The sequence below is a fragment of the Hippocampus zosterae genome, chromosome 19 (genome assembly GCF_025434085.1).
Source record: "Hippocampus zosterae strain Florida chromosome 19, ASM2543408v3, whole genome shotgun sequence".
Taxonomy (NCBI): domain Eukaryota; kingdom Metazoa; phylum Chordata; class Actinopteri; order Syngnathiformes; family Syngnathidae; genus Hippocampus; species Hippocampus zosterae.
This window is the reverse complement of record NC_067469.1, coordinates 1,673,411-2,250,126: the sequence shown is the minus strand read 5'-3', so window position 1 is coordinate 2,250,126 and position 576,716 is coordinate 1,673,411. Positions and strand designations below refer to the sequence as shown.

The 576,716-nt window shown below is 46.0% G+C and overlaps 14 protein-coding genes and 2 long non-coding RNA genes across 26 annotated transcripts; 8 read left to right on the top strand and 8 right to left on the bottom strand.

Annotated features, from left to right (window-relative positions):
• Positions 1-24,029: 24,029 nt before the first annotated feature.
• Positions 24,030-178,314, top strand: LOC127591972 (neurexin-3b-like). Its single transcript, XM_052052285.1, is given in 26 exon segments — positions 24,030-24,298; positions 28,025-29,116; positions 34,853-34,870; positions 35,464-35,490; positions 36,622-36,633; positions 62,497-62,798; positions 64,078-64,101; positions 65,697-65,858; positions 71,433-71,871; positions 73,416-73,799; positions 83,933-84,136; positions 85,510-85,536; positions 86,948-87,067; positions 87,164-87,276; positions 87,370-87,638; positions 87,786-87,976; positions 88,127-88,300; positions 88,789-88,815; positions 90,778-90,897; positions 130,985-131,166; positions 151,061-151,232; positions 156,406-156,495; positions 157,557-157,867; positions 166,275-166,353; positions 175,811-176,736; positions 176,739-178,314. Coding segments are annotated over 25 exon segments (5,136 nt in total). The 5' UTR covers positions 24,030-24,298; positions 28,025-28,419; the 3' UTR covers positions 176,805-178,314.
• LOC127592003 (cellular tumor antigen p53-like) lies at positions 140,279-143,366 on the bottom strand. Of its 2 annotated transcripts, none has more exons than XM_052052362.1 (10): positions 143,275-143,366; positions 143,150-143,225; positions 142,889-143,068; positions 141,862-142,036; positions 141,646-141,758; positions 141,317-141,426; positions 141,090-141,214; positions 140,857-140,948; positions 140,708-140,778; positions 140,279-140,598 (listed from the first exon to the last, which is right to left on the bottom strand). In XM_052052362.1, exons 1-10 carry the CDS (start codon positions 143,355-143,357, stop codon positions 140,505-140,507), a joined length of 1,119 nt encoding a protein of 372 aa, XP_051908322.1. In that variant the 5' UTR covers positions 143,358-143,366; the 3' UTR covers positions 140,279-140,504. The 2 variants fall into 2 exon arrangements, with proteins under 2 accessions (XP_051908322.1, XP_051908323.1); XM_052052363.1 differs by having other exon boundaries at positions 143,150-143,195.
• Positions 143,665-144,364, top strand: LOC127592020 (uncharacterized). The gene is made up of 2 exons (XR_007960045.1): positions 143,665-143,763; positions 144,247-144,364. It is a non-coding gene; the product is annotated as an uncharacterized LOC127592020 (long non-coding RNA).
• Positions 178,315-186,399: 8,085 nt separating the features above from the next.
• Positions 186,400-203,734, bottom strand: LOC127591974 (centrosomal protein of 128 kDa-like). Of its 3 annotated transcripts, XM_052052289.1 has the most exons (24): positions 203,046-203,734; positions 202,765-202,851; positions 202,176-202,305; positions 201,861-201,976; positions 201,572-201,663; positions 201,411-201,483; positions 200,255-200,335; positions 200,069-200,143; positions 199,790-199,916; positions 199,379-199,509; positions 198,486-198,557; positions 198,055-198,240; positions 196,756-196,944; positions 196,162-196,620; positions 194,928-195,089; positions 193,732-193,899; positions 193,437-193,493; positions 192,571-192,763; positions 190,527-190,576; positions 189,301-189,324; positions 188,116-188,193; positions 187,914-188,027; positions 187,145-187,253; positions 186,400-186,917 (listed from the first exon to the last, which is right to left on the bottom strand). In XM_052052289.1, exons 1-24 carry the CDS (start codon positions 203,217-203,219, stop codon positions 186,823-186,825), a joined length of 3,042 nt encoding a protein of 1,013 aa, XP_051908249.1. In that variant the 5' UTR covers positions 203,220-203,734; the 3' UTR covers positions 186,400-186,822. The 3 variants fall into 3 exon arrangements, with proteins under 3 accessions (XP_051908249.1, XP_051908248.1, XP_051908250.1); XM_052052288.1 differs by having other exon boundaries at positions 200,069-200,335; XM_052052290.1 differs by lacking the exon at positions 203,046-203,734 and adding an exon at positions 202,385-202,463 and having other exon boundaries at positions 200,069-200,335.
• LOC127592021 (uncharacterized) lies at positions 198,167-201,363 on the top strand. Its single transcript, XR_007960046.1, has 3 exons — positions 198,167-198,252; positions 201,030-201,138; positions 201,297-201,363. It is a non-coding gene; the product is annotated as an uncharacterized LOC127592021 (long non-coding RNA).
• Positions 203,735-204,207: 473 nt separating the features above from the next.
• Positions 204,208-215,813, top strand: tshr (thyroid stimulating hormone receptor). Its single transcript, XM_052052310.1, has 10 exons — positions 204,208-204,598; positions 205,518-205,589; positions 206,287-206,361; positions 208,408-208,482; positions 208,929-209,003; positions 210,046-210,123; positions 211,083-211,151; positions 212,036-212,113; positions 212,290-212,478; positions 213,070-215,813. Exons 1-10 carry the CDS (start codon positions 204,438-204,440, stop codon positions 214,424-214,426), a joined length of 2,229 nt encoding a protein of 742 aa, XP_051908270.1. The 5' UTR covers positions 204,208-204,437; the 3' UTR covers positions 214,427-215,813.
• Positions 215,814-217,519: 1,706 nt separating this feature from the next.
• On the bottom strand, positions 217,520-224,592 carry gtf2a1 (general transcription factor IIA, 1). The gene is made up of 10 exons (XM_052052361.1): positions 224,341-224,592; positions 222,257-222,358; positions 221,902-222,094; positions 221,667-221,731; positions 221,216-221,291; positions 220,984-221,108; positions 220,678-220,782; positions 220,292-220,558; positions 220,105-220,194; positions 217,520-219,290 (listed from the first exon to the last, which is right to left on the bottom strand). Exons 1-10 carry the CDS (start codon positions 224,368-224,370, stop codon positions 219,183-219,185), a joined length of 1,161 nt encoding a protein of 386 aa, XP_051908321.1. The 5' UTR covers positions 224,371-224,592; the 3' UTR covers positions 217,520-219,182.
• Positions 224,593-229,859: 5,267 nt separating this feature from the next.
• LOC127591991 (forkhead box protein N3-like) lies at positions 229,860-271,962 on the bottom strand. 2 transcript variants are annotated; one of them, XM_052052335.1, is made up of 6 exons: positions 271,567-271,962; positions 253,944-254,543; positions 243,231-243,382; positions 238,538-238,596; positions 231,719-231,827; positions 229,860-231,223 (listed from the first exon to the last, which is right to left on the bottom strand). In XM_052052335.1, the coding sequence occupies exons 2-6, from the start codon at positions 254,523-254,525 to the stop codon at positions 230,662-230,664; spliced, it is 1,464 nt and encodes a 487-aa protein (XP_051908295.1). In that variant the 5' UTR covers positions 254,526-254,543; positions 271,567-271,962; the 3' UTR covers positions 229,860-230,661. The 2 variants fall into 2 exon arrangements, with proteins under 2 accessions (XP_051908295.1, XP_051908296.1); XM_052052336.1 differs by lacking the exon at positions 271,567-271,962 and adding an exon at positions 260,172-260,253.
• A 32,397-nt stretch (positions 271,963-304,359) lies between these two features.
• Positions 304,360-308,975, top strand: kcnk13b (potassium channel, subfamily K, member 13b). Of its 2 annotated transcripts, XM_052052358.1 has the most exons (4): positions 304,360-304,882; positions 306,311-306,714; positions 306,847-307,077; positions 308,431-308,974. In XM_052052358.1, the coding sequence occupies exons 1-4, from the start codon at positions 304,549-304,551 to the stop codon at positions 308,584-308,586; spliced, it is 1,125 nt and encodes a 374-aa protein (XP_051908318.1). In that variant the 5' UTR covers positions 304,360-304,548; the 3' UTR covers positions 308,587-308,974. The 2 variants fall into 2 exon arrangements, with proteins under 2 accessions (XP_051908318.1, XP_051908316.1); XM_052052356.1 differs by having other exon boundaries at positions 306,311-307,077; positions 308,431-308,975.
• Positions 308,976-310,063: 1,088 nt separating this feature from the next.
• Positions 310,064-313,827, top strand: psmc1b (proteasome 26S subunit, ATPase 1b). Its single transcript, XM_052052343.1, has 11 exons — positions 310,064-310,143; positions 310,636-310,689; positions 310,889-310,985; positions 311,121-311,245; positions 311,330-311,515; positions 311,583-311,711; positions 311,877-311,973; positions 312,740-312,929; positions 313,005-313,156; positions 313,249-313,403; positions 313,502-313,827. Exons 1-11 carry the CDS (start codon positions 310,141-310,143, stop codon positions 313,634-313,636), a joined length of 1,323 nt encoding a protein of 440 aa, XP_051908303.1. The 5' UTR covers positions 310,064-310,140; the 3' UTR covers positions 313,637-313,827.
• Positions 313,828-315,607: 1,780 nt separating this feature from the next.
• On the top strand, positions 315,608-325,887 carry calm1b (calmodulin 1b). Its single transcript, XM_052052389.1, has 6 exons — positions 315,608-315,773; positions 320,143-320,173; positions 321,142-321,285; positions 323,977-324,083; positions 324,263-324,398; positions 324,778-325,887. Exons 1-6 carry the CDS (start codon positions 315,771-315,773, stop codon positions 324,804-324,806), a joined length of 450 nt encoding a protein of 149 aa, XP_051908349.1. The 5' UTR covers positions 315,608-315,770; the 3' UTR covers positions 324,807-325,887.
• A 13,362-nt stretch (positions 325,888-339,249) lies between these two features.
• On the bottom strand, positions 339,250-344,822 carry brms1lb (BRMS1 like transcriptional repressor b). Its single transcript, XM_052052369.1, has 10 exons — positions 344,535-344,822; positions 344,268-344,358; positions 343,933-344,060; positions 342,608-342,687; positions 342,365-342,461; positions 341,213-341,302; positions 341,062-341,126; positions 340,947-340,986; positions 340,742-340,862; positions 339,250-340,530 (listed from the first exon to the last, which is right to left on the bottom strand). Exons 1-10 carry the CDS (start codon positions 344,668-344,670, stop codon positions 340,413-340,415), a joined length of 966 nt encoding a protein of 321 aa, XP_051908329.1. The 5' UTR covers positions 344,671-344,822; the 3' UTR covers positions 339,250-340,412.
• A 3,683-nt stretch (positions 344,823-348,505) lies between these two features.
• Positions 348,506-350,691, top strand: LOC127592008 (NF-kappa-B inhibitor alpha-like). The gene is made up of 6 exons (XM_052052370.1): positions 348,506-348,836; positions 349,270-349,375; positions 349,463-349,670; positions 349,773-349,861; positions 349,940-350,200; positions 350,279-350,691. The coding sequence occupies exons 1-6, from the start codon at positions 348,604-348,606 to the stop codon at positions 350,306-350,308; spliced, it is 927 nt and encodes a 308-aa protein (XP_051908330.1). The 5' UTR covers positions 348,506-348,603; the 3' UTR covers positions 350,309-350,691.
• Positions 350,692-351,909: 1,218 nt separating this feature from the next.
• LOC127592012 (proteasome subunit alpha type-6) lies at positions 351,910-576,512 on the bottom strand. Of its 2 annotated transcripts, none has more exons than XM_052052379.1 (7): positions 576,509-576,512; positions 354,426-354,478; positions 354,107-354,188; positions 353,752-353,907; positions 352,885-353,063; positions 352,671-352,765; positions 351,910-352,131 (listed from the first exon to the last, which is right to left on the bottom strand). In XM_052052379.1, exons 3-7 carry the CDS (start codon positions 354,120-354,122, stop codon positions 352,074-352,076), a joined length of 504 nt encoding a protein of 167 aa, XP_051908339.1. In that variant the 5' UTR covers positions 354,123-354,188; positions 354,426-354,478; positions 576,509-576,512; the 3' UTR covers positions 351,910-352,073. The 2 variants fall into 2 exon arrangements, with proteins under 2 accessions (XP_051908339.1, XP_051908338.1); XM_052052378.1 differs by lacking the exon at positions 576,509-576,512 and adding an exon at positions 355,162-355,338 and having other exon boundaries at positions 354,426-354,520.
• On the bottom strand, positions 365,100-378,261 carry LOC127592013 (protein FAM177A1-like). 4 transcript variants are annotated; one of them, XM_052052382.1, is made up of 6 exons: positions 378,166-378,261; positions 377,789-377,877; positions 366,449-366,664; positions 366,078-366,144; positions 365,873-365,970; positions 365,100-365,783 (listed from the first exon to the last, which is right to left on the bottom strand). In XM_052052382.1, exons 3-6 carry the CDS (start codon positions 366,536-366,538, stop codon positions 365,592-365,594), a joined length of 447 nt encoding a protein of 148 aa, XP_051908342.1. In that variant the 5' UTR covers positions 366,539-366,664; positions 377,789-377,877; positions 378,166-378,261; the 3' UTR covers positions 365,100-365,591. The 4 variants fall into 4 exon arrangements, with proteins under 4 accessions (XP_051908342.1, XP_051908345.1, XP_051908340.1 ...); XM_052052385.1 differs by having other exon boundaries at positions 366,449-366,655; XM_052052380.1 differs by lacking the exons at positions 377,789-377,877; positions 378,166-378,261 and adding an exon at positions 366,821-367,075.
• On the bottom strand, positions 476,545-509,663 carry flrt2 (fibronectin leucine rich transmembrane protein 2). Of its 2 annotated transcripts, none has more exons than XM_052052321.1 (2): positions 509,373-509,663; positions 476,545-480,754 (listed from the first exon to the last, which is right to left on the bottom strand). In XM_052052321.1, exon 2 carries the CDS (start codon positions 480,289-480,291, stop codon positions 478,309-478,311), a length of 1,983 nt encoding a protein of 660 aa, XP_051908281.1. In that variant the 5' UTR covers positions 480,292-480,754; positions 509,373-509,663; the 3' UTR covers positions 476,545-478,308. The 2 variants fall into 2 exon arrangements, with proteins under 2 accessions (XP_051908281.1, XP_051908280.1); XM_052052320.1 differs by lacking the exon at positions 509,373-509,663 and adding an exon at positions 482,546-483,054.
• Positions 576,513-576,716: the final 204 nt, after the last annotated feature.

The window sequence follows — 576,716 nt, the reverse complement described above, 5'->3', positions numbered from 1 at the left end:
TACTTAAAAAAAAAAATATTTTTTTTTACAAATTTACATTCATGATTAACCGTAACGACAGAACTAAGAGAGCCTAGGTGGTCTGACCATCCCCGGGATACAACACAGATCACATATGCGGGGGAAAAAGTCCAAAGTACAAATGTGCCATTATAAAGCTCATGTTTAAAACATTTTTTAGCCTCGGTATGCAAAATAAGTTACCGGTATGTATGAAATCTGCTGTGTAAGCGTGAAAGGAAGTCGAGTTATTGGTAGCCATAAACATTATACATTCAGATTCACACAAAACCTATGAATTAAATACTGCATTTATGCATTTATGAACTGAATATGAATTAGGAATTATTACTAATTGAACTTATTTACCTTCCACGCCTCCAACATGATGTACCGTATGTTTACTACAAAGCACGTCGAGAATAAGATTGCGGAATGTTACATAACGAAGAGGGACTTACTTGTGTCCTGCAAGGAATCCATCTCGACATAAAAGCTGTGGAGCCATTTTGTTCTGGTCCCGTTGGCATCGATGGAAATGCACTGTGGCAAATCCAATATGCATCGTACAAAAGTAATGGGCTGGCGTTCACACAGCAATGGGGATTAAAAGACGGACGACCTGTCGGCGGAAACAAAATAATGCACACTGAGAGTTATTCCTCACTGATTGGGTTTTGCTTTTGGTACTTCTATTCCACGGCTGTCGAGTTAGCAAACAGCATCCATGTATACCGTAGAATATATTAGCAGTATTTGTCGTATTGCTAATCTCTCTGACTTCACTAAGTAGCGATTAAAGAAATGTGACAATAGGAAATGAAATTGGTATATGGCTCTCAAAAACCCCATCCATCCGTTTTCAACACTTCTTGTCCGGAACAGGGTCGCGGGGGATGCTGCAGCCTATTCCAGCTGACTTCGGGCGAAAGGCGGAACACCCTGAACCGGTCGCCAGTCAGTCACGGGGCACCCATAGAAACGAACAACCGTTAACACCCACATCCACACAATCCGAACTAATCTAACGCGAGTCCGTTTGTTGACAAAAGAAAAACTGAAGAATACAAATGGGAGACGGTGAGAGCGCAGAAGCCAACAATAAGGAAAAAATTGCACGTCCCACACAGTGCGCTGTCTTTTCAATACTTGACAAGCGGTAGCTGCCAAGGCAAAGTTGTACGTGAATGGATCATGACGGCTTGAGGAAAGGAAACAAAGGAAAGGGAGGTGAAACATCACTCGTGATTGATCTGCCTTGGCTGCTTCAGGGACACGAAGAGCGCGAAGGAACACAGGAACAGGCCCCCCTCCCCCCCCCCTCCCAATCTGTTGCTTCAGAGCCCGAGTCAGCAGGACCCAACGGTATCGGAGGACCGGCTCTCTTCTCCCCTTCCTTGCAATGATCCATCAACACAACATCCGGCCCGTGCCCGCCCCCCCCCCCACCACCAGCTCTATTATTATTGGTTTTGTGACCTCAGTAAGACGGCAAGGGTGAAGGCATTTCTAAACTTCATTGGTTACCAAGATTTATTTTCAACAGTTTTTTTATGGCTCCGACTTCCTGACATGGAGATTTATGAAAGCGCTTGACTCTTGAACCGGTTTACGCATAAAACAACCATTCAAAGGTTGACGGCCATTACGAGACTCAATACTGTTAGACAAGGGTGGGCGACTGACGGCAGTTTCTTTTTGGCGAGTGATGCCCGAAATGTCAATCTGTCATGATTCTTTGAATATTTCCCTCCTCCTTCAATCTCTTACGCATACTTTATTCAAAAAACACTTCCAATTTCAATGTCGAATAATTGGCTGCACTTTGTGGGCCAGGCGACTAAATTTGCTGCGGCGAGTTCCGCGGGAGTTCAGGAACTCAATGTTCTACTTGACTGAGGACAATCACACACTAAATCCAGCACCATGCAAATAAGTCCAAATAGCTGCAGTAACTCCTCGGAAGCAATAAAGTGTAAAGCAGAGTGTTTTTTTTTCGTGGATGGCGCTGGAAATGAAATGCGGCAGTTTGGAAAATCTTCATCCGTGCTGCTTGAACGCTACAATCTGTTTCTCTCGCATACTGTATACTCGCCGTCATCGAGGTTAACCTCTCGGCGAATATTTTCTCATGTTCACATATGCGCTTTCGTTTCGATGACAATACTCGGGCAAGGCGTTATGTGCCATTCTGTCCGGCGAGTGTACCACTACACCATCAGCCACGGCAATCGCAATTGTGAAATACGACATAAGCAGGCCTAATTAAACGAAATGGATGTTCTCTTTAGATGGATGTGCCAGTCAACAGAGAATGTCTTATTGATAGCGTGGAAGCAATAGAAGAATTCTGATGAGACGTGACCTTCATTGCGAGAAAGATTATGCATTACTGCCTTTGGACACATTTATTTCCTTGGTATATATTTAATCATTTTATTAAAACCTCTAAATTGTCCGCAGATGGAATTTGATTTTGAGCCGTGCGGTCTTAAAATGAATGTGGAATAGAAAATCGAGGAATGGATATTCATTTTTGCATTTCAAAATAATCCATTTTTTATTAATTCTTTAATTTGAAAAATAATTCATTTGCCAACACCGTACTTTTGGTAGAATTTCATTTTCCCAATTTATTTCTGCTTTGCATTAATTTCTTGCTGTTGTTTTTGAAAAGAATTTGTTCAGACAGCGCCAAAAAAAAAGGATATTTGTGAGAATAAACAACCAAAATGCTGAAAGTGAAACGTAAAGTTACGTTCTCGCAATCATTTTGCAAGCCTCATGCAACAGGAGAGCTGATCAGACCATCGATTCGGCTGCCGTGACGTTTGCATCCCGCGGCGGGTTGACTTTCAAACTTGCCGCATGCAAACGAATCACTTCGGATTCTGAATCCGTTGACAGATTCTCAGTCTTTTTTTTTTTTTTGGTCAAACTTTTTTGAATGACTATTTTCAAGAGTGAAAGAAGAGCTGCCCCAAACAATCTATGTGTGCTTCGTAAGGAGCCGAGTGGCATCCCCGGGTCAGGAATAAGATCCTGCCTTGTTCATGAGTGACGAAAGGAGCAATGTATCTCCTGCCGTCAGGTGAATCTGTTGATTTACCGGTTGATCCACTTCTTCTGCAGGTTGTCTGGGGTCTCGCTTTAAGGTAGCGTGAAAAGCTCAGTCATCCGGTAGGGGCTTAGAGTACAACTGCTGCGCCACTGCATGAAGTGGAAGCAGATGAGTTGGCTATGCATCAGCTTAAGATGCCAAGGAGGCGTACCCAGGACACACCGGAGAGAAAATGTCTCTCGGCTGTCCTGGAAAGTCCTCGAGATCCGCAGAGGGTAATCTGGATTGACATTGCCTGATTGTTTGAACCCAAGGTTGTCCAAACTACAGCCCCCCGGGGGTCAATTGCTCACATTTTTCCAGAGGCCTGGGATACAAAGAATAATATTCATACCCACTGTCGGAGTTTTACCTGATTTTCGTCGGTCATCCGAGTGGTCATGAGACAACTTGAGTTGACACGCAAGTTATTGCAGGTCATGAATCGGAGAAATCATTGATTAAACGTTTGCACGTCTACTGAACTAAGCCTATGGGATGGGCAATTATTTACATTAGGTTTGTATGTTACTGGGCTGGCAGCTGTTTGTATTTGCAATAGACAGAATGACGTTTGCATCGTCTGCAGGCGAATCGACAAAGCAGATGGGTTACATTATACGTGCGTGTTAACACTTAGATAAATATTGATGTTTCATTTATAGACCAGGCGAGAGGACAGAAGGAGGTTTACGTGATGGGTGCATCTGAATGGACGGTTGATATTTTTTTTTATGGATGTGCGTCGGCGATGGGATCAAGTCACATATGCGAGTCTCAAGCTTGCGCATGCCAAGTCAAGTCTGGTCTCATACGATACCGATGCGCTGCAATGGCGACCCTGTATCTGCTTTTGAGGCTCCATGTGGACTATACACAAGTGGGCGTTTTTTGCACTTTTCTAGTACAAAGTCATATTTTTTTTTTAATAGGAGCAAATGGTAATTATTATTATAATTATCTTCATCTTCCGAGCCGCTTGATCCTCACTAGGGTCGCGGGGGGTGCTGGAGCCTATCCCAGCTGTCTTCGGGCAGTAGGCGGGGGACACCCTGAATCGGTTGCCAGCCAATCGCAGGGCACACAGAAACGAACAACCATTCGCACTCACACTCACACCTAGGGACAATTTAGAGCGTTCAATCAGCCTGCCACGCATGTTTTTGGAATGTGGGAGGAAACCGGAGCACCCGGAGAAAACCCACGCAGGCCCGGGGAGAACATGCAAACTCCACACAGGGAGGCCGGAGCTGGAATCGAACCCGGTACCTCTGCACTGTGAAGCCGACGTGCTAACCACTGGCCTACCGGGCCGCCCTATTATTATAATTATTATAATTAATTTTTTTCCTTACATTAAATTCGACTGTGACATTATAGAAGCCTTGGTAGTATACGCCTCATCACTCTTTATTATTACTAGTTTCTTTAGGCTGTGTGCACTCTGTGATCGCTTTCAGTGCCCCCAACCCCCCTCCCCCGGGTCTAATTAACACCTAAAATGCTGAAGTCATTTTGTCACACACTTAGTTTTTCCACACCTTTGCATTCAAAATGATCGCCTGTAAGGTCTGCCGATTTCATCAAGTGCAAAAAAAATATATCGCGTATTGACAGCAGACCAGATTAGAGGAAACAGTCGGGAGAGTAAACAAAAGTCGTGTAAAAGTCGAGGCGCACGGATGCGCTGCCGTTCGCTGCTTTGGTGTTAATTGCAAGGAAACAATTGCTTTGTGTACCATCTGTGCTGCGTGACGGTAAGAAAATAATCCGTTTAATTTCCCCCGTGAGCGCAGGTGCTATGCTTTACCGCACCCAGGGAGACTTCGAAAGCAGATCGATCCTCTTCTGAGAATGAGATAAATCTATTTTGAACCCAAGTGTCTCAGCGAGCTGCCCTCCATTCCACCGGAGAGGAACTTTGACTGGACGGCTTTCATTGATCAGTTTACAATGTGACATCAGCCTCACCGGAAATGCTGATGATGACATGGTGACATCATCGAGGGCCCACGCACATTACACACACACACACTCCAAACGCCCACCCCCGGTTCCTGTAAATGGACATTTTTGAAAACGCGCGAGTAAATTAACGGTAATTGACGTGACCGGAAACAATGGGGAATTAGCACGGGGGCGCCATGTTTTTGTTCATCCTCCAAGATGTTGGGCAGACGGAGTCCACGGAGAAAAATGCGCCCCAGCCGCAAAGTGCTCTTAGAGTAATTAAGTTGACAGCAGTTTGGCTCCATCATCTCCACGTTGTGGAGTGTGTGTGTAATGTATTTCAGTAATGACACGCTGCACGCTGGTAAATTGGCTTGTCATCGCACACGTGCCCACACACACACACTCTTGCTCGCTCAGCTAATGGTTTTCCTGCTGACCACTATTCAGATCGGGCAGGAGGTCCATAGCTGCTCTCGGGAAGGAACAAAAAGTGAATGACCGTCGAGAAATGTGTGGCGTGTATTGGCCAATGTGAATGCTCGCGTCCTTTTCGCATCCTCGGCTTGTTGACCGTGACGTGATCACGAGCTCAGTGTTGAGTCAGCTCGAGCTCTTACAGACTTTCATTTCTCCGCATCGACTTGGCTCTGCTTCCAGTCACGACGGCTGATCTTGACACGGGCGGAAGCGCGAGTAATCCGCACGCAGAGTGCAAAACAGAAGGCCGACTGGCCTGTGATGAGTAGCCAGCTGCTCATCTGGATTCCAGCCTTTTTCTTTGCCTGGGTGTTTGATTTGATGGCTTTGTGGACAAGCGCTGGGCCACCGGTTGTATAAAGTCTGTAATTTCAGTCCATAAAGTCGTGGAAAAAGACACTAAAGCTGTTGATGCTGTGAGGGGGGCCGTTTGTTTTCCTGTGGCAAACCAAAGAAAGTCAAGCAAAGTCTTTGTATCGTAAAGAAACTTCCAGCGCAAATTATGTCAGAACAGGCTTGAATAGGAAATCTTACGGCAATCTAAAAGCACTCTTCGGTGTTTGACGTGGACCACGTGTTGTGATACATAAACGTCCGGAGGGCCTTGCAAGCCCCTTTGAAAATCACACTCGCCCTGGGAAAGTGTCTTAAAATACATTTTACAGGAAAGCTGAGTGACATTACAGATGATGTGTTTTTCCAGCACTTTTCAAACCCTGGAACACAGCAAATAGTCTTTAATGGGAGGAAATAGACCTTTCCCAGGGGCTTCCTGCATCGAGGCGGACCCAACGCCTCCCGCTCTTGTTCGCTTGGACTCGGCTCGTGAGCGTACACCACTTTGCACGTGATAGTTCTCCCGTAACGAGTTTTTCAGGGTTGGGTCTGATAAACGGAAAGATATCGGGTGACTCTTTTTTGGGGTGGTAGTGAGGGACAAATGACGGAGAAAAACAGATGAAAGCACTTGCTAGAATATTTTTACAAACAGAGGTCAAAGGTCACCTCATACAATTGAGTTGAACCAGGTAGTTATAATGTTAGCCAACAACACAGATAATTCCGCCCTTAGCACTTCTCTATTAGCGTGCTCCTTTTGCTCAGAGAACTGCGAAAAGCCATTTAGCATAATCCAGTCACATTCAAATGTGCCGGTGAGCTTTAAGGAGATAAATCAGGTTCCTGTTGGGTTCCCCGGAGCCGTTGCTTTCACCTGCTGCAGCTGCATCACTGCTAAGACCACATCTTGTCAAGCAAGAATCTTTCTTGCCCGTGACATAAATATGGATTATGAGTGACTGCTTAGCACGTCCGCCTCCAGGTGCAAGGTCCGACCTTCCCTGGTGGAGTTTGCATGTTCTCCCCATGCCTTCCGTGGGTTGACTCTGGTTTCTTCCCACATTCCAAAAACAGGCATGGCAGGTTAATGGAACACTCGAAAGTGTCCCTCGGTGTGATTATGAGTACACATTTTTTTGTTTTGCTGTGTGTGCCCTGCGATTGGCTAGCAACCGGTGCCCCCCGGTCTTTTGCCCGAAGACAGCTCCTTGCCCATGCATATGTTTTACACGACGGGTGAAAGATGGATTAAGTCCGGAGACAGAGGCCTCCATGATGGAAATTTCAACCTGAAAGTGGATTGTTCTGCCTGTGTAAATAGGCAATTACACAAATCCACTTTGAGTAGGAGCTTAGCTGGAGTCTATTTATGCCCCCCCCCCCCCCCTGATTGGGGATTAATTCAAATTGCTGAAGGGGACGTTTCAATTATTTTTGTGGACTGAGACCCTTCACTCAATACTTTTCTTTGGGCTTGATTGGGAGTAATTACAATTTGGTCACTGCATGGAAGGACGCCACGAGGAGAAGAAGAAGAAAAAAAAACAGTTAACGACAAATAGCGATAAATACAGCCTACATTGGGTTGGCTAAAGACATTCCTGCAAGACAACGACAATTTTATTCTTTATAACGTTGCGGCAGAGCTGAAAATATCATTTTCTAGAACCTTTCTACTTGCACAGCAGCATTATTTTCCTGGCGCTTTATATTGTCATTCCATACCTTCGTCCTCACCTCGGGACAAAGTCAATAAGTTTTGGTATGGGGGCAGGGTCACGGCCCCACCATCATCCATCAGGTAAGCAGGATTCGCGTTGACATGAGGTCCATTAACTAATCATTATCAGCTCCACCACAAACTCTCAATTTAGATTGCCAGACAGAAATGGTGCGAATTTTAATTGCACGTCACGCTCTTTGTTTTGATTTGTTTTTTTTTTTTGCTTATCTTATTTCAGACCTTAAAATTTTAGGACTCGATTACATATGGCTTGTATAGAACTTTGTCACTATTCTCCCAGCGCCCCTCCCGCCCCCCCCAATTTAACAGCTGGGATACGATAAAACTAATGGCTCTTGGAATTGTGAAGATTACAACAATTATGTATGCAAGCAACACTGACAAACGCACGAACGCCAGGGTCACTCTGCTCGAGTGCTAATTGGCTGTTAGCGAAGAGTAACAGTGTTGAGGGGCTAATGTGTCGCCAAACGACGTACCCTAAAAACCAAGCGAACACAAAGTCAAATGCTTAATTAATAAGATGAATATGTGCCATCTAAAGGTTACGCGTTATCACGGTAATGGGAAATGAGACATCACAAAGCTCAGAGCATTTGTTCATTTGCTGCAAGCAGAATTCAACGTGTATTATCGTGTCAATTAAAATCCACAGAAGACCACAAACATTCACTTTGGAGCCGTTCAATTGTCAGAGATCTGCGCATCCTCACGAGCACACCGTCGCAAATGTTATGCTATCGAATGAAACCTGACTGAACACTCATATTTTTCAGGCTTTTGGTTTTTTTTTTTTTTACTCTGGAACCCCACAAGGAACTGTACTGTGACCACCTAAGATGTCCAACACAAATTTGAGGAAGGAATCTGTTGCTTTGCCTGAACGGATCTGTTTCGTCATTCTTAAGCGGATTCAGTCATTCTGACGGCTTTCTCCTCATGTGACCTGTCAGACTGTATAGAAAATACACGTTGCACACCCTCGCTACGTTGTCTCCCGGGATAGATGTTCTGTGTGTCATGCTGACAGTGTAATTTGGATGTCGTGAGGATTATGTGGTTGTGATCAACAGTGTGAGTGCACGCGCAGTCAGGACAGAAGGTGTAACTGGTACCAACCCCCCCCCCCCCCCCCCCCCGTAATCTACTCGTGGAGAGATCGGCTGCTAAAGAAGCTTACCGTCATTGTCTACCCCCCGGGGGGGTACCCCAGATGTACAGCACACGACATACACATGACTTCATGGAAGGCACTTCTAACAGAGCCGGGGGTGGAACAAAAGAAGGGCACGTGAGGGGAAAAACAAAAAGAGATTTCACGGAAAATAAGGACATGTGATGAGTACCAAGGGAAATCAATAGAGGTTCAGTTGAATGGAAAGAGTTTGCTGTTGGGCATTGCCTTTCGCTCTCTTTCGTTATCGTCCTCATCATTAAAATTGCCTCAGGGGGCACTCAGAAAACTGTGACCAAGCGTGATCAAAATTCACTCCTGCATCACTACTTATGCCCACTTCATCCTCTAAAAATATCCAAAAAATCGCCGTAGTATTTGGTTTTTTTTCTGGGAATAAAGCTTCTGACTCCCCAGTTTGCTGTAGAGGAAAAAAAAGTAGCATGGCTCGGTGCTTGAAAAACTATCACCAATCATCACGATCACCCTAATATTTTGGATATTCTTCACGGGCAAGACGTGTTTTGTTCTTATCGAGTGGGCTGCTCGAGCTAGCATATGTTGCTATCGCTAGCATATGATAGCATGTGGTGAGAAAAACACGTGGGTGGCTATCCACGGATGAGTTTTGGCTCTTTTGTCGAGTCCTCGCACTCGACTGCCGAAAGAGAGCACGGCGGCGCAGGGATGACTCTTATACGTAATGAGTGCTACTGCCACATGTCACGTCTAGTCACGCTTGCGGTCACCACTCGGCGCTTCGAGCACCTCTCAATGTGTTTGTGTGAAAGACGAGAGTGAGTGTGCAAGAGAGAGGAGAGGGTGGTCTGCACTCCTATCTGTGTCTCACTGTGGGGAATTGTTATTGATTGCCTTGCTGCCGCTTTTAATTATGTCTCCATCCAATCAATGCAAAAGACGGTGGGGGTGCGGCGGCGGTGGGGGGGGGGGGGGGGGGTCTAAAGTGACATTTCTCCACTTGAATTACTCACGTCTCCTGTGTGGCTCCGCTGTCCTTTTCTTTGACTTGGCGCAATGCTGCATCCATCTGCAGTCATTTGCACTTGGACCTTTGCCACCGTTGGCAATGCATTCGTTTTGGCAAGTGAAATAGTACAAATTAGAGGGACTCGGAGTCTTTGCACATTTAAAGATCGTGTAAAGGGACAAAAAAAAAAGTCAACATAGAAAAGATTATTATGAACCGGATCGCAACATGCCTTAACTAATGTGCTCATCTCGACCTTGACGGACAGCATGACTTTGATTTTGACTTAGATTTGTTCTTGATTTTACTATTTGGTGCTTTCTACCGCCTTTATTACCAATTTTCATCCATTGATGATCGTCCCTTGACTAAGTGAGGTGATGAAGTCGAGAAATCTGCAGGACATAATTGGGGCGCCATTCTGCTCCAAGTCGCTGCGTCCCCATACAACTCAGTCGGACTTTCCAAAACACTGAATCACTTTCATACGCACCGCAGCCGCCGACAACCAGAGCAGTTTCATTTTAGTTGATGTCGAGTCCAATTTAGAAAAGAATATTTCCAATTAGGGCGGCCCGGTAGACCAGTGGTTAGCACGTCGGCTTCACAGTGCAGAGGTACCGGGTTCGATTCCAGCTCCGGCCTCCCTGTGTGGAGTTTGCATGTTCTCCCCGGGCCTGCGTGGGTTTTCTCCGGGTGCTCCGGTTTCCTCCCACATTCCAAAAATATGCATGGCAGGCTGATTGAACGCTCTAAATTGTCCCTAGGTGTGAGTGTGAGCGTGGATGGTTGTTCGTCTATGTGTGCCCTGCGATTGGCTGACAACCGATTCAGGGTGTCCCCCGCCTACTGCCCGGAGACGGCTGGGATGGGCTCCTGCACCCCCCGCAACCCTAGTGAGGATCAAGCGGTACGGAAGATGAATGAATGAATGAATGAATATTTCCAATTAGCTGCGTGAACATGGATACATGGCACTCAAACACAATCACACTTTCTGCTCTATGGTAACGTTTGAAGTTCCCACCCCCCCCCCCGGGGGAGAGAATTGTTATTCAGTCCCTTCCATTTTGTTTGCTGGGAATCCCACCCAGACAACTACGGCTCACTGATCCTCATCTGTTTACACGGGAATTGTCGAGCAATTTGCGTTGAGACCGAGTCTTACCTGGTTACGGTCTACTTCGCAAGAGCTCGTTCAATCTCTGGATGGATGTGACTCGAGTAGCTATCATCTGGGCTAAAAAAGTCACAAGATCATAAAAGATCATATAGGGATGAAAACCCGCTGGCTTATACTCACGGCCCACATTGGCTCTCCTCCATTTGACTCTGTGGGGATGTTGATCAGCTTTCATGACTTTACTGTATTTAACTGATTTTGCCTGCTGTGGCTTTAAAAATCCTAATCCCCCCCCACCCCCCAGCCTTTAAATAATCACAAACACCCAACATCTGTGACACAAAATGAATGATCGAGTATAGAAACTGTTCAATACCCAGGCATGACATGCTGTGACAGCCTACTGACGACTACAATCGTTTTGTTTCTTGTCCGTGCCCGACTCCTCAATAAAGATGGCCGCCCTGGCTACGTTCTACGTTCTACGTTCTGTCCACCAAACGGCAACATTCCCATGGGGGGGACCCGGCTCAAGAGTCTGCATGGTCGGTCGGTAAACGACTAGTGCTTTTTATGCTTCGGCCCCGCCACGCGACAGTGATTTCGATCGAGCTCCGCCGTGTTTATTAGGGGGGAAATCTGCTGAGCTTTGTTTCCAGCCAGCTTTGGATGTTCAAGGTCAAAAAAAAAAATCAACTTCTTGCTTCTGAAATTAGTCGAGATTAGTCACGCAAGAGGAATTTTCGGTCACAGCCCGGCCATGACTCCCGTCTATTTTTTTCTCGCCTCTGTGTTTTTCCTCGTCGCCATCGTTTCTTCCTCCACGTCTGGCTCTTTCGGCATGTATTCCAGATTCATTAGCATCCAGGTCGCTAATGTTCCTTTCAGTTTTAGAATGACGAAAAGAAAAGCATTACGCCGCCTGCTCACCGATTTAAACAAATGAGTTTAAACGTGGGCGGCCCGGTAGTCCAGTGGTTAGCACGTCGGCTTCACAGTCATTGCAAAAATGTTTTTTTTTTAAAAAACTTGCAATCAAAGCCAAGCCAATTTGTCATTGCATCACACCAGCCGAGCCCTAAATCAAGCCGTGCCCTATGAATCAGCGGCGTGATTCACAACAACAGCTGATTCGAGAGTGAAAAGCCGCGCCCACCCACTTGCCTCCCCATCTCCTTCCATTTGTCTAATGGCTGGACCATTGATTACTCACGCAAACAAGTAGGCAACCATCCGAGAAAACAAAACGGCGATAATGTGGGGGGAAAACGAGTGAGGATTGCCTCGCTCGTCGATGTCGGCTGCGGATTAAAATCGCCCACTGGCGCGTGAAGGACTCTTCAGGGGAAAAAAAAATATACGCATCTTTGTGTAATTCATGATGACGACTTTGATTGTATCTAATGGATACCAACCTCCTCATTCGCATGTCCATAACGATGCTATATTTACTTAACGCGAGCTGCGCATGATTAACATCCAGACATTAAATTGGCAAAGCACGCCCGACTTCTTTTATTGCTGCTACGAGTTACCGTCAAGTATGATCCAGAGCCAGAAATTCCATTTACAGTTGCAGCCATCATTGGCTTGCTTTGAACATTCCACGTTGTAAACGCAAACCGCGCTTTCCCCTTTTGGTCCTAGCAAATATTTTCCGTTCCACTTGTCAAAAGTAACCTTGCTCGTCGGTAAATCAGCCCGGTGCAGGGATAACGACTATCTCAAGAATAATTCCCCTCACTTCCAATACGGTCGAGTCTATCAAAGACTGTGCTCGAAGGTTGCGGTGTGTGATTCTTTTGGTCTGTGGGGAGCGAGACGGGTTTACGAGTGAGGATGTCTCTCTCTTTGAACTTCAATACACTTCCTTTGCTTGGAGAGCTGCGGTGTGCAAAAAGGGGGGCTAAGGTCTCTCAATGAGATTTGGAAGAATAAAAGCAGGACTCCAAGTTGAAAAGAGGGGCAAAAGTGAACTCTCTTATTTTTTTTTTTTTTGTAGGTAGGGAGGCAACGAGCGAAAACGGTGAACAGCATGTTCCCAATTTTGCGATGGCTATGATGTACTTCTGCCGCTTTTTGTTCTGAGAGGACAGAGCGAGGGGGAGGACGAGTAGTTCGCAGGATAGTTCTTCCCTCTTAGCTCCAGTTTCTAATTGATTTGGTTGCTTAATCCCCCCCACCCCCCTCCCCAGATTGAGACGGAGAGACGCATGGAGAGAATGCCGTTTCATTGGGGCGTATGGCGCAACCCTGTGGCACCTCAGAGCTCATTTCAAAGAATGCGAATCATGTTTTACTTTTGAAGATTTTTCTTCCCGCTGACGACCAGAATTTAGTTTATTTGGACAGACCATCAGTGAGGTTTTTTTGACGACTGCCTCCACGTCTGTGATTGGAGAAGTAGGATTAGCCGTGGTCTAGTGGTCCATCAAATGACCATTTTCACATCGTTAGCCCTCCAACCTCTTGGCATCTCTCTTCGGCTACGGCCGAGAAAAGCAGCTCCGCGCAAATGAAAGAGTATCGGCGCTCGAACCGACTCAATGGTTCTCTTGACATTATGAGGTTAAATGCAAAAGAAAAGCATGCCGAGGCTTTGCCGCAGACTAATATTAGCCTGCGACCATGAAAGACATCTCTAATCTGTTCAAACCAAAATCACATTAACGGCTCTAATTTATTTTCTCTACACTAACACAGCTCGTCCAGGAATGTTTTTAAAATGAGAAACTTCGCAGTGAAGTCGGCGGAGGGGAAAAAGTAGAAAATGCCGTGGGGTGCTATTGGTCTCTCAAGGCGACCGCAGAAGCTTGGATCAGCGAGACATGCGAAATGAGAAGGCGCGGTGCTAAGTGGCACGCAAACAGACGAACGTTGACACTTTCAAAGCTACGTGACACTGTTAAGGTGCAGGCTCAAACTCGGGGTGATGCTCTCGTCCTCTTCTATCTCGCTCGGAAACACGTTTAAACTTCCTTTTATTCATTCATTCATCTTCCGAGCCGCTTGATCCTCACTAGGGTCGCGGGGGGTGCTGGAGCCTATCCCAGCTGTCTTTGGGCAGTAGGCGGGAGACACCCTGAATCGGTTGCCAGCCAATCGCAGGGCACACAGAAACGAACAACCATTTGCACTCACACCTCGGGACAATTTAGAGTGTTCAATCAGCCTGCCATGCATGTTTTTGGAATGTGGGAGGAAACCGGAGCACCCGGAGAAAACCCACGCAGGCCCGGGGAGAACATGCAAACTCCACACAGAGAGGCCAGAGCTGGAATCGAACCCAGTACCTCTGCACTGTGAAGCCGACGTGCTAACCACTGGACTACCGGGCCGCCCAGTCGCGGAATTGTGGAAACTTTTTCTGCAATAATGCAGAATTGGTCAAATGTTACATCCCGGCAGCTGTTCTGCCTTCTACGTCAGCCGCGCTCGTGCTTCCGTATTTACGACCTCTTGTACGGATGTCTAATGCTGTTTCAGGTGAAAGACAACCCCCCTGTGTAACCCGGTTCCCCTCCCATCTCCATCGAGTCATCTTTCTTCCATCCCTCTGCAAGAATGCTACCCTTCTCGTCTTGGCTATCTACTTCCCGCTTTTGCAGCCAAGACTCATCCATCAAGGCAATGAGGAAATAATTGGTGCTCCCTCTCCCTCGGCCCGAAGTGGCTTCCATTGAAACGGACGTGAGCGATGGCCTCAGAGATGGGAGGCAGGCCATATGAATGAACTCCTCCGGGTGAGACATTCAGACAGACGGAGAGACCGACAGAGAGCCTCCAGTGGAATAAGTTAAGCGGGATTTAGTCCTCCCTGATCCGTTATCATTCCAGGGGGCTTTTGGTTCCCTCTTTTTGACTTCACACAGGATTGATCTTTCAAGGACGTTCTCCGTGGTCATGAATCGGAGCCGTCCCTTTCAAAACAAATAGCCTGCCTATTGAAACATGACTTTGGTGGCAATGCTCGCATGATTTATGGGGCGACGCGCTTTCCAGCCGAATTGCTGAGCGACGGAGAGCCTTGCATTGCTTCCCGGCAAACAAAAGAAAGGCGTCGTGCTTTTCAAAAGTCTTTTATCACTTTTTTTGTTCCCATGGCAGCTTTTGTTTCGCCCACTGGCAAAGTTTGGAAGGGAAGAAGTCTCTTTTCATGTTTCCTTTATTCAAAACGGGGTACGGTGCTGGGATTTTTGTCTCGGTTCCCACCCGCGAGTCTGGATTACACGTCACCTTTTCTGTCTCCAAAACCTTCACGGGTGAAACAAGAGTCACAACTCGTGCTGCTCAAGAATTCAGTTTGATATATGCACTGTACACCTAACCATCATACAGCTGTTTAGATCCTCCAAACATTAGGTAAAAATAAAACAATACCGCCTCGGGGTGTTGTAAGGCATCGGGTGACGATAACGCACGTGTGTTTTGTTTCCATGTGTTTAAGACTGTTGGGCTGAAGTGCATCTGGCCCACATGAATTATTTGTGAGAGGAAACTCGACGCCAAACTCGATGTGTGTCTCAGACTATGCCGCCGTCTGCGTGCATCATCACGCAACCATCTGGCCAGAGTCTCAGACACTTTGCCGTCACACAGTTGGCCCAACCAGGTGGCTGAAAATGCGCCCGAGCAGGTGGCAACCGTTGCTCGCCAAGACCTTAGGCTGTCTGGATCTTTGCCACCTCAGGCTACGCTACGGATCTTTCATTCATTGATATTTGTGGGTTTTATTTACTGACACGGTCACCTTGAGCACAGGAACCGCTTGGTCATGGAAATGAAGCGCAGGCCTTTTTCCTTTCTTAAAAATCATCAGTGTGGAGGGGCGGAGCACTCTAGGCTGATGGTGGGGGGGGGGGGGCGTTGAGTTGCCTGTGATCTATTAATCTGTTTGCATTTAATCGTGCGGGTTTTGATATATGGTAAAATATTCCCCGATTAGGGCGGCCCGGTAGTCCAGTGGTTAGCACGTCGGCTTCACAGTGCAGAGGTACCGGGTTCGATTCCAGCTCCGGCCTCCCTGTGTGGAGTTTGCATGTTCTCCCAGGGCCTGCGTGGCTTTTCTCCCGGTGCTCCGGTTTCCTCCCACATTCCAAAAATAACATGCGTGGCAGGCTGATGGAACACTCTAAATTGTCCCTAGGTGTGAGTGTGAGCGTGGATGGTTGTTCGTTTCTTTGTGCCCTGCGATTGGCTGGCAACCGATTCAGGGTGTCCCCCGCCTACTGCCCGGAGACAGCTGGGATAGGCTCCAGCACCCCCCGCGACCCTAGTGAGGATCAAGCGGTTAGGAAGATGAATGAATGAATATTCCCCAATTAGCCGCGCGGTGGGAAAACATACGGCACGGAAGCAAAAAGCAAAGAAAAGGAACACAGAGTCCACAAGAAAAATCTGTCGCTTTTTGTGAAGAAATTGACAACACGGACACCAGTGAAGTTGTGGTACTTTTTGTCGAATTACCGGTTACAGTACCGTTTTGTTGCAGGTCCCCAACTCCACGCCATCCGCTACCATGGCAACAGAGCTAAATACATAGCCCCACTCATGTTGTCACAACACACCCTTCCTGTCTGCATCGCACACGTTCACCTCCTTGGTCATCCCGGCGAAATGGCCTAAATTAGCTTTGACCTTCTCCTTTAAATAAATAACTAAATAAATAAAGGGGGGGGGGGGACAGCACACTGCCTTATTACAGTTTCAGGGTTGAGTGCATGGGTGTGTGTGTGTGTAAAATGGCATGCTGTTACTCACCGGCCGGGAGGGCTTGCCAGCATTTGTGAGGCTAGCAGGTGGCCATTTTTAGATTCGACTGGCACAAGTGACAGTGAAGTAAACCCAGACTTCAAGAAAACATTTTTTTTTTTAGCCAGTGCATTGGTATATTCATTCATTCATTCATCTTCCGAGCCGCTTGATCCTCACTAGGGTCGCGGGTGGTGCTGGAGCCTATCCCAGCTGTCTTCGGGCAGCAGGCGGGGGACACCCCGAATTGGTTGCCAGCCAATCGCAGGGCACACAGAAACGAACAACCATTCGCACCCACACTCACACCTAGGGACAATTTAGAGTGTTCAATCAGCCTGCCACGCATGTTTTTGGAATGTGGGAGGAAACCGGAGCACCCGGAGAAAACCCACGTAGGCCCGGGGAGAACATGCAAACTCCACACAGGGAGGCCGGAGCTGGAATCGAACCCGGTGCCTCTGCACTGTGAAGCCGACGTGCTAACCACTGGACTACCGGGCCGCCCACATGTAAAAATGTTGTCGGCTATTTAATGGAGTCGACATATAATTCGTTATAATTATAACGTTATTATAACGTTATTATAACGTTATTAGCATTACTAGCATTAGTAATATTTTCATTTCGACTGGGCCAGGAAACTAAAACTGACATTGGTAGCCTCCATGGACCAAAGTAGCCTGCCAGTCGGTTAAAAAAAATAAAATAGCACACCAGTAATGGAACAATGTGATTTTCGTAGTCCGGTGTGAAAAGTAATTTGAATGTATAAACACACACACACACACACACACACACACACACAAATGCTGGCACTCAAGGCCCCAATGCAAGTGATAAATATGTGAAATAAGTTCCAATCGACATGATTAATATTGCACATATTCATTTAAACGCTCAAAGTGCACACCCGGCAGCAGCAAGTCGTCAGGTGGATAAAATTAATTCAAGCGTGAATGTAGAAAGTACATACTGTTTGCTGTCAAGAGCCAAATTGATTGCATATGCCATTTACAAACTATGTCGGCTGTGAACGAGGGAAACGCTTGCAAAGTAGCACAAGATGGCATATTCATCAAGCGCCACATAAACACTCGCGAGTGCGTTTGTTATGTGACGTGCCGTTGTGAGGTTGATTGCCCTCATCCGAAAAAAGCCGTTTGCCATTGTGTCTTTAGTGATTGATGCACTGTTATTGCACCGGCCCCTCTGTGGCAATCGCCGATTCAGGCTCCAAGGTAGTACGCGCTTAAAAAAACATGGCGGTGCCCCGCAGTGCACTCCTTCTCCTTGTTCCGGCTCTCAGATGTTTTAGGTGTCGGTGCTATACACTCGGTGTATCAGGATAACCAAGCCTGACAGGTGCTTCTCCTCATTATTCAAATAGCCCGTCACTTTCTGTGCGGGGGCGCCGCAGAAGATGTCGCTTTCATCCTATAGCCCACATGCGCGCTCTTCGCACCCTGGGAGACATTTACAATGAAATATCACCCTTGTGTCATTCGACATCATAGTCCCCCCCCTCCCCCCCTCCGCATAAACCGAATGTATTGATCTCGAAATATCCCATCCATCCCGCCTAGCAGGCTTTACACGCAACGGTTCCCAAACAATGGGAGATAAATGAACATCCATTAAGGTAGTTAGTCGGGCCCCCGCTTTGAGGAGCCAACCTGGCCAAATGGACTTCTAATGGATACCCTTGATAGCGTAATCAGTTTGACCCACTCACGGGGCCCCCTTCAGTGGGTCGGCGTCCTGGGATTGGAGGTAAAAGAAGTCAAATTAGATTCAATCAGAATCATTATGTGTGAGAGGAGGCGGTGAAGCAATATAAACCTGGTGACCTTTTCGATGCTAACTATGATGGATTATTGATTAAATCATAACAGGTGGTGTCTGCTGCAGTCCCCCCCCCCACCCCCCCACCTCAAATGTGTTGCTTAAACCTGGTTGAGGTTGGGTAGCCTTAAATAGGAGCTTCAAACAGATTATTTCGAGAACACTGACCATTTGATTTGTTTGTTGTTGTTGTTGTTTTTTTTTTCCTCAGCCAGTTTTAATGGATCAATATGATGAATATTATATATTATAATATACTATTATATTATATTATTATACGAAAAAAAACATTTCGGAGAGCACTGACTTCTGACTACTTGCAAGAAAATTGTGTCATTCCGTGACATGTAGCATTAAGCTCAGCGTAAATAAGAGTGGTCGCTGGTGGAATTTTCTCTCGAGGGGGGGGGGGGGGGGGCCTGCGGATTACACATTGGCTGATGAATAAAAAAATAACAATCATAATAATAATAATAATTAAATGATGTGAAGGAAAATTGTAAATAGTACTGCAATTTATCCATTTTGTGTTCATATTGCATTTAATTGAAAGATGTTTGTTGTTTTTTTTCTCTTTCTTCTTTCTTCTTTCTACATACATTCTTGCTGCTGGAGGCTGTAAATTTCCCCAGTGTGGGACGAATAAAGGATATCTTATCTTATTGACAAATAGCGGAGAATAGAAACATCAACCTACAGACAATAGGAAGGTCGCCGTGTGTTTCTATGGCTGAGGAGATGACAGTAAACCACATCAAGTCAGTCTAGCAGATTTTGAGACATGAGAATGCCACAATTGTCTTATCCAAGGTGATTTGGAAGGAATATTCTCACTCGCTCTTGAGTCCAAATTCCGATATGTCAAATCCAGCGTAAATACCGCAGTTGACGTGGCGGCGTGACATTTGTAACTTGATTGCAAGAACAAGTAGATGAGTTTTTATGAAAGTAAAGCAGAGCTTGTGCGGAATTCAATTAGAAGGCAAAACATCAAAGGGTTATGATTCATTTATTATGTCGTTTTGTGAAGAAGGAAAAAAAAAGCAGGGCGAGCCACTTATTGTGTTTGATCTCGGTAATTCATTTTGTGGAAAGAAAGTCTTTTCTTTGTGCCATTGTGTTTGCGTGTATTCTTGTCAGGGTTGTGAAGGTCGGACACACTGTCTGTGTTTGGTGTGTCACACTGCGGTGTGCATGTGACACTCGTTTTCTCCGGGGATGTTCCTCTCTTTCTCTCGCTCCTTTTTTTTTCTTCCTCCCATCAGCCCGTTTCTTGCTCTCTGCTGCTGCTGCTGCTGCTCCTTCAGAAAGAGCTCGTTGGTCTTTTCATCATTAGCCCCTAAAACATAATGAATATGTCACTGGCTCTGCGGGAAAATGCCAGCACGTGTTTTGATCAACATGACAAATGTGAATTCTACATGAAAACAAAACGGTTTGCTCAAGCTTTACTGACTAAAGCAAGTTTATTTGCAAGAATGTGATTTTTTTTCTCAATGGGACAAGGTTGAGATTCGGTAAGTGGGAACCTCTTTAGAGCAGACCTAATCCAGTCTGGTACGCTATTGTAAAGGTCAAATGGGCACAGATTAAACAAAGCTGCTCAAATGTTGATCTAGCCACAAAGGCCCTTTCAAAGCCGCACCTCATTTTCACATCAGATGCCAAAGATAAACTTGTCCGAGTCGGAGTGCTCTTCCTTTTCCGCTTGCGATGTTATGGGCTACTCTGCCATGTGGGTAAAGAGGGAAAATCGGTGTAGTTGGTTTTCGCAGCTTCCCCCATCGACTGAAGTCATTTGGGCACATTCATGTCAGATTTGCGCTCTGGTTGGAGCAACACTAAAATGTAAGTGTTTCCCATCAAATCGTCTCCCATGGACTTTTTCCGCTTATTTTTTTCCCAAGATGGCACCCGAGTAGGCAGCTTTCGGCAAGTGCTCTTCAAGAGCCTTGCTGTTTTGTTCTTTTTTGCTGTTTTTGTCTTTTGTTTTGTCACATGTTGTTTGTTGTTTCATTGTGTGGACCTGATATGGACTGTTTTTAGCGCTTTCTGGCCACGACATTCGTCAAAGGAAGCAGTATCTGTGCTTGGTGGTTGCGCCTTCTCGGCAGCACGCCTGTACCAGCACAGATTTTGATTGGGAGGAATGTCGGCGCCATTGACTGTTGGTGCTGGACAGACCTGGGGCGCTTGTGTTTTTTGCGCCAGTAATGGACAACATTTTTCACAACCCCGTTTTGTTCAGCGGAGATGTCGGCGCTGTTGGAAAGTTGGCGTTGGTGCGGCTGGATGGATGGCCGCTGAAGTTGAGGAGCGTTGGCGAAGAGCGCCGATGCGTATTTGGAACCGTGAGTCGCCGCTTGGAATTGAAATGGATTTCCATGGGACAGGAGAAGTGAACCAATCTCTTTTTTCGTCAATGGATGCTACAGCTTCTTGTTGACTTTGAAACTTAGCTTGTAGCTTACGTGTGCACATTTTGAGCATGACGTCTCTGATCCACTGGTTAAAGGAAACTTTGATTCTCTCCCTCTTTCATCTCAAACTGCTTCAAACAACAAAGCGTGTAATGGAAAAGTGGTTAGAACTGTACGACTGTCCGTGTTTTATGTTACGTGTTGTGTTTATTATTTTACTTTATGTTAACTGTTTTGTAAAGTGCTTTGTTACAGCTGCCGCTGTTGTGAAAGCGCTATATAAATCAGCATGTATTGTATTGTATTGTATTATGCCATTCAAAGACTATATAGCGAATCAAAGTCAAACAAAAAAATGCATTTATACATTTTTACCCCAAAAAATTATATTACAAGACTATTTTTGGTTGTCACAGCGCCTAATATGTACGACTTGAATGTAATTAAGATGCTGACTTTCTTTCAGTGTTGTAGAATTGCACACCATCATACTTAAACGTGCTTTGCGTATCCATTTTTTTTTTTTTTTTTTTACGTTTCACAGTAGAATAGAAGGTCATGGAAGCCTCCTCAGTCAACAGTCACATCTGTGCCTCAAGCTGTTTCACAAAGCAACTGGGAACATTTGAACCGATTCCAGTGCATGCGTGTAACTGCATTCTCCTATTTCATGTATCTACACTTAGTTTCCTTTTGTCTTTATCATTATTATTATTTTTTTTTTTTTTGTGCTTTCATTCTCTGAATCTGTTGACCTTTCCTCCTGTCCACATAATGCATGTGCCGACACCTCTCATTTCGCTCCCGAGTCACAGATCAAGTCAAAACCCTCAGGAAGTCTCAGCATCTCCAGCACCCACATCTTACTGCTGGCTTCCAGCGCCGCGTGAGCTGTTTTTAGCGCCCGTCTTCAACTCCACTATACAGCTGTCAACTTCAAAGATTCAACTTTTTTGTTTTTTATTGTCTCTTGTCACATTAACCTATTCATTATTCATTTAAATAGGTTGTTCCTGTTAGTGTTTTTTTATTTTCAGCTGAATTACATAACAAGATCAATAGTCAGCATCACCCCATCCCACCAAAAGGAGAAAACTGAAGGTTTTCTGCATTTAGCACTCAGCAGCTCCTTCACTGACAGACTCCCACCCCCCCCCCCCCCCAAAAAAAAAAAAACGTGTGAACGATTCGTCCCGCAGGTTCTTTCTTCATTGCGGCTCCTGTAACACTGCTCTCAATATCCTGTTAACAACTGCCGGTGTTCATTTCAGTCTCAACTGCTTATACAAGAGTGGTCAGGATCAGCAAGGCCTTTTTCTGCTAGCCTGAACACTACAAGAAGTACTGATCTACATTTAAAAACGAAATTCTGTTATTTCTTCACCCCCCACACACACACACACACACACCAACAGCCTGTTCTGTTGATTTTAAAGCCAACCTGCCAAGGATGGCGAGCAGCATTTCTCCGTTCCTGCGATTGGTTGGTCTCATGGTTGACGCAGGATTTCCCCTTGAATGCCACAAAACAACTGCAACAGGAAGAATATAAATGCTCCCTTTTATCTACCAAAAAGTTTCATTTTATTCTGATAAACAGCCACACGCAAGGCAAATAAACCGTTGCGCGCCATGCCCCTAATCTTTTTAAATGTAATTCCATGTATTATTATTGTTATTATTATTATTATTATTATTATTTATTATTTATGTCATGCTGCAATGGCTGCACTATTCACACACCTGCTCCTTAGCTCCAAGCACCACGGTTGAATTGAACTACTTGAAAGGAACGTGGTTGAAGACTCCGGGCACAGCATGCAAAATTCATGAACGGGGACGCTGTCCAAGGTTCAGAACCATGGACAGCGCTCTAGTATGCACTGGAGATTACAGTGATCTGTCCATGGTCCTGATATATACAGAGTTTATCCTTGGATTTCATTCACTCGTGTATTTGCAGTCTAAGGAGCCCGAAGCAAGCCCGTTGGGGCAATTAGCACATTGTCAATGCGCTGACCTTTTACTGGTGTACAAGATCAGCCCACGAGGCTATCGTGAAGAGTTCACAACGGTTGCGGTATTGAGGCCATTTGTAGGTCATAAAGGCTTGCTCAGTCACAACATACGTTTTTTTTTTTTTACACATAATTGGAATAGCAACGAACCCTCAAGGATCAAGATTTATAAGACGCTTTACTTTTACGGCTCTCACCCAAGTGACCGGCACTATGTAGCATCTCATCGGCAGTGCTGGGCCAATAGTGACTTTGCAGTACATTATCACAACATTAGCGGAAACCTTGCAACAGTGGTTACGAATTGCAGGAGCAGAGCCCAGGGTAGGGAAACAACAATTGAACTCCCAGGAAGACGATAAAGGCATTTTTATTTGCGGAGGCAGAGCTGAATGCACCCGGAAAGTGTGTATGTGGCGTATGGACCGCTCAACTCAACACAAATACGTCGAATGGCCGTCATGTCGACAGCTTCTATGTGCTTTCTTACACTGTTAGCAAGCAACGTGTTGGGCCCGCAGGACTCAACTTCTTGACTTTGATATGAAAGCAGGGGCGTTGCATCTGTGGGGGTTGCGCGTGACAGTCTTTCAGACTGCAACACGGGCCGTTTGTTGATTGTGACTCAGAATCTTAGCTGGTCATGTCATGGGTCTGTTATTATGTAAATGAAGCCCACTCTAACTGCCAGCTCGCAGACCCATTTTTGAGAAGGGGGCGGGTAATATAATGTTGACTCGATGCTTGATGGCTGGGCAAGCACTCAAGACGGCAAAGCCTTTCTATACAAACAATACAAGCATGTATTTTCTCTCATCTTTTAAGCATTGCTCCCCCCCCGCCCCCTCATGAACATAATCATACCACTGCGCTGCAAATGAATATGCCGTTTGAGGGCTGAACACCAATAAAGTTTCCCAGATGAGTCCCTGTGCAAGTATCATCGCCTAGCTACGAAATATAGTTCATTGGCAAAAGGATGAGCTTATGTGAAGCGTTCTGGGGGGGCGTGGGGGGGGGGGCGTTTACCCTCCTCCACATCGGAGCGCGTAAGGCGTGTCAGACCAGAATCGAAGCCAGCCACAGTTCCATCATCCGGATACAGTGAGTGAGCTCAGCTGGCTGGGAGATGCGCGCTCAGTGAAACGGGAGGGGGCGGAGGAGGAAGAGGACCGCCGCCTTCATCGCGCATACTTGGTCATGACAACGTCGCCACCGACACCCGCGCGTCGACCATCTCTCGGAAAACCAAGCGACATTTCAACGACATCCCGATGGACTTTTGCCCTGGATTGTTTTAATTTTTGATTTTACGCACGCGCGGATGCGCCCGGAGCTGTTCGTCTCCCTTCACCGCCGAGAAAAGGTAGGCGCGTTACATCTCCTCTAATAATCATAATAAACATCATAATTACGATGATTGTTGTTATTTAAATATGACCTAATGCATTGTCAATGACGCCGCGTTCATCAATCGTGAAGTTTTTCGTTGTGTAATTCTAATCCGGTGAATTTTTATGGGACGAATCCGAGGCTTTTGGATGAGCGCACGCTTCTTCGGATCACGCGAACGCCAGCAGTTTGCTCGAACACGCGCACGCGCACATAAACGATTGTGACTTACTCAAATTGGCTTTAGGACGTATATATTTTTGTTGTGGGGGGCGGGGGGGGGGGGTGAGTGGTGAGAGAGTTCCTGAATGAGTGAGCGAGCGTCGAAGTGGAAAGTTTCAGCACACCGACTCCGTTGTCCCTCGTCAACTAGCAGGGGATGACGACATTTCAAATGTTATATAGTTTAAAAAAAAACGGTGCACGCGTTGATTAAAATCTCTATTTCACCACCGGGGTGCTACAGTTGGAGCTGCTTGCCCAACGCTCTTGGTCGGCGTTTAGAAATTACGCACGCTATATCTCCCCCTCCTCCTCCTTTTTTTTTTTTTTAATCGCTGTGCAATCGATGTAAATCGGTTTTGCATGCAGGCAGTATGGTCGGCTTTTGTTCTCTTTTAGAGGAATGTTTGACTGATCAAAAGTTCACAAGTCGGCTCACGTAACTTGATAAATCTCTGTTAACACCGAATGCCTTCCTATAGCATAACGATCATTACTGAGGTACACGGGACAATCCATAATTTATTAATTTTTTTTTTTTTACAATGACAGTAAGATACTGAAATTTGTTTATATAACATATTTGGTGGCGTTTGTGGCCTCATACTGAGGTCTTTCTACAACACTGTTGACCTTATTTGGCTGCAAGAGGGTCAAAATATGAGAACGCCTTCTCGGTATAATGCAGTATCGATCGACACCTGCTGCATCATACGAGTCAGTTAATTTGTTGAATCCGGATTAAATAAACAACACACACACACACGAAAAAATCAAAATCACCTCGATTGTGGTAGTGACTTGCTAGGTTTTCACTAAAGGTGCTCTGGTGGCCCCTAACTGGACTTCCGAATGTCTAACCAGCAGTCGTAAAAACAGCCGGTGATTGATGTTGAATTAAAGAGGTCCTTCTGGCCAAAGCTTGTGATTGACAGCAGAGAGGGGGAGGGGCTGGATGGCGAGGTCTCCAGAGCATGATGTAGTCTTGGCTGTATTACATGTCGAAAAAAAAAAAAAACGCTGATATGCGTTGATGCATCAATGCATCATTTATGGCCGGTTCGTGGCGTTGTCTTATGAGGGGCATCTTATATCATTTTTAATAATTCAACCACTATTTATTCCAGAATACTCACTTATTCCGATTGTACAGCATAAAATTTAATGCTTACGTTGGTATCTTTTTTAATAAAATACGTTATAATTCATAAAAGATGTCGTATACTGTATGCTTTGCATGGTTTTTGTTTGGTGTGGTTCTTTGAGCTTATACATGGCTGAAGGGCATTTTTGAGCCCAGTCCTGTGGGGAGAAAATGTCAGTGAAATATTCAATGCGAAATTTATATCACCACATAAGCCTCATTAACTTCGCCTCGAGGCCGGCGATACAAACCGTCCCCGCGTCGGAGAGAAGAGGGTCATTTGAAAGTGTCAAACCTCACATCATCTAGAAGCACAACAACGGGGTCATTTAAAAGCGGTAACTCAGAGATGATGACTCGTGCTTTAACTCAACTCCAAGGACAAGCTAAGACGGGATATCGGCTGCCTCAGCGAGACACACAGTAAGGCGCGTTCATTGACCAGAGGCCGGAGAAGAGTGGCATCTCGGGTCTCGCGGGTTTATGAGTCTCCTCCTATTGAAGGCACACACAGCTAACGTCTGCGGTCAGAGGCCTGGATGAACTCGGCTGTGTTTAGGCTTATTGTCGTTTTTTTTTTTTTTTTTTTTACCTCCATGTTGTTTCAGCAAACTTCTTTGAAGACAAAGACAATGATCAAACCGGTGTTGTCAGGGAGACACATGCATCCGCTTATATGTCCGGGCGATAACACACAAACAAACGCGCACGCAGGACCGCAGACAGTACATTAGCATCGGTATCAGTTACTCCGATTCAATAGCTCGCAGCAAGATTAACTATTCAGAGCAGGTGGTTGAAGGCTCTATTGTGTTGCGCGCGTCACCGGTGGACATGGTGAGGATGCGCCAAAAAGGCGGAGGACTGACGAATGTATGCATTTCGGGGTTTTGTCATGTTAAATCCTTTTCAGTGACACAACTCGACAGCCGCGAGCCAAGCCAGGCCAGTGTTGATATTCTGTCACCTTGCAGCGCCATCTGTAATGGAAAACAACAATGATTGCAGAGCAGAAAATTCCACAAAAATGTCGCCGTTGAATACCGTATATAAATTGCAGCATCCTAAAATCTGCTATGAATGGCTGCTGATGATTGTAATCCCTTAAAAGACATGCAAATGAGCGGGGGTAGCGGATCATTTGTCATATTTACCAGGATTCTAGCAGGCCTTCGGTGCCGGTTATGCAAGCGGTTGAAGCGAAACTCATGTTCTGTCTTTACAGTTCAGAACGAGAAGTCAACACCTCGTCTTGGTGTATTTTCAATTCAAATGCTAGATATTTCCATGCCGACTTATCCAAAATTCCTTTCCCGGGTCAGGTTATACTAAGTCAGTCATTCAACAACATGTAAAAATTCATTCATTCATTCATCTTCCGTACCGGTTGATCCTCACTAGGGTTGCAGGGGGTGCTGGAGCCCATCCCAGCCGTCTCCGGGCAGTAGGCGGGGGACACCCTGAATCGGTTGCCAGCCAATCGCAGGGCACACATAGACGAACAACCATCCACGCTCACACTCACACCTAGGGACAATTTAGAGTGTTCAATCAGCCTGCCATGCACATTTTTGGAATGTGGGAGGAAACCGGAGCACCCGGAGAAAACCCACGCAGGCCCGGGGAGAACATGCAAACTCCACACAGGGAGGCCGGAGCTGGAATCGAACCCGGTACCTCTGCACTGTGAAGCCGACGTGCTAACCACTGGACTACCGGGCCGCCCACATGTAAAAATGTTGTCGGCTATTTAATGGAGTCGACATATAATTCGTTTTAATTATAACGGTATTATAACGTTATTATAACGTTATTATATAAATAGTAGTCCTATTTAGTCTACATTCCCATTATATTCGTTGGCGGAGCTCCGTTTGGCCGAAACGTAGCGCGAAACGGTGCAATTTTCTCCATTTTTCTTTTCTCAGCCTTCAAGTCTCGCAAAGTTTTCTCAAGGTTTTATCACAGTATCTATGACAGGCTGTCAGTGGGAAAGAGCTGCTGGGCCCCGGGAGGCTCGAAGGCAAACTACGGTTTACCTCCGACGTCGTCACTTTCTTATGGGGCTCGCTCATATTTATTGCGACATGCTTGTCATGGCTTTTTATGCATGAAAGGTGGGCAAGGCGTCACTTTGGAGCACTTTGTGGGAATGGCAGATTGGAATGAGTCAGACTATTACACAGCAGGACACACTTTGATTGAAGTTATCCAAAAGGCATCTTACGTTTTCGTAAATTCCGACCGCGACGACGTTTGTAGTCGCGTTCCTTTGTTGTGCGTTTCTCCGAATCCAACTTTGTTCTCACTGCCTCTCTTTTCATTGTGTTCCAGGTTTGTTCAAGGCTTGCCCGACACTACAAATCAAACCATGGGCCCATCGATGAAATTTATGCGCTTCAATCCGGGAAGTCGCCGCAAAGAAAAGACCCAGGATGCAACTCTGAATCACTGATCCTCGTAGCATCTCTGTAGCAGATTCACTTGACGTGGGGAAACCATATTTCCATCTTTGCTTACAGTTGGCTCGTAGGATACATTTCATCCAGCAACATTTAATCTGCATCAGATCGTAGAAAAACAAAAACCGGATTTTATGATGAAGCAATGCGGAATCTAAAACATATCGGATGCATTTTAGAAAGCTGCCCTAATCAAACATCTTTGTGACTTTAGCGGACACTTACCAAGTTCCAATCGCCTCCGGTGCTCGCTGTTAACTCTTGACAATGAATCCAAACGGCCTCCCTGGGAAGGTTCTCCTGCTGCTAAGTACTGCGCTGGCACTGAGTGCGGGATTAGAGTTTACCGGCGACCAAGGTCAGTGGGCTCGATACCCGCGCTGGGACGCCAGTTGGAGAAGCGACCTGACCTTCCAGTTCAAGACATCCCAATCAGACGGCCTGCTGCTCTACTTTGACGACGGCGGATATTGCGACTTCTTACTCCTCACCTTGTCCGAGGGCAGGATGCAGCTTCGCTTCAGCATCGACTGCGCCGAAACCACCGTTGAGTCCGAGCAGATGGTCAACGACAGCCGCTGGCACTTCGCCGCCATCAACAGGCACAATTTGCGGACCGGCTTGGCCGTGGACGGCCGGACCGAGTCGGCGGAGGTGCGGCCTCAGCGGCAGTTCATGAAGATCATCAGCGACCTTTTCCTCGGCGGGGTCCCGGGAGACATCCGCGAGTCCGCCATTACCTTGCCCTCGGTCCGCCAGCTCGCACCCTTCAAGGGGATCATCACCGACCTGGTCTACGGAAGTAAACTCCCCACGCTTATCAACAGTCAGAAGGTCCGTTTAGAAATGTTAGGCCTTTGCACCGAGAACCCCTGCGAGAACGGAGGGATCTGCTCACTGGCGGATGGAGAAACCTACTGTGACTGCTCTCGAACTGGATTTGTCGGGCGATACTGCACCGAAGGTAAGAGACCATGCGGAATACTGATGAGCATATTTTCGGAAAAAAAAAACAAAAAGCAAAACAAAAAGCAAAAGAACTCCTGTATCATTGCTGACACCATTCAGGCACTTGCAGGAGATGCATATTGAAATATGGAATTGATTCTCCCCTAATAAAGCTCTCTTCCGCTAAGCCCCACTCTAGTTTTTTGTATCATGCTCGGTATATCTCAAATGACAACACTTTCTTATCAAAGTTATCTTTTTCGCCGGGAATCTGACTCAGCTCCTGCAAGGACGTGCAGGGACCCGAAGGTACAAAATGTGTGGATGAACTTCATTTTCCTCTTTTTCTGTGCCAAGTTAATCTGTTTTAATCTGCACATATTTATATTCATGTTCTTTTGGGCCTATGTGTGATGTCATAGAGGAGCCATTTGTTAAATTGCTTGTGGTCGCTCTCTAGTTAGGAAATATCAACACTGCGTCTGCGTTTACAGCGCAGGCGTTTGCTCCGGTTCGGGAATTGCTTCTACTCTTCTATTATTTCACATGTCACCAGATAGTGAGATTAATTTGATTAATTAATTAATTTGATTAATTTGATGTTTTTTAAGACATCTTAAGACATCTCGTGCCATGTCATAAAAAATGCACACCACTACCAAGGGGAGTATACGAGTATGATCTTACATGGGAAGCTGATTTTTTTTTTATCTTCTTCATGTGTAGGGATTAAAAAAAAAAAAAAAAGACATGAACAGAAGCATGTTGAATTTCCTCCTCTGCTGACCTGTTCTTGCCAGTCTGAATCAGACCGGCTCGACTCCCGGGGGTGGGGGGAATAAAACATCAGGGGAATGCTCAGTGAATTCTATTTTAGTGCAATCGAGCCACAGCGTGCAAAGGAAGTTTTTGCTTAGCGACGACGCCAATTGGACATGGTTAAAAAAAAAATTGATTTATCCGCAACGATTAAAACGTCTTTTTGTTTCTAACACGGCCATCTTTTTTTTTTTGTTCCAATTGAGCCGTTTGGAGCTTGAATCCGAAGAGCTCGCCGATGGCACTGTTCAGGACGGCACACGATGTGCCGGTCGCGGAGCAGTCAAGCGGCAGGGTCGGACTTATCCTCTTTTTGCTGCATCCCATTTGCTCATTGCTTTTGCTAAGCAGGCAGTGCAGGGTCCATTTTAAGTCTAATCAAGCCCCCGGGGGGGGGGGGACGGATGATATCCTCGTTTTAAATATAGCCGTGTTTTGGAGAGGGTGCTTACAGAGAGGGGCTAGCCACACTTCAACACGTGGCAACGACAGCACAGGCCTGCGAAACACTAATTTGTCAGGTCAGTTGTCAAAAATAAAAAAAACAAGAAGAAGAAAACGCATCCCTCTGTTTTGTTTTTGTCAAGTCTGCTCACACAAGTTCCTCCGCATGAACGGTGGTCACTCGCGGCGACCCCCCGCCCGCTGCGCTTTCTGGCCGCCATTAACCGACGTTGCTGACTGTTGATGATGCAACAGAGACGGGGAGCCGTAATTAGGAGGATAATGACCACCGAGATGGCAAATATGTCCGGCGAATGCCTTCACTGCCAGACGGTCGACAAATGCCAGAGTTTCCGTACCGAGCGCTGGTTCAAGCAACCCTTTTAAATGAAACGTTTTACAAGTTCAAATCGTCGGCGGACGAGCGTTTAGCGGCAATTAAACCCAAACAACTGCCGAGCGCACCTGTCTTTGTTGGCCCGCGGTTGACGACACCGCCCGTTCTTGTGCATCTGCCAACACTTGTGTGTGTGTGACTCTTCATACTGTACGTCATAGGATAAGGCTAAAAGGCCCAGACCCCCCACGCACAAACATACACACTCAGCCAGCGCCGAGACCCTCGAGCTGTTCGTTAAAAAGAGACAGATGGTTGACTGAGTGCAACGGGCCCGGGTCGCGTTGAGTTCGCCACCGTCCTAATTGTAGCCTGCCGGCCCGCGAGGCTCAGAAAGGCAACGCAAAAGGAGTGAGTTTACGCAAATACATGAGAAACATGAAGAAGAGAAGGAAGGGATTATTAGCATGTTTGGTTGTTTTGAAGCACTTCTGATACTCAATTTGAATTAATATCAAGTTTTATAAAGGATCGTCGGAGATAGGCACTTAGAAATAACGACAAGACACCTCTGGCTACCAACAATAGGCACTTTATTGGTCCCACACAGTTCAAACAAGTTGTATGAAGCTAAAGAACTCTTACCGTATGCCATTAGGGTGGAGAGCCAACACCCTCAGCAGAGTGAGCTTCAATACGAGCTGGGCGTTCGTACGCTAACCCACAGCAGACTCTGCTGAGGAGCATCGCTCCCCTCCTTTTATCCTCTAAAGTGTGTGCATCGGGAGGGGTGAGTGGCCATTCTCATCCCTCCCTACGCCACACTGTTTGTTGTGTAACCAAGTGGCATTGATCACAATCAAGTTTCGACAATTCAAGCAAAGCAGACTATGAAGTCGTCAAAGCAGGCTCCAGAGTCCATCTCTGAAGTCACCAAGTCATGCAATCATCCCAAAGCAGTTTTTCACTGAGAATATATACATTGATTAAAGAAAACATCACAAAATATCTTAATATACCATAAAGATCCAAATTTCAGCTTTTTGGTTGTCGGCGGCATTTAAAAGTGACAAGCAACAGCATTAACAATCGGAGACTCCAAGTCAGCGCTGCCCATTGTGTTTGCACGATACCGACATATGTGGGAAAATAAGACTCGTGCAGTCAAATTACAAGTCGGATCCGATTTGAAGGCCTAGCGTGTCCCGACTAATATGCACTGGTGGAAATTTGATTAGACTCACATTTGAAACCACCTACTCATGCGGTTTGGAACCGCATGAGTAGGTGAAAAAAAATGAGCAGGCTTTTTTTTTTTCTGTTCAGACCTTGCAGATGTCATCTCAATTCAAAATAAATCATATGGCTGAAGGCAAAACAAAATTCAAAGGCAGCACATGAAGGATTTTGAGACATTTTGATTCATATACACTCAATTTGGACAAGAATAATTTTTCTGTGCGAATTCAATGAACATACAGCGTGAATAGTAGCAGGCATGGGAACTGTTTCGAGGCTATTTTCCACTCCCAATCCCAGGGGGCGCTCTGAACTGACTGCAATCGTTAGCTTGGCCAAGGGAGGCCTGTCTTCCAACGTTTTTACTGATGTCTTCGCCAAGGATGCCTAATTCCCACCTCTCAATCATCGTCAGCTCAGAGAAGCTCAAGCTCACCCACCATCCATCGCAATGGGGACAAATTGGTCTCGAAAACGCTTGCGCGGATGATCCACAACGTGAAAAGTCCTAATTAAGGCGGATCCAGCAGGTCCTTCTCGATACTAATTAGGGCGTAGGATTCTCGTTGACCCCGTTTTGTCCATTACAACAACCGCGCATGCTTGTACGACACGCTAGCAACTTGCGCCGCAAACAGTTGGCATTGAAAGGCGTGTGGTCTCTCGTCCCACGCGGATGGAGACGTATGAGTGCGACTAACTGTGTCAGGACGACGCGCTTAAATTAGACGCCCCGCGGTGTCCGCACCCGCTGACATTCGACTCGCAGGTCCGCCATCTCTGACACGCGCTCCATTTTGCCGTCATCATTAATCTCAACCGCATTACGTTCCCGCTATTAGCTTTGGAAATATTAATACATTTATGGTAATGACGCGGATATCGCCCAGCCCCACCCCCCCACCCCCCGTTCTCTTTCATTCAATTAACTCGGGGTGACGTGAAGTCTGTTGAAAACCTCGGGTTCTTACAATGTGATATTCATAAGGTCAAGGTTATTAAGAGCCAGACTCTATTATTCAAAGAGGATGTAAAGCGATGGCTCGTTTGAAAACCCCACATGACTCATCGGGAATGAGGAGTCGACGGCACTTTTTTTTGCTTTAAAATATACACGGGTTTGATAGAAGGCCCGTAATTGATGGCTCGGCTGAGCAAACTGTTAAGCAAGTGCTGAAACGGTGCAGTCGGGCTTAGCTTGAGGGATTAATAAACAGACACGGGGGGGGGGAAAAATGACAGTTACAATAATCTTACTATAAAAAGTAGGTCACGGGGCGGTTAAAAAAAAAAATGGTGCAGTGATTCCAGTGCGGGGTGGTGGGGGTGGGAGGGGGCATTTGTGCCTTGTGCCCAAGCTGAAAATGATGTTTGGATTTGAGTTGTGAAAATAGAGCAGGGATTACGCTCGGACCACATGTCCTCAACAGCACATTGGCTTGTTCTGGAGCATGTCGCATCAAGAGAAAAAAAGGGGCTTTATCTGCATTCGGGACTGGTTGTTTGACACGCAAACCCAATCCACACGCTTTTTTTTACACATATGCATACGTGCTAAAAACAAAACAAAAACAATGATGGCTGCTGGTTCAGGCGTAAGGCACTCATTCGTGCTCCAAAGGCGGAGCGGCGCCGCCGGCGTCCTTCAGCTGGCCGTCGTCCCCCCCCCCCCCCATCCCCCAACAGCCCCAATTTGTCCTTCCCTTTGGTTTGCCAATGTCATTCTTCTTACGTGGGCTGAAAAGTGGCAGCCATTTTGAGCTCCCTAGCGGTGACAGAAAAAAAACAATCTCACCTCAGGAGCCACTTTTTTTTTTTTGTCTTGATGTGCTGCCTATGGAAAGTCTACTCTTCATTCGGTTTGATTCAAAACGTTTTTTCAATTTTTTTTTTTTTACATGCCTTAATGGTGCCAGTTAGAGAAGAAAAAAATGGATTGAAATCATCCTTTATGATCCAGTGCTGTGGTGGCACGGTTGATGAGTGCTTCCACTTCACGGTTCCCAGGTTCAAAGAGGTTTATGAATGGAAATGGGCCACAGGTACTTCAGTTTCCTTCCGCACGCCAAAAAACCCGCTTCGCTCTTATCTGGCCGTGGATGTATAAATGGTCGCTTGTGTATATGCGACCTGCGATTGGCCGGCCAGGACGATAAGCAGGATACAAAAAGGTTCAATGGAGGGATCCGGTGTTGCAACACAGGTTAAGGCCAAAGCAAAAAGCACTTGCTTTCAAAAAATAAATCTCCAAAACGTTACTGAGATAAAGACACTAGATATGACCTTAAAAATATATCTCTGTTTATTTTTATCCATTAGGATCGCCAAAGTGAAATTTGCACAACTGCAGGACTTCATTTGTTGTCATGAGCATTCCACTGAAAATCCCCATCGGGAGTTGAATTTGTGTCAAGAAGAAAAAAAGGTTGCAATGGGCATTGGGGGTCCAGGCGGTGGTGGGGGGGGGGGGTATGGAGGTGGAAAAGGGGTCTGACGAGAGCATTTTGAGATCCAGCACTATAAATCCTCACCTGTGGATTTATGTTTGATGTACGTGTGAAGGCCCCCTGTGTGATGTGGGGGTTGGAATATTATTTTAACAATATTCAAAAAAAAAATTCCTGAGTTCTTTGCCAAATATCTAATATCAATCTGACTCTCTTTAACAGATGGGACAGATTCAACTTTTTTGAATCACATGAAGCAGATTTCATGTGAAGTTGTCTTTTTGATCGTGCATGTCAAGGGGCAGCCCTTTGCTCCTTACATGGGGGTAAAAAAAAAAACTCTTGATTGGTGGGGTCCTTTTTTTTTGAATTTGCATGCCAGGTGAACATGCAAAAATGCTGAAGTGTGTTTTGTTAATGGAAAACTTGTTTGCTTTCTCTTTCTTATCTTTTGGAATATCCACAGCAGTCCACAGAGGACCAGGTGAGTCCAAAGACAACCTCCCCCCATTTCCTTTCCCGGGCATTCATTTGTAAATGTTTGCTTAACTTTTCCAATAATTGTACTTCCTGCATCACAGTGTTGGTGTGCTAATGGCTCGGGCATGTTGGTTCAAATGTGTTTTGAAACAAAATTTTGATGTAGTAGAAAGAGCAAAGAGGTCAGAGGTCAGACGGTAAGAGTTATTGGCCTTATCTCTACATTGCAATTCAGGTTTTCGGTCTGCATAGATGAGAGGATTGTCTCTCCCCACCCCATATTTGTTCTTGTTTTTTTTTGTTGTTTTTTTGTTGTTGTTTTTTTGCATGAAAAATGAAACTGAGAAATAATTGGTGGTGAAAACAAAAGAGTATGCCAGCCCGAGGCTTTTGCACAGCGCTGTTTGTAGCCAGGTTGTTGCTCAATTTTCTATGAATGAAAAACAAAAGCTTTCAAATGCATTCTGGGAAGCTTTTAATTTTGCCGATCATGCTTCGCCATTCCTGCAAAAGCATGCATCATGACAATCAATACGTGTGGTATTGGTGTGCTGCGCTTGAGTTCACTCTGTTTTCTGTCTGATGTTTCTATTTAAGGCCTCGCGCACCTCAAGGCAGAGCAAGGTACGCTTTCTCTTTCTTTGTACATCTCGTCGAGTTGTTTGTCCTCTCCACCTGATTTGCTTTTGGGGCACAATTTTACACCGTGTGCCTTCGCTACCTGTCTGTGTGCATTTGTTGCAAAGCTCAGCGTGGGGCAAAGGGGGTGGGGGGGAGGGGGGGGGTGCATGCCAGCATGGTATGATCTCATCTCACCTTCGTCTTGCCCAGTATTTTGTGGATTACATAACTGTGTGCACTGCCCCGTAGCGAACATGCAAGTGACTAAAAATGTCCCGAACGGACCCTTGTTGAGAAACGGCTTAGAAAAAGACGTCAAAAAGATTTGAGTTTAGTTCAAACTAGCGTGATCTCGAGTTCATTTGATTTGCTGGTTTTTTAAAGTTATTTTTACTTTACCAATGGTGCACTATTCTCGTTTGTAATTTTGCCAATCATGCTATTTTTCCAAGTAGCAGGAATCCATTTTTTTTGCTCGCATGCAAACCGTCTCATTGGAATGACAAACACCTTCGAATCCGGAATCCTTTTTGTCGATTGATTTTGATTAAAAAAAAAAAAAAAATTATGAGTGATTTTATTTTCACTCATCACCATAATTTCCATAATTGTAAATAAAACGTTTGCTCGCCAATATCAAAGCTTGCATGAAAACGAGCACTAACGTGAGAGGTTCTGCTTGACCTGACGGTATTCTTGACCACCAAAGTAGGTCACCGTGGTTGCCATGCCAACGGCAAAGGCATTACAGTACTCTCCTTGTCTCCTTCTCCTTTAATAATACACCGTTAGCATCGTTGTAAACCTGACAAAAACTATATATATATGTATATATATATATACTTACAGATGTTGCATCTTCATGGCCATAGCAGAGTACCCAAATACACTTGCGTTGAGTTTCCATTTTGTCTGTGGAATGTGCCACCCATGACCATTTTATTTTTATTATTATTTTTTTGTGAATGCCATCCTTTCTGCATGAAAGTTTAGGCTGACGTTGTTGAGGCTGACGCGAAACTAACTCCAGCTTGTTGTTGTAACTTTCTTGCTGCCTTGCTGCTCTCTTCTACCGGGGATGAACTTCTGCTTTCCTTTTTCTCTCTCTGGACCCCTTCTCTCGACAATCTATAGGTAGAAACAAAGGTACAGCAGCTCTTTTTTCTACAACCTCCCTGTATAGTGTGTGTGCGCAAGTGTGTTGGCTTTCGTGGGTCCCCGGCCAGTGGCCAATCATTCCTTCTCGCATATGTTCATTAAATTCCGTGACGTCCTTGCGCCATATGTTTGGGCCCGAGACGAGATGTCAACGTCGTCCGATGAGCGATGGAACGGAGACTCGAGCGGCGACGGAAAGAAATACGATGTCGACGTCTCACGCTCGAGAGGAAAGACCCTTAATTATTGCTGTTTAACAGAAAATGATGAGCGTCTGCTCCGATATAGATCACTCGCTGTCCTTGCAAGCGGGGAAAATTAACGACGGCGGGGAAAGATGCATTTGGGTGTACCTGAATGTTCATCTATGTGAGCGCCCAATTGGATGTGACAGCTCATTTCTGGACGAAAAGAAGTTGATTGGTAAATTCGACCTGACATTTGGCTGCGACTGTGTCTTGCAACGATGCGGTCCTCATTTGTGACTCACTGCTTGTGTGTGTGTGTGCATGTGTGTGTCTCCTTGAGCTCCATGTTGGAGAAATGAATCGACCGTGAACTCCTATCTCCATTTTGCTGTGCCCGTCCAGGTTTTTCGTGCATCCCGTGTTGTGTCGGTGATGCGGTCACGCTAACGTAGCACAGTCGGGTGCGCTGCTGCAGCTGGACGTCTAAGCTCAGTTATCGCTGATGAGGATCACATTGGGCGATTGGTGGCGAGTAGGGGCGATTGGTGGCGAGTAGGGGGCGATTGGTGGCGAGTAGGGGCGATAAACATGCTCCTCCGCGACGTTCTTCCCGCTGCTACCGTGCACCGGTTTCTTCCAAACCGCTTGCGATTGCTAAGCAGCTGTTCATTTCAGTTGTACGGTCAGTACTGTGGTATTTTGTTGCCCCCAAAACAAAAAAAAAGACTTTGTATTACGAGCCAAAAATTCTAGTAATCGACTTAACTTGATCTCCGCTGCCGCTGTTGTATCACCGAATGAGAGAGGCCCACGTTTTCCACTTGGGGGGTCCACTGAGAGTTCCAGTTGACTCCTCTTGTCCAAGGACATGCGAACCCAGTGCATCAGGGATTCTAAATTAATGATGGATCGAAAAGTGCATCTCAGGATCACCGTTGCTGCGCAAAACTGGCAGGACTCGATGCGTAACTTTCTATGGAATACCCAAGAGAGATGGCATGAGAGAAGAATACCCTCTCTCATGACTGTACAATTTTCTTAATTGTGGCGACTGACCCACAAGGGATCGATTTTCACCAGTGGGGGGTTTTAAAGGTATTGAGTTTTGCTTTTGTAGTGAAGGGAGAAGTAGCGACATGAAATTAGCCACAGAGGAGGATAAAATTCACCGCCGTGGAACTTTATTGCAGTGTGTAATCACCTTGAAACAAGGGTAGTATTTGTCGAAATTGGGGACGAGACACGATTAAAATCTACGCAGCGATCTATTTATTGTCAGAGTTCGGCTTTGTTTCATAGCCTTGCAGAGAGAACGGAAAAGTAAGTTTCCCTGTTTTGATTGACTCATTGGGGCGGCCCGGTAGTCCAGTGGTTAGCATGTCGGCTTCACAGTGCAGAGGTACCGGGTTCGATTCCAGCTCCGGCCTCCCTGTGTGGAGTTTGCATGTTCTCCCCGGGCCTGCGTGGGTTTTCTCCGGGTGCTCCGGTTTCCTCCCACATTCCAAAAACATGCGTGGCAGGCTGAGTGAACACTCTAAATTGTCCCTAGGTGTGAGTGAGAATGGTTGTTCGTCTTTGTGTGCCCTGTGATTGGCTGGCAACCGATTCAGGGTGTCCCCCGCCTACTGCCCGGAGACAGCTGGGATAGGCTCCAGCACCCCCCCGCGACCCTAGTGAGGATCAAGAGGTTCGGAAGATTGACTCATTGGGATTCAGCAGCACCAGGTGGTATTTGTTGAGTTTGGCACGTGTTGCTTTGCACGTTTGGTAAACGGCTATTAATGGCCAGAAGCTAAACCTGAAATTGAGTTCAACTCATTTACTCCATCACAGACCGGCCCAGAATTGTAAGGGGCCGGAATCAGAAGTTTCTGAAATTGAGGCTATTGGTCAAATTGATTTCGGGTCGGTCCAGCTGCTCCTCAAGCGCTCGGCAAAGACAAAGTGCATCAATGGAAAAAAAAACTCCCTCGAGACCCGTGGCATTTCGTCTCGAGTCGAAAAAAAGAATACACGTCCAACCTGACAGCCCTTGTTATTGTTCCAAGCCGTGACCTAAATTGTTGTGAAAGTTTACAAGAGTGCAACAGGGTGTGAAGTGCCCTTGCAGTGTTTTCCTCACATTGAGCCTGTTTGCGCGAAAGTCGTACCCGCTGCTTTAAACACGGTCAACATTAGTTCACCTCGAAAAGCCGTCAACCTCAAGCGAAGATGCATAGCAGCCGACGTTAGCAGCTAACGCTAATAGCCAACATTAGCGGTTGACCCCAGGACCGAGAGTTCACCGTCCCTGAAGCCTCACAATGTCTTTTTTTTGTCGTTAATTCCACTTTTAAGCGACCGCTGTCTCTCTTCACACTCAAATCAGTGAAGTTATGGAATGTTGTGTCGAAACTGGAAGCCGAGCTGTATTGATTTTCTTCTATTAATTCCGATCAGTGCATTTTGCCATTGCGGCATTTCTTCCCTTTGCCGCCGTTTCCTTTCATATCATCTTCATTCACATTCTTGTCGCGTCCCGTCATTCCCCTTAGGCGTGAAGTGCAGACAGCCCTGTAAGCTACAATGCGCAATTCGCTTCTTCTCTCATACATTCCCCAGTTCCAGCCTGACCATTGGTTGGCCCTCACACCCCTCCTGCGGCCTATCTTTCTATCTTTCCTCTCATCACTCCCCCCCCCCCCACAGCTCTCTTGCTCGTGACCTCTGGGATCAACCGAGCAAGACTGATTCTCACTTTTTCACGGATCATATAGTGCGTCAGCAGTTACGCAACGGCGCGAAAGCTCGTTGCAAGAGACACAGGGACCGCATCAATATGTAACCCTCATATTTTCACAAAGGCTGCTTCTGACCCAAAGAATATTTCTGGGTAATCAAGACGCTAAATAGAAAAGGCGTTTGCGGTGACATTCTTGTAATATTATTACACCATTGGTTCCACTCGTTTGCTACATAATGTGAGCCACTCTGTGGAGTCAGCAAAATGGCACATTCCGTACTCACCAAAGACGTTTATTAAAAACTGCAATGCCGCGTACCCTTTGAGAGCCGTCTAAGGCTGTATGAATAGGAACTATGCAAAGACTAAGATGTAGCTAGACGGGCTGCGGCGGCCCGGTAGTCCAGTGGTTAGCACGTCGACTTCACAGTACAGAGGTACCGGGTTCAATTCCAGCTCCGGCCTCCCTGTGTGGAGTTTGCATGTTCTCCCCGGGCCTGCGTGGGTTTTCTCCGGGTGCTCCGGTTTCCTCCAACATTCCAAAAACGTGCGTGGCAGGCTGATTGAACACTCTAAATTGTCCCTAGGTGTGAGTGCGAATGGTTGTTCGTCTTTGTGTGCCCTGCGATTGGCTGGCAACCGATTCAGGGTGTCCCCCGCCTACTGCCCGAAGACAGCTGGGATAGGCTCCAGCACCCCCCGCGACCCTAGTGAGGATCAAGCGGTTCGGAAGATGAATGAATGAATGAATGAATAATTAAATGATATCGATTTTTGTTTTCTTTCCTTTTCACAATGGAAACCTGATCGCTTGATGAAGGCAGGTTTTTCAAACAGAAATGGCAATGGATTTAGGCTCTTTCCGATTATTATTATTATTATTTTTTGTCGGTGTATTTGTTGTATGCTTTGTGTTTCGGCTTGTCCCTCTGCTGCAAGGCACACAGTGAGTGAAGTGAAGAGTGTCTCATGGTTAAATGATGTGACCGTTTCAGGCACTCGCAGGGCTTTTGAAACACTAAAGTAATTGGTTTTCCTGGCAGAATGGGGCCATGGTCATAGCTTAAGGCCAGCGTGTAGCTGTGGCCTGCTTGAAACCTTTTTTTTTGGGTAAACGTGCGAAACCAGGGCACAAAATGGACAACTATTTAGCATGCAGATTTCGAATGAATACGACGGCTATGAGCGTCGGAAGTCCACCGAAGGCATTTCCCCGTAGCTTGCGAAATGTTAGCCGACGTGAATTCAAGTTTCAATATCTTTCAAGCCACCGCGACTTGCATCCCGTCTTGCTCTCACATCCAAAATGTCCACAGCAGTCTTTGCCATCTTCCCGTGCACTTGAGCAAATATATGCACCCAGGTCCTGTGCTGTGATCTCGGAGTAGGACCGTGGGTGCGTGCGCGTGCACGTGTGTGCCTGTGAACGCAGTACTGCTGTTTGATGTGTCGCTGCAGTGAGACTGGCTGGTTGCTGCAAAGGCTCGGGCGGCCCCCCCGGCACAGGAAAAGCTTCCTACTTTATATATATAGTGGCCTACATGCCACTGACTCTTCAGGGAAGACTATCAGCGGGAAATTTCCAAGAATGACGGAGGTTGTAGTTATGAGGGGAATGCATCGGTCACAGGGGGAATGGCTACAATATTTCCTTCACTCTTTCAACCATCTTTATTGTTTTCCTTTCAAAGGCCCACCTCTTCCCTGTCAGCATATTCTCTTTTTTTTCTGCATAATGAATTGCATCCATTTACGCATCCTTGGGAGCGCAAATATTGCGCAACTTTTGTTAGAACGGTTCAAATAGCTCTGCCTGCCACCTCGACTCTAACAAGCTCCGATAAATGATTTGTATTGATTGCATGGTGCCTTAAAAAATAGATGCTGTCCAATAATTTCAGCTTTCACTGTTGTGCTACTGAGGTAACGTAAACTAACACAACCCTGGAATTGATGCCATGGACAAATCTAAAGCTGAATTTCCTAACCGGACAATGCCAATGAAATAATATTAATCCAGTAAGAGACAAGATACTTAATAATACTACATTTACAATTAAAATTAAGTGTGCAGTAATCCCTGCTAGTACTTATTGCAAAAAAAAAAAAAAAGTGTATCAAAAAATTAAAAAAGTAGTATGGAATAATCAAAAACACTCCATAAAGAAATATGTCCCAAAAAAAAAACAAGATGCCTGTCTTTGAATCCATTCAGCAGTCGTCATATTTCCGCGTACGGTTGTTTGAGCATCTTTGAACTGCTCATCGCCGTGGTGATAATGTGCCTTTCAAAATGTGACTTTCAAGTGCTTGTTCAGTCACTAAAGGCTGTTTTCGCAAAAGGACTCATTTGATCCGTCGCTTTGCAAGCGAGACATCAAGTGTGCAGCATTTGCTCTAAATACGCGTGATCCGTCGCTCTTGTCAAGCTACGTCGCTTTGAAGTGGTCATTTGAATTTGCATAAACAATAAGCCACTACTTCCGAATGTTTATTTGACTGCCAATGGCAAGGCACATTGACATTTCTCACATGCTTTTATTTTTATTTTTTTCTCCGGTTTGCAAAGGGTTGAACTCTTAGCATGGAACAACCAGTGAGGAATGTCTCAGCCATGACGGCGCTCTGAAGTTTAGAGGCCGTCTTTCTTTCCTGATGTTGCAAATTTGACATTTCTTACTGATTATGGCAAGTAGACTTTGTTTACTGTAATTCACCGGTTCTCCAGTTTGTACTTAACTACATTAACTGTGTCTGCTATGCTAAACACTTTATGCTAGCCATGAATAGCTTCATAGAATATTCATCTTTGGACGGTCCAAGTGTGATTTCTTGCGTTTTGCTCCAAATAATTGATCTACATATGCCGCTCATAAATCTCGAATGGCATTCAGTTCGTTCCCTCGGCGCCTCCTTCCAATTCATTTGACTCCAGGTTATGGCGCGCACGCCGGCCGGAGATTTTGCAGAATTTATTTTTATTATGTTTGCCCTTGAATCCGCATTCGAGTCCAATATTAAGCTTGAAACATTTCTCGCAGCGCTGCAGTCCCGCCTTTATGATGATATATGAACTTTGTAAAAGGACTCACGTTTATTTTTCTTTATCTTTCCTGTGGTCTTTGTTTGAATCCTTCCCGGCCTTGCCCGACGTGTCCGCTTGTAATTGAGTCATTTTCTTCTTCCAGCTCGCAGCTGTTTCAAGGTCACCTCTCGCTATTGTTTGGGCGCTGTGTGTTTTTTTTTTTTGTGTCTCGCTGGCTCGCCGGTGTAAATCACTGCAATTCACACAATTTGAAATGGGGTCACCTGTGGCAGTGGGACATCATTCCTCACCCAGCATACGTTGTTTCACGGTGGGAAATATCAGCACGCGGACAAGAGCGCGTAATGGATATTCTGCACGAATCATCCCCGTCTTGTGTTTCTCTCCCTCGGACTGATTTTGTGTGTGATTGGGAGTTATGAATACTCAGTCGGAGTATCTCCTCTTCCTATTGAACCTGATACCAAAAACCATTTGTTTATTTCCAGCACTAATCTTGATGTCTATTGATTGGCGAATCTGCTCCGTGTATAATTTCACTGCTGGATTAAATCATTTTTCATCACAATCCGCTTGAAAATAGGAGTCGTCATAATAATAATAATACGAATAATAATTACCAAGATGGCGGCCCGGTATTCCAGTGGTTAGCACGTCGGCTTCACAGTGCAGAGGTACCGGGTTCGATTCCAGCTCCGGCCTCCCTGTGTGGAGTTTGCATGTTCTCCCCGGGCCTGCGTGGGTTTTCTCCGGGTACTCCGGTTTCCTCCCACATTCCAAAAAAAAAACATGCATAGCAGGCTGATTGAACACTCTAAATTGTCCCTAGGTGTGAGTGTGAGCGTGGATGGTTGTTCGTCTCTGTGTGCCCTGTGATTGGCTGGCAACCGATTCAGGGTGTCCCGCGCCTACTGCCCGGAGACGGCTGGGATGGGCTCCAGCACCCCCCGCAACCCTAGTGAGGATCAAGCGGTACGGAAGATGAATGAATTACCAAGATTGGTTGGGTGTCTGGTGTGAAATGTTCTCCACCGTTTATGCCACTGCATTTTCATCACACTGAGGTCAGTATGCTGATGTTTGTGGCTACGCGAGCAGGTCGTTCCAAACGAGCTCACAGAATCCCCCAATTTCGATTGACTCTGGATACATTGGATTTGACATCTCCCAGTCAGTCCTTTTGTCTCCAGTGTCAGTTCAGCCTTTCTTTAAGATGAATTCTTTATCCCGAGAGATCCACATGCTAGTGAGTCGTGCTCATGTGGGATCTTACAAAGCTTTTAGATCAAACTGCGAAGTCTGACACCCATTTAAAAGCTCGCTTGGAATCATGTGTATCATAGCAAACCTGCTGTCACTTCTTGCTATGACGGGTGCGTTGAGCACATGAAATTCGATTTTTTTTGGACGTTTGCAATAAAGTAGCACCGATTTAATAAAATGCATGTGGATCATTCGCATTTTTGATATTCTTTGAGGCCAATTTTTCTTGACTAAAAAGTTTTCTCCTCTTGCAGAGAGAGCAGTCACTCACCCTGTATTTTCCTCCCCTCCCGGTCGATAAAATTAAATGACTCCATTGAGATGTTTGTGCTTTCATTTGAGAGCAATGCAAAAATCGCTCTGTGTTAAATAGTGGGAGAATGCAGCTCTTGTTTAATGCCCTGCTCGTGTGATTAATTGGTCAGTAGGCGTACCAGACGGCGCTCTGGCTCTGATCAGAAATTAAAAAAAAAAAAAAAAAAAAAATTCAGCCACCCAGTGTACACTGCCGAAAAACAATGTATTACACCTCAACTTCATTTTTAGAGCACTTCAATAAACAAACTGCAGCTGTAACAAAGTGCTGTACAAAAAAAAACGATAGATGAAACTGGACAAATATTTATTTTAATAATAAACAAATTCATTCATTCATCTCCCGTACCGCTTGATCCTCACTAGGGTCGCGGGGGGTGCTGGAGCCTATCCCAGCCGTATCCGGGCAGTAGGCGGGGGACACCCTGAATCGGTTGCCAGCCAATCACAGGGCACACAGAGGCGAACAACCATCACACTCAAACCTAGGGACAATTTGGAGTGTACAATCAGCCTGCCACGCATGTTTTTGGAATGTAGGAGGAAACCGGAGCACCCGGAGAAAAGCCACGCAGGCCCGGGGAGAACATGCAAACTCCACACAGGGAGGCCGGAGCTGGAATCGAACCCGGTACCTCTGCACTGTGAATCCAACGTGCTAACCACTGGACTACCGGGCCGCCCATAATAAACAAATGAATAAGTAAATAAAAAATATTTGACATCTCCCGATGCACCTGCCAATTTGGTGGGAAAATGTCGATTCAACTTTAGACTACAAAAAAGCAGGTCTAAATGGTGGCGTGGTCTAAAAATACAACCTCGAAGGTGCTCCACTCTTGTCTTTTTCAACTGAAACCATGTTTATTAGTCCACGGTAATGAGGCAGGCGAGGGTGGCTTGACGAAACTCCGTTTAAAGGCATCATCACTCGGGCAACACGAGCCAGATGATGAAAAGGTTTCCTGATTGTGCGTTTCTCCGGAGACCGATAGACGTGTGCGAAGAGCAGGCGGCTGCGTGCGAGCCGCCAGCCAAAAGAGTGTTTGGGACCCTGACGGGGCGCTGTCGCAGCTGTGTTTGACAAGCATTAAGGATGAGAGGCACTTGTCTGGCTCTCACCCGTCCCGCTCGCGTCATCGTCCCCTCCCCCCCCCCCCCCCCCGACTCCCTATTCTTTGGTCTTGTGACTGATTTGGCTCATTAGGATCGAGAGAAGGAGAATTAATTACTGTCATTAAGTGAGCCATGCTGCTCCCCACTCTCCGGCGCTGCGGTGGCAGGGCAGTGGAGTGTGAACAGCTGGGGGGGGGGGGGGGGGGCGACGGCAATGGAATGTGCAAGACCGGAAAGAAGACCAGTTTGGCGGAAAGGAGAACCGCCCAAGAGTAAAAAAGGACACTATCCCGTGCGGATAAAGAGAAAGCAAATAAAATGGAGACGCAAGAGAAGAGGCACAGACAGTAAAATGGAGGCCTGATGCCAAAAGGGGAGAAAAAAAAACAAGAGGATGAGGGGGGGGGGGGATGCACAAAGAGGAGGGACTTGAGCCGGTTTTTTTGTTTTTTGGCTGGGCTGCATGTTAATGCGCCTGAGCGTATTGTTCAGCTCAGGGAGCTGGAAAAAAAAAAATTATAATCCAGGTCAGGGGGAGGAGAAAGAGAGAGAAAGAGAGAGCGAGAGATGAAGGCGGCGTATAAAAGAGGAAGAGGTCAGAGACATTAAGAGATGAGAATGCAAGGGGGGGGGGGGGGGGGAAGAAAATGAACATTATAATTCTGCATAATGACCACCTTGGCGTCTGTTTCCACTCCTCCGCTTTTTTTGTATCTTTTGCAATACATATCGGGTGATAAATGTGTTTGCGGGTAATGTCACCTGCAAAAGAATGCCTCCCTTTCAAGTTCCCTGTGTGTGTGTGTGTGTGTGTGTGTGTGTGTGTGTGTGTGTTTTGGTGCTTTAAAAAATTTTTTTTTTTACTCTCGAGGAAGATGCTTAAATCCATAAGGCCCCAGGGCAGAGCCACTTGAGAACATCCCTTGCTCATCCGCCCCTACACACCTGCCCGGCGCCTCAGGTCTGTGGACCAGTCTTTGTTAGAAGTACCAAGAACTAAACTGAGGCTCAGAGGGGATCCAGTCTTTTCTGTTGCTGGTCCCTCTCTCTGGAATGAACTCCCACTGAACATTTGGCAAGACTCCTCGCTGCCCATCTTTAAAGCCCTCCTCAAAACTCACTTGTATTCTTTGGCGTTCGACTCAGCATGACTTAGATTTGTTCTTGATGTTACTGCTTGGTGCTTTCTACCGCCTTTATTACCGATTCGTCTTACTGTTTATTGTGTATGTTAAATCGCTCCATGTACAGCACTTTGTATGCAGCGATGGCTTTTTGAAAGTGCTCGAGAAATACTGTTGACTTGACTTGCAATTCAAGTGACCCGCTTGACACCGCTTCATTATTTTTTTTTGGGTGTTGTGTGTCGGAATTTGTCTTTTGGTGCTTTGGCGTCGTCATTATCATCATCAGTCTCTCCCCCTTCTGCATATATAATATATGTATGTATAATGTAGGCGGCCCGGTAGTCCAATGGTTAGCACGTCGGCTTCACAGTGCAGTGGTACCGGGTTCGATTCCAGCTCCGGCCTTCCTGTGTGGAGTTTGCATGTTCTCCCCGGGTCTGCGTGGGTTTTCTCCGGGTGCTCCGGTTTCCTCCCACATTCCAAAAACATGCATGGCAGGCTGATTGGGCGCTCTAAATTGTCCGTAGGTGTGAGTGTGAGTGCGGATGGTTTTTCGTCTCTGTGTGCCCTGCGATTGGCTGGCAACCGATTCAGGGTGTCCCCCGCCTACTGCCCGGAGACAGCTGGGATAGGCTCCAGCACCCCCCCGCGACCCTAGTGAGGATCAAGCGACTCGGAAGATGAATGAATGAATGAATGTATAATGTATATGCGGTCACCTGGACCTACAAGGAAGAGCATTTTGTATATTCACCTGAGTTGGTTGCCAATTATCTTTGGGCCAATAGCCTCGCTCCCCTTCAAGTGTTGACGCTTCGAGACCAGCCGATGTTGACGGCCACACGCTCCGACAAGGTCTATTATGGAGAGTTTCCAGCTTTGACGCAGCTGTGTTTTACTTTGTTTGTTTTAGCACCTGAGCCACGCTTGGGTATTCAACCTACCTGGATGCAGAAATTTACGAGCCGGTGATAAGTGATGTGTCGAATATTCTCTTACAAAATGACGCTGCATTGATATTTTGCTTGATTCCACAACACCATAACGTATTTAAAAACATCAAGCGTGACTTTCTTTAAACGCAAGTGAGAGGCAAGCCACGCACAGGGAAGGGAAATGATCCCAGGAAGCTCGAGAGGATCCGAGATGCTCATGTTATCGTTCCCTGCAATACAAAGCGCTGCTCTGGGGTGTACAAAAAGCCGACGGTATATGAGAAGATGAAACTGAAAAGAAAAAAAAACCACGCATCCTGGAGAAAGCGAGGCATCCGTTGCATGCAAATGTTCCCGTTGTACGCGCTGCTGTCTGAGCTCCAAAAATGTTTCAATCTAATTGTCGTCGTCTCTCATGTGAGTTGTGCATATTATGTCATAATCATCTATGATGTTCATCATTTCAACCCCATATCTGGCACGGGTAATCTTGACGGGTCTTGATTGATACTCATAACAGAACTTTTCTGCGACTCTCGTATTGCGTGCATGTCGGCGTTGTTAATGAGCAAAGGTTAAGCGTTGAGGAGAGCGTTCTGTCCCTCGTATAAATCATCTTGGGCATATGCAGATCACGTGGATGATGAGCTCAGTGGACGAGTCGATTGGAAATAAATGGAGCGCGCTGACCGAATAAAAATGAGTTCCTTCTTTCTGTCTGGCCATGACATAAAAAAAAAAGGGAACTCATGTTTACTAGAATGGCTTCAAATATGATACCATCATGCTAGGAAGCTTCAAACAAAGGTTCCTTGTTGTTGCCGTTCAGCCGACGTCCCCTTAGCGCATCATATAATTTAGTATATTGATCTCTGAACGCTATAACCCTTAAAATATCCAATCGTCGCTGATTGGATAAAAATGTAAATCCAGCAGCCAATCATGTTTTCACCACACCTCAAGTCTGGGCAAAAGTTTGTCACGCGTACCCCGTGCGTGGACTTTCAATTGCGATGGTGTTTTGTTTTAATCGACCCAATCTGCTTAGTGTGAATGTGCCGTGATAATCACCTTCCACGATATCATTATCATTGAACTTGGGGGTGGGTGGGGGGGGGGGGTGGCATCTTGGACCCTGTGGCACAGTTATCTCTGCCCGCTATGCTAATGCTAATCCAATGAATGTTGAAGTCACAGTAGCCCCGAAGCCCGAACCAATCTTGACCCCCCCCCCCCCCCCGCCCTCCACCCCGCTTCATTGTCTCCATGTCTCGACTGCAGGAAGGCCTCATTTTCATTTTGGACTTCAATTTCAATTTTGTCTTTGAAGAATTTCCCCATGAACATCCGTCTCCTGTCCAAGATGAGAAGAGGTGGGGAAGAAATAATGGAAGCCTTTTTAATTTTTTTTTGTGTGTGTGTGTGTGTGTGTGTGCGCGCATCCATCTACAATATTTACGGTCACGGCCGGCGTGCAGGAATGAAAACCGCTTCCCCCCGCGTGTATTGTGTTGTATATTTGCAGGCAACGGGAACAAATTAGAGGGAATTTTGTTACGCCTTGGGTCTGTGAAGATACAAAGCCCATTTATCTTTTCACATCTCCCTCTTCTCCACCTGCAGCCAAACTCTCCACGAGCTTCCCTTTTCCACTTGCCTTGCCTTGTTCTCCCCCCCTGCAGCAAAAAGGAGCTGCGCTCTTAGCTCCCGTGAAGAAGGAGCGTCACTGTACAAACCTTTGGTCGATGGTATTGAAGCACTACTAAATGCACTCATCTCTGTTTCATGAGCACGGGAGGATAAATGCAAATAAATGAGCATCCGGAGCAAACTGTGAAGTTAATAAAAATAAAAATGAACGGGATGGCATTGTAAGATGGCGACGGCTTGTTGCTTTCAGAACATTATTTCCTCCACTAGATCCAATTTATTCGGATTTTTCAGAAGCACACTCTGCATCGTTCAAGCCAACATATTTGCCTCAAGGAATTGTGACTCAAATCTTTGCCGAATGAGTCACACTCGCAAAAGCCAAAATGGCATTTCCACCGAAACTCGTTGACATATGAATTGCGGCGTGCGTTGAAACGCTTCGTGTGTCCCCTTTCTTCTGCTTTAGTGAGGCAATCAGACTTTTCCCGAGACCATTTCATGTAGCGTGTAATTTTAGCGACCGTATGCAAACTCTCAAAAATGAAGTGGCGGAGCTTGTGGGGGTGCTCATGGATATGCTCCGGCCCGTTTTGAGTGTTTTGGATTTGCTGTCGTGATTGGGGTTTGAATTCGGGTTAGGGTTGCATTTCCTTGAAGTTGTCACATAAGTCTGAACGTGAATACGTAAACTCTACGGATTTGAGTTTATATGTGGATTTGTTTTCGATGTACACGACGCGAGAAAAACATCCATCGTTCCTCCACGCTCATGTCCCGGGTGTGTTTATCTCTCAAGGGCAGCTGGTAGGTTGGCCAGTGGGATGGAACAAGTGACTTTGTGATTGTCCACTTCATCTGGACTGTCTTCCTCTTTGGCACGCCTTTAAAGAGATGATTAGACCTTGCCCCCGATGCTCACCCCCCCCCCCTCCCCCACTGAAAGTCTCGATCTCTAGAATTAGCCCTGCACAGAACGGCGCTAACGTGCAATTGTTTCCAATGCTGTCCTGAACTCCTCCCAAAGTTTGTTGTATTTGACCAAAGTCAAGAATAGGGCGACAAGCATGTAGTATGTCACCCGAATGTCGTTCTCGAAATGGTTAACGACTTCAGACTCAACTTCAACAGTGCATCTGCTGGATGAAGCCAATCAATATTTCACCTCAATTAGCTCATCAATCAATTTCACACAATTGGTCAAACTATCACTTATTTTATGCCCTTACAAAGGCTCTCGCAGCTGCCTTCTCCATCGGCGGTAGTGCATTTTATTTACACGCTCTCTTCTTTCTATTCCTTCCGAGTAGTAGTTTACTATCTGCAGTACGAGGGCCTTAAAAATAACCCGGCTCGACTGCGGCTCCGAAGCAGTGTGGGTTGACTGATTTTTTTTTTTTTTTTATGAGCGCCATGAAGGGTCGACGTGGCATAATCCTCTTTCGCTGATCTCCCTTCGCCCATCTGCTCCATCGCAGTTTCCTCCTTCTTCTCATCGCTCAGGCTCCCGATAGTGCAGATAAACAGCCGTGAAGATACAAACTTGGAACGCAAACTATTCTCTATTGCAAATATGGAGCATTTGTCACGCTGGATTAGGGGGGCTCTTCTGTGGTGCTTTTGCTAAGTGATGAGAGGTCAAAGGAGCGCAATGCTCAGCGAAACCCTTCGCCTGATGTCTTCACTCCCATGCAAGAGCATGTGAGAATCGACGTGATCTCTGTGCGGTCGTTTTTGTTGGAAAGATTTTCACTTTCATGATTAAAAGCTGATTTTGAAATATACGTAGCACGTCGGCTTCACAGTGCAGAGGTACCGGGTTCGATTCCAGCTCCGGCCTCCCCGTGTGGAGTTTGCATGTTCTCCCCGGGCCTGCGTGGGTTTTCTCCGGGTGCTCCGGTTTCCTCCCACATTCCAAAAACATGCGTGACTGGCTGATTGGACGCTCTAAATTGTCTGTGAGTGTGAGTGCGAATGGTTGTTCGTTTCTGTGTGCCCTGCGATTGGCTGGCAACCAATTCAGGGTGTCCCCCGCCTACTCCCCGAAGACAGCTGGGATAGGCTCCAGCACCCCCCGCGACCCTAGTGAGGATCAAGCGGCTCGGAAGATGAATGAATGAATGAATGAATGAAATATCCGCACTCTGGGCTCTGCAGGTAAATACTGCGCGGCATGCCACGCAAATATCCGGGGGCCGGTTTGACCCAGTGTGAGTGGGAGGTTTGCGCCGTTGTGAGAGTAGTCAAGACCAACTTCTGTCATGGCCAATCAAATTAGCTCCTTTCATTCTCAGCATGCTAGTCGCGTAGTAGAGTATATCGGCATCGCAGAGGACACATCTCTGGCTAGGGAAGTGGGCACTCGGACCACCCACCCCCCGCCCCCACTCCGATAGTGTACCTCCACATTGCTGTGTTGGCCGGTGGTTTGAACAAATACAGAAAATACAATGATTGAGAGGGTTTTATCCCCGCTGCTCACGTATCTGAATGAAATACTTTGAGTCACAATAGACCAGCTGTCCACACTGCGCTCGTGTCCGATTTGGTCGGGAGGTTTAGAACGACTTTTGCATGTTTCCACCGATGTGTAGTGAATCACGATGATGTCTGGCATGTCTGGTACGCGAGGATTTTTTTTTTTTTCCCCTGACACAGAAACATCCGCGTTCATCGCTATTCTCCACATGACGACAGACGTAAATAGGATTTGACATGACATCATACCCGCGTGTTACAGAAGGCCTCTGATGGAACGTTTGCATCACGACATTCACACTCTATATCATCGCTGGGCTCACCTTTGATGTTTCCTCAGGCAATTTGGTCTCATCTCGGTTTTTCTCCCTCCCTAATCTGTTGCCTTTCCTCTAGCTTTTATCTTTCCTCTGTCTTCATCTCCCTTTCTCTTAGTCTCCCTTCTAATCATTTTCACTCTGCCTCCCCTCCCCCCCCCCCTCTGCCCCTGCTCTCCTTGCTTTTGCTGTGGGTGTACTAAGCAGGGATTAGGCGTGATTGAAGTGCTGACGTGAGGGTTCTTCTGCCGAGGCCTCTTATCCTCCACAGTTCCCCCCCCCCCCCCCCCGAGAGACTTTTTTCATTGCTGGGCTTCACCAGCAGTTGTGGGCCTCGGTTTCTCCTAGTCCTCCGCCATGGAAATAGCCTCTCTTCACGCCCCTCTGCCTTATCCCCAATAGCTTTTGAGCCTTTGCCTGATAGATGTGCGGCTCGGCCCTGATACAGCTCTCCGCTGGCCGAGATGGAGTCAAACTTTTGATTTTTTTTTTTTAGACTTTTCTTGAAAGGGACTTTCTTCTTGCGATTTTATATCAGAGCCTGAGCCCTTTCACTGACAGGTTCTTTCGCCACGCTCCCTCCCTTCCTCGGGTGACACTTACCAAAAGGGTGTCACAAGCTAGTCCAATTGGCTCCAAGATTTAGCATCGAAGGCTAACGACTGCAATCGGTCCACTTCGTTCGCCCTCTAAGGTGTTCAAATCAAACAGCACAGACTTTCAAGGGTAGACGTTCGCCGCCATCGTCACGCTGTAATCTCACCGGAAAGGTCGCAATGTCTTTCTTTGATGTAGCGTTACGCCTACAACACAGCAGCGCGCTCGAAGCGCATGCTAATGGAGAAGCGCGTAGATGTCGAGCCGTCTTGCGTGAGTGGGTTGCGCCAGTCGCTTTGCGCGGCCTAATTCTTAATTACATTCGTCTCCCATCCACGACCGCGCTGAAGGGGATTAACACATAAATGAGTGGGAAATGTGTGCTGCAGCGTGCACGGGGGGGTGGGGGGGGGCATATTGTGCGCTTTATACAAGCCTCCTTCACCTGACTCCTGCAATTGAGTTAGTCTTTGAAGTCAAATCGTAAAAAAAAAGAAAAAAAAGAGGGGAGCCAGAAGAACAAAAAAAAAACTATTATATGCAGAGTGTGGCGTTGGCCTCAGGGGCGAAGAGTGAGAATATTCATGACACTGCTTGTTTGAAAGTTTGTTGATTTAGCCACCATTTGATTTTTTTTTTCCTTCTTTGCTCTTCTTTCCCTGCTTGTGTTTTAAAGATTATGTGTGTTTGCTCAAGACGAGCTTCCCTTTTATCCTCAAATAACATGTATATCTTTGGTACAACACAGTGTACCAGTGTGCAATCTAAGGGGGAAAAAAAATCATTAATTTTTTTTTATCGTGAGTGTTAGGTTAGTGGCGGCCCGGTAGTCCAGTGGTTAGCACGTCGGCTTCACAGTGCAGAGGTACCGGGTTCGATTCCAGCTCCGGCCTCCCTGTGTGGAGTTCTCCCCGGGCCTGCGTGGGTTTTCTCCGGGTGCTCCGGTTTCCTCCCACATTCCAAAAACATGCGTGGCAGGCTGATTGAACACTCTAAATTGTCCCTAGGTGTGAGTGTGAGCGTGGATGGTTGTTTGTCTATGTGTGCCTTGCGATTGGCTGGCAACCGATTCAGGGTGCCCCCCGCCTACTGCCCGGAGACAGCTGGGATAGGCTCCAGCACCCCCCGCGACCCTAGTGAGGATCAAGCGGTTAGGAAGATGAATGAATGAATGAATAAACAGTAAGACGAATCGGTAAGAAAGGCCAGCGGGACTCCATGAATTGGAACTGAAATCTTGTCTTGACATCAGCTCACAAATATGTACACCCGTCCGAACAAAGTCAACACGGCTCTTTGCTTATGAGGTCGTCCTTTGTGACTCACCGCTCTATGTATTTGAACTTTCGGTGTTTTGGTTTTGTTTTTGTATGCCGTGTGTATGTGTGCGCCTGTGAAGCGCGAAGATGGTCGTCACCCTCTGGACTTTAACTTAATGGACAGCTGCGATCGATTACTTGGTGAGGTCATCCTTGGTGTGGTTTGGTAGAATGTGGATCTGTGTTGACTGTGTGGGTGTTTTTTTTTTTTTTTTACCCAAATCTCCAGTGATAAGTGAAAAGCTAAGGCTGTCATTTTGTCCATTGTGGATTTTCACTTCACTATGGATGTGACAAGCATATTCGGATGTCTGATTTGTATTGGAAAGAAGGCATTGCCATAGCTTTGGGGTGTGTTTGTGTGTGTGTGTGAGGTGTTAAAATAACCTGTTTGGGAGACTTATAAATATGAGACTTATTGCTCTAAGAGGCGCAAACGAAACAATAAGAACTAAAGTTGTACTTCCTCGACTCGTCATCTAGATTATATTGTCTCTTTTCACTTTGTGTTCCTTATAGTCTCACTCCTCCACGCAATCACCATTTCAGGCCGCTGATGTATCCGTTCATCTCCAGGGTGTCATCGAAAAGACCCATTTGGGCTCTCCAGACTAATAACCATTGCGGAGATTGAGAGCGGATAATGTTATTGACTTCCAAACAAGACGTTGTGTGCGGCAGCGAGAGATAGAGAGAGAGAGAGATGTTCACATTGTGTCACATCCACGTTGCGCCGCTGTCCATGGTACCTGCTCACTTTTCAATTTGAGGCGGTTCACCACTCAAGCTGGATTTATTTACCTCGCTGAATGTTCGACCATTGTTCAGTGTTTTCAAAAAAGAAGTAAAAACGAACCGAAGAAAGTGTCCTTGCTGGAAAATCATCAGGCTCTTTGAAATTGTGTATAGCTCAATTTGGCGTTGTTTTGTTTAGCATGGATACCGAAGGTTTGCGTGTCTTTTCGGTGCTTGCTGGGTGGGTGTGATTCGTTCGAGTCAGTTTCAAAACACGTCGTTCCCTTCTTTGTATGCAATCAACAGCAGACAGAGGTTAAAAGGGGGTAACGAAAAAGCAATGAGAATAATCCATCTTTACTTTTATCTCTTGAAGGGAGCACATCCATTCAAAGGCCTCGATACACACACACACACACGGTCGCGTGAACAGAGCGAGAGATGCATATTGTTTTGGCTACGGGCTACAACTGGTTCTAACCAGATTCAAAGCAACAGCAGGTTTTTTTTTCTTTCCTCTAAATTTCACAAAGAGTGCTGTTAATGTGTCCTTTCATCATCTCTTGTGTTACTTATGACCCCGCCCGGTATCTTGATGTTCCATGTTAAGTGCATTTTAAGTATCTCGCAGCGCAATATAATTCGATTGTTGTCTCGAAATGGGCAATCATGTGAGCAAATGCCTTCTCACCCCCCCTTTTTAAATACGTGCAAAGTGTGACTGGCTACCGAGGCAAGGTCATAGGTCAATGTTGAGGAAAGTGTCGCGTCGTTAACCCCCTTTTGGCACCCTGCTCTTCCACACTGACTGGATTATATTACCGTAAAGGGCTCGTTCGTTCACGATGAGTCATGTTTATTTCATTGCCCCCCTTTTTTATTTATTTATTTATTTATTTTATGGCTCTGCTGTTCCCCTTTTAACCCGTGACTCGCCGAGCAAGCTGCTAAATGTTCTGGCAGTACGCAGGAGAGTATAGAGGTAATAAATATTAGATGGACTCGGCTTTGACCAGCAATGTGTGCTAATCTGTGTCAAGGGCCGGAGAGACTCCCGGAAGCTCCTTCCTCCCTTTCGCTATCGCCAGCATGATCTCACCGCACTGAATTGGGTAGAGGAATTGCAAGTGAAAAATTCAGAATGGTGTTTTAGTCCAGGAAAATGAGCGCAGAAGACCGATCACCGTCCCCGATGAACACGATTGACCCGTCATGGCCTTTTTTTTTTTTTTACCCCATTATGATCCCCAAAACAATTATGTAAGATATTATCATCATGAAAATGAAACAAATAGGCTACCATTTTGCTTCTTTTCATGACCATTAAATATATAATATGTGTATTTTAGGCACAAACGGCATAAAATGTGAGTGTATGCATCTTTGGGGACATCCAGAATTGGCCCTGCTTTCAGAAACACTGTTGGCCGGGTTTTGAAACAGCGGAAGTCTTTTGAGTGATGGAAACGCTGGCATGCTGCTTCTTGCTCTGCACCTCCATCCACAGGCGGCAGCATGTGTGCTGACAGAGAAGAATGTGGTGAGATGGAGGCACAGCCATGCTTCTGACAGGAGAGATAATAGCCAATAAGGGCCTGCCACTCTGGATGAGTGACAGGCGCTTGGGATGGCTCCACCTGCCAGCAAACTTCTTTCTTTATGGATGTAAACACGATCACAAAAATGTGTGTGTGTGTGAGTCGTAACCATAGTTATACGGGGGTCCATGGTCATGGGCATGTTCAAACCCTTCACCATGTTGATGGGCTATGGATTTCACAAGTAACCAATGCTCTGTGCTAATTTCATGTTCCCTTTCGATTAAAAAAAAAAAAAAAGAAAAGCCAATTTCTGAAGGGTATTCGAAGCAGCTTGAAATTCCGACAACCTATCAAGGTGGTGAAATGTGCACAGAATCCCAAACCATCTGGCTCGAGGTCCAGCATGAAAGCTGTGATGGGTCTCGGATGCGGATATTTGGTATTCAGCAAACCTTGCCGTAAAAGATGATTCGAGCATTGCACATATTAGAAACATTGCGTTGTGATCAATCGGCAGCCATTTTAACTGTGAAAATCGGCAGATTTATGCGCAGAGTAAATTGTGCCCGTTTTCAAATATGCAGTTTGTCGAATGGAAATGCTGCTGAAAATAAGCTTCTTCATACACAAGCAGTTGCATGCATAGTTTCATTACAGTTGTGCTTGCTGGCATTTTGAATTAAAAAAAATTAAGGCGATTGTGTGTGTTAAAACAGTTGTGCTTCGCTATACACGTTATTGTTTTCTTGATGGTATTTCTGGAAGAGTTGCAGCGAACCAAATTAGCGAGTTAGGACCTGATCTTGTGCCACATTTGCTGTCCATTAGCTGTTGGTTTTGGCTAGCCAATGTCTAGCTTCTTGATTCTTATCAGTTCACACCGGTGCATTCAAATGTCACGGCGATAAACGGGCATCGAAGCCAACTCGGTAATATTCTATGTGCACAATTGCTGATGGGATTGAACTTTGGGCACCTGCCCCTGTTTTTCCAGACAGCCTCCATCCTTCCATGGTTGACTCCAGTCACTTACGCCCCCCTCCCCCCCTCTTATACTGTCACTCTGAACCTCATCACTCATTCTCATTCGGTATGACCGTCAGCTGCAAATAAGGACCCTTGGTGACGCTGCCACGCGCACACACACACACACGCCTACAAAAGCAAAAACGGCGGCCAGCCCCTTTTGTGTTCGTGTGCCTGCGTGCGTGTGTTGACAGAACATGTGACTGTCATGGAATAACCCTTGAGCCATAGGCGGAGCTTGGACCATGCGACTGCATGACTGCACATTAAAAAAAAAAAAAAATAGGGCATTCATTTCATTCAATGACTATTTTTTTCTTTTCCGCTTTGTTTTTGAGTTGACCAGTCCAAAATTCCAGACTTTTTTCATACCCTGCATATTGACCAATAAGAGCTTTTGAAAGAAAAAAAAAAGACGCATCTTGGCTCCGTTTTGCAACGATGCGTCTTATTTACACATAAATAAAATATTGGAAACACATCCTGGGGCGGCCCGGTAGTCCAGTGGTTAGCACGTCGGCTTCACAGTGCAGAGGCACCGGGTTCGATTCCAGCTCCGGCCTCCCTGTGTGGAGTTTGCATGTTCTCCCCGGGGCCTGCGTGGGTTTTCTACGGGTGCTCCGGTTTCCTCCCACATTCCAAAAATATGCATGGATTGGTCGCTCTAAATTGTCCCTAGGTGTGAGTGAGAGGGTGAATGGTTGTTCGTCTCTGTGTGCCCTGCGATTGGCTGGCAACCGATTCAGGGTGTCCCCCGCCTACTGCCCGGAGACAGCTGGGATAGGCTCCAGCACCCCCCGCGACCCTAGTGAGGATCAAGCGGTTAGGAAGATGAATGAATGAATGAATGAATATCAAAATATTGGAAACGCATCCTTGAGATCTCATAGCTGACAGCGACCGTAACTGACAGGCACTCTTGAATTGACCCTATTACATCAGAAGCCCATAATAAGAACCCCCCCCCCCCCCCCCAGTTGCTCCTAATGCTGCGTCATCAGGAGGTGAACGAGAAGTCAGCGTGAAGCGCTTTCACTGCCCTGTAGGTGGAAAAGCGCTACGTCGGCGAAAGACCACTTCCCATTTATGTACATGTCATTCTTTCGGCTACCAATCTACTTGATTGGAACATTTCTAAAATTTGTTTTGATCAATTCCATATGAGGCTCACAGCTCGGTGTGAAGAGGGGGTTGTTTACACACTCCCATTCTGCTACACTCACTTCCTTTGTTGTCTCCCAAACTTCCCCCATTTTGCCCTTTTTGTTGCCGCTTTGCTTTCTTTTGTCGTCTCGGGCTTCCTCCGCGTCATTTCTGTTTATTTTCGTGCATCTTTGTGTGTGTGTGTGTGTCTCTCTCTCTTGCTCTCGTGTCTGACTCTTGTCTCAGTCGCTCGTCAGAGAGGATGTCAAACAGGTCATTTGTCAGGTTTCGTCAAAGGTATGATGAGAGAACAAGTGAAAAGTGTGACAGTTCATTTCAACCTCTCAGATATTTCATCTGACATTGTTTACGAGGGGTGGGGGGGGGAGGTAGCAGAGCTTCTTCATCACCGAATAGTCCCTACAAATGAAAGTGCACGCAATTGGATCTGTCGTTGGCCCGATTAATGCGACCGCGTGGATAAATGATAGCAGTCTTGCTTCGGCGTTTGCCGATTTTGAAAGGTTCATCGTCGTCAATGCTCCAAATTCTTTTTGACGTGCCTCGGCTTGTCATCAAGCTTCAAGCTGCCGAGTTGCATGGTGAGCAAGTCTCATAGCTCAGAAATCAAAATAAAAGAAAATTAAAATAAAAAACGCTTTATGTTCATGAGCACCAAGGTAACCTACTAATTACTGTGATGTGGTGATACAAATAATGATAATTCAATCCCTGGCGCAGGAGATAGTTTTGGCTGCACGCATCGTGTTTGACGGCATATTATTGAGGCCGCCACAAATAGCTTCAAGTACCATTTTCAGTTTGGATCTTCAGGTCTTTCCCTGCAAAAGTGAGGCAATCTTGACATTTGCCGGGTTGGATGTCAACACAAATTGACGTACGTTTCATCTCTTTGGGACTAGTTTTACTGCTACGTGCCCTTTGGGAAATGTTTGCAGTCTACTTGATTGGGTTCATACTGTGTCTATAAATTCCGGAATGCTAAAATATTCTCACTGTGGCCTTCTTCTGTGAAGTTCGCATGTTCTCCTTGTCCCGGGAATGAGGCCTACGAATGTAATTCCGTAAACATTGCGCCATGTGACACTGATTTCCATGACATGAATAAACTTCTTGTTGGCTTTTCCCGCCCCCGTAATCGACTGGACAAGCCGAGATTCACCCCCATCTTTTGTCTTCTACTCAAAAGCGGTGCTGAGCTCAAATGTAAAAATGTTTCAGTTGACCGACATACAGCCCAGGGCAGTGAATGAGTTCATATTTTTGCCCCACTTTGCCGCTGTGCCGTGGTAATCTTGAGAGACCTTCTGTATTAACCCCCCCCTGTCAGTGAGGCCAGGCTGAACGGCAGCGGAGAGTAAGTCGGGGGGGGGGCGGAAGAGAGCTAGCGATGGTAATGAAGGAGCTAATTGCTTCCAGTGGATTTTGAAATCGAAGCTCAACCCCAAGTGAATGTGCTACGCCGCTCGCAAATGGAATATTGATGACTGTGGCGAAAATAAGGCAGAATGACCCCCCCCCCCCCCTCCCCGTTGATGATCAATGTCAAAGCCGCACATTTGTGCAGAGCGTGTCTCAACGGGCAATACGTTTCCCCTTGGTTTTTATGGATCCGTATACACTTACCACACGGGCTTAATATTGCGCAGCGACACAAATATTTGATGATATCCACTTTCCTTGTATTATTCATTGCAAGCGTAATTGTTTCAACTTCGGCAACTTGGAAATGCTATCATCGCGCAACGATGGAGACTTGGATTATATCATGGATTGAGGCGAAGTGTACAAGATGCACTTTAAAAAACGCGATACGGGATTTACGGTTCAACCAATTTGACTTGTAGTCATTCCCAACTGAAAGGTCCCCACATTTGTTTTCATACCACCACCATTTTTTTTCTCACATTTTATATGTGTCATATAATTGTATTCCCATTTTATGTACTGTATGCAGTGCTCGAAATGTAAATAATTGGGCGCCTGCGATTTCTTCCATTAGCTGCTCGTAAGTAGTAAAGATGATGCTTTGACTCTTTCGCTCCTACGCATCCCCTGTGCTCCAATAACGGGTTTTATTTTTATTCCCGTGGTTTTCACAAGGCCTTTGTTGCCTCTCATATTTCCTCTCTCCACTGAAAGGCACAGAGATGCCAAGGGAATGATTTCGGGTGATCGGAATCAACGTTTCGTCATCTCATAACCTCGGTCAACTTTCTTTTTGGGCTTATTCTTTCCGTCCGCATTCTTAGCGTCAGATGTTGTTGCTGTGCCAGCTTGAAAACAATGTTTCCCCTCATGCTTACGTGTAGTCTGTTCCAAACCAACAAACTAAAGCTTTTCAGCCTGCAGCCCACATGCTCGCTCTCTCCTTGTCATCTGTCTTCGTGTCATTTTTTTTTTCCTCTTTCTCATTGTGGCCCTCATGACTTCCTCTGTGAGTGTACACAAAAGAGAAAAGAACATTCGGGGCACAGAGGAAATGTTGCAAGTCGGTGAACTGTTCTGTTTCCAGGTAACGATGCATATTCTGTGTCCTCGTGTTGGCTTTCTGTAATGATGCAATGAGCAACATGTCTTCCAAAGGACACGCTAGCTCTTGAAAACAAGCCTGGTGTGTACGCAGTTGACAAATAGCAGATGCTAAATTGCATGTTCGCTCACTCTAAACTGAAACGGCAGCACAAGCTGTTGGCAAGAGGTTTTCGACGTGGCGGAGAAACGGAAATTGAGGTTTGAAGTGATTGAATTAGCAGTGTGAGTGGAAGACAAAAAATTTTTTGCAAATTTGGGTGAAAAGCCAGCAAAAACAACAACAACAAAAAAGTCTGATTTTGTTTGATTGCATCCTCATAACATGACATTTAAACATTTAAAACTTTTCTCAGGGTGTCATGACCCAGACGCCAGGGAAGGCAGAATCCAAGGGAGTTTTGTCGTAGGTGACTGGCTCAAAGGAAGGCCTGAGGTTCCTCAGAAGCTCTCAAGTTGCCTTTTGTGAATAGGCGCCGTCGCGATATCTTCTGTGGCCTCTCATTTTGCCCGCAACACGTGGTCACGGTTGCGCACAGCCCCGTTCCCATTTGCGTCTCCCAATGAAGACATGTCATTGAAAGCAAAATCGAACGTCACAACTTGTTTCAGCTTTGATAAATCACACTCCCGAGTGCTAAATGAATCGGCAGTATTTGCAAATGATCCCACCAGAAAGTGCAAATTCTACTTTAGCGCCTTTGGCAGCCACATCACGGTTATGGCCCGTTAGTAGATCAATGCAGTTTGTTATTTTGCGCCTGCAAACCTTAATCAAGAACCCCTTTAAAAAAAAAATTATATATATATATATATATATATATACCCTGGTTAAAAAAATATATATATATATATATATATTTATTTTAAAAAATATATATATTTATATTTTATATATAATATATTTATAAATATAAATATATTTATAAATATATTTATTTATTTATATAAATATATTATTATTTATATTTAATATATTTATAATATATATATATATTTATATTTTATATATAATATATTTATAAATATAAATATATTTATAAAATATATTTATTTATATAAATATAAATATATTATTATTATTATTTATATTTAATATATTTATAAAATATAAATATAAATAAATATATTTTATATATTTTATATTTTATATTTTTTATCAGGGATCATGAACGTGGTGGCCAGGACCATATGAGTAGCCTGCTCTCCAGTGAAGGCGCTTTGTGGATTTTCTAGGGATGTTGTAGACGTGATCATTTTGAAATGTGAAAAATAATGTTTTGCCTATTGATTGCATTTCGGGTGTAGCATTGCATCAGCTCCCTCACTTCCCGTCCTCACTTTATGCTCCGTAGTAACAGAAGAAGTGGCGTAAAGCTGTCAAATGAGTCTTGTTCTGGAATTCATGTGCGCTATTAGATGGGAATGAATTTCCATCACGAGTAGTCTCTTGTCTATGTGAAATCAAAATCTTCAGTTGTCCAAAGCGGGCTTTGATGAGCTGAACCCAACAGCGGAAATATCATTAGGGTGAACGGTTGCTGTTTGCTTGATGTGATGTGCACTTTTTTTTTGGTGTTTGTTTTTAATGAGCCTCCTTAAGTAATTTATTCTGAAGGGAACATGGAAGCTTGTGGAGACGGTTTGGATGTATTTTATCATTGTGTTACGCTCAACGATTCATTACAGCACACTCCATCCATCCCAAATCTAACGTGTGTGATTAATGGCGCACTGCACCTGCCGAGAATTAAAATTTTTTTTTCCTTGTTCTTTTCAGCGAGGGAGGAAAATGTGGCCACCTTCCGGGGCTCGGAGTACTTCTGTTACGACCTTTCGCAGAATCCCATCCAGAGCAGCAGCGACGAGATCACGTTGTCCTTCAAGACGTGGCAGCGCAACGGCCTCTTGCTCCACACGGGCAAATCGGCGGACTATGTCAATCTGGCGCTAAAAGATGGCGCCGTTTCCCTGGTCATCAATCTTGGTTCCGGGGCCTTTGAGGCCATCGTGGAGCCGGTCAATGGGAAATTCAATGACAACGCCTGGCACGATATCAAAGTCACGCGCAACCTGAGACAGGTAATCGGGGGGGGTGAGGGAGTGGTGACGGATGGGGTTTGGCAATGGGTTGAATTATTTTAGGAGTGGGGGCGGGGTGGGGGGGCTGCTGGGGTTTTCAGATTAGCTGAGTGAAGTGACAGCTGGTTTGAAAAATGTCACCATGTTCTTATCAGTTGTCATTGCATTGCCACGGCTCAGTGACAAATCTCATCAAATTTCCTTTTTTTTAAAATTTATTTTATTTTTTTTACGACATGCCCTTCTTTTCAATCATTGTTTGATTTCTGTTCCAGCGATTTGTAGGACGCAAAGCGCTTCTCCGGCACGGTCCGGTTAGTTGAGTCCAGCTTTTAATACAATGATTGTCTGCTGTCATGTTTCCTGACATGGAATTATTCGCGCTACAATGTTTTTTTGATGACATCAAAGTTGATTTTATTTTTTTTCGCCTCGTTTGACCCTTCAGAGTGCTAAAACATGACTTCAAACGGTGCTTGAAAGCTTGAGTTGCTTGATGGTGACAACCGTAGCCTCTGTGTTTTTTTTTTTATTTTTTAACTGCAGTGGCGTTTTAAGGTTCCACTGTGGTCAATGTTGCTGAATAGGGCTTGCACACGGACAAGTGGTGAGTTGGTTTTAGCTCTGGAAGACGGGCTTTGTCAAGACTTGTGTCTGCAAGTTGAGGCGTGGCGGCATAACGAGTAGTCCAGGTGATTTCCTGACTTGTGCGATAAAACTGTAAACGCTCATAATGTAGGAGGGTGAGACACGAAAACCTGATCGCTGTTTTTTTTTAAATTATTTTTTCTTAAATTCCTGAAGTTTCTCTCTTCCGCCCTTGCTTTTCACGTTCATTTGCTTTCCACTTTGAAAGCCACCGTAAAATCTACGGTGAAAACAAAACAGCACTACAGGTTTGGTTTTGCGCGATATTAGGCAAGTTGTGGTCGCCAAAAGTTTTTTTGGGTGCTCTTGTCTGTGTGTGTTATTTTTTTTTTTTTTTTTTTTTTTTTTTAAGCAGGGCACTTGTTTTAGAGGAAATGTGGTTAGACGACAAGCTGGCTCTTTCGTGACCTCCCGTTAATTCTCTTTCAAATTTCCTGTAGTGTTTCTTCACCGCGGCACTAACTCATCCATGAAACAAGTCATGTTTTACTAACCGATATCTAACCAACTAATGTACTAACATCCTCAATCTTCATCATTGGTTTTATTTGATTTCTGTCCATCCTTTATTAACAACCTTTTTTTGTTCACTATTCTTTTGATTTCCTTTCTTCCCCCTTTTTCTGGAAAGCAATCAGGCATTGGACACGCTATGGTAAACAAACTGGTAGATATCATTCTTATTGTCTTTTTTTTGGGTTTGCCGTGTGTTCCCTCCCCCCCCCCCTCTTCTTTTATTCGTTTCTTTTTGAGTTCCATCCTAGACACTCTTATCAAAAAATGAGGAGATGGGTTTGTATTACCAGGCAATTTTTTTTCTTCACTTCTCAATTTCCTCCCTGCCCTGCCAACAACCTTCTTATTTACCTCACAATTCCCCATCCCGTTATTTTTTTTTTCACTTTAGCTTTGACTTTTTGTTTTTTTTTTTTTTTTCACATTCCTGCAGATTTCCAATCAATACAAAAATTGACTCCTTTGCCTTTTGCCAGGGCACCTTACTTTTTTTTTTTTTCCTTTGATTTGTTCACACAAAAAGTCCCCATTTTTTGTGAGGACTGTCGTCCAGAACTGACAGAAGCTTTCCACAATCCCAGCAAAGAGGGCGACCTCCACACCGAGCCCTAAAAAAAGAGAAAACCACCTCAAACTGGAAACGCTGAAACCTTTATTGCGGGAGCTCTGACAGTTGTTTCCAACTCACCTATGGCGCATGGCATGCCCAGACCTCATCGCCATCATATTTCATGCAACCCCAAATAACCACTAACACAAATAATTCATTCACTCAACCCTCATAGGTCACTTTCACTCATTTTGCCCTCCTTGTGTGTTTTTGTAGCATGCTGGTGTTGACCGTTTGCGTCTTTTCTAACCCTTACCGCCTTACCCCCCGGGTCCATAGGCAGAACATTTTGAAGAATATGCACGCTGATGTAGGATTTTTTTTTTTTTTTTGGTCCGGTCATGCGACCGACATCATCGCCGTGGCGCTTGATTCGTGATCAGCAGCTGCTATTCTGAGAAAATATTTGAATATGGGCCCTCGGTCTTGAATGCGCATGACACTCTGCACCTCGTGTGGTCTGCTCAAGCTTTGTCTGGTGCCATTCGATTACTCCCTTACATGTCCAATTAAACGTGTCGCATTTATTTTCTAACGGTGATGGCCTTGGTTTGCAAATGGTTGTGCTGTGGGAAAAAAAAGTCCCCCGTGTTTTGCATGCCTGTGTGCGTATATCTATGAAAATGTCTGAAAGAGAGAGGAAAGCGTGCGGGAGAATCGGTGTGTGTGTGCATCAACTGTATTTGTGTGTCTGCAATTACAAGACAAATCCCGAAACCTAAGACAAGTGTTCTCAATTTGTCCTTGGTTTGAACATTGTACTAACCCTTCCCCCGACCTGAAGTATCCGAACCAAACCTACGATCCATTTTCTTACCCCCATCAAAGATAAAGAAAATATGCCTCTGCCATATTTTCTTTACCTGTCCTGTGAATCCTATGACTAAAAATCCATTACCCCAAATCCAAAACGCTGTCTGGTCCAAAAATACTAAACGATCGGGTCACACGCAAGGATTCTATGAAAAAAGCTCAACGAGAAAAACCAAAACGCCAAAAGTCCCAACGCGCCTCATTTCAAGTGCAGACCAAGGGAAGGGAGACGTGTTTGAAAACGGCAACACGACATCATATCTCGGATTGTAATGCTGCGGCATTGGCCTTGTGTTGCCCCCCCTCAACAGGTGACCATATCCGTTGATGGGATCCTCACCACCACCGGCTACACCCAAGAAGACTACACCATGCTGGGCTCTGACGATTTCTTCTATGTGGGTGGGAGCCCCAGCACCGCAGACCTTCCCGGCTCCCCGGTCAGCAACAATTTCATGGGCTGCCTCAAAGAGGTAGGAGAACCCTTTCGCGTAGATACAAACACATCAGAGCCAGGCCGTGACTAATTCAGCTCTGCGTGGGACGCTCGACTCGATTGTTTTATCCGCAGTCGTGCTCAAAATTTCTGAGGTCGTGCGGCGAAGAAGCACGTTCAGAGTCTGGCCCCCACAGCCCATGTTTGAAATGGAATCGACGTCGTTTTCAAAGAAGAACGCCCAAAAAAGGGAGACGGACGAAGTCTCCCGTTGTTGATTAATTCCGCCGAGTTAGCTCAGGGAGCATGAAAACGTTTGCCGTTTCTGCACCTAAAATAATTCATCAGCGCTCGCCAACATCTAAAAATTGCTCGAAGTCACCTGTGATTCGCGGCGTCAGCGTAAGTGTGCCGCAAGAGTCTCTCCCAACGGGCAACGAAATGAAACGAGGAAATTCGGCAGCTGCTGATGAAGATATCTCAAAAGCGGTTGTTGTGATTCATCCGCTAGAGAGCAAATGACGATTAATAGCAGCCATTTTATTGGCTTTAGAAAATGAGTTAAAGCGGCGTAGCATCGACTATCGGATATTGTATTGTAGTATTGACAACCCGCACTATTCAGGATTAAAATTGTAGCCATCCGGGAATATTTTTGACTCATCAGAGCTGTTTTTCCTTCTGTCAAATTAGCATTGCGGCCGTCACGCCGCGATCATTTGTGGGCGCGCTCACGCAGACACCGACGAGCGGAGGCGCACGCAAATTGCAGAAATAAGATGAGAAAGTCACCTTGTCTGCATCGCTTTGTTTTGCGTTTCGACTGAGTGGCTTTGGGCTGCTGCTCAAACAAATGCGTGAACGCTTCCGAACTGACCTGCATGTCTCGGGCTTCATTGGATTGTTTTGATTTGAGGCCGAAACACAACCTTGACTGAGGGTAGCAAGAAACCTGCACGTTTACGACCATTGTTGGTATCAAACTGCTACTCTGGCAGTCATCAAATGTTTCAAATGTCGCTGCTGTAAATTATGAGACAAATAAAGGTTTTCTTATGTGACCTTATCAACAGGTCATATTTAAAAACAATATGTCTTCTTCTCATCCAATGGCAGGGAGCTTTTTCTTGACTCCAGTGAACGGATTTATCTACATTTTTTTTGAATGGGAGTTGATTTCTCCCAAATTATGTTTGAAGAATAAGAATAATGAATGATTCATGGCTCCAACCTTGCTGGGATGATAAATTAAGTCAGAATAACTCCTTATTAGGTTTTGGTCTCATTAGACGACGCAGGTGTATGCGTACTGCAGTATATCTCGAAGGCAGTTTGTTATTGGTTTGCGTTCAAATAACCGCTTGAAGTCATCATTGGAAACGGAAAATGTTTTGCAAAGCCCTCGGGAATAGCCTGAAAAAGACATTTTTTCTCGAAATGGCTCCGTCTTGGAAGTGGGAAAGTGTTTAAGCATGAAAGCCCTGAAGAGTTTAGGAATTGGAGGTTCAAGGCAGGTTTTTGGGAAATCCGCTTGGCGGTGTTGGCGTATCGAAACACAATGATTGGGCTGTCTGAGGTTATAAATCAGTTGGACGGATTTTAAAGTGCTTTTTCTCTTCTTTTCTCAACGCCTTCCTGCGTGACTTGAGTAGATTTGGCTGATCGGTGTTAAGACGGTGACATGCTTGTGGAAAGATAACGCATTAAGAATATGTATTTGAATATGTAAAATGCGTGTTGTATATATATTGAGCCTTAAAGCACTTTAGAGTCATTCAAAGTCTCCTTTCAGCTCAGTGTGTTTTGAATCTTGCTTACACCGATGATACAATACAACACATGCTGATTTATATATCGCTTTCACAACAGCGGCAGCTGTAACAACTCGCATAACAAAACAGTTAACATAAAAAAAATAAATAAACACAACACATAACATGGGCGGCCCGGTAGTCCAGTGGTTAGCACGTGGGCTTCACAGTGCAGAGGTACCGGGTTCGATTCCAGCTCCAGCCTCCCTGTGTGGAGTTTGCATGTTCTCCCCGGGCCTGCGTGGGTTTTCTCCGGGTGCTCCGGTTTCCTCCCACATTCCAAAAACATGCATGGCAGGCTGATTGGACGCTCTAAATTGTCCCTAGGTGTGAGTGTGAGTGCGAGTGGTTGTTCGTTTCTGTGTCCCCTGCGATTGGCTGGCAACCGATTCAGGGTGTCCCCCGCCTACTGCCCGAAGACAGCTGGGATAGGCTCCAGCACCCCCCGCGACCCTAGTGAGGATCAAGCGGCTCGGAAGATGAATGAATGAACACATAACATAAAACACGGACAGTCGTACAGTCCTAACCACTTTTCCGTCACACGCTTTGTTGTTTGAAGCAGTTTGAGATGAAAGTGGAGAGAATCAAAGTGTCCTTTAACCAGTGGATCAGAGACGTCATGCTCAAAATGTGCACACGTCAGCTATAAGCTAAGTTTCAAAGTCAACAAGAAGCTGTAGCATCCATTGACGAAAAAAGATTGGTTCACTTCTCCAGTCCCATGGAAATCCATTTCAATTCCAAGCGGCGACTCACGGTTCCAAATACGCATCGGCGCTCTGCGCCAACGCTCCTCTCTCCTCTTCCTCAACTTCAGCGGCCATCCATCCAGCCGCACCAACGCCTACATCTCCGCTGATCAAAACGGGGTTGTGAAAAATGCTGCCCATTACAGGCACAAAAAACACAAGCGCCCCAGGTCTGTCCAGCACCGACAGTCAATGGCGCCGACATTCCTCCCAATCAAAAAGCCATAGACACCCCAATCCTCAAATGGTGACCCAGCACTGCTATAAATTCATAGCACAATGAGCACGATAAGCATATTTTTTGAGAAGAAAACAAAATGGACGAACTGCCACTGTAGAGAGGATGCGGAACATTTTGTGTCAACGCATTGTTTTGGAGTGTATTGCTATAGAGCTGTGAGCAGAGAGATTCCCCGAGAGCTCGCTTTACTGGATGGATGTGCACTTATAATAAACGGTCTAAGTCTGGGTGCGGCGTTCGCCTTAAGTGACTGGAAAGCGCACGTTGTGGAGATCCAGCAGTTACAAGGGCAGATGAGACGCATTTGAAAATGAAGCACGCCGGTCATGTTGTTGTTGTAGCTGCATGCGCATATGTCGCGGCAACATTTTGAGAGTGAGTGTGACCCAGCGATGCCTTGGCCCTTGAGAGTGCGACACGCTCGGACAGGATCATGGAAGTGATTCACCATTTTGGCCTGTACTTTGTGGCTCTCAACGCATCCTCATGCGGCAGCCGTGACGCCATCTGCTAACCGAGATGATGCAAATCACTCAGGATTGATTACGACACGATGTATGATTAATTTCCATCACACAGGCTCCGCCCAGCACCCACACTCCGCCACGTGAAACAAGGCCTTGTCACGTGAGAAAGCAAGACCACCGGGTAGCCGTTCGCCAGTCAGCTTGACGTTTGCGGCGGCACGCTGTCATGTCAGCGCCTTGTGCGAAGCCTTTCCTCCCGCACGCCATCCTGCCCATCCTTGGGGTGTGCCGGGGCACCCGTTGATGGTTCCGGAGCTGTGGAGTGGCAACTTTGTGTCAGACAGCGGCGGCGGCGGTGGCGGGAGCATGGCGCTGTCAGCGGGTATCAGGAAAGAGGACTCGGGAGCGGGCAGAGAATGAATATCAGGACAAAAGGGATTGAAATGTAAGCGGGGGTATAGAATAAAAACATCGAGTAGAAGTCTGCCGGGTTGTCAGTTGATGGAAAACAGGAGCAAAAAGAGCGAGATGAAATAAGAGTGAGGAGAAAGGAGGGCAAGAGTAGTTTGTTTTTAAAAGGAACACTGCTGCCATCATATTTGTGTTAGTCACCGCATTTTGCATGTTTGGCCCTCGGATAAAAATGCAAATGCAACCGTGTCCTTCGATTTTTTTTTTTTTTTTTTTTTTTTTTCTGGAGGGCCAAACAAAGGGTCATGTGAATGTCTGACTTCACCCTACGTCCTTACTCCGTGAAGCTAAAAGACTGAATTACTGTCCACCATGTAAAATAACTATTTTCCTAGTTCATGTTCTTCCCTTCAATGGATTCATTTCCGTTATTGGCAGAAGGAAAGACTCACAGAAGCTAAATTGAATGTATTCCTTTATTTGCTTCCTGACACCGCTTACCCAATTTGCTGCATAGCAACAGTATGATCACCATCATTTCAATAATGCGCGGATTGCTTTCATATTACAAATTTTGCTCGGAAAACGAGATTTAGCAGAGGTCTGGTTGCTCCTGAAAGTCCTTTTTGGTCAAATTACAATGAGAAATGCTCAAGGTTGAGCATCTTTAATGATGAAATATGGAGAGATGAAAATGAAATTGGGAAATTTCCTGGCGCCGGCCAAAATATTTGGGTAAAAATCCCAATGCATTGCTGGAGAATAAGATATTTTGACAGTTTACGACAAACTGTTCATAATTTACAAACTGAGGTCGTGTTTGCCGAAATCTCAAGCTCTTCCAATCAAAAACGACAAATTATTCTCAACAGTAGCTAACTTGCAAATGTTAGCCTTCTCTTTGGCAGTGTCGAGTCGCAAAATAAAAACAATCGGGGGGGGGGGGGGGGGGGGAACGTAATTGCGTAATGATTTGGAAGATTTGCTGCTTCAAACATTGATTACTTGTCACCTGCCATGTTCAGGAGATTGCGTCGTGACAAAAAGCATATTTAAACCACAAGTGGCACGCGCTGGTTTTAAAGCATTTAATCCTTGAAATCTCACCATTTTAATGTCCTTTTTTTAAGGCCTCCCACCCAAAAAACATTGACATCCACTGCCTTTCGTTTTGCCATTACCCCCCCCCCCCTCCCCCTCCCTCTTTGCTTTGCTTCACCATCTATTCCTTCTTTGCGTTTGGGTCACCTGTGCTGATTTACTGTCAAATCTTCCAGGATTATCAGTAATCCCGCAGCAGTAAAATCTGTTTGCTGACAGCTGTGCCCGCTGTGACGCTATTGCTGTTTCCTAAACACACACACACACACACACACACACACACACACACATACACATACACACATACACTGCCCTATATACCAGGAAAAGCCTGTCTTCCTCCACAAAAAGCGAGGAGGACATTAATTTTCCACCTCAGTGCTTTCCAATGATAATCTACTGTGCGGCTTTTTTTTTTTTTTGTGGCAATATTTTGTTGCATTGAACTGTTATGTCAAGATTGTATACATTTGCGCTTGAGGGCTTTTTGCAAACGGGTAAATAGTTTAGGAATGGAGTCGTTTTGATTGGTCCGTATAGCTGTGCGAGTGTTATTCTTGCCTTTGACAGTTCACGACAATACAGCCGCGGGTTTGCGTTCAATCTCTTTTTCAGTGTGGGTGGGAGGATTCATCTTCAGAAAGTAAAGAGCACAAACTGGCTCGTGAAAATGTGTCCTGGTGTCAGCAAGTTGGTAAAATGACCAGACTTGCGATGCTACTGTATTTGTCTTTATTATTCCAAAATACGATCGATGTGTGATCACCATTTTTCACACATGTACCCTCTGTAATGTCTGCATCAGGTTTTTTTTTTGGTTTGTTTTAGGTGGTCTACAAAAACAATGACATCCGCCTGGAACTGTCCCGCCTAGCCCGGATTGTGGACCCGAAGATGAAACTTCAGGGTGACGTGGTGTTTAAGTGTGAAAACGTCCCTACGCTTGACCCCATCAACTTTGAGACTCCCGATTCCTACCTGGCCTTGCCAAAATGGAACACCAAACGCGTTGGCTCCATCTCGTTCGACTTCCGAACGTCGGAGCCCGACGGCTTGATACTTTTCACCCACGGCAGAGCTCAGGAGCGACGCGATGCCAAGTCGCAGAAGACCAACAAGGTGGACTTCTTTGCCGTCGAGCTTTTGGATGGGGTGCTGTACCTCGTGTTGGACATGGGTTCCGGTACCATCAAAGTGAAAGCGACGCAAGCAAAAGTCAATGAAGGCAGCTGGCACCACGTGGACATCCAGAGAGACGGTCGCTCGGGTAAGAAACTTAACCCGAACTGGTCGCCAGCCAATCGCAGGACCCACAAGCAATCATTTGCACTCACAATCACACCTAGGAACAATTTCAAGTGCGTTTTCGGAACGTGGGAAGAAATCCACAAGAATACCCGGAGAAAACCCGTGCGGTTTCTTAAGGTATTACCTGATCTGTGGACATCGCCACGGTCATGGAAATGGACAGGAGAGCTGTTCAAACAACAAATCTCCTGCTTGCATCACACCCTCATAATAACCACTCACACCCTCATAATAACCACATTCATTCATTCATCTTCCGAGCCGCTTGATCCTCACTAGGGTCGCGGGGGGTGCTGGAGCCTATCCCAGCTGCCTTCGGGCACTAGGCGGGGGACACCCTGAATCGGTTGCCAGCCAATCGCAGGGCACACAGAAACGAACAACCATTCGCACTCACACTCACACCTAGGGACAATTTAGAGTGTTCAATCAGCCTGCCACGCATGTTTTTGGAATGTGGGAGGAAACCGGAGCACCCGGAGAAAACCCACGCAGGCCCGGGGAGAACATGCAAACTCCACACAGGGAGGCCGGAGCTGGAATCGAACCCGGTACCTCTGCACTGTGAAGCCGACTTGCTAACCACTGGACTACCGGGCCGCCCATAATAACCACAACGTTCTTTTATAAAGTTAACTTTGTTTCCTTATTTATTGCAAGAATAAATCTGCAGCCCTCTCCCGGCTACTTTCCGGAGTCCGTTTCTCCTTTGCTTGTCTCCATATGCGAGCCCTCCGATCTCGGCACACGGTCAACGACGCGGAAAGTATTCAACAAAGATTGCATTAGAGAAAAGGTGCTCGCAACTTCTGTTGCCTTAAGCTTCAAAGCCAATGCAATCCCCGCATTATGCGGGAGACTCCGGAGAGCTGGCGGAGAGCCGCGGCGTGTTAGTCGCCACTGCAGCCTGTGGTATATATATTTCTATATATCAGGTTAGCGGAGCCAATTTCGCCGTGTGTCAGAGTCAGCTGCTTTGATTAATCGCCAGCCCCCTCCCCCCTGCCCCCATCGTGAGATAGTGGAGAGGAAAGTGGGATTTTCACAGCGAAACGCAAAGAGGAGATAGAGGGATACTAAAGTGTAGGATTGGCGAGAACGTGCTCATAATCTCACTTTTGGCTCGAGTCAAATGTGACTTGCCTCTGAATGAACCTTGACAGTCGCCAGAGATTTGGAGTTTTGTAGAAGGTTCGCGACCTTTGGCCGCCTTGCCGACACTGTTCTGTTCGTGCGTCGCTGATGAAATCTGAACGTGCGTCTGAATGTCTGTTTTTCAAAGGCTGCGCATTCCAAAGTCTCTTCCGCCTGAGTTTTTTAGCTCTTGCAATCGAATATCTTTTCCATCGATGCCTCTTTTGTCCCTTGCTAGGCATACGATATGTACAGAAACCAGAAACGAGGCCACACTCGGCGTACTTTTCCATACCGCATGAACAGTTTTCGTGGATATTTTATCATGGCAGTTGCGTCATCTATAATGATGGATCTGTCTTCCTCTAGGCATCATCTCCGTAAACAGCCACCGGACACCTTTCACAGCCAGTGGAGAAAATGAGATCTTGGACCTGGAGGGAGATCTTTATCTGGGCGGTCTTCCCGACAACCGCGCAGGTTTGGTCCTCCCCACCGAGCTCTGGACCGCCATGCTCAACTACGGCTACGTGGGCTGCATCCGGGATCTTTTCATTGACGGACGCAGCAAAGATATCCGACAGATCGCCGCGTCGCAGAACGCGACGGGTATCAAGTCTTCCTGCGGCAAGGTGACGGGGAAACAGTGTGACAGCAACCCTTGCAAGAACAACGGACTGTGCAAGGAGGGATGGAACCGCTTCATTTGCGACTGCACGGCGACCAGCTTCTGGGACAGCACTTGTGAAAGAGGTCAGTTTGCTTTTCCATTCCCGACAGCGTGTAAAACACAGAAGCCGGATCATGATTTGTGCTGCCATGCGTGAAACGTCTTTCACGAAGCGAATTTTTGTGACAAATGTGATGCTATTTTTAAAAAAAATCCACAGTGAAATGTGAGGACGTTGTATCGGTCTGTCGTGGTGAAGAAGGAGCTGAGCCAAAGGGCGAAGCTCTCAATTTACCGGTCGATCTACGTCCCAACCCTCACCTATGGTCACGAGCTATTGGTCGTGACCGAAAGAACGAGATCCCGGATACAAGCGGCCGAAATGAGTTTTCTCCGCAGGGTGTCCGGGCTCTCCCTTAGTGAGAAGCTCGGTCATCCGGGAGGGGCTCCGAGTCGAGCCGCTTCTCCTCCACATCGAGAGGAGCCAGATGAGGTGGCTTGGGCATCTGATTCGGATGCCTCCTGAGCACCTCCCTGGTGAGGTGTTCCGGGCATGTCCCACCGGGAGGAGACCCCGAGGAAGACCCAGGACACGCTGGAGAGACTATGTCACCCAGCTGGCCTGGGAACGCCTCGGGATCCCCCGGGGAGAGCTGGATGAAGTAGCATGGGAGAGGGAAGTCTGGGCTTCCCTGCTAAAGCTGTTGCCCCCGCGACCCGGCCCCGGATAAGCGGTAGATAATGGATGGATGGATGGATCCACAGTGAAATGTGTGCTGGACTTGAGATTTTGTTTTTTACGGAAGCCTTACAGAAAGATTTACTCACATTTGACGTTTGCACCAAGAAGCGACGGAATGCTTGATTTCGTTTGTGTCTGCGAATCGGTCTGGAGTGAACTTGTTTTATTGTGAAATGGCCTTTTCCTGTCTGGTTTTTTTTTTAGAGCTTGGAGTTTTTATGAGAAAGGGCAGCTTAGGAGCGCGTTATCTGAGACTTTTGTTGAAATGGCTTTTGTCTTTCCTGGTCTTTTCCAAAGACTTGCCGTGTTGATGCGTTGCGGTTACAACGTGTACTTAACATTGAACATCAGGCCGGCGATCATCTCCGGTGTTGTTTACAATCTCGTCTTTTATGTTCTTGAGGAAATAAAATCCATATTCAAGCGTCTGAAGTGCATTTTGCAGAAATCTCGTGGCTTGCATGAAGAAAGTAAGATGGAGCTTCAAGATGGCCGAATACAACGTGTAGTCAAACCTTTTTTTTTTAATTTGTCATTTATTTTTACGGTCAGACGATACCTCAATCTGCCGCTCACGTACAAGCTAGCAGCCGTCTCGAATTTATGCTTGCCTCCAAAAGCACCTTTATTTGCGCTTTGCTGTCCTGTAAATATCGATAAATTTTACAGACGTGGAATAAACAGACGGGGGTTAATGTCATCCTGGGAATTTTCTGCTCCCTTAATGTCGCATGTGTGTGTCAGGAACTACGTAAATAACCACTCCAATGCTGCTGCTTATTCTCTCTATCTTTCCCTTCTCACAACACACGCACGCTCGCGCGCCTCCGCTTGGCATGTCTTGTCAACTTTAACCCCCCCCATGAGACCCGACAGCAGCGATGATCAGAGGTGTGCTGCGGTGGCAGCAGAACAGATGTAGCGTCGGCAGGCGAGAGAGAGAGAGAGAGAGAGAGAGAGAGAGAGACGTTGTTTGCGCGTAATAGGTGTAAACACGGCGAAGTTGGTGTCGCTCCAAAATTGTGTGTTGCGAAATGTAGCCAAATAAACCCGATGAGGTAGTCGTAAATGAAAATGCAGAAAATGCATTTGCAACATACTAAACTCTTATGAGAGCACGTTGTGGGACTGACGATTTTGACATTGTGACTTTTTATGGATGGACTGTTAGCATTGTGGGCGGCCCGGTAGTCCAGTGGTTAGCATGTCGGCTTCACAGTGCAGAGGTACCGGGTTCGATTCCAGCTCCGGCCTCCCTGTGTGGAGTTTGCATGTTCTCCCCGGGCCTGCGTGGGTTTTCTCCGGGTGCTCCGGTTTCCTCCCACATTCCAAAATAATTGTCCCTAGGTGTGAGTGTGAGCGCGGATGGGTGTTCGTCTCTGTGTGCCCTGTGATTGGCTGGCAACCGATTCAGGGTGTCCACCGCCTACTGCCCGAAGACAGCTGGGATAGGCTCCAGCACCCCCCGTGACCCTAGTGAGGATCAAGCGGTTCGGAAGATGAATGAATGGATGTTCGCATTGTCTTGTTTCATCATGAGGCTCAGGTGTGAGTGAGCCTATTCCAACTAACTCACTTTGGGCAAGAGGCGGGGTTGCACCTTGGACAAAGAACTCTTCCCAATCACATTTACAACCGCTGACAATTTACAGCCGTCACTAAATGCACCCAGGCATTTTTTTTGGGCCCATGTGAGAGGAGACCAGAGTACCCCCACGAGCCAACTTGGACAAATGAAATGCCGCACGGCATGTGTTGTCGACTTATAAAAATAATACAGGACGTGATTGTCATAGAACGACATTGCCATAAAAAAAAATAAGCGCATCCGTGTGCCCTGTGTGGCGGTGCCCGTCCCCCATGCAGGTCGGCGATGCCGAAGCTCTGACCCTGACCGACCCCTCTCATCCGTCGAGTGACTCAGAGTGCAGCCTTGCCAAAACCGTACATAGTACATATTATTCATTCATTCATTCATCTTCCGTACCGCTTGATGCTCACTAGGGTCGCGGGGGGTGCTGGAGCCCATCCCAGCCGTCTCTGGGCAGTAGGCGGGGGACACCCTGAATCGGTCGCCAGCCAATCGCAGGGCACAAATAGACGAACAACCATCCACGCTCACACTCACACCCAGGGACAATTTTAGAGTGTTCAATCAGCCTGCCATGCATATTTTTGGAATGTGTGAGGAAACCGGAGCACCCGGAGAAAACCCACACAGGCCCGGGGAGAACATGCAAACTCCACACAGGGAGGCCGGAGCTGGAATCGAACCCGGTACCTCTGCACTGTGAAGCCGACGTGCTAACCACTGGACTACCGGGCCGCCCTTAGTACATATTAATATTGTAATATCTCCATGGAGTACTCTAATTGGGCCTGACGCTTTTAAAAAAGCAGTTTTGATATAGCCAGTGGTGAGAGTCACATTTAAAAGAATCCCCTAATCATTACGTGGCGCTTTGCCCTTTCTCTCGTCTTTGGGAAGACGACTTCAGGCTGAACTCATTTTGAATATTACATGAAAAAGGTTACCACAATGTTATTCCCTATCAGGACATCTTGAGTGGAAGATCATACGTATTCACATTGTGCTTGAGTTTAACTTGCAAGTGGCGACGTTAATTCAAGGCTACAGGGAGCTGCGGTATGTGTGATGTCATCCTTTGACTTCGCCGAGGAGATTGTCCTGTCAAGACGCTCAGTCTGGGATTCAACGAGCCTGTCCTGCCATCCAGCGTGTCTTATTTGTAAACTGTGTGAGGGCCCACCTGGGTGCAAGCTTGCAGAACCCTGGTTGGTAGCGACCGTGTTGTGCGACTGATAAAGTAGCTCAATTAATCAGGTAAACAGGCCTGTAATGAAGCGTGTTTGTCTATCTGCCTCACACTAAGCTGCCCCCCCACCCCCTCCCCAAGATCTTTGTGTAACAAGGCATTACACAACCAGAGTCCAAAATACAAGGAAGGGAACGGAACACGTACAGACGCACAAAACCACTGGAGACAGATTGGATTGTGGCTAATGCATATTACATTTTTTCCCTGACAAGATGCGTACAGTAAGTGGCTGCGTTTTCAAACTGTCGGCGGAGAGCAGTGCAAGAACGCTGCGGGCGCAGCCGACGGCTTGAAATGGCCTCCCTTTTCCCTCTTCACCTTTCACTGCAGAAAATGGACTTTGCATATGCGGAGCGCAATCGACACATATGGTAGCGCCGCAGAAAGTTGTGCACGAGACGCAGACCGTCGTAGGTCCGGTGAGCAATGTGATGCAGAGCACACATGACAACTATCACTGTAACTGTCAAGGCAATGAAGTGAACACATTTTCAATTTCGGTGAGCAGCTTTTTTTTTTTTTCGCACACTTGCTTTTTTGGGGGCTGCTGACCACTGGGAAAACTCAAGCTAACATCAAAAATGTTGTAGAACAGTTTTTTGTGGTCCTGTATTTTGGGGGCCATTTTAATGCTGTTTGTATTGTTGTTCTAATAATAATAATAATAATACGGGCGGCCGAGTAGTCCAGGGGTTAGCACGTCAGCTTCACAGTGCAGAGGTACCGGGTTCGATTCCAGCTCCGGCCTCCCTGTGTGGAGTTTGCATGTTCTCCACGGGCTGTCGTGGGTTTTCTCCGGGTGCTCCGGTTTCCTCCCGCATTCCAAAAATCTGCATGGCAGGCTGATTGGACGCTCTAAATTGTCCTGAGGTGTGAGTGTGAGTGCGAATGGTTGTTCGTTTCTGTGTGCCCTGCGATTGGCTGGCAACTGATTCAGGGTGTCCCCCGCCTACTGCCCGGAGACGGCTGGGATAGGCTCCAGCACCCCCAGCGACCCTAGTGAGGATCAAGCGGCTCGGAAGATGAATGAATGAATAATAATAATAATACTAACACATGGGCTGGTGTGTTAAATTGACTCTATTTGATATCTTCTCAAGCGGTTGCACGAAATAAAATCATCTGGAGCCAAATGCATTTTGGTGCATAGTTTTTAATTCTGAATCCAAATGATTTTATTAAGTGCAACCATTTAAACAAAATAAAATTGAGTTAAATAAAAATAAATGCATCATAAAATAACATCAAATGGACGCACCCACACTCGGCATGCTACTTGTGCATTTCACTCCATGTTCATTCGGCAAGCCGGAGTACGCGGAGCAAAACCCATGCGGCAATAACCTGTGGCCAAGATCCCATATTTCAATGATGTCATTTCTGTTTGGTTGGTTGGCGCTTTTGCGCAGCGAAGCATGCAAAATTCATCCTATTTTACGTTTAGCCTTAACATGCCTGAATTGTGCCGCTTGGACAAAATTCCACGGCCTGCATTTTTCCCAATTTCAACCGTTGAGAACAGACCCTTCTTCTGCGCCCTCTACTCTCAGCTTCGTTCCATTTGTCTTTTAACGCTTATCGGCTGGCCGCTGTTGAAGAATCGTCGAATTGGGCGGAATAATGACTTTCTTATCTTCCACATTATCAAGCGTGTCGCGCGTTTTTTCAAGGCGCGTTCGGCAATTCGCCCAGGAGTACAATGCTGCATGGGGGGGGCTGGGGAAACGCCTTTTTGGAATGATTTTGTCCTTCTTTCACCATCTTTTCCCTCCCGTCACCATTTGCAGTTACAGAGAAATGGTTCTACGTGATGGAAGGACATGTAGATTGAATTCTACCTCTGCGGATGCCAGCTGTAGATATGCCCCTAAAAAAAAATGGTGGAGAAAAATGCCCCTTCTCTTCTCCTTGAGAGAGGACATTTGAGTTTGGCTGCCACTCAAAATGTGTTTCCAGCCTTCAGCGCCAGGTGACGGTGATCCGACATTCGTCTCGCCATGCTAGCTGCCAAGAGCGGCTCAGGCAACTCGACGACCATCATTTATTGAACGCGTGAAAGCAAAAAAGTACAAGTTAGGCCAGCGTTGGGGTGGATACAATATAGAAATACAGAAATACATCCGAGACACTTGGGGGGGGGGTAGTTGTTGTTGTCACCCAGGAGAAAAACACACTCAACTGCATTTAAAGATCCGTTCGTTGCCGTTTTTACGCCACTTGGCACATTATGCTTGTTGCTCCCTAATCCCCATTTGTAATTAAATGTGCGCTTAGGAGCAACCCGGGGTTACGTAAACCCGTCATTGTGGCTCCTCGTGCCGAATGTGGAATGAAAGATGAGAACGTGCCATCTCCAGTCTTCTCATGTTTTGTGTGTTGTGCCTTGTTGTTTTTTTTTTTTTTTCCCGTCCCACCCGTGCGCACATGCTTTTAAACTCTTCCCGCTCCTTGCTCCTGTGCGGTTTTCCCGCTCGCGCTCACCACGAGCGTGTGCTTCCAGTGGAGAAAAAAGTGTCTCTCCTGCCAGCTTGAAAAAAAATTGACAACTCCCCGCAAGTGTCACTGTTGGATTCAATTCAAGGAAGAAAGTACTGGTACTTGTGTGGGACCAGGAGGTCAATGGTCACTTGACCTTTTCCTCTTATTACCAATAACTTAGTTTTTTTTTAATTACCAGCTGTCTGTAGTCTTAGTATCATTTTCATATTTTATGACATGCCTGCCTTCTCTAACATTTCTCATGCCCCCCCCCCCCCCCCCCCCAGTTTTCACCTGCAATTCACAGCGGCTGGTCTGTCTTATACTCTGCTGCCCCCTGTCGGTAGGCATGTTTACCTCAATGTTTGTTGACATGGCTCAGGCTCGCTGATGTTAATCACTGAATGACGTCATCATGAAGAGCTTTTAAGACAGTTCAGTATTTCAAATCAAGTGTGCTCGTGCGTCGTAGTTGTTCAAACGTACTGTAAAAAGTGGGCATCACATGCAACATGTTCCTATTCTTCACCCTTGGATGCTAAAATGGGTCACAAATGATTCTGAGGGTATTTTCCATATAACACAACAGGACATCTTGTGCTTCGGTCGAAAGGTGCTCCTCGCAGCTTCCATAAGAAGCAAACGAGGACGATGCAAATGCAGATCTTTGAGGCAATGACAAAAGCAGCAATTTAGCCACAAAGAAGTAAGCAGCGTGTGTTGGTCCCTAAACTATTCTCTCGCTGGCTAATTCTGGATGTTACTTACTAACCTCAGCCTTTCCTTGTCCGTGACCTCAATGCACCGAGCTGAGTGTTTTTAACCCACATTAATCATCACCAACTGCCATTAATCAGACAGTCAACATCTTTCAGGTCAAACACGGCTGCTTGACTTTGAATAATCCATCTTACGAAGGCACGTGGAACCGTTTTTAGAATGCCTTTGACCGCCGATGAGTTTAGGCCAATGGCACCGTCGGAGCGAGTTAGCGACCTTCCGTGCCGCGGGGCTTAAAATAGAGCAAATATACATATTTATTTACCAGAGAGGGAAGAACAAAAAAAAAAATAGATTGTGCTTGCGTGGCTTGTTTCCGATGCTGATTATATCTGTCACATGTTGATAAAGCTCTGCGGATTTAGCTCATCCCCCCCATGTAAAGCCTATTCAATATGTCTTCTGCACAAAACCGCTTACTGTCTCATATTGACGCCACACCACCGCGGCTTGTGGATGTTCCCGTTCTCGTGAATGTATCTCGTACGCATTTGAAGCGCAGGAAGAATACTTTTCATCCTGCTCAATCTTAACCTTTCTCCTGAATTGGTGTTTTGGCTTGCCATGTAACCAAAATACAGTTTTAGGGTTTTTTTGGGGGGGGGGGTTTGTAGGTCTGTAAATTTGCGTTTGCTTATGATGGGCATTCATTCATTCATTCATCTTCCGAGCCGCTTGATCCTCACTAGGGTCGCGGGGGGTGCTGGAGCCTATCCCAGCCGTCCTCGGGCAGTAGGCAGGGGACACCCTGAACCGGTTGCCAGCCAATCGCAGGGCACACAGAAACGAACAACCATCCGCGCTCACACTCACAACTAGGGACAATTTAGAGTGTTCAATTAGCCTGCCACGCATGTTTTTGGAATGTGGGAGGAAACCGGAGCACCCGGAGAAAACCCACGCAGGCCCGGGGAGAACATGCAAACTCCACACAGGGAGGCCGGAGCTGGAATCGAACCCGGTGCCTCTGCACTGTGAAGCCGACGTGCTAACCACTGGACTACCGGGCCCGCCTTATGATGGGCATTTCACCCAAAAAGTGAAACCCACACAATCCCCTTAAGAAATGGCACAGTTGGACAATGAAACACCCGGTGAAAGTCCTTTGAGTGGCCAACTGATTTAATCATTTTGTCAGCAGTCCTACCAAGAGCCGCCCCGCGTAAAACCCTCGAGATGTTTGGAGGTCATTGTGTGCTTTTTGGTGCATGCGGAAATGGGCTCCCCACCCTGTCAGGCATACTTGAACAGCAAACTCATTCAGGAAAGCGGAGAAAATGTTACAGCGGTGCATTTCGAATCTTTTTTTTTTCACCCTTTTCGTAATCTAACCACTTATGTAGTTGCTGTATGTTGACGGGCATGTGATGGAAAAATGAATGCTGAACTGATAGAATTGTCCCTCTTTCGGGATATAATGCCACAAAAAAGGCATAAAATGGAGAACATCTGTGAAGGTTCGCATCAGCCGGACTGCTAATTGTGTGAATTGTGGGGACAAACACGCGTGGTCGTTAACTGACATTTTCGAGTGACATTTCCATTGCGGCTCTCTTGGGAAAGACGATGCGTAAACATGGTGACGCAAATATTTGGCAGCATGTGCCTGAAAGGAGGGACATATTTGATTTTAAAGGAGCCGATTGTCAATATGCAGTGGAAAGTTTTGGCGCAAACAATGTTCTTGGGACAATAAAATCAGCACAGGCACAGAGTGACACGCTAAGTTTGGAATTGCATCACCGGGGAATTTGGAGTAATAGCCCATAATGGTTAGCAGACAACGTGCAGGGCCTCTCCCTTAAGTGTCGCATTGTGCTGAGGAAAATGTTTTTCGGAATGGATGTGTGCGCCAAAAAGTGTCTCATGAATATTTCACCAAATGTTAAAACATTCTATTCAATTCAAAGTCGACTATTTTGGAGGCGCCAAGGTCATTATTTCACTTACTCTGCAAAATGCCGCGACACTGGCTGCTATTTTTCTGTCTTATAAAAATGTTTAGGAGTCAGCGGTAACCCACGTATTTGCATACGTTTTAATTTGGAGGAATGACTTGGACCACAAAAGTGTTTTTTTTTTCCCCTTTTCAAGCGCTGGCAATTTTTTTCCTGACACTCCCAAATCGATGGTCCATATTTTTGCCCTTTTCAGAGCTGCGGTGTTGAAACACCATCCATTCATTCATTTTCCGAACCGCTTGATCCTCACTAGGGTCGCGGGGGGGTGCTGGAGCCCATCCCAGCCGTCTCCGGGCAGTAGGCGGGGGACACCCTGAATCAGTTGCCAGCCAATCGCAGGGCACACAGAGACGAACAACCATCCACGCTCACACTCACACCTAGGGACAAACCCGGAGAAAACCCACGCAGGCCCGGGGAGAACATGCAAACTCCACACAGGGAGGCCGGAGCTGGAATCGAACCCGGTACCTCTGCACTGTGAAGCCGACGTGCTAACCACTGGACTACCGGGCTACCCGGTATTGAAACACGTATTATTATTTTTTAAGCCTGCCATGCATGTTTTTTGGAATGTGGGAGGAAACCGGAGCACCCGGAGAAAACCCACGCAGGCCCGGGCAGAACATGCAAACTCCACACAAGGAGGCCGGAGCTGGAATCGAACCCGGTACCTCTGCACTGTGAAGCCGACGTGCTAACCACTGGACCGCCCGGTATTGAAACACGTATTTTTTTTTTTAGTGTATATTTACCTCATGCGACCTCGAGTATTCTCCGTCTTTGCCTTTCTTCCCCGTGCCCTCGCGTCTTTTTCTTCCTCGTTGAACTCAAGTGAACGGAACACTCTTTGAACCTTCAGCGTGTGTTTCGGCATCTTGCGGATCATATTCATGATGTGGGAGTCATTTCTAATTGCTTCTACTTGCCGTTAACAAAATCCCCCCCCCCCCCCCCCGAAATCTTGCACAATTAGAGCAAAGAGGCAAAGGGAACGCTGCAGCGGGGAGCAAGCGGGATGATGATTTAATTTTCTGCACACTGAGCAGCACGTGAGCGCAGCGCCGCCCCAAACTGCCAGACGTTGGCCTGCCATGTGCCGGATGATGAACGCCGCTGCCACCGTGCATGTGGGACACGTATTTGCGTCTCCCAATGATAAAAGAGGGGGGAAACGCATGAATGGATGCTGCAACTTTACAATTTGATCATTTGCTTCTCACCTTCACCACTCGCAGGCCAATCTTATAATAGAACGAGAGGAGCTGCGCGTATCGGCGGCCATATCAATTTGCTGTGTTCACACCCACAACGGCGCAAACTTCCCGACAATTTGTTTGGATTCAAATTTACCATTGCTTGATTGCTTTTTTTTGTGCATGTGTGTTCCGCCCCCCCCCCCCCCCCCCCTACAGAGGCATCTATCCTGTCCTATGACGGCAGCATGTACATGAAAGTGGTGATCCCCAACGTGGTGCACACGGAAGCGGAGGACGTCTCACTCCGCTTCATGTCCCAAAGGGCGTTCGGTCTGCTCATGGCCGCCACATCGCGCGAGTCGGCAGACACGCTGCGATTGGAGTTGGACAGCGGAAGGGTCAAACTGACGGTCAACTTAGGTATCGTATACAGCCCCCGCGCCCCCCCCAACCCTGGAGGCTGACCTCGACTGGCTTCAGGGGGAAATTCTTTAGGTTTATGCATTTTTTTCCGTCTTGCCTTTTTTTTTTTTTTTTTTTGGTGCAGACGTCAAATCAGACCTCACACGTACTAAACCAATTCTTTGCAGTTGCATGTTTTTCTGCCTTGCTTGGGCTGCATTTTTTTTTTTCTGGCCTTGTCTTTGAAGATTGTTCTCTTCACCAATCTAACACTTAACTCTTTCATCCGCTGCAAGATCATAGCACCAAATCAGCCATTCCTTTTTATTTTCATCTCGATATTCTTTTCAAATGTGAGAGAATGGTGGCATATTCCTTTGCAACGTTGTAACTCGAGCTATCGCGGGAAACATTTAGCATCGCCCGCCGCATTGGTCTGCATTCTCGATGTGTGGGTCGGTTACTTTCTTCCTCATTTTTTTTTTCTCTTTTGGAATCTTCATCTTCGCAGATTCATCCATGATTGAGTCTCTTGGTTTAGTTAGCATCCCCTCCCCCCCCCCCATGCTTTGCTCAAAGATGGCACTCACCCCTTCAAAGGCCCCGAGCCTGCGGCCCGCCTGACAAACAGCTCGAAGCCACAGCACCCAGCGCACCCGCAGACTCGCCGTTTGTGACACGTATCGACGACCCGCAGATTGTAGCTGACAATCATGTGTCACGTAATGCTAAAAAAAAACATTCATTAACCGCTTTTATTTTGTGAAATATTCCTAAAGGGGTCACCACCCGAGCACTCGGAAGCAAAATGTAAGCTTCTTCAATTTTGTTGTCGCCGCCTTTTGCCCTCGACACGATAGCCTCTGAAGCGGCGTCAACAGGCCTTCTGTAAGGTGTCGGTGCTGCGTGGCTCGAGGGTGTTTGCTCCCACTTTTCCGTTGCGGTTGACGGCACATGACCTGCCTCGGGGTCTCGTAAATTTCAACCTGCACTCTCTTGACTCGAGGTGCAATGTCATAACATGACATCAGCCAATCGGCGTCAATTCTTCTTTTTTTTTTTTTTTTATTGTGCATAGTTGATCACGATTACAATACTTTGCCTCTATTGCTAGATTGTCAAATTGATTCCACTGTTACATTCCAAGCGGATATTTTCAGATTAAAAGGACCTTTGGATAGTATCGATTTGCCCGAAATGTGGCAAAGACAAAACTGTAAATTGGAGACTATGCCTACATCCAATTGTTTTCCCACATATTTTTAAAATGGCCGCTGGCATCATGTGACCGTCCCCGGAAGGTGGCTTTCTCTAGCACTTGGATGTCTGCAGCTGTAACTTTGAAGGATGCAAATTCATCTGTCACTTATTCTCCCCCCCTCCCCATCTAGATTGTGTCAGGATAAACTGTAACACCAGTAAGTCAACATTCTTCTTCTGGAGCCTTCCTTCGATAAATGTTTGATTAGAAGAGGCTGTGTGCCAGTTGCAAAAAAGGGCTCAGATGTGTGCATGTGGGGGTTGGGGGGGGGGGGGATTTCACAGATAAGAGGCGGAGAAGTAATAGCCGGAGATCAAAGTTATGCAAATCTGACTTAACGTTGGCCATATACTTTAAATGGAATTAATTCAGGAGACGACTTTTTAATAGTTCCCTGTATGCTTCTTAGAATATCTCTGCATTTTATTTTAGAATTATACCGCACTAATTGCAGTTCACTCAACACTCGTTTTAAATAATACAGTTGCCGCGAATAACACGCCGTTACTCAAGACAAGAATTCTACTTTTTTTATTCATCTTCCGAGCCGCTTGATCCTCACGAGGGTCGCGGGGGGGACTGGAGCCTATCCCAGCTGTCTTCGGGCAGTAGGCGGGGAACACCCTAAATCGGTTGCCAGCCAATCGCAGGGCACACAGAAACGAACAACTATTGGCAACCACACTCGCACCTAGGGACAATTTAGAGTGTTCAAACAGCCTGCCATGCATATTTTTGGAATGTGGGAAGAAACCGGAGCACCCGGAGAAAACCCACGCAGGCCCGGGGAGAACATGCAAACTCCACACAGGGAGGCCGGAGCTGGAATCGAACCCGGTACCTCTGCACTGTGAAGCCGACGTGCTAATCACTGGGCTACCGGGCCGCCCTATTATTATTATTATTATTATTATTTTTAAGCAATGTATCTCCAAATAAAGCACACGGAGAAGAAAAACACTGTACACCTACGGTGATAGTCCCCATCAGTAGTTTTACAAAATCGATGTCTCTGATTTAGTCCAATCCAGCTGAAAGGCGCTTATAAATAAAATGTATATTATTATTATTATTATTATTATAATTATTCTAGCATGGATTCGAACAATGAACACCTGTGTGTGAGATCTTGAGTTCTAAGCTTGGGTTGAATTCTTGCCGCTGTACAAGCGCTCCTTCTAATGTTCTAATGATCCGAATATCCCTTCGACTCCACGACCGGTTTCCTGATTAACGATTCATGTTGTGATAATCAGCCGTTTGTAATTTGACCGAAACAAGGGTGAACATTTGGGAAATGGGGAGAGGGAATGAAACTCGATCGGTGGCAGTAATGAGCCTAACGGGGGTCTGAGATGGGCAGAAGGGATCCGATCGGTTATCAATTGTTCTCTTAGCAGTGAGTTTTTGGATGGGGAACAGCAACACTTGATTTTAGGATGACATCATTTTCCCCAAAAAAATAATAATAATGTAAAGTTATTGGATGTGAAGAATATTCATTAATGTTTGTTGCCCCGCCCCCTCAGCCCGTCTTAACCAAGTGACTAACTACCGGTCCTCTTCAGGCAAGGGTCCTGAGGCTCTCTATGCCGGACAAAAGCTCAACGACAACAACTGGCACTCGGTGCGAGTTGTCCGCCGCGGTAAAAACATCACACTCCTTGTGGATGACGACATGGCTGAAGGTATTTGACCTTGGCGATTGTTTATTCGGATTCTCGATTCTCTTTTTCGGCCGCTTGGTACTTTTCGACTCTTCTGCGCTTGCTCTTGAATTTTAGGCCAGATGGCAGGCGATCACACCCGGCTCGAGTTCAACAACGTGGAGACGGGCATCCTCACCGAGAGGCGCTTTGTGTCCTCTGCGCCTTCTTCGTTCATCGGACACCTGCAGGTAGAAAGTCCACTTAAAAACAATGCTGCTCTGTATTTTTTTTGGGGGGGGGGGCAGATTAGACAATAACAAGTGTCACAATTTCTGCTCAAGAGTCTCAAGTTCAACGGCATGCAGTACATCGACATGTGCAAGAACGGCGACATCGACTTCTGCGAACTCAACGCCCGCTTTGGCATGCGCTTCATCGTCGCCGACCCGGTGACTTTCAAGACCAAGGGCAGCTACTTGGGCCTGGCCACTCTGCAGGCGTACACCACCATGCACCTCTTCTTTCAATTCAAGACCACCTCTCCCGATGGCTTCATCCTCTTTAACAGCGGCGACGGGAGTGACTTTATTGCCGTCGAACTGGTCAAAGGGTGAGCGCAAAATCATCCACCGGAGGGATTATTACATGATTATTACATGATTATTACATTATCACCTATTTGATGAGTGTGTTTTGCCCCGAGCGCTTATATGGTTTGGGGGGCGGGCTCATTCCTCCCACGCCGCTTGTATCACAGGTTCATCCACTACGTGTTTGACCTCGGCAATGGTCCGAGTCTCTTAAAGGGGAACAGTGACAACCCGCTGAATGACAACCAGTGGCACAATGTGGTGATCACGCGAGATGCTTCCAACACGCACACGCTCAAAGTGGACTCCAAGTCAGTCACCCAGAATGTCAACGGAGCCAAGAACCTTGATTTAAAAGGTCATCTTTTTACCCGCTTTGTTTGACGACTCGTTTATCACGTCCGCTCTTCCCGTTTTTTGATGTTACCGTCGTTGTCTGTCACTTTATTAGCCGTTTACCGGCAGACTTTTAACACTTCCCACCTCCTTCCTCTTCATCTCGCTTTAGGTGATCTGTTTGTCGGAGGTCTGGGCCCCAACATGTACCAGAACCTCCCTAAGCTGGTGGTTTCTCGTGAAGGCTTCCAGGGCTGTTTGGCCTCAGTTGACCTCAACGGCCGCCTGCCGGACCTCATCAGCGACGCCCTTTTCCGCAGCGGGCAGATTGAACGGGGCTGCGAAGGTACAAATTCGTACAAGTCGCTTGTAACAACATGATCTGCTTTCTTAGAAAGTGTTTTCCCGCAAGCTGTCTCTTTGTGTCGCTTACTTTACTCCCCCCCGACTTCAATTCATTGTTGGAAAACTCTGCTTTGTATATTTTTCGCAATTTTGTCTTGTTTGCTAAAAGTAACTAAGAGCACAGTCATATGTTGACAATATGTAGGCCTTATTTTGATCTTGCAGACCGTCATGGTGTACTTGTAGCTGTTTAATGCTGCGAAACTTGCAAATGCAGAATTTCTCAGTACCACTAGAGGGCGACATACTAGCAATTACCCACTGGCTGGTATATACAGTCTTTGACTGTCTTATAAAGTCTTTCTTCAATCTCTGAGTAGACTTGAGCAGTGCTGATCCTTTACTAACATCTTACCCTTGTTTTTCCGCTTTGTTGTGTCTCTTTTTTATTTTTCTAAACGACTACAATATTTTTCCTGCTTTACAAAGTTGGTTTCACCAAAGCCGACCTGCAAGGTTAGAGGGCTAAAAACTCCGTTTCTTGGAGGCCTGCTTGCCTGAAAGTCTGCAGTGTGCAATGCATCATGGGTTGCCACCATGGCAGCCTTGTTGCGGCGGTGACTTGCTCTCTGGAAAAACAAAGGAGCTGCGACGGAACAATCAAAAAATGGCCTTTGTGGTTGCTGAAATAGCTCAAACGGCCATCTAGCCATGTGTCGCGGTGTGCAAATTAGTTTTGAGACGTATTTCAGAGAGCAGGCACAGCCGACTGCGTCAGAGCAAAAAAAAAAAAAAGACTCATGAAAACGCACTTATAAATTGTTTAAAAAAAATGCTTGGTGGCGTCCGACAATACATTCCACTGTACTGCACTTTCAGATGGCAAACTCGATGTTTTCTACTTTCAACGTGTTTCTTCAATCATGTTTATCTTGCATTTGTCTTCCATTACTTGGACTCTTTTTGTTGATTTCACTGTCTTGACTGTTTTTCTTACTTTGACCTTTTGACTGGGTGGTCATCCGGTCGTGCTGTTTTGATTCGGATTCGAGGGCTTTGTTCTCGTCTTGCCGAAGCCGTTTACTCATTGCCGCTCTGCGTACTACTGTACGGATTCAAAAGTAAAAGCGAGCGTTTGGTGTTCGAGGATGCTCAACACACATCCCGTTTTACTTTGAATACCTTGTCTGGCTGAGGTGCATATTAGATATGCACTTGTGTTCTGTACGTGTTTTTCTCTCATGTGCCTCATTAAATCCAAGTCGAAATGTTTGTTGGGTATTCACAAAATAAAAGTCTTTGAGAAAAGCCAATTGAGAGGAAAGCCTGTGAATTTAGGAGGAATTTAAACCAAATGTTGAAGCAGGAGAAAACTAATACAATATAATATAATATAATATAATATAATATAATATAATATAATATAATATAATATAATATAATATAATATAATATAGGCGGCCCGGTAGTCCAGTGGTTAGCACGTCGGGTTCACAGTGCAGAGGTACCGGGTTCGATTCCAGCTCTGGCCTCCATGTGTGGAGTTTGCATGTTCTCCCCGGGCCTGCGTGGGTTTTCTCCGGGTGCTCCGGTTTCCTCCCACATTCCAAAAACATGCGTGGCAGGCTGATTGAACACTCTGAATTGTCCCTAGGTGTGAATGTGAGCGTGGATGATTGTTTGTCTATGTGTGCCCTGCGATTGGCTGGCAACCGATTCAGGGTGCCCCCCGCCTACTGCCCGGAGACAGCTGGGATGGGCTCCAGCACACCCCGCGACCCTAGTGAGGATCAAGCGGTACGGAAGATGAATGAATGAATGAATATAATATAATATAATAATAATCAAAATGTTTCCAATATTTTGCCTATTTTGTGTCAAAATGGAGCATTTTTTCCCCCCATCCTTTGCCCAGTATAACATTCATGTTTGTAACAGTTTCTCACTAAATTCTTGTGTGAATATGTTGGCTTGGAACATAATTTATCATTCTCTCTCTATATATATCGTTCGAATAGTGAATGTTTTCTCGCTGTTTTGTCTTGCTTGTTCACCGAGGGAATGCGGCATAGGAAGTTTTACTAGGATAAAACTTTTTGGCGAACACTTCCTGTTGGAATGGAGAAAAGTGCATGCATGTCCACTTGCGGAGAAACGATCAAATATGGGAGATGATGACAGTGTCGCCACGGGATGGACGCCAGGAGCGTATTCACAATTAAGAAGGACGGCTCGAACTTTTACCAAAGATGCTCCCACTAAAGAATTTTGTATCCCATAAAGATGTGGCCAAGTCATGAGCCGCTTTCCCCATTACATTTGTTTGTTGCGCTGTACTGCAGCTCAGGTATCTTGTGGTGACACTGCTTGCTCCTTCTTCTTCGGCTGTAATAAAAAATCTGCATGGATGCCACATTTCAATTGTGCACATGAATGTTGCCCGAGGACACTTCCTCATCACTCCTTCAACACTCGCAGGGCCGAGCACCACCTGCCAGGAGGACTCCTGCGCCAACATGGGTGTGTGCATCCAACAGTGGGAGAACTTCACCTGCGACTGCTCCATGACGTCTTATTCGGGGACTCATTGCAATGACCGTGAGTACTGCCATCTTATGCAATACCTTCGCCATCGCAATTGTGCCTGAATTCGGGGAGTTTGCCAATCCACCTGTAAATGTGTCTTGAACATCCTTAGAAATATTGAGTTGGGAATCATGCAAAAAGATATTCTGGAGTGATTTTTTTTTTTTTCTTGTGGGATGTCTTTAAACTCAAAATTACATATTTAGATCTTCTGGCAGTCTTGGCAGTGGCCTTTGCGGAAATGAAGATGCTTAATTGAATCAGAATTTTGGAATGTATTTTTCCATACGCGTAAACATGAGAATTAAAGCCAAAATCCAAACCGGAAACCGTTGACTGACGTCACTCGCGAGCCATATAGAGCGGTTGTGCTTTTCGGAGTTTGACCACCAGGGGGCAGTACGTCCATTGGCAAGACCGCACTGTGTCCCTCCGTGCAGAGTGAAAATGAGATGCAATCTCTGGAGCATGAAATCGCGTTTCCTGCTACTTTCCTCCACCGGTACGTTTCTTGTTCAAGCCTCTTGCTGTCCTCGTCCCAAGTGTATCCCCATGGCTCATTCACCCACTGGGATATATTGCAAGTGAAAACCAGATCGAATCATATTTACAGCATCTTTTTGGGGGGGGGGGGGGGTTAAATTAAGAAGCTGCATAGCAATTGAAATAGTAAGAGGCATATTTTGTCTTGCGTGTTTGCTTTCTGGCTTTTTATTCAGTGAGCATATTGCTGTGAGAGGTTTTCTAATTAGCAGTGTAGGAGTGTAGCTTCACTCTGTTTCTCAGCCCCCCCCCCCCGCCCCCATTCCCCCCTTAATAGCTGGCAGCAAATGGCAATAATTGTCTGCTTCCCTGACTCCTCCTAAGACTTTTTTTTAAAGGAATCATAGCAGGCGAGAGCCCTGTAAGTGGCTGAAAGAGCGTATCCACTTTTTTTTGGGGGGGTGGGGTGAATCTCAGCCTCCAGGAACCAACCCTGCTCCATTTTTCTCCCCCTCATGTGTGCCCTCAAAGTCTTTTCAGAAAAGTGTATACGGTGGATGGACTATTTTTTATTTTATTTTTTTAATGAATGTATTAGTCGTGCCTGTCTCACCAAGTTTGTGCTGGTCACCTGGGAGCGGTATGGAAAAGAAGAGTAGCAGGCATTTGTCTTCCCTTCCACATCCAACGCAATTACTCAACTTACGTAACAGAATTATCACTGCAAAGGTCACAGCATTGGTCTCCGGTCATGGGGTATGGTAAACAAACAGGATGACGGAGCACAGAACCAGCAAACTCATGCCGACACTCATTGATTCGACATGCATACACGTCATAATCATGAACCTGTGTTGTTAAGATAAGATAAGATAAGATATCCTTTATTCGTCCCACACTGGGGAAATTTACAGCCTCTGAAGCTTGCGAAAACTGATCCCAGACCAGCGAAAACTGATCCCAGACCAACGACGACTTTATTACTTATTTATTACTATTTAACTGGTTCAGAGGTAGTGGATTATGTCAGCGGCTGGAAGTGGTGACCACAGGACCCTGACTGGAACATTCCGTTTACAACCAGAATCCAGGGAGCTCCGGTTTTGTGCTTTTTCATAAACGGATACGTACGATAACGTACAGACATAATCGTGTCGCTTCCAGATTGGCCTTCAGCCATGAACGCTGCCATAAATGCTCGACCGAACCGGCCTATTATAAGTTGCTTGTTGAGAGAGCACAGAAAAAAAAAAATCTGCAGAAAATTGGTCAAAACAGCGAATCTTTCTGCCGAAGACGGTTCTGAAATGAATAACACGTAAATGACACGTTGTTCGTGGAAATGACAGTTTTGCATCGGTGCCTGTTTGCGTGTCTGACAAGCGTGAGAATCGGTCGAATCGAGAGGCGGCTTCTTATCAGCCGCTTCCTCCCTCTGCGGCACGATGCGATAGTGTGGCGGATGCGTTCCGAAGGCCACCCGAATCGAAGTCATTTGTCAGTGGAGGACAGCGTTGCCACTTTGCACTCAATTGTGTGAGCAAGTACAAACAATAACCTTCCTATCTTCAGCATCGCCGCACTATTTTTTTCAAGAGGGTGTCGGTGCAAAAAGGAAGGTGAGTTGAAGTGATGTCCGTTGATTGTTGGCTTTTGCGGCTCTCCTCGTCTTTGAGAGAAAATATTAGTCTTTAGTTTGAGCAAAAACCCAAACATAGTGGACGTCTGCATAGCTCTTCAACCGTCATTTACTGCAAAAAAAAAAAAGGTTGCAATAGGCATCAAAGCAAATGTATGATTTTTTCCATCCCTCCTACTGAGAAGTATACAGATCTCGTACTCGTATATTCATTCATTCATTCATTCATTCATTCATTCATTCATTCATCTATCTTCCGAACCGCTTGATCCTCGCTAGGGTCGCGGGGGGGTGCTGCAGCCTATCCCAGCTGTCTCCGGGCAGTAGGCGGGGGACACCCTGAATCGGTTGCCAGCCAATCACAGGGCACACAGAGACGAACAACCATCCACGCACACACTCACACCTAGGGACAATTTAGAGTGTTCAATCAGCCTGCCGTGCATGTTTTTGGAATGTGGGAAGGAAACCAGAGCACCCGGAGAAAACCCACGCAGGCCCGGGGAGAACATGCAAACTCCACACAGGGAGGCCGCAGCTGGAATCGAACCAGGTACCTCTGCACTGTGAAGCCGACGTGCTAAACACTGGACTACCGAGCCGCCCGTGTTGCTTTGTATTCATTCATTCATCTTCCAAGCCGCTTGATCCTCACAAGGGTCGCGGGGGATGCTGGAGCCTATCCCAGCTGTCTCCGGGCAGTAGGCGGGGAACACCCTGAATCGGTTGCCAGCCAATCACAGGGCACACAGAGACGAACAACCATTCACACTCACGCTCACACCCAGGGACAATTTAGAGCGTCCAATCAGCCTGCCACGCATGTTATTGGAATGTGGGAGGAAACCGGAGCACCCGGAGAAAACCCACGCAGGCCCGGGGAGAACATGCAAACTCCACACAGGGAGGCCGCAGCTGGAATCGAACCCGGTACCTCTGCACTGTGAAGCCGACGTGCTAACCACTGGACTTACCGGGCCGCCTCGTACTCGTATAGTTAACACCATTTTGAAACCCCCCACCTCTATATTTTTTTCATCAATTGGCAGTTTCACCTTTTGAATACTAACTATCCATTCTATCATGTTCATTTTACAAGCCTATTTTGTTCCTGGCAGTGTTAATGAAGCACGCGGCAGGTCTTGGATATTTAATGCCCGCAAAGTTGCCACCAGACAAGCCTGGCTGAGGTGATGTACGAGGGCTAGCGCTCCATCTCCTCGATTGTGTCTGTTGCGGCCAAGCGGCCTCACAAGCACGCGCTTTCTTTGTCTTGGCCAAAAATGTTCTCTTTTGGAGCAAATCTACTCTGACAAGACGTTGCATAATATTCTGTTACTTCTATTGGAGTGCGTTTCTTGTGTTTGGAGCCGGGAAGGAAAAAAAACACGGAAGCGGGGAGCAACGCTTGTACGGATTCTGACATCTGACATAACACTTTGGTCTTATAATATTAAAGTGACACTGACCAAAAGCGTAATCATCTCCTCGCTGATAAGTATCATCTTCTCACTCGAAGATCTTTGGCTGTTTTTCACGGGCCATCTTGTGTGTTTTTCATACTTTGCTTCTTTCGAGTGTTGGCCGGCGCTCGATGCCTCGCGGTCATCGTCGACGGCGTCATTACGCAACAACCTACCCGGTGGTACTCGTCGAATGGGATCGGACCAACTGGACCTTAAATCCCCACTCAAGTTTTTGTGTATGTTCTCTGCAGATAGAAATATCTCGAGTCATCCCTCATTAATTGACACATCAGTGTACTTTGTACATCTTAACACTAATCCGGATGGAACCCACGTGGGCTCATTCACAATTTTTTTTTCTCCAAGTCAACAATTTAATTAACCTTTCGCGGCCGTGTCATTAGCCGGCTAACAATGCACGCGAGTCTTTTCAGCAGCATTTCAAACAAAATGAGTCATCCTCAGTCAAAGAGCCAAAACTCCCTAAAGGTCATTCATTGTTTTTTTTTTTATTCATTCTAGAAATGAATAGGTAATTTATTTTTTGATTCACATGCACGTTGGCAGGATCGTTTTATCCTTACTTTGTTTATTGTTTGTGTGCACGCGCGCCGAAGCTGAAATCTGAATGGATTAAAAAAATAAATAAACCACAAAATAAAAATAAAAATCTTATCCATATCCACTAATGAAACTGTTGAGTAGAAATAAATATTTTTGGATTAGAATGTGTTTTTCTTCTCCGTGTGCTTTATTTGGAGATACATTGCTTAAAAAAAAAATAAATAATAATAATAGGGCGGCCCGGTAGTCCAGTGGTTAGCACGTGGGCTTCACAGTGCAGAGGTACCGGGTTCGATTCCAGCTCCGGCCTCCCTGTGTGGAGTTTGCATGTTCTCCCCGGGCCTGCGTGGGTTTTCTCCGGGTGCTCCGGTTTCCTCCCACATTCCAAAAAAATTATGCGTGGCAGGCTGATTGAACACTCTAAATTGTCCCTAGGTGTGAGTGTGAGTGCGAATGGTTGTTCGTTTCTGTGTGCCCTCCGATTGGCTGGAAACCGATTCAGGGTGTCCCCCGCCTACTGCCCGGAGACAGCTGGGATGGTCTCCAGCACACCCGCGGCCCAAATGATGATAAACTGGAGCGAGAAAATGGATAGCCGTGAGTTTGGAAATGTACGGGTAGGTCCGAACCTCCGATCATATTTAAGACGGCGCATAAAGCCTCGCTGGCCCTGACGCCTCAGCACTACTTTTAGTGCAAATCCTTTGGCCCTTAACATAATTTATAACTATTGTTTCATGTCCGTTTGCCGTTATTTTACAAGAAGCCTTTCCTGTCACCTCCACTTTTCATCCCTCGTTCCACACGCAATTACACACACACACTCACACACACCTGCAAAATAGGTCACTGATGCCATTTAGAATAAGATCCCATGTGACCGAGGCCGACATGAATTTGCCGGGTGACGAGGGACCCAATTACTGCAGAGGGCCGCTCATCCGCAGACACTCATTTTTACACCCCCCCCCCCTCCTTCACCCATCTATGTATCAAATAGGGATGAGTGGATCGTTTGATTTTGCTTTGGCTCGTGCCATATTCGGGCTGGATTACTCGTCTTTGCCGAGTTGCATATCGTCGTGCGTCGTGTATTGTGTTGTAGCGTCCAGGTGCATATGCTGCGAAGGAAACGCGGGTGTTTTATCGCGGGCTATTTTCAAACCTTGTTTACTTCACCGCGCACTTTACCCGTGCCCCCACTTCTTTGAAATGTCTCCACGGCAACATGAGCCCCACACTCGCCCGGCCGGTGCCGTTTGTTTTTGCCTCCCTCGGCTACCCCGACTCTTGGCAAATCCAACCATCTTCTCACTAAAGTGTCCGCCGCTGTAAACGTGTCTTCCGTCGGTGGCGTAATGCTTTTGAAAGGCTTTGCGTGTATTTTCCAGAGGAAGGCTTAAGGAGGGGGGGGTGGGGGTGGGCACAGTGGCATGTCATATGTGCCATCGTGGCATGAGAGAACATGGCTGAGCGTGCCACGGCATTATTATCCCTGCAACTTCACCTGAGCCTGATGAGGGGTCACATGTCGGCCATTGATTTCCTTTTTTTTTTTTTTCAACTCTGGTAAATATGACGTCATAATCCCAGTGAGGAGTTGACGGTGTCGACGCTTATTTGCATTTCCGTTATTCCCCATACAGTGCGCGCCGAGTCCGTGTGTGTGTGCGTCAGCCATGTTGGCCCTCGGCCCCTTTTGCCAGCCCATTACTCACTCGAGCTTTTTTTTTTTTTTGCATGTGCGCACGCAAGCGCTCGTGTGTGTTGAAGCGTGGCTGATTTCTTTCTCAGTCATAGAGTGACCCTCGTCTTTGCCCGCACGCTGTCAAAAGCATCTGCCCCCTCCCGCCTCCTTTTTCTCCCCGCTGCCTTGTAAACGGCATTTCCGAGTGGCAACTCATCATGCATAAATGAGGACGTCAATTTAGTACACGGCAGGTCTGTGCTTGGTAAGTCTTGATTCGGATAGGATGGAATGTATCGAATAAGAAAAAAAAAAAAACGATGCCATTTGCATCTCGCATTACGAGCGTCCGAAATAAGACTGACTGTGTTCAATCGTGTAGTACGTATGCCACGGAGCTCGCTTGTGTTACATAACAAATCTTTCCATAAGACCAGCTCTAAAGGCTGAAGTCCAATTTTAAGACCAGCACTTAAACCGACGACGAGATAATTGTTGAACGACCTCAAGGTGAAATCCATCTATTATCATATCATTGCCTCCTGAATCATATCGCGCTCGCCCCCAGGGCGCCTTTTCATTGTGTACTAAAAAAAATGAAGATGCAAAATGAAAGTGGCTTCCTTAGAGCGAGACCGCCCCCGAAACCTCCTCCCGAATCCTCCTCCCCTTCCCCGCACCGCAGCCACCGCGATCCCCTTCACTATTTGCATGTTGTAAAACTTAATGAACGTTTTTATTCAAAGCCGCTCTTTTTTTTTTTTTCCTTCCTGAACAAGATGATTTATGCTGCAGATGTACAGTAGCCGGTTCTGGCCCGTTTGGTAACTTTTCTCATTAGTATGCATGCCAGGTTCACTTTGGCAGGTACACCTTGACTTTTACAGTACGCGTTGATAATTCGTCTCGAGGTCGATGTCGCACCTTGTCCGTCTCCTTATCGGTCCGCTAATGGGAACATGATGCATGTTGTTAGCGATGCCGTTTGTCAGGGTGTGCCATTGATTTGTTTGCGGCGGCGTGGAAGTAGGATGAGGAGGAGGATGCTGGCAATTATAACCTCCGACTGTGTTCATCCAGTAATAGGACGAAAGACAAGTGAGCAGTCGGACAGTTGCGATGATGACATCAAAACGGGCTTTGTGGCAGCCCAGTGCGTTAATAATAATAATCCGCATCCAAAAAAAAAAAAGGAATACAGTTGCGCTTTGTATCATCAACTCTGCTACTCCGTATCCAGTTTTGCAGTAACTAACATTGAAATTGTTTCAGTCTATTAGCAGTCCAGCTACATGGCAGGTGAATGTTTGAGTTTGCCTCTTGAGTATTTTTCAGAGTTTAATTTTCATTTCATATGAATTTCATCAGGGCGGCCCGGTAGTCCAGTGGTTAGCACGTCGGCTTCACAGTGCAGAGGTACCGGGTTCGATTCCAGCTCCGGCCTCCCTGTGTGGAGTTTGCATGTTCTCCCCGGGCCTGCGTGGGTTTTTTCCGGGTGCTCCGGTTTCCTCCCACATTCCAAAAACATTCGTGGCAGGCTGATTGAACACTCTAAAATTGTCCCTAGGTGTGAGTGTGGGCGTGGATGGTTGTTCGTCTATGTGTGCCCTGCGATTGGCTGGCAAGCGATTCAGGGTGTCCCCCGCCTACTGCCCGGAGATGGCTGGGATGGGCTCCAGCACCCCCCGTGACCCTAGTGAGGATCAAGCGGCTCGGAAGATGAATGAATGAATTATTACACAAAACCGGTATTCCGTTAGGTTACTTTATTTGTGTCGCCTCTTACACGGATGAATGCAAGGATAGCTGTGCATTTTGTTTTTCTCCAATTACTGTTTGCGCCACGGTTCTCCGGTAAATAAATTGTCAGCGCCGACCGCATTGGTCAAAAAGTCAAGGGCAGCGCGAGCGTGCTTCTGTAAGCGTCTTTTGAACATCACACTCGCAGAAGCAAATGCTCACAAATTAATGTCGTGACCTTTTGTGCAACTTAAAATCAAAGTGAGATGCGCGACAAACACGACGACGTGTCCCGTTAAAAGGGGGAAATGCAGTTACGTAAGCAATCGACATCTGATTCGTCGTGATTTATGCGGCTGCACGATACTGATTGGCTGATTTTTGAACAAAACCTGCTCTTCTGCGGGTAACTCAAACGAGTGTGCCGAGTTATGAGCCTACTTTGTTTGGATGTGTTCCAAATTCCAAAAGTATAGCGTCTCGGGCGGGAGGGGGGGGGGCACAGTGGGGGGGCTTCCCAATGTGCTTTCTCAGTCATCGTGAAATTTATTCGGCTGCACCAATGTACCTTACGGAAGTAACCGGTGACTTTGGATGTGTTTTGGTGCATAGCGGTCTCGCTTATACCCAAGGTGAACTGTTCGTCTTTAGGCCTTGGCACCGGAGTAGAAGCAAGAGCCATGAAGCGCTCCCCAAAGACAGACCGCGAGCTCGGCTCCAGCTGTCCAGCTGGGAAGACGCATACCTTACCTCATGACAACCGGGACATGTGTAATATTGCCCTCTCGGAATCGCCGAACAAAACCGGAGCATGGCGGCGCTGCCGTGCTTTAGCTCGGCCCTTGCGGCGGGAGTTGGTGCGGGGATTTAACAGCACCACAAAAGACACACACATACACACACACGCGCAAGCGCGCGGGCAGACAAAGGTCACGCGTAAAGCCTCTCTGTCAGCAAAGACGAGCTGGCAAGGTGAATGCCGCACGTCGGCGTTGGCTTTCAAGTGACAGATGGAGCCCAGGTGCCATTAGGCAGACAAACGACAGCTTCGTTACGACGTGTCGCTGGCGAGTGATGAATTCTGCCCTCTTGGAGCCATATTTGTTAGCTATCCGGTGGTCGCGTTGTTACCATTTCAAATCCGTTGGTCCAAAGCTCTTGTTTCACAGTCTTATCAAATCTTTTGTGAGTAGGAACTCTATGATAGTCAAAATGCCAAGGATCATTTATTTATTGAGATCAGGAAGTAGTCTGCGCTTGATGTAAAAATTCACATAAGATATTCTTTATTTGGGGAAATTATAGTTAGAATCAAAAATGAGGGCTTTGTCATTTTCGTGCAGGGTCATTGATTTAGTTCAGCATGTTTTTTGAATTTGATACGTGCACTATGCCCCACTCCCCGCCAGCGTATCTGCAAATTTAAAAAACAAAACAAAAACAAAAACGGATGGCCGCCTTAGGTGTACTTCCCACGGTTAACCCTTGTGTGCTCCAAATTAAAAAGGCCTTAAGTTACGCATTTTACAATTTTTGTAATGATGTATTTTGTGTTATAAAAACATTCTTTTTTTTTTCTTCAAACACTCAAAATGTTCAGAGGCACCTGTGCTATCCATACATATATAGTTTTTATTAGTTCTTTGGGATTTTTTATTCTTTATTTTTTGAAAAAGGAAAAAAAAATTGTGTCTGGAGGTCCCAACCAAGCCCTACTAACAATCCCGACCGGACGTGTTCATGTAAAATGCATTGGTTTGAAGCCTCCTGCGATCCTCTGGCGCCACCTAAAAGTTGCACAATTGGAATGACCTCAAGCCAACAATGTGGCATGCATACGTCTGTCCAAGCGAAAACAAAGCGATTGACGTAAAAATCGCGTGAAATGCATGTTTACACATTAGGTTTACGATGCATTCAAAAATATGAATTATAATGGGTCTCTATGGTGCAAAATATGTAAATTGTGAAGATTAAGGTATCAAAACGTTTTTTTTTATTATTGCTGCAATGCCTGAGAATTATCAGCCGGTGACGTCATGAAATTTAGGCCATTTTAGAACCCCTCCATAAGTTTCAGCTCTCTCGTGTTTTTCTGAATGCCTTTGCCTTTGATTCAAATACATCATTTGACATTTATCGCAAGCGGTGCACTACGAGGGTTAAAAAGCAATTTGGCGAGCCAGCGGCGCAGCGTTTTAGGTCAGTGGCGAGTTCTCCGTGCTTCCAAGCCGGGGGCAAAGTTACGATCCCCAAGTTGTGTGGCGTCATCTTTTTTTGGGTATTCCGCAACGTCGGGCACGGCGGGATGGGCTCTATGACAAAGTAAACGTCGACAAAATATCCTTTAGGTTCATCCATTACCTGCACTTGTGCGTACCTGGAGTCTTGCCCACTTTGCATTTGCCTATGCAAAGTTAGCGTCGTCACCGTTACACCTCAGCACCTCCCGACCTTGCTCATCAAACGAGAAGGGACAGGAAACAGAGGCGATTTTGGGGGGATTTAAAAGGCGAAAGGCTGCAGAAAAGTTCAAGGCGAATCGAGGACGAAAAGCTTGAGAGAGATCTCCAGAGACAGAAACGTAGGCAGAGACTGAAAGAGCGAGGGAGCAGCGCCACGGGCTACAATGCCCCCCCACCCCCTCCCCCATCCCCAGAAACATCCGCGTGTCACCTCACCCGCTTGCAAATTAGGCTACACATGCTCCCCGGAGATGTCAGAACATGTATTTGACACTTGACTTCAATTTGCATAGGTGCGCTTGTGGTCACCTTCTCGCCACTGGATTCGCTCGCTTCAACGGAGGAATTTCAAATAGTTCCCAAACTGAACGTGCCATTGTGTAATCGACAATAGTTTTACGCAAAAAAAAAAACTTTTGAAGACCGTGTTATAATTTGCGGCTTTTAATGAGAATAACATTTCTGGAATTGCTGCCATGACTGGAGATCATCTACGTTTGCCCGGCCGCGAAACTTCAAATCCAACTCGGGCCTATTATCAACTTGTCAAATCCACAGCCCCCGTCGCCGACCTCCCCAATAAATTAATTTCTTTTGGCCTTTTATTCCCTTGGAAGCCTCGCTGTAATTTGACTTAATTAAATATGTAGTGGGTACGGGAGGATTCATGAAAGGGGAGCTGGAGAGCTTAGCTTGCCGAGTGAGTCACTCCCCCGCTGCTCACATGAAAACCACGAAAGCTTTTGATGTGCTTGAAAGAGGGGAAGATTATTTTTGCTGTTTGTTCCATTGTTGTCTTATTGGTATTAACGGCGGTCTTCTGAAGCTACGCTCTGCTCGAGCAAATTTGTACCACAAGTAAATCGGTTTGCCTGTCTTGCCTTCGGATGTAGATGTTCTGTTTGTGGTCAGGGCTCTGCGTTCTGGACCTTTGACGGCAATCCCAACGTGGTCCTCGATACCGCCACAGAGAGATTTTTGGCCGTAGCTCGTAAATCGACTTGTTAGCAACAGTTTGAGGCAACTCAGAGACACTTGAGGGATTTTTGTAAACATGTGCTGCCTTCATGGACAAAATGTCCTCAATTTAATATCTTTTCAAATTCCATACTATTGCTTAGTCCATATTTGATATTTTTTAGAAAGTGTTTGCCAATTAAGTATTAAAAATGCCTTGCTGTCTTGGATGATGTTAATAGTTGCACAAGCGTTACATTTGTCTCCTGGAAACTTTGCCCGCCACCAATTAATAAATTCGACCAAATTAATAAAATCAACTGGACTGGAAAAACAATAATTTTTGCACTTCGCCATCCATGTCATAATAGTCATGGCAATGTGGTTTATCGTGATTATCGGGCTTGCTAAAGGATATGGAACTTAGTTTGATTTGTTGAACCCGTTAGCTCCTAATGTGCAACAGTCACGTGACACAACAGTTGATTGTTAGGCTCGTTAGATTCATCATCTAATTTATCTACTCCCATCACAATAGCAGAGCCACTGGGCAACAACTCCTAGAACAAATCACCCGGTCCATAATAATCGGATTGCGACCCATCTGGGTGCATGTTTCTCCCAGCATCCACGTGTTATTTCCATCTCTTCCTCTGTCCGTCTAATAGGCCTCTGGAAATAACTGCAACATCGATATGAGAGTAGTGAAACGCATGAATAACGGCTAAGTAGAAAGGGGGGTCTATAAAATGGCTGTGTTTCTCCCCCATCCATTTTTCAGAGTGATTTTTCTTGTTGTGGATGTTTTCCTTTGAAACTGTACCACAATTAGCAGCCCTGATTTAAACACCGTAAGGCCATGTAAGACTGCAACTAAAAATCTCCAACGGGCGGTCCTGCGTGTTGACGTGCCGAAGTTCCTCAGACCCTATCAGGCGGCTTTAGCTGAAGGGGGGCTATGCTTGCACACTTTATCAGCACAAAGTTGAAGAGTTCAACCAGCAAGCTGAATAGTGCGTCTGATAGCCTCAGTATGGAGAGTGAAACCCCAAGACCAGTCACCACCGCTCTTTGACATTTTTATTTATTTTTTTGGTGTGACTGAGCAGCAAACGGTCTTTAAAAAGTTCTTACTTAGGCGTCTTCGGGCGATTTCATTAATAACGGAAGGACTCGGCCTCATCAATGATTGAGCGGCGGCTTGCGCAGAAAGACCACGCGAGTCGACAGGCGAGGAGAGGGCTGCTTTCTCTTCCCCGACGCGGGCAGACGCGTGGGCAGACCAGAGCTCAAGAGAAAACGGCTTTTATCATGAGCCGACTCTGCGCCGAAGCTGTCTAAAGAATGACGAAGGGGAGGCGCGAGCGTCTGGCAATCCGCTCGGGAATCCCGCCCAATCTCCTCAAGTATGCGCTCCCGGGTGACTGCTCCGGCGTTCTCTTTGTGACCTCATCAAGGTGAGGCCCTGCTGTTATTGGCAGGGCTGCTGCAATGAAACATGTCCACTCTGGAAATTCTCATTGGCCCTGCGTGGCCTCGCCATAAGCGATGGACATGTCAATGGGTCGAGATGGCCTAATAATTAGAGACATGGGTGGATGGACCATAGATGAGGGTTGGATGGGTCGTGACCGAAAGAACGAGATCCCGGTTACAAGCGGCCGAAATGAGTTCTCTCCGCAGGGTGTCCGGGCTCTCCCTTAGAGATAAGGTGAGAAGCTCGGTCATCCGGGAGGGGCTCAGAGTCGAGCCGCTTCTCCTCCACATCGAGAGGAGCCAGATGAGGTGGCTTGGGCATCTAATTCGGATGCCTCCTGAGCACCTCCCTGGTGAGGTGTTCCGGGCATGTCCCACCGGGAGGAGACCCCGAAGAAGACCCAGGACACGCTGGAGAGACTATGTCACCCAGCTGGCCTGGGAACGCCTCGGGATCCCCCGGGGAGAGCTGGACGAAGTAGCTAGGGAGAGGGAAGTCTGGGCTTCCCTGCTAAAGCTGTTGCCCCCGCGACCCCGCCCCGGATAAGCGGTAGATGATGGATGGATGGATGGAAGGGTGGATGGGTGGATGTATCCACGTTTTAGTCGTCATGGATTCTCGAAGCGAGACGGGGTGGTTTTCCCAAACTGAAACCGGCGCGGCTAATCTCTCTACCGTCACTACTCTTCCCCTTCCCGCAATCTCAGCACCGTCACTCGCGGCGTCGGGGTGTGAACGAATGCCCGAAAGAAAAACGTAGACCTGGTGCTTGTTAGTTGTCCGCCATAATGGGCGTGTGGATGGGGAAATCTTTCAATTCAGCCTCCCTTGGCCTTTTGCTTGCGTTTTCACCAACCGTCGCAGGAGAAATTGGACAGTGAAGAAGCAAATCCGGGAATGTGTCATTTAGCTTTGTTGTTTTGTCTTTAGTCCTCGCGGCGTGAGAAACGGTCAATGGCGGCGGCCACGCGAGGTTTAAACACAAGCGCTCGCCTTGAATTAGCGTCAAGGAAATGCAATCTTGGCTCTAACCTGAATGGTAAAATCTCTGCACTCGTTTGGTCTTGCTTTGTTGACACTCCGGGGCATGTGTAACTCACATTGAACCTCAGCAAGGTTGTCGTTGCTTTCCCAATTCGTCCTTAGCGCTTTCTTACACCTCGCGCAAAGTGTAAAAGCAAGACATGGCTCTTAACTTTGCAAAGTGACTTGAACACCTTTTGCGCAATCTTCGACGTCGTTCAACCAGATGCGGCTTGGGGCTCTGTTTCGATCTTGCGCTTCTATGAATCTGTCGAACCCCGTCTGAACAATGACCATCTTCTCATTTTTTTACTTTCAAAACGAAGTGGCAACTTCAGCAAAGCGTCAACTTGAGCTCAAATCCTCTGCTTTCATGGGGGGGGGGAAACACTTTATTTGTTTGCCAAGCTGCAATTCTCCCCGCTGTCTCTCAAGTCTTCTCTTGAATCCCTTTGTGATGCGCGTATGGGATATTCACGTACGATTCACCGTTGACCTTGAGGCGGACCGCCGCTTTTGATTCCACTAAACTCCTCCGATGCTTTAGCCGCTTGAAGTTATTGCGTGCACCTAGGATGCGCCGGCGTTGCGTCTCCCGCCTCCAAATTATCATCATCCTTGGCTCCGCGCGAATCGATCAAAACCTACGACCAAGCCAATATTATTTTGTGGCTTCTTCTTTGCACTTGTCGTCACTCTCCAAAAGTGTAGTCGTGCGCTATCTCATCCCTGTGCGATTTTAATAGAGCCTCGTTATCGCTCATCAGAATGCGCGAGCGTCGTCTTTTGCGCTCCACGCGTCATGCCGTGTGTTTAAATCCACACGGCAGATTTCGACACAAGGCTGCGGACGGCATATCAAGTGTTGCGCACATGTGCAAACATCTGCACGTCATTGCGCGGGACTCCATTTATCCTTGCAACATTAAATCCACTTACCTCTGCGGTGCAAGATGTCTAATTCCGGGGCGAGCTGATTAAATGCCATTCTCTGCCTCCATTAGAGTGATAATTAAGTTGCAAACCCGAGCTCGTCTTAATTGCGCTTCAATGCGGAAACAAATAGGGGGCCGGGATGAGGTCAAATAGATGCCGGCTTGAAAATGGCGTGTGGGAGAAGAATTTCATCAGGGTGTCAAACATTTCTTGGCTGCTGAATTCAAAGCGGCAAGATTCTCGTGCATCCGTTTTCAGAAGTGGTGACAAACATTTACAAACACACTCCGAAGCCGGCTGCTATCTTACCTGTCTTGGCACGTCGTGAAGCAGTATAGGGTAATGCCGTCACCTGTTAAATGATTCCAAAATGTGGTTCATTTTGACGGCACTTGTGAATTTGTCTTTAATTACGCTCTTCGCAGTGGTTAGAGAATTTTGAGATGGAGAGAGGGAGAGAAATGGATGCCGCTGAGAATCCGCCATATTTGAACCAAAACTCTTTGAATCTTGTTCCAAACAAATCTTACAATCTTTGTCCAAATAGATGAATCGATATTGAAAAACAAAAATGGCCGCCGTGTAGACATTGACCTAATCTTGTGAAGCCATCACTCAAAGAGACCTTTCAGGGTCATCCTAGCAAAAGCACCGCCACGGTGTGTTTGCGAGCGACGTGTTACGTGCTTCGTGTTGACGTGAATTTTCGCCAGCTCTCCTTTCTCCTCTAATGGAGCAAAGCAGCTAACATGCGAGAATCTGAAAGCCCGTGTCTGTTTAAAAGCCTAAAGCTGTCGTCAGCATGCGCGGCGTGGAGAAGACGTTCAAGCAGATGTTCCTTCTCAGGCTTGATTGCCTTCATCAAGGCCCATCAGGGATTGCACTTAGGCTAGCCCAGAGCCTGCGAAGAAAAGGAGCAACGTCACGAGTTATTTTAGCCACGCACGGCTAGTCCATTAGCTACAGCTGAAATACTGACGGAACTCGCTCCTACTTACTGTTTTGTGCTCTGCATCTTGCACGCAGAAAGTCCGAGAATGGTTGGATTCCATTTTTTTGTTTCGGGGGTGTTTTGAAACACTTCTGATACTCAATTTGAATGAATATAAAGTTTTATAAAGGATCATCGGAGATAGGCACTCAGAAATAACGACAAGACACTTCTGGCTACCAACAATAGGCACTTTATTGGTCCCACACAGAAATGATAACACAGTTCAATCAAGTTGTATGAAGCTAAAGAACTGTGAGCTTCAATACGAGCTGGGCGTCCGTACGCTACCCACAGCAGACTCTACCGAATGATCTCGGTCCTCCTCCTTTTATTCTATAATGTGTGCTTGTGAGGGGGTGAGTGGCCATTCTCACTTCCCCCCAGCCACATTACTTTTGTTGTGTAACCAAGTGGCATATCTTATGAGAACATCCTGTTTTGTACTTTTTCCACATACTATCAGCAGATGTACTTCTGCTTTAAATCATGAGTTTTCGGCAATAACAGGATGCGTCTCAAGAGTTTCAGTAAAAACATGTTATTCAAGCATTTATGCAATAAACAAACTTTAAACACAATCATCATTAATACAACGATATATATTGATTAATGAAAACATCACTACACTATTTATTATACCAGGGGGTCCTCATCCGAGTCTGTCATTCGCATTTGGCAATTTTGGGCTCTGTAGTACACCTTGTTATGAATGGTGACAAACAGTAGTTCACAAATCGCTATCGGTTTGCTGTCATGACTTTGCTTTGCTGAGGTTTGAGTAGCAACTGCTCGAGGGAAAAAATAAAATTGACCTCGTATGGAATCATGTCACCTCTCCCCTTTGTCGAGGCTTATTGTCCCGTTGCGCTGCTTGAACTTCTCTCGCGTGCCCTAATTAGGATGTCTACTTGACCCCACCCCTTTCTTCTTTCGGTTCACCTCCAAGTGACTCCAAAATCTTGACGGGGCTCTTTAGAGCTGACAATTACTCCCGGCGCATATTCATGAAAGCACCCCGTGTGAAATGTCACTATTTCCCGGCATGCCCGATGGTGAGCTAAGCCAACTGTAATTGGACCGGCGCACAGGTAGCCCAGGCAAAGGAGAGTGAAAGAAGGCAGCCTGGATCCCGGTCAAAGGGGCTCGCGGTTGAGTTTTATCGCCTCTCTGCAGAGCCTCGCTGGAGCGGAATGACCAATATTCAGCTACCCTGGGGTAATTAAAAAAAAAAATCTTCCCTTTAATTCATACCCTTCTGCTGAAGCATGATAGCATTATTGGTGTGCCTCGTCGTTTCGGATTCATAAAGGCCCGACGCATTTTCCAACTCTTAAATTTGTACGATGGTGAAGGTGGTTGGGAAAATGCTGAGATGCTACAAATTCGAGCAATCGGGTCTCCGTCTTTGGGACACCTGGCTAAGAAGACTGCCGACCTGCTGTAACCGGCATCTGTTTGTTTGCTCGCTCGCTTACCGGGTTAGGCGTGTTTTGATTCAAGAGCGTGCTTGTGTGTGGGTGCGCACCGAGCAGCGGAGCAACGCAGTGCCATTCCAGTTTCTCACACTCTCGAGAAAGTGCGATGGTGTTTTTTTCCTTTTGTGTCGGAAGTGGGCAGCGGCTGAGTAGATGTTCGCCGACGAATGAAATGGCGTTCACCTCGTCTCGGTGGTAAATGCGGATTTAGCGGCGGGGATTTCAGATGTACTCGTTGCATTTTTGCAAGTAGGAAACAAAAGGAGTCTTTTCTGTCATTGTTGTGTCTTGTACTAAATACGAAGAAGGATTTTTGACAAATGTTCTTTGCATTCAGTCTTTCGTAGGATGAACTTCACTGAGCTGTGAAATGAATAAGGTGTTGCGGTGTTGTAGGGTGTTGCAGAAAACAATGTAAAAAGTCGTACAAAAGTTAATAGAATAATCATGAACGATCATCTACAAACAGTCCAAAAATATGCACCCAAATGATTCGAGTGACGCATCCCCCTCTGCTGCCGCAATCCTTGTGTGAGTGCAAATTTGTATTCCTCACGCATATCAAAGCCGTCAAGGTGTAGTGCAGCAAACTGAGAGCATATTCCCGCTGTAATGGTTTCTTTTTGCCCAACATTGCACCATACCACAAGCAATCATCTCTTTCTCACTCACTCAGCGTCGCATGGATCTCACTCATACAGCTTGAGGGGGGGAAAAAAAAAATCTCTTTTCACGATGTGATCCATATTTTGTCATTATCCTTGGACCCGGACCGTCACAGTAAACAACACATCGTCATCATCTGGTTGCAAGAAGGGTTTTTATTTTTTGCTCCCTGGCTCCGCCTACATTTCAGACTTTGTCATTTAAAGTCACTTAAGGTGAAAGGTCATGCTAGATGGTCAACCTTGTGGTCAGGTGACCTTCAACTGCTCTGACCTCTTATTCATTTGTTTTTTTTTTAATAGGTACTCCTCCTACTGTGAGTTTGACTTCTTTTAATTTATTCATTCCATTTGTTGCATTTTTAATCTTTCAAACAAAACGGCCATGTTTCAATTGCCGCGCGTCACTTTTTGTTTTTATGATTCATTCATTATTAAGGAGGTGAGGGTGCAGTTCGGCGCGGCGGCTCGGATTACTGCACCTTCGTGGTCACTGATGTGTGCGCACTTCTACTGAAGAAAGTCTTTTCAGGTAGCGGTAGTGTCCCCCAGTTGGCTTTTTTTTTTTGTTTGTGTGTGGTTGTTTGTGTGGTTCTCATATTCTGCCCTTCTCGTATGCTTTTGTCAAGCGCAATATTCGAAATGCCTTTTGGTCGTTTTGTAATTCGACACCATTGCAAACGACAGTGGTTAATCATTCATTGTTATTAATATACTCCCAACTGATACCTCTTAGCACCTCCGTGAGCAAATGTTGGGGCCATATTTTTAGTTGATCGGATTTCCGAATAGAATTTTAGCAGGCGCAACTCACATCGGAGCAAAGCCCACGAGATCAGTGGTGCACTTTGCTCCGCAGTCTTGTCTCTTCAGACTGATGACACAAAAGTTATGTATTTAATTGAATTAAGAGTTTTAAAATCTACTCTGTGCCCACTCCATGACACTAAAGATATTTTTGCACTCGGTTCACCACAGTGTGTGGGACAAGCCAAATAGACCGAATCTGTCACACAGACACACCACCAAATGGAAAGCGCTAATTAGCTCTGATCTCGACAACGCTTTCATTACCAAGTCGGTGAGAGAATCAACACTGCCACGGATTCTTTTTTTTTTGTCTTTTTTTCCGCAGAAACAAGGGAAAAAAAAGATTATTTTTCAAATTGACAAAGGAAGGAAAAGTAACAGTCAATTAATAGATATGACTCTTGTGGCACCGGTGTGAACACACTATTTTGTTGGTGCAACAAAAGAGTTAATATCCATTTTCCGATCCGTTTGCATGAATTGAAAAATAAATTGCACACTCGTCATTTATTATATAAAGTATAACGCGTTGTCATTTGCCCGAGCTCACTGTATCTTACCTGGTTCCTTTTTATATTTCCAATTTCTTATCACTACTTAACAGTCCGAAAACGCATCACATGATCATCGTGTGCACTGTTTAGAAAACATGTAAAACATGACTGGGCACAGGCACAATGTTTGCAAATATGCACGCCTATGTAATATGCATTCTTTCAGATGCTGCCGTTCTTTTTTTTTTTCTATCTCTCTCTCTCTCTTACACGGATCAGTGGATGTCAGAATGGCTTCTTTCCTCCGTCGCTCATTTACCCAGGAAACATTATCCCCCGTGTTCTCAGTTCCCAACAAGCACCACAATTACTGTGCCTGTGGGTGTCTCAGATAAGAGCCGACAATACATTTTTTTGCGAGGTGTATCATCATATCGGTGGCATGAAAGCCACAATGTATCTGTCGTGTCCTTTATGGCCATTTTCCACTGCGCCGTGACTACTCGGCCATCGGCGTGCTTCGATATATCCTCGAGTCCCGTGGCATCATTTCGGTCGTCGGGCAGTTTATAGCGGACTAAATGCGTAGCCCGCAGCGATGTAGTCAGTGGGGAGCACATTATTTAGGGCGCGTGATGAGAAAAGAAAAAGGAAAAAAAAAAGATCTGACCCCAATTCTCTCTTTAATACAATTCCCATGTGTCTATGGCATCCGGTCGTCAAAATCCCCCCCCCCCCCCCAAAAAAAAGAATGATAGACAGGCAGTATCTTAACAGCAAATTTTTGATTTAATTATTATTATTTTTTTTTGCTGAGAGAAATTTTGAGGCAACTCTCACCCCCCCCCAACCCCCCCCCCCCCCCACCGCCCCCCCCCCCCCCCACATACTGCAGGGCCAATGGCGAGCCCAGGTTCTGTTAGCTTGTCAGTGACCAGTGGGCCGGATGTCGCCAGTCGAGTGCGCGCGCGCAATAGCTGCCGGCGTTTAGCCATCTCCTCTTCCGCCTCACTCAGCAATAAGTGTTCACGGCGGACGGCTACTTGCTTGTACTAGCGGAAAGCAGACGAGCGGCTAAGACGATGTGGGGGGGGGGGGGGGGGGGGGACAATCGTGGCGCGTGGACACGACGGCAAACAGAAATTTGACACAATAGTGCTCTGATTGGATCTTGAACTCCAGAACTGTGTCCAGCCTACCAAATCGGTGGTTGAGAAACGGGGGCATGGTGGTGTTATTGAGCATGTTACTTTTATTTTTTTTTTGGGGGGGGGGGGGGGCGGGGGTGTAGTGTAGTTTCAATAGGGACTATTGAAGATTTTAGATCCATCAAAACAATGATCGAGAAAGGTCGTCCAATGTTGTCCCGGAGCGACGTGTCCATTTGAAACGAGCTTCAGGGAACATTCTCGAGGTTTCAATCTTTGACTTCTCTCTTCCCACCCTCCAGCCCTCAGCTCCTCCTCTGTGCGCCCCCCCCCCCCCTCCATCCCCCCGGGGGAGTAGCTTGCTCCTTTTTTGCAGCGGCTTCCCAATGCCTTGATTTGCTCGCATCCTCAAGTGGGATTTGCATAAGCTTGGCCCACTTGCCACCACCCGCCTTTGTCCGTCCCATCATCTTCGCTTAGCTTCACCTGAGCGCCCTACCTTGTCATCCTCTCACGTCACGCTCGCTTTGCATCATTGTTTTTCTCATTTTCATTTTGTCATCTCGCTGGATCGGAGCTCTCCGATCGCACTTGAAAATGGAGTCTGGTAATTCAGCAATTACGGCGTCCGTGGTTGAAGTCGGCAAAAGTGAAATGCACCGGATTAGCCCAAGCGTAGCCAGTTTTTTTTGCGTGCGGAGACGATAAGAGATAAAAACCTTGACAGTTTGCCTGTGCCGGAGCGTGCGGGGCACCCCATCTCCCTCTCTCGCCCTCTCTCTCTCTCTCTCTTTCCTCCTTACATCCCTCCCTCCTCCCCGGTCTCGCTGTGTGATATCAGTGGCTTGACAGAGTGGAGCGGCGCAGTGGAGAAGCGAGACTGGCAGAAGGCTTTATCCCCCTCCCTACCCCACCCCCCCTTCTGCTCCTCACTCTGCCTGCAGGTGAAGAAGGGAGCGCAGGGACTGTGACTCCAGGTGCCGCTAGCGGCTCGGCTCCCATTTAGGCTCAAAGGGCTGCATGGTTTCATCCCAACAGTTAGTCAAGACACTTTGGATTTTGCGTCAAAGCGGATCCCAAGAAGGTCTTCTGCTTGCACGAGTCTTCATTTTGGAGTGTTTGTCGTGGAGTTTCCTCCTTTTCCATTTTTTTGGGTTCTTTTGCATCCCCCTTAAAGGGGTGGTGGGGGTGTGAGCTATGCTCCCCAAAGGAAAGGCTGCGGAGGGTCACCTTTTCTGGATGTTGCTTTGGGCAGTGGGATGGACAGTGCTGAGCCCAGCTTTTGGCTCCTCATCTTCAGACCTCCGTCTCTTGTCTCCTACCCCTGGACTCCCCCAGTCCCCCGCCATCATCCCACAGCCAGAGTACTCGCAGGGCCCCCAAGGGTCCAGGTACCATCAGCCACCTGTGTCCATGTATCGCTCGCCGGCCTCGCTACGAGTTGGCCACGGTGAGTTCTGCCCCCCCGATCGCAGGCTTGTCCGTCATTTTGACCGTTTATTATCCGGAATGCCGCGCACGGCCACCATTTGAGTATTATTTTCATTTTGCCCCTTTTTTTTACCCCCCCCCCCACTCCTTTGGCTTTGCCACAGTCCAGATAACGCGACGTGGTTTCAAGCAACACTTGCATTATTGAGCCATGAGAGGATCCGACAAGTAAAACTCTCAGCCCGGAGAGCATCAATGTGAAATGATCCTTCCCGGTTCTCTTGAGTATCTTTGCGCTGTAGATGCTCCGGAAGTCCGTTTATCACGTGTAACATTTAACTACCTTTAACATGCTCATTAAGGGATGCGCACATTTGCAAGAGGAGGCTCGCTTGCTCAGACATCGAATTCGATTTCGTTATCGACTTTTGCTTTGTTGGCACGTAATGTGAACTGCTTGCAACATAAGCTGCTGCAAGGACAGTTGCGGCGTGGGGGTGGGGGGGTGTTCATCATCATTGGTTTTCATTGTGTTGAGCAACACCAAGCTATAATTAGGAGTCAATATGTGTTGTTGCGCCCCTCAACAGATGTATTGCTATAAATATACAGAAAGTAAGATGCAGTATCTATCGCATCCTATGATAGTGGCCATTTTGTACAGTATTTGGGATTTTTAAACTGATCGGAACACAACATATTTAGTGTCGTTTGTCAACAAGAAGACTGGTACACTGGTTAGCACTTCCCAAAATCATGCCAAGTGCCAATATATTGTTTGCATATAAATATTCCTTGTGATTGACCCCCCCGCATCTGTTCTCAGATAGGCACCGGTTAGTTATCTGCGACCTTACTGAGGACCAGCAGAGCTGGAAGGATATTTCATATTGTACGTTCAGACCTTGGTAGATTTCCAAGCCATGTTTGCCAGCGGAAGTCATAGAAACAGAAATGATTGGTTTGATGATGACATCTTTGTTAGGTGTAATAATAATAATACATTTTATTTATAAGCGCCTTTCAAGACACCCAAGGACACTCTACAATAACAAAAAACATAAAAAAATACGACAAGTGACATGTTAACGTTCTTCATCTTACAAGTGTTGAAACATAACTTGCCTCGGGGTTCGACGTTAATGGTGGCCCGGTGGCCTGGGGCCAGTATTGAGACCACTACCTTTGTCATATGGTCACATGATGTTGTTTAGAGGGGTGCTGAACTTAAGTTCTCTGGACCTCTTGGGTCTATTGCACAGGTGTTCAATGACATGATACAAAAGAATACAAAAATATGAATACTACTTTGACAGGACCCTTTGAATTACTATTTGACAGTCTGTTCTCACATTTTACTGGATCAATCTAGATTGGAAGGGGTTAATAGTGCATTTTTGAGCCAGCTCTCCACTGGACTTTTTTTTTTTACACTTCAAGGGTTTCATTTTCAGTTTAGTTGAATTCGATTGGAGCATGGCAGCCCGACAGGCTGCGAACAGGCTGAGGAGAGGATCTGCATTACTAATGCGCCATGACCGATTTCATGATCTTTGATGAAATGGCAGCTTGTCTGAACAATTTTAACGACTTACTACATGACGTATAAAGTATGTTGCTTACTTGTATGAAAGGTCACCGCATTTATATTACGTTAAGACGGCTCACGGTTTAAATTAGCAAACCGTAACGCGCCGAATTATAGCAGAGCAAATATACCGGAAGATTAACTATATCACACTGTGTGTTTCTTTTATCCCCGTGTCAGTGGCCGGGTAACAGATTAGCTCTGCTTTGCATCATTACATTGAGCCATTCAGACGCCTCTGCTGTTGCTCCACTCCTTTTTGTGCTAATGCTCACCTATGCGCACCTCTTTACCCCTTTTCTATGCATTAACACACCATGAAAGGCATGTTCACCCCGACGCACACTTTGGAAACTGCTCCAGGCGTTGACAAGGAACGATGCGCTCGAATTGAGGAACCACATCAAGTATCCATGAACAATTGCAAACCACTTTGGGCATAAATGTCCCCAAAACAGATACAAAGTGTGAGGAGGCTGCGCTGACACTTGATCTGACCTTGTAACCTTTACTCGTGCCAATACAATACAATACAATACAATACAATACAATACAATACAATACAATACGATACATGCTGATTTATATAGCGCTTTCACAACAGCGGCAGCTGTAACAAAGCGCTTTACAAAACAGTTAACATAAAGTAAAATACTAAACACAACACATAACATAAAACACGGACAGTCGTGCAGTCCTAACCACTTTTCCGTCACACGCTTTGCATCCATTGACAAAAAAAGATTGTTTCACTTCTCCTGTCCCACGGAAATCCATTTCAATTCCAAGCGGCGACTCACGGTTCCAAATACGCATCGGCGCTCTTCGCCAACGCTCCTCTCTCCTCTTCCTCAACTTCAGCAGCCATCCATCCAGCCGCACCAACGCCAACTTTCCAACAGCGCTGACATAGCCGCTGAACAAATCGGTGTTGTGAAAAATGCTGCCCATTACTGGCGCAAAAAACACAAGCGCCCCAGGTCTGATTTCCAATGATCATCACGAACACAAGGAGAGTGATTAAAAAAGTCAAGTCATGTTTCCCTGTGAAAGTTGCACTAATCTCTTCATTTATTTTCTTTTGAAGCAAGTGACATTTTCGCCTATATGTAAGCATTCCCACGCCCCCAGCGGCCTTGCCCGGCTTTTGTAATAACATTCGGACCCGATGATCATTGATTTTCATCATTTATTTTTCTTCACCGTGCAAGTGCAAATGACTAGAAAATTTTGTTTGCTCTCAACGGGCTCGTGAGCTCACAAGGGGTTGCATTGGAGTGCACGGCAAGGCTCCGTGTTGTCTCAGCAGTTTTGAACAATGAATTTAACGGACTCTTGGAACGTAATTGCATTGGTGCCATGTGTTGCAAAATCACATTTCACATGTGTCGGCTGTTGTATGATTTATCCCTCGGAAGCGGGGTGTACGTTTGGCCTTGTGTGTTGTTGCAATCTGCGCTCGTAAAGTGCCAAGTCCGCCGATGTTTATTACGCAGCGCGCTTGTGATGGACTCAGCTAAAAAGCAACACCTGAGGATTTTCTGAGACTGAAGATGTTTGCTTTCCTCTGCCCTTGCGCACCTCCGTTACATGACCCCCACGCACTGCTTTGACTGCAAAGACAGCAAATCAATAGGAAGCGCTGTTTTGGTGTCTTAATCATGTCCCTGTTTAAGATTTTTACCTTCGTGTCTGACCTCCTTGTACCCTGCCGGTGTTTTTTTTCTTTTTATTTCCTTCCTTGAGTAAAGGCAGTGCGATTTCTCATACTGCCATAGAGAAGCGGTAGAAGGTGAGCGCATTACCTTAATGTCCAGCTAATTCCCACCCCTATTTTCCCTCCCAACACAGCATAATAGAGTATTTCTCCCCGCAGTCGTGTGATCACTGAGCATCATTTGCACGTTACAACTCACAGAGGACAATAGTCTCATTGCAGCAATAATAGCTTTGGTTCACTGACAGCAAATTCAACATCCATACGTAAACAGCGCCTTCCCAATGCATTGTTTCGGTCTTTATGACACGAATGAGGAATTATCGCATACCACGGTTATGTCGGTCTCAACCTGGAATGTGGTTTCTGTGGAAATCTACAAAGCTTCTCAGTTTCAGGCTAGGTTTGTGAATTTGAGCAAATTATTCCTCATGAGAACGTGCATTCCCCAATCTCAGGCACGATGGAAGAATTTCCACGTGTATGTGTTGCCTTCTTTAAATTCTGAGGATGAAGCTGAGAAGAGAGAAAAAAAAGCCTCCGTTTTCACTGTACATAGAAGAAGACTTCAAATAGTAGACGAGTGCCAGGCGCGTTTGATTCCCTTCACTGGCATCGGCGCTCAGAACTGCTCTTAAAAACGCACCCTCTATGAATACTCTACAATTGCTGCAAAGCTTTGTTACATTGTATGAAAATATATATAGTTCATTTTAATAAAAGGCCCTGCTTCTTTGACAAAGATTTATCACTGCAGTTTGTAGTGAGTTAGCACACGACGTCAGCTGAATGAGCCAGAGCCCGACTAGCACAGGTGGAGCAAAACAAATAGAAAAGCAAACAAGAAAATGGCGGATGGTGAAAATTCTGGAGCACCTTTTTGAACGCCGATGGCACTGACCAGGAATATGTTGCAATGTTATATCACTGGCATTTGGCTGAAAATAAAAGTCGGAAAGAGCGGCCGACTTTCATCTAGCTTGCATTAATTGAAGCTCATGATTCAACTAATGCATTATTGTTGCTTTATATTGTTTAGCATTGTTTTATAATCTATATATATATATTGCGCGTCGTCCCGCACGCGGTTTGTCCTTCCGTCTGTCCCTTTTCAAAACGTACCTACTTCACCGTGCCGCTACGTGCCGCCACTGCGCCGCTCAGGCAGTGGCTCACTACGATCGCGCGGGCATCTTAGCGAAAAAATGTTGTCTACCCACAAGCATTGCAATGAAATTGTTAGTTATTTAGTAGAGCTAAACATCTCTTTATTTTCGCGATAAGCAATGAAGATGAACAAAAAGTTGAACCAAGCAACAACACTTTTGTGGGCCGAAGGCCCACCTTACCAGCCTTCCGCAGGAACAAGCTCCAGGCGGCGAACCAGCTAGTGTTATATAAGAGCAAACAATGTGTTTTTTGAGAGGTACGCTCGTACTAAACCAACACTTATCCGCGTGGAAGAATCATTGGACGCCTTGAGGCCAATTAGTCACTCTTGTTTTGCTTTGGAATCAAAGAGACGGCAACAAAACCTCTCAAGATTAGACGGGCGAGAAGTCATAAATCGGTGTTTGATGGGACCCGCAGTGACATCATGAGGTTGGCCCCCGCGGCCTTTGAGTGAAGTTAGCCCGAGCTCATTATTGTCTCCATCGCAACAGGTGGCGGCACCTCAGACCTCTCATTTTTTTTGTCCCCGAAAGCCATCCGTTGCCGTGTGACTGAGTCAATCTGCTTTATTGAAGCCACAGGGACATTATTAGCCACATTTGCTCCCGACACTCTGTCACACTGACCTTGAGGACGGCGGCTGAATGATTTACAGACAGCTCAGTCCCGCCTCCTTCGCATCTCCCATCACTCTCAGAAGCGCGTGACTGCGGTAATCAGCACCTCACTAATTGATCCTCGATTCCGTGTGAAGGGCTATTGACAGCCGCCATAGACGTTCATTTTCCAATTTTATCTTCCCCTGAGGCTTATCCGGCTGCATTGGCGCCAAAGCCACGAGAAAATGACATTTGTATTAACGAATAGTCTTCCCTCAGATGTGAGGGTGTCTAAATCATTTGGTGTCGAGAGAGGGGGATGGGTGGGGGGGGGGGCTACAAATGAAACAATGTGCTCCTTTGGACAGATGTTGAGGGTTCATTGTTATTTCTCCACTCATTCACAAGCAGCAGATCATTTATCCCCTGAAAAATGTGTTTACAGCCGAGCAAATATTACATTTGCAGTCCCTTCCATCTCTCTCTGCAATAACCAAATAAATATCTCTGTCATATCTGCCAAGTCGGTGGAATTACGCTTTTTTTTTTTTTTTTTTTATCACAGCAGAGTGTGAGCACAGCGATGGGGAGGAAAAAAAGAGTATAGTGCGTCCTCAAACAAGAAAGAGCCGGAGAAATATTCAGAGATAGCAAAGCGATAGCAGAAAAAGGCCGAAGAAGCACAGAGACTATCTTGAGAGGTGTGTTCCATGCTAAAAGGAGCTACTGGGCTTGCCCAGACTCACCGAGTGGATATTGCGTTGGGATTTTCCAAAGTCCCTCAGCAAACAAGCCCGAACTGGCCATGAGGCTCCGTGGCCAGCTGGAAACGTGATATCATTTAGCTAGCGCTACTATCGCTGACGCACAAAGGGCACAAGAGAGGAGAGATGCGCAGTGTGGGTGGACTAGCAAGGCAATTTTAAACGCGTCTATGAATGGAGGATAACTTTGTGAGGATTCCAAAAGAATCGAGCGTCGTGTTCGAGGAAATCCTCACTTGCCACCGATGAATTTTTATGCTAGCAAGTCGGAAAATGATCAAGCCAAGTTCATGAGCGGGAGAGAAAAGAGGGCCGTGGCTGGCGGCGTGTTTTAGGCGACTGCGAGCTTGTAAACAATTGCAAACGACAGTGGCACAGATGTTGCTCTGAGCTGCGGTTTTGTTTTAACGCACATGCTCAACGTTTCTCGTTAAAACTCATTCGCTCTCAAATATGTTATTGATGCGTCTTTTCAGACTCTGCGCGTTCGATCCCAGGTCCTGTTTTTTTTTTTTTCTCCCTAAGGGTAAAAAGGGGTTTGAAAATGGATGTTACTGAATTGGTTAAAAAAAAGAGCAGTCGTGCTTTTTTTTTTTTTTTTTTTGTATGCTTAGATAAATGACAACCAGATAAAGGCAGAAGCTTCCCAACATGGAGTATGCTACAAAAACTCTTCCTAACACATTGGAGGCTGTGGTAGCGGCCGGTCCATATTTTCCTTCCAATTTCAATTCATTCATTCATCTTCCGAGCCGCTTGATCCTCACTAGGGTCGCGGGGGGTGCTGGAGCCCATCCCAGCTGTCTTCGGGCAGTAGGCGGGGGACACCCTGAATCGGTTGCCAGCCAATCGCAGGGCACACAGAAACGAACAACCATTCGCATTCACACTCACACCTAGGGACAATTTAGTGTGTTCAATCAGCCTGCCACGCATGTTTTTGGAATGTGGGAGGAAACCGGAGCACCCGGAGAAAACCCACGCAGGCCCGGGGAGAACATGCAAACTCCACACAGGGAGGCCGTAGCTGGAATCGAACCCGGTACCTCTGCACTGTGAAGCCGACGTGCTAACCACTGGACTACCGGGAATTTCAATTCATGATTCAATTATTTCTCGCCATACGGGGTATGGCCTTTAAACGCCAGAGAGAGGTTCCCAAAGCAGTGAGCAAATTATCTTCACTAACAGGATGCAAGTGCGAGCACCACGTCTGCCTCTAGGATTGATTGGAAGCTCCTTATTTTTGTGCACTGTATTTATAAATCTTGAGATGCGTGTGTGTGTGTGTGTGTGTGTGTGCGTGCATTTGAGAGTAGGCGTTTCCTTGATTTGATTTCACAAGTGCTGAAAACCAGGCCAACAGATTAATTACAAAACTGATATCTTGCCAAATTATTATCTCCGTTGCTATATGTAAAGATGCCGACTGTGCGTAAGTGTTTTGAACAGAGGAACAGATTAGTGCGCTTTGTATTTGTATGTGTTTCCGGATGATGTGTTTGATCTGTTGTTGTCAACACAAGAAGGGTTTTTTTTTTTGGGTGGGGGGGTAGTGAGTTGTTTATGTGTGTATATTTGTGGCGGTAATCTTCTTGAGAGATTGGTTCTGGAAGAGCGGGACTGAGATGACGCGCGTCACCGTATCATCACAGTCGAAACCTTCTTTCGGTGCTCGCAACTCTCCTTGTCCTTCACTTTCGCTTTAAAATAGACGATGCCGTCGAGCACTCCTTTCCCGTGCCACATTCCTCTCCGTCTCCCGCATCCGCCCCCTGAAATTGATTCTGTCTCGGTGCCGCTATCCTCTCCCCGGCAGCGTTAGTCCGTCTCACGTGGCTCTTCAGACTCATCGCAGAGAAATCCAACCCAAGGCCACCTTTCGACATTGCGCAATGATACGCCATCGCACAATACCTTATTATAAAAGCTATCCTTTTAATTTCTGGAAATACGCCAGTGGCTGCTGCTAAGAGCAAATGTTTTATTTAGAGGGAAGCTGAGGCAAAAAGTTTCCAGTTTCGTGTATTGATACTTTATACATGACAAATTAATTAGCGGAATTAATTGTTGAGAATTAAATATTAATATATCCGAAGGGGGCGGCCCGGTAGTCCAGTGGTTAGCACGTGGGCTTCACAGTGCAGAGGTACCGGGTTCGATTCCAGCTCCGGCCTCCCTGTGTGGAGTTTGCATGTTCTCCCCGGGCCTGCGTGGGTTTTCTCCGGGTGCTCCGGTTTCCTCCCTCATTCCAAAAATATGCATGGCAGGCTGATTGGACGCTCTAAATTGTCCCGAGGTGTGAGGTGTCATTTATTTGTTGGGATTTTGCAAGCACTCAGATCACGGGCATAATCAATAAAAAAAACTCAAGTTGACAAACTGATCAACTTGAGTTTTATAGAAACTGTTTTTTTTAAAACTGAAAACATCCCCATTTAATTCTTCAATGGCAAAAATGAACAATAACGTCTTTGTAAAGGCAAACTTTTTTTTGTCATACAAACATGAAATCCCGTCAGTTTATTCCTGTACGTGCTGCGTGCGCTACTGTTGTCCAATTAACAAGTCATCACGCCGCCTTGTGCCGCTCCAATTGAATGAGTGGGAACACCGTTTCTTTCCTCCGATTCATCTCATTGGAGCCACATGAAAAGAGCCTGGCAGAAGAAGGTGAAGATTACCGTTGCAAAAACCGCGAGATGCGGGCTGAGCTCAGTTGTTGCTCTCGTTAATTCCACACCCGCTGAAGCCATTCATCTTTATAAATAGCCACCGCTCAATTGTTTGCCTTCTTTAGATATCTAATGCTCTTGTTTGCTTTTTCTCCATCTTGAACCAGATTGCCAAGCTCCTTTTCGCTCCTGTTTTTTTTTTTTTTTTTTTTTTGCATTTAACGGCGTGCGGCATGCTCGCGACGGAGTTTGAGTGAATTAGGGCCACTTGGCCCCGGACTGCGTGTAGACGCACGCAGCAGAGATGAACTACCCCCCCTCCCTGTCGTGTGTCCAGAGAAAAGCTTATCGGGGCTCTTGGAGAGCGTAGGACAGAGAAGCAGATAATTCACCCCAATGCCGTGTCGTAATGTGCGTATCAGTGTCAGTGCAGGCGGCGTCTCCGCAGTTTGCAAATGTCACATTTGTTGGGAGTCAAAGCTGCGGTGCGCTTGAGGAAGGAGCCAGAAGAAGGCAAAATGTTTTTTTTCCAACAGATTGCAAAGCAAAGTGTTTCGGGGGGGGGACAAGATCCTGTTGCTTGTTTCCAATATTTTATCGATCCATCTGGACGTTATCTAATCCTGGAGCCTATTCCGGCCGTCTTCGGCCACCAGGGGGCGTACACCCAGCCAATCGCAGAGTCATATTTCATTTGAGCATAAAAGGTGCTTTTTGGTTGTTTAAATTTCATATAAGAAGAAATCAAACGGGATGCCATACTAAAATGCAAACTGTTTGGTTGTTTGTTCCGTCAACGGCAAATCTGCGCCACTGTAAGCGATAATAGTACCGTATTTTCACGACTATAAGGCGCCATTAAAAGTCTAAAATTTTCTCCAAAATGGACAGGACGCCTTATAATGCGATGCGTCTTTTATATGAGCTGAGTTCCAAAATCTGGCTGAGACCCGACACGCTGTTTATATAGAGAAAAGGCGGAAGTGAGGTCGGCCAATCAGTGAAGTGCGGGGAAGAGGTCGGCCAATCAGTGAAGCGCGTCCGCGCACTTATATGTAAATTATGGAGAGAGAGAAATGTAAATATATGAAGAGAGGTGGACGTGAGTGAGGACAGGCACGCAGGGGCTGGGTCCGGCAATGAGTGAAGGGTGGGCGTGTAAGGCACGCCTTATACAGTGCACTCCGCTTAATAGAACACCGGTTAATAGAGTAATCCGCTTAATAGAGCAAAAGGCTCTGGAACAGATTTGCCTAATGCAATTTCCTATAAAGATACTCCGCTTAGTAGAACAGATCTCCGCTTAATAGAACAGGCCGTAAGCAATGAACATTGTAAACTAGTGGTTTTCGAAGTGTAGCTATCGCGATACTGTACCACTATCGCGAGAAAACGCGGTAGTTCTAGCCGTATACAGTAACAGGTAGCACGCGTCACTCCACACATAGACACACGCACGTCACAATGGCTTCAACTTCATTCAAGAGACGAGAGAGAGACGAAGTGTAGCTATCGCGATACTGTACCACTATCGCGAGAAAACGCGGTAGTTCTAGCCATATACAGTAACAGGTAGCACGCGTCACTCCACACATAGACACACGCACGTCACAATGGCTTCAACTTCATTCAAGAGACGAGGGCTATCACCTGCGGATAAGAAGGACATACTCAGACGATACGATGCATTGCCGGATTCTCAGAAGGTACGCCCGCGGTTTCCAGGACTTCCCTCTTATCCAGCGCATTGAGAGGGAAGTCAACCGCAAAATTACGGACTCCTGTTTCCAGACAAAAGTAACAAAATTTTTCTCGTGATTTGAGATGTTTTGCTGAAGTTGATTAAAGTTGTTGTTTGATTAAAGATATGGACGTCCACAGTCGAAATATCTCTTCTAACTCGTCAGCAGGGGTTTTTCTGCGTGCATAACTTGGTCGTCGACGTGTCTGAAGGTGTACCTAATAAAGTGTCTCCGGTTAATAGAAACCCCGCTTAGTAGAACAGAAGCGCTTCGGCCCAATGGTGTTCTATTAAGCGGAGTGCACTGTAGTTGTGAAAATACGGTAATTGTCATCCGCACTTAACAGTGAATGATTCCAAGTGAGAAAGCAACGTCTTCTCTGACCTTTAACAGTGGAATTGGTGTGGGAACAGGAAGTGATTATTAGAGTCAGCGTTGACCACCAAGGAGAGCCCGATCGATAACAAAGGCCTGTGTTGAATCTTAGGTGGGCTGTTAAGTGCGTTCGATGCAGCGTGGCTTTTGCACTTTGCCGCATTTTGGAGAGGAAAACCGGCCCGGGCTGACATGAGTACGACCGGGTCCCGGGTGCTCGTCAAGTCTTCGGGCAAACAGAAGTGCACCAAGGCTCACATCTCACGGCGTTAATGAATGCGATGTGCAGATCAAGTGACATCAGAAGCATTCGCGCTTCCTCCAGTTGAGAACCTCACCAGGTCCTTTTATCTTCCCTCGGCTCTCGACTCGAGCCGAGACGACCTAATTTAAAGCTGAAGCTCTGCTCTAGACGAATCGGTGGTTTTCCATTAGCTTTGTAAAGCATGTTCAGTATTTCCAGAGCCGACAAAATATTTAATAACGCCGCCCTACGTCGAGCGCATCACCATAATAGAGATGAAGGCGATGGTGGGGAGAGGAACAAAACGGACGCGCATATTTGGCGAATAGTTTCGACGGATCTGCTTGATTTCCTACGTTTACGCTTTTTAACGACCCTGGGGATTTTTAAATTGGTTTCTGGTTTTAATTATCTGTAATTTGATTGGGTTATTGAGCGCCGCTAAAGCGGCCCATCAGGACGCACCGGAGCCTGAAACTGCCTGACCGAATCACATTTATAAATGGACGGGGAAAGTCACAGCGAAGCAGCATTTTCAGTGAACACGCGGACGGCACAGAGAAGCGGCGTCAGAATTACGACCAAAGTACCTCCCTATCGTGTATGCAGTTCATTTTAACAACAAAAAAAACACACTTTTACCAGAAAAGATTGGATTTTTGTTTTCTTCCTCTTCTCCGCCACTGCATGGAACGTCTTCCAGGAGACGGGAAATGCAAGGCCGACGCGGTCTGATGTGTTGAACACTCGCTATGCCATATAGAGAGTGGTGGCTCCGAGTCTGGTCTGTTGGGAATGGTATGAAAAAGGTCAGGAATGGGGACGTAGCTCCTAGCGAAAGGACATAATTGGCAAGGTGGAGTGCTATTGGCCTTTAGGAAAGAACAGGAATTTGTGTCCCCGGAGAGAAAAGTGTGACTTTTTTTGACAAGTATTACTCGGTGCTTCTTTTTTTTTTCCTCTGGCCCTAAGATTCGCATTTTTTTTTAATAGCCCATTTTGTCACCAGTACCCGCGATCTATCTTTTTCATTTCCAGTGCAAGTTGGGCAGTCCCTCTTTCAGCCATATTTCATTGCCTTCATCAAAACGTCATTGCAGATGACTCACATTCTCTTTCTCAACCACTTTTTTGCGTGCGCCAACCACAAAAAAAGGACAAAAAAAATTGCCTGTGCTACAATATTCATTCATTCATTCATTCATCTTCCGCACCGCTTGATCCTCACTGGGGTCGCGGGGGGTGCTGGAGCCTATCCCAGCTGTCTTCGGGCAGTAGGCAGGGGACACCCTGAAACGGTTGCCAGCCAATCGCAGGGCACACATAGACGAACAACCACCCACGCCCACACTCACACCTAGGGACAATTTAGAGTGTTCAATCAGCCTGCCACGCATGTTTTTGGAATGTGGGAGGAAACCGGAGCACCCGGAGAAAACCCACGCAGATCCGGGGAGAACATGCAAACTCCACACACGGAGGCCGGAGCTGGAATCGAACCCGGTACCTCTGCACTGTGAAGCCGACGTGCTAACCACTGGACTACCGGGCCGCCCTTGTGCTACAATAATAGGCAGCAAAACTCAAAGCAGTCGGTCCTTGCTAGAGTCGTTTTCATGAAACGCTCTGGAAAAACGTCACTATTTACATCTGACCTTTCATTTTTAATTGCATTTTTTTCCCCCCCAAAGTTCTTTTTGGGAGTTGCAAAAACAAATTAAAATGGGACTCTCGGTGGCATAGAAGTGAAAGTGAGGTTGTGTTGAATGCATAGAGGGGAAATGCGGCTCAGTGGAAATATTTGTCGAGGAGGGAGGTTGCCTCAATCACACCGTCAACAAGCATCGATCTGTTATTTCCGCCAGGGGAAGAAGAAGCAAGGAAATAGTTTAACTTTCAGGGCCTTGAGGTAGCTGTGTCAAGTTCACGCCAGCCTAATTGACTTTCAGCACTTTTCGGCGACTCGGGCTGCATCCCGAGGCCTCGCGTTAGCGCATCTCTTTATTGACGGTCGGCAGGCGCTTAGCTTGCGGTGCTTGTTGGTTGCTTTCGACAATCAAGGCCGATGTGTAATGATTTTATTTGTGCAAGGTCCACATTGAAATCATAGTTCTCAGTCCTGCTGCTGCAGTCCCTACAAACCTTTTTTTGAAAAAAATTGAGTCTTAACCGGGCCCCAACCCCCCCCAGGGAAGATTCAATTATAAACGATGCTTCCAGTCTGAGCCATCTTTGAATGCTTTATTCTTGAGGGGATCTTCTTGGCCTAATCCTATGCAGGGTTTGGGGTGATCTGTCTCTCAAGCGATATGCCTCGCGCGCAATTCTCATGCATTATGAAAGAGGGGAGGAATTCAGGGGAGAAACTTTTGTCCCCCATTTTTGAAAGAAAATCAACAGAATGTACAGTATATTTTTGGGGAATGGAAAGAAACGTCAGTCAGCTTTAAGGGATTGGTTTGCAGATGCCCAAAGCTGGACAAAAGAGCGTCTTTTGAGCCACCTCCATATTGACGCTGGCCCGCCTGCCTTTGCTGCTGCTTTCCATTGTCTGTGCTCATCTGTGACTTGAGCGCTCTCACTTGCTTTTATCCCCGTTATCGCTCTGCGGAATAATTCCAGCGTCGCCGCGTTAACGGCAGCAGACAGGTTCTCTTTGTATCCTGGAATGGCTGCGTGCATCTCGGAAATCACCCTTTCTTTGCTCCTTCCTGCCCCTGTCTGCTGAAATCCTCTCCTTCTGCTTTCCCAGCCGCTGGAGCTTGTCTTCATCAGACTGTTAAAAACATGGATGAGACGATAGGAGGGCGAGTTATGTTGTCCACAGTCAAGAAAAGAGGGTTGGCTGATAATATAAGGACGAGTCGATTGAAATTTTCTCTTTCTCATACTCGCCATCCAGTGCAACGTGATGCGGGCCAAATGTTTCTTTCGGTGGCGCCAGATAGGTGTAAATGTTGTGCGTAATGGAGAATATGCTAACGGTAGCATTAACTGTTCACATTATTTGTGTCGACTTAACGTCGCACAAATGCTCCTGTCAACAGTTTTGACTTGAATCGGGGAATGGGGCCGCTGCCCGGCGGCTCGCGCCATGCGATCCCTCCGGCTTGCCGGTGCTGCTTGGCAACCCAAGCAAGAAGCTGCCGCAGCTTTGCCGCATGTTGCATTTGCTATGAAGAGAGTTATCCTCACAATCCTTTTTTTGAGCTCGTTCAGCCTGGGAAAGAAAAAAAAAAAACTGAGACATCGATTTATTTCCTGCAAGAATTTCTTGTATTTTTTTTTCTTTTTTCAATGATTCCCTCACTTTGAAACTTCAGTTCCATGGCAAGAATCAAAAACACACTTTTTGGACATTGGACAAACATTTGACTCATTTGATGTTGGAAGACACCACGTGTCACAATTTCTCTTCTTTTCAACATTTGGCTTCATCAGCAACTTTGTCATCCAGGAGGTGTTTTTATATATTTTTTTACAATAATTCAAGAGCCTCCTTTCAAATCTGATAATTGAACTAATCTGCCGCCGTAAACGCAAGAGTGACCACATGGTAGGTGCACAGGCCTTCCCCGCACGCAAATAAGAAATTCCCCCCTTGAGATGTGTCATCTCATTTTATAGAAGGTCCAACATCCTGAGTTGGCGAGACTTTTTCGCGTGGCCTTTCATAATACTCGGCCACCAAATATTTAAGTAACTGTAATGTGACTTAAACCTAGATTGGCAAAAGTGTTAATCCGGCTATTTTGTGGTTGCGTTAGGGGCTCAAATAATGACCCGAGTTTCCTTTGGAACTATCTTCAGGTCAATATCTGTCTGCTCACTTTTTCACATTTGGTTTTTCCACCCCCCCCCATCCATCCATCCATCCATCCATCCATCCATCCATGGAGGTGGCTTGGGCATCTGATTCGGATGCCTCCTGAGCGCCTCCCCGGTGAGGTGTTCCGGTCATGTCCCACCGGGAGGAGACCCCGAGGAAGACCCAGGACACGCTGGAGAGACTATGTCACCCAGCTTGCCTGGGAATCTCCTCGGGATCCCCCGGGGAGAGCTGGAAGAAGTAGCTAGGGAGAGGGAAGTCTGGGCGACCCGGCCCCGGATAAGCGTTAGATAATGGATGGATGGATGGATGGATTCTTATATTGAAGAAACGGACAGCGTAAATCATTCAAGGCTTTCCCCGTTTCTCGCTCTCCAAAGACACTAATCATGCCACTAGCGTGCCATTCATCCATCACATCACACAGCGACAAAATGGCGCACGTACACAACTCTGGACAAAATCAAGTTTGGGAGTGTGTGTGTATATTGTTGAAATTCTATTAAAGCTGTGAAATCATTTGCACACGCCGAGCGAATTGCCACTCGGCCCGTCGGCGCCATCCCTCACTCTTGTCCCCGAAGGGGAGAGGCAACCGTTTTGCAAATATGAATTATGAAATAGGAGGTTGTAAAATGGAGATGATTCCCGGCGATCACGCCCCCTCGCTCTGTCAACCGTTCATTCCTGTTTATAGCATCGCAGACAACATACCCGATCATTTGTCCGCACGTGGAGTGTGACAGGAGGCCGGCGCTCTTTCCTCCATTTTTTTTTTTTAAATGCCTCCGAAATCTGAATGGCGTCATCCAGACCAAATTCTTTTCCTTTGGAGATGCGCTTGGCGTCAAAATGACATGACATACTTGTTGTAGTATACGTCAACGCATCGCAGCCTCCACGCGTACGGACTCTGTAGCTGGCTAGCAACGCGACCGGCTGCTTCCAAACAGAAGTCTTTATTAGCCTTTGATTGAGAGGGTTGGACCGCGGCGATTAGCCGCTTTTAGCAAATGCGTCCCGTAGCATCTGCTCGCCTCTCTTTTTTTGTCGCTGATGGATAGCTTTTGAATATATTTTCTTCTATCCGTCAATTTCCATCATTCATCTCTCTGTCTGCCACTTTATGAATTCATCACTCTGCTATGAAGTTGAATTGTGCGGCAAAGGGGTCTCGAAAGGACAGGATGTGGTTCTGTTCCGCGGATGGGTGTCCTGACCTTCAGCCCGGTCTTCGCCGCCCCACGGGTCCGCTCGGGACAATGGAGGCCGTGACTTTGACTGAAGCGCTCCTCTTGCAGTAAAGAGTCTCCAAATGGAGACGAAGCGCAGATGCAATGAATCACAGCTCTTACGCGGAGAGGCAGGAGACCGATAGCAATTATTTTGGGTGATAGTAGGGCAAAAAAAAAAAAAAACTGCATTGTGTGGCATTCATTTTTCAAGATAGTTGCTGAATGGAGCGCAATTTGATTTGGGGTGGAGTTCATTCCGGGCCAGTGGTTAGCACGTCGGCTTCACAGTGCAGAGGTGCCGGGTTCGATTCCAGCTCCGGCCTCCCTGTGTGGAGTTTGCATGTTCTCCCCGGGCCTGCGCGGGTTTTCTCCGGGTGCTCCGGTTTCCTCCCACATTCCAAAAATATGCGTGGCAGGCTGATTGGACGCTCTAAATTGTCCCTAGGTGTGAGTGTGAGTGCGAATGGTGCCCTGCGATTGGCTGGCAACCGATTCAGGGTGTCCCCCGCCTACTGCCCGAAGTCAGCTGGGATAGGTTCCAGCACCCCCCCGCGACCCTAGTGAGGATGAAGCGGCTCGGAAGATGAATGAAATGAATGAAAGGACCATTCCTTTCATAGACATAGACAAATAAATTTCAAGCTAACACTTTTTCATATCTATCATGTTGCATTTTGGCTTTTCAAAGGCTGCTGGTGTGAGTGCATCAGACGGGGAGAGTTGGGTCGGGTAGCGTCGTGAGTGAACGCCTGAAAAATGATGCAGTTCGGTGGAAAATTGCCGCTGCGACGCTGCGCCCGGCAGAAGGCAAAGTTGCCACGTTTTTGCAAGATCTCCAGTTCACTGTCTGCTTCTGTGCGGACGTCGACAGCCATCGGGGATCGTATCCGAGAGGGCATCGTGTCCTCACTGGGGCGTGCGCGTGCACGTTTTTGCACACTTTTCATGCTTGAGCGTCACAATGCGCATTTGTGCCGCCATGCGCCCGCCCGCCCGCCCGCCCGCCTGGCTTGTGTGCGTCACGAGTTTTGTGTGTGGCTTTCCTGTGTGTGTTCCAGGCCCCTTCCTACGTTGTCCTCCAGAAAGGCTAAGTAAATCTCAGTGTGATAATTGGCTCCCTGGGGTGCTCGTATCTTTGCCGCTCGTCTTCTTCGTCTCTCCCCCTCCAGAAAAAGAAAAAAAAAAGAGTGTGTGCTAGATGTGATTGGGAAGTCATCGCGCGTCGGTGTAAACTCTTTTGGCAAGAGGAAATTTGAGGCGACGAGACAGTGAGGGCCACAATCCGTCGCAATGTGGCTGCGGGCTGCTCTCTGCCGTCCGTCTGGCAGCGGCCGTGTTTTCTCCAAGATGCTTTTTGCCGTTCAGGAAAATGGGCTATTTTGAGCAGGTGATGCACAAAATAAACATTTGCGACAATTACAGAAATGTGAGTAACCGCCGCGGTTCTATTTAACGAGGAAGCGTGCGCTCGTCTGGTGGATTTGTTCCTTACAATCTGGCAAACGGTTGTTTGCAGCCCACTTGAGGACGTTTTGTTTGAGCGAAGACGACACTGCCTTGCAATTTGCATTTCTGACTCCTGAGGTTTGCAAAATCCTGACCTGTTTGCACGTCTGGTGGATGGAGCTTCAACTCTGTCTTACTTGCCCTCCTCCATATGCTTACGTGGTCCCTGGGGTGTTACGGGCCGCGGAGCACACTGCCGGCTGCTTCGTGGGGCGGGGAAGCGAGACAGCCGGGGCGCCCGTCACAAGGCCAAAGCAGATGTTTAGGTGACTCGGAAAGGCGTGAACTTGTGAGGAGGATGAGAAATAAAAAAACATTGGTGCAAAAATCCAGTTGGTCAATACAACGTTGTAATACAAAAGTTGTAAAAATATCACGGTTAAGGGTAAAGTATGAGCCTTAATGGAGACTTCTTCTTACTTTTTCTTTTCTGATTGATATAAAAATGATTTAGTAGATATAAACACATAACGGGGTAGGACTAGATAAGTTTTTTACTTCATCCTACTCCCTTGAACATAATAACTGTGTTGAATGAAGACTGATTTCTTACTTTTTACTTTTTTATCTACCTTATTTTCTGTCAAATTATTACTGTATATGTTTTATGTTCAATAAACAATAAAACAAAACAAACAAAACAACAAAACAACCGTTTGTCCAATTTTTTTTTCTCTGTTTGTGTAAACGGATGCTGAGGGTTTTTTATTTTATTTTTTTTTAGGCAGGTGAGAGGCTTTTATATTGCTGAAATGTAGACGACATGGATGAAGTGGCTGGGGGATGATGTTTTATGTAGATCAGGAGTATTTTCGGAAATAACTCCAACCACCTCATTTAATGCAGTGATAAAAAGATGGGGGGGGGGGGAGAACGCGACAATCGAAAAGTGATGCTTCGGGGAAAGCTTGATCAAACTGAATGATTTCGTTACGTCTCCCTCTACTGGTTCAAGCAGGCAAGGTTTTCTCATTTTCTAAATTTTCTACAGTTCCTCCATTTCTTAGGCCAGTGACCCTTATCTCATATCGACCATATGATCCATGAGGTTGGATGCCAAGGACGGGCATTTATTTGCAGTTGGATTGGCCGTAGATAAATGAAGCGGACGGTGGTGATGGACTGGATTTGAAGAAATGCCGCTTTGCCCAACTGTACTTAGCACGGCTTTGTGTTGTCCTTGTGTTTTTTTCCGCAGCCGGCACCACCTACATCTTCGGCAAAGGAGGCGGTCTGATCACATACACGTGGCCTAACAACGAAAGGCCCAGCACGCGGACGGACCGGCTGGCGGTAGGTTTTAGCACCACCATCAGAGACGGCATTCTCGTCCGCATCGACAGTGCGCCGCGCCTGGGTGACTACATCATGCTCCACATTGTGAGTACCAGTGTCCATGAATTAACAGCCATTTCAGCCACAACAGTACTTTCCTTTCTATTCAAATGGCGCTATTGTCTCAAACTGTGGAAGTGGATATTGAGCCTCTTCTCACACAATTTTAGTAAAATTTCAAACTTGCAAAGTATTTTTAGAATGAAAATAGCTTGCCTTATCCACGGAGGGATTTTTAGCTAGCTAGATATCCATCCAACCATCCAAAGGCCCCCCTCATAATATGCATTATTCGTAAGGAAGTAATAGTATGATGCTTGTTTTGTCTCGGCCTCTGTCCAATTCATCCCTTTTAACTTTAGTTGCTAAATCAGAATGGGATATTCCTCAATAGTTTCAGCAAAGCTCCTCAAAACCAACATAACAGATGACAACTCAACAGCATGAGGTCACGCATTACTTGAAACATTTGCTAAACGATTTCCGATGTCAACAGTCTGATCTTGGATGGCGTTTACATTTCCATTATTTTCTTCCAGCAACAGATTGTTTTCGCCCATCAAAAGTTTCGCGCTTTAAATTTTCATCCCTCACACCAAATTGCAATGACAAAATGTCGACTTCAAGGTTGTCTAATCGAATCGAATACGGCCCATCACAACTGAATGGAATGGCAGAGTTGAGCCATAAAAAGACCGCTAATATAATCGACCCGTTTCTCCCACTGCTGTGCCGTATCCCTCCACCCCACACGGACTGACTTCCACTGTGAATAATGAATGTGACTTTCCATAGAAGTGTGTGAGTGTGTGTATTTTGTCTGAAATCAAGAGTGCGAGGCTATGAGCTGCAATTCTCAGCGACCCAGGAAACAAAAAATCCTTTGGATCCAATTAATTTAGACACATCCATTGGTTGTACGTGGTGTGAAATGTATTATCCTAACATATGTCATTTAAATATTTGGGGGGGGGGGGGTATCGAGTATTCCGTCAGTTTGCCACATTTTAATCACGTGCAGTCGAAAGTTAAACAGTCTTCGAATGTGCTGCCGTGCGTGGTTTTAATAATCTCACGTTGTAACCTTGTGTTTGCCATGTTAATTAGATGCAGCATATCTACATAATAAACAACAAAAGCTCCTGCAGACAATGTCAATGGGGAGCAAGCGTCACACTTCTACGTGAGTTGTGGTTTGGAGGCAAGAGTGGGATTGAGTTGATGGGTGGGTGGGAGGAAAAAAAAAAAGATTAGGAGGAGCTGCAGTTTCTACAGTAGATTGTAAGTAATTTTCTCCCGAAAGAACTCCCCTCATCTCCCGAGTGTTGGCCATGTGGTGTCGGAGAGCAGCCATCTGCTATTCAAAGATGACAGATAAACGTGTGCGTGTGCATGCGTGTGTGTGTGTGTGTGTGCGCGCGCGCATGCCTGCTCATACAGGTACGAGAGGACTTAAAACCAGGATGGCAAGAAATTAAACCTCTGTATCTTTAACCCATGGAGTAATTGCAGGAAGCTCCCTAAAAGAGGGAAAAGAAATACATTTTTAATAGTCCTCTTTCAAACATCAGATAGTAGGACATCTCTTATCATTTGGCTGCGGTTTATGAGTTGGCAAAAAGTGCTCGTTTCTCTCTTGCAGCCTCAAAATTATTATTTTTTAAGATAAAAAGCAAATGTGGCCGTTTCGTTTGCATATGTTGTGCATATTTGGAATACAGAGAGAATGACGACACTTCAGATTTGTATTTTGCATTTTGACTCCAATGCGATGAAAGTCACGTCGACTTGAACTAGTCACTGTCGCCGTGGCGTGACGGGATTTTCAGCCCGAGTAAACATCCAGTGCGCTTGACACCGAGATAACCAAGTAACGTTTCAGACGACTTGGTCAAAAAGGGGAAACATGGCCGACATCGCCCGCTAAACACCATTGTGGTGTAGTAAAGTCGACTAGTTGACTAGTCAGTACAATACCTGCCTCCATATAATGCCTTACAAAGTACTGTAATTTCACTTCTGAAAGCATAAAATGAATTCCAAAATATTGATTTCATTTGACGTGTATATTAATGTTATTGTAATTATAATACAGTCAATAGAATTTCCAATTGGAATAGATGCTAATGCCCAAGGCTGGCAATCACCCATGTGAGTGCTTCATGGATTTTGTTCTGCATGATACTTATTCCTGCAAATCAAAGGGAGAAAATATTGGATCGGCCAGAATATCATTTTGCGCATCGCTGTCGATTTTTATGTGCACCAAAAGCTGACGCTGCCAAGACTTGAGGGAAATGTCATTCCGCGATGGCGTCTCGTGGAGGACGTTGGGGCTTGGCTATCAATTGTCTTCTAATGACATTGAAGGGAAAGGTTAGAGGCGCATTTTTTTTTTTTTTTTTTTTTTAAATGGAGGCGCTACAAAAGGTCTCATCGGCCCCAGAGCCACTACCTGCGGCTTTGCAATTAGCAGGTCATTATCACATAATCCGTCTGCTTAAAAATGTATGATTTTCACAGTATAAAATATGAAAAGAAAAAATGATTTCATGAGTTCATATGTGGTAATATTACCCTCCGCATCTTATCTTTTTTTTGGGGGTGGCGGGGGGCGTGGAGAATTCAATAGCTAGGCAATATCACAATCACCGCCTACGCCCTTGATCCCCTCTTATTGTTTTTTTTTTTCCTTCTCTCCACTGCCTCTTTCACGATATCTTAGTTTTTTTTGCCAGCGCCAATGAAATGGATGATTTTTCGCGTGAATGTGTGACTGCTAAAAACAGCAGCTCGCCCATTCTGAGGAAAAAGAGAAAAAAAATGCAGTGATTTAGTGAGTCATTTGTGTAAGATTTTCAACCCAGCTGCAAAATCTGTTGAGTTAGTCAAACAAAGCCCAAGATTTTTTTTCGCTCAGTATTGTGAATCACACCTGGATTCATTTTAGCCGCGATCTTAGCACATTATCATCGAGCTAACTCGTATTCTTTGGCATTCGACTCAGCATGATTTTTGTTCTTGATTTTACTGTTTGGTGCTTTCTACCGTCTTTATTACCGATTTGTTTTACTGTTTATTGTATATGTTAAATTGCTCCATGTAAGGCAGTTTGCCGCTTTCCCTTTTCTCGAGATTGTATCTAGCGTTGAGAGAATAAGTCATCATTTAAGATCTGAGAAACAGGGTGGCCAGAATTGTTCCAGAATGTCCCACTGATTAGGATTCAATGTGTGTGACTCGCACCGAGCAGAACTGATGAAGGCGTCTGTATCGATAAAACCTTAAGTGTCCTCTTTACCCAAGAGGAATGTTTTCGTGTGACTCTGTAGACGAGCGATCAGGGACCGAGTGTGCATCAAGTGGCTTTGGGTCGTATTTGCTATCGACCACTTGAGCCTTGCATTGCCCCTCACCCCTCTTCACCTTGAAAGACATTTCTTGCTTTGACTCATGCCAAAATGTGTGCAGAAAATCCATTGACATCACAAATACTTTTTCATTGTGATGTTCAACATACCGTAGCTGACATAGCTTGAATTCCCTTTCAGGAACTCATTGTGTGCATAGTTGTCAATTATACTTAACAGAGTCAAATTATATAATTTTGAAACTCAACGGACCATCAAAATGGAGCATCTGTTTTTCAAGGCGGATTGAGAGACGGTGCGTGTCGTGCCTCTCAAGATGTTGTGTTGTGTTACTCGGCAAAAATGGAGACTCTTGGCCGCGGCTGTTCGAGCATTGACTGTGACGGATTTGGAGAGCGTTTTAAAATTGCTTTTACTTGTACTTTTTCTCAACCACCTCGTCTGATGTTTGTGTGAAACCGGTTTAAAAAAAAACACTTGCATGCAAAGGAAAAAGTTTTATGAGTTGACAGAATAATAACGGGAAAGATGTTGCTCGTGGCCATTAATAATTACAGCCCATGTCAGGTGTTTTGACTTTGACTGGAATAAAAAGAGGCACCACCACATGGAGATGAAAGCCCAGAATATTTACTCAAGCAGCCCATGCATGGATAGACGCAAACGTACGTAGCACGCAGGCTCTTTATTTCTCCCTGTACAAGCCCACCCATGTGCTCCAACAAATTGTCGCGCCGCGGTACCCTGGCACTGACACTCCAAACATGATCCAAAGGCTGTTTGGGGACACAAGCGCCATCAATCAATGTCAAATACAAGCACCCCCCCATCACATAATCGCAGCGCTCTGATTCGGCAACAATAACGACATGTAATAACTGTGCAGTCGGACAAACCTTCTCACTGCAGTGCACCCATTCGGCCTTGTGGCCTTAGCCCTTGCCGCTCTCATGTATATTTCATGATTTCAACGGAATAAAATTCAGTGAGGGAAAAGGAACACTCCATTGCCTCCTCTTTGCATTGCTCTTTGACGGTCATCTCTCTGAGGGATGCTCATGTTGGTGCATAGTTTGGACAGGAATCCAATTCTCACGTGGCACAAGGCAAAAGAGAAGATGTAGATTTAAAGTGTGTGGGATGAAAGAGAGAGAGAGAGAGCGAAAGCCGGTGATGCTTCTCCGACAAAGTGTACATACAATAAGCTGCAGTTTGATAAATACTGAAATGGTTCGTACAAATTGACGCAACAGATTCGTCAATGTTTAAGCAGTCACTATTACAGTACTTGCAGTCAGATTCTCTTATATTAGTGCTGTACTGATGAGCTCGGAGAACAGCTCCAGCGTTATCCAGCAGACTGAGTTCGAGGCAGGACATGCTTCCCCCCCCCCCCCCCCCCCCCCCCAGCAATACGATTGACAGCTGGAAAGGGGTATCTCACTCTAGTGTCTTGTACTGCCACCTGGTGGCCAATACAGGGACGTGACAGGGAGCTGCAGTTTAATTTTGGTGGGGTGACAAAAACAGTTTAATTCTGTTTGATTGTCATTGCTGTTTGTTTTGTATAAAATCTAATATTATGGAGTGATGTTTTCGATAAAATACAAGTTTGAAGAATTGTTTAGTTTAGAAGGCTGGAACGGATTAATGGCGTTTCTCTTTATTTGAATTGGAAAAGATGATTTGAGAGACAAGTATTTGGAGTAACGAGCATGGACGCAGAACCGATTAAACTATCTCAAAGCACCAGTGGACTGATTCTGATGAGAAGAGCTTGGTTAAAAAAAAAACAAAAAAAACACGCAAGTCCAATCAAGTCAAGAGTATTTCTCGAGCACTTTCAAACAGCCATCGCTGCATACAAACTGCTGTACATGGCGCAAATTAACATGCACAATAAACAGTAAGACAAATCGCTAATAAAGGCGGTAGAAAGCACCAAACAGTAAAACCAAGAACAAATCCAAGTGCTTCGAAGATGGGCAGCGAGGAGGCTTGCCGAATGTTCAGTGGGAGGTCATTCCAGAGAGAGGCACCAGCAACAGAAAAAAAAAAAAAAAACGATCACCCAGGAGATGAACTTGGAAATTCAAAGAGTAAGAGGGAGAAGAAAGAAGTTGAGCAGTACAAGTCAAAGAGTTTAGGAATTCAAAGCAAGATCAGACACAAACGTGACAAACACTGTCTGTGAATTCCAAAAGACTGCGCCTTGCCTCTCTGTCAGTGTCTAACCCCTCGCTCACACCCGCATTCTCCTTCTTCTAATCTCCCACCCTTTCTTCCTCTTGGCTTTCTTCGTGGTGCCACGGTGCCGCAACATGATTGTTTTCACACTAAAGAGCCCGTTGTGGTGTTCTCAGCGGGGGGGGGGGGGGGGGGGCGGTCAATTGATTGAGATTCAGCTGTGGAGTGTGAGAGAAGATTCATGGCAAAGAAAGCTCCTATAGGCCAAGGGTACGCACGCTAAGGTGCAGGGCTGAAGGTTTTTGTCAAATAATCGAATTGCCTCCATATTTTGATTGCAATTTAGTCCAGTGGTTAGCACATCGGCTTCACAGTGCAGAGGTACCGGGTTCGATTCCAGCTCCGGCCTCCCTGTGTGGAGTTTGCATGTTCTCCCCGGGCCTGCGTGGGTTTTCTCTGGGTGCTCCGGTTTCCTCCCACATTCCAAAAACATGCGTGGCAGGCTGATTGGACGCTCTAAATTGTCCCTAGGTGTGAGTGTGAGTGCGAATGGTTGTTCGTTTCTGTGTGCCCTGCGATTGGCTGGCAACGTGTTCAGGGTGTCCCCCGCCTACTGCCCGAAGACGGCTGGGATAGGCTCCAGCACCCCCCGTGATCCTAGTGAGGATCAAGCGGTTAGGAAGATGAATGAATGAATGAATGAATGAATGATTATTACCCCCCCCCCTCCACCCAGGTCCGCTTCCGATGTATATATTTTTTTTAACAAACACTAGCCATAAATTAATCTATAATACGGTGCAGTACCTTGATCAATATGGCATCTTTAATTTGATTTACTTATTTTTCGAACTGAAATGTTTCCTTGAAGAGCTGTGCTTCCGCGTGAAATCTCCTTTAGCCGAATCCAGACGCTTTCCTCGGTGATAAACGAGACAGATCTCGATGAGTACCTCATGAAAGCTATGTGGGCCAGGAACTAAATTTACGCGCGCGCACTCATACGCTCACCGTCATTAAATCAGCCTCTCACACAAACACACAGCGGGGTTGCCATCTCATCTCCAAATAGTCTTCAATTCTCAGAATTATAAACTCCCTTTAGTCACCCGAGCATTTCACAAGACGGCAAAGATGGAGGGATGGAGAAAGTGAGTTGCCAGGGGCGAAAAAAAGGCACTCCACTTTTCACAAATGGGACTCCCCTTTTGGATTTTCAACAAGGGTGAGATGCATTTGGGGCCCGCCCGAGCGATACATTCCAAAATTACAAAAAAAATGTCTGGCAGTAAGCTGCCTCTTGCACTCCAAATGGTGTGCCGGATTGTCTCTCTCGCCAGTACAGACACAAATGTATTATGCACAAGCGGGATGTGCACACCGCAAATGCATTCATTGAGGATTAAGGTTTGAGTAGTTGAAGGGGAGTGGGGGGGGGGTAATGCTGGAAGTTGTTTTTCCCCTCTTCCTTCGCAGTTAAAAAAAAACAACAAAAACTCCATCCGAGATGAAGGGTGAAGGTGAAAGCGAGGAGCCGCGCATCTTTCCGAGAGAGTTGACTCAATCCGCCTCTTATTGACTATCGCCGTGACAAAGCTCCCATTGTCAAGGAGACAAAAACGGGCTTCCGCGAGGCTGTGGATCGTCAGAAAAAGCAATCTATAAAGATGAAAGATAGTATATTTCCGACTGGATGGAGATGATGGAGAATTATTCGAAGCGCAGAGTCACAGAGGGTGATAGAATTAACGCCGGACTTGAATTGATCCTCAAATGGTCAGGGCAGATGGCCCAAGAACATGTCAGCCAAATCTTCTATTTTACCGTCTCTTGTTCTGCTGCGGCGGCCCGGTAGTCCAGTGGTTAGCACGTCGGCTTCACAGTGCAGAGGTACCGGGTTCGATTCCAGCTCCGGCCTCCCTGTGTGGAGTTTGCATGTTCTCCCCGGGCCTGCGTGGGTTTTCTCCGGGTGCTCCGGTTTCCTCCCACATTCCAAAAATATGCGTGGCAGGCTGATTGGACGCTCTAAATTGTCCCTAGGTGTGAGTGTGAGTGCGAATGGTTGTTCGTCTCTGTGTGCCCTGCGATTGGCTGGCAACCGATTCAGGGTGTCCCCCGCCTACTGCCCGGAGACGGCTGGGATGGGCTCCAGCACACCCAGCGACCCTAGTGAGGATCAAGCGGTTAGGAAGATGAATGAATGAATGAATGTTCTGCTGCTCTCATGCCCAAAGGCATTCTCGAGCCCTTCAAAATAAAAAAAAAAGTTCCAGTTCGCGCATTGTCAGTTTTCACAGTGCTCTTCCTTCGATGCATTTAGGCATTTTTCTGTCAGGTCAGTAACCACGACGCCACGGCGGTCAAAGCCCTTCAATATCATCCCATCCACGTTGACCAAATAGCCTTGTGACCTTTTCCGCAGGAGCTCCGTCCTGCGCACTTCCGTTCATGTTTGCCGTTCAGACGTCAGCGCCACTACGCGAGTTGCTCAAAACGTCTTGACGTGGTCGTCTTGACATGACAAGTGAGTGCGTTCGCAGCATCTTGAGATCCAGACGATGCAATTATGCACAATTCCGTGAAATGAGATGTCGCGCAGCCTTAACTTGCGCTGGCCGTTTTCCAGCAGGCTTCTGCCTGGACAGCAAATAATGCCATTTGGAGCGAACGAGGACCTTGTGACTCAGTGCGTTTGCCTTTTCGCTCAGAAAAAGCCTCCGAGGGAGCGTTGTTTGTGCACCAATGCTGCCACTCGAGGCATAGCGAAACTTTGAAGTCCGTGCTAATCCTAAAATTGCCGATGGATCATGTCCCTAATGCTCGTTGCTTTTGGAACATGTGAAAAATGCCTAACACACGTGATCAGCATTTTCATATTTTATTGATAAAGCATGTGACAAATTTGTTAATTGTCTAGAAGGGGCGGAGCCACTCCGAGGCAATTAAATTTCGGCCAAAAATTCCCTTAATGTACTTTTTTCTTTTTTTTTTTTTGTTAAGGCGAAGTTAAGATTTTAACTCCGGCTCAGTGGAGCACAACCTGGCAAAGAGGGACGGGAGTGATGGAACGTTGATGTTTGGAGCGAGCGCATGAGAGACAGCGAGGAAGACAAGAGAGAGGAGAACTCTAGATTTATAGGAAAACAGAGATGGAGGCCAAATCGGTGCTGTGTGTCTCTAATCCCCCTTCAGGGGACGGCAGTTTAAGGAGTCCTCCTTCTATGACAGATAAACTTGCTGAGACACACACACACACTTCCTTTGAAGGCTGGCTCTCCAGAACGTATGCTGCCACTGCTAGTGGTGTCTTGTGCAATATTTTGAATCCAGGTTAGGAACGCAGGGCACATTTTCATCATTTTGACAATTAATTACATGTCTCAAAAACGTCTTTTTTTTTTGAATCATCAGGCTACTTTCTGGATTATGGAGAATGTAATCCAGTAAACTCAATTTGCTACGCACAAATTCATCCAGGGTATCGATGCCAAGTCCTTTTTGTAAGTCTCTTTAGCCAAAAGTAAGGTCAGGTGACACGTACAGTTTTAAGTGTAGACTGCAGATGTGGTTAAAAAAAAAATTAAAATAAAAACACCACATATATGATAATGTTTATTCATGGGAAAATGTGTAACAAAGGCAAACAGTTGCTCCAAATGGAGGACTGGGCACCTAACCCGTGTCAGACTACAGTATAAAATATTTGATGACACCAAAAAAAAGGTAATCATTAATGATACAAAAAAAAACAGTACAAAATCAGACTCGCTTTTTACCACATTGTTTGCATAATTTTTTTTTAAGGGAGTCGGGCTGGTGGACTTTTCATTCAGTGTCACTGCGTTCTCCCTTCAGCATAAGTCGCTTCCCACTGACTGGCATCGGCACGTCCTGGTCCAGCGCCGCGTTTGACTTTTTTCTGCAAAGATTTTTTTTTTTAATCTAAATTAAAAAATTTCTAAGACATTGTTTGAATAAAAGTGGCTTTGGAACTTGCCCAAAAAAATGTTCCGGTGTAAACTTCTCACCCTTTCTTGTCCTGTTGTTCCAGGCCTTCGTAGAACTGTTTAAAGAGCTCATAACGGCCACGCCCTCGAATCTGGAAGGAAATGATTTGCGTGATGTTTAAAAAATCCAAAATAAGGAAGTTGAAATTTCAGCTTTTGCGATGACGTACGGGCAAATAAAAAATCTCTTCGTCATCTCCCGCCATGCTGGAGGTGGGAACGGGCCTCTTAACGGGGGCGCTGGTCGTGGCCGGGGTGCTCTCTGTGAACACAATGTGGGGTGGGGGGGGGGGGGGGGTTGAACTGAGCACAACTGCAAAAAAGAGTCTGTAGAAGTTATGTTCAAAAGATACAGGCAATTTAATTGGGAAGTTCAATTTTTTTGGTCATTTTGGACACCCACTTCGTTTCTTAGTTTGCTTGGTGCCATTTATGATCTGGGTGTGGTTCTCCTCTTCGGTTTTGCGATCCCGGCCGGGACAGGCGCAAATGCGCACCTCAAAACACCTTCGACCCAAAATCACACCCCTGGGAAGGACAGAGATTAACGGTGGCCGTAATGAATGAGGAATTTAGACGGGAGGGGGGGGGGGGGGACACGGGGTCCAACGCGATTAAAGCACAACCTACTCGGGGGTCTCCAGAGTCAAAATTGCGAGGATGGGCCTGCGATTCATCCCTCCCATGCAGGAGCTGTTGCACATGAAGGAGAGTAGGATGGTTGTCATCTCAGAGCCCAACTAAAAAAACAAAAGATTTTGTTGGGTTTGTATGTCGGAAAGCTAGGGCAAAATGTTACCATGAGGGGCAGCAGGGGGGTGTGGGGGTGGGGCATGTCGAGCATATCATTTCATGTGAGACCGTTTTGGCTGATTTTTCAGTGCTTAATTTATTGACATTTACCTGTTTACTCCAAGGAGGTGACGGTTTTAACTTAATTATTTTTTTTTGTGATGTACCTGGGGGGGCTCGTAGGGAACGGTCACACTCTGCCTCTTGGTGTAGACGTCCTCAAAATACTGCACCCTCTGGCTGCCCTCCATTCGGATCAGATGGCTGCGGTGCTCTGCGGCTAGATGGCAATATATATACAAGACCATTTTATGGTCCCCCCCCCCCCCCCCCCCCACGTTGTCTGTTTTTTTTTTTTTTCAAATTATGGAACAAGACGTTACCATCCTGGTTCTGGTGGTGGGGGCACCGGCGAACCACGTCGGCCACGTGCTCTGTTTTCTTGTAGACCGCCATGGCTTTGAGGATGGCGCCCGCCGGCGGCTCTTTGCCCACCAGAATTTCCACCGGAGTGGTCTTAGCCAGTTGGCAGTACAGCTTGTTGAGCATCCCAGAAAACTGACCAAAAAGTTCAGACAAGATTTTTTTTTTTTTTAGCAAAATCCGTTTTAACCCTTTGTGTGCTGCAAAACGGCAGTGAGGGAGAACATATCCCTTCATGTTCAGCTCTTGCCATCAAGTCACAAGCAGGGAAATGGAAGGGGGGGGGGGGACTTTTCGAGCCAGATCAGTCTAACGTGAACCCAAGTGACCAACCGTGGGTTGCGTCACAAGCACAGCCATTGGCTCACGCTGCGTGAAAAAGAATGATGCGATTTGACGAGAATGAATGAAAATCAGTGGCTTAGGGAGAGGGAGAAACAAAAGAGCGGTTTGGGAATGGTTGCCGAGGTAAGATTTTGACTTTTGATGAAATGTGTTCTCCAAAAATGTTTTGCATACTTGCCTGTTGAAAGTTAACATTCAAAACTAGATAGAGCAGCAACTTTTTGTCTCAGGCCTCCGCCACATACTGGACACGGTGGATCATTCACAGTTTAGTGTGAGCCAGACATTTTTATGGGGGGGTGGGAGGACAGTCAGGTATGTTTTTATTTAATCTTGTCATTATTAAAATAATTAAAATATATAAAACTCTTTTAGAGCTTTATAAAAAAAATTTTTTTGAATTTTTAGGGCACATAAATGTAAATACATGGCGGAATTTGTATATATATATATTTTTTTAAGATGTCACCACAGAGCCACCGAAAATGACAATAGCCAACGTTAGCCAATTTCTTGTACAAATCTCAAAATCAAAAACCTCAGCACTCTCCTGTGCAAACAAAGAAATAACCATGGCTGATAGAAAAAAAAATGTTTATTACGCTGGAATTATATCTTAAGAGGTTGGAGTCTGGAACTTACAGTGGATGTAACTGACTTGGCAGTTCCAGACTTCTGGAAACGGAGCAGGAAGTCGTACTCCCCGGGATGGTCTGTGGTGACCGGCACAGTGGGGGCCGGTGGCGGGACGCCTTCATTGGTGAGCGGCTCCGGTGTCATGTTAAAGATATCTTCATTAAATTGTTCTTGTAACTCGTTGAGCTGCGTGAGAGGGACAGGGGCAAAATAGAAATGAACACAACAGTTTTGCAAACAAGGAAAAAGTAGACCGAGCACTGTTACCTGGTTGTTGCCGGAAGAGTCATTATCATCAACAGGACCTGTCATGCTTGGTGAAGAAAGCAAATTGTGTACATTTCTGTTTTCATTTTAAATGTTAACTTTTATTTTTTTTTAAATGAACTTACAAGGTTTGCCAGATATCACTGAATGATTCCTGACTATTCAGGAACTCTTGGCTCAGAGACAAGTCCCCCAGGCTTGGGTCCATTGTTGATGTCTAGAAAATAGGAGAAAAATGAGGAAGATTGCAAGGGAGCAGCAATTGACACGATTTTTTTTCCCTGTACTATAGTTCAAATGTATTAATGGAAATTTTAAAACATCTGGGACTATACATATATACCTTTTTTTGCACAGTTCATTAGGATTTAGTTCTGTCTCCTGTTTTGCGGCAAATGAATGTCAATCCCTTCCGTCCTCCTTTTTACGGCCACAGAAAGCAAGCATTTGTGTAGATGTTTGTTTTATTTTTAACGTGTGTAAAGACCTTGAGAAAAGTGAGTGCCGTAAATGCTATAAAACTTGGAGTGTTTAGATATCCCAGACCTCACTAATTGTGGGGGGGTGGTCTGGAACGTAGCCCCCACATCGGAAGGTGAAGTACTGTAACAAGTGTAATGAGACACATTTGTTTTACATCGGAACCACTGTTACAGACAACGTCTATACAGCTCAAAAGATAAAGATCTCATGCCAATCGTTCGTCTCACAGGGAAGTTCAAGGTGATGTTTATTCGCCTGTCCGATAAAAATACTAAGCGGGACCTTCGACGAAAGTCAACAAAACAATCTGCTGGCAAGGAAATTGGTTGGGGGCCCGGTCGCATCCAGTCACAAATGTAAAAGCAGATCGATAAAAGAAAAAAAATATCGCTCTCAATCACGGTATGCGTCGTGCTTCATCCCATCATTCATCCGATCGCTAGTCGGACGCTTTAAAATTCATATAAACGCATTCTCGCACCGTGGAAAGAAAGCGGAACACGTTAGCATAGCTGCCTAGCATTACCATTCATGCTGCAACTAGGTTGGGCGACACCTTTTTCCGCTCTAAACAAGGCGCTGTCGTTGAGAAGGCACGTACCTGGAATCGCAAGGCTACTATACCGAGTGGCCAAATGAGTCAATTTGGTTTAAAGTCGAGCCGATTAGAAAACAAAAGCTGAAGTATTTTCACCAGACCCCGTCCAGCAGCAGCAGACTGTTTTGGGGATTCCCACCACAGGCGGGAGGGCGGGGCTTATTCGCCCCGTGACGCTTTTCGCGTGAAATAATTGGTTGGGAACTATCCACTCTTTTCAGTGAATATGGCACATGAAAAATACAGTATTTTATTAATGTTGACAAATGATTGGTTGGTAAATAATAATTGAGGTAAATAAATAAATAAATAAATAAATAAATAAATAAATAAATAAATAAATAATCATTTTTATCTCTAGCGATACATATTTCAGGTATAAGGCATGTCTCGTCGAGCAAAACGTCCAGAACGCAATGTTTATTTATTGTCGTTATTATCATTTCCTACTAAATCCGTATTTGAGCATTTTGCACTCCAAATTGCTTACATGGATTATGTGCATGCACAATCACCAACACACGCGGCGTAACCGCAGCCAATCACTTGCAGCGCTTGATTTAGCATTAATGGTATTTGTAATGACATTGGCACCTACTTACATTGCAATCACATTTCAAGCCTCCTCTCTGCAGGCGTCCTAGTTAACTGGGAGCGAGCCAAGCAGCAAACGGGCGCTATCTGCTCTGCCTTGTGATACGCGCTTATCTTTCTGCACTTTCTTTTTATGAACAAGAAAATTGCCTTTAAAAAACGCCCCGTGCCTTATTATTTTTGAGCCAATTAATTTCATGACATGTAATTCCTTTTACGACACAGCGAGGCGAAAAATAATCTGGTAGAATAACTGACGAGGAAAGACAAGCACACCCCGAAAGAATGTTAAGGAGACTCCAATGCAAGGAAATTATTTCAGAGTGCATAAATAAAAGCCGCCCCGCCCCCACCCACTCCCATCATAGCTCGAACAAAAATTGAAGTTTAGTGGAGACATAGTTTGATGACAGCCTGCCCTGAAAGTGTCCAACATAATCAAGAAATAGACGATTTGCATGTATGTTCTTTGAATTAGAAGGGACAGAGTGACCTACATTCTCGCCTGCGTATCTGTTCTTAGAAGTGTCGGTTACATACTCAAATGCTGTTAATGTAAGTTCTCTCCCTCTTGTTTGCTGTCAAATTCTCAAACGCATGCCATGGGTGACCTCATCAAATGGGGGTCCCATATTCTGATGACTCAGAAGATTTTTTCGTCTGTCTCCAGTTTAATACGATCTTTTCTCTCCCTTTTCAACACCACAGTGTGGTGTTTTTTGGGGGGTGAGTATATAAACAAGACTGTCTTTTCTTTTTTTCATGATGCTTCCTTTCACTTCTGTTTTCAAATTTATGTGGAAGTCATTCGAAACAGAAGTGACACATTTTGACAAGCTGCCGAGATGTGCCACGCTTTTAATCAGCATGGCGCTCTGATAGGCTCAATCGCCTCACACGCTGTGGTGTCAACCACTCTCGAACTGTCGCTTCCGTCACGTCTTCATACTTTAGCATCAAATCACTTCATCTAGTTTATTGCAGATCACGTGATACGAAGAGCACGACACCTTTATGCAATCAATGCCGTGAACGAGTCATCGGGGAATTAACTTGAATGAAGCGCTTAAGCAAGGGCTTGCTTTATGAATATGAAAGAATGTAAATAGACGCAAAGCGAAAATGCTGTCATGCCGGCACGACCTAGCACGCCGCGACAGCGTATGCTGCCTAGCTAGGCACCCGCCACACGTGATGTGAAACTGCATTCCGCCCACTTAGGCCTTCTTCCGCGTCATGAGATAAGGGGAAACAATGATTCAAGACGATAAGGACGAAATGTTTATTTCAGCTCCGATTTACGAAATATTTCCAAAGTTGGATTTATTTCTGTGCATATAATATGAATGTGGACATTAGCGGCGGGTGTCTCCATAGCTTAATGCAAACGCGGAGCCGCACATTTGCGTTATCATTGAAAGTCTTCAAGTCAATGAATTTCAAATCGGAATGAAAATTAATCTCATCTCCAGCCGACTGTAGACGACAGATTGAAATATAAAAAAAAAAAATAGGAAAAAGTCCAAAAGATTGTGATGGAGTATCTAACGCTTCAATTCTCGGTAGATTATTACCTCTTGTCACCTCGGTCGACTCCTCCCCCCTATCATAATCTTTCCTACGGACATGTTGCTTTCGCTCTCTCTTATTCTCACTTCTTTTTCTTGACCTTGCACTTTCGTCTGTGCCACCCCAGCAGATGAGGTGGAGGATAGTTCACAGTACGTGACTCACTGCGGCACCGGTCTAGCCCCCTGTTAAGGCCCCCCAGTGTGACCCAACTCAACAGAAGTTTTCAGTCATATCATCATCATCATAAAATAAATCGGCTTGTATTGTATTGTGGCGGCCCGGTAGTCCGGCGGTTAGCACGTCGGCTTCACAGTGCAGAGGTACCGGGTTCGATTCCAGCTCCGGCCTCCCTGTGTGGAGTTTGCATGTTCTCCCCGGGCCTGCGTGGGTTTTCTCCGGGTGCTCCGGTTTCCTCCCACATTCCAAAAATATGCGTGGCAGGCTGATTGAACACTCTAAATTGTCGCTAGGTGTGAGTGTGAGTGCGAATGGTTGTTCGTCTCTGTGCTGTTTGTTGTTTCAATTGCATTTGAAATCTTTGGCACCTTCCCCCAAGCAAAGTTTCTTCAAGGACTTTGCTTGCAGCCAAGCCACGTACAGTCAAGTAAGTTGATGCGGATTAAGATGGGCGCACGCTTGCTACTGGGATGTTGCGAAAGGCCGAGAGTGATAATGTAGCGCCGGAGAGGACGCTGCACTAACACTGATAAATGTTTTCAGCAGGCGGTCCGCCATTAGTGTCAGAGCAAGTTACAGCCACAAGAGCAGACAAACAGGAAATGGGGAGAGAATGGCTGTAAATAATTGATAAGCCTTGACCCTGTGTGATTCATATTCGCTGGCGCAGGATCAAAGTGCGAGGCTCCCTCTTTGACATTGAGCCCGAACGCGGGAGTCAAAGCCATTACCTTCTCCAGCGGCGCGTCTTTTGCGTTTGTGTTAATAATGCATTCTTGCTCCTCAATCGGCGCTAACGCTAGCTGGCACTCCAGGGCACTGACGCTATTGCCGCTGCAGGGGCTACCTAACAGGAGCGCTAAGTAACGCCAAGCGGACGCCATTTTGTTCCCGTCCACTTGACAAAGTTCGAGGCGCTCTCAGGTGTGGAAAAAAAAAAAAGCCCATGTTGGATCCCTCGCTTCTTTTAGGTGTGAGCAATATTTTAGAGGCTGTGGCTCTCAATCTTGCAGCTCTGCAGACAATTAGGAGCGTGTGAATGAATGTTTGATACACTCGGTTATTATTTTGAGAAGTGCTCATTTAAATAGTGCATGCGATGTAAAGCCATGCTAGCGCCGATTCATCTCTGCTGCCGGAGTCTCTGTTTGCTTAATAAGAATAAATCTTACAATTTATTATTCATTTTTTTTGGGTAGATGCTACAGTGAATTGAAAATCTGGAACCAAGGTTGTTATTCCTCGGCCTGACTTTATGGGCTGCGGTATTTGAAATCTAGCTTAGCAAAGACGGTTTCTCGGTGTAAATGTGGGGTTTCATTTTTTTTTTCAATGTGGTTTCCCCAAACTTGGGCAACACGGCAGTCATCGAATCAATCCTGTGTTCTTCCATCACGGTTTTGGTTTGGGGCCGCCACAAAAAAGGACAAAATCCGACTTCAACGGACAGTTAGGACGGCAGAAAAAAATCGTTGGCACCGCCCTACCCACTCTTGAGGACTTGCACACTGCAAGAATCAAGACAAGGGCACGGAAAATCCTCCTGGATCCCCCGCACCCTGCCCACCACCTTTTTCAGCCACTCCCCTCAGGCAGACGCTACAGATCCATGCGCACCAAATCCAGTAGACACTTAAACAGCTTCTTCCCTCTAGCCATTAACTCCTTAAACAGTCACTGACATAGTCACTCTTCTTGCACCACAAAATGGTACTACAAAACTACCGGTTACTCTAAAATGGTTCAATGATTTTGTTGTTTACGATGGTACTAGTGCAGCGTGTTCTACCGGAGACAAATTCCTTGTGTGTTCTACATACTTGGCCAATAAAGATGATTCTGATTCTGATTCTGGTGTCCGCACAGCCGAAAGGTCGAGCACACAACATGGCGCCCGCTTTCTCGTGGGCAAATGTTTGGCATGCGTTTGCACATGACCAAATCACTGTAACCGTCTATGAGTTACCTCTGTCAATTATTCATTCATTCATCTTCTGTACCGCTTGATCCTTACTAGGGTCGCGGGGGGTGCCGGAGCCCATCCCAGCCGTCTCCGGGCAGTAGGCGGGGGACACCCTGAATCGGTTGCCAGCCAATCGCAGGGCACACATAGACAAACAACCATCCACGCTCACACTCACACCTAGGGACAATTTAGAGCGTCCAATCAGCCTGCCAAGCATATTTTTGGAATGTGGGAGGAAACCGGAACACCCGGAGAAAACCCACGCAGGCCCAGGGAGAACATGCAAACTCCACACAGGGAGGCGGGAGCTGGAACCGAACCCGGTACCTCTGCACTGTGAAGCCGACGTGCTAACCACTGGACTACCGGGCCGCCCCTCTGTCAATTAGTGAAGATGAATAGCTTTTAGCCCCGCCAGGGCCCAGGGTCCATCAATCTAACTGCGCCGCACTTTTATCTGAGCTTGTCCAACGTATTGATTGTGGAGTTCCAGTGCCTCCGCTCTCGGGTTATGATGGCCCCTGACCATACGAGCTTACTCAAGAGGGTTCTGTCAGATGAAAGGCGGGATATGTAACCCAAACTCCCACTCTTGGGACGTTTTGAATGTTCACATTCTTGAGATCACATCTCCCTTCCTGCCACCGGAGACCGAATATAGATCCACTGGAGTCTTCCCCGCGACAACTCATACCAGATTTCAATCAAGGTTTGATTGCAATGCAGTACCTTGTCGAGGTGGGGAGGAATAACTCCCTCTTTAATAACATGCTTTTGACCTTAAAGACCGCATCTTCTCCTTGAGTATATCGGGGTTTTTTTTGTCGATGTTGTCAGCTTTTCGCCGCCACAAAAGCAGCCTATCAGTTGTGTATCAGAGTCTGCGGCTTTGCCAAAAGGACGTTTCGGTGAGCCGGGGAAGGGGGTGGGGGTCCATTGTGTGCGGCCCATCTCTGCTGAGATAGCTGTCTGAAGGATCGGCCAGCGCCGCTTGAACTGATCCTCTCTGTCTCACTCCGCTCGCGGCACTGCATGCGTCGGAGGCATTGATCGCCATTGAATTGGATTGCGCTGGGCCTTATTACTGATGACGGTGTGTGTCGGGTCACGTGGAAACCACAGAGACGTCTTGTGCCAACAAGTCGGAGCCAGCTCAAAGCAGTCAGATGGGAGGATTTACTCAGCGGAATTACAAGTGTCAGTGTTTGTTACACGGAAAACGCCGGCTCATACAAACACTCGCTGCTCACAGGATGAGAGACGCTTGGTAATGGAAAGAGTTCTTTATGATAGTCAGTTATCATTTTTCAAAATGTTAACTCTGTCCCGGCTGTGTTGTCAATTTATCTGCTCTCTTTCAAAGTTAGCAAGGGCTCAACGGTTTCTGTCCATTTTTTATTTTTTGGGGGGGGGGGGGTCGGGGAGGTGGGGGTTGGTAATTCCCATATTTCATTTATTTTGGCCTTGCCGTATGTTGTGCACGGCTTGAATAGCAGCCATCATCTTTTCCACTTAAGGGAACAAAAGGCCTTTGCTCCCGAGACAATGAAGTGCTGGCCCACCGTGCTAGCGACGGGCCAATAAAAAGCGTAATTGGATCTGTCAATCAAACATTGGTGCAGTGTGGGAGGGCCACACCAGGAGTTAAGTGGGAAGGACAGAAAGTTAACTCTGCACAATAGCGTGTTATTTCTTTCTGTCCGGTTAGGGTGGGTGGGGGGGGGGGACTTAGCGACGGTATCAGAAGTGTAGCGAGGTTGCTGTTTGTGTACGCCAGAAATTGGCAGCGATGATCAGTTTGGGTCGATGTTCGGTTTCGCTCACGTATTGTTTTAATGGCTTGCCGGTTCAACAAGGCCAAGAGAAGGATGATTTGGACAGCCAAGTTGAGAAACCCGGCAAAAAGTCAAAAGTGTTCATCTACCGGCGGCCCGGTAGACCAGTGGTTAGCACGTTGGCTTCACAGTGCAGAGGTACCGGGTTCGATTCCAGCTCCGGCCTCCCTGTGTGGAGTTTGCATGTTCTCCCCGGGCCTGCGTGGGTTTTCTCCGGGTGCTCCGGTTTCCTCCCACATTCCAAAAATGTGCATGGCAGGCTGCTTGAACACTCTAAATTGTCCCTAGGTGTGAGTGTGAGTGCGAATGGTTGTTCGTCTCTATGTGCCCTGCGATTGGCTGGCAACCGATTCAGGGTGTCCCCCGCCTACTGCCCGGAGACAGCTGGGATAGGCTCCAGCACCCCCCGCGACCCTAGTGAGGATAAAGCGGTTAGGAAGATGAATGAATGAATGAATGAACAGAATAAGTGACGGGGGCGGGTATTGGTAATTTACCAGACGCGTGCAAGCAGGTGTAAAAAGTTTGTTGTTTTTTAAATGGCCTAAACACAGCTGACTCCATTTTGCATATCATATCTTTGAGGACACACACCATGGCTTTTCCCGGAACGCCCAACGACAAGCGGCCATAGCGAGGCTTAGGACTCAACTAAGACTTTTTTTTTTTTCCTCATTTCCCTCCAGGAGCAAGGGAAAGTAGGTGTGACCTTCAACATCGGGACGGTGGATATCAGTGTGAAAGAGATGACGACAGCGGTAAATGATGGCAAATACCATTTGGTTCGATTCACCAGGAATGGAGGAAACGCTACGCTACAAGTGGACAACTGGCCCATCAATGAGCACTTTCCTTCAGGTACGCTCTTACTTTATATACGGTCATTTGCTCACGACTTAGTGGAGGTTTATTCATTTGAAACCACTGGACGCCACCTATTTGCGTAAATTAAAGGGTATCGACATGTAGCTAAAATCGCACGTGGCCCTTTCCCTGTATAAAGCAAAAATCATGCATTTGTGTTTCGCGCTACAGGATGTCCCAAATCTTATTCCAAACATTGCCAGCTTGAGAAATGAACAGGGAAATGTGCCATGCTCTTTGGTTCCAAAAATGAATGTCCTAAAGAAAGTGCTTTTGTACCACTTTGCAGCTCGTTACTAAAAGATGTGCAGACATCTGGGATGTTGACACAAGTCTCTCATCCGAGCTTTTTTAGGATCAACGCCAAAATAAACGCCTTTGCAGATGGCTATCACTGTCAAAATAGATTTACTCACGACAATTACTAACAAATAGTCCTGAAAGCACAACCCTCTTTGTGGAGGCCAAATCTGTACAGTACATCTAAACAGAAATGTTGGAGAAAAAAAAATCCAAACATAAGACTAACAGTACACAAATGAATGTTGATCCTGTTGACTTCTCAACATGCCTCCAGCATCCCCCCCTGACCCCCCCAAGCCGCCACCAACCGTGCCCCATCCTCCCCTGGCATGACCTGGCACACTGCTTGTAGTTTGGTTCCGTGCCGGGCAGGTGATGTTAATCCCTTCTGTCGCTGGCTTTCTTTTGCCATTGGCCGTCCGTCCTTGGCTTTCTTGGACCATACGAAGAAAGAACGGTTTAGCGACTGCGTTTTAAGTACACTTATGTAGTAGCACATCGGCTTCACAGTGCAGAGGTACCGGGTTCGATTCCAGCTCCGGCCTCCCTGTGTGGAGTTTGCGAGTTCTCCCCGGGCCTGCGTGGGTTTTCTCCGGGTGCTCCGGTTTCCTCCCACATTCCAAAAAACATGCATGGCAGGCTGATTGGACGCTCTAAATTGTCCCTAGGTGTGAGTGTGAGTGCGAATGGTTGTTCGTTTCTGTGTGCCCTGCGATTGGCTGGCAACCGATTCAGGGTGTGTCCCCCGCCTACTACCCGGAGACAGCTGGGATAGGCTCCAGCACCCCCCACGACCCTAGTGAGGATCAAGCGGCTCGGAAGATGAATGAATGAATGAATGAATGAATGAATGAATGAATGTAGCACACGACTCCCCCTTGATACCAGTGGAACTACGAGACTGACGGCAAGGAACGGTCCCGCTTCCGACATCATTTGCCACATTCGTCCCCTCATCCAGAATTTGAACTTGAGTCCATAGGGGGTGACAAACCCGCACATTGGCAGTAAATGTTTGGCATGGTAGCCAGGGTGCTTAAACAAAAATCAAATTAATAACCACATTCATCCAGCTGGAGACGGGGGCCCACGTTCCTCCCTTCTTTCAACAGTCGTTAATTTGCCAGAGTCGTTTGACCCCCGCCGTCTTCTTAATTACCTCAAAGTGCCCTCTGCATCAATGCACCGCGGTTGTTTACCAACACCCCCGCCCCTTAATATTCCGTTAAGTGCCCATTCAGAGTCTGATGAATGTTTACCAGCTGGACCGCAAATGGAAAAATACGGCACGGATTTCTATCCCTTAAGCTTTCAAATGATAATGATGAAGTGCTCAAATTGAGATGGTTCCTGTTTTCTCTCCACCTGAATGCATTGCAATTAATTTTCGTTCTTTGGCGCGGGGTCCTTTGCGGATCAGTCAGTGATGGTAATTACACAGCTAGCGTTTGATCCCCCCCCCCTTCCCCCTACCTTTTATCCCTTGTAAAAGCATCTCATGAGTAACTCCACGTTGTGATGCATCGAGTGATTCCTCGCACTCTGTGTTTAGCGAGAAGGTGGCAAGGCGCCACGGGGCGCCGGGGCTGTTCGATAAACAGTTGCCAGATCGGGGCCTGCCCGCTCTCCCCGGTTGGGAATTGGGGACAGAGGTGTCGCTCGATTGCTTGTCAGTGGAAGGTGTTTGCATTCCGGCTGGGCTCGTGTTAATTGGACATCTCACCAACATATTTTTTGTTTTATGGATTCATCAAGGCGGCCCGGTAGTCCAGTGGTTAGCACGTCGGCTTTACAGTGCAGAGGTACCGGGTACGATTCCAGCTCCGGCCTCCCTGTGTGAAGTTTGCATGTTCTCCCCGGGCCTGCGTGGGTTTTCTCCGGGTGCTCCGGTTTCCTCCCACATTCCAAAAACATGCGTGGCAGGCTGATTGGACACTCTAAATTGTCCCTAGGTGTGAGTGTGAGTGCGAATGGTTGCTCGTTTCTGTGTGCCCTGCGATTGGCTGGCAACCGATTCAGGGTGTCCTCCGCCTACTGCCCGAAGACGGCAGGGATAGGCTCCAGCACCCCCCGCGACCCTAGTGAGGATCAAGCGGCTCGGAAGATGAATGAATGAATGAATGGATTCATCAAAGCTTGCAAATGCTTATATGCCAACTAAATATGAGCATTTCGAATAAAAGATGGATGCATAGAGAGGCGGTAGGTGCAAAGAAGTTAGCTGAGGTTGAATATTGGAGACATGCACTCGCGCAGCTCTGTGATACTTATGCTGTGGAATATACGAGGCTTGTGAGTGAGGAGTAGTAATACGTGGAGAAAGAAAAAGGCCCTATTTTCTCTCAATTGCTTTTACGCTCTGCTCGCTCCCTTTTATTGGGTTGAAAGTCTCAGGAGTAGGAGTTTTTGAGGACAGTTCTAAAATGGCAAAAATAATTGGAGACGGTTGTGTTAACATTAAAAAAAAAGAAAAGTTACATTTAATTGCGGCACTAATGGAAATGTGTCATATTTGTTCAGAATAAATGCATCCCAGCACAGATATGAGAAGATCGAGTCGGTATAGGTGACGATTTAATAAGCATTTCAGGCTGTTATGAGGTGCGAGCTGCCATTTAAATAACATCGGTTGGTTTTTGCTGCACTTTTAGGAGTGCATATGAATTTCATATCAAACATTTTACACATATTTATCTATTTTTTTTGTGGGCGGTCTACATCCCGCGTGACGCATGGGAGGCGGGTCAGACCCGTTGTCGGGAATTTGATAGCGGAGCGCAGGCTGGCAAACTGAAAAAAGGGAGGGCTGCGGCGTTGTGTGAGTGTTCAATGCCGAGTTTAATTAAAGCGTCTCTTTTCGCTCCATGCGGCGCACTACAACATGATTGGAAGCACGTCCGCTTTTGTGAGGCGCGCACTTGGAGACCACGGCCCACAACCGATTGCTCCTTTGACTAGCCCCACCCACTCCCATAGCTGTGCCGCCCAGTGAGATGACAATTCAGAGGGGTTTGTATCATTCTGAAAGTAAAGTATAAAACAAGGAGCTGGGTGGCATTGGAAGTACTTTCAATGCTCTCGCAAAGCATCTATGAGGACTGACCTCAAGGTGTCAAAAACAGATAATGACGGGGAGAGGTAATTACGCAGCCAAAGAAAGTGACTGAGCTGCGCAAGGGCAGCTGATTGCGTTGAAAGCCCAAAGTGAAAAGCAGTGTGCAAATAACCACGCGATGCAAAATGAGTTCAGAATAGAAAATAAATGTGAAACATTGCCAGAGAAAGTGGAGGTATCGTTCAAAAAAAATATAAGGCATGCTTCGGTGTTATGATGTGTTTATATAAGCAAGGGCGCCATATATCCAGCTCCAGACGGGTCCGCAGTCCATCAAATGTGCTCATCTTCTCCAAATAGACAAAAATGCCCGTAGCCTCTCGCAGAGGGGCCATTTTTCACCATTTTGACGCACTCTGGTGCTTTCATGGGACCTCAGTGAAAATAACGTGGTGGGCAAGCCACCAAACCATCACATGGCACTCTTCAACGTTATGTGGGTGACCAATCATTTCTAACCCCCCGAAAATAAATACATAAAATAATAATAATGGTAAAGTTTGGAATGGGTCCCTCTAACTTTGATAAAAAATGAAATCAAAGTGGCGGCCCGGTAGTCCAGTGGTTAGCACGTCGGCTTCACAGTGTAGAGGTACCGGGTTCGATTCCAGCTCCGGCCTCCCTGTGTGGAGTTTGCATGTTCTCCCCGGGCCTGTGTGGGTTTTCTCCGGGTGCTCCGGTTTCCTCCCACATTCCAAAAACATGCGTGGCAGGCTGATTGAACACTCTAAATTGTCCCTAGGTGTGAGTGTGAGCGCGGATGGTTGTTCGTTTCTGTGTGCCCTGTGATTGGCTGGCAACCGATTCAGGGTGTCCCCCTGCCTACTGCCCGAAGACAGCTGGGATAGGCTCCAGCACCCCCCGCGACCCTAATGAGGATCAAGCGGCTCGGAAGATGAATGAAATCAAAGTTAGGATTTTTTTAACCATTTTCCCCAGGAAATAATGTAAATCATCTGTCTCTGTAAAACGTAAACGTAAAAAGATTTATAGCTGTTAACAGTGCGGCGATGAAATGCACACTCCACTTTTTTTGTTTTTGTTTTAATAATGCGTCATGCAAGCTTAGAAATAGGGAAGTGAAAATAGAGGATTCTTCCTGTAGCTCAATCCTTTTTTTCTTTCTTTTTTTTTTCAATAACTGCCAAAGTTAATGACCTACCTTTCATTTGTGGCATTTGGGGACGAGGGTGCAAGGGGGAGGCTGTAAGTGTCTACATGACTTCAGACACTTCGCCCAACCTGCCACATGCTTCTTTTCCTGCACATAAAACACTGCAGCAAACGATTGTGTGGCCCGAGAGATTTAAAATCAGGTGGTGTCCAGTGGGAGTTAGCGCACGATTACCTCCAATTAGCGTGACAAGAAGACGGTTTATGGATGTCTCCCGATTTGACTGCTTAGTATCCTTCATTGTTTCACTTGTAAAACTTAATGAATGTTTTTTAGCTTTTTTTTTGCAGACTTTTATGTATTTGGTGCTTTTGTAAAGAATATGTGATTATTGAAGGTTAATCATACTTTCTTTTTTTTTTTTAGCTCCTATGGTCAATGTGATTTACATGTGATGTGGAATCGTTTAACATTAAGAAAAAAAAAAGAGAATAATAACCAAAAGATACTTGATTAAACCTGCATAAATATTTATTTTAAAAAAAATCATAAACAAAGATAAAAGTCGTCTAAACCACTGTATAAATGTGTTTTGTGTGTTGCCAACCCTTTCAAACTGTTTGTTAAACTTTAAGGCAACAGCGACATTGAGCGCTTTCAAATGGCAAATAAGAAAATCCCATTCAAATATACCCGGCCCATAGAAGATTGGCTTCAGGAGAAAGGTAAAGCTCGATCCAACATCTCCCGTGTACGTCTTTGATATGCTCTCATTCCATCGGCTTGCTCCCTTTGAGAATGGAAAACTGTCCCTTAAACCCTTTTAAAAACATGTAAACTATTTCATTTTTTTTTTTTGCTACCTCCTCCATTTTTGATTCACCCTTAGCTCTCATTTGCCATCATCATCATCATCGTTGAAATCTTTGGTTGTAGCCTTGAAACCAGTTAAAGGGACTGGGAAGGGAATGGAAGAAAACCCCCCAAATCTCCAGAATCGGGAGATGAAAACCCCCCTCACTGCTTCAACCCTTCTTTTAGCTGCATAATGAAATTCATGACTCAACATAACATCATTATAAACGACATTTAAAGTGAATTGCACAAAACCAATCTAACCTGATTATAAAGTCCCTTTAACAAGTGCTAAAACATCTCTTAAAAAAAATATACCATTAAGTGCTACCGCCTGCATGATTGCACATGTGCTATTTCATTGTGACATGAGCATCTTGTCCCCCCCCCCCCCCCCCCGGCCTTCCTCATTCTGTGCTCCCAATGTATGAAAACATGCACATAATAAGCTTGCATTATACCAATCAGCTATTTAATTGCCAGTCCTAACAAAATCTCTGTTTTTTTTTTCCATCTCATCATGAATGCATGGTATGTTTTCGCAGTATTTGTACACATTTTAATGACTATTTTTTTTCCCATTGGACATGTGTTAAACGTGGATTGCTCATTCTCTATCGTTGCACCTGACATCTATTCAAGTATATGAGCTCACAGTTTTGTACAAACTGTTGAGTGCAGAATGTGGCAGGCTGTGCCATATTTATTTCATGTGTATGTGTTCTCTTTTTCAGACACTTATTTTAGCATTAGGGCTTGTACATTCAGTTTTTTAAAAAAATGACATCTCATGTAGCAGTAGTTTGCTGTTTATATAGTTGTGCTATGATTTAAAATCAAAAAGTAGAGTCACTAGCTTGAAAGCATTTAACTTTCTACATTCACATCACATTGACCGGTTTCTAAATAACTCCTCCTCCTCCCGTCCCAGGCCGGCAACTCACTATCTTCAACACCCAAGCGACAATTTCCATTGGTGGAAATGACCGCAAGCGGCCCTATCAGGGCCAGCTTTCAGGCCTCTACTACAACGGGCTCAAGGTGCTCAACATGGCCGCCGAAGGCCACGCCAATATCGAGGTGAACGGCAGCGTTCGGCTGGTGGGCGACGTGCCGGCCAGTAGGGGCGCTGCACGCACCACCACCTCTGTACCGCCTGAGATGTCCACCACCTTTATTGAGACCACCACCACCCTGTCCACGACCACCACTCGCAAGCAGCGCTCGCCACCCACCATCCAGGTAAGATGTCAAGTCACATTTGAGAGTAACGCAATTTGTCCAGTTACTCAATTTAAAGAAAAAAAAAAAGTTTTGTTGGAGTCCTCCATGTTTTGCCGGATGACAGTCAGTTCACACAAAGTGTCTCCTTGACTTGCGTTTTGTCGCTACGGCTGGATTGTAAATTGAGCTGCCTCACGCACGGGCTCGGGGAGTTGAACGTTTCAAGGGTAGACGCGTTCAAACAAACTTGCAGCTTGTCTCTCGTTTACTCCATTGCCCCGTTTTCCTGTTTTTTTGTTTTTTTTTTGGTCTCCAGCTGTCTCTTGTCAGTCCGACTCCAAGCCAAGGATGCTGCTGCATGCTGTGCTAAGAAAGTAATCAAGCCGTGTGGTCATTTGACACACAGGAGACAAATTGAACAAGCCGTTGCTCGTTTTTCAAGCAATAACTCTCTCAGGCCTGCAGGCACGGCTGGCATAGATTTGGGACTCCAGGTAGCATTCACTGCTTGTTAGCTTCTTGAGCTTCAGCAACAGATGGTCTGTGATGGTGGCACTTTAGAAGAAGCCAAATCTGTCACACGCTTACCCTTTTTTAGTGGACTGAGAGGGGGAAAAAAAAAATCTTAAAAAATAAGCAGAATTGCGTTGTTTTGTTTAGTGCATCTTCATTCATTCATTCATCATCCGAACCGCTTGATCCTCACGAGGGTCGCGGGGGGTGCTGGAGCCTATCCCAGCCGTCTTCGGGCAGTAGGCGGAGGACACCCTGAATCGGTTGCCAGCCAATCACAGGGCACACAGAGACGGACAAGCATCCACGCTCACACTCACACCTAGGGACAATTTAGAGTGTTCAATCAGCCTGCCACGCATGTTTTTGGAATGTGGGAGGAAACCGGAACACCCGGAGAAAACCCACACAGGAGAACATGCAAACTCCACACAGGGAGGCCGGAGCTGGAATCGAACCCGGTACCTCTGCACTGTGAAGCCGACGTGCTAACCACTGGACTACCGGGCCGCCCTTAGTGCATCTTATTTGTCATAATTTCATGTACCTCACAAACTTTTGCTTCGCAGAAAACAATTTGTGGGACTTGAACCTTGTTTAAATTCGGCCTTAAAGAGTCCTCTTCCTTTTGACAAAATACGCCCTCGTGTATGTGTGTGTGTGTGTGTGTTTAGTAGACCGAAACTTATATTCTCTCCTCGCCAATCTATTTTCAGTCCACTTCCCAAACACTTGCTGTCTCGGTCTCTCAGGTGAGATTTAGCAAATCCCTCCACTGCTTTGGATCGCCACAACGAGCGCCGGGTGGCAAGAGCCAATCTCACGCTTAATTAATGATCACTCCGAGGGGACACGCAGACAGAAGATGCTTTCTTTTCCTTCCCGGCTCTTGTCCATTGTTGCGTTTACACGCCTTATCTGTGAGTCGGACGTCTGCACTAGGCCCTCTCAAAAAAAAAGGGGCGGGTCTTTCTAAAAAAAAAAAAGGGGGCGGGTCTTTCTTAAATCCAGGGCATATGCGCCATATTTATCTGTTGTCTCTTTGGAATATATCAAATTAGGAACAAGGCGTCACAGGAAAATACGCGTTTGAATTTACTGCTACGTGTGATCTTCTATTTGTGCGACCGTGATAGTTTGCCGCTTAGTGTTGGAGCACCAGCAGCTCGCTGCAGGGTGATCACGCCACAGGGACGCTTGTAATGGATGTCCCCCCTACATTGTTCACAGCTTGTAGAGAACCTGAGGAAATGATGCTTGTTTGTGGGAGTGCGTGCGTATGTTTGCGCGCGTAACCCTCCCGTGTCATCAGGCCGACAACCTACGCAGCACGCCGCTGGCCCAACTAGGGCCAAAACAATCGTATATGGAGGTATGCGCCTTTTGCGCAATTGAAATGCAGAACCAAAGTGCGGGCAAGAGAGCGCCAAGGCTGAGCCATATAGTCAGCGTTGACTCCCCACGGTGGAAATGACAGAAATTCAAATGTTCCCCTAATTGTGCCGCAGATCGTTTGACATACATGTGGATTAAGTAACACCCTGCATATTATTTAGGGAATTTACATCTCAAATTCAGGTTGTTCTTCTTTCTGAACAGATGCAATCTAACCCCACTGCGGGTGCCTGCACACCGACATGGATTATACAAGACTTATTAAATCCTGCGCTAAGCCTTTTGAAAAAGTTAAGACTTTGCAATGAGGGGCTATATTCTCTTTGGTCTTTAATTGAACTTATTTCCCCCCCCCCCCCCCAAAAAAAAAATCCCCACTATATTTCCATGGTATTAGTGATCATTTATATGAATATAAGGGTAGCACCAAAATGGGATACAAAATGTTTATGGAACATTCATTCATTCATCTTCCGCACCGCTTGATCCTCACTAGGGTTGCGGGGGGTGCTGGAGCCGAGCCCAGCTGTCTCCGGGCAGTAGGCGGGGGACACCCTGAACAGGTTGCCGGGCAACCGCAGGGTTTTGGAATGTGGGAGGAAACCGGAGCACCCGGAGAAAACCCACGCAGGCCCGGGGAGAACATGCAAACTCCACACAGGGAGGCCGGAGCTGGAATCGAACCCGGTACCTCTGCACTGTAAAGCCGACGTGCTAACCACTGGACTACCGGGCCGCCGCTTTCAAATGCAGCGCTAGTTATTTATTTAGTTATTTTTGGTGCCGCCGAGCCTCGATAGCCCACATGCATCCGATAACATAAAGGGTAGAAATCAACACAAATCTGCAGGCTTGTCTGTTGATGGCATATAGTGAGTGAGTTTGTTTATCGCACGGCTTCCCTGATGACCTTGTACACTGAGGCGGCGGGGTGGGGGGGGGGGGGGATTGATTAAGGATCAGGGCCGAAAACCATTTCCTTCTCCAGGAGAAGATGAACGAGCCTGTTTGAAAGTGGCTGCCTTTGGCCTCGGGGCAATTGGAGTTTTCTGTGCGCCAGCCAACCCTTTGCCGTGCCGTATGCGCCGGCTGGTCCTTGAGAAAAAGAGAAATAATCGCCGCATAACCAATTTTGCTGAAACCAACACCCGTGAAGTTGAGCACTCTCTTGTTTGCTTTAGTCATCTTTTCCAGCGAGACGCTCTCCTCACGTCCAGCCATTGCCCCGCCCTCTTTTTATTCTCTGTTAATACCCATAAAAGCTCACTGGAAATGTTAACATTTGGTTTAGGCGATCATGATACTGGACAATTTGGCCCTACAAGATGATCCTGGATTTTATTCTCTTTGAATTGACTCACAATGTCCATCCATCCATCCATTTTCTGAACCGCTTAATCCTTACTAGGTTCGCGGGGGGTGCTGGAGCCTATCCCAGTTGTCTTCGGGCAGTAGGCGGGGGACACCCTGGATCAGTTGCCAGGCAATCGCAGGGCACACATAGACGAACAACCATCCACGCTCACATTCACACCTAGGGACAATTTAGAGTGTTCAATCAGCCTGCCACGCATGTTTTTGGAATGTGGGAGGAAACCGGAGCACCCGGAGAAAACCCACGCAGGCCCGGGGAGAACATGCAAACTCCACACAGGGAGGCCGGAGCTGGAATCGAACCCGGTACCTCTGTACTGTGAAGCCGACGTGCTAACCACTGGCCTACCGGGCCGCCTGACTCACAATGTATTTATTTTTTTTTATTTTTTCCATCCCCCCCCCCCCTAGCTTCCAGTCCGTGATGCCATTTCCATCATGATCGTTCTTCTTCTGGCCCCGAATCAGGAACATGGACCGAACGAGCTACGTCAGTGTGACAGATAGGAATAGCGCACAGTGCCAGTGAATCCCCGTGTAATACAAGCGTGTTGCCTTGTCAGCCTGCCAAAGCCCAGATTGGACGTGATAACAAGCACAACAGACTGTCCTCAACTTCCATAAACCTCAGATAGATAGGAGAGGCACAGGAAAGGAGTGAGATAGTTGCAAAGTAAAGCTCAAAGTCAAACATCTGAGTTCCCCATGAGAAGAGATTCTGCCTGAAGTATTTCTAAGGAACACACGCACACACACACAGGGGGAAAAAAATGTCCGTATCCTTTGTTAAAGAATGAAAACCTCCCAGTTGCTACTGATACCACCAAATTGCATATTTCCAAGCCGCAAAGCTTGTATGGACAGCTTTTTGTCAACTCACTCAAGCGAGTATGAAATATGAAAAGAGAAGACGACCTCCTGTAACCAAAACTTACAAAATCTAAAGAATAAAAAATAAGTAACGTGAGGATAAGCAGTTCGGATAACGGATGGATGGACAAATTGTTTTTCTACGTTTTGAGTCTGGTGGGTTTGAAGTGATTGCAGACCAAAGTGGAGTCTTGTCGAATAGAAGGGTAGCGACGATTTTGGCCGCGTCTCTATGAAGTATCTGAAAGTTTGAGGTGACGAAGCGGCACCGCGGGGAATATTAAGAAGTTGCTTTGAATCCTGCCTTTGATATGCCCTTGCCTCCGCGTCGTCACTTTGATCTCCCAACGTGTAACCATATTGCATATCCATGGCAACTGTCTGCTGGGATGAAGTGCTTGAGGACAATTGATTTGTCTGGCTTCTTTTTTTTTTTTCTCTCATCTGCTCAAAACACACACACACACACACACACACATCGGTTGTAGCCATCAGGCATTCTGCCTTTGTAAATAAAGCAAATTGGGTATGATAGAAGAAGTAATGGGGTTCCATAATGTGTTGTTTCTCAAAAGGCTTTGTTTCTCAGTTTCCTCCAGCCCTTCAGGGAAGAAAAGCATTTGAAGGTCATTTCTTCTGACTGCGGTGTGTTCAAGAGCAACTTGCATGATGATATGACTCAGTGGAACAGAGTCTGTGCTTGTGTTCTGATTCGCTTTCCCAAACAGCGCTATCATACTCACGCTTCATGTCATGTTTGTAAGCCCCCCCCGGAGCCTTTTTAGCCGTTGACATTGCTTTTATTGACCCCAGGGGAGAAGACGATGGACTAGTGAGACAGCTGAAGCTAACGAGGGGCTTTTGCCATGTTAAAAAGCGCTTCAATATTAGTCGGTCTACGCAAAGGATAAAGAATGTATGCCTTTTCAGTATGGTGTTAAAGCAGAATTTCAACATGTCACGTTAGCCCGTCTATGGCATTTAGATTTTATTTTTTAATCATGAAGCTAATGGACATTAAGGCAAAGCTAAGCGTTGTTTTCAATGCATGTGTAATTCGCTTTTGTCTTTATTTGGTATGACCGGAAGCTTGCACCGGGAAGAAGAAGAAGAACTGTTCATGCAATGCCGAAATGCTCCATGCTCCTAATTTGAGTTTAGTTTACTCCTATTTGATTTTTTTTTTTGGGGGGGGGGGCATCCAAGTCAAAGAAAAAACTTGAATGCCGTCTTGTACCAAACTCACAAGTCGGGTCACTCGTATCTCAAGGCACCGTTTTACTGGCGTCGCCGTGGGCTGATATAATGCAATGCATGTCGGCGGTTTGGAAATTGTAATTCAAAAAGATTTGGATGCCGTTGTCTTGATCCCGTCTTTCGAGTTGCTGCTGCTGCTGTTGTTGTGGTGGTGGTGGTGGAGCTGGTTCTTCAGCTGTGAACATCTTTTCAGTTGTGCCTGATGTTCCAGAAGGGCTGTCTTTTCTGTTTGTCTCTATTGATCCCACGAGGATGTGCAGAAGCAGTCAGAAGTAAAAGCTGATTTAATGAGGACTGCTTATTTATTGATTTGGCCGCGGTGTTTGTTTGTGGTGTTAAGACGCAGAACCGATGTCGTGGAGATAAATTGGGTGTGATGTTTCGACTGACAGCCTTCTGCTTTCTTTCACACACAGGCAGAGGATGGCATATTTATTTATTTATGTATTTATTTATTTGCCTAAGTACGCTCGGCGGCTATGTTAATACGCCATTATCGTTTTCCCTTCGATCATGAAACGTCTCGCCTCAAATATCTCACCGCTATCCCGCCGTCGAAACCATTCTATTCCCATTTTATCTCTGAGCTAATGATTCGCCATCCACTCTCCAACCGCACGCAATTATGCACGCAGTCAAAGCCCCCCGCTGTCAAATAGACGTCGGACTTCAAATAATGTTATGCTACGTTGGTGGAAATAAATCCCTCCAACTTCCCTTTGAGGAAGTACTCGTGTTAGTATATAGATGACAGTATGGAAACAAAATTTAAAGGACACGTCATGCCAGAAAGCTACAAGAAGAGAAATCGGAAGGTGTTGGAAAAGCTTCCTAGCTGATTTTGACGGAGTTGGGGTCAAGTTTACCAGCAATGAACTCATCCAAGCATGACTTTATGGACCCTGCTTTGTGCAAATGGGTAGAGGAGAATAATGATGGTACACAAGCATAATACACAATACAATACAATACAATACATGCTGATTTATATAGCGCTTTCACAACAGCGGCAGCTGTTGTGAAAGCGCTAGTTTTAGTTTTTGCTTTTTTTAAAATTATCATTATTATTTATATATTATATATATATTATATTATATATATATATATATATTATATAAAAAAATAACAATCATAATAATAATAATTAAATGATGTGAAGGAAAATTGTAAATAGTACTGCGATTTATCCATTTGTGTGTATCCATTTAATTGAAAGATGGTTGTTGTTTTTTTTTTCTCTTTCTCCTTTCTTCTTTCTACATACATTCTTGCTGCTGGAGGCTGTAAATTTCCCCATTGTGGGACGAATAAATGATATCTTATCTTATCTTATCTTATTTTGCTAGCAGAGTACTTTCTATGTTATGGAGATTTAGAGAATTGGATTTCCCCAGCTGTGAAATCATTTTTTGTAGTCGTGTTGGCCAACCACATCATTCTGCTGTGCCACTGTTGGCTCGCTTCTCAGCACGCGCACAACAACAGTTTATGGCTTTTTGCGCTCCACCAATTTTTTTTATTTTTTTTTGGCAGCCCCATGTTGTCCGTCTCCCAGGGAGGGGCCGATTGAGCTTTGCGCGTCATTTCATTGCCCCCTGTGTTAAGCAAGCACACCTTCGGGCCTTCATAAGGAGTCTTTCAATCACAAGCGCCGAGGCAGGGGTGCATCACGCGTTTCATTAAGATGAATGGCGCTCACATCTTGCGGGGCCCGCAAATGTCAAACGTGGCACTTCAAAGCCATTTTCTCAGAGCGCAGTCAAACATTTAGAGGAGAGTGCCTGGCGATCAGGGGAGTTTTTTTTTTTTTTTACAAATACTTTCAACTGTAAGTAATTGCCAAAGCAGGATTGAAGTAAATTCATCTCCCTGGTATTAGATTTTCAATCATGATAGCCGATGTTGTGTGAATATTTAATATTTTACAGGGAAATGCAGGACTTGGTCCATTCTGGTGTAAATTGCTCGAAGCAACTCTGAAGTGGCTATTTCGTGTCTCTGTGCGCCCACCGCCCACATCTGTCGCCACTGTCATCATCATCATCATCATCATAATAAGCAGTAACCCTCTTTCAGCGACAACCGAGCTATTTACACCCATAATGTAGCTTCACTATTCATGTTCTGTTTATCAGGACGCTGTATTTTACATCAGTTTTGCTTAAAACGCACCACTTTCTAGCCTCCTAATGCCTGCATGCTTAATTAGGTGCAATGTGTACACAAACCTTCCCTCGGTCATCCGGGAGGGGCACCGAGTCGAGCCGCTTCTCCTCCACATCGAGAGGAGCCAGATGAGGTGGCTTGGGCATCTGATTCGGATGCCTCCTGAACGCCTCCCTGGTGAGGTGTTCCGGGCATGTCCCACCGGGAGGAGACCCCGAGGAAGACCCAGGACACGCTGGAGAGACTATGTCACCCAGCTGGCCTGGGAACGCCTCGGGATCCCCCGGGGAGAGCTGGAAGAAGTAGCTAGGGAGAGGGAAGTCTGGGCTTCCCTGCTAAAGCTGTTGCCCCCGCGACCCGGCCCCGGATAAGCGGTAGAAGATGGATGGATGGATGGATGGTGTACACAAACACGCTATGGACATGTTTGGAATATTCGATCTTTGTAATTTACCTTTGAAAAAAAAAATCAGCGCGTCGAGTAAAATGCATGTTGTGGAGGCAGCCATTTTTTGAAGCGGCAGGGTTGGGATGCCTTTCATTATTCTGTCAAAGCCAATGATGTTTAGAGCCCAATGCACGCAGCGGCGCTGCAAAACTCAATCAGTGTTCTGATTTCATAACCCCGCCGGGTGACAGCACCTGCTTTATTATCCCGCAGATTCATTCTAATAAACGCCGGCTGCTCGCTGCTGCTTGGTATACAACCTACATCCCCCCCAATCTGGTCCTCCTTGGTTTGCCCCAAAAGATGAACGAAAGAGGGGTCTGTCACGATACCAAATGTTTTTTTTTTTTCTTCATGAGTAAAAATGACTGTGTTTCTTTTTTTGTGTGTCTTTGTCTGTAGACAACAGATGACATTGTTTCATCAGCCGAGTGCTCCAGTGATGACGAGGATCTGGAAGAGTGCGATTCCGGACACACAGGTGGGATAAGTGTGTCAAATTGTGCTTGCTCCGAACCCAAGTTAGATTCCCCCCCCAGCCCCCAAAGTTTTATTTTTATTCATTTATTTTTCGACTTCTGAGGAGCCTCTCCTCTTAGCATCATGCCCCATTAGAGCTTCAAGTGTAACTTAAAAAGTTTTAAAAAAAAAAGCCAAACCTTTTCACACACGAATTTAGTAGGATTTTGTAAATAAATTAGTAAATAAAATTTTTAAAAAAAAGATAAAATATTGGAAAAATAACACAGTTGGCATTTACCTTTTTGTTAATAATTAACGATACAATAGAGTTAACGTCAGACACAATCCGTTCCGTTAATTTGAGGTGACCGCAGATGCGTTTGTACTGCGGTTTTTCTCCTAGGAAATAATGACCGTAGAAATAATCTGTAGCAGAGTCAAACTGTCACTGTCTTTCAAAGTAATTTTCATATCATGTAAGCATTAAAAAAAATATTATATAAGATAAGATAAGATATCCTTTATTTGTCCCACAATGGGGAAATTTACAGAGAGATATTTTTATATAGATTTAGATTTAGATTTTTATATACAGATAGATAGATAAAGATACTAATTCAAGACAGTATTTTTATTTTTTTTAACAAAGGAGAGATATTTAGTTTTCAAATGCTCCAATAACGTTTTTTTAATATAATTTCCTACTAAATTCTTGTGTGTGTGGTTTTAAGTGTCGATAGTGACATTGGTAGTCAAGTAAAGTCATCCAAACACCTTCCAGCCTGATTTACTAACATTGCAAATAGCGGGCGCCGGATTACGTCTTCACGCTAACAAAATCGCACACGCTGTCGGTTGGAGAGTTTTAATGACCAAAGATTTTTTTTTTTTGTAGTTGACGATCGTCGAAGCCCATTAAGGGATGATGTCATTCACATTTTTTTTCGGCACAATGCGACGGTGCCCAACCTTTCCTCGCACCACGGACCGTTTCGATGGATCAGTATAGCAACAAACAAAAAACGAATGATTAGAAACACAACTCACAAACTCCTCTGTAAATTGATCGCCCGGAAGACGAGGTGCTCTAAACACCTGATTAGCAATTGGTTGACCTAAACTACTCGGTTCGATCCCTACTTTGCGTTCCTGACGAAGATTGCGAGGAACCGCAGAAGGAAGAGCAGTTTTGTCATAGGTGATATGGCATGACTCCTTCTTGTAGCCAATTACTGGACAGACAGTGGTTCTAATATTTTTAGGGGAGTGGGGGGGCGGGATGGGACCTGTTTATAAGAGCAGAATGATTCTTCCCCCCAGCCGTGTCTCTTTTTCCGCCGGCATCGCGCAATAAGCCGATTAGCTTATCCAGACGACATTTGTTTGCGTGCAAAGTCAAATCTGCGTCCGCTTGGCAAAGCGTTCGTAAATCAGGCCCTTGAAATCAAAACTATCCCAACCTTGAAAGTTACACTTAGCCGCGGGGGCCAACTCCCGGCCGCTGACATGATGGCGTTGCCGATACTAATTTTGCTCTCTCAGCATTGGGTGGAGAGGCAGCTTTACTTTGCTAAAGTGCAAAATTAGCATCAAAGCCTCCATGCCGCCCGCACTGATGCTTCAAAATGTATCCGTCGTCCTCTTCCTGAGTTTTCCCCGGGTTTGCTGTGGGTGTGTGTCCCCCCTTTTGACCGAGGATACATTTTGAGTTTGTTTGGAGAACAAAGATGCTTTCAGCAAGAGACACCGTGGTATGGAGCAGACTAACTGCAACCGAGCCTCTTCCCCCGCCCCCCATTCCCTTACCTCCTCCTCCCCCTATTCCTCTTCTCTTGTTTGTACCTCTGTTTTCCTTTCGTTGGAGGTCTGCCTTACCTGAAACATTCGAATAGAGAACAGATATCCTCGAATTTCTGTGCGCATTGTCTCTCTTCCCTCCTTCCTGCACACACACAACAACACACACACACACACACACACATTTATTTCTGCAGACAAGAACACAAACATGCACAATGTGATCCGACAGACTTGGAAAACAAGCTATTAAGTGACATTTTTGAGGAAGCTTGCGTTTGACTGCAGTCGCGGCACAGAAAGGGTGACGTGCGGGTGCGGCGGCGCAACAACAACAACAACCTGCTGTTCCGCTGGTCAAAACGACCTTTTCGCCCGCCATTCGTAGACTCGAAAAAAGTTCCATGAAAGTGGTTTCCGCGTCATGCGGACACTTTGGCTATCTTGTTAAGATTTGATATTGTGACATAATTTTCCCACTGCTGTTGCTAACCCGACCGTAGTGGTGTGTCCTGGCAGCGAATTTGAATCGCCACGACAAGAACGGAGACAAATAGACTCCTTTTTTAAAAAAAAGTTCAATATTTTCAATTTCCGGGAGGGGCTCCGAGTTGAGCCGCTTCTCCTCCACATCGAGAGGAGCCAGATGAGGTGGCATGGGCATCTGATTCGGATGCCTCCTGAGCGCCTCCCCGGTGAGGTGTTCCGGGCATGTCCCACCGGGAGGAGACCCCGAGGAAGACCCAAGACACGCTGGAGAGACTATGTCACCCAGCTTGCCTTGGAACGACTCGGAATCCCCCGGGGAGAGCTGGAAGAAGTAGCTAGGGAGAGGGAAGTCTGGGCTTCCCTGCTAAAGCTGTTGCCCCCGCGACCCGGCCCCGGATAAGCGGTAGATGATGGATGGATGGATTTTCAATTTCCAAATCATCTCTGTATCGCTCTTTTGTGTCATCCCAACTTTGGAATGATGATGACCCGCAGCTTTGACCCTCAAGCCCAAGTTTTCTCAAATCGGTAGCCTCCCCTCACATAGAAACGGGGAATACAGGGCACATACAGGGCACCCTCACATGTACCCGTCATGGACATTTTGTCATGTTGACACAGAAATTCATCACTTCATTCCTGAATTCACTTCCAGTCGTTATGCATGACATGATGTTCAATCTACGTTCATTTTTTTTTTTTTTTTTTTTTTTTTTTTACCTTTGCTTTGGTCTTTCTCCTGTTCTGCACATGTGAACATCTTTGGTGTTGATTATGGCCCAGTTGCTGGGCGTCTTTCCATTTAAAAAAAAAACATTTCATTGTTTTTTTTTCGTATTCTTTGCTTTAAGTTGTTGGGGACGCGAGTGGGGCAATTTTTTTGTGTTGTTTTGTGTTTTGTTTTTGTTTTTTGTTTTTTTGGTGTCTTTCTCATCATCCACCGTTCATCCTCCAAGCAAGGACAGAGCTGCTCCTCCTCCCGTTTTTTGCCTCATCTTGTGCCGCATGAACTTTTGGTGGTTGGAAAATTCAAAGTTCTCCTCCTCATCGACTTTGTGTGGATTTATTATTTTGTGCCATATGGCTTTGAAACAAACACGTGCCCCCCAACCCCTTCCCCACCCCCATTGTCAAAAGTAGGGAAATGAAAAAGCAACCAAATCTTTTATTGCCATCACGGTTTTGTTCTGCCTAATGCAGGCGACCCCATTCTGTCTGAAGAAAGTTGCGTGTGAACGACTTGACTCCCCCCCCCCCCATCTCCGTCCACACTCACCCATCCTTCTTTTTGCCCCCCCCCCCCGCGCCTCTCTGCATCTACCGTTTGAATGCAGATGGCATTAAAAAAAAGACTTTGATTGCAACCAAGTATATCTGTTTTTCTATTGTATCTGTTGCTCCAAGCAGAAGGCATTTGTGGCATGCGCCCCCGCGTCGGACAGAAAATGAACACATAAGCCCCCCCTCCCAACCCCTCCCACCCGCCCCCCCTTCCTCCCCTCGACATGCCCCTGCTTCTGCACGCCTACGATTGGCCTCCATTGTCGGTGCTGCTGCTGCTGCTGCTGCTTCTCCGCCACCCATGACTGTCCGCTAACTGCCTCATGTAGCCTCGTGTAGCATGTCGTTGTGTGTAGCTTGAACTGGTTGTCTTTCTGTCTTCGTGATGTGTGTCCTACTTGTGTTCTGGTTCCGCTGTCTGTCTTTTATTTAAAAAAAAAATAATAATAATAACAAGTTCAACCCTTATCCTTGATCCCCCCCATGTGGGTTCCACAAGAGAGCAAACGAGGAGAGTCGAACGTGAAATCGACGATATCCGCGGCCTGCAGACTCATAAAGCCTATTTCCGCTTTAACTGCACCGGCTGAACTTTTTTTTTTTTTTCAGCGTCGTATGTGAAAATAGTCGTCAATGGTCCGTCACCTTTTTTTTTTTCAAGGTGATTTGAAAGCAGCAATATCATCTCGGGGCCCCCGTTCGTTTTATGGACATCTGGTAATCAGCCTTGCGACATGTGGGAGGTTGAATGAATGCGCTTCAAGCGGCTCTGCGGGCACAATGCGCTCGCTCGTCCACAATAGGATTTGGAGTCCTCAAATTACTGACTCTTCCGGAATTTTCAGGGTAGGAAAATCCCATTGACTTGGTTAGCGCCGGCACTCGGCGGCTTTCGGCTTTCGCGGGATGCGCGCGTGGCAAAATCTCCTTCCTCGCGCTCACGATTCATCTCCATTCGGACGGCTCAGCAAAGGCAGGATAGACGCGGGAACGCCGTCTTTGGTGAAGAAAGTGGCCCAGATGTGCCGTTCAACGCATTTCTGCATCTGCGACCTTTAAACCGCTGAGACTCCCAGTCAATCGAGATTGCGGGCTTATTTACTTAACAAGGCCTCCAAATCCTGTAGGTACGATTTTCTTTTTTTTTTTCATGCCCCGCCAAAGGTGATGAGAAAACGCCTTTAACACTGATTAGTTCTGCTACTCTTTCTTAGCGATAAAAGCGACAGTGCTGGGACTGTATCGCCACGCGTGTCTCTTTTTAAAAAGAGAGTTACAGTATTTTGGACCTTCCATCTGGACAAAGTGGCGGTACCGCAAACAAAATTTGGGTAGGTAAGCAAAGCGCCCGTGTTTACCAGGAAGAAATGCTTGTGCAAGAGCTTAACCGGGATTAAAGTGTTTACCGAAACATCAAGGTCCTCTCCACCTATTTGAAGTTTTTTTTTTTTTTGGGGACTGCCGCAGCTTTTCTTGCGCGGAAATGTTTTGTGGGTAGAATACAAAGCAACACGGGCGGCCCGGTAGTCCAGTGGTTAGCACGTCGGCTTCACAGTGCAGAGGTACCGGGTTCGATTCCAGCTCCGGCCTCCCTGTGTGGAGTTTGCATGTTCTCCCCGGGCCTGCGTGGGTTTTTCTCCGGGTGCTCCGGTTTCCTCCCACATTCCAAAAACATGCGTGGCAGGCTGATTGGACGCTCTAAATTGTCCCTAGGGGTGAGTGTGAGCGCGGATGGGTGTTCGTCTCTGTGTGCCCTGTGATTGGGCTGGCAACCGATTCAGGGTGTCCCCCCCGCCTACTGCCCGAAGACAGCTGGGATAGGCTCCAGCACCCCCCGCGACCCTAGTGAGGATCAAGCGGCTTGGAAGATGAATGAATGAATACAATGCAACACTGCCAAGTTAAACAAAGGGCGGAGGATTGTAGCCCAACCCTCCGGAGCAATCTCCCAAGTGCGCTCTTGTGGAACCCCATGACCTCTAACTGTTGCGTCTGTCAGACGAAGGCTGTTGGTTGCTCACGATTGAATAATGATCGCTCAACTTGTGCCCTTCGCTTGGCGTCACGCGGCCAAAAAATGTTGCCGATACGTCACTTGCCTTCCTTCGCCCACTTGTCAAATTGCTTAGCGATGCTTCCTTTTGCCCCGAGAATACATCCTGCAGCCCTTGGTGACAGGTCGCCCCTGTCGAGCCTCTACCCCGACACCCCCCCCCCTCCCCCACCCCCCCCACCCTCTCCCCGAGCTTGTTGTAGTGTTATGATGTTATCTTACTCTCCCTAAATGCAACTTAAGCATGCATTAACCCAATGTCTAACACTGGAATTTAAAAGAAAAAAAAAAAAAAAAAAAAAACGCCAATTGATATAGAAAATGTTCCTCTCCTTTTTCTGACGTACATCCAGACCGCACGCTGTCCAAAATACTAACAAGAGAAATGTTTTTTTTTTTTTTTTTTTACTAACTAATAATACTAAATGTTTATTATTAGTTAAAGGAAGGGGCGGTGACACTTGACCTTGAAACTGTCCCTCCTCTCTTTTAATTGTCTTGCCTCAGTGTGTGCTTTCTGGTTGTTCATCTTTGGTATAGTGTGGACAAATTTTTAATGCCTTTTCTTGCTTGCTAATCTGTTTATTTATTGATTGTCCTCAGGACGCATATATGTTTTCCAGCATATATGCGCACCTCTGTTGTTTCTTTTCTGAAAAATGTCAAGATTTGAAATATCTGCTCAGTTGCTAAGAGGGACTCCTGACAATGTTTCTTATGATTGTTTTTATTTGAATTTTTATTCCCCAATTGGACTGACGCTTCCTCTTTTCTCTGTGAATCCGCGACACCCGACATTTGGCGATGTTTGAAACTGAAAAACAAAAAAGATAATAATGATCATGGGTTCACAGAGAAAAAAAAAAAAAAAAGTCGGAGCCGCTATCTGTGTAAACTGTTTTTAAATTATGCTCTCTACTATTTTCCTGTCACTTGATGCCTTAGCTGAGATTGAAATTGGAACGTAATGACCAGGGCGGCTTTTTTGGTGCATGGCAAAGAAGTTGCAGCTTAGGGTTTGTAAAAAAACTGTCAGTGTTGAGAGTGCTGTTCTCTTTTGTAGATGGGCATGTACGAATATGCTCATTGTTTTGTATATCCCCATCCCTTCCTTACAGCCAAAAGCTCTAATGCCGCCACGACCGCTTCGTGCCGCCTTTACATGGACATGGCAACTGATGTACACGTTCACCCCCATCTCTATCATTTCCTTCCTAGTATGTTCATAGGTTTACCCCCCCCCCACCCCTGTCTCACACCCCCCCACTCCCAAATCCTTTAATGTCGATTAATTCCAAGATATGTACAGTCCTCCTTTTGTTCAAAGCTAATGAACAAAGTAGCGAAAAAAAAATAAAATGAGGCTGTACACGTTAATAAAACTTAACCATAAAGTGTAGATAAATGATTTTTTTTAATACAAAATATCTTTTTGAAAAATATATCTTCCAAAAAAAAAAAATCTATCTATATCGATCTATCCTGAAGAGAATGTTGCCGATTATTTTTCATGTCATGATGTGTGTATGTGTATGTGTTGTCGCCTCCCTGTCCCCCCCCCCCCCCCCCCCCCCCCCCACCACCCTGTCGAAAAAGACAAATATCGACAAAGTAAGGCGAAAAGTGCTCAAAGGTAACCTAACATATAAACTTGTCCAGAGGCATTCTTACGCAACTTTCTTTGTAAACTTTTTTTTTTCTTCCTGCCAAAATCATGCGGGCAATTTGTTGATGTAAGTTGACAGAACTGATGGTATGCTTTCTTCTTTTCAAAACTGTCCCTTTTTTTGTAGGCTTTTATGATTTATTATTACTTTTGGTCTGTCGTCGTCGTCGTTTGTTTCTCTCTTTCCGAGCTGACTGTTTTTTTTTCTCTTCTTAATTATGACTGATCCCTTTCTGGATAGCTCTATCTGTGGCTTTTACTTTGTGAATGTTTCAACAACGTTTGCTCTAACAATGTTTTTTTTTTTTTGCAATGCCTCATCCTTTTCTTTGGTTTTAGTTGTTTTCCCTTCATTTCCGTTTTTTTTTTCTTTCCGCATTGCTGTTCCATAAGGTTTGCATCTCTTTCTCGTGCCCTTTTTTTGTGAGCCTTTGCAATGTACAAGCAAGCCACTTTGGCAAGAGGACGAGCAGCTTCAATGCACATCTGAATGTTTTCAGACGATTTACATTCCCGTTAATGACTATGGAAGATAATTGTTCCCCTTGGGAAGAATTGAAGTACGATTTTTAGCATACCTTATTTTCCGCACTATAAGGCGCGGCGAAAAGTCTTCCATTTTCTTAAAAGCTCACAGCACGCCTTGAAATCCGGTGCACTTTGTCTGTCTCCGTGCCTTCGACTCGAGAGGTGTTCATCACCGCCTCCGAAAACCGTAAATTAACGATTCCTTCGATGAAACTACGAATATTGAAAATAATGTATGAAAACAGAAAATCACCAAATAAATTCCATAGCCCTCCTTGCAGAATTTATCTTGTGATTTCCTCATTTGTGAATAAAGTACACAACAAAGGAATAAATAAACACTTCTGAGACAGTCCAGTCTCCTATATTTTACTGACATCTGATTGTTCTGTTGGTGCTACGCTCAAGGAAACGCCAAAATAAATTCTGTACGGGGGGGCTATAGAATTTATTTAGAGATTAACAGGATTTATTTTCTGTTCTGATGCATTATTTTCAATTTCGTAGTTTCCTTGAAGGAATCGTTAATTTACGTTTTTCGGAGGCGTTCCTGAACGCCTCTCGGGTCGAATAGAAGGAGCTGAGCTCCATCTAGTGGATGCATTTTAGATTGCATTTTATAATCCAATGTATAAAAAAAAAGACAAAATGGGCCATTCATTGAAGGTGCGCCTCATAATCCAGTGCACCTTTTAGTGCGGAAAATACGCTAATATTTCATGCTGAGTGGTTGCGGCCTTCGGGGTGAAGACGTCAGTGTGCCCACGAGAAAACATTCAGATGTTTTTGGACTGCCGTACGACTTTGTGCCATGGCGGTGGTAACTGTCAGAGTCAAAAGGCAAGAGAGGCCAGCGGCAAATCGGGGAGCCCGCCGATACGGAATGGGGGGGGGGGGGGGGGGGGGGGGGGGAGGAGAAAGTTGCCATTTTCACCACAAAGTTTGTGTGGGTGTGACACAGGTCTGTTTTTTTGTTTTTTTTATAAGAGGCATGTGTTATTTATGTAGAAGCCAAACACCCGAGCAACTTTTTTATTTGGGTTCTGTTTTGACAGTATTTGTATGAAAGCAAGGTGAACGTTTGTTCTTATTTTGCAACATTCACCTCTGAGGAAATGAAACAAGGCTCCTTAAAAGGCTTACCGTGAGTGCAGATTTTTTTAAGCACGTAGATTTGAATTTTTTTTTAATATCATTGACAAAATGTCAATTGATTAGAAATGTAACTGAAGAAGCAAGCGGTGCGACGAGATGATAGTCGTGGAAAAGCTGACAGTGAGGCAAACCAAGTCCAGTGGCGAGGATACTTGCAGTTGTCCGTGTATGGAGTCATTTGGTTGCGGCTCACCCCCGGTGCAATTCCTTCGAGCCTTTTGATGCAACACGTACCTTCCTAATGGCCGGTCCTTTTACCGTGGCTCTTGTTTGGTTCTCACTTTTCTTCCGTTTGCACTGCTGCAGTCTTTTTTTGTTTCCAAATTTCTGTCTTGTTTTTGGTATTCATTTCTTCCCCTATGTTGAGCTTTGCATTTTGCGTTCTCTGATCATCTGCTTAAAAATTTTTTGTTGTTTTTTTTTTCTTTTGCTATTTTGCTTCTTTGATCCCGTGAGCCTTTGTACCCACCTGACGCGCGTTTCTCTTTTCTCTCTGTGGCTTTGCAGGAGGGGAGCTAGTCATCCCCGTCTTAGTGGAGGATCCCATAGACATTCCTTCCGTATCCACCCGCTCTTCTTTCATCTCCCTCCCCCCAACCCTCCACCCCCTCCTCACCATTATCGAGACCACCAAAGAATCCTTGGCCATGGCCACCGAGGCGGGGCTACCTTGCTTGTCGGACCGAGGCGACGATGATTGTGATGATGGTGGTGATGATGATGATGATGATGGCACGGTGATTTCGGGGTTTGGCTCTGGCGAAGCGTTCGACTCTAGCCTGCCCCCGACTGACGATGAAGATTTTGACATCACCTTCTCCCTGGTAACAGATAAGATCTTGACCACATCAACCTATGACGGCGGCTACAAAGCCCTCGCACCCAAGTGGGAGGCCAAGGACTTAAGGCCTAGCAAAGCCTCCGAGGCAGGTAGAACTACAGCCGCCTTGCCTCTGCCCGACCCCCGGGGCACGCCAGCCGCGGCGGCCCCCTCGGCCGCGGCGGCCCCCTCGGCCGCGCTTCCCAAGCTGCCCGCTGGGAAAATGAACAACCGCGAGGTCAAACCCCCGCAGCCGGACATAGTCCTGCTGCCCCTCCCCACGTCCTTCGATCCGGACGGCACCAAGCCGCGGGGTCCTTACATCACCTCGCCCATGCTGCGCACGGTGCCCGCCGCCTTACCCACGCTGCCCGGCGTGGTGCGGCGAGTCCCGCCGGGGGCCTCGGAGGTCATACGCGAATCGAGCAGCACCACGGGCATGGTGGTGGGCATCGTCTCGGCCGCCGCCCTCTGCATCCTCATCCTCCTCTACGCTATGTACAAGTACAGGAACAGGGACGAGGGGTCCTACCAGGTGGACGAGACGCGCAACTACATCAGCAACTCGGCGCAAACCAACGGCGCCGTGGTGAAAGAGAAAACCCCCGGCGGCGGGCGGCGCCAAAGGCAGCGCCGCCAGCAAGAGACCCAAAGACAAGGACAAGGGAATATTATGTATAGAAATCGAGACGTTTCCCCCCCCGACTCAAAGAGAACAAAACTGCTCGAAAGAAATATTGAAACGTTTTGACAGTACCATATTGGCAACTGTGATCTCTTTTGAACTCGGCACTTTGTGAGTCGCCACAAAAAAAAAAAACGTAAAATAAAAGCAACAATGAAAGACTTGACGTGTGGAGGAAAAAAAAAAAAAGCACACTTACTATTGTAAGAGTTCTGGAAAGACAATTCACATCTTCGCTGGGACTCCACGTGGATCTTTACAAGGTTTTCCAGCCGAAGACTGTTGGAAACGCGGAAACCGCCCGAGGCTTTTTGATCGCGCATTTGATCTATCGGAGTAGCGCCGACCCCCCGACCTGGTAACCTTGTAAAATACGATCACCGTCATTTGGGTTGTTCGGAGCTTGCATGTGAGGTGTACGTGATTGGTGCTGGCATCTGTGCAGGGGGGAGGGGGCCTCAAGGGGCAACGCTTGTTGGGAAGACGCAGTTTGGGTTTGAGGTGACGTAGCTTTTATGGATGTGGTTGAAGTACAAAAATTAGGTCGTTTTTTTTATTTTTTGTTCGTTTTTTTTTTTAGCATTTCATTAATGTAGGCTTTTTTGTGGAAAGATCAACACTGTGACCACCCAGTCGGATGTGACATCAGTGCATCTCTCTCTTCCTTTCTGTCTCCTTGATTGTCGACTGGAAACTTCAATGAGGGAAGCCATGATGATATTCTTCATATTTTGAAAACGTGAAGGCGTCATGACCTGAAACGATGTAAATACGTGAATTTGTGGGGGGGTGGAAAAAAAAACATATTTTGTATTTGGTTTCTACTGTTCTTTGCTGGTGAATTTCATGTTCTGTTTTTGTTTGTTCAACCTTTCGTTTGGTTTAAATTCCCCGCTGTAGCAACAGAGAGAAAATCTTGTTCTTTTGCAGCACTACGCGGAGAGAAAAAGGCTCAAACACATTTGGGGGTCAAATATTGGATAAGACAACTTGTCTGACTTGGTTTTTCTCTTGCTTGGTGGATTTTTGACTGTGCTGAAACTGTCACTCTGTGGACTGTTTTGATGATTTTCATGTTCTGTATGTATTTATTTTACCTGTTGGGGTTCTTTTTTTTTTAAAGCCTAATTGAAAAAAAAAAAAAGGAATCAAAAAGAGACAATGATCATTTTATTCCAATGGGTTTGGAGAAACATTGCAGCACCTTGACTTTCAGTTTCATTCCTTCCTCAGTTCTTAACTGTGACACCAAACTTCTCGTCAGCTCAACGTTTGATTGGTTTTGTTCGTTTACTGTTGTAGCTTAATTTCATGTCTTGTCTCTTGGATGTTAAACATTTTTTTATTCATCATTCCATGAATTATTGCTGAATTTATTTGTTCTCGTTCATTTTCAAATAGGTCAACGTTCACAATTTTTTTTTTTGTGTTGGTACTTGACTCGTCTTCTGCTCCTTTGACTCCGAACCCTGAAATTAAAGAAAAAGATAGAATGTTGTTCCCAAACTTTTTCGATTGTGACTGTCATTCTAGTGGCGAGACAGGGAGGTGCCGAGATCGTCTCTGTTCACCAAAACACATTTTCTCAACTGCTTTCCAACAATTCAACAATTTCCTCTTCGACCTAACAGCAGACGCATTTCCATATAAATGAAACATGTAGCTATCGTTTACCTATAGATGATTATGTAAATGTATATGCTGTTCGTCCATGCAGAAAGGTGGCACGGTGCTATATTTTACAGTGCCAAAAGGTGCAGGCTGAGATTCAGGCTCCGATTCCCTGTGTGGATTTTGCATGTTCTCCCCGTGCCTCCGTGGATTTTCTCCAGGTACTCTGGGTTGGCAGGGTACAGTACTATACTCAGAGTATACTATACTCAGAGTATAGTATTCTCAGAGTATGGTAAGACGTTTTAGCCCAAAAAAATGGTAGAGTACTGTACTATACTCAGAGTATAGTATTCTCAGAGTATAGTAAGGCGTTTTTAGCCCGAAAAAAAAACGACATGTATAGTAAGGCGTTTTTAGCCCGAAAAAAAACGACCATGTATAGTAAGGCGTTTTTTGGCCCGATAAAAACGACCATGTATAGTAAGGCGTTTTTAGCCCGAAAAAAAAACGACCATGTATAGTAAGGCGTTTTTAGACGAAAAAAACGACCATGTATAGTAAGGCTTTTTAGCCAGGAAAAAAACGACATAGTATATAGTAAGGCGTTTTTGGCCCGAAAAAAAAACGACCATGTATAGTAAGGAGTTTTTGGCCCGAAAAAAATGACCATGTATAGTAAGGCGTTTTTGGCCCGAAAAAAAACGACCATGTATAGTAAGGCGTTTTTAGCCGGAAAAAAACTGACCATGTATAGTAAGGCGTTTTTAGCCTGAAAAAAACGACATAGTATAGTAAGGCGTTTTTAGCCCGAAAAAAAAACGACCATGTATAGTAAGGCGTTTTTAGCCCGAAAAAACGACATAGTATAGTAAGGCGTTTTTAGCCCGAAAAAAACGACCATGTATAGTAAGGCGTTTTTAGCCCGAAAAAAAACGACCATGTATAGTAAGGCGTTTTTAGCCCGAAAAAAACGACCATGTATAGTAAGGCGTTTTTGGACCGAAAAAAACGACCATGTATAGTAAGCCGTTTTTAGCCCGAAAAAAACGACCATGTATAGTAAGCCGTTTTTAGCCTGAAAAAAACGACCATGTATAGTAAGGCGTTTTTAGCCCGAAAAAAACGACCATGTATAGTAAGCCGTTTTTAGCCCGAAAAAAAACGACCATGTATAGTAAGGCGTTTTTAGCACGAAAAAAATGACATACAATAGTAAGGCGTTTTTAGCCCGAAAAAAACGACCATGTATAGTAAGGCTTTTTTAGCCCGAAAAAAAACGACATAGTATAGTAAGGCGTTTTTGGCCTGAAAAAAACGACATAGTATAGTAAGGAGTTTTTAGCCTGAAAAAAACGACCATGTATAGTAAGGCTTTTTTAGCCCGAAAAAAACGACATAGTATAGTAAGGCGTTTTTGGCCTGAAAAAAACGACATAGTATAGTAAAGTGTTTTTAGCCCGAAAAAAACGACCATGTATAGTAAGGCTTTTTTAGCCCGAAAAAAACGACATAGTATAGTAAGGCGTTTTTGGCCTGAAAAAAACGACATAGTATAGTAAGGAGTTTTTGGCCTGAAAAAAACGACATAGTATAGTAAGGAGTTTTTGGCCTGAAAAAAACGACCATGTATAGTAAGGCTTTTTTAGCCCGAAAAAAACGACATAGTATAGTAAGGCGTTTTTGGCCTGAAAAAAACGACCATGTATAGTAAGGCTTTTTTAGCCCGAAAAAAACGACCATGTATAGTAAGGCGTTTTTAGCCCGAAAAAAACGACATAGTATAGTAAGGCATTTTCAGCCCGAAAAAAACGACCATGTATAGTAAGGCGTTTTTAGCCCGAAAAAAACGACATAGTATAGTAAGGCATTTTTAGCCTGAAAAAAACGACCATGTATAGTAAGGCTTTTTTAGCCCGAAAAAAACGACCATGTATAGTAAGGCGTTTTTAGCCCGAAAAAAACGACATAGTATAGTAAGGCGTTCTTGGCCTGAAAAAAACGACCATGTATAGTAAGGCTTTTTTAGCCCGAAAAAAAACGACATAGTATAGTAAGGCGTTTTTGGCCTGAAAAAAACGACATAGTATAGTAAGGAGTTTTTGGCCTGAAAAAAACGACAATGTATAGTAAGGCGTTTTTAGCCCGAAAAAAATGACCATGTATAGTAAGGCGTTTTTAGCCCGAAAAAAACGACATAGTATAGTAAGGCATTTTTAGCCTGAAAAAAACGACCATGTATAGTAAGGCTTTTTTAGCCTGAAAAAAACGACCATGTATAGTAAGGCGTTTTTAGCCCGAAAAAAACGACATAGTATAGTAAGGCGTTTTTGGCCTGAAAAAAACGACCATGTATAGTAAGGCTTTTTTAGCCCGAAAAAAACGACCATGTATAGTAAGGCGTTTTTAGCCCGAAAAAAACGACCATGTATAGTAAGGCGTTTTTGGCCCGAAAAAAATGACCATGTATAGTAAGGCGTTTTTGGACCGAAAAAAACGACCATGTATAGTAAGCCGTTTTTAGCCCGAAAAAAACGACCATGTATAGTAAGCCGTTTTTAGCCTGAAAAAAACGACCATGTATAGTAAGGCGTTTTTAGCCCGAAAAAAACGACCATGTATAGTAAGCCGTTTTTAGCCCGAAAAAAAACGACCATGTATAGTAAGGCGTTTTTAGCACGAAAAAAATGACATACAATAGTAAGGCGTTTTTAGCCCGAAAAAAACGACCATGTATAGTAAGGCTTTTTTAGCCCGAAAAAAAACGACATAGTATAGTAAGGCGTTTTTGGCCTGAAAAAAACGACATAGTATAGTAAGGAGTTTTTAGCCTGAAAAAAACGACCATGTATAGTAAGGCTTTTTTAGCCCGAAAAAAACGACATAGTATAGTAAGGCGTTTTTGGCCTGAAAAAAACGACATAGTATAGTAAAGTGTTTTTAGCCCGAAAAAAACGACCATGTATAGTAAGGCTTTTTTAGCCCGAAAAAAACGACATAGTATAGTAAGGCGTTTTTGGCCTGAAAAAAACGACATACTATAGTAAGGAGTTTTTGGCCTGAAAAAAACGACATAGTATAGTAAGGAGTTTTTGGCCTGAAAAAAACGACCATGTATAGTAAGGCTTTTTTAGCCCGAAAAAAACGACATAGTATAGTAAGGCGTTTTTGGCCTGAAAAAAACGACCATGTATAGTAAGGCTTTTTTAGCCCGAAAAAAACGACCATGTATAGTAAGGCGTTTTTAGCCCGAAAAAAAACGACATAGTATAGTAAGGCATTTTCAGCCCGAAAAAAACGACCATGTATAGTAAGGCGTTTTTAGCCCGAAAAAAACGACATAGTATAGTAAGGCATTTTTAGCCTGAAAAAAACGACCATGTATAGTAAGGCTTTTTTAGCCCGAAAAAAACGACCATGTATAGTAAGGCGTTTTTAGCCCGAAAAAAACGACATAGTATAGTAAGGCGTTCTTGGCCTGAAAAAAAACGACCATGTATAGTAAGGCTTTTTTAGCCCGAAAAAAAACGACATAGTATAGTAAGGCGTTTTTGGCCTGAAAAAAACGACATAGTATAGTAAGGAGTTTTTGGCCTGAAAAAAACGACAATGTATAGTAAGGCGTTTTTAGCCCGAAAAAAATGACCATGTATAGTAAGGCGTTTTTAGCCCGAAAAAAACGACATAGTATAGTAAGGCATTTTTAGCCTGAAAAAAACGACCATGTATAGTAAGGCTTTTTTAGCCTGAAAAAAACGACCATGTATAGTAAGGCGTTTTTAGCCCGAAAAAAACGACATAGTATAGTAAGGCGTTTTTGGCCTGAAAAAAACGACCATGTATAGTAAGGCTTTTTTAGCCCGAAAAAAAACGACCATGTATAGTAAGGCGTTTTTAGCCCGAAAAAAACGACATAGTATAGTAAGGCATTTTCAGCCCGAAAAAAACGACCATGTATAGTAAGGCGTTTTTAGCCCGAAAAAAACGACCATGTATAGTAAGGCGTTTTTAGCCCGAAAAAAACGACCATGTATAGTAAGGCGTTTTTGGCCCGAAAAAAACGACCATGTATAGTAAGGCGTTTTTAGCCCGAAGAAAACGACATAGTATAGTAAGGCGTTTTTGGCCCGAAAAAAACGACCATGTATAGTAAGACGTATAGTATAGTAAGACGTTTTTAGCCCGAAAAAAACGACATAGTATAGTAAGACGTATAGTATAGTAAGACGTTTTTGGCCCGAAAAAAACCGACATAGACATAGTATAGTAAGACGTTTTTGGCCCGAAAAAACCCGACATAGTATATAGAAAGGCGTTTTATCCCGAAAAAAAAACGACAATGTATAGTAAGGCTTTTTTAGCCTGAAAAAAAACGACCATGTATAGTAAGGCGTTTTTAGCCCGAAGAAAACGGCATAGTATAGTAAGGCGTTTTTGGCCCGAAAAAAACGACCATGTATAGTAAGACGTATAGTATAGTAAGACGTTTTTAGCCCGAAAAAAACGACATAGTATAGTAAGACGTATAGTATAGTAAGACGTTTTTGGCCCGAAAAAAACCGACATAGACATAGTATAGTAAGACGTTTTTGGCCCGAAAAAACCCGACATAGTATATAGAAAGGCGTTTTATCCCGAAAAAAAAACGACAATGTATAGTAAGGCTTTTTTAGCCTGAAAAAAAACGACCATGTATAGTAAGGCATTTTTAGCCCGAAAAAAACGACCATGTATAGTAAGGCGTTTTATCCCGAAAAAAAAATGACATAGTATAGTAAGGCGTTTTTAGCCCGAAAAAAAAAGACATAGTATAGTAAGGCGTTTTTAGCCCGAAAAAAATGACCATGTATAGTAAGGCTTTTTTAGCCCGAAAAAAACGACCATGTATAGTAAGGCGTTTTTAGCCCGAAAAAAACGACCATGTATAGTAAGGCGTTTTTAGCCCGAAAAAAACAATGCAGTATAGTGAGGCGTAAAGTAACCTCATGTTTGGTGTTGTAATTTCACACACCACTGAGCGGGGTTCGAACCGGGGTTGCCTGGACAGAACACATGCATCTGTACCTCTACACCACCAGTCACTATGAGTTGCACTGCACTAAAGGCGTATTTGACATGCACTCCGGAAAGTTTGCAGGAAAAAGTAACCTCGTGCTTGGTGTTTCACTTTCACACACCACTGAGCGGGTTTCGAACCAGGGTTGCCTGGACCAAAAACCTGCACCTGTACCACTACACCACCAATGACTGTGACTGGACCTGCACTGTAGGCGTATTTGGCATGCACTAGGGAGGGTTTACAGTTAAAAAAAAAAAAAAGCAAAGCGTTTGGTGTATTTTATTTTCATATGTGACTGAGCGGACCGAAAGCCGACATGTGTGCCTCTACACTATAGTAAGGCGTTTTTGGCCTGACTTGTGGTCATTTCATTAATTTTTTTCGGGCTAAAAACGCCTTGCTATAGTAGGTTTTTTTTCGGCTAAAAACGCCTTGCTATAGAAGTTTTTTTTCGGCTAAAAACGCCTTACTATACATGGTCATTTTTTTCAGGATTAAAAACGCCTTACTATACATGGTCGTTTTTTTCGGGCTAAAAACGCCTTACTATAATATGTCGTTTTCTTCGGGCTAAAAGCGCCCTGCTATACTGTTGTTTTTTTTCGGGCCAAAAACGCCTTACTATACATGGTCGTTTTTTTTAGGCTAAAAACGCCTTACTATTGTATGTCGTTTTTTTCGGGCTAAAAACGCCTTACTATACATGGTCGTTTTTTTCGGGCTAAAAACGCCTTAATATAATATGTCGTTTTCTTCGGGCTAAAAGCGCCCTGCTATACTGTTGTTTTTTTTCGGGCCAAAAACGCCTTACTATACATGGTCGTTTTTTTCGGGCTAAAAACGCCTTACTATACATGGTCGTTTTTTTCGGGCTAAAAACGCCTTACTATACATGGTCGTTTTTTTCGGGCTAAAAACGCCTTACTATACTATGTCGTTTTTTTTCAGGCTAAAAACGCCTTACTATACATGGTTGTTTTTTCGGGCTAAAAAAGCCTTACTATACTATGTCGTTTTTTTTCGGGCCAAAAACGCCTTACTATACATGGTCGTTTTTTTCGGGCTAAAAACGCCTTACTATACATGGTCGTTTTTTTCAGGTTAAAAACGCCTTACTATACATTGTCGTTTTTTTAGGCTAAAAACGCCTTACTATTGTATGTCGTTTTTTTCGGGCTAAAAACGCCTTACTATTGTATGTCGTTTTTTTCGGGCTAAAAACGCCTTACTATACATGGTCGTTTTTTTCGGGCTAAAAACGCGTTACTATTGTATGTCATTTTTTTCGGGCCAAAAACGCCTTACGTGGTCGTATACATGGTCGTTTTTTTCTGGCTAAAAAAGCCTTACTATTGTATGTCATTTTTTTCGGGCCAAAAACGCCTTACTATACATGGTCGCTTTTTTTCGGGCTAAAAACGCCTTACTATACATGGTCGTTTTTTTCAGGCTAAAAATGCCTTACTATACATGGTCGTTTTTTTTCGGGCTAAAAACGCCTTACTATACATGGTCGTTTTTTTTCAGGCTAAAAACGCCTTACTGTACATTGTCGTTTTTTTTCGGGCTAAAAACGCCTTACTATACATGGTCGGTTTTTTTCGGGCTAAAAACGCCTTACTATACATGGTCGTTTTTTTTCAGGCTAAAAACGCCTTACTATACATTGTCGTTTTTTTTAGGCTAAAAACGCCTTACTATTGTATGTCGTTTTTTTCGGGCTAAAAACGCCTTACTATACATGGTCGTTTTTTTCGGGCTAAAAACGCGTTACTATTGTATGTCATTTTTTTCGGGCCAAAAACGCCTTACGTGGTCGTATACATGGTCGTTTTTTTCTGGCTAAAAAAGCCTTACTATTGTATGTCATTTTTTTCGGGCCAAAAACGCCTTACTATACATGGTCGTTTTTTTCGGGCTAAAAACGCCTTACTATACATGGTCGTTTTTTTCAGGCTAAAAATGCCTTACTATACATGGTCGGTTTTTTTCGGGCTAAAAACGCCTTACTATACATGGTCGTTTTTTTTGGGCTAAAAACGCCTTACTATCCATGGTCAATTTTTTCGGGCCAAAAACGCCTTACTATACTATGTCGTTTTTTTCGGGCTAAAAACGCCTTACTATACAATGTCGGTTTTTTCCGGCTAAAAAAGCCTTACTATACTATGTCGTTTTTTTTCGGGCCAAAAACGCCTTACTATACATGGTCGTTTTTTTCGGGCTAAAAACGCCTTACTATACATGGTCGTTTTTTTCAGGCTAAAAACGCCTTACTATACATTGTCGTTTTTTTTAGGCTAAAAACGCCTTACTATTGTATGTCGTTTTTTTCGGGCTAAAAACGCCTTACTATACATGGTCGTTTTTTTCGGGCTAAAAAACGCGTTACTATTGTATGTCATTTTTTTTCGGGCCAAAAACGCCTTACATGGTCGTATACATGGTCGTTTTTTTTCTGGCTAAAAAAGCCTTACTATACTATGTTGTTTTTTTCGGGCTAAAAACGCCTTACTATACATGGTCGTTTTTTTCGTGCTAAAAACGCCTTACTATACATGGTCGTTTTTTTCAGGCTAAAAATGCCTTACTATACATGGTCGTTTTTTTTCGGGCTAAAAAAGCCTTACTATATACTGTCGTTTTTTTTTCGGGCTAAAAAAGCCTTACTCTACTATATAGTTTTTTTGTCGTTGCAAGTCTACAGGAGCGTGCTGCTCCAAAGCGATTTTATAGCGCACTATTTACACAGAGGGCTCCACAAGAAGGTACTTTTCTCGTTTAATTTAGTCAACGAAATATTTTTTAGAAAAAGTATGAATACATACCTCTTGGCGGGCAAGAGAAACGGCAGTCTCTTCCTGCAAAAGCAAACCCCTTGCAAAAAAAAAAAAAAAAAACAGAAAGATCAGCACCAGGGATTCCGTAAAAACAAACATTGGGCCCCATCAGGATTTAATTGAAGTGCTTCGATTTATTCACAGCACATGAAAAATAGACTTCAGTGATTATTCAACAATTATGTAAGACACAAAGATAGCACTTTCATAATAACTCGTCAAAAGCAAAAAAGTACTGGCTGAGCTCTTCAGCCCTGTTTGTTGCAGCTCATTGGCATGTGGACGACAGACTCCAGGTGGACGATAGACTCCAAGGACTGGCATCAAGAGTTAATAGATTTGACTCCGATTTGCAAACAGAATCAGCATTCGCTCTCCGTTGCAGTCTCAATTGTCACACCTCAGGGATAGCACCATCGGCGGTTGTGTTGAGGTTGTCAGGAGGTTTGGTGCTGAGACTACAAGGTGCCTCACAGGGTTTTTTTCTTGCGGTTCAGGACCGGTTCACTTGCCGTCGAGCTGGCAAGGATCTGTGAGGAATTTGGCCATGTTCACTGCAGGGGCATCCAAGTCAGATGTGGTCAGGCATTGCTGTGGATCTGGGAGAAAATTGTGTGGTTTTTTTTTTTTTTTTTTACGACCATGTACAGTAAGGCGTTATTGAACGTCCATGAATAAAATGGTGAACGCAGCGACGATGCTCTTAAATAAAGGCCTGCGTCAATTTATCTGTGAAAGGCTCTCAGAGCTACATGACGGGTATTGGCGGAGTCGTATTGAGTATCAATAAGAATTCTTTGGTGTGAAAAATAAAAACAAAACTTACACAGTGTATCGGATCTGAGAGGGCTGCCGAAGAAGACGTCGGGGCTTTTCATGGAGGAAGCCAGAACAGCTAGCTTCATCCTCCTGGAAGTGGCGTCTAACTTCTCTTCCTGAAAAATAGGATGACCTTGTCAGGGATGAGACCGACCAAGGCTACACCACAAACTACTCTGAGTTGAGCAAATTTGGGCATTTCATCCATTGTCATCATCATCATTATTTGGGATTTTTTTTTTAATACCATCAGCGCTCAAAAGCCAACAACTATTTGGTGACGGCTCTCCTGGCAATCTTAAGAGCAGAGAGAGTAACGTTCCCGTTTTGTCAAGTGCACCATTGTGCCACTGTTCGTGCTTTGTGCACGCATTCATCGCATCCAGCGCGTGGAACTATATCTATTGATGCAAGCTTCAAATTAGATGCACAGTGGCACTACAGGGCCAAGCTTGACTCAAAAAGTGGCGTTCTAAGTCAACTTGGGTGTGTTAGATGGCTGCTGTTAGAGCGGGGGCACATACGCAGTGGTTATTAAATATTTAAAATGTGAGCGAACATAAAACATGACAAAGGAAGAAAAAATGCCTCGGCTGTTAGGTATGTGGGGAACTCTTAAAACAACCAGATAATTGCTGAGGGGATTCATTTTTAGGACCGCAAAATTAGGAAAAAGGCTAACATTGAGTTTTACAGTGCATAGCCAACTTAGTTAAAAATGAAGCAATGCAATTCTTAGCAGAAGAAGCAACCAATCGTGTGCGTGTGTGTCGTACCCTGCACTCGTGGATTTTTCGTCTGGACTCATCGAGCTGGTGTTGCAGGTCCCAGACGATCTCCTTGTGTTTGGTGTAGCACTGCTCAGCCGCCTCCTTCTGCCGTTGTGACTCCTGACGTGACATGGCAAGAAACCCGAGTCATAATCCCGGTACAAAAGTCGCAAACGACGTATTGTCTCCACCAACGAGCACCCCCTACCTCCAAATCTTTGAAGTTGTCCGTCATGTAGCGCCTCTCTGGAATTAACTTCACGTAGTCCATTGCTGCTAGAGAGTTCTATTAACAAAATGGTGGGGGTGAGGGGGAACAGACAATTCATGTCACAGTCAACATCGCACACAGGAACGTCTGTTAAAGGTACAAGAAGACAAGTAGGACATTCCTTGCGAGCTTTCCTCCCTTAATTGTGCCTCCAAATTTCTAAAATACTGTTTTTACGGAGTGGCTTGGAATCGAGAAAAGAGGCAAAGTAAAATGGGGCATCATTTCCAGTCGGGAGGCTCATCCAAAGCGATGATTATGTGCGACAGCTGCACGACTGCATCAGATCTCTGCGGATAATAACAGCGCGGGGGTCACGTGACCGCGACGGCGTATTTGCGTTAGCACAGATGATGGAAGAAGTCGTCGGCTAACAACGGCGGACGGTTGCCACCGTCATTGTTCCTTTCGTGGCAAAGGGGGCCTTTTCCCCGCGCATTATCTCCTGTGCCCACCTGCTCCCTTCACCCTCGTGACTTTGGGTGGCCATTGAATCTTTGCAGATGATAATGATGCTGGCGCTATTCGAACATTTTGTAAACGCTCAAGAAAATGGTGTGCTTGAGCGCCAACGGGCATCACGTTCTCCTGGTGGCCAACACAAAAAGCTAGTTGTGGACCTTTTACATCTGTCAGCTGTGTTTTTGTTGTTGTTAAACAGTAGCACATTCTATTTCTCTTGCCATTGCATTTTTTAAGAACCCAAGTCGGACGGCCATATATTGGACGCACTGGATTATAAGACGCAATCTACAATGCATCCACTAGATGGAGCTACGCTCCTATTCGACTCGAACAATATTCGTAGTTTCATTGAATCGTTAAATTTATGTTTACGTTTTTACCCCCTTCTTTTTGCAGCACCATTACATGAAACTGAAATTAGAAGGTCTCCTCATTAAACAAACAGGGAATACAATTACAATTAGCAAATGTGCGACTGCATTGCGAGCTGACAGTGACATAGCAATTAAAAACATCTTCATGTCATCTCTGAAAGGTACAATATTCTGTTCTTCAAATAACAAGAGTCTGATTAGGCTTTGAAATCGACATAATTTTGCACCTGAACTACAATTTGAACGTTGCACTCGTTCGCATCCACTATCAATGAGACCTTACCATCTCGAGATCCAACACACGATCCTGCAAAGACAAAAGATGGCAACCGATCAGAAAAACGCCACGGGACATACGCCCGTGAGCGGACACGAAACGCAGCTGTGGTGAGCGACTTGACGGCCAGGTAATTTGCTCCAACAGTAAAAGTGGACTATGTGTGTGTGTGAGTGAGAGAGAGATGACGAAGGAGAGAAGAGTAATGGGAAATAGGGGGAAAGAAATGTTCAGAATTTGAAGATCTGCCAAACACACAAAGGCACATTTTCCTGACTTCTCATCGAGCTCTTGACTGATCGTTACCCCCTTGGTAACGATGCATGTAAGCATTGCGATGATTCTTAACTGCCACTCTTACTCTCCACCTGCTTCTCCCCCATCTGTTTTGCATGCATTGGCGGGTTCTAACAAGGGTTCCTTTAGTGTGAAACGCCCCCCCTCCCCCACTTGTCTTTCTAATTTGCTTTCTACAGCCCTCTCTTCTCATCCTTCATAATTAATGGCTCGACTGAGTACGGGGACAGCTGAATAATTGCGCACACGTTTTGCCAGGTGCCGTCGAGTAGTAACAGATGGATCCCAGGTATCCCAATGTTTATGTCTGGTGGTGGTGAGCAAAAGGCCGGTGGAAGTTCGGGCTGGGGAGGTGTGGGGGGAGGGGGGGGGGGGGTCAATCCACCGCATTAAAGGTGATGGTGGCTGTCACGTCACAGTGGGATCGAGACAAGGCCGCCGTCGTTGGCTTTCAGTCATCAAGGCCTCGTGTCCGCTGCAATTAACTACTTGTCCAGGCATGGCTGCAAGATGTGTCACGCTCGGGGATGTGCACTCACGTGTACACTGTGCGTCAGGGATGACCAAATGTTCCGTTCTGTTTTACTCCGGACGGATAGAGCGGATACTCGCAATATGATGTTAAACCAAAAAATACACATGAAATATAAAATAAAAAATGTTTGAGGTGATGATACTTTAAACAGGAGTAGCTGGTACGCTTCCTGTTACGTCTCATTCTCATCCACATCTCATCACTCGCAGGCGTCCATGTTTTGTCATATTAGAATTAGAAGTACTTCCTGCGTCTGTGTCTAAGAATCATGGGAAATGTAAACCTCCGAGCGTAATGCTGCATTCAGTCTGCACACGATAAGGATTTCTGGCGGCGCCTTACCCGCAACCTCACGATTAGAAGAAACTACAACGTGAAGGAAAGAAAAATGCATGCCGACCTGCAGGCTTCTCATTTCTTCAACCTTCTTGCGATTCCCCTCCAGCAATTCTGAAGGAAAAACGGAAGAGTTTGAAAGTGCGTTAGTTTTACATCGTTTTCTTCTTCCACCACTTCTATTTTTTTTTTTATTTCACGGATGTTTAATCGGTGAGTATGATATATGCACCCACATCAGTTAAAGGTCTCCAATGCACAATAATCAGTTCCGTTTCAAAAGTCTCCTTTGTACGCAACCCAAGTCTTGTTTTCTGCTTGCCGATAATTACAGCGGCAAATTGTTTTCCGTTGCAATCGCTGAATTTTTAACTAATTTGACATTTATTTGGTCACAAATTGAATTTCCAAGTACCACGGTATTTAAACATTTTGCTTTGCGTGGTGATTTGCTTGTTTTAAACACATCTTTAGTGAGCCTTAAGTGCTCCCCCTGACAAATAAACAGAAAAGACTTGACGTCTCCAGCTGCTTTTCGCAACACATTCGCCTCTGGAAATGCTCCGGGAAAATGTACTTGTTAACCGTACAAAATGTTTATTTTATTCAAATATGTCGCAGCCTGGGCAAGACCACACCCCCCCCCCCCCATCTCTTCAACCATGGATGCAAATATACTGTAAAATGTCAAATACTATTTTGGACAGAAATTACGCAAATTTTTTATTTCTGCAAAAGCCAAGAGGTGTTTGAGACGACACATAACTATCCTTATTTAGTGTCTTTTCTTCAGGTGAGAGAATGTTCTACGCAGGGGAGGACGCAAACCAAATAAGAGATCAATAATAAATAAGTGGCGGCCCGGTAGTCCAGTGGTTAGCACGTCGGCTTCACAGTGCAGAGGTACCGGGTTCGATTCCAGCTCCGGCCTCCCTGTGTGGAGTTTGCATGTTCTCCCCGGGCCTGCGTGGGTTTTCTCCGGGTGCTCCGGTTTCCTCCCACATTCCAAAAATATGCATGGCAGGCTGATTGAACACTCCAAATTGTCCCTAGGTATGAGTGTGAGTGCGAATGGTTGTTCGTTTCTGTGTGCCCTGCGATTGGCTGGCAACCGATTCAGGGTGTCCCCCGCCTACTGCCCGGAGACAGCTGGGATAGGCTCCAGCACCCCCCGCGACCCTAGTGAGGATCAAGCGGTTCGGAAAATGAATGAATGAATGAATGAATAATAAATAAGTATGGGGGCGTAGGGTATATTCTGCTAAGTGCTGCCATTAAGAGCCCTTGGCCTGAGGTGAGCAATTAAGTGGCTTTAATAAAAACATCGCTCATATTACAATTTGATGGACGAGTCTATGGTCATACTCTAGCAAAGGTTATTGGTGTTGAGCAAATGCTAATTGGAATGTCACCTTGTTGACGACCAGATGTGAAGTCATTTATACACTCCCATCAAAGAGATGGAAGCTACTTTTTGTAGAAATCTCTTGATTGGTTACGGCCATATGTATGTTGTCAGCCCTGGGCGTCCGGGACGCAAGAAATAAACTGACCCGCTGATGAAATGAATCTTTAGTCTTGATCTAGACATCGCATCATTACGAGATGAAAGGTGAGGGAAGAGTACGAAGAGATGCAGTGTGTGATATGATGAGGGAGAGCTTCTGCCGAGGTGGAAAAGAGGAAAGGAAGAGATAAGATCGGACGCAAAGGGAACGCGCTCTGAGGCGCTGACGCAATTTAAATGGATCAGAGAGTCAAACGCAAGCAATTAAATGGGGTCAAATGACTTGGCACAACTTTTAGTACACCGTTGCTCGATGACAGAACAAATCTTTTGATGTTTTGTTAGGAATGAATGAAATTCCTTAAACGTGCACTTTTTTTGTTCATTCTGAATTCATGAGGTCAAATAAAAAAATGAAACAGAAATACATCTGCAATGCTCGATGACATCGTTGACTTTGGACAAAGGTCGGCGCTCGGACGAGAGCCATTTTAGTTATTTCTTTTTAGATGGGAATGAATCTGTACATGTTGCCTTAAGAGGACTATAGCCAACAACGGTGACCTCACACTAAAGCAATAGCAGTGCTGTGATTTTGGACCTTGTTTTTCGGTGCTGATGCAGAGCAGCAGCTTTTCTTGTTCGTCCAGGCGCTGCAAGAACGCATTTCGCTCCGTTCCCATAGTCTGCCTGAGTGCCTTCAGCTCAGCTCTGGTGTGCTTGTGCTGCATCCTCAGGCGCTGTTCTCTTGCGTTGTGCTCGCGCACCTCCTCACGCAGCAAGCGTATCTTGGACTGGTTTGTTAGAATATACAGTAGATTAAAAAAAAAATGCATTGGATGAGGATTTTGTAGGAGTATACACAAGTGCACATTTGGAGCGTACGTAGAACATTCTTCGGCCGATCTGAAGCACTCATTTTTCTTCTTGTCCTATCACGCTGCTTCAACACAAACGTTTAGCCGGAGCGCCATCAATAAAGTTGGCAGGAGAGGAACACGTCCTCAAACCCGCTCGCGCCTTAAAGTGTCTCATCAGCTCTCAACACGAAGCAACCATCCAGAAGATATCAGTCAAGTCATCCAACCATTGGAAATGAACTGAAACTCCTCTCACAATAATCCTGGAAAGGAGCAAGATTATCTTTGTCGAAGGCAATTATCATTGAAGCCATAAAGGGGCCTTCCGGTTTTAGGAGGACAGCTGATGAAAACGGAATATTTGTCATCATATTTTTAAAGATGTGGGTCACTACGATGCTGCATTTGTATAGAAATAATAACTCGTTCTGGAAAGGTTTCATTTCAGTAACTGTGTTTCCATTTTCCGTGCTATAGAGACACCCGCCCCCTCTTGTTCCCACTAACAACGGTTGCACTCTTAATCTTCGGCCGTATAATTGAATTTGCTGGAAAAAAAAAATCCCCTGGTTGGTTGACAGAGTCCCACCGCATGTAAGAATCATACCTTGGTCTCTGCGAGCCAAAGGGAGCTGTCGTTGACTGATCCGGCTTTCCTGGTTGCCTGTTCAAACAAATGAAGGCAAATCGTGAGCATTCCTGCATGCATGCATGCGAGCCAAAAATGGGAAATCGCGCAATTGGATTGGCGCCGGCATTTTGTGCATAGAAGAAACATACAGAAAGACACAAACTAAGATTTACACACACAAAGTGGGTTATACTTAATTGTTACTGTTCAAGTGGATGGATGGATGGCACACAACCGCCAAAAAAAAAAAAGGTAAAATATCCCAAATCACCTGGAAGTTGTCTTCACCATTCCTCAGCAGGCCTTGGACAGCTTCATCTAGTTCGTCGCTGATGGAGGAAAGTAGAGCCACGCGTTCGGCTTCCATCTGTGCCACCTTCTCTTCCAGTTTGGCAAGTTCGGATACTGTTGCACGCCCGCCTTCTTCATCTAACCTGACCTGAGGAGGACAGGAGAACGATAACAGTGGTTCACAGTTTAGACTTTACTGTCGTCGCATTTTGTGGAGGACGAGGGGACAACTGCATGGATTTAACTTTTTGTCACAAAGACAAAAAATATCCGAACATCCAAACACATTGAAAAACACAGACAACCTTTTCGGCATTAAAGTGTCATTTGCTTCCCTCCTCCACAAACAAACCTGGTTAACCGTCTTTCTCTGGTCTGCTCTATCAATAGTTCCAGAGTTTCTTCCAGGGCACAGTCAATCAAGATGTCAGGGACACCGGAACTAACGGAACAGTGTTGCTCAGGGGGACTGTGGGTCATCATTCTGTCTCTTCTTGATAAACTACCCACGCTGCATGAATAACAGTCTCTCTCTCTTTTTTTTCTCTTTCATCCGATTTAGAGTCAATACATGGATATCCTGAAGAGATACTCCTACTGAAGGGGCCTGTCAGAGACGAGAGTGAAGACGCCATCTGTTGTTGTAAAGCACCTGCGATTTCATGTAGCAGCCCTTTGAAATAGTGCCGACGTGGCACAAATATAACCTTTTAAACTTTCTCGGGGTTTGCATGATCACAGAACGTTGCCTTGAATACTAAAATTACGACAAAAAAAATCTCCTTCACACCGATCCACATCGATGTGGATTCACATCTCCACATCGAGAGGAGCCAGATGAAGTGGCTTGGGCATCTGATTCGGATGCCCCCTGAGCACCTCCCTGGTGAGGTGTTCCGGTCATGTCCCACCGGGAGGAGACCCAGAGGAAGACCCAGGACACGCTGGAGAGACTATGTCACCCAGCTTGCCTGGGAACGACTCGGGATCCCCCGGGGAGAGCGAGAAGAAGTAGCTAAGGAGAGGGAAGTCTGGGCTTCCCTGCTAAAGCTGTTGCCCCCGCGACCCGGCCCCAGATAAGCGGTAGATGGATGGATGGATGGATGGACGACAAAAAAAAAATCATGGCTTTTTTTTTTTTTTACATTATTCCATTTTAATCAAGACCACACTTACTTCATCCAGTTCCAGTTTAAGTCGCTGGTATTTTTTGCAGAGGAGAGCATGTGCATCCTCTTTTGACTTCAGCTGCGCGGCCAACTTATCACACTCCTCCTTCATCCTGTCCAACTTGACGCGCAGCACCTCGCACAAATTCGTCTCCGACACTGCGGCTGCCTAATGGAGAGCAGGTGTGTTTACGATCATGATATGCGCAGGGGATAAAAGGACTGGACGTCATCAATTTACACGTGAACCCCGGTCCATTTGAAAAATGTCTCCCCTCTGAGCTGGCAAGCCAAAATGGCTGAAATTTGCAACCACAAAACTACCCGCCCTATTGTTGCTCACGTGTCTAGATGTTTTTTTTTTTGCTTTGACAAATTTCTGCATAAAAGGGCTGCTTTGTACAAAAAAAAATGCATCAAGTACCAATTAGAGTGGAATTAACAACACGAGCTGAGAACTTGGGATGAACCGAGTGACGGGCTGAGGAAAAATAGAGAAAAATTGAGGGAAGGAAACCATCAGAAGGGAAATGCAAATTTTAAGTTGGAGGGAAGTGACAAGGGAAGGGATTAAGAGGGAAAGGGGATGATACAGTGGAGGGGAAACCAAGAGAGGACAAGGACAAGGAAAAACAGCTATTCAAGCCCCCCCACCCCCGCCCCCTCAAAGTTGACTGCAGCAAAATTGGAATAGACGCGAAATTCGAATATCGGGTGGACATGCGCAGCAACCACAGCGTGGAACTTCCTACAATCTCATCCTTGTTTTCACCCAACGGAAATATGACATCACTACAACGAGCGCTGTCCGATAACGCCAATGAGGACAGCTAAAGCTACATTCAGCCAATATCAGGGAAGACCTTCAAAACAATGACGGAATCATCACTCCATCTCCTTGAAGCAGGGGGTCGAGGTTCACGCTGGAGGCTTCCAATCAAGAGCAATTCCACGTTTACGCTTCACTGCTTTAACGAGGCTCAAAGGGATTAGCGTTCGTATGTTCATGCCCGGAGCCTTGAAATGATCATGATGATTTACGCAAAACATTCAAATCCCAGCTAAGATCCAGCCGCTCGCACTCGGAGGGATGTGTCTAAAGCCCCTGAAGGAAAAAATAAATAAAAATCGGCACATGAGCCATTGATAAATATTTGCTCCGGATGGCGTACAATTTTCCGTGTACCGGCGTGAGGAAAATACTGTGCATCCTATGGTTCCACAATGAATAAATAATTCACCTTCACGTCATTTAGATGTGACTGGATCTCATCGCGCTGCTGACGGCAGAGTCGGAGCATGTCTTGCATTTCCTCGCGCTTCGTCCTGCCTCCTTCAAGCGCGACCTTCAGGTTGTCCAGCTCCTTCCGATGAACCTCTCTCTCGAGCTGCAGCTGTTTCCGTAGCGCGTCCGGCTCATCCTCAAGCGCCGCCAGCTTGGCCCGCAATTCCGCCGTGACCTTCAGAAGCTCCTTCTTGGAAGCTTCCGCCTCGCTCAGGCGGTGCGCGAGCTGGGCATGAGCTGAGGTCATTTGACTCAGCGCGACCTGGAGCTCAGCCTGCTTATTCAGGTGTCTCTGACTGAGACCGGTTTGCGTGTCCGCTTGCTCGACGAGCCTCTGATTCTCTTCCCTCAGTCTTGCCAGGTTCTCCGACTGACGCCGAAGCTCCATCTGAAGGGCATCGGAGGACTCCTTGGCCTAGAATGAAAAGTACATATTAGAAAAGAAATCACAGAAAAGTTGGAACAAGCACCGCAAGCGCTGATTGTTCAACGCTCAAACATCTTTGCTTGTTCTGAGAGTATTGAGGGGAAGGGACGTTCAAACCCTGACCTCCCGGATTTCCTGCTCTCGAGCCAATTGGCACTGGCGGCTCTCGGAGAGCGCCACGTCCTTGCGATGCAGCTCCTCATCACGCTGGGCCAAACGTTGTAGGCTTTCGGCAAGCTCTCTGCGGGCAGCCTGGGCCTGCTGGCTAAGCGCCTTCAGCTGGGTGTGGGAGCGCTCCGTTTCGTTGGCTACCTGCGGAGAGGAACAGAAAGAAGCGGTGGGCGAGAGTGACAGGGAAAAAATGAATTACTGAAGACGCTGGGGAGGCGAACGGAGAACAAAGCACAGCTCTGACAACATTTGACGAGAGCGGGGAGGAAGACTGACGGGGAAACGGCAGGACCTGTAACCGAGGAGGACGATGCTGTAGCTCAAACTAATCATTTCATCGAGCACTTGATTATACATCCTTATTCACTATCCATCCATCCATCCATCCATCATCTACCGCTTATCCGGGGCTGGGTCGCGGGGGCAACAGCTTTAGCAGGGAAGCCCAGACTTCCCTCTCCCTAGCTACTTCTTCCAGCTCTCCCCGGGGGATCCCGAGACGTTCCCAGGCCAGCTGGGTGACATAGTCTCTCCAGCGTGTCCTGGGTCTTCCCCTGGGTCGCCTCCCGGTGGGACATGCCCGGAACACCTCACCAGGGAGGCGCTCAGGAGGCATCCGAATCAGATGCCCAAGCCACCTCACTGCCTTATTCACTAACAGGGTGGAAATGAATTCATACTTTCTTCACATCACATCAAACATTCCGGGGGGGGGGGGATCTCTCGCTCTGACTAGCTGCCGGTAACGCGGACTAAACTCTGACAGCAGTTGGACAGACACCAAACGCGCCATCTCAAAGCACAAGCAGTCGTGTTGGGGGCAAGCTGCCATGAACTTTTCAGGACCCGGCTGAAGTTGTGAAGGTGTCGAGTAGCTGGTCCACAGACAAAATTAAAATTGATGGGGCTCCTCTCTTTGGTATGCTTCACAGACGGTGTCCAACTATTTTTTTTTTTTTTCAGAAATGTGTACTCCCGAAACGCAGACGTGTCAAAAGCACATGAGTTGGGAATATTTAATTCACAGTGATTTTGGATCGGGCCAACTTCCTTTGGAGTTGACTTGGAGTTGATTTCGCGACTGCATAGCAAGACGAACGTGTGAATGAATCGGTGTTTGGATTTAAATTTAGAATGAGAGTTGATCTAGTGCAGGGAGCGCACCTTCAATTGTCACACACAGACTCGGCGAATATATAACACAGTAAGTACTTCTTCCTGTCGTTGTACAAATGGCTGCCCTTGACTGACCTTTGCTGCCTTGTCAGTGTGCATCTGAATGTGGGCGCGGGCCTCCTCCAGCTCCTTCTGCAGTCGATTGCACTTTGCCCTCCATTGTCGCACGGCCTTTTGGGCCTTGGCCCTCAGTTCTTCTCTGCTCCTCGTGCTCTCCTGGAGTAGCGCCTCGGTCTCGGTCCTCTCTGTCTGTCCTTTGCTCTGAAAGGAAAGGTGAGCTGTATAGTTTGAAAAGTTTTGGGCCCCCCCCCCGTATGTGTATCCTTTTCTACCTAAAGTGAATCAGTATTTTCACCAAGCTAATCCTTGCCACTTGAGTCCAGCGTGAAATACTTAAAAGTGGAGTCAGTGAACTGAATAATCCTCTTGAAAGCACTTTATGATCCTTATCTAACAAACAAAACAAATATTCGTTCAAAGCATTAACTGATGAAACCGAGAACCACCTGCATATCCTTCAACTGCTCAAGCATTCGGACTTGTTGTTGCTCCCGCCGTGCCAACTCTGCAGACAAGCCCTAGGTTACAGAAACGAGGGGTAAGGGGCTTGAAGGTACCAAAAGAACTTCAGGTGAGGGTTGAAGCACTAAGTGTTAAAGCAACAAAGATTCCAGAAAAAGAGTGAGAGAAACGCCGGTCAGAGAAAGCTCAGTATTAAAATTGGATTACCTTTTTGAAGGATTCAGAAAAAAATAGTGCACAAATCGTTCCCGTTGGATTATTTTATATCTCCAACAACAAGCTGGAGTCACTTTGAAGTTCTGATGTCTAAATTCTAAAGTTTGAAGTATACCAAGCGCAGGTAGTGCAAGCAGTTAGTCACAGGCTGATTAGTCACAGAAAAAGTTCACTGGGAATAAATCCAGTCATGGCCCTTCCATTTATTCATCTTATTTATTCTTTTTTTTTTTTTTTTTTATGAAACAATTTGATGTCCGTTCAGCGACGCCCCAGATGATGCATCCAATTCACGGTTTAACACCTACAATACAGGAAGCATGACATTCTTTTTTCACTTTAAAAAAAAGCTAAAATATTAACATTCCAGCAACCTTTAACTCATTCAGTACCAGCCAATTCTGGACCAAGTCTGAAAAGACGTTTAAAAACGTCTTTGGGAGTGAATGAGTTAAATACGTGTATTGAAAGGGGGTTTGTGCTGTATGATTATTTTCCCACTTTGCCTGAAATAATTTGTACAGAAAGAAATTTTTCTTCAATCAAGCGCGGCGTAGATGCCACACGGGAAACCTTTGATCATTCAAAAACACAATGTCGGCATTGCGCTGCTCATCAGACACTGGACCGATTGTTTTCTAAACAGACATGACGCACAAACCTCCAACTGGATTCTCAGCTGGATGCACTCGCTCTCCTTGCGGTCCACAGCATTCTTTAGCTCATTGACCTCACTGCTGGCCGATGCCCGGCGCAGTTGAGCTCGCAGTTCCGCCAACTCTTTTTCCATGTCTGAACCATTGACACGCGTTCAATACAGAAAAGACACACGCAGGAAATACATTTAAAATACTTATCTCATGACAACAGTGGTTGTCAATAACAGCACTTTTTTTTTTAATGTCACAGGGTTCTCCACAATTTTTAACTTTCCTCATTGGATGTATTAAATATCCATCCGCCAACCTGCCTTTCCACCTTCCGTTATTCATTCAATAAAGATGCATTAATGAGCTTAGCAATAAAATGAGGCAAACTGCCTAATCACACTCCTGACACCTACAATGCGTACCTTGTAATCTTCCCTCCTCCCTGCTTGTATGGTTGCCAGGGATTGGCTGACTGGACTGTAGCCAGACTCTCTGAAGCTCCGTTTTCTCCTTCCTGCTCCTCTGCAGCTCACCCCGCATATTCTCCACCTGCGAATCATCACGCACGCATGGCGCAAAAACGCTGGGATATTCCAGTGTTGGGGGATTTGCTTCACTGGAGTTTGCGGCATAGACTCACGGTTCTGTGTCCGTTCGTATTCACGCAGAGCGCAGTTCATCCAGAGAAAATGAATACAAACCTGTTGAACCAGTGACTCTCTGCTGTCCTCTGACTGATCGAGTAGTCTCTTCACTCTCTCCAGCTCCTGTTCCATCTCGGGACAGCGTGAGGGGGTGTTATTCGATGATAATGTCAGTAAAATTGAACAGCGACCAAATCTGATTTCGGCTTTCAGCGAAAGAAATCCATTCAAATGTGTACTCACCTTGAAGGACTTCTTTTCAAGTAATCTGGATGTCATAGTGTCCTCTCTCTCGCTGACATCGATTTTATGTCTCTCAAAAGTCTACGAAACAAACGCACGGGACAAAAACAGGTGTTCTGCAGCAATAACAATGCAACATGACAGGCACTTTCGTATGACATCATCCACCCTCCCCATTTCTTTCAAATGAGCCAGTGGCATAATGGTGCGGGGATTCACATCCCACTCAATCGCGCCCATTGTAAGCAGGCCACGGTGATGGATTGTCAGCTGCGAGCAATAACCTCTACCCAAGCGACTCATCGACGTGATTCACATCATAGCGGGCCCATCGGTGAGGAATAAATGTGCTCTGTGCTTCTCCTCCTCCTCAACTTATGTGATAAATTAGATTAGTTTCCTCTTCGTTTCCTTGTGTGTTTATTTACTCTTTTGAGGGGGAAAATTTACTTCTCCTCACCCTCGGGTGTGCCGCTTTCCCATGAGCAGAATATCCGGGCGAGGGATATAAAATGAATCATAGCTGCTTCCTACGTGGAAATCGGAGCTCATCCCCAGGTGAGCCGTTTTTGAAAAAAGAACATTCTAAAGCAACACAGTGACCCCTTGTGGTCTACAGCAAAACGACAGTATGTAAAATGCATACAACTTGGCTCTCTTCTCCAGAAACTTGGTGATAAAATGTCGTTTTTACATTGACATTGTTTAGGATATGCATACATAGAGATGTATTTGAAGCCTAATTTTGTTTCATTATTTTCCCAGCAATCAGCAGATCCATGACGGCAAGTACAAATCACTGAAAGGGGTCAAAGTGCAAGCTTGCTCCTGTGGACTGAGGGTGTTCAGTGTATTTGGGGAAATAACACTGCATCACTAATCTGGTGAGCAAATTTTACTGCAGCTGTGGATACGATAATTTACAGTAAATTGCTGTTGTTGCTGATATTCAAATATTTCACAAATAAAATGTATTATTATTATTATTATTTAAATTGAGAATACAGTTAAATAATTCATTTGGGCTACTTTTGTCTTGCAGGAAGCAAGGTGATGCTCGCTTCAGGATGCCTTACAATCCTGAAACAACGTCACCAGTGACCACCACCTGAAAGGTTCAGCAAATTCTTGGGCCGAAGCAGTAACGCACACTTACAGAGTCTTGTCGCTGAATAGGGGCCATGTGATCGGAGAGGCTCTCAATTGCTAGCCTGGTGTCAACATCAGCTCTGTCAAGAAATGACAAAAACTTCCTTGTCTACTTCAATTCAAAAGCTGTTCTCATGTTCACAGACAGCATCGTAGATCAAATATTACCTATTTCTCCTGATGATTTCTTGCTCCAAGTCTACCGATAGTCTCTGTTGGTCACAGCGGAGATCTCTCATGGACTGGTGTAAAGTGTGGATCTGTCATTGTCAGAGTAAATACTGCACTAAAAAACAACAGCAAATTCAAAAGCAGCATCTTGTCTGTCAAACAAAATAGCTAAATGAAAATCCCCAAACTGAAATATACCAATACATTGCACTGCTACTGATCTAGTTTTCTCCCTTCAGAACACTTTGTGAATGTACGCAATAACTGGCACTTCTGTGGTTCTTACGTCCTCTCCTGACAAGCTACTATTCTTGAAGCGAACGCTTGCGGAGTGAGACCTCCTCCTCCTTCTCATCCCTGGCGTTCCTGCGTAGTCCTTTAGCGGGGAGGTCGGTTTGCCATCTGTAATTATACATGATTGCAGGCTGTAAAATACTAATACAAGGGGTCACATTGGAATGAATGAATGAAGCAAGATGAGCCCGGTGGAAAACTCAGCCAAACATTTCCAAGTCACAGGCTGCTTTATGACTCGGCCCATTTCATCTATTTCAAGCATATTAAAATCCGAAACAAGAGTTTAGATGCTGAGGCTCTTGACCTGATCCAGGGCAACCATCCAAGTCACTGGAATGCAAGCTGCATGCAGAAGCGCTGCTGTGAGCACCATTGGCCCTGCTCAGCCTCTGCGCCTGCAGTTGACTGATGGACTCCTCCAGATTATCCCGAAGCTAGAAAACAGAAAATGGATGCTGAAACAATAAACGAGCAGGTTTGGGAGAGGACTGAGTCAAGGCTTGCAGATCATACTTCCGGGCAGGGGTGTCAAACTCAGGTCCTGGAGGGCCGCTGTCCTGCATGTTTCCCAAGTCTCCCTGTTGTAACACACCTGATTCAGTGTCAGGCTTCCACAGAGCTTGCTGATGATCTGAAAACATGCAGGACAGCGGTCCTCCAGGGCAGGAGTTTAACACCCCTGCTACTTGGGCTGACTTCAGCCTAATTTGGCATTTAAGTACTCGTTTAATTTCAGGAAGCAGAATATTAGATCTCAAGGGTGGGTTACAATGGAGAGTGTACTAAAATAAAAATGAGATGACGCTGGCCTTGTGCAATTCAAAAGCCATCTGTGCAATGTGTACCGTAATATAATTTCATGACACTGGGAATGGATTGAACAGGTGTTTTACCAAAGCCATTGCTTCAGCCTGGTCATTGGTATGCTCCCTGTACTGGCCCAGCATGTGGTCCACCTTGGTCAAGTTCCGATTGGTATCCTGCCAAAGAGACAAATCATTGAGCGGCCGCTCAAAGTCAAGCATTCACAACAATCATTCTGTTGTGCATTCCAAAGCATCCACACTCATGCCATTTGCACATCAAAAATGCGAGTTGGCTCTGCCTGTTTATAATTATTTGACTCATTTTATGATAATGTAAAAATAAAACAAGATGGCATGAGTACGCGTACCTGCAAAGTGCTGCACAGTGTGCTGATCTTCTCGGAGATGTCAGCTGCATGGCCGTCACCTGCTCGCCCACTGGCTCGGCCTCTTTCCCGTACAGGTTTGCTGTGGGCTTCGCGCCCCTGCGGCCTGTGTCCACGCCACCTGTCACTCGAATCTGACCCACTGGATGTGTCCATATTTTCGATTTATGGTTCGACTACACCTGGCCATGCAAATATTTTGATTAAGTAGCCCGAGTCTCCAAAAACGCTCAATGGCAAAATAATTGCACATTACACTCGCGACGAAATTGCCAAATGTTTGCTTTGCTGCAACACGAATTTAAACCCTCTAAGACATTATGAGACCTGTAAAATTCAAAAAATCAGTTTCTTGCCTTGCCATTCAAAGCTCTCATTGTGCTGCTGCGGGATGATTCTCCACTTGATCAACAAGTGGCAAACAGTAAATGCTAGCTAGCTAACCTAAAGCTGGCCAAACTGATACAATACAATAACGGCCGCAAAATCAGACAAATGTTCCGGGAAAACATCTAAAATATATTCCACTATTTCGTTGCCTACGCCACACGTGAGTTTCTAGTTAAAAGAAAACAACTGAAATTATGCATCCCCGTACTATGGCAACTTGAACTAGCCGCGTCTGAACAGGACAACGACCAACAACAACCGCAGAGAAAAGACACACCGGGATTTGTAGTCCTAAAACATTGTAAACTGAGGGAACGTGCTTCTTGTGAACTACAATACCCACAAGGAGGCTTCTGCGCTGGTGCGTCCACGCCTTTAGAAAGGAAAATGTATTATAATTACCAAAACTAGTACACTGCTATGATTTCTGTGGTTGACAATAAAACAAATGTAATAATAAATCATTATCTACATAACTTAAAATAATTATTATGCTAATAAATAATTATTGTTGTTATTATATAATAATAACAACAATAATAATAATAATAACACATTATTATTGTTATTGTTATTATTTTAAGTTATGTGGAGTCAAATGCATGCATGATTTTGGAGCCTACGGATTCGACGCAATTGTCTCCTGCAGTACACGAGGCTGCCTGTTGCCGAAGTGGTGAGTAACATTATACCGACAATAATGAGCGAGGGGTTGGGAGTTATTCTGCAATCTAACACAAGAGTGTCTCCTAAATCCACCCTCAAGATGAAGACCACCTCCAAAAGCCACTAAAGAGCTCCAGCTGCATGCCCGTCCTCCAGCATCTCTCTTGTACCTTCACAGATTCACACACAGAACACCCCGGAGAGGAAAGTGCGCGTTCTTTGCAAAGTTTTGGGCAATAATTCAAATGCTATCCTGTATATATTTGTACGAAGATCATCAAGGGGACCACAGAGGCAAGAAGAGAGAAGAACTATATCATGCAACTGATAGTATGCCTCCTGATTATCTTCCACTTGAACACTGCGTCCAATGCTGACTCCTGTCCTGATGCCTGCGAGTGCTCAGAGTGGAGGACTCGCACCATCTCTTGCATTGACATTGATCTGATCCCCAATTTCCCGGCAAGCACAGAGACACTGTAAGTACAATTTTATCTCTACAAGTATTTTTTTAGTATTTTATTTAATTTTTTTAATGGATGTTGAATGTAAGAATTGGCTCCTCGATTTTTCCCAGCACACTTTGCTGCAAAAATCATGATATAATATATATATAATATAATGGCTATTACACCAAAAGTGCTCCCACATGGCACGAAGAATCTCTCAAGTAGTCACATTATCTGCCTATTTGACTATAATAGTGTTAAAAGTCAGTAATGTGATGTCAATTCTCCATTCAACGTTTTTTTTTTTTACTTCATTCGGGATTTAAATGTAATAGAAATTGAAAGACTACACTCACAACCAGAACACGGCACTGCACGAATGATATCCACCTGCAACGTAATTAACAGTGGAAAAAAGTATCTTAATCTTAATGACATTTATACAGTCCCCATTATACACGTTAAACAAAAACCTATGTGTCAAGAACAACCAAAAACAGGCATATTGTCTCCTTCTTACAAAGTGCTAACTTTGATGCAATGACTATAGGAATCATTTGTAAAAGTTTGCTTCTACTCAACGTTCTGCACACTTCTTTGAGCGTCACAAAGGTCACTGCATGCATGTCTCGGTGAGAGTCAGAGAGGTGGAAAGGAAAGCAAAGACACGCTTAAAAAGCCCGCAGAGCATGACACTTGACTCATCTAGGCCTCGCGTTCAAATACAATGTTTACCTTTGGCGGCATACTTTGCAAACTCACAGATAGTTCCTTCTGGAAAAAAATGGGGGGCGTAGGGGGAGCCTTTCCAAAAAAAGAGGCTGTTTCTTAACCCATACAAAGACTTAAAAGATCCAAGATTGCCAAGCCAACCTTCAAAATGTGATTTTTCATACCTCCCTCCAGGTTTTGTGACCGCAAAATGTATATTTTCTTCTTTCTCAAGCAGATGGCTTTTCGAGACGCGTCTGTCATCGGTGCCATCGGACGCTTTCGCCAACATGGAAAATATCTCGCGAATGTGAGTAGCAACAGTGTTTGGTGTGATGAAGTCTCGTCAAATAAACAAACTTCAACACTCGAGGGCCGCTCTCCTCTCCACCTGTGCCCTTTTTAACCAAGCCTTGCGCTTGCTCCCCCTTTTCTACCGTCCTCTCTGTCTCACACCGCACTTAAGGGATTGACTCGCTCTCTGCCGAGTATCACCTTTGGCTGCACAGCTGGAAGCATTAATGCATTCCTGGAACTCCACTCGCGCACTTTCGACAGCAGGGAAGGTTGTGAATACTCATTTAACTTTAAGGGGGAGTCCCTGAGAGGAGGCTGAGGCGGGAAGTAAAAGATATTTGAGAGAGTGGCTTTCTCTTATCCTACTATTGCTATCATCATCATGAAAAGCGTCCCAAAATCTTTAATCCTATTCTAATGATATTGTTTATGTTTAGATCTTTTATTGTATTTTGATTTGCTTTTTTTTTGTTGTTGTTGTTGTAAACGTACCCGCTTTTAGCACTGAGAAATTGCCTCGTTGGAAGGTTATTGAAAGATTACTGTACTTGTTTCCGACTGCATATTGGCGCCAATGACTTGGTCGTGTATGTGGCATGTTACAAAATGGAGGCTTAGAGACGCCGTCGGCTAGAAAACTCAGGAAACCACTGTGGTATTGGAACGGCCATGCAAATACGATCACACATACAACTGTTTTTTTCTTTTAGATATATATCAGTGGATGTGACCCTGCAAAGGCTTGAGAGGAACTCATTTCACAGCCTGAGGAAAATCACCCACATGTGAGTATCTGAAATGAAGGGCACATGGCTTTATAGATCCTGGTCGAGTAAGCTGTTGTATTAGCTCCCTGGCAAGATAACGGTAACCGTCAGTGACTGCCTTGAAAGTGCTTCAACCTCTTGCTGAGGTTTAGCTCGACCTCAACGTGCCCGATTCAATAGTTGCATTCTGAAACTAGATATTGGTAATTGGATGTTCATTCTGATATGTGGTCTTGCTGAGGAGAAAAAAAAAAATCAGTACCATGAGGATGTCCGCCAAGGCTGAATTGCGAACTCGCTGTGCTGTAGGTGTTTTCCTGCCATATCAAATTGGAGGCTGTTAGAGAAAGACATGCGGGGGGAAAAAAAAGTTATCAAACAGAAGGAAATGTACAGCCGCAATTATTCGGCTTCTCCTCTTACCTTCCTTCATGTTCCCACCTCCTGCAGAAGCGACGCGGGGGGAGAAAAGTTGAGAGAGGTGCACTCAATTGTCTCAATTAGGAGATGTGTGTGTGTATGTGTGTGTGTGCACGGTCTCCAGGTGGACCAACACACCGTTCGATATCACAACTCAACTCTCCACACACTGCTCCGAGACCAGCACACCGAGTCAAAACATTCCAACACTACATTTTGGGTGTGATTTATTTCCACTCTCCAATTGGTCGATTAAATGGTTGTGTCCCAGTTTGCAGCAGTAACTATAATTAACTGTGAACTTGTACACAACATGAAATGAGGACCGCAAGTGCTCCTAAATTGCCGACTGGGGTTGTGTCGTGACTAACTGGCAGACTAATTCCAAATCACTAAAATACGGGGCAGAAGTAATCATTCCATCCAGCTGAGGTTGGTATTTGGTAACTTTCCGTGGGGGGGTTATTTTATACCTCTCGGGCCTATTTGCCTCTGATTGGTGCGGTATGAGAGATAATAGCGTTTCGCTCGGGTTTCCTTCAGGGTCAGACACAAATGAATGCCCCGCTTACTTTCGGCTCCTCGAGGAGGCCAACAGCAGCTGTAGATTTGAGGTTGTACTTATAAACTGATGATTGGGTTGGAGGGTGGGGGGGGGGGTCTTGTCTTTCGAGAAACCACAAACGTACATACACAGTTCTTACAGGCAATTAGGAGGACACGCAAGATGAAAGGAAGACAAATTCCTCAACACAGAGTCTCGTTACACACAGAAAGAGAAATTGGTCTCGGCCATCGACGCAAGGTGGGATTTGGTTTTTAAAAAAAGACACTTGTGTATTTTTATATCAAGACCTTGTCAGGCAGAACAAAACGGCAAAAGAGCAGAAATCAACTGAATTGAAACTACAATTTAAACCAGCTTAAACCTTAAATTTGGAGAACCTTTTAAAGAATCAACAGAACAAGCTCAGTAGCGGGGGTCACTAAAATACGTCACTGGAAAGCATGACCACATCCTGCGATGCATGTCAATATTTTAATAATCTTTTGGAGAAAAAAAATAAACAAAAAAAATTGCAAACCCTAGAGAAAGATCTTAAGTCCAAATAATTCACTTGAGCAAAAAAAGTACCTGAATCGGCAATTGTTTTTAATTTACGAGCCTATAAAACAGTCTCCCCGAATCCTGTACACCCCCCCCCCCCCCCCCCCCCCCACCACCACCACCCCACTGCTTTTAGCATCAGAAAGTAAATGAGTCTGCCTGCCTGGAGCCAGGCCCTGAGCCAGAAAGTGAATATGGCCAAGACACATTTGGCCTTAGACATAACACAACTGTTCTGTCCAGCCGGGGTGAACCAGCATAAACACATTCATGAAACACTTTTCTTTATTTTTTTTCATTCTTACTTCTGGTTTTGGCTGTCGGCACCAAATTTCCCTTCTCTTGCCCGCTGACCTGCAAAACCTTGTTCATTTCTTCCAGCAGCTTTTAAGGCCAAGTTCAATTCACAGTCCCTGGATCTGTGTGTATTCCACTGCTTTTATGGCTTGCGTTCACGTGGAAACCTTCAATTTACATTGGTGACATGACGAGTGTATTGTGAAGCTCAACACAATATTGTCTCTTTGTTCAATCAGAGAAATACGGAATGCCAAAAGTTTAACCTACGTCGACCCAGAAGCCTTTAAGAACCTCCCGAACCTGAAATACTTGTGAGTACTCGTCATTGCATTTTTTTTACCACCAAATGCAATGGCTCAATTTTCCTTTTTTTTTTTTTTTTTTTTTTACAAATCCTGGTTAGTGCACCAAAAGTAGGCCATCTTGGATAACCATGACAAGCTGTCATTTTCCTTACGACAACCACATGCACCGTCTCAATGGTTATTTTGAGGTACAGCGACAACCTACTGTTGCCTGAAGCCCAGCTCTGACATCCACATTAAAAGGGTGAATAATAACACTGTAGGTCGAATGATAACAAGTACGTGGACCATTCACTTTAAAGAGTCTTTGTGGGCCTCGTAAAAGTGCAGCTACCTTGATCCAATACATGATATTTATGTGTACGGTACCCTGATGTGAATTCTATTGCTGACATCTGTGGGAGGCATGGAATTTCATTTATCTTCTCAAGCTGCTTTTTCCTGTCCATCAGGGGGATTCTCAATACGGGCCTTAACCGCTTTCCTGACTTGAGCAGCATCCACTCAAATGACAACAATTTCATTCTGTAAGTTGATTTTATTATTATTTTCTCTCTCTCTGTGTCTGACACACCCACACGCGTAAACACCGTTGTGAGGATAAACAGGAATATGGATGGATGGATGGTTTACAGAGCCGTTGAGCATGCAACAACAAGTACCAATATTTTCTACCCAAACAATTGTTGCCGTTTCATCCAAAGAACAATTGCAGCTTTTTGTGCTGGTGTTATCCGCGTTGAAGCCAGAGGCCCGTCGTGGTGACTCACTTCTTTTCAATCTGACATATTCTCAATGGGCCGGCCCGGTAGTCCAGTGGTTAGCACGTCGGCTTCACAGTGCAGAGGTACCGGGTTCGATTCCAGCTCCGGCCTCCCTGTGTGGAGTTTGCATGTTCTCCCCTGGCCTGCGTGGGTTTTCTCCGGGTGCTCCGGTTTCCTCCCACATTCCAAAAACATGCGTGGCAGGCTGATAGAACACTCTAAATTGTCCCTAGGTGTGAGTGTGAGTATGAATGGTTGTTCGTCTCTGTGTGCCCTGCGATTGGCTGGCCACTGATCCAGGGTGTCCCCCGCCTACTGCCCAAAGACGGCTGGGATAGGCTCCAGCACCCCCCGCGACCCTAGTGAGGTTCAGAAAATGGATGGATGGATGGATATTCTCAATGTGACAGGACAATTTGAAAGGGATCGGCAGACAAATTAGTGACTTCCTGCTTTGGGCAACTGCTTTGGTCCATTTCCAACCGAAATCTGAGCGCGGTCAGAGCTCTCCAATGGCATTAATTGAAGTGGGCAGGGGAAAACAGCACACCAGCACTTATTATGTGGCCGTTTGCACTTGTTGTGAGTGCATGTTGTGAGTCATCAAGTGAGTGTGGTTTTCTGCCACTGAGTCATTCCTTCAATCAAGCCCCCCCCTACCCACTTTCATTTTCCAGCTCAAGCCTAAAAAAAATGAGAAGGCATCAATCTTCCACCCTGACCGTTGCCTCTGTCACTTTCCAGTGAAGAGTATATGTTCACCAATGCACTTAATGCTCTCTTTGTTTGGTTTCTCTCTTTGCAGGGAAATTGTAGATCATCCCCACATTACGGTCGTCCCGCCTAACTCCTTCTGCGGCATCACGAGTGGTTTGTTGACAGTGTGAGCTATGGGCATGACACACACAGTACGCAATGTACAGGATCGCGTGCGTTTTGAGTGGAGTTGATGTTTCTCGTTGGTCTACGTTAGTAGTGAGTATTCTGAACTAAATGCATTTTAAAATATTTTAACGTGCGTCAGATGTTTTTTGAAAAGAGTCCTTTCAGCCATCATTCATATTAACCACAATTTGGTGTTGACGTGGCATTTTTTTTTTTCATCAGCAGTCATATCATCAATAAATACAAAGGAACCATTTCCACTGGTGAGGTGGTACTGGCACACGAGGAACTTTGATTTGAAAGTAAACTAGCCCCTCCCACAAATGTACTTCCATTTACCGTACTTTCAGTTGACCAGCGTATTTGATTCATTTTCCATGTGTCTTCCATAACAGTAAAATTGGCCCGCATGTAAATGTTCCAAATTATCCAGGATGCATGGGGAACCTTCCTGTAGCTCGAATAATAACAGTTGTATTTATTCCAAGGGAGGTAGGAGGTGGGGGCGGCTGATCAAAAGGTTATTAGCCACCGGGCTAACAAAAACAACCCCAGAAAATGGATTGCCCCATAAATACTTGAAATCTAATTAAGTCCGTATTAAAACCCAGAGCACATTGCCTTTGACTAAGACAAAAAAAATAATCATAATGCTAACCGTCAAATAGCTTCAAGAGGTGCAGACAGGTCAGAATGAGCTCACTTCAATAACATGTTCTGAGAATAAGCGCTGTATGAACACACAAAAGACGCTCACGGACATGTGGTCAGGCGGAGAGGAGATTGTAAAGTTAATAAAACGGCGCTGCATTTAAAGGAAATGTAGGCCACAAAATTGCGTGGACAGACGAGACGTCACTGTGAACGGCACATGAAATTGCGTCATTCGAACGACGCAGTGCTCTGCATCTTATTAGGTAAATGCATTTTTTTGTTGTTGTTGTTGTTGTTTTTCAGGATGCTGTATGGGAACGGCTTCAGGGAAATCCAACATCAGGCATTCAATGGGACCAAGCTGGATCAAGTGTATGTCAAAACCACTTGAATTCAATTGACAGCACTTAGAAAAGAAACATTTAAAACGACGGGAAACGGAGACGTGCGTTCAACTCCTCACCTCCGAGCGACTAAGTACATTTCTTCCACTTTTTTTCCTGACAACTTTGCTCAGCATATTCAGACCTCACAACTCGTGGGATTAAACTATTGCTGACAAGCGTTGTGTGTGGGGATTTTTTTTTTTTTTTTTTTTTTGCGCTGCAAACGAATCCTCTCATAGGCACTCCAAACGGGTTTTAGCCAAGCTTTTGATTAGCCCGCTCGAGTTCTCATGGGAAAATGTGGCTCCAAATTGGGCAGCAGGAAGTCTGTATTAAGAGCTACGTTCTTGAACTCAACTCAGAGACACTGGATTCTTTGTGGCCATTTCCAAGATCAATTCAGAACACAATCGTTGCATTTTACTTTTCAACCTCTTTGCATTTAGGAGATTTAAACATACAAATAGTCACTTAGCTGTGTAGTCTCCTCTGTTCGCTTCCAACTCCTACACACGCTTTACGAGAGCCTAACGAAGCCAATGGTCAGCGACCAGAGTCGGAACACATGCGCGATATTTGCGTTGGCGTGTCATCTGCGGTCAAGTGTCGAAAGCCGCCAACGCAGCCCGACCAAGACAAACACAGCTCCTCGCAGCTTTATTCAGCCTGATTAGATCGGAGAGATGTGTGGTGAGGATACGGTGCGTTTAAGTGGTGCTCCGCTCTGTCAATGTCTAATACTAAAGCGAGAGTGAAAAGCGTTTCATTTAAAATACTACGATGAGAAACGAGCGGGAACGAGGCCCGTGGGATTGCGATAGTCACTCAAAATGTGAATGACGACTTTTACCGTTTGTTTTCCCTGTGCAGCGATCTTCACAGGAATAAGTATTTGACCAAGATGGACGAAAGAGCTTTTGACGGCGCCATCAGCGGGCCCATGCTTCTGTAAGACCCTCACACTCGACATACTGACAATGAACATGGCCAAACAACAACTAGCTAGCATCTAGCTAGTCAAAGCATCCCTTCCCTTCGACGAATCAAGGGATAGAATTGTGAAGCGCTGAATGCAAACAATTCATATTTTCTCCTCCGCTGTGAACCTTTCTCTGACCCTCAAGAGACATATCTCAGACGGGGATCGCCTCCTTGCCCGCCAGCGGTATGGAGTCCCTCAGGGAGCTGAAGGCCCGCAATGCGTGGGCGCTCAAGAAACTGCCACCCATCAAAACCTTCAAGCACCTCACCACGGCCAACCTCACCTACCCCAGTCACTGCTGCGGCTTCAAAAACCTCAAGAAGAAACGAGGGTGAGTTTCAGCGTTGCCGTCATCGCTTGTGTCACCGCATGTCGTTATTGTAACACCTAGCAAAAGCCAGATTTGAAATGACTCGTAACAGGACTCCGTCCATTTTCAAAAACGCTTCAACACTGGAACCTATCCCAGGTTTTGGGTGAGAGGCGCTAGTAGCCGACCAAGAACAAGTACTCTGCCTCTCCGGGTGTGACGCGACGACAACAGAACAGCTTACTACCGCATATCACGTTCTCTTTTATTATATTAGCCTTTTTGGGCTGCCTTTACGTACACAACATAGCTAGCTAGCTAGCTAGCGTTCATAGAGTTGGAGAGGAATGACGCAGTGCGTTTAAGAAAACGCGTTTCCGCCGGCTCTTTCATTCTCTTCTCTTTCATTATATTAGCTTTTTTGGGCTGCCTTTATGTACACAACATAGCTAGCTAGCTAGCGTTCATAGAGTTGGAGAGGAATGACGCGGTGCGTTTAAGAAAACGCGTTTCCGCCGGTGCTTTAGGCAGTGAGCTGGAGGTACGTTAAGCACTTGACAATGCGCCACCGCTCATTTCTCAATAGTATCACCCCCCTGTTGCGTTTTTCAGATTTTGGGAGTACATCTTCTGCAACATGACGGCGTTCAGCGAGCAGCATCGTAAGCGTTCCGTGGCGCCCTCCCTCGAAGGGGTGGTCAAAGACATCCCGGAGGAACCCTATGAGAGCGATTACGGAGGCGGCTTCCACGGCAGCTTGTACTACCACGCCTACTTTGGTGGGCATCCGGATGAGGACGTGGGCTTTGGCGAGACCCTCGTGAACCCTCAGGAGGACCAGAGCGAAAGCTTTGATAATCGCCACGATTACGTGGTGTTGTGCGACGAGGGGGAGGAGGTGCTGTGCGCGCCCGTGCCCGATGAGTTCAACCCGTGCGAGGACATCATGGGCTTTGCGTTCCTACGGGCGTCCGTGTGGTTTGTGAGCCTACTGGCCGTTCTGGGCAACGCGGCGGTTCTCCTGGTGTTGCTCACCAGCCACTACAAGCTCTCCGTGTCCCGTTTCCTCATGTGCCACCTGGCCTTCGCCGATCTCTGCATGGGGATTTACTTGCTGCTCATCGCCTCGGTGGACCTCCACACGCGGGCGGAGTACTTCAACCACGCCATCGACTGGCAGACGGGTCCCGGCTGCGCTCTGGCCGGGTTCTTCACCGTGTTTGCCAGCGAGCTGTCCGTCTACACGTTGACCGTGATCACGCTGGAAAGGTGGTACGCCATCACGTTTGCCATGCGACTGGATCGGAAGCTGCATCTTTACCACGCGGCGGCGGTGATGCTGGGGGGCTGGATCTTCTGCCTGCTGCTGGCGCTGCTGCCACTCGTGGGGGTGAGCAGCTACCATAAGGTCAGCATCTGTCTGCCCATGGACATCCAGACCACCGAGGCTATGGTCTACGTCGTCTCCGTGCTGGTCCTCAACGTCACGGCCTTTCTGGTGATCTGCGCTTGCTACGTCAAGATTTACTGCACGGTGCACAATCCGCAATACCGCTCTGGATCGAAGGATACCAACATAGCGAAGCGCATGGCCGTCCTGATCTTTACCGACTTTCTCTGCATGGCGCCCATTTCCTTCTACGCCATGTCGGCCGTACTGGACCAGCCGCTCATCACGGTCTCCAACTCCAAGATCCTTTTGGTGCTCTTCTACCCACTCAACTCCTGCGCCAACCCCTTCCTTTACGCCATTTTCACCAAAGCCTTCAGAGGGGATGTGTTCATCCTCCTCAGTAAAATCGGTCTGTGCCAGCGGCAGGCTCAACTCTTCCGAGGTCAGACGGTTTCCTCTAAAGGCAGCAGCGGGACATCCCAAATCCGAAAAGACAAGGACAAGTTCAGAAAAGGAAGAAATCCGGGCCAGAAAAACGAAAGCGTTCACCTGAAGAATTGCTCCGCGTGTTCATAGCATCCGGTGGCCGGCCTGCAGGCTAACCTTGAGGAGAACCAGAACCCGGAGACGTGAGCTAAACACCAGCCGCAAAGCCCTCGGAGGAAGAGACGTCGAGAGGCCTTGAAGTCTTTGCCGGCAGATCTGTTTGAATATTTAACAGAATGCTCCAAGCGGGCTTCCATTCCAACTTCAGCTGTTTTCACAATTTCAGCTGGGAGGATTTTTATGGATCCAGTTGGTGGGGAATATCAAGTGTCACTGAAATATGACTTTGACCTCATCTCTTCAACGGTGAGGCCTTGTTATTGAGGAACAGTGTGGCAGGCTTTTTGCACCAGGAGAGATTCGACTCCTGCTTGCATACCCATTTTTGGAAATGAAGATTCAGCACATAATGTGAGACTTCAACATTCAAACGATCTGTACTCGGTGCATTTCCCTCCACCACAATGACCATAACATTGAGTGGCAATGTCTGTCACAGTCGCACTATGAAGGGTTTATCGTGTCAAATCATTACAACATACAAGTTTCATGATTATATTCGGAGTATTCTCGTGAAATCTAGATTTTTATATTGCTTCACAACTATTCCTCTTCAAAAATGACTCGCTTCTTTTTAGTTGTTCTGATCTTTTCTCATGCAATGATGACTTCCTCTCTCAAAACATTTTTGAAGATATACTGTACAGTACTTTCCGACATTATGCTAGAAAAAAAAATGTATTCCATTAATATTCCCGTCATGAATTGATACTTCACAATTACTTATCTCAGTGTCACGCCTTTTAGTTTTTTAGATACTGTATGAATTTAATCCAATACATCATGATGCATCACCAATACCGCAATTTTCTACACTGCTTAAACCGATTGGGGTCAAAGGGAGCTGTAGCCTCTCCTGGCTAACAATTTTTTTTTCTCCTCAAACTTGAGTGTCATTGCTCTCAGCATTTCTTCCTCGTCATATATCACGACTTGACAACTTTGCAGACTTCATCTCGCAAAAGAATGTGATCCAGTTCCAAAAACAAAACGCTAGGGCATAGTGTGGTTGCCCGCCATTGACAAGTAATTGCACACAGGTATGATAACTACAAATCTTCTGTCAGCGCCTCTCCTTTGGAACGCAACGGTTGTTTTTCCAGCGAGTGCGATGGCGACACGGTATTTTTCCACCGTCTTACGTAAAACGAGTGACTGAAACAATCAGCAGAAATCGATTCGCATTTACTGAGAGCGCTCAAAGCAAACACACGTGCGCACGTCTGCAACGTTGCCAGACAGTAGCACATCTGGTTAGCATTTCATTTGCAAGACGCCATTTCTTTTCAGCTTTCCCAGAAAGGTAAATAAATCCAAATTTCAATGATTCACAAAGATATTGACCAGTGAATCTCACAGTTTGTTTTGCCGCGAGTGTTGTGCACATCCTTCGCAGTAACTTAATTGGCAACTGGTCATGAGGCAAAACTCTGCCATGGCCGAGCATCCATGCCATCAATTTTCAGTCGCTTGTCCTCATTTGGATCACGGGTGAGCTGGAGCCTATCCCAGTTGATTTTGGGCAAGACTTGCGGAACACCAGTCAATGGCAGGGCACATGCAGACAACCGTTGACACTCACATCCACACCTAATAAAAGCGGAGTGTTATGTAAGCGCAGGGAGAACATCCAAACTGCGCAGAGAAAGAGCCTGCACGACGGGGATACAAACTCGGGCGACCTCTCGACTGTGAGGCCGAGGTGCTGCCCGAAATAGTCGGGAAAAAAAAACGTGACTCCGTCGGTGGCTGCAGTCATGCGCACTGCTCGTGGCCATTGCCCCCGCTTGAGCGCCATGCCAGCAGACTGTAACAAAACATTGTGAACAATTCCTCGAATGTCATGCAAAGGTAAAGGCACCATTGCCAGGGAGTGAGCCTTGCATGTGTATGGATGCGTTATCCAGATTTTAACCTCAGGAGGTTCTTTGTTGGTTGATGGTGGAAATCAATTGCATGTTTTGAGGTTTCTTCTTTCTTTTTTTTTTTAACATAATCTTGCGAACAAACCAGACTCAAATACCCTCCTAATAATAACTGGATTTATTTTCACTTTGACTTCCTCTTGTCCGCCTCTCTGATTTTTCTAAGTATACCCGAGCCTCTCCTTCAAATGATTGGATCAGAACTGGACTATGTCGCTCCTCGGACACCGAGATTATGTTGCTGCAGAGTGAAATTGGAGTGCTTTCAAATCAATCAGCATTTGGGAGATTTACTCTGGGCCTCGATGGTTCCAAAAGTGGTTGCGATTTTTAACTAGCCATCAAGCTCTTGTTCCTGGGAACATAAAATCCCCCCCCCCCCCCCCTCCCCGTATTTATGACGTCATCGCCTGCACTACTCCACGAGCCAGTAGGCATGGGGGGCACTCTTGCGGGGTCAAGTTGCCAGCCTTTTGCATCGAAACCTCTCAAAAGTGGAAGAGCTGCTCCAGCAAACCACAAAGTGGATATCGGAGAGCCAGGTAAGCATAAAGAAAAACAAAAAATGGTATCAAGGAGATGCGGCCCGGTAGTCCAGTGGTTAGCACGTCGGCTTCACAGTGCAGAGGTACCGGGTTCGATTCCAGCTCCGGCCTCCCTGTGTGGAATTTGCATGTTCTCCCCGGGCCTGCGTGGGTTTTCTCCGGGTGCTCCGGTTTCCTCCCACATGAGATACAAGCCATGATACAGTGGAGAGGTGACAGCCAACCTCAAGCCATATTCAAAATCAAGGACTATAGTTCCTGATTCAGCTGTAATCCCAGACAGCAGCAACACTTCAGGCAATGATTACCCGCAAGGGATTTTATCAAGGGGTTTGGGTTGGGAATTCGGAGGAAACATTTCAATTGCATGCAAAAGATGCTGAAATAGATTTCAAACGATAGCGTGTGGAATTCCATTCGGAATATAAATGGGTACGGCCTATCGGAAAACTTTCACTAGAACTACGGTATACCAATATAAAATACTGGCAAAAACATGGGCTAGTAAGATTATAGTCTATGCGCGCACCTGAAAATGTAATTCTGAAACATGTTCACGCTCAAAAGTACAGGTTTCTGGGTTTGCTTCCAAATGTCATTTATAAAATGTTTTATTGAACAATACATTTGAACAGCTATTTGAAGTCACAACAGAGCAAAGGTGAGAACACTTCTCAAGACACCCTTTTTTGGGGAGTACACGAAAAGCAGGAGTACAAATCAAAAAGGCACACTTAACATTGAAGTACAGTATGTGGGAACGGCCATGACTCACCATAACCCACATCGAGCTACTGAATAAAATCTATTACTTGAATTTCCGCCACAAACTTTTTTTTTTGACTGCTTTAATGCCGACAGACATCAAGGTTGCTCACGTGAACAAAGAACATTGTCTTGCTCCTTTTTAAGGTTGATGTGTATTCACAATATAAATGTAGGGAGCCCACGAACCAGCCATTTGACTAAGAAGCCCCCCTCCCCCCAAAAAAAAAACAACAACACATGTACTTTATGAAATTTCCGCAACAGCTCACTAAAAACATTTTTTTTTTTAAACAAACTCCTCTCGTTCCTCATCAAATTTGAACTCCTCAGACGAAAACATGCCGGCTTAAAAGTCAAAAGACGAAAACGCAAAAGGACATCCAAGACTGGGAACAATGTTACACAAGCTTTGTTCAGCCAACAGGAAAAAAAAGAACACTTATTTGATTGTAAGAGCACAGTTTGGTGCAGATCAGGGGAAAAAAAAAAAAAAAAAAAGAAGCTTCTACTTTCATGAATAAATAGAAAACCGCGTCACGGATGAGCTAAAGGTGACAGACTGCATTTTGGGAGGTTTAAGCGGTGCTCGGTGATGCAATTGACAAACGCGCGCACATGCAGTGGTGTTCGCCCGCTTTAAGCAAACACGCGCTTATCAATAAACTGAAGGCTGCAGAGAATTCAATTCAAGAAACAGGACAGATGCAAATACTCCAGCCGTGGCTCTGCTTCTATTTCGCTTCATGGAATGACGCTACACACACACAAAAAAAAGCCCAAAAAAATCTGACACGGGGCAAAGACAAAAAGATTTGGAATTATAACTTGTTAGATTTAAAATAATGCCTTTTTACAGCGATAAATTATTTCACTTTTAAGTTATTTTAACTTCTTTGTTATAACCCTTCAATTTTTAAAAAAAACTTTAAAACAATGACCAGGCAACACTCTTAAACTCCGAGTACCTTTTTCAGAAACAGGACTTGGGGACTGAAATTCCCGGGATGGCTAAAAAGAAAAGTGAGGCCAGAAGTTAATCCGGGCAGATGTGAAGGCAACAATCTTAAATTTGGACTTAAGTGCAGACGAGCATAAGCAGTCGATCAACTCGCAGTGCAACGACACACTCTCAACGTCAGCGCTTATTTGAGACGTTGATGCACGTCCTCCAACACGTGCATCATGTGAAATGTGTGGGGATTCACTCGTGGAAAAAAATGGAAAAGGCCGAGAAACAAAAAGGAGGACAAACGTTCCCTTTCGCTGTCGGTTTCTCATCCCGCGGGGCTCGCTTGCCGAGTGCGACCAGTGATATCCGGCTTGTCGTCGAGGATCTTGCGTTCCTTTTTCAGATTTTTTCACAACTCTACACGCTTCCTGCAATAAAATCCAGTCACGGGATATGGAAGGATATTGATATTGTCCATAAAGTGGATAGGAGGAGTAACAGAGTTCCTGCTCATGTCGCTTGGCCCCGTCTTCCGGCCTTCACCATTCGGCATCCCCGATGGCTTTGGAGAAAACGTAATCCCTCCCGTTCAAATTCATGATCCCGTCCTTCAGATGAAATTTCCATTTGTTCTTACTTCTGTGAATCTGCGAAGTAAGTGGGGAGAGGCTGATGAGTGTCGGGAGCGCAAGGGGGACGTTGTGGCGGTTCACCGAGTGTCACAAAAACGGTGACTGGAGGAGCTTGCCCTGTTCCCCCCCATCTTCCGACCAATTGCCAGCCAGTTAATAAAAACAAGTTGGTGCCATGATTGTGGGAACTTTAAAAAATAAATGGGTGCAAAACCTTGCGCTGCTGTATTGCTATTGTATTGAAGCAATACAGCAGCGCTATTGCTATTGTATTGAAGCAATACAGCAGCGCTATTGCTATTGTATTGAAGCAATACAGCAACACAGTAGCACACAGCTCATGAGCTTGATCACAAAGCAGGATGCCTTCGAGCTTTAATCAATGCCGTGTTCAGGGCCGTCGTTCCCTGCCAAATTGCCCCGTGGGTTCAGCCAAGTGGACACTGAATGTTCATGCATGACAAAAAGGGGCGTGGCCACCTTCCTTGGAACCCTTATATCTCACAAGTATTGTTGGAAAGGGAATTCAAGAAAGATTCCAGATCTGCAATCAAGTTTTTTTTGTTGCCTGTTTTAGTAACTCTACATTTTGACCTATAAGTTAACCTTGAAATTGACCTTGCATGACCTGGACATTTTTCATGAAACGTATTCTCGCGTTCTCAAAAACATACAAAGGTTTCAGAGATATAATTTTTTGGGGGGGTTGCATTCACTTCTAATCATACTCCGCAACATTTACCTCCATAAGATATGACACACTAGTGTAGCCTGCTGTTCAGATTATTTGACATTCACATGCTGGCTAGTGTAACGCGCGATGACTCACCTTGTCATACTGGCACACAACTACATTCTCCGTGTCAAACAGCTCATGGTCCTCCGCATCACTGACATCATCACTGCTGTTCAGTGGCTCCTAAAAAAGGAGGAAAAAAGAGCTATATAAACATGAACAACAAGCAGTGGACCGCCACACCACGAGTGGCTCAAAAGGCAATGGGGACGCCGCTCACCTCCTCCACTTGCCCATCCTCTCCCCCGTCTTTGTCCTTCTCCTCCTCCAGGTCCTCGTCATACTCCTCTTCATCATCCTCGTCTTCATCTGACGAGGTGTCTCCGGCGCCGTCCACCTGCAGCATCATGGGAGGCTGAGGCTGACCCGGGGCCGCCTGCTGAGCCTGTGCCTGCACCTGGGCCACTGCTGCACCCTGGGCCTGCTGAACTTGCTGCACCTGTGCAGCTTGACCCGGCTGAGGCGCCATCGCGGCTGACTGCGTCACCTGACAGGACAGGAAAACCAGATGAGCATTTGGTATTTGGTGCATTAAAAGACACGCCTTTGAAGTCCACCAAGCCATGAGATGGCATATGGAAGAACCCATACTGCTTGCATGCTGACCTGTGTGTTGCCTTGGACTTTATTTCCTGGAGCTAAGACGAGCTGTGGCTGCTGGATGATGACTCCTGTTTGCTGAGGAAGGCCTCCTTGAAGAGGAGCCAAAACCTGCAACCCAACAAGTCAGAGCAATGAAGTCAATCCAAGAATTTCATTGCACACGCAGAGAAATAGCACAAGAACTCCGGCACATCAAGTAGGGAGTCTTTCAAAAATGGTTGGCCATACATTTGATGTAGCCACTAGCAAAGCTGCTTCACCGAATAAGGATAAACATTCTGCCATGAGCCACGAATGCGAGATATGTACCTGCTGTATGACCGGAGCCTGCACAGAGCCAGGTTGCATCTGCTGCTGCAGAAGGATGGGCTGCGGTGGCTGCTGGATGATGTACTGAGCCCCGTTGGGTGCGCGCAAAACTTGCACAAACTGACCTGAGGAGCCGCAACGCCGCCCGTAAGGATTCCATGATGCGGTCCGCAGTTTAGTAGCGCGCTACGGGGGCTTTTTAGCGCATGAAAAGGTGACGTGGGGCACTTACCTGAACTGGTGATGAGCTGTGGGTACGGTGTAACCCCAGTCGGCAGAGCAAGAGCCGCTTGTGTGGCTGCCGCACTCTATCGGACAAAGACGGCATGCATATACGACAGTCAGAAGCAGCCACACAAATCACATTTTGACAAACTAGTATGTTAGCTGAGCAGGATCGATTCTCATCTCTAAATCGCGGGCAGAATACTAAAAAAGACCACAACAAAGCATCTTCAATTGTGTGCCATTACCTGCGCTAAAAGGTGAAAAACAACAAGCGCATAAATGCATACCACTCCCTTAGTAACGAGTGAGCAAACGAGTTTAGTTGTCTGGCACGGTGAAGTAAAGAAGGGCACAGGGTAGGGTGTGAAATTTTGTTCTGAGCAGACACACAAACCAGTACAGTACAGTACAGTACTGGCATCTGGGGTATGTTCACTTGTGTGTTTACTACTTGCCATCCCCGTTGTCGTCATATGCTGTAGAATCTTGGAATCTGGTACAATGACTTGCTGCTGGGGAGCTGCAGAGAAAAGCACACCATCATCCGTGACTGTACAGAAGATTTTCACTGGAGTTTGAAATAGTTGAGAACCCAAATAATTTGATCTATCAGACTCATTCGGTCACGCCGCATGCGTTCCGCATTTGTCATCTAAGGAAATAACGTCGTGGGAATTCTTTTGAACCAACCTTGTTGCTGCTGGGGAGGCATGATGGCTTGCTGGGCCTGTGCCGGCTGTGTCACGTGCTGGCCTTGTTGAACTTGTTGCTGCGATGGTTGGTGCTGGTGCTGTTGCTGCTGCTGCACGGCCTGCAGGGCTGCCTGTTCCTCAGTATGGAAGCCATCAACTGCTTTGGATTGCAACAGTTTGCTCTCCCATAGCTGGGAAAAGTAATTATTTGAAGTAACCAACCAATGTGTCAAATTTTGAGTTGCATACTCAATCACTAAAACGGTCACTGTCTTCCTTTTTTTTTTCTAACGTTTGAATATACTTTTTGGTAAATTCCCGTTTTTTCAAGCATGTTGCAATAATACGATTACCGTTTTCAGCTCCAGAAGCACTTGTTCATCCACGCCCTCATCCAGGAATAACTCTCGCACCTCACTGATGACATCCTCAATCACAGTCTTGTACAGTTTAGGCTAGAAGGAAGCAAAAGAAAAATCACACTTATCGACCTCATCATTATACTCCAACACAGCCACCAAAAGAGCTGTATTTAGAATTGTCAGCGAGCAGAACAGGGAATGATGATTTTTGGGTGGAGCCAGTCAGATTCAATACATACACACCAACTTAAGTTCACTGTCAAATCTTGTTTTCTGACCTCATTCAACAAAGCAATGTAAGAAAACAAAAAATGGCATAAATTCTCAGCTACAATTAAAATTGGGCTGCAAACCAAATGTAAAGATACAAATTAACTCAAAAATGTGATGTACTTTAGATGTAGTTTTCAGTTGTACAGAACAGTACTATATTCTGAACACTGTCATTGTTACACCCATGTGACCTTGCTCAATAAAGAACTATTAGTGGAATAGTTTTACGTGTTAATCGCTTCTGAATATTTTGCTTTATGTGAAATTTCAGGATGAACATAAAATGCACAAGTCCCTTTACAGGTGAACTTCATTTACCTTTCTGTCAACTTCAGAACGCACATGACCAACCGCGTAGTTTTAACACTTTAAAAATAACCTTTATTAGTGCACCTATTGTGAAATTACATTTTGTCTCCCCTTCCAATTTCTGTACAACCTGCTGTTTTCCATAAAGTGCTGAAACACTGAACAGTTGAACAATCAAAAGGTCAAAGTAGTTTCGGTTCATTCGCAAATATCGCCCATAATTGGAAAAAAAACTAATTCTACAAAGAATTGATTCTACAGTGTATCAGGTTGACGAGTATACACTGTGACGAGTTCCAACCACACAATCAAATCGGCTTGTCAGCTTGAAATAACTGAACACACCAAACGTCTCCGTAGCACGTTCGTTCGAAAGACCATCAAAGTGATTTGCACAAAGCCATTGTGAACAAAAGCCTCATAGAATGGCCGCGTTCCGTTTGTAAAAACAGATTCGTGTGCCACCGAGGCGATGCGAAAAACGAGAAGGTCCACGGCGCCTACGTCGTCGGAACTCTACTCGCCTTCCTCTCGGCCCGGGCTGCTCCTCCACTATTTAAAGCAGTCTGCTGGTGTTTATAAGCTTAGTCGGTGACGTAACGTCGAGTAGCACCTTCCCATCCCGGCCAGTCTATATAGAGAGCCAATATGGCGGTATAAAACCGGGCAGCAGCGAGGGAGGAGGGACAGAAGCAGAGACTGTGAGCAAAGACGTGGAAGCCATTTTACGGAGTAGCTCGACAGCCTCGCAAAGTTCTCGTTTAATAGCGTGTCGTCGCTCGACGAACGTTTAGGTGGTAATTTTGGACAAAGCGGGGTAGAAATATCGATGGGAGCTGGAATATTTGCGATTGAAATAAGTGGAAGTGTTTCTTTTTCTACTTTGCCTTCAAGTCGTGGAATGGTGGACAAATATGATGCGGCACAGGGAACGTTGAGCTCGCGACTTTCGACTACCTTATTTCATCACAAAGAAACAACACTGGTTCGCGGTGTTTAATGCAAGGTGCTTTGCGTACATTTAAGGTCTTAAAATGTTAACTCGGCCCTTTCCCTTTGTCGCTGCTTATTACCCTGTGTTGACGAAATATTGCACTCGACTACGCAAAACGCCATAAACGAAGACGATGTGGGTGATTTCTCTTTCCATTAAGTCGATCATCGAGCATTAAAAATGCCAACGGGTGAGATAGAAGCTGGCAACATAACCAGAGCCAAAAACAATTCACAACTCGTCAAATACGACTTCAGTTTTGAGTCACTTCCATCGTTTGTGGCAACACATTTAACATAGTAACCATTAAAAAGATTGTGAATAAGGCTACACTTCAAACAATCCAATTGATTGAACCTATTTTGATTTTCATTTGTCCATATGCTGGAGTGTGTGGAAATGCTAAATTAATGTGATTCGATCAAAAAACGTGTTCAACAGTTTTCCATTAACTTTACCCCCATTTTCCCCGTTGACAATCCTTGAGATTGATCCTTACCACTGGGTTCGAGTTAGCCGAGCTCGCCATTACACGCGCAGTCTAAAAACCACACGGAAATGGGCGAGAAATAAAGAGCCAAAAATGATCAAAAAACTTAAAACAACTGGGTACGGTATTCTAAAACAGCCGGCATCACTTTTGTAAATAAAACAGTTTTGGCGGTCTTATTTACAATCCCGGGCTGCGAATCCCCAGCCGTCCACCGTCCGACGTTGTTCTGCTTTATATACTGAGCGAAGGAGCTGCGAGTGCGCGAGACATAGGGCAGGGTCAAACTGCCAATATCGCGAGATTTCAATAGGAAGCGACACGCCAGTAAAAGGGCATGTTGGGAAATGTAGTTTAAGTATGCGTTCCCGTTGCCATAATTCCACTCAACTAATTTGGCACCTTGGTGTGAAAGGTTTGAGACCACTGACTTAAACTACAAATATAAATACACTTGCGTAACAGTGTAGAGGTACACTGACGCTACATACACATATTCCCTGCACTTGCGTGCATATTCAAACTTACATCGCTAAAACAGGAACAACTCCGTCGTAAACCGAGGAGCGGAGTTTCGTGTCTCGTGTGGTGACACAAGACTACCACAAGAGGCTGCTCGCACTCTATATCGCGTATTTCACGCGTGCTCTCAGCACGCGGTTTTTATGAGCGCTCAAAACGCACAATCCCCAATCCAATCACTTTAGAATGTAACTATGTTCCCACATACAACCAGCGAGGTGTGAGCCTTGTCCTCTGCATTTAATCAAATATGCACTCGTCCTGATCACTGATCTGCTCTCTCCCGTAACGATGAAGCTTTGCAATAAATGAGAACCGACGAGAGTGCAGCTCTGCTTCCGTCTCCATGGAAACTTGCCTCACTGGTCATTGTGTGGTTATGGATGATATATACCAGAAACGTACAACTCAGTCTGCATCTGCTGCACTCTCGTAATCGGATACACAAGTTGTTCATATGACAGATTAGATCAAGTTATGCGCATTTGCACATTTAAATGCTGTATTGACAAAATAAACCAGCGGTGCTGTTGGGCACACACATGCACTTAGTATAGTTAAGATAATAATCCAATGTGTGTAACTTGACAAAAAATACATTTAAGTGGTGTATTTCACATCTCATAATTCCCTTGCCCACATACTGGAAATACGGAATTTCCCTCAAAAATGAAAAGATGATATCGGAATCTCAGGTCCCGCTCTCAAAGCGAGATGTGATTAAAGAGAACGTTGTTTAATACAAACCAATTGAGTCACACTCTTAGTAACTGATGATGCCCTCTGAAGATCTTGTGAGTACACCCCCCTCTGTCTTGCTTTTAGTTGCATAGCAACAGAGAAACTGCAAGCTCCAGTTGTGTTGATGGTGGGAGCGGGACACACACATGGAGGCACACTGGATAGAGATTAAGCCCATCTCGGCTTCAATTATGAATGGACCTCCACCGCCACATGGCTCTGGGAAGACACCCCACTCTGACTCGTTCTGATTGATAAGACTTTGACCAATGCTTTGGTACCCTTCTACTCCTTTGCCCTAAAGGGAGAACTAAGTTTGAGCTTTCATCATACGTATTGAACTAACATGATTAGAGGACGTAAATGAATAATTAACTGTCAGAGGAGGCACCGTTTTGATAAGACCCTTGTTGATGGGAATGCGTGAGGTTAATTTTTTGGGGTCAACTTTGAATAGAGAAGTAAAGACCCTTTGGTTAAACCCAGATATGCATGTGGAGTACGTTGCTGGATGAAAAGAAAATATACATAAACAGTGATCTAACCCACCTCTTAATAATGCCATCGACACGAAAGAGGCCAATGTATGGCATCAGAAGAGCATTTCAGGTATCTGAGGAAATCACCTTTAAAAAAAACAAAAACAACAATAAATTACCTTTATCTTCCAATACATCACCACAAGAACTCCAAACCTCTACCGTACTTCACAATCAATTTGTGTCAATACAAAAATTTTAAATAAATAAATAATATTGATGCCCGGTAGTCCAGTGGTTAGGACGTTGGCTTCACAGTGCAGAGGCACCGGGTTCGATTCCAGCTCCGGCCTCCCTGTGTGGAGTTTGCATGTTCTCCCCGGGCCTGCGTGGGTTTTCTCCGGGTGCTCCGGTTTCCTCCCACATTCCAAAAACATGCGTGGCAGGCTGATTGGACACTCTAAATTGTCCCTAGGTGTGAGTGTGAGTGCGAATGGTTGTTCGTTTCTGTGTGCCCTGCGATTGGCTGGCAACCGATTCAGGGTGTCCCCCGCCTACTGCCCGAAGACAGCTGGGATAGGCTCCAGCACCCCCCGCGACCCTAGTGAGGATCAAGCGGCTCGGAAGATGAATGAATGAATGAATAAATAATATTGTACTCACCAGAGATTGTCATGCAGAAGCTCCTTTCTGTCTGTGTACGCCAATTTGTCCACCTACCCATAACTACTCTGGAACTGATTATTTTATTTCATGACACAATACTTTGTGATCTATTTTTTTTTAAATCTTACACTTACAAACATTCCATTAAAAAAACTAATATGACAACTAATAAAAACCTAACTAAAGCAAAGCATCTTTGAAGAAAAAAAAAACAAGCTTGCTCTAAAAACGAGTTCAACCCAACTGAAAAGTCAAAACGAAATAAAACCGAATGCTTATTTCAATGTGGTTTGTGACTTTCCAAAGACAACACAGCACAAACGTAATCCTCCGCAACTTGGATTTTTTTTTTTAATTATTATTGCAACCAACTGGAAGACAATACATCACATAAACATCATTGCAGTTTCTCAGAAAATGGAAAAACAAAATAAAACGACATTTATATATATATTTTTTGCCACGGTATCGGACGACGTTGATATTTACATGTAGTGATGAAACGGGTCTGGAACTCATTCTTTGGCAATACGATTGCACAATAAAGGGGGAGGAAGAGGAGAGAGTTGAACATTTACTGAAAAGCCAACACACCTTGGGTGTACTCTGCGTCACGTCTCGCGGACCAATAACAGTTTTGCATTTTTTGACATCACTAACCTATGGCTTTCCATTTCTCAAGCTTAGACGGTCACCAAAATAGAATGGCAGTACCGTAGACTACATTTTGCTCAAGAGAGCGGAACAGGAACGGAAATTGGTGACTTTTAACTGTTTTTACGTAAAACAAATTTGTTGTATTTTTCTGTTTGCTTGGCAGCTATGAAAGAAATATTCTTAGGCAGGGAAGTATAACACTCGCTTGGACACGAGTTCCTGAATGCAAATGAGCGAGACAGAGGAAGATTTGTTTTTAAAGCCATAACATATCTTGTCATACCTTTTACCAATTCAACATGACATTTGGCAGCACGTGAGTGGGTTCTTTCTGTAAATACAGCAGAGCGGCCTGACCTCACACAGATATCGTACGAGACAGGTGGCACATGACAAGACACTGACTGACTGTCTTCTTTCAGCCTTTTTCTATGTTAGCATGGATACCATACCAAATGCCCCCCCCCCCCAAAAAAAAGTCAGTGATGCGTGCTACAGTTGGCAAAAGTATTTCACCAGTGTGGATGGGACATGCATACGTTCGGAAACTTGGCTCACTGCTGAAGTTCACGTTTGTGCTGTCGCTTCCATGTCGATAAAGCGACATTCGAAGTCAGAGCACAAACGGTGGCACAATATCAAAATCGTTTCGGAATGAAAGAAGGCCTGCGCGCTTAATTCCTGCTTTGTGAATTCCCAATCAAGTCATTCTTTCATTCGCAGCTGGAAGAGTGAACCTTAACAACCTTTGAAAGTGAGTGGAAGTAGCTTAACTTTAGCAACGTATACAGTCGATCTAAAGAAGAAATTGAGCTGCTTAATCCTGCTTGAAATTGCAAATACTGGACATTCTTCAATCAAGGATGGGCATAATAATTGAATCATTGTGTGTTTTGTATTTTATTTGATTTCTTTTCTTTATGAATGTGAAGACGTTATATATATTAAGGTAGTACTTGGAGAGCTCAATCTTTTTTTTTTTTCCAGGTGGTACTTGATGTATGAAGTTTGAGAACCACCGGTCAGTTTAAAACAGTGCAAGAGATTTGCTCATCCCATCAAAAATAGTACTTATGCAGTAATAATGCAGTATGCAAAGATAGGCCTAAAATTATTTATGCTTTGGTTAAAATTTCTCAAGAATAATAGTTTTTCAACACCTGCTGACAAGTGCACAAATTACGTGATCTCATCATATCATATTGGGAAAACAATCTCACACACCATTCTCAACGATCCTGGCGGCAAAACTGATAACATTCTATAATTGCGTGTTAACGGATACGAATGCATGAATACTTTTGGGCTTAGCTCGACATCTTTGTGTCCAGTACTTTAGTGCCATTGAGTGCATTCTTGTTCTCTTTCGATACCCCTCCAAGGGCCTTCGTACGTGGACATATGAGGTTCTTTTCGGACACTGACAACATGCCCATCGGTTTGGGTCATTTACGCTGAACAATGCTGATGGAAAGAACACACACACACACACACACTCAAACAAACACATGGGGCTAAATTAAAAAAACAAAAAAAACAATACTGCCATGTTAAACAAAGAAATGTCTGTCAACACATGTCCGAGACATGACAACAGAGATACTGAAGGTAGGCACAATGTTAAACAAAGTGCTCACAAACGCACGCACTTGCACACACACACACACACACACACCCACACAAATGTATTGTGGAATAACACGGAGGTTAACACTGATCACCAAAAGTCCTAAACCGCTGCATGAGCCGAAGACAAGAAGCCAATGTTGAGAAGTGGCGCCCTCGGGCCTCGAGTTTGCAGAGTTACGTCCCCACGTTGCTCCCTGAAGGTGTGTCTTTGAAAGCCCGCTCAAGAACCCGAAAAGGATTCAAATAAATGCAGGAGGAAAAAAAAAAAAAAAAAAAAAAGAAAAAAAAATCCAATAAATTCATGGGTATAAGAATTGGCGCAAAACTTTTTTTTTTCTTTCCTCTAGGATCAAGGTTTATATGAAAATAAGTCATGCTTCATGCTAAATACATCGTTTATCTTACATGTTCTTTGAATAAAAAAGATTTGCTTTTTATCTTATTTACAAGCACCCATGCAATATAACTGAGAAAGTCCTGCAAGGTCAAATTGCTTCAATTAAGAAAGGAAAAATAAAATAAAATATTTTCTAACTTTTTTACAGAATCACCTGCGCAGGACAAATTGCTTATATCTTTATGAGGGTAAAGTGAAGAGGAAACAGACACAAACATGACCCTTAACACGGTTTGTGTATATAGTTCTTGGACACTGTCAAATGAATACGGTAGCCACGGGAAGCTACGATGTCTTTTCCAGGTGTCTCGAGACAGGAAGTACTCGGTAAAGTTTTGGGGACGTTTACATGATGCAAATGAAGGAGATATTGCCTCACACCCGGCACACTATCCATCTCTATGGTGAGAAACATGAGAGTTTTTTTAACCCCCCACCCCCCCTGACGTTTTCATATATCTACTCTTAAATACTATGAGTGCTCTTGAAATAAACCATGTTGCTTTTCTTTAAGTGGCATTAAAATAATATCAAGTGCATGAGTATATATCACATTGGGTTTTACAATTATTTTGACACTTACGGTCGTCCTCGTTAAGCTTAACTACCACTGCCTTCGGGTGTTTTTTTTTTTTTTTAAGTTTAGTTTTTTTTTTTTTTTTGTCAGCTGTCATATTGGCTACATGAAGCAACCTGGTCACTTCTCTTTGGCACAGTCTCACATTTGTGCTCGTGGATGTAAGGAGAGTGATGCTAGGGAGGGGTTACGCCCGCCCGCCCTCCCCCTCCCCGCCCCTCCCCTCGCCCGAGTCTCGTAGGCTCCGCCACCTTTGCTGGCATCAACTGCAAGATTGCTACAGGTTACGCACGCGAACAAACAAATATGCAAGACAAACAGCCATCATCTGCCGTTGTACGGATTTACACTTTTGCCCATTTGTCCGAATGAATGCTTTACTATGGCTTTCATCCCCTTTGGAAAAAAAAAAAAAAAAAAAAAAAAACAAAAGACACATGAGAAGTACCCATTAGTGTTGCTGAACATGTAGGAAAACATAGATTTTTGATATTGCCACAAATAAGTAGGATTCACCTAATGCCCTGCAGATAGATAAGAGGGAGATGAGACGCGTCCGTGGAGACTAAAACATGTTACCTGTTGATCTATTTGGGTGTCGTACAGTGTGTCTGTGTCGGCGTGCTAACGTGTTCACTCGATGATGGTACCGTGTGCGTCCTTTAGTTTCTCAGGGCCTCTTTCTGCTCCTTCTGGCCCTTGGCGGTGCGGTTTGTGATGTTGTTGAGGCAGGCTCGGACCCCGGCCAGGTGGAGCAGCGACCCCGCCGCCTCCTTCATCTCCTCGTCGTCGCTCTCCGGCGGCTTCTCCACCGCCCGCCGCTTCTTCAGCGGCAGCGTATCGCTAATGGCCCTCGCTCGGTTTTTGGTCCACGCGAAGCTGCTTCCCGCCAGTGTCCCGGGTCCCGCCCCCAAGCCACGTCTCTGTCCGCGCAGGGGTTGCTGGGAAAGGTAGGTCGCGGCGGCGGCGGCGGCGGTGGCGCTGACGTGGGAATCCAGCGGGATCTCCCGGGGCTCGGGTTTGATGTCGGATTGGATTTCCACGGCGATGATGTCGTCGTCGTCCGTCGGAGACGAAGGGGGCGTGGCCTGGGAGGAGCCCAGCCTGCTCGGGGATTTGGCGGTGCTGTAATTGTGGTCTTCCTGAAGGTCCTCGCCGCAAGGTGGAGGCGAGTAGCAAGAGGGGCTGTCCTGGCCTCGCTTCAGATACTCTCCTATGGAAGATCTGTGGGGGAAGCAAGGGGGGGGGGGGGGGGGGGGGGGGGTGTATTGTTACTACTTTATGTATGTATATATATAGTTAGACTTACTCTCGCAAGTGTTTCCCCTCTCTGATGTCTCCCTGCAGAATAAAAAGTATTTGAATATTTATATACTGTATGACAAACATGTACTCCTTTCAATGATCAAATATTTACCGCATACCTTCCGTGTATGTTTAATTTATTTGACAGAGCAGGCCATCTTTTGCTCTTGTGATAGATCGGCATGTCCAGGCTTGCTCCGAAGGCTCTTGGACTCACAAGGTGCTTATTTTTTTTTTCTCGCTAATGAATATGTTTGTGCGTGTGAATAGAATCTTGGCAAGTGTTTTGACCATGTAAGTAAACTATTCGTCACGCATGTTTGGATTTGTGTCAGGAGCGTATTACGCACAGGAGGTTTGTGACCAGCGCTACCAATATGGCCGACAGTGGCACGAGTAAAGTCGCCCCCCCACCTTATGGCCGAAGTTCTGCTCCCTACTGGGCTGACGGGAACGGGTCTTATCACGGGGAAGAGTGCCTGGCTCCTGACACGGGCGCCGTTTTGAATCACGCCACGAGGAACTGGAAGACAAGAGCAGATACTCACACTTAGAACACCACACCCACGTCAAATGAAATCAAGAGGATGGATCGGGGGAACGCCGGTCCAGTGGTCGTCACATCCGCCTGACATTTTTTGAAGATGGAGATTTGAATCCGGGCTCTAACTTTTCTTATGTTGAGTTTGTTTGCTCCGGGCAAATTTGAATGGTTGTTGGTCCAAACCTACTCTGTGATTGGCTGGCACCTCTCACTCCAAGTCAGCTGGTGATGACTCGAGTAAGGATAGGGATGGAAAACGGATTGGTCGGAAGAGGAAAAAGCCAGCGGTAGGTTCTCAGAAACACGATTAGATGGCGATAAGAGCTCGCAGCGGCTCAATGAGACTCCGCCGACCATCCGAGGAGGCCAACGGGGCTCTATTGATGAGCAAGGCAGGGTTAAATTGAGCGGGAAAGCGTCATAAATGAGTTAAGGGCGCTGTGATTCATTCAATTACCAACCAGCGCCGGGCTCTGCTAAATCTGGCCTGTAGCACGCATACGGGCTTGTTGGAACTCAGGAGGAGCACATTATTCCGCTTGTGTCCCTTCTGATTATTGAGTCAAAAATAAAAAATAAAAAAGTTTAAGTTCAAATACCAGTCAACTAGGGTGCAGAACCTGACGCTGACCATGACCTTCACACAAGACCTTCACTTCACCTTTCAGCATGACAATGAGCCCCGCCATACATCCAGACATCAGCAAAAAATAAAAATAAACGAGTACACATTTTCACGTAGGCTTGTGTACGCAAGTAAAATGTTCCCACTTGAATGAAAACGACTCCGCTCTGCAAAGAGTAATTTAGCTAAGTAAGATTTTAATCCAATAAAAGCCAAAGGCATGTGGACGAAGCCCACCTGGAATGTCTAATCTGATCAAAGCATGGAGGAAATAGATCACTTGTCGACAAACTACTATTATATCGGGACCGTCACGGGAGCCAAAGCTTGTGAAAGTGGAAACTTCCTGCAAATGGGACAAAGGAGCTGGCGGCGGCCCGACACCTCCAACCACCGCGCAGCCGGGATGATGGAACGGGCTTTGGAACAAATCCCCCGACCGTCCTCGAGTGACCCGCAAAAAGCTTGGACTCCCAAAACCTTTTGAAAGCTGAAGATCCCCGCTTTACCAACGCCCGCTGATCCAACGTGTCATGTTCTACTCGAGATGTATTGCTCTCCCCTACTTAACGCGGCACGGCACTGTATATAAAAGAAAGCCCACGGACGCCCCCGATGTGGATTCGTGCTTTACCGTTTCAAGGTCACCACTGGAGGTAGGTCGTGACAAAACAATCCGACACCAAAAAGTGGACAAAACACACACTCTGAAATATATTGCGGGAAACACAAAATAAGGTCCGGTAGAGTCCAGTGGTTAGCACGTCGGCTTCACAGTGCAGAGGTAGCGGGTTCGATTCCAGCTGCGGCCTCCCTGTGTGGAGTTTGCATGTTTTCCCCGGGCCTGCGTGGGTTTTCTCCGGGTGCTCCGGTTTCCTCCCACATTCCAAAAAACATGCATGGCAGGCTGATTGAACACTCTAAATTGTCCCTAGGTGTGAGTGTGAGCGCGAATGGTTGTTCGTCTCTGTGTGCCCTGCGATTGGCTGGCAACTGATTCAGGGTGTCCCCCGCCCACTCCCCGAAGATGGCTGGAATAGGCTCCGGCACCCCCCGCGACCCTAGTGAGGATCAAGCGGTTCGGAAAATGGATGGATGGACAAAATAAGGCATACGCCGACTACGGTCTATAGTCGTAAATCCGAATCTTGCACCACGGCTCAAAGCTGGTGGCTCACCGCAACAGTTCCCTTCCACAGCTGTCATCTTCCTCTCACTCAGTTCACATTTCAAAACCGACCTGCTGTCTGCTGCCCAGGCTTGTTGAAAGCTGTTACAAACACGAAGCCCCCCCCCCCCCCCCCACACACACACACACATCAATACAGCTTTGGTACCTCCACCGAGGGGGTTGCTGCATGTTTTCATGTGTTTGTTTGTTTGTTGGTTGCGCACGACCTCCAATGTTCAGTTTTTGAATCTCCTTCGGAGCATGTTTGCGTCGCTTTGCAAGTTGTCCCCTTAGTTTGTGCGAGTTTTCTGCGTGGGTGCGAAGCCGATGGCACATCATCTTAGAAAATGACACTGTGAGGAATTACGTGTATTTGTTGCTGATCTGATTTGAGTGTGCATTTATCTGGAGCAGGTGAATTGAATTTATTGCATATTACTTCCGCTACTTCACTTTTGTAGTAAAACGTTTTGGAACGGAGTAAAATGTGGGCTGTAAATGCCCGTTTCTTGACTGGTAATTTCTGGTAAAAAAATGAGTTGCCACCGCAGAAGTGATGTCACAGAGACGTCTTCAGACAATTGAGAAGCCGCGTAAAGAGCACCTCTGCTGGTTGAAGCCAAGTACTGCCCTCCGTTGAATCGACGAGTATACGCTTCCCTCGAAACCTTCACTTTCTTACGCCCGCAGTACATCACAGCCACTCAAAAAGTGATTTTAAGGTAACAAATCGCGCACTTTAAATCAGTGCTCTTGTTCCCCCCCCCCCCCCCCACCCTTTTTTTTCAGTCTCACGCCGCTCAACAGCAGTTTTATGGAGAGAAATTCCAATTCAGTTCGGGGGGAATCGGGGCCTCGTTAAAACACCCCTCAGCATCCCGCTGCGCCCACTCGCAAAATGTCCCCGCGACATTTATTTGGCTCCGATTCATATTGCAAAGATGACATCAATTATGGATACGTTTGAGGTAGCGCTACATCACTCTCGGCTGTTCACTTTCCTCTTCTCTGCCTGCGGTAATCTTATTGAGTCCAGTTAGTGTGGCTCTGCCCCTGATATCTCCCCGCTCTTGCTCTCCATAACCTTATAAGTAAGTCCCTGCGCAGTCTCTTTTTTTTTTTTTTTTTAATCTTGATCACTCACTGCATGCTTGTGTATGTGGTCAGTGCATTAGGTCTCCCCCCTCCCCAACCCCGACCACGACCCCATCTCGCCTCCTGAAGCTCCCCACACCTCCAGCTCCAGCCAGGCTTTAGGTCACCATAGCAACGGCTCCCCCTTCCGCATGCCACAGAGCGGTAGATCATGCATCAGCGGAGAAAGTGACAGAAGAGAACGTGAATGAGGGAGGGGGGGGGGGGGGGTGGAAAAAGGCAACGTCTGGCTCTATTTGACCTGGACTCTCCAAGCTCAGCGGTACACTCGTGACCGCCGCTACTGTTTGTCCTTGACACCAACGCGCGCACATAGCTCAAGTGCAAGGCGTACGGAAAACTGTCTGCGCGTGTGAAACGGTATCCGCGGCTCCCTTGCTCAGTCTCGTCATTCCTCTTCCATCGATCCGTCTTTCTATGTATAGTGATGACTCATATCTCCAACTGTATGCGGGCTCTGCAGCAAACACGAAAGGGATGTATGCCGAGGAGGAGCCGACTGTGCAGTAGGGAGAGCAAACGCTCCTTTCCACATCAAAGGATGGCGCAAGAATTCGAACGAGGCGACATGAATACGTTTGTCGGACTCATGAGACTGAAGATACCGGTCCAGTCGTATTGCCGGTGCCCGTTTACGGCAGTTACAAGGTGACTGGAAAAGGACCCAGAATGGAGGGGTTTCTTGTGAGGTCATGCGCTTAGCACGGCCAATCGGGTGCTTTATAAAGCGTTGAAATGTGGATGATGCAGTCAACACAGGGCTGACTTTGACTTGACTTGAGCTCGGTGTTCAACGTCATCCAACCTGAACGTCACGACTCGAAGCTACTCCGGCTGCTTGCTACATGCCGGTGCACTAACCACCTAATGCAAAATCACTTTGGACTTTAGAAAAAAAAAGTTGGGCCCGCTTATGTTTATTTGAAGAAGTCGATTCACGGCACCCTGGATGATAGCACTCCTTGTAGGTGATATTGAACAATATTTTGAATATTTTCACCTTGTAATAAACATATTGACTTGTTCCCTGCGACACTTAGCCTGAGAATTTTAAGGCAAGTGTTGAAATGATTCAAATGCTCACAAAAACTTCAAGATCAGAAAAATCATCAACGTCGCCACATCAAAATTTGATGGATTCTTCCTCGGACCATGTCTGAGCCTCCTAAAAAAAAAAAAAAAAAAAAAAACCTTTCTTGGTGGAGGTAAAAGCATTTTTTTTTCCCCCTGTTCAGAAAATGGTCGTCTGTCTTTTTACATCAGGTCCGCTCCTCTGCCTTCATGGTGCATCCCTGCCTGTCCCTCGTCTCCCAGTCTGCGTGCCTGTTTTCTAGGGAAAGTGAAGCACTGAAATCCAACCGCCCCCCACCCCCCACCCCCTCCTCCTTTGCTTTCATGTGCCGTATACACACACGCAGACTCCTCCAGCCTCCTGTTAAATGAGTTCCACATGGCCCCGCAGGCAGCCGTCTCCACGCAGCCGGCAGAGGAGCGCGGCGGACGGGCAGAAGTACACACAAACACGCGTGCCGCACACGCTGGCTGGGCTCATTCACACAGTCCGGCGGGGTTCAAAGGTCACTCCCGGCAGACCTTGACAACACAACTGTTTCAAAGTGGCCCCTCTTCCCCCCCTAGTTGCTAGTTTGACCAGTGTGTCTTTGAGTGTGTGCAGGTCTGAGGGCAGAACGCATACACATGTCGTCTGACTAACGGGCTGTTTAGTTGGTGGGCTCCAAATGCTGGCGGCGCAACTGAACGGCTAACTGGCTCGTCTATTTGACGATCCAGCTGAGTGTCTAAGTGGTTGGCTGACTGATATCCTACAGTAGGGGGTGGCGGGGGGGGGGGGGGAGTAAGGCCAACAACTCAGTCACTGCAACCCAGGATGTCGATTCCACACACCCACAACTCATATTTAGCGGAACTGCTAATTAGCAGAATTGGCTCATGCGGCTGGATAATTCTGCCGACTCAGCATGCCATGCGTTTGGACAGGAGTAATTTCATTTGTTTGCACAAAAAAAAGTGTGTTGGGGGGCAGGGGGGGCGTAATTAAGGATGGCACACAGGGCCGACGCAGTGGCGGAGTGGTGAGCACATCCATCTCACTTCTTCTGAGGTTTGAAGGTGTGGACTCTGGGGTCAAGCATTGCCGATATAATAATAAAGGTTTGCTACGATGCTGCTAATTTGAGACAACCGACATTCCAAAAAGGCCGCTCATTACTAACCGGGCACTCCGAATAACCTGACAATGGGTCACTGGCGACAAGAATTCTTGACAGCTGAGTAGATAGCGGAGAGTGGAAGTGTAAAGGGAATTAGTGGCTTGGGTGTCTCGCTGTTCACGCTTCATCCTGAAGTTGGTTGCAATGTCTTTTAGCATTGAGCTATTACCAGCATTTCAAAGAAGTAAAAGTCAAAGTTCTGTCGTCTGGATCAGAATCAGAATCAGAATCATCTTTATTGGCCAAGTATGTAGAACACACCAGGAATTTGTCTCCGGTATAACACGCTGCACTAGTATCATCGTAAACAACAAAATCATTGAACCATTTTAGAGTAACGAGTAGTTTTGTAGTACCATTTTGTGGTGCAAGAAGAGTGACTATGTCAGTGACTGTTTAAGGAGTTAATGGCTAGAGGGAAGAAGCTGTTTAAGTGTCTACTGGATTTGGTGCGCATGGATCTGTAGCGTCTGCCTGAGGGGAGTGGCTGAAAAAGGTGGTGGGCAGGATGCGGGGGATCCAGGAGGATTTTCCGTGCCCTTGTCTTGATTCTTGCAGTGTGCAAGTCCTCAAGAGTGGGTAGGGCGGTGCCAACGATTTTTTCTGCCGTCCTAACTGTCCGTTGAAGTCGGATTTTGTCCTTTTTTGTGGCGGCCCCAAACCAATGTGAATAACGACGGCTATGGGAGACTGACGTCACAAAAGAATCACCGGAAAGCTTCTTTCGTTGCAAGGTTAAATGCGTTCAGGACCTCCAGCCTCACAATGTCACCCGCGGCCTTCTCAATTGTCACCCCCGCCCGTCCGCAATCCAGGCCCGCTCAGACGCATCACTCTCAGAATACGCGTCCTAGAGGGGGAGTCCAGGTTTTCAGACGCTCTCCAACCTTGGCTCCTTGACCATTACTACTCCATTATCAGTGGCGATGGAGGGCACGCCGTAGACGCCTAATGTATCCCATTTCCCTCTCCATTTAGGACTCGGCGGCCCGGGCGAGCTCCTGTAGTGCTCCCTGATTGGGATTGAATGTCCATTTAAACTGCGGAGCAGCCGCCAAGGGAAGGGCGGGGAAGGGGGGGGGGGAGACGGCAAAAAGGGGAATAAATGGGAAATGCGGCGAAAAGGAAAAAGTGGAAAACAACAAAAAGCGACGGGGGAGAACGCCATGTTGTGTGTTGAGTGGGGGAAAAGGAGACAAGGGGATTGCTCCACAACCTGTGATAAGATTCTGGCGCCACCCCCCCCCCCCCCCTTCCTCTCAATTGATGTGTCTCTACTGGTTACGTTTTCTTCTTCTTTTTTTTTTTTTTTTTTTTTTATAACTTTCAAATGTAGGAAAGCATTCCTTGGCTGGCATTCAGCCACTTGTCAGAACTCAGCACTTGGTATTCTCAAGGTGCACTTTTTAAAGAAGACGGCTCTGGAATCGAGATGATTGCACGTTGGGGTGGGGGGTCGCTCTGAGAGGCAAGAAAAGGACGATCACAAAAAAAGGGCGAGACGTACCTTGTAGGAGGACTCCGCCATTCTTCCTGAAGAGGGGACTCCCCGACCACAATGGAGGACTGTGTTCATCGGGAGGGCGGGCGGGCAGGCAGGGGGGGGGGGAGAAAGAAAAGTGGTCAAACCATTTGATCACCTCAACCAGTCTAACGGGCTTGGCTGTGAGAAAGATAGCAAGGTAGGAAAGTTGAACCCATAAGCCGGCGCTTTTGATAATAGTGATTAGATTCCCCCGGGGGGTGTCCCACTGTTGCCGTTATTCCCCCTGTGATTACCTCGGAGAATTACAGCCTCGCCTCCGTAAGTCCATGGGAGTAATTTCTCATGACAACCCCCCACCACCGCCTGCCACGGGTTCCGCACACATCCGACCGAAAAAAAAAAAAAAAAAGTAATCAACACACTCACAGTTAACACATGCTCTTGTCACAAAAGGCCTGTTTAAGATAAATACGCCTACGGAGTGACACTTTTTAACACGTTCCTCTAGCTGGGGGGGGGGGGGGGGGGGTTGACACGCGCGCATCCACAGAAGGGGCCGCACAAAGCCGGGGACTCACTTTAGGTGATCATTGCGGCACTAATGAGGGAGGTAATGACAGCATTTCTCATAAAGCTGGAGACACACACACACACACACACACACACACACGTGCAAGAGCACAAACAAACAAACAAATAAACAAACGATGGCAGGCGGGCTGGACAAAGAACACCCGGAGAAAGCTTGCAAAGTCAGACAAAGCAGCCCACTCGTTTGCACTCATCGGGAGAGTCTCCTTTGTAACGCGAGGCCCCGTTTTATGTCGCGCTAAGCTGCCGAATGAGAGGATTTGGACGTCTGCACTTGTGATGTGGGGGCTCACACCTCGCCAGATGCAGGAGGGGGGGGGGGGGAGATGGACCGGAGGCTGGCATGAGCACGCGCACGCGCGCACGCTGCACAAAACGCAAAAGCTGCACATTTCAGCCCCTGAGCCACCTGCTGTTGCCATGGAGAGTTGCCACATTGCGTTGCCACGGCGATAACATATTTTTCCTGCGCTAACAGCCTGTCTGTTTTCCCTACCACCTACCCCGCCCCCCTCCCCCAATCCCACCCCATCTCCCTCTCTCTTTTTTTTTTGTCATTCTCTTTCCTTCTTTCTTTTTTTGTCCTTCTCTTTCTTCCCATCCCTCGATCGTCTCTCACTCGCTCAACAAATGGCCTCGCGGTGCGACATCACCTGCGTTACATGTGTTGCCATGGCGGCGTTCCCGTTTCCAAGGCGATGTGCTGTGCATTTAATATAGTGGGCGAGGGGCTAAACTTGCGGCAGACGCTCATTACCCCCTCCACCCCCCACCCCACCCATTTGTTTCGGGAAGGGAGGAAGGAGGCTGGGAGGAAAAAGAAAGGAAGGGAGATGGAAAGAGAGCAAAGCTCCTCTACATCCCCCCTTGAGACATCCATCCTCCGCTCCTCCTCCTCCTCTTCCTCTTCCTCTCATCCAGATGCCGATGGGGTGTGAAGGAATGCACCGCGGAGCTGACCTGCTCTCCCCCCCACCCCCCTCCCCTTTCGCGGGCTCACCAACACACCCATTTCCGTCATGAATACATTCATGCTCAAAGAAATTGGCGGACTCCACTGCGAGCTTCCGCGCAGGTCGGGGAAGAGGCGGCGAGCACGTACGGGCCAGGAGGAAAATGTCGTCGGCGGCGGTCCGGCAGGCTGCGGCGTGAATTATTACGGCCCATGAAAAAGAGCGGAGGTGCGAGCGACATTAAGACGAGAGAACAAAGCGCCGTCAGACCCTTTTTTTTTTCCTTCATCCTTCCCTTTTGCCCGTCTCCCGCTTTGGGTTGTGTTGAACTGCTCGAGACAGTCCTTGACCTTAACACAACGGAGCCACTGCGTAACCATTCCCGATCATTACGCTTCATAACATAATAGTCTTGAGGAGGAGAGCCCTTGAGAGGGAGATATCGTGCAGATATCGAGCAGACCCGGAAACCTATTCCGAGCCGTTTCATTAGCGGTGAGTTATAATTTTCTCCCGCGAACAATATGACGGCGACGGCAGCTCCCGCTCAAATAAGCGCGACAGAGTCTCCAAGTGGCTATTATCTGATGAGAATTACATCCATTGAGAAATCCTAAAAAAAAAAAAAAAAATGGGGCCGGCGAATTCAACTCCGGGTAGTTTATTGTTTCAGGCGGTAAAAATGATATGTTGTGATTGCTACGATTCATATGAATTGCCTTTTTCAGTGAACTCTGTTTACTCCTTGAATTCACTTGGTGGCTGTAATGCCAAAATGGATGATGCTCCCTTTCCGCGAGTCGAGTGACTCGAGGTATTAAACACCCAGGAAGCATACTAAAAAGTATCAGGAAGCCGTGACGAACTTGTTTTACGGAGACATTTTTTTTTGTGGAACGTGGACTATATAATGCTCGTTGTCTAACGTCTCTTGATGTTATTTTTTTGACGTCTTTGGAATCTTTGCCATAAAAAGGGGGCGGAGTCACTGCACCTGACCACGGTCGAGCAGCACAATTTCAAAATGCTTTCAATTGAGAAGGAAAAATCTTGCTGTGAGTGTTCTCAACTCCTGTTTTCATATCAATGTCACTTGAATAATGTTGCCCAAAAAGGAAGAATCATCAAACAATTCTTTCCAATCAATGAATCCATTTATTATGCCCCCACTTTCGGAATTTATTCAATATTTTTATAGCACTACGCAGTACCTGCATAATCATCTTGATCAGATTTACAAAAAATATTTCATTGATTCAAAGGCATCATCAAAAACTACACGTTTGTGGAACGGGATCTCTTTTTTATTTTTTCCTCTATTTTTGTTTGTTTTTTTCGTTTTTTGTACACTGTTCAAGAAAATTCTGGTAGTGAATCAAAACGTGTTTCTTTTTCCCTAAGCCAGAAAGACATAATGAGCAGCCACGGAAGTTAGCGAAAGGCTAACATAAAGTGGGTCAGCGTTTGCATTAAAAGTTTTGTTTAGCGCTTTTTAGAGTTTGATGCTGGTCCTTGAAGGCAACTAATCACTGCTGCACTCCGCCAAAAAAAAAAAAAAACAACAACAACCGCAACTAAATATCAATAGCGACAGCTGTCTGGTCTCAAACAGGTCTAATCATCTCTTTTCCTCTTTTAGAATAAATGAATACAAACTAAAGTATGTATCAATTAAGTTAATATCACCACAATCGAAGCTTGACAATTTTGGAGTGATTTGCTCATGAGCAATTATTCATACATCAATTAAGTCAGCAATTTGTGTCACTTACCAGTGTAATGAAAATTCAAAGTCATCTGTCGCAATTTGTTGCAGCTCTAATAATGTAAATTGTAGAAATCCAAACCCTCTTAAATTGCTTGCACATCAATGATTAAATGAGACTTGAACATAATTAAGTGAAACACGCAGGGGTGTACCTTAAACCAACACCAGTCCCAAAACGAATCAATTTGAGTCTAATCTCATTTCAGAATCACAATCTGCTGAAATAAGTTCATTGGATGGATGTTGATGTTTGACCTTTCCAACTGAAAGTGAAAAAAAGACTCTTTTTTTCTGGGGTAGGGCGGGGGTGGTTTTATAAAGATTGAAAGACTTATATCACAATGAATGTTCATTAGATTGTTGCCACGGCCTTCATTTGGAGTTTTGCTTCACCGCAGGGGAGCCGGCAATTTCTCTCTCTTACCTCGACATGAACTGTCCGCACCTAACGTCTCAATTCCCACTGCGGGTCACCATGCAAATGACTGCGGCCGCCTCTACAACCCCCAACAACTTCTTACTGCACCCTCAGCTCTCCCCCCCCCCCATGTTCCTCATCTGACCTCCAATTTGTTCCACTTCCCCATTCCGCATTGTTCAAAATGACACTTTTATATTTTATGGCGAACCAATTATTCTGTTTTACACAGTCTGCTAGTTCGTCGACTCGGCAGTGGGATTTTATTACAAGGGGGGGGGGGGGCAAGAAAGAGAGAAACTGGAAACCGGGGGGGGGGCAGATGGACGGAGCAAGGGGATGAATTAAGAGATCAGGCACAAAAAAAAATAAATAAAAGAGTTCGAAAGCTTGCTGAAAGGAGGAGGAGGGAAACACGACTGAGGCCTAAAGGGAAGGAGATAGTGGGGAGGTGGTACGGGGGGCGGGGGGGTTTGGGGGCATCCACGAATGTGGAAACAAGGCTAGCGCTGCTTTTACCTGTGATGTGCCTCAGGATGTGGGAGATAGGAAGAAGAGCGGGAGTGTTGTTGCATGAAAACAGCGTGCAAACAGATTTAAGGAAAGATGGGGCGGGATTGCTATTCAATGCCCGCGGAGGATTGGGGTGGGTGGGGGGGGGGGGGGCAGCAGATCTGTGCGGTATATGTTATACATACAGCACATTTGAAAATAAAGTTGTCTCCAATCAATTCCAATCCAAGACAGAAAGGACAGAGATGAAGAAAGGGGGGGTCGAGGGGGGGGCGCTAATATTCAAGATAAGCCAAGTTGATTGACGACTTTATCCTACTCGTTTCACTTTATGAATTATGTCGGTTTGGTTGGTGAATGGATGAGCTAAGTCCCAAGAAGCCATCAAAATATCTGCTGGAATTCCAAATCAAACTTTGAAGTAGCCCGGTAGCACTTTCAAGACATCACTTGGATGGTCGCTCGCCTTACCTGTGGTGAAATGTCTGAGACAGGGTGGGCGGGGAAGTGGAGGGGGCGGCCAGGCCTGTTGAGTAGGGATGGTACGGTGTTTTCTTCAGTGCTTGGATCAGGTTGTGTCTATACTCTGGGTCTATCGACCATAGAGATCCTTTTCCTATGCTCTGAAAGAAAGAAGGGGGGGGGGGGGGGGGGATAAAGAGAGAGAGAGAGAGAGGTAAGTGCAAAGTGATATCCAGGCACAGATCAAACACAGCACACTGGCCTGAGTCAACATCGCCAAAGCCCCAAAATGAACTCAATCATCATGTTGACCTGACAAATGAGAAGAGCACATAAAAAAAAAGGACCATGTCCATGTCACAACTTCAAGTTGCGCTCCTGCTATTAATGTCAATTATTAACATTCATTCATTCATTCATCTTCCGAGCCGCTTGATCCTCACAAGGGTCGCGGGGGGTGCTGGAGCCTATACCAGCTGTCTCCGGGCAGTAGGCGGGGGACACCCTGAATCGGTTGCCAGCCAATCGCAGGGCACACAGAGACGAACAACCATCGACGCTCACACTCACACCTAGGGACAATTCAGAGTGTTCAATCAGCCTGCAATGCATGTTTTTGGAATGTGGGAGGAAACCGGAGCACCCGGAGAAAACCCACGCAGGCCCGGGGAGAACATGCAAACTCCACACAGGGAGGCCGGAGCTGGAATCGAACCCGGTACCTCTGCACTGTGAAGCCGACGTGCTAACCACTGGACTACCGGGCCACAATTATTAATTATCATTCACCAAAACATGACATTTGTTTGTTTATTTTCTGACCAATGGCAGACCACTGTGGGGAAAGGCTTGTCCAAGTTCAAGCATCGAAAAAAACAAAACCGTTGACCTGATTAAACCATTATGGGATGTACTATGTATGTACTCGCTCAGTCCCCGCACTAATAAATGTTCTTCAAAACCCGTCCCCAAAGGCACATCAAAACCTTGCAGAATGTCTTCCCAAAAGAGTGTGGCAGCAATTGGGCGCCCCGGCCTTGATTTCCTTTTGTCTTTTACTTTTTGTACTTTTTACAAAATAGCCAGGTTGTCCCACTCAATTAACCACACAGAGTACATCAAGCACACCAAACTTGCCATTCACTCAAGGGCAAACTTATTTGTCAGCGCCACCCGTCCGCATCTCCTTTTTGAAGTGTTTTCTGATTAAAACATTGGGAAACTCTTGAAAAGCTTCAAAGGCTGCAACAGTGTTTATTTTTAGATCAAAAGCACCCCGCCTCTATCCTAATGAATCCGTCGCTCCCAATCTGAGTGAAAGCAGCCTATAGATTATAGCGAGCATGGATCTCAAACAGGTCGCCGAGAAAATACTCGGGCTGTCTGGAGCTCTCTCGGGCTCCCACCGCACTTTCATCTGCCTTGTCATCCGAATGTGGCAAAATCGCAGGTTTGTATACGACGGAGACCGAGGATGGCAGCAGGGATGGGGGCGGGGGGGTGTAGAATACGAATACATTTGAAATGAAATGTCCCTCGCTTTATGTTCGGCTCACTTTGGAGTGCTCTGTGATATGATACAGAGACAGGCTTCCGTTTTTTGGGGGGGGGGGGTTTGAAATACGAGGCGGAACGTCAGGCATGTTAAGAGCTGTAAAGTAATTGAAGTTACTTCTTCAACCTCTTTTCATTCCCTTGCTGGGAGAAAGGAGGCATTCACTTAAAGGGAGGAGCTTATTAAGGATGATGTGCATGGAGCACCATGTGATGAATTAAGACGCACATCATTTACGGTTGAGGCAATCATGTGCACAAAAGTTCAATCACAGAACAACACGCAAAAAAAAAAAAATGCCTGCAAAACAAACACACTCCCTATTCTCAAACTACAAAAAAAAAGCAATTCAAATTATTATTACGATGAAATTTTATGACCCGGTTGACTTTAAAATCGCCCAATTAATGTACAAAGCACACAATAACCTGCTCTGCCAAAACATTCAGAAGTTTTTCGAAATTCGAGTAAGCAATTATGAATTAAGAGGTACCAACTTATTCAAAAAGCTCAAAACAAGAACAAACATCAAGCAAAGAAGTGTATCTACCAAAGGTGTTAATCTGTGGAATAATCTCGAAACGGACCTAAAAATGAGTAAATCGCTTGCTGAGTTCAAAAACAAATTCAAAAAAATAGTACAAACAACCTACATCAATCAGAGTTAAAATGATCAATTCTAAACATTAAATATAATGATAAATCAGAACTAAGTTGATAAATAGAGAAAGGTATTGAAATATCCATTATGAAAATTGACACAAGAGTGCCAGGGTGAGGATGTATATAATCCCGATACAAACCAAAAGTTGTGAAAATATCACGGTTAAGGGTAAAGTATGAGCCTTAATAGAGACTTCTTACTTTTTCTTTTCTGATTGATATAAAAATGATTTAATGATATAAACACATAACGGGGTAGGACTAGATACGTTTTTTTACTTCATCCTACTCCCTTGAACATAATAACTGTGTTGAATAAAGACTGATTTCTTTCTTTTTACTTTTTTTATCTACCTTATTTTCTGTCAAATTATTACTGTATATGTTTTATGTTCAATAAACAAAACAAAAAAATGAAATAATAATAATAATGAAGGCCGCTTTGGAAGATGCTCATTTTAAGGTTGGATCAGGCTAAAATGTAGCTGAGAAAAGAGCGCATGCTCTCCATGATAAGAAGAAGAAGAGCGAAAGCACTTTTAGATACCTTGAAATGATCAATTTTCATTATAAAATGACTTCCATCGACAACCATTGTGAGGAAAAAAAAAACAGGGTCAAAGGTCATTTGAAATGTTTGGAAGATTTTTCTTCCATTCGTTTTGCTCGAGTTGAACTTTACAAATGCGCAACGACTGAACTTTTGAGTGGCCTTGCTGCGAATGTCCGCATAGTTACTCGCGGAATCTCGGCATTATTAGTCCACCTGTCAGTGTGGTGGGTACACGGGCCATATGTGCCATGCGTGTTTGGCCGAGTGTCTGCGAGTGTGTACGGCGAGCTCCCTGGGGAGTGTGATATTACCCAGCATGGTCTGCTCTTGGGAGCGCTTCTATTACTGCCAGCGACACCTCTCCCAGAGAGCATGATATTACACACGCATACGCTCACACTCCCACAGAGGTGACCTCCCGCTGGGTCGAAATTTGCCTTTGCACCTCCGGACCGCCAGCCGCTTGTGTATATATATCGAAATATGTGCACGAGTGCCTACTGTCTGCCCGTCTGGCGGCCCCGTTCGATCAATATTCACTACGAGAAGTGCCGTCTGCCTCTGCCAATAGGGCCAACCAATCCGAAAGCCCCGATCTCCGGACCTCTTGGTCGGTAGGCCAATCAGAGGGCGCGATTCACAGAAAGGGCGTGACATAGAGGTTATGGTGGTCACCTAGGCAACAGGCATCATCTGGAGGCGAGAGAAGGCGGAATGGGAATTTTTGGAAAGCGTATTCGTGAAGTTGAGAGAAAGGCATCTGGATTTCACAATCAATAATCCGGCGTTCGAGATGAGGGTTGATCTTTTCTCTGATGTTCAAGTTGGAAATGCTGAGACAATGGCAAGGCGGATTTTAAAAATAGGATCTGAACAAAGGTGACTATCAGACAAGACCTCAGGATTTTTTTTTTCTTTGCTTCATTTCTTTCATGGCATCTTATTTGGAACATGTTATGCTGTTTGTTTGCGTTTCATCCGCGTCATGGAAAAAAAAAATCGCTTTGCTTTATCGTATTTGCGGCTGAAGAACATGGATTACACAACAAATAATCCGGAACTCAAAATGATAACCCACCCTCCCCCAGCCCCCCACCCCCACTACAACCGCTGAAGAACAAAAGTGCATTCAACTTATTTTACACTCTGCACAACAACCTCTCAATTCAATTAAAATAATTTATGTACACACATTTGTGGTCATAAGCCGGTCAGGCAAACCGAGAGATTTGAAACATTTTCGCCCCCTCTAAGGTGACGAAAAAAAAAAAAAACAAAGTTGTCGTGGTCAAGAAAACAAACATACCAAAAGTCGTCTGGATCCCTTGATTGTGTGCAACAGAAAAATAAAGGAGAAGAAAGTGAATTCAAGGGCGGGTAGAGGGAGCGATGGTTGTAAGTTGCCAACATCTGTTTCCTGTGTTATATAAACTCTGGGGGTTGGCCTTCCTTGAAAATGGGAGATATTAAAAAAGTCCTGCTGCCACTGACTTGGCCTGTAAGAATTTATTTCTGCAACCGCAATACTTTCGATGTTCTTATATTTTCGCATGCAATTATAGGAATGGTCGGTGACCAATCGAGCATTGATGACCGTTGACGTAAACATGATTCAAAGGAATTTAGTCAACTCATTTTTAAGGTTACCGCAAATATTACAAAATAAAATGTGACAAAACACACGGATGGAAACTTGTGGGGCACCGTGCATAAAATGTTTTACATAACGGGCCTGTTGAATCCAACAAAAGATACTTTTCACGCAGTTGCCGGCTTTCCACAAAATTGTCAGAGCAATCTTAATAAAACGCTGAAATTTTAGTTGATCACGCGCACGGTGAACACGTGATTTAGCGTCGGGATCCTCGTGAATCAACACCCCGAGGAGTACAATAACAATCCAAAGAGTGCCAGAAAAAAAGGCTTTATAAGAATTGAAAAACAAAAATCCATCGTCGACTAGCCAAAGGATGGCATAGCATAGCAAAAAGGCGATACCGTAATGAAAACAGGTTATATTTGGCTTTTATATCAAATGTGTGACGACGTGTCGCGATCTTGCTCGACATCTATAAAGAGTCTGGCATCTATAAAATTCCGACACCCTGCTGCAACCCACAATATCCTTTTCCTGCTCTTTCTGCTTGGCGGGCCTTCGTTTAGCTACGTCGTGCAGTACGTTTCACGAGCAAAAAGACTTATCAATCTTAAGTATTACGACTGCCTGTAATTCGTTGAACATCCGCAGTGTAATAGCAAAAAAAAAAAAAAAAAAAAAAACGGGTTTTAAGCCTGATTAACCCACTGCAATGCAGGGATCTATCCTTACTTACTGCATACATCCTGTACAGATAAACAGCGGATTATCCATATTGCATACTTTTGCACTTTGTGTACTGGATACACGTCGATATATCCATGAACATATTGAGAATATAAAAGCGAGATTTAAGGAGCGCACATTGTTGAGCAGAATGTGTTCGAAAAGCAAATTTTCAAGCAACTGACATGCAACACAACGCAGGTCATAACAGAAGCGAGAAAGTTTAACATCACATCGACAACATGATCAAGAATTCATTATCTGGTCTCGGACTGCTCTGATCTGCGTCGAGTCGGGTTAAAGGTGAAGACCGACTTGGATCACAAGACGGAGTCATGCCAAAGCACTTATGACAAAACTCCTTTCAACTCTTCATGGGACAAATCAGACCAGAGCAGGTTTTGAGGTTTTAAACAGAATATTAAGCACATGAATCAAATTGCAACATACAGAGAAAATCAAACAAAACATGCCTTTTGTTTTTACAGTTGCACCCAAATAATACACTAGCTTGAAATTCTTTCATAATGAGTCAAGCAAGGTTGTTCCAATATATCAATCCCCAAAGCAGTAATATCAAATCAATGAGCCATTCATCTGACTGAGTCACACCGACTTGAACTTTTCCTTGGTTTGTCTCATCGACATATTTCATACACGTGAATGCCCTTCGGCGTGTTAACAACTGTTAAAACGTGCTCCCCACCCCCACCCCCAGCTACAATGAGTGGGATGTTGACAAGTAAGTTCTCACACTCAAGCACACACACGCACACGTTTGAAACTATTTTTTTAAATCTTCTTTTCAGTTCAGCAGTTACTTTGTTGTTCATTTGTTCTACAAATTGCAGTATTTGCACAAGCCAGAGACCCAACATTATCTTCATTCATTCATTCATTCATCTTCCGAGCCGCTTGATCCTCACGAGGGTCGCGGGGGGTGCTGTCCCAGCTGTCTCCGGGCAGTAGGCGGGGGACACCCTGAATCGGTTGCCAGCCAATCGCAGGGCACACAGAGACGAACAACCATTCACGCTCACACTCACACCTAGGGACAATTTAGAGTGTTCAATCAGCCTGCCATGCATGTTTTTTGGAATGTGGGAGGAAACCGGAGCACCCGGAGAAAACCCACGCAGGCCCGGGGAGAACATGCAAACTCCACACAGGGAGGCCGGAGCTGGAATTGAACCCGGTACCTCTGCACTGTGAAGCCGACGTGCTAACCACTGGACTACCGGGCCGCCACCAACATTATCTTTTTTTTTTTTTAAGGAGTACATAACATTACCGATAGTCATATGTCCGTAAGGCTCCACTGTGTTTATCATCGCGGCTCTCTTGCAGCTGCTGGCAAGTAGCAAAGCCAGGAAACATTAACATCTTCATCAATCCATCCATCCATCCATTATCTTAACCACTTTTTCCTCACTAGGGTGGCAGGCGTGCCGGAGCGGAGCCTATCCCAGCTGTCTTGGGGTACACCCTGAACAGGTTGCCAGGCAACCGCAGGGTACACATCAACAAACCACCATTCACGCTCACAATCACACCCAAGGAAAACTGATCCGGTCACCCGCTGCGCTTGTTTTTGAAATGCGGGATGCAATTCGAGTACCCGGAGAAAACCCACGCAGGCATGAGGAGAATATCCAAACTCTGACCATCCACAAAGGCTGGAGATAGAATCGAACCCTGCACCTGTGCACTGTGAGGCCGACGTGCTCACCAGTTGCCCAATGCCTACATCACGCAGCCTAAACACGCCGAATGCAATTTATGCTACAATATGGGGAAACGAACAACAACAAAAAAAGGTTCCTGGTAATCCTCTGTGCGCCCGTCTCCTATAAAGTTATCTGTTAGCGTATCTAAAAACACTGCACTCTATTTACCCTAAACCTTTAGGGTTGTCTTGGGGTGCCTTCAGATAGAAAAGGGTATTTATTTCAATTAGGAGGCGGGCCCAAAGGAGAGCATAAAATGGATGATTTAGCTCAGCATAACAAGCATTTATTACATGCGCAAAGGTGCTTAGCTTTCGCTAATTTGGATGTGGTGTACAGCATATGTGCCAGGGACAATTCCATTCGGGTGAAGGTGCGCTGATGCAGAGATTATTTAGCATTGGCTGGATTTCCCTTTGCAGTCCAGTTTGGACACGCATCCCTAATGATCTGCACACAAATGATCAGTAATTTCTATTTAAAAAAAAAAAGAAGGGAAAAAAAGGGGGTGTGGGCATTCCGGGAATTACACCAACAAATCTTTCAGCAAGCTTGAGTTGACAATGTCACAAATCTTGCCCAAGTCAAAAGTTCAACCAACCTTCCCGAGATCGCACAAGTCACTTGGCAACTCGGCACGGAGGATGTAAACGTGAAGAATCGTACGGATTGGGTGTCATTGATTTCATCCAAAAATAATATTCAAATAATGATCGCTAGATCCCTTAGCCAAAGACAAACAAGGACTTGAGCTGCTGTGGATGTCAATGAAACATTCAATGATTTATTTAACATGAGAAAGATGATCACGTAGGGGAATTTTCATGAATTCTAAAACAGATTACAAGTGTGGAAAAATAGAACTTGAAAAATCAGAGAGGGGGGTTAATGCCGGGCTTTGTCCCAGTTGGACGAGGAACTCTGGCATAACGGACCCCAAACAGCGCCATTGAAGAGTCTTTGTAACATCGTTTTACTTGACCATTTTGAAATGATAGCAAAGTGTTTCAAAATGATAGTTTGGCGTCGACTTAAACTGTCCACGCTTCCGTTCAAGGCCTGCACTGCGGATGCAACTGATCCAACGCTCGTCATTAGGGCATGTTATTGTGCAAAGTGAGGAATTCTGTTTGTAAACAAAGCCATGGCAACCTTGGGCCTCCTCTTTGAGTTCCCACACAAGTTTGCCCTTCCACACACAATTCCGACACGTGCTCACACGCAGTCGCACGCACACACAAATTTTTTTTTAAAAAGGGCACGTGAAGCAGCAGGCTTATGCTAAACGAGTCCCCATCTTGTCATCTGCCTGGATATGACCCAGAAATACAGTCACCGGAACAAATGCGGCACCGTCATATTAATCTCCACCTCTACAAATTGATGCAAATACGATTTGGAGTGTCCACGGGAAAGCCATCTACCTGGTGCTCTGAAAAAAAAACTTTCTGCGAAACCCCAAATGTCATTATTTTCTCCTCCGTAACAAGCCGTAGTCATAACGTAACACAGCATGGAGGAAAAGATCGCAATCCCGGCGGTCATATATTTTTTTTAAAAAAGGCATAATCAGGTAATTGGAAAAGAATACATTCATTCATTCATTCATTCATTCATCTTCCGTACCGCTTGATCCTCACTAGGGTCGCGGGGGGTGCTGGAGCCCATCCCAGCCGTCTCCGGGCAGTAGGCGGGGGACACCCTGAATCAGTTGCCAGCCAATCGCAGGGCACACATAGACGAACAACCATTCGCACTCACACTCACACCTAGGGACAATTTAGAGTGTCCAATCAGCCTGCCACGCATGTTTTTGCAATGTGGGAGGAAACCGGAGCACCCGGAGAAAACCCACGCAGGCCCGGGGAGAACATGCAAACTCCACACAGGGAGGCCGGAGCTGGAATCGAACCCTCTGCACTGTGAAGCCGACGTGCTAACCACTGGACTACCGGGCCGCCGGAAAAGAATACAGCAAAAAAAAAAAAAAAAAAAAAGTGGTGATATTCTGAGAGAAAAGCTTTGAATGGCAGAGTCAGCCGGAAATGACAGAGATTCCGTAATTGCAGCTTGAAATAAAGCACACAGTGCTTGGCAGGTAGAGTCGGAGTCTACAGAGATGTGCCCTCATTTCTACACAGAAACGGCTCTCAAGCACGTGCGGGAGTCCTCTTATGCATGCATGCTTGCTCCTGAGTGTGCATTTTGCCTGCCCGCCTGTTTACTTGTGTGTGTGTGTGTGTGTGTGTGTGATTCAAAAGTGCAAGCGTGCGTGTGAGACAAGGGGAATAGGTTTGAAGGGTTAATTAGTGTGCTGTCTTGAACAGTGTGCAGTGACAGGAAGACAAGACAGGATGTCCTTGCCAAAATCTCCTCTGCACATGGTGCCTTGCGCCACATGCACACTTTTCCAGCACCCCCGCGCGCACGTGAGGGCCCCCCCGACGACAGACGACGGCGGATGAGGGACATGCAACTCGGCACACCTCCGCGCCCCGACGGTAGCTTTCCCGTTGCTACAGCAAAAGTGTACTTTTATGTCAACTGCAAGCTTGTTACCATGGAGATGTGTATACAAGAGAAACTCGGCGCCCTCGTCGTCGCGGGCCGGATGACAGCATAGCGTGAGGGAGTGAGCATGAAGACGGGGCGTGCGCACCAACGCCGTCTTCTTCATCCCGTATTCAATTTGCGCTTTAATACACACACACACACACACATCTTACTCAAAATAGGTTCATTGAGTGGTCAAGGAAAAAATGCCACTGTACTATCTCAAACAGATAAACGTGTAAAACAAGCATTGATCTCGGCCGTTTGTCCGCCACCCTCGACACCCTCGGGCCTGATGAAATCTTAAGACCCTTATTAAATCCTCCGGTATTAATTTGGCACTAATCGAGTAAGGGGATTCATTCCCCCTTTACCCCGAGACCGAGTCTTTAATGGAGTAAAATGCGGAGGGGAGAGCCCGCATAAAAAGACCATATCCAGACTTAAATCAAAAGCGAAACGCTGTTCCCACCGGGGCAACGTTTGAGTGAAAGAGAACTAAGAAAGCGAGATGGAGAGATCATCAACTATTGATGGGCTCGGATCTGGTACAGCTGTAGACAAATATACGGACTACGTTGAATTTCAAGTCGGATTATCCTCGCAAAATTCTGATCAACCGTGTGATCGCTGTGATATAAGGCACGATAGCACGTGACACGATGCATCCCCGAGGAGGATTTCAATCACCAGGGTTCTCAATATGGCTGTCAGACTACACCAGACGAGTTTATATGCACCTTCACATACGATACAGAACACCGGAGAATGTTGCGTAGTGAAAGAGGAATTTGCAGTCGAGGGATGGACCGTTTAAATGCCGGAGGGAGACACAATATTTCATTCCTAAGCAGATATATGAGAAAAATGCCACCTGAGACGTGGGCAAAATATGTGCAAAATATGCGCGGTGAACATATTTCATAATTCAAAACATATTTCTCAATGCATGTAACCGTCCAATATTCGAAGCCAACAAAAAAGGTTTGAGGCGAACAACAACAAAAAGACAAACTTTTGATTTGTTTTTGGGTTTTTGTTTTCAGTGTGGGGGCTCTCCTGTATTAAAAAGTAGCATTCAAGGAAGGCACAAAACTGCTGAACAAGAACCCAACAAGAACCCAACAAGAACCCAAATTTTTTTGAGCGCATTTTTTTTTGCGCTCAAAAAAATGAGCGCAAGAACTAATTTTGTGCAAAACCGAAGCACAACTCAAGCCGTACAAACAAAGTGTTCATGGAACTGAAGACTTTGAATGTCGGGTGAGTATTATTATTTTTTTTGCTGTTTCAAAGGTCATTTAGGTCAAATGGAAATTGCAAAGAGAAAAACATCTGTTGCCCTTACCTGACTGCGGTCTTTATCCACCTTCTTGAAGCATTTGTTTAGCGACAAATTGTGCCGCACCGAGTTCTTCCATCCCGTGGGGGCGCTCGCAAAGTAGGGGAAATGCTCAAGGATCCAGCCGTAGATGTCTTTCACAGGCAGCCGCTTGTTGGGCGCATCCTCGATGGCCATAAAGATCAGGCAGCTGAAGGAGTACGGCGGTTTGCGATTGGCCCCCGCCGCCAAGTCGTACGCCGAGTGCGCGTCGCCCAGCAGCGGGTCGTCCGGGCACGGCGACGTGGAAGAGGGCGAGCGGGGGTGCTGACCGTCCGGGTCCAGCAGCGGGGAAACGCTACGCAAGCCCGAGTGGCTGAAGCTGTTGAGCAGGTCGGTGCTCTCGTGGAGCCAGGAAAGACTGGTGAGCTCCTCGTCTTCGGCTTTGGAGAAGGAGGCGGACAAGGACAGCGAGAGGTCCGCCGCCTCCGCCTCGGATGCCGCCGTTGCGGCGTCCCCTTGTCGGTACGGCGGGCTCATGCCCTGTGAAGCGCTGGCTCCACTACTGGGGCTCTGGGCCTTCTTACTGGGAGGCATGGTGGGTCCCATCCAGCCCAGGGCTCACTCCTGCAAAGGAAGAAAACGCAAAGGAGTTAGCGACGGGACAATCTGGGAAGAGGCGAGGAAGGAAAAAAGGACAACTCAATAGGAGGGGGGGGCAAAAAAATAAAAAATAAAACCCAACAAGGTCAGCTTGTGTTATTCATTTGTCTTCCTCGTTTTCTTAAAGGCCAAAGGCGAGAGTCAAAGCACATTCTTTTGACCACGTTTCCAATTAGAGTGGGAAAGACGTGAGAAGGTAAATGTTCTTTCTCTGAGGCATTTAAAAAAAAATTTTTTTATCCATTTCTCCCCGGGATGGCAAATTTAGTGCTTCACCGGTTGGGGAAATCCGACATGTTCAATTAGCCAATTAGGAGCGTAGCATGCAAGTACTGACATTAGCTAAGGTTGCTATCACAATACAAGTATCGGGTTAAAAGGCCTCGTCATTGCTTTCCATGCCAATTCTTTCAAGATCACGTCATGATGTCGTCAGTGGAACGTCATCTGGAACGTACTCCAACTCGATCCGGAGCGCCGATTTCATGTCATCCACAGATTTGGGTGAAATTGACGCCCGAGAGTGTTTAAATTCCTTTTCTTCCACGCAAGAGTGAAACTCTGACCTCCCCTCTTCGAGATACTGCCATCTACTGTCGGAAAAAGATTTCGAAATCTGAGCACGTCGGGAGTAGTTTTTGCCCCAAGGGGGGGGGGGGGGGGGGTTCCATCGCATTGGGCCAAGTGATTATTAGTAACCAGTGCAAGTGTCCCTGCTGACTCCTCGGCAATATTACAATTAAAACCGAATGCATTTCCATGTATTATAGGGAACGTGACCTCAGCATTTACCCCTCAAACGTGCACGTCGCTAGCGCATTCCATTAGTGACACCTTAAAGAGGGGTGGGCACATTTCTAGTGATTGGGGAATAAATAGGAGGAGTTCGGTGCCTTACTCCAGGGGTCCTCTGCCATGAATTCTAAAGGATGCAGGGAGAGCAATTTAAAATTGACGAACCTATAAAGCCGCACAACTTAAATTTAAGATGCTCCGCTCGCTATTTCAATATGTCGGCAACCATCTCGAATGGATAGCAGCTCTGTATGTTGCATGCAAACGCAGACACGCACGCATCGGAAAGACACACGGGCATCAGAGAGCAGCGCCATTAGGACGCAGGGATTAAGTCCAGATATGTTCTGGCCGGCCGCCCGCGTGGTGCGATCGCTCGCTAATCCAAGGTGATCATCTGCCGATCTGCCCCCTTTCGCTCCGCGTGATTGACGGGCAGCTGTCACCCGTGGCAACCGACTGCGCCGCGACAACCGTCAGCTCGCCGCATCTCCGGCCGCCCGCCCGCGTCGCCATGGCAACAAAAGGAAAACAACCCAGCTACTCTCTTCCCGCTCTTCCCGCTCGTCCCCAGCTATCTCCGCGTCTCTCGCTTTCAATTTCCGAGCCACGCCGATAACCGCTTCGCGGTGTCGATAGCGGAAGGACTCCGCTAAATATAGAATTGTCGTGTACAGCTCGGCGTAGAGTCGCGCAGCCCATAGTTCCAGCCGGCTCTCCCAAATAGCGGAGGGAAACGCCGGAGAGCCGGATGCCTTTGATCGTCCCCCCCACCCCCCCCACCCCCCGTCCTCTATTTCCACACACTCGCTGACAGCAAGGCGCTCATTCAACGAGCCGTCCGAGGAGGCGCGTCGTCGCGCCAGTATTGACATTGACCATAATGAATCCAAATTGCCCCCCCCCCCCCCCCCCGCCACTAGAAAATGCGAAGTGAGCATCAAAAGGATGGCCGAGGTGCGGGTGTTTGTGTGCGCGTGAGTATCTTGACGTCTGACAGGCCTGTCACTCTCCAAGCTTCCCTCGGAGAAGAAGCAAGGGCATCCTTTTGTGACATTGATCCTGGTGAACGGGCCAGTGGAATGCAAAAGATGGATCCGGATGCTCTCGTTCTCCATCTCCTCTCCTCCTTCCTCCCCCTTGTTATGTTGCCATAGCGGCAAGGGGGCCATGAAACATTACGGCTGACAGTAAAGTCATCTCATTTTACTGTTGCTATGACAACAAACTCCTCACTGTTGGTTGGGGCCAGCGTGAGCTGCTGCCCAAGCCTCGTGCTTCAGCACGCGTGTCGCTGTGTCGGTGTGTGTGTGTGTGTGCGCAATCGCGTCTCCCGTGGGTTCTAATAAAGCTTAACACACTTGCTCAGCTCTAAACAAACTTTCATGCAACTCCAACAGCAGCCCCCTCAAGACCAACTGCAAAAGGACAAAAGGCAGATAGCGCTCAAGCGCGGACCCGACGATGCCCGGCCGGCGCTGTGTGTTGCGAGCGTGCGTGTCGTTGTGCGCGCGCGAAAGCATCCTCGCATTCGTTTGACAGATGGGACTGGGCACGTTCTCTCTGTTTTCTTCATTCTCTAGATGGCTTTTGTGTTTGCATGCCTTGTTTTGATTTGTGTTTGGCATGTCCACATCGGGCTTTGCGTGTTCAAGTGACACCCCCCAACCCCTTCTCCTTCGCCCCCATGATTTTGTGTACGCATGTGCGCATACATTCGCCAGGGACGCTCACTGATTATCTCTGCAAGCATCGCTCCATGTGAAGTCCTATGCATACCAATGTGCCGTGGAAGGGGGCAATCGCTGAGGTCCGTGAGCCCGGTTACCAACCCCGGCCGGCTCTGTTTGTACTTTCCAAGCGGATAACGCATACCTCTAAAGAGACAATTCAATTAGAATAAACGGCCTTCTCTGTTTGAAACACCGTTGGAGAACGGTCGCTGGGCTCCAATTATTCCTCCGCTGCCATGAATACAGATTCCAAAAGACAGATTAGCGACGCCATTGATGAAACGGGAATAGCACCGATTCAGTTGCCTCCCCCCCAAGGCTTCGAAAGGGAGAAAGAGGAAGATCTGCATTGGTTTGTTTCTCCATCCTGTTTTTCTAGTTCACGGGCACGGGTTGCCGATCATGGAAACGATCAACTCTTATTGAACACGATTTGCATTTGGCAGAGGGGGGGGGGGTGGGGGGGGGGAATACACGAGCACTAATTTGGGTGCTGAGTATTCATTCATTCATTCATTCATCTTCCGAGCCGCTTGATCCTCACTAGGGTCGCGGGGGGTGCTGGAGCCTATCCCAGCTGTCTTCGGGCAGTAGGCGGGGACACCCTGAATCGGTTGCCAGCCAATCACAGGGCACACAGAGACGAACCACTATCCACGCTCACACTCACACTTTTTGGAACGTGGGAGGAAACCGGAGCACCCGGAGAAAACCCACGCAGGCCCGGGGAGAACATGCAAACTCCACGCAGGGAGGCCAGAGCTGGAATCGAACCCGGTACCTCAGCACTGTGAAGCCGACGTGCTAACCACTGGACTACCGGGCTGCCACCAGGAAACCAGCCATTCGCAGGGCACACAGAAACGAAGAACCATTCGCACTCACACTCACACCTAGGGAGAATTTAGAGCGTTCAATCAGCCTGCCACGCATGTTTTTGGAATGTGGGAGGAAACCGGAGCACCCGGAGAAAACCCACGCAGGCCCGGGGAGAACATGCAAACTCCACACAGGGAGGCCGGAGCTGGAATCGAACCCGGTACCTCTGCACTGTGAAGCCGACGTGCTAACCAATGGACTACCGGGCTGCCACCAGGAAACCATATGAGTGTAAATAAAGTTTTGTGAATACACACTGACAACAGCAACAAAAGATCATAAAACTAATATATGGGCTTATGGCATGTCGTCAGTGATGCGTTGATGCTCGACTCCGGGCGATGAAACGACGACGATTACAACTTTTGTCAGTTTGATTCCCGCTCATGACATACGTTGCGCGTCACGTCCTCCAGCTCCTCGCTTCCCTGTCAGTCTCCGCGACATAGTCAAATAAAGACTGCGCTCAAATAACCCCCCGCCCGCGGTAACGCTAGTGTTGGGGCCAGCAGAGAAAAACGGCAAGAAGGTCGGAGTTATTACCTTGCAGAGAGGTTAGCCGAACCTTGTGGCTCACACTCTGGTCCCGGCGATAAAGCAGAAAGTCAGATGCACCGAGGCAAAACTAATCTGGACTTTTTGATGACAAAAGACGACCTTTATCACTCCTGCGCATAGTCGGGGTGAACGGGAGAGGGAGACGAAAGTGGAGGAGAAAAAAAAAATAAAATCTGAGAGTAGAATATAATAACTTTGGCTACATATGTCAACAAAGAAGGAAGCCTGGTTACGGTCTCCATTTTCGACCCCTGGACCATCACCCCCCCCCAGCGATGCATTTCCCGCTTCCTCCACTGGGCTTTAAGCAAGCTGGGCAAGACCGATCGCATCCTTGAAGGTCTTTTTTATGTCGTCCGTGTTAGCAAAGAATTACGGACTCAAGGTCAGAAGGTCACAGGGGTGTCCCGGGGGGACCGCCGCTGACCCCTCTGTCCCGGCCGCAAGCAGAAACACAAAATCAACGAGTGGGTAATTACTGTCGGCTTGAGTTTTTAAACGTGGGTCTGGTCGGCACAAATGACAAAATAGGGGAGTGTAGCCATTTAAACGAAACAAGCAGATGGTAACCATGACAACACCTGTAATACATAAAACGTATACCGCACTGTTGCTTTTGCACAAGTAATATTTGTAGCACTTTAGTAGGACAAAAAAATGACCACGTAGCATCTCGACCATCCATCCTCTTTATATACTGGCAGAAAAAAGTAAGCAGCCAATAAGGAGACAATTTACGATCGATTCAGAGAACATAATGGAAAAAATTCCGTCTCCAAACGTGGCCATTTAATCCACCGCAGTGCTTCCTAAAAAAAAAAAAAAAAAAGGTGTTTGACAACCTTCAAGGCAAATATCTCAGACACGACGTATGTGATGTGCAATGACACCGAATCAAATACCGCCGGTGAATAATTCAAGACGGCGCGCGCAGACACACGCCGACGCGCCGAGCCTTCCGTGTTCCAAAGTAGGCTAAGCAACAAAGCAAACAGACATTTGCGTCGGGGCAAACAAAAAAAGTACGCTGGCGGTGATTCATCGCCATCCAGCAGTCATGAAATCACGCTCGCCCCTTAGGACGGAGACCCATGGGAGTCCAAACGTGCGCAAACGGTGCGTTTGGAACGTGGGATGGACACTTGAAGGTGACGACTGAGCGACCGGCGGTGTGTTTGTGTGAGGGGACACGACGTCTTTTCTTTTTTTTTTCTCCCCCCCACCACTTCCCTTCTCCCGTTGGCACGTGGTGGAAAAAGCTATCATGAGCCGTACGCGCGGCGCCAACAGTGCCATGCTTTGATGACTTCAAATGTTTCGAATGGCTTGCAAAGACCGACGGAAACACACAGCGACGAGTTGTCATTTCAATCTCGGTTTTGTCTTCAAATTTTGCATGCTGCCATAAGCCCAAAAGGCAACTGGGCTCGATTCCGGTTCATGAGCCGTCAACAACTTATTTACACTGAATTTATTGAAAGAAATTAAAGAAGGGCAAAAACATCACTGAAACTACAATCTGAAGCTGTCATTTTAGAATAATAATAATAATAATAATAATAATCACCAATCCTGCATATTATTGGTGGAAAGATGGCGTGCAAAGTGTTTGAAAGTTCTGCCTCACAGTCAGCAGATCCCGTTTTGAATCCCTCAATGCGTGAGACTAAAATAAACTTAATCCCGTGATGTGGCAGTGGTATCAGTCTGCTTATTAACTAACTAGTAGAAGCAGGTATCTCGTAAAAAAAAGATAATAATAATAATAAAATAAGTGTACGAATAACAAGGCAAGTCTGGACAGCGCTTCAACCTGGCATGCCAAATGTTTTGTTTCACAAGAGCTTGTTTTGCCAATCTGGGAAGGAACCGACGGGAACTATTTAGAGAAGGGCAGACAATTACGACAGCAAGGTCAAATTGGGTGAGTGGAAATATCATGTCGTGTTTATTTAAAAAAAAAAATTGAATAAAAGTCGCTGTTCTGATAAAACTCTCGGTGGCCTCCTTCTCAAAGCGCGCCAATTGGTTCATTGGTTCATCAATTGGTTCGTTTTCGGATCGGCCACTCGAAAAAATAAAAATGGATTCGATTTGTCCGTTGTCATGAATCCTCCTGCCTCAGAGGATGAATCATCAAAGAATTGAAATTTGACATCGCCTAAAAAAAATAATGATAATCGAGATTCGGACTCGACAATGAGAACAGGCACCTCTCTTCAAACCACTCCCTCCAGCGTTCCGCCCTCCCCCGCGCCACATTCTCCGCCCGACGGTGAGCAGGTCCCTGTCGGCAGTCTCTGCTTTTTTTTTACAATATTGAGGGAAAGGCGAACGAAAGAGTGCAGGAAACGCTATACGATATCAAAGTGCACAGTCAGAGCCAAGAGAGCTTTGATAGCAGCCAAGGAAAGGGTGGGGGGGTCAAAAGAAAGCGCCCAGGAGAAAGGCTTGGCGGACTGGAGGAAGAAAGGACCATGATCTACCCGTAGCCCAGATGAATCTTTGAGCGAGTAAGCTTGATTCATCTGGATGTCCTGCATCCCTCGCCCTCTTTCCGGAAAAAAAAATAAATAAAATCACGACTTTCAAATGAATAAGCAGCACTCTGTGTCTGTCCGTGGCCCTCTTTCTTTTCCCCCCTCCGGCTTCTTGACTTATCTTTAACAAACAGCAGCACAGGCTCTCAGCCACTGGCCGACAGTTTGTCACAGACCAAAAGAAAAAAAAAAAAAATTGTGACAACAACAACTGGAAGAGAGCGTCCAGTTCCTCAAGCTCGCCCTCAATGGCTGAATTAGCTCACATTTCCTTTTTCTCGACTTTTGCAAAATTTGCAGAAAGTGTCGATTGGAATCGTGAAAGTGAAGGAGCTACCGAGTGCTGTCAGGGCGGGCTGGAGAGGCTGCTGCCATTTCCATGTTTATACTTGATGAAGTTGATGTTTATTATTGCCATGGCGCCCATTTTATCCGAGCCACTGCAACACTGAACTGTTTAAGTTTGTGCTGGAGCGACCTACTTTGCGCTCAACATGAACATTTTTGTCTTACGACTCTAGAAAAATGAAACAAGAAGGTTAAATTGCCGTATACAGTCTCGTAATTTTATTCTCCACCCGGAAGATCCGAATCAGGCGAAATTCCGTCGTACGGAGCTTGCTGTAAAAGGATTTGAAGTGTGAAAACGTTCTCTTGGTAAGTTTCCGTATACTGGCTGAGATTTTTCTTCCCGCAGCGATACCAGCTTCTTCATCTTTAACCCCACACCCTTGTTCTGGAATCTTCTCATCACGAGATACAGAAGAAGAAATGACACGGGAGGACAAGAAAGGAGGCAAAATGGTGAGTGGGTGTAAAGGAGAGAGGGTAGTCGTATCCTAAGGTCATTAGCAACATTTCAAAGTCGCCCCCGTCTTTCAGCGTATGTCGGCTGACAGGTCGTGCCAACACAATTAGCGGTGAGGGTTGACGCTGCCCTGATTGGACGTGTAACTCGGGGGCTAAGACGCGGCCTGGCAGGCGTCTTCCGGGTCCTTCCACCACGTTTGGGGGCGGCGTGTCTGAAAATCTCACTTCCTCTTCGGTATAGCCCCGAATGGGAACACGGTTAAGAGGTGATAAAGCGTGAGGTCAGCCATTGATTCGATGACCTCGGTTGGCCCCCCCACCCCAGAGCCTCATCTCCCCTTTTTTGCCCCGGCAGGCCAGCGTTCCCCAAGCAAAGTCCGACTTCTCCGTCTGCCCAGTGCCAAGTGACAGTAGTGTTTGTTGGCTCAACTCAGAAAGGTCCATCTGTTGGCGCACACACACACACTCCCACGCGAATGTTTACCCTAAATACAGACACAGTGGTACGGCCCCCGTGTTGAGATCCCCGCGGGTGCCGCGGCTCCTTCCCAAAGAACGAAAACAAACACGTCGGCTTCCATCGACGCTGATTTATCAAAGAGCGGAGGAAATGTTGACCGTATCGCACAGCGCTATCCAGAAACCTCTTTGGGATTTTTTTCCATATCATTGAATGATTGGCAATGACATCATCAATCATTTGCCGTCGTCAACCAACAAGAATCAATCTGGAATTGTAGCGATGGTCAGCATCGAAATTGGATCGCGAAACAGAGATGATGTCTAAATATGGCCATGGTTGAAAAGAGCCAATGACAACCATATCACACACACAAGAGGCGTTTTTTGCGGTGTGAGGACCGACGTTAGCTCTGAAGCAGGGCCAACTCCAGCGTTCACAACGACCGCGTCGCATTCTTGCACGAAAGAGCGTGAACGGCAACTGGATCTTCCATATTTGTTTGTATTCCCAGACACTCGCTCCCCCTTCCCCTTTGCTCTTTTGACCGCGGTTTCCTGCGCTCACCGCCTGCCTCGTGCTACATTCAGAGCAGAAACAGTCAGACTCAGCAAGTCCGGACAGAGCTGCGGAATATTCCCCCTCGTGCTCCCTCTGCGTTCTTCCCACACTTTGCCTCCCGCCTTAAACATGTCTCAAGTCTCTCCTGTTTTTTCTTTCCTACTCTGGAGTTCTTGCTGCCTGTGCTCTCCGAGCTCCACTTTCATTAAGGGGCTCTCCTCCGATAGCCCTTCATATACCACTTCATCATCATAACAACGAGAGCGCTCTCTCTCTGCGACGAATCGCCTCGAGGGTGCCCGGTCCTAAACTCTCTCCGCTAACTGACGTCATCGTCCGCCGCGTACGTCATTGGTCTGAACGCCGTCGCGAGAGCCCGCCCCGGGCGTTTGACGGAAGCCTCAGCGGGAACGTGCGGGTCGGACGGGCCAAGGACATTTTCCCTTCTGGAAACGATAGCGCAGAGTGTGTTTGGTTTGCAGTCAGCAAAGAAAGAGATGAAGAAGACGGCTGACGGAACGGAAGAGAGCAAGGAGGTTTGAATTACTTTGTTTTCATGAATGGATCTCGATAGAAACGACTGCCCAACTCGAGCGCATTCCGGCTGGTTTCATTTTCCGACTGATTCTGCGCCTCCATCATTCCGTGGATAACATCGCTGAACAGCGGCGACCCTTCGCGTGGACGCAAACGCACGGAGCCACCGTGAAATCACGGCTGCTGGATTACGATACGGCAGGCCACGCTGTCATCCCGGCTAGCATAAGCATGCTAGCACGCGTGGCTATGCGAGACCGGGACCGGAACACCACACTCGCCTCAGGTCGAAAGGTCACATGGCTATCGTGACACTGTTGCTTAGCAACAGATACGTCCCGCTCATCATTTCCAATGCAATCAACCCGGGTGCCAAAATCCGGCAATGATGAATATGGCGGAGGTTGCTAGAAATTGCTTTGCAACTGCGATGGACGTGCGAGAGATACTGGAAGTGCTGAGTGCATTTTAGTAGACCGCAATGAATCGAGCATTATTGTTAGCGTACGTGAAGGGGAAAAAAAACAAGTTGAGTTGACTCACTTTTGCACATTTTAATGGCCATAAAATGACTGCCCCCCCCCCTCTACCGACACACACACAGACACTAAACACCCTCCTACCCCCAACTCCCACCCTTACGGATGCTCGGCAATGCCTTGTGCTATTTAAAACAGGATGACTCAGGAGGAGCAAGCTTGTGGCAAAAACCAGATTGAAATTAGCCTGCACGAATTCTTTCAAGAGTTTCTAAAAAGGAAAGGGAACTTGTGAATTGCCGTGTAGTTTTCAAATTGTGACGGGCTTCTTCTTCAGGTGCGGCTGTACACTTCAAATAATCAGGTACTCTCCCCAGAGGCAGGAAATCCATTATATTAAAGAGCAAGCAAGGAACTAATTCCTGAAAGCCATACAAGGGGGGGGGGGGGGCCCACGAGGGCCCAGAGAATTAAAAGCGAAGAACAGGAAGGAAACGGGAGAAAATTGACCAAGCGGTGTGGAAAGTGATGAATAATAATAAATGACTACCTGTAAAACACGCCATCATTTCATTACAGTTAATTACCGGCGAGACGGGTCGACAAATAAATCGACTTGTCACACCGCTGAACCAAGTCATCTTTATGATCAAGGGTACTCGATGAAACATCGGATTATATTTGTTTATGCTGTCCTATATGCAAATGCTCGTCCAAAAAAATTTAACATCATGGAAAAAGTTGGTTTATTGCAGTACAGTGAAACTCCTCTACAATGAAATCATGTTTGCAGCAAGACATTTTCCCACAATGCTTTAAAATAGATCCCTTCATCGAAGAATCCGGTGCATCTAATGGTCGTTAAAATACATTCTTTATAATTGGGCGGCGTGTGACTTCATAAATGAAGACGACCTTCAAAACATCGCTATTTGATTTCTTTTGTAAGCCACCGATGGAAGGGACAGCATATAAAATCTTGCCGAGGGCACTACTTTGGCTTGAGGTTTGCTGAGCGTGTTACTCCAACTTTTAAAACGTCCAACACGGTCACATCGGAAAAGTTGCGTGGGTGGGAGCGGGGGGTGGGGGGTGGTGGGAGTCGTGCATGTAAACAGAGCTCCATCCTTGTCATGTCTTTTCAACAGTGGATTCGTTAAATAAAAGCCGCAATGGAAAGCACCGTAAAGCCGAGAATGACCATCACACGCTTACACAAGCTTACAATTAATCACGCACACACACACACCGGCACTTGGGTGCTTACATCATATGTGATGGTATTTGCCCCCCCCCCCCAACCCCCTCCCTTACATTGCCAGGGAACAGGCCCACGCATGGACACACAGACGCTGACTAAGGCTCGAAGACTCCTGGTGGCGGGGGTGCAGCACACGTGTGTGGGTGTGTGTATATATTTACTTGAGTTGCGCGTATTGCTTTGGGGCGTACGTTGGCACGACAAGCATCATTCGCTTCTTGGTTAAGACTACAGCTAGCGGAAAGGTTTCCAACAAAAGGATTTTGAAGAGCATCCGTTTCAGGGGTGCTCGGCAAGTCAAGCTCCAATTTGTTCGGATTTAAAAGAAATTGAAAACGGAATGATGGAGGGTCCCCTTTGCGGGGTATCTTCAGCTTCAGCGTGTGTGTTGGTGTGCGCATTTTGATGCAAGTACAAGTCAAACTGTGGAAATATTTGCTTTCGGGTTTTGTGGTTTGAGGTTAGCGCAAGAAAGTGGGACAGGATGATGGAAAGACAAACCGTTGTTTGTTGCATCTGTGTGTGTGTGTGTGTGTGTGTGTGCATGTACATCCGTGAAATGTTCCCATTGAGCCGTCCACTTGATGGCTTACGTGCAGAGCTTGGACATTAATGCCTCCAGAACAAACCGATCCATTCAAGTCACGACACAAACGGATCCACATTTCCTTTCTACTCCAACTGTGCGCTTAAAGAGTTATTTTGGTAGAGCGCCATAAAAGGCTAAACAACATAGAACCCCCCCCTCCACACACCCACCCCTGCGCTCTCCTCTCTTTCTCTATGACGTGGTGTGTTGCTTTGCTAAAATAAGAACCGGACGGTATCGTATCTGTGAAGTCAACAGCGCGTTTTCTCCAACTTCCCCGCGCATTGTTGGCTTTCAAGAGAATGACAATCAACTAAAGGTCAAATGGCCGGCGATGAAGGGCAATAAGGGGGGGGGGGGGGGTGGAGTTACCAGCTGGGAGACAACAGGGGTATCAATTTCAAATGGGAGTCACTCAAAAACGGGGCTGAATGTCGCAAGGTCGCAAGGTCATCAGTCAACATCAACACCTCCGAACTTTGGAGCGAAAACAAAAAAAAACAACGTCACGAAGAGCGAGAGGGAGGAATAAACCGATTAAACAAATCAGAAGGTTCCCGAGGTCATTTTCTATCCTCACACGTGATTATTCGAACCAACAGACACATAACCTCCGTGTATGGCTGCATCTATTTGTGACATCACTGTAGCTAGCCAGAAAGACGAGGGCGAGTAAGCGAGCGCCATACTGACGTCACCCCATTCACTCAATGTCAATTACGTAATCTCGGGGGTCCGACGCCTGCGGGACAGACACACCATGTGTCTGTGTAGATACGTATGCGTGTGTGTGTGTGTGTGTGTGCGCAAGGCAAAAGTACACATAATTGCAATCTCATGTGCGAGAGGAGATGTAAAAAGCAGGCATGCTGATGACATCATTAGCACAGAGGCGGGCTGGCGTGCGTTCAGCGGCCGTGTCACAGTTGGGAGCGTTTGGGGTTGAGGAGGCGGAGTTAACGGCTGTTATGCAACACACATCCAAATTCCACAGACTAGAAAATGCCCCCCTCCCACCCAGACAGCAAACACTCAAGCATCATCATGAACCGGCACACTCCATTTTTTCCACACGCACGCATGCAAACGCAAACTCTCATCAACCAAGCTTGCTAAAGGACAGGAAATCCTTCCGCCCACATCCCCCTGCGTTGCTAGGCGACCGTAGCGGCGTCATCCTCCGCCGCGGAAAAACAAAACGCGCAAACAACATTTCCGTGAACTCCGCCACTCCCTTTTGAAGCGCGTAAAAGTAGGCCAGATCCGAGGGAGGGCGATACCGATAGCCTCCACGTTAACAGTTTTGGATTTAGACCAAATGTGACATCACCTTCTGTAAACATAAACGGCTCTATTTTTAACAGCTGACGCCTTGTTAATGCTACTGCGTGTGTGGCTCTGTGTTGACGCGTGTGTGTTTTGTGTATCATGGTTGCGGCTGGCGATACCCTCAAAAAGTCCAATTTCGGGCCTACTTGTGACCCGTCACTATTTCTAAATCGACAACGAGCCGTGGCGGCCCGGTAGTCCAGTGGTTAGCACGTCGGCTTCACAGTGCAGAGGTACCGGGTTCGATTCCAGCTCCGGCCTCCCTGTGTGGAGTTTGCATGTTCTCCCCGGGCCTGGGTGGGTTTTCTCCGGGTGCTCCGGTTTCCTCCCACATTCCAAAAACATGCGTGGCAGGCTGATTGAACACTCTAAATTGTCCCTAGGTGTGATTGTGAGCGTGGATAGTTGTTCGTCTATGTGTGCCCTGTGATTGGCTGGCAACCGATTCAGGGTGTACCCCGCCTACTGCCCGGAGACAGCTGGAATGGGCTCCAGCACCCCCCGCGACCCTAGTGAGGATCAAGCGGTACGGAAGATGAATGAACGAGCCGTTTGAAGACTCCCAAGAACTTGGGCTCCAAGATCTAAAAAAAACAGCAGTTCACTGGACTGGAGACTCTGCACGGTTACTGCGCAGGAACTCCTCGACTTCATCGGAGGTACGCTGTTGTCAGTTGTCATAGCAACCAAGGTCACGGCATCGACGCGAGGATTTACACCGGTGAAAAATGAGACGAGCGGAACCTGCGCCCAAGAGCGCAAACATCTTCGCTTTACTGGTGCTCGGGGGGGGGGGGGGGGGGGGGGTCACAAGGACATAATGGTGGGTCTTTGATCTATAAATCAAGCCTTTGAGAAAGAACGGATAAGCTGCTGCGCTCGAAGAGAAATATTCGATATTTGGACATGCGGTAAAAATAATATGTCAAGCTTGAAACGTGACCTTGGGAAGTACGGCACTGCGATAACTCGCGTTGCTCTTTTTGCGTTCCCTCCAAAGAGCCGAGACTCAATAATTGCCTCCACTGATGACATCTGGGGAGTGATGAGAATTATTTCATCGAGAGCGGAGCGGCTCAGGAGATTTCCATCAAAACGCACAATGCAATGATTTGTTTGGGATTTTTTTTTTTTTTTTTTTTGTGGTTCCTGATGGGTGTGAACCGCGTCTTTAATTAGTTTGACTATATTTGGCGAGTTTGGGTCTGTAGGGACTTAAACCCTTGACAACAGTGCAGTCCTCTGATCAAGAATTCTGGAGGATTGCTTTCGCTGTGCAACACGATAGCAGCTGTCAGCACAGCAAATTCAGACTTGCGTGTGACTCACTTGAGAATTTTCAAATCGAATTCAAAAAACATCGTGCAAAGACAGACAAAACAGTCGAATTTCATTTGTCACAAACAGGATCACGTGCATCACACACACACACACAACCTCCCGCTTGGTGTTTTTAAACATGTTCAGAGGTGATTCCAGGAAATCAAAAACTCACTAAAACTTGTGATCAAATGAGAGCCTAGGGGAAAAAAAAAAAAAGATGGAGGCGGACTGTCTTTGCCATCTGTTTGGAATAGTTGGTGACGAATTGAAAAAAATACTTTTATTTTTTTCTTCAAGCACGACGGAGAGATATCCTGCTTGATCATCATCAAATGCATCAAATATTCAAATATTTATTGTTGTTGGGGTTTTTTTTCCTCAGTTCTTTTTTCCCCATTACACCGGGGAACAATTTTTTTGCTGAGTTAGGTCTGAGAGAGAGAGTCAGCAGCCTGTTGCAGCAGTTCCGACTCACTTTTTCTTTGATTTCTTCCTACCCCCCCCCCTCCTTATCGTATTTGACACTAAATTGTCCCAAGGTGTGAGTGTGAGTGCGAATGGTTGTTTGTCTCTGTGTGCCCTGCGATTGGCTGGCAACCGATTCAGGGTGTCCCCCGCCTACTGCCCGAAGACAGCTGGGATAGGCTCCAGCACCCCCCGCGACCCTCGTGAGGATCAAGCGGCCCGGAAGATGAATGAATGAATGAATAATGAGTTCAGAGCATGTTTACATATTGTGCGTTTCATGAAGGATTAACATGTAATAGTAACAAAGATGCATTTCCTGCTTATGTTGGTTTAAAAAAAGATAAATGCATGGGAGGGGGGCCTTGAAAAACAATCGCGTCTAAAATCGCAATTGCAATTAATGCGATGAGATTATTTTCTCAAAAGTGCTTCGCTCCACCAATGTGTGACTGACAGCGAAAGTTGAACTAAAATCCATTCATTCATTCATTCATTCATTCATCTTCCGAGCCGCTTGATCCTCACTAGGGTCGCGGGGGGGTGCTGGAGCATATCCCAGCTGTCTTCGGGCAGTAGGCGGGGACACCCTGAATCGGTTGCCAGCCAATCACAGGGCACACAGAAACGAACAACCATCCACGCTCACACTCACACCTAGGGACAATTTAGAGCGTCCAATCAGCCTGCCGTGCATGTTTTTGGAATGTGGGAGGAAACCGGAGCACCCGGAGAAAACCCACGCGGACCCGGGGAGAACATGCAAACTCCACACAGGGAGGCCGGAGCTGGAATCGAACCCGGTACCTCTGCACTGTGAAGCCGACGTGCTAACCACTGGACGACCGGCCCGCCCTGAACTAAAATCCAAACTAAGAAATTCATCATATCGTAGCAGTGAAATTTCAGACAAGGATTCATGGTTCATAGATCATAATGGACCAGACCGGGGGGGGTTCTGCAGTCACAAATGATACAATCAGAAACATCAAAACAGCCATTTTTTGAGTATTGACTCTGAATAAATCATGGCCCGGCATCCGAGAAGCCGTCTGATGCTTTTATCCAAACACAGACTATTCAATTCATTCACACATGAATTATAGATCCATAATAGGGCTGCTTTAGCTGTGTTAGGGGAATCCGACAAACAACACTTGTAGTGAGAGCACTAACCCTCCGAGCCATCCATACCAATTATCTGTGTCTGGGGTGGAGTCTGAATTCAATATTCAATTTACACAACTTAATCTCACATCAGAGATTTCGGCTGGCAAAAAAAAAAAAAAAAAAATGCTGCTGTCTGAAGAATCATAAAAAAAATCAAACAACACCACTAAAAGCCTCCCTGAGAACGTGAAAAAGAGGCGATATGTGCAGAACGCCGCGCCACGGGGGTGTCCATTGAGAGGCAGCAAGAGGTGGAGGGCTTGAGGGCTCCATTGAGCGCAGCCATTGGGGGGGTCGCGGGGGGTCAATATGTGAATGAACGCTTGCCATGGAGGTGAATTATGAATGAGCGGCACTCTGAGCACTCCTGGAGGGGGGGGGCGCATCAGGCCTCGTCTCCTTCACTCCATCTCCGCCTTGCATTTCCCCCCCCCCCCCTGTCCTAAAATCTCGACCCTTCCTTCTGTTTCCATCTCTCGCCAGGGGATTACTCTCCGCATCTGCCTTATTCTTTGCTCATCATCTCGCTTTTTCCTTTCTGTGAACCCCCTCCTTGCTTCTTTTCTCCACACCAGGGGGGGGGCTGCCCGTCTGACATTCTTCCCCGACACACACACATCACAAATGGACACACGCGCAGAAGCAAAAAGCTCATGCAAAAAGCAAACAGTCCCGCACGTGCAGCGGCAGGGGGAGAGGGAGGGGGGGGCATGCATCAAGTGAAACAAACGCTCTCAGGCACTGACACAACCGCGCGCGCGCCCGCGCGCACGCGCATTTCTCCCAGCTGTTCTGCTGGCCGCAGAGAATGTGCGCGTGTGTATTCGTGTGCGTGTAATCCAATGTGCTGCTGCTCAGCCTGTGCCACGCTTGCTCCTCTGTTGCTGTGCGTTTGATCAGATCTGCCTCCCTCAACCTGTTTGCCGTCTGAAACACACACACGCACGCACGCACGCGCATGCACACGTGCGCGCGCGCGCACCAAAAGAGACGGAAGCCCTCTCTCCAACTTCGGAAGCGGCATTTGCTGTCACTCAAGTTTCCGGAGAAAAGAACATTCTTTTCGAGGGCCGTTCAGGCGCCCTGACACCAGACACCCAAAACACACGAGTGAGCGCGAGGTTCGATGGTGCGATTAGATTCGACCGTCGTTGAAGGAAATGCATTTCGCTTGAGTCACCGCAGGCGCTGACTTGAGTTCCCAGCAGGGAAGTGCGTGTTTTTTTAGTTTGTTGTAGGAGTTAAGTATCCGCTCCTTTGGACCCCTTCACTCCAGTTTTGAGTGGTCAGCTCTCTTTCCACTTTAGCCCCCTCTTCTTTTTTTTTTTGAGCGTTATGGAAAGAAGCAAACGACTATGCACGCGTGATCCGCACACACTTTAAAGTGCCCTCGCACACCTCCCACCGTGCCCTTTAAGCGCAGTCGCGGTCTTGAAGCGCATGTCAACAACCACGCGTACGTTCACTCGCGCACAAACCAAAAGAGCCAGAAAGTCACCTTAGGATCCTGCTGCGTTCCAGGCGAGCCGCTTTTCACTCTCTTCCTACCCTCTGTCAGACTTTTCTCGCCGCCCTCCTTCCGTCCGTCCGTCTTTTCTCCCCGTATATCCGTCCGTCCTTGCTGGCTCTCTCTCCGTCCCCCACCCCCCCTCTTCGCCTCGGTGCTCGGTCACTTTCCAGCGTTTTTCCCGAGTGCTTCCATGTCCGCCCCGCCAGTCGTTTCTACCGCCGAGGGAGCGCGTACGCACTGACACGCACACACATGCATACACACACACACACGCGCGCACGCCAGCCGCTACGTTCCAATGCACTCTCTCACTCTCTCTCCACTGCCGAGCTCGGCGAGTGTTTGTGCGCGTGTGTACGTGGGCGCGCGGTTGTGTGCGTGGTGGTTTCTCTGCTCCCTCCGCCCCGCCCCTCTCCGATCAGCAGCGGACTTCCACGAAAGTAAGCCCCGGGTCCTAGCGCTAGGTGGGTTCACTGAAAGAATGCGATTGCGCATATGATGTTATGCCCAAGATCGTCTCTTGATCTAAAGTTGAACAATTCTCTGTTTAATCAGAATAAACAGAAGCAGGCGAGGTGTTAATTTTGCTGATGCAAAGCTGTTAAAATGTGTCTCCAGAAGGAGTGTGTCGATTAGGGTGAGATCGGCCGATATCTATTCCGATACTGATCGCATGGAAAAGCTTCACATTTTTCAATTTTAGAGCCATTCACTACGAATCACGTACTATTCAGACGGTCACAATCGGAACGCGATCAATCGTCCAGAAATGTTTTTTTCCCCTTCTCATTATGAGCGCTCTACAAGGAAGTAAAAGAAGGAAAATATTGAGTGTGCCGGGACGGATTTTTTTTAGTCATTTTTTTATCTTACCAAAACTAGTATTGTAAACGAATGACGGTACAAATTCATTTTTCCTTTTGATTTTGGGAAATGATGTATGTTTCAGTTTGTAATCGTTGCGTATGTAAAGGAGTTGAATCAGAACTTATTTCTATACTGCACAACAGTTTAATATGAGACTTGTGTTGAAAATGATGGGAATGAGGAAACAGGTTACCTCAAATTGAATGTAATTTCAATCCAGTTCCCTTTCACCATTTACATGAAAAACACACATTGAGTATGACCCAGGGGTTGTTATGGCAACGGAAATCATCATACAATTTTCGATGGAGGATGAGCGAATACTGTCATTAAATTTCAGCTCGGCCTCATCTGTTTTGTACATTTGTAAATCTCTGTGGAAATGGCATAAATCAAAATAAACAGAATATGGAGACTGTGATGTTTAACCGCACCTTTGTATTTTTAGGAACGGTGGTAGAGACCCTAAATAACTATCTTTGGAGGATTGTAACGCTGTTGATATAGCCGTCTTGTGGAGCATCCGGTTTTGTTTTGGTTTAAGATTTGATAGCAGAGTGACTCCTCTTAAATAACTCGATCTTTGGTGCAGCTAACCTCTTCCTCATTTCTCCTGCTCGCCCCCTCCCCTCCCTCCCTCCCTTTTCCCACAGAGCGTCATCAAGTTGCCATAGTAACGGCCTGCCTATGGGAGGCAGCGAACAGATCATTAACGACCAGGGGACCCAGAAATTGAAGGACACGACCCCCCCCAACCCCACCCCCGCTTTTTTTCTTCTTCTTGAAGAACACAGGAAGTGGGAAAGCTTGACCACTTTCTGTGTTAAATAGCCAGAGCAGCTCAAGTGAGGGAAAGAGTCTTTGGAGAGCAAATAAGAGTCCTTGAGCTCCATTTAAGCCCTTGAAAAAGATATATGATGCATATGCACTTTTCAAGTATGTGGCTAAAAATATAAGACTTGATTAGATGTACAGGATCGAAACAAGTGCGTCGGGAAATCTTTCACACAAGCGCGCCTTGCATGATTTCTAATTCATTGGCATAACAACATGGCAGTCACTCGATGAAAAATGACAGTAAAGCACTCCAAATGTGTTGTTGTTGTATTCATAGGTGGGGAAGTAGGAAGAACAAACCGCAGCAAATTAGAGTTAAAAGAAGGAAGCACAAAACACAACAGTGCAAACGGTATTGCTGGGTCAGGATCAAAGAGAATGTGTGCATAGGGGAACAAAAAGCACTGCTTGAGTTGTCAAATACAGTTTCCCCCGTTCTGTAATATTAGCGGGAGGTCGAGTGTGTTTGTCCGTAAAGGCCTCTTCAAACAGCAGATTGTAATACCTTCTCTTTTGGCTTCTGGATTTTTTTTTTTTTCTGTAGTCATTGGCAGATAGTTTCGGGGCTTCTATACAGTCAAGTCAAGTCAAAAGTATTTCTAGAGCACTTTCAAACAGCCATCGTTGCATACAAAGTGCTGTACATGGAGCGATTTAACATACACAATAAACAGTAAGACGAATCGGTAATAAAGGCGGTAGAAAGCACCAAGCAGTTAAAATCAAGAACAAAATCTAAGTCATGCTGAGTCGAACACCAAAGAATACAAGTGAGCTCTTGCAATGTTTCTGTCATTAACTGCGACTGTTTTCTTGGATGTGCCCATTCAACTCGTCTGTGGCAAAGTACACCAGGGATTTATGTCTTCAAGGCATTTGAAATGTCGTCGTGGTTGTGCGTAATGTCTGTGAAATATCGATGCCCATTTTGCATTTCTCAGTGGCGCTGTTGCTTGATTTTCACCCATAGACAGTATTCGGGTTTTCATGTTGGTTACACCTTTAACTCATCTTCCGTACCGCTTGATCCTCACTAGGGTCGCGGGGGGTGCTGGAGCCTATCCCAGCTGTCTTCGGGCAGTAGGCGGGGGACACCCTGAATCGGTTGCCAGCCAATCGCAGGGCACACAGAGACAGACGAACAACCATTCACGCTCACACTTACACCTAGGGACAATTTAGAGTGTTCAATCAGCCTGCCACGCATGTTTTTGGAATGTGGGAGGAAACCGGAGCACCCGGAGAAAACCCACGCAGGCCCGGGGAGAACATGCAAACTCCACACAGGGAGGCCGGAGCTGGAATCGAACCCGCTACCTCTGCACTGTGAAGCCGACGTGCTAACCACTGGACTACCGGGCCGCCCTACACCTTTAACTCGAGTAAATATTATCGCCATGGGCAAACCCAAAATTTGAAACTATGCATAAGCAATATTAACATTATTATGAGCGAATTAGTAGTATGGCACACCTGGTCAATGAAAGCCATCTTGGGACCTTTGCTCACTTGAAAGTTGCGCATCGAGTTCTTACAAAGTTCATCTTTTCATGCAAAATGTTCTATTTTCCGGCAAAAAAAAAAAAAAAAAAAAACAAGATCTGATTCACTGATCCAATTCTTTTTAGAAGCAACTTGGCAACATTTCATGCGCATAATTAGGAAGCAAAATTAGACACTTCAGATCCACAATTGCAGCTGGTTGTCCTTTCTTTCTGTCCGTCTTTCTATTTCACAGAGCTCACGATTAGCAAAACGCGACTCCCGAGAGAGGGGCTTTCTGTGCCGTGGTGCCCTGACTCCTCACATTTCAATACGACGACGATACTGGCAAACATTTGCGTGTTTCCATCACGCCAGCTGCGCTTTGCGTGCTAAAACAAACTACGGCGCTCATTCTGCGAGGATTACGTTTTAGAGATTAAGGCTAATGGTAACTGGTTGAAATGGACTGAAATGCTGAGTGCGCCACTCCGCTTGTGCACTTTGTGTCAAACAGCACACTCCCCCCCCAAAAAAAAACAACATTCAGGTCACAAATAAGTTAGTGGCCTGGGAGGAGCGCGCTTGCTTGTCGACGCAGAATTTTTCCACTCTGTAATCACGTTCCGTATGTGACAGGAAGCAGGCAGGCGTACGGGCTGTCAATCAGACGGGCTCTTTGTTGGCTCTTGTTTGTGTCTTTCTGCACTTTTTTGGCTGTCACTTTTTGTTTTATTCATGTCTTCAAGCCTTCAGGTTTGACAAGGAAAAGATTTTCATTGCGGGGGAGGGCAAAATAAAGAACCGCAGGAGCCTCGTTTCTCACACGTGCGCCGCATGACGCCATTTTGCGCCTTTCACTTAGGTGGACCGCACTTCCGAAGCATGACTTCGATATGGAGGCATTTAAACATTCATTCATTCATTCATTCATTCATTTTCCGTACCGCTTGATCCTCACGAGGGTCGCGGGGGGTGCTGGAGCCTATCCCAGCTGTCTCCGGGCAGTAGGCGGGGGACACCCTGAATCGGTTGCCAGCCAATCACAGGGCACACAGAGACGAACAACCATCCACGCACACACTCACACCAAGGGACAATTTAGAGTGTTCAACCAGCCTGCCGCGCATGTTTTTGGAATGCGGGAGGAAACCGGAGCACCCGGAGAAAACCCACGCAGGCCCGGGGAGAACATGCAAACTCCACACAGGGAGGCCAGAGCTGGAATCGAACCCGGTACCTCTGCACTGTGAAGCCGACGCGCTAACCACTGGACTACCGGGCCTGGCATTTAAACATTCCTCCGAAAAAGAAGATTGCTTCCCAAACGCACCTGCGCACCACCACATGGATCGATAGTAATCCAAGCGGCGGGAGCCGTTTGTTTTTGTAAAGTGTGCGCGCCAACCGGTGAGTGACATTTCCACTCATGCATGCGTGCAACATTATCCATTTTGCTGCGGCCGGAGTCGCTCGCACACCACGGCGACTGACCGCACGCACTGGTGCAGACCAACTGACACGCCAACTTAAACAAACGGACAAGAACGCACTTGAACAACACGCTCAGGGCTCTGACAAGCAAAGTTTCCTGTTGGGCCGAGCGCCCTTCTCTTCTTCGCTGAGCACAACTCACAGGGCTCCAGGCTGCAGGAGGCAGGGGGGAGTGGGGGGGGGGGGGTGATTCAACACTGTCCCCTACCAAGGTCTCCGTTTCTGGGGAAGGCAGCTCGCAGCAGCTGGCTAGGCTGGAGTCCTCTGCGTGCCGACTCTCAGCTATCAGCTGTCTCGTCTGGCCAATCGCAATCAACGATGCTTCGGATGAATTGACTTATCATTATTTATTTTTATTTATTTTTTTAATAAATGCCATTCCGTTCAAGCGTTCAATTCGTTGTTGACAAGAAGGAAGCCGGTGGTGGTCAACAGACCTCCAAAAACGCCCGCCGGGTTGATTTTCGTTCCCCCAAAGGCACTTGACTAATTAACATTCGATTTGAGAACTCTGGAGTTTAAAATATTCGGGTATTACGGCAAGCAATTAGCACGCGAAAAGCTCAGGTGACTTTTCTTGGAACTTTTTTTGTTCAATATTATTTGAACCGGCGGCCCGGTAGTCCAGTGGTTAGCACGTCGGCTTCACAGTGCAGAGGTACCGGGTTCGATTCCAGCTCCGTGTGGAGTTTGCATTTTCTCCCCGGGCCTGCGTGGGTTTTCTCCGGGTGCTCCGGTTTCCTCCCACATTCCAAAAATATGCGTGGCAGGCTGATTGAGCACTCTAAATTGTCGCTAGGTGTGAGTGTGAGTGCGAATGGTTGTTCGTCTGTGTGTGCCCTGTGATTGGCTGGCAACCGATTCAGGGTGTCCCCCGCCTACTGCCCGGAGACAGCTGGCTCCAGCACCCCCCGCGACCCTAGTGAGGATCAAGCGGCTCGGAAGATGAATGAATGAATGAATTATTTGAACCCAGTTTTAATGGATGCACCACTAGGCAATATGCTACTTTCACCATTAGCAGTGAATCAGACTAACCTTGTCAGCTATGCGGCCCTTATATTAAGCTAGACGAAACCTCATATCGTTCTGGATGTAGGAAGTGTGGGGGTGGGGTGGGTGGGGGGGTTGCAGTATCGGCATATCGTGCATGTATAGACACATGGGATCTGACCACTTAACTTTGTGTGCTCTTTGCAGTCGTCAGCAATCCCGATCAGCACCTCACCAACACCCCCCCCAACCCCCACCCCCACCCCCTCCCCAACCTCCTTATCCTTGGCAACAGAGCCAGCGGTGTCATATAGCCGAATCGTCTTTTAACAGCATCCATTTGTTCCATCTGCTTCCTGAAACAAACTCATACGGCTTTTACAAACTGTGATGGAAGACGGCAGTCATTTCATGCTGAGGGCCAGTTTACAGGGGGCGCCGATAGCATCAAAGCAGTTGCGCGAATCGTGGCAAAGATGCGCGCGGCTGGGATAAACTGTTGCAAATGAAACAAGCGATCGGATTAAGTCATTGGAATAAAAGGTCAGCAGGAAAGAAAAAAAAAAAGACTTTTTCCCACTTGACTCTCACGCATCCTCATTTAGTCTCATCTATCGCACTGCGCTGTCTTTTCCTCCTCTCTCCCTCTGCCTCACTGTCCCTGGGTGGGATGAGTCATCCAACAGAAGAAGAGAAAGGAGAGGAGAGTCGCGCGTGCGTGCGTGTGCTGCGTCGCACGCGTGTCTGTTTGTGCGCACGTGTTGTCATTCCTCCTGAGGTGCTGTGCCCTTCACACTCAGCATCTTCGTCAAGCGGCAACACAAACGAATACGGTCCAAAGGTATGCAGAGATTGCACCAAAAAAAAAAATTAAAAAACGCTCTTTTCCTTTTTTTTTTTTTTTTTTTAAATCGCCACAAAACGACTCTCACGAACTCTGACCGTGGCCACATCAAGTGTCTCGGATCGGATTTCAGCAAGGGCGTTACAATTGGCGCGTGTTTAAAAAAAAAATAGTGGTGGAGCGGTGACCCCGTTGACCTCCAGCGGATTGGTTTGATGAGCGTTCCGAATGATGAAAAGTGAGGCGCAAATAAAAAGTACTTACTGAAAACTAATCCCTCCAAGCACGCAAATCTCATCATGGACGTAGAATGAGAATGCAAGCAATAGATTGGCCGTGCAATAGGATCGGCATTCTACTCTGTCCATTTTTTTTGTGGGGGTTGTTACTGAGGACCTAGATGGAGGATTACCTGACGCAAGATCATCAAAACGTCCCCCCCCCACCCTCAGTCGCAAATCTAAAGACGAACACGACTTGGAAACATATGTAACTTCACAGACACTCCTTATGTCAGCATGACAACTCCGAATTCCCCTCTAATTCCTGAACATCATAAAACTGGTTCTCAACAGCAACAGCGCTTATAAAAGTATTTAATTTGGTGAAATATTTTATTCCCCTAAGTAGCATTTTACATGCCTCATAAACACTTCATCACATTAACTCTCACATCGCACTCCGGTAATACGAAAGCGTGCGCTGGCGCTTTTATACAGACACGTTCTGCAGCTTGTGCAAGTATCAATATGCAAAATGCATATGCACCAATACAATCATACATATTAATAGTTTCCAAAGATAAGCCCAATGGGCTCCGAGATGCAACAAACACATCTTGACATCTAAAAGCTTCACTATATTTTCGATGAGTGACACCTTAGTGCCGCCCATCACCCCCTTCAATAATAACCAGTCTCTTCGACACCGCGTGGACATCAATTCATCCAGCGCAGCGTTTAGATCACGGACGTACTGTATGCCGGCCGGGCATGAAATGCATTCAAAGTCACTCAACTAACCGGTCGTCCTCACGAGTGCATTACTGTCAATCCCGTAAATACTCTTTAAAAGGTGCAGCCAAAACCCATGGCGGGGGTGCGATTGCCTCTCGGCAAAGAGATGCAACACAAAAAGGCTTTTCTTCCAAGAGACTGTAGGAGCGGATGACCCACTTAATTGAACAATTTGGGGCGGCGGTGTATATGTGTGTGTGTTTGTTAGTGCACGTGCATAAAGGCCTCCCGGTGCCTGGAGACAAGCAATAAACAAAACCAACAAGCTTATGGTATTGCGGAGATGTGTCATGATGGGCTGTCTTGCAAGATTTGTATAGGCATGTGTGTGTGTGTGTGTGTGTGTGTCTTGCATGTCCTCCACTTTATGAGTTTTTTTTTCCCTACATTTCCATCAGGGAGCGGCCCGGTAGTCCAGTGGTTAGCACGTCGGCTTCACAGTGCAGAGGTACCGGGTTCGATTCCAGCTCCGGCCTCCCTGTGTGGAGTTTGCATGTTCTCCCCGGGCCTGCGTGGGTTTTCTCCGGGTGCTCCGGTTTCCTCCCACATTCCAAAAGTGAGGATCAAGCGGTACGGAAGATGAATGAATGAATGAATGACTTTCCATCAGGGGAAAAAAACTCCACAATGATAGTTTTGCTATTCTTTGTGTGGTTTTATAATGTTTGTGTTTCATTCATGAAGTTTCAATTGTGATTAAAAACAATTTAGCTGCCCGTTGGTCAACGGCAAAGCAGACGGCGGGTATCTACGAAGGCGATTCGAAACATGTCTTGGATTCCCGTCTTTTCCCAAATGAAAGTCTTCTTTGCTTTCCTCGATCTTTGCGTGGAAAACGTCACGCCGCCAAGCTATCCCGATCTTCATGCGATTTTTACAATTGAGAACAGCTTCAGAAAGTCACCGCCAATGTCATTACAAGTGAAAGAAAAGTTGAAGATTCTTTCTCCTCGGGTCTTATTTTCTTCCCCCCCACCCCCGCCCCAATCACTGGCACTCTCCCCTCTCGCTCGCCGCTGCCATCGAGCGCCACTTTCATCTCCCTTTATAAAGCCATGAAACATCCAGCGCTGTCATAAATCCTGCAATGGATCGCCGTAATGACCATGAGCTGACTGACGAATGGACGACAGCGGGAGTTGGAACAATCGCGGGCAACGGCGCGCCAAATGCGGGGGGGGTCAAGGCTGCCGCTGTGTTTGGTATGCAGCGCCACAAAGCCGCGTGCAAATACAGTCGTAAGTGCAATGGAGCTCATCTCACCTGAACAGGCTGACATTCACAGTGCGCAAGGCGTATTTCAAATGGTACACAAACCAAAGGCAGGCTGAAACCAGCACTAATGGGCTTCCATTTTCCAAGTCCTGCAAAGCTCCGATAAGTCATACAGCTTGACATAAATATCACTTCTGTATCATCGAAATACAGGCTCTTGTGTCTGCTTTCCACTCACGGTGGAGGACATTGTTTTTTTGGGGGCGAGGGGTTCCCCTGGGCTCTGTACTTGGAACAGTGTTGTTTGTCACACAAAAAAAAAATAATGCTCAAAAATGGGATTCCTTTGCCATCCTATTATTATATGGAAGTGCTTATTTTATTTATTTTTTACATTCGACATTGCAATTTTTGGGAGCAGTGAAGACTGCACATGCATTTGGACGTCCATCTGTAGCGATGGTCACTTTTCATTGAAATGTTGAGACGTCCGCAGGGCGCATAAGGACTGAAAGTGACAAATCAATTTTTCGCAAATGACATTTGAGAGTTGATTGATCATGCATCACAAAAGTAAAAGAATTTTATTTGTGCAATCTGTTGCGCCATTGTTGTCTCGTTAAAGGGCATCACTGTACTAAAAGCTAAATGTCACCCCCCAGAAAGGTAAGTTCAAGCATGACACGGTATAAGAGCAAAATGGTGTTCAATATCATTGTTAAATGTGAAGTAATCATCACTTGGTGCGGAGTGCACGCTGTCGTCTGGCACGGTTCTTGGTCTTTACTTTTTTTGGGGGGGGGGGGGCAACGACCTTGTCATTTTCGCAAAGACAAAACTCTGTTTGCCAAAGAGCGTTCTTCATAGCAATTTATAAATCAACTCCAGACAGTATTATTGTTATAGGCCTCTAAAAAACTCATCTGGGCATAAAATATTTCAATTACACGGCTTTTTTTTTTTTTTTTATGTTGACAACTATTTTTATGAGTTTACCAACTCAAATGAAAGTGACAATTAAAAGTGACACATTCAGCAGCTTGTTGTAAATCACAGTGCGGGAAGGTGTTGATTATGGATGTATGCTTTTCTCCCCCCCCCGAAGTCAGACAGTATTTGCTTCAAAATGCTTTTTGCTGCGCAGACGTCAAGTGTGTCCCCATTGAGAAACGGCCGGCCCTATCGGCAGCGCCCCGGGCTGTACATCACTGTGACCTTTCTGAGCAGCGCCGCAGTCCCACGCCTTTGTTTGGCCCGACGGGCTCCGCACAAAGACACTTTTGACCAAGAACAGAAGACGGAGGACAGAAGATGTCGAGATAACAGCAAAGCGGCGGGGAATGAATGGATTAAGGACTGCGGGTCCGCTCTAATGGCCCCTGTGTGTTTTGTAATTAGGAGCGGTGTCAAGAGATGCGGGGATGGAGATCGGGGAAGGGAGTTGGTCAGGCAGCTGAGAACGAGGCCATGAGAGAAAGGAAATCAGAGCGAGGACAGATATCCAGACAGATGGAATAAAGCCAAAGAGACGGGGTGAGGAGGTGTGGGGACGGGGGTGTAAGGGAAAATAGAGAAGAATAGATTATGGGCAGATTAAGAGAGGACTCCAGGGGTTGACTTCTAAAGAAATCCAAATGATGGCACTGCGATCCTCTGATCAGTAATTGATCTTTTGTCATTGGGTCTTGAGAATGTTCCGTGTACCCGGAAAGTACATATGGTAGTAATGTCAGTCAAATAAATATTTGGGTTGGAAAAAAAAACCCTTACAGGCCATTAAAAATAAAATGAAGAATGGTTTGTACGGCGGTAACGAGTCTTTCTCGTGCACAAACTAGTTCATTGCGCATCGTTTGTAACCTCAAAATGTCGTACGTCGGCCTTGTTTGAACGAGGACCCCCTCGATGCAGTCTGAAGGCCGCGGTCATTCAAAATCAGAGCAGTCCGCATCACTTCTCCTTACGTCACTGACAAGGGAAAGTAAATGCTGCATCTCCGTGTTTCCGCTGCTTCGATGATATTTAGATACGGGACACGCCTTCGAGCCGTTTTCTACTTCCCGCATTGAAGGGATCAAACAACAAAAATGAAGGGGAACGAGTACAGTTCCATGCCATCGTTTAAAACCGCTGCTAACTGTGCTTTGGGAGGCAGGCCCCCCCCAACACCCCCCGGTGGTCTTTTTTCATCAGCGGCTCATCACTTTGTTGGCCTCGTTTGCGCGGGAAGGTTTTGTAATGCAAACTCGGGGGGGGGGGGGGGGGCGCAGACGCCGCAAATGGGACTCATTCGTATCCATCGCCAAGCAACGTTGCCTGATTGCTTTGCACGCATTGGCGCGACCGACGGCAGATGTTCCAAAGCAAGGTGTGCCAACCTAAATAACACTTTCAACTGCGAGTCCCTGCACATGGACACGCGGACATTCACCACGAAGCCCAGCGGATGCCTGGTAAAGCTCTCATGCTGGCGCTCAGAAGGGAATAATGGCGACAATGCCTCCCCAGTTACCATGGCAATCTTGCAATATTTCCACGACAGCCTTTTGTAATTCATGTGAGCGTTAATCAAAAATATCAGACGGACGCAGCCGTCAATGGAGCTCCCTGACTTCACCTTCATGGAAGCCAAAGTTAAATTTGGCAATACCACCAAATAACGACGAGGCACACAAAGACGAATGCTCGTTTTCGCGTGTGGTTCTTTACACACAATTCCACGCAATACAGTAAATATGTATCATATGCAAAAGATGCGATGGGCGTGACCGGGGCAGCAATACAAGTGGGTGAGGCGGCTCAGTCAGAGACTTGACGCTCGTCTTCCAAACGGAGGCGGCGGTCAGTCTTTGATGTTGATGCGAACAAATAGAAGGGAGCCAAAATGAGTAGAATGGATGATTATCTACCACCGAGAGGCCCTCTCATGGAAGGGTGCCTGCCTCTCTGATTTGCTTCCAATTGGGTGGTGAGGGGGTGGAGGGTTGGGGGGGGGGTGGCGGGGGACTGAGGAAGATGGAGACAGAGCGGAGTAGGCCCGCCACAAAAAAGAATGAATCCTGGTCATTTACGAGTCTCGTTCTCCATCCAAATACTACCATGAGATATATTTGCGGGTCAAGAATCTTCCTGGTACGTTTCAAAAATCGAAATCGAATACTACCATGAGGTTTATTTGCGGGTCAAGAATCTTCCTGGTACGTTTCAAAAATCGAAATCGTGCAACGTTGTCAGTGTGCTGAAAAGAAATGTGCAAAGACACGCACACATGAAACTCTCAACCATGCTAAAAAAAATAATGAAACCCTCTTTAATGGGTAGCGCTTAAGACAGTTAGCCACTGTTCATTGTGCAAATGACACAAGACTGTCAATCATGATATTTGCCCACAAAAAGTTTCTCGCCGCCGTTGGCATCATGACTTCATTATCTGATGACAGTTCCAACTTTGAGAATGTTCAAACCTGGAAACCAAGCTTCTTGAACGACTTTCAGATCCAAGTTATACATCTCAGGAACTGAGATTACATTTTCCGGGAGATGACTCCGTTTCATTCCAAGGGGACGAGCCAAGACACAAATAATGATCCAACGATATGTGTACTACTCAATTCCATGCGAGGGGAGTGCAGGTGACTTGACTGTTACAAAAATTCCACACAATAGAGTCGCCCATGCGGAATAATCCCGGTTGAAAATCCAGCGGCAACGTCTTTTTTCTTTTTTCCTTTTCTATTGACGCTGCCGCGGCGGCTAATGAGCGTTGGGGGTGTTGGCTGCTAAAAGTTGTAATTAGTTAGCGATGCCACATCTGCTGAAGGGCAGTCATCATTAATGAACATCAGCAGCCCTAATGGAGCATAAAATGACACTCGGAATTACAAGATGTCGCGACCAACAAGGGACGGGACACGTCAGTCAGTTGCAACTTTCTTCGGCTTGAGTTTGGAAAGACAATGCCGAGCGTGTTCTTTGTCTCCGGAGATCGTTCCGTCTTCACGTCTTTGTGGACCGTGACGGACTTTTCAGCCTTCCAAAATCCAAACTTTGGAAGTGGACAGGCGTGAATCCCAAAATGGGCCGACCAAAACACAGCCCTATTTCCAAATGAGTCTTGTGATGTTGTTTAAAGCTAACCGAAATACCGTACTAGCGTGATGCACTTGTGTAAGCCTTTGGCCTCAATCCCGCAGCGAGAGGTTCTTGGGACTCCAGAGACCAGCAGCTTCAAATACCCGCTTGCTGCTCATCATTATATTTTTAATAGCTGTGCTCTTAACATAGTCAATGTGCCCGATACAAACTTCCTGTTTACCCCGTGAGTCGCACAGAGTCGCCTGGTGAGCCCCCCCAACTTGGACTTATGTTCTGATATCAGCACCGTCTCTGCAGAAGCGCACGGAGCAGCATTTGGTCTCTTCCTCGCTGTGTCTCGTATTTCATTCCCATACGAGCGCAACGTGAGCACCCATGCACCAATTCCCTCTTTCGGTCTTTTGATACCATACAGAAGGATGGCATAATGTGACACGAAGGGCAGCTGGGAGGGAAGTGACAAGACTGCTCCGCTTGGCCACGCTCTGCTGTTTTACCCCATGCGGCGGCGCACGACGCAGGCAGGAGTGATATAATTAGAATGGAAATTACAGAAAGTTACAGGCGAGCTAAATCCCCCCCCCCCCACACCACCACCACTTCCCCGCCCCGCTCCTTCCCTCCCTCCTCCACTCTCCTATCCACAGTCCCCCCCCCCCCCCCCACCCACCTCGTGTATCGCGTGGCTAAAAATGTCCCGGGCAACGCCAGTGGATGTATCACCATAGCAACAGCCTTCTTCTGCACTCTATTTTCAGACTGAAAAGGGAGAACCATCCAGAGAGAGCGAGAGAGAGAGAGAGCCTGAAAGAGGGAGGGAGGCAGAGAAATGCAAACATTGCCATTTCTGTAGAAATGGATACATTATTCAAGTCAAGGAAAACATCTCGGTGGGAGCCCGGGCAGACGGGAGGTGGGTTTTTGCAGGGGCGCCTGCTTGTCAGGGCTAAACTGAACCGTCTTGAGGGCATCGGTGTGACGGTCGTACAAGGACAATGGGGGTGCAGTGGGGATGACTTCCACATTTCAGCGGAGGTCAATGCTGAAGCGTTCGCCGGCCGCCAGAGATGTTAACATCAATGCATCAAACGTGATGACTCTGGCGAGCCATCGCGGCACTGGCTTCTATTTTAATCAATCACGCACGGAACGCCATGACGATGAAGCGCCTTGAAAAGTGAGTCATCATTATGGAGGAAAGAAAGTAATTTGTAAGGGTAAGGGGGGTGGGGGTCGAGGGGGGGGGCAGGCTTCAATGAATCTGTATTGTGTCAAGGGCAAAAGTGTGCTAATATGAGTCAAATTGTGAGTCAAGCCCGCCCGTGTAAAAGGTCTCAAAAATGCTCCGCAGGAGGAATTCGTGACAGAAACACTCCGTTCCGATGCGCACGGCCTCCTCGTGAGTCGGATATATTCTAATTCGGTGTGCTTTCTTCGGCCTGACAGCTGAGAATTACATGCGGAGTATGAAGACAAAAGCTCCGCATGTCACTCTTTTGGTCCATACACTCTCACACGTGTCCATCTCCTAATGTTCCTTCCAGCTCCCCCCGGGGGTCTGATTGAGCCAGCTGGGAGGCATGGATCTTTCTCTATTGATCCGCCTCCTGAATCACTTATCCTTTTTCCGATGGCCTTCATCACCGCGTTGAGGTTTTAGCACTCACGGCATGTATTTATTTCCCGACTTGTGGCGCCAAAATGGCTCGGGTTCGAAAATAAATAAATAACAACGCAGCTCGGCGAATGAATAAATTCGAATAATTTTGACAGCGAAGACCTCGTTAAGTGGAAGGCTCCAATTTTGTCAGACAGGAAATGACAAGAGATCAAGAGGAGGGAAAAGAGGTGATGCTTTAGATGGACCCAATTTCCTCCTGCAATCAATACGCAATTATTTTCAATTTTGCAATTATAATCGCGATTAATTAATGCAATTAATCGCGATCAATAATTGCCAATGGAAGTTAGGTCATTGGTGCATATAGTAGCGACGAGGAAAGGAAAGAATCCAGGCGAACGCACACAATCAATTATTGTTTTTAATTGATGTAACAATTAGCATTGACACAGATAATGCTATAGTGGAACATCCTGTATGAGCGCAGGCCATTGTGGGAAGCTGGCCGGCCTTAATCTTTTTTTTTTCCAATTAAAAAATAAGGAACAAGTTAAATACAAGCCTCACTTCCGATGAAGTTGAGATGTTGTGAAAAATGGCGGTAAAAAGAGACCGACCTGCACGTACTGAGGTAAGGCAAATGGCTCATTAAATGAAATATGGGGTGTTGATGGCTTTGCCGTCACTGAGATCACTGGAGCAAATGATCAGGTAATATGTCATTTTTGTTAACATAACTCATTTCAGTGGACTTTGATGATATCGCTATGCACTCAAAGTTAGCACGCCTCTCCATAGCCCAAATGCGGAAACGGTGTGCGCAAATCGTCACGGCCAAGAGAAGACATTTCATCATGTTCAAACTGATAAACATCATTTTTTTTGTTTGCAAATATTCTATTCTCCGAGCCGCTTGATCCTCACTAGGGTCGCGGGGGGTGCTGGAGCCTATCCCAGCCGTCTTCAGGCAGCAGGCGGGGGACACCCTGAATCGGTTGCCAGCCAATCGCAGGGCACACAGAAACGAAAAACCATTCGCACTCACACTCACACCTAGGGACAATTTTGTGTTCAATCAGCCTGCCACGCATGTTTTTGGAATGTGGGAGGAAACCGGAGCACCCGGAGAAAACCCACGCAGGCCCGGGGAGAACATGCAAACTCCACACAGGGAGGCCGGAGCTGGAATCGAACCTGGTACCTCTGCACTGTGAAGCCGACATGCTAACCACTGCACTACCGGGCCGCCTGCAAATAAGCCCCCCCCCAACCGCTTCTCACGGGTTTTGTCCCTTCCCTTTTTAACTCTCGCCATCTCTTCCATGTCCTTTAATCTCATCATTCTTTCTGACACTTGACTGTCTGGTTATTAACACTCTCACAAAGAACAGAAAGACACTGACCAAAAAAAAGTATGTGGAGAGGAGTTGAAAGTCAGCTAAAAGTCAGAGCAGTTCAAAGAAGACGGTTTTCGAAGAGAGCATTCCGATTATGGACAATTAGTTGACAATACGCTCGGGCCTATTGAATTTCCTCAACCGCACGGGTATCCTTTTTTAAAAAATATTTTTGACATATTTTATTAATTACAGATGGCAGAAAATGGATAAATCAGTCAAATAGAAAAATCTCTGACACCGTGTCTTTTTTCAAGAAAGAAAATCTCGTCTAACTCATTATATTATTTTATTATTATTTATTATTTTATTAAGTGATTAATAAATGTATTTATTATATATTTATATTTATTATTTCACTTATTTTATTCTCACATCACTTGGCTTGTATTGAGTCTTTCTGTCTTTGTCTTTTTTTTGTTGGGGGGGGGGTGGGGGTTCTGTAGGAAATAGTCATGTCATTCTTTTTCCATGTGTTCATTTGATACTTGAATTGTGATTTGTTGAACTTTGGTCTTTCATTTGTCCCTAGTTGGCATTTTAGTTTCGGAAAATCGATTCTTTTTTTGAGACTCTCTGCTTCCCTGCGATTGGCTAGCAACCAGATCGGGGGGTGTACCCCGCCTGCTGCCCAAAGACAGCTGGAATAGGCTCCAGCCCGCCTGTGACCCTTGTGAGGAAAAGCCGATTAGAAAATGGACGGATGGATGGACGGACGGATGGATGGATGGATGGACTCCCTGCTTCCCTGCACTTGCGTCCTCCACGCGTTTTGCTACTCTCCACCGCGCGAGATGCAATTTAAAAAGAAATACAACGGAACCGACATCATCCGCGCTCCAAGATTGACCGCTTGCCAGTTAATGATGTACCCTCACCTCTTGCCCACACTCAGCTGGGTTAAGTCCACCCTGGCTCGTGACCCGAATGAGGATAAGCAGTGCGGAAAAGGGACGGGTGATTATTTGACGCGTGGACTTTAGATGCTAATACAGTAGCAACGGCCAATGTAAAGCAGGTTATATCAAGCGCGGGGCGCTAACACGTGACAAAGAAGCGCATACTTTATCTTTGCGTGTATGAATCGGCCCTGGTGTCACAGCTGTCAGTCAATTACAGATGTAGGTCAAACGGGCAGATGGTTGGGCCGCTCAGTCGAGTCAGCGCACGGGGCCTCTGCTATCTCCAGCTTCTAACCGAAGTCAATATAAAGAGATTGACTGCGGGATGGTGATATTAAAGATACGAATGAAAGGAGTCAAATCAAAACGGGAGGGAAGCGGACCTCATGCGGATCGATCCGTTCGGCTGGCTGCATCAGGAAGACGATAGTCTTGTTGGTTGCGACTGAGCTGAAGCGATCGTCGCCGATTTATTTATTTTTTCTTCAATGCTTTGTTTTAATAAACCAAATGCTGACAATCTTTTACATGAAGCGGATGCTCCGAGCTCTTGATTGGCAAAGGGAATATTGACGTGAGGCTTTATTAACTTAATGGGTTTAATGGAAGCATTTAGCGTATCTTTGTGAGCGTAATTAAATAGCGGAGGGGAAACATGAACAGAAGAGTTATGAGCCCCAATTAGTCGTTCCTCGATACGTCACAGGTAAGTGGTAAACATCCCTCCATCCAGTTATTTAGCACTTATGCTGACGCGCGGGCCTGGAAAAGCGGATCTACACCCTGAACCGCTCACCAGTCAGTTGTAGGACGCATACAAAGCCTGCACTCCACTCGCACTGTCACCGAGTGGGAATTGATTGTCAGGCCAATACACCATTACATAATCAATGACCATAAAACATCAAATATTCATGTGCTAGTAACACACAGCGACAACCGCAAAGTGAGAAATTGACTTGTCGGATGCCGAGTATGTTTGTGTTTTATGCTAATTTGACATTTGCCAAACTTTTTCTTTTTTTTAACATACTTTTTCATTCATTCATTCATTCATTCATTCATCTTCCTAACCGCTTGATCCTCACTAGGGTCGCGGGGGGTGCTGGAGCCTATCCCAGCTGTCTCCGGGCAGTAGGCGGGGGACACCCTGAATCGGTTGCCAGCCAATCGCTGGACACACAGAAACGAACAACCATCCGCACTCACACTCACACCTAGGGACAATTTAGAGTGTTCCATCAGCCTGCCATGCATATATTTGGAATGTGGGAGGAAACCGGAGCACCCGGAGAAAACCCACACAGGCCCGGGGAGAACATGCAAACTCCACACAGGGAGGCCGGAGCTGGAATCGAACCCGGTACCTCTGCACTGTGAAGCCGACATGCTAACCACTGGACTACCGGGCCGCCTCATACTTTTTCCATTCAAGAAAAATCTATTTTTGTGGAGCATTTTTTTTTGGGGGGGCCGACCTCGCTTTATCGTGGTCCGATACAGATGGCAGAGCAGAAAAGAACAACAGGTCGTTTGCCTTTTTATTGAGTTGTGTTGACCGTTGCATCGCAATGATGTCACAGCCGTTACATAACTGCCGCCATCAAGCCACACGCTCGGCAGTCGGAACCGCAAAGCCACATCAACGATGATCGTTACAAAGCACGGTCAGCTGAACCGAACTGCGTGCTTTGCCGGAAGGCTGTGCCACGGCCTCCCTTTCCAAAGATCTTTAAGTATATGTTTTGTGTCTGTCAAGGGACTTTTTTCTTGTTTTGTTTTTTTTAGCGGGTTCCAAAAACTGGACCGAAACGGCCGTCAAGAGGGGAAAATAGAAAAGAAGAATAAATAAACATCCAGTTTTGTTTTTGCCAAGTCGCCACTGCTCTCACGCCAACAATTTGGGCTACACGTTAAAAGCCAACATTTTTGTCAAACGATTTGGCTCGGGGTGGATCCCGTAGACAAGAATAAGATCTCGGTACAAGAGCGGTTTATTCACAATTACCCGAACGCCCCCCCCCCCTTTCTCTCAAACACCTGTTGACTCATCATCAGTCCCTCATTAATGTACACACATGGCACAAAATGTGTAACTTTGTGATTAGCGGGAGCGGAGTGAGAGCGTCAAGAGAGGGCGGATGTTGCGCAGGCGGCAGACAGATGAGACAAATGAACGAGTCGTCACTCGGAGCGACTACATATTGACAGTAGAGGTCACGTTGACAGATTTAACACACCTGCAGCTGGGAGAGTTAAACGCAGAGGGCGAGACTAAAAAAGACGGGTAGACACACACGACACACAGTCCTCCTGTCACAGTTTCTGCGGCTCTTAATTAAATATGACATTACGAGCAAACAACAAAGACGTGAGTGGGACGTACTGGATGGTGAAGTTTGTCCGTCGTATATTTGGCGACAAGCAGCGGGTTGTGTGAATAAATATTCTGAGGAGGAAAAAGGCTTCAAGTTCATTCATTCATTCATCTTCCGAGCCGCTTGATCCTCACTAGGGTCGCGGGGGGTGCTGGAGCCTCTCCCAGCTGTCTTCGGACAACCTGAATCGGTTGCCAGCCAATCGCAGGGCACACAGAAACGAACAACTATCCACGCTCACACTCACACCTAGGGACAATTTAGAGCGTCCAATCAGCCTGCCACGCATGTTTTTGGAATGTGGGAGGAAACCGGAGCACCCGGAGAAAACCCACGCAGGCCCGGGGAGAACATGCAAACTCCACACAGGGAGGCCGGAGCTGGAATCGAACCCGGTACCTCTGCACTGTGAAGCCGACGTGCTAACCACTGGACTATCGGGCCACCCTGGATTATGATTTACAAGGGAAAAAAAAACAATCTCAAAGAAAAACTAAAATCCGAGTACAGTCAATCCTTGGATGCTAGACTTTGGAGGTGCGCGCGACGCCGACAGTCAAAATAAAGGAATATCTCACTTTCTGGAACTGTCAGCTGAATCTCCCAAAATAAAGGAAAGAAAAAGAAAGAGCGCTCTGGCCATTAATAAGCCCCCCCAGCCTCCCCCACCACCCCTGGGTATTTGTAGCAAGAAAACCCACACATTGAAGTATCACTTCACAGCCCATTGTCAAAAATGTCACAGTAAACACCTGCTGGCATTGCAAATGAAAGGATGTGTTACCGCCGCTTGAGTCACGTCCAACTTTCTTTAGCCCCTTCACACAAGGACATTTGGTGGGAATTCGTTTGGTGAAACTTTGGTTATTTCGAATTTATGCAGTTTTTTTTAATGAAGAAAACAACAACAACAACAAGACAGTTGTCGCATGAAAGTGAGATCTGGAAGAGACACGGACGATGGGGGCTGCTAGTGGGGAGCGACATGCAATCGAGTCATTTTTGATGAGATGTTATTTGATTGCCGATTGATACCGGAGCCTTCTTAATTGGTCTGCGAAAGCGATTGCTCCAAAGGCACAAAGCTGTCACCACGTCAGACATACGATGGCGTGCGCGCGCATTCTCGATGACCTTCTTCGGAATGATGGCTTGGCTCTCCAAAATCGTCATAACGACGATCAAGGCGTACTGATGATGGGGATACGGACGTGGCGTGGCTACTCGCCTAGCATGATTTATCCTGCGCAACATAAACTCAACTTAAAAAAAAATCGACAGTAAAGAATGTTCGGAAAAATGAAATGCCATCGGGCAAGTTACAAAGAATGAGCCAAACATCCTTAATGCTAGTTGCAGTGTTGTTGTTGTTATTATTTTTTTTTTATGTATACACTTCAAGCAACCGCATCGATTGTTGTCGAGTCCGAATCTAATCCCATTCAACATAAATGTCAAGTTCAGTCACAGGTGAAATGTCAGCGTCGCCGCCACGTCGTCCGAGAGTCTCGACAGATGCGTCCAGCTCACCCCCCCCCCCACCCCTGCCCCCGCCAAATGTATTGATTTTCCTCCAGACCAATTACCGCCACGTCAGAAAATCTCACTCACAAGTTGCGCGCGGCAGAAGGGATTCTCTGACTTTAATCACATATCAATGCCGGACCCTCGGAGCAATCTCTACTGTTTATCCCCGGCTCCGACCCTTTGCCACACTGTGTATTGATTGCTACGCGGAGTTAGCACTGTTCTGCGATCTGTCGCAATCTCGGCGTGTTCACCGGGAAGGCGGGGAAAAAAAAAAAAGCCAGCTCGGTCATAGGAAATGGAAAATGGGAAGCGAGGAGAGATGATTTCCTTATGAAACTGGTATTGATTTTGTGACACGCTCATGCAATCTCTTTCCGCATCAGGTGCCAGTGAGCGAATTATCAGGTCTTGAGAGAGTCACGTTGATATAGAAATGGGAATGAGTCTGATAATGCGAGCCAGGACCATGTGTTGGATTCCCAGCCACTTCGATTTGGTCATTTACTGGCATCATTTTTTTCAGTTTGGGTGTTTTTTTTGTCTTTTTTTTTTCCTACAAATGTCATGTCATTTGGAAACGATATGCCTCAGAACACAAGTCAAGTCAAGTCAAGTCGACAGTATTTCTCGAGCACTTTCAAATAGCCATCGCTGCATACAAAGTGCTGTACATGGAGCGATTTAACATACGCAATAAACAGTAAGACGAATCGGTAATAAAGGCGGTAGAAAGCACCAAGCAGTAAAATCAAGAACAAATCTAAGTCATGCTGAGTCGAACGCCAAAGAATACAAGTGAGTTTTGAGGAGGGCTACAAGTTCAAAACACCATTGCACTTGATGGCAGAAAATCTCACGAGACATCAGCCCGTTTCCGAAAACAGTTTGCAACCCCCCCCCCAAAAAAAAACGGAAACCAATCTGCTACAGAGAAAGCCCGACTCTCCATTGGAACCGGCAGGGCGCTCTTTGCCCTCTCCAACAGGCTACTTACAGCAGAACACTGGTACATCCGTTTGCTCGAATTCTTGACCCTTGTGATATTCCAACGAAATGATATTCCCGACATGTTGTGAAAACGATTTTAAATTGTGCACAAAAAAAAGTGTCATTTATCTCCTCAAAAGGAAAATAAAAGCACACTTTTACACAGTCTATAGCATCCCACTCAACTGCTACATTTTGTCTCTGTAAGATTCGAAATAAAAGCGGCCGTATGCATCCCCCGCCACACCAACGGGATTTTCAAAAGCTAAATCCACTTAACTAACTTTTGAATTACGCTCGCTCAAAACGGCATTGAATAAATTAACGGGAAATGAGGTCAGCTCCCCGCATTAACCTAGGTTACCTTTAGGGGACAAGTGTGTTTTTGAAAAAATAAATCACACGTTGTTTTGGGGTTTTTTTTCCTGTATGTTTTGTATGCCTGCTGTGCGCCAGAGGATTAAAGGCTCTTCCAAAAAAAAAAAAAAGAAATACTGCACCATTGACATTAGCGAGCACGGCAGACATCTTATGCTCAGCAGTTAAAGGTGTGATTTGTACCCTAAGAACGCAAGCTAGCTCAGATCCTGCTGAAACGACTAATTTGTACCTCGAGAAATAAAAAGTCACTGTAGCATGAAGGAGGAGCGGCGGCGGCGGCGGCGGCGGCTCTGAATGTGTGAGCCCCTCACCCGATTGGAAAATCCTGATGGGCATTTTGTTCGCTCCTCGTTCTTGGGACTGTGATTGAGCAGCCCGAGGTTACATAACGTTCAGAATATTTGTGCCCTCTCGTGAAGCTACATCAGCCATGTCATGTAGTTTGAAATGACACTACTGCTAATACTGTATGGGGCTACTTTAATTAACATATTGTAAACTCGTAAACAGACGGGAGGCGGTTGGGGGGGGGGGGTCTAATCAGATTTTTATTGGTCGCTATTGTGTGTGTGCGGCGCATGCCTTCTGATCCTCATCCATATGTCATTTGTCCGTAATATTAAGTTTCAATTGCACGAATGTGCACACACACACACACACACATACACACACAAACACGCACGAGGTTCCCATGTCAACTCTTCCACCTCATCCAAACTCAATGCATCTCACACCAGCCCAAATCGACCTTGCCAGAATCAGTGAGCATCCAAATGAAACACACACATGCACATCGTCAACGTCTCTGAGTCACAGATGGCAGAGAGAGAGAGAGAAAAGAGGGGGGGGGGGGGGGCGCGTCTTCTGGAGGTCAGGTGCTTGAGTAGCCCTGCAGCAGCATCTCCTGAGCCAAATTTTATTGTCCTCCCACCTGTCATGACACTAATTCATCACTCAAAGGCAGCGGCTCTTCTTTTCAGCCGTTTCGATGCAGATGTTGCATCGGTCTGACCGTGTGTGAAGGTTTGCCACCTTATCCCCCCCCCCTGCCCCCCCCTAAGCACTCTGACCTCACTTGCCCTTTGTCTTTGGTTTCGTTTTTAACCAACATGATAATAGGGTTGAACACTTAAAGGTCAAACAAAATCTGTCCTGAAAAACAGACGGATGGGTTGCTAGCATAATGGAGAGTGACTTTAGCAGTCAGTAAAGTCGACGCCGTCTATACAAACACATTTCTCGCATAATCCCGCCTCCCGTGAGTGTCTCCAAGCACGTATCCTGCGCGGTCCCTCGTTAGAAATAATCTCGTACAACAGATGGGTTCATTTTCCGCAAGCCTGCCAGAATGAGCAGCGCCGCTCTGCAGGTGTAACCGCGGCGGAGGAAACACAACCCACACGCCAAGACACCGGGTCCAACTCTCACGGCTGCGGACGCCAATTCGGGTCTTAAGTGCGCGCGGTGACTCATGAGTACGGCACAAACTTTACCGGTTAACAAGACATTTGGTGGCAGATTTTTGCGAAAAAAAATTCAAACAATGATCAGCGTCAATGATACGGAAGCGGTTAGCGACCAGTGGAGAAATCAGAAGTTAGTTGTAACCGGTTGCCGTACTTGGATGTCAGTCGAGCATTTCCATCCAGACACCCGAGCCAAATAATTGGTCATCTCTGGGAAATAACGGACATTGTGTGTGATGTTTGCACACACATCGCACACAGTGGGCCGAAACGCCAATCAAAATCCAATCATGCATCCAGTTTGTGTCCAACACAATGGCGACAAGAATAGAGGGCCGAATGTTTTGAGGCCCAGTCGAGCATGACCCTGAAGAGCAGCAGCCTTGTTAAGAACTCGAGCGACTCTGTGCCTCTCCCGCTAATGGACGGGTACATTTAGAAATAGATTTAAAAAAGAGAAGAGCCGGGGAAGAGAGCGTTTCCGCCGGCGGAGTTTTCTTTTACAGCAAAGGATTATAAAGAGCTTTCCTTGGTATGCTAGAAGGGGTTTTAAAAAGAACAACCCACCCAAAGTGGTTTCATCCGGAACAAAAAAAGAAAAAGACTTTTCTCCGATGCTACTGTCTGGTGTGTTGTCATAGGAACAATACCTGCTCTGGATTTTTTTTTTTTTTTTTGTTAAGTCCGACAACACTTTGCAAAATAGAGTGGAAATATGATCGGATGAAAATGACTGACGACGAAAAGGACCTGTGGGGGAATGACATCACCGTAAATGATCCCTCATCCTAATGCACCATCTGCTGTAAATGGCTTTTGGACGGGGGCCGTGACCGAGCCCTTGGCCGGAATTGATTTATTCACTTATTTGACGCTGGCTCCCTTTATGGATTTATGACCAAATCAAAGTTTACCGTTTACACTATTCAGAAGTCATTAGTCCACGCCTGCTAGTTAGCTCCCCGTAGCTCATTTCGGCCGCAAACAAAACCGCTTAAGCCCTGGGATGGCGGCGGCTCTCAAACTTGACTCTGCTTTGCCGAGACGACAAAAAAAATTCTGCTCCCCTGCTCTAAAATGTATAGCTCATGCGGGGAAATTTGTCAGAAGCGAGACTCCACTCCATATCTAATGCATAACCAACAAGCATTGCCGTAAGCAATAAGCGCGTGGGGGTGCAAGGTTGAATAGCATTTGGCCTATAAAGAATGATTTGGTGGGACGGTGTCATATTTTCCCTCATGTACACAATGTATATTGTTGTGACTGCAATGATTCATGAATAGATTCATACACCCCCCCCCCCCCCGCACATGTGAAAATGTCCTGAGGTACTCGTGTTATTTGCTTCACTTGTCACTGATTAGAATGTTTGCTACATTATTGATTATTATTGAGATACTTTGCTAAGCTAGGGCAGCCCGGTAGTCCAGTGGTTAGCACGTCGGCTTCACAGTGCAGAGGTACCGGGTTCGATTCCAGCTCCGGCCTCCCTGTGTGGAGTTTGCATGTTCTCCCCGGGCCTGCGTGGGTTTTCTCCGGGTGCTCCGGTTTCCTCCCACATTCCAAAAACATGCATGGTAGGCTGATTGGACGCTCTAAATTGTCCCTAGGTGTGATTGTGAGCATGAATGGTGGTTTGTTGATGTGTACCCTGCGGTTGCCCGGCAACCTGTTCAGGGTGTCCCCCGCCTACTGCCCGAAGACGGCTGGGATAGGCTCCAGCACCCCCCGCGACCCTTGTGAGGATCAAGCAGCTCGGAAGATGAATGAATGAATGATTATTATTGAGATACTTTGCTAAGCTAAATTGATACTTTGCTAAGCTAAGTATCTCAATAATGACTCAACTTCGATGACTTGCGCAAAATCCGACTGGAACGGGCCTGAAGGCCGTCACGGAACCGGATGCTGAGTCATTTGAGACCATTTCATGCCTTATTGTTACCTCCGCAAAGAGACGCCCGTTTTCAATCTGTGTGAAAAGCTAAGCTAAATAGCTAGCGGCTACCAACAAAACCTGTTTAACGCACTGTCAGTCATCTCCGCTGTCTCCCCTCACCGGTTTTGTGACTGCATTCCTTTCCATTTTCGACAATCCTAACTTTTGGGGGGGAAGTCGGCTTTTGGAGATAAAGGAGATCGTTTGTCCATTTGGGAGAATTTTTCCTTCGCCAGATTCAACATGCCTCATACCGCAGAGGAGCTGCGATGTGTCTATGGAGGTTTTTGTAGCTCCCAGGTGAGTTTTGTTCTGCACCTGAATGAGGCGAAGCGAGACATTGCTTGGGAAACAGCAGGTGTGTTTTGTTAATCAATCCGTGTTAAGTGCAAATTTGGTCGCGCCGATTTTTTTTTTCCTGTTGAAAAAGCAATCGCACCCCTGGTGAGCCTCTTACAAATGACAGAATATTTATTTTTTAAAAAAAGGAGTAAACAGGACATTTATTCAATTCGGTTCCAGTGAAGTGTTCCAGCATTATTGTTCTGGTTTCTGTTTTGTTAATCAATCCGTGTTAAGTGCAAATTTGGTCGCGCCGATTTTTTTTTTCCTGTTGAAAAAGCAATCGCACCCCTGGTGAGCCTCTTACAAATGACAGAATATTTATTTTTTAAAAAAAGGAGTAAACAGGACATTTATTCAATTCGGTTCCAGTGAAGTGTTCCAGCATTATTGTTCTGGTTTCAGCGGCAGCCTCGTGTCTGCCATAAGACATTCAATCACAAAGAGAGCCACAGCCATGCAAACGCGATTTTTACACCCCGAGACAAAATGAGATTATTTTTCTGTATTTATTTCGCTTTGCCGTTGAGAAGATTCCAGGAAAGTGTTCATGTTGTGTCTTAGCTCGGCTAAAGCTCATATCACAGTTTGGCGCATCCTGGGAAAAGAAAATTTTAAAAAAGTTCAGGAAAAAGAACGAGACCATATTCTGAGAAGGCAATTGCTTGGTGTCACCTGCAGGGAATGCGGAAACTCGCTTCGGCCTGGCCACACTCATTATTCACATCATTTATTCTCGCCTCTTTTGTGGTGCATCTCCGTGAGAAATGAATTATCCGCCACGCTGTAAAAAATAAACAAACTTTCAGGGCATTTCTAAATAGCCACTTTTACTTGTGGTGTAGGAGTGTCCGCTGTGACCGTGCACTGGGGGGCGTGGGGTGGGGGGGGAGTACGGTGATGGAGAATGAGCAGCTGCAGACAGCATCCCATCATCAATTCATTCACTTCATGTCCCTCACGGTGAGCGTACAGTGGGCCCCCCCATGTAAAACTCAAACCCCGTAAATATCTTTTCAGCAGTGACTCACCGACCACATCAATCTCTATTACTTTTTAAGTTGACAGAGTTACCGTTTGTTGAGTCCTGATCAAAAGCCGAACATGTCACGGGCTCGCTTGAGCGTAGTGCACCCACTGTAGTCGTTAATTTCCCATACTACTCCTGCGAGGCTTCAAATTGCAGCAATTGGATTTTAATCTGTGTACCACTGATTAGTCATTTGGCTCCCCAGCCACAGTGTAATTTGTTCCACAACAGAGAGCGAAACAGTCACGTGTGCAAACGCACACGCACCCAGCACGGCGTGCGTGCACACAGTTCACAAGACATGCGAATACACGCGCGTCCACACTGAGAGAGGAAAGATGAGAAAGACTGAGGGCAAAGACCCCGGGGGCGGGGAGGAAAACAACATACTTAAGTGTCTCAGCGCCATCTCATGGCAACAGAAGGCACATCACGCTCTTCAAATGTCAGTGGATTGTGTGTAAACCAAGAGGATGGCCAAGGTCATTCCGTGGACAGCCCGTAAGAAGCGTGCGGGCTTCCTTTAGTCATGGCTCTTTAAAAAATATCGATAAGTGATAAGTGCAAACAGCAATAATTTAAAAATAAATAAATCATGCAAGAAAACGCGACCGCCTCGTGCGTTTCTGTGCAGTCAGCGCTTTGTGGGATTCCGAGTCATGATAGCGGGCTGAGTACGACCTGAAGGTCCCGTCTAAAAAAAATAAAAAATAAAAAAAGTAAGGCAACATTTGAGCAAGAGAGATAGCTGTCATGTTGCGGTCGGTCTGTGTACTGTGTCCTTTTGACCGCTAGAGGGAGACAAAAACCTTTGCGCAGTGCGCTTTTCAGTTATCCTCGTAACTCTTGCACAAATTGAACACAATGACATTATACATGTGAAAAGACGCTATTTTCCCACCATTTTTAGCATTAATGCGCAAAAGAAAGACAAGGTACCCTTTGTCACTCTGTTGGTAAGAAAATAGTTATTCTCTTCCCGATACAGAGACAGGGAGAAGAATGGAAGAATAGCCAAGCAATTATGTTGTTGAACAGTGTGACTTGTAATTTTAAACATAAAGACGTGTCGTGAGTATGGCAAAGCAGCAATCAATATGAGTTCCTCACACGGCTATGTGGCCTCTCAGAGAATCTCACCCAAAGTGGGCTGGGGAAAAGCTCCAGTTTACGACACTAATGGGACAAGCGATATCGGATATGAGCTTGAACATTATGCAAATTCCATAGGTTACCGTGCATAATAATATTTGAAGCGTGAAGGTTCTGAATTGTTCTTGCCGCAAAAACAGAATAACAATGTGTCTGCTATCATTTCAGATGTAGGCCTACCGTAGCAGGAGAAGTGATATTTAAAAATAAATAAATACATTTTTTTTTAATTCATACGGAGCCTTTTGTTGCTAAATGCCAAAAAAAAAACTACATTCATTAAAACGCTATGCCCCCGATTCAATGTCAAATGCTCATGTTTCATCAAAACTTGGAGAGAGGTATCGAAGGTGTCACATTTGACTTTACAAGCGTGACCTTTCTTTGTACAAACATCATAGCGTTTGTTCAAACACACACACGGGCACACACACACACACACACACACACGCGCACCTTTCAGAAATAGAAAATGTGACCTTTTTGCTATGGCTAAGTGACATTTAAACACTGCAGCGCGTCGTGAAGGAAACAAACAAAAATCGGGCAAATATTGTTGAACATATGCCATAAGGAGATAAGCGCAAAAAAACATACTAGCTAGTAGTCGCTAACTAGCATATTTTGATGCAAAAGTGACACCGGGCAAACCAAGTGTTGTTTTCAGTCACCTCTTCTCTGGAAGTTCTTTTTGAGTTGGGAAAAACAAAAAAAGGGCACTTATATGCATTGTTGCTTGGCAACATGGTGCATACATGGTGTATAACGATGATTTTTTTTTTTACATTCTTTCAGTATTGGACGCATATCCACAAATACGCATTCAGAGGGTTGGGGTTATCCTAGCATACTCTAACCCTAACCCCGAGGCCTTTAAAGCAGAATACAAGTATCCCCCCACCCCCACCCCACAGCCAATGAAATCTGTTCTCGAACCAAAGCTTGATGTTCATTTGACCCACCATCGAAACGAGCAAAGGTAAAAATCTGCGACACCATTGTGGGATGGATTTGAAATTGACTGCAGTTGAGGCTTGGCAAATTGGGAAGGAACATGGAAAAATAACAAACGGTCTTGAAGATTGCAATCACGCACACCACGCAGACATTTCTATCAGTAATAAGTGCTATTTTATGTCCTTCAGTAGACACGCGCGGCCGACTCGCTTCTCCGGCCCAAAGAGTCATTTACATCTGGAGCTAAGCTCTTTCCCATCATAATCACTTGTCATCTTGTTTAATCCACTTTTTTTTTTATTCTTCCCCTTATCTGTTTTATTGCTTTTCAGCTCCCTGCTCCGTTCTAACCCTCACTTGCTTTCTACTTAGCATCGCCGAGGTGAAATTTCGTGACAACATAAAGAACGTGCAGCCACCCACACAATAGCCAAGTCAGTGTCGATTGCTCATTATCGGAGAATTTGTGAATATTGCCTGGTGGTGAACCCTGACCTTATCATGAAACCCGCTCACAGCCGTATGACAGGATGATCACCATGGCAACCCTGAAGAAACCTATAGTTTGAATTGAATCTCTTCTTACTTTGCCACACCACCCCCCACCCCCACCCACCCCCATTCGTTGCCCTGGGTTGCCAGGAAACAGGTCCTCCTTAAAGTCATGCGGGGGCGGACGGTGGACAAGTGTTGATATGGAGGCTGTCCGCCTTACACTGTACATTCACTTAAGTTTGAGATCATGAATACGCCTCTTTGAACCGTTTCCTACTTGAGCGCGTTAATGACGAGCGCCTCGATCGCAATGAGGCTCGGGCCCATAAGATGCGACTCACGTGACAGAATATACGTCAAAGCGTGCACACAAACAACATCACGACAGCAGTGATGACGCACAACCGATACTCATAAGTCAGCAAAATAACAATGAAGTGCTCCCTACGGACTTTACCGGAGTGTCAATAGAGGGACTGAAGCAGAATGAATGGACATGGGGATGGTGGTGGGGGGTTGTTGCTGGACCAGCGTGTTTGATTTTAAAACGCTTTTGCAATGGAATGGCCTGACAAAATGGCACAATCCCATTTTTTTTCAGAACCATGCTATTATTCATTCATTCATTCATCTTCCGTACCGCTTGATCCTCACTAGGGTCGCGGGGGGTGCTGGAGCCCATCCCAGCTGTCTCCGGGCAGTAGGCGGGGGACACCCTGAATCGGTTGCCAGCCAATCGCAGGGCACACATAGACGAACAACCATCCACTCACACCTAGGGACAATTTAGAGTGTTCAATCAGCCTGCCATGCATATTTTTTTGGAATGTGGGAGGAAACCGGAGCACCCGGAGAAAACCCACGCAGGCCCGGGGAGAACATGCAAACTCCACACAGGGAGGCCGGAGCTGGAATCGAACCCGGTACCTCTGCACCGTGAAGCCAAAGTGCTAACCACTGGACTACCGGGCCGCCCCCATGCTATTATTATTTTGCTCCAATTGTATATATATAGATATAAAATTGAGAGCAGGAGAGAGAATTTTTATTTATTTATCATATAGGTACATGAGCATGCTGCGTGCTCGAGGGCCCATATATTATGCACTAGCAACATATGAAAAGGTTCCACTTGAAGGCGCCAGCAATATGAAGGCACGACATGGTTCTCTTCAAATGCTTGCAGTTTCTCAAGTTTCTCATTAATGGTCATATAAATTCTGTCTGACTTTTTCCGTATGTCAGGATTGTGCAGTACCGTGTCTTAGTCATAAGACAAGCGCAACCACTTTTTTTTTTGCTTTCCATCAAAATTTTGTCACCACGCCATAAAATGTACAAGAAACGATTTGTACATAACTGTGCTATTGTTAATCCTATTGATTGCGCACTACTGCTGTAGTACGCATAGCTGTAGCTGTAGTACGGATGCTCTTTCATCATCTCTCCTCGTATTTGGTTGTCAGATCGTTTATTCAAAAAAAAAAAAAGAGAGGCCGCTCAGAGAAAAAGTGCCGTTTTGTAAGCGCTTCTCTACTGGAAGCCTCCTTCGTGTTTGTAAACACTACTTTCTAACCTAGTTCACGGTTACTATGGTTACCCAGGCCGAGCAGAGTGTCCTTTCTATGAGCCGGTAAGAAGCACCTCAAACCTGTCAGAATGCGAATGGAGTTTGGCAATTGTACGTGCAAGTCACAATCAATGCAGCACAAGAAGTGGATATGATACCGAAAGTCATTCGTATGTCTGGATGTGTACATACTTCCCGCTATCAATAATTCCATTCCAAATTTCAAATTCCAAAGCAAATTTGCACTTGGAATCAACGCCAGCAAGCAAACGGGGTCATCATGAGGTCATCTATTGTCAAACTTTGGAGTAAAGACACCCGGACAAGGATTTCCATGTTGAAGGGTGAAGGCAAGAGAAGGCCAGCTCACTTCTCCAAGACTCATTTCTACGAATTCAAATCGACTACGGATACAAATAAATACGCCGATTGAGATGATGCAGAACATCTCGTTCTTGCATTATGCGTTGCTATGGCAACAGAAGGGTATTGTTACAGAATAGACACCATTAGTTATTCATGGACGGATGTATGGTGCTTTGTTATAATTCGTCGCACGGCGGTTCAGGGTTTGCGCCGATTTAAAAAAAAAAAAGTTCAAGTATATTTTGATATTTTCAAAAGCAGTGTTATGGGTGTGGCTTCCACATATGTGGCGAAATTTGGAATTTAAGCATGGACAGTCGCTAGTCTCGGGAACCCGTTCACACAGATGGGCGTGGAGTCTTTGAATGGTTTTGGATGCACCGGAGCTCCTGCTGAGATTCGGAGTAATTAGCGCAACTTTGGCGCAGAAGGAGAATTCATCGGAGAATTATGAAGCATCGAGCACACCGTTGACTGGGAAGAAAACAACTTGCAATGTTGTTAAATGTCATCATCAGGGATTAAAACATGCGCCGATAATGTCAACATATGCATGTCAAATCTCTCAACGATAAGACACCCGGGAAGTGTTTTGAACAAGCGTGATGAGTTCTCATTTTGCCAAATCCCGAAATGTGAGCAAAATGGCGCATTTTGTCTTTGTCAGGAATAATTTATGATGATCCGTCTTTCCTTTTTTTTTTTTTGACGTTTGCTGACATCGTCCCCTGGATGGTTCCGGCGCAAATCCCCCCAACCAGGGCTTGAAAATGTCATGTTGTCACTTTGTAAACATGCCGTATGCTGTATTATTAGATTCCTCATATAGATATCAACTCGGTTATCGACGGATACCATTCATTTGCAACATGTGACAAAGTTATTGTACCGCTCCCCGTTTTGTGGCCTTTAACATAAAGGAGAAGTGTCCGATACTTAACCATACAAAAAGCCTGGTTGAATTCAAGGCGTCGCATTGCGTAAAATGGAAATAAAAGTGGAATACACACATCCTTTTTAAAACCACATTCACCTGAATGCGATACAGAGACGGGATATTTTACGTTCAACGAATCATTTTAGAAATAATTTCGCTCCTTGGTCCAGACGACACATCCGTGTCTTCCAAAAACAAATTGGAATGTGTGTAAAATGGTGGCAGGTCCTTGGGTCAGTACTTTGAAGGAGGTGTGTGGGGGGGCGGGGGGGGGGGGGTAAGTGCCACAGAGGACTGCAAAAAAAATAGAATGCGAGTTATGCCACATTGTGCCATTTAATCACGGTTGTGCATTCCCAATAACATATATTTCAGTGGTGTTGCCGTGCGTAAAACGCGCGCTCCGGGTAGGTGGAGTTTGGGGGGAGTGGGGGGGGGGGTGAACACGACACATCCACAGGTCGTTGCGCGCTTCTACGGAGCTACAAGACGCGTCAGATGTGGCAAATGCGCGCAGCTTTCGAGGACGCTTTGGGGATTCTCTTCCGCGCGCGTCTTTCATTGACGGGGGAGGGGGGGCGGGGGGGGGGGGGGGAGCGCGCGTCCCGTTTGAGAGCATCATGATCGAAGTCCCTCACCTGCGCTGCACGGCGAGGACCACGGCAACATAAATAATGGCCATTCGGAACGCCGCTTGCTGCTGCGGTCCCATCAACGAAGATAATGCGAGATTCTTGCTGCTGGCCTTGTTCATCGTCCTCTATCTGCTGTGCGGAGCGGCCGTTTTCTCCGCCCTGGAGCAGCCCAAGGAGCGGGAGGCCAAGGAGCGATGGGCGCAGAGGTTCGAGCTCTTCAGGCAGACTTACAATCTGAGCGAGAAGGAGCTCAACGCTTTCCTGGAGAACTACGAGGAAGCCAACGCGGCGGGGATTCGAGTGGACAACATCAGACCTCGATGGGACTTCGCCGGGGCGTTCTACTTTGTGGGAACTGTGGTTTCCACCATTGGTGAGTGCCATTTCACCCCCCCCCCCCCAAAAAAAAAATAGATGTATATACTGTATATGACATGGGCGACCCGGTAGTCCAGTGGTTAGCACGTCGGCTTCACAGTGCAGAGGTACCGGGTTCGATTCCAGCTCCGGCCTCTCTGTGTGGAGTTTGCATGTTCTCCCCAGGCCTGCGTGGGTTTTCTCCGGGTGCTCCGGTTTCCTCCCACATTCCAAAAACATGCGTGGCAGGCGGATTGAACGCTCTAAATTGTCCCTAGGTGTGAGTGTGAGTGTGAGTGCGAATGTTTGTTCGTCTCTGTGTGCCCTGCGATTGGCTGGCAACCGATTCAGGGTGTCCCCCGCCTACTGCCCGAAGACAGCTGGGATAGGCTCCAGCACCCCCCGCAACCCTAGTGAGGATTAAGCGGCTCGGAAGATGAATGAATGAATGTATATGACATAGCTTTTTAAATAGAAAATAATAATAATAAATAACTGCATCATGTATCTTCCATCTTTATGAATTAATTTCTTTGTATGTTTGGGGGGCGGGGGGTGGATTTCTCCCTTTGCCGTTGCACCCCTGGTTAAAGTCAGAATCTCTGCTCCGCATCAACTATACTGACCACTTGTCTTATGTGTCAAAAAGTCAGAGCCAAAGAGCTCTTCGTCACGTATCTCAAAGAGTGTAAGGTTACCGCATCACGCAGGGGGGGGGGGGGGGGCGATCCCAGTTAAGTTCTTTTATTGCGCGGTAAAACTTGTACGTCGAGAGCATCAATCACACTGGAGGGGATTGGAGGATGGAGTTAGCGCATGAGCCGCGGACATCGGGCAGTTTGAAAATCCTCAGCATCAATACAAAGCCACACGAAGCCCAAGAGTGTGCGCCGGAGATTGTTGTCGCGGAGCAGGGCGGAGGGAAGTTCTAACCCCTTTGCACGGAGAGACGGTTCGGGGCCGTCTTAGTCCCTCGGTAAAGCGAGATTTGACAGTTCACAAAGAGATCATGCGGCTTACACAAGGATGAGTGTGAATTTTTCGATGGGATTTCCAAGTCGCTCTCATTAAGAGCGGCAGACAGCGACGTGAGGAATAAGGAGAATTCGCATCATTCGAGATGTTTGTTTCAACTCAAACGGAGCAATTCAGTTCCCCCTAAGCGCCATTCCAACGTTGATCAGCGTGTTTTGTCGTGAATTCATCTCAACGGGTTGTGTGATGAACTTTTGGGCACGTCACTTGATGGATGTTGAGGGCAATTTCATGTCCATTTCAAACCGGGGCACATTTTAATATGGAGCGAAATCATTTCTCTCTCATTTTTTCTCTCTGTCTCTCTTTTCAATCACATGGTGTGGTAGTACCTGTTCCAGATAACCTAAGACAGAATACAGATGTTGATTGATAGCAGTACTTTTGTTTTTGTTTTTTTTTGTCCAAGGCTTTGGGATGACCACACCAGCCACAATCGGAGGCAAGGTCTTCCTGATGTTCTACGGCCTTCTGGGATGCGCGTCCACCATCCTCTTCTTCAACCTCTTCCTGGAACGGGTCATCACCGTCATTGCCGTGGTCCTCAAGTCCTGCCACGAGCACCGCCATAACGAGGGGGAGGAGGAGGGCCCCCAAAACGGTCGGGGGATCCGCGCAAACTCAAGTGGGAAAGGGGAGGATCTGGCCGGCTGGAAGCCTTCGGTCTACTGCGTCATGTTCATCCTGGGAGCGGCGGCCATTTTGGTGTCTTGCTGCGCTTCGCTGATGTACTCGGCGGTGGAGGGCTGGGGCTACTTGGACTCGCTCTACTTCTGCTTCGTGGCCTTCAGCACCATTGGCTTTGGAGATATGGTGAGCGGTCAGCGGCTGGTCTACGAGGGCAACGCCACGGCGGCATACCAGCTGGGAAACTTCTTGTTCATCCTGACGGGCGTCTGCTGCATCTACTCCCTCTTCAACGTCATCTCCATTGTCATCAAGCAGGTCCTCAACTGGCTGCTGAGGAGACTTGAAAACCCCTGCCGATGTTGTTACTCCACAAAGGGTCGGCAGGCGCGCCGGCACCCCCGTCGCAACGTGGTCGCCCCGGGCCACTTGCGGGCCCGCGGCGAACCTTCCATAGAGACAGATGCCCTCAATGAGAGCGAGGCGGAAGCCGGGCGCAGGATGTCTGGAGAGATGATCTCCATGAGAGACTTTCTCGCGGCAAATAAGGTCAGAGCATCCCCGTTTTCCATATAAAATCATCTTTTCACTCCTATCCCAGAGTCATTTGATTGGGTCTGATGAATTGGCTGGCGACCAGCCCAGGGTTTACATCGCCTCTTGCCCAAAGTCAGCTGGAATAGTATCGTCTAATCAGTGCTGTCATGACATTGGTGCTCATTGGCCAATTTCGTACAGTGGAGATGATTTTTTTGATTTTGCAGTCACCTAATTAGCCGCGGTGTTCAGATTTATGATTTACTAGCTGGTTCGCCGCCCTCCGGGCGGCTCATCGGCTAGTTCCTGCGGAAGGCTGGTAAGGTGGGCCTTTGGCCCACAAAAGTGTTGTTGCTTGGTTCAACTTTTTGTTCATCTTCATTGCTTATCGCGAAAATAAAGAGATGTTTAGCTCTACTAAATAACTAACAATTTCATTGCAATGCTTGTGGGTAGACAACATTTTTTCGCTAAGATGCCCGCGCGATCGTAGTGAGCCACTGCCTGAGCGGCGCAGTGGCGGCGCGCAGTGGCGGCGCGCAGCGGCGCGGCGAAGTAGGTACGTTTTGAAAAGGGACAGAGGGAAGGACAGACCGCGTGCGGGACGACGCGCAATATATATATATCAATTTTTTGGTGGGGGGTGGGGAATACTGTACTGGGAGGGGGGGGTTCTACACTCTTTGTCCAACACCCAATATGGAGACAAGACACCTCCTGAATGTTGAGCAATCACGCTAAAAAAACGAACCCAAAGTGTTTTCAACATCAAACGAACCATTATTAGCGTTTCTTGGAGAATGTTTTGGGTTTATTAAAAACAACACCAAGAAAAAAACAAGTGTATGGGGTGAGGGGGATTCATCACGGGACCACTCAGAGCGCGTCCGGGGGCCGCGTGGCTGGTATCCAGTGGGCAATTACCATCTTGGTAATTACACGGCAAGAAACCTGACAGAGAGGACAAGGTTTTTAACTAGCCTAAAGTAGCCGACCAAGATTTGATGCACAGAGTTAAAGGAGAGTGCTTTTGGTAACCTAGCAACAATATGGCCCAATTAGTCCTCTGCGACTGAAGATGTGTGGGCTGTCAATGCCGTTGGGCTCCAACTATGTGCCAAGTAGACTCGCTGTCTTCCACTCCTATGATCTCCAAAAAAAAAAAAGAAGGGTTGATGTATATGAGTAGGAGGAGAAGTCGAGTGTTGCTTTTGTACCTGTCAGCCACACTTTGCTGTGATCTTTGTTCACGCAAATTAAAAGAGCCATGAAACAAAAAGTGGATTCACAAAAAAAAGAACGGCCGCCAGACAAACTCCGTTCGCGGCTCTTTCTCATCCGCTTTCTTTCAACGTCCGCTTGCAGGTCAACTTGGCAATCATGCAGAAGCAGCTTTCCGAGATGGCGCTAGGACACCCGCGCCAGCCCGGCTCCACTTCACATCACAACGGCTTCTCCGGAGGAGTGGGGGCCCTTGGCATCATGAACAACCGGCTGGCGGAAACGAGCGCGGACAGATAGGGAGGAATCAAGTCGATCCGGTGCAGATGAAACAGCGGGAGGATGAGCGTCGAGAGCAAAAAAAAAAAAAAAAACTCTGCTTCCTCGGAGAGTTGAATACTGTGTATTTCCCGTTCAAATGTCCAGACTCGAACTATATGAATGATGCATGATCTTTTGCTGGAATCTGGGCCAGGTTCACTGTGTTGCCATGTTCGTCCCTTGAGGAATTCAGTTTTCATGGCGATACAGAAGCCCGCCATGTTCCCTTGCAACTCAGCTTTAAGAGTCTTATGCCATAATCGACTGTAGCCGACTTCCACTGCGCTTAAGTACGTTACAGTACACGCACTGTACGGTATCTCATATCCATTGCTGACTGTGTCACAATGATGGGGGGGGGGGGGGGAGTGGCTTCAATAAAGTGGCTTTTTTTTTGCCTGGTTCTGTCTTTTATTGATGAAAAATCAAGGCGTACACGTAATGCGAAAGACGTTTTGTGTTGTTTGTCTGTGCGCGCGCGCACCATGGTTATTATACTGAACGAAAACTGAAATTGGAAATTCACATTTTTAACATTAATTAGCATTATTTAGCATTTTTGTTCCTGAAATAAAATGAAAATCATTTATAAAATGAAATAAGATGATAAAAACTTAAATTATATCTTACACATTAGCATAACTATAAATATAGCAAAAAAACGTCCTTTGTTTTCATCTTTGTGAATTAATTTCATACATCAAATTTCGGGATTTTTTTATTAGCGCATTTATTTCAGTTTTGCTGTACATTCAATGCTGCAGAAAAAGGAAGGTTGAACATTTGTTAAATATTTTCTTTTTGAGAAACCTGCTTTTCACTTCGATTTGAGACAACGATGTTCTTCACCCTACTGGAATTATGGTGATTTACTCTACCTGCGTCTGAAAAAATAAAAACGCTGCACATTAATATCATTAATGTAATGACATAATTAGAGTAATGAGGGTGGACGGTTATTATTGGGTGCACGCTTATTAAATCAGCATCCCTATTGAAGAGTTGAAAGGGAGCCTGGTGGGTCTCTTAAGAGTGCGAGAGGAGCAATAATCATTGAGTATAATGAAAGGGAACATGATTAACACGAGCAAGATCGCATCCAAAGCATAAATAAAGTTATTTCAGTACTTTTTGCACAACTTGCTGTTCTCTAGTGTGCGAGCTGATAGAAAAATTCAAAATATTATGTTTTTATTGCCATTGAGATAACTGTGTGTGAGGGGGGGGTCGTTTTGTACAATCATATAAACTATACAGGTATTGTATAATTTCAAACAAAACAAAATTACATAAAATTGGAAGAACATGCATGCTATATTACCAAAAGACATGTTTTTATGAATGGTTAAATACATTTAAGTCCAGGATATACTGGATAAGAAATACTGTCGGAAAAAAAAGGCATATGTGGAACAATAAGCACATTCCAAACACAAGGTGGCGGTAGTGTGTTGATCCGTGATATGACCGTCGACTGCGTGATGCAAGTGGTTCGACGATACCCGTGACGCCATCACAAAGCGACGAGAAACAATGGTAAGTGAGCAAGCAATTTTCGCTACCCCGCGAAAGGTTTATCAGTAAAATTGTAATCATTTATGTCGGATGAACACAAAACAATATAACATTTTGTTTTATTAATTGCTGTCATTCGATTGTTAGTATTTGTAATTTTCACAAAAGAGCACCGCCTTTCACAACGACACTGCAACCTTTTAGCTGATGGCTGTTAGCCTTAGCTTATGCTTTACTGTCATCTCGTTGTCAGTGATGTAGGTTCTCCAAGTGTCATTGAAAAACATGTCATTTAAAATAGTGACTTTTAATCCTTTGCACGAGTGGGATTCCCTGTCAGAGTATTTTTCTTCGTCAGGACGTGGTCGTTTATTTTTAGTAATAACGCAACTATATGCGGGTTGTGGAGCCGACCTGAACAGAATCCGGCTCTGTAAAAGTTATTAGAACATCTGCTACTTTCGTCGTATTATATCACTGACACTTATGTCAAACAAAATGTGACTATTCAAGGGTCAAAGCCAGAGCGGTGGTCATGGTCCAGGAGGAGGCAAGAAGGATGACAAGGTAAGATTGGCAAAGCGCGCGTTTGCTCATGCGAACCTGTTAGAATATTTTTTTAATCAACATGCATGATCTACTCACGTTTTATGCCATGCTGTTTATTTATTTATTGTTGTGTCCCTCGCCCATCACCTATCGATTACATTTGATTTCCAACAATTTGTTGGCACCATTCAAACTTGGCGCTTGATCATTTTTTCAGGATAAGAAAAAGAAGTATGAGCCCCCAATTCCCACCAGAGTTGGCAAGAAAAAGAAGAAGACAAAAGGACCAGATGCAGCCAGTAAACTACCGCTGGGTAAGTACATAAAATGAGTGCATGAAGAATTTATCAGATCAATAACCGTCCGCAACATACTTTGGAAAAGTAAGCTCTTTGTTTATTTCTTTGTCAAACTGATGTTAATAAAGTCATTTTACTTAATGTTTTCAGTCACCCCTCACACTCAATGCCGCCTGAAGCTACTAAAGCAGGAGCGGATTAAGGACTACCTCCTCATGGAGGAGGAGTTCATCAGAAACCAGGAACAAATGAAACCCCTGGAAGAAAAACAAGAGGTCAGTCTTCCATATGCTTCTACAGTAAAGCACAAGTCGCAGAGTCAAATTGTTGTTTTTTTTTTTTTTTTTTTTGCGTCACAGGAAGAGAGGTCCAAGGTGGATGACCTGCGAGGGACCCCGATGTCTGTGGGCACTCTGGAAGAAATCATTGATGACAACCATGCCATTGTGTCCACGTCAGTTGGATCAGAGCATTATGTCAGCATCTTATCCTTTGTGGATAAAGATCTGCTGGAGCCAGGCTGCTCAGTGCTGCTTAACCATAAGGCAAGAGTCATTTCGCGTCATGATCAACCTTGAGAAAAGCTTGGTATTCATCTCGTTTATCCTTCAGGTTCACGCTGTGATTGGGGTGCTGATGGATGACACCGATCCTTTGGTGACTGTGATGAAAGTGGAGAAGGCCCCGCAAGAAACGTATGCAGACATTGGGGGCCTGGACAACCAGATCCAAGAGATCAAGGTAAGAAAAAGAAGTTACGGTTCAAAACTTTAGTAAAAAATGCTTTCGATTGTGAACTGATCTCAATATGTCACCATACGTGTGGTAATATATTGATGATAAACCTAAAAAAAAACATTCCCCCAATATTGAGGCTGATTTTGTGGCTATGTTGTGATCCTCCAGGAGTCGGTGGAGCTGCCTCTCACACATCCAGAGTATTACGAGGAAATGGGTATAAAACCCCCCAAAGGTGTCATCCTGTATGGACCACCTGGCACGGGTGAGCATCTCCAGTGGAGACAATATACAAGTCATAAAAAGTACCACAAGAGAACTGAAGGAAGTTATTGTCTGCTCTTATCATTCTTTGACTGCTTACGGGGACAACGCATATAAATAAACATCAGTACAGTATTCCCCTCCCCATACTCGTGAAACCGCTCACAAGTGGATTTTTTTTTTTTTTAGGAACATCTGTTCACCCATTTTCTGGAACGCTTATCCTTTCAGCTGACTTTGGTTGAGAAGTCGGATACACTCTGAGAACTGGTTGCCAATGTTAGGGCACATATAAGCAAAAAAGAAAACCAAACATTGCCACATTCACACAAAAGGACAATTAAGAGTCCTTAAATAACTCACGATGCATGTTTTGGAATGCGGGAGGAAACCGGCGTGCTCGGATAAAACCCATACGAGCGTGGAGAGAACATGCAAATTCCACACTTGAAGGCTGGAGTCCAGATTTCAACCCCAAACCTTCACTATGATGATGTTGCTCACCAGCTGCCCACTATGCCACCTTGCTGGAAAATATTATCGGGTCTCGTTACCGGTTTTGTCCTCTTTCTTAAGCGAACCAAGAGGCCAACAGATGGCGGCAAAGCCCTGTCAAATCAAGAACTACTCTTTTCTTCGATTTTTTTTTTGGGGGGGGGGGGGCGGGGGGCTAAGGTGGGGATGTCTGGTGCGATGCATTCTCATAATCTGTGACTGCTTATTAATAGTTTAGAGAATACTTCCAACACGTAATCTTTGCTCAACAGGTAAGACACTCCTCGCCAAGGCCGTAGCTAATCAAACATCCGCCACCTTCTTGCGTGTGGTGGGCTCCGAGCTGATCCAGAAGTACCTGGGGGACGGGCCCAAGCTGGTTCGAGAGCTCTTCAGGGTGGCAGAAGAACACGCGCCCTCCATCGTTTTCATCGACGAGATTGACGCCATCGGAACTAAGAGGTGCAACCATTTTTTTTTTCCTGTTATAAGCAGGGCGTAGGACAGAATGGCGGCCATCTGACATGCGTCATGCAGGTATGACTCCAACTCTGGAGGCGAGAGGGAGATCCAGAGGACCATGCTGGAGCTCCTCAACCAGCTGGATGGCTTCGACTCGCGGGGCGACGTCAAAGTTATCATGGCCACCAATCGGATAGAAACTCTGGATCCAGCCCTCATCAGACCTGGTCAGTATGATTCTGCTTGTAAATAAATTATTTCAACTTTTTTAAAAATAGAATCTAGTTTGATTTCTCGTGTTATTTTGTTACCTCGTCAGGGAGAATCGACCGAAAGATTGAGTTTCCGCTGCCTGATGAGAAGACCAAAAGGAGGATCTTCCAGATTCACACGAGCCGCATGACAGTGGCTGACGACGTCACCCTCGACGACCTCATTCTGGCAAAAGACGACTTATCGGGAGCAGACATTAAGGTACGATGCACGGACACTGCATTCGGAGAACAATTTTCCGTTTTGACTGAGAACTTAATAAATTGGCAAAATAATTACTTTTTTCGTGCTTTTTGCAGGCCATCTGCACAGAGGCTGGCCTCATGGCACTGCGGGAACGCCGCATGAAAGTCACCAACGAGGACTTCAAGAAATCCAAGGAAAACGTCTTGTATAAGAAGCAGGAAGGCACACCTGAGGGGCTTTACCTCTAACCTCCAAACCTTTCAGTTTCTTCCCACACCACCTGCATTACATCATCACCGTGTGAAAGAGAAGGGGCATCAGCTGAGTTGATCATTTCCGCAGCGAAAATTTTGTTATATTTTGTGCATGTCATGTCTGGTTTAACCTGCTCTCTTGGTTCCCTGTTTCAGAAATGAATAAAAAAAACTGTTGAATACTATATCGCTAATGTGGTGTTATTTTATCTACCATTTAAACTTGTACGTTAGACATGATTCGATTACTGTGCAACATTTAAGTCAAATCTGGAGATGATATTTCAAGAATATAATTCGCGATGTTTCTTTCACATGTCACTGGAAATCCACCACTGATTTAAAAAAAAAAAACGAAAATCTTGTCCCGATCGAGTGCTATGTAAAAAGAGTGGGGGGATGAATACATGAATTTTGATCAAGCTGTCGGCAAGTTTCCAATACAAGTGCAGTCTGATTTGAATCCGCTGTCAATTTTAATCAGATGTTAAATGATTACAGCGTGGAATAAGTAAATCCAGCTGAGCTGATGTCTGACAGAGTAACAGTAGAGCAAGTGATTTAATTCCTCCTGATGTGGAGCCACGGGGATCACTATGCTCAGCAAAAAAAGAGGTCCTGTGCAGCAAGCATCTGAGAAGCACACGTCCTTCATAACACTTTAGTGTCTAGTACTGTATATACAATATTCAATACAATAGTTTGTGTGTCTCATTCTGCACTGTGGCCACTACGTGACGCTTCAGAGTCAAATCCGGCTGTGACAGACATGACGTACAAGTGTGTTGGGACATTAGGAACAATGTCAACACTGTCTTACTACACTAGTGCCCACATCGCAGGAAATGAGAGGTAAAGTTGTTTAGTCATCACGCTGGATACGTCCCAGTGTAAGGAGAAACCGTGCAATGCCGAAACGAAAGCTGTCAATTTAACTTGGGACTGACACACTTGTGGCAGCCAATAGTAAATCTGCACTCTTCACATATCATATTCCGCGCACCAATGAAAAATAACAACGTTTTATATCCGTAGATATAATGTCAAGGGATCAGAAAATAAAGCGTTTGCTGAGCGCTGCTGAGCGGTACATTACTTTTCAACTTTTCTAAATTTATGTTCATTATATTCCGATCAAACGCCGCTGCCTGGTGCAATGCAGGTCCCGTGTGGCCAATGAGAGGAGCCGACACATGGAGTGTAATATTGCGGGTCTAACGTAGCCAATCAGAAGCGACATCACAATGCCTGGTACCGCAAATTCTCCAGCTTCAACCGAAGCACTTCAAATGCGAGCGGGATCCTTGCGCGGAAGCAAAGTAGTACTTGTGAACTAAAGTTTGTCTTCAATAAATAAAAATACCTCCTAAAATAAGGTATTGTTGATTTCTGAAATGTTTAAAGATACATTTTGATGCGAAATTTTGAGTTTATTTACTGTAATGTACGTGCACGGCCACTGTGCATCATTTCGGAGTTGTAGGTTAGTTTGCATGCACTATTATTTTTCAACAGAAATTGCTGTGACGTTTTATAGAAATTAAATGTATTTTATCCGTCATTTAAAACATCCATTGCCAGGAACACGTTACAGACATAGAAGTTATATGGACATGAGCCAATTGTTGGATTTTATCTGTGCGTTGCAACAATATTTATTTGTTGTTTTGTGAATTTCCCAAAAAGTCTAAATGTCCTATGGATATTCACCTTTATAATGATCAATTAAGCAAGCAAGAAAGAAAGACAGGCCTCCTGCTTTCCAGTCACCAAGTTAACTATAGCATCGTTGATATGCTTGAGAATCCGATGACATCATCCTGCTCAAAATCTACACACAACACACATTACAGCCCATGTAATAAGCATTAATACTAAGCAATAAGCTTATTTGCGTTGACCATCACGTTGAAAAAGATTTGCATAAGAGCGAGCCGCAAACGGCACTGATGGGGAATCAGGAAGTGAGTGATCAGTGCTCGCGTTGGCGGAGGGATACACAAAGTAAATCCCCCCACTTCTAGCCGCGGCAATATACGCGCGTTCTGCCGCCAGTGGAGCTCCATCAAAGGGACGAGCACATTCCTAGTCTGCCGCCACACACCGACAAGCACACAATCCATCCAACATGGTATGTATTCTCATTCATTCTTTTCGTTCGGCTGGAAAACCGCATTGACTGAATTCTAGTGATGACATGAATGCCTAAATACAAGCGGCGTGGCGGGGGAGACAAATCTGAAAGGATGTATTTGAGCGCCATCGCTTACTCGTGGGCTATTTTCTATGCGGAGAGGAAGAAAACGCCCGCAAAAACGCCTTTTTTTGTGCGCGCCTTTTTGTTCATGTCCAAACTGCACGAGGATGTTTTCAGTTTCATTGCAGGTGCATTCCTTTTATGCGAATGGTGTAATATCTGAACCGCATTTCCTCATAGCTGCGCAATTGTAAAGGGCAATAAGAGCTATAGGTGGAGGAAAGCCGAAAGCAAGTGAGCCCCCCCCCCCCCCTTCCCAGCTCTGTGGGCTCTATATTGCAATTTGTACCAGCGTAATAACGCGAGTTATTACGATATTATTCTGCAGCCTTAAGTACATCGAGTCCCGTTCTCCAATCCGCCTGCGGAGCGCAGGCGTGTTGGGACGCCTACCTTGTCGCTATTCGAGGCACACGCTGACATTATTCTCTTTTAGGACATACAGGAAGTGTGGGAGATGGCCCTCTTTTTGAGTCCGTGGTACTTTGCCCACGGAGTCTTCTTTTTCTAGGGTTCTATTTTTTTTCTCCTTCAGGCCGAGCCGTGCAATGCCATGCCAGGCCATGATGAGGAAATGACTAATTCATGGTTGAACTGACATGCATGACAGTGCTATAACTGCATCGCAGCCTGTTGGGGTCTCTTTTGGCTCTGCGTTTTGCGTGCTTAGCTGTGACTGACTGCTTTTTACACGCATTGTGATGTATAGATTTGTTCAAGTTGCTCTTTTTATGGTGATCAAAGCAGTGCTGCCTAGAAACATGAATCGACACATTCCGCGGCTCCATGATGTCACTTAAGTGTCCTTAATCTTCCCTTTTTATTTTTAATTTATGGCATGAAGAAGCACCACAGCATTGTAAAGGTTGACAGAGGACCAGGCTAACATCCGTTAATGGGAAGCGCGGCCTTTGATGCTTATGTGACTCTGTAAAAGTCTTCAACGTAGGCCTTTTAAGGCAAGCAGCTGTGTTTGGTGACTTCAGGCTTTGCTGCCGAGAATTAGACTTGCGGGTTATCTCCCAGCCTATCAACAAAGACAACGAAAAGTGTATTACGATGGCGTAATGATAACGAGCGATTACCAAAGTAGAAATAGCAAATCGACGTTTGGAATGGTTTCCTGTGGTTATTCAATTGATGCATTCATGGGCCGTGGGACTTAAGACGACCCTCTGCTGGAGTGATCAGATGTCTTAACACAGTGACTGGCGCGTGGATTGTTCTTGTTCTCCTTCGAAAAGTTTAAGGCCTTTCCTACATCCACTGGAGCATCAACTGCCCCCCCTGGTGGTCAATACTGCGGTGCAAGCATTGACCACACCAAGGCCTGATCTCATTTCTGCTGCACTCTTGTTTCCCCGATGCGTGTTTTCTAACTTGACGGACATCTGATCCACCGCGATGAATAATTTACGCGCTTGGCGGCCAACACCTTGTCGTGTCCCATGTTCGTTCCCAGTTACTTGGCGCGAGCGGTGCGGAGGAGTACCCGGACACCGCGGCCATATGGTGGACCAGCCTTGTCCACAGGGTGTAGGGAAGCTGGTGTTGTTTACAACCCCCCCACCCTTGACTCAGCCCATAAGGCCTCACTGTCTTTTGTTGGGCACACTTACACACACGTGTGTGTGTGTGTGTGTGTGTGTGTGTGGGTGGGTCAGGCTGATCTGGTGTCAGAATGAATGGAGAGCGTGTACGTGTGTCACGCCCATCTGCCAGAGTGACAGCTGGCTTTGCACCTTTCAGTTTGGGGAATAATGCCCTCTCCATCACCGACACAGAAGCGTTGTTAAAAGATTCATTTCTAGCGTTTGACCTCACCACGTGAACCACTGCGCCGTCCTACGAGAGAGGCCAAGTGGGAAACATGAGTTGGCTCAACCCGTGGCCCAGTGAACTATACCTCTCGCCCGACGCAGTCCTCGTCGGACTGCAATGCTGTGGTGCAACAGTGGGTGTAGTTGACCCACTCATGCCAGCCACCCCCCCCCCTTTCAGTCACCACAAACTGCAATCTGTCGACGAATTGTGAATCACAGGGAGTTTTCCTCCGAGCAATACGTGGAGAGGAAAAAGCGCCGGAAATAACCAAAAGAGGGAATAGGCCTGGTGGCCACACAGCACTTGTGAAGACCTGACGGCTCGGGTCGAATCCAAGGGAGGAGATCGTAGAAGTGACTCAGCAAACCCCGCACCCAGTCCACTTGGGGAGACGCGGCGGTAGCTTCCAAAATGCGGTCGGACTTTTGTCATCGGACGCGTTCTATTAGGCAGACATCTTTCCTCGTGTCGGACATAATTACACGCCGCAAGTTAATAGTACGCAATTACCGCTAGCTGTGTGACAGTTAACACTGTTCCGAAGCTTCACGCGTAAAGCTCGCTTGCCTTCAGCCACGCCGTCTTTTATACTTCAACTAAGTCTATCTTTAAAATCGACCTCATTTTTTTTATTAATGTGTATTTAATTTTGGTCGACATCTATTTGCAGTTGTACGACAGTGAAGAATTTCAAAATAAAAGGCAAGATGACTGCCGAATCGAACACGTCCGATGACAATTTTACGGTGTGAAACTTTGACTCTGGAAATAGATCGTTTGACTTTGCGTAATTTCCGTTGGAAAAAAATGAGTTAGGAAATGGAAACAAAGAATAGCTCGACCGCTATTTTTTTCTTTTATTTATTCAGAACGCAGCAAGAAATGACCACAAGGGGGTGACAAAAACAGACGTGACAGAAACTCGTCACACCGAGTAGAAGCAGGAAGTAGAAAAGGAAGCCTTGTCGTTTGCCACAGGTGCTTATTCAATCATGTCTGCTAATCGTACGAGCGCCGCCGAGGTTATTGGCGATCACCGACCGGCTCCATCGATTCATCCACCGTTTGCTACTCCGATCACGAGGAAAGGCATTTTGTTTTTCGCATCACCGGGTGAAAAGGTCCATTCACGCCGTGTCATTCCGCGAGCCGTCCCGATTGTACTGAATATCACCATTGTGTGATTGCTGAGCGGAAACATTTGCCCGCCCCCCCTCACCTCCCCACCACTTGTTTTAGTCATCATTTTATCATTGCCATCACTCTGTAATCTAACCGGTGGTTCGTGATGACTTTTCTCGGCTTTTAACATTTCGAGCTTCTTCTGCAAGATGGTCAGAGATGACATCATGGACGAATGATGTCGCAGTGATGTCACGCTAACCCCCCCCCCCCCCCCCCCCCCCCCCCCCCGCCATAGATAATTGCACTTAGAAAAGGCTTGTTGACTTAAAACAGAAAACGAGTGGAGATGAAACAACAGTGACTACTCGTTGCCTCATTTATGTGAAGGTGCAATTGATCGATAAGCAGTTTGACACAATTCATGATCAATTAAGTTTTTTTTAAAAAAATATATATTTGAATGCTCCTCTCAAATTGCTACGCTGCATTTACCAACATTGACCTTGTCAGCTCATGTCAGGTCTGCTGCGGTATTTCACTATTTGCACGATTTCTAATCGAATGTGACTTGTCTTGCTAATTTACCGGTCAGGCGTCCAAAAATAGCTCCAAAACTTTGATTGTTTTTCCGCATCCCCGGAATTTGACGACGACCCCGAATGCGCGTTTTGTATCCGGAGCTAATTTGCAATGTTCTCTTGTTTAAGCGCACCAAACTGCTGTGGGAATTGGCTCGGAGGCGGAACTGGCAACTGTGACTAATTCACCGGAGCCTTGGGAATGGAAAGTTTTGGTGTCAAGCAAGATTGCCAGTCAGATGTCGGTTTCAAACTCGCTCCGTTGGTGGTTCCAGTCCGCCTTTACAAACCTGAGAAGCTTCTCGGCATCCGCAAAATGCGTGCGATTGCTTACGCGGCCATCAAACTGTGACCGGGAAATGAGATGGACTCATAACGTCATTATAGCGCGATAAGGATCAAATCAATTTAGCGCAGCCGGATCACGCGTCGAGGGAGGGGGGGAAGTCATTTGTACTCAAAGGAAACGGCAATAGAATGGGAATATCGTTCCCGGTAAACCTTTTGCATCCCCGCTCGCGCTATTTCAGGCCCAGCAGAGACCCGAACACAGTTTCCACTGTTGAAATGTGCGACGGTGGGCGGGTGTGGATGATGTGGAATGTGATGACCGGTACATCTGGGATTTTTGGAAAATGTGCGTGCTGAGTAACTTGTTTGTTCGCCACCCCCGCTCACCCCCCACCCCCCTTTTTTTTCTTTTTCTCCATCCACAGGCCGACCAACTAACAGAGGAGCAGATTGCAGGTATGAACGCCGCCGTTGCAATTTAGTCAATGAAGCCTTTCTCTCACAGCCGTTACGCAACGCTGCTCGGCGGTTATCACGGCACGCAGTAAAAAAATAAAAGGACGCACAAAGAAGGACTTTGCACTCTCTTGAGCAAAGCTTTGCAAAAATGAGTAGGATCGGAAGTATGAGCGGTTTTTATGAAGCCACACCCATCCATCGCACCCATACCGCTTATGCTGACTAAAAGCGTGGGGCAAACGACACCCAAACAACTATTCACACCCATAGACGATTTCAACTTTAAAATTCAAAGAAACTGGAGTACCCGGAACTCCCCAACCTTAGAACCCCGAGATCAAACTACTCATCCACATAACATGAAGCCACATCCATCCATTTTCTAACGTGCTTATTACCCCCATAAGGGGTCGCGGGCATGCCGGAGTGAATTCCAGCTGTCTTGGGTCAGCGGGCGAGGTACTGCCAGCCAATCGCAGGGCACACGTAGAACAACAAGGATTCGCGCTCGCAGTCACACCTACGGACAATTTCGAGCGTGTTTCGGGAATGTGAGAGGGAACCGGAGGACCCGGAGAAAAGCCACGCAGGCACGGGGAGAACATGCAAACTCCCCGCACAGGAAGCACGTTTTGAAGGCCTACAATTGGGTCCATTCGCAACAAATGTCGGCTTGAGTTCGGAATACAGATGCTGCCCCCCTCCCCCCCCCGCACCCCCCCTCATCAACCTCACTCTGTGGCTAATTAGCTTTCGCTAAAGCTTCAAGGTTAATCCTCAACAATTATATTCATCGACTCGCCAACGACCCTTTTTCCTTAAAAATGGGCGATTTATTCACAGAGGTCTCAGTTAGTTATCAGTCAGCAAATCGGTATTTCTTCTGACCTTTGCCCTCTTCCAACATAAGCATCTCATCGACGGGTGGGTGACTAATGTTGTCGTCCCTCCGCCCCCTCTCCCAGAGTTCAAGGAGGCCTTCTCCTTATTCGACAAGGATGGCGACGGCACCATCACCACCAAAGAACTCGGCACCGTCATGAGGTCGCTGGGACAGAACCCCACAGAAGCCGAACTGCAGGACATGATCAACGAGGTGGACGCCGATGGTCAGTCCCGCCCTTTTTCCAAATGCATTTCTTCAAATGATTGGACGCGTCAAAGCGATGGATCGTCACGAGATGGTGCGAAAGGGGGCATCAAAAGGGTTCGGCGCTCCAAATGCGTCGGAATCGACGGTTTTGCGCGACTTTAAGAAGAATGCGTGGATTTAGCCGCTTTCGTCATAGTCCAAGACGGCTTTATTTCAAGAACGCAATTTTCACCTCGACTTAACCTTAAATGCGGCAAAGCAAACCAAAATGTAACACAAAGTCAAAGCCCAACGGCCCGACTGAGCCTCAGCTGTTTTCCGTCAGCGTGCGTTGGGCAGCAGCCGAGTTAAGAGTCCTTCAAACAAGCCGCGACTGGATTTTTTCGAGACACGGTGAATCCGCTTATTGCGGTCACCGCGACTTTCCCCTGTCAAATGAGAGCCTTTTAAGGACTTTTTTGGACTTTTCACACGAGCTTGTGACAGCTTCTCGCGAGAACACGTTGACCTCTTGGTGCGTATGAAATGGGACCACATCGATTGGGGGGGGGGGTCAATTGCGCCACAGGTTGGCCGCCGGGCTACCAGAGCTACCATCCTCAGCGCCCCCCCCCCCCCCCCAACCCTCCACCCCCTTTCGCTTCCACTCAAGAGCAGCAAGCAAGCAAGCATTACACGCGCGCACACACATCCTCATCATCATCATTACCACCAACCTCCCCTGGTTGTGCCTCTGCCCCCCCCCCCCCACCCCCTGGGTTGATGCAATCTAGGTCAGACAGCAATGAAGCTAGTAATGGAAAATAAAAGTGCTTACATAAGCCCTCTGGCTTCACTTTGCACATCCAGTACCCACATCGGAAGGTGGACCATTGAAAATCCCCTTTATTCACCAACGTGAATAGCCAACACGGTTCCTCGTCCGCTACGCGGATTGCCAACCCCCCCCCCCCCTTCGACGCGTAAATTCACCAATCTGCGAGGCGACTCGTGACGTTTCACTCTACCTCGCAGTGTATGCACAAACATTCCAAACTTGTTTTTTTTTTCCTATCTGGTCCAAGTGCAGGGATCTGACACTTGATCAACCTTTTGCGGCAGTCAAACGTTCAAAGACCCGCCTGGAAAACGGCGTTCTTTGATCGCGGTGCCATAAAAAGCGGGCGCGCGTCATGCGTCTTTGGCCCAAAACCCGACGAGCGCACATTCGAGAGGAAAGAGAGAAGCGCCGCAGCCTTGGATAGTTTGCGTCAGCGCGCCTCTTATGTGTAATCACACCATCTCTCCCACTCGGTTCACTCCTTCCACTCTGCTCTTCGCATCTCCCTCATCTCCATCTCTACCTCCCTCTCCAACGCCCACTGCCCCCCCCCCCGACCCCCCCCCCCCTCCTCCCTTAACGTTCACTTTTCCTTTGCTTCCCTCCCACCGCAATCCGCCACTCTTCCTCACATTCTTATTCTGCGTTCGACGTCGTCCTCTGCTGCCCCCCACCCCCCGGCTCGCCGTTCCTCCCTTGTCGCGGGGCTAGTTCTCTCGATACCGCCGGCTCTCTTAGATAACGGGGTCCTTGGATTGTTACCCTGGGCCACTAGATCGCCATCTGCCCTCTCACATTACCGCATCCCTTTTTGCCCCCCCCCTACACACACACACACATCTCGATTTCCATCAGTGGCTCGCTTTATCTCAAGGCGTTCCTCGGTCATTGTCTAATCTGCGCAATCCCCTCGCCCCGTCTGTCCCACCCGAGGGCTAATCCCTCCGGGGCGCTTTGCCCCCGAGTGTCCCCGACCTTGAGATGTAATTCCATCAGACCTTTTTTGTTTATTAATTGACTTTTTTTTTTTTAAATCATATGACGTTCCTGCGTTAAGGCCGATCATGAGAGAAAAAGCAATCCAACAACAGGGGAACTCCTCTCCCGATCAATGAATATTGATTCGGCACCTAGCATAGCATCATCCATCATGAAAAGCTGACCAACACATTAAGATATCCTTTATTCGTCCCGCAATGGGGAAATTACAACCAGAATTCAGAAATCGAGGTTTCCGTTGACCATTGCGCGTGCGCTCGCCGCAAAAATATGCATTTTTTTTTGTGTCGCTATCAATCTAGTTTTCAAAAATAGGCTTTTGCTGAAGTGATCGGAAACTGCACATGACGTGATGACAGACTAATATCTGCTTAATAATCTGTTTGTTCTTTCGTCTCTGTTTGACGAGCAAATCCATTTGCTATCGCGCTTCTTTCCTCTTCCCCCCCCCCCTTTTTTTTTTTCTTCCACATGACCCTCGCTGGGTTTTCCCCACCAGGACACTCGAGCGTTATGATTTCTACAGCCTCTTCCAGCTGTTTCACGCTCTCCGTCTACATTATGGATGAGTGGCTGTGGGTCTCCCCGAACCAACCCCCCCCCCCCATCCCCCTCCTGCAGCGCCATGTAACATATGCGGCATCTTTGCAGGGCTTCCCTTAGGAAGACACGCACGGTTGGCTATCATGCCACCGAAGTCAGAACCCCCCTCCCGACCCCACCCCACCTTTTCAGTCCGCCGAAAACGGGAGGCGAATACTAAAATGAAGGCTTTCATTTTGGAGCTTGCCCATCAGCTTAACGTCGGCCAACACCACATCTACTTAGCTGAATTTGCGTTGATGTCATTGCCATTTGGATTAAATGGTGACTCATCGATCATTCCAGGTAATGGAACCATCGACTTCCCAGAGTTTTTGACCATGATGGCAAGGAAAATGAAGGACACGGACAGCGAGGAGGAGATCCGCGAGGCTTTCCGGGTATTTGACAAGGTAAATATTGTCAAGGCTTAATTTTAATAATTAACGCGATAATTATTAATTAATTAGTTAATTAATTACTAATTAACGCGATAATTATCAATTAATTAGTTGATTAATTTGCTTTAATTTTAATCGATTTAAAAAATAAATAAATAAAACTCAACGGACGACTAAATTGTTTCGCGCAGGACGGAAACGGCTACATCAGCGCCGCGGAGCTCCGTCACGTCATGACGAACCTGGGCGAGAAGCTAACGGACGAGGAGGTGGACGAGATGATCAGAGAAGCAGACATCGACGGAGACGGACAGGTCAACTACGAAGGTAAAAATGCCCATCGTCGCATGCAGCACATAAGTTAAGAGTTGTCGGTCTGGTCTACGTTTTTGACGAAATGTGCGCTTGACGCACTTGACGTGATATCACTCATGGTTATTGTCGTTTTGTTTTGTCCATTAGATGAATTGCCCTACTTTTCAACAATCTCCAAAGCTCCCTTTGCTCCTCCCCGTGTTCCCTGCTCGCATTTAATATGGATGAGCAGGGTGGCTGTGTGAAAGAGGGGGATGGAGGGGGGCGGCTGTAATTTGCCCAAAATCAAGTCCATATAAAATGATATTTTCATATCATTAAATTCCCTTCAACAAAAGGATTCAAGACATTTTCCCGATTACGTTTGTTTCTTTTCTTTTCTCTCTTGCAGAGTTTGTACAGATGATGACCGCAAAGTGAAGCTTGCCCACGCCCCCATTCTGTCCCCTCTTAGAAGAAAAGGAAAAAAGGAAAAAAAAAAAAATCCAAATGTTTTACTTACCTCTTGGAGAAAAAAAACAAAAAAGTTCATTTATTCATACCGTTTCTGTATAGAAAATAATTGAATGTTGAAATACAATATCCTTCTGTCCACACAGGGAAGAAAAAAAAATAGACAAAAATATCTGCATGATAAAGATGGTTAGTGATCCTTCCCCTCCAACCCCCCCTCCGCCCCCATCCCTCTGGAAATCAATTTAGCATCAGTATTGAACAAATAACATCCACCCTGTAACGACTACTTTCAGACACAAGCAAAGAAGTTGGTGTGTCCAGTTCTATTTGCTTGTGGTAAAAATGTCTGGGCTGGTCATTTCCTCTATCGCTCTCTTTTTCTGTTCTTTGTGCATGCAAGCTTGAGACCGGAGCACATACAAACACCCCACCTCCCCCCCCCCAACCCTCCTCCGGGCTACCAGAGCGTGCCGATTCCACTATACGCTTTATCCTCTTGATGGTTTGGTACAGTTTTTTTGTATTTGGAGAGGAACCCTGTCATGTTAAGATGAGAGAATATTCCAAGTTCTGACTCATTAAGCATAAAGTGGAATGGGACTTAATTGTATGCTAGCTAAAATTTAAAAAAAAAAGATTTTGAAAAAATTGGCATGTTCTTTTTATTTTGTTTGTTTCGTTTAATGGATGACCATCTTAGTAGTTGTGTGTCCTGCCCTTTAAAAGAAGGAAAGGGGTGGGGGGGCACTTCAAGAGTCTTACGGTGAGCTTTCTTTCTTTGATTTTTTTTTCTTTTCTTTCATTCTTACGCTAAGATGGAGTGTCTGTCCTGTTTTCTTTTGCAAGAGAGAATCACTGGCCTTCATTTTTTTTTTTCTCTTCTGTTTCTCGACTCGGAATGTGAGCTGCGCTGCTGCGTTTGCGGCGCACGCTGTCGAGGGGCACGCCGCCGCTCTTCATCTGAGTTCAGTTTACATTCATTCCAAGTTGTACATGCTATAGTTTTTTTTTTGTTTTTTTTTTCAAATAAAAACCATGAACTTTATATTACGTCTTTTGTCATTCTTATTTCAATCATTTCTTTCTATCCTTGGTTGCAACAAATAGAAAAAAGTAATCTGTATTTTTGTCCGCTAATGAGACTGATGTGTCGATAATAAACGATTGTAAGCATCTGCACGTGCACTGTCATTGGGGCGGGGGGGGCACTGGCGCGTCACTCCGTGCTCGTTTGCATGGCACCCACACACACATGCACACACCTTCACTCCTGCAAAAAGTGGATGGTTGCTAGGCAACAGGAACATGCTGTAACTGGGATGTCAGTCCCCCCCCCCCCCCCCTAAAGCCGGTGGGAGTTGGAAGAAAGCCTGAGTTATTGACACCACGTTGGCTCAGATGGCAAGACAAAGCTGACAATGTCACGCAGTGAAGGCAGGGGGGCGTTTGATTTGCTCCCCAAGACCTCCCTACTACAACGGCTAAGAAATCAGCAAAGATTTGCATTGCAATGCTATATTGGGACCACACTTGACCATGTTTGGGGGGCGGTCCCCCCCACCCCCACCCCGCACACACATACACGAGAATCATGACCACTATTTTTAGCACAAATTTGTACCTCTGCTAACGTAGTACTGTTTCATTTTCACCCTGCAAACGGAATACTGGAACCATTTTTTACACCATATTGAAGTGAGGAAAAGAAACCTTCCCCATTCTGTGTTTGGTATAAGAGAGCCGATTATTTCAATCAATGATAATGTGCGTCTTACATCACTGTCTGGATTTCAACATGCAGACTCGTTATCGGTGCGGACAAGCTCTTATCGAGTCGCAATGGAGGCCAAAGGTCCACAGGGAAACTCAAATCGACGGCCTTTTCCTGCAGCCAGGAAACCAGCCGACCAATCGCACTAAAGGAAGGTGTCTTAAAACACGGAGGAGAGGAAGAGACACCTGAGCAGCCTGCCGGTTAAATTAAGACCATGAATATTTCAAGTGTAAATGAAGCGGCGCACTGCGGAGGCCGTAATGCGAGAAGGACCGGCCGAGTCCGCGTATCATGTGTCACGCCCAAACCAAACCCACCATGGAGCAAAGGAATACAAGCGACCAAGATTTTTTTTTTACATCAGAGGGTCAGCAACCTTTTTATTTTTATGGGCCCCGGAGGGCCGTTTTCACTGCGCTGCGTTGACGCGAGGCCCTCCATCACAACGCGCACAGCATCCAAACAAACCAAGTGAAGCTCTAAATCAGCCTTGGTGTTTTTTTTTTTTTTCACATCAATCCTTCTGACTCTGTGGCCGCTTCGGTTTTTATCATCCATTTTTGATTGTAAAATATGACGAAGGTGTCACGACACACACCTCATGCAATAGTCAGAGGCAATGATACTGCTAATGGAAAAATAAATAAATAAAATTAACAGCATGCTATACACACATACACACACACACACACACACAGCGTTTTAACAACAACCTGTGCCCTGTTCGGCTTCAAAAGAAACAGTCAGCTGGCGGTAACTGGAGGCCACACAGAGAGCATGCACATGCACATCAACACCGCACCCTCGGCGCCATCATTGGAAAAGCCACAGCGGGCAGCAGTCACACTCCATGGACACTTCTCTAGGGACAACCTGAACTATTTGCCGTTTCCTTAAAATGCCTTTAGAACAGCAAATAGAGATTAGAACACTATTTTGATGGGTATACATATAACCAGATGTGAATAACAAAACAAAAAATTGTACTTAGGTATAGAAGTATGTGTACAAAAATCACATAAACATGTGGCGTGTTGCTTTACTCCGGGCGAGCTAGCATTAGCTCGACTTTTATGCTAAGATAAGATAAGATATCCTTTATTCGTCCCACACTGGGGAAATTTACAGCCTCCAGCAGCAAGAATGTATGTAGAAAGAAGAAAGGAGACAGAGAAAAAAAAAAAACAACAAACATTATTCATCAGTCATGCATGTTCCGTTAGCTTCACAAAGGTTGAGTAAAAATGTAAAAAAACAGTTTTCACAACATAAAATAGTAACCGAGGAGTGAGTTCAATGCAGAGGGGGCAATGCAAAGAGAGAGAGGAAAGAGCGAGAGTGGGTTGGAAGAAAAAAAAAAGGTGGGGAAGAAGGCAGGCGAGGGGGGTGAAGGAGCTGGGGGGGGGGGCAGGGGGGGATTTCCTCTCTGTATTTCCCCCAGCATTTTTTTTTCAAAACAAATCTTTCCTGGTTTCAATGCTTATATTTTAACAATAATTACATGCCCATGCATTGGCCTCAAAGTGTGCACTTGCAGAATGGTACCAAAGGTGACACTTGCGGAAGGAAAAAGAAAATATGGTGCAGGGGGGTGAGGGGAGGGGGTGGGGCGGGGGGGGGGGGTGCAGATGCAAATGCAACATAATGCAGTGGTAGCCGACTGAGGCATTGCAGATGTGACAAGGCAAAAAGCTTCTGCGAGCCCCCCACCCACACCCCCAACCCCACTTCCTGAGCATGATGGATGGATGATGTTTGCAATGCGTCGCGAGCCCTGATGGACAAATTGTAAACGGGGAACCGCACATGGGCCGGATGATGTGTCGCGTGATTGAAACGTGCGGCAATTTACGAGGAGGGGGGGCAAGGCCGTAGAGCTTCACCAAAAAAAAATGGATTCCAATCCAATCTAGTTTTCCCTCACATCTCTCAGCTCAAGATCCTTTCCTTTATCTTTCAATGTTAACGCCCCCCCCCCCCTTCCCCCGCACCCTTTTTACTACATTTAATAATTCAATAGGGCAGCTAACAGTCCAGTGGTTAGCACGTTGGCTTCACAGTGCAGAGGTACCGGGTTCGATTCCAGCTCCGGCCTCCCTGTGTGGAGTTTGCATGTTCTCCCCGGGCCTGCGTGGGTTTTCTCCGGGTGCTCCGGTTTCCTCCCGCATTCCAAAAACATTGCGTGGCAGCCTGATGGAACACTCTAAATTGTCCCTAGGTGTGAGTGTGAGTGCGAATGGTTGTTCGTTTCTGTGTGCCCTGCGATTGGCTGGCAACCGATTCAGGGTGTCCCCCGCCTACTGCCCGAAGACGGCTGGGATAGGCTCCAGCACCCCCCGCGACCCTAGTGAGGATCAAGCGGTACGGAAGATGAATGAATGAATGAATAATTCAATAAAGACAAACTTGAAGTAGTCTTTGCACTCTAAGGGCCTGCCAGGAATGATGCAATTAAACAAAGACCGACTCGGCTGTCCGCTTTCGGATTTTTTCAATGAATTTGGTGCATATTAAATAAATGTGATGGGGCTAACCAATTGACCCGTGTGCAACTCACAGGCAGACAAAAAACCAAACGGAATTGTTCAGCGGCAACAACAGTTCAACCCTGGTGGCGGTTTACATACTCTTGCTCGTGATATTTGGAGCGTATCAGGCCTCTCCTTTCCTTCCTCCTTGTCACTCTTCCTGCATTCACGCCACATTTGAATGTCAAGAACGGCTGAGGCAACTAGTCGACTCTGAATTTTTGTGTCCTGCTGTGGCAAGCCTCATTTTATGCTGCAGGGGGTTAAAAAAAAATGCTGTCAAAGGGGTGGGTGGAAGAGACAATTGTGGGAGAGTTGACGCTAGAGTCTGCGAAATGATATAATATTCAATGTGAAAGGTACTGACAGGAAGGACGTCGGGGCATTTGTTCCCAGAAAGTTGCCAAGCGTCAGCGGCCGCTAATCCACAGCTGTGGTGACTGACGGGAGGTTCAACTGTCAGCAGGAGCCGGGTGGGGGGGGGGGGGGGGGGGGGGGGCGTTTGGCATTTCCATACCGCACGACTGAGAACATGCTGCATGCAAGCTACCCCCGGAGCTAAAAGGAGACTTCACCTTGTAAAAACTTTTTTGCTGCTGTGCCTGACGCCCTGGTGTTTTATACACGGCAGTGCTTGATCGTTAGGGCCAGCAAGTCAACACATTTCTTGACAATATCTTTTATGCGCCCCCCCCCCCCCGCCCCCTTCCACTAATGTAAACACGACATTCTGGTCAATGTTGCCTTTGTGGAGTATGAATTAGGCAGCAAGACCCAGTTGTTTTTTTTTTTTTTAAATCCATCTCAAGGGGGCGGCCATTTTGCCACTGAAAATGATCACGTGATGTCATTTCCTGTCCCCAACAAGTCAAGTCAACTGTATTTATAGACAACAACGACGACGACGACAGACGTCTTGATGAGTGTTGCTGCAAAGTTGCAAATCATCACAAAGTTCCAGGCTGTTCCTCCACTTTCAAAACTGCTCAAATCATTGCCAATGACAACCTGGGAGGGAGCGCGTACCAACTAATGTTGCATAAATTCACATCAGTATTCAACAACAGGTGCATACAATTGCTCACACGTAAATGGCAATACAGTACAGAAAAAAAAACACACACACAGCAATGTACATAGCAGTGTTGCATGTTGTGGCACAGCATGACACGGCACAGATGGCAAGTAACTCAGAATTCAGACTTGGCAGTCAAATGCAAAAAGCCAGAAACAAAACAAGCGCTTCAAAATCCTCAACATAGCAGAGCCATAAAACAGCATAGCACTCACCGAGGAATCTTCAGCGTCTCAGCTTCAGTCCATCGTCTGCAACTTGAACGCAGCACCGGTGACGGGCTCTTGTCATCCAGAAACCGAATGAGTTCCGCGTAGGGCCTCTGCGTTTTTTCGCCCGTTTGTCTTCCTCCTCTTCATCGTCGAGTCCGTTTAGGATTGTGTCTTTTCAACGCTGGAGACCGAGATGGCCTCAAAACTTGGGTTTCCAATCGCTCAAAAACGAGCCTCGCCCAGCGGATACTTGTTGTCGCCTTTCTGTTCATGTTCAAATCCGGAAATTTTGATGATGGAGTTCAAGTTGCAACTTTCACCTGACAGGTCATCCAAATTTGGTATGACGGAATCAATCATCTTGGGTCCATAAAGTGTTAGCAGAGTTTTATTTTGACGTGTTAAAGGTGGCACATAACACACAACCACGTTGCACAGTGTTGAGTAGGCCTCCGCCGGCCTGTGCTCACCAGTTTTTATGAACTAGAGAGCACCTGTGGGCAATTCCCTAATCAGGGTCATGTGACCCTAATCAGGGTCATGTGACCCTAATCAGGGTCATGTGACCCTGATCAGGCTCATGTGACCCTAAACAGGGTCATGTGACCCTGATCAAGGTCATGTGACCCTGATCAGGCTCATGTGACCCTAATCAGGGTCATGTGACCCTGATCAGGCTCATGTGACCCTAATCAGGGTCATGTGACCCTGATCAGGGTCATGTGACCTGCAACATGGAGGATCACCAAACAAACAAGAATCAGAGCATATTGAAGAAAAGGAAATGAGAGCACCGCAACAGACACTGTATTTTATTGTGAATATATTTACAGTATTAATACACCCCCCCCAAAAAAAAGTTTGCTGAAAATTGAACAACAACAAAGTTGGGGAATAAAAATTTGTGATATAGAGTGCAGGTCAGGGGGCCGATCTGATCATTTGATCCATTCATTCAGTCCGGGCCATTTTGAGACCACGAATGTGGATGTTTTTATTGTTTTTTTTGTAACAGGTACAACAAGCATGAGACGGGTCAGAAAGCAGCGGCAGCCTCGCCGCCGTACGCGCCCACACGCAGGCCTCGTCACCAAGTGGGCGGATGGCGGCACGCGCTCATTGGCCGGATGAGGCCACCCGTCTACCGGAAACAGCCAGAGGATGCGGCGGTCCCGATCAAAAGAGCACGACGACTTCCATTTTCCCCATTCCTCTGCCCTCGAAGCGGTCCTTGGATCTGTTCTGAGCGGAAACTGAATCACGCCACGGAGTCACTCCAACATAAATGGTCGGCGGCATGGACGCTATGAACAAACGTTTGAAGTCTGAAAGGGGGTGGGTGGGATTTTGGAGAAAAGTTTGTCCCACCCTCAGGTCACTCTTACGTCATTCTCATCTGTCGGTTGGTTAGTTAGCAAGCGCTAACTGGTTTGTATGAAATTTTGTGGAAGGGGCTGGGGGGCACGTGAGTAAAGTAACCATCCATTCAAAACCACTTCCATTGGGGTCAAGTGGGACATTGACCCACCAGATACAGCAGATGGCGCTACAGTGAAAAAAGGTTGCCGTGCGTGTGCATCTGTGTCACGAGCTCCGGGTGTCGCCAAGACGAGCCAGGGCCACTCTCCGAAATGACACTTTTCCCCACGTTAAACTCCAAATTTTTAAGACACTGCCACACGACAAGCGCACACACAACTGGGCGCAGCTTGTTCATCTAAAAATAACCTTTTATGATGGATTCCTCTGGGAAATGGAGAGTTAAATGGTCAGTACACAGTGTGCATGTCTCTCCAGCCCATCTTGCCCCCCCCCCCCCCAACCCCATTCCCAACTCACAGCGCGACGGCTCGCTTGATGCCGCCGAGCTGAGCACATCGCATTTCGTGTGCTTCGCATTCGGGCGTGTGCTTCCTCCATGGTTGCCACGGCGACCTCCGGGGGGGAACCTGGAAGATTAAAAACCCGAGACGACGCAGCCACAAAAGCAATATTTGAGGATGCCGAACGGGCCGCTAATGAGACATTGGATCCTAAACGATAACGGTGTTTACGAGAGGTCACCTGAGATGGCGAATGAATAATAGACGGGACGATGGCCTGGTCAGGTTGGTGGTTAGAGCTTAGCTCGTGGCTGCTAGCACAGACATTTCGAGGCTAACGCTAAGCCTCCGTAGGGCCAACAGGCGAGAGGCAAACAAAGGCCATCGGGTTTATTGGCCAAGGAGCGCTGCCATGTTAGATTAACTCACTAAATGTTTGATCGGCCTGTTCGCGATTAATTAGATAATTAATTAATAATTAATTGGAAAGGATAACCCGGCAAGCCATGTTTGAAAGAAAATCCAACTTCAAGATAATACTCTGGAACTAAAAATTAAAATCGATTCTAGCATCCTGGTAGACTGCAACCCCCCCAATTCCCCCCAGCCCATATAGTAGATACATATCCATTGATGTATTGTATATTCATTCATTCATTTTCCGAGCCGCTTGATCCTCACTAGGGTCACGGGTGTGCTGGAGCCCATCCCAGCCGTCTCCGGGCAGTAGGCGGGGGACACCGTGAATCGGTTGCCAGCCAATCGCAGGGCACACACAGACGAACAACCATCCACGCTCACACTCACACCTAGGGACAATTTAGAGTGTTCAATCAGCCTGCCACGCATGTTTTTGGAATGTGGGAGGAAACCGGAGCACCCGGAGAAAACCCACGCAGGCCCGGGGAACACATGCAAACTCCACACAGGGAGGCCGGAGCTGGTATCGAACCCGGTACCTCTGCACTGTGAAGCCGACGTGCTAACCACTGGACTACCGGGCCGCTCATGTGTTTTATTGAGAACAAAAAAATCAATATCAAGCATACAGTGATGACCATTTTTGCTGTTTTCGTCACACTGCATCAATTGGCCAGTGAGTGGAGCTCACTGCTGCCATACAGAATAACCTCTCGTCCCCCTCTGGAAGCGCCGGCCCAATCCTACAGACTGTCATCCCGTCACTTTGTGCAGATTATAATAATCCGGGCCCCGTTACCTCACTGCACGTCCACACTCGCACCTACTCGTGTCCGATTCGGTGAACCCGCTCATCTCCCCCGCCGTGCAAAGACAACTGGACACCTGAAGGAAACATGCAAATTCTATGCAAGCCAGCTCCATGCATCAATGGCCCCAGTGAGCCTTGAAGTAAGGCGAGCTTCTGTGCCGATTGCGGGTATTTACCAGCTCCAATGCTCGAGTGGCACTTACCTATGAAACATTAATGTGAGCTGATGTGCTCTTAATAACCCCGATGAAAATTCCAGCACTCAACCTTTAACGGAAGTGTGCACTCCGATTATGATCAAGCCATAACAAGGCAGGGTTACGTCAGACCGAGCGCGCTTCTAATTGCCTCGCCAGGACGCTGACTTTGTTGCCATAAAAAGCTTTTTGGACCGATTTGGACTTGAAAATGATTGGATGAGGTTGCATTCCATTAGCGGCGCCTTTTTCTCAGTCTCTCAGCACGTATTCCTGCGTTTTCCTCTCTCACTCCGACCCATGAAAGCATGCATCCATTTCACAATAAAAGCCCCCTTTTCGCCACCACCACCGCGCATTAGTTCACCGACAGATAAAGGGAACAGAACGTTGCCCGACAACTCAAGCCTATTCATTTGCGCTTTAAACGCGCATGTGGATGGATGGGGGGGTCAGGTACTGTTTGGAAGGAGGCTGTTGTTTTGCTCTGAGGGCTCACTCGCGTCTTTTATGTATGTTCCGCTGCGCAGTTTGCAGGGTTTAACACGCACCCCTGGGCATGAGCGAGAGGCTCAATGAAGCCAGCGCATAAAGACAGCCTGCTCCTCTGCTTGCCCTCCTTCTTACAGTTACATAAGAGCGGGAGATGCAGGCGTCCGCCGTGCCGCGGAAGCCCCCGGGGGGTGAAACTGGGCCTATTCAAGCCAAAGGGCTAATAGGTATGTGTGTGTGTGTAAACATGGGGATGCAGTATGTGTGTTATGTTATGCGGGGGGGACTATTTGAGAAAAAAAAAATCGAATGCAAGTGGAAGGCAGAGCTCAGGCAAAGGACGCGTCTGCTAGGCAGGCAATTCTAATTCCTTATTCATAATCAGAGAGCGTTCCAGGCCTGATTTTGCATGCGCGAGCCCCATTTTCAGATCATGACACACGCATGCCAGATAGATCACATCAACACATTTGCATACGTAAACAACAACCGGGGACACGCATTAAAGCGCCGTTGCTGTGACATTCTGATGACGAAAGGTGCAATGAAACATTGATTTGCCTAAGAGGGACAACCCCCCCGCCCCCCACACCCCCTCCCCTTCCTCTCTCACTGCCCCAGTATGGAGTGGAACAACACAAGGCTTTTACTGAAGACAAGGAGGACCTCGTGAATATTCAAGTCACCACCTCTGCAAGCGACGAGTGCAGAATTCGCTGAGATCAGCGCCAAGAAATCCCCATTGTAGCAAAAAAAACACACAAGTACACTTGGCGGTACACTTCTCATGTATGGCGGGGCGCCCTCAACCACTCTTTCTCTCTTCTTCCTATGATATCCCATCCGCCCACACACACACACACACACACACACAAAGATCTCCAAGCCACCTACACACTTTGTCACGTTTTCACGTGGTCTGGTCGACCAATACTTGTGATCTTCCTTTTCCCTTCAACAATCTCTACTTCAGAACCAGCATTTGTCCACATCTGGATAGGTGGGTCTTTTTTTTTTTTTTAAAATAACATTAATAGCCCTGTATTGGTGATGACCTCTGGACAACCTCATAAAAGAGGAAAAAAAAAAAAACATCATGTGGAAAGGCTCGGCAGCGTTTTGACAAGTTCACACAGTGTTCCCTCTCGTGTTCATGAGTCAGTGCTTCTCATCACGTCCTCAGATGGCTCGGAACCACGTGCTCAGCACCTGCACTTTCAGCTCTCTGCGCCTGGGTTGCCACAGTAACTTTGAGTTTACGAGACGGGCTCTTGATCCTAAACGGGAACGTCAGCCGATCTGATGCTAGCTTGACAGAGCGTCGACGAAGGCCGAAAGGACAATTTGTTCTGGGAATGTGCCGTACGATCTTCACTCAACCAAGGTTGGGAAACAATGCAATGGACGACTAATTGATTGTGGTGCAGCCCCCATTGAGGTAAAAGCCATTTCAGATCGTGATTGACTGTTATTGACGATTGTGTGGTCAAGCTCGGATGTTTTTCCTGGAACTGAAGAAAATTATAAAACACAAAGCAGCACATTTCAATGGAATCGAATGGGTTGTATCAAACTTTGTGGCTTTTCGTGGATAATATTTTGGTTTTTATTGACATACTGTAATTTTCTTCACCACTACTGTATGAGGAAACAAGAGCAGGAATTTTGCTATTTTGTGGCTATGATTATTCATTCATTCATTCATCTTCCGAGCCGCTTGATCCTCACTAGGGTCGCGGGGGGTGCTGGAGCCTATCCCAGCTGTCTTCGGGCAGTAGGCGGGGGACACCCTGAATCGGTTGCCAGCCAATCGCAGGGCACACAGAAACGAACAACCATTTGCACTCACACTCACACCTAGGGACAATTTAGAGTGTTCAATCAGCCTGCCACGCATATTTTTGGAATGTGGGAGGAAACCGGAGCACCCGGAGAAAACCCACGCAGGCCCAGGGAAAACATGCAAACTCCACACAGGGAGGCCGGAGCTGGAATCGAACCCAGTACCTCTGCACTGTGAAGCCGACGTGCTAACCACTGAGAGATTTTAATCCATATATTACAGGTATGGTGTTGTCCATTAGCATTCGCTCAAAACAACCACGATGGTACTTCTACAGGATGCCTGTTCCCAAGTGTCAGTTTTTTTTTTGTATCTACCTAAATAAAGAAACATATGAAGAAAAAAACCTCCAAACACTATCGCACCAGTTATCTGGGGAAAAAAAAAAACCCGAATTGGAAGCCAGTAAAGAGGAGAGAAAAATCTCATTATTAGTGGCTTATGTCCAACATCCCCATTTCCTCACAACCCCGGAAAAACAAGCTTTGGAACTTGTTACCCTTTGACAAACCTCATGTTTACAAAAAACAACAACAAAAAACGCAAGAAGAGGGAATTCCTCTGAGGATAAATTATATTTAAAAAAAATTAAATAAAAAAAGACAACCCCCTCCCCCAAAATACCTGTGTGCGCTGTGCTCTGTCGGCATCTTGTCAAAACGACTCAGCTAATTAGGACTGCAGCCCAATGGCTGGCTGAGCTTTTCCTTCACACTCCACTGATCTTCTGCAGTAAACAAGGCAGGCAAAAGAATAATAATTGCAAGTTTACATACATTCAAGTGAAATCAGACCACCGGCGGATACTTAAAATATGAGTCAAGTAGAGCTAAATCGAGACGTTCGCCTTTTGGCTCAGCTCCCTTTTCACCACAATCGACCAATACTCATGTCCGAGTCACTGTCAAGACCGCACCGATCTTGCCTCTTGATCTTGCACTCCATTCTTCCCTCACTCGTGAACAAGAGAAAAGCAGAGGCCCTGAAATTGAACCCTGTGGAACTCCAACAGACAGAGGCATTGGGAATAGATCCGCCTCTTGATCTTGCACTCCATTCTTCCCTCACTCGTGAACAAGAGAAAAGCAGAGGCCCTGAAATTGAACCCTGTGGAACTCCAGGGACTCAGAAATCATTTCCAGGGCGTATTCCGTGACATTTTTGCTTGTGGAATTACAAAAACACGGGAAAACTGGATGAGAAGCTCTTCCACAGGTGACTGTTAAGTACATATTGCTATGGAAAAAGAACAAGCACATAGGCGCTGATCTTTCGAATGATGCAAAATGGTGAGATGAGTCATTCGCTCACTGCGCTTTCTACAAGTGGGTGAGAGCATGTGCAACATCAAGAGAAAGGCACAAGAATGAGTTGCGCTACTTTGAAGTCGGTCGATGGTAGCATGGCTTGTGCGCACGCTTCGGACCGAAGCGGAATAAGATCTGCGCTCACACTGGCATCTTGAACATCAAAGGTCAAGTTCACTTGAGTGGACAGACTTTGTAATGTAACTTGCAAAAAAAAAAAATGTTTTCCATATTGACAGATGCTTGATGATCAGCCACTGTGCGATGAAATGATTTTGAAGCTATTTAGCTTCAGGCTTCACAACCTTGTTCAAGAAACGACACCGAATGAAATATCGCTTTGCTCTCATTTTCTTTGAGCTAAAATTCGGTGGCATCTCGAGGCTTTTTGCGGAAGGAGAATCTCCCTGCCACGTCACCAAAGAAAAACGATGAAACCAGCATGTCGTCGAAATGAAATCTGTGGCTATTTAAATGAAGCGGATACACTCGCAGGAAGCCATGACTCATTCTGTTGTCTGAATGGCAACAGGTGGATACACACGTTTATTCGACTTTCCGTCATCTGGCGGAAGAGTGCTTTGTTGTTGTCTGTCGCTAGACATCACCCGCCTTCAATAGATGAACCGAGATATTTTTGTATTGCTTTACGAATAATTATCGGAGCCGAATCCCTCTCTCATTCTGTTCCTTCTCTCCCTGCACGCAACCTCATCGCAATCCTGTTTGCCTCATCCTTTTTGATGTTAACTTATGGCCGCGTGCATTTCGCATTCTCCTACACAATCTGCATCAAAAGGTACACACCCACGCATGCAAAGGCCTACAGCGCGGAGCGTTTCGTGCATGCACAAAGACAGCCGCATACGGAAACTCCCTTGCAAACACGTCCACACACACACACACACACACACACACACATCAGTCTATAGATGTACATCAGGCGCAAAAGGGTACAATCGAGATATATGTAATTTAGCAGAGTGTGACACTTTCACGGTCTAATTAGCCCCGCCGTTGCAGTAAACACATCCCGATGACCCCCCAGTTCTGGGTACTCATTAACAATGGATGGCGCCCACGGCCGGCCGGGCTTGCCGCAGCCGTCAGGACCTGATTCGTCACAGGACGAAGTCCCCCAGAACCATCACGAGTGTTCCAAACGGGTAGGATCCAACAAGGAAAGCTTTTCTCTCTGCCGCTGCAAGTTTGGGAGGGGGTTGTGAGGTTTTCCGGTCAGGGCCTCGCGCGCAGGCGGGCGCATGTGCACATCAACAACAAGCAGACTGAAGGAATGCTCTGGAGACATGCTGCATAATGTGTAAAGGGACAGACGGCTCTGATGCATGCTGCCTTTTGATGGGGATTTTCCTCTCTCTCTTTCTCTCCCTCCCTTGCTCGCTCTCATTTCCTTTGCAGCAGCAGATGCAGACAAGGCCAGCAAGCTGTGATCAAGCTCTGCCATCAGCTGGAAGGCTTCAACAGCAGGGTGCCCCAGATTTAAAAAAAAAAAAAAACCACCTCCCTCCTCCAATCGTTCGCAAAACACCTGCAGCCGCAACTATGTGGAGCCTCACTGACACCCGGTGGACAGAAATTGCAGTGCGGCTAGAGCACAAGATGGATTTGGGGAGGCAGAAATTGAAACTACACTATGTGCCGTATTTTGTTTTGAATATTTTTTGCTTCCAATTATTTTTTTTTTTAATGTGTGTTAATTTAGAAAGCGTTATCAATGCTTTCATTCTATACCGCTCTCAGCCACTAGGGGGCATGTATGTGCAATGCTAAATGGAGAGAGCAATTATTCTCAAATATTATTCTTTTGCAAGAAATGCCGGAACTGTTTTTAGATTTACGAGTTTTACTGGACAGTGTGAAGGTACCACCAGATTGTTGCTTACAAAGAGTCAATCTTGGTCAAATGATAGCCACAAAATATTTAATCAACTGGACATGCATTGCGCCACCGCACATTTTTCTTTTGATGTTGCACAAAGAAGATGGAGGTACAAAAGAATCCACAATGCATAAAATGTCAAAACTAAAAAAAAACAAATGACTAATATTGAGCCATATACAAATTAGCTTAACTGGTTTGCTTGCTCCTGTAATGATCTGAGCACTTTTCAACTACAATATTACGAAAGGAAATATTTTGGAGTCATGTAATGCAACAACAAAACAGTCCTCTAACAAGATTAACCAACAACAACAAAAATGTCGGTGGATTTGGGGGACAAAGAATGACTTCAGTCTTTTTTTTTTTTTATATACAGACATTTAAAGTAAAGTGTAAAACGGCAGTATTTATTTAAACAGTCTGACCATGTTAATAAACGCGGATGCGGCATTAAACGTTCAACCGTCAGGCCCACGAGCGGAGCATCACGGTGCCATGAACTCAAAAAAAAAAACCAAACGGTCTTCTATGTACAACAAACTGCCTGAAACCTTTTTTTAACCACTTGCTATGCTCAGTGCCATGAATTCAGTGCTGCAAAAGACGACAAACAGGACATTTCCGACAGCGGCTCCGCGAAAACAAAACTTTCTGTTGCGCGCTAAAGCCCCTCACACTGCTTCCAACTTGTGCAATTTCCGTCGGCACGCTCCAACGCGCGTTTCGAAGCAAACACCACCGAATAGCCGCCATGCATGCCAGCGGAAGGACGGCAAACGGACCCCCCCTTTTTTTTGCCCTTTAAGAGTGTTGCCACAGTCCACAGTAAGGCGTGCGTTGTAGTTGCGGAGTTTGTTTTTCAGCCGAGGCTTTGTCTCGACTCACAAACCCACGCGACTGAGCTCCATGCGTCACACTAAAAGACTGCCGTGCTTGACCTGCCTTTGTTTGAACCAGTTCTTTAGCCCTGACCCCCCCCCCCCCCCATCCTCCCTTTTTTTGTTTTGGACAAGGTGCAGACTTTGTCCTTCATATCAACATAGGCACACATTTACAGAGATCATTGGATTGTTTTGAGGCTCGTCTCCTTCAAGAGAAACAAACAAGGGGGGGGAGCGACGCGAGGTGCGAACGTATTTTAAGGACGTATGCAACAGCGCAAGCGGAGGCAACGTGGGGAAACTCTCACGAGTGTTTGATGGTGTATTTGCCTTTCTGCAGCTGGGAGATATACAGCTTGGACTTGCTGCCGTCCAGTCGTTTGAACCACACCTCGTCATTGTTGATGGTGGTGATGATGGCACTGCGTGGGAAAAGGAAACGACAGTGGAGAAAATCGGGATGGACGCCGTTTCGTCGCGTGCGAGTAGCCCGACACTCGGCGTCCTGCTCGGAGATACAACAGAACACTGGCGGGCAACTGTCGCCAAACTCCTTGTGTTTCATTGTGCAATTGCATGTGCAACTCAAAGCACGGGGAAATTCCCGAAAAGCCCACCCTTCCGCAAACAAACCTGGTGGGAAACTCGTCCTTCCTGTTGATACAGATGGCTTGCCCCCTGCAGTACCACTGGCTGTCATAGAAAAGTCGGCCGTCTTCGGACCGTGCGACGTGGTGGTGTCGTTCCGTTTTGGCTGGGGGGGGGGATAAACGAACACATGGGTAACAAGAGGACTTCACAAAACGCAGTACAATAAATGTTCTTGTGCGGTACGAACCGTCGGCCTTTCCCCTATGCGGCCCGAGAGACGCCATGGCCTGGGAGGAGACAACACAGAGCGACGGGTCACACATCTCGAGCGTCGCTTCCAACTCATTGCTCACATATATTACCTTTCTTATTGCAGTCCAGTCTTCCAGAATATCCAGATCTTGCAGCATGTAAACAATATAAGGCCGTGCACGGGCAGTTAAAGAAACGTCAGCCGACGGGGCAACAAATCAGGCAAAGGCGGCGGACGAGCAAGACGATGGAAAAGGATATCAGAAACCACAACGGGCTTCTTCTTCTTGATGGGGCAGAACGGGTCTTTCTTCTTATTTTTCCGGGAATGCAGTCCGTCGTTCCACAACTCTGGAAAACCCCCCAAAAAAAGGACGCATTGTAGAGGAGCCGCTAAATTACCCCGGCGTCAGCTTGTTTCATAACATTCGACGGCAAAATGCCAGTTCTATCTTTTCTTCATTTCTTCCGAATTAAGAAACACAGCCCATCTATTTAGTCACGCTATCCGTGTGGTTGAAGTCTTTAATTCAGGCATGTCCAAAGTCCGGCCCGGGGGCCAAATCCGGCCCGCGGTCGAATTTCATCCGGCCCGCGGTCGAATTTCATCCGGCCCTCGGCCCCTGTCATAAAATCAGTGCCGTCTGGCCCGCAGGTTGGGCGCAATGGAACACGTGTTGCATTGACTGAGGTCTCGTAGACTGGTGAGTGATGTTTCATAGAGTACTGCTTCCCTCTAGTGGCTAAATGAGTAATAGCATTCACTAAATGAGTAATAGCATTTAGACACTAGAGGGCATCACTCACGAGTTAACATATATTGACTGATATGTCATATTTCAAATGCTCCTTGCAGTTGTGGATATGTGTATTGCTTGTTCCTTTCCCTGTTGTTCGAGTCAAAGGTTTTGTGACTATTGAAAAGTCATGGTGATACATTTTATGTTTCAAATCAATCAATTTGCACTCAGGAGACTTCTGTTTAAGAAAAAGTCAAGTGAATAAGCGGTTGCATGTGATATACCTGTTTCAAATGAACCAAAAGAAATTCTTAAGATTGTTGAAATTAAAATAAAAATGGAAATGTGAAACAGACTGGCTTACTAAAATTTCTTGAACAATATTGTTGTTCAATGTAAAGAATGTCAGCCAAGGTCGGCCCCCCGACATTTTACCACATAAAATCTGGCCCCCTTGGCAAAAAGTTTGGACACCCCTGCTTTAATTCCACTTAAAACGGTGGTCTCCTCCTAAGTTGACTTGACTTGACTTGACTTGACATTTTGGAAAACTTAGGAGTTTTCTCATGAGGGCTAAAGTGAGTGAGGATCTATCTATTTATTTATTTATGTTATTGTCTGACAACTATGAACTAAAAATGCTCCGAGTGTACTTTTGGAAAGTCCTTTGTACCTGAGGTGATGTCAATACTGTGCCTATCTTCCTCCAGTCGTCTGATCTTCTCCTCCAGCTCGCTCTGCACGGTGTCAAACAGCAGCAGCTTTTCACTCTGGGGGAAAATACATGGGTTGCACAAAAAAGGAAGTATTTATCGATTGCCACAGACACTGTGGGGAAGACAAAAAAAAAAAACATTTATACCGGATCACAAAATTAGATCAATTGCGGTATTTTATCACATTTTTTTTGGGTTACCTCCCAATGTTGGCAGGCCGCCTGGATCTCACAGTCATATTTGTTCTTCACCGATTCCAAGCACAGTTCTTTGTAGATGCCTGGACCAAATCAATGCAAACGGTATGAATCAGATGGATTAAATACAGAACCTTTGAGATCTGTCCCAAAAAACTCAACGGTGAAATTCCAAGTCACCTCAAACAAGTTGATGCGATAAAGTTAATCAACATTGACACATTGAGATAATCCTACTGTGGCTTTGGGTGGGGAATAACGTTTACAAGGGCGAGGTTGGAAATTGTTTGAGAAAGAAGGTGGATAATGGGTTTTGGTTTCGGCTCGTGTTGGCCGATATGAAGGGAAAATAAAAATTCAATTGCGATGGAGGTCTTTTTTTTTTTATTATCACAATACAACTATAGATATTTTTAGTGTTCTATAAAAAGGATACAACACACAATGAGTTGGATCCTTTTGCCACGATTTTTGAAGTGACATTCAACAGACATATTTGCCTCAAAGAGGAAAATTGATGATTGAAACAATAGGAGAGCAGTGGCGCGATAAAAGCTTTTCATCATATCGTCCAGCTCTTGTTGCATCCCAAAAATAGGGTTAAATTAACTTGGGCGGTGCTGGTGGTGAACTTTGGTAATGTTGTTTTATCAGAGATTTTCCCACGCCTTTGTTTTATTTGGCTAACAATCAAAATCATTACACATTGGGGGGGAAAAAAAAGCGATTGTACTTGTACTGAACTACAACGTGCAAGATGTGTCACACAGTATGAGCTGACGCATTTCTTCAAGGACGAGTATTATTTCAGGAGGAAAAATTAAGCATTACTTAACCTGTCCTATTTTGGGGAGCATTGTAGAACTAACAACTCTTGTGAAACACTCGGTTTAGAAGATGTGTGTATTTGTCAACAAGTCACTGGGCTTCATATCCATTAGGCCTGTCCACAGTGTCTGATTGTAATCAAGACAAACTAAAACGGAAAATACGCGTGGTGCCCTTCATTGGACAGCGATGCTTTCATTTTTGTAACTGCCCTCCCTCGTACAAGTACTGATATGACGAGGTTGTTTGTAAGCGTATGTGCACACGTGTGGGTGGTATCAACGCGCATGAGCAAAAGTAGTATCTCCAAAAGCAAGGACATGCGTCATCATCATTCTTATTTTGTTTCTTGGAAGACGGTGACTTGCTATTTAACTCATATTCCATTACAATGTTGGTCAGGCACTCAACAACCATTCCAATCTTTTGACGTGGCCTTGGAAAAATTAATTGCCCGCTCCTGATCTAAAGGCTACAGTGCATGTCAAGAAAGGGCGTACCTGCCACTTTAGTTCTGATTTGCATGTTCTCCTGCAGGTTGGCTAAAGGTTCCAGATATTCCTGGGCACAGCCCGCCATCACTTCCTGCAGCTTGACATCCACCTGGCTCAGACGTTCCTTATACAACCTATACACGCGAAAGAAAAGCAGCAGATCGTGTGTTCAAATGAGGGCTGTGCAACAGATGCAGTCAGACTCTAACAGCAGACCACAGCAGTTAAACCAGAGGCTAATAACAAACTTATGTGCACGGTGGAACGTGGAATAATGAGGCATGAAACCACATTTCGCAGTGTCCTCCACTCATTCTTGACACTGACAAGAGGAAACTTACTGCTCCTTCAAGTCTGTGAACTGTTTCTCCAGGGTGGTCATCTCATCCAGGCACTCCATCCGCCTCCTTTCACAGTCTTCATCGTCCATCTCTGTACACATACGAAGAAATGGCAGCTTGGGCGCGGGGACTCGGGCATGATGACGATAGCAACTTCTTACGGGGTGTAAGCAGATTTTGAACTCGCGGGCTGCATGCCACATTGACTAGCTGACAGACGTATTGTGTAGATTTTAAAATGGGGTGATTTTAGGCCTGTTTTCTTACCCGAGCTGTCTCCATCTTCTGACACAGACGTGCTAACCGTGTCCTCCTCGTCACTGCTGCTACCGTCTTGCTCCGGAAAATCCACCTCCATTTCCTCGTGGTTACTTTCTTTCTTCTCCCGGGAGTGTACCGGCATTACGACTTGCAAAGGATGCACCGTAACGCCGTGGGAAAATTTCGTTAAGTGCGAACACGGCTGAGAGGCGATATTGTAGCTCAGTCAGCTAACCGGTTAGCTACACCGCATCAAGACAGCTGGAAATGCAAACATGGCCCCTGTAGACCAATGAGAAGAGGTTTTACTCAGAGTGCCACCTGTAGACCAATGAGAAGAGTTTTTACTCAGACTGTCAAATCAAATGTTTCGATGCGAATCTTTTGGCAACGGCAGATGTACTGCGATTTGTGGTTTCATTTACTGACAGAAGAAAGTATAAAGTCACCTCGGTTCACAGGTTTTCAACCATTTTTACTGACCTTATACAGTATGAGGAAGCCTCACCGACAAAATACATTTCATATTTTATTTTCAATATACATCAAAATGTGCTTGCTGGAGTTGATCCATTTTCACATTTGGATTCTTGGATCAACTGTGATTCATCCATTATATTAGCCTAAGGCACACGTTTGCATGATAATAATCTAATGGCACGCCATCAAACAAAAATGAGGAGACTTGTTTTGGTGGTTTTGGTTTTTTGGTTTTGGTGGATGACCCATAACTGAAAACAGGAATGTCTCATTTCCACCGTCTACTCACTAGACTCTAGTGACTAGTCATACAGAATACTGTGCATGAATAATTTGCAATGGAAGCACAAGGTAATTTTACGCTTGCCCTTTCTCTGATGTTAAATCCAATAGTAGCAGACTGGCTTGATGAATGATTCAAATATCCCAATGGCAAAAGTGTCAAAACTTGCCTTTTCTCCTTTTACTAGATATCATATTGATAGCGATATGTCAGTGAGATGTGATGGAATAATTGTGCAACCTGAAAGCAGTGAACATTTTACAATATGAAAATACATTCATATTTTGTCAAGAAGGGTAATAAAATCATTTTCACACTCCTAGTTCACGCTTGAACTTAAAAAAAGATATTTTATCGCGATGAAATTAGGAAAATACTGAAGCAAAAATAAAAGTTAAACTGTGGCAACAATGATGAAGGAAGGCGCCCATGATGTCATCAACAATTACAGTAGAAACCACAGTTGTGTAAGCATCTATGCTAACAGAGACTGATGACATCAAATATTATCTCAAGTGGGTACTTTTGATAAAGTAAAATAATTTAATCATGTTGTGGTTTGTCGTGCGACCCCACTATTTCCGGGTTGTGTCTGCCAACATGATGCATTTTCGTTGCATGTGGGTCAGGAAACTTTGCTGTCTAATTTGTGTAGCACTCCAGTGCGCAAGCTGAAAGTCTGAGCTTTCACAATCTTGAATTTGTCTCCAACAAAATGCTGCTTCATGCCGTTAAATTACAACGATTTAGTGGTATTACAACATTGCCAATTCAATTATCAATCCGCCTGCAAGTGGTGATTAGTTAACAGCATTGTCACCATCCATTTATCAATCCATTAGCTGAACCTCCAGAGTCACGGGCGTGCTGGAGCGAGTAAGAATTCCATCTGGTTGCATTCATGCATATTTTTTTCACGCTTCCAACAACACAGGCGCTGGATTAGAATTTGCGGCGAAAAGTCACCCGCGCTTCAATGGATTCCTCATTGTGAGTGTTCCGACCACTTTAGGCTGGCATGCGGGCCACAGAGTTGCACAGCGTTCAATTTCTTAAAACTTTTAGTACATCGGTATGCGTCCCTGTCAATAAATACTTTGCATGCATGTCCGTGGTCTCACTTTACCGCACCCAAATTAAAAAAAAAGGTGCTACCAGGTGAAATGTTAGTGTTGAGGCCTGTTTTTAAAAAATAATCTACAGTATATACTTTTAATACAGATGAATAATTAAATCATTAAATTCATTTGTATTAATAAACATGCCAAAACATTAATTTGCTGTTTTTTTTGGTCTAACTTATACATTTTTTCATGAGTACATCAGAGAGTAAGAGTAGCGTCAATTTTCAGACTGTAGCCTTATTAACACTATTGCGCCTCACCATTTTTCCAATACTGGTATAAACAATAACGCTGAATTCAACCCCCCCTCTGTTAGAAAATATGCGAAAGGTTAGCAAGCAAAAGTTTCATGATGTCAACATTAGGTGATGTCATGGGGGAATAGGATTGTGATGCCCAGACACGTCGAGATGTGCTGACGCACAGAACACAATGTATTTTCTCCTGATACCCAGTGTCGGCCTCCATAGCAACCTTGTGTAAACACCCGACAAAACTACTTGCTTGCATTATCTTTCCAACGACTCTCCAAATCGCCAATGATGCACAATAAATGGAAGTTCCAGCATTTCATGTGCCGTGACAATATCAGACGGCGCACTTTTGGTCACTTAGTAGAGTTTAAAGGAAGCGACTTTATGGCAAAGTCATCTGGGATGGGAACGGCATGTCCTCGGTTTCTTTGTTCACACTTGGCAGAGATGAAAGATTGCTTGGAATTAAAAAACGGCCAAGGAGGAGATTGCGTGCACGTTTGTATGAGTGGCATTTCCCCTGATGTGACTCATACTCGACACACAACACCCCATTGGGTGTGTTTGGATGGCGTGTGCTTGTTGTGCAGGTCTCCCACTATGTATAGGAGATTTGATTGCTTGGATACCGTTGCTATGTTTGCAAAGGTAAATCCCCGGGAATGACAAATCAGGCAGCTCCAGAGCAGGTAGAACAACTCTAACACCATATCCAGTCTATATCCATTTTACTGTCAAACACAAAGTCATAATACCAAGAAAAGTCCGACGCAGAATTCAAAGCAAAAAGTCTGCCGCATATGTTCACATTTACAAAGAAAGGCAAGTCCCAAACATCCTCTTCTGGCACATGCGATGAAGGCTTGCTTTCACAAGAGTTGCACTGTACAAACTTGAGAATCCCCCCCCCCCCCACCCCCCCACACCTCCTCTGCATACAATGAGCAGACATGGGGAAGTTTTCAAAATGTATTGTGTTAATGGCCTAATACTGCAGATTGTAAATTCAAATGCTGGTGTAAATTAAAAAGCACATTTAATAATCCAATGCCGAAACGCCTACCTAAAAATTGGCTAGTTCAAGGACACTCGGCACAGTACACGAGCAAATTATGCAAATCCTGTACGGGCAAAAAATAATAATAATAATAAAGAAAACATCTCTCTGTATGATGCAGTGCAATTTTATACTTTATATGTGACATCCACTGCATATTTTTCTGTTTAAGAGGGAGGAAATTCCATCTGTGCTGTTACATACAGCACATTTGACAATAAAGTTGTACTTGATACTTCACAACAAAACTTCATGCAAAGTAAAACACATTTCCAACACCCCGTGTCATATTTATTTATAACCACGATAAGTAAAACACAATTATATGATTACTATCGATATTATATAGCACACAGGCTATTGCTCGTCATAAAATGATATATTATGTGAACTGGCAAACGGATGAGTGCATTTAAAATAATCGCAAATATCAGTCAAAAGTCGCTCAAAGGAAAAATACAGTACAGTGGGGGGGAGGAAAAAAAAAGCCCCAATTTCTCCCAGGCGAGAGGGAATTCTTGAAGAGCCCAAAAGAGGAGGTTGTCCCCCCCATCTCATTCATGGCCACAACTTCACAATCAAACATCCCCTCGCGAACATGCTGGAGGTGTCTAATAGGAAACTACAAGTTTTCATTTTGACTTGAGGGTTGGAGGATGAGGAGGAGTGGTGGGGGGGGGGGGGGATTTTTTTTTTCTCACAAAAGCACAGCCCTAGCCTGTGTGATTTCCCTGTCTTAGATAAGTCAATTGGAAATCCCCACAGAGGCTCCACCCAGCCGCGCTGACAAAAACCCGCAGCGCCAGCCCTCTCCGAGCCACTCTTCTTCCTGACCTTTGGACCGTACGCGTGTACTCGTCTCGTGACAACCACCATCATGGACGTCCACGGAGTAGCTCCCAGCGATCGCGACATGGATTATAACGACCTCGAGCACATGGAGCCCAAGCACGGGAAAACCTTGGCGTGCCAAGACGACCGCTTCGATAGCGGCTTAGAATCGCTGAAGGAGGACGAGCTAGTGAGCGACTTGGAGCACTTGCGCGTGAGCGACGAGCTCGTTCACGACTACGAGCCCTGGAGAGGTGTCGTGACCGACGACGGGGACACGTAAGTGGATTTTTTTGTTGTTGTCTCGACTCCCTTTTGCAAATTAATTAAAATGGTGCAAGATATGGAGAAGAATTGCACCCCGCTGGGTTTTATCCCAAGGCAATGACGCTATGCATGAAAGCCACGAAGCTTGCACGAAATATGCGGAGCGTAAAAAGTGCGTTTGCGCGTGTGCGGCGACTTTTGGCACAGCGGCGGCAGTCTGGGGCGGCGCTTAAGAGTTGCGCTCTGCGGGCTCAGGAAAGTCCCTGGCCCACTGCCAAGAACTGATAAAGCGTCAAGCCGCAACTGGTGGAAACAACCCGACAAAAAAACTCCACTCTTGCGAAACGTTCCTGTTTGCACAGGCGTTGTTCCTTCTAATTTCACCCGAGCGACTTCCTCCGAGCCTTCGTTTGACTTGATCTCTCTCTCTCCCATTTCCTGACAGGCTTCTCCACTTGGCCGTCATTCACGAAGCCGCCGATCGGGCCCAACAGATGATCAAACTGTCCCACAATCACCCCTTCTTGAATGCACAGAACCACCAGAGACAGGTACAAACCAGCACATGGGCCGAAACCACCCAAGACGCTTTTTTTGCTGAAGCTCCGAACTTAACGCACAATAAATATGACTTGCAGACGGCGCTGCACCTAGCCGTGATCACGGAGCAACCTCACCTGGTGGAACGGCTCCTGAAAGCGGGCTGCGACGCTCGGCTGGCCGACGACTGCGGCAACACGGCGTTGCACATAGCCTGCAAGAAAGGTTCCCTCGCCTGCTTCGGCGTCATCACCCAGACAAGCCAGCGCCACCTCGCCTCCATCATCTCCTTCCCCAACTACAGTGGTAAGTTCCGGGGATTCTGCCAAGAAAAATATTGCAAGGCTGGGTTCTCTGGGAACGGGTTCTGAACTGCTCTTCATGGGCTTTTTTTTTTTTGCCTTCCAGGACAAAACTGTCTTCACATAGCGTCGATTCACGGCTACATTTCGTTAGTGGAGAATCTAGTTGGGCTGGGCGCGGATATCAACGCACAGGTGGGTGTCGTCAAGTTTGCGGCGACCAGTCCGGTTTGCAGCAACGTAGCCAAGTAACCATTCATTTTCGGTTCACAGGAGCAATGCAGCGGTAGGACGGCACTCCATCTAGCGGTGGACGTCCAAAACCCGGCGCTGGTCCGTCGCCTCCTTGACCTCGGCGCCGACGTGAATTGCCTCAATTACGGCGGGTTCACCCCGTACCACCTCACCTACGGACGGCAAAACGACGACATCCGCCGGCAGCTGTATGAGAAGACGGCACGGGAATTGAGGGCCTTGCCCGACAGCGAATCGGACGAGAGCGATATGGAAGATCTGGACTTGACCGAGGATGAGGTCGGTGTCCATCAATGACAGCCGCTCACATTTCCATATTCGGGTCAAGGTTGTTAAATGTTGACGCTTCTTTGACAGTTGTACGATGACATCAAGTTTGGAAAGTAAAGGCCCGAGATCTCCCGCCATTGGCGCTGTCGAGAGCTGCTATCAGGTCACCGAAACCCCGGCCCAAAGAAAGGACAAAAACCTGCCCGGGACGTCCGTCCGCCGAGTGCTGGCCCGGCGATCACAAGAAGGAAGACGACGGCATCTGCTCTGGTCTGGTTCGATCCAGAAATCAGAACTCAGCACCCAGAATGCACGGCGAGACCATAAAGGTCCATGTGTTCTCCCTGCAATACCGTAGAAGGGTATAATGATGTGAATATACCAGACTGGTCTTTTGTAGTAAATTGTAAATACAGAGATATTATTTTTGTACCTGTAAATATGTTGTGAAATGAAATAACATGCAAAATAAAAAGACAACTTGTGAAGAGTGAAATCCAGATCCCTCCTGCGTGAGGCATTTTTACTGGAACACAACCGCACTTAGTCACGACACATCAACTGACAGCGCTGAGAGTTATGAGCCACCCCTTTGAAAGACACATGGAGCCAAAACGATCCAATTCAACCCCACGAAGCGGTTGGGGGTGAGCTCACAGTGTGTGAGTCACGCTGCAAAAAGTCCCATGGCGGCGGCGCGCGCACACAACGCGCTGAATATTCCGCCCTGCCTCCAAAGCTGTCGCGCGACACGAGGAACCGAAGACGCACTTTGAGAGGAAAGGTCAAAGGCGCTAATTCAAAGGCGCTAACTTGTTGCTTAGTCACAGTGAATTGGAAACGTGGAAAGTACAATTCATCCAAATCCTGGTCATCAATTTTTTTTTTTTGGTCCAAGAATGACCTGGACCAGTACAACTTTTCAAAAGATCCCAGAACGATAAGATTTAATAGCGCAGCGCGACACATTACATGGTCTAGAATTGTCCGCAGGGTTGTAAACATGAGTGGGCCAGATCCACGTGCGCGGGACTTGACGGGTTTTTCCAAGCGACTCATCTGCTTCCTTTTAAAATCGCAATTCCACATGACAGGGGGAGCTCCGGAAAACGATTCCTTGATTTGGGGAAAAACATGACATGTGAGAGGGGATTTATAGTTTTGATTTGTGATTCAGCGATAGGCGGGGGACGATGACTAATCGTTTGAAGACTGGAAGAAAGCGGAGTGACGAATTGATGACATCATTTTTGATCAAGATTGACAAGATGACAAATTTGGTCAGTCAAAGAAACGACAAGCCGCCGTTTCCCCAAAATAGACTATTGCCGCGACGTTCGCGCAAACGCTAGCACTTTTTTAAAGCTGGGTAAGTTAACAAAACCCGTGCCAGGTTTCAAGTTATTGAATCTGTATGGTTTGCGCACATGTACGAAATAAGGTCAAATCTGCTCACTCATGGAGCGACTCCCCCCATTGAAACGAACTTCAGAGTGTCACGTGATTCTGGTACTTTTTAAGTTCTACAACAGGAAGTGAAGTTGCGAGCGTTCCCATCGACAGCTTTTTTTTTGCCACTTCTAAAATTTGACACACGAAAGCAGTTCTGACGAAGCCGGATGTAGTCACACGAGCGCCACTGCCGAAAACCTCAAATCGATGCCGCTCGATGCAAACAAATCGCATGTCATGCCAAAGAGATAAAAATACGGCCAAAGTTATTTTACTCCAAAACATTTTTTTTTTAATCGTTGAATGTATCGGGGGCGTGGGGGTGGGGAAATGTACAGCAAACCGAGATAGCGCCAGCCCCCATTGTGAGAGCAGCATATCCCACCTTGCTCGTACTAAATTCAAAACAGGGCACACTTCCTCTTCTCGCTCAGTCCCGCTCTGCCAGGGACATCAGGTGAGTATCCACTTCGGCCTCTGTCAGAATCCTGGAAAGAGGAAAACGGGCTGATGATGGCAGGCAGCCCCTTTCACGCAGATTGTTGCAGTTGCCACTTTTGTGACTGGACCTTTTGTAGAAATTCCGTTGATCTTTTTGGGAAGTTTCTAATAAAATGACCTTACTGCCAGCTGTCATGAGAGCATATATACAGAGAAACCTATACACGAGTTTGCTTTCGCTGTACTGCCAGACTTTAATATTACATTCCAATCCACATAAGGCAAAGGATTAAATCAAGACAAAGCTCTTTCATAATGACGTCACCTCGCCTGTTTGAAGATCCGCACTCCCATCTCCGACAATCCCATTTAAGATAAGATATCCTTTATTCGTCCCACACTGGGGAAATTTACAATTTTAATTAAAAAATAAAAAATAATAAAAATATCAAAATATTAATAATAAAATTATTAAAAATTATTATTAAAAAAATAACTAATAAAAAATTTAAGACGAACTCCTACCCTTTGCGAAAACCGCGTTCCTTTTATTGTTATTTGTGGAAACATGGAGAGCCATCTTTACCTGAACTTGGCGTCTTGCGTCGTAACCACGCCCACCTCAAGCTCGGAGGGTTTGAAGTCAATGGAGAGGACAGTTGACAGACAAGAGATTGCCGTCTAAAACAGAGTTGAAGCACGAGGGGCATTTCATTAGGAACGTACAGGCTAGCCTTCGAGGATGTTAACTTCCCAAAAGTCGCTGGACATGGATCGTATCACTTCTGCTTCAACAATACCTCGATAGTTTGCTCGAAGGTCCAGTCCAACTTCTTTTTCACCTTCTTCTCCAGGAAGCTGGTGGCTTCGGTCTGCTTCACCCCGGCGGCGGTGGCTTTGAAGCCGCAATAGTAGCCTGCCGGGTCACATTTGTAGACTTGCGGCCCGCATTCCGCGTCGATGCCGATCACAATCATGCCTGCGGGTACGACATAGCAAGGACACACTTGATGTGGGCGTACTGAGCAGCCATCTGCGGGAAGGAGCCTCCAGGGCTCCTTAGTGTCTGCAACAATAAACCGGATCAATTACACGTCAAGCCTTTTGCTGAACTGGGCTTTGGGGCATCTAATCCTTCTGCTGTGCGAAGCTGAAGCCATTTATTAAAACCAGTCTTGATTTTGCCGAACCCCCCCACACCCCAAAAGGAGTAGTAATGTTTTAACATTGCGTCGCCACATGAAAAAGTAACTTCAGCCATTATGTAATTAGAGCAATTGTAATGCTTTAAATTACATAATTCATTTTGAACCCAGTTCTCCTGGTTTGTGCTGTCAAAAGAATAAAGCCATGTTTTTTTTTCCCCCTTTCAAGAACGTCTCTACATTCGAGGAAGTTGCACCATATGTCGGAGCGCAACCTCTGATGACAACACGTTTCTGTTTGTTTTTTACGGATGTCCAGTTATTCTCGTTTATTTGACTGGCAAGTTATCGCTATACTCGTTCGTTATATTACTTCCAGGTGTAGTGTACCACAACAACGGCAATGCTTTGTGTGACCTCGGGGTCAAGCGGTCGACGCAACCAGCGCCAATTAAAAGGCAAAGCGTCTATTAAAATGGAGGCAACTATTTGACGATCCGTTTGATTGTAATCATTACTTACAGCAGCCCAGCGGTCTCATCTCAGCATTCTGCGTGTAGACTTGAGAGATGTCTGCAAGTCTCTTACACAGCATGTCCACAGGAATCTCGTAGCCGTACTTGTACTGCCAGTTGGCTGCCTCGTAGCGAGCGCGCTGAACTTGGGACCGACTGTCAGCTGTCAATGATATTTGGGAGGGAGGAAAAAAAACAAAGTCATTCTTTGAAAAAATATCACTTCTTTGCCTATATAAGACAGATAACATTATTTTCTAGCTGAGGCTTTAGTCATTCACTCTTGATGCATAGATAGTTTTGTGACTTTTTGACTGACAGATGAAATGTATTGATCGTGTCAGTGTCTTCTCTTTGATTACCTGTCATTCCGGACATTACACATCCAATGTTATCTGTTATTCTGAAAAGGTGGGTCACTGTGGCAGAATCCAGAAGCTTGTCCTGTCAAAGAAAAAAAAAAGGTTGGCTTTGACGATCAATGGACCTCAGTTAACATGCAATTGATAACTGACAAAGACTGTAGCATCAGTGTTAAGTATGAAACAAGTGCAAAAGAGGGGCCTGGGCGTGTCCACAATGACCAATATAATATTCACCAAGTCATAAGTCTACTTAATGACTATTTCAATATCAAGATTACAACTAGAAAGTCACAGGACCATATAATATGACACTCACCGGGACTTTTTTCTGTGTGACGACAACCGCACAGTCCTTCCCACGAACGGCGACTGATGTGAGTCCACCTTGATTAATAGCCTTGAAAGCATATTCTGTGAGTGGGAAACAGGATGATGGTCACACTTTTAAGTTCATGAGACAGACAGCTGCTTTGTATGGATAGGTGAGTTTGGATAAGTGATAACACACCATACATGAGCGTCGACGAACAAATTAATAACGACGGGGCTCTTTTTGTGCACAGTATTTCTTTCTGACATTATTACTTTCCATAGCGTGATTGCCTAGCGTTGGATTACACGCATTCAGATTGTTGATACTTTCGCTTTTCATTTTTCTTCAGACCAAGTAAAGATTGTGCGATCAACCTCAAAACTAAACCGATCAATAAAAATGTCATTGATGTAACGATAATGACACTGTGTGAAACATGTGAACATTGTGTGAAAGATACAACAACAATGATCAGCGATACTACCGACACGCTAAGTTTTAGCTTGTCGCTAAATTGCTGGTTCACGCCGTTTTGACTTTCGTAGGAATATCGTAGTTGTCAAACCAAAACCTTGCCAACACAAGTACACGCCATATGAATTAATATAACATGTTGTAATGTTTTCGCGGCAGCAATGCCTTATTTGCAAGCAGTTCGGGGAGCTAACCGAAGCATGACAGCGCATTTAGCTAGCTAGCAAACATGGCGCGACTTTTCCAAAACACGACACATACTGACCGACTTGATAAAGCCTTCCTTCAGGAGAGAAGATGGTAATGTGGCGATCAAACCCAGCACTTGAGCCTCGGGACATTTTCCAAAGTAAACTTGGCCGAGGGGTTCGTCCGAAACAATATGCAAGCGACTAGTGCGCTGTTGCAACCCGGAAGCGAAGCATCTTAGGCGAAAACTACATCCGCCGTGAAAGGTTCCTGCCGTCTCCATGGAAACGGGGAACGCTTTGGGAATACGTAAGTACTGTACCGGCAAACGTAGAATTATTGATTGAAATTAGTCAACAAAAGCCCAGACTGCAATGTCCTGAAGTAAAAAAGCAGTACACGTAGAACAAGGTAAGATTGTGTTTTCGAATGGCGAGTGCGTCACATGTTTCCAGTTCCGTAGCAATCCTGCAAACCAGTACATGATTATGATGCACAAGAATATTTGTCATGCTTTTTTTAATCGCTCTTAATTGATAAACTCTATTTTTAGTTCAATGAAAACAAGGAAGAAATTATGTAGGGGCGAGAATCATTCAGTCGCGCACAGCTTTCAGGTTCGGATTTTCAAGAATGCATTTTATTTTTATTCATGAGAGGGAATTTCATGACCTAAATAGTCAACTCCTCCACCCATGCTGTCTGCCTTTAGGTTGACTCTTTATTTTCCACACATAACCTTTTGGTATCTCTTTGAGTCCCCTCTACTTCGGAACTTAGTCTACGAAAGCACCTCTCATTCATATTTGTATAGTGTTTCCACTTTGTGTGTGAAAGACACCCCCCGCCCCCACACCACCACCCCCGGGTCTGTTTGAAGATGTGTGGGAAGCAGTTCCGCTTATTTCAGGTGCTGTCCAAGCACAAAATCTTCAATGTTGCAACATATTTTGTTCCATTTACTGTTTTAGTTTGCATCAGAACGTTCACTTAAATGTTAAGAGCTTCAGAAAGCACTCATCGTCCATGCAAATAAATACAATAAAGTAAAGTTTTTCTTTAAGCATGTTTTTTTTTTGGGGGGGGGGGGGGGGTAGAGCCAAGCAAGTTACATAGTGAGAAAGAAGATAAAGAGAAGTAGCGTAATGCTAGGAACAGTGCGAATTGGCATGCTTTTTTTTTTTTTTAATTTTAGCTTGTGGTCTGTCATGTTGCAAGCACACATATGGCTGCAATGTCACTTGGTCGTGTTGCAATGCCTAGTGAACCCTTTGTTCGCCTCCTTGCATAAACAGTCGACTTTAGCAAAGAAGAGATACATTTGATTTCACGCTTTGCAGGCTTTGGTAGAAATATGACACAGTAAAAAAAAAAAAAAAGTCTTGCATACATACTATGTACATGCTTAAACTGTGCAGGACAACGTAACTTTTAGCAAAACACACTCACGCCGAGGGACAATTTTGAGTGGTCCATTCACCTGCCATGCATGGTTTTGGAAGGTGGGAGAAAACCAGAGTACCCGGAGAAAACCCACAAAGGCACGGGGAGAACATGAAAACCCCACACAGGTAGGCCGGAGCCAGATGGAACCTCGTACCTCGTACGTGCTAACCAGCCGAACACCGCGCCGACCTTCATTCTAAAATAAATAACCAAAATATAGAATTAGAATTCTCGAAAGTCAAAGTCACAAAGGGTAACTCAAAGCCTCCTCAAGACACTTTGAAAGTGCATGTGAGCGAATCATTCCGTTTTAAATGAAATGTTTCCGTTGATCTAAAATGAACGGGCCAATCTAATTCACTGTGGAGAAATAATTCAGACAGACTCATGGCCCTTTGGCAAGACATGTGTCAGAATCCATGTGACCGTCACCAGGCCTGATTTCATTTCGGAAGTGGAGCTGCCTTGTGTAAAAGTTTATAGCACAGCATTTAATTAACGTGAATCTCTTAAACGTTTAGCGGCGCGACCGAACCCGCAGCCCAAAGGCATGTCGCCAGCAAGTCATGATGACTACGACGTTCCACAGAATGCCACTCGTGCCTTTACGACTGTTTGAGTTGTTATCTTATTGTCATGGAAACCTTTGTTGTATCTCGCAAGAATGAGAATCAGCGGGCGTGGAGCAAACATAAAATACGCACGCGCTTGGATGATGGGTGACGATACGATCCTGCAACAGCGTCAAAAGCGTTTTGCAAGTCATTTGCCTTTCATCGGCTGTTGCAACCAATCTCCAAATGGCATACATGACACACTTGAAACGGGTGTCACAGACTCATTTTATCATGTGCTGCATAAGACAGAAGGAAAAATGGATTATGATAGAATGTCATCTAAGTCTGTCACAATACTGTTTATCCGCTGTCCATTCATTCATTAATTCATCTTCCGAGCCGCTTGATCCTCACTAGGGTCTGGAGCCCATCCCAGCTGTCTTCGGGCAGTAGGCGGGGGACACCCTGAATCGGTTGCCAGCCAATCGCAGGGCACACAGAGACGAACAACCATTCGCACTCACACTCACACCTAGGGACAATTTAGAGTGTCCAATCAGCCTGCCACGCATGTTTTTGGAATGTGGGAGGAAACCGGAGCACCCGGAGAAAACCCACGCAGGCCCGGGGAGAACATGCAAACTCCACACAGGGAGGCTGGAGCTGGAATCGAACCCGGCACCTCTGCACTGTGAAGCCGACGTGCTAACCACTGGGCTACCGGGCCGCCGCTGTCCATTCAGTATACCGGTATATTTTTTCTGGACCAATCGTGTATTTAACTCAGATTTAACTACTGGCTTCAACCGATGAGCTAAGTAAGCATTACCTCATTGCTTTAATTCACCCCCCCACCCCCTCTTACGCTATCTCATTGCGGTTCACGAGATGACCTAAACATGCAGCACACTAATCCTCGTCTTTTAATAGCCATCTGCAAATTACACAGGTCAGCGCTGACAAGAGTGCAATTTTAGTTTTTCACCAAAAGCCTTTGAACTGTAATCTTCACGCTCTAGTGTTTTTTTTTAACTTAAATTCAATTTCAAGTCACTGATTAAATGATGTGAAGGAAAATTGTAAATAGTACTGCGATTTATCCATTTGTGTTCATATTGTATTTAATTGAAAGATGTTTGTTGTTTTTTTTTCTCTTTCTCCTTTCTTTCTACATACATTCTTGCTGCTGGAGGCTGTAAATTTCCCCAGTGTGGGACGAATAAAGGATATCTTATCTTATCTTATCTCATGTGCGAGTAACAAATAAGGAAAGTGATGCATCAAACCAGCGTGATGAAGCTCAAAGGGAACAATGAGACCACTGTATGACTAAATACAAGGCAAGCATGAATGGCGACTGCAGTTGCGGTACACGATGGCGACTGAAGGATCCACCAAATAGCATGACTCATGTTCGACACACTACTGTACGCCTATAAAAATCCCCCCCACCTCTCAAAAGACTTTAGCCCCTCATTAATTGCATGTTTGCACTCTCGGTGGATGGAAAAAAAATGTTCTCATGGATCATGGATTTGTTATGTCAATGTACAAAAAAAAAAAAAAAGGGAGAATAAATAAAGAACGACACCGAGCGGTGATGTCATTGCAGGGAATGCTGGGGGAATTTGGAGTGACAAAACTTCCCAAGAATTCAACAGCTGATGGACTTTTTGTTTATTTGAAACATTTGTTCGGGCAAGACGACAGCTTGATCGAGGGATTTAAAAGCCGTTAACGGGGCGGGACTTGACTTTATGTTCACACCTAAATTCCCTCTCGCTGTTCCTGCCAGTTCCTTCATGCTTCCCGAGTTCCAAACTGCTGTCAGGAAACTTAAATCTTACTTCCAATATCCCCGGGTGGGGGGCGGGGAGGGGCGGGGGAGAGATTGATTGCTAGCTTGAGGGTACTCGGGACTTTGAAAAAGGCTCCACAGCACTAGATGTGACTTTCATTTCAGCAATGAGACGTTCTGAAAAAAAACACAGGAATGTCCTCACGCTGCTCGGGCGGAATTTTTGTTGGGAATTTCCCGCTATTGTGTGTGTGCGTGTGTATGCGTGCGCGCACATTTATGCACTTCTGGCCTGTGTGCAACGCCTGAACGCCTACAAACAAGTCTGACCGACTCGCATGAGTGTCTTATTCTGGAATCGCAACGCAGATGACAACAACCACCCCCAAACTTGTTCACGTCTTTGAAACGGCATCGCTCAAATGGGAATATCAGTGCAAAACACACACGCGCGCGCGCACACACACACACAAAACAAGTCTCTCGAAAGCAATAACAGCAACCATTGGTGTGTTATTATTGCATAATCGGGCCGCACCCTTGCCGATCAGTCACCCTGCCTCACTCATTTCCCGGCTGCCCGGGATCCCCGCAGTGAAGGTCCCGAGCTAACCTGGCCCCACGCGAGCCAACTTTGCGGATGTTCTTTCAAGATGCTAATGCCCGCCTCCATGCCATCATTTCGAATGCCCTTAGGAGAAGGCAGCATCCATTAGCGCCAAGGGAAGTTGAGGAGTAACGAAACACGGCGGCGCACAACGCGAGCCAGAGAAGACAAAAGAAGCCATGCTGACCACTGTTTAGAATCGAGAGAAAACGAGTTCCCAAATAGCACATTTTAGTGGTCTCACTCGAAACCGTGTAAACAGAAGAGAGTGAAATTAGCAAGAACATAAATTAATAGGGGGCGGGCCGATAGTCCAGTGGTTAGCACGTCGGCTTCACAGTGCAGAGGTACCGGGTTCGATTCCAGCTCCGGCCTCCCTGTGTGGAGTTTGCATGTTCTCCCCGGGCCTGCGTGGGTTTTCTCCGGGTGCTCCGGTTTCCTCCCACATTCCAAAAACATGCATGGTAGGCTGATTGGACGCTCTAAATTGTCCCTAGGTGTGAGTGTGAGTGCGAATGGTTGTTCGTCTCTGTGTGCCCTGCGATTGGCTGGCAACCGATTCAGGGTGTCCCCCGCCTACTGCCCAAAGACAGCTGGGATAGGCTCCAGCACCCCCCCACGACCCTAGTGAGGATCAAGCGGCTCGGAAGATGAATGAATGAATGAATGAATGAATGAAAAGAGACCCCAAAGTCCCACACAAATAGTCAAGACACTGGCTTGAAAGCGTATCGTGACAATTCAATCCAGCAGCTGCGTATCTGAAGCTCACAGCGCCAATTTCGGACCGCAACACAAATGCAAAAAAAAAAATAATAATAAAAATCCACCGTGCGACACTATCCTCTTTGAGATCCCCGCACCTCCATTGTGGTATACGATGAATTATAATTAGCATTCCTTGAATACAATTGTTAAGTTGATCAAAATCCAAAACAAGAACAAACAGTTATATTACTATATTTTATAAGTATATCAAATGTATCTATTTTAATTCAGATTCATGTAGTTATTTTGCACTAATCTTTTGAATTTGTTTTTGAACTCCTCCAACGATTTGCTCATTTTCAGTAAGTAAACAGTAACAGTAAGTGGTAAACAGAAGAGAGTGAAATGGGAAATTAGCAAGAACATAAATGAATAGGGAACAGAGGGAAGAGCTAATCAGTTAGTGCCCGAGACCCCTCATGAGGATCAGCGGATGGATGGGGGGGGGGGGGGGGGGGGGGAACAAAATCCCCCACCAAAAAAATACATCTTTTTTTTGGGGGGGGGGGACCAGTCTGACTTAGAAGGAAGAAAAACAGTAAAAAAAAAACATAGCAAAGTCACGAGGTAAAACTGCAAGGCATTTTATTCTCCGACTGTCCCGAAAAGGAAACCGTAGCCTTAAAACCAAGATCCTTTCCAAACTGTTAATTGTCGCCACACGCTGCCCGTCCCTCTTCCTTTGTGCTTTGCACTTGTTGGAAGTAACGCAGCTTGAGGAGAGCACAAATTCTGCCCGTTTTTCGCGTGTCAATTCTGCAAGCGCGCTGGACTACCGCTGACCTCCAGTAGCTCTGCTACTTGGAAGCGGAGAGTAAAAAAAAATCCCCCAAACTTTCCCCTCAGCCCAAATCTTTCCTCCCGCTGCCAAGAGAACGCTCTTTTCAGGCTTCCTATAATTCGCACTCGGCTGCCGATCCACTGCAGTTGATTGACGGGCCGCCGGGCTGGCCTCCTCGGTGCAGTGCATGGCTCCTAAATTGCTTTTTCCAGGGGAGGGGGGAGGACCGAGGGCAGTGTGACTATAGACGAGGCGTGAAGGGAGAGACGGCGGTGGAAAAGCGAGGACGAGGAGGTGAGGGGTTCCTCGGGATGCTTTGGCCAGATGTGTACAGTAGCGGTTGGCCAGGCGCACATCTGCAAACGTTTGAATCGACTTGGGGGAATTCCGCTCTCACTGTTTCTCTTTGTTCGACCGGATCGTCAGCGCGGGACAATGAGCTGCTTGACTGCCTCCCTCAGCTCTCGGTCCTTTCAAATTTCCCCCTTTGTGTCACGAGCTGCTTCCCCATACAGACAAACAGACCCGTCTGGTTTGCAGCTTGAGCCGCGTCAGATTCTTTGCTCTGAAAAAAAAAAATCAAAATCAAAATCAAAGATAAAAACCGTCGGCCCAGTTCTTAATCACTACCCTGCACCAGTCGCAGACATATGTTGAATTCTTTCTCCAAACAACGTCTCTCTCTTGTTCTGAACATCTCATACAAAAGACATTAACCACAAAAATTGGTGGCGGACAAAATGCTTTCAAAAAACAGCAAAAGCGATTTAAAAGGCAGTAAGTGGGTTAAATTTAGCGAAACGGCTAAAAATATCAACTGTGTCGCTTGTCTGTGGCGTGGGCAGAGGAGAAGAAAAAAAGCGGGGTGGGGGTCGGGGGGGGGGGGGGGGGGGGTTCCTCTCCTGCAGGATGTCGGAAGATTTCCTCATTGTAGAATTCCAAAATTTGGGCCTCATTGACCAAATAGGTTTAGGAAAGATTTTGTGTTTGTCAACAGTGGGAAATATTTTGGTGCCCAACAGACAACAATAAGCGGTATCGACCTGAGGGTGGGATATGACACATTTCCTTTTTCCTCGTTCACACCTCTTTGCTTTTTATGTCAGAAGCGGTCAGCTATTTATGGAGGAAAGTACCCAACGTATTTTGCATTCCCGTACCTGTTCCGCAGCCCAGGCACATGATCATCGAGGGGATGTTTCTCCACGGTTCTCTTGTGAGTTACATAAATCAATCAGAATAAGGAAACGGGCCTCCGCAACTGCGAGTCACAAAAACGGCAACTGACCGGTTGTGCTTAGTCAAAGTAAGAGTCCGACTTCGTTTTTTCACTGACAGAATCAATTCGATTAGATCTGTTCTTGTTGTTTTTTGTTTGTTTTTGTTACGGGGGAGCACAAGGGTACGGTACTTCCCGCATGTTCAACCCTCGCTGGCGTGGATTTATTTTCTGCTCCCTCCCGAATTCTCCAAACATTCATTTTAGGGTCATTAAAGACAATTGTTCATAGGCGTGCATGTTCGTCGCCATGCGCCGTGCGGTTGGCTGGCAACCGGTCAAGGGTGTACACCTTAGCCTCTTGCCAAAAGTCAGCTGGAATAGACTCCGAGCTCACTTGCGAGCGGAGTGAGAATCAAATCGATGGAGTGATGAATTTTTGTTCTTCAAATTCCAACTTGATCGAATGACAGATGTCTGATCACATCTTTAAACTGCTTCTGTCGAGATTTTGTTCCTCATTGCCGCCGGTTACACTTATACGAATCGACATACACAGCATTCATTCATTCATTCATCTTCCGAGCCGCTTGATCCTCACTAGGGTCGCGGGGAGTGCTGGAGCCTATCCCAGCTGTCTTCGGGCAGTAGGCGGGGGACACCCTGAACCGGTTGCCAGCCAATCGCAGGGCACACAGAAACGAACAACAATTCGCACTCACACTCACACCGAGGGACAATTTAGAGCGTCCAATCAGCCTGCCATGCATGTTTTTTGGAATGTGGGAGAAAACCGGAGCACCCGGAGAAAACCCACGCAGGCCCGGGGAGAACATGCAAACTCCACACAGGGAGGCCGGAGCTGGAATCGAACCCGGTACCTCTGCACTGTGAAGCCGACGTGCTAACCACTGGACTACCGGGCCACCCGGTATTGAAACACGTATTATTTTTTTTTAAGCCTGCCATGCATGTTTTTTGGAATGTGGGAGGAAACCGGAGCACCCGGAGAAAACCCACGCAGGCCCGGGGAGAACATGCAAACTCCACACAGGGAGGCCGGAGCTGGAATCGAACCCGGTACCTCTGCACTGTGAAGCCGACGTGCTAACCACTGGACTCCCGGGCCGCCATCCGCAGCATTTTACCAAAAAAAAACAAACAACCCGGACATTGTGCTCCAGTCGGATACTCAAGAGCTGCTGAAACACGCTTCTGATAACGGCCTACTTTAATCATGTGGGGTTCACTTTGTCGACGTTTTCACTGCCATTGTTACAGCCACCTGCGACATGCAAAATGGCAGCTGAAAGCAATCAATCCTCGGGAAATTCCAAAACACAATGCACAAAGTTTTGTTTTTTTTAACCTTGTACAAGTGACTTTTGTGAAGTATTATTCTCAAATGAGTAATACAAGTAGCGGTAGTAGTAGTCATGGTGGAAGCGGAGCTCGTTCTTATATTATGTGGTCATATCCTGAAGTCATTTTGTTTTCTCCTTGAAGCCATGGACACACGTTATCATGCAGGACAGAATCAATCAGGGAGTTCTTCTTCCCCCCGTGGATCTTTGCTCGCGGGACCTGCTCACCGCCAACAACAGAGGGAGGCCATGATAAAAATGCTGCTTATCGAGAAAAAAAAACTGCTTTTACAGCGCAGCGGGTAGGCACTCTGCGTTTTTAAACCACAGAGGATGAAAAGACGGAAGGGGGGGTGATACCGGAGACCGTGTTGGAAATCCCCTTCCCTCCGCAGGCCTGCCTCATGTTGGGCCCCACGGAGGCCCACATCAAAGGAACTGCTGCTGTCCGTATATATCGCCCGCTTCAGACTTTCTTGGTGATGGCCCTCTTTTCCTTTTGTCTAGCACTCCCTCAACGCCTGGTGCTATTTTTACTCAGGTATGTGCCTCGTATACCACAATGGAGGTGCGGGGATCTCAAAGAGGATAGTGTCGCACAGTGGATTTTTATTATTATTTTTTTTGCATTTGTGTTGTGGTCCGAAATTGGCGCTGTGAGCTTCAGATACGCAGCTGCTGGACTGAATTGTCACGATAGCCAGTGTCTTGACTATTTGTGTGGGACTTCTATCTTAATGACACTTGATGGATTTTTTTTTTTACAGTCTCTTTTCATTTGTTTGCTAAAACCCTCCTGTGGAAGTTCCAAAAGTCAAAACACTTACAAAAGAGGCTGGCATGCCGTTTTGAGACACCCGGCGACTACACAGATACCGTCTGACCTACAATATGCAAATGAGCATTGTGTCAGATTACGTCGTGCAAATAGTGGGTGCTAAAATACAGGCGGTAGGCTGGTAAATAGCATGTCGGCATGTTCTGAACGACAGCCCTCTGCTCATCCAAACCCACAAAATGCCAGGTATCTACAAAGCACCCGGCAACTTGAAGTCGCCATATGCAAATTCAGGCTTGGCGGTGTCGCTCATGGAAGCAATGAATCAGTTTGGGAGTTCACAAGCAGGCATTCGGGTGATTGACAAAGGGGAGGTTCACCAGTCGTGAAGCAGAGCAGAAGGAATGTGCATCTCAGTGTCTCAAAAGTCGCTTTTTTTGTAATGCCTACATACTGTAACGAAGCCACGAACAAATGTTGACTTCGAATTTGTTTTTGCTACACGTCTTCACCGTGATTCATCAAAAATGATGTGACAAAAGATGCTAGGGAATATTGCCTACTTCACAGTCCCTTTTCAATCCCAAATCCTTGTGTTTTGGACAACTGTGCCCTCTAGCGGACATATTGAACACGACACGCGATCGTGCACGAGGAATTCCATTCAACCGAACAAAAAAAAACTCCACTCACGTCTAATAATCAATGAAATGTTTAATTTCAAGCAATTGCTCCATTTTAGAAATCCTGCTCTCAGTGGTGCCCTCAGAAGAGTGACACCGTGGAACGAGCGCAGTGAGGTATTCTGAAAAGAGTGACACAGGCTCCTTTGTTTCCAGTCACAAATGTGACAGCAGTTTGTTGCTAAACATCTACTGTATCGAAAACTAAAGTCAGTTGCCATTCGTCTTGTTTTCGGGAGACGCGGGCCGGGCACTGAAGTGGTGAACCAGGCACAACGGCTGGTCCATTATAGGCACGAGGGCGGAACCTTCTAACGATCAACTTCAACTTTTGTCTGCTCTACTAAGGTGTTGCACTGCAATGGATGCAGTTTGAAAAAAAAAAAAAGACCCGTGTTCATGTGACCCACTTGTGTTACGTCATACATACTGTGCAGGGTTCTTGTTTTAGCAATGCAAGTACCCTTTTCAAGTTAAGTACGTAAGCAAGTATCTGTCGGGATGGTTAAGTGACTGTGACAATAGCAGGGACTACCGTGGTGCCTGAAAGCGCTTGACTTTCATTTTGGATCTTGTAAGTCACATGAGGCGGTGCAGCAGGAAGCTTTGTTCTGGTGACCGGCTTGTCTCCCGGCGGGTCAAAGGAACGTTCGGCCTCTTCCGACAGTCGGTTTTCTTCTTCTTTCTCCTCCTCCCTCTGACCAACAGGGACGCAAGAGAACATTACAGCTGTTCGACCTCAATGAAGCGCTTGGACAAAAGAATGCCCCTTTTTGCGGTGCTGACCTCTTTCTTCATTTTGTAGTATTCATCAATGGCGTACTGATATTTGGCCGATGTTATCCCAAAGAGGGAGGCTATCCTCTCCCCCAGGTAATCACATGCTGCCAGAGGAAGACACGTTATGAGCCATATCATATGCTACGTTTCAATTCGTTCACCATTTTCATATACGCATTTTCACTATCGACAGAAATTGTGGGAAACAAACCTGATATGGTGGACGTTGCAGCTCGCCACACGTGAAACCAGAAATACGGACCCCAAGTCATCTTGGACTGCAATGCAAATCACATAGACTTGAGTGCATAGAAATGGAGGCTGGCCTTCTGCAATATTTCTTGTATGTTGCATCTCAAATGTCTACTTGTGGGACCAGCAACAGTTGCAGTCAACCGATTGGCACTTCTGCCAGCAGTTTCCCGTTATCGCGATTGTTTCCTTGTGAAACAATGAAAATGGTTGTCTGTGAAAACAGACACTGGGAACAATAATCGTAACCAGTAAATCAATCAATAATCAAAATAAATAAATAATCAAATCCAGAAATACAGGAAAGAAACACTTGATGTGCTCGCTCACCCTCTCTGCTTCAACCGAGGGGGAGAGCAGGTCCCTCCTCTCTGGCTGCCTGTCTTCCTCCTCCTCCTCATCGGTACTGTACTCCTCCATCGTCTCCCCACTGGAGAAATGGATGACCCTCCGAGGGGTCTTCTCCCTGCGGCGTTCTCTCTCTCTATCGCCCGGCTCCTCGCTTTCAGATTCCCTCGTTGCCTTTGGCTTCGGAACCTGAGAACACTCCGCGCACATGAATATATTTTACTCTACTTTTGTGACGCGCACACGCAACAAAATGACAACGAACCGGCGGCTGTCACGTGATCACAAGCGCAACTCGTGAATAGCGCGAGAATCTATTAAACGGGCAGGGGAAGGAAGAGTATGTTCACAGACCCCTTCCACGTCCGCACTCTTCGTTAAATGCAACGGTACGTCTTCCATTGTGGCAATCTCGTTGCGGGCTGAGGATGCTGACGACGCCTCTCCTCCGCCGACCGGACCGGAAGTGCCGCACGCGATCTACCGTACGTAACATCCACTTGTACTCGTTTTGGAAATATGCGAACGTCAGATGCGATTGTACTCGGCCTTCAATCGTTACACTTTGCATTTCGGCAAATAATGGTTCCTTGACAATGGGGCCAGGAATTAGCCTGCAGGCCGATGTACTGGTACATAATATACAGTATTTAACATCGAAAAACGCATGTGTAGTGCAACACACGAGCGTCAATATTTCTGTGCATTTTATGAAGTTTCTCACAAAAATAATAACAAATAGTTTAAAAAAACGCCCATGGAAGCCATACCGGTGCGAGAGGACGGCTATTAATTATTATTATTTTCGACATCTCTATTATTTAATTGTACAGAGCAGTAAAAACGTGTTATACGATCTGTCACGTTCTGTTGTAGTACGTCTTACCACCACGAGATGTCACTACCGCTCCATCTAATGCCTTAACGCACCCCTTCTCAATCTATCTGCGTGAGTTGTAAATGATATGGATCTCCATGACGATGGAAATTATACCAACAAACAAAAAAAAAACACACACACACACACGTGGAAACCTGTTTGAGCTCTGTCCTAGGTGTACTTTGGATGATTCTTAACGGCATGTTTTTGTGGGAAATGCTTCCAGTGCATGTTGTGCAAGCTTTCCAGCCGCCCTCCACTGACAGAGATGTTAACTGTCCCCTCGGTGGATTTTTAAACCTCATTTGTTCCCTTTGTTTGCCCAAATTTAGTTGAAACAGAAAATGGGTTCTCGTTTGTCAATTGTTCCGTGCGTTGTTTTCCATTAACAACTGACAGAAGCACTTAAGGAGGCCATTAGCAAAACAGGCATAATTGCTTGTGTCAGCCGGTTATGTTGGCAAAACCGCATTGATCTGGAAGTGTCAAAAGTTACCGCGCTCTTTTGAAAAATCTTCATCTTTCACGTCTTTGCAATCCGTTAGGAGCGCTGGATGTTTTTTGCATGTACGGGTACCTGTTTTGCAGCTTGCTTTAAATGGTTTTCCACCGAGGCTATTTGTAAAAACAAAAGCACTTGTCCCTATAGAGCACTTGGGAAGAGCATGGAAATGGAAGTTGTTAGAACTTGGCAGTTATTGATCACTTGTCTGCCCGATAAAAATACGGTCCCAGAGGTGGACGGAGATGTTTAGGAGAATGAGAGCTGCCAAAAGAATAAGTCAAGTTTATTACAAGCTTTGTAGGTGATCCTATTTTATTTTATTTTTTTGGGGAGGGGGGGGGGGGGGGTTCAATTTCAAACTTCAAAATCGTCTCACCACGTTACACTTGAATTACTTCCATCGGGCCGACTTGGGGGAGCGATTGGATCGTGCGGATCGACATCGATTTGGTCCTTGTGGCTTATTGATGAAGGGCCAAAAGGAAGAGGATTGACCTGACATCGACCGTGTCGGTCGTGTTATTAAAAAATAAAGTGAAGGATTTGAATTGAGTCGACCACATTTCTCAGAAGGGAAATGTCTGAGAAAAAAAAGCATCTTTCAATAATAACAGGAGCTCGTTTTCAGAAAATCTTTCTGAAATCAGTTCTTTTGACGATGGCTCTCAAAGGATTATCAAAGGACGGAGCCGTTCAAGTGTCAAATAAAACAGCGGCGAATTGCACAACTGATGTGTCCACAGGAGATTACACGTGTTTCCATTATCCTTGCTTCATGCTTTTAAGAACATGTTCCCGGATTTCATTCATTCTTTGCTATGCGTCCCCGCTTCCAGCACGAATCCCCCCCCACCCCCCACAGTCAATGCGGCTCATTCCTTTTACTGGCCCATTGCTTCCAGATTGTTCTAGGTCTATGGCTCCGCTCATACCGTTCACGGAGGCTATAGGAGAGTTGTTCAATGCTCTGCAAAACACAAGAACACAAAAGGGAGGAGGCGCCCGATGGGGTGAGACAACAAAAACATCTTCAATAACGGGGCCAACGACATTTATTCACTCAACTTTGGAGTGTACCAGGTGTATATTATGGTGACCACATTTGTTCACAGAGAGGCCCCCTTTATTTGTACAAATTCTTTCTGTTGGCCCACAAAGTGGAGCCCGGAGGTTGGGAACAAACATTCTTGTGTGTTCCACAGTAAAAAGGTCCAAAAGGCAAGTGAATGGCATGACAATGAAAACAGGAACTGAGGCAGAAGGTACACAAGGTTGTTTTTTTTTTCAATATTCTTAGAGTGAACATTTCACTGTATTACTTATTGAGGCGCTTTGTAATTATTTTGAAAACAGTCCAAAATGCCGGTCACAAATACTTCTCCAGTGTCACTTTTACAAGTTCCGGCTGATGAATTAGAAGAGCGCAAAGTTACCAAAAGCCGCATCGTGTCAACTAAAAGGGTGCACATAAAATTAGCATACAGCATCCAACGGTCGTGTGTTTCTTTTCGGCTTTGCACGTGAAAACGAGTGCAAAACGGCTACATGTTATTGTGTGATCATTCAATGTGGCTTCATTTGAAAATGGAACAGCCCCAGAAAGTCTGGTAATGAAGCAAGCGTGCGCAAGCCATGCCGCACGACGCAAAAAGGCCTAATTGCGTCTGAAATATGCAGACCGTAGTCACAAAAACATGAGGCCGGCCGAGTGTCAGGGAGGAATTCCAATTTGGCATTTAATAGTATCATCATAATATGTTTAAAAAAAAAAAACTAAAAATCTAGTTGCTATTTTCCCCACCAACTATTCCAAAAATTCATTTTTGTTTCATAATCTAAAATAAATAAATATCCTTCACTATTCATGAAGATGGACGACAGACAAAATTGGCTCGGAGCCACCGCTGTCACTCCCGGCAGGTGGTCACCTGACTGCTGCTGCAGTACATTCTAGCATACGAATAGCATAGCTGACACGTCTCGCACCACCAGACGCAAACGACCTCCTTTCGCACTCTCACGCCACATGTCCTATTTCTCACCCTGTCACGCGGCTGTCAAATCGTGGATGTATAACACGCTATTTTAGAAGCTTGATAACTCATCTCTGGCAGTAATGCTCATTAACAACGGCTGCCGTGCACGTCATTAAAAAAAATAAAATTCGGGCCAACAGATTTACTTCCAGCAATGCATATAAAGGAATATGTCAATTTGAGTATAGCTGGACACCTTGCAGTCATAAGATCAAAGTTGAGTGCAACACTGAAAAAAAAAATAAAAAAAGGCACATTGCTAGTAGGTCAAACGGCGTTACGAGCTTGTGGACCCGTATAAATCTGTGCCATCCTCTCAAAACAACTCCACACACAGTCATGAACTTAATACTGCTGACTATAAAAGTCAATTCACACATCAGTAAAAAATGTCCAAACTGGGCCCAATTACCGTCGCCGCTATCTATCCCCCCCCCCCCCCCCTGTCATGGTGTCGCAAAGTCTCAGGTGTGAACGGGGAGTGGGTGTGTTAAATTCGCCCGTTATTGCTCAAACGCTAGAAGCTCGACAAGGGACGCGTGTGCCAAGGTGAGGCGGCGTGTATTTACATTAAGAGTGCAAATCAATCCATCATCAACGGCACGATGCTTGATATTTACATGTCCAAAGTCCGGCCCGCGGGCCAAAGTCCGGCCCGCGGTCGAATTTCATCCGGCCCTCGGCCCCTGTCATAAAATCAGTGCCGTCTGGCCCGCAGGTTGGGCGCAATGGAACACGTGTTGCATTGACTGAGGTCTCGTAGACTGGTGAGTGATGTTTCATAGAGTACTGCTTCCCTCTAGTGGCTAAATGAGTAATAGCATCCACTAAATGAGTAATAGCATTTAGACACTAGAGGGCATCACTCACGAGTTAACAAGACATGACTCCGTGTTTATATTGACTGATATGTCATATTTCAAATTCCTGTTTCAAATGAACCAAAAGAAATTCTTAAGATTGTTGAAATTCAAATAAAAATGGAAATGTGAAACAGACTGCCTTACTAAAATTTGTTGAACAATATTGTTGTTCAATGTAAAGAATGTCAGCCAAGGTCGGCCCCCCGACATTTTACCACATAAAATCTGGCCCCCTTGGCAAAAAGTTTGGACACCCCTGATCTACACGCTGCAAATGACAAAAGTGCGGTTCAACGTGACGTCGGCGTTTTGCGCATAGTCGCGCATTCAATGAAACGCTAATTTTTCTCCCCGCACTGCCCTCGTTGTCCTTCACCGCCGCAGGAGTGTTGTCCTTTTCACGCAATACATTTTCATGGCCACTAAAAATGCAATTCCAAGTTGGAAAAAAGTAACTTGTCATTTTTCTGTCCGTTGCTATGGTGAATCTCCATAATCGAGGCTCCGCCGATAATGTCTTCTTCATTGTGGTCGTGCGCGTGCACTGACTTAAAGTGACAATGAATTGAGTGAACTAATTCAGAACGGCTGTTCTGGAAACGAATATGCGGTTTCTCATTTTAGAGGAAGTCAACTCAGAATTCAAGTTTAGTCGAAGGGCCTCTGCAATGAGTCAAATAGCCCAAATAGGGGTCAAAGAACAATTTCTGCTCCTGACAACTTGTAACCGTGCAATTATTTACCATTTTTTAGTTTTTTTTATTAATATCCTGCCCGTATGATTGTAGATATTTATATTTGCACTCCATATTTCCGCTCACGCCCCGTGTCAGTCTGGCGATGGTCTCGCCGCGTCCATGTTCCAAAACGAATGTGTGGGCACGTTGTGCTACTCTGGAGGGCAGGATGCCGTTTCCACATCCTTCTCTGCCTATAATTAGCCGTCCCTGATAAAGCAGCAGTTTGCTGGCAGCGGCAGAATCAAACGGCGATGAGCAGGCAAGCTCTCCGCAGACACCAGGTGGCTGTCCTTGAGATGAGAGGCGGACTATAAGCAGCACACATCTGGAGGGCATTTCACCAGAAAGGTGATTGCGAATACTCTGGGATGCTAATTGCGCTCTCCAAAAATCACAAGTCGTCTACCACCTAAATGGTTTGATGTCCTGACGTTTCGATGTTCAAGGGGGATTTTTAGATGGGCGTTAGTTTGCTTTTTAAGCATCACGCCAGTCAGTTGAAGGCGCTTTGGCTGAATCTTGGGTTTTTAAATGACGGGAGAAAAGAGTGGACTCATTTATAATTTATATAATTTATGGGAGTCGCGGCTTGGAGTTTGAAGCGGATTATGTGGGACAGGAAAAGTGAACTAATCTCTTTTCGTCAATGGACGCTACAGCTTCGTGTTTGCTTTCAAAACTTTGCTTGTAGCAGACGTGTGCACATTTTTCAGCATGATGTCTCTGATCCACTGGTGAAAGGACACTTTGATCCTCTCCTCTTTCATCTATAACTGCTTCAGACAACAAAGTGTATGCAGAAAAGTGGTGAAGATTGCACGACTGTCTCTGTCCTATGTGTTGTCTTGTGTTATTTTTTGTTATTTTGACTTCAAAATGGCGCCGCGAGAGTGGCTGCCTTTCCAGCAGCTCCTATTTTTTTGTTGTTCTACTTTCTTCCTTTCATAACTTTGCTGCTGTGAATCTGGAATTTCTCCATTGCGAGACTAATGAAGGTTTTCTTTTCTTAATCTTATAACATTTGTCGAGTATCCGCTCGGCTTGGTCGTACTTGCTAAGGTTTGACACGCCATTTTCAACTGTCAAACGATAGCAACTCAGCAGCAGCGGCGGGGAAACGGCTTTGTTGGCCGCACCGTATCGAATCCCTCCACAAATGCTGACTCAGAATAATACAATACAATACAATACAATACAATACATCCATCCATCCATCCATCATCTACCGCTTATCCGGGGCCGGGTCGCGGGGGCAACAGCTTTAGCAGGGAAGCCCAGACTTCCCTCTCCCTAGCTACTTCTTCCAGCTCTCCCCGGGGGATCCCGAGTCGTTCCCAGGCAAGCTGGGTGACATAGTCTCTCCAGCGTGTCCTGGGTCTTCCTCGGGGTCTCCTCCCGGTGGGACATGACCGGAACACCTCACCGGGGAGGCGCTCAGGAGGCATCCGAATCAGATGCCCAAGCCACCTCATCTGGCTCCTCTCGATGTGGAGGAGAAGCGGCTCGACTCTGAGCCCCTCCCGGATGACTGAGCTTCTCACCTTATCTCTAAGGGAGAGCCCGGACACCCTGCGGAGAAAACTCATTTCAGCCGCTTGTATCCGGGATCTCGTTCTTTCGGTCACGACCCATAGCTCGTGACCATAGGTGAGGGTTGGGACGTAGATCGACCGGTAAATTGAGAGCTTCGCCCTTTGGCTCAGCTCCTTCTTCACCACGACAGACCGATACAACGTCCGCATCACAGCAGACGCTGCACCGATCCGCCTGTCGATCTCCCGCTCCCTCCTACCCCCACTCGTGAACAAGACCCCAAGATACTTGAACTCCTCCACTTGGGGTAAGATCTCCTCCCCGACCCGGAGGGGGCACTCCACCCTTTTCCGACTGAGGACCATGGTTTCAGATTTGGAGGTGCTGATTTTCATCCCAACCGCTTCACACTCGGCTGCGAAACGCTCCAGTGAGAGTTGGAGAGCCCCGTTTGAAGGAGCCAACAGCACCACATCATCTGCAAAAAGCAGGGATGTAATACTGAGGCCCCCAAAACGGACCCCCTCAACGCTTCGGCTGCGCCTAGAAATTCTGTCCATAAAGGTTATGAACAGAATCGGCGACAAAGGGCAGCCTTGGCGGAGTCCTACCCTCACTGGAAACGATTCCGACTTACTGCCGGCAATGCGAACCAAACTCTGACATCGGTGGTATAGTGACCGAACAGCCCGTATCAGGGGGTTCGGTACCCCATACCCACGAAGCACCCCCCACAGAACTCCCCGAGGGACACGGTCAAACGCCTTCTCCAAGTCCACGAAACACATGTAGACTGGTTGGGCGAATTCCCACATACCCTCAAGGACCCTGCTAAGGGTGTAGAGCTGGTCCACTGTTCCACGGCCGGGACGAAAACCACACTGCTCCTCCTCAATCTGAGGCTCGACTTCCTGACGGACCCTCCTCTCCAGCACCCCTGAATAGACCTTACCAGGGAGGCTGAGGAGTGTGATCCCTCTGTAGTTGGAACACACCCTCCGGTCCCCCTTTTTAAAAAGAGGGACTACCACCCCGGTCTGCCAATCCAGAGGCACTCTCCCTGTTGACCACGCGATGTTGCAGAGGCGTGTCAACCAGGACAGCCCCACAACATCCAGAGCCTTGAGGAACTCCGGGCGGATCTCATCCACCCCTGGGGCCTTGCCACCGAGGAGCTTTTTAACCACATCGGTGACTTCAACCACAGAGATAGGAGAGCCCACCTCAGAGTCCCCAGGCTCTGCTTCCTCCAACGAAGGCGTGTTGGTGGAGTTGAGGAGGTCTTCGAAGTACTCTGCCCACCGGTTCACAACGTCCCGAGTCGAAGTCAGCAGCGCCCCATCCCCACTGTACACAGTGTTAGTGGTGCACTGCTTCCCCCTCCTGAGACGTCGGATGGTGGACCAGAATTTCCTCGAAGCCGTCCGGAAGTCGGCTTCCATGGCCTCACCGAACTCTTCCCACGCTCGGGTTTTTGCCTCGGCGACCACCGAAGCCGCGGTCCGCTTGGCCAGTCGATACCCGTCAGCTGCCTCTGGGGTCCCACAGGCCATAAAGGCTCGATAGGACTCCTTCTTCAGCTTGACGGCATCCCTTACTGCTGGTGTCCACCAGCGAGTACGGGGATTGCCGCCACGACAGGCACCAACCACCTTACGGCCACAACTCAGATTGGCCGCCTCAACAATAGAGGCACGGAACATGGTCCACTCGGACTCAATGTCCCCCGTCTCCCCCGGAACATTGGAAAAGCTCTGTCGGAGGTGGGAGTTGAAACTCCTTCTGACAGGGGATTCCGCCAGACGCTCCCAACAAACCCTCACAATACGTTTGGGTCTGCCAGGACGGACCGGCATCTTCCCCCACCATCGGAGCCTACTCACCACCAGGTGGTGATCAGTTGACAGCTCCGCCCCTCTCTTCACCCGAGTGTCCAGAACATGCGGCCGCAAATCCGATGATACAACTACAAAGTCGATCATCGAACTGCGGCCTAGGGTGTCCTGGTGCCAAGTGCACATATGGACACCCTTATGTTTGAACAAGGTGTTCGTTATGGACAATCCGTGACGAGCACAGAAGTCCAATAACAAAACACCACTCGGGTTTTGATCAGGGGGGCCGTTCCTCCCAATCACGCCCCTCCAGGTATCACTGTCATTGCCCACGTGAGCATTGAAGTCCCCCAGCAGAACAATGGAGTCCCCAGCAGGAGTACTCTCCAGCACACCCTCCAAGGACTCCAAAAAGGGTGGGTATGCTGAGCTGCTGTTTGGTGCATATGCACAAACAACAGTCAGGACCCGTCCACACACCCGAAGGCGGAGGGAGGCAACCCTCTCGTCTACTGGTGTGAACCCCAATGTACAGGCACTGAGCCGGGGGGCAATGAGTATGCCCACACCTGCTCTGCGCCTCTCACCGTGAGCAACTCCAGAGTGGAAGAGAGTCCAACCCCTCTCGAGAGAACTGGTACCAGAACCCAGGCTGTGTGTGGAGGCAAGTCCGACTATATCCAGTCGGAAATTCTCTGCCTCACACACCAGCTCGGGCTCCTTCCCTGCCAGAGAGGCGACATTCCATGTCCCAAGAGCTAGCTTCTGTAGCCGAGGATCGGACCGCCAGGGTCCCCGCCTTTGGCTGCCGCCCAGCTCACATTGCACCCGACCCCTTTGGCCCCTCTCATGGGTGGTGAGCCCATGGGAAGGGGGACCCACGTTGCCTCTTCGGGCTGTGCCCGGCCGGGCCCCATGGGTGTAAGCCCGGCCACCAGGCGCCTGCCAACGAGCCCCACCTCCAGGCCTGGCTCCAGAGGGGGGCCCCGGTGACCCGCGTCCGGGCAAGGGAAACTGAGATCCATTAATTTTTCTCATCATAAGGGGTCTTTTGAGCCGTGCTTTGTCTGGCCCCTCACCTAGAACCTGTTTGCCATGGGTGACCCTGCCAGGGGCATAAAGCCCCAGACAACTTAGCTTCTAGGATCATTGGGACACACAAACCCCTCCACCACGGTAAGGTGACGACTCACGGACTCAATACAATACATGCTGATTTATATAGCGCTTTCACAACAGCGGCAGCTGTAACAAAGCGCTTTACAATATATAATGATGTCGGTGTTCCAAATATCTCATTTGGGTTACGGTAAGGAGACAAACGATGACTTTAGAGGCGACCGAGGCAGCAAAGTCGAGACTGTGGAGTCTAAAACTGCAGTGTCTGGATCGTAAAAAGCCATACGCACCGGATAAGCTAACGTTAACAGCTACACGGCAATGACAAATCTGCTCATTTTTTGACCTTAACCCCTTACTGCTCTTATTCCTCTTGTACTCTGTCCGCCCCAATAATTCTTCAGTCGCCTTAATGACTACATCTATACTATTAGAACTTGTCAGCCTTTAGTTCTCACCTTTCTTCCACCCGCCTCAAGAGACTCAGAGGTGAGAACCACGTATCCCTGAAAGTGGGTCACCTGTAAGAACCTGCGCAGATTGTGTCGATTACATTTTGTATGCATGTACATGTCAAGTTACCCATGAGCAAAGCTCTAGGGTCACCGTGTTCCGGGATATATTTTTTAGCCGACAGTGATAGTGAATAGTGTAACCCAGAAATGCGAAACAAGAGGCTTTGCTCTTCAAAGAGACACATCCCTTGGGAAAAAAAGACAAAACAACAAAAAAGTGCTGTTGTTGATTTGATTTCTGAGATGTTTGAAATATGTATTTTAAACCTTCACAAAAAAAATAAAAGACCACTGCGGTGATAACAGCATTCTTCCTCTGTACAATTTTGAGCTGAAATCTGATGTGCTAAATTGACACTTTTGGCTTCGCGTGATGGAATGCCTTTGTGATCCTGACAAGTGCTGACTGAAAACTGTCATTAAAGAAGCGGAACTACACTTACACTTTGAAATCCTGTCAAGTTTTTGTTCAACACACAGCGGAGAAGAAGTTATAATTGGCCATCAGGCGATTGTAATGGCCATCATGTCAGCTTCTTCACAAGAGGCTGATTCTCCTTGCTCCCTCGTCGCCTTGACTCCCTCACAGAATACAATGTTGGGTCTCTGAACAAGGCAACCCAATAAATACCCGGTCGCGACGTGACGGAGAAGCTGAGAGTTTGACAGACGAAGAGGAATATTAATCATCAACGAATATTAAGGTGATCGGTGGATATCTGAGCAAGCCTTGTATTGCACAGATTGTTTATTTTGTGTACCCTTTGAACATGTTCACAGTAAAAATGCTATATGGAATTACAGTTTTTTTTAAATTAAATTAAAGGTAAAGGTGGGAGAAAATCTGGGAAAAAGCAAAACTGCATCAAAGTTCATTAGAAGGTTGATTAGCGCACTCACAAGCCAAAAATCTTCCCTTGACTCATCTCATTACTTGAGTCATTGAACTTAATAGGAGGCTAATTCACAAGTTGTTTCAGCTCAGTGACAGAAAATCATGAATTACCCAACAGGCAATTGACAGTCTCGGTTCCTCTGCAACGCTCAAAATGTTGGTGTCAAAGTATACCGGTTCGATCCTGTTCCCACTCATCTTTTCAATGTTTACAACCAGGTGCCATGAAAACGTTCACTTACACGTCACCTCAATTCATCTATGAGGAATCTAATAGAGCAAGCTTTAAAAAAGTATTATTTGGACAGGGTGATGTAGGCATCTTGTCGTAGTTTGACTTGAAAATATCAGGTTTAGAATTATTCTAGTGTTCTTGTGCAGTGTGTTCGAAAAATACTCACCACCAACTTAAACCGTAGCCAATGAAGACAAAGGAGATCAAAGTTTGATCATTGACTTCCACAATTCCTCAAAGACATGCCGGTGAAAACTGAAAATAGGATAATGCAAAAAATGTCAATGTCTGTGCACAATCATAATGCATAAATCCACCTTATCATATGCACAAACACTCGTAAACAATCTGCTCTTTGGCATGTCATCATCCAAAGGTAATAGCAGCAAGTAGCCAGCAGAGGGAGTCATTTAATCGTTTCATTGAACTATCGTCTACGGTTGGGACACGAACGCAGGCAAATGCCACAATAAACTATGGATTTGACCAAACTCTACGGTTTATATTTTAACAACATCTCAAAAATGATATTATTGAACTTACGGCATTGCTTCTATGATGCTTTACAGTGGACGGCGGCAGATCGTACTCCGAGCATAACACAAGTCGCGATTAAACCGGAAAAGCCTAAACAGGAAGTTACATCAAAATAAGACGTCATCAATGACAGCTTAAAATGTTTTTACTCATACATTAAACTCACAGACAATTATTATAGATTTATATTACAAAAAAACATTTTATTAATCTTTGATTTTTGTTGTGTCCAGTTCTTGTCTGAATACTTAAGTTGTGAAGGCACCTTGACTGTACGAAAAATGGCAGCAATGCCAATTTCACCAGGCAATCAACGATTCGCATACAAGTAATTGAAATTCAATTTAAGGAACTTGGAAACACAAACACTGCATCGTTCGGTAAATGAATTATTTTTTTTAAACGATTATCATGTTTTCATGATTGCGAGAAGCCAATTTTGAAATTACAATTACATTTTGATTAATTGCCCAGCCCAACCTTGTAGGTCATTGAATGCGTGTCTTGTTTCAGCTTCCATTAATATCACTTTTTTTTTCTTAAATGAAACTCTGACTGTGACCTTCCAGTCAGTGATGCGCTCTATCTGTCACGTAAAGCCAAGCAATTATCATCTTAGTGACTTACCATCTACGTAATATGCTGTCATGTCCCTCTTACTGTGTGCTCTATGAAGTCTCATTATTATATGGTAAGCTAATAAAATTTTCTTTATCCTTGGGAGAAATATTTAGCACCCACCAACTTTTTCTGTCTGCATTTGTGTCTGAAAAAAAAAGCCATTCTGATAAAATAAATAAATAAATGTAATTCTGGAGTCCTCGCGTGCATTCAATAATCAGTAATTTGCAAAACGTGCTGCAGCCTCATCCAGTCTTATAAGTCATGGCATTCTATCTTTGTCAAATAGCTGACAAAAATCCTTTCAAGGGTTTAAATTTTCATGCTGGTTCGGTCAATAAACATTGCTTCTGGCATGGACTCTATGCTGGCACGTTCTCTTTCCCAACAAGCTTTCCACCTGGTAATTCTACCTCCACGTACAATACCTTCTCTCACGAAATCCTTTTGCTCAGCACAAAGTCTCAAGTGTTTGATTTACTATGAAAAGCGGCGGGGAAATGAAAAACAGACAATCATTTGACTTCTGCGGTATGTCCTGAATCACAGCTTCTCTCCTATTCTCGTCTACCGTCAATGATTCATTCGCGTTCCGTCTATCCCCCCCCCCCCCCTGCTCACTTTTATTGCAAAAATAAATGCTTCAACAAAATGGGACTAAAAACATACTGTAGCATATCAATTTGCTCTGGAAGATAAACCTCATTTAACTCGCAGTCTCTGCTTAATTTTTAAAGGTCTAAAAATCCATGCCGTGTGTAAACGTCTCATTCAGTGGCATGAAAAGTGTGATTTAAGCTTCCTGACCTCACCCGTCGACGTAGCTCCACAATTACAGGAATAAAGCAATTCCATTTCATTCACGTGAGGCCACCAAAGGCTATTTATAGCAGCTGAAAATGAAACACTAAGCATGGCATCAGCAAATATGTCAAAGGGGATTACTTTAGGGCAGGGGTGTCCAAACTTTTTGCCAAGGGGGCCAGATTTTATGTGGTAAAATGTCGGGGGGCCGACCTTGGCTGACATTCTTTACATTGAACAACAATATTGTTCAACAAATTTTAGTAAGCCAGTCTGTTTCACATTTCCATTTTTATTTTAATTTCAACAATCTTAAGAATTTCTTTTGGTTCATTTGAAACCGGTATATCACATGCAACTGCTTATTCACTTGACTTTTTCTTAAACAGAAGTCTACTGAGTGCAAATTGATTGATTTGAAACATAAAATGTATCACCATGACTTTTCAATAGTCACAAAACCTTTGACTCGAAGAACAGACGGCACTGATTTTATGACAGGGGCCGAGGGCCGGATGAAATTCGACCGCGGGCCGGATATGGCCCGCGGGCCGGACTTTGGACACGCCTGCTTTAGGGCAATGTAATACGTAGTTTGACTCGGCGTCTTGAACCATCCACATTTATTTGTAGACATTGATGTATTGGTTGGAAGTACAGAATGAAAAATGCAGGACGCATATATATATATTTTTTCTGAGCAGAATGATGAATTGAACTGATTGAACATGTGAGAGTAAAATGTCAGCCAACTCAAGAGCAGCTCTCTCGACCTATCTTCAAAAGCACTCCTCTTGTTTAGATCGCATGGTGTGAAGCGTTCGTAACCGTATACTGTTAATGTGGCATAATTGTTGACAAGAAACTGCTGCATCATGGCAGAGAATAGAAGGATCAAAAACAACCGTGGATAGACCCACGGTCCTGCTCTCATTTTCAAGCGACTCTTAAAAAATGAAACCACATGACTCCCATTCGTTCTCATTTGCTGTTTTGTTTCCCCCCCCCCCAATATCTTCATGCCATATGTTCAGGAGGACTATTTTCAACAGCGAGAGTGAGTGTGTTTTCCGCGAGGCTCTCGTAAGCCCTCTGACCTTCGGTTTAGAATGAGGACTTTCCATTCCAGGACAACTTGCCCTTGGAAGCGCTCTGCTGTCACTTAAACGGCTAATGACTTCCATTCCCCGGGCGCAGGAAAATTACGGGGTCTAATACAGCAAAGTGGCCCGGCTTTTGGTGTTTTAGGGATAACAGATTGTTTCCAAAGTAGTGGAAGGGAGCACGCTTATTGTGAGGAAGCCTCATCAATCATCATTTAATGACCCCTTAAAAGGGTGGGTGCCGCCCGCGGGGGGGTTTGACATTAAACTGCCAAACATATAAGGGCAAGACTACTGTAAGTTGCTCACTCTGAGCAGTTTCCAAGTCCAGAATCGTATCGATATCCAGCTATTTGGTTGCTGATGTGCACGTAGCTTCAAATATCGCTTTTATAATCTCCATAAAACAGGAATCACAAACTCACCTCGGTGAGTGAAGGGCCGGCCCGTGTCCGAGTGAGATGCGATCATGCCGTTGACGATATACCGAAGACGATTTTCATCAAAATGACCCTCCCCAGGACGTGCGCACACATATTTGTGCTAAATGAAAATATGTTTAGAGCATTGATATCAAAAAGTGACAGACGTGCACGTCATGACTTTTAATTTGAATAGAGACTGCACAATAATTGCACAGACAGTCACTCTAAAACATGCGGTGACCTCAGGGGGGAGCAAACAGATCATACGATCGTCCCAAGCACTTTTTTCACCTGTGACCAATAGCTTGCGTAACTTGAAAAGAGTCAGTCGGCCTACAATTTTGGCTAGCACGATGTCGTCACATCACTTGAAGTGCTCAAAACAAACGTGACAGACCGCGGGTTTGACTTACTACCTTCCAACTACTCTTCCAAACCGTTTTTGTCAGCCATTCCCCAGACAGACTTTGAAACAATCTATTTTGTGATACCAACCATCTGGTGCGTCAGGTTTGCTAAATGCCCCCACGGTATTACCAACCTGTCGCTGACATTGATGACCATGTGAGAGTGAGTCAGAACGATGTGAGCTGAAGAACAACATTCATTCATTCATTCATCTTCCGAGCCGCTTGATCCTCACTAGGGTCGCGGGGGGTGCTGGAGCCTATCCCAGCTGTCTTCGGGCAGTAGGCGGGGGACACCCTGAATCGGTTGCCAGCCAATCACAGGGCACACAGAGACGAACAAACATCCACGCTCACATTCACACCTAGGGACAATTTAGAGTGTTCAATCAGCCTGCCACGCATGTTTTTGGAACGTGGGAGGAAACCGGAGCACCCGGAGAAAACCCACGCAAGCCCGGGGAGAACATGCAAACTCCACACAGGGAGGCCGGAGCTGGTATCGAACCCGGTACCTCTGCACTGTGAAGCCGACGTGCTAACCACAAAAAAAAAAAAAAAAAGACATTCATAACTGCAGCATATAATTCGAAAACACTTCATTGGAGGTTACAGCTGTGTAAAAAAATTAATCCAAGATATTTACATGGATATATATATATATATATATATATATATATATATATATATATATATATACATTTTTTTTTTTTACAAAAATAAGTTATGCTGACCTTGCCGTCATTTCGATTCACCCTTGAATGCTAAAAGGCTACTTCAGTGATGACCAATTTGTGTAATGACTGTGTAATTGGAGTTCCATTTTCTCTTTCACCTTTGAAAAGGACCAATTTTCCGCCATTCACTGTATGTTTGTTTTGTATTTTACACTTCCACAGTTAAACGGTTTGAGTCCATCACCCACTTATTTTCATTTGAAAGCACAAAGCCAGATTTATAACGTTTGGTCATATTCAACCTCTTCGATACAAAACTAGAGCGGTAATAATTTCCACAAAGATTTATTTTTAAGTGACAGCTTGATGTGTGCTCCTGAATGCACCACGGGTGATTAAAGGGGGGGGGGGGGGGGTGGGGGGTGGTGAGAGATTCCAATTTTTTTTTCTCTCACCATTGTCATTCATGTGCTGCATTTCATCACCCTCCTAAAGGCACCTTTTCCAACTTGTCAACTGAACTTTTTGAAAGAAAAAAAAAAAAATCGTTCTCCCCCCCGACCCCCTTCTTCAATTTGTACTGCCACTGGCAATTTTATAGAGGAATGAGTTCTTTTATGAACCTAAAAAGCAATCATCTTTTCATTTGTTTTGAAATTCTCTGCACCCTCCAAAACCTGTTCATGTGAGGTTTATCATCACGGGGCTGAGGGAAAGCATTGGCGGGCCGTTTTGGATTGAATTTTTAGTTTTGTCAAATGGATCAAATGACTTCATATCAGGGACACATTGACGTTTATTTACCGCGGTAATGATGATCGGCTGCGCCGGCGCTCTCCGGTGTCAGTCAGTTTGGGAGAATGAGATCAGCACATTTATGGCCGCGGTGGGATATTTGCAATGTAAACACAAGAAATTTTTTTTATAAAGAACGGCAAGTAACTTGTGGGGCAGCCCGGTAGTCCAGTGGTTAGCACGTCGGCTTCACAGTGCAGAGGTACCGGGTTCGATTCCAGCTGCGGCCTCCCTGTGTGGAGTTTGCATGTTCTCCCCGGGCTTGCGTGGGTTTTCTCCGGGTGCTCCGGTTTCCTCCCGCATTCCAAAAACATGCGTGGCAGGCTGATTGAACACTCTAAATTGTCCCTAGGTGTGAGTGTGAGCGTGGATGGTTGTCCGTCTCTGTGTGCCCTGCGATTGGCTGGCAACCGATTCAGGGTGTCCCCCGCCTACTGCCCGAAGACAGCTGGGATAGGCTCCAGCACCCCCCGCGACCCTAGTGAGGATCAAGCGGCTCGGAAGATGAATGAATGAAAGTCACTTGTGTGCACATAATCAACGCGTTGAGACAATTTATTTGAGTTGAATGTGCGTTGTCATGGTGACATGGTCCTGAGACCAGCTACTACACGTATGTTCAACATTCATTTCGGGCTAATATTTTCCACGATGTCAAGCTACGGTGGCTTGTTAAGCCCAAAAAGTTGCATGTAGTTGGCGCGGCCCGGCGGGATCTGGATCTGAGGGGCGCGGCTGCTGCGACGATCCGCAAGAATGGCCGTCTGCACACAACCACCGCGTAAGCGTAATGCAACTGGCCAGTGTTCATGTCTTTCGTTGTGTTATAGAGTAAACACTTCTGAGTCCGAATTACAGATTCATCTTTCCACACTGAATTATTTATTTTCCTTCAGCCTCCACCGTATGCTTCAAGCTGGGTGCTGTTCCTATTTTGTAATTCAGATCAACGTGGGAAGAGAAGCTCATGTGTCGAAGTCATTTCGACCATCTGAGTTGGGCTCGTTCTGAAAAAAAAAAATAAAAAATGGCATCAACTGCTCGCATAAAATTGTCCTGCTCTGATCTCTCCTTTGCGTTAAGTCCTAAACTCTTCTGCCTCTTTATTTTGCACAGCACGAGGGAGGAAGATGGTTGAATGTAAACGCTGACTATGTGCCAGCTCTCTTATTTTCTTTTCCCCACAGTCCGCCTCGACAAATAATAGAATGCGCCGGCAATCTCGGTGACAGACAAGGAGAGGAAAAGTGGGCCACTGTCAAACCCAAGGCGATGCAAATCCACCCGTCGCCTACCGAGTTGAGGAATCTAATAATCACACCGAACGCTCTTCCATCCAATCTTTGACTCGCCTCTTCCGCTCTCCATTTCTCATCCCATACTTTCATTTTCTCCTAGTGCTGTTCCTGGCACTGCCATCTGGTCCCGATACCCCAAGAGATGGACTCGGCTCCGGTTTTGCAATCAGGCGAGGGGCTTAGAGTGGAAGCCTGGCATCATGGCAGCTGATTCCACAATAATATATGCCGCGCTGTTGCGGCTCATTTTGCTTCTGATGGGCACCGTGACCATTCGAGCATGTGCCGGCAATTAAGTGCTGCGTTAAGTAAAAACTGCAATTTGCAAGGCAAGCGTGAAGGTGCACTTTAGTAGAACAAAGCAAACCGGAGGCGCGGGAGTGATGAAGGCGATGTCTCGTGGAGAGATCAATCGGCGACAAAGATTTGATTCAGTCATTTAGCGACGAACATGCTGGGGAGCCGTCTGAAATTGAAAACGCTCTCACTGCAACGCAAATGCAAATTCTGAAAGGTGTGATACAGTTAATGCACCGGGGAATATATGCTCATCCTATCCTTGACTCGGCAAATTAAGATTTATTGCACACCAAAATCACCCAAGCTCGACTTTGTACACTGCTGACCCAACAAAGTCTTGCTGCGATCCAAAATACCGCACTGAAAACAATACAATACAATACAATACATGCTGATTTATACAGCGCTTTCACAACAGCGGCAGCTGTAACAAAGCGCTTTACAAAACAGTTAAAGTAAAATAATAAACACAACACATAACATAAAACACGGACAGTCGTGCAGTCCCAACCACTTTTCCGTCACACGCTTTGTTGTTTGAAGCGATTTGAGATGAAAGAGGAGAGAATCAAAGTGTCCTTTAACCAGTGGATCAGAGACGTCATGCTTAAAATGTCCACACGTCGGCTACAAGCTAAGTTTCAAAGTCAACAAGAAGCTGTAGCATCTATTGACGAAAAAAGAGATTGGTTCACTTCTCCTGTCCCATGGAAATCCACTTCAATTCCAAGCGGCGACTCACGGTTCCAAATACGCATCGGCGCTCTTCGCCAACGCTCCTCTGTCCTCATCCTCAACTTCAGCGGCCATCCATCCAGCCGCACCAACGCCAACTGTCCAACAGCGCCGACATCTCCGCTGATCAAAACGGGGTTGTGAAAAATGCTGCCCATTACTGGCGCAAAAAACACAAGCGCCCCAGGTCTGGCCAGCACCGACAGTCAATGGCGCCGACATACCTCCCAATCAAAATCAAAACGATGGAGAAGGAAAATTTCGTGGGTCACTTCTGTGCCCACTTTTTGTATTTAGTCATATAGTCACACCCTAAGATACCCTTTATTTGTCCCACACTGGGGAAATTGATACATACTTTCAAATCGCATTCCTTGGCTCGAACTATCGCGGTTGTCCAAGCTATAATTTTGTCTCCTCAAGGAAAATCAAGGACACTGGAGCTTGAGAGAAGCACAGCGGCTTTTGGTGGGGTTTACGTCTGCTTTTCTGGCACTGAACCAGAATGGGTCGGCGACACGTGGCCTTGATGCCAAATGCACCCGCTGTGCTCCACAGAACGCCATTAGCTACCAGCCAACCTAACAGCTGTTGGATAACTTTGCCAATGATCACGAACGCCGTTTATTTGTCTGTCTTGAACAAACCTACCGCACGCATTTTCGTGGAATTTGGGGGCGCAGGCCAGTGAAAAAGGGACACAAGGGAGCGGATCATAAAGCAAAGAAGTATCGTGATGATGTATTTATAAATCAACCTCACTTCCTTAACGTCTGAGCGCTGTGTAAAACTGTGCGATCCTTTCAAGGGGTTTAAATTCAAGACTAATCAAAGAGAACGATCACTTTAATATTGCATCTCGTTTGCAGTGCGGAGGATGAAGAACCCTGAATACCGAGTTCTGAGGTCTAGCATTTTAGTCACCCGATTCAGCGACAGTAAATGTGATTGGCAAACGCGAACACATTAGAAGGACCTCACAGTACGGCACTCAAACGAAGCCCATTAAATAATAAATAAAGCGATTGTGATGTCTGAAGCCGTCGGTGATAAAAAAATCGGGTTTCCAAATGTTAGTGGTATGGCTGCAGGATCCAAGAATTCCAAAGCGTGGGACTTTAAAAAAAGCTGTATCTTCGGAGCGCTATCATATTAGCGGTTAAGGGACTTGGCAAAGGAACTCGTTGTCGCCACGCTCCCCCCGCGCCGCACGATGAAAAGATCATCACTGCGAAATGTAACTTTGTAAGACAAAGAAAAACTCGTTTTACACTTGATGATTCATCATCAGCGGCAGTCCTTTGTTGACTGGTGGCCGATGCAACCGCCCCCGCGCCACTCCACCCTCCCCAACCGCCGCACAGCACTCCCGCAAACAGACATAAAATATATTGAACTACAACCAGATTGAAAGAATAATAAGAATTCGGGCAACAAGCTTACTCAAAAAAATATATCGGTTGAACATTGCTCTAAAAAAGAAGAAGAAGAAGAAAAAAGTTCAGATAATCCTATGGCAATAATTATCCTCCCAGCACGATCATTAAGTTTTATGATGCGCCGAAAGTTTTCCAAGCCGCAAGAGGTTCTACAGAATTTCAAGATGGGTCTCCCATTCCCCCCCCAATGAATTACAAGCGGCAGTGCCTTTGTAAATGTTTAATGTCAAGAGTGGCTTCCCTCCAACCTTGTTTGGAACCTTGGCTACTTTTCTGAGCCCGCATTCTAATTCAAGGGACTGTCTAACTGTCTCTAATAAGGCGCCAAAGAGGCCGGAATCCAACAGTGGCCTCCACCGCTTTTAAAATTGTCATCACAAGCGTGCTCAGACTTTTAGAGTGTACGCAATCGAGCGGGCCGCTATTGGCTATCTTTATTAAAGATCGCAATACTTAGCAGATCAAGCGCAATGCATCCTGCAACAGCGCCCGCCAACACATTTTATTGTTAGCTTCTTTTCTTAGCATTATCTTTTAAGTTGTCACGTCATTTGAGTGAAGCTTTCGACACATTCATTCTGACATCTGCAGGTCGGCTTTGCGTGACAGGTGTGGTCAATTCAACCGAAGTACAGTTTTGTTCCCAATTTGAAAAAGAAAAAAACGCTTTAGCGTGAACGCGTTGCACGGCCCGCTACGGCTAGTGTAATTACATTTCTATTAATGCAGCCTTTATCTTGAGAGTCCATTCCAAATGAGTTTGACATCTCCCTCCCCCCCCATATGGATTTAAAAATAAAAAGACAAAGTCATTCGCTAGATTTGCCTTTGACGTCCAATTAGACTTCCGTGTGTGGCGCGGAATGATTTCGTGTTTACATTCACAGCCCCGATGTCTCTTACATGTGGAGCCAATTTTGTGATGTATTCATTCCATCCAAATCAGGACAAAATTGTCCCCCTCTTTACAGACTTTGATGTAGCTAAAATTGCAAGAAGATGGCAGCCAAACAACCTTGACGTGGCCGCCGTTGCTTTTAGTCCCATTATCGGCAATATGATAAAAATGGATTTGCTCAAATAGTGGACATGCTTGCAAGAGATGGTGCAAACTTCCACAATACCCATGGTTCCAGAAAATTGCCAATGTGGCCCAGCTACTCTTTTATACAAAGGCAGGACATTCAATGCATGGATAATTTGATCAAACGTGATTAAATCTTTAACCCCGTACTCCGCCGTGGTAATGTAATTGGATTTGGGGGCTATTTTTCGAGTTGAGCCAGTCAATGAAATGCACAGGCTGGGCTTTACGATGATGCCAATATCTGATCGCAACCCGCAAGCCAAATCCATACTCTTTGATATGTAACATGCAACTCCAATATGTGAGGAATTATTTTTTTCATCTCTGGGTTGCCATAGATGCGCAGGAAACCCAGGCCAGGTTGAATCCGAAGCCTCGAGGGAATGACAGAGGGAGAGTGAGAGAGAGAGAGAGAGAGAGAGAGAGCGCCCTTGCTGTTGGGGCTGTTTGTGCTGCCCGAAATGATCAGAGCAACCAATTTCTTTTCTGCAAAACAGTGAGATCTATCTAGCTAGCTAAATAAATAGATATATTATTATATATTTGGGCGGCCCGGTAGTCCAGTGGTTAGCACGTCGGCTTCACAGTGCAGAGGTACCGGGTTCGATTCCAGCTCCGGCCTCCCTGTGTGGAGTTTGCATGTTCTCCCCGGGCCTGCGTGGGTTTTCTCCGGGTGCTCCGGTTTCCTCCCACATTCCAAAAATATGCATGGCAGGCTGATTGGACGCTCTAAATTGTCCCTAGGTGTGAGTGTGAGTGCAAACTTTTTTTATGGTCCGCCGTGAAAGTAGAAGCAAGTAAATGATTCAGTACACGCTGCATCGGTCGGCCCCTTTTATGTCCTTTGCTCTCCCTTGCACACAATATCGTGGGAGGCAATATTGCGGGAGTCAGTGAAGTCACAAACATTCGATGATGATGCTTGCGCAAAGTGGCGAAAGGTTAGCGAATGCAAGGCAAGGCAATTAGCACGTTTGATGATGTTTGTCATTGTGTCTCGTAAGCAGTCATTCTTGCGTGAAATGTCAGGTGTTTGCCCAGCACGCGTTCTCTGTTCACTCATGGAGTTGATTTGAATACGGCACACTGTCGCAACCATCCAGCCAGCCATCTAAGGTGCTCTCTTCCACAAAACACAAAAAGGGAAGTTGGGAGAACATTTTTTTTCCCTCTGTCTGTCACATACATACATTCATACATTTCCAATACTTTTGGAGTTTTCAATATTAAAACTCCGTATTTCAAATACGCGGAGCAAACTGGAGTTTAAATGTAAAGAAACGCGGAGCAAACTCCAGTTTGCTCCGCGTTTCTTTACATTTAGGCAAATTTTAACTGCGGTGGTATTGCCTATTAGCCGTGGAGCCAGAGTAAAAATTCTACAGACTCATTTAGCGCCTATATACGCATAATTCGGAGCAGCACTCGGACAGAGTATGTGTGTCGAGATGACTAAATGAAGCCTTTACAGAACACGAAATGCTTGCACCGTCACCACGCGTGGATTCTAAGGAGCTGGGAGTTCCTCGGAGGGGGCCAGCCTGTACATCAGAGGGATGCTCATCACTGTCCCATCTCGCCTTGCACCCCCCTCTGCTCCACGCAGTCCTTCTCCGCGGCCATCCATCTGCACCACTGATCAGATGCTTTCAAACCGCAGCTTTGATAAGCAGGTGGGGCTTCTCTAAAAGGATTTTTTTTTCTCGTGTAATGTGTGAGATGGGGACACGGGAGTGAAGGGAGAACATGAAATGTATTTGTGCGAGTGTGCACGTCAGGGAATGTTAAGGCTACCTCTGACTTTCCCTCCAGTGCTTTGCGTGCAGTCTATCCACCGCTGCTCAAGCGTGCTGGTCGTCACCCGGGCGCTTATCGAGCAAGGTCACGTTTTGAGACTGACTGGAATTGACAGATATTCGGCTTCTGTGAATTGACAATGGCAATGAGGTCTAAATGTCTCGACGTCAAGAAAAATGAGCCACAGCCTCGCCCGTATAAGCCAATAAATTGTTTTTTGAAGAAAACATTAAAAAGCTGAAACTGATAAATTGCTAGGGCGGCCCGGTAGTCCAGTGGTTAGCACGTCGGCTTCTCAGTGCAGAGGTACCGGGTTCGATTCCAGCTCCGGCCTCCCTGTGTGGAGTTTGCATGTTCTCCCCGGGCCTGCGTGGGTTTTCTCCGGGTGCTCCGGTTTCCTCCCACATTCCAAAAAACATGGGTGGCAGGCTGATTGAACACTCTAAATTGTCCCTAGGTGTGAGTGTGAGCGTGGATGGTTGTTCGTCTCTGTGTGCCCTGTGATTGGCTGGCAACCGATTCAGGGTGTCCGCCGGAGACAGCTGGGATAGCCTCCAGCACCCCACGTGACCCTAGTGAGGATCAAGCGGTTCGGAAGATGAATGAATGAGTGAATGAATGATAAATTGCTGGAAGCATCTCCTGATGTTCTTTAACCAATAAACTGCACTCCCAACAACTTCATTCCTTCTATCCACTGAGCTACTGCTAGAAACGACTTTAATCATTCCCTAATGAACTTTCATCACCGCCTCGTTCATTCTCAGCACAGGCAACTGATAAAACTTTCTTCATGATCAGGTGACAGGCCACATTTTTTGCTTCTTCAGCTTTTTGGAGGTACTTCTGGAAGGCAAAACACCTTGTTAGGGGGGGAGGTCTCGTCTCTTCACACTTGCTACCTGACCCTTTTTCCAATGGCGGAATGATTGGGGGTGGCTTCACAGATGGTCGGAGCTGCTGCCAGTGGGTATGAGGTAGCGTACAAGTGAGAGACAAACCCCCACACAGCTCACCGGGCACATGGTCCAACCTCTTGGCAACACTCCGACGGTCACAAATACTGAAGCACGGTGCTCTTGAGGACACCCCACCTCCCCGAGCCCACTTCATTGGAAATGAGCTTACGCCATTCACTGTTGTAACTCATCACACTCAAAATGATGATACGTCCGATGTTATCTGTCGATTTTATGCTGATTGTCTCTCTTGCCGCTACATTTTTTGGGAGGAATTGAACTCTGGCAGATCAAGCAAGATTCCACTCCGTCGCTAAGCAACGCGACTGATCGACACATGCATTGTTGTACGTCGTAGTCGGTGGCCGTTTCATTGGAAACGGTTGAAACAAACGACCGTCATAACGTCTAGAAATCGTCATGTCCCTTGAGGTACGACTGCAGGGATAGAAATATTTCAAAACACTTTGAAAGACCTTCACCTCCGTCAGCATGGCATTGTTTCGGGTAAAACCTCGATTCCTTAGATCAGGTTGAGGTCTGACTGCTTTCTCAGCACATCCTAGACCATATTTGGACCGGCAGATTTAGTCACGGTTGGTGTCCGCATCTGAACAAACAACGCTCAACCGATCAAAACGGACAGAAGGACAGCAGTGCGAAGGCAGAAAGTGCTCTCTCCAAAAGTCTCCATCAAAGCATTATCTGGACTTTTGGATGAAGAGTTGTCATAAAGACCGAAGTGTCCGTTGTAAAAAAAAACCAAGTGAAAAACGTCCATTTGGCAGACAGGCGAGGCTGACCGTAATGAGGCACAGAGGGGCTCTGTCAGAGCGGAGACAAAAGACCCCACACCGGAGTCCTTCAGCACTCGCTGGGGAGAAGTGCCAGTTTTGTACTCCCCCACCCCCTCCAGGAGTGGCTCTGTTCTACTCTTAGCTACTGATCAATATGTCCTGTCCGGGTCAGCTTGTCACAATGCCCCCCCGAGGGGACTGCGAAAAAAAAAAACCTCGGCAATGTTCCATCGAGCAGCTGCCGCCCCCGCAATCCGCTGCCAGGTGCTGCCACCAAGCGTCTGCGTTTTGCGAGATGGTTGTACCCATGAGGAGCTGTGACGGAGGACTTAGGAATCAATGAAGGAATGTAAGACAAGAATTCAGCGGCGTCTTCCGGATCCAGCAGGCCGTTCTTAACACCCCGATTCCTTCTATTGACCGATGTCACTGCAGTTTGACGGCAGAGATGCGCCGTGACAATTACACGTAAAAAAAGGCTCGCCGATGGAATTTGATCGCCAATATCCTCCAATCAACACGACGGATCGTCACCGCTCGATCGACGTCAGTCTGTTTGAGTGCGGCTGTGATCGTTTCATGCAACATTTCCTGAAGAAATCACTGAGTTGGGAATCCTTCCCATACCATTGAACAATTTGTCGCATTGGGGAACAATTTCAGCAAGTGGTCGTTAGAGATCTGAAAACGAAAACCACCAAGAGACTTCTTCCAACCCTTAGGAATTCACAACTTTGGTCTAACGTTCCGAACAGTCACAGTCAGCAGTTAGGTGACTACAAACGGTGCATCTTTTTACTGTGCAGATTGCAAACGTTGCATTCCGTATCATAAAAGTACAACTTATATCAGACCTTTGGGATGCATTTTTAATGCAAGGTGTGAAGAGAAAATAATCAACCACCATCTGCATACACAACACCTGACAAGGGAACCACCAAGGCAGAAACGATTGCATTTTTTAAAAATGTTATATTTCTTTTTTTACATTCTTGGTCAGCTCTTTGCAGTGTATTCATCACATAAATCAATTCCAGCTATCTGATGTAATTACCTGACGGTAACAACACGTAGGTGTGAGATTTAATTTTCGGCTGTTTATCAGGCAGTGCGACTTTGTCATTGGGACTCCAAAACTGATGTCAGCATGATACATATGTGTAACCCCCCCACTAACCACCTGCATACTGAGTGTGTTGCGTTGAGGCATACGCCGCTAAAGCAGATTCAAAAACGACGCAAAGAAGGTTCCCAACTATAACCAACATTGCACGTTAACCCATGAAAGAGTTGGAAATTCACATGAGTGACCTTCAACAAAAAGTATATTATGAGAACATGCCTTTTGTGATTATTATTGTGACATTTCAACCAACATGCTTCCAGTCGGGGTGCATTGAGGACATGCAAGATAGTTGCTGGTGCTATATGCAAAGTGTGTATATATACATCTTCCGAGCCGCTTGATCCTCACTAGGGTCGCGGTGGGTGCTGGAGCCTATCCCAGCTGTCTTCGGGCAGTAGGCGGGGGACACCCTGAATCGGTTGCCAGCCAATCCCAGGGCACACAGAAACGAACAACCATCCACGCTCACACCTAGGGACAATTTAGAGTGTTCAATCAGCCTGCCACACATGTTTTTGGAATGTGGGCACCCGAAATTCGACCGAAACTCCGGTCGAAACCGGAGCACCCGGAGAAAACCCACGCAGGCCCGGGGAGAACATGCAAACTCCACACAGGGAGGCCGGAGCTGGAATCGAACCCGGTACCTCTGCACTGTGAAGCCGACGTGCTAACCACTGGACTACCGGGCCGCCTTGTATATATACAGTATATATATATTTTTTCTTCTTTTTAAGAAATCCCGACATGTTCTGATACTGAGCTGAGGCTCAAGTAAGCTGCATCACAGGTTACCATTGAGCTTTTCATGCATCCACCGGTGCGTGCAAATTGTTTACAAATCAGCAATCTGACACATTGATTTTGTGTACGTCACATGGCCCCGTTTTGAAGGCGGTTCTTTCTCCTTCGAGGAAGATGAAAATAATTCTTTGCGCAAAAAGCCTTCCGGGTGATACATGCCAAGTGCGACACTGTGTAAATTTAACGCCGAACAAGCTGGATCCTGTTCAGGTTATTTTTTGCAGCTTCATGTTCAAATCGGACAGGCAGTGTTGCTTCATTTAAAGTTCTAAAGTGAGGTACAAGTAGAGGGAACATAAAAAGAGAATCTGGTAGGATGCGGCGTTATAAATAATCCTGTGCCTTCCCACAGCTGCATTCAGATGGTGAGAAGAGACACGGGAAGAAGACGGAAGACCTGAAATAGCCTCCTGAAAAGAGCCCGCAGCATCGTGGGAGAGCAGCCTGCTCTCAGCCTTTACTTAATTCCCACCCTTCGTCCGTAAACGCGCGTGTGTGTGTGTGTGTGTGGTCATGTGAGTGCGCTTGAAAATTTAATGTCTGCCTTTGTGGATGTTTACTCTCACTTTCTCCTCCCTTCTCATTTGATTTAAATAAAAGCCACCCGGTTAAATTGACATGTCAGAGGGAAAATCGGAGTGAAGCAGGAATTTATGATTCAACATTCCATTTCTGCACCCTCTCATGTTTATTCATTTATGACAAGGCTATTGTCATGTAAAGTAATGTGGCCGTTTGGTTCCTTGCACTATTCATTAGCTTGCGTATTGCCTGAGGAGTAAGTAGCTGCTTGTAATGGTTGGAGAGCTGATTTGGCGGCAATGCTATTGAAAGAACCATGTGGATTTCCATTCCACATTCATTACTGTAACAAGAGAGCAAAAAAAAGATCCACGACGCCTCGCCTTTGTGTGGCTTTCCGATGAAAGGCATTCTGGGAGAACGGGGGAACGGCATTTCGCGTGTGTGTGTGTGTGTGTCTCGTATTATTCCCATTTATTTCGAAAGGAAATTGTTTTAGTGACAGCACTGCTGGTGGATGCGGCCATCACTCAAGCTGGCCAAGGTCTCAGGTGGGAGATGTTGCCATCCGTCAAGACGTCACGGATCAATATTGATAGATCCGTGCAAATCCCGGGAATATTCCCGACCGTCCCTTTTCCGCTCATATGGTTCTATTTATGTAATTAATATGGAAGACGTGCTGTCAGCTATAACCGCTTAACCTTGCACACAAACCGAATCAATCACAAGCGTTGCGTGGAGATGAATAGAGTCTGTAACGTTGGTGGTTGTTTTCCAAACCGTATAGACGAGGAAAAGATTCTGCCCAGTTAGTCTCCAATATGTGCTGTAACACGACTCCGGTTGGCTAAAGAAGCGCCCAGATATGAATCTGTGGGATTTGATGTGTGAAGGAATGCAATGGAGTCTGCTTTTTGGTTTGAGGTTCTTTTTTTTGGTAATGTGGAGGGGGGGAGAGGGTGCTCCAGATCGTACTTTCTTTTTCTTGAAACTACTTTAGTTGCTAATTTAATGTAAGGCACACACACACACACACACACACACACAAAAAGACTTCAATTACTTTAGTTTAACCATTTTTTGTATCTTGATCTAAGGGATAATTCAGAATACGTTCCCAACAAGATGTCTATATATATATATATATATATTCATCTTCTGAGCCACTTGATCCTCACGAGGGTCGCGGGGGGTGCTGGAGCCTATCCCAGCTGTCTCCGGGCAGTAGGCGGGGGACACCCTGAATCGGTTGCCAGCCAATCGCAGGGCACACAGAAACGAACAACCATCCGCACTCACACTCACACTTAGGGACAATTTAGAGCGTCCAATCAGCCTGCCATGCATGTGTTTGGAATGTGTGAGGAAACCGGAGCACCCGGAGAAAACCCACGCAGGCCCGGGGAGAACATGCATACTCCACACAGGGAGGCCGGAGCTGGAATCGAACCCGGTACCTCTGCACTGTGAAGCCGACGTCCTAACCACTGGACTACCGGGCCGCATATATATATATATATATATATATATATATATATATATATATATATATATAAAACAGTATCCATTCCGTATGTAGAATTTATCTTTGGTCAGTTTTGTGGCTGCAACCCCAATTTTCGCCTGCTGTCTTGTAGTCCACATTTCAGTTATGTGACAAATGATGGTTGTCCTGCAGAGCAAATGAAGTCAAGACTTGACGAACATGGCAGGAGGTGAAAAAAAAATGGAGACAGGTGGCGTCAAAGGCAAGAACAGAAGTGCAGGCAGAAGTTTACGATTGTATTGAACAGCAAAACAGAGACCGCAACAACAGCAACACTGACAGCGATCCAACTGGCAATGAGCAGTGAAGAGCAGCTGGTGCAAACACACGGGCAGGCTGTAATCTGACTGGATGATACAAGAGAAATTGTGCATGGCGCCTATTAAACAATGAAACGCAAGTCAGACTGATTGATGAGTTTCAAAGATGGACTAACGTTTCGTGGGAGGTCATTCCAAAAGAAGAGACCGTCAACGAAAAAAAACAAAAAACTTGAAGGTGTAATTTGGGTGGAGCAGCTCCGTGAGATAAAGTGGGGTTGAGATTTGAAAATCACAGGTCACATATAGACAAACAAGCATTCACACTTGAGGACAATTTCAAAGTCTTCACTTAACCTCTAATAACTTCTAATTTTTGAAACGTGAGTCCAAGCTGAAGTACTCACCAGAAAGGGAAAAACATGCAAACCCCGCAAATGAGGGCCAGAGCCCGAGCGAGCGCACATTTCTCGAGTTACCTCATCAACGGTACTGATGGAAGCCGACCACAAGCTGCCAAAATAACAAGTGAGTCCATCGGTCGGCATCTGTGGAAACATTAGCGCACGTTTCCAAAGAGGTATTTTTTCAACCATATGTTGCACTACACCAATTGCCTTAATGCCAGTTATTAATCTCTTCACACGCAGACAGCGTGATACCCGTGGAGCCGTGTCAAATTCAATCATTTATTTGTGATGTATCATCTCACAAGAGCCTTGATTAGAACCGCAATGCTTCATAATGATAGCGCTTGTAACGTTGTTGGTTTCCTGCAGGCAGGATGATAATCGGTTGTCTAATTCGACGCCGGCGGGGCAGAATGCTGCTAAATATAAATCGAATGTGTCCGACTTCATTTCGGCAACACCTGTTCAGACGATTTCCAGCAGTGCTCGCTTCAGTTTGCATTACAAACTCATTCCATGACAGTTTTTTCCTGCCAAAAAATGCTTTCCGAATTTGGCCCACGTGACATGGCGTTTGCTCCGCACATGCCCCGCAAAGTATCATCGAAATCTGCATCGCGGCGTCATTCTGCTTATCTCACAACGACAACAAACAAAAGCAATACACTGGGGAAAAGGATAACAATTGCTCCCATGCTTGGCGGAGTTAACGGTTTTATGCTGCCAGTATTATAAAACAGAACGCTTGATTTTCCGTGATGAAAGAAACACGAAATCCCAAGACACCTCTTTGGAGACATTTCAGATGACAAACCTTGAAAAAAAATGCAGCGTCTATTGCAATTGGCTAATCATGTGTGGCATCCGCATCGGTAACATGCAGACATGAATGTTCATATCAACCTTGATTAAAGACAAAAAAAAAAACTCCCCTTCAAAGCCTGTCCCCCCCCAAAAAAAGACAATAAATAAAACAAAACGCGTTTTTCAATCAATATATATTATATATTGAAAAATTAATACATTATATATTATTATATAATATAATATTTAATATATTATTATATAAAAAAATATATAATATATAATATAATATATTATATAAAAATATAAGAATAATATAATATATATTATTATTATATATTATATATAGATATATTATATCCCTGCCTTGCAGAATGCTATCTAAAATGTAGCTCCAGCCACGAGATGCGTCCATTTATAGGACAACACAGCCAAGTTTGGTCCACTGCTATAAATGATTCATGAAGCACACAAAAAAAAACATGCATCCATTGCCCTCCACAGACACATTAGCATTCATGAAGAGTTGAATTGGCTTATGTTATCTATTGATGTGAAGAGGAGGAGAATTACATCAAATAAAGGCTCGTGCGTGACTCAGCACCCGGCGACACTCAATTTCATCCGCAATACCGATTTGTCAAATCGAATATTTTGAGCTACGTTTACCTCGTGGACAAGCATTCAGAATGGCATATGTTGCATTCATATGTAAAGTAGCAATGAGTCAAAGTTCATCTGCTCTGAAAACAGGAAAACAATCCCTGTCTTCCAACGGTTGTTTCCACTCAGACTAAGCGCCGCATGTTGTCACCTAGCAACGTTGACAGCTGTGCTGCGATCAGGACAGAGATCGTCGCAAACGGAGCCAGAGATTTTAATTGAACCGATGAAGCCCCATCCAGCGCCGGCGGCAAGACCGCGCATTGGCAATTCACTGAAAGCTGTCACGTAGCGAGTCGTGGTGGTGGTGGTGGTGGACCCCAAAAAGCAGGCAGGAGAGAGGAGCAAGGTGTATTTGAAGAAGTGTATTGATAAAAGACAGAAAACTAAATCCGAAGCAAACAAAGTCCAAAGTAGCAATTAAAAATCATGACTGAAGATAAAACATAACGGCAACCAAAACATGACTGAAACAATTCTGATTGCAGCAAACAAACACACATGACGGTAGCAAGAAGCAACAATGGCCCGACACCGAGTCTTCGGGCAGGAGTCCTTTTTAGAACGTCGGCTTCACAGTGCAGAGGTACCGGGTTCGATTCCAGCTCCGGCCTCCCTGTGTAGAGTTTGCATGTTCTTCCCGGGCCTGTGTAGGTTTTCTCCGGGTGCTCCGGTTTCCTCCCACATTCCAAAAACATGCGTGGCAGGCTGATTGGACGCTCTAAATTGTCCCTAGGTGTGAGTGTGAGTGCGAATGGTTGTTCGTTTCTGTGTGCCCTGCGATTGGCTGGCAACCGATTCAGGGTGTCCCCCGCCTACTGCCCGAAGACAGCTGGGATAGGCTCCAGCACCCCCCGCGACCCTAGTGAGGATCAAGCGGCTCGGAAGATGAATGAATGAATTACCAAATGACCAACAACGTGTGCATCTCCCCGGGGAGCCCTACAGCGCCACCTGTTGGTCCCTAAACCGAATCATGACAGAAGCAAAATAAAAATAAAACTGTTTCGATGATGACACTTGAGTTCTCCCGTCTCAATTATTTCCGTGTGGAAACGTGCCACGGACAGAAACATACAGGAGGCTATTTTTCGTGAAAACATACCAGCCCAGGCGCTTATTGGTCCAAAATTCCACATGACATCCATATACAACATGACATCATGGGCGTGCCGCAGCCTGTATCGTGACGCAGCCTATCCCAGCTGTCTTTTGGGCAGTAGGAGACACACACCCTGAACCGGTTACCAGCCACTGTACTGCATGGTATACATACAGAACATTTGCCAATATAGTTTATCCAATCCAACCCAATGGCAGGAATTCAAAATGACAAAAGAAGAAATCATCCATAGGCTGCTCATAGCTGCCAAAGGTTCATTTGTATATTGTATCTTGGGAATACGATGATCGGCTGTGATGTATTAACACGAGCATGACCTTGTATTGTGTATTAAGCAACTATTAGTCTCTGTTTTTGGAACTACAGTGCAGAACCGCATTCTTCAGCATTTACATGTGTTGATTAAAGCGATCTGTGTGATGATGATGATGATGATGATGATGGCCAGGGGAAAATTGGTGAGATTCAAACAAACAACAGAATCGCACCATTCGATAAAGAAGCAAATATCTCCGCAATTAAGGTCATCCATCACTAATACCGCATGGCACGAGGGAAATCTAGAATTGATTACTTTGGGCACATGTTTATCCACCAGTGTATTCCTGATCTTCATTTTCCGAGAACCACGGCCAGCCTCACTACATAACCCAGTCATCAGCTCGTATTTTCAATCGGCCTCGTCACTCCATCTCTCACTTTCAAAGGATATTTATCGTTTCAACATCGGCATTTAGGTGCAATTTCCACTTAGTGCAAACAATAATCGTGATCGGCAGTTCCAAGAAGTAATGGCAAAAGAGACCCCCGTATTTTGCCCGATGGGCACGAGTTGTGATACACCGACATGCCATTTTTCACACGAAAGTTGAGCAAAAACACATGGCCGCACATTAATCATGCATCTTTTCTCTATTTTATTCGACTTTGAATACCCTACTGTATTACACAAACTTCCGCATTTGCATTTATGGATTTTTCATGTTTCATCTTGTTGCCGTATGACTATTAATGGTCAGCGTTGTACTCTTCTGCATGTCAAAAGTCAACATTCACTGCTTGATTCCATTCGAGACGGAAAATACAAACGCAAGAAGTGAAAATGAAGATGCAAAAGCAGACGGCAGCTCAATTTCTGAAATAATTTGCAACATCGAGTCAGGAGTGGCATGAGATAAAAGTCCAAGAAAGAAAAGAAAAGAAAAATAAGGGTCAGGAAATGCTCTTGTACAAAAGCACCCACGAGAGACAAGCCAAAGCCGCCTTGCTTGGAGGGGGAAAAGGGGATGTCGGTGACTTCAAGTCACCCGCGGTTTCAAAAAGTCACTACAAAAGGCGGGAGACCGGCGATGCGGGGCCAGGTCCAAGGTTTCCAGGAATGAAAGGTCGATCTGCGGCCCCGGGGGGAATTGTGAAAAAGCTTCGTAAAATGCTTAGAATCAAACTGAAGGTCCCTCACTGCGGGACATTCAAACCAAAGAGCAGATGGGGAACATATTGACGGTTGATGAAAACAACTGAAAGACTCGCATTCATTCACCATTTGTAGTATTTTTTTTGGATTGAGTTCTCAGTGTTGTCGCTCGAAGCTTGATTTGGTCTAATATGCATCCGCGTTCAAATTGAAATTGCACACAGCCGCGGCGATATTCGATAAAGTTCCGACAGTCTCGTCTTGCCGCACGCCGTGCAATTGGTCGCATCAAATCGGACGTAATCACAAAGCACATCGGAACGTATCTTATTGTGCGAGTTAACATGATGAATGAGCAACCAAACACCCAGCCGGTGTGCGCTTTTCAGGTCATTTTCCGATGATACACTCTTCCAACACCCAAGTCGTTTACATAAAAGTGGAAAAGCGGCGGCGGGAGACGCTTTCATAAAAGACGCATAAAATAGAAATGAGAAAATAAGATGGAATTCATTTAAAGGAGAGCGACGTTTCGGGTGGAGTGATAAACATGACTTATTTGTCACCAACCTGTTTCAGGGAAAGGCACTTTGGAAGGAGAACAAATCAATAAATTATTGCGGCGAACCTCATGATGGTCGCCAGGAGTTATTTTCAGAGCGTAAAAAAGTAAAAAGCACCAATTTTCACTTTGACGTCTTAGACGGGACGGGAAGCTAACCCGCCCCAGATGAGGAGTTGCCATTATTAAAATCAGATCACAAGGGTGATTTGCGAGGGAACCGCAGCAGCGCTCACTCACAAGAATTTGTCAACATGCAAAACGCCAACATACAAAGGAAACGTTGAACAACTGAAGACATTCTTCTTTGCGGACTTTTTAAGGGGCGCGCGTGCCCTTCAAGTCCAAAACGAATGATCTTCCCTGGCACCACAAATCACCGTTGAGTTGCATGAATAGCATTTTGTGTCTCATGTAGCAATTAGATCTGATAATGCTCGCATGGAAAGTGCAAATGGCTGCAGTCTGTATTTATAAACATGCCACTCAAGTCTTGAACAAATACAGTTTTTCTGTGCCGTGTTTTGATTCGAAGTAACGACAGTGAAACATCGACAGTTATACAGTTCCAACAGTGATTCCTGGAAAAGCTGCTGGCTCTATTTATGACTTGAAATGCTTACTGTAGGTGGCTGGATGCTTGCTTAGAGCGCCTTAAAAGTTTCCAGCGCTTGCCTTGTGGAAGTTATGACGGTTAGCGCAAGGTCATGTTTATTACCGTACTATTTTTTTTCAAAAGCCTGTGAAGAAAATGTCAAGGTACGAGTAAAAGGAAGATATTCCTCATACTCCATCAAAAAATGATTTTCGGTAATTGCTTCATAAAACACAATGCTGAACCGAATGTACAAAATGGCAACCAGAGAGGAAAGATCGTATATTGTGGAGAACGTAGTTGCAACAAAGATGGCAGAAAAGCACTTATCACAGAGAGGATAGCTCGCCTATGGTCACGAGCTATGGGTCGTGACCGAAAGAACGAGATCCCGGATACAAGCGGCCGAAATGAGTTTTCTCCGCAGGGTGTCCGGGCTCTCCCTTAGAGATAAGGTGAGAAGCTCAGTCATCCGGGAGGGGCTCAGAGTCGAGCCGCTTCTCCTCCACATCGAGAGGAGCCAGATGAGGTGGCTTGGGCATCTGATTCGGATGCCTCCTGAACGCCTCCCCGGTGAGGTGTTCCGGTCATGTCCCACCGGGAGCTGACCCCGAGGAAGACCCAGGACACGCTGGAGAGACTATGTCACCCAGCTTGCCTGGGAACGACTCGGGATCCCCCGGGGAGAGCTGGAAGAAGTAGCTAGGGAGAGGGAAGTCTGGGCTTCCCTGCTAAAGCTGTTGCCCCCGCGACCCGGCCCCGGATAAGCGGTAGATGATGGATGGATGGATGGATGGATGGATAGCTCGCGTTTATTTATTTTGCTGATATCAAATATTACCCCTAAAATATTATTACAAACATTCCTCATTAAGTCTGTTGCGCATTCCTTCACTCAATATGATATAAGGTCCGTTTACTCATTTCTGAGAGTTGGAAAATCCCATGCCAATCAGCGCAACTTCACTGTTGTCCCTCATGGTCATGATTATCATAATAATGATGATGATGGTCATGGAATACTTAATAATTGGAATTTGGAGAAAAAAAAATTGTCATGGGAGATGATTAAGCTAATTAGGCTTCTTCATGGTTTGCCATGCAATGATGTCAATGTTTCCATGTAATCAGTATATTTCTGCGCTGAGTTGTGTTGACAAAACTGCAGCTGCAATGTCAAATGACATATGTGTACAGCAAAAAAAATAAAATAAAATAAAATTCTCGGCTGTATATTCATATCACTTGTCCGGTGGCTGTTAGCATATTGCGCTGTCCTTTTTCTGACAGTTCCTGGTTTACATGTAAATGGGGATGACTATAAATCACTAATAAGGAACACAGGCAAAAACTAAGATTATGTTAAGAATAATGACATCGCTATAAATCTTCCATGCCGCTGACTGTACGGGACGAAAACGGTTCATTCTGGGGGGGTTTTCAATAATTTCCAATTCAGATGAAGTTGACGTTGATGGATTATATCATTCTGTGAAAATGCACAACTGTCTTCATTGGTAGACCGGATAACAATTTGACATTACTTTTTTTGGGAGGGGGGCGGGGGGTTAGGGCGGTTCTGTAAAAGTGTAAAATCTAGCGTCAAAGCTTCCTTTCACTTTGAAAAACAGAGGACAAAATTTTGCATATTCCAGGATCGTATAAAAAGGCGATTATTCATAGTGAGCCTGTGTGTGCCCCCCCCCACCCCCCACTCCCCGCAGCATGAATGTGCTCATACTGTAGAACAATGACGGCAGTTGGTCATTTGTATATGGATTTCACTGCCACGTTTGAGAAGTTGCACCTCTCAAGTACCCACTGCAGCATGAAAAGCAATAAATGGCGGCGCTCAGCGTTAAAGTCCACTTACTAGCAGTGGGCCGTGTGCTTTCAATGGAAATGAGAGTGCCGTGGAACAAGGATATACGCACGCATACGCATTCGTGGAGATATTCTGTGCCTTAAGTGCTTACGCAACATGCCGGAACTCATCCAATGTCCAAGTGAGTGTGACTGTGTCGATTAGATCGGGAAAAAAAATTTGAATCCATTCATTCAATATGATGGATGGAAGTTGTGATGCCTTTGTTATGTTTTTTTAAATTTTATTTTTATTTAAATCTCAACTCGTCACTCTTCGCCTCATTGCAAATATCCAGCAATGGGCCATCTGAAAGTGCAAGAAATCCTATTTTCATGTCTTTTATTATCCTCTGGCCAAAGGCAAAACACACTCTTGAAGGGAATCTTTTGGATGGACAAAGAGAGGAGAGGTCACGTGCAATCGGGCAAGTAAGCCGAGATGCAGGTTGGCAGGTTTGACATCCGAGTCCTTGTGCAACTTTAATTATTTGACCTGCAAAGCGTTCCACCTGAGAGGGTTAATTGTATAAATATAACAAATCATGGCCGCACACTTAAGCCGAGCAAGGCTTCTCTCCCCCTGATTGCGGCATGTTAGATATTCTGGGCAACCACTCACAATTGCTTCGGGCGACTAAACACCTCCACCACAAAGCTGACGCAAAGATCAAGTGGCTTCATTCCTTTCCCACTGATACACTGAAAAGTAAACTTTAATGAAGCATTCACACGCTAAAATTGTTTTGAACAGAACCGTCGGGTGATTGTAATGCTGCACAGCTGCTCAGCATGTGTGGCCGTCTCTTCCAGCCTGCCAGAGACTCATTAAAAAAAAAAAAGTCTCCTTATAACAAAATAATTGGTGCTGGAAAAAAAAAAATCAGACACTGCAGGCACACAATGGAATTCTGTTTTCAGAGGTCGCCTTTGTAAAACGCTTGTGCCAGCTTGCGTCAGGTCTTTGGGAATCTTAACCAGAAACGCCCCACACACAAAAGGCAAGTCGCTGATGAAACTATTTTTTTTGTTGTTGCAATAAATAAGCAAATAAATACATTGGAAGGGACTTAAAGAAACCCGGCAGCCCACCGTATTATATTCATGTGAGCCCTGATGTTAAATGAGTGCTTGAATGAAATGCAATATTGACGTTGCTACCTACTGCGTAAAATATTTCAATGTTGTGTGTGTAGCAAACACGCGTCAATGCTATATGGGCGTGGCTCAAACTTGTGCTGCTCACCATTTTTAACTCGGCCCGGCTAGTCCTCATGAAATCGGATGGCAACTGTGGCCTTGAATAAAATAAGCAGAATAAACAAAACGGACGCCTGGATGGAGCCAGAGTACCCGCTCGAGGCAACAAAAACTAAAGACACATAGCAAACGCTAAAGCAGGCATGTCCAAAGTCCGGCCCGCGGGCCAGATCCGGCCGCGGTCGAATTTCATCCGGCCCTCGGCCCCTGTCATAAAATCAGTGCCGTCTGGCCCGCAGGTTGGGCACAATGGAACACGTGTTGCATTGACTGAGGTCTCGTAGACTGGTGAGTGATGTTTCATAGAGTACTGCTTCCCTCTAGTGGCTAAATGAGTAATAGCATTCACTAAATGAGTAATAGCATTTAGACACTAGAGGGCATCACTTTTTTTTTTTTTTACCACATAAAATCTGGCCCCCTTGGCAAAAAGTTTGGACACCCCTGCGCTAAAGGATTCACGATGAGTCTTTGCATGTATCCTATTAATTAACATTGGCGCCATTACCTCTCCGCTTATCATATTCTCATCCAATACTTATTTGGAAAGCACTAACGGATGAATTATGGACCGTCTTTCCTTTCTTCCAGTGACTCGGACGTTATTTCCACCTGAGCTCGCGTTTACATAAATAAGCACCCGATCCACGGCAAATCTAAAGTGGCGTACGTGTGCATCTTGGGCGTTCGCGTGTGTGTTTGTGATCGGAAGGCCTTTACACAGCAGTCTCTCAATTATTGAAGCTTAACAGCACACTTCCATCACACTTAGCATTCCGATCATTAAAACCTTATGGCGAAAACCGCCCTCCGCAAACCGGAGGGCAGTGATTCACTCATAAATTTTACATGATCTCTCATGGGTTTTCTTTTTTTTAATTAAAGTTTTAGTGTCACAGTTTATCAAGGGAAGTGTTTCGGTGTAGTCATAAACGTCCATCCAAGGCTGTTCTTCTTTCAAGGACTAACACTTCAGCACAAAATTGTTTTGAGGACACTGTGCGCCAAAGACAAAAAAAAAAAATGGAGGAAAACAGCTCAGAAATGAGAGCAAGTCATCCCGTGCGTTGCATCGTCGCATGCGATCGGAGCCGATGGACGTCTCCGTCATAAATGAAAGTGACTTTGGGAGTAAACAAAGAAGAACTTAAGTGAATCCGCTTGGCAAGGGAGGGGCTGGGGAGAGGGTTGGGGGGGGGTGGCGTGTGGCAGGCCGGCAGGTGATGGATGGCGACTCTGAGGAACCGTGACTTTTGGGTAAGTGACAATGACACACATAAAGGCCAGCGTTACCCGTTTTAAAATGCAGTTAAAATCCTTATCGACCCGCCCGTCTCACTTGCCAATATGCCAGCGCATCACCCGAGCTGCGGCTGAATGGCAGGCGGAGAACGATTTGCATTGAGATGCAACTTGTCGCCTTCCCTTCAACACAAACACTTACACTTCCAGATAATCAACGCGAGCAGCGTTTCCGCTCCAGCGCAAAAATAGTAGCGCACCTGCACCAGCGATCCGTGACTGTGCGACTGTGCCCGGATTGCTAAATTGTTGGTAACGTCTGCCGCACCGGCAATTTAAAAGTAAGCGGAAAGTGAAATCAGCACCTGACATCAATTTGCAACGGAATGCTTTGCATTTTGGTCTTCTTCTGCATCTCTACCTTGAATGTACAATCGAGGCGGCGGTAGCTCATCTCTAAGTACTTGGAGTGCTTTGGAGAGAGAGAGCCACAGTTCAAGACCCAGTGCAGAAAAATAAAAACTAGCAATTAGTTGTTGGAGAATTATCAGTCAGCTCGAGGCGCCTTTTCACAATGACATCTGTTCTTGCATGCCCGCATGTGTGTGAGCCGTTTCTCTGTGAGATGTGATATACAATACATAACATACGCACTAGAATGCGCGAGGTTTTTTCATCGATTGAATGCGCCATAGCATGTATGGCCATGGGGGAAAGTAAACCCCGCATCCATCCGTTTTCCAAAGGGGGCACGGCTAAGCCGGAGTCTACCCCAAGCTGACCTTGGACAAGAGTGCACCAGCACAATTGCTGATGACCGTCATGCACTTTACTCTGGAGTCAGCCAATCCTCCATCAAGCTTTTCCAGTTGGTCCAGAATGCTGCTGCTCGCCAGGTCTGCAGACCTATTTGAGGTACTGAGAACTATATAATTATTTGTGCTCCATGTACAGCACTTTGGAGACAGCGGTAGTTGCGTTTAAGTGCTCCCGAAATGACATTTTGTACGTCAGAACACACCATAGTCTGTATCACGAACCAATGCTAAGGTTTTGAATTACTGGTACAATCAATATTAGCGTGTAAACATTTCCACACAAAACACACACACATTAACACAAAGAAAAATGGCGGATTCTTTGGAAGTAGAAAAAAAATGCACCGAAAAGTTGATTTGGGGAGAAAAGGCTTGGGGAGCAAGATGGCATCAGGGAGCTGTAATGGGCTTCCCAGGAGCTGGACAAAGCAAGGAGACCTCAGGCGGACAGCCTGAGGCTCGGAGGCGACAGCATGCGCAATATCCCGAGCTGATACCTGAGGCATTGAGGGTGACGAAGCGAGGGAACTCAGGTGGATGGCCTGAGGGCAGGACTGACAAGGAGAAAGGAAGCAGTGCCCGTAGTGAATGATGAGGCGCAGCAGAGGGCAACCGGGAGGGCTGCTTTGCGGCCCGGCATCGCGACGACGGGGAGGATACGCAAGCACGGCCCGACGGCCGAGTGAGATCGCAGAACAACCGGGATGATGTTTTCACGGACTACAGAGACGATCTGGTACTGTAAATGTACTGTCGAGGTTTTGCAACATGCAGATGACATACAAATGTATTGAACTGAATACAACTCAACAGTTCTTGGGTAGTCATTCTTCCGGTGGTACGCATGTGAAGAATGTTAAGTGCATTGTATATTATTCATTCATTCATCTTCCGAGCCGCTTGATCTTCACTAGGGTCGCGGGGGGTGCTGGAGCCTATCCCAGCTGTCTTCGGGCAGTAGGCGGGGGACACCCTGAATCGGTTGCCAGCCAATCGCAGGGCACACAGAAACGAACAACCATTCGGACTCACACTCACACCTAGGGACAATTTAGAGCGTCCAATCAGCCTGCCATGCATGTGTTTGGAATGTGTGAGGAAACCGGAGCACCCGGAGAAAACCCACGCAAGCCCGGGGAGAACAGGCAAACTCCACACAGGGAGGCCTGAGCTGGAATCGAACCCGGTACCTCTGCACTGTGAAGCCGACGTGCTAACCACTGGCCTACCGGGCCGCCCCATTGTATACTAAACTCTGTCAATATGCACAGTACAACACAAGTCTGCGGCTGCTCTTTATGGGGGGGAATAACGAAAAAGCGCCCTGAGTTAACCGATGTAAATCCCGCATGCTCGCCGCCTCTCGCTGACCTTAAACTGCATTCGACGGTTTCTTCCAAAGGCTCGCATTTGAAACCGTGTGGCAGATGAAATGGATAAAGACTATGAATAGTGATCCCAATCCCCGCCAGCGAGAGCATGACACACAAAATGCAGCGCTCTGAGAAAATCCATAAATGCAAATGTTGTTTTGGAAGCGCCGCAGTGGCTGCAGGACATGAGGAACTTCATATTGTACCTTGACGAGCTCATCAGTTCATGAGGAGCCAAGTGGGCGCTGCATTGATTCGTGGGCAAATGCCTGGATGTTGATTTGCTTATTCTAGGGCTTTTTGGGATTGTCACATCTCCTTACTCATGCAAATCCCGCCATTATTCTGCACAACGGGCGAGAATTAACATACGGCACGAAAGGAAGGCGGAAATCGATATTCAAATGCCTTATCGCTGAGAAATGTCATTTGTTATTTTAGCCCAGAATAGAGCAAAGACAACACAACTTACATGACACTCCAACTTTATTTTGTGATGTCTCACAATTCACCCACGTGGTCATTAAGTCGTATTTTCTCTTCATTGAAATGAACGTGGGCGGCCCGGTAGTCCAGTGGTTAGCACGTCGGCTTCACAGTGCAGAGGTACCGGGTTCGATTCCAGCTCCGGCCTCCCTGTGTGGAGTTTGCATGTTCTCCCCGGGCCTGCGTGGGTTTTCTCCGGGTGCTCCGGTTTCCTCCCACGTTCCAAAAACATGCGTGGCAGTAGGTGTTCCCCACCTACTGCCCGAAGACAGCTGGGATAGGCTCCAGCACCCCCCGCGACCCTAGTGAGGATCAAGCGGCTCGGAAGATGAATGAATGAATGAATGAAATGAACGTGAGGGCTGTCAAAGTTGACGTTAAGTTTTCAGGTTGATTTGACCAGCCGTGACCTTTCTAATATCATCAATTCCGTGAAAATGACCTCGGAGCTTGAAGCTATACCAAGTACGGTCTTAAGAGACGTGTCCTTTTATTAAGACCGGGCTCTGGGGAATCGTAGTTGCGATTGACGAAGGGCCAAGTCACTCACTCAGATTAGCCTTTAGCCTTGGAACAATCGGCACCGTGCCTTTGACTAGTTATTGCTTCCTGTCGCACGGATCATACATCCATTCTATTGATTGGCCTTGCCTGTCACAGACCTTTAATTGTACAGCGGGCCTCGAATTTCACCAACCGTAATAGGTTACACCGAAGAATAAAGATGCATTCACTAGATATTGATCAAAAGGAATCCACACCCCCCAGCAAAATTAACGAGACAATGTGTATGGATCAATACTGCTTTCCTCACACGCCCCTCCACCGCGCCTCTTTTCATGCCGCTTGTTTGTAATCCAATCAATCGTGACGGTTTGGATTCACAAAGTCCATAATGGGTCGTCAAGCACAAAACTGACACCGGATATCAGATGGAGAAGATTATTTTTTTCTTTCATTTCCATAAAGAGCCATAACACCGAATGTAAGACCCTCGAGAAGACCGTACCATTTTGGATTTGAACAAAATCTAAAATGTGGAATGATCCATCAGGGTTTTTCTTCTCTTAGAAATGGTCCAGTGTCAGTTCAAGATCAAATTATTTTTCTAAAGGTCACGAAAGATGAAATTATATTAGTTTGGGATCTCAGTTTGTGCCACGTTTATGGTTGAATACAGGCAACAAAACAGGGGAGGGGGAGACGTAAATTTTCCGTGTTCCATTTATTTATTTGCTATTCGTGGCAGGTTTACTGTCCTACTAAAACAACACTCTGAATCTTGAATTAGCAATTTGGCATAAACTAAACGAGCAACGGCTATTAGGCTAATAAAGGCGCTATAGCTCAGATGCTTAAGTATGCTCGTTGGAACATTAACGGCATGCCAGCTCTAAATGACCATTAATAAAAAATAAACAATGTATTAAAAAAAAACAGCAGGAAGAGTCCAGAAAAAAAAAAACACCAATGAAGAAAAGTGACCATGGATGTTGGAGTCAGTACTGATAAATAGCCTACACGCGATATGCATTCGAGGCACGGATTTAAAAAAAAAAAATACCAATATGGTTAGTTCTACGGGGATTATTATGAAGTAGATCCAGAGGGCAGAAAAGCTCTCCAACACTTCATTAGTCACACTTGATGCATTGCCCTCCCATGGCGAGACCCGGTCCCACAGGTTTTGGGTGTCAAGCATCCCACTGCCTGTTTTTTTTTTTCTTAGCAAGCTAAGCAGCAGAACCGAAGCCTTTCGTCATTAGTTCCTCTGATGTTTCATGCACACCAACCACACACATGCAGTGTAGCCGCTGACCATGTCACCGGCTAACTCGACCGTTTTCATCACCCCCGAGCGTATGGGGGGGCTCTCTTAATTGAAAGGTTGGAGAAGGGGAACTTTCACAGTTGGTAATTAAGGTTGTTAAGAGTGTAAAATGTTAGCCATAAAATGCGCTCCTCGCTGGGTCAATTTGCTCCTGCACCTGAAGGGTGCACCGTCAATGAAACGGAACTGATCAAGGTAATATCCACAGTAGCATTCGATGACTTTTTTTGGGTGCAATTATACGTTGCGATGAATCACCGTATTTTCCGTACTATAAGGCGCACCGAGCATTCACATAATCCGATGCGCCTTATATGTGGTTTGAACAGTCTTATATTCCCCATTGGGTTGCTTCCCTGTCTGATGTTTCATGCACACCAACCACACACATGCAGTGTAGCCGCTGACCATGTCACCGGCTAACTCGACCGTTTTCATCACCCCCGAGCGTATGGGGGGGCTCTCTTAATTGAAAGGTTGGAGAAGGGGAACTTTCACAGTTGGTAATTAAGGTTGTTAAGAGTGTAAAATGTTAGCCATAAAATGCGCTCCTCGCTGGGTCAATTTGCTCCTGCACCTGAAGGGTGCACTGTCAATGAAACGGAACTGATCAAGGTAATATCCACAGTAGCATTCGAGGACTTTTTTTTGGTGCAATTATACGTTGCGATGAATCACCGTATTTTCCGCACTATAAGGCGCACCGAGCATTCACATTTCCCAAAAGCCGACGGTGTGCCCTATAATCCGATGCGCCTTATATGTGGTTTGAACAGTCTCTTTATATTCCCCATTGGGTTGCTTCCCTGTCTGCTGCCATCTAGTGATCATTATTAGCAGGAACCAATTGTAACCGAAAAGGGTTCTGCCCGTCAACAGACAGACGGCGTGTTTCTGTCAGTCTCGTGTATACCATACCGTCTTTTTTCAAATATTATGTTGAATGGAATCACGAAATCTCTCAGTGTTCCGAGCTCAACTCCAGCGTTCTATTGAGGAGATGAGTTCAAGCAGCATTTGTGAGCAGTGTGTCCCTCGGTTCCGCCTTTCATCTCTCCTCGTCCTTTCGCTGCCCCCCGCGGTCGCTTAATGGAAAGATGAAATATGGTCACCAACAAGGTGGCTTTATAGATGGCGCTGACATTTGCGGTTACACCTTTCAAGCACTTGCGAATATCAGTTTTCCATCCACTGTACTCAACCCCACCCCCACCCCACAAGCCGCTCCGTCATCATCTTTAACCTTTGCCTTGATTTACGCCATGTCTTTTGCTTTGCCTACCGTGCTGACTGACAATAGTGATTCCAAATTCTTCTTCTGGATGCCATTATTTACCTCGCGCTCTGCATTCATTACAACCTCTATCCGCACAGAGGAAGGGGCCGGCTCTATTAATTAGGAGCAGCATAGCGTTAAAAGGATCCACGGGGAGAAGTGGTGGTAGCGCGTTTCTCTCAAGCTGCCTCCCGTGTCCTCCCACAGTGCTGGTGATTAATGATGTCAGCCATATCAGGGGGGGCTCTTATCAGACACGGACGCTCTCACCAAACAAAGCCAGGGTTAGAAACTCGCTGTTTTACTGATGAAGAGGGACCGATGGCGAGGAGAAGCAGAGAGACAAGCTCGCATCCTAATGAGCTCGAGTGTCGATTGTTAAGAGAGTATTCCGGATCATTAACTGTTCATCTCCATAGTTTGACGCCAGAGGAATTTGTGTCTTCGTCATCGTGTGCGACTGCGCGCGCCCGCTCGGCAATCTTTGATGCCGAGCAGACATACGTGGGCATGTCTCCAGTAATGAGGAAGCCTTACGTCAAATGAAATACAGACTAAACGTTTCCTTGACATCAGAATTTCGTTGATGACATTTTCTTCATTCATTCATTCATCTTCCTAACCGCTTGACCCTCACAAGGGTCGCGGGGGGTGCTGGAGCCTATCCCAGCTGTCTCCGGGCAGTAGGCGGGGGACACCCTGAATCGGTTGCCAGCCAATCGCAGGGCACACAGAGACGAACAACCATTCGCACTCACACTCACACCTAGGGACAATTTAGAGTGTTCAATCAGCTTGCCACGCATGTTTTTGGAATGTGGGAAGGAAACCGGAGCACCCGGAGAAAACCCACGCAGGCCCGGGGAGAACATGCAAACTCCACACAGGGAGGCCGGAGCTGGAATCGAACCCGGTACCTCTGCACTGTGAAGCCGACGTGCTAACCACTGGACTACCGGGCCGCCCTGACATTTTCTTTTTACCGGTAATTGTTTTTCTGTGGGAACTGCCTGCTTGATGCCAGATTTCTTTGTGGTTCACCTAGCATGACATCAATATTCCATCAGTTGTTTAAAAATGGTTTCAAATCAATTGTTTAATTGGTGGATCAAAGGCATAGGATCAAGACGGCATCTGTGCTGTGAGTAGGTCACGGCAAAAAATAAAATAAATATCATAGATTAACACTTGAACATCTCCAAAAGGCTGTGTGGTTTAAAATGAACAACTCAGCGGCCTGCAATTAGCCACCTTTCTTTCTAGAATGCAGCCATTACCTGCCAGATTAGCGATTCGCAGACACACGATCCCCCGCCAGCTCTTTGCCTCTTTAGAACTCAATCGATTATTAATGAGGGATTTTTTCCATCAAATTTTGCAAGGCAACTCTCCGCAAAACCACAATTCTCATATGCTGTATGGCAATCGTCAATAAATGTGATATGACTAGAAATTGAAATAAACTGCAGCAGGAGTAAAAGTATACAGCTTGGCTTATTCTTCTGTTCATAGTCTAAAAGAAGGAAATTGAATTCCAATTACAAATCTAACGGCTTAACGGGCCGCGAGTAACGTGCCGAGAGTGCCTTTTATATATATTTTTGCCTTCGGCAGCAAGGTTATGTCGCGTAATGGGGCCCTTTCGAATTAGCGATCTTATCAGACGTGACGGAAGCGCGGAGATCAATAAAACAATCTCTGCATCTAAATCTTCTTCAATCGTCATCACGAGTTATGCCAGTTCTCCCCTGGTTCGGAGATAGAAGCACCGATACGCTCACTTTCAACTGCAGATTCTGCAAGTGAAGTTGGCGAAGCCTTGCGTGGCGCGATACATCAGTTCTATCTGTCCCCCAGCCTGGAGAAATGGAGAGCGGAGAAGAAAGATTGGATTTCGCCTCACTGACGATGTGCCACTACAAAGGCGATATCTCGAGATTGCTATCTCTTATGGGACACACGCCGAATACCGTCTGAGACACCTTGTGCCTTATCATTCTTACAGCTGAAAGCGGGATCGCGGGAAGACACAGGATAGGCATTTGCCCACTCAGGATTTAATTGATTTCAATCCGATTACCGTTAATCTGGGCAGCACCTTTCAATTTATTTCTGATTTGCCAAACAATCGAGAGCGCTGAGGTCAGTTTTAGCACGATTGCACGATGCAGTTGTTCGATGACCCACTTTCTTTACGCTCCAAGTCCTCTGATGTTTCAGAAAACATCAAAACATGTGTTGTCAAGCATTATTGAGTTCGTACAGCAATTTCAAATCGACATTTGCCGCATGTCGCCCCATGTCGGTAATCCAACTCGTTGGCGAGTTTGAAGTCTGAAATTTCAGACTTGGCAGTTTTCTGAAATGCCGCCTTCGTCTCATGTCATGTCAGCAAACCTGCTGCCGCCTTCTCCGTCCTCTCAAATGATCTTGATCGATCCAGTTAGTTTTGGACCTACAACAATTTTTTGCTGGGCGAAACATATTACAGCGGTCGCGGTAAGATTACAGCTCTAATCCCGCCGCCTCATCAAATTGCCATGCTGCCAAAAGGACCAAAAACCTGCTTACTATCTTGAGCCCCTGTTGACCGCCCAAAGTATGTCTACCGGTCCCGCTTGCCAACAGGAAATGCTTTTCAGCCATCGATGCGCACAAGAACAGCAAAGATCAGTGAAAGTCCGCCATTGCCGCACGAGCGTCAAAAGCAAGCGACGACACTCTTGGCAACATATGCAAGCTTCAATTCAACCTGTGTTGGAGTGGTCCGCGAGACTCATTAGCACCCGCCTCTATGGTTCATTCTGCGGTTCCCCCCAAAGGCATTACCAGCACCATTAACTCAGACAGCAGCGAGATTTCCAAATGCCTAGGCAGACTGATGCCTTCCAAACCAAAGCGCGCTCCTTTCTTTAATTAGCATTTTCAAACATATTTCCCTCTGGCCTCACAGGACCGAAACTCTGTCGAATTAATTATTCACGTCCTTGCTGTCTTCCGCTTTCATTTTCTGCCGCTTTTGTAAGCTGCGATGGGTGTCCGAGTTTCGACTTCATTGGATTTGAATGCAGGTAGGATATTCGTTGACGGTTCTCGCCTGTGGGGGGGTTTAAAAGCAAACGTTTTGTCTGCACAATGATTAATTTGGACCCAAATCAAACAGGCAAGCTACATAAATGCTTGAAAATGGGAGGAGTTGAAACCCGAAGAGTACTAAGGAACTCTGTTTACAGTGTTTTCTTTGTCGTTGGACACATTTTAAGTCTCCAATGGTAAATTTTTCATGGTGTGGTCCAAAGTATAATTACCTAGTGGAAAAATGGATGAGTTCTTCCCAGAAACTGCCTCAGGTGAGGGACAGTGCTATATCTCTTTGTATCTCTCAATGACAGACTGTCATAAAAAGAAGCTCGAGTGAGGCCACCGACTTGAAAGGGATCGGATTGGAGCCACAATATGGTTGAAGAGATAAAGTTGAAAGGAGGCGAAATGAACCTTTTTCCTCCTTTGGCCTTGGCCAGCCCTCCATGAAAGAAGTGCGGAAGTAACAAAGACTCACTCTGACCGCCGCTTTCACATCAGCTCATGTCAAACACAGAACTTCCTGAATCCATCGGCATGTATGTGCATGCAAAAAACATTATTATTATTAGTAGTAGTAGTATTATAATTTTGATTATTGTTGTTAAACATAGCACTTGAGCATTATAATTGTCTCAGGTTAATTCATGGCAAACTTAAATATTGCACACGTTGTCCATCCATCCACTTTTGTACGGCGTCTCATGAAAACGGTAACAGGTGAATTTGGGGGGGCCTCTCCTAGCTGACTTTGGGTGAGAATCAAGTGACATCCTGGACTGGTTGCCAGAAAATCGCCGGGCGCATATACACAAACAGCCAGTCATATAACTGGACAATTTCGAGCATGGGTGTCAAACTCGGGTCCTGGAGGGCCACTGTCCTGCATGTTTTCCCAAGTCTCCCTGTTGCAACACATTTAAAGCGGGAACCTCAGAATTGTGAGAAAAGTATGCTAACCATTCAGCGTGCTCCAGGCAATGGCAAATATTTTCCAAGTCATCCTGCATGCCCCTGAGAAAATATGAAACGGCATGAACAATGTGATGCACTGTTTGTAAACAAGGTAAATAAGAGGCAGAATACAACAAGTTTCCTGCAAATTATATTTAAAAAAAAAAACTGCCACAGGCCAAATGCTTTTTCATACAGGCATAAAATAGCATCTCCAATGCAAACAACAGCCCTCATGCTGGGAAAATAGGTGGCTGCCTAAGTGCACTCAATACACAGTCGAGTTTAATTTGGTATATTTTAACCATCCTGCAGAGAGGCCAAATATGATGCATCTGCAATATGTTATTCAGAAAGCAAAAATGTTATCGCAGGCTCTGCTCGGTCTACAATACAAAACACAATCGAAGCCACGATCAAGATTTTTGGATCGTATTCGGCACTCTGCTTCCTCGTCAGACGTCATTCAAACCGAATATACAGCTACACCCAATCGTGTAAAGAATATATGGCATCTAAAAATCAGACATCCATCCATTTATAATCCATATATAAATCCATATGTAGGCGTGTACGTGGACAGTTTATCCTAAAGTGGAACGATTTGATATGGTTTGATTCAGCGAGATTACTATTTGATTCCGTACGGTCCAGTTGCGTTTTAGAAGCTGTGATGCTATCCGATTCTTGTTGTCAACATCCAATACGAATGGGCAACTGTAAACGCGGCACTTCCTCCAAAGACGCATATCTCCAACCAAAAAAAAAAAATGGAGTCCATGCATCTTTCAAAGTGGAAGGATTGGATTCCCGTTGACGCACTGGCATCTTTTAAATCCAAACCGTGTTTATGATTCAAGTGGTTTGGTGTTCCAGCCCTAATACAGTATAAGTAGCACAATCGTATGCCGTGCAGAGGGATTTCATCGGATCAGTGCGGCTGTTTTCAGTGGTTGAAAAAAAAGCTCTGCCTTGCTATAAAACATGGCTACGGTTCAGGCTTCAATCTGTCTTCTTGCACCAGCCTTTTCTGTCGTGAAGGCTGCCTCGTCTCTGATCTCCAGTCACGTATTCCAGCTTACATTGTTGGACACAAAAGGAACGTGAAAGTGGACCTCATGATTTATCTACTGGGCAAACGCACTGATCAGCAGTGCCTATATCAAGCAAATTATGTCAAACCGCCCCAACCTCGACAAGAACAACAAAAGGAGCGCACAGAGAGAAATCAAAGGAAGTGTGGAATCATCAAACACAATCTCGTCCTTTTCTAATTATTGGAATATTACCACCAATCAACCTAACACCGATGTAATTTTATGTGTCTGTTCGCCATAACAACATAATTATGCCAAACGCACGATCCCAATTGCTTTAAGTGATCACATTTAAAACTCTTTGATATGCAAATAAAGTTTCTCATTAAAAGTCACTTCTGATGTCCTCTGCGCGTTCTAAATGGTTTATTGTTCCTTTGCGTTAAAAGCCGCCACCCCCCTTTCTTTCGGCGATAATGTTTGAAAGCAATTGGATGTGATATCATGCATCGATCAGTATGAGCAGCCAAGTTTCAATCATAACAGATTTGCTATTCCCATTAAAAAAAATGACAATAAGCAGAATCAGATATGAATCCGATGCTTTGATGCATTAGACTAAATAAATTTAACATTTGGTATGATTATGAAATTTGCAGGGGCTTGAAGTCACACCCCCCCCCCCCACCACGCCCCCCCAAAAAAAGAACTCAGTAAAGCATTCTCATTCAAATTATCCCCTTGGAGGAAAACTGTTCAATTACTAGAACGTGGCGGATTAAATTCTCTCCAATTTTATACTTACTTAAATTGAATTTAACTGGAATATTCTTTTACAACGGTTGTGAATGTTGCACTTCTTTGCTGACAAAAGTGACGCTTGTCGTGCCCCCTTTCTGTATTGTCTCCCTTCTTAGGCAATGCTGTCCAGTTGTTTTCTATGTTTGTTTTTCTCACAGGTGCTCCGGCTGTCATACGAGCACACTTTTGACATTTATCTTGGATTGTCGAGCCATCTGTGAATTTGATTAAATGATCTCTTGGAATTCATATGCAGCATCCGGGTTGGGGAGATTGTTTGCCGAAGGGCCTAGTTGCTTTCTACAAAGGCGTTTATTTATTTATTGAATTGCCTCCACTTAAGCCTCGAGTTTGTTGAAAAAAATATAAAAATAAATGAATACGAAAAATAAAAACGAACAAAAAGTAATTATAATGATGAATCCCAAAGTTATTATAACCCTATTAATTATGATCACAACCCCACTTTTCGTAGAGTGAACCGTTCTTCGACGGCAGGTTAAATTGGACACGGCTCTAGAAAGTAATCAATTATTTCCTGGGCTGATAAAGGCGTCGCTTGGGTGTGAAGTGAAAATGGACTTTGCCCGCTCATCTCTGTTACATCACCATTTTGCTGATTTACTTTGAAAGATGGCAAAGTAATCCGCTCGTGGAGCCGTGCTGCTCTCCGTCAGGCAAGGTGTTCTTCTTTGATGCCGCGCGAATGAGAAACTTTTCACTCCGGGGCTTTTCGCTCAGAACAGAATGTGTCATATTGCCAAACATCTGGGCCAGCAATGTTTGTCTTGAAGGTCTGCAGACACGAATACAATGCAAGCACCTCGAATCTGGATTCCAAAAGGGGGTGGGGGGGCATTTGAAAAAACGCAATGTATTTATGGACTGGACTGGATTAAAGAATACATCATTTAGTTTACCATCCTCACTTGCTTCGTATCACTAGGTGTGTTCCACAGGGTTCCGCCCTATGGCCACTGTAAATTAATTGACTTTGTTGGCTTCAGTGATTAAAAATGCTTGGATGTTTTTTTGAGAGAATAGTAGTTTTTCTTCATCAACAAACAGCAGAGTTCGAGGTGACTGGCTGGTCTCTGCCCCCTTGAAATGTATTGTGCAATCAGAGAAGCTTGGTGTTCAGAGATCAACCTGCAATATTTCAAGGCCAGCTTATACAGGCAGGGCCACCGTATCAAGCCTGAGATCAGAGGGTTCAATAATGGCTTCATCTCAGCCTCTCCTAGTGAAATGGCAGAGAAGGAAAGAAAATCTTGGCCTTTCAACTTTGAGGACACAGGTGGCCTGGAAGATTTCTTATTGAAAGTCCGTGAAAATGCCAGGTAAAAGCGATCCTATTGCACTGATGGCGTTTGAATATTTCCTTACTCTTGAAGTCAAATCTCACTTATTTCTGGCATTTAAAATGCCGCACACAACATCTGTTTCGGAGGTGGGGAGAAAGCAAAAAAATTTTTTCAAACACGGGGGCTACGGCATTTGAAACGACCTTCCTTTTAAATGTCTCCCCCGCTACTAAGACCGCTCTCATCTTCATCCCTTCAGTGTTCTTCTCCCCTTAATCCAACGCAGCGCAGGTCACCAGAAAATGGTCATGAATAATATTTCTTGTGCATCAAGGGTCTTTAAAAGGAGATGTTTATGAGTGCCTGTACTTGTCGAATTGAATGTGATCCATATTTAACAATTTAGTCAGCATGCTCGGGCACACACTTGCGAGCAATTGGCTTACTCCCCCGACCTGCCGTCATGTGAATTTTTTTTTTCCCCCTCTGGATTTATTTCCATACGTTCACCGCTGAAGTTCTTACGCGGAAAGCCGCTTTCGTCTTTCGCCTGGCTGTCCATGCATATACAATCACGTTGTTTGTCATGTGCTGTTAGATTGCGTTAAAGTTTGCTCATACCGTAATTCCAAGACATTCTGTGTGTGTTCAAATATTTACGACTGCACATGTTTTTCGGCGAAGCGGCATGCTTAGGCGTGTAAATGATTACTACGTGATACCGAATGATTTATGGGACCACTGCAGTCCGGTGTTGAAAGCCCGAGTATTTTAACAAATGGACAGTCTTGCCTGCACCGTTCATGGAAACATTTAGCGCACACGAGATCAACCACAACAAGATGCGAGATCTCGTCGTAATAAGTCAGGTATGCATTGCGGAACAGAGTCTACCCGGTTTGCCGCCACACTTTGCATCAAGTGATAATTAGGATGGAAGAGGAACCGGATCTTCCATCGTAGCTTTAGGACATAGCACGAGCTTCAGATCTGCAGACCACTCGGAAGGAGGCGTAGCAAGTCAGCGTGTACACGGACTGGACTGAATTGACTTGACTCATTTAGATTCATTCTGTTTGCACAAACAGCCAAAACTGCAACGAACGGCAAGAGCCCGTCTACCACTAACTTATTATTAATTGGCTGTGGATGGTTTGAAATGAAGATACATTGATCACGCAGCCGTTAAAAGAAAACGGCTAACAAGACTGAACTTCTATGAGCTAGCATGCGGTCTTGAACGACACTGCGAGATACAAAAATCCACAGGCAAGTCGACATACTGCAGTTGTTGACATGCTCTTCACAAAAGTGCATCGTCTGTGTTGATGTGCCTCTGACGTTTTTTTTATAATTTTTTCGTTTAAGTAATATCCATTCCTAACCCTAAAGAGAAACGATACGGTTTTCTTCAGGGTCCTGCACATTTGCCGTGCAAAGCGGAACGACGGGGAGCATGTGAGAGCGATGGAATGTGTTTGATGGTGCAAAGAGTTGAAATTCAAGTGATCTGTCGAGACTGATCCAGGCTAGTGGAAGAGAGCCAGGTGACTAAACGTGAGAGATCAAAGTTCTCGTCACGCATGTGCCGAGTGGAAGCCTGAGCGGGTAGTTACCAAGACTCAAGATTTGTGTCCATCAACATAAGCCCTCCGCTGCCTTTGTACCTCACAGTCTGCTTCTGTAAACAGACATTTGCGCTTCCATTATGTTATGAGAGCATTTGGAGCCACGATTTATTACTCCATGTCCGATAGGAATCCTGGCCTTTTGAGCTAGGAGGGGTAAACCCGAGTACAGCTTGCTCCGGAGACTCAAATGTTTATCTTTGCGGAAAAGAACATCTTTGTAGAAGGTTGCAGAGAATGAGCAAAGGTAGCTGCTTCTTTTATTTTATCTTTCTTGCCTGCACAGCCTCATGTCTGTTCCGCTGATATTTACGGAACACAAGAAAAAAGGACGAGAGGCTCCGAACACCCCAAAACAATTCATTTGAACTTTTGTAAGTTGACTCAATGGAGTGTGGTGAAATGCCATTAATTCAACGGTACTTTGACGTGACGTGACGGTTCTATTTTGTTTTTGTGAGCGTATTTGGGTCAACTCCAAACTGCAATTTTAATCACAATTCTTCAAACTGGCCAGTGACAATTTCAAAGCACCTGAAGTTGTTTTGTGCCAGTCCAATCGAGTTTGGATTACGAGAGATACAGTAAAGTCACTGCAGTCTAGTTATTGTCTGTCTGCTTTTAACGGAAAAAAACAAAACAGTTTGATGCATCTGACTGAGTGCCAGGGTCAAAGCAAGGTTTTACTCCAGCGCTGCCACAATCCCTCAATTCTCCATCACAAGACCTCATTCTTTCTCCCATTAAGCTCCTTTTTTTTTTGCGGAGCGCAAAAGCACAGGAGCCATTTTGATCCAACCGGCCGTCCACATTATAGTGGATGGGAAATATTAAGCAAAAGGCCTTATTTTACAGGCGGGAATGATCTTCCAGGAGGAAATCGAAAAGGAAATGAGATACCATTTTTACGGTGCCGCAGAAAGGCGTCGCAACCGTTAGACAGAAAAACAATCCGAAAAAAAAAGTATGGAGTGTAAACACATATTTCTGAGGCAATTCAAGTCATTCTCAAGGTGCATGAAAATGACACCCACGCCAATAAAACGATGCACTTGGTTTCAGCTCTGCTAAATTTTGGAATTTGAGCCCGCTGACTAAACGATGGCGTTGGGATTATTGGGGGATGCCAGTTCGCTCAAGCGGGAAATGGGAATATGCTTGTGAGGGCACACCCGTTTACTTGAGCGGGTTTCCTGGGAGACAAATGAGGCCACCTTACCAAAACGTCCCCGCTGAATTTAAAAAAAAATGGAGCTCGAGCTGCAAAGGCGCGCGCGGCTGGCGCTAATTACACATCATTGCCGCCATTTATGCATCGCGACACCTTATTGAATCCTGATTTATTACCTTTATTTCAATATGTTTAAAAGGAGCGAATTGACAAGAATGAAAACTAATCACATGGATTAGAAGGCAGTAATTATTTTCTTAACTCCATCTTGGATCTGTGCCCGCTCCCATTCTGTTCTCGAACAGAGTGCCAATAATTGTCTTTGGTCGGGACAAAAGACGCTTCCCTCAAACTGACAAAGGGAGAATATAATAATTCACTAATTTTATTATTTCTATCCAATTTTTTAGCCCCTCGGTTACAGCTCTGCCCAGGTTGGTTTCAAATGATTGGGAGGAATCATCAGGACACTAATTATGGCCATGACTGACTGAAATGGTGAAGACAATAACCGGCGTTGTTTGTGTGCATCTATAACAATGTGTCGGTTAAAAAAACAATAAACAAAGAGCGTGGACGCATCAACACCGGGTAGTTTTCACCCAGGTGTTTGTCGTTGCCGGCAGCTGCAAATCCCGTCGGGATAAGGCACACAAGTGCAAATCGCCTGCGGTGACAAAAACAAAGCGGAACCCGGAGCGATGTGTGTTGCGTTGTGTTGTGGGGGCGTTGCAGAGGCAGACCTGGCTCCCCCAGCTTCATTAGTTTACCGTTCTAATGATAAAAGGTGTTAAGTCCTCATCATCATCCCCGCCGATGCCTCCGGGCAGTCTCGGTATGACTATTTTCTTTCCATCGGCTTCAAAATCCAGCCCGACTCACCTTTAAGCTCCCACGCGGGGTATGAAATCTAAGGAGCAATCTGCAATTATTGATTCTCACGTGTTTACATTCATCACCGATTCAGAGCGCACGTCGCCGACATCATCTCTTCACTCGGAACGACTTCGAGCGGCCTCGGGGGGAGGTGGGGGGGCGTTTTGTGACAACAAAGACCGTATATCGGATATTTTAGCAGCATTGCGACGAGAGAATATCGCCAGCAATGACAACTGTCCGCTAGCAAAAGAAAGAATAACACAAAAACAAACATCACCGCGTGTAAGGATGCTCCACAGCAACTCAACACGTTTTAGGGCCCATTGTGGAGCAGAAAGACACAGATGATCACAATTACTCCGCTTGCCTCAACTGCCACGTAGGTCATTTGTTCCGAACTCCTGATTCAACTCATTAGGGTAATTTAACACTCCAAGTGACGGTAAGAGAAACGGCAGCTAAACTGTTGTTGACTGCGCTTACAACTCAGTGTGTGTGTGCGCGCGAGATATTTTAATTTAGAAAAAAAAATTTTTGAATTTTGCTCAAAGAACACGTGAAGTCTATTTTTCCAAGCAGACATTATTATCAGTTGTATAATGTAAAAACTTGCACACTGCACTTGAGGTTATTTTACGACATGACAGTGGGTGTTGAATCATTTGGAGTCGATCCAGCAGATGTAGCGGCAGTGGAAAAAGCTTGTTGTTCCTCTTATTATCACTTCTATAGCAGGGCCTATATTCCACCGAGACTCTTTTGCTATAGGGATATTTTCTCAAAAGGCATTGTAGTGCACACACAAATGACCTGTCCATTTTTTTTTTCCTGCAATCAATCCCAGTTGAAAATGCCTCGAAACTCTGTCCTGTGCTATCAATATTGTCCTGAAAGCGAATCTTCTTGCTCCCTTGAAATCTTCGTAGTTCTCCTTGCACAAGACTTATGTACAAGCCGGAGCAGTTTCAATAACATGCATTAGGTCCGCTTCAATACTCCTTTAAAAAGGGCAACAAAAAAACGGGGGGCCTTATCAATCAACTCCCACCTCTTAAGGTTAATGCACAATATTGACTTTAATGGAAGCTTCACAAACGAAATGCGATTTAACTACATCGCCACAGAGAAATGTTGTCGAACGAATAACTGAGCTAAGCTGGCTGTATAACTCATGTTTTTGCACAATATGAATACCACACGCAAAATCCCATTCATCACAACAGTTGAATTTTTTTTTTTTTTTTGCGGTCCATCTCGCGGTCAGTTTGCAATTCAAACAGCCATAAATTAGCATGATTTTGTTATTTCATACACCTCTTTTTTTATGTGCACTATTTTACCTCACGGGACGACCGTCTAGAATACAAAACTGTTGCACATTGTAAACTAGGAAAAAAAAGTAACAATTTTTTGATAACTGATGTGCGATTGTGGTGTGGTGACTTCTGCTCGTGCCCTCGTTTCCTTACCGACTTTGTTAAGCGGCCACGCATTATTGCTGTAATTCTCTTAAGTTTGTTTCGTCTGGCCTCCTGGAGATCCCGCTCAAACACGGAGCAAATAAATATCCATCAAATCCACCGTTACTTTTTCTTGATTTCTTTTAGTGACAGATCCAGTCAATCTTGAGGGTGGAAAAACATATGAGATCATTGTTGAATCCAGAATTGCTGTGCCTCAGCGGCGCCTATACATCATCGTAAATAATTCACACAAGTAAAGCTCGCTTCCCCCAGGCGAGCACACGCTTGGGACAATATGTGCTTCATCATGCTCAGCGTGAAGGTCTCCAAAAGCATAACGTTGACCTACGGTGGCCATCTTGGGCACACATTGCCACAGAATGCCCCGTTGCTCCAAATGCAGTGTTCTACCGGGTGACAAAAAAATCTGATTATTTACTTTAGCCATCCCTCTGTGGTAAATTTGTAAAATGTCAGGTGATGTAAAGGTCTACCCGGTGGAACTCCATCATGTACTTGCTGATAGTTTTATTACTACCTTTCAGTGAGGTGATTGCAGACTAAGATGGATTTTCAAGACTTTGCGGAGCGTGGTTCTCACAAGGCTTGAATATTTCCTGTCACACATCACACAAATAGTCATTTTCCAAAAGCTTTCACAACTTAAAACACTTCAACGCTGTCTTAGCATTCATCTCCGCCATGATTGAGGAGGAATTGGGTTTCAGAATGGTGCTCAAGGACACTTTGCCATGGTCACGGGGGCTCAAGAGCAGCCATTTTGCAGCCACTTTCCTCTTCAATTGCTCGGCTTGGCCGGTGATTGCGCACGCCACCTTTGACCCCGATGGGATAACATTGCAACATATTCCATCCATCCCAGGTCACCAGTCGATAAATGTGCCGCCCGGAACATCGTTTAAAGCATAACTATAATAATGCAGCAGATCACACCCTCATTTAAGATGGCTGAGGTGCAGAAGCGTGACTCATTCCGTTTTCGATTTGAGAGTTTGACCAAAAGTGAGACCGTCTTCAAACTCATACGGATTAGTTAGCCATCAATTTGAATGTTGATCCAGTGGCACAGCTTTTATGGTGACTCCACCGCTTTCATTCGGGCACTTTGTTATGTTGTCGTTATTATTGTATTGCTGATGCGATGCCTAAAGGAACATGGGGGGAATTGGAGAAAGTCTCCGGGCCAAAGTTGATTTCATTGTGGTTGGGGTGTATACTCATGAGGAATGATCTCCCCTCAATCACGTTACCAGGAGGAAGAGGACACTGCGAGGGGTTGTCACGGGGGCAGTTTCAATTGTGAAGTATCCATTTTAATTCAGGTACCCCAGACTTCTTTTTATAAGCTCTCAGGCATGCTGCTGAGTAAACATTTTTAAAATTGAAGTTGACAAAGCCCCTGTGGTGTTTTTGGACATAAAAAATGCATCATCTGTGAGAATGAAACACTGAATCTCATTCTTTAAAAACCCTTCGAACACCCCACACAGCCAACCGGTTCTTGGATGGTGGAAAGCGGATTCAATCCGGACATCCGATTTATGATTCACGTCTTTCCTACCTAAATCAGCCTATTCCTTTCGTGTTATTTACCTCACCATTTGCACAGTGAAATAACTTTATGCTTCGCCCCTTCGATCCTTTCGCAGACATAAACTGCTTGACTTCTATTGATTTCTCCAACAGCAACCTGCGCTGTGGCCTCGCACTAAAGCCCACATGCTGGGTGAGCGATGACACCCTCAATACATCAGCATGCTGGAGTCGGCAGAGCCGATATCAAACATAGCGGAGCCGCTCGGCCGTAAAATGCCACCTTTTGTGTTTTAGTCGGAACGTTGGAGACCGCAGGAACGCACGCACGCACACATGGGGCTGCTTGTCTCCATGTCCCTTAAGCGACTGAAGTTTGGTTGAAGTAAGGACAAGTCAATGTGCAAGAGATCAAGCCATCACGCTTGCCTGATGCAGATTCTGCCCACGTTGCACTGCAAAATATACCGGAGGTTCAAAAGACTGTTCACAAATATTGAATGTATCAAATGTGAATATTTGTCACACTCTTACCATACTTTTATCCAGAGTGGGGACATCAAAAACGATTTGCTCTGATGTCATCTTTTTTCTCTGTCAATCTTTCGGATATATTCAAATTATTAAAAGACAGCACTAAATGGGCATGATAGGACAAGGGCCGCGAGCATTGACGACAATCGTATAGGTTCAGCCACACGGTTTTTGCTGGAACGTCCACCAAAGCCAAGGACAAGCTCTCCTTGTGGAGCTTAGCGTTGAGCCGACTTTCAGCTGACACCGGTGCGTGCCGGTGATCCATGGCAGTGATAACTTGTGGCTGTTTTGACAGGAGGGGACCAAGATTGTTCTGCGTGTGAGGGTCTGAGGGCCAGTCGGTCATTGGAGCTGGAAGGATTTATCACTGCATGCTGGCTATTGATTTACAGCCAAGTGCAGGTCCGTCCCCCGCACCTCTCTCGCGCTTGTGGCCTCGGTGTGTTTGATTCCTCTGAGTGGTATGGGGCTTCATAGGTGCTACTAATCCCCACAGCTCATATAGCGTGCCCTCCCTTGTTGTAAAACCGCAATTACTTTGTAATAGCAAGTGCACATTGTGTTCTGGGACAATGCGTATTCGCACCAGCAACAATGTTCTTTTAGTAAAAATGTCTTTTATTCTCACGGCTACTCTAAATTATGAAACAGCACTGCGAAGCGGAGTCATTGATATCAGTGTGTTATGAGTGGATTTGTCCCCAAAACAGATCCCGGCAATCTTAAATATGACATTTATTAAATATTTACGAACAAAAAAATGACGCGTGTTTTCATTTTGGAAATCCGATGACTTCCCGAGTGATAAAACCATGAACTGTGATATAGAACAAACGGGTCACTAGATTGTCTAGCCACGTTCAAACTTTATTTTGAAGAACTCCACTCCACTCAAAGCCCCCTGATGCACCTCCCGTGATTACCGGTGATGCCTTAGTGTTCTGAAACACAGGGAGGGAACGTGACGATTAACACCGGTTTACCCTGTAATATTAATGACATAAAACTACATTTACATTTGAAGACATCCCAAGGATAGGGGGCGATGTATGATTCATAGAACATACGTGAAGCCTCTTATACTTCACTGACCTAAATTTGTCTGTTCATGCCACCAGCGGTTTGGAAGTAAAGCTTGAGGGGAGGGGAGAAAAAAAAAAGAAGAATCCATCCATTATTTTTCGTGACACTTTAATACGGTGCAGCGCTACGAACGGCGCCCATGGGCCATTTGGCTGTCATTTAATTAGAGACACCTGTCGCTTGATTACTTCCAACTGTTGCAGGCCTAATGAGATGGCAGTGTGGTGACAATATGGATTAGAGTTAGTCAGACTGCTGGTGGGCGATTTTTCCAGTCTGCGGCATTTTCGTCATTTCGTGGAACTTTGTGTGCTGTCGCCGTGAGTCGTGGCGTTGAACGCATCAACGTTGACATGTCTAATCATGTTTCGTGGCTGTATGGTTTGCTGCTTATGGCCCTTATTTCCTGTCCTGCGCAGAGTTGATGGCACATTCAATTTACTCAGTTCACAAAATAATGAGCTGGAAATACTGTAGTGATAGCATACAGGCTTCTGATTGGTTCTCATTTGGGTTAAAAAATCCTGTTCAACGTTGTTAATGGCCCCTTTTTGTGCATTGTTATGATAAGCAATGATGAAACCGGGGGTATTTTTAACTCAATTCAACTTTATTTATAGAGCACTTTAAAAACAACAATTGCTGCATACTGAGTGCTGTACACGGAGTAAAACATACAATAAAGACAGCTCAAACAATAAATCAAAGGCACCACTGATCACTTTATCTCTGCTCGATGACTACACATTGTCGCACAAGCTGTCACTGTGTGGTACGACAGCACAATGGGACTTTTGTATTACGGAAAGTCTTTACATACTTATATGTCATGTCTTTGTTTATCGTATTTGCATTCTTGCAATACTAGGGCAGCTCACTCTACCGGAGACAAATTCCTTGCGTGTTTTCCATACTTGGCTAGTAAAGATGATTCAGATAACATATAAACACCATAAAACACTAAAAGAATGCTGAGTCGCATGCTGAATCAAAGTCCATAGAGTTTTTGTCTGTGCAGGACTAAGATATGCTTTCCATTTAGTTTTTCCTCCGTACCTCTGCAAGTGTTTTTGTCAATGCATTGCCTTCAGTACACCCAGCTTCTCCTGCCTGCTCGCTTTTGGGCCCACTACCAACATGCACATCATGAGAGAACTATTCACTCAAAAAATGCACCCCGCGGGACCTGAGGCCAGATCCCGTTCACACCTTGCACCAGCGGTGCACATCCCGCGGCCATCATCCATCTTTGTTTCCACAACCGCCACATCTGTTTTCTTCTCTGTGAAATTCAGTGCCATCTAGCCCTTGATTTCCTCCAGTCAGTACAAAAGTAGTCTTAATGTGAAAGCGTCTCTCTCGCTCAGCAGGACATAGATCCGAGTGTCAACTGAATAACGGTGAAAGGAAATACAATGTTTTCTTAACCCTAGTGCACGTAATACAATGAAAATACCCGGGGCCCCAACATTGACCCCTGTGGAACACCATATGACAATGGAGCAGAGCGGGACTCAGAGCAACCATGAACCAAGCACTTTCTCCCAGGATACACAATTGAAAATACTGGAAATTAGGCATGTTGAGAAGTGGGAACAACAATAAACAGCAGTTCCAAGAGGGCAATCGCACCACCTGGTGCTCAGGGCCCTAAATATAGATAAGACATGTAACTCGTGTCTGAAAACACGATTGGATGGCCCAACTTATACTCAGCCTTTGGTCTTCTGCCTGTTTCAGACCAAAGCTTTGTTCCGTCACCTGTCAGATGAAATTACTGCGATATCACTTGCCCAGTGAGGTGACTGCGGGAGACCGGGGGCCGTGTAGGCGCCAAGGCCCCCCCACATGGAACTGCGACGTCTTGTGGGAACGTCAGGGGGCCAAGGATACTCCCTGTTAGGCCTTGTCGAGACACGTATACAAGTCCACGATCAGACCCGTGTTATGGCCACAGCCCAGAAGGCCACTTTAAAAAGAACACGTTTGCTCCATTAGTGTCCTTAAAACGTGGTCCTATGGCCTCGCTGATGGTGAGACCTCATAGGCTTGGCAGTGAGGAAAAGAACTTTCATCAGTGTCTCACAGGTACTGCGGTTGCCAGGGATACTCCACTAAAGAAAGCGTACCAAAGGACTAATGGTTTCCTGTTGCGCGAGCTGGCCTCTGCAATTCGTTTTACTTCCAATATTTTGATTTATGGAGTACAAAGAGAATTTGAAAAAATGGATTATTGCAACATGATTTGGAAAGGGTAGTGTCACATTGGACTAGAATGTTTTTCTGGGCTTGTTTAGTCATGTGGAACAATTGCTGTACTTGTAAACTTCAGTTTAAAACTTTGGAATTTAGTTCAAACTACTTAAAACTAATGATATTGTTAAAAAGAATACTTCTTTATCTCTCTTGGGGGTTTTTTGAAATGACAAACAGTTATTGTTATGGTTTCCAGGCTAGAAAAAAATTTTTTGCCTAGCATTGCTCTGTTTTTTTTTAGGCCTCACTATTTTGGTCTGAGGACAAAAACAATTAAAACAATATATTTATCTGACAAAAATTATTTTCATGGTGTCAAAACATTCGGATAATTTCTTAGATTCTTAAATTACATAATTTGTAGAATCTCTCATTGGCCTTAGTTTATTCAGCAACAACATGACTGAGTCATAATAATAATTCTTACTGTTGTTAATATTTATATGCATACCCTTTTCAGCTTTTTAATAGTAATTTAAACGCACAAGTGTGATCATTTGGATTACACAACATGTGAGAGTTTTTTTTTTTCTAATGGGTTTCTTAAATACGACGTGCAAGCATGTCTCCTTTTATTTTGGTAAGAATCACAACTTGAAACACTTTCATTGAAAAGGCAAAAGAGAAATCCATACCTCTCTTTTCTGACATCCAATTATGCCTAATTTACGTTTGACATTTGAAAAAAAAAAAGCTCATCCAACACTCGATTATTGCTTTATTCAAAGTAACATTTGAATAAAGCAGAGGAAGATTTTTTTTCCCCCTGTGATCGTAATAGATTCCATTTAATCAGCCTGTAAAAGCTTGCTGAACCTCAAGTTCTTATCAGAAGATTTTATTAGATAGAATTATCTTTTATTGGATGTTGATGATATTAGCTGTCCGGGGCAGGGCAAAGAAAGGTTGACCATGGGAGGGGGAAGTAGCGCGGCCAGAAAATGAGAAATTTAAATGAGAAAGGGTGGAATGAAGATCAGCAGAGTATTAAATCAGGAGATCAGGATTCTGTGTGGACAGTAATGTGAAATAGCCTCTGACGTTTGAGCCGGAAAGCACACAGAGGCGCTTTGTGCTTCGCTGGGCTCGGGTCTCCCAAATGTTCGGGGTCATTGCTTCCTGGTATGACTCAGCATTGCCTGTTGCGTATGACGGTTTTAACTAAGCGGATTTTACAATTAGGAGGCCATCTCAACGTCTCGCTGGGGCCTGGATGACAATGACAGCCCATTTTTATGATTTTTTTTCCCCATTTTTTTACCTGAATGGAAAATCCGGAAAACGGACACCCCATAAACATAAAAATGTCAATGCTGGTATAATACAATGAAGAACAGTTGTCCAAAAGAAGTCTTGGAAGCAGTTTGGTTAATTAGATGGTACCAATATGACAGAGGCCATCACTGAATGATGAAAAATTTTACAAATACAATAAACAGTAAAACAAATCGGTAACAAACACGGTAGAAAGCACCAAACAGTAAAACCAAGAACAAATCAAAGTCATGCCGAGTCGAATGCCAAAGAATACAAGTGAGATTTGAGGAGGGATTTGAAGATGGGCAGCGAGGAGGCTTGCCGAATGTTCAGTGGGAGGTCAGTCCGGAGAGAGGGACCAGCAACAGAAAAGACTCGATCCCCTCTGAGCCTCAGAATACGCCTTCCCGAAAGGGACTTTTCTGTCTGGGGGTGCGGAGTGGGTTGGCGATGACCGCGCAACCACAATTGTGATGAAGACATGGAAGACGGGTCTTGAGTTTCACAATGTTCAATTGACAGATGAATGACAGCAGCAGAGAGAACAAGCAAGCGCAATTTCAGATGGGGCCGTTTGAGTGACTGGTCAAGTGTGTCAGCTTCTGATTGAGGGAAGCAAATGGGAAATGGAAAACGCCTTCTCAAGAGAATTCCACGGGCTATCCGATGAAAGATTTTCTAAAAACGTTATTTGATGCGAGTCATGATCATCGCAGCAATATTAGGCGACCCCAATCTCTTCCTTGCCTCGATGATGAACTTTACTCACGAAAGGATAAATAAATACGGGTGTCGTGAATACCACTCGTGTTCATTTTTATGGCCAGAGATTAATATAAAATTCAAGTCACTTGCTTCACCATTTCAGTTTCAGTCCATTAAATTAGGCCGTAGGCGAGTCACAGCACAGGCGACGGCAGTAATGAAATGATCAGGTGGCAAAAGTATAAAAGTATAGATACCTCTGTAAAAAAAATGGTTAAAGTATAATTATTCATTTAAATTATTGAGTAATTGAAGGTGACTTAAAAAAACAGTCAATTGTATCCATCACTCATGAACCATTTGATGGGAAGAATTTCAGAACAAAACAGGAGATTGAAAGAATTTCATATTTTTGGTTTGGATTTGATATAAAGTAAGGCAGCGTTGACTTATATGCATTTTTCCCGTACTTTAAGCTTCTAAGAATCTTTTTAAGCCGCTCCACCAAAGCAACCTATATTTTTTTTTCATCATGGTGTGTTTCCACAATAGCGATGACATTTTAAAGGTTGAATATTTAAATTTTATCTTAATAAATGTTGAAACGGAAGAGTAAAGCAATTTACCGGGGCAACCCCATGTGGGATTGAATATACTTCTTTGATATGAAACAAAAGATAAAGAGCAGTGGGCGTTGATTGTTAAGCGTCGTGTGAATGTGCGAGTGAGTGGCAGAGATACTTTTTTTGGCATCGAGATGAAAGTGAGATGACATGCAAAAAATGCACAAACACACACAGAGAAAGGCACATCCAGAAGCATCAGTCGTTCGTCAACTTAGATCAAAGATTCAGTTTTACTTGGCGGACGTGGCCACATGGTGTCTTTTTACAAATGCATCTTGACTCCTTTTATGACGCTTACTGGTCCCTCACTGAAATGTGATCATTTGTCATTTGATCAAGAAAAGCAGTCGTGATGGAGAGAAATTAGGTCAACCATACCACTCGCGGAGGTATCCATATTTCATATGCCGCAAACGTCAGTCACAGAGAAAGAAAAAAAAAAGCAACAAGCAACGGCTAAATAAATGATGAGAACATTCATCATTAGGATCTCTGACAAGTCTGGCGAGAAAAACTCGATTTTGGGGAGTGTGTGTGGGTGGGGGGGTGATACAGGCGAACCGTATGAAACGGCCTTTCAAGCCGTCATTAAATCAGGACAATGATGTGATGAGCAAAACACAATTTTCTTCCCATTTGTGTTTCGATATCTCTTCAAGCTAGCGTTGAAAATGGCCCGCGCATCGCTTAAAATAAACCCGGAACAATGAGTCGGCAAATGACCGCATGTTGTCACTCGTCCCATTGAGCAGAACTATAATTATCGAACGGTCCATCTGGTCATGCGCTCTCCTGTGCCAGGAGCGGGTTTTCCTGCTGTCTGCTGCGCGAGCGACGCCAAACAGAGTTAAGCTCCTCAAATGAGGTCAAAGGAGTGGACTTGGCACTTCTCAAGGTACAGCTTGGACATTGACGTTTCAAACCCTGAGCGTGTTGTCCAAATCATTCCGGTGCCATCGATTAATCTAATTTGTCGCCAGTTCCGAGGGTATTTGGAACTCCGGCTCGAGTGTTTGACGAGGAGTCAGCGTATGCGGCGTGCAGTTGGACGTTCATGCAATTAGGAGCGGATTCTGAATCAAGACATGGAAGCGGCTCGGTCGCAAATATCTCATGGGACCGACAAGCAGCCACGGACGAAGACTCGCGCTCCGTATTGAACTCGAATTACAGGCAGGTGAGTTCAATAATCCGGTAAAAGGACGGGAATGAATTGAATTTGTTTGCAAAATTCGCTCCGGCAACGGCAAACTCAATTGGTTGCCGTGTTGCATTTCTGTCCCGTTACCGAGACTTCCAGCGTGTGACGCAAGCGCGCGGTGTCGTTGCCGTTTATCCTTCCGCCCAGTGATTTTGCGCCCCTCCATTTTGAGCGGAATAGAAGGCGGAACGTACGGGCGCAAAGCGAGGGAGCCTCACTCGCGGAGCCCTTCTTCGCTCCGCGTGAAAGTCAGTGTTGTTCCCTCGTCAAGTCATTCACACGGTGCAACTGTTTAAACGAGCAACCTCTCTGTACAAACATGTTAATCCACCCACACCACTTCATCCTTATTCCGGCCGACAGTCTCTTGCCACATTTTGCTACCGCCGCACTCCTTTTGTTTGTCTCGTGAGCACGTGCGTAGCATCGGCACTAGCCACAAAGCCGCGTTATACACCAACCAGGCCATTTTTTTTTTCATAATCGATGGAGGTGAGCATCGGGTAACATCGCTGAGACTTGACGTCGTGAGGCCAATGTCGGATTTTGTCTTGATTGCCGTGTTTTCTCCTGATGAAGACGAGTGAACACATATCAAGCAAGTACTTCGAGCGGCAGGCACTGAAGACGAATTTCCCAGAGGGCTTTTAGGCTTTTTTCGTTCGGTTTTTATGCGAGGCATCCATCAACCCCATGCGCGCGCTGATATTGATCATTGGGGTAATGTGTTGTAGGTGCTTTCGTTTCAAAGGATCACATTTCAGAGATGAAGAAGTTTTACTTGAAAACATATGAAGCATCGATTTTCACACGTCCAACTGCGATCCCGTTGAATGATGATGACCACTCCATGCTAAGGGTGGCAAGTCTTCACATTTTTTTTTTCCAAGTCGGCATTAATGTGATGAAAGTCACGTCAATGTTATTGATCTTTTTTTTACTTTACATTGCAGATTTATTAATTAAAGGCTGTATATTCTGACCATTTTAGTATTTTTTTTTTTTATACACGACTGACATTTCTTCATACTCTAAGAATGTTAAAATGCGACTCTCTCGTCCTAACAAATGTTTCCGACAGTTTGAATTCTTTTTCTTATGCAAATATGACGAAAAAAAAATTGTTTTTGAAACAACTGAAAGTGTCGAAGTCAGTCACGATCAAGGAAGGGGGGCGAGTGTGACTCTGAAGCTTGAAATTTAATTGAAATATATTGCAGATGCAAGGTTTTACTACCCCTTAAAACCTGCTTCATTTTTTTTAATGCTAATGAAAAAAAAACAAACACTTTGTCATATGAATGGTGTCGCTACATATATGGATATTGTTTTTCCATCTTTGTCAAGGGAAGCTGAGCTATTAAAAGAAAAACAAAAGCACCATTCAATGCCTCTTTGCCACAAGGGCCATTGCATCACTCCAGCCGTGGTTTGCCTTAAACCGGGGGTGGGGGGGGAGAGGGGTCTGTGGAGAAGAATTTAATTCCTTTCATTTGCAGATCGCATCAACGCACGCTCCCGTGCCCGTGCGCAACCGGCAAAGTCGTATCGGGGAGCTTTTTCATGGCAGACGGCGATCTGAGCCGGGTGTTGTGGGTGGTGACGCTTTGAGGCTCGATTTCCCACCGTTGTGTAGGAGAGCCACAGGCCAAAGCGAAGAGCAGCGAGCGATAGAAATTTCAGTCTTCTGGTTCAACACTGTAACTGTGTGGGTTTCTCTCGGTGTGAAGAAAAAAAACAAAAAATAAACACTTTTGGTCAGACAACAACTGCCCCCGCACACCTCCATGGCAGAATCTTTCGCGAGGTGGTTGGGGCGTGGGTGATGTGGTCGAGGAACAAAAGCAAGGCTTGTCAAGAAGGAATAGTGAGGCTTCCGACCGTGCGACCTTGTGTCGCGATTTGGGGTTTGCGCAGCGGCCGCCACCGAAGAGCATTTTTCAAAGTAGATCGTCACAAACGGCCTGGCGGCTCTCCCTGACACATTCGAAACGGGTCTATCCACAACGGCCAACATGATGAACAATAAAGGGGACGGCATCCTCCGCAATGTCCTCCCGTTGAGGCTCTCAGGTGCCATTAAGGAACACGTAAGCGCCGGTGGCCGTTTTTCCTGACATATTCCAAATGACAAGCATATTTGGAACTCGTGGAAATGATGAGACGTTTCAAAAAGGTACTTGTGACTTTTAATTACCTGTCAGCGGACGGGCGTGTAATTTATTGTTCGAGGTAGGGATATTTTGTATCAAGCCGCCCTTGAGAAACATGATTGCGTTTGCTTGTGCGAGCTGCATACAATTAACCTTTGGGCAGTGAAGACGGGCAAAGTTCCGCCGGTGTCTGACAACCGTCATGGTTTTGTTCGTCAGACATGCCGATGTCACACTGTCATCTCGCTTCGCTTCATCTGCATGGGAATTCATTCATTCAGTCATTCATCTTCCGTACCGCTTGATCCTCACTAGGGTCGCGGGGGGTGCCGGAGCCCATCCCAGCCGTCTCCGGGCAGTAGGCGGGGGACACCCTGAATCGGTTGCCAGCCAATCGCAGGGCACACATAGACAAACAACCACCCACGCTCACACTCACACCTAGGGACAATTTAGAGTGTTCAATCAGCCTGCCAAGCATATTTTTGGAATGTGGGAGGAAACCGGAGCACCCGGAGAAAACCCATGCAGGCCCGGGGAGAACATGCAAACTCCACACAGGGAGGCCGGAGCTGGAATCGAACCCGGTACCTCTGCACTGTGAAGCCGACGTGCTAACCACTGGACTACCGGGCCGCCCTGCATGGGAATTATTCAAGCTTAACAACAATATCTTGAAATTTTTTTCCCCTGGATCGTATGCACGAGTTGACAAAACGACATGCGGGCCTAATATGACAGAGATGGGCACCACCAACCCAAACTTAAGTTTCGTCCTCCCGAAATGTCCTTTGGTTCACAAAGGTGACAAATTGTTCTTGGCTTCTCGCAAGGATAGTTGAGTAAGTTCTTCACAAGCCGTCACCGGGTATGATTTTCATTTCGCCGTCCAGGCGGCGCTTGATGGAAAGTGAATTATTATCTCAGCCATTATGACATTTGATTTTTCAGCGTTTGCCCCCTTTTGAACTTGGACGCCAGGTAGGGGCTGAGCAAAGCAACCCCAATTCCTGACACAATTACCCCCCTTGGCACCCAGTCTGCTCCTTCGGTGCTGTCTGTCCTGAATTTTATGAGCCCTTCAGGCCAAACTGCATCAAGTGTCTTGACGCGCCTCGGAGAAGCCCATTCCCAGGCAGCGGTGGGCAAGATAAAAGACAAATGTAGAATAATTGACTCGCAGCTCTCGGCCAAAGGGATTAGGATGACGGAACTCCTGGGATCTCTTCCACTTTCTCTCTCTCTCTCCATCTCCCTCTCCCCATCTGTCTCCCTACAGTATCTCGGGGCTCTCGGGGCGCTGTGAGCATCACCCGGCATTGCGATGTTCATTAAAGCCCAACAGAAAGAAGAAAGTTATTAAAGACATCAATAAACGTCATTAGAATCAGAAGGGAAGGCGGTGACCTCATTCGAAAAAGCAACTCCGATTTGACGCCGGGACCGAGCTGTTCTTCTGTTGCCTTCTTTTGTTCTCCTGCCGGCGTCTTGCATGCTTGAACAACAGATGCGCAACAAAGGAAGAATGCAAATGAAAAGAAAAAGGCACATCTTCCACAAACAAATAACATTCTAGCTCATCTACGCAACTACGGGGAGAACACGCTGAAACTTCTGTAGCGGTACATTCTTTTCCCAAGGTAGGAGAATTTAACAACCTGTACAATGGTTGCTTGATTGTTTGCACGACCCTAAACTGTTCTCATTCCCGTCTTGGGATGGCTTTGTGATGAATAAAAGAAAATAACTTGGTGCGAGTAGGCTCATCTTTGATGGGACTCATCTTTCATTAGACGTAAGCCAGGTAAATACGAGGATTTATTTCTAGCAATGGCAGAACCCGCTCATATATTTGATGGCGTTGGTCGTACGGTTTGCAGTCTCGTCCAATAAATCTGGGCAGCGCACATGAAGATTCTCGCCCTTTTCATGGATCCTTGCGTGATCACACGTGATCTCGCATAAGCAAATAAGAACACACCCTTGGCCAATAGGCGCTGACCGATTCTGAGGAGGACCGTCGGCAGCGAGATGGAAAAACGTCGGCAAAAGATAAAGAAAAGCGTATAAAAGCTCTTGTTAGACAGGAAAATGCTCCTTGAAAGTTGACATTTCCAAGAATCGGCCCGTCAATGACGAGTTATACGACTCAGTCTTGGCGGGGTCACGAGGGAGGCGGGATAAATCCCATTGGACACGGTCGTCCATTCTCATTCATCATCGTGATCAACTACTTACTCTCCGTTTCAAGTCCACAGGCAGTTAAGTAGGCAATTAGCTCAATTGCACTGCATGGTCAGTAGTTGGGAAAAAAAACGAAACAAACAAACAAGACGAATGAAAACCGCAGCCAATTAGACGTCAGATCAAATCATCAGATTGAAATGATTTTTGTTTCTCATCTGGGCTCATCTTGTGAGAGTCCAAAGTATAAAACAAGGAATCCATAAAAACGCTGTGAGAAATGAACCGTGGAGCATTCAAAGGCCTCCGACTTTCAAAGTGATTGTGTCACATTTTCCAGCGCACATTAAAATCGGAATCACCGTCGAATGACTTGCCGTCAGTCAAATTATTGTATGTAAAGAATTGTGACACTGTGTAATTGGCTCAATAACCGGCCTTTTCATTGGAAGAAAAAATACAAGCATGAAAACTCAATAATATTTAGTATTCATTTAAATACGGTGCAAAGGAAACACCGACAGGCGCCAATTGATTCCCTCGCTGCCGTCAAGGTGGTTTTCAGTTCAGTAATGTCGCCCGCAAAGCAATGTGATCCCACACCACCGGACACTGGTCACCTTTCCAAATGTCAGGGGCAAGAAGCCCATCATTTTAAAATGCATTACCACCCTGTCCCGTCCCCCCCCCCCCCCCACCCACAAGACAACTCATGTGCCTCCCGCTTGAAAATGGGAACAAGGGGAAACTCAAAACCTCTCACAACATTCACAATTAAATCAGCGTTAGATTGAAGGCAGCAAATAAATACATTTTTTAAAAGTTGCTGCAGCGAGGTGGAACCTTTGGGGATCGATGCAGTCGCGTTCGCAACTACGGCACAGCGAGATTGTGAGCTACGGCGTACCTCCAGGGACAGAACGAATACGGCCGTTCATTGTAACCGCTTCCAATAAAATGGCCGCCATTTACCATCTATAATGCTGGATGAACATTTAGAGGTGTAAAAACATGATCATGCACTCCAGAATGAACATGTCCGTTAATTGAAATGTCAAAGGTCAACTCAGTTCATACTTCTCAGTTTTTTTTTTTAAATTAGTGCCATTAAAAATAAATAAATAAAAAACCTGCATCAGATGTGACATTTAATTTGAAATTACAGCGATCCCAAATTACAGCACTATTGGTTTATCAGAAACGATACGATCATCCTCGCCACTAATGAGAAATTAATTGTGCAAGGTGGCTTTCGAGCAAAACCCAATGAGGTTATGGGTCGGAGATTGAGCAAAAAAAAAAAACACCCGACAACCTTCTACACGTTTGAAATGAGCACGTTGACTGAAGGACGACAGCCTTGCGTGTCTCTGTTCCATGCTGTCAAACCTGTCGATCATGCACGGAGACGGAGCATGGGAGGGTTTTCATGAGAAAGAGACTCTTGGGAGGGGGGGAGGGAGGGGCAGAAAAAAAAGCACATCTGTCAATCCACTGCTTTTATTTGTTTGTGAGACCGTGTAAAAATAGTGCCGTCGCGTCGCTTTGCGCCCTAAATGAAAGTTAGCTTCTACATACAGTAAATAAACTAGTAGTATTTCAAACAATTTACATGGGCACATTACCAACAAGGCTCGGAAGTTGGATGCACGGAAGTACCGTGAGTATATTATTTCACACTGTGTGCTTGGCTAAACAATAAAAGTAACAATTAAAAAAAATAAAAAAATCAATCTATGTGGAGACTAGTTAGCTCAACCAATCAGAGGACAGAAAATGCTGACATCACACCAAGGCCCATAGGATGCACTGGGCTTCTGTGATCGTGATGGTGGGAAATCATATAACAGTTTTCGCATCGTATGTTGTAATTCATTGGATTGTTTCTGTTATTTCAACAAGGGCCATAAAAGATGTTGCACGGGTTATAACGAGCTCTCAGTGTTTTTCCGTGGATGCCTGAGAAGCTTGCGCTACATCCTATACCCCCCCCCCCCTCCCTCCACCCGTGTGCTATATTCTGGAGTGGCGAATCTCATTATTTCTCCCCCCTGCTGATTTTTAGGACATCACTTGTGCTTAAAAGAGATTTAAACCCGAGGCGCGGGGGTTGACTCGCAAACCGGGAGCAAACGCCACCCACAGCAGCCATTTGTACAACTCTAGCACCTCATTAGGCTCGAATATAAAAATGACGCCGCTGATTAATAGATTATGCTATTTGACCGATCGCTAATTTAGCTCTGTAGTGCCTTTGCGATTGGAACAATACATATACATATACATATACATATACACATATACATTATATATACACATATACATATACACATATACATTATATATACACATACACATTATATATACATATACACACATATATATATACATATACACATATACATATACACATATACATTATATATACATATACATATATACATATACATTATATATACACATAGATATACACATTATACATATACATATACACATAGATATACACATTATACATATACATATACACATATACATTATATATACATATACATATACACATATACATTATATATACATATATATATATACACACATATACTATATACTAATATATATATATATATATATATATATATATACATACATACATATACACGCAGTATAAGAAGAAGAAGAAGAAAAATGATTTTCTTCCCCTTCGCCGTGTTTATTTATTTTCAGGGTCACCGTCACTGCCACGCCGTCCGTCTCGCATAGTCTGTGCTCACCGGAATGCAATTTGTGTTATGAAAGGATTTTCAGTCACTATTAAGGTTAAGGTAAAGCTTGTTGCATAAACTACAGCGTGCTGGGCTGTCAGCTCATACAGAGAGCTGGTCGATTTAACACCCGGCGCTGCGATGTGTGCCAAACCGTAACTGCTGATGCATCAGGGTTGGGGTGTGGGGGGTGGGTGATACTTCCCCCCCCCGAAGGCTCCGGCAGCTTTCAGAAAACCGTCGAAACATATTTAGAGTGCATTTTTACCTGGGTGGCTTACCAAGACAATAAAGTGGGATTGAATGGTTGTTCGCTGCATGGGGTATGCGCTAATGGTGCAATTGATTCGAAAGAAAGCCGAAATAAAACCAGACCATTTTCAACCAGTCAATAAATTGTAGCGGTTGTCAGGATTATTACGCATTTCCTGAGGTCAAGCTGCTTTCAAGTTTATTTTTGAAGCTTTTACCGATGTAATAAATCGCAACGTATCCCCCTCCACGGTGACTTGATGAAGGGAATTACCCGCTCGTTGTGCTTTTTGTGTACTACTCTCATCGAAAATTACAGCACTTAAGTATTTGATTACAAAGGTCAGGCATTTAGAACATTGTTCACAAGTACCGGTAATGTCCGGGCTAATTTAAATTGTCCGCACATACGATGGCATACTTGTCAATATTAAATTGGCACATTATCAGTGTCTTCATTTATTTATTTATTTTTTGGCGTGATCCAAACAAAGACAGATTAAAATTGTTTGAAATTGACTTTGCACAAATATGAACGAAGCAGCGTCACGAGGCCCCGAAATCTGAAATTTGACAACTAAAGTAGCAGCGAGTAACATATCCGATCCACAATTTTGATGTGAACGTTCATCATCAATCAAAGTGCTAATTGGAGAAAATTCTCAAATTTCCTGAGGTGGTTAAAGCTGATAAGATCCTTCTTGAGGCTTTTTATCAAACAAGTGAATCATTTCAACACTGACCGCATGGATGAGAACATTAAATCATGGTAGTATGTACACTACGGTCCCATTCCAACTACTTTAATGTGTCAAACAATTCAAATATGACCCCAAATAATCCGCCGGAACACTGAAATAATGATTATCTTATCTCAATGGTAGGACTTTCCATCATCACCATCATCAATCCATTTTAAAAATGAGACACTTTGTTACTGTCTGGGCTATCATTGAAAGACACAGTCGCAGCCATAAAAACATTTATTGATGTCTCAGATCATGCAAAACTAAAGGAAATGAGAACAACAAAACAAGCTCCTTCATGTATTCCCATTTTACTTACTCTTTAAATATAAAATGAAAATGGCCTTCTAGATGAGTTCGAGTAGTCATGCCAGAACAAAACAAGCAACTCCATTTGAAGCATCGGATGACAAAACAACGAGGCCCCTCCATCTGACATTTGAAATCATTTTTCTCACTTTATGTTGATAGACTTGTCGCTTCATTTAAATGCTAATTTTCTTTATTATCTTCAGCCATGTGACGGAGGCCTTTTATAAAAAGGTCCCAAATAATGACAAAGCATACCAATGTGAGCGAGGCTCCTGATCGACTCGGTACCGTTTGTTGTAGCCAAAACATAACTTGGCATGAAATCAAACCAAATGTGATGGAAACCAAGCCGTCAAAAACACAGCTCATGACAAACACGGCGTGCATTGAAACGGATCGTGTTTGGAAGAGTACTCCGTCTTGATTTGAGGTTTTATTCGTCCTCCTCCTCACACTCTGTGCGGCAGCCGCGCTGTCGCAAAGCGATCCGAGGACATCAAGCATGCCGCATGAATTCTTTATAAAGGCCATAAAACATGTATTTACGGTGGCCGCAATTACGGCAAGTCATTCCCCTGTAAAATTCCTTGGTTTAAAATCCCAGAATATTATCACCATGTCGACTAATTTGTGTTTTATAGATGAACAATGACGATCAGCTGTGGGGCTTTTATGGAATGTTTTAATGCCGCCGAGAATAAAGTCGCGTTTGGGAGGTGTCTGATCTTTATAGGAAGCATGTGGATGCTGGAGATCGCTGGAATCGGCTGCAGCTGTCAGCATTTTTTTTTTTTACGTACTCCACAAAAGCTTTTGGAGACGCATGTGACACGTGTGAGGCTCTGAAATGGAATATTAAGTTTGCTCTGGGAAGGGCTCAACTGAAGATTTTTTATGAGAGGAACATGCTCATTGGGGTGGCCCGGTAAGTCCAGTGGTTAGCACGTCGGCGTCACAGTGCAGAGGTACGATTCCAGCTCCGGCCTCCCTGTGTGGAGTTTGCATGTTCTCCCCGGGCCTGCGTGGGTTTTCTCCGGGTGCTCCGGTTTCCTCCCACATTCCAAAAATATGCATGGCAGGCTGATTGAACACTCGAAATTGTCCCTAGGTGTGAGTGTGAGCGTGGATGGTTGTTCGTCTATGTGTGCCCTGCGATTGGCTGGCAACCGATTCAGGGTGTCCCCCGCCTACTGCCCGAAGACAGCTGGGATAGGCTCCAGCACCCCCCGCGACCCTCGTGAGGATCAAGCGGTACGGAAGATGAATGAATGAATGAATGAAAATGCTCATTGGATCTTGGCACACATATAGATAAATGTATGTATAATTTGATGAAAAAACTATTTGTTGAAGATCAGCTCGATAATCATGCGGTAAACATAAATATGAGGTCCGACTGTATTGTCCTAAATTGTTTCCGAGCAACAGACTTTTTAAATGACCAAGAGTTGCATCACCTCCCCATCTCGATGCTAACACTTAGCACATGCCGCACCTCAGCGCTATCGCTCTTGCGTGACGTCCAAAACGACAACAACAGTCGCAAAGTGAACACCGTTTTTCAATTCATCGAATGCAATTGTGGCAATGCGAGTTTTGTCCTTTTCGGAACACCGTCCTTCGGTTTGGGCCTCATATGTGGGAGACAACAATTCACAGGCACTCCAATGTCAAAAAAGAAATCAAACCTCCCCAGGAAAGAGAAAGAAATGATTTAATTATGCAGAGCCCTCATTTGCCGAGGTATATTCCCACTTCCACACTTCGCCATGTGGGAGGATTATGAGGGCACCGTACAGCCCATTGCTTTCTAATAACATCCCCTTAATCTCTTTCCAGAGGCCGTTGAGGTTGTTCGCTCCGGAAACATTGCAACTTTTCACCTTGGATAAAGCCCCCCCCCCAACCCTCTCTCCACCTTCTAACTGGGAGGGAAGGGGCGCAAGGTCCTCACCGTTGGAGAAATTGGACAGGGTTGACCTGATGCTCAGTTCGGGATGGCGAAGCCATTTTGATCCATTACAGCGTCATCTTGAGTTAGTCGTAAAACCCCAGCCTCGGCATCAAATGTCTGCCTGTTACTGTCAGCGTATAGTCATTCTCTATTTGCTCTTCCAAGCCCCCCCAGCCCCCTGACTTCTTTTCATGTGCTACTTTTTAGCTCAAATAGTCTTTTAAGCACATAAAAGTGAAATGTCAAAATCTTTTCTCCTTTTGTGTCATGTGTGAGGTCAGCCTTTCATTCGGCTAATGGCTGAAAACTCAAACCTATCCGACCCTTCCACATAACATCGACGAGCCCCGTGCTTGGCGATGGTGCGTCTCGGCGCTTTTCATTCTTAACGCTTTCATCCGCGATTACGCCGATCTGTCCATCAGAAGTTCAGCCCACTCGCTTTTGAACTCCATCATGATTTGTATTCATCGCTTTTTCCATTTCTCCCACACTCTCGCCATGATGCCGCATATAATGGCTCGCCGGCTGACAAGACGTGCTCAGGTTTCTTTTCCAATTAGTATGGAATCATTTCTCCGGCGTTAATCTGAAGCCATTGTGCACCATTAACCTGGCGTTTTTTCGAATGTGGGAAGAAACCAGACTACCCGGAGAAAACCCACGCAGGCTCCATACAAAGTCCACACAGGGAGGCCAGAGCCGGTATCGAATCCTGCAGCTCCGCACGGGCGAGACCGACGTGCTAACCAGTCGCCGCTACTATTTTGTTTATACTGAAAGTTCAGTGGCGGCCCGGTAGTCCAGTGGTTAGCACGTCGGCTTCACAGTGCAGAGGTACCGGGTTCGATTCCAGCTCCGGTCTCCCTGTGTGGAGTTTGCATGTTCTCCCCGGGCCTGCGTGGGTTTTCTCCGGGTGCTCCGGTTTCCTCCCTCATTCCAAAAACATGCGTGGCAGGCTGATTGAACACTCTAAATTGTCCCGAGGTGTGAGTGTGAGCGTGGATGGTTGTTCGTCTCTGTGTGCCCTGTGATTGGCTGGCAACCGATTCAGGGTGTCCCCCGCCTACTGCCCGGAGACAGCTGGGATAGGCTCCAGCACCCCCCGCGACCCTCGTGAGGATCAAGCGGTACGGAAAATGAATGAATGAATGACTGAAAGTTCAGTTCGCCGGGAGCGAGATTTGCTTACGTTTCTCTCCAATACAAAGGGCTCGAATGGACACGATTTCAAAGTCAACCTTGATCATAACAGGTGCCGTTACTATCCACAGCGTCACTTTCAACCCCCCCTTTAATGTCAATCTCTTAATTTATAGTTAATAATAAAAGCCGCTGAGACGAAAAGCATTCAAAATGCAAATTGTTAACTGAGCCCCCACCAGCCCCCTCCATCTCGTATACACACACACACACAGTCGATTTATAAGGACCGCAGTCGTGGTCTTGATTAGATAGGGATGCATTCGTGGAAAATCAATTTGGTGTGATTCAAACCACTAAAGCCAAAAGTCAAAATGCTTATCAATCCATTATTTATTAACCGTGTGTTACAGCAGATATTTGCCGTTGCATTTACAGTCCTATTGATCGGCAAATCAATGAAAAACAATACAATTATATTAACATAGGTGAATAGGGACTTTTACAAGAATACATTTCAATTCATGCAATAAAATGGCAGATTTCACGCACACACAAACACAATTATTGGGGAAAAAAAAGTGCCCTCAAGCTATATGTGCTTTGCTGAATTATTGATTTTTACATCCCAAAAAAAGACGGGCAGAATACCAGTACAGTAACTGAAATGCATTTCAGGCACCTGACTGGGTTTGTTTCTTTGTTTTGTTTGTGTATTTATTGAATATATAATAAGATAAGAGACATTACGGCATGGGTGGCCCGGTATTCCAGTGGTTAGCACGTCGGCTTCACAGTGCAGAGGCACCGGGTTCGATTCCAGCTCCGGTCTCCCTGTGTGGAGTTTGCATGTTCTCCCCGGGCCTGCGTGGGTTTTCTCCGGGTGCTCCGGTTTCCTCCCACATTCCAAAAACATGCGTGACTGGCTGATTGAACACTCTAAATTGTCCCCAAGTGTGAGTGTGAGTGCGAATGGTTGTTTGTTTCTGTGTGCCCTGCGATTGGCTGGCAACCGATTCAGGGTGTCCCCCAGCTACTGCCCGAAGACAGCTGGGATAGGCTCCAGCACCCCCACGACCCTAGTGAGGATCAAGCGGCTCGGAAGATGAATGATTGAATGAATGAACATTACGGCATGAAGTTAAAAAAAAAAAAAAGACCAGAAAAAAAGTCAGCATTCAGCACAATTTCTATGTTAAACAAGTCTGTGTGTGCTTTTTATTTTCACATGATCATCTGGTGTCCATGCGAACTGTATTCTGATGATACATTCTCGTGAAACTGTCAAGGTCCTTTTAGAAAGTTGCGTCATATCAGCGTCAACTTACAGTACATTTCCTACTGTAGCCATGAGGAGCGGTCACTTAGCAACCTACGGTGACCTTGCCTCCCATGTTAGCATGCATGAGCAATCAACATCCGCGACTGTGTGATGTGCCTCCATCTCTCGCCTTCATCCGTGCACGGGCAACTTAAAGATTTCCTGCTCGGGTCAATCACATTGAATTGGAAACTGATCGAGTGTGACAAGCAGCTCCCTCGCCGAGCGGATTCAAAGCGCTGAGAGAATGTTTCGCCTTAGCCAGGTGCAGTCACCTTGCCCATGAGCAATGAGCTCTGAGGTTAGCCCGGTAATTCCTTCCGCCGCTCCCAAGGAAGTGCATTCGAGTGATCTGCATGTAGATTAAAGCCAGAGGCGTGCATTTAGAACTTTATCCTCGGCCTGTTAGCATTCATGGCCACGGCGGAGCGCCTCAGACAGCGTGCCCTCCCCCCTCCCATTAAAAAAAAAAAAAAAACAACATATATTGGGTCAGATTTTTCACCGTACGGACGATGGTTCTGCGTTACATCCTATTAGGTCAACGTTGAATTATTAATCAAGTTGCAGCAATTATCCCCTCCGCCGAAATGGGGGCACTGCTGCGTATGCGCGGTCACGAGCGGAAGGCCAGATGTGCCGACAGTTGGATGGATGATCGCACATCTCGCCGGCGTGCTAAAATTCAGCTCTAATCTGCCGCGTCACTGACATTCCGGAACGCCACGGGATGAGAAATAGAACGCTTTTCCATGGAAAGTCAAATGTCAATATGCATCGAAGCCCGATTACAGCCTCCTAGTAACCGTTGCTAGGGTTGTAACGCATTCGGTTTTCTTGCATGCGAGACAATACAAAGCATCAACACACACACAAAAAAAATAAAATAAAAATCAACCTTAAGAGTTTCAAAACAAAAACATTGGTGAGGATGGTCATGTTCTCATTAAAATATGCTGATGAACTCCATATTAAATTGCCAGATGTTTGCATCCAATCCAAGAGTCTATTAACTTGTAAATGAGCAGCATTCTCACTATTGTCACGGGGAAAGCGTATTTAGTCGCGGCAAGATTTGATTTTTTTTTTCCCCCGTCCCTCGTAGGTACTTCTTTTGTTTGTGCGCGTCGGGCCATCAGTTGTGGTGTCAGGTGAATTCTTACCGAGTGCGCCGAGCGGATGGACCTTTGCGCCAATATTTGAAAATGAGAAAGATATTCCCCACACGGGGACGGCGAGAAAAGGTCACAAATTTCACAACTTCAAAGGCCACCTGTCGAGTTTTGATGTAGCTCAGATGGATGAGCCCTCATATGACTGCAAGCAAGCACGGGTGCAATTTTCTTTCCTCACACATTATTTCGGGAAAGCTGCTGTGACTTGAACGCCACGCATTCACGTCTTGATTTATTTTTTTCGCTGCCAAAACAAGCGGGAGAGGACGCCCGTGTGATATTGTTTTGACATCAGTTCATGTCGCTGAAGTGAATCGTGGGGGCGCACTGGATCCATAGGAAGAAGTGAGCAAGGCAACCTGACTTTTTATCTAGTTTTTTAAAATTTACTTAAAATTTGGTTAACAAATTAAAATAGGAACAGGTTTAAAAAAAAACTGGCTCTGCAGTTAATTTGAGGTTTTATGAGGACAGGTAACAATTTGTATGTCGCTTTCCCCCGCCGTTAAACATCACACTGGTGAAAGTTTTGCTTTTTATAATCACGAGTCCAAAGGAACCAAAAAGACTTGGGACATTTGTTCTACAATGATGGCGGAATCATAAGGAATGATTCATGGTGTTTTGGTTACATCATCTACAAGCACCGTGAGGTTAATTATATGTAATTGAGATTTTAGTTGAAAGCAGTAAAAAAAAAAAAAAAAAAAAAAACAAATTATGAATGCAGCCCGCTACTCCCCAGTCCCCGGCTTAATAAACTTGCTCGGAGCAGCCATATTGGGAAGCCGCCCGTGATGAAATTGGGGCGCCAGCCAGTCACAGTTTTATTCCAGCTTTTAGTTCAATTAAAGGCAAATCAAGGCTTTATTGAGGGCTCAGACATCATCAAGACGAAACATCAAAACTCATTTTTGAGCATGATTCGATTTGGCATTTGTTTCCACAGATGTGTTTGAGGTCAGGAATTCATTATTACTTTTGAATTCTTTTTATTTTCAATTTTGATGTTGCTCGTTTCATTTTAATTGTTATGAAAGACCGAAATTCAACAGATCAACACACAGGCATGGACGACAAAATTATTTTTTTTTGCCCGGACTTTTTTGGATCTAAAAGTCGTAAACTTGACGTCCTTGTACATTTAAATCTTGTTGAGGTTTTCTGAATAAAATCCTCAGGCAATCTTGAATCTAACTCACTAACGAAATGACAACCCCCCCTCCACACCCCCGCAACATGTAACTTAACCCAAAAGCTAATTATGCTGTATCGCAACAACAATTCTACTGGGGAAACAACACAAAGTCTCGCTGGTTTCTGCTAGTTTTGAATTGAGAGCGCGTCTCAACACGTTCCCACTTTTCATTGCAAAACGGCTTTTGGAGATTTTTGGCAATCCTCCCGTTTCTCCGACACGCTGCAGAAATTATTCGATCGTGCATCTGAGAACCAGGGTCCGCCAGGTGTACACAACTTTTTTAGTGCTCTCTTTAAACTTAAATTGCTGTACAGTCTTCTAAGCGTGTGCAGACTGTCAAAACCAAGATGCTTCTCCGATCATTTGTGCCGAAAAAAAAACCCGGAACCAAAAACCCAGGTGCATATTGACAAGCAAAAACATCCTTCATAAAATAAAGTATTCATGCAGTTCCGTTCTCGTTGCCCAAGCTCTACGAGGGAGAAAAAGGCTGCGGGCTTTGAGACAGATCCACATAAGTACTGCAACGCTGCAAGATGGTTGTCGCGGTTGACCAAATTTGTGCAATCCATCCGTTGTCATCGCTGCCAATTTGCTCCTCGTGAGTCATGCGCTGGATGACTAATGATGCCCGATGAGACTTGAAACTGGCGCCAGTTCAAAACTGGTTCAGCCAACTTGGAATCAGACTTGAAATGGAATTAATTTGCACATGTATGCCCGGGCTTTACGCAGCATCTTGTTCTTTGATCCATTTTAAATTTTTTGCGAAAGATCGAACACATCCGATTCAATTTGTTGACTGTACCGCTTGTCCTTTTTAAGGTCAGGGGTGAGCTGGAACAAACAAGGAGGAGTTAAAAAGGGTTTAAAAAAAATTGTAATATGGACGCAAGATGACACTGAATCCTTCAATGAAGAAGCCAGAGCTTCATTTTGCTGAAATATTGTCATATGTGTAACCTATATCACCCCCCCCCCCCCCCCATTTCGTGCTCCACTGCGAACCATATGAGTCAAACTTCAACGTCGTGTACCGAAAATTGGATATCGAACGCTGACGAATGTGTCGCATCGAAATCCGATCCGTTCTGCTCGATAGAAGCAACATTGCGATCATGCCACCCATTGCGGAGTATTCATCCGCCGTCTTGTTTCACATCGATTCCGGAAAGTCAAGTTTGTGTATTTTTCCTCCGGAGAGTAACACATTCCTTGTCAAAGAGCTCGGTGACAAATGTTCCCCGGCTGTCTTTTCTGCTGGGAGACGCGGTGAAAGCAATCGACTCTCCTCTGCCGTCACTTTAATCTTCAAAGAATTGCAGTTATTGCGCCCGCTCGCTTGCATTGCTCACGTCGCGACCTCCTCGCTAACCTTCCGGGTCAGGAGAGTAAGTTTATAACCTGGACTCAAGTGACATCGGGGCTTCTTATCGTTTGCGTTCAGTCAGACTCAGCAGTTTGCGTGGGCCTGATCTTGTGATTTCTCTTCCGTATTCCGATGAACTCAAAGTCAAACGGATCCAAATGGAATACATCTGCCGCTGATGAGGCTCCGTCGCGTGTTTTCCCCGACTACGCGCGGCCTACGCGGTGTTCCGTTTCGGCTTTTAAAACATCAAAGTCAAATTCCAGCCGAGCCAAGTGGTTCAAACTGCAGCGCATCGAGTTCTGCGCTTTTTCCCCTTCTGTCTAATTGCGAGGTGGTTAAAAGGGGGGGGGGGGGGGGAGTGAAGCCGCCCAGATTAGATTGTGCAGTCGCTGCGCTGCAAAGTGAGGGAAGGTGAAACAACTCAAGTGGGAGACTCAAGTGGGATGACAAGATGGGAGGTTGGTACTGGAAGCTCAACAGGGGGACGGGGGGGGGGGATACGCTGCGCCAAACCCGCTCTGAAACGCAGCCAGCATTTCATCCTATTGTCCCCCCACCCCCACAATTCTTTTCAATGAGCATTGCCAGGGACAGTCCATTGCCACTCGTCTGGAGATGACATAAAGCCATTTCAAAATTTCAGCTTTGGGAGAATGGCATTGCCAAAATGTCCTTTTTTTTTTCTTCTTTTCGTCGGTGTCGTCACGTTCACGCAAACAAGGTGTTGATTTCCACTTTTGGCTTTTCTACCAAACATACGTGGACGGTAGCAGCACTGGATCTACTGGCGGAGCCCATGAAGCAAAACATTTGAAATTCTGAAGTGGCGCGAAGACGATCGGTATCGTCGCTTTTATTCATTCATTCATTCATCTTCCGTACCGCTTGATCCTCACTAGGGTCGCGGGGTTGCTGGAGCCCATCCCAGCTGTCTCCAGGCAGTAGGCGGGGGACACCCTGAATCGGTTGCCAGCCAATCGCAGGGCACACATAGACGAACAACCATCCACGCTCACACTCACACCTAGGGACAATTTAGAGTGTTCAATCAGCCTGCCACGCATGTTTTTGGAATGTGGAAGGAAACCGGAGCACCCGGAGAAAACCCACGCAGGCCCGGGGAGAACATGCAAACTCCACACAGGGAGGCCGGAGCTGGAATCGAACCCGGTACCTCTGCATTGTGAAGCCGACGTGCTAACCACTGGACTACCGGGCCGCCCATCGTCGCTTTTATTAGAGAGAAAATAAACCTGGCGTATATTAGCGAGACAGAAAACAGTAGATTTCAATAATTTTGACCTTGCTTCCACATTCCGGCAGCTGATGATTAGCTCGACTTGAGTATAAGTGATGGCTGGCAGACGACACGGTAAATTGTACAACGGCTTTCGGAACTTCTCATCCCGTTTCCTAGCAACATCTGTCAAGTCGCTTTGGGATTTTTTTTTGCCCTTAACTTGAGTCGTTGATTCATAGCCCAGACGCACCTTTATTGATTTTGCTGGGGACACGAGAGCCGCATTCGTGGGGCAATACATTTTGGACATAACTACTCTTTTCCTGGCCAAATAATACAACACTTGTCTTACAAAGTACGTTTTGCTGTAAAACCACATCCCATGATGCCATCTGGTTTTGATTTCCCCAACAACTGGTGCTTGGTAGCTTTATTTTATTATTATTTTTAAAAATGGACTCATTAGCACAAGTGAGTCTTTCCCTTAAAACTTATTACTGAGTAATCATCGGGTAAATGACCAAACCGAACATGACGCCGTCATTCACCGCCATGCGTTACCTACCCAAAAAGGAGTCTCATCAAGCGAAAGTGTTTCCAGAACAAGCCGTTATGATCTCATAAAATACAGTCTTGAGAACCGAGCATGAAAGAGCAACTGGTGGCGACATCCAATGATTACCCATCTGGAAAATATTACACTCACTCACGATGCCATTCAAGCATCACCCTCCATTCACTTGTCTGTCATCTCATGTCTTGACTGAATCCCAACTAGACTATCGTGTCCAAGCGGCGAATCCTTGATAATAAATATTTTACGTGGTACGTTGTTGCATTGCATCTAAATCCCACATGAAAAGGAAAACTCACATTTAAACGGGGAACAGACATAGTGCGTGTCTGAAGCTCACATAACAGTCGTTATTACATGAGTTCAGTAATAACATTTTTTTTTGTGTCACGGACACACACATACACATTATTTCGCTCATACATCTCCTGCACACTGATTTGAAAGTCCTTTGCTTACACTGGCACGAAAGGACTTCTCCAAAAGGTTGACCATTGGGGTATGAGCTGTGTGAGCTCTGCCAAGTGAAGGACAGAGCTCAGAAAGGCCAGCCAGCATTTTCCAAAATGTCACTTCCACCCCGGCGCAGATTTACTGCCAGCGACGGGAAGAGAATAGAAGCGATTAGCATATACGCTTCAGCCGTCATGTCGGCCGTGATTTAATTGGCGCGAGGTTCTCAAACCACACAAGCGTAACCTCTCAGTGCCTCCCTCCCCCCCTCTCCACATCATCACCGCAGACGAATTTATTCAGCATAAATGCACTTGATCCAGATTACTATGATTCATGTCCACGACAACATCGGTAAGCTTTTGTTTGGTCTTGGAACGTAAATCCAATCGCTTTATAATTTTACAACGTGTCCACATTAGTCAAGTGACTATTGTCAAATTTGCTCCATGTACGACATACGGCACAGATGGAATTTCTTTCCTCTCAACCACAGCGCAAACATGCAGTGCATTGAAAACACACGCAGCTAAAAATAAAGGGCTGAGCTGGAGGCTTCGGGCATGAGGCAAGTTAATCACTGGATCGGTCAGCAGATAAAAAAATAAAATAAAAAAAAAAGGTTGCGACCCTTGTGAGGATCAGCGGATCAGAAAATGGATGGATTTTATTATTGCCTTAACTATGCGTAGGCAGGGTTGCATGGTGTGGTTGGTGACAAATGGTGAAGAAGCATTCATGCACGGTATGAGCGCAAAACGTTCTCAAAGAATGCTACCTAAAAAAGGCTACACATCAAGTACAAGAGCAAAATTGGACCCCCCCCCACCCCCAAACAAAAAGCCCCAACAAAACACAACAAAAAGCCCCAAAAACGTTCAACAAAAAGCCCCAAAAACATTCAACAAAAAGCCCCAAAAACAGTCAACAAAAAGCAGAATCAAAAGACTCAACAGTGACAACTATGAAGCAAACATGAGAGCAAAGGCAATGTGACATGACTGCAACCAGAATGAACTGACACAGAGGAGGGAGGAGACCTAAATACCAAACAAATTGACGAGGCTACAAGACACACCTGGGCAGGAAATGAGCGGCTGGAGGAAGCCGATTGGTTGACACGAGGAAACACAATCGGAAAACCCAAATTGGAGCAGGTGAAAACACATCGACAAGGGAGGAAGAGAACTATGATCATGACCAAACTAAAATCCAATCCAAACAAAATCAAATACATCTGTTTTGTTTTATTTTATTTTGACGAATTCTCCACGGAACCCGAAATGAAAAAACACCACACATGTTATTTCGACTGTTATTAGCAAAAAGGTTGATCGCCCAAATCTCTGTGTGGAGGGAATTACAATTCACAGCGAGTAGCTCCTTTTTACTTTCACTACTGTGAATATTGAGTCTGGTGTGCTGCCTACTTGGCCGGGGGCCACATATGATATGTCCTTGAATGAGCTTTGGAATGTCAGTCAACCCCCCCTCCCCCCAACACACACACACACACCTAAGAAAAAAAAAATAGTCTAAATGTATTGATGCCTCGTAGGAAATAAAGTGAGGTGTAGCTTGCACATAAAAGCATGCTAGTACCCGGTTGGCATTCTGCCAGATAAAACGTTGGCATTAGGCTCGCTCTGTGATCTTGAAAGCATCACGGATCAACAAAGACGTAGTTTGAGACGAGACAAATTTCCAGGATGGCAACAGTTGTCACCTGTCGGACCGATCTCAAAAGTGGGGAATCTGAATTGCCTATGCTTATCAACATCAGTTGTTTCCCTTCAAACGGCCATCACAAGAAGTGCAAACCTCTTCCCCAACGACATCTAAACAACTAAACACCGTTTGCTGTAATTATCGCTTGCGCCAACAGGAGGCCTGCGCCGCTGAGCATGTGCCACTTGAAAAGGCGACGGTGGACCCCGAATGAATATCCATCCGATCCCTCGTTTTCATTCAACCTTCCACGTCGTCTTTTCACAAATGACCACGTAAATGTCAAGTAGGGTACAGAATGCGTGGGCTAGTCGGGAATACTGTATTTAAGAATTGTTTTCACAATTGAATGCTTGAAGGCCAGTCGCATTGCAAGCCCAAGTCGATATTTGAAACGCTCAGGGCGGAAACCTTCAACGTTTGGATGCAAACATTCGAATGAAAAGGGGAAAAATGCATGCAAACCTCAGTGAAAATAACTCATGTGGGAGAAGATGACCTTTCCTTTGCTCGATGCTACAGTTGTCTAACAGCCCATTGAGGCACTGAAGCGAATGAAAAGAATATCTTTTGGCATTCCGAACATCTTGTTTTTTTTTCTTTTGCAGAGGCGTATTAAATGAAAATGTTATTCAACTCTGTTTTGATTAATAGATTTCCAATGTTGTGACCATCGGTTGGACTATAAAAGGCCACACAGAATGCCAAAAAAAAAAAAAATCCTTCTACCGTAGCGCTCGGCAGTGCACATACTTCAGGGTCAAACATCCATTCCGCATCAGATTCACAATCGGAAAATAGCCAAAAGTCAGTTCCCCCCCCTGTCCCCCATTTTAGCCCCACCATTGTGGCAAAGGCTTCTCTCAAATTCACTCACATTCCCCTTTCAGATCGTGTTTATTAAAATTGAAAATGATAGTCGTGGCGGCCCGGTAGACCAGTGGTTAGCACGTCGGCTTCACAGTGCAGAGGTACCGGGTTCGATTCCAGCTCCGGCCTCCCTGTGTGTAGTTTGCATGTTCTCCCCCGGGCCTGCGTGGGTTTTCTCCGGGTGCACCGGTTTCCTCCCACATTCCAAAAATATGCATGGCAGGCTGATTGGACGCTCTAAATTGTCCCTAGGTGTGAGTGTGAGCGTGGATGGTTGTTCGTCTATGTGTGCCCTGCGATTGGCTGGCAAGCGATTCAGGGTGTCCCCCGCCTACTGCCCGGAGACAGCTGGGATGGGCTCCAGCACCCCCCGCGACCCTAGTGAGGATCAAGCGGTACGGAAGAATAATGAATGAATGATAGTAGTGTGAAAGAGCAGCAAATGGATGATCACATAAGCACCATTGTACTCCAGCAATACACCACTTTAATCCTATCAATATATAAATTTAATTAATAATCCACCCCCCCCCCCAAAAAATAATGTTTAATCCATTACTAAATGTCTTCTCTCCTTAAAGGATGAACGCGTCGATCCCCCATAATACCCATCCTTAATTATAGCGCAATTCCATAACTGTCAGTGATTAAGAGAGAGAGAGAGGAAAAAAAAAATCTGGTTGTAAACATTCGAATCAGCATGACACCTCAAGTGTTCCATTCCCCCCCCCCCCCCCCTTCAAACAAAGCAGTTCTTTGGCAACGGCGCTAATGAACACCTTCTAGCCACAATGTTATTTTTAAACTTGGCTTTTTGTCATGCGCCGTGCATCGTATGAAATTCTTATTATGCGTGCGTACGAATAAACAACAAGCAAAAAGGTACGAGGGCGAAACGGCAGATTCAAAGTACTGCGCGTTCTCGGGGCCCTCGTGATTAAAACGGGCTTGTCAAACCCCAAATCTCATCGATGACAACAAAGGAAACAACAAGTCAACTCTCAACATAAAGTTTCACAACTGGGCCGCAATAATAGCAGGAAATACTTTTTTTCCGCTCCATTCTAATGCGCGTCTTTTCACCTTCAGGCTGTCAGCTTTACCGTTTCGCTGACCTCCAGTTTATTATTCTTGAGTCCCCGAATGGTTGGGGAAAAACTCCGGGAGGGAGGCACTGAAGGAGACAGCCTTGATGTGCCATATGAGCCAGACAGTATCCCTGAATGAATGCCCCCCCGCAAAAAAAAACCCTACAAAAACATCTCCTTGGCAGCTCACGTTTGCTTTCATGTGTTGCACGCTTTCCATCTTTAAACACACTGGTTTGTTATCTTCATAGCGTTCCTCAGGATGACACCGAGTTAAACGGAATCTTCAACCGGCCTCCAAGGGTCATCTGCGGCTCTGCGCGATCGTATCAGCGCTGCAGTCATGACACCACTGGGACGACCGGGCCGGTAGTAGGCCCCCCGACTTGGCTAATCTGCCTGCGCAAGTGACACTATCAGGCAAGCACATCTTTGCTGAGAATGAGATCTCTCCCTTTCTCTCGACCTTCACCAGATTCCTATCGCACTCGCACAAAGTACGAAGTGTTGTGAGGAGAGCGCCGTGTCGGTCGAACGTCGGGTGAAGGCTTTTATGTGAAACGTCGCAATAAATGCGATACATTGCAATATATCTCGTCTAGCGGTGGGTTTACATGTGCTAGAAACGAATAAGGGGGACGAAAGAAACAAATGGGGCCGGTTTTACCCGAGGTTGCGACGTGGGAAAAAAATGGCTTCTCTGTAAATAGCGCACTGTAACTGATCAGACCCCATATTTTTCGCAAATGTTCCTCTTTTAAATACAGGATACGAGCTGTCGGGAGGTTTCATGCGCAAGAGCATCGCCCTGGGCAACGACAAGCCAGAGGACTGCAGTCAAGTGGGCTTCCAGATCCAGACGCCAAGGCCATTCCGGGGGGAGCGTGCTTTCTCGGCTTAAGAATTGGAATGATGTCATTATGCCACAACAGTCCAACTATTTAGCGGTCTATAAAACTAGCGGCGCCTCAAGGACACTGTTCTTTTGATAGTACGTATTTTTTTTTTTTGCTGCAAGATCATTCAGACTTGGCATTTTTTAGATAAGTTCCGTCCCATAAGTCCACCTCATCATAATTTAGGCTCGTTCATCATCAGGAGCCTCTCCGTGTTCTCCTTTATCTACGATGTATATTTAGTTAATTAAAAAACATGCTAAGTGCTGACTATCTTGGATGATGAATGTCATGCTGAATTAGCTTAAAATATTTACTAATTACTAATGAATAAAAAGGGGCGGCCCGGTAGTCCAGTGGTTAGCACGTCGGCTTCACAGTGCAGAGGTACCGGGTTCGATTCCAGCTCCGGCCTCCCTGTGTGGAGTTTGCATGTTCTCCCCGGGCCTGCGTGGGTTTTCTCCGGGTGCTCCGGTTTCCTCCCACATTCCAAAAACGTGCGTGACAGGCTGATTGAACAGACTAAATTGTCCCTAGGTGTGAGTGTGAGCGTGGATGGTTGTTCGTCTCTGTGTGCCCTGCGATTGGCTGGCAACCGATTCAGGGTGTCCCCCGCCTACTGCCCGAAGACAGCTGGGATAGGCTCCAGCACCCCCCGTGACCCTAATGAGGATCAAGCAGTACGGAAGATGAATGAATGAATGAATGAATAATGAATAAAAATTACTAATATTTTAAGTAATCTTCTCTCAAAACAAGAAGGGGAAACAAAGACACAATGCAGAGATCAACTGAACATAATTGTTTTTTATTAGATAATAACATGAGGAATTATAGCACAACCAAGAACAATATTCATCATCCAGCCCGCCGTTTCATGTCATCTGTGAAAACAACGAAACGGATATTGGCCACGTGCATCAATCAGATGCAAGAGAGGCAACGCAATTGTCTGGTGTCACACAAATCATCCATGCGGGATAGTGCTAATAGTATGATGATTGCTTTTAGCAATGGTATGAACATCACTCTAGTTTATGGAAATAAGAATCAGACTTGTCCAAAAGTAGACGTCAGGGGTGCAGGGGGGGGGGGGGGGGGGGGGGGTTAATCCATATTTTCGATGCAATTGAGGCCTTGACAGACACACAGAAAGGCAGAGAGAGACATCTAGTTAGCGAGCCCAGTCTTCTGTTTTCCACCTGTGGTCACTGATGAATTGTCCGAAACAAGCCCAGACAGAAAAATAAATCAAAATAAACACAAGAAAAGTGTTGATTTAATTCATCGCCATGACACTCACTTGAATTATGTTTTGCTACATTTCTACAATTTCCTTGCAGAGGATGATTTGCCAATTTCGTTTTGTACCAGCCCCAAACTTTTCGCCAGTTAAAAACCCATTTCACAAGTCACCTCCTCTACAAATGAAAAATTAATGCGAGAAACTTTGGAGCAAAATATATCAAACGAATTAGGGGAAACTATTATAACAACTCCCTCAATGTTCTCCTATTAGTGTTTTTTTTTTCATTATGAAAGGCGGGGAAAAGAGCCAGACGTACTGTTGGTTCCTTGAAATGATCTGTGAGTCATGTTGAACACAAAGGACCAGCACGACCCAGCAATGTCACCTTTATCACAGTTCCAGACTCCATTATCAACCCCCTTGAAAACCCATTGACGGCAGAATGACAAGCCAAGGTAGAACAATCTTGACAGAAAGTTCTCATTTTCTGTCATATCATCTTACCGGGGGGACTGCATCTCCCCGGCATTCAATTTCAATGAGATCTGAAAAACACAGGGCTGCCACAGACCCCCCCCCCCCCCACCCCCAAACCAAACTAAGCTACTTCTTCTTCTGAACAGTCCGTGGAAGGAAGCTCATGGGCCGCTGTAAAAGATTCCCTGCAACCAAGAGATATCGTGGCGATAATGAAACGAAAAATCTGCGGCAATCAGCATATCAGATCACTCACTGGCACAGTGTGTGCGGCATACGGCCTCTTTGCTATCAGATCAAAAGCTTCGGCTGATGGTTTTATCCATTGGAAGCCACAAGGCGGAATGGGAGACGCGAGGTAGGATAATCGAAAGTAGTAAGAAGCAGGTCAGAAACTCGTTTCAGGTTAAAGATAGTCAAGTTTGTTCAAATGAGTTCAAACCCTTGCACAATTCGCCACCGTGATGTTTGAGTTAACTGCAACTCCAATTGAAATTAATTCCAGCCAGCTATCGCTTTTCAACTGCTTATTCACAGTCACGAATGAGCTGGAGCTTTTTTTCCCAGCTGAGTTTGAATAAAAAGGCAGGGAACACGCAGTCCTGGACAGGAAAATTCAAGGTGGGTCGCCCTGTTTTAGGGGCTGCGACGGGCCACGGATTTCTTGTGCAATATATGTACAAACACAGAAACGAAAAACTACGAATCCTATGAAAAATAAAAACGAGTATCCACGAATGCATTCTGACTATTCATACTGAATAATTATAATACATTTTATTTAATATAAGCGCCTTTAACGACACCCAAGGACACTTTACAATAACATCCATCCATTTTCCAAACCGCTTAATCCTCACTAGGGTCGCGGGGGGGTGCTGGAGCCCATCTCAGCCGACTCCGGGCAGTAGGCGGGGGACACCCTGGATCAGTCGCCAGCCAATCGCAGGGCACACAGAGACGAACCACCATCCGCGCTCACACTCACACCTAGGGACAATTTAGAGTGTTCAATCAGCCTGCCACGCATGTTTTTGGAATGTGGGAGGAAACCGGAGCACCCGGAGAAAACCCACGCAGGCCCGGGGAGAACATGCAAACTCCACACAGGGAGGCCGGAGCTGGAATCGAACCCGGTACCTCTGCACTGTGAAGCCGACGCGCTAACCACTGGTCTACCGGGCCGCCCACTTTACAATAACAAAAAACACAAAACAATACGGGTTGAGCATGAACGATACCCGTAAGAGTATTGATCCACCCACATCACAGGATACACCCATCGCTAACACATTTGTCGTTTATAAACGTTTCAGTTATTGGTATGTTTGATGCTGCCGAGAGTTCACAAGGATTGCTCGTTCAACGGCAAATTCCAAACCCGTATTTTCAGAGATTGAAAAGGGCCCACTTTTCAGAAACGCCATCGGTTATATGTTACCGCAAATAGCCCGAGAACGCAGGCACGCGTGCCATCAGGCTTGCGGAACACACGCGCGCTCGACAGACAGAGTTATCACGCCGACAGCGAGAGGTGTGTGCCGTTATCACTTTCGGGAGGATAAACAATGTTCGCGAGAATGCTAATCTTGGTGGCGCCAGCTCAGAGCATCTCCTCCATTTCCGTGGTATAAATAGCGTAATTAGCCACGGGAGGGAAGAACACAAATGCTACTTATCGTTCCATCCGCTGCACAGGGTCCCGCGTTCCTTTTCCCCCCTTCGGTTCATCCTCTTTTTATGACACACTCAATATCCGAGACTAAAGGGGAAATTCAAAGATAGCGAATCAGGAAGGCAAACGGAATAGCGGATCAACTAAATCGTCAATTGACACCCAGTTAATATTTTGTTTCATCCGCAGGTTTGGGAGGCCCGCATCCGGCCCGGAAGGGAGAGCACGAGCTTGCGTGAGGTCTCTTACTATTCACATGCACGCTTGCGTAACAAGAGTCGGCCGAATTATGAGGCCGGTTGATATTTTGTGCTTCTCTCTGACTCACGCACACACACACACACACACACACACACAGACAGAATGCGTCCTGTTGCAGAGGTCAACAAAGCAGATGTTGTTCACTGATGTCGAGAAGAGGCAGCAGGACAGCTGGCCAGCAACACTCAGCCGGAGGGCATTTGGAGAGAGAGCCGTGATATTTGAGGACAAATATTGTCCCAATTGCATGCAATCAGGGTTCAGAAATAGGCCGCGTTTTGAGTACAAAACATCCTCTGACTTCAACAGACGTTATTACATTGTTGTGCTTTATTTACGTTGAAGGTCACAACACGGGCGATGTCTATCGAATGTTTCAAGAGCTCCATATGAGGTGAAGAAGAAGAAAACCTTTATTAGTCTCACAATGGAGAAATTCAAAATTCACAGCAGCAAAGTTATGAAAGTAAGAAGTAGAACAACAAAATATAGGAGCTGCTGGAAAGGCAGCCACTCTCGCGGCGCCATTTTGAAGTCAAAATAACAGAAATAACACAAGACAACACATAGGACACAGACAGTCGTTCAATCTTCACCAATGTTCTGCATACACTTTGTTGTCTGAAGCAGTTCTAGATGAAAGAGGAGAGGATCAAAGTGTCCTTTCTCCAGTGGATCATAGACGTCATGCTGAAAATGTGCACACGTCTGCTACAAGTTTTGAAAGCAAACACAAAGCTGTAGCATCCATTGACGAAAAGAGATTAGTTCACTTCTCCTGTCCCACGTAATCCGCTTCAAACTCCAAGCCGCGACTCCCAGCTCCAAATCCGCATCGGCACTCCGCGCCAACGCTCCTTTCTTCTCATCGTCGCTCAACTCAACTCAACTCAAGCGACAGAATTAGCAAATGTCATTTTGGTAGGCAAAAAAATGCAGCATGGGCTAAAAATAAATTAAAAAATAAAATACCAGGATGACTTTTTAGGTCACATTTATAAACTTCTTCCAATTTCTGCAAGTAGTTAACCACCAAATTAATTAGACGTGTGTGTGTGCCATCGTGCTGAGTTACAAGGCCATGTTTTGTGCAATCAGGACACTTTCTCTTTGATTTGGTTTTCTCCAAATACGCCCATAAAAAAAAAAACCAAGCTGGCAGCTTTGACACCCACATCCAAATGCTAAATTCCAGTCAGTATTCCTGCCGCAGAGCTCGGTTTATAACGGTAAATCAGATACGGAGGCACCTCTGTACAGAAACACCTTGAAATACATTATGCATGAGACCAAACACTCAATGTTTAGCAGTGCCGCTTTTCAAACTGCCACTAAACCTCCCGAGTGGCTCTCAGAGATGCCCTCCAATGAACATTACGATTGAACCTTGTCAACATGCCAATAGGTAGACACAAGGAATGAACCGGCATTTGGGTTAAACTCCGGATAATGATCTTTCTACAGGTATGGTGGGAGAATTCCGGGTTGTTTGCATTGTAGCACCACTGGAACTTTGGTGCAGATTAAATGAGAAAAAAAAATGAGTGTATATTTTTTCGCGGGGGCAACAGCTTTAGCAGGGAAGCCCAGACTTCCCTCTCCCTAGCTACTTCGTCCAGCTCTCCCCGGGGGATCCCGAGTCGTTCCCAGACAAGCTGGGTGACATAGTCTCTCCAGCGTGTCCTGGGTCTTCCTCGGGGTCTCCTCCCGGTGGGGCATGACCGGAACACCTCACCGGGGAGGCGCTCAGGAGGCATCCGAATAAGATGCCCAAGCCACCTCATCTGGCTCCTCTCGATATGGAGGAGAAGCGGCTCGACTCTGAGCCCCTCCCGGATGACCGAGCTTCTCACCTTATCTCTAAGGGAGAGCCCGGACGCCCTGCGGAGAAAACTCATTTCGGCCGCTTGTAACCGGGGAGTGTATATCCAAACGTATACATTTACATGCATCTGTTTCTTTTATTTTTTGGATGATCTGACCTCATTTTTTTAGGACTTACTGATTTGGGAATGGGACTTACATTGAGCATCAGTTGTCTGACTATACAGAACTTGACCGTCATTGAAAAGTGAATTTTCAGTTGCAAATCTCGTCTCGTAAATGATCATCATGAAGCTTGGCCCTGGGTCGTCGTTTAAAAAAATGATGTGCCGACGCATTTAAATTGCCGTTTTCATAAGGTTTTAATCGTGCCACCGTTTTATTCATGAGCTTATGATTATACCATTCCCAGTCTTTAAATGTTCACATGGTATCAAGTGCAGATGACTGAATGTGATCTTTGGGACCCGTCGACGGCGCATTAGATATTAAAAGACAGTAGCAGTCATTTGTCCCAAGGTTGCCAGAAGGATTTGTGGCTGGCTACCAAAGTTGACCCTTGCATATCTTTTTTTTTTTTCTACATATAAATGAATTGCTTTCAATTACTGTTTGATTCCATCTCCCATGTTTCATCTGCACCAGCTGCGCATTATGTAATGACTGCACAAACACACGCGCCTGTGAAAAATGACTGCACCGGGGTCTGCTACTAGGATTAATTGGGAGCACCGAACAACACACAAGTGTGTGTGTGTGGGGGGGTGTGAGCACGTGCACCTGAATACCGATGTGTGTGACCCTACACACCCTGCATGTAAAAGATGGATTTCTATGGAGATGGATTGCAAGCCAGCAGGGAAAGCGAGTAATTATGATGTGGCGGGAAGCAAAGTGAGAGCCGTCTTTAAGAAGTAGCCCCGTGGCCATCAGATGCTCAAGTATGCTTTATTGCATCACATGGCCAATTACGTTGTGTGTCAGTGAGTGATTTATTGCTCTGGCGCGAGATCGTTCTTTACAGGCAGTCGGAAATGAGTGGGCGAGTGCCACGTCTGCTCTTTGATGAGGTCTTTCGCTTTTGACATGCGCGCTTTAGCCTATGAGGTGTTTTTTGCATACAAGTAGAGAAATAAACACAACACATAACGTAGAAACACGGAGAGTCGTGCTAGCTTAAACACTTTTCCCTCATACGCTTTGTTGTTTGAAGCAGTTCGAGATGAAAGAGGACGTATGCATCGTATACATTCAAGTGGCACGTTTTAATTTAAACAATCACATTATGGCAATAGTTGATTTTTAGTAAAAAAAGTAAAAAGTAAAAAATAAATTTTTTGACTGTTTTTTGGGGTTTGTTTTTTATTATTATTATTATTTTTTGTATTCTTTGCTTTATGTAAGGATTTTTGTTTAACTCCAAAAAGTGGAGCGGAAATAATGCCTGGCGAAGCATTTGCAAAAAAAAATTTACTAACCTTACACTTTCAAACAGCATTCCCATACGTATGATTAATATTTCTGAAAAAGATATATATATTGACAGTCTGCAACCTCACACAGTACTCCTCATGGGATAGAACCAGCGGAACTTTCATAAATTTAGGATGCGGCTCTGAGACATTACAGAATGTTTCTTCAGCTTTGTGTCAAAACAAATTCCTATTCTAGGCTGAGAAAAAAGTAATTACTGCTTTTTTATTTTATTTTCAGGAGTGGAAACAGCCAGAAGATTTATTAATTTTTTTTAACAGATCACATTCGGAGGCTGTTATTTCCAGACCAATCTGATTAAATCTGGTGAAATTACTCCTGACAAGGGTAAAGCTTTCGGGACTTTGGTTCATCTACTAATGAATATTCTAATTGTGTTTTTGTGCCAAAGTTCTTGAAATAAATGAAGCCCTCAAGTAACATAAGGCCAATACTGAACTCAATTGGGCTATCAGCTGAATTTAAATACAGTAGTTTGGAACCAAGCCACCGGCTGCATTCACAAAGTTACCACACACGCCATAACAAAAAATATATATATAGTCAATATATACTAAAGTATATATACTGTTTTCAAGATGAAAAAAAACTGTGTTGCTAGCAGGTATCTACCGAGACTGCAATGCTGCGGGAAAGGTAAAACTGCAGAGGTGCATCAAAAGCGGACCGGCTCGTCGATCAAAATCTGGAGGTAAAAAGCCACGCCTTAAATGTCTTACAAATGTCATGAGTCAAATTGCTATCGGTCAACGTTTTGTTTATAAGTGACGTCTTTATGATGCTGACCGTCTCAAAGGTCAGGAAGAGTCACGGAACGGCTTGTGATGAAGCTATCAGGTGGAGAAATGTTACGGATGAACTCCCATCCTCATAGTTGCTCACTTTTTAAGACTCTGTGCTTGAATGTGCTTTTGTGGGGTCAGGGATAAGGTCAACTCAGACGTGAAGCGTCCGTAGTCCGTGTGCGGAATAATCCGACGGGCTGACATTGTCTCAACAGCTGTAGCTCATCCTTCAAACAAAACTACAAGAATTTAAAAAAAAAACAAGGCACAGTCAAATTTTTCTGCGTCTGTCAGAAACAAACAAAGAAATTTGTTGGCAGTCAAATGACGCTGAACAGTCAAGGCAACATTCCATTTCCTCTCACGATGAATAAAGGCTACTTACAAGTTCAATAAATCTGAATTTATGACTTCCACTGGTGTTATGCTTCAGTTCTTCGCGCGGTAGCGCCAGTAAATAATATATTTTCCAAGTGGGTTTGTTGAAGTTCTGAGTAAACAATTTATTTTAATTGCTTGTATACAGACAGAGTGTCTCTGGCGTGCTTGGCCACCTGTGAAAAGTGATTTTACACAACTAAGTAACTCTTTTCGATCAATTATTTTGACCTACCATTCAAGCAATCCGGTTTGGCACTTACAAGCAAAATCACGTTCAGCGTTAAGATGAACGTTTTAGCTCTCCGGAACACAATGGCACTTCTTATCTTCATCATACTACCTGATTGTGACTTGTGGGGACTGAGGGGTCAAAGTTGTGTGACCTGGAATGTACATGTAGAACACATGTGAAGTGAAAACATGCGAAACAACGGGGGGTTGGGGGTGGTGGGGGGAACCTCAAGATGGGCGAGAATTCCGAGAGCATGCGAAGGCAGACCTGGAGCTAAGTGTTTTCTTCATCGACCGCGCAACAGGGATTTCAGTTTTGACAGAAGCGAAGTGCAGATGTGGCCTCTGGAGTCATATTTCCATCTGGTTTTAGGTTGTTGAAATATGTATTTTGTGACCTCTCTGACTCTTTTAAACAAGTCGAAGACAACATCATCAAGGGCAGTCAAACAAATGCTACAAATGCCTGTGATGGAAAAAGTGTACAAAGCCATCGGAAACCCCCTCGTGGTTCTTGGGATGCGGGAAGTCCCCTTATAGCAGATTAAACATACAAAACCGGGTAGTGTCGTGGTTGGCGGAGCGGATTTGTCTTCCTCAATGGAATCAAGTTCCAGTGAATACCACAAAGTCAGTTGCGATAAGTCAAGTTAAGTGTACTTCAAAAGCAGAGCTCCCCGACGTTCATTTCAAAAGTTGCACCGGTGTGACAGAAAGATTTCCTAATGAGGTTGTTATTGATTCAGAGCGTGGCCATCGGCGTTCTGAGCTTGCTCCTAAATCGCAGCCATGCTGATTGATGTGCTTCCGGCCGAGGTCGAGCTTTGCCTTGATGCCTCTTTGTTCAGGACTGTATTGGTGTTTCCGTCACATCTGTGGAATCTATCGAGCAATATCAGTCGCTTGGAACGGGCTCATTGTCAGGCCTTGTGGATCTACGGGGCCGATATGGCAGAGGACGGAAAAGGAGCAAAGGGAACGCTAAACTCGAAGCTTTCTAACGGATGATACTCGCTATCCGCATAAAATTCAACCACATTATGTTGGAAAAAAAATCTTTTAAAGGTTCTTTTCCAGCTGCGATATTTGGACTCGACCTTCAATAATTCCTCCGACAATTGTGATCATCCGTCCAGTTCAAGATTGCTCCTGAAAATGGCCACTTGGAGGGATGGATCCACGAGCGGTGCCCGCAGCAGGTTTTAACTTTCCAAATCATTTCAGCGACAGCATTCCGAAACACACCAGCTGTTCCACCCCTGAAAATATTTGCGGTCAATCTTCGGCGTTATCCGCCCGCGCTGATTGCAACACGTTTTTGCGTGATTGTGGCAATCATCTCTCGCTATGTGCTTACACTTCCTCCAGCTGGCCGGCTTGGGCCTCGTCCATGTTGCCGCACTGGCAACTAACAAGCTGCCTCCAAATGACCACTTTGCTTTCGGGATTTGTCGGTGAAGTTTAAAAAATAAAAATCGAGCGAGCGAGACAGAGCCTCCAAATGACAAGCTCCAATGTGCAGAGAGAAAGTCATCCGATCACGAAAACCGATCAAAAACGGTGCCCTGCTGCCTCTCTCGACTCACCGGACTCGTTTCCCGTGTTATAAGGACTAATTTGAAGACATGGAGACATCAAGAGGGGCCGTAATGAAGTAGCCGATTATTTCGTATCCCTTCATTTACTTTCAAAACTCGTACTGCAACTGACTCAAATCAGCCGTTTTCACAAACGTGACGATTCACCATAAAATCGGGCGGAATGCATGAATTTACCCACAGAAATTACAGCGGCTTTCACAGCTGGTGGCCTTTCATAATCTTTCAGTGACAACCGAGCATCCTCGGATCCCTATTTTTTTTTCTTCTTCCCCACAACAGCTCAAATTGCGCCGCGGAATGCTTATTTTCAGACCCCGGGGGCACAGGCCAGACAATGTGTGTCCTTTTCAAAGGGTATCGGGGATTGGCAGGGCCATGATCTCTTCTCCTTGCAGGTCTTTTGTGATTCCCTGGAGGGGATGACGCCAGGCAAAACTCCCCGGCGCCGTTTTGCTCTTTCACCCAGTCAGCCTTCATTAGCCTCCACGGGAACATTCCCTTTGCTGTAGATCTCAATTTTTGGGCAAGCTAATACTCTTGCAAGTGGTCATACTATTTTTTTTTCCAGTTACTAGAGGATCATTAACGTGACGTCTTCATCAATCAGCCAGAGAGCACAAAGTGAAAGGAACTACTTTTTGCCTCCAAGATCAAATTATCTTTATTCACTACAGTGTTTGGAAGATAAATTGTTCTTCTTTAAGTCATCAATGATTTATTTGTATATTCGCATGTAGTTGCAAAGTCCTACAGTATGTAGTATTTTTATTCGTGTCATTTCACAGGCAAATGCCCCCCCCCCCCCCCCCCGGGCCGTCGTTGGACGCCGTTGCTCGGAAAGAGTACAACATCAATAGTCCATCTCATGGAGCATTTCGGTCTCTGTACAAGGCTGCGCATGCCTCAACTGAGATGTTTTGATCAATATGGGTCAATGCTCTGCATCAATAGTTGGTGCTAATTCAGCACAGAAGCAGATGATCAGTCACGCTGATGGATGAGGACCTCACTCACCTTAGAGTCAACTTGCGCTGCAATGCGATGCTGTAAGGTCATCCCGCCCATTATAAAGCACGTTCACAACATTGTGTGTGTGTGTGTGTGTGTGTTTTATATTCTTTATGTACCGTAAAACTCTTTTGACAAGAAAAATGAAACCTTCAACCTTTTGGGCTTTTTTTTCCTTCTGAAACAACGCATCAACCACTGGATGCAATCAGTTGCATAAATTGTACATAAATTGTACAACACCTAGGGACAATTTAGAGTGTTCAATCAGCCACTCATGTTTTTGGAATGTGGGAGGAAACCGGAGCACCCGGAGAAAACCCACGCAGGCCCAGGGAGAACATGCAAACTCCACACAGGGAGGCCGGAGCTGGAATCGAACCCGGTACCCCTGCACTGTGAAGCCCACGTGCTAACCACTGGACTACCAGGCCGCCCGCATGATTTGTTGACAGTATAAAATACGTGCTTTCGCATTCAGCAAAAGAACACTCGTACAAAATGAATTGGGTGCAAGTCATTCTTTTTCTACCAAGAATGCATCCGATACAAGTCAAATGATTTCGTTTAAGTGCATTTTGCTCCTCCTATTGATCGGGCCGTGCGGTCGAAATGTCTGATACTGCTTTGCGGTGCACGTCGAGGCAGAGGCTAGCTAGCATTGACCCTGTGTAGGCGCCCATTTCACGCGTGCCCAGTTCAGGGGCTAATGGGTACTGTTAGTATCTCGCATCAATAATCCAACACCGTTAATTCCACTGCAAATCATTCGGTATCCAAATCACTGATCAGAGTCAAACGGAAGATGGGGTTGTTTTGAAATGATTAGCATTTATTTTCCCGCGACATCAGACAACCGTTAACGCGCCCTTTTGAGAATTTGTGAATAACAATAGAGCAGTTGCGATGAACATTTTGTTTTTGTAGAGTTTGGAAATGAGTTCGCTTTGCACTTTCACAAAAATGAGATTGGATGGAGTTGCTGACAAAAGGTTCAGCACGAACTCCCGCGCACGGGAGCGGATGATGATATTTACGTGGTCCAATGACCAACGTGCGCCCTGCGGACGTGTGGGTGCGGAAAGGTCATAATAATGGTGGAAAAGGTTTTGAAATGATTTATCTTGGTCTCGTTTTTATGTCACAAGGATCTGGCATTTCAACAGTAGTGGGTGGACTTTTTTTTTTTCATCTACGTATACAAGCACGAACACACGCGTCCAAAATTTTTGATTTGAACGTGGCTGCTATGATGGTTAGCTCATTAGTTTGGATTGCGCAACAGCCACAATTGTATTTAATTTTTTAACTTTCTAGCGAAAAGATAAATCTACTTTTTTTTTTTAACTACCATCATATTTCTGAGGGATAATACATTTGTGACTCACACATGCCGCTTTTTGAATGGCTCAATGTTTTAGATTTTGCATGAAAATCATCATGCTGTGCAAAATACAACGAAAGAGACTAAGCCGATTCTAATCTTTGTGTCAGAACAGATTCCCGGCATGTAGCGGGCTTCCCTTTTGATGGGACAACAACCCAGGAAAAAAAAAAATAAATGCTCTTCCAAATTCCTCCATTAATTCAGCCGCAGCCCAGCCTTCATATTTCTGCTTTACATCCAACTGGCAGCGCGTGTTTCTCTGAACTCGAGGCCGCGGGATTCTTGGAGTTCATTGATGTGTGCGCTTGTCCTCTAAGATGACAGGAATGGCACGACGCCCCATCTGTCAAACCCCGCGCTGCATTCCAATGGCCGATAATAGAGCACCTGCCCATCATCTCGTCCCTGATTGATGACATCATTAGAAACGGCCTGTTTGACGGAGAAGCCTGGCAAACTCGTCTGTCTGTTGGCCCAGGCGAGAATGTGAAGCCCGGGGCCCCCCCTGGAGGTTTGCTCTGTCACTAACCTTGCGCTTAGCATGCGGAGGAGCGTGCCTGCATGCGCCTTGTGCGTGTGAGCGTGTGCATAAGGGAGCCCGCCGCCCCCCCCGCCCCCTCCTTAACAATGAACACAGTTTCAAGCTTGGGGAAGCTGATTAAATTAAAGTGCCTTGCAGGCAATCACGCCAAGGTCAAAGGGATGCTGAGCAAACCGCTTTTGGCACCAACTCGCCTCGGCGCGTTGACACGCGTATCGGCAGATGCATGTTGGTTTGGGCTTAGCGGCGGCCGAGCGGTCTTAGGAACAGGCAAAATTGAATTGTCGCCGTTAATTTTGTTGCCTGCGCGTCAGAAAATGAGCTTTCAACAATGGCTCGGGATTACTGTATTTCATTTTCTTTTCTCTTTTCGCGACGGTATAAACGAATGCGCACTCGGGCGTTGTTACATAAGCTCCTTCAGGTGACGAGAACGTTTCATATCTTGTCAAATACTGCAAATCTGGGCGTGATATAACGTCGGCTCACCAGGAGTCCATTGCATCCCACTGAGGATTTTTCACAAACGGCGTCCATCACGGGATGAAGCTAACTCGGATGAATGCGAGCGCAAAAACGTGCCACTGTTATGCAATACATTTGACGTGGAAGGAATACTTCTTGAACGCAAACCGAACATCGTCTTTAAACAGAATTTGAAAAAGACAACAAAAAAACAGAGGGCTAAGAACGTGGCAATTAGAGATGACATCTCGGATGAAATGGGAACCCGGTGCATAAAACAGATTCTGCCTTAATGTCTCACCGTTTGCAGCCTTTTCCAAAGGCCAAAACTAACAAGGTTAGATTGTGAGTACATGGAGACACTCATTTAGCCTCCAATGAGTCCAGATGGAAATTGTATATCTCAAACACTGGTATGGATGGTGTAAGCCAGATAAAACAAAACATGCTGGAAAGATTGCGCCGTGCTGTTGTTGGGATGGTTCCATGTCGCAGGGCAGGCCTGGGGGAGATTCTGGGAAAAGGGGGAGTCGGGATGCATTCAGCAAAATACAGACGGATGAAGTTGAGCAAGTTAAGGAGATGAAAAACACGAATCCTGAAACTGTGCAGCTGGCTTGGAGACTTGAGTTCCAGTCGGAATTTATGGAAAACTTTGACCAATTCAGAGTCGTGCGGCAGCTTTGGGATTATGCAGAACTGCTGTTTTTAATTTTGCTACGGTGCCGTGGGATTAGTTTGAGTACATGTAAGCAATCGGGCAAATTAATGTTGGCAAGCTTGTGGTTGGAGGATTGCCCCCCCCCCCCAAAAAAAAAACATCCATTGAGTAGAGACATTGCAGTTATGGGCGTACTTTGGATGCCATGGAAATGAAACTGCAAACTTCTCAACAATGGCAACCCTGGAACGCAGCGTAGATATCGTCACAGCAGCGTAAAGCGTAAAGTGAAATGTCACGGAAATTTCTGTGGACACTGAATCTCCCCGAGACAAAATGTCATGGAAATCGCCGATGTATTTCTTTTGCAACCAATGACCATCAAAACAAAATGCCGTGTCTCTCGAGTGAGCAGTGATGTGTCGGCGATCGCCCCGAGTTTAACATGAATACTGTGATGTCACAAAGAGAACAACCGCTAAAGAAGTTTAGCTGAATAATTCGCCGGACAAAATATTTTCCCTTTCGATCCGCCGGGTGATGCGGTGAAGCCGAAGCGGAGGACGGAGCCGGCCGGTCGGGCGCTTGATCCGATCAACAGCTGCTTCCGTTCCTCTGCGATGGACTCAGCGCTGGAGTAGCCCAAGCCTGAGTGCGATCAAACGGTTTGCGTCGGAACATCGCCGGGGTGTACGCAACATATGCTTAATTGGCAGCTTGAGACTCTGCCGGGGCTTGTCTGCGTTCCAAGTCATTAACGTGTAATGTGTGCTCAGGACACGGGGGGCCCCAGAAGAAATCGTCTTTCCTGCATCACATCGAAACAGCTTTGGGCCACCGTTTTCCCAGCTGTGAGACAAAGGGCTTCTGTTCTGCGTCTAAGGGGGACCCCTCTCTCTGGTTTTGCCCGATAAACTGTCACCGCCTTTTCACCGCGGGCATCTCGGAGGATCTTGTTCCCGTTTCCACTGCCCCTGTTTTTTGTCTCCCTCAACCCAACACAAATTCGAGCAAAGTAGAGAGCGAGAGAGATTGGAGATGCAAAGCAGGCCAACGTGAGCTGTTCACAGCTTGTTTAACATCCAGTAGCCAGTCGCTCCAATTAGACGTTCGTCTTCTCTGTTGATTGTGTTCCATGAACTCTTTGGGAACCTTTTCTATTTATTGTATCGTGCGACTTATAGTCCGGAAGGTCCGTTACTTCTCATACGGCATCCTCCCGGATTTCTTTGGAGGGTGCAGGTGCACCAGATGTGACTTTTAAAAATGTTCTCATGGGCACATCAGAAGCCATTTGCAGGCTGTTCCTGGCCACCGGCTTCACCTTCTTGCCTTCACTATTCATCAACATCTTCATTCATTACAGGTCTTACCCAGGCGGCGAGTCTCTTGCTCAAGGTCACAGCTGCTATGTCCCGCCAGGAATTGCGACTCCTCTGACCCACTGGCTCAACATATGGTGGCGCGACCAAGCGCTCGGAGGTCCGACGACAGCGAGTTAAACTTTCATCTGGCCACTTTCTCGGGGAATTTGCTCCAAGTTTCCTTGGCATGAGGCACTTTAATTAGGCGGAAAGAAGCAGATCCTTTTTTTGTTTCACCGTGAAATACTTATAAAAAACCCTTTTTCAATCACGATATTGCGGCTACCGGGTTTAGATTCACATCCCGTCTTGCCTCGTGCTCGTTTAATACTGAAAGACTTTGCAGTTTATTTCGGTTTCCAGCGATGTTTCCAAACGCCAAAGGGTCGTTCGATGAATTCAATTCATTCTCTTCGAAAGGAAAAAAAAATATTTGATTGCAGTTAAACATTTCACAACACGCAGGGTGTTTTACTTTTTTGCTTCTCTGGAGTGATCTGAGGACGTCGATAAACATTGCGACGTGTTTGTCTCACAATGCCAAAGTTGTCTTTCAATCAAGTAAATGAATACACAGAGAGACGGGAGATGCAGGACTTTACGATTTAAAGTACTTTACAAAAGTAGCTGCATTACATTTGGGAAGTCAGGCGCCAAGTCCCATGAACGATTTTGGTTTTGTTATTTTTTTGGTGTGCTGTGTTGAGGCAGTTGATTGCATAACGCTCACATTAGCATCAAACTTATTCCGAAACAAACAAACAAAAAAAACGACTCCAAAACAACTTTGTACAAAGGGACTTTGTCCAACTTTTTGACATTCCCCAAAGTTTTCATTTTTGTTCCTTCTTTTGCGTTCAAATATTTTTGTAATTCATTCTCACCGAAAGATTTCAACATTGAAGCCTAGTCTTGAATGTAAAACTACTCTTCTATGCAATGCAACAATGACAAGACCGTTAATTTGCTGAGCGTTTCAATTGTTGCGCGTCAATTATTAAGCACAATGTTGTCAAAGCAATCCCATTTCACGCTGATCCTCAAACATGAACCGCTGTGCCAGTAGTTAGTCATGTCACTCAATGATTCAGCAGCAGTACACTTTGCTGGAGGAGGATTCAAAGCACAAACACAAAAACCCTGCGGTCGGTCTACAATTTTGAGACATTGAAATAAATGTGTCAAAACCCACTGGGAACCGAACACGGATCATGGTTTGGGGGATTCAACTTTGGATTGGCGGCAAATATTTCCATCTCCAAAACACGGTTGTCATGTAAATCAGCTTGCAAAACAACTTTCGATACTCATTTATTTTCAGCAGGGGACCATCTTCAGTGATGTTCCATACTCTGTCCACCAATAAAGCTTCGTAAAACCGCAATATCAATGGAAAAGGATTAATAATGACATATTACTATGTGCCGTAGGATGGGTGAACGAGTCCCACCTCAAGACCTGTTTGCAAAGGGGGCCGGCACTCGTGTCCGGGGCAAGGGAAAACCCAAGTCCATTTTTGTCCATTATCCCAGGCGGTCTGTGAACCGTATTTTCTCTGGTCCTGCATGGAGGACCTGCTGCAAGGCACTTCTCTTCCAGATTGAGAGGAACAGGAGGAGGTGGCCCAAGCATCTGCTTCGGATGCCTCCCTGGTGAGGTATTCCGGGCATGTCCCACCGGCAGGAGGCCTCGGGGAAGATCCAGGGCATGCTGGTAAGTGGAGGAAAATGGATGCGGAATCGACCGTCATGACCAGATGCATATTTTGCTGCGCGACAAAAAGAATGTCCCACTTCACAGAGTTTCCCTCCATGCCAAACAGAAACTCAACGATTCATTTTCATGTAAAGTGAGAGAGCAAGGTGATCCTGAATGGATTGACTCAACGTTTGCTGTCGGCGGCAAATGGACGGAGAAATGCAGTGGCCTTGTCCTGACATCCATTAGCCCGGCGGTGAAAATAGCGGCCGAGGCCTCACCTGTGTTTCACTCTGTAATTAAAGGCTTCTCAGCCCACTCGAAGATGTGACGAACAACACGGCTAATCTTTTAAAGCGGCCTCTTTGAGAGGTTCGTCTGGCAGATTTGCACGTTTGCGAACGTTGAATACCATGGCTCTAAATTGCATCGTTGGATCGGTTTCCCGTCCACATTGAAGGTAGACATCAAAAGATATCCGCTTTGAGCCGACACCTGTTCATTGAACATTTCAAAAGGCAGCAAATTCACAATTCCCTTACTTTCGCAGCCATATGGAAGATGGCGAACGGAGCCACGCTCTCTCTCTCATGATGGGTTCACTCTCATTTGCGGAGCAGCGGAATACGTCGGGAAAGATTTAAACATCACTCAGCTAAAAGAGAACACGTCGCTTTGAAATTTGCAGAAATGAGGATACAGCGGAAGCTCTTTTCAACGTAGCCCGTTTACGTTTCCGTCCTTACGACGTTCGCGTGGCTTACAAATCATTTTCTATTTGCCGATCTTGCTCGAGCGAACGCCTTTGTCACGTTAACGTCATTATAACGACCGGATTTTACACTTCACTGTGAGCAGCGATTTAGAATGTTTAAGTGGGACCTAAAAAACGTAAATGACGCTTGATGGTGACAGTTTGACCCTGGCGCTCTTCTATTTGTCTTGCTTGCAGTGGGTGGGGGAGGGGGGGGGGGGGAATAAGGTTTTTGAACTACAAACCCGTCATGGAATGGAATCAAATTTATTGGCACATGTCGCGAGTACAGAGCAAGGAAATTCATTTTACACTTTCAACCCATCTCAGAAACATGAAAAAAAGACAGTGACACCGAAAATGAGGAGGAGACAGAAATGAGAATCCGATGGTTCGCTGGACCGTGCTCCCGTTTCTGAGATACGAATCGGAAAACATACGATAGGATCATATATTGACCTTTGGTGCCGAATTGATTGTGACTGGTTCACTGTACCGTATAATTGTTCAGGGGAAACACTTGGTAAATTGTTTTCTTTTTTCACAAATCCTTAAGGACCTGTTTATAAATTCTGTGTGCGTAAGCAAAATGCAGCATCATGATAAAATCAGAGGGCATCAGTGGATTCTTTGGATACATATGCTTTTTTTTTTAGGGGGGGGGTAGTTCATGAAGAATAGAGGAGGCTCATTGTCGGATTTAGTTGTGGCCTGGAGTTTCTCCAGCGTTGTGCGAAGATGTGGTGGAGCAGCTGGAGCATCCCTTCCCAAAGATAAAATAAACGTGAAATAATGTGCTCCGGCACAATTCTCTGACCCAAATTTGGGCGCTCTGACCCATAATAGGTAGACCAGCACGAAAATACAAAATATATGAACTATGATGTCGCTATTGTTGGCAATGGTTCTGGGGAAATAAAACGGGAGTGAGCGCTCCAATCCAATGGCTCTTTTATTTTCCCAAAAAAAACCCACAATAATAATAATAATAATAATAATAACCTTCACTTCAGTACGTACAGTTTGTGCAAAAACATTTAAAGGTTCCAAAAACTTTACATTGTAAGTTCAACCTCAAGGCACATACATGGAACAACATCAACATTTCATGATGAAGAACAGAAATTCTCAACTTTGGTTTCCAAAACAAACATCTCTGTGCGGGTTTTCAAATGTGATCGCTATGTCGCCGTTTTACACGCACTGTCAATTTTGCAGCTAAAATCAGGTTTTGTCGATGCGCCGTGTCATGATTGCAGTCAAATATACTTGTGATTCTACAAACAAAATTTTAAGGTCAGGAAAGTAGTACATGCCGATATATATCTGAGGTGAAAGATTTGCCAACAGGAAGTGTGGTTTAAAAAAAAAAGAACAACCCCCCCTCTCCCCATCGCAAACACCCAATCCAGCGAATTGAAAACACTGGAAGTCAGTCTGCATTCCGCTTCGTTTCATTCCATTGATCTTAGCATTATGTTAAATGCTTGAGGAGTCACGCGTACTTGCAAAACAAACACGAAAATGCTTTCCCGGCCTGGTTGATTCATTAGCCGCACCGTGTTAAGAGCGCTGAAGGTCCGGCAGCCCGGATGACCGAATCTGATGACCTCGCGTGCGTATGTGCGCCGTGGCTCCTACCGACGCCATTATTGAGGCCGAGTAAATGTGCTTTCAAGCGGGCATTCTTGTCGCAGTCTCCCGCGTGTCTCGTCCTGCGTTCCGTCCTCATCGTTCAGTCCTGCGGCACGAGGTAAGGCAAATATACCGTCGGACCGTGCGGGAGAAACCGGATGACGTTGTCAACCCGGATTTCGTAACAGAAGAAAAAAGCCAAGGCGGAAACGCTTCGTGGCTGGCGCGTGGTACGTTATGGTGAGCGGGTGCGGCAGGTGGAGCAAAACGACACAATAAACTGTCGGTTCAGCGCTTTGTCGGATAAGCTTTACGATTGTTAAAGTAGGGGCAGGTCAGGAACACTTCGTACATCATCCGGGTGCGCTTATATGTTGACGTTGGTTGAAAAAAAGGTCAACATCAACTGGAGATGCTGCGATGACCACAGAAGAATAACGAAACTCCGTCACGGCAAAGGAAAAACGATTTTGTGCAAATACTTTATGCCATTCCAATGCGATGTGAAGTCTTGAACCTTTAATAGCGTCTTGCAGTTTGCTGCTCGATTGCTGGACTGCAACCCCGTTGAGAGAGAGAATAAGAGGACCATGAGCCCTTTTTTCCTTCCATGAGTGGGTGTAGGTGTTCGCCTCACCGTTGCTCAGCGTGAGTCGGGGGCAGCCGAGCCAAAGTAATATGGACATATTTGTCTCCCTTTTTTTGGGGGTGGGGAGGCGGATTATCAAGAGAGAGGCTGGGAGAGCGGAGTGGCCGAGGGTGGGAACTCTTTAAGCTTGGCCCCCTCCAAATAAAACGATGTCAAATCAAATGGAGTCTTCTTAAGAAGCGCATAATGAAGACCTCTCGCTGGCACATCTCACGCAAAGCGCCGCCGCCTCAGTGCGTGAGCCCAAGGGCAAGGGAAACGGCTTTAATTGAGCCCATGCTGGGACCAGAGCGACGGGGACAGGGACAGAGAGGCGGACGGGAAGATGATGGCTCGCACCCATTAAATCCTAACGCCATGAAATGCGCAAGTGGAAAACAAACAGAACATGAAATGGACATCATCAAAAGGGCGAGTGACAAAGCATAGTCGGCACTTTGCAGCGGGGTTCAATGAGTTTCTTACTTCCTAATTTATTCACCCCCTCCCGCACCCTACCCCAAAAACAATTAAAAGTTGCACAATTCAACAAAATGGGATGAGTTATTGTGTGGTGTCTTCGGAATGCTCATTGCAAAGAAAAGCCCACTCTGACATGTCACAGCGGTGAAAATCCATATCCTTTCGAAACAAAGCACGCCAGACACAATTCGTTTGAAATGATTCCACATCATTTAAGAAACCCAATGAGCAATAAACACTATAACAATGCTGTTTGAGCAGAGTAATGTCATCTGGGTTATATGGAGTCGGAGGGGGCGGGGGCGCCCGAGTGATCTGTGTGGCTTTGTTTCCACTTCCCCTGTCTGCATCACGCTCTCTGTTCCACACGATGCTGAGAAAACACGCCCCCTTGTGGCCTCACAAGAGGGCGGGAGGGTGGGGGGTGAACACTGTGTGGGTTTGGCAGGGGCAGGGGCGGGGTGGGGGCACAATCCGTTGAGACTCAGCACATTCATGCGCTCCGTCGAGGGCAATCATTCTTTCTTGCTTTTTTATGTTCATGTTAATCAAGTCGCTCCCGTTTTAATTGCGTGCAGAAGATGACAAATCCGATTTCAGAGGTTTTCCAAAAAGTGTCTTTCAAACCAAGGCTCATCTTGGCTCGGCTATAAACAAATAGAGCACAGACGATTTTCCAGTTAAAGGCACTTTTGGGATTTCTCTGCATGGGAATCATCCAATCACACTTTCTTCCCACACCACCTCACCAGCAAGCGCCACCAATCGTTTCCATGTATAGGAAAAGTGCACTTCAGTTTCTTCCACATGCTACCAGTTGTGATCTTTTCTCCGACGCACAAATCAGTGCCCTTTTCTGTATGCACGACAATTTGGAAATCTACTTGGGGAGGCTTTTGCATCTCAAAAGCGCAAAAATTCATTTTTTTTTCTATTCCTGTGGTTAGCAAAGGATCCCAGCCCTCGTCGTGCTCGACATTTTCCAAAGGCCGACAGCATCTGCCGGAAGCTACACCCAGCGTGCCGTGATTGTACAAACCTGTGTTCATGTACAGTATTGACCATCAAAACAACTTTCAAAACCCTGCTGTTTATAAAAAAACAAAACAAAACACTTGGATCTCATTTTTCTATTAATAAAAAAGATAGCAGAGAATTCCACATAATTATCCACAGTATAAATTACATCATCGACAGGTATTGTACAGTTATATGTTACTAGAATTTAATTTTTTGGGGGAGTTGGGGGGGGGGGGATATTTTTCTGCTATTGTCCACACAAACGGGCGGGTCTGTGGGCATTGTGTGTATTGTCAATCACTTGCGGAGTTTTTGGGTTCACCAGAGCGATATCCGCCCCGGCATCACGTGTGGCAAAACTCTGTACTGGGTACGTTGCTGCTCTTGCAGTAGGCTAAGCTATTGTTACTGAGGTGACAGTCTCTAAATCCAATCCCCCCGTTGGGCGTGTAGATGGGCTGAATGCGGAAATCTCCCTTGAGCAGCTGCTCGTTGTTCAGCGCCACTATCTGGAAACTGGTTTCAGTCATTTCAAGAATGGAGTTATCCTTCTTGGTCCCGGCCTCGCAGTAGTCGTCTTTTCTGCGGCCTCGGTTGTATTTCCACTTGGTCGAAGACGACCGGCTCTTCCGGTGCATGTGCCAACAAAACAGGCTGAGTAGCGTCACCAAGATGATCAGAACCGCTCCGCCGATGATGCCGGCCATTAACAAGGTGGAATTAACGCTCTCTTTCGGAGTTTGCCCCGAACCGGGAGACTTGGTTGGCGAGGCCGACTTGGTCCTGGCCTCGGAGCAAATTGTATCCTCTCCGGGCCTGTAGGAGTTATGAGAGTCCAAAACGTGCACGCAGATCCGGTACACAGATCGGGGTTCCAGGTGGGTGAGGCCGATACGCCGCTGCCCACCGCCCACCGTCCGTTCCCGCATCCCTTCGTTCATCTGGCTTTGGCCCCGTTTAACCCAAGTGACTTTGTAAGCTGTGACGGTGAAATAGGACGCCCAGCTCACCTCGATACTCGAGGAGTTAACCACGTGGAAGGAAATCTGAAGGGGGTCCTCATAAGGAGGCAGGGGGCCGGGAGGATTGTGATGGATCGGGGGCGAGGGCGGAGAAGGCGAGTCCGAATAGTCGGGGACGGGCGTGGTCGCAAGAGTGGAGATTGCGGTGGTCGGGGAGGTGGTGGTGGGAGGAGGGGGAGGCGTGGAGCGAAGAGTCGGCCACGGAGGCTGGTCGGCGTCGAGCGGACATTCGATGATATCCAAGGTGAGCTCGCGGATGGCCATCCCGCGCACCCTGTCGGGACTTTGACACACGAAGCCTCGGGCGTTGATGGAGGAAGGCAATGACTTGAGCCACACCACCACCCACTTCACCGCACAGTCGCAGCGCCAGGGGTTATTTCGCACGATGAGATGCCTTAAGCTCGACAGGCTGTCAAATACGCCCTGCGTGAGAGTCTGAAGCTGGTTGCTGGAAATATCCAACTTCTCCAGCCTATTTAAGTCCGCAAATGCATCAACCGGGATCTGGTCGATCTGGTTCTCCTGCAGGCTGAGTTTGACCAGCGACTGGCTCGGTAAAAGCGGAGGCGGGAAGGTGAGCGAGTTGCGGGCCAGCGCCAGTTCCCGGAGGCTGGCCAGTTCCTGGAAGGTCCCCGGCGCGATGCCCTCATCGGTCAGCAGGTTCCCGTCCAGCAGGAGGCGCTGCAGACGCGTCACGTTCTGGAAGGCCTCCTCGGCGATGTTAGCGATTCGATTCTCATCCAATCGCAGCTCTTTCAAGTCCTCGGGGAGGCCGATGGGAACGCTGCTTAGGTGGTTCTTGGTGAGGAAGAGGAGTTTGAGGCTGACGGCCTCCCGAAAGGCCCCTTCTTCCACCCCCACGGTGGAGATGGAGTTGTCGTCCAGGTGCAACTCCTCCAGTCGGGTCAACTGCGCCAGGGCCGCCCTGGAGATGGTTTGAATATTGTTCTCCTGTAGATGCAGTACGCGGGTGTTTTTGGGCAAATTGATGGGAAACTCATCCAGCTGGTTGCCATAGAGATACACCGTCCCCACAGAGGCCAGATTGTGAAGTTCCACGGGAAAGCCGGCGTTGTTGATCTGGTTGTTATGAAGGTAAAGGACGTTGTAGCCTTCCTGTATCCCCAGCGGTACGGATGTCAGGCCGCGTTCGTTGCAGTACACAAATAATTTGTCACAACGACACTCTTCCGGGCAAGAGGCACCTGGGCTGAATTGCATCTGAAGGCTTAGGATGACAGTCAACCAACATTGGAAGAATGAAGTCCAATCCTTATTCCAGGGTCCGGTCGGAAACTCCATGGCCGAAAATTCAAAATAAGGAAGTGAAGAAAATAACCACAAAAATAAAAAGAACTCGAAGGGAGTAAAACAAAGAAAAACTAAAACTAAAACTAAATAGTGGAATAATCCAGCAAATACGACATTTTAAAAAAAGTCCACCGCAGGGAATCTGGTCATCATGTCGGTCGCTGCTGGGAAACGATCAAGAACAAGCGGGAGTAGTCCCGTCGATGTTGGTCCTCGACTGAAGAGCAACGGGTCTCATCGATGGCGGCCGGTCCTTTGACTGACTCCATCCATGCCGAGACGTCAGACCATGGCGGGGCTGGTCAGCGGTGGCGCCGTGCCGAGCTCATCCGGGGCCGGTTTGAAGCCGCGCGGCTGCGAGCCACTGCGGGTTCCTTTCGCCTGACCGTCACGCACTGCCGCTGTTCCCCGACCGGGGCAGAGTCCAAACAGGGTGACATTTGGAATCAGAGACCTGTGGGAAAACAAAGAAAAGCTAGTATTTTCAGGGTGGCCTACTCACTCCCCCCCCCCCCCCCCCCCGCCCCCTTCTTCCTCTCAGCGACAAACATGCACTGCACGCAGGAATACCAACGCTTTCTTTTGCAAAAGCGACTCTGTTCCGACACGGAACGACACGAGCCGCACACGCGTCGTCGCCCGCCATGTCAGCGTACGCGCCGGCTGATTGGAAAAGAAAGTTGAAGCGTCTGATAAATATTCAGAACGGCGCTTGCATATCCGGTATCACAGACATAAAGGAGGGTTTTGTCCCTTCGCACTCTGTCAAGAGAGGCAACAGAGATCAACAACCGCGCACACGCACACACAAAAACACACACTCGCATTTGCAGTTTGGCAGCAAGATCAGTCCTGCTTGGTTTTATAACGCCACGTTGAGGGAGAGTTACCGTCTCTATCCTATGCGGGGATGGGAAAAAAAATAGATCCGGTACTGCCTTTTCGTCCAGAACAGATTCTGAGTAAACGCACTCATGCATGACGGAAACGCTGTGGATGTTTTTTTGCCAGTGGCCTCTTACGATCCATTATTATTATGCTTAGCCCAGACCGCACCTTCACGGTCGTCAAAATTTAAGGGTGTGAATAATGGAATTGCAAATGGAGAGCAAACAAAGACCAATGAGAAACACACACACACACACACTCCGTTGACATACACAACTTGTCAAATGGAATAGGTTACCCAATAATTTAGTATTTCCCCCCCCTGCGATAAATGATCAATCCGGGCTATTTTTCCCCAAGGGAGGTTTCGAGTCAAACACAAGGCCGCTGCATGGTTGAGGACCACGGATCCATTATTCTAAGTTTTACGACCCATCAAACATTCTCTCCCCCCCGTATACGATTGAAAGATTCTGGTTGTCGTCGGTTGCTTTCAGCTTTCCTGAAGCTCCACCCTGACTCATTGACGGATAACACGGACACAATTATGTTGAAATTCCCTGAGAGAGAGAGACGACTGACTGCATGGCTGTTTTGTGGAAAGGAAAGGAAAAAAAAACCTTCGTCACACATCTGTGATCTACTTTTCTAAATGGAAAGAGCTGCTACATTTAATCAAATGAGCAGTGGGGAGGGAAAGCAACCACGGGAGGCGATAAAAACGGGCTACCACAGCAGCACAAGGCAATTGCATCCATATTATTGCTGGAATCATTTAAAAAAAAAAAAATCTCAAACATACCGCCACTATTCTTAAAAGGAAGCACGGACGAATTGATAGATAGATAGTATATTACCTCCCATCACTGTTCTATCCCTGTTGTTATTAAATTTCCAGTCTAGCGAGCACCTCCAGATGAATGCTCCAATACGTGTCCGGGACAATCGGATTAGAAGTGGATTTGCTGGGAGAAACGCAATTAAAAGTTGAAACCGGGCGAAGGTATTTAAGGGGCGATAAGAGGTAGATCAGGCAGACTTCAAAGGTTGCCCCAGTGAGCGGTGTTCATTCGGATGGAATATTTCGAAGAGCGCTTGAAAGGCGAGGGGGGGGGGGGGGGTGCGCGGAGGGTGTCATCTCCATGGGGGCCTGAAACATTGGGGCCGGGGGCCGTTTCGGACTCGTAATCTTTCAATTTGGTCAAATTGGGGTGAGGTTGCGGGCGTTGAAAAACAGCATTTCAAGAAAGTGAACAGGGCCGCCTCTATTTTGCTCCTAATTCTCCAGCGCTCCATTTCTGAAGTGAAATGATGAAATGGTCAACGATTTTCCTCGCAGTGATGGACGCAGTGGTACCTTTGACGAGTCTTTATCCGTCCCCCCCACTGCCCTCCCGAGCCGCTACCGCCGTTGAACTTTTCTGCCTTCTCGCATGCGGCGGGCTGCAGGATGCTCATGCGCATAGGTCCGTCTGGAAGGTTGCGATCGAGCGTCCTCGCAGCATATTATTTGACGCCACCGCCTCGACGCTTACTTTTGGTTTTGGCCTCTTTAACTCAACGGAGCCGGCGCCACGGAGCAAGGGCGGCAGAACGCAGGGCGACGATCGCAGCTCCCGCTGCTCCCCGTCCACTCATGCAGAACCGCGAGGACCCGCTGATGGAAGTCTCCGCCGCCTGCTTCGTCGCGGGCCATGACAGCCGGCTGCGTCCGCCCCGTGCGCGCTCGGAGTGGGGGATCGACTCGCTTGCACTTCGGTGTCTCTCGCGCTAAAGACTTCCCCGGAGTTGTTTTCCGAGATGGAATCCAGTTGATAGTGCGACGTGCGCGCTCCTCCTTGCGCCTCTCCCTCCCTCTCTCTCTCCCACTCTCTCTCTCTCTCTCTCCCTCCCTCGACCGTCCCTCCCCTCCTCAGAATAAAGAATGCAAATCCCCCCCCGCTCCTCCAACAGCTCCGTAATAGCTGTGCTCCACCTCCCCCGGTGCCCTCACACTGCAGAAACTCGTGCGTCTAAACTCACTCGCCATTTGTTCCAGCCTACAACTTAACCATAACGTGAGCAACCATTTGCATTGTAATTGACGCGTGGAATACACAACCCCCCGACGGGGCTTTTTTTTCTTTTGCATCCATTTCAACTCCAAATAAACTTTTTCCATCTTAACAGCCATCTTCCTGGAAGCCAATCTTGTTACAAGAGGTGTGCTCCATACCGGAGGCATATCGTAGACATTTATGCAAACAGTTTGAGTTATTTTTTTTTTCCTCTTAGGAAATCCATCCTTCCCTATTCCAGATGGCTTCTTAATTCCCCTTGGGAGAGAAACGCTCATTTCGAGTGCCACATCTCTGTACCGTCAATACTTATCGTCACCATGTACGCCAGCACAAGCTTCAACACAAGAATTTTCGGAAGGGTTTCTTTGAAAGAATTTTTTTTCCCCCCATGGTGTTTTGTTAAAATGCACATTCAATATACAGTATTAACACAGATGCCAGATGAGGTGGCTTGGGCATCTGATTCGGATGCCTCCTGAACGCCTCCCTGGTGAGGTGTTCCGGGCATGTCCCACTGGGAGGAGACCCCGAGGAAGACCCAGGACACGCTGGAGAGACTATGTCACCCAGCCGGCCTGGGAACGCCTCGGGATCCCCCGGGGAGAGCTGGAAGAAGTAGCTAGGGAGAGGGAAGTCTGGGCTTCCCTGCTAAAGCTGTTGCCCCCGCGACCCGGCCCCGGATAAGCGGTAGAAGATGGATGGATGGATGGATGGAGTATTAAGACATTGTATAAGAATGAAAAGACATTTGAAAATATGTCGGACATATAAAATCGTGTGGATGCATTTGTTAAACTAACCAAGGTTAGAAAAAGACATATTTAAATGAAAAAGAAATGACATGGACATTGCAGAAACTTCACAGTTGTTTAAAATAACTTTCAATACGTATAAGCGAGGTCAAAGTTCATGGAGATGAAAGACTTCTTTTACGTTCTTCTGTCACGTCGGTGACGTCAAGGATGGTGAACGCTTTCATGCCCGTATTATTACGGATGGTAAAGATGTACCTTTCCGCATTTGTGACATTCATGGCCGAGCATGAAAAAAAAATGGTTTTGTGTGTTTGTTTTTATGACTTTCCCCGACTTATATCGAATTCTTCACGCTTCCTCTTTTAAATTGCCAGTGAAGTTGAATCACCCCCAATATTCGGATTTTTCCGGCCTAGCATCGAAATCAGAATTTTGATCTAGTGACAATTTTCGGCCAGTCTGGGGTTTTGCCCGTTGTGGTTGTCTATCAGCCGTCACGCATGGCTGTAGCGGCTGTAGTCTAAATTCAATTCCTTCACGAAACGGAGCCTGTGCTCCCTCGCATGAATAATTGATCGCATAAATTTAGAGGAAACGGTCTATTTTTATTTTTACCTTGACGGACAAGTTTGCAGTGGGCCGCTATGATCTTGATGGTGTATCATTGGTGTCTTTCTTTAGCATGCGAAGAAAATGGAGCTGGAAGGTCTGCACCAAATAAATTGCTAAAAAAAAAATACGGATCCAGTTTGGGCACAAAAGTGGGTACTTATACTCGCAGCAGAAATCCAGACCATGGTCTTAACAGCCCGTAGCTTCTTTCACTAACTGCTAGCGCATGACCTTCAGGTTCACGTAATCAGAAAGTGTTATTGACAAACTGTCTTACTGCGATTACTGACATCATTGGGCTGGTACAAGATTAGCATTGATCTCGATGCCAAAGTAGAAATACATCCGGCGACTCCAGTTGATTTTAAGGACAGCGTTTTAAAACGTGAGAACCAGATGTCACAAATCCTTATTTTTTTTCTTTTTTGCAGTCAATATTCTCTTGTGTAATTTCAGTGGAAATTCCCTTTCTTTCCCGCGCCTGGAGAGCTTTGGCGTGGCATATTTACTCTGCATGCTTCTCTGCACCTTGATAAAACTGCAGATACACCAGAACCCTACACACACACACACGAAAATGTCCGTCTGCGGCACTCCCAACTGTGTTAACGGAGGGCAGAGAAAGGGAGGGGGCGGGGGCGGGGGGGCGAGTCATCTTCCAGATGCAGATATGTTTATCCCTTGATTAAATTCGTTACCTTCCCTCGAGACATCATTAGCTTATCACATTCCTCGCTGCATTCATTTACGTCTGGACATTGCAAAGCACTTCAAAAGGTGCCAGCCAAATTAGTGTTACAAGAAGAGTAGAAACCCCTGCAAGAACTGCACGTATATTTTTTTTATTTTTTTTAGCAGAATAGTGGCAGGATTTCACACTGCCGACGGTATAATCAAGGCATTTGCTTGGAAGATTTCAGTGGCTTTAAAGAACAATATGCCGATTCAGTTTGGAGTCGGATGGCACGCCGCACTAGCGGCTTGCGCATCCGCCTCGCAGTTCTCAGGTTGGGGATTTAAATCCGCCATCTGGCCTTCCCGTGCGGAGCTTTCCATGTTCTCCGAGCGCTTGCGTGGGTTTGCTCCGGACACTCTGGCTCTCTTCTACAATCCCGAAAACACGAATACAGTTAAGATTCCATTTTGCCTATAGGTGCGAATGTTTCCTTCCCCGGTATGTGCTTCGCAATTGGCTGGCGACCAATTCAGGATATGTACCCCGCGCCTCTCACCTTAAGTCAGCTGAAATAAGTTCCAGCTCACCCGCAACCCTTTTGGCGGTACAGAAAACGAATGCAAGTTTAGACACCCGATCGATGAGTTCATTAATTTCTAAGGCGATGTAATTATGTTCACCCCCCCCCCACCATTGATTAGAAATTTTCATGCGTCTCATGTCACAGCCTGTATCCCCCGGAAGACAGCGCTGCATTTTACTCCGGGGAGACGCTCGGAGCTCGTTTACTGCACCGGCGCTTACATATGCGTTTCTATATGCACACCGATGGATGTGACTTTGGGCTTTTTCCCTTCAGGCGTCATCACAGCAAATCACTCGGATGATCGTTTTATGCTATATGCTCTTCCCGGTCCTCCCAAGTGGCTGCGCATTCAGACACTGGCCAGAAATCATAACTGCACCGTCTGCATCTACGGCGCACGTGTCACAAAACTCCCGCGGCACACGTGGGTAATCGTTCCAAATCGTAAAAAAATAAATAAAAAATACCTAGCAATTTGGTGCAATTTCTTACTAAACCGTCTTGTGAGGAAACACGTGGTATGCATACACAAAACTACCGGTATATTGATAGCACAACGGTCATTTTAGCTATGAGTCGTGACCGAAAGAACGAGATCCCGGATACAAGCGGCTGAAATGAGTTTTCTCCGCAGGGTGTCCGGGCTCTCCCTTAGAGATAAGGTGAGAAGCTCGGTCATCCGGGAGGGGCTCAGAGTCGAGCCGCTTCTCCTCCACATCGAGAGGAGCCAGATGAGGTGGCTTGGGCATCTGATTCGGATGCCTCCTGAATGCCTCCCCGGTGAGGTGTTCCGGTCATGTCCCACCGGGAGGAGACCCTGAGGAAGACCCAGGACACGCTGGAGAGACTATGTCACCCAGCTTGCCTGGGAACGACTCGGGATCCCCCGGGGAGAGCTGGAAGAAGTAGCTAGGGAGAGGGAAGTCTGGGCTTCCCTGCTAAAGCTGTTGCCGGATAAGCGGTAGATGATGGATGGATGGATGGACGGTCATTTTACGGGGGTGGGGGGCTCGTCTGAAGTCGGAATCTGTGTCATTGCGTAGTGAAGGCAGCCTGTGCGTTATAATGCAAGATAGTCCTGCCAGAGTTCTTGCCCTATGCTGAAGCCAAGCCTGTAAAAACACTTGACAACAAGCAGGGAGGGGTGAGGAATGGGAAACAAGCAGGAGGAGTAGTTTGGAAGTAAAAGCCAACGGAGCTGAAATGTCTTAAAAGAGGACGGCAAGAGAGGATTGCGGATTACTGGCATTTTTGACACGAGGCGTCAAAGTCATCCGAGATTTAATACCTCCGCCGGCTGCTTAGGCAACATATGTACGGGTAGTCACTTGTCAGGCAGATACGTTAGGCCAATTGGTGCCGAGTTTTACATTCCCGCAACCAAAATAAACGTCAAAGGATCTACCGACTGCAGCGGTTGAAGTCTGGCGCTTTGTGCTCCTCGTGGATGGCTAATCACTGCAATCAGTGAGGAACACAACATCGGGGAAACCGTGCCGCAGGTGCACGTCACGATTTGGAAGCAGAAAGGATTGTCATTTTCATTCCAAAAAAAAAAAAGGGAAGCTCACGATCCGGATACCCGAGATGCAAATATCCAAACGCTCATTAGAAAGCTGTGTTTTGACTACCTGGATGATAAAGTGCTCCATTTCCGATGCCTAAAAAAAGATTTATCGGTCCATTGGGGGTGTGCGTGAAGACACTTTTAGAATAAATTGGGTAAAACAAAACAAAACAAAACAAAACAGGGCTCATTCATTTATTTATTTTTAGCATTGTGCAACTCCTGGAAAGAAAAAGTCCCGAAAGAGCCGTGTCGGGGAGGCTCCAATGCCATTTGAGAGCGGAAAGAGCCATTTTTCATTTGGCCTCTTATTCATTCCGTTTCAGAAGATGCTTAATGGCTCAACATTTTTCAAACGTCTAATCACAGCGCTGATGTGGAACGTCGTCATGTTCTTATATTTAGCAGCTGAACCAAAAAGAAAAAAAAAAAGATGCCGCACAAGACTGAAAAATGGGCGGTTGCTTCTTATTTGGTGCAGAGGATACGCCGTGCTGTCAAAGAGCCAGAAAAGCTAAACCGACGGACTGCAACTCACAACGGACAATCGAAAAGGGGGAGGAGGAGGAGGAGATGCCAGGAAGAAACGGGTCTCTGGGTCACAGGAAAGATGGGCCTGATCCCACCTCCTCTCCCTGTTCGCTTTTTCTTTTGTTTGAAGTCACATCTGGGCTCAATTTCCTCTCCTGACTCGAGCAAAGAGGAAGTCTTCTGGGTGGGTGGAAGGGCAGGCCGCTGCCTTCCAGGCTTTACTGTACAAAAACTGTCATCCGTGAGTCATTTCACTCACAAGCTGAATAAACGCGGCATCCTGAGTCGCGTTGATCAAACTGAATTCAGGATGGCGTTTAAGAAGGCTCGGATGTTTCCAAGTTCAAAATGAGGTTGCGAGTGAAAAACGGTGTGAAAAAAAAAAAATGACGCGCCAGTTGTGTGTTGAGAAGCGATGACGGTTCGCACCGAGGGCTCGCCAATTAGGTGCATGCTTAGGGTGCCGTGCCTTCGGGGCCTTCGGCGCCCCCGTCACAAAAATCAGGAGAAAAATAATACACATTGTGTCGACTGTAATTGCAACAGGCTTCGGCGGAGAGCAACGTTTGTGATTACACGACAGACGTGGGTACATTTTTCCTTTTGTCAGCCGAATAAACATTTCCATTTCTTGACATAAGAAAATACGAACACCGCCCCGATTGGATTATTATTATAATTTTTTTTTCGTGCTACATAAAGGGTGAGAGCAGTGCACAATTACTCACGCCTGAAGGGACACAATGGGGCATGCGCCGCCTGATGACATCACGCTTTCTCAACAGACCGCCGTGAGAAGGGCCCTGCCGGCTCTTAGAACGGCAAATCTACGTTTGTCATCCGCGTGTCCCCTCCAACTAATTAACTGAAACGCCATCCGGCGCAGCCGCCGGAACCTTTTTTTTTTCTCTTCTGACACCTTCTCCTCACTGTTGATTTGTTCTTGCGTGTTTTCAAATGAGTTCCGAGTGGAGAATCGCTCACAGCAATTTACACTCACATGACTCGAGAGGCTTATTAATTGCTGTATTTTAATGAGCGGAAAAAAATATAACTTGGCGGTGCTAAAGCAATGTCATTTAAATCCGGTTGTTTATAATTCTGAGTCTTGCAGATATATGTATTGTCCATTTTTCGTGCCGGGGTGTGGCGGATTAACCATTCCAGACTGACTTCTCATTCTTCTGTTCGGTTTAAATCGTTACAGCTTTTGAGTTTCTCGGCGGCAACGTCTTGCATCGTTGGCAAGTCCCCGGGTTGACGCTCGGATTGAAAAAAAAAAAAATCCCGTTGCAAGACGAGACGGGAAGTCGGGTAAATCCAGATTACATCAGCAAGCAGGTGAAAGCGCTGCTCAACAGGACAGCTCCAACCGTAATTATTCTTTCCGACGCGGCTAAGCTAGTTTGTGTTTTATCCTTCTCGGCGCTGATGGCATGACTTGGCTTTTCTTTTGGGGTGTCATAATTCAAATATCAGATGGCGGGTCTTTGGGTTTCTTTCCTGTCGTTAATTCCTCATCATCATCATCATCATGATTTCTTTTGTTATGTCTATGATCCTCCAGTCCTGCTTATAGCATGTCACGAAAACGCTACTTTTCGAAATGCCATTTTTGACCCATATGGTTTTTGCTGAGGCAGTTTAGCCCCTTTGCAACAATCTGCGGTTCCATCTGCTCGCCGGGGTTCAAAGTAGCCCCGCCGTCACTTTTTGTTTTCACTCAGGACCACAGCACATCGCCCCGCTTTGTGAAATAGTCTGACAAAACACCCCGAGGGTGTCTCTCGGTGGACGCCTGCGTGAGAATTAGCGCTGCTCTCCGGGCGCCTCTGCTGAATCAAGACTGCCTTGTTTAGCCTCAGCTCGCCTTGTCTCTTGTCTTGTGAAAGGGAAGAACAAAGAGTGTGGGAGCAAGAAGATTCAAGTGGACGCCTTGGGTGTGTGAGTGACAATGCAAGAGCAAATCGATTGAAAAAGGCCTCGCTTTTCAATGCTCGTGTCCCAGAAGAGCAGAGGACGCCGCCGTCACGATCTGGTGGCACAGGGCTCAAACCAGACGTCTGTATCAGTCCGCGGATTTAGTGAAAGACGGTAAACGAATCACCCGTGGCTATTCGGGGATGAATCCTGCAGATGGCATTGGTTTTCTGAGGTGTTTTAGATTTAATACAGAGAAGAGGTTCAAATGAAAAAAAAAAGTCTCAAGTTCACAATTTCAATGGAGGCTCTATTGTACATAGGCTGGGATAAAAGGCTGCAGTGGCAGGGTATTGGTTTTTAGGAGGATTAGGATTGTGCTTGGTTGGGATACAAATGTGAACAGGAGTGACCCCCCCCCACCCTCAAAATAAAGTCATTTCAAATGAGCAAAAAAAAAAAAATCCATGTAACAAACCCAAAAACTGCTTATGAATTAACCACAAATGGAAACAAGACTTGACACAGTGACAGAAACACAAGCAGCAAAGGCAGTGAAGTGACCCAAGTCAGAATGAACGCGGGGAACTAAATACAAGCAAAGTGATGAGACAACGAAGAGCACCTGGACAAGGCATGTGTGGCCGAGGGGGCTGATTGGAAGACACAAAGGTTGACAAGCACAGGTGGTGTCAAAAAAAATTAAAAAAATTGGACAACATATTAACCACAACAACACAAAACAAAGTAACACTATTGTACATCTAATCCAAACAAGAAAAACACAAACAAAAAAAAACCCTGTTTAATCTTTCAACACCTCTATCTTTTTATTTTTTTTTTCCACAATAAAGGTGCTGATCTTTGTCTCCAGTGTAAAACTCCTGACTTCCTCTTTTGATTTTCCATTTGGCTTCGCCCACGTTTCTTAATTTAGCACAAAGGCAGATTAATTGCGCCGTCTACAAAAAAGGGGTTGGAACACGCCAGTGCACCTGTCTTGCTCACACGTCACGTGAAGATGAATGCGTCATCGATTCGGTCTGGAGCGTCTCCGTATAAAAGGGCCCGGTGCCCGGAATAACATCACTAAAACAATGGCACAACTTGCAACGGGCGTAATATGAAGGAATGAGAAACGTTGACCAAAGTGACACTTCGAATATCCTGCCAGGCGGCTGGATTGGGTTGTCATGTCAACACAGCGTGGTGGGGGGAAGAAGCATGAAGGGGTCTTCTAAGTACAAGACAGACAGTGGTCATTTTTCAAGCCAGAAATAAAATGAGATATTAGGAGGTGGGCAGTTTGCTGACATCGTTTTTGGTCTTGCAATGAACACACACACACACACACACACACACACCTTCGCCCTCCCACTTGTAAAAATCCTTCCATTAGGGGACCAAATGGGCGGGGCATATGCAAAGTGTGTGTGTGGAGGAGTGAGTGCAATAGCACCGAATAACCATGTGGGGGGCTGCTGAGCACCATGTACACACACACAATCAGTAAAAATGGTGACTTGTGGGGTTTTGCTAAAAACTTCACAGGCACATTCAGGGCAGCCATCTGATGCTTTTTATACGTTATTCTTATGGGGACCTGCTTTTTTGTCCCCATACGGAAAATGGTCCCCAAGACGTGACTGTTTCCAATTTGATGTCCCCTCAAAACATGGAAACGAGTGCACACACACACACACACACACACACACGAGTTACAATGACAAAACGTCTTAATGTTAAGATCTGGATGGATTGGCATTCCTAGCAAGGCACTTTTGATGGAGTGGGCTTTGAAAAAAAAAAAACGTGGTTGCCCACGGGGACTGATTCAGTAGTAAGATCGAGACGTTTTTAAAAAAAACTCATTTTGGGATTTGTCACTTTGCGTCGACTCAAGAGCTAAAGTGAAGCTTTTAAAAAGCGGTAATATCGAAAGTCACACTTTGGTAGTGGCTGCTATGATCTGCATCAGAGGCATATTTAAAGTACGAGATGTCCTCGCCGTGTTTCATGCTTTTTAAAAAAAAAAAATTAATGCTGCTTCTTGAATTACCTTCTAATGTCCGACACTTAGGGGAGGGTTCGTAAATCAGTTTAGTCGGACGGGCCTCGTTACAGGATCCTACTTCCTGTCCTGCTGCAGTGAACCAAATATCTCATATTGCGGTTTTGTCATGCGACTGCCCTTTTCCTGAGCTTTGCCTGAAAACAGATGTTGAAGTATCCAAACATCACCCCCCCCCCACCCCCACCCCCCCTCTACTTAGGATGTGGTCATGCAGTTTTTTTTTTTATTAAACGCATTCACGACCTATGTAATTTTGACACTAAACACCATTTGTCATAGCGAGTCGCTTGTTTGACACAACCTTGCGGTGCCGTCAAAGAAAGAGAGCGCGGGCCAGTTGCGCCGCTTTCAACTGACAGTCACGGTGACGCGTGATGCTTAAACAAATAGACTGGAAGGCAGAACATTGCACACGCCGTAACAGACGGGTTTGTATCTCGCCCTCTGAGAGTGGCTTTTTTTTTTTTTTTTACGCCCCCACCCCCCACTCACACAGAACCTCTTTGTTCTCCCGCCGACCTTCATCCAGACACTTTTATTTGACGGCGAGGTGCGCCCCGCAACAGCCCATTGGAGCCGATGTCCCGATGCAGCCGCCAGGGAGGGTGATTACGACCGTCATAAAAAAAAAAAAAAAAAAAGCCCCGACTCCATCTCCCTTGGTGCATAACAGTAGGAAAACAATCGTGGGCACAAGTATAAAAATATGCAACCCGAATGACAAAAAAAAAAAAAATTCCCCCGTCCTGTTATTCGACGGCAACTCAGCGCTACGGGGAATTTCTCACGACGAGCTAGCGTCCCCTGGGAATCTGATATCTATGAGGGGGAGAGTCTCGAAATGCCTCCGAGAGGTAGTCGGAATGCGCAGGCTGCACATGGAAGCATTTTTAGACGCCTGCAATCGCTTGGCCCGCAAGAGAGATGCAAGATGAAACATTGCTCGGTGTCCTCTTGGATGTATCTCTCGGAAGGAAAGTGTTCACACATGTTTCCATTCCCACACTATCTCGCCACGTGCGTGCGTGCGGCTCTGCTCGGAGATGCAGGGTGGCAAAAGTCGTGTCACAGCAATGGCTTGTGTACAAACACGCCCCTGAGACTTGACTGGCTGGCGTCCAGCTTTGCTGATACCTTAACAAGAAGAACTTGTTCTTATCAATGGGGAGCTTTATTTCTGCTGTAAACACACACAAACGCGCACACGGCTATCGTTTCGGTGCGGCGACAAATAATTGACGAACGGGAAGGCAAATACGAGCGGGTATAACTAGCATACGGCGGGAAAGAGACAAAATGTAGATTAAAGAGCATCATTAATGAAAGAACCTTATTTTGGGGGGGGGGTGCACAATGTTTATATGTTTTGTTTGGGGGTATTCTGATTGCAACTGGGGCGGCCCGGTAGTCCAGTGGTTAGCACGTCGGCTTCACAGTGCAGAGGTACCGGGTTCGATTCCAGCTCCGGCCTCCCTGTGTGGAGTTTGCATGTTCTCCCCGGGCCTGCGTGGGTTTTCTCCGGGTGCTCCGGTTTCCTCCCACATTCCAAAAACATGCGTGGCAGGCTGATTGAACACTCTAAATTGTCCCTAGGTGTGAGTGTGAGCGTGGATGGTTGTTCGTCTCTGTGTGCCCTGCGATTGGCTGGCAACCGATTCAGGGTGTCCCCCGCCTACTGCCCGGAGACGGCTGGGATGGGCTCCAGCACCCCCCGCGACCCTAATGAGGATCAAGCGGTACGGAAGATGAATGAATGAATGAATGAATGATTGCAACTGGCTCACATCGATACTCGACAATCCCCTTGGACAATATCCGATACATGTTGGACTCTTCTCCCATATTTGGATGAGGCACGATTCTGGTCTGGGGATCTGTGATTTCATTCATTACTCCCCCCCCCCCCTGCCCCTTTTCTCTTTGTGCCGCCATCATAGCGACAAATACAAATTGTACCACATTGGAATCGATTCACTGGAACCAGTCGTTCACGTGGCGTTTTCATGGGTTACAACGTGCCACCCGTCGAGCTTGATAAAACCAAACAGGTCCTGCCACGAGGCACAGCGATTGACAACATTCCCATATTTGTGAGAAAATAAAAAGCAGGATTTATAGCATCTGTCTCCCCCAGTGAAAAAGTGACTCATCAGTGCCATAGATGACATTTTCAGAACGCCTCAACCGGAATGAGATCTGATTCAGCGTAAGCGAGACTCTGATTAGGAGGTTGGAGGTTTCTGAAATTAGTCACGTCATTGTTTTGGACTCCTAACAATGTGGCTCCCTTAAACAGGGAGAGACGTGTTTAGGAGAATTTGACATGATCTGATTTGGGAGGGAATGTCTAACCTCGGAACAATCCCGAGTTTTGTTTTTCTTTTCTATAAGACATAAAAATGAAAGAGGCACCAAGAAAAACACCATCATGGAAAATATGGTCCCATTTAGAATCCAGTCCGGCGAGGGTTCGTATTATTTTTCATGCATTGTACGTCTTTTCTTTTATAAGTATTTCAACGTGAAACCATTTATTTTTAAGAGCGATTTCGAAGCAAAGTCATGATCGAGACGTCACGTGGTTCTACCGTCTTATCTTGAGGTGTGTGGCATGGAAATGGTCCGCTGCCTTATAAGGAGCAACCGGAGCGGCATTGGATTTGTTTCACTTCATAAAATGGCAGCGATATATCTTTGAGGAAGGATTTTGCGATCCTCCACCATCCCGGTTTTGGCGCTACATGGCCGCAGATGATCTTGACCACAAAGTGATCTCCCTCCCCATCGGAATGCGTCTCCCTCCGGCTCTGAAATGTCAACAGTTTACGGATGTGCTTGCTCAGTATTTGCATGCATGGAATTACAGAGCCGGTTTTCTAACCTGTCATTTTTTTTTCCAGAAATTTCCCATACGAGTGACGCTCGCCGGCGGCGATGGCAAATAAAAGGTGCCGTTCAATGGGCCGTAAACATTCCGTACAACAGCTCCGCCATGGATTTGACTTTTATGAACCTTATAATTTCCCGTTCTTTGGTCATTGTCGACACCGTCAGAAAGGCAATAACCTTATTTACGGTTATCGCAAAGTCACTACAAGAGTGGCTACTTTGTTTTCTTGGAGTACATCATATGACAGATTGTTCTTTTCAGCTGCCGTGTACCACAAAAACACAAACAACATGACACAACCAGTTTATAACGTTTTATATGTAAAATTATGTCTTTATATCTCCGACTTGAGAACAGGCCTCCGCCAAAGGCCAACCATCCCAACATGGACGGCCACTCGCCATGGGCATGATCACCAATGAAACTAATTGCATGACGTTTCGTGTATTAGTTTTGTCTTTTGCAACTGATGCAAAAATCAAATCCTTGGCTGCAACCAGCAGAGACGTCTCAAAGAACGATAAAATGTCACTTGGAGCTCGAGTGGAGCTAAATCCAAGCAGAACACGGCTCTGGCAAAACTGCTCCAGGCAACATTATTTTCTTTAACACAACACTGGTGAAAAATATATATTTATATATCGGCAACAATTCTCAATGTTTGCATCTCCGAAAAAAAATAAATCACTCCAACCAGTAAATGCCCATCTTTCATCCGCCTATTGACCGGTGGATCTTGAGGACCACTCGACTCGGCATTGCATTAATATGGAAAGAGGCGCTTACGAAAAGTCATCTCAGAATAAAAGCTTCTCATCTGTAGCAAATGCAACATTTTCTGGATGGATGAGAGAATAATTGGCTATGAATATGTGTGTGAATAATAAGAGCGGCCCAGGGATAAATAATGATTGTAAGAAATGATCACAGCAATGAATGGTGAAGCCATCCTCTTCACCCAAGTCAACACTCGGTGTACATTCATTCATGCATTCATCTTCCGAACCGCTTGATTCTCACTAGGGTCGCTGGAGCCTATCCCAGCTGTCTCCGGGCAGAAGGCGGAGTCGGTTGCCAGCCAATCACAGGGCACACAAAGACGAACAACCATCCACGCTCACACTTCGGGACAATTTAGTACAGTTTTGTGCAAAATGCAGGTCCCGCTATTTAGCGACACAGAGTTCAAACGCCGCATTGCTTGCGGCGTGTGTCGTAATTACACAGAGGTAGGTCCCTGCGGAGGCTAGGTGTTAAATGTTTGTCTTCAAACAGATCATTATTCTTGGGAGAGACAAAAAAAAAAAAAAAAAAAAAAAAAGTAAAAGCCTGTAGCGTGACTTCAGAACACTCTTGAGGAGTGCAGGGTGGATTGTATTGAACAAAAATGCAAACAGGAATACACCGGAGAAACTAACTCAAAAATTCATTCAAATAAAGTCCAGCAAAAACCAAAGACAGGAAGCAAAACGTGACGTGTGAACACAGCGACAAACAAACGGCAACAATGACCCGACACTGAGGGGTCGGGCCTCAAGTGGCAATTCATGACACAATGACCAACAGGTGTGCAGCAGCAGGCGGAGCCCTACACTGCCCCCTGTTGGCCACAAACAGAACCATGACAATTACACTTGACATTGACATTTCGGTACAGATTTTAGCAAGTTGACGCACATAAATCGCCACATAAGTTGGCTCTTTAGTCTTCCAAATTAAAACATCTTTCGACCAAAGACACAGCTCAGTTTGCGCAAAGACTTCAGCAACCGAGCCCTTAGCTGCAGCTCCATTTTTTGATGTGAAAATGAAGACATTTGAACATTTTTTTTAGGTATAAATTAGCCTCGTGCTTCATAGTGGTGTCGACATCATCATTAGTTGTAACTTCTGCCGTTCGTGCTCATGCATTAATGTCCCATAATTGGGCTAAGAGGCTTTAAAAATACGGTTAAGGTAGAATATCTTTAGCATCGGTGATGCGACGTGATGTCCTTTCCATTTGGTGAGGAGCGGGATTTCAATGTAATCCTCCACATTTTTGTCCCATTGCTCCAAAGTGGACGCGGCTTATTGAATACGCCACCGTCACCGTGCGGAGGAGAGATGATGTAGGAGAGTAATGGAGCTGTGGAGGACCGTTTACCTCAACCCACACCTCCCTTACCTAAATAGTGAAGCCAATCTCTCACGACAACACATTCCAAAAAAAAAAAAAAATGCAAGCAAAAGTGATTTCAATCTAAAATCTGAACGACCGCGATCGGAAAACTAAATAGCTTAGTGGCTAACTTGTAAATGGCACTTCGTTAACTGCGGGGTGATGTCAGGGGTAAAAAAAAAATATTATCAATTATCCTCGGTTCTGCTTTTTAAGACGCGTTCAGGGACATCCTGCGCCGGGATCACTTCCTGCTAAGTGAGGGAAACCAAAAGAGGAAAATAATGACCATAATGAGGGGTTAAGTACAATCAAAATTGTCTCTCCATCGTGTGTTTGGGCTTTTATGAAGGTAAATTGTCACCCCTTTAATGTGTGCGGTGCTTCTGGGGGAGGAAGGAATCTACTTTTTAAAAAATGCGGATTTCATTCCCCTCCCGTGAAACGGTTTAGTGATCTTGTGCGAGCATATCAATAAATAGGAGCACATAACTCTTGTCAGCACCGCCCCCCCTCCCCCACAAGTCAGCTTTGGCAGCCCCCCCCTCCTCTGTGCATGCTCCGATTTCAATGCGACAGAGGTGATCTTTCGTCCGGCTTCCTTTCGATGCGGACCGCTGGGCCGTTTACACTGCAGAGTGCAAATGAGGGATTTCTAATGACTCTGCTCTCTGATGGTCTTCCAGCCGCGGCCGAGGCCTCTCGCCGTGGACCTTCCAAATCGACGCAACTACTCATCAAGCGCTCCCATAATTCCGGGGCAAGAGCCTCTGGAACCAGGAAGCCCAACCATGCGAACTGCTCACAGATGAAGTTTGTGGCGTTTTTATTTTATTTTTTATTTTTTCAAAATTGGGATTTTATTCTTATAGCATTCCTTTTTCACATAAACACACAATCTTGATTGCTATGGGGAGATGATTATTTATGAGGACATACTTTTATGGAAACATGTTTAACAGGCTGAGGAACAGCTTTCGCAAAAATCCGCCATGTTTTTATATTTTATTCATGCAAATGCGTCCACCAGTAGGAAGTCCCGTGTCAAAAATGTAATATGAATAAAATCAATTCATTATCCTCAATAATTGGGGTATTCATGGCAAAGTCTCAAGTTTTTTGGGGGGTACTTGCGAGTGAGAAGGATGTCTTCAATCCTTTGCCGACAACTTCACTCATAAAAAAAATTAATCATGATCCCGTGAATTTGTGCCTCCCATGACTCCCCCAAAACCCCAAATGTTAGTCAGTTCGGTTCAAATTTACATTTAATTTAAAAATACATTTCATGTTCCAGTGTCTCTATGTGTATATACACATATACACACATTATATTATATATATATATATATTATATATATATATATATATATATATATATATATATATATATATATATATATATATATATATATATTCATTCATTCATTCATTCATTCATCTTCCGAGCCGCTTGATCCTCACTAGGGTCGCGGGGGGTGCTAGAGCCTATCCCAGCTGTCTTCGGGCAGTAGGCGGGGGACACCCTGAATCGCTTGCCAGCCAATCGCAGGGCAATATATATATATATATATATATATATATATATATTTTAAAGCCAGACCTCTCTAGTAGATGAGCAGGGCCGCAGATCAAAAAAATGTTGGTTGTGATTCTCAAAGAAGCATATTAGAGGTTGTTTCCGGGTGCTCATCCCCCCCCCACCCCCGCAAACCACCGACCTCGCCGGCAGTGCCTATTTTCGGATGAATCAGTTTTCCGAGATCTTGAAACGCTCAATGGATTCTCAATGCTGTCACGGATTTATTCGGCGACGTCGAACAGTGAATAGTTGAGCTCATGACTCCGCAGGAAAGTAAAAACGGAAGGTAGAAAGGCTTTTTGATATTTTCTTTCCGTGCAAAATGACCCACACGCCTTGGTATCGGAAGTAAACGCGTTGCTCATGCGCCCGCAGGGTTGAAAATGGAAACCTGTGCCGGAATAGTGGCACGCACTCAAAGAGAGACATTGTGTGGCCTTGCATTTGATTAGGTAAAGCAATGGAAGCAACGTGTTATTTCTCTATCTCTCCCTCTGACACGTCCTCGGGGCCACGATGAGTACTTGTCAGGCTGAGCACGCGGAAGCAGATATGGCTCGACTTCGGCGTGTCAAGTTGCTTTCTCATCTCATCTCGCATATTTTCTCACGGTTAGCAAATTAGAAAACAAACAAACAAAAACACGCCGCACACATGCACATACGGAAGCCCGAGGGCAGTCCGTGCAATGTCTGACCTTCAGAGCGAAATTTAAAGGCATAAGTGATGATTTCTGACCCCGTGACCTTCCCCTGGGTCAAATCGTTTCAAAAAGGACCTCACATATTCGTCCGTGTAACATTACAACAAGCGATCACTCGGTTGATGCGGTCATCCGGATTGCTTTTTCGTCATTTTTTTGTTGCGATTGTTTTCGTTGTTGCGGCGACAAGCCTTGTTTGCTCGCGCCGCAGGTGGCATCGGGGGACATCGCTTTCCCTCGGCGCCACGACAGAGGAGCAAATGTGAGCGCTGCATCCTGACATAAGCGAATAAAGGCTTCCCGGGGAGGCGGCGGCGACGGCGGCGCAAGCGGAAGACTCCGACCCGCAGCAATGTTGACTGGAACAAAACGAGGCCCCCGCGTATGATCACTTACGCAGGTAATTCGGTCTCTGCTGGGAACCAAATGACTGTTCGCGTACGTTCCTAATCCTGCATTGCCTGATCCGTTTACAAGAAGAAAATAGAGTTAAAGGATGTCGTTTGGAAATTCAGCAAATGTCTAAATTGTCGCGTCTGCACGCAAAGCTCATTTAAAAATATTGAACAGCCTGCTTTTTGTTCCGAGGCACCACGACCTCGTAAGAAATAAAAACAAAGCAAAAGAGACCGAGAAGTAGATGAATCCGAGTTTTCTGGCCGTCTCGTAACAGAGTTTTATGTTTTATTGGGCGACGGACAAATCAACAATAGCACGGCTACGTGTGGGAAGGCAGACAGTGGTCTAAAAGCCTCCATCCATCCTTGAGTCATGTTTCACCGAGGAGCATCGGGTCTTCCTTTAATGTGCACCAGATGCCCTTACAAGGGGGGGGGGGGGGTGGTGGGGGGGGGGGTGAACTGCCTGCACCTCCACTGAACAAAAGAACACCAAGCCCCGATAATATAATTGATTTCGGAATTGTGTGAATGCATTCTGTTCCGCTCGCCATCTTTTATTTCCACGTGCGGCTTTTGATCAAAAGCCTCGACAACTCGTCGCAACGGCGGACATATTTGCCTAAACCCCGGCCGACACGTCGTTTCGTCTGATGTGGCATTTTTCAAACACATGCCCCGGCTTCCCGTTCTTGTTGGGGATATTCAATTTCAACGTGTCTGTTCATGACTTCCCCGCACCACCACCACATGATATCCTTGTCTATCACCCCCCCGAAGCAAGATGTCGTCTGATTTAAGAGGCCAGGACCTTTCCCATATGCTTGTACTTTGTATATGTTCCTTTTTTATTTATTTTTTATTAAATCATCATCAAGCGCCCCACCAAAAACATTTGGGCTTTCAAGCTCAGGCTCACACGGCCATTAAAAGTCATTCAATGGCGGCCATTTTTGATCGTTTTCAGAGCGTGTGCTCAAGACCGCGCCGTGCCTCCGGAAGTACAACAATGTACGAGGCGACCAGTCGCGTTGCTAAGCAATGGAGGGGAATCCCACGCGCTACATTTTGTTCGTATGCGAGATTGGCTTCCCATGTTTCATTGTCCCGATTTTTGTGGGGAAAATCCGGTTGTTATAATGACGTTTCCGTCTTAAACTTGTTCGTTGTAAGCAAAAATCGGCAAATGGCAAATGAATGACGTGAAGTGAAAACATTATAAACCATGAAACAAGGTCCGACTGTATAAGCTTTCATTTTGCTTTCTCTGTGGGATTAAACGGGTCCTAAAAATCACCCCCCCCCCACCCCCAACTTTCCACTGAAGAAGAAACGAAAAGAAAAAAAAAATGAGGGGGAGAATAAATTATTCCTCTGATGTGGAAAACTCGGGCATCACGGTAGAACATGTGGCTAGCGTTTCAAAGCGAAGCAGGTTTAAACCTTGGCTGGGCTTTATGTATCACATTTGTAGTCCTCCTCGGGGTTGGTTCGGTTTTCTCCACAAACATGCCTGGCTGCAGCATTAGGAATTGCAAAAGTACGCAAATACGAGTGAGTGTTCATATTTGCGTCGTGATTGATTGGCAAAGGCGTATTTGACACGGTGCACCACAGCGCCGTTCGAGCTCGGACCACCGCCGCTGCTTGACGTCATCAAAATTCACCAATGGGCAAGGTAGACGCCCCCCCCCCCCCCCCTCCCCTTGCGTCTGCCCTGACGAGCTGCAAAACCGCATCCAAAGCATCCATCCATCCATCCATCATCTACCGCTTATCCGGGGCCGGGTCGCGGGAGCAACAGCTTTAGCAGGGAAGCCCAGATTTCCCTCTCCCTAGCTACTTCTTCCAGCTCTCCCCGGGGGATCCCGAGTCGTTCCCAAGCAATCTGGGTGACATAGTCTCTCCAGCGTGTCCTGGGTCTTCCTCGGGGTCTCCTCCCAGTGGGGCATGACCGGAACACCTCACCAGGGAGGTTCTCAGGAGGCATCCGAATCAGATGCCCAAGCCACCTCATCTGGCTCCTCTCGATGTGGAGGAGAAGCGGCTCGACTCTGAGCCCCTCCCGGATGACCGAGCTTCTCACCTTATCTCTAAGGGAGAGCCCGGACACCCTGCGGAGAAAACTCATTTCGGCCGCTTGTATCCGGGATCTCGTTCTTTCGGTCACGACCCATAGCTCGTGACCATAGATGAGGGTTGGGACGTAGATCGACCGGTAAATTGAGAGCTTCGCCCTTTGGCTCAGCTCCTTCTTCACCACGACAGACCGATACAACGTCCGGCATCCAAAGCAGCGACCATCAAATACATGATGCTAGGATGTATGCCCATATTTTATTGCGTGCTATTAGTCAATAAGGAAATTAATGTGAAGCCTCATTCAAAATCAATTAGAGACCAAAGCGAACGCAACATTTGATCATTTCTGTCTTTTTGACGCCCGATGGAAAGCACATGCCACTTGGACATTGGGCGCCCTTTCATCTTTTCAGATCTGCCCATGAAATTAAACTGGAATAAAGCTTAAAAACACTCCAGTCCAGGCCTATGACTAATTTGAAGAATAATGCGCTCTTTCGACAGCGTGTCCCATTATTTGCTTCATTTAACTAATTGGAATTTAAATGACACAGCCCGCACGGTCAATTGATGTCTTAGAAAAGGGTACGAGTATAGAGGCACGTTTTACAGCGCCCGTGTCAACGACGCACAAGAAACTTTTCTCATTTCCCGGCGTTGCAACAGTTGCAAATTTTGTGCTAATATGATGAATGCCAAGCTAATACATGTGCAGCACGTGTTAGCACAGCTTGATGTGATTAATTGGTATTTTTCCCGAGTTTGGGCGTGACCGGATGAATTCTTGCCATGAACCCTGACCAAACACAGGATGCGCCGACATATTCTGTGAGAGAAAGCGCATTTCCTGAAATTCAGAGGCCACGCGCCGGCTGGAGACGATTGTAAATACGGCCGTAAATGCAACACAAAATGAAATTGACAAGCCAATAGCATTCCTGGAGGAATAGAGTCGGGCTTGTAAAAGGGTGAGGAGGCAGAAGAAGAAGAAAAACAAACGGGTCTTAAACGATCGCAGCCAGTCAAATGTGGAAAGGGGGCGTGGCCAAGCAGTACACAGTGCAGCTCTCGCTGCAGGCCGGGTCTGCTCGAAGGTCATGTGAAAGCGGAATGCGGTTCAGCCGGATACTTGCCTGTGGCTACGTTCAGTCAAGAGCGCTTATTTTTCCTCAAACAAAGACAAAACTGTATGCCACCTGGGAGAGATGATTCCTTTCTGCGTGAATATAGCGCTGATTATTTGGAATAATTTGATCTTGAAACATGTGTCAGCGCGTTGCCAGTGGGCAGAATTTTATTTTATTTTTCTAAACTCACATTCTTTCAGCCAGGTTCAGTAGGGACAAAGAGAGTGGGTGGGTGGGCGGCGGGGCTGGACAAGCAATTACTGTATAATTACCGTGAATCTTTGGAGACAGAAGGAATGCATCACTCGGCGTGCACCTGATAGCAAGCAACGTGATCAAATGAAGGGTGTAGTGTGCAAGAGCCTTGACGCCAAAGAAACGACCGCACACACACACACACAAGAAACAAAAAAGTGGCAGTTTGACCGACAGTTTTATTAGACATAAATCGAGTTACGCTTTGTGTTACATAATAAATACAATTATATTTTACCTCATATCAAAACTCTCTTTTTTTCATATCATCCAGAGACTTCAAATTTATTAAAGAAGAGGCTTAAGCAAAAACAGGATGCGTGGGGAGTTGCGTAATGCCTATGTGGTGTTTAGTTTCGAATTGAAGTTTTGTTTGGGTATTGCAGCGGTAACTCAAAAGATGATGTCATCCCGTCTGGTGAGGGAAAAAAAGGAGTGTCAAACAAAGGCCAGACAGAGTGGCTTCAAACGGGAGGAAAGGACAAAAATGACGACGATGTCTTATGTTTACACTGACGAAAAAAAGATTTTGGATGATCGCGATTGGAACCGGAGCCTTTTTTAATCAAGTGCGATGGTAAGAAATAACTGCGACTTATGCTGCCGGTGCGGTGAAATTTGATTCAAATCACATTTCCGAGTGAGCCGACACATCTCAATCTGATTTCCGACTGTCCTTTACGTCACTCGCAAGATATAAGCGAGAACACATGAGGGTGAACGCAAAGTTAACCGCCGTACCGAGAAGGAAACGTTCTGCAGATCAGATGGTGAATTAAGTTAGGTCTCAATTGTGCCGCGGTACGGGGGTGCTTTTAAAAATAGATTCAAGATGACAATCGTATTCATAATCCATTCATTGCATACTCAACAAATATCAATTACATCCGCAAACACACGTCAGCAGAGTGCAGAACAGACATGGTGGCCCATGACAACACATGCGCCACAACTTAGACCTGCTTTCACCGCGCGTAAAGTCTAATCTGCTTTCCGTCACAAAATGATCAGGTGAGCCGGGAAGGCGTGTCATAGAAAACCGGATGCCCGGCCAGGCGTAGCACGGTGAACGAGGTTTGCTCCGGGACACCAAACTGGAAGCACTCATGAGCAAGAGAGTGCGAAAGTTTTCGACGAACCGTTGTGAGGTCGGGCATGGGCGAAAGAGCGACAAATGAAATGTCACATTACGCTCCGTATCGCAAAGGATTTTCCTGAAATTCTCGGAACAGTAAAACAAAACGTAGGCAGCCGGTCGAGTCGCAGCTGTTCTCCGACAACCATGAACAGGATATGCGGCACATCGAAAAGACACGGATGGCCAAAATGGAGGCACGTGCAGGTTACGCGCCCCTTCGCAAAGTGTGTTATTTGCTCCTCATTTCGGATGGGTCTGGTCTTGGTGTCGGTCTGAGCTTTACGGAGTTCCACTTCAGTCGGGATTATAGTCGAAAGCAAAGCAAATAAAAAGATATCGCTTAAGTTTATCTGACTTCTCTCTTGGATAAGCGTCGGCCTGCCTGCAAAAAAATCACGTCACGTAAAAAAAAAAACTTGAACCTCATCCGTTTGTACCGCGGCTGCCACTGAAACATTTCTGGGCACATTAATCCTCCGCGTCGTCTCGGAGGCATCTTTTGCTTTGATGCGAGTGCGTGAGAGGATACATCGTCCATCTTCTCGACCTATCAATGTGTTCCGACGCGAGTTCTGTTCCGGAAACGTGTAACACGAGTCAGCGAATGCATTAGTCGCGCGGCAGTCATGCTGACGGGCTACGAACTTTGCTTGTAAATGACAATTTGAAAAAAGGACTTACGGCAAAAGATGAGATCCGAGAGACAAATTGTGTTTTTATGAGGTGTGAAGGAGACGGGGGAAGGGGGTAGGGGGGGGAGATGAGGACAGAGGCTGGTGCGGAATCCAAAATGTGGCGGAGTCGGCTAAAGGCTCAGCGCGGTCGAAGCAGAAAAAAAAATCAAGGAGCTCGGCTCCAAGTCGTGCGCGGCAACTCCTGCCGGCAGCTGGTCTGGAGCTCACCGGGGGCTTTTCGGGCCTCTTTCAGCAGGCTCCAAAGCAAACACCAATGGCCGCGCTCACAGCCAATAAAACTTGCATGTCAACCCTCGGCCGTCAGACACGGCGCACAACTTCAACAAATGATTTCAAATGTGCTCTTCTAGCTACTGCCATCTTTTTCTTTTATTTCCTTTGAATGATCTGTGAAATTACAACTTCCTTTTACGGCCTCTGTTCGAGGTGGTCTCGCGTGACGCTAACGGTCCCGCTTCGCCGAGACGCACTCCTGCGTCAAAACCCCCAAAAAGATATTTGAAAAGACCGCGCCTGTGAAATGATTCTCAACGACAAGCTTGCCGTCTGATAAACAACTTATGAGGAAGCCGCTCAGTTCGCTCCGGTCGAGCGCCTCCGGCCGGCCTTCGAACTTAGCGACGGTATGCAAAAGGGCGTGGCTTGCCAAGAATAGCAATGGGATCCATAATAAGAGCTCTTTCATAGGCCAGATGCGATGGCAAATGACCAGATTGTTCAAACGCAGGGACGAGCGGTTCCTACAATACTCCGTCATCATTTCCACGCCACGGAGACACGCAGACATGAGGAATAACTGACTGGGTGCTCACCTATGAGTTCATCATGCCAGTAAAGTCCCTTGCATGGAGACGAAAATGATTTCCGGTTTCCGTTTCACTTCAATCTAATTGCGGCACTTCAAAGGGGAACATTCGAGTCCGCCAAAATGAATGACGACAGACCGCGTTTCGTAAACTTAAACTCCTGAGCAAAACAGATCATTCACTCAAGTTGATTATTATTGACGGTTTGACAGGAGCGGAGTGCAAGGTGTGCTTTTTTTGGGGTGGTGGAGGGGGGGGGGGGTGGATAAGGATAAAAATTCACAAATGATTATTTTTTTTAAAAAGTAGTATTTTGGCGCACATCTAAATAGTCATCGTTTGCTCTCCATGGGGGCGGCCCGGTAGTCCAGTGGTTAGCACGTCGGCTTCACAGTGCAGAGGTACCGGGTTCGATTCCAGCTCCGGCCTCCCTGTGTGGAGTTTGCATGTTCTCCCCGGGGCCTGCGTGGGTTTTCTCCGGGTGCTCCGGTTTCCTCCCACATTCCAAAAACGTGCATGGCAGGCTGATTGAACACTCTAAATTGTCCCGAGGTGTGAGTGTGAGCGTGGATGGTTGTTCGTTTCTGTGTGCCCTGCGATTGGCTGGCAACCGATTCAGGGTGTCCCCCGCCTACTGCCCGGAGACAGCTGGGATAGGCTCCAGCACCCCCCGCGACCCTAGTGAGGATCAAGCGGTTAGGAAGATGAATGAATGAATGAATGAATGAATGAATGAATGAATGAATGAATGAATGAATGCTCTCCATGGCCGTGTGAATCGCCTTTGCCGATTTCGTAACCACCACTGAAACATCCTCGGGTTCGTTTTCTCGATCAAATCGATGTTTCATTTGAACACCGCTCCTTTTTCACTTTTTACAAAAGCCCCCCCACCAAAAAAAAAGGTTACGTTGAACCGTACTTTGCCATTTGTGTTATATGCAGCCCTGCCCCACGTCCCGTTTCCATAAAATATAGCAACAATCAGCAGCAATCCAAATCACCGATTGTTTCATCACCAGGTATTGATTCGATGTCACGCTGGGCACGGGTTCCGCCTCCTCATCAGTCAACCGCTTCCAAGCCTTTGTCGCGCTATTCGGATTTTTATTCTCGCTTTTAAATCCGCGCGAATGGCGAATTCTTTGTGTGTATCTGGCACGTTTGAATCATTGGCGACTTTTTTTTTTTTTCCATTTTGAGCGCACATAGAGGGCGGTCGCGAGTGGGAGACGAGGCTTGTCGGATGAGAAAACGACAGGAGCTCGAATTCCCGGCGGGAACGGGAGGCGCTGGATTTCTCGGCCTTTTAAGGCAGCGTCCTTCTGTTTTCGACATGTTCTTCTCATCTCGCGTTCACGATGACTCGAATCTAATGATCGGAGCTCAAATAGCCGGCTATTACCTTTCCCCAAAATATACAGTCGAGGCGTTCTTTCGCGAGGGCTGAATTGTGTTTGTTTTAAAAGCGGCGGTAGGAATCCTGCTGCTTCTGCACCGTCGGCAGAACGCTCGGCCTCGCATATTTATACATGCGCATAAAACATTCGCTTTTTTCTTTTCAGACACTTAACTCCAATTAACCCTCATTCTTCTATTTGCCGATAATGACATTATTGCTGGTATTTTGAAATAATATGCATTTTTTTCTAGGTCTCTGTGGTACATGTGGAGGAAAAAAAAAAACAAGAACAAGCTTCTCCTTGTGCTGGATTCCCCAGTCGGCCTTGGACCAGTCTCTACTCTGCCCAGTCACCCCCCCTCCTCACCCTCGCAATACTCCTCGACTTGTTCGCCGCTCTGCTATTGCCCGACTACATCTCCGAGTTCAGTTTTCGGGGTCATTTCCAATGCCAGACAATGTCTGATTCATGCCTTCAGACCTCAGCCGAGTCTAAAACTACTTCAGCTCATAGAGGTTTAGAGTCTCCCCAAAAGTGAATTTGAATTCAAAGAATCCGCTCAACAACACACAATGGAAGCAAAACTCAGCCTGGACTTTGTGATCTCGGATTCCAAATGACCCCAGAGTCAAAGCCAAATCGCATATACGCTTCAAGGTACACACTCTTCACAGATTCTCAAGGGAGAATCTGTGAGATGAGCAACTTGAAGTCAAAAATAATAATAAGTTCATAAATGAGAGGTTGAGCGACCATCACAACTGTTTCCACTCCAGGATATACATTTCAATCGAGGAACGTTGAATAATTCCACACTCCGATCGCATCGTCAACAAAAACAAACTGCACAAGTTAGTTCAGAACGAGGACGCTTGATCTCCGGTCACAGCTTACTTTTTGCTGAAGATTTTTTTTTTTGCAAAAACAACAATTTTCCAATTATTTTTAATGGGATATTTAATTTTTATTTTTGAATAAGTACTACCCGGCTAAAAGCCACTTGCGTGTCCATAAAAGCCCTCAGTGACCTCAACGCATTCATTAAGATGTTGAGGTTATGAGTTGTTGACGACGGACGTTGCGCGTTGCTCTTCCCTGTCCGCTGGGATGTCGACTCATTAATCACGTCCATTGGCAGCTGGTAGCGCGGTGAGAGTAAATTTCGTGAAATGGGAGGTTATTGGGGCACCTCTCCCTGGCGAAGAATTAAAAATAAAAAGCTTTTGATCAAAGTTATTTCCCCTTAGAAGAATTGTGTGTTTTTCAGCAAGAGCAACGGAAGCACTTCACGGCCATTTAAATAATGAGACGGTCGCAAGATAATTGCCGCCCGTTTCACCTCAGACATTTTAAAGTTATAGCGTGAAAATGCTTCGGATTGTTTTCCGCGTCGAGAGGAAACGGTGACAGATTTACGGATCGAAACTTGAAATCCCTCCAGATTAATATTATTGGTGTTATTTATTTATTTTGGCGGGGGTGGGGTGGGGGTGGGGTTTATAACCACCGTGCAAGGATGCGAATATTCTCGTACGCCTTGTAAAACGGTGCGCGCTCAACCTTTCATATTTTAGACCGCTTATTAAAATCATCAGTAAGTGTTTTAAAGCGAGCTTCAGAGAGACGTCAAAATAAAATAAATAAAAATGGCTGACAAGTGCAGCGGGTCACTAAACAACAGGCGGGGGGGGGGGGGGGGGGAGCAGGAAAGAAACAAGACAATCCTGAATAATGCATGAAATAAAAAGGTCCCACTTTGAAGCTTGAAGCTTGAAGTTGGAGCTGGCTCACCCCCCCCCCACTCATCACCCCCTCTTCTCTCTCTCTCTCTCAACTTTTCCCACATCCTCCCAAATCAGCAGGCGAGTAAGACTGATTGGTTTAATTAGGTGCGACGTGATTAATTGGGAGAGCTCATCAATATGGATCCCCAGATGGAAGACAAAGAGCATTTGAACGATTCTACACGTATTTGCGAGACGTCAGTCAAAATATTTGTCACACAATGACACGGTTACTGGAATTTAAACACACCACAAAGTAGTACACACTCAATGACGGTGTCAATCAAAAAATTTTTTAAAAATTGTCATTCGGATTGGGCATGTGTGTTTTTTTTTTTAAAGACAAACGCTGCACGGCATTTTAAAGAGGGACACTTACCGTCGTTGTATAAGTTGTGGTCAAAGCGGAGAGGAAGAGTGGCAAACGAGCTCACCGGGGTCACCCTGGCTTCCCGGGACGGCTCCCACATACGAGGTCGTTAAATTTCAAGCACATATGGGAGGGCGGCCGGCTCGCTCGCGCGTGTCAAGAGCAAAATGAAGGGAGCAGTCAGTCAAAGCCGCGGAAGGGGAAAGGAAAGGAGGCAGACAGACAGCCAGCGAGCAAAGACGGGCTTCTTCTCCGTCCTCCTCGCCGTCGCTCGTGTAACTTAACCCCCGAGGTGCCTTGGCTAGCAGACACAAACAGAACCAGTTCCAGACCTGTCCTACACCTCTCCCTCTTTTTTTTTTCCACCCCGCACTGTCCGTTTTCTCTTCCAACTCTTTTTTTTTTTTTTTTTGGGTATCATTTAACTCCTGAAAATGTGCGGGCTAGCGATGAGCTCACAGCGGTCTCGGGTTTCAGAGCTGTACTGGAATGCGAGGGCAGCCACACAGAGCGGCAGAGGTGCCGCCGAGGTCAAAGGTTAGCGGGCTAGTGTGCGGGAACACAGTCAAGAGGGGTCCGTCTCATGGGGTGTCAGCCTTGTAAGGTGGTTTTTTTTGCTGGCTATGTGTCTTCGAGGCGTGGGGTGGGGGTCAGGGGGGGTTTAATGGGGGGTTCGTATGAGGGGGCCCGCGATGCCGAGAACAAAACGGAGTTAAAGGGGTCACAGACGGCGGATGTCGCGGGGGCCAAAGAACATTTGACGGCACTCGGGGGCTGTGGACTTGAGGAACAGTTCTGGACACTTAGAATTCCCCTAAGTGCCGGATTTATTGCTCACTCGGCGTTTCGGTTCTTCGCCTGGAGGAAAAGGTCTTTTGTGAAAAGCGAGCGCTCGTCTTGGAACCTTAACGCACTTGATTCTGTGTACACAAACAGACGTGCGCCGTACAAGCTCTTGAGTTAAACGTCCCCTGATGTCAATTCCTCTGAAAGGAAGCGGGGGCTGGAAAGTTGAACAACAACAACGTGAGTCGGGAATGATATATCAAGTCAGATTTCCGCACGCCGCCATCTCCCAACCTCATTTCGGCCACGATAAGATGACCGTTTTTCATTTTTCGCCACTCGCAAGATTCCCAAAGATTAGCCGCCGTCATGCGTGACGCTACGCGAGACATCGCCTTAATATTGTATTACACCTCGGCATACTTTAGTTCAGTGAGCATTTAAGGATTAACTCCGAACGTCTGTTTTGCCTTTTCTTTGCGACAGTTATCCCAAAAGAAGGTCCAGTGTCAACAAGCGGTGTTATGAGAAGAACTTGAGAAGGGATGAATAAAACCCCCACGAGTCATGGCAGGTCGGGACCAAGTCCTGCTGCAAATAGCATGAATGATTTTCAAGTAAATGACACCAATCCCCGCCCTTTACTCCCCCCCGAAATATATTTTTTTCCTATATCATCAACAGATTAAAAATGGGGTATGCACTTTAAACTCTTCTTCCAGCCTTTACACGAAACGACGCACTGATTGCTTGATTCTGAAACATTAAAATAACCTTTTGTCAAGCTATAATTAGACCGTCGTTGTAAATGGTGAACCGTAAGCAGGCGGGGCGGGGGGGGGGGGGCTTGCCCTTTGGTATTTTGTCTAAGTGAGGACACGCTCCTTCAAACCAGCAAGACTCCAGTTTAACCCTCGGCGTTGCGAGCAGTTTATTACAGTTTCTCGGTTGCATTTATTTTTTGCGTCATACCCGAATAAAAGCTCACAAAAACACTTTGTTTCAAATTACGTTTGATGACATCATATAAAAGGGACTCAACGAGTTTCTACGTATGGAATTGAAATGACTGGGCCCTAAGTGATTTTTTATTTTTTTTTTCTCATACGAACCCAAAATTGTGGCGGCGGATATTTTCCGACAAACTCACAGACATTATCCTGCCATTAAATTTGAATATGATCTATTATCATTGAGAGCTGTGACGCCAAAGCCAAGTTTTTTTTCCTGATAATCGCCACCAGCCTCAGCGGTGGGTGCCCGGAAAGCGGATCACTTTGATACCGAGGCGGAAAAAAAAAAAAAATCTCACTGTACTTGAAACTGACTCTGCAATTTGGCTGTTTTTGCAGGATTGGATTATCGAATCAGGCAAAAGCAAACGAATCCCCGCACAAAGCAAGCCATCTCCCCCTCTTCATTCGTGGTTTGAATCCAACACAAGGTATTTGGTGGAACGGTCAAATCACAGTGGGGGTGCTGGTGGGGGTGGGCTTAAAAAAAAAAGACCAGTGATCACCGCATTTAAAAAATCCTCGCCAGGTAGGCCTCAGGATGAAGTCATATTTTCCCTTTTCTTCCTCTCGTTATTTGTTCCCAAGACCGCTGTGGAATTTCCCCTTGTTCAGAAAGAGTCCTCGTGACGTGGCATGAACTTGACAGGCTCAACTTGTTCTTGAGGTTTCAAAAACTCTCAGGTGGATCATGAGATCCGCTTCGGTCGAGCAACCGCGGGTTACTGTTACATGTCTCCGCGAGCTCGGCCGACCAAGACTTGGCATCGGTGTTGACCTTCGGGCTCGCGTTGGAAACACGAGCTAATAGGAGGATGTTTTGCAACAGTATTTTGTAATCGTATGCCATTTGCAAATATAGTCAATTACTCGCAAAGATGCCAATACGAATGTAATGACGCTGAGCGGAATGGCGGCGCCAAATGAGAGCAGAAGCATTTTTTTCAAGCATTGACCTACATTCGTCTTGCTGCTGGGGCTCAAACTCCAGGAAGTTTGCAAAAGTCGACTGCCGAACGCTCGTTGTCACGTGCATCAAAATAAATAAATAAATAAATCAGCATTTGATTTGGAGGTTTTGTTGGCGGCGCAAACTAAAATGAAAGCGCACCATTATCGGGGAAGCAGACACGTTTGCTTTCCAGTGTTTTCATTGTGAAGTGAAAACACATTTCGGCAAAGCCGTCACCCGACTTCTCGCTGAGAGCAAACGTCTGTCGCCTCTCGCCGGGGACGGCGGGGTAATTACATCATTTGGAGCTGAAATGAAGGCACTTTTACAAGGGAAAAGACGCGAAATGCTTTATTGCACGCGCAATTGCCAATTAAAGACAACACCTGGAACACGCGGGGGCTCGCTTCATGCGCTCAGTCCCCTGGCTCTTGAGAGGCCCCTGGAGAATGTTTTTCTTTCCGACTTTCCTACACAGTTTTCACCCTGACCTTATTTTCCAAAAAAACCCGTCAACAATGCACCTTCACATTGGTTCGTGGAGGCCGTAAGTCAGCGACGCGTGGCGTGCTCTTAACCTTATTAATAAAGCTCGTTTCCTGTCTAGCACGGATGGCAGCGACAACATAAACCTGCTCACGAGTAAAAACAGTCGTGATGCTCTCCAGTACCACGTCTCCGCGACGTAAGCCCCCACCCACCATCAACAGCTCGCGGGGGCAACAGCTTTAGCAGGGAAGCCCAGACTTCCCGCTCCCTAGCCACTTCTTCCAGCTCTCCCCGGGGGATCCCGAGTCGTTCCCAGGCCAGCTGGGTGACATAGTGTCTCCAGCGTGTCCTGGGTCTTCCTCGGGGTCTGATCCCGGTGGGACATGACCGGAACACCACACCAGGGAGGCGCTCAGGAGGCATCTGAATCAGATGCCCAAGCCACCTCATCTGGCTCCTCTCGATGTGGAGGAGAAGCGCCTCGACTCTGAGCCCCTCCCGGATGACTGAGCTTCTCACCTCATCTCTAAGGGAGAGCCCGGACACCCTGCGGAGAAAACTCATTTCAGCCCGGTCCGTTCCTGCTCTAATCCCAGATCGGTTCCAAACTCATGTCACTTTTCTGTGGAAAGAAACCAAATATATACTTTTTTTCCCCCAAGTTCTACTTGCTAAATATGCTCCTCATGAAGACTTCCAGTCTAAGATGGCAGCGGCACTGTTGTTGCTATTGATGCGCGACAGGCATAGCTTTCCCGCCTCGGTTGGTTTCTGTCAAAGCAAAGCGAGACTCAAAGCGCGATGGGAGCTTTCGGAATAACACTTCTATTTTTATGCATTGTTTTTTGTGAATCACATTCATGCCCGGAGAACATTTGTTTGTTGTCAGACAGAGAGAGACCACCTTTCAAGGTCTCGGTCCAGTCGTTTTGGTATGCACCCCACCACGATTCCCAGTGTTCACACCTGCCCAAACAAACTGGTTGAATTCAGCTCAACGAAATAAGACACACGTGAAAAGCAAGCTTGTTCTTTTGCACCACCATGGTGAGCAAGATAATAGCGCGCTAAACGTAGCATTCACGGCGTGAGGCAAAGAAGGCGCGTCACATTTGTGGCACTGCCTTTTAGTGCCCGTTGAGTGAGTTCACTCTAAACAGCGAAACCATGTCAAGGAAAGTTTGGAAATTTGTCCAAACTGAGCAATCGTCACTCTCCTGAAGCTCGTAAATCATTCGAGAATGAGGTACTAATGTGAGCCGACGGCGACATGCATGACGTTACCCTGGAACAATCTTGGGCGACGAGCTGTGGCCGAGAGAAAATATGAAATTACAATTGAAATCTCATCACAATGGTGTGAGAAGTTCATGACATGCATACGTCTCCAAAATAATCACAACCGTAAATTTATTTTTCCATCATTGAGACGGAGTACACCATCCTTGATTCACTTCCCTTTCCCCCAAACTGACTTTCTCTGTGAGGATTTAGCCACTTCAGAAAACAAAAGTTGACCAACGCCATATATTATCCATGCTTTTAAACACATCAGATTGTTTAAACAAAGGAAACCCCGAATGTTTTTGTTCTGGTTCATGCGCAGATACTTGGAAAGAGTTTTCTCCACAGTGTGAGTGAGGCAGTGCGTTCAATGTGTATTTCAAACACAGTTACAATGAGGGAACGAGGAATTGCGGTATTGACGAGCTTTCGGGCGCTAAGACAAAATACTTGTCATGTTGCATCGTCAACAAAATACTGTTTATTAACAGAAACAACTGGAAAAACAACATTCAAAACACCAAGAAACCAAGTTCACAAAAACCCCCCACAAAAATCCACGACAGTACAAAAAAACCAATGTGACCACAACAACACACCGACAAAGACTAACATCACCCAGCGAACTAAATACAAGCACACTGACGAGACAACAAGGCACACCTGGAGGAGACACCAAGGCTCGACGGAGCCGATTGGTTGACGCAAGGGGACCCGGAAGGACCACAACAGGTGGAAACAAAACCTAACGAGGAAGACAAAAAAAAAGGCACCTGAGGAAACAAAAAAAAAAACAAACAAAAATCCTACCAATACTCTCACTAATAAAAGTCCTTAAAAATTGCAGCGACTGCTAATCAATAAAATGTCGTGTATTTTGGAAGTACCTTTAAGGACCACATATGAACTCTATTGCTGATGGCTTCTCTTTAACTTTAACTAAGCCCAGCTCCTGGTTTTCCATCCGTTTTCATTGTCTAACCACAGCTCTCGGCCCACAAGACCATGACGACGCTGGTGACGATTCTTTAAGAGGTACCGCAGCAGCAGCAGCAGCAGGAGAAGCAGCACCCCCCCCATTTGCGGTGTTAGAAAGGATCCCTTATTTACTCTGCAAATGTCTTTACCAGAAAGCGGCGGCCCATTAAACTGGAGCCCGACTGACACACACTATAGATGCATGGAACGTCATTTATGCTACTTGTTGAAAGCGAGGGGTGGGGGGGGGGGGCAGTGGGGCGGCCAGGATCAAAGGAGATGGATCCTCCTTGATAACATGTTATGCTACGAATGGGGGTGAAAGAAATGAGCAAAACTTGCCACTTTGTAGTTGTAGTCAAAGTGGTGCTTGGCAATCGGAAGCACCCAAGGATAATGTCTCCTCTCAAATCCAAATTTGGCAAATCCACATTGCGCGGCCTTAAAATTAGCCCCATCGTTTCACAATTTGTGTGTTGTCATTCGAAAATGTTTTCCGTTTCATTCCGCAAGGGAAACGCACATAAATACAGATGTAAAAAAAAATGTTTGCATGTTCTCCCCGGACCTGCGTGGGTTTTCCCCGGGTGCTCCGGTTTCCTCCCACATTCCAAAAACATGCGTGGCAGGCTGATTGAACACTCTAAATTGTCCCTAGGTGTGAGTGTGAGTGAGGTTGTTCGTTTCTGTGTGCCCTGCGATTGGCTGGCAACCGAATCAGGGTGTCCCCCGCCTACTGCCCGGAGACAGCTGGGATAGGCTCCAGCACCCCCCGCGACCCTCGTGAGGATCAAGCGACACGGAAGATGAATGAATGAATGAATGAATTTAACAAGGTCCGATTGTATGATTTTTGTACAAAAAAGTAACGGGGGCCAGAGACGGTGCCCTGCATGAGACCTTTTATAAACATAGACATATCACACCGCGGTGCCAGCACCACATTTAGTACGGGCGGAGGCTGAATTCGTCTGATAGCATTTACCTCCTGTGCCTTAGTCGGCGCTTTAAACAACTTGTGATGTCGAAATTGTACACCGCGTCCTCAGTAAATGATGTTCTTTTTTGCTCTTGTGTCGAAGCAATGTTTGACTCTAATCATAGTGTTTTCTTGACCTCAACTCCCTTGATTATCTGCTCGCCGTTGTCTCTCGGCTGGTTGTTGAGCTCATGTTACTTGCATTAACCAATTACAGGACTTCCATGAAGAACACAAAAATAGGATATAGGAAGAAAAAAAATGGGAGAATTTTGTATATCAAAGACAAAAAGCAAATGCCTTCCGGCTCTGTAGTGACTTGATCAGGACCATGTCATAGTTTGGGTTTTTCCGCCCACAGCTCCACCGCCTTATTGGTGGAAATCTCATGTCATCTATCACACATTTGACAGGTGGAGCATTTAGTTTCAAAATAGCCTCTTATTTCCCTCAGGAAATGGAAGGGAGAGGAAATATTGGATGTGCTTTAATCAGGTGCCCCCCTCCCCCCCCCCCCCAAAAGAAGAACAATAACAATAATAGAAAATGTCAGCTCAAAGCCTCTTCGGTATCTCTTTCCCGAGAAGCTTATGGAGTTTGATATCATGTGATTTATTTTAATACCAAGACGTGCAATGACATCACTTAATTGTGAGGGTTTACCGAGAGGTTAGAGAAGAAACTAAGCAGAGATGCATGGTGGGGGGTGTGAGGGGGGGGGGGTGGGATATCAAAAGCTGACAGTCTGATTCATCGCAGTGTGCTTTGGATGCCTTCCATCCACCTGGCGTGTCCTGTTCAAATGTTTATCTCTTTCTTCATTTATTCAGCTGTCTCGTCATCTCCACAGACTCTCCTTAAAACACACAGGATAGGCAGCACGCAGTGTCGAGTGCACATAATTTGTCAGGACGGAAAGTAACCCCAGATAGCGCACGCAGCAGGTTGCGAGATTGAAGAAAACATAGAGGAGGGGGGGGGGGGGGGGGTGGATACGGTACATTCTTTCCTTGAAGAAATCCTTCACTGAAAAAAAAATCTCCCTTCGTTACTGTACACGCGAAGCCTTTGAATTTGTATGCAAGCGCGAGATATTTTAAGTGCTGCTGTGAGGATTCCGACGTTATCACAGAGCGAATCCGCCGCCATTTTTTAATAAGTCGGGACTCGAAAGCCCCTCCAGTGGTATTTTTTTTTTGCTACTGGAAAATTCACCACTGTCATCACGTGGCATCCATGGCAGTTCTGCGTTTCAGTGTGTTTGTTTGACTCGCAAACCACTATTTTCGTGCCTTGCAATCAGTGACCCCCCACTGAGGTTGAACTCATTTTGTAAACACATGAATGGGCATCAGGTACAATCCTTTTTTTTTTTTTTTTGAAAATTCATTTTCCACACTCCAGCGAACAGAAACTCAAGTCTGCAAAATGCACAAGTGGTTTATTGCCTCACCTCACACATGCATACCTGCCCCAGAGGGAGGAACTGCGCTGTAAACTCAAGCCAGCTTTTTCCTGTTCTGGCCTGGAAAAAAAAGGAGGCTGCATTACACAGTGGCGTGAATGCAGATGGGGCTCTTTAAGCTGCAGTAAAAATGTGATTTTAGGTCAGATTCAGATATCAGAAGCTGTGAAGTGCTCCGTTTTTTTTTTTGCCTATTGGCAGTGTGCCTGTTGTCCAGAGCGTTGCAGGTCCCGTGCTTTTGCGGCTCTATCGACGCCCCCCCCCCCCCCCCCCTCAGTCTTCTCCTCTCCTCCTACGCCCATCCCGGGCCTGGCACCACCGGCTGTTGAATACATCAGGCGCCAAAATGGCTCCTCAGCTGCCGTCGCGGCACCAACTGAAAAGCCTGACAAGCCAAGCAGCTGCTGGCATGAAACGGAGCAAGGTCAGACAGACTAAAATTTAGTGCTACCTGCACGGAGCATTACTTACAACCAGATTGGATCTCTTCATCCAAACTGTGATATATTTCAGGTTATTCTGGCAGATATTTCGATGGCACAAAAACAAAAAAACAATTTTGTCTTTCCAATAAACAGCAATCAGCCACGGGGGTCCTCAGATGCGTCACGATAAATGTCACTCAATGTCGAACTGATGTAATTGCCATTCTTTATAAAAGGATTACGATAACTTCTAATGAGAAGATATCCGACAATCCCGAGTGTTAATTTCACGGAGCACATTGCAGGGAGGCATTTCATGTCACTTACAATTCAAAGGCTCCGGCCTCCCTGTGTGGAGTTTGCATGTTCTCCCCGGGCCTGCGTGGGTTTTCTCCGGGTGCTCCGGTTTCCTCCCACATTCCAAAAACATGCGTGGCAGGCTGATTGAACACTCCAAATTGTCCCTAGGTGTGAGTGTGAGTGCGAATGGTTGTTCGTCTCTGTGTGCCCTGCGATTGGCTGGCAACCGATTCAGGGTGTCCCCCGCCTACTGCCCGAAGACAGCTGGGATGGGCTCCAGCACCCCCCGCGACCCTAGTGAGGATCAAGCGGTGCGGAAGATGAATGAGATGAATACAATTCACAGATCTTCTGAACGGTTCATTCACCTTCCGCTGGTGGTTGCAGAAACATTGTCGGAAATAAAGTAGATTGCCATTTCGATTCATTCAAATATATTTTATTTATCCGTTGGGGTTGAACTAATTCACCGCCCACCCCCAAAAATAAAAGCAGAACTATTCCTTGGGAAGCTATTTGACCGACTTCAACAAACCATTCCCACCCACCCGCTTCATCCCAAGCGGTGCTAAGAGGGTGTTTCCTGACAAGTGAGGTCATTTTACGTCTATGTGTTAAGGTTTTAAGGCTAAGGCTTAGGTTGAAATTGTATTGGCAATTGTATAATGTTTCATGCCGGAGCCTGAGAGACTTTGCCTTGTGTTTAGCCGTCGGGGGTCTACATTCAGGAAAAGTTGATGTATTTTGATAGCAGTGAGAGTTGAGGCAAAGTATCTGCCCGAGGGAAGCTCACCTTTTGCATTGCTGACTCGTTACGTAAACTCACGCCGCGCAACTAAAGTGGCGCTGTGAGGTAACGTGCGCAGTAATTAAGTCTATTGCTGTAATTATTCTTATTACAGTTTATGTTTTGTACTTGAACGCCAATGTTGCTATTTTTATGCATTAACTTCCCCCCTCTGGGACAAAGTAGCGATTTAGGCTTTAAAGACTGCCCAAGTCGCTCAGATGTTGAGAGTTTGAACCTCATCCAGTGTGGGGAATTATTAAAAGCTGAACCGGATAGCTTCAAGGAAAGAGGCAAGGGTGGTGTCAGTTCTGGCATTTGTGACACGTGCACTCTTTGTTATAGTGTTATTACCGGGCACATAAAGACTAAAACGCTGTAATTTGAATGACGTCTATTAAATGTATCGTGACACCTGGACACGAAACGCATAGTGTTAATGTTTTTCTATTAAAAGAAAAAGAGATTATAGAGAAAACATCTGGGGGGGAAATAAATTACATTTAATACGGGAAAATACGATTCTGTGATATATTTGTCATATTACATGTATAATATATATAATATGACTGTCATATATGACTTGGACTTGAGTCAAGTTAAGTCGCTAATTTTATGACTGCTGAATTGCTTGGAAAATATTTGGCAAAAGACTCAATTTTGACTTCAGCACAATGTATAGCTACTTATATACGGTATATACGGTATATATATGGGTGGCACGGTGGGCGACTGGTTAGCATGTCGGCCTCACAGGTGGTGGCGGTGCAGGCAATAGATAGATAGCATCATGAAAATGATTTATACTGATGGTGAACTCTAATCATAGGATACATAGTGAAATTGATATCATGTGCAAGGTTGGTAAAAACTCGGCTGAAAGAGTCAAGTGGTTTCTGTTGATGAAAACGTCTCTCTCCGATGTTGGCGCTCTCCAGCTGAAGAGTGTTTCAGACGAGTACTTTTGTTAAATTGCGTGCCTTCTCCCCGAACACAATATCTGAAGTGTGTCCTTTCAGTGGCTCCTTTTCTGTGTGACTCTTGACAAGTCATCACTCCGCTTCGCCTACCTCCTGGCAAAGCTCATTAGGGACCATGAGAAAGTGCCCTGGAGGTTTTTCTGTCTCCCCACTCGCCTCACAATGAAGCTCCGGTGTCAGTTTTTGGACAAACGCAAACATCCACCCATACATCACACACATTGGCAGACGGCATTCTTGCACATTCCCCCCCCCCACCTCCAAAAGCATCCCAATAACACTTCTGCTCATTTACATCTATTTTCTAGCTTGCTTGACTGGAAATCGTTGGCCCCTGCATACGAGTTTATTTTAACATTTCTACAGAATGAAAATAAGCCTATGGATTTACTTATTATTGTTTCTCAAAAATGGGCGCCCCGGTAGTCCAGTGGTTAGCACGTCGGCTTCACAGTGCAGAGGTACCGGGTTCGATTCCAGCTCCGGCCTCCCTGTGTGGAGTTTGCATGTTCTCCCCGGGCCTGCGTGGGTTTTCTCCGGGTGCTCCGGTTTCCTGCCACATTCCAAAAATATGCATGGCAGGCTGATTGAACACTCTAAATTGTCCCTAGGTGTGAGTGTGAGCGTGGATGGTTGTTCGTCTATGTGTGCCCTGCGATTGGCTGGCAACCGATTCAGGGTGTCCCCCGCCTACTGCCCGAAGACGGCTGGGATGGGCTCCAGCACCCCCCGCGACCTTAGTGAGGATCAAGCGGTACAGAAGATGTTTCTCAAAATGCAAAGCGGTGCTTTGTTTGCATGAGTCGGACTTGTGGACTGATTTATTAGAATGTGGGCGCCAATTTACTGATGACGCGTTTGTGTTTGGAGGTTAGTATTTTTTATTTGTTGTCATTTCATCATCATTCCATTTTCTTTCACACCATACTTACACGATCATATCACGTGATTATCGAACATTACAGAGGCTTCACTGAACATACAGTATGTGACAATCAAAGATTTGGAAAATGTTCTCAGTTGCCAGGTTCAACATCATTCGTAGCAATTCGCCAAAGTAAAAATACGCGACTGAAATGGGGCCGTCAAATCCTCTGATCTTTGCAGCCATTTTTTCCATCCTCCGGTTCACCCTAAACTGTTCACACCTCCGCTAATGCTTTTACCCTGACCTTTTTTGCGAACACCTCCGAGTCCCAACTCACAGCTAGCCATATCACGGATGGCAAATAAGTGCTGAGACAGGTCATAGCAGCTTGGGGGGGGGGGGGGGCAAACAGAGCAATACAGAGAGGAGTATCATTACGGACCATTACGGTCAGTCACCCACCGTTTAGTGCGCACCGCCTCCGTGTCCTGGATGTGCTTTTTAATGTGATGTGCTGTTCCGCCATTACAAATGTGGTGGACACATGCGAGCTGTACACTGCCCGGTCAAAAACAAGAACCTAATGAATTGGAAATGCGTCGAAGAATTTCCAGTTTGACTCGGGGGAGCGAGCGGGTGTGGAATACAACAGAAGCCCCAAATTTGAATGTTGACGTAGCCATGAAAAGGCCTGTCGATGTCTTTTAATTAATGTCAGTTAAATTCTGACAGATATAAAGACAGCTGGGTACCAGTTTAAGACAGCCAGGCATCCACCTGACTCAAGGAAAAGGACGACTTTGCTCCGCAGAGTTCATATTATATAAGAGTTCATATATAGAGTTCACATTCTTCTGCTGGAGGCTGTAAATTTCCCCAGTGTGGGACGAATAAAGGATATCTTATCTTATCTTATCTTATAGTGTGACATAGAGGTTACGGCATGGAAGGAGTTTTTTTTTTTTCCGGGATACTGAATCCACCGGAGCCCTTGAGCGACATCACAAAATGTTGACAAAGTCGTGTGCCAACCTCTTGACCCGCAATGATACTTCCCCTCTCTTTCACCACTCCACATCCACAGTTGTCACCTCGGGATTGAAACACTTTTCCCCAAACTCAAGTTTAGTTTGGCAATCGGTACGACCGGGGCAATTGCCGTATTCCTGAAATCTCTACCTCAGCAATCCACTACAAATTACCTTTATTCGGTGTGAGCTAACAGTTACTGAATGTTCGCATGCTTGCGACGATTCAGGGGAGGAATGAGCACGCCGAGGCATTAAAAAGAGGGACCAGGTGTCCCATTATATGCAGGAGTGCACATCATTGTTCGTACCACATTATGAGAGACACTGCCACACATTTGGAATGCCTCTACTTCTTTTTTTTTGTTTTTTGTTTTTTAAGCCAAAGCACTGCAGGACAGACACTTCTCTCCAACTCCAGCCTGGCTTTTATCCAATGGCTGCAAGGAAAGCAGCGTCGGCTGTCACCATGTGGCTGCTTTATGTCAATCAAAGCTATGCGCCCATTGGGTCAAGAGCAGGTTAACCTGTCAGTGCCTTTTGCTTTGCTTCGCTTTCAGAGGCCAGTTGGGAAATTCCAAGTCACTTCAGGGTATGCTGATTCGGGTGAAATGTAATGAAAACACCAATATAGAAAAGGTACCGGGGCTTAACAAGAGACATGGGAACCATGTATCACCAACTGAACGAGCGGGGGGGGCGTCTTCAACAGAAACGTCTCGTCCGCGGATTCTCTAGAACATAAAACTACGGAGACATCCAATTCATTTTAACACCTAACCGCATTAACGCCAACGATGGGGGTAAATTCTTTAATGGCGTCTGCTAATGCACAGTGCTGGGAAAGTCACGAGCAAAATGTAAGAGCCTACCATTTATTCATTACAGTTACCGCAATATACCGTCACTCCGGAAATATATTATTTGACTTTTGCGAGGACGTGGCCTGCAGTCAAAGAGTCTTATTTTCATCTATTTATTAAAAAAAAAAAAAAAAAAAAAAAAAGCATAAGTAAGATTCTTGAATAATGTACATAAGTTACAGCCACAAGCATAATAATAATAATAATAATAATAATAATACATTTTATTTGTGGGCGCCTTTCTAGAAACTCAAGGACACCTTACAACAAGCAGTTAAAATCACGAGTACAACGTTAAAAACAACATCAAATAAGATAAGAAAAAATACAAGAAAAATAAATGAATAAATAAAATAATGGCTAGACTGTTGCTGCTGCTAAACAAGTGCATAAAAGTATAACATGGATGTCATTGAACCGCTCGGGAAAACTTCACGCTACAATATGGACCCGAGAGGATGTCATCATTTGGAAGCTGCTCACACAAACATCACATTTGAGTCTAAAAGAGACTTTCCGTTTTCATAATCTTTACTTTGACTCCAATATCATTTGCCTCCAGAGGGTACTAGACTTTAATACCACACTGGTACCGCGGTGTAAAAGTCTGCCGGTTCTTATTTCAGACAGGTGCTTTCTCTTGTGCTGCAACTTTCTGAACAGTTTAAATTTTGTCATTAAAAAAATATATATATATATTTATAAGGTGTAGTCACGCCTTCTCACGTTTCACACTTACTACAAATACTTTTTTTTTTTCCCTCTGCATGTAACCTATTTCTTACAAATCAAGATCTTGTCAACGGCAGGGGAAGAAAAAAAAAACACGTTTCCCTCTTATCCATTTATATGACACAACTACCCGCACGGTAAAGAGGAATAATTCTGAGGGAGGCCCGCAATTTGTCCGAGGCATAAACCGCTGTAACGTGTCTCTCGGCCCGGCGTTATAAAAGAGAACATCTCAAAATGCTGCGGGATCAATTTTGGTTGCGCATGGCTCTGCGCTTATCCTTTCTACGTGGTGGTTGCCTTTGTCAGGGCTCAAAAGCTTCCGAATAGTCGAGTCACTAAGAAATGTAGAGCATGAACGGGCAAAAGTGAGCGCGAGGTATCAACTAATGCGTGAGCCACCCGGCGATTCTTTTCGATGGGACACACGTTGGCAGCTTTCGAAACGGCTCGGTTATCTTTTTTATGCTGTAAAAAAAATAAAAAAATACGCCAGCTAAAAGTGCTAACAGATGTATGATACCCACCTGACATAGCCCCCCCCCCCACCCCATTCCCACACATGACTCAAACCACCAAACGCTTTGTAGACATAAGATAAAACAAGACCTTTCGAAAGTCACAGTGTAACAGGTGACAGATATCTGGGCCTTCCAAACGGATCCTGTTTCAGCCTGTGTGTGGTGCATTGGGTGTTGGGAGGGGGGGGGGGGGGGGGCGCTTAGAGGTGCTGCGATCCCTTCATCCTGCTCAACCCCTACATTGCTAACTCTCCACACCTGCACTTTGATGCCCGTACCGCTTCGTCGTGCCTCCTGGAAAATGGAAAGCCGTGATGCCGCTATCAGTGCGCAACATGCATTCGGGGGGGGGGGGGGGGGGCGTCAACTCGTGCTCAAAGTTCTCTCGTAATTTGGTGACATTTTCACCAACACACCTGAGGAGCGGATTCCCATAAAATGTCAAGGTCGGTGGCAAGTGTTGCCTGAGCTCGAGTCACTCATCAGCCGACATGCAGATACTCGCTTTGTGGCTTTGGTTTTTTCACACACATACACACACACGCAAAAAAAAATCTGTTTTGAAGGTTTGAAGTGCCAAGAGGATAACATTTCACTAATGTGCAAGCCCAAACTGCACACAAAGTGAGTGACTCTGCAATGAGAGAGGAAACGACTCAGCCACACACGGCGCCTCGTATCAGACAGGGGGTCCCGCCTCTCACACTTGGGTTGGATTCGGGTATGTCACAGAATAGCAAAGGAGTTGAAAACATTCCTGTGAATCTGTGCAGCAAAAAACAAACCAAAAAAAACATATCAGCATGCCTTTTCTGATTCAAGCACACAGGAGAATATGCCGCTTCGTGCTTAGGCCAAAACCATGTCTAAAATTTAAAGTATTAGCCTTGCGGCGATCATACGGCATCTATCGGCCAGAATAAAATGTGTCGTATTTGTGTCAGGGCTCTGTCACCGCATCCCAGCAAATAACAGGAGAAGACTGCAAAGTTTTTTGTTTTTTTGGCCTAGTTGTCGTCACTTTTGGTCGTGTGAGACAAAGCAGCCCATGTAATACGTGATGATAGATGACACTTCAAAAGCGGAATTATTTCTCTGCAGATGAGGACCCATTGGGGCGCATTGGAACTTAATACAATCCCACCGCCATCGCGTGGCAACCGAACAATCCCCATTACACCCAATTAAGAAAATATTACATGTCCGCCACCGCATGTGTTCCGAAGGAACGGCCATCTTAATGTCCTTAACTGCCACATTTTCCTTCTTCTTTTTCTTCTTCTCGGTAATGAGATGTTTTCAAACATTTTGCCAGCTGCGACTTGTGTTCTCGCATATGTGGGAGGAACTGATTTGCCCAAGGACCAATCGGAAGCGCTCACGAATGCCGAGAGGCCACGAAAGAGGTTGCGTGGGGAAAAATAACAAGCTCTTTTCATGTTGCTTTGTGTCATCTTACTCACGCCTTTTCTAGGTTATGTTTTCACCCCGTTTTTCAAGATGTGACCCTTGGAAAAATAATGAGCTTACATCTACTCTTTAACTAGATAAAGCAGGTAGGGTCTACCAATTAAAGGCGACGCCGAGTCGTGAGTGCTTTTGGAATCTACTTTCTCTCCGTTCAACACCATCATCCCGGAACTCCTCACCCCCAAACTACTCCACCTCGGTGTGTCCCCTACGATCTGCCAGTGGATCCTCAGCTTCCTGCCTGGACGGACACAACAGGTGAGCCTGGGAGCAACAACATCATCAATACGCACCACCAGCACTGGAGCCCCACAGGGATGTGTCCTCTCGCCACTGCTCTTCTCTCTCTACACAAACGATTGCACCTCAACAGATCCAGCTGTCAAACTCAAAGTTCGCAGACGACACCACGGTCATCGGTCTCATCGAAGACGGCGACGAGTCTGCGTACCGCCAACAAGTGGAGCAGCTGGAGCTCTGGTGCGGCCGACACAACCTCGGGCTGAACACGCTCAAGACTGTAGAGATGATCGTGGACTTCAGGAAACATTCTTCTCCTCAGTTGCCCCTCACACTATCCAACTGCCCTGTGTCAACCGTCGAGACCTTCAAGTTCCTGGGAATCACAGTCTCGCAGGACATGAAGTGGGAAGTCAACACCATCTCCATCCTGAAAAGGGCCCGGCAGCAGATGTACTTCCTGAGGCTGCTGAGGAAGCATGGCCTGCCACAGGAGGTGCTACGACAGTTCTACACGGCAGTCATCGAATCAATCCTGTGTTCTTCCATCACGGTTTGGTTTGGGGCTGCCACAAAAAAGGATAAAATCCGACTTCAACGGACAGTTAGGACGGCAGAAAAAATCGTTGGCACCGCCCTACCCACTCTTGAGGACTTGCACACTGCAAGAATCAAGACTAGGGCACGGAAAATCCTCCTGGATCCCCCGCACCCTGCCCACCACCTTTTTCAGCCACTCCCCTCAGGCAGACGCTGCAGATCCAGGCGCACCAAATCCAGTAGACACTTAAACAGCTTCTTCCCTCTAGCCATTAACTCCTTAAACAGTCACTGACATAGTCACTCTTCTTGCACCACAAAATGGTACTACAAAACTACTGTTATACTCTAAAATGGTTCAATGATTTTGTTGTTTACGATGATACTAGTGCAGCGTGTTATACCGGAGACAAATTCCTGGTGTGTTCTACATACTTGGCCAATAAAGAGGATTCTGATTCTGATTCTGATTCTCATATCCCTGATTTCCTCTTTCCGAAGGCACATTTTGGACACGGTTCGACGTAGCGGCAGGAGCGCACGGCAACGTCTTCCATCTCCTCCCCCGATGCCGAGTGATTAAAGAGCAAGTTCTCCTACTTAATAAGTGACTAATCCTCGTGCTCTTTTGCTCTGGCAGTTCAAACAGATGACCCCGGCAAGCCCGGGAAATTCATCAAGGTAGTTCGTGGACCGGCAAGCGTCTTTTTTTTTCGTCGCTTTGAAAATTGCCTGTTTTAAATTTGCTAGCGACCGTCTCGGTCCAAATCGAAACGTGTGAGTAAAAATATTTGGGAATATCCATTTGGAATGATCTGATCCTATTGTGTGTGTGTGAGAGAGAGGGCGTGTCTGAACGGTAAAATATATAAGTATCATGCACTTTTCAACGAGACAAACAACGAAACCGTGAACCAAAGAGGCCAGTTAACAAAATAAAAGTCTGCCCTGTTTTGTGTCACAGCTCCCCGAGGATTGCTTTCCCGACAAAGATTCCACCAGCGGGATCCAATCACGCATGAAACACGCCGACATTCAACCACATGCAGAAGTTCAGTTTCTGGGACTAATCCAAATTTGACGTGTTTGCTTTGGCGAAGGTCTGCCCGCTGCTGAGTATCCATTTCCAATGTTTCACGTTACCACGACAAACAATTTATCGCGTCGGGCCGCAGACGGAAATTTCATCATTGAATTAAGAGTAGAAAAGGTGCGGTTGAGCCGGATCAACTGTCACGTTAGCGCGTGCTCCGTCGTCAATACTGCTTGTCGTGGGGGTCCACGATAATTGCTCGTAAGACTGCGGGAGGGAGCCCCTTACACACACACGAGTAAGTTGACAGACAATAACTACTGGTTAAAAAAAAAAGGGAGCCTAAGTGGGTCTTGATTGTCGCAGAGATCGAGTTTCATATCTTTTCTTTCAGTACATTGAGTGACCTCTTACACACCTAAGCCCCCGCCCTCTTAAATCAGTTGCTGTGATATGAATCTCATTCTCGGCTGTTTACACTAACCCTCCCCCCCACCCTCCCACGTTCCACCCCCCCCCCATGTCAGACGGTGCCACACGCCTTTCACACCTGTCCCGTCACGTCCTCGGCTCGTAACTGTGATACGTTTTTTTTTTCCGAGAGCAACAGTGAGGCCTTTGTATGTCAGTGAGGGAGCGCGGAGATTAATGCACAGACATTGACACAAATAATAAAAAAAAAGGAAGTGCAAAGCCTGAGAGATTGCAATGGCCCGCCACAAATTCATGCAGAAACACACACATATACACACACACGCGCGCTTAGTGAGCTCTCAATCAATCAGAGGGGTGGATTATGGAGCCGGTGAATGTGTCTGAACGCAGAGGAGAACATTCCATTGCTCGGAAGGAGTGATAAATGAGGGACAAATGAGGAGGAGAAGCTCTTAGCGCTTTAGACTCAACATTCTCCTGGGTGGAGACACATATGTGTGCCGTCACCTGAGCGCCACGCTTTCTGACTGCAAACGTTGAGACGGTCTTGCAAAATGTTCTTTGTCTCAACGGCGAGAACACGTGTGGGGGGCATGTATCTATGTACTGTTTGAACTATATGATGGGGGGAAAAAAATTGCTTATCCGATGATGATGATGATGATGCCTCATGTGCAAAGCGTAGAAACCGCACCAGCACAAATGAAGAATTCACTGCCCCCACCTCGTAAAACAGCATTTGTTCGTACTACAAAATATTGAAAAAAAATTTCAGGACCGAGCAAGGGGAGTGGAAAGAATCGTGGCGTGCAAGTTTTTAGCAAATAATTGTGATCCTGTGCATTACTTTTGAGGACCCTTTGAATTAGGACAGCTTTCATATCGTGTAATTGGCATTTTTTGTTCCACCCGTCCTTCAAATGCTGCCCCCACCTCGCAAAACAGTATTTGTTCATACTACTTAAATATCAAAATATTTTTTTTAGGACCGAGCAGGGGAGTGGAAAGAATCGTTGCGTGCAAGGTTTTAGCAAATAATTGTGATCCTGTGCATTACTTTTGAGGACCCTTTGAATTAGGACAGCTTTCATATCGTGTAATTGGCATTTTTTGTTCCACCCGTCCTTCAAATGCTGCCCCCACCTCGCAAAACAGTATTTGTTCGTACTACTTAAATATCAAAATATTTTTTTTAGGACCGAGCAGGGGAGTGGAAAGAATTGTGACGTGCAAGGTTTTAGCCAAATATTGTTGATCCCTGTGCATTTTTTGGGCTATTTTTGAGGACCCTTTGAATTATCGTGTAATTGGCATTTTTGTCCCACCCGTCCTTCAAATGCTAATTGTCTAGTTGTATCTTTTGGGGGAGGGAAGACATACAGCACATCTAGAGCCAGCTTTTCATCATCAGTGAAAAAAAATAATACGAGCAGAACGCAGGCTCTCTTACATGTTTTTAAACTTGCAAATTTATGGCATATTCACTTGGTCCCACCCTTGAAAAAAAAATCTCATGAGGTTTTGTTTCAAACTGATGAAAAAAAAAAACCTCAACAACACCGTAAAGCCCAAATAATAAATCTTGATCATCTCGGGTTGGCACCCGAATACGAGGCCTGGAAAGCTCCGATCTTTCATCAAGTCTCACTGCGACGAAGCGGAATCAAGCTTACTGACCCATTCATCAATTTAAGGGAATAATATAACATTTGCAACGGACTGTGCATTCATGTCGTCTTTACTTTTCATCTGGCACCTTTGGTGTATAAATTATGAATCGGGCTACATTTTTTGGCCTGAGCCGGCCGTGCCTCGGGGAATCATATACAAGCAGCGACTTGACATACATCCTGGTTTTGAAGGCCAAACACAACACGGCGAATACAGCCCAAAGCAATGAGTTTCATCACGGGGGTATGTTGACACGGACAGCAATTACCCAACTGTTGGCCCGCATCGTGCCATACTTGAATTAGATTGTTTACAGGAGTTGCTCGGGGAATATACCATGCGTGATCCTGTTCACGTGGTCGGCAACGCTTGCCAAATGATGTCTCTCTACATCATTTGGCGTTGGAATTTTCATCGCCTCATCCGATTGCACCCCCGCTTCCCCCTTATATAAATTGCTCCCTAAACGTGTATCATGCACCTCTCCGCGCTGTTTTGGGAGTCGTCTCTTTTGTTGTGCATCTGTCTGACTTCATATCGCTGCTGGCTCAATTTTCCACTTTGCCATTCAGACTAGTGGGTAGGACTTCATTCATTCATTCATTCATCTTCCGAGCCGCTTGATCCTCACTAGGGTCGCGGGGGGTGCTGGAGCCTATCCCAGCTGTCTTCGGGCAGTAGGCGGGGGGGACACCCTGAATCGGCTGCCAGCCAATCGCAGGGCACACAGAAACGAACAAACATTCACACTCACACTCACACCTAGGGACAATTTAGAGCGTCCAATCAGCCTGCCATGCATGTTTTTTGGAATGTGGGAGGAAACCGGAGCACCCGGAGAAAACCCACGCAGGCCCGGGGAGAACATGCAAACTCCACACAGGGAGGCCGGAGCTGGAATCGAACCCGGTACCTCAGCACTGTGAAGCCGACGTGCTAACCACTGGACTACCGGGCCGCCCTGCGTAGGACTTATTTTTTATTTTTTTTAAATTAGTCAAAAGGCCATGATGCTTGAGCCCGATCAATTCCGCCTAGCAACAAGTGGCCACATAGACGTACGACAACAGTTTTAGGAAGTCACTTACCACCGCTTGATCATTTTTTTGCCTTGCTCTGTGTACCACAGTGTGAAACACACACACACACACACAGACACACTTAACAACTGTCCATTAAATCGCGCCACTTACCCATCGCTCGCCCACCCACTTGCATTCACGTCCAAACAGACGATCGGCCCGGCATGTGCAACCCGCCTTACCGCCAATCCATTCCTCATCGTCCCCACTCAACACCGGAATATTGACTAATGGGTCTCATAGCACGCCCACCGCTATTGCAGGAATTAGCCAGTGTAGTGGAATAAAGGACCATGTGTGTGTGTGAGGAGAGCCGGAAATATAAGCGCTGCTTTTGAGAGAAAGAGAAGAAGAGCGAGCGATGAAACGAATGTGCTGAGAACTGCTTAACAGAGGCCGGATGATGGGATGGGGGGGGGGGGGGGTGGAGAAGCTAAAGCTGTATCACGTTGTCGTTACAGAGTGCCGCTTCGTTGTCAGCACACCTGAAGTACAATCAAAACATCAGCCGCCTTTGATTGAGACTCCCCCCCCCCCCCCCATCTCTTCACTTGCCTTTTGTTTGGGCTCAAAGTTAAGTACAGTGGAATGGAATGAAAGCAGCTGAGCGGAACGTTGAAAACAGTCTCGACAATTGCCAGTAAACAAAAGACTTTTCGGGATGGATTTTAAACATTAAAAAGTGTCCGTCTTTTCGAGTGTGGCGGATTTGTGTAGATTTCTCTTCAATGTGGGGTCGGACATGAAAAACGGGAGTTGAAAAGAGGTTTCTGACAACGGCGAGAGATATTTTGGTCAGTTGAGCTTGTGAGCTCATAGCAATCCGCTCCCGCACTGACCTGACGCGGTTTAACTTATGTCGCGACCCGCACGTGTTGGTTGACACGCTACGAAATGAGTGAAAATATTCTTTGAAAAGGTTTTCCAATTACGACAATGAAACGTGTTGACTTTAATCCTACAGCAAACTGACAAGCAAATGCTTTTGATGGATCAATTATGCGTGTATGCTTGACTTGATTGCTTCGGGCCAAACAATATCCACATTTCCCTTCTGTCTCATTTGGATATGCACATGGCGTAGAAATATGCATGATAGTTCAATCTTTATGCCTGTCAAATGCCTTCGAATAATTAGAGCTGAACTACTTGTTTTTTTTTTCAATCAGCAACAATTATGCAATTGCGGAGAAAGTGCGCGTATATATACATTCATTCATTCATTCATCTTCCGAGCCGCTTGATCCTTACTAGGGTCGCTGGGGGTGCCGGAGCCTATCCCAGCTGTCTTCGGGCAGTAGGCGGGGGACACCCTGGATCAGTTGCCAGCCAATTGCAGGGCACACGGAAACGAACAACCATTCGCACTCACACCTAGTGACAATTTAGAGTGTTCAATCAGCCTGCCACGCATGTCTTTGGAATGTGGGAGGAAACCGGAGCACCCGGAGAAAACCCACGCAGGCCCGGGGAGAACATGCAAACTCCACACAGGGAGGCCGGAGCTGGAATCGAACCCGGTACCTCTGCACTGTGAAGCCGACGTGCTAACCACTGGACTACCGGGCCGCCCCGTATATATACAGTATATATATATATAAAAATCACAATTGTAATGGCTTCATTTTTTAAATATTCAGCATTGTCATGTGAGTTTATTTCATATTTGGTGGAGACGCTCTATATAAGAGATTCAAAGGTTGGTTGGCTGCACAGTGTGTTCCACTTGCAACTCTTCTTTAAATTGCCGGTATTCATCAACTTAAGTGATGAGTCCGCGTGATGAATGGGTCCTCATTAATATCATTACGCTATTAGGTTGCATCTCGCTCACTGCGCTCTATCAAGAATATATATGTAGACTGTCTTGGTAAGACATTCATATTCTTTTTTTTTTTTTGTCTCCCTTGCACTTTTTGTCTCAAAAGATTTTTTTCTCTCTTTGTGCACCGCACTGTATCCTGGCAGTTGACCCACATTATACGATTTTTTTTTTTTTTTTCCTGAGTCTGCAAACAGCTTAATGTAATACATTTCAGAATGGCGGTTGGCTGCCAGTTTGTTTAGATTTTGGAACAATGGAACGGGAAGTCACGGAAACTGCTGCATTCAGTACAAATATAACGACAGGCGTGTTTTGAGATACAAGCGGTGCAAACGGTCAAACTCAAAATCAAGTCTCATCCTGAGTCAAAAGTCATCCTGATTTCAAGTGCATGTTTTTTGGGAGTTCCGAGTGTGGTCACTTCACAAATTCAAGCAGTGTCTTAAAAAGCGCCACTGCCCAACCAACTCAACACGACGGAATTGTTTATTTCAACCTTTCACTGCGTTTCCCAAATGATTTATCCTCCCCAGATGTACCGTAAAGCATTCTGACCCTTCCAGCCACATCTTTGTGCCCTAAACAGATGTTGTTCAACCCTTGCACACCAAGAGCCGGAAAATACTTCATAATTACGGCTACAGACAGATTGCGCACGTTATATGGAGTGTCTTCATTGATAAATGACGACGAGTCGCACTGCATGAACTAGCAAAACCGTTCTAGAGACCTCTTGGCCGCACGGGTCAATGGTACGAGGAGGGGGTTAATAGTGTGTGTGTGTGTGGGCGGGGGGGTCTAAGCGGGGTGCCCATCTGTCCATTTTCTCACACGTTGTGAAGGTGCCGTCAGCACAGCACACCATTGGAGAGTCGACCGGAGATTATAATGACCAAGACGGTCAAAAATATGCTTTCACTGTCGGTTCTCAAACCCTTTCATGCACATGGCAAGGTTTGTATGAATAATACGGCGCCATTTACCCTCACCGCAAAACACATTTGGATTATTTATTGCTTTTTGTTTTTTTTTTTCTGTCGGGGGATACGGTTGCAGTCATAGCAGGTACCAAGGAGACGATATAATTTGATTTGGACAGTTGAGCTCCAGAGTGAAAGATTGATAGCTTGTCCGTGGACAAACGCAGCGGTCTCGCGCCTGATATATCGACGTCTACCGTGGGAAATCAGACGGGACCCGCAGACGGGTGATAGATAATCAAGGAACAGATAGGTGGAAATCGGCGTGTCGTTCGTTCAAGTTCACCCACATTAAGATGAATACGGTTTGGGTCAAACGTGACTCGCTAACGACGGGGCGGGGCAAACTAATAGATTTTGAAGCATGTGAGAGTGCACGGTCATGACTCACTGCTTGCTGCCGTCAATAAAGAAAGACGCGTTGCCGACCGTGATTAACATCGCTTGTTGCGGGTGTCGGTTATATGGACGTTTGGATCCGATTAAATTCTTGTGTTGTGTATGTATTGCAATGCTGTCGATGAACAATATTTAGCCTATTCGGATGACGTGTATTGGAATGGCGGCCAAGGGTCGTCCTGCCGTAGCGTTCACCAACGACAAAAATACGATCACAATATGAATCCGTATCTACGCCTTCTTGTTTTAAGGAAGATTCTCTTATTGGGGTGAGCAGTTCATTCGCGGCAGTCCATGTAAACTCAACAGAGAGACGCTGGCTCCTTATTGGCTAAATTTGATCAACACAATTTACTCCCTCCCACTGTTGTTTCAGCCTTATATCCGTTGTATAATGTACGTCCAAATAGGTTTTGGTCGAAAATGGCAAAAATGTTCCCTCGCCTACAAACTCAAACACAGGCTGAAAGTAGCCCCGCTATTCAGAGAATGACCTCCAAGAATACAAAACGCGTGTGATTTTAAATTCGCCGTCAAGAAATGGCAAAACCCAAAATGGCACTTTCTTCTCGAAAATAGGACTGAAGGTTGCAGATGGTTTTGGGCCATGACGGCAATTCTCTGGCTATAAACAGTGAATACGTCGAGTCTGCTCTTTAATAAGCGAGCAGAGATACGATGCCGCGCCACCGCTTTCCTCCTCATCTAATATTCGGACTGAGGTTGTACGACATTCCTCCGGGCATGAGGCTGACATTTGGAAGTAGACTCCTATAGATAGAGTAATAATGTCAGAGGCGCTGTGGGAGCAGTTTTGCCTCTAAAACCCGGTCTAACAACAGATGGGTATTATCTAACGGCGGCGGATGATTTCATCTGCAGAGGCAAGAACGGGAGAGACGGAAATAGCCTTCCAACTTTTGGGGATTTCTCATCCCATCTTTCATTGCAAAATACGTTAATAACAGCACTGATCAGAAACTCTTTGGCCAGTGTTATGACTGATTTTATTTTGAAAGAGTAACGCAAACCATAAAGCACTGTAAACAAGGTAATATTTTCCTCAAAAGTTTATTCCTGACGGAGATTTACGGTCGCTATAAGGTTGTTGTCTGGTCTCAGTGAGACGACGGAAACACTTGAGATGCAGAAGATTGATTTTATTAATACATACTGTATACATATACATATATATATATATATATATATATATATATATATATATGCACACATATACATATATATACATACATATATACACACACATATATATATATATGCACATATATTCATATATATATACATACTTATATACACACACATATATATATATATATATGCACATATATTCATATATATATACATACAAATATACACACACACATATATATATATGCACATATATTCATATATATATACATACATATATACACACACACACATATATATGTATATATATACATACATATACACACACACACATATATATATATATATATATTTACATATATACATATACATATACATATACATATATATACATATATACATATACATATATATGGCTAAGTTTTCAGAACCAATAAGACATTATCGAAGCACTGCAGATCAGTCGGAGTGTGCGGGAAAGATGTGCCCCGTGTTTTTGCAGGTCTGCGTGGGTGTTCTCGTGAATATACCGTGCGTGTGCGTGTGTGTGTGTGTGTGTGTGTGTGTGTGTGTGTCGGATAACGTGTAACTGATAAAAATGTGCATATGTTGCTGCCAGCATTGGTTGACGGATAGGGTGAAAATATCGTTTATTGACACGTCTACTTATTCCAGACACCATCCGTCATACACGCTGCCCTTCTGCAGCTATCGACATTGACAAGCCACACACATATAAGTGCACACGCACCTGTTCGGTGCTTTTATACCTTTGCCCCCAACAGGCGTGACCTTCAACCATTCACTCACTTTCTTTTAGTCGAAATGAATACATGGACGGACATCTTTCAAAAGGATGCTTCCCTATCGGAATTTAAAATGCCAAGAAAGTGTCTTGGCAGACGGTTTGTGATTGGAGTAGTGAAGAGGGTTCGCATTCTTCTTGTGGCCTTCCTATGAAAGCGAATGCCTCCGTTAAAATAAAAAAAAAATGTCACTTGAACACATGAATGAATACACTCAATAATAAAATATTTGTGTGCAGCCATTTAACCCCACCGACAAAGTGTTTTGTCAAATGTTACTACGGAACTGTAGTGTTCTTTTTGGGGGGGGTTTTGGCAGATAAAAATCCATTTGCGGACATCACCAGAATCGGCGTTTCTATGGCAGTGACAGACTTCAACCACGCGTGAATGCGAGCTGACGCTAAAAGAGAAGCCGCGAGGTGTCCACGTGCCTGAAATCATTGCGTGATGTTCTTTCTGACCATGTTTTTGAATCTTTCATGGCACCCTGCAAATGTTCTCCGGTGAAGCAACCTCAAACCCTCATTTCTAACATGTACATGGTACATACCGGGCGATGTTTGAGTGACAACGTCAGAGCGGAATTCAGTCAACGTTAAAAAAACGAGCGTGCTAGCGATCTCAATTGCAGAGATTTCTTGAGTCGGTAGAAGTCTCGCTTTAATACCGCCTTCTTTTCCCTCTGAAAGTCTGCGTTAAACCCAGCATTAAGCTTGACAGGTCCACTTTCTTTTAGCACAATAAAAGCTGAAATAAAAAGGAGAGCAAAGTCAAATCGGGGGCTCTCCTCCAACTATAAACGGCCTCTCCCGCTCCACTTCTGCTTTACACGTAACTTTGGCGTCGGATCTAACGTTATACCAAAACCATAAACAATCTGGATGATGGAAGATTTGCAAACTTGGTGGTTTTTACTCTTATTGTCTTTGGCTTTTTTGCAGTCCCTCCAAAATCTGCAGTCTGGAAGCAGCAAAGACTTGTTTCGCAGTAGTCACAAACCGAGCGAAGCTCCCCGCAGAACAGCGGGCGCTCGCAATCTCAGTTTGTCGGCGATATCAGGTGAATCATTTATCGCGGAACTTTGGCAGTGCCGCAGATTAGAATACGGCATGTGCTTTTTTCAACAACCCCCACCCCTCCCTTCTCCTAAAAAGCTTGTCTTGATGATCTGCAAATCATGTGATTGTGACGCATGCCAAGGCAACATGATGGAATGTCTTCTTTTTCTTTTTTTTGCTGCTTGTGCTGGTCCTCGCTCCAGAAGGACAAAAATAGAGCAAAATGAGCGAAGGACTGCGTAGGAAAGAGGAGAGAGCTGTCATGTTATAAGCTGAGGGCCCGTTTGGGCCTCCAGCTCTCTTCTCTTCGCCACGGTGTCCTCATTAGGTCGAAAATGAGGCTGGTGGCAGGGGGGCGACGATGCTGTCTCGGAGATCTCAAGGGAGTAATGATGTGGGGCCCTGTGGCCGAGAGCCCCGGGGGGGGATTTTTGTTGGGGGTGATTCCCTGCTACTTATGCAGAAGCCACACAGGTCACACACACACACACACACACACGACTTTCTCAATGCTACATTTGCCCTTGGGAGGACAAATGGAGTGGAAGAGGAGCAAATAGCAAAAGGAGCGTTTGCGCAGGCGCACACAGCAAACGGTGACTTGCATCCCTCCCTCTCCTAGCAAAAAAAAAATTCACAATCATTTCTCCCTCCGCCGCGAGCCTCGGTTCTTCCTTCCATCCCCTCGGGTTCATTGGTCCAGTCTCGGTTCAACGCAGATATAATCCTTTAACGCCCTTAAATGATTCAGAGGTTGAGTGCACCTCCTGGATGTCAATGGGACCTGCTGGGCGCTCACACCTGCTGAAGTAGGTTAAGATAAATGCCAGCGGCCACTCGGGCATCTGGCCCCCGCATTAATATTTAACAGCGCGACTCTCATCTCGACCACGCTGACGGTGTGAAGGTGCCAAACCCCGAAGACATATCACGGCTTAATATGGATTTGCGCAAAAGGGGAAAGGAAATGGAAGAGAGGCGATAGCATCGTGAGAATCTGAAAAAAAAAAAGGCACATTAGGTTTGTGGCTGGCAAGACGTACCGGGGTGAACTTCATTTGGGGAGAAACTTTGTGGGGGGGGGGGGTAAATATGGAGATACGTCATTGGCAGTGGCAATGGGTGCCATTCATCAGAGGACAGTGAAATTTGAAGGTGGTCCTGTCTCTTGTTTACGACGGGCTTAATATGGTTGCCAAACAGGACGGCCGGACGGATGGATGGATGGATGGATGGATACTTCACTCATCCCTTGGAAGAAATTAGGGAGTCTGGTGTGATTGACTTCTCTCGGTTTCCTTGAATTTGGTTTTACGTTATCTCGACCCTGAACTTAGAAAGGGTTAATCCAGCCATCCATCCATTTTCTGAACCGCTTAATCCTCACTAGGGTTGCGGGGTTGTGCTGGAGCCTATCCCAGCCGTCTTCGGGCAGTAGGCGGGGGACACCCTGGATCAGTCGCCAGCCAATCGCAGGGCACACAGAGACGAACAACCATCCACGCTCACAATCACACCTAAGGACAATTTAGAGCGTCCAATAAGCCTGCCATGCATGGTTTTTTTTTTTTGGAATGTGGGAGGAAACCGGAGCACCCGGAGAAAACCCACGCAGGCCCGGGGAGAACATGTAAACTCCACACAGGGAGGACTCTCCCTCATGGGACAGCGTCAATGGCTTCACCTGCCAGGCAGCAATATGCAATACACTCAGCAGTCCTACAATCATCCACACTGGCACAACCAGATGGTCCCCACTGTGATGTGGCTCCAAAATTACTTGGAAAACTACCACTTGGGGGGGGGAGAAAATTAAAGAATGTTTTTTTTTTAAATCTACTAGAGTTTTGTTTTTTTAAGCATTGTGAAAGAAGCCTTCCTGAGCAACTGTTCATTATTTTACCGTGGGTGGTATTGGACTCAAACACGGCGTTTTGTCCTGCAGCTTAATTGTGTTGATTTGAGTGAACAAGGGCAACCGTTTTTTTTTTTGGCTGGTTTTGCAACACCTTTATTGCCGCCATATTTTCCAGAACATTAATTCAGGAGATTTTTTTTTTTCCTTTTCGACAGTATAACATGAAAGCGGAGTCGTATTCCATGTGTGAAAGCCATTTGCTAATGAGAGCTCATAACCCCCGAATGGCACGAACCGGCCATCAGGGTGCATTTCCATAGGTTGGTGGCAGGAAATTGTTTTCCCCACAAAGTCATTTGGATTCTTTGATTTCTACAGCTGCTTCTGTTTTTATAATACTAGTCGGGGTGGAGGGTTGGGGGGTTCGGGGGGTGGGGGGGTTGTACATTATATTATCATCCAGCAGTTATAACTCACGGGCTGTTTGATTTAGTGGTTCCATTGCTTTTGGAGACCTGTGAAGCACATTTCACAGGCACCACATTGAGAACTATGTAGGAGGAAGAGTGAGCGCAGATGGCTTCTATTTCCGTGTATTCCCGCTCTCATACAAATAAGAACGTCACATGGGCAGGCGGATCCAATTCGAAACGACGGAATCTTTTTTGCCTTTGATATAAATACTGAAATTCATGAATGTATATTTGCATTAGGAATTTAGAACAACAAATAGATTTTTTTTAAAAACAAGTATGGTCTTTTCCTATCGACTTCAGAATATGTGACATCATCAAAAGTGGGAGTCTCTCACTTGTGGTTCGAGTAAATACAAAATTTTTACAGAATTTGTTTTCGTCGAGGGCGGCCCGGTAGTCCAGTGGTTAGCACGTCGGCTTCACAGTGCAGAGGTACCGGGTTCGATTCCAGCTCCGGCCTCCCTGTGTGGAGTTTGCATGTTCTCCCCGGGCCTGCGTGGGTTTTCTCCGGGTGCTCCGGTTTCCTCCCGCATTCCAAAAACATGCGTGGCAGACTGATTGAACACTCTAAATTGTCCCTAGGTGTGAGTGTGAGCGCGAATGGTTGTTCGTCTCTGTGTGCCCTGCGATTGGCTGGCAACCGATTCAGGGTGTCCCCCGCCTACTGCCCGGAGACAGCTGGGATAGGCTCCAGCACCCCCCACGACCCTCGTGAGGATCAAGCGGTACGGAAAATGAATGAATGAATGAATGTTTTCATCGATAGCGCGTCTGCTGCAAAGAACAAATGCGAGTGGATCCTAATTTGTGGATCCTAATTTTCGGATCAACGCAAAGCTCGCCGCGTATGTATCCCAGCTCCCTTGAGCAAGGCACTGTCCCTACATCCTCGAAGTTGGTCTTTCACTCAAAATCTGTCCTGCACTGTGTAGGAAGTCTGAAGTCTGCACTTCCTACACAGACAGGAGAGGAAAAAAAAACATCATCTTTCTTGTGGCCATTAAACGGCAACGTGAACCCCGCCAACTTTCATTGTCTCTCATTGTGGTGTTTGCAGTCGAGTTGGTATCCGTCAGCACGTCAGAGATCAAACCATTTCCGCTCAGCACGACAATTCCCCGTAAACAGCGGGCGCCGCGCCTGCATAGGTCGTGTTGTGTTTGGCATCAATGTGACTTTCAAAGTTGTGATCACTGCTCAGGTATTTCCCCTGAGAGGTAATTAAACCCAACCCGTATGTAGTCGTAAGACCATGCGGGGGCCACTGAAAAGCAGCAGCCGAGCCTCACCAATGCTATAAATGGCTTGTTTTGAATGGACACATTATATTACTTGTAATATTATGACTCTCATTTCCTGACCTAAACTTTATTGATATTGAACACCCTCGCAGCCGCCGACATGCATTTCATCTTTCCGAGGTTCCCCCACCGACTTGTAAAACGCTGACACAGTTGATTACGATATATTTGGGACATCTTGCACATTTTTTTTTGGTTTCCTCATCGCATTACTTCAAAAATAAACCAAGTATGATAACGGCTTCAGAAACGTGACGAATAACCCGCAAAGCATTACCGATCCGGACACGGAATGATTTCATTCTTAAAGAAAACACACTAGAATCGACGCGTTGAAATGTTGTTACGGTATTAATACGGTTAATTGCTTTCGCGACAGCTGGTGTGAACCCGTGTCAGGTGACGTCTGTTCTTTCCCGGTAGCGATGGAAAAACCGAACAATCTCTGCCATCCTGTGCTGTTCGGGGTTCCCCGAGTAAACCAAGCAAAGTCGGCACATATGTGTGGAAACTAAGCTTATGTCCCCATTATGCGCCACATAAATCTGGGGAGAAGTAAACGCACCTGCAAATAACTAAAGCGCTTCTCGGAGCTCTGTTGATACGTTTGCCTTTGAAGGTCGTGCCTTAAGGGTAACATGAGCGCAAGCGAGAGTCGTACATCATGTCCCCCCCCCCGTCGTAGATAGTATACACTCTGAACAGGTTGTCCATGTAACCTTGTCAAAGGAGCACCAGAACACAGAAGTGCGGCATAAGCCACGAGTAGACGCGGGAATTTACTGCAAAGCTGGAACGTTTCCAAACATTCTCCCCCAATATCAGGAGGAATAGAATGAGTCCAATTTGTGTTTTGGTGTGACGGGATTTTTTTGGTCATCCGACTCCGACGATAAGCTTTGCCCGGCGTTGTGACATACAGTATGTCATCAATTACAAGGGCGATAAGATGCGCGATAATGACTGTGACACGGTTTGAGTGCTCTTGGGCAAGTCGGATCCTTAAAACAAAGAAATGAGCTTTCAGGCAGACGCAATCGAGCAGCAATTCATTCTGCTTGCCCCCAATGGTGGCTTGTCTGTCACCGCCTTTGTCCGTCTCATATCTCATGTCCTCAGACACCTCAATGATAAAACGCTCTTGTCCTCGCTGTCTGGTTTTGGTGTCTTTGTGAGGTGGGGGGGAGGGGGGGAGCGGAATGAATGGATGGATGGATGGATTGTTGTGGGGATTGTGTTCAGCCGGTTCGATCACACCTTTAAGTGGCATTTCAGCAAGATACTTGATCAGCCAAATATCATTACGAGCCCCCCCCCCCCAGGCCCCGCCGCCCCCACTCCCTCATTCATAATTTACCTGCAAGGGAGTCAAGCTAAGAATAGCTGGCTCACTGTGCCACAGAACGCCAGACAAAGTGACAGAAGGAAGAGCGATGGGGCAAGGCACGTACAAAGCTGGTGCGGTGCGGGGACATACAGTATAGCGGCCCGCCGTTCTTCTTAATTAGCCCCCGCAAAGGCGGCGGCTCGCTCATGTCTTCCTCTTGAAACGGACAGGAGAGCGTGCCAAGTTGCAGCCATCTCCACCCTCGTTCCCGTTTCATTCTTTCATTTTCCAGCCCGATTGCTCAGGAAACTAACAGTTTGTCAGATGCAGATGAGGTCTTACGGCATTGTTCTCTGACTCCCCCCGTCCCCCACCCCGATGTCGCTCAGCCCAACCGAAGTCGCGTAGCCATTATCAGGCAAACCTCCTGCACTTGCACATCTGCAGGATGCTCTAAAGTGTACAGAGGAACTGTTTATCTACACAAACGAGTATTGTATCAACAGGCCGTGACACGCACACACGCTACGGCTGGAACGATGAGACAGGGAAACACAGTTGAGACCCCCTGGGGGGGCTTCTTTTGTCTACACAGATGGTCCCTTTATCCGGGGTAACAACATGGACTTATTTTGCTATTTGAGAGGTCAGCCTCACCATGAGTTGTGCTCCATTCTAAGAGTTTGAAAATGTTCAGAGCCTCACACATTTTTTTTTTGTTCCTCAACCGAGAAGCCTTCTGACATAAATATCAGCCCGTCGTTAAGTGCGAAAATGTTTCTTGATGACTCACTTATTGGAGACTTGTAAGTCATCCTCCTGCAATGTCGGAATCAGCAGAGAAAGTCACCCAGTGTTCTTCTCACATTCCGGCACCGGAGCAGTAAAAGCGTCAGATTGTTCGCGATGCTAATGAGATGATCGCAGGACGGGAATCTCTTCTCCTGATGGAATTGAGATAAGAACAAAGAAAGATTTTTAACTCATTCAGTACCAGCCAATTCTGGACCAAGTCTGAAAAGACGTTTAAAAACGTCTTTGGGAGTGAATGAGTTAAAGAGTGAGGGACATGAATGCAGCAGCAATGAAATTTGGTGCGGGCTAAATGCACTTATGTGGCAGTTCTCCGTAGCCCTCCCTCACTCTTCTGAGGTCCCGCGTGCAGTAACGAGGCCCTCTTCCATACCTCGCCCGCTTGGAGGACGGCGATGCGGTGATTAGATGCGACTGCATGATAATGAAACGGCGTAATGTGATGTCAGAGCGGTTGACACAACACAAAAGGCTAAGGCTGGTGAAATTCCTAATCAGCTCCAAATGTCAAGGGCCTCACCTTGGTCTGAATCACAGCCCGCAGGCGGATTAGTCACAAAGTTCACATGAGCCTTCAAGGGTTTTTTCTTCCTCTTCCACTCAAAGTTTCTCCAACGCTGGACTGACACTCTTTTTGTGCCTATTCGCTCTCCTTGACATTCTTATCTGAGAGCGCTACGGTAAGGAAGACATATCCGGTGGCTAGTCGACACATTATCTTGATTTCACAGAATATTCCGTCAAGAGTGTTTTTTCTTTCATAGACGAAGGCCTGAGTCCAAACCAGAAGACTCCGGCTTATTTCTGTGCTCTGGGAGAAAATCGTCGACTGTATTTTTCAATGAAATTTGGCAATCTTGTTGGTTTTTAAATGCAGCTGTGGTGGAAAAGAGACACGGGATTATTCCCTTGCACACGGTCTTTCGGTCTGTGCTCAGTTTGAACGAGAATACTGCTGAAGACAGAGCAAGACCGAGCTGAATTAAATGCCGTCTGTCATCCGACAAAAGCCTTTGTGTAGATCGCAGTTGTTTTTGCGTCTTTCTCTCTCAGCGCCATGTGTTTCCGCTTACAGTCCTACATTCCTTTCTCTCACCTTGATTGGGTGCCAGAGCGTCATCTCTCTCCGCAACTGCTGGCATTTGTGCCGTATCCCATGAAGCTTAAACGCGTGGCCCGTGATGACGACCCCCCCCCACCTCCAAACCCCCACTGTGCCTGTCCGTAGCTATGCCTATTTGTCTGTCTCAGGAAGCTCGATCGTTAACAGATGGTAATGTAATAAGATGACATCTTGACCTCGTAGAGTAGCGGCCAAGCAACGCAGTCTTCACGCCGAATGATATGTTAAGTGCGTCTCGGACGGGTTGTCAACAAACACGTGAGGGAAGGCAATAAACGGTCCACGCTGCGGTTGTTATAACCTCAACGGGGCAAAGCTCATTAATCACCGTTAAGGCGGAGACAATGATGAGGTGCTGGGCGGTTGGCTACCAAAAAAACAACCGTGTTCTGACTTGAACGCACCACGGACAGTCAAACCAGACTGTTGTAAGGATTCTCGGCGGAATCGTGACGTTAAAATATTTTCCAAAATACACGGACGGGTACATCTTCTACAAATGACCTCGATGAATTAAGAAAAAGAAAACCTTTATTAGTCTCGCAATGGAGAAATTCCATATTCACAGCAGCAAAGTTATGAAAGGAAGAAGTAGAACAACAAAAAAATAGGAGCTGCTGGAAAGGCAGCCACTCTCGCGGCGCCATTTTGAAGTCGAAAATAACAAAAATAACACAAGACAACACATAGGACAGAGACAGTCGTGCAACCTTCACCACTTTTCTGCATACACTTTGTTGTCTGAAGCAGTTATAGATGAAAGAGGAGAGGATCAAAGTGTCCTTTCACCAGTGGATCAGAAACATCATGCTGAAAATGTGCACACGTCTGCTACAAGCAAAGTTTTGAAAGCAAACACGAAGCTGTAGCGTCCATTGACGAAAAGAGATTAGTTCACTTCTCCTGTCCCACATAATCCGCTTCAAACTCCAAGCCGCGACTCCCAGCTCCAAATCCGCATCGGCACTCCGCGCCAACGCTCCTTTCTTTGATCCTTCAGAATCATTCAGGTGTAATAATTCCACCATTTGGCCGACCTACATGTGATGGCATATTTTCGCCGCGGTATTGATTTAAATAACAAGATTTTTTATTATGTATTTTTAATAGATGCATGCAAAAAAACAAAATGAGAGACTGAAGACAGTTGAAAAGATGAAATCTCCCATTTGTCATAAAGTTGAAAAGTAAGCGAGCTTGCAAGTTCACCACCTGCGGCGCTGATCAAAATGATGAAAATCCCAGCCATCTCCAGAATTGACTGTACCATCTGTGACGTGCCGAGATGACGTACAGTGATACATAAACGGGACATTCCCCTCAAAACATGTGGCGAAAACCTTTGCAATTCTCCAAAGGAAAAGATCAACGCCGGTCGGAGACGGCTTTCCCGTCCGTGTTCAACATTCAGTGCGAGCTATGTGCTTCTTTACTAGGCAGAGCAGGTCCACAGTCAGGTCGACCATTTTCACAGTGAATACAAAATGTAAAGCGCGCTCCCGACTTGGGACATGAGATGGTACATTAAAGTTGGAGTTACTAAAGGCACGCGGAAGAGAAAAAAAAATACAGGTGTCAATCCTTCAAAGCAGACGGATTTCATGAATAATGGGAGGTAATTTGACTGCTGAATCCTAGGGATGGGGGGTGGGGGGGTCCCCACTGGCATTGAGTAGCATTCTTTATGCACACTAGAATATACTTCCATCCCCTTTTCCTTATTTCTTAGGCAGTAATAAATAAACTACACACTGTCTGCATGGAATTTGTAGTAAAGGAGAAAAGGTACTTTCACAACCAAATCTAAGAGAAAGAACATTTTCATTCCTCACTTATTTAAAACATTCCTTTTCCGGAACAAGAACGATTCAATCCAATATATTTGGGCCGTCATGTAAATCTGCAGGATTTTTGGGGGGGAAACCGTTCTAGCGCTGTCCAAATGCAAGCGACCCATTGCTCATATGTGGATTTTGGCACTCGATTGGCAGGTTCTCTTCAAAAATAAAATAAAATAAAATGGCGTCTGTTTGTATTTCACAACCATGCGTTGTTCCTGCCCTCATCACAAGTCTCCCAGTCTCAGCTTCTGTTGCAAAGGCCCGCCACAGCGTGACACTGCCACCACCATGCTTCACAGGAGGGGTGCCATTAGATGGCTAATGAGCTGTGCCCAGTTTCCGTCACACAACCAGATTTTTTTTTTTTTGTGGCTGAGTTAAATATATATATATATATATATATATATATATATATATATATATATATATATATATATATATATATATATATATATATAAGCGGCCCGGTAGTCCAGTGGTTAGCACGTCGGCTTCACAGTGCAGAGGTACCGGATTCGATTCCTGCTCCGGCCTCCCTGTGTGGAGTTTGCATGTTCTCCCCGGGCTTGCGTGGGTTTTCTCCGGGTGCTCCGGTTTCCTCCCACATTCCAAAAACATGCGTGGCAAGCTGATTGAACACTCTAAATTGTCCCTAGGTGTGAGTGTGAGTGCGAATGGTTGTTCGTTTCTGTGTGCCCTGTGATTGGCTGGCAACCGATTCAGGGTGTCCCCCGCCTACTGCCCGAAGACAGCTGGGATAGGCTCCAGCACCCCCCGCGACCCTAGTGAGGATCAAGCGGCTCGGAAGATGAATGAATGAATGAATGAATGAATGAATATATATATATTTTTTTTTCATCCATCATTCCAAATGAAGGTTTTGGAAACAACACCTGAGTTGTCCACTTCTCTAACTTCTTGATGAACGGCGGGTGCCACGTTCCGAAACCCGAAGGACGACGTTTGCATCCGCTGCTGCAGTCTTGTGTCAGCCCTGATCCTTCAAACGTCGGCCCGGGTGCTGTGCGGTTGGAGCGAAACGATTTTTTTGTGTGAGCTGTGCTCCCGCGAAGCCCTTTGAAGCATTGGAGTGATTAAGGGCTGGATAAATGAACTCGACTTGACCTGACAGCTGATGGTGAGATGCATCACCCCCCCCCCCCCACCCACCCATTCTTCTCACCTTTTGACACTCTCCGACCAAGAGAAACTCTGACACGGGCGACAAAAGAACCCCTTGCTTTAAAATTACACCCGATGGAGTGGGATCAACGGCTAGCCGGGGCAGACGTTCCTTCGTTTCTGCTCCGTTTCCTTTTATACGCTCATTCGGAGATCTCCAACATGCACTTCCACTTCTCCTTTAGGAGCGATGGGAAGTTTAATTACAAAAACCGGGAGACCATGAAGAACAAGACCACCGGAGGGCATGCGCATATGTTGCTTCATATGCCAAAGTGCCCGTGGAGCCCGAATTCGGAAAGTACGGTCAATGTCGGACTCGACTTTCCGAGTCTGTTCCTGATCAGTCAGGATCCGTCTGTGCGCATATACTTTATGTATGAGTGAGAAACATTTTGACCAGCTTGTAAATGCCAGGTGTGATTTCAATTTGTCTGTCACTGGAAGATCGCTTCAGACATTTTTTTTTTTTTTTTTTACCACCCACTGGTTTACGGTTCTGCAACCCCCCCTCTCAGTGGATCAGTGTCAATGTGCAAATATATCATCTGTGCCTGTGGACTTCCATCACACTCTATATGTTGCTCATTCTTTTACTTTTGCACTCATAAGTTTAAGATGCCAGAAGGTGTTTTGTCCGTGTTTTTCACACGTGGACAAATAAAAAAAAATTCTCGGCACTCATACACACACACACACGAGCGCGCACACACATTGGTGTGGGAAAAGCACAGAGGCAGACTGCCGAGCTTTTACAAGGTCGGCATCCTGCAGAGCGGAACAGTTTAAAGGTGATAATAATAGCCAGGTCAAGATTCCATTATTTGCCTAGGGATTAACCTTATGGGGTGTTTTACACAGGTCAAAGGTTTTAGGCCTGCGAACACAAACCTGTTAAAAAGCGTTCTATTAAAGGTTAAAGGCCTGGAAAGATACCGTCAGACCGATTGTTGGTGTCTTATATACATCCGACAGATGGGATCAAAGATTTTGCTTTGTAAGGTTGCAACGATGAGACAGAAAAATGAACTTTAGCAGAGAGTTTAAAATTGAGGAGGCCGGTTGATAAGCGAATGAATCATTAGTGACTAGACTCATTGCAGCGCGAGACTGGAAATGAACGTGTTGATGAGCAATGGCCCAGATATGTAACAGCCCCCCCCCCATCAATGACTGGAGGCTGTTCGAGGACCTGCCTGTAAGCCAATCCCACGTCATGTTAGTTTTTTTTTCTGCCTATTTCTGTCTCCTTCCTGTCTCTCCAGCTTTCCTTCGCACTCACTGGATGAAGTCTTGGCTGAGGGATGAAAAGAACGCCCGCTACCTTTTGATCCAGCTGTTGTGTGTTGTTGTTCCGTCAAAGAGCATTAGCCTAATACTGCAAGCAAAATACGGCGCGGGGAATCAAAGACAAGTTTGTACGATTTAACGCACAAAGTCGATTCATGTCCGAGGCTGGGCACAAGACCTCAAGAGACGCAACAACACCGCTGCTGCTTCCACTTCATTCCCCCCCCCCCTCAACCCCGTCTGACATTTGCTTTCTTCATATTTCCCAAAACAGCTTTTTTTTCAGATAGGTGCCTTTGATCAAAGGCGTGTGGAATGCTGCTTCATTGTTGAGAGTGACACCGTTTCATGTCCGACATCCTTCGCCCAAAGATAAGACCCTCCTGTCACGCGGGGACGGGCCTTTGAAACTGTGGAGCAATTAAGTCACGTTACTTTTAGAAGCAATTTGCCTTAAAATAAATAAATTGTAGGCACCAAAATATGTGTGTGTGTTCACAGAATTGGTCAAAAAGGTGACGTGCGTGTGTGATTCCAAAATCTGGCACACAAAAGCAGAAGGAAAAAGCTGCAGGAATGTTATGATACTCGTAAAACATTTTAGTTTTCCATTGTTCACCTTTCTCCACTTCCACAAAAATAAAGTCAAAACAAAGTCCTGGGTTTACCATTTGGAAGTCTCCAGCGGGTTTTAGGACGTTCGGATGGTACTTTTGAGAGACCGTTGCACTTAACCATAATTCATATCAAGACACAAATAAGCTACAATGTATTGGAAAAAAAAATAATAAACTCTCGTAATACCTCCGATGTCATCATTTTGCTTCTTGCAGCTTTTATTTCATTTTATTTTTTTACAAAGATGTGTTGGTAAAGTTGCTAAAAATAAAAAAAATACAAATTTAAAAAGGCAAGAAAACCTTGTGTTCTGTTCAAAACGGTATATCCCAAAAATCTGGAGAAAAAAAAATGTAAAAAAAAAAACTATAAGGGCAGAATAGAAAATAAAATCAAGATTTAATTTGTGCAACGCCGAGAAGCCACTGTGAAAAAGTGGGCGGCGTGTTTTTACACGTGGCTCGCTTGGCGACGAGCGGTCCAAGAAAATCCGTGTCAAAACACCCTCCGGGTCGGTTACATTTCCATCGCTTTCATCAACGGGTTGTCACAAGCTCAACGGTAAAGATGTCAATTGTGGGGGGGTATGGGGGGGGGCAGAAGCCTCAGCGTACTCCGAGCTGTGATGTGGCTGCACTGAGTCGAAACTGTAAAATGCCCTATAATTGTGTAATTTCAGGTCAGCAATAATCATATATCTTGACGAAACGCCGTGGAAGAAGTGACTCCTCCCAAACGAGCGCTTCCCGCCTCCGACCGAGTCCAACAACACCATATAAAAGTTCTTTAGTGTCCCACAGGAACCCTACGTGGCTCATCGGCCTCTTTCCTCCTTGACTGAGATGACTAGGGGGTGCCTGGGGAGTCCCGTCTTTCAATGCTGGTACAATTAAATGACAGAAGCCTTTTTCATTTCATCGCCCCCCCCCCCCACCCCTCTCTCACCGCACGATTTTGGACAAATGAAATATGTCTGTTGCTCATTCCAATGAAAGATTTAATGGAAGCGTATTTAATTTGAGAAATCTCAGGGGCACAGTTAGAAAAATAACCAGCGAGCAGCAGCAGTATGGACCAACTGGAGACGCTTAATGGAGGACTGGCTGACTCCTAAGTAAAATGCATTTCAGTTATCCAGCCGGATGATGACGTATTTTTCACAGGGTAGTCATTTGATGATGTGGTTTTGCGCAAAAAAAACAAAACCCAGCAACAAAAACTGGCCATTACTTATTGTCAGATTTAGTTCTCCATTCAAATGTTAAAACCGGAGTCATTTTTAACATGTGTTATTGCTTTTTTTTATTTTTTGGGCCACAAAAATGAGGCGATTACAAGCGTACGCCAGACTTGAATACCATGGTCCAACCGTCGCAGTTAAACACACTTATTGGGTCTTTAGCTTGATCTTGCCAAGTAGACAGTCGCTTAGTGCGTCTTTTCCGGCTGCTTAAATGTCAGTTGGTGCCATTCGAGTTCACAACTGAGGATTTGAACTATTGCTCCCCAAACCGTGTCCTCATTCTTTCCGCAGAGGATCGCCACAGCTCCTGACGGAATAATTTTAGTCTTAGTTTGTCCTTATCCTTACCCATTTTTTTTTTTTTGCTTTTACATGCATGTGGCTTGTTCTGCGCTTGACTGTTGTGTATGTCGAGTAAGCCGATAGCAATCATTTGCAGCAATTCAATGAACCAATATTTGCAAACGCTATCAATTAATTGTTCGTTTAACACGACATAAAACGCTCTCGACTGGTCAACAGCAATCCGCGAGCAACGTTGGAAGCGACGCGTCGCAAAAGTAGTGTGATTATTGAAATTCAATTTACACTGTAATCCAGTCAATATTTATACGTATTCAACTGTATTTTGAGTGGGTATCAAACATGAGCAAATTTGGTTCATTCTTTGAGTGTAATTCGTGTTATGAAAATTTGTGACGGGCATTAATATATGGAATGTTGGATGTGTAGTTATTCATTCATTCATTCATCTTCCGAGCCGCTTGATCCTCACTAGGGTCCCGGGTGGTGCTGGAGCCTATCCCAGCTGTCTTCGGGCAGTAGGCGGGGGACACCCTGAATCGGTTGCCAGCCAATCGCAGGGCACACAGAGACGAACAACCATTCGCACTCACACTCACACCTAGGGACAATTTAGAGTGTTCAATCAGCCTGCCCCGCATGTTTTTGGAATGTGGGAGGAAACCGGAGCACCCGGAGAAAACCCACGCAGGCCCGGGGAGAACATGCAAGCTCCACACAGGGAGGCCGGAGCTGGAATCGAACCCGGTACCTCTGCACTGTGAAGCCGACGTGCTAACCACTGGACTACCGGGCCGCCGGATGTGTAATTAATGTTAAAAAAAAATTAAATAAAATTGACCCCATGAATGAGTTCTGCTGTCATTGTGTCGAATAAAACTAACAGCTGGCGTGACTATCATATTCAATTATAGTCAGGCCGTCATCGCTCCGCTTTCCTACCGTGTACTTGGTAACATATAATTCAATCTTTAAACATTCTTTCCGCCCGCAGAGTTTTCACATCCATTCCAGGGTCATGGCCAAAGCGAAGGAAGCGTCGGAATGGCATTGTGAGTTGTCTGACATGTCATTATCAACGTTCAACGAGATCAAGCCGATATGCAGCTGCGTTGTCGTATCTCGATTGTCGGGGCAATCCTGTGTGTTTTTTGTTTGCACAGAAAGATGGAAAATATCATTTGACGGCAAGGCTGGTGGTCTGGATCCGTTGAAAAGATCAAGAAAAAGTCTATCAATGTATATACCATCAAAGTGAAAGATGCATACCTTTCAACCGTTTCAAGGTCCAAAAGGATTTTCGCTTAACGCGAGAAGGTTCCGTATAATGCGCCGCTGCGATCATGCTGAGTTAGCCTCGAAAACCAAAGCGCCTCGACTTTCTCCGGACGACCGAGGAGAGACCACATTCAAAATGCTTACGGAACGGCCGAGTCAGCTCGAAGTCACTCTTTCCCGTTATAGCTTCATATACGATATAATTTAAATCTCGCATAAACAATCATTATCTCCACCCAGAAGAGATTAGCCCGCTGCTGAAGAAGTGTGCGTCTCGGAGGCAAAACGCAGCTTTTTCCTTCTGGTTGTACCTCGCACAACTTTTACAGGAAAATAATGAACGCTAATTGGTTTGGGTGTCCCTGCTGGCTTGGTTTTTCATTTTTTTTGGAAACATGAATGAACACACAACGTTGCTGTTCCTAATGAGTTTCGACATCCGGAAACCACGGGCTCAGCTGTAACAATTCATACAAAAGAGTGGAACCTCAAATAGGAGCGCTTCGGAATACCGATCGACCTTCCGTCAATGCGCGGGACAAAACGGTTGCCCCATATATTGCCACCATAAAAATATCAAGGGAATGTTCACCCGTACAAAATCGTCGCAGCATTACTTGGTTTCTTATCAAAACAGCAGCAGCCGGTCTTTCTTGGCCATGAAAGAATAATGACCGGGCGAGGTTTCCGAAGAGAAAAGAACACAGAAAGCTTCTTAATTAACTCGCCGAGGCTTATTTGCTTGCGTATTTAGTGCACTTCAGCAAACGTTTGAGTTCCCCTTTATTCACAGACCCGCGAGTGAAAGCTTTCCCCATGCCGAGTCATTCGTTTTCCCAACACTGCCCAGAATTTGATTCATCTTGTTTTTTCTTTACCACTTTAAGTATTTGCTTGAGATATTTTTTTCTCTCTTTTCCGACTCAGGGCACTGGCCATTGTTGAAATGGAAAAGGAAATTGTGGGACAGGTAGATTGAGTTTTGTCGTTAACCTTTCGAGGAAACGTCTCGCAGACCGCAGTATACAGTATATGCTTCGAAAATGCAAAGGTCGCACAGCTGGCGACAAGTTCAGGGCGGATCCTGCCAGCTGCGATACGATCCAGCATACATATACACATTTTATATATATGTATATATATAGGGCGGCCCGGTAGTCCAGTGGTTAGCACGTCGGCTTCACAGTGCAGAGGTACCGGGTTCGATTCCAGCTCTGGCCTCCCTGTGTGGAGTTTGCATGTTCTCCCCGGGCCGGCGTGGGTTTTCTCCGGGTGCTCCGGTTTCCTCCCACATTCCAAAAACATGCGTGGCAGGCTGATTGAACACTCTAAATTGTCCCTAGGTGTGAGTGTGAGCGCGGATGGTTGTTCGTCTCTGTGTGCCCTGCGATTGGCTGGCAACCGATTCAGGGTGTCCCCCGCCTACTGCCCGGAGACGGCTGGGATAGGCTCCAGCACCCACCGCGACCCTAGTGAGGATCAAGCGGCTCGGAAGATGAATGAATGAATATATATATGTGTGTACAGTGGTGTTTTTTAAAATTTTGTATTAAATTCTTCCGAGAAATAGAAAGTGTGTGTGTGTGCGAGCATGATTGTACACAGGAGAGGAGCCTGATCGCTAAAGGCTCTACCTCCCACTCTACTTCAAAAAAAAGAAAGCAAAAAAAAAGAAAAATGGAGCCGCAAGTAAATTTAAAGTCTCGGGAGCATCGCATTCCACGGAGTTGATAAGGCGCCACAATCTTTCAAGAACGCTGGTTCCTGGGAATGTTGTGCTTGGTGCGTGGACTACTTGAAATTCAATTCTTAATTTTATAGCAAGCCAAGGGATGCAAATGACATGTCTTCTGCTAGTTCTGGTGAGAACTCGTGCATTCGAGTTCGGAGCAGCTCCAGAATCTTTCCAGGACAAAATGAACTGGCCTGTAGAGAATCTTGACCTCAGCCAGGTAGAGGCCACTTTCAGATGAATTACGGCACAGATTGAGAGCACTTATGGAAGAATACTCCGGAATTCCTTAATGAACACCTTCCCAAACCTGACGGACATCCTTCACAGAAGAGTTGAAGTCGTTCTAACGGGTAAAAAGTGGCCTGACGTCAGATTCCACCCTATTGATTAGGAACAGTGTGTCACATATGTGAATCAAACACACTTTTGGCAGTCGTATTAAAAGCAGCCTTGTACTTTCGAACTTGTAGTTCGGAAAGTATCTTTTCAAAAGGCCCAAAAATATGCGGGCCACACTCAAAGCGAGATAAACGGATGCCTATAAGCGGTTACCTCCTTTCGGGACGTGTGATCACGATGGCTTGATAAGCGCGGAATGTGGACGAACAGGACATCGTCACGTTCTCCCCTCGTCTGTTTCAATGGGGGAGCCGATGGAGGGGCTTTCACCCGGAGATGGCGGACGAGGCCAAAGTGCGGCCGGATGGCGATTGATTTCAGAGAGCGTCTTGGTTTCATCCCGTCCTCTGATAGCCTATCTCTCTGTGTGTCAGCCTTCATAGAGCCTCGCGAGATCAAGACGCCAGACGCAGAGCCGTGCTTTGAATCCGTCGCGATTGGGGGCCTTTTCAATCACACCAGATAGGAAGGATGCCCTTGCGGAGTGCTCAGAATCGTCAGCAGTATTTATCCCCCTTGAAGCGGCTATGCAAACTTTTTTTGTTGTCGTTAGAAAAAAAAAAAAAAACCTCTGAAGTTCACATCTCGGCTGCTTTTGAACCAAAAGCGCATTAGCTGAAAAAAAACCATTCAACTCAAGATTGAGCAAGAATGTTGAAATGTCACGAAAGTGAGTTTCTCGTGGTGGAATTGAATTTCTTCCTGTTTAAAATGCGCAACAGACAATGGAATCAGTGAGGATGCATCGGCTGCTTGGATCCAAGTTTGATCCCTTTCAAGAAACAATACATGTGCACTGGTTGCAAATAGGGCGGCCCGGTAGTCCAGTGGTTAGCACGTCGGCTTCACAGTGCAGAGGTACCGGGTTCGATTCCAGCTCCGGCCTCCCTGTGTGGAGTTTGCATGTTCTCCCCGGGCCTGCGTGGGTTTTCTCCGGGTGCTCCGGTTTCCTCCCACATTCCAAAAACATGCGTGGCAGGCTGGTTGAACACTCTAAATTGTCCCTCAGTGTGAGTGTGAGCGTGGATGGTTGTTCGTCTATGTGTGCCCTGCGATTGGCTGGCAACCGATTCAGGGTGTCCCCCGCCTACTGCCCGGAGACAGCTGGGATAGGCTCCAGCACCCACCGCGACCCTAGTGAGGATCAAGCGGTTAGGAAGATGAATGAATGAATATACTCATTCTCCACAAAGGGCCGGGCTAGGGCACCGATCCCGATTCGTTTGTTTGTTGTATGAATTCTTTTTGCTCCACTTTATATCGAGCGCCGGTTGTTTTCCAGTGCTGGAGAAATCCAGTTGAGTCGAGTCCAAGTCTTTCTCTTCTGCATTTCAGAATCTGGAACTCATCAGTGCACCTTCATATCTACTCGTAGCGAGATATGAAGTGAGCTCACATTTTAAACATCTCCCATCTCGCTTGATACCACCCCCCCAAAAAAATAAGTCACACTGTTCAAACAAGCAAAGAGCATTGCTCCACTGCCTCCAATTGTCTGGCTCACAGCTATTGACGCTGCACTTGACGATTTATTATAGGCACCTTTCCCCGAGTGACCGATAAGCATTGTGATGGATGCACGATTTTTAACCGTGCCAAAATAGCTTTATCGCTCCCCCCCCCACCCCAAGCTACTATCTCCACCGGGCTGATGAACTGTGCTTATTCTCTCTTCTCCGATTTTTTTTTTCCTTCTTATTTTTTTTTTTCCGCCTCTCTCGCTTTTCTCTGATGGTAACCGCTCCGAGCCCTTTCCCCCCCCCCAAAGAGCCAATTTCAGCAGGAACAAATGTATTTCATTATTTACCGGCTTGGTTTTCCATGCGCCTGTGTGGATTGTTTCATTCTCGCCACTTTATTTGTGACTCTTTATCTGGATGCGTTTGTCAGCGCCTGCACGTACATCGGGATGACTTGTCGAGCACGGGCATTTGTGCGGCGGGCTCACGCCTCGAGATATTTTCACATGAAATGTGTCGTTTTCCATAAGAATTGCGCAATAGACGAGCACAACGGCGTTATGCCGCAAGAACATTTTCGGTTTTGGAAATGCCAGCTAATAATAATATTAATAATTCAAGAGTTCGGCCCGGTAGTCCAGTGGTTAGCACGTCGGCTTCACAGTGCAGAGGTTCCGGGTTCGATTCCAGCTCCGGCCTCCCTGTGTGGAGTTTGCATGTTCTCCCCGGGCCTGCGTGGGTTTTCTCCGGGTGCTCCGGTTTCCTCCCACATTCCAAAAACATGCGTGGCAGGCTGATTGAACGCTCTAAATTGTCCCTAGGTGTGAGTGTGAGTGCGAATGGTTGTTCGTTTCTGTGTGCCCTGCGATTGGCTGGCAACCGATTCAGGGTGTCCCCTGCCTACTGCCCGAAGACAGCTGGGATAGGCTCCAGCACCCCCAGCGACCCTAGTGAGGATCAAGCGGCTCGGAAGATGAATGAATGAATGAATTCAAGAGTTTTCAACAAAACACTGCAATCATATTGGTCCAAATGAAGTCCACCTTCGTGTAACAATCTCATTTTACAGACCAAAGTCTGTAAAGGTTTCCCTTTCTTTAAAAAAATGATCCTCGTTTGTCTGCAACTGCCACAATGCGTTGCTTTTGCCGGCATGTGAGTAAATGTAGATTTTAAGACGAGGAGACTGCTATGAAATATTTACTTCATGTATAATTAAGGATGAAAAGCAGAGTGACGTCTTTTCCATTCCACTAGACAATGAATTCATGTTTTTATAAAATCATATTTTCAACCGCTTCACTTCTACTTTTATAGTCTCGAATGATATACCAAAATAGCACGTACTATGTTGAAGGCCCCATTTTTACACCTATCTTTTCATGATCTCGCTTCCAAAATATCAAAAAGGTTGTGAAAGGTTCAACAAATGCACCCGCGTACCCCCTTGGATCCATTCAAATGACGCCCGACATTTTTGGGACAGATTGTCCGCTTCACTCATCATGAAGTGCACAACCATGTCTCAAAGTTGCCTCCGATGGGATCCCCTCAAAGTTACGCAACTCCGATGATTGCGTCCGTGGTATTTCCGTTTGAGTCCCATGATAACGGAAGACGTTTTATCGCATTGTCGCAAAACAGAAATAATTAAGCCCCAGGCAAGCGCTCACTTAGTTGTCCCCTTTTCCACGCAATCTTCTCCATCCCGATTCAGAATATGCACATTCAGTAAAGGAGGGACGGTCAAGTCTCAGTATCACAAAGGTTGACTTTGAAGCAAAAATGTTTCAAAGTCTGGCCTGATCAGTCGCATTTTCGGGGCGCAAATGAATGCATGCGATCCAAGTGATGTTTTTTTTTACACGAATCTCAAAGGAGATTCAAAATGTTTTCTGTCAGCAGTCATCACCGTTAATCGAGTTGAATGTATTTTTTTTTCTGCATCTTTTTGGCACGCCGCTGAGATCATAGCCGCGCAGAGTCTTCCAATTTGCCTTCATAACAAAGTGTAATAAACTGTATTTTGCTTGGATGGCTAAAATGAGCAAGCTGAGCAAAAGATAAGACAAGGTGTCATTCATAATATGCTAGATTTGGCCGCCAAGCTTCCTTTCACTCAGTTACACTTCATCTACGCTTTCAAATGAGACTTATTCAAGCAGGAAACCACCTGGGCCACCATTTCTAACCGTGTTGTCATAATGATGAGAATTCTTGCGCCGGAGTTTGTTTTCACTTTAATTCACTGTTTATTTAACTTGGAGATGTATGCAGCAAGACTCCCTCTGACGCAAGCGAGAGCTTTCCATATTCACCGCTGCGGGTGACGGGAGATTTCTCGACAGAATTACTCACAAAGGCGATAGCGGGTTTCACTGCAGAGGAGGACGGTTTGTCAATCGGGCTACGATATGGGATTGTCGTGTTTGGCTAGAGCAGAGGACCCGAAAAGCAGGGCGTAGCGAACAAAATGGAGGTGTGAGCTGGGAAAAACTCAATGGAAAGCACGCGAGTCCTGAAAAACCCAAAACGACCAACAAAACACAATGATCTGACGCCGACTGGTCGCTGGTCGGCATGGCAGCCCTTTTAACAAAAACGCGAATAACATGATGACCAACAGGTGCGAAGCCGTGGGACAGGATCTGCTGTTTTTGGACCGGAGACTGATGTTTTGTTCAGTTGTAGTTCAATCGCAATTGTTCCTTGCTTGCAGGCAAAGTAAAAGCGTAACCGTTGAGAAAATGTTGTCGTGCGGTTGAACAGCTTCGCCTGCATTTATAGTCATAAGACCCCCCCAAAAAAAGGAGAAAAAAAAGCTTCAAGTGCATCTCTGACTAAATGAAGGAATTGTTTGTGCGTGTCCATGCTTAACTTCCTTTGAGGTACACGCCCACTTGAGCATGTCTACAGCGTCGGAGCGTGCGGGGGAGACGACGGCTACTCGGTGTGTGGCGCTGCGAGAGATAAACAGGACATGCTCCGAGAAGTGGGATGATGGCCAGTGGACACAGCTGAGGAGGCAGCTGTGAGGAAGACAAGCAGCGGTAGGAGGGGAAGATGAGAGAAGGAGGGATGGGAGGAGAAGCAGCAGCACCGTGGAGGGCAGAGTGCCCTGACAGCCCGGAGTGGGGGCTCTCCAGCCTTGACAGATGGAATGGGAAGGAGCTACACCCCCCGCTGGTAGTTCTCTTGATGCCAGGGTGGGAGAGCACAAGCAAGTTCACATAAAAAAAAAAAATGCATCCATTTGTGATACCCAATCACGATGCAGATTGGAGTTTGAGGAAATGAATGGACATGAAAGCCCAATGCGATCAGATGACACAAATGGAGATGTCATTTTGTGACTGAGCCGAATAAAAAAAAAAAATGGGGATACAATAATCAGGCTTTAAGTCATTCATTCATTCATCTTCCGAGCCGCTTGATCCTCAATAGGGTCGCGGGGGGTGCTGGAGCCTATCCCAGCTGTCTTCGGGCAGTAGGCGGGGGACACCCTGAATCGGTTGCCAGCCAATCGCAGGGCACACAGAGACGAACAACCATCCACGCTCACACTCACACCTAGGGACAATTTAGAGCGTTCAATCAGCCTGCCACGCATGTTTTTGGAATGTGGGAGGAAACCGGAGCACCCGGGGAAAACCCACGCAGGTCCAGGGAGAACATGCAAACTCCACACAGGGAGGCCGGAGCTGGAATCGAACCCGGTACCTCTGCACTGTGAAGCCGACGTGCTAACCACTGGACTACCGGGCTGCCCTGGTTGTGTTCTGCTTCTTTAAAATTTGTGCTTGTCAGCGGGTGGACTTTTACACCATGTTTTTTGTTCGAGTCGTATTTATTCATTTTTATGTCAAATGGTATGCAGTGCGCGTCAGGATCATGCGGCTTCATTAGAACATGTTGACTCATTTCATTTGCATCAGAGAAAATCCTGAAACGGCATACTCGGGTGCAACATCGATAATAACATTGCTGACAGAAGATCCGGTGCCATTTTCAAGCAACGGTCAGACTGCAAAAAATAAAATAAAAAATAAAAAAAACACTCACGGGCGCGATCTATGCTCTTGTCAAAGGCAAAACGTAAACCCGACTGAATTAACTTTCGCTGATGGCACAGATTAGCGTTCGCTAACAGCAGTAGCTTGCGATAACGGCAACAAACAGGATTGCTCTTGTGAAGTTGTCATTGCATTGAGGGGGTGATTTGTTCATGCGGAGCAAACGCACAAATGCACAAGTTATTTAATGTTTGCATTGTTTTAATTCGGCGCTGGCTTTTATTTTATTTTTTTCCACACACACACACACACACACTCAGGGCTGCGCTTCCATAAATAGAAGCCACTCTCTGCTTGCAATGCCAGGGTTCCATACCCGGTCGTCATGGTAACACAAGCCAGACTCAGCGTGACATGAGACAGGGTGGCTTCAAAATGGATTCATCTTGGTGAGACAAGAACCGCAGCACGCGTGCTATACGTCTTGAAGCTTTCTTTTTCTTTCAACATAGTAAACCTACACGAGTGTTAAAGAATACCGTCATGAGTCCGTGATGGTAAAGACCCAAAAAGCAGGCAGGCAGAAGTAGCTTGGTGGACTAAACAAAATGTTTGAACAAAACATCGGAAAAACAAAACAAAATTGAAAGCACACACACAAAGTCATAGAAAGATCAAAATGCAACAAAACATCAAGAACTAAAACACCGCCACAATAAACCAAACATGACTTCAGCAGAGACAAAACAACATGGCGGCAACAACGCAACACACCGACAAAGACTGACTGCACCCAGGGAACTAAATACAAGCACACTGACGAGACAACAAGGCACACCTGGACGAGACACCAAGGCTCGACGGAGCCGATTGGTTGACGCGAGGGACCCGAATGATGACAACAGTTGGAAACAAAACCTAAAGAGGAAGACAAAAAAAAAAGGCACACGAGGAAACAAAACGTCATTGAAACAAAAAACAAAATCATGACAAAAAACTGTTTTGCAAATGATGCATGCTCTCTTACCTCTGATAAAGAATTAGCGAGTATAGGGGAGGTGCATTCATTCATTCATTCATTCATTCATTCATTCATTCATTCATCTTCCAAGCCGCTTGATCCTCACTAGGGTCGCGGGGGGTGCTGGAGCCTATCCCAGCTGTCTTCGGGCAGTAGGCGGGGGACACCCTGAATCGGTTGCCAGCCAATCGCAGGGCGGGGGAGGTGCAAAGGGGAAGAAATGAAAGACGACATTCACATGACCTCTCAGTACATTCTTTTTTTTTCATGAGAATGGTTTGAACTATAGATTTCAAAATAAGACTTATTTTCGTAAAGTGTGAGCAATAGTAGTCAAATCTCCGTCTGGACTCCTCTCTTTGGAATGTCTTTTTTTTTCTAAACTTACTACAAAACTGCACAATTAGGTGTAAAAAAAAAAAGCAGTCAAACGGCATTCGCACCTCTCCTACCGTCCTGCAGTGTGGCGCGAGGGTGAGCGGGGAGCTGTGAAACAGAGGGGTGGGGGTGGGGGGGTTGAAAAAAGGAGGCGCGCGGGAAAAAAATAAAGAGGCTCGGTGCCGTGATAGCATTTCAATTGATTCCATGAGCAGTGGGAGCGCATCCCGTCACACTTGGACGCAGCTGCGGGCCTTCGCGAATCCCACGCAGGACAACGTATGACAAGACATTCGACTTTGTTTTTCCTCTCGGGCTTTCGAATGAAGCTATTTTCATGGCAGCTTTGGCGTACCCGTCGCACTCTCTGAGCTCCTTCGCTGTCACAAGCGTTCCAACGCTGGGGGGGTTGGGGGGGGCTTCGGGCCCAACCTGAATTCACTTTTCTATTTGAGACTGAAAAACTGCTACTCGGGTCTCTTTTTTCTCTGCCATTCCATTTCACCCCCCCACACTTTTCACTGTCGGTTAATGACTTCTTCTCCCTATCACCTCTTTCTGTCCCTCACCGTCTTTGTTCTTCCTCCCCCCGTCCGCTTCTTTTCACTTGAGTGTCATTTGATGAGGCCCGGATCGAGAGCGTCCGCATATCGGTGTCGTGAAGCGGCGCACCCCGGAGTGGATGTCGGGGAAAGAGACAGGGGCCCCTTTCACATTAAATATCATCTGACACCTAATTTGCTCCACCTTCGGCAACTATGATGGGGTTAGGGAGCGAATGGAACTGTTCTCTCGCTCAAAAGTCGGCCTTCCTCCTCTTCGTCCTCATACCCGCATTTTGTTTCGCGAAGGGGGAGGGAGAGGTGGCGTGTAATTAATTGATCAAGACGAAAGCTGTTCAGGGCCTGTCGCTCTTGGACATCGGTGAAGTAATGTGGTCAGACGTGACCAGTAGCCACGTGAGAAAAAAAATAAATAAAATCAACCAAGAGTGCAATTATGCCTCTGACAATAACTGAAGAACCCCCCCAGCCCCCCAATCCCAGCACCACAACACATTCAGCCACCCCTTGCCTGCTCTCCGTCGCTAAGTTGTCACTCCTTGGCTTTGTCTCGATACATCACACTGCTGATTTGGCAGCCGGATCACAGGTTCACAGTGGAGCTCCAGGGCAGCGGCCAAGAAAATCGTACGTCGGGTCAGGCCCCCGCCCCGGATGCAAATAAATGAAAAATGAATGAGAACAGACAAGTGTGGCTGGGAAATCCATCTCATGGAATTGGTTTCCAATATGGAAATGCCGGCAAGATGATCACCTGGAAAGATGTGCGGCACACTTCTGATGTTTCATTTCTGAGCTAATAAATTGGTTTGTCCTTTTGGGCGAGCGAAAGCACACGCAGCAGCAGTCCGCATCGACCCAAAGCTCATTTTGAATCCGCCGCCGTCGCTATGAAAATTATCTTTATGTGTCACACCAAACCTTTCATGGTTGACATGTATTTTGCCAAAGACCTGACGTGTCTCAGGAGAGTCATTTGCATTCTCGGTCTCAGTCTGACGGTCCCACAATGAATTCAAATGTCATGCACATTGCATATGCATAAATGGTCCTCTGGAAACACATTTCAGTGCCAGAAAGCGCCATCATCCAAAGAGGAGACGGCCACAGGAATGTTGTTGGGAAAATGTACTCAAAAGCCGACGTCAAAAAAATAAATCTAAATCTAAATCTAAATCTCTCTCTCTCTCTCTCTCTCTCTATATATATATATATATATAAACATAGGTGCATTGTGTGTTGTGTGTTGTGTGTGTGTGTGTTACATACAGAAATAGTGCCCGTAACTGACACTTACCCCCCCCCCCCCCCTTCTGATTTTGTTGAACTGAGATCTGACAATCCGGCCACTGGATTACAAGAAAGCATTATCATGTCAAACAACTGTTTCGTCTAAAATTTGCTCACATCACTTTCATTCAAGATGCGCCGATATTCAACTCAAGGCGATTAGCTTTGCCACAAAAGATAGCAGCAACGTAATCCTTCATGACATTCTGAGCATCAAGATGGCTTTTTTTTTTTTTTACAGGCCTCATCTCTCCACAGATTGCATCTTTATTTTCTTTTGCGTTGCCTCAGCAAGGGCAGGTGCTTGTCCGACACAAGCAGGTGATGATTAAAGGCTGACCTTATGCTTCATTAGCAGCAACTGAGAGATTTCACTGTTTGGCTATGAATCATGGGAAGGAGGAAAGGGAGGGGGGAGGGGGGGGGGGGGTGGAAGCAGCCGCCGGGGGAAATGTTACCGATGTGATTAGGTTAGCGGTGTAAATCAATAGAAGCGTTGACCTGCAGATGGAGTGGTGGAAAGAAGTGAGGTGCAAAATGAAGAGGGGGCGGGGGGGGTGGGGGGGTGTAAGGGTGAGAGGAAAGGATGTGATTAACAACTGGACTGACTGGATGATCTCTCACGGAAAAAGGGGACGGATACACCAATTTATATTCAATATGTCTAATATATATATATAACTAAAAATCGTGTCTTGTGTTAGGTCAAAGGTCAAAGACTAAAAATTGATTTTCAGATGACTCTTAAAGATGGGCAGCGAAGGGATCGAGATCATTCCATTCCACGTGAAAAAATGTTTTGAATCTGCTTACAAGAATACCCTTTGAGAGTCAGGAAATATTGTGGGCTAACTTTTGGACCGATGACGGCAGCCTGCCAGACCGGGCGTTAATTTCAGCCTGAGTTGATTGACATCTTGGCCTGACAAAGACATGAAGTGCCATCACCTCTTGGTTCCTTTCCAAGGGCTCAAATGTAGAGATGACTTGATTGAAGTCAAATACTGCGCCGTCTCTTGCTTGCGGCTAATAATTGTAGAACTGAAATACCACGAGGAATAAAAATAAATCCAAACAAAAAGTGTCGTTTTCACTCACGCTAATAAAAAGTCTGCTGCGAGTGTATAAAAAGGGCCGGCCGGTCGACATTCGCTCGTCAACTGAAGTCAAAATGAACAGAATGCGCTCACAATTAAAGTTGACTTCTCAACGCCCCGTCATTATCCGGCCCCGGCCCGCTTGCTGCATGATGCTGTCAATTCGAGTGGGCACCGGTCCCCATTGGCTCATCTGACACACACACACACACACACACTTCGAATCCACTCTATTGAGTAGCACCAGCATGCGCTCACTTTGCTCCGGCACTAATTAGATTCCGCGCCCTCGGTCTTTACACGAAGCCCATTTTATAGAATAATTTCAGCACCGCGCGCCCCATAATTAGAAAGATGAGAGAACGAGTGGGATCTTTGATTGTGGCAATAACGAGATGAAATGTCTATGATGTCGTTTTGATGCTCTCGGTTCAGGAGATTCATTTATTAATACATAAATAAATTAGTAAGTGGGGAAAAGCTTGAGGAAAAGATCACCTTTCACTTTAGCGGCCGTAATCACACCGACGCGATGATCTTGAACGATTTCCAAATGGCTGATTGCATTGGTTATTTTCAGCTCAGGTTATTATATAACCATTCAAAGTGGAGTGGAAGGCAGATGTTAAGGAAAACATGTGCGCTCATTAATAAACAGCCTGCACACACATGCTGGCGCTCCCATGCAGATGTTCTCACAAATCCCCACAACCCAACGCGGCATAAGGCTGGCACAGCCATCGCTCTTGACATCCTGCGGTCGTCTCTTGAGGGAATCTTTTTTTTCAAGCTGTTTGTTGATATTTACCCCGGTCGGTTTTATGAACCAATCGTTTGCTCCAACAGTGGCAAATATTTGGCATCTTGAAAAAGGGTCTCATATTTACATTCCAATACTCGGCAAATATTAATAATGCGGTGCCGCTAATGTCAAGAAAGATACGTTTTGAAAGTGGCTGCGAGGAGCATTTTTCAGATCATATCTAATTTCTTTAATTGCAACCTCCTCACGCCATTTGTGTGTTTGGTACACGTTTGTGAATATTCATTCATTCATCTTCCGTACCGCTTGATCCTCACTAGGGTCGCGGGGGGTGCTGGAGCCCATCCCAGCCGTCTCCGGGCAGTAGTCGGGGGACACCCTGAATCGGTTGCCAGCCAATTGCAGGGCACACATAGACGAACAACCATCCACGCTCACACTCACACCTAGGGAGAATTTAGAGTGTTCAATCAGCTTGCCACGCATATTTTTTGGAAACCGGAGCAACCCGGAGAAAACCCACGCAGGCCCGGGAAGAACATGCAAACTCCACACAGGGAGGCCGGAGCTGGAATCGAACCCGGTACCTCTGCACTGTGAAGCCGACGTGCTAACCACTGACTACCGGCCCGCCCACGTTTGTGAATATAAAATGCAAATTGCAACACCCCCCCCGCACCACCCCCCCCCAAGCCTGTTCTAAAACAAGTAGTCAGACAACATATTTACGATTTGCATCTGTGCGACCGGAGTTTGTTTCCTCAACGAAACCACGCGAGGGGCGCTTACAGATCGGAGTCCCCACAACGTACGCTCACGCGCGTCAAAATGGATATTATTGGCGCCACCCAAGCCTGACTCATTCCAAGTGACGTTTAGGTGCTCTAAGTGCCACTTTTTGTCCAACGTGCGGAGATTTAACCGCTTTTGACACAGCCCAGTTTCGACCAGCCCCCCTTCACACTGTCTCACACGTTTATCACGTATCCACACACGGCCCGCTCTATAACTCTACCCGGACCATAGACATGAGGATAAACGTCCGGGTGATGAGTAGCCTGCCCTTCACGTTCTTTTATTTTGCTTTTGCTGCACCGCAGGGAGGTCAAAAGTCAGTGATGGCCACCCCAGCAAATTATTGGCATTGCGTCTTGTTGTCACTCTTGGGATAATAAAAAGCTGTCTTTGCGGATATAAAGCACCAACGACCTTCCCTTCAGTGGGAGTCAATATGTCACACACACAAGCATACAAAAAAGATGCATGGACAATAGGGAGATAAATTGAAGGGCCACAACATGAGGTGCCTCGTACCTCTGCACAATCTTATTGAAGGTCACTGCAAAAACCTCACCATTTTAGCAACTTTATTTAGCAATATCATGAGCATAAAAGTATGTTCATAGCTCTGTGGCAGCACGGAAATAAGGATTCGGTTTATTTGATGCCAGGGACACACACACACACACACACGGGCACACACAGGAAACCTGACATCCTATTGTCCGAATGGATGTATGCTCATAGAAGAGAGGAACACGTGAGGTCCGCCTTGCATAATGTCACTGAGGCGAGTGGCGCACGTTTGGACGCGCAGCAGGGAATCGCTGTGAAAGTGCAACTTCCAGCAGAGCTTGTGATGAAACCGGGTGAAGGATGCCAAGAATTGCTGACTCCCTTCAAGAGATTCAGAGCAACGCCGTCTGTGTTCGAGCGGCGGAAACAAATGGCGCAGATAGAGGTTGGGGGGGGGAGGCGTTGTTATGAACTCCCAGACATTGATGTGCTTGAGGGTGGGTAAACGCCCTGGGTGGCTTGGAAGAGACGAGCCCGCCGAACTGGACAACTGACAATCGCAACACTTGGAAGAAAAAAAACAGTTCAGAGGCTATCTCATGAGTCAAATGTACTTCCTTTAAAGTTTTTTTTTAAATTGGTGTGTGGAGTAGCAGGGGGATCATTCTCCGTATCTGTTATAAATACCGTCACAATTATGTTTTTCACAGTGGATGCATTCAAACATGAACTTTCAACCATGTTTTTGGAAGAATCCAAGCATTCAATCCTTGGTACATTCATTCATTCATCTTCCAAGCCGCTTGATCCTCACTAGGGTGGCGTGGGGTGCTGGAGCCTATCCCAGCCGTCTTCGGGCAGTAGGCGGGGGACACCCTGAATCGGTTGCCAGCCAATCGCAGGGACACAGAAACGAACAACCATTCGCACTCACACTCACACCTAGGGACAATTTAGCGTGTTCAATCAGCCTGCCACGCATGTTTTTGGAATGTGGGAGGAAACCGGAGCACCCGGAGAAAACCCACGCAGGCCCGGGGAGAACATGCAAACTCCACACAGGGAGGCCGGAGCTGGAATCGAACCCGGTACCTCTGCACTGTGAAGCCGACGTGCTAACCGCTGGACAACCGGGCCGCCTCCTTGGTACATTTTGATGTATTTTCAATTTTTCCCACAAACACTCCTAAATATAAAAAAAAACCAACAACAACAAAAAGAAATTCCATTTTCGGTTGACTCGTGGACCCTTTTAATGAGTCAGACAGTCCATTTGTCCGCAGACCGAAGTTATTTTTTTCCACAAGAGTTTGGTTCCACAAAGAACTTGAAGTGAGACTCCGGAAGCTGTGAACTCGAATACAATATTGGCTTGAAATAACTTTTGAATAACGCTCCCGCACCTCATCCGACAGAAGGAACTCTCGCGGCTCCAAGAGGCAATAAGAGCTTAGATTTCCCCGAAGGTTTCTGAGACTGGCACCGAAATTAATTGCGTCGTTCGTCTGAAGAGGAATAAAAGCATTTGTGTTTTGATGAAGGAAACCCTGGACGCCATGTCCCCACAGCGCTTAACTGCCGTCGAGTAAGCCCACAACGGCGGCCCCGCCACTTGTGTACAACTCCCGAAGAGACCCGCCGATGGTCTGGACCGCCCCGATCACAACACTCAGCATACATCACGCACGCTGTACGTGTATCTGTTCTGATGATGATATGTCATTTATCAAAGAGAAGGAAGAGTTACACAACGCGCAGTGTATCTATCATCTGCGATAATGCGCGTCACGGCGGAATGACAGCAAAAACCTTTTTCAATGAGGCTGTCGATGACAAGTCCAGATAAGAGAATATTTACGAGGGCGTACGCCGCGTCCGACTGTGCGTCAAAGCCCAATGGGAGCCGTCGCGTGATTTTCATCGTCCCGCTGTGTCAAGCTTCTGGCCGCGTTCAAACGCTCAGATGACAGCGGCTACATGATGGAAAATCTGGCGAGGAGTGGAAGATATTGGGCTTTTTTATGAACACGGCCCTCAAATTTATGATGAGAATGTGCACAGGAATATCATTTACCCTCCGCCCATTTCCTCTCATTTATGAGCATTTAAGTCGAGTCTTGTAAGAGTTGGAAAAGGACAACCTTTCGCAAAAGAGACGGCAATTAAGAGAGAGCGCGTTATTTCTTTTCTGTTTGGCGTTCTCCTGCTTGGATCGGCGGCTCATTGCGACAAATGCCGTTAAAGTGACAGAAACGACGCGCCGTATATAAATGTCGATATGTGTATATCGATATGTATATAAAGGTATAGATTGTGTCATCAACAGCATGGTAGAATTTACCCCCCCCCCCCCCCCCCAAAAAAAAAAAAGCTTGGTATAAGAACCGTATTAACCTTGAGTCTGCTTTGTACCGTTGCTGATATGGAGAGTCATATCTATTTTCAATGTGTAAGAGTGTTCTCGTTTATATGGTCTCTTTGGGACTCAAGAGCTCTTTACCCGGGTTTGCCCTTGCGTTATCCAATCGATCCTCAGCCGCATCTTTTATGTCTTTAAAGGCATCGCCGGGATGATTTCGCCGCAAGTGCCTCTCCACTCAAGATCACGTCAGGCGACCCATCGGTTTGCTCACGGCAGCCATTTTGTGACAAAATACCCCAAGGATCCGCCCTGCGCTGAGAAGATCTCACCCGGCGATCATCGCACTCGGCGGTTCTCGGACGTGTGACGCAAATATGACACCGAACGAAGATATGGAATTGTCGACTCAGACGTTACGTGACAAAACGCACGCCGAGTTCTTTCCCTTTGCTTCACTTGCCAGATGATTTTTTCCCAGCATTTGCTCGTGATTGAGAGTCTCGAGACAGGAGGCTGCCATTTTTTCTTGATTCATCCCCCATGTTTGTTTCCTCGCAGCACTTGTGGTTTCCATCACAACAGCTGCCAGAGTCGTCACCTTTCATAATTCTTAATCGAGGGCAACCGGAATGGAAAATAATTTCACACTGGTCAGACACTTCATACAACTGTGCAATTATTTTTTAAAACGAATATAAATTATTTCCTTGATGGATACAAGCATTTTCCATCTTGTTTCCATCAGGTTTCATGTTTTTTTTTTAAATGGATGAGCCTCTTTGCCTCATTCTTTCCATGCTACATCCAAATGTTAGCTTGACGGAATAATGGAGAATGACTGAGCCTGCCTCGATTAAGCTCCTAAAGTCAATCCGGAGGGTCACCGCAGCCCAAATGACACCGAAAGCAATTACTGTATGTTTCAACACGCTTTTCAGAGGAAGCGCTCCCGTCTTGAGGCCTACTCCTGAGACACATGAGATTGATGGCTTCACATAATCATATCCTGCCACGGCGTCGAAAGTTGATGCGCATTCACTGGTGGTTCTGGCATGAATGACTCCACGAGGCAGGCAGCCACGCCGATCGCATCCCAACCGCCACCCCGCCCCGCCTGCAGCGAGCCAAACGGAGCAGACGGACGGCAAGTACAAAACATTTGCGTTATGAACATTGATTTTAACGGCTTTACGGTTTCCGTCTTGAGACCGATTTCTTTTAAAGACGGGAATTATTGAGTTGGACATCGGTGAAAACATCCGGTCAAGTTTGAGTCCGACTTCAGCGATATTCTCTCACCGCAACATTCAATGAAGTCGTGATGCGTGAGAGGGAAACTCCTAAAAGGTCAACATTTGAGCGGAGCAATCTTTTCTCTGCGATTTATTGTGCTGGAGCTGGGACTTCAACAGATAACGCCAGTATCGCCGTCATCCCTCCGTAGGGGAGAACAAAAGAATTGTTGAATGTCACAAAAGGCGCAAGAGGATTTTGAAATGAATGGAACAAAGGGAGTGATGCTCTGATACGTATCCATCCACCGCCGGACTCCGTTCTATTATCTACCATTCGGCTTTTCTTGCCGCGAGTTATACCGCAGACTAAGTCAGAACAGTAGTCGCACAGACGAGGCTGTGTGGGAAAACAGTCTGCTTTGCATCTGTTCGGCAGGCGCTTCAGCCTCCTGGAGGAGAAAGAGGTCACGGAGTCATCAGTGCCCAAGGGATGATGTCATCCCGCTGCGCTCTGAACCTCCTTGTGCTCCCTCCCGATCTGTCTCTGAGCAGAAACCTCGTCACGCCCTCCCGCTGAGTCAGCGAGCGTCTCGGTTGTCTGTGCCACTGCAGTCACTCGAGATGTGCGTTTGCAATTGGGGGAGGCAGGGCGGCCGGATTGGAGTCGTTGCTGAAGAACTCGGGCTTCTGTTCGTCAAGGGCTACCGGCGAGTGGAGAACACCTCGCTGCCCCAAAACGTGGACTTATACTCATGATGTTAGGTTGCCAGCACTGCTGCATTAGGAAACTTTTGTTTCCATGGATCTTGTGTTTGGTTGCGCACCCCATCTAAGTTTGCCGAAGATGAGAGGAATTCAGTTTGGACTTGTTTGTAGCTCAATGTATGTTTTGGAAAGACCGTCTGACTTCTGGTGGTGTTGGGAATGCAAGTTTCCATCTTTGTGAGCAGCCAAAACTAGCTCCAAAAAGGAGGGGGCAGTCAAAATAAAATGCTGCATAAAGATTGAAGGGGTGCTTCATCAAGAACTGCACATTTGTTTTCAATTTTACACAAAGCGGATCAGAGAACTTGCATTGGAGGACTAAATTGGCCCCGAACAAGGTCTTCCCCTCCCTCTTCAGCCCATTCTGCCGTTCCAAAGAATAATATTTTCTTTTCTTGGCAATGAGCATGTTTGATCACACTTTTAGAAGAGACACGGCTACTCAGAGAAGTCTCGCACCGCCCCCCCCCCCCCCTACTTCAGTCACTTTTTCTTACCACAATGGCTTTTCCGTTCATTACAGCTGCGCTACACCACTGAGCAAGGAGAGTAGAGATGGGGGGGGGGGGGGGGCTAGTCTCGCCACTGGGGGCTCAGATGTGGGCTACTATGCCCAAACACCGTCCTTGATTTTTTTCATTTGAGGGTTCGAATTCTATTCCGCTCGGTTTCTGCAATGAACCTCCTCGATCCGCAAAGACAATCGCTCGCGAGCGTGACTCCAAATCACTTTCCACATACTGGAACGTGCACCCGGAGGCACCTCGACAAGATATAATTTCGGCACGTCCGTGCAAGATTCTCTGAGGACTCAGATCGGCTCGCCAAAAGGTTGACTGCGAAACTACCGGTGGGTTGTTAAAAGAACGGCCGCCCCCTCTCATACTCTCGAGTCTCCCCTCTTTTGTTCTCATGTGAAAGCCTCCGATGATTTATAACCCGGGGGGGGGGGGGGGGGGGGGGTTTAGGGCAGAGGAATTGGAGATAGGCGAGCTCAGAATTCCAACTGCATTATGCATTTCCTTTGTTTTTGAGCGTCGCTCACGCGTTCTGAGGATGGACAGTAGAGAACCCTTTGTGGTCCAGATGAGCTCCTCGGAGAAAAATGGCCCCGGTGTCCGTTTCCTGCCTCCTGCATTGTCCGTGTTCATATCTATCCTGTTTATCCGACCTGGATGAACCGCGGAAGAATAGATCGCAACCGCAGCATTGAAAGTGGGAATTTCTGGACTGATAAGGAGAGACTCAACCTTCCTTTCTTTGTTGCTGCCATTTTCAAGACCGTCATGACTGCAGGATGTCTGGCGAAGGGGGGCGGCCGCAGGCGCCACCTATGACACGTGAGACGAGCATGGCTGAAGCGTGTTCCCTAATGACTTTTTGTGGCCTTGCAAAGAACTAAATCGATCCTCAGGTGACTTAACGCCGGCAAAATGTACTCCGTGTTTGGGAGCTGTTCCGCAAAGTCCAATTTCCACTTCACACCTAATCAGAGATATTTCTGACGATGTGTTTTGGCTCTGCGGTTGGCGCGGAAAGAACGATTTAATTGGCTCCGTGACAAATTGGTTTGACCACCGTCAGCAGCATTCGCGGATGCAACCGAATTCTCGGTTTGATCTCAAATGGATAAGAAAAACGAGTCGGTCTTGGGTCTTTTACTCTGAAGAAGGTAAAAAAAAGAAATATTCGGAGGTTATCACAAAGTAAGTGCTGAATTTGAAGGCTATCATCTAAATGTTGCTGCCGGAGCCCCGGCTCGACTCCACTGTCACTGACAAGGTGATTAGCAAAACAGCGCGCCCGTAATGCGGCCCAAGTTGCAGGACCTCTTTCGGACGAGTCTCGACAAAGTTCGGTCGGTTCGCTTTTCTCATTAGGTTTGGAGTCAGCTTCAATTTCCTGAGCAAGTGCTGAGTGGCAGGCTGAGGGTGACTGTTCTAAATGTAAATCGGGCGGCCGAATGGAATTACACCGACAGTCGGACATCTGTATTTTAATTGGCTCCCGGCCACCGCCGCCCTCCTTTCCAGTCCCGAGCAAAAGGGCTGCCGCAAAACCTCTAATTTATAGCCGAGGCTTCGGGAATCCACCCCGCTTGCGTGTGCGGAACAAGGGCAAAAGGGCCCGCGGACTACATGGCAAAAACAATATTTAGCAGATGAGATCACTTGCTACCATCTCATTGTAGCCTCGGCGCGACAAGACGTCCCCCAAAAATATTTCGCTTGGCGACTTGCAAAAGCTTTTTGCTCCCGCTTTGCGTTTGTTTTGACTCGACGTGGCTTATTTTCACTAGAGGCTAGCTGGCCCCGGGCGGCTAATTGCGAGCGGATCTGGACGGAATGTTTTGTTTTTGAGGAGAGGCATTATTTCAAATTAGTCAATTTGTCCAGTCAAGTGTGTGTGGTCAACGGGGCCCACACAGCGGCAACTGAACCAGAGGAAATTTGATTCATTGAAAATTGATTCATGGGAATTGGTGAGTCAATGAAAGTTTTCATTTAGGTGGGTTGAGTGGGCAGGGGGGGCGGTGTTTCATCCGATCAGTGTCCCCTTGCTGATGGAATGTGTGGCGTGACAAGCAAGTAAGAGGTGAGCGACATCGACAGGAGGTCCAGTTGAAGTCCGTCGGCGTGTTCAGCAGAGGCCTCGCTTGAGAAATCTTCAGCCCCCGTGGCCTCAAAATGAATTTGGCCTATCCGTTTGTATTTTTTTTCTAATGTATTTATTTCCACAATGCTTTTTATTTCCCCCTCCCCTCTAATCTACCATTTGCCACAGGATTTACATTCTCGGTATTGAGTACACCCAGAGAACCACTCAGCGGAATAAGTCCATTACTCACTCAATTACTAGAAGAGCACACAGCATGCCGGCTCGCCTTTGGGGGAGAGGCAGGAAGGAAGGTCTCGTGGCCGCTGAAAGTTTTCAACGTGTCAACGGGTTTGGACTCAATTCCTGTCTTTCGAGGGCTCCCCTTTCCTGGCCAGGAAGTGGTATGAAGGCTGTATTTTTTGCACTCGAGCCAAATCCACGTTATGTTTAATTGAAGTCTGTTTTGATGAATATTAACATGCCCTTGTCAAGGCATTGCGTTGCTTTTAGCACGGTCTACTGTGATACATTAATTACACCCGAAAAAAAAAATAAATATGGGAATTCTTTTTTTCTTTGAGCCCCAGGCTCTGGTGAACAGCTTGCCATTGTTGCAATGCGTGTGATGCTAAGAAGCAAATCCACCAGGAGGGTCCCCCCGCTGTGTTGCGCGGAACCATATATGCGGCGATCATGTGCGAAATGATTTGCTTGGCGCGGGAATCCTCGGAGAAAAAGCCCCCCCAGCCCCTTCTCTCTGCTCTCCATTTTCATTCGAACGGCATCGTAAGGGCAATCAAACGCTATCTTGGTTTTCATCTTGATATCACGCGAGCACGGTCTTCCGCCTACTTCGTCCCGACATCTGCTGCAGTCGAATCCGGGGTCGGGGGGCCTCTCTCGCTTTGGAGAGGAAAGATGACATATTAGCATGCGGAGTAAAGAAAGAGAGGTCAAAACAGAAAGGGAACGCGTGTAAGGAAACCGTGGCGGTGCGCACGCATTTGCACGGATGCGACATAAATCATCACGGGATCAAAGATAATCGATAATGGCAGTTCCCACAGTCTGCGAAATCAAACCGCTGCTTCCTCATTCTCCGGCGTAATTGCACAGAGGCTTGATCAGATTTTTTTCTGGGGGGCTGTGACGCAAATAGAAACAGACAGAAATTAACGGGCTGAGGATTCGCTTATTACGACGCCGGAGCTAAGGATGCGACTCCTTTTTCGTTTTTCAGAAGCTTCCTGTACAAATGACAACGTTAAAAAAAATATAGCTATACGGTATTTATCCATATACGTGGCCAACGCGAGCAAAGAAACACTCGAGAATTCCATTTTCTGGCGTGAGCCAACACGGCATCGATTTGCGTTCAGTGTGAGTGTCGGTGCCAATGGCGGTCTGTCTCCATGCGCCCTTTGATTGACAGATCCAGGGCGTCGTCTGCTTTCCTCACCACAATCAGGTGGAAGAGAGCCCGTGACCCCGGACGTGATAAGTCGAAGAGCATGGCGGCACGGCTTGATGAAAAGCCATCTTTGTTGCGGTCATTGGATTTTGGTTGAGCCAAATGTCCCCACAAGGCCTCATTTGTAAATTTGACCTTTGCTGTGCGGCCACACACGCGTTCCTATTAGCAGAGTTGTCGAGATGTTGGACCAAGTTCATGCTGAAGCCGGCGTTTTGAAGTTTGCAAATACAAAATGCGAGAGTGAGGCTTTCGGTTTGAACTTTGGCATACATAGACGGCTGAACACTCATATTTTTATCTGTTCGGAATAACCGCTTGGACGAGCTCGCCCTTATCGCACGATGATTTGTTGTCGCCTCTCCAGAATAATTTGATCCGGGCCGTCTCTCTTTTTGGCCCCGACGTTTTCTTCCATCTCCACGCAGAACTTGCCACAGTTTTCAAATATTATCTCGCACGCGGGGCACCATTGGATTCAAGTTTCCAGCGGGTAAACGCTCCACTGGCCTTTATTGTTGGGCTGCATTTAATCCTATTCCTGCTGATTTGTGAATGTTTTCATACTTTTCCAGTAAGTGAGTGGCTTTAAAAGACCCGGCGGAGTTGCAGCAGCACTAAATAATAATCCCAATCCTCGCTAAGGTACGCTCGCTCGGTGGGAGTATCTCGTATCTAAACTATCGAAAATGATGGAGACGTCCTGAACGGTCTCTGAATCTCTACATTTGAATTTATGTCGACCGTATGGGCAAATACGTTTTAACGGCAAAGCCAAACCCTGAAAAGTAAGAATAATGAAGCGCTTTGATGGGAGCGTCCCGATGTCCCATGGGGAGTCAACGTCGAATGGAGTGTGCCCCTCCCTTTTTTAATTACAGCCTCAACTCAAACATTTCGGTGACATTTCGCATTGGCAAGTAATCACATTGTTTTTAAACGTCATCGGTATCCCGCGAGGAGAGAAATTGGCGAGAAATGTCAGTGCCATTTCAGACGAGTCTTTACAAAAACCGCACCCCTGGTGGGATGCTTTTACGCATTTCGCTTCACTCTGGAAGAAGCCAGCGGCATTTATTTGGGATGTCAAAAACCGTTGTGCTTATTCTAAGTGGCACCACCAGGATTTGGTTTCTGGTGCCGTCTTCAAATATTCAATTTGAAGGACTTACCAAACACAGTATCCGCAGTGGGCCTTAATATACTTAAGGAGGGGAAAGTGGAGTCGCGGCCTCCAATATCGACTCACTTTAACTTCAAACCTCATACGGAGAGCTCGAAAATAGCCCGGCTGCTTTATTCAAGAACCTCTCGATGAACTCTGAGGTTTAATTTCTTGTCTGGCGGATGCCGAAAGCCGTTCGGGCAATTGGTGCATCGCTTACTGGAAATGCTCGCCATCAGAATCCATCGTGGATGGGCTACCCCCGGTTTGAGACCATCAGGGAGACCATTAAATGGAGTTAAGCTTGAACATGTGTTTGCAAATGTCTTCCCATCATAACAAATCAGACTGCGCTGAGCCCAGGTATCTCCGGTGAACTCTTGACACTCGGCGCGTCTGTTTGCACTAATGGCTCCGGAGTAAATAGCAGAAAAAGTGCGCCCTTACTATCTTGACGGACTATCTTTGAGAGCGCGTATTGGCCGCGGCTTCTTCTTAGACGGACTGCGATTTGTAATTAGGAACGCGGCTATGTGAGCCGTAACCGAAAATTCCCAAATGAAAGAGGAGGCCTCGCGAGCTTTTAAAGACTCCAGACAGTCAGTGATAAGTTTGGGGTGTCTGTAAATCATTTTCAAAGCTCAAGGCCGGCAGCTCTCGGTAATGGATGATTGACCCAAAACTGAAGGGATACTCGGGACAACCAGCCGAGTCCACGAAAGGACCTCTGACACGCAAATATAAATAAGGGAGGGGCTGGATTTACAGAGCGCTTTTCCCCCTGAAGCCTCTCCGAGATCAAGACAGGAAATTTATGTCTCTCCCCTCGGATGGGGATGAGGCCACGGGGATCTCGCTGCAAGACGTACCGAGCCACCTTTAAACGCATGCCAGGCACTATCAACAAATAATGTATACATACTTTAAACTCAACAGAGTCAAGGCAAACAGCTGTCAGGCACTATCAGCTAATACTGTATAAATACCATCATTTAGAGAGATGTTTCCACCAGGATTACAAAATAGCCGCAGTTTGTGGGAGTGTTTAATAGTTTGTCCCAACTCCCTCACCCGCCTTTTAGCCAGGAGTCCGATTTGAGATGAATGCTAAAAGTCAGACAGTGAAAACAAAACAGATCCTCGATGGCTCCAAAAATGTTTTCAGCGTCTGAGATATGCTGTAAAATATATCCATGATAATGTAGCTTCCTGTGTGGAGTTTGCATGGTCTCCCCGTAGCGGCTTTTCTCCGGGTGCTCCACTTTTCCATCCAATATTCCCAAAACATGCATGGCAGGTTAATGGACCGCTCCAAATGATCCGTGGGAGTGAGTGTGGGGTTGGGCGTCGACGTATGCCCTCCGATTGGCTGTCAAAAAGTTCAGGGTGTCCCCAGCCCACTGCCCCAAGACAGCCGGCATAGGCTCAGGCAAGCCCGCGACCCTCGTGAGGATTAGCGCATGAGATGAAAATCCCATGACATACTCAAGAGTGCACGACATCATTTTAAAAAAAAATCCGCAAGGCATAGAATGAGCCTTGATGATTGATTTTTTTTTTCGCTTCATCAACGAAAGCCTCTAAAGCACGTGAGAGGAAATCTGCTGAAATCAGAGCCTCCGCATTTCTGGGTCGACTCCATCCAGAGTGCGCGTCTGGCACCGAGGTGCATAAATGATGGACATACAAGCGAGTCGATCGCAGCCAGAAAAGCTCCCGACGCACACGGCGGAATTTGACCCGATGTGAGGACGAAAGTCGAAAGGGAGCAGTTGATGGTTGAGAATCAATGCGATTGTCCGTGCGCTCTCGGTAACTTGACAGTTTGCTTTGATTGTCGATTTTGTCATATCATTCTACCAACGCTGAAATTGCTTTCTTATGCCGACGCCGTTAGAACAGCGCCTGAGAAAATAACTCTTTACGGCTTGTGCCCGACTATCTTCGA

Bases quoted from the DNA above. Each gene is read 5' to 3' on its own strand.
- LOC127592003 (XM_052052362.1), bottom strand. From the start codon at position 143,357: ATGGACCCAAGCCTGGGGGACTTGTCTCTGAGCCAAGAGTTCCTGAAT. The intron at 141,427-141,645 runs GTACATCACAAA...TTGTTTTTTTAG, and splicing joins TTCCCTACGAGCCCCCCCAG to TTGGGCTCTGAGATGACAAC. The intron at 140,949-141,089 runs GTGGGTGTCCAA...TTGTGTTCACAG, and splicing joins CAAGCAAACTAAGAAACGAA to AGAGCACCCCGGCCACGACC.
- LOC127591974 (XM_052052288.1), bottom strand. From the start codon at position 203,219: ATGGACACATCCAGTGGGTCAGATTCGAGTGACAGGTGGCGTGGACAC. The intron at 200,336-201,410 runs GTAAGTGTGCGT...TTTGTTTCGTAG, and splicing joins CTATTCAGCGACAAGACTCT to ACTTTTGAGAGACATAAAAT. The intron at 195,090-196,161 runs GTGAATTATTTA...GCTCTCCATTAG, and splicing joins CACATCTAAATGACGTGAAG to GCAGCCGCAGTGTCGGAGAC.
- tshr (XM_052052310.1), top strand. From the start codon at position 204,438: ATGCAACTGATAGTATGCCTCCTGATTATCTTCCACTTGAACACTGCG. The intron at 204,599-205,517 runs GTAAGTACAATT...TTTCTCAAGCAG, and splicing joins CCGGCAAGCACAGAGACACT to ATGGCTTTTCGAGACGCGTC. The intron at 212,479-213,069 runs GTGAGTTTCAGC...TGCGTTTTTCAG, and splicing joins AACCTCAAGAAGAAACGAGG to ATTTTGGGAGTACATCTTCT.
- gtf2a1 (XM_052052361.1), bottom strand. From the start codon at position 224,370: ATGGCGAGCTCGGCTAACTCGAACCCAGTG. The intron at 221,109-221,215 runs GTAAGTGCCCCA...GCGGCTCCTCAG, and splicing joins ACAGCTCATCACCAGTTCAG to GTCAGTTTGTGCAAGTTTTG. The intron at 220,783-220,983 runs GTACATATCTCG...GTTGGGTTGCAG, and splicing joins AGGCTCCGGTCATACAGCAG to GTTTTGGCTCCTCTTCAAGG.
- LOC127591991 (XM_052052335.1), bottom strand. From the start codon at position 254,525: ATGGGACCCACCATGCCTCCCAGTAAGAAGGCCCAGAGCCCCAGTAGT. The intron at 238,597-243,230 runs GTAAGGCGAGCG...CGATGAACACAG, and splicing joins TCTCAGACATTTCACCACAG to TCCTCCATTGTGGTCGGGGA. The intron at 231,828-238,537 runs GTACGTCTCGCC...CTTGTCTTCCAG, and splicing joins TGGCGGAGTCCTCCTACAAG to TTCCTCGTGGCGTGATTCAA.
- kcnk13b (XM_052052356.1), top strand. From the start codon at position 304,549: ATGGCCATTCGGAACGCCGCTTGCTGCTGCGGTCCCATCAACGAAGAT. The intron at 304,883-306,310 runs GTGAGTGCCATT...TTTTTGTCCAAG, and splicing joins AACTGTGGTTTCCACCATTG to GCTTTGGGATGACCACACCA. The intron at 307,078-308,430 runs GTCAGAGCATCC...GTCCGCTTGCAG, and splicing joins ACTTTCTCGCGGCAAATAAG to GTCAACTTGGCAATCATGCA.
- psmc1b (XM_052052343.1), top strand. The intron at 311,712-311,876 runs GTAAGAAAAAGA...GTGATCCTCCAG, and splicing joins ACCAGATCCAAGAGATCAAG to GAGTCGGTGGAGCTGCCTCT. The intron at 313,404-313,501 runs GTACGATGCACG...TGCTTTTTGCAG, and splicing joins TATCGGGAGCAGACATTAAG to GCCATCTGCACAGAGGCTGG.
- calm1b (XM_052052389.1), top strand. The intron at 324,084-324,262 runs GTAAATATTGTC...TGTTTCGCGCAG, and splicing joins CTTTCCGGGTATTTGACAAG to GACGGAAACGGCTACATCAG. The intron at 324,399-324,777 runs GTAAAAATGCCC...TCTCTCTTGCAG, and splicing joins CGGACAGGTCAACTACGAAG to AGTTTGTACAGATGATGACC.
- brms1lb (XM_052052369.1), bottom strand. From the start codon at position 344,670: ATGCCGGTACACTCCCGGGAGAAGAAAGAAAGTAACCACGAGGAAATG. The intron at 344,359-344,534 runs GTAAGAAAACAG...GTATGTGTACAG, and splicing joins AGAAGATGGAGACAGCTCGG to AGATGGACGATGAAGACTGT. The intron at 340,863-340,946 runs GTTCGTACCGCA...CCCCCCCCCCAG, and splicing joins GCATAGGGGAAAGGCCGACG to CCAAAACGGAACGACACCAC.
- LOC127592008 (XM_052052370.1), top strand. From the start codon at position 348,604: ATGGACGTCCACGGAGTAGCTCCCAGCGATCGCGACATGGATTATAAC. The intron at 349,671-349,772 runs GTAAGTTCCGGG...TTTGCCTTCCAG, and splicing joins CTCCTTCCCCAACTACAGTG to GACAAAACTGTCTTCACATA. The intron at 349,862-349,939 runs GTGGGTGTCGTC...TTCGGTTCACAG, and splicing joins GCGCGGATATCAACGCACAG to GAGCAATGCAGCGGTAGGAC.
- LOC127592012 (XM_052052378.1), bottom strand. From the start codon at position 355,237: ATGTCCCGAGGCTCAAGTGCTGGGTTTGATCGCCACATTACCATCTTC. The intron at 353,064-353,751 runs GTAAGTAATGAT...TCGTACCCGCAG, and splicing joins GATGAGACCGCTGGGCTGCT to GCATGATTGTGATCGGCATC. The intron at 352,766-352,884 runs GTATTGTTGAAG...ACTCTGTTTTAG, and splicing joins CCTTCGAGCAAACTATCGAG to ACGGCAATCTCTTGTCTGTC.
- LOC127592013 (XM_052052380.1), bottom strand. From the start codon at position 366,868: ATGGAAGACGTACCGTTGCATTTAACGAAGAGTGCGGACGTGGAAGGG. The intron at 366,145-366,448 runs GTGAGCGAGCAC...TTTGCATTGCAG, and splicing joins CCTCGGTTGAAGCAGAGAGG to TCCAAGATGACTTGGGGTCC. The intron at 365,971-366,077 runs GTTTGTTTCCCA...TTCCTCTGGCAG, and splicing joins TGCAACGTCCACCATATCAG to CATGTGATTACCTGGGGGAG.
- flrt2 (XM_052052321.1), bottom strand. From the start codon at position 480,291: ATGGAGTTTCCGACCGGACCCTGGAATAAGGATTGGACTTCATTCTTC.